The sequence below is a fragment of the Antechinus flavipes genome, chromosome 1, assembly GCF_016432865.1.
Source record: "Antechinus flavipes isolate AdamAnt ecotype Samford, QLD, Australia chromosome 1, AdamAnt_v2, whole genome shotgun sequence".
Taxonomy (NCBI): Eukaryota; Metazoa; Chordata; class Mammalia; order Dasyuromorphia; family Dasyuridae; genus Antechinus; species Antechinus flavipes.
The window spans coordinates 63,646,507-64,096,506 of record NC_067398.1 but is presented as its reverse complement, the minus strand read 5'-3'; the positions used below and the strand labels follow the sequence as shown (position 1 = coordinate 64,096,506).

The following is a 450,000-nucleotide window of genomic DNA, read 5'->3' as shown; positions in this document are numbered from 1 at the left end:
TCACAGCCAGCTACTGTTAAAGTACAGTTTGTGGAAACTTTTTTTTTGAGGGGACTCATCTGGAAGGTCCTTAAGCTCAGCCTCATCGGGTGTCAGTTCAATAAGGAGATTTATAAACTGCCAATTGAGTTCAGCCAAGAGAAATTTTGTTCAAAACTATTCTTAGAATCAAGTTCCTTGCCACTATTCATAGCAAAAGCCTGTTGGAATAGATTATAGAAGTAAAAAAATAAATGTTCTCAGTTTTTGGAGAGGGAGATATAATAAAGAACAGTCTGATATAGATAAATTAGATTCAATAGTTTTTCTACGTGTTCATTGTCATATATTTGTAAAAAACTTGAATAGAATAACCTGTACTGTTGACCCTTATATGAAACTATTTGGAATGCAAACGAGACATTTAGAGTAGCATCTGAAGTCAGAAAGACTGAAGTTTAAATCTAGCCTCAGACACTTGCTAGCTATGTGAGCCTGGGTGAGTCATTTTACTCTGTTTGCCTTAGTTTCTTCATTTGTAAAATGAGTTGAAGAAGGAAATGGCAAACCACTCTAACATCTTTGCCAAGAAAACCTCAAACAGGATCATGAAGAGTTGAACACATGACTGAACAACAAGGAAATAAATAAAATACATAGAAGTAATATTTGACACAGATGGGATTTGATTTGGAATTTAAACCTACAGAAAGAATAGGAAACTTGACAAATTACAATCTTCCAGAAAACCCTTGAGGAGCAGCTAGGTAGCACAGTGAATAGAGCATCAGGCGTGGAGTCAGAAGGACCTGAGTTCATATTCTGCCTCAAATATTTACTAGTTGTGTGATCCTAGACAAGACACTTATTCCCCAATTGCCTCAATGAGAAAGACAGACAGAAAGGCAGAGAAACAGAGATAGAGAGAGGTAGAGACAGAGACAGAGATAGAGGTAGAGACAGAGACAGAGATAGAGGTAGAGACAGAGACAGAAATAGAAACAGACAGAGACAGAGAAGGATGGAGAGACAGAACCTTGTGAGATAAAGATTGGGAATATGGTGTTTTATCAGACATGGGATGCCTTTGACGTAGGGAGTTCACAGTTAGGAACTTGGCAGCAACTTCTGTGCAATTTAAACATCTTAACTTGCTGCCTGGACAATCAGAGTTGATGTGATTTGCCTTGGGTAAGAATATGATAGGGACCAGACTCATACCCTGATTTGCTGCATTGCAAGGCCAGCTATGCCTCTAGCATAGGTATTATCATTCCATTTTAGAGATAAGGAAACTGAGATTTCAGCAATTAAATTGACCTGCCTGAAATTAACCAATTGGCAAATACCAGAGCTAAGATTCAGCCCAGGTCATCTGAAATTGGGCCCAATATTCTTCAAACTTTACCCTCCAAATTGCAAGCATAACAGATAATAGACTACTAAGAGAAGGTATGAGGCACTGGATCCAACGAACTCCTCAAACTAGGCAATGGACCTAATGCGATATTTTTTAAAGTATCTGTTGACCTTCCAATCTAAAACTGCTTAGATGGCACCTTTTCAGAAGGTTAACTGATTCCTTGATGAGGCAAATAGTGTGAGCTAAGATACAGAATCAGAAACCAGTGCGGTTTTATATGGATAAAAAAGAAAAGAGCTGTCATAATGTATTAAAAGGTATGATTTGGGAAAGGTGAGGAATAAAGTAGCATAGGTAGAATGGAACTAGGTAAAAGAGGTTCTTGAAAGTCATTAGCGAGGTGCCAGATGCAGGTCCTTGAGCAGGAGAAATAAAATAATCAAAATCATGTTAGAAGGTGAATTTGACATCATGGAAGTAAGAGTTCCAGGAATTTATAAACTAATTAGAAAGTTTTTGCATTCAGCCAAATGTGAAATGAAGAAAAGCCACTTGAAGGTAATAGCAAAAAAAAAAAAAAAAAAAAAAAAAAATTAAATGAGTGAAATATATACCAGCAAGTCCAACTCTAAAAGAAATTTCCACATTCTGTCTCTCCTTTTGTTGGATCTGTTTTCCCCTTTCTCTTGGGCAGTGCAGTGTTTTCATACTGCTGAGTTTCACATAGCTTGGCTAGAAATTAAGAGATCTGGGGATGAATCCTGTTTCTGACACCCAATAATAACCCAATCTGGTTAGAGCATTAGTATCTTTCTTGTTTTCCCTTCAAAGGGAATTAGTATTTTAAAAGAGAGTGAGAGATGTTTTCTAGGTCTAGGTCCAGCCATCCAAGACTCCTCAAGGCTCACAGTGATTATCTTTAGTTTTCTCAAAAGCCAAGCTTCACCTACAGGAAGCATTTTGACCTTTAGATCCCTAACCAAGGGCAGGTGATTAACTTCTCTCCTCTTAAGTGTCTTCATTAGAATGCAGATAATAAAACTTATACTATATGACCTCACAGAATCAATGGCAAGAAAGTGCTCTGTAAACTTTAAAGCAACTAGTAGACTCAGTGGCTAGAGGGACCTGAGTTCAAATGTGACCTCAGAAATTTATCAGTTGTGTCACCCTGGGCTCCAATTAGCCTCTGTGACTCATTCACAACCTGTTTGCCTCAGTTTTTCAACTGTTAAAATGGGGAATAATAGCACCAATATTCCAATGTTATTGAAAGGATTAAATGAGATAATATTTATAAAGTACTTGCATAATGTCTGGCATATAGTAGGCTTTATAGAAATGCTTCTTCCCTCCTTTGCTATATATGTATGTGTTGTTACTCTTATTAAATTCACTCTTCATCTGCAATTAATATTGTAAGCTCAAAATGCTAGACCAGAATTTCACTACTAGAATCCATCAAGATTAAGCTTTGCCCACTCTCTTTTAAAATATGAATTGCCTTGGGAGGGAAAACAAGAAAGAGACTAATATTGTAATTGTAATTTCCTTTATCAGATCTTCTTTCCTCTGTGACAAAAGACAGTACAGCACGGAATACTGGGTGGTTGGGCCAGTGAGTTGATCTGTTTTTTCTATGTAGGACCCCTTTCCTCTGTAAATGTAGCCCATCCTTCAATTCTTACCTGCTCCATGAAACTTTTCTAACTTATTCTAGCTCGTGTTGACTTCTACATTCCAGGGATTTCTGTAACTACATCATGTCTTAATTAAATTCTATCTTTTACTATTTTCTATTTCATTCATGTGAAAACCACCTACCCTGGCTTACACCTTTATTAGCTCCTTTCCTAAACTTTGGTGTTAGCCTCTTAACTCATATCCCTGGTTTCCATTTTTTCCCCATGTGCTTCAACCCATTCTGAGGATTACCACCACATTCCAGTAGCTTCTCAAAATATAATTTTGATCACACCATTTTTCAAAAATCTTCAGACTCCTTTTTGCCCTAGGGATAAAGTTGTTGTTCAATCATTTCAATCATGTCCAACTCTTTGTGACCCCATTTGGGGTCGTCTTGGCAAAGATTCTGAAGTGGTTTGCCTTTTCCTTTTCCAGTTCATTTTATTGATGAAGAAATTGAGCAAACAGAGTTAAGCCCAGTGTCACACAGCTAATGTACAAACTATTTTACCTTGCTTTCAAGGTCCTTGGTGACCTAACCCCAAATTTTATAGTCATGTTCCCTACTACCCTTCTATGGGAATTCTCTTTTAGCCAAAGTTGCCTGACAACTAAATCTGGACCGCATCTTTGTACAACCCATTCTTCTGGCCTGAATTGCTCTCTCTAATTTTGCCTTTCTTAACCCTATGCACCTCTTTTGAGAATGTTTCTCTGGTTACCCAATTCACAATAATTATGATCTCTACTCCCTCAATTCCCAAACAAATCACTTAGGACCATAACATATTTTTAAAAGATAACTACAATGCAAAGAAGTATTTAAATTAAAAAAAAGAAAAGAAAAGAAAAATCTAGACATTTTCCCTGCTACTGATTGATTACCTGTTCTCACTTGGAGAAGATGTTTTCCTTCCCCATCCTATCCCCCAGGGAATTAATCCACTAATTCAAATTTTAAGATTGACTTTGAGGTAAAGCTTTCCTAACTCAAAAATAAATGAATCAACGCACCCAACAGTCTGCTATAAACTAAATTTCATCCCATCAAGCCATCAAGAATCTTGTTATCTTCCCTGTCTGCTTTCCCACCACCACCACCACCACTCCCACCTTCTCCACCCACTTTTTGCCTCTACTTCAGGAAACAATAATTAATTCAACACCATCCTTGCTATCAGATAAGTCATTATTACCCTGATATCTCCACTCAAAATCACTGCAATTTCCTAGAGTAAAACTTTTCCCTTTGCTACAGCTCTGAGTGAGATATGGTTGTATTTCCATAGATAATAAGTAATGAATAATCATAGGATTGTCTATCAATTGAACTTGAAGAAAATAGTAGATACAACTGTTCAGCCCTCTTGCAGGAAAAAGATCTAATCAATGACATAAATCTTTAACTTATATGATGCCAGACATCAGACTAGCTGGAATTATCTTTATGATATAAGCCAAATTTGTTATTTATGATAAAAGTATTTGAGGATGCTCATTGTGCCTTGTTCTCATCTATACAGATAAAAATCATATAAAATAGGCAAGCTGATATATCGATGCTAATAAAAAGCTCTCTTGAGTCTCCTTGAAGAGAATGTTTTAAAGTATTTTCCCTAAAACTAAATAACTGTTCATATGAATCATACCCACAAAATGAAAAATAAACTCATGGTTAGAACTAGAAACTCCAATTCATTTCATTATTTAAAGGTTACATGAACTTAGACAAAATAATATCCGTAGTGTCTTATTTGTGTCTCTGTCACCTTCCTTTTTTTTTTTTTAATTGTATGTAGTTCAAATTTTTGCTAATCAGAGTCAGGGTGCATGTGGATGTTCAGTTTCCTTGAAGTGGTTTTCAGGGAAGACTACTATTTGAGGAGCACTGCTTAACAATCCAATGGCATACACAATTCAATTTCATATGTAATTATTGATTGCTATAATTGCAAATGTATTGCCATGTAGCATCAAATAGGATCACATTTAGAAAGCACTTAGCCCAATGCCTGGATTAAAGTTGGTGCTTAATAAATTATTTTCTCCTTTCCTTCCTTCCCATTATGCTTTGGGGATTTCAAGATGAAAAATAACATAATTCTTGATGTCAAAGATCTAATCTACTCAAGGAAATATTACATATGCCTAAATTCATAAGTGATAATAATAAAAGAAACATCTAAAATGGTTTAGAAGAATTTAAAATGCATCTAGAAAGACCAAGACATATAGTTCTCTTGTTTATGGGTCTATTTTCTTAGAAATTAAAAATTCCCTTTTCCCTCAAAAATCACAAGAATTAGGAAACCAGAAACAGGAAAAACTTAAGATTTTTTCAAATCCTACCCCCTATACTTAACTAGTCTAATAACCATAAACAAATCATCAAACTTTGTTGTTGTTGTTGTTGAAGCAATTAGGGTTAAGTAACTTGTGCAGGATCACACAACTAAAAAGCAGTAAATGTCTGAGATCACATTCGAATTCAAGTCCTCCTAACTTCAGGGCTGGTGCTCTATCTACTGTGCTATTTAAAAAAAAAATTCTTTTTTTTTCTTTCTTTCTTTTTTTAATTAAACCTTTTTAATTTCAAAACATATGCATAATTGACCCTCACCTAATACTATATACCAAGATAAGGTTGAAATGGGTTCATGATTTAGATATAGTGATATTATAAGCAAATTAGAAGAACATAGAATAGTTTACCTCTCAAAACTGTGGAGAAGGAAGGAATTTGTGACCAAAGAAGAACTGGAACTCATTATTGAACACCAAATAGATAATTTTGATTATATTAAGTTAAAAGGTTTTGTACAAACAGAACTAATGCAGACAAGATTAGAAAGGAAGCAATAAAATGGGAAAACTTTTTTTTTTTACATTTAAGGGTTCTGATAAAGACCTAATTTCTGAAATATATAGACAATTGACTCAAATTTATAAGAATTCAAGCCATTCTCCAATTGATAAATGGTCAAAGGATACGAACAGACAATTTTCAGATGAACAAACTGAAACCATTTCTAGTCATATGAAAAGGTGCTCTAAATCACTATTGATCAGAGAAATTCAAAATAAGACAACTCCGAGATATCACTACACAACTGTCAGATTGGCTGAGATGACAGGAATAGATAATGACAAATGTTGGAGGGGATGTGGGAAAACTGGGATATTAATACATAGTTGGCAGAATTGTGAATGGATCCAACTATTATGGATAGCAATTTGGAACTATGCTCAGAAAGTTATCAAATTGTCCATAACCTTTGATCTAGCAGTGATCTTATTGAATTTATATCCCAAACAGATCGTAAAGAAGGCAAGGGAACTTACATGTGCAAAAATGTTTCTAGCAGCTCTTTTTGTAGTGGCAAGAAACTGAGAAACTGAGTGGATGCCCATCAAATGGAGGATGGCTGAATAAGTTATGGTATATGAATATTATGGAATAGTATTGTTCTATAAGAAATGATTAGCAGGATGATTTTAGAGAGGCCTGGAGAGACTTACATGAAGTGAAATGGGCAGAACCAAGAAATCATTATACATGGCAACAGCAAGATTATATGTTGATCAATTCTGATGAATGTGGCTCTCTTCAACAATAAGCTAACTTAAGCTAATTCCAATGGTCTTGGGATGAAGAGAGCCATCTGAATCCAGAGAGAGGACTGTGGGAACTGAGTGTGAACCACAACATAGCATTTTCACTCCTTTTGCTGTTGTTTGCTTGCACTTTGTTTTCTTTCTAATTTTTTTTCCCTTTTGGATCTGATTTTTCTTGTGCTATGAGATACGTTTATAAATTTGTATACATATATTGGATTTAACATATATTTGAACATGTTTAACATATATTGGATTACTTGCTATCTAGGGGACGGGTTGCAGGGAAGAAGGAGAAAATTTGGAACACATGGTTTTGCAAGGGTCCATGATGAAAATTTATCTGTCTACATGTGTGAAGTCCAAGTTAGCACCTTGGATACCTTAGAATCAGCCGGAGTCAGGATAAGCAAAAGTCCTTGGTCTTTAGGGGGAGAAGTGCAGCAAAATCCTTAGTCTTTAGGGAGAGAAGTAAAGGAAATGGACGAAACTCCATGAGGCTGGCCACCAACCTTCCTTTGCCTTGTCCTCCTGCAAAGTGACTATGCCTTGTCTTACTCCACCCCCTAATCCCTCCTATGATTATCTGTATACACCAAAAGAGTGAGCCAGCACAGAATAGTGGGAAGGGCCATTTTACAAGCATATACTAATAGAGTATTTTCCAATAAGTAATTAGCCTTAAGTGCTTGGTTGTCTGATTCCAGTGCACCTACTCAGAGTTTCAGACCTTTACAGCTCCTCCTTTCTTTTGTTTTAAAACACAGGTGATCATGCCCTCCCTGACTTCTCAGGAAGAGAGATGAAAAACACCAAAGGGAAGTGGGGAGTCACGTCAGATATTGTTACTGTGTTTCTGGGCTGAAGGATCTTATTAGAAACAGGTATGCATAAACCCATCAACCTGGGAAGTATTACACAAGCACATAGCAATAACGCACAGGCTATTAGTGATGACTCTCCTCACAGTTAATGCAGGCTCAATGTGGTGTAACAAACATGAAGTATATATGCAAGTAGTGATATAACAAACAATATGAATCAACATGGTGTTGTAAAAGATTTCCAGAAGTCTTAGAAGGAGGGTATGTAAACAACAATCACACACACACCTTCTTCAGCAGCCAAGAGATAGTCCAAAACCAATCTATTGTCCATTGCTTCACATGTCAGGGAATCCAATGATAACCGCAAGTTTTTGAAGTCCTGCAACAGACTTATCATTTCTCAGAAAATCCAGTGATTTCTGAGGGTTTTCAAGTCCTACAACAGTCTTATCATGTCTCAAAGAATCCAGTGATTCCTGAGGGTTTTCAAGTCCTGGATCAGTCTTATCATGTCTCAGAGAATCCAGTGATTCCTGAGGGTTTTGAAGTCCAACAATTTTTGATGTCCATGAGTCAAATGTGCCATGAGCCAAACTGCCAGTAGACAGCAACAAAACCAACTGATGTTTCTTGGATCTTCTCCTTCGTTTCAAGGGTCTGCTCTATTTCTCTGATGGACAAGATGAATATGGCTCATTAGCACCCATTTGGTTCCTTTTTCATCTGTAGAGTTACAAGAAAACCCTCTCCCCCAAGCAGTTAACCTATCTGGTCCCTTCCATTCACCACTTTCTGGGTCTCTCCACATCACCTGGTGATTTTCCAAAGATAGTGGAGCTACTCACACTGAACACTGCTCTTCTGATGGGTCTGCTGGAGTCAGTGCATCTTTATCAAAAATCAAGAAGTTAATAGTATAAAGAGCTAGATTTAGAAGTTCTCTAGGATTACCTGTGGCTCACCCTTTCTTTTGGTTTTGGAGGAGCATCTTAATGTCCCTGTTTGTCTTCTCTACTATTGCCTGTCCTTGAGGATTAAGGGTATGCCAGTAGGGTGTAAAATCTTATACTGTGCACAAAAGTGTGCAAAATGTTTAGAAGTATATGCAGGTTCATTATCTGTTTTTGTTGCTTGTGGCAAATCCATCATTGCAAATGCTTGTATAAGCAACTTGTGTCCACTGTGTGGACCACTCGGACTGTCTCTTTTGCTGCTGTATATTTGGGCTGTGGCAATTCTTTGTACCACACCTACTGAATAGTCTGAATCAGATATTATATTTATATCTCGGGGATAATAAGTAAGAGCTAGAATGATTGCATATAATTCATTCTGCTGAGTAGACTGAAAAGGAGTTCTGACTGCTCTCTTTATAGTTAAGTCATGAGATATACAGCACAAATATGTTTGGATGCATCTGAAAAAGATAGTTGGTCCTTTAAGAGGAAGTTTAGAGACTTTTTCTTCAAGAATCCATGGCCAATTATGTAATAGTCTGGTTATCTTTAATGGAGACCCGTGTGTAAGATTTAGAGCTGTGGCCAATAAAATTTGCCACTCTGGGATGGTTTCACAGCATACATTAATTTGTGCATTAATATAAAAGGTATATATCTTGTCAGGTCTCGTCCCAGATAATTGTACTGCCCGCTTCATGGCCTTTAATAAAATTCTAGCCACAAGCACTAAGTAAAGAGTGAGGCTTTGTTCTGGTTGTGCTGGAAGGTTCACCCACTCTATCACACTGTCTCCTTGATGAAGGACTGCTGTAGGTGCCTCTTGTGTAGCAAAAACGGATATTTCCAAGGGTTTTTAAGGACTCTTTCAACCACATTGGATAAAGCCAATTCAACTTCTCTCAAAGCCTCTTGAGCTTTTTTTGTAAGCTGGTGTGGTGAGTTTAAAGCACTGTCTCCCCCTAAAATGTCATATAATGGTTGCAATTGATAGGTAGTCAAGCCTAACACTGAACACATTCATTGGATATTTCCTATCAATTTCTGAAAGTCATTTAAGGTGTTTAGCTTCTCTGTTCTTAAGGAAAGTTTTTGTACTGTAAGCACCTTAGTGTGTACTTCATATCCAAAATATTGAAAAGGAGCATGTCTTTGAATTGAAAAGAAGCTATGTGTAATTTATAGTTCCTTAGTGTTTCTATGGTCTTTTGTAGACATGTTTCTAACATTTGTTGCTCAGGTGCACATCCCAATATATCATTCAGGTAATGTAATAACATTATTTTTGGAAATGCTTTTTCTTACTGGAGTAAGAGCAGCAGCAATATACATTTGACACAGAGTAGGGTTGTTTTTCATTCCCTGTGGCAAAACTGTCTATTCATATCTTTTATAAGGCTCAGCTAAGTTAATGCTGGGCACTGAAAAAGCAAATCTTTTCATATCCTCCTTATCTAGAGGGATAGAATAGAAACAATCCTTAATGTCTATAACCCAAAGAGGCCATTCTCTAGGCAATCAGTAGAAGATGGAAGTCCAGCTGAAGCTTTCCCATAGTTTCCATCTGTTCATTTACCTTTCTTAAATCAGCCAACATCCTCTATTTTCCATATTTATTTTTTACAACAAGTACTGGGGAATTCCAAGGACTCAGAGAAGGGTGTAAGTATCTTTGGTCAAGTTGCTCCTGTACTAAATCTAATAAGGCCTAGATTTTATGTTTGGCTAAGGGCCACTGTTCTATCCACACTGGTGTATCAGTTTTCCATTGGATAGGAACAGGTGAAAGTGTTGACAGGCCTTCAACAGCAGCCCTGCCTAAAAAACCAAACTACTCATTTGTAATCCTAATTGTTGTAAAATGTCTCTTCCCCTCAGATTGATGGGGATTTTTCAATTATTAAAAAAATTCAAATATAAAATATAAAAAAAAAAAAAAAAACTCCTGTTCACCTTCAAAAGTCCATCTCAAAGGGGTAGCACTAATTTCAGCTGCTATTGATCTTCCTATGCCAGACATGTAGGTGTCTACCTTAATCTTTGGCCAGTGACTGGGCCAGTTGGCACCTCTAATGCCTGTAATATCTGTACCTTATCTACCAATCCTTCTAATAGTATGCCATTTATTTAGATAGTGAGCATAGGTCAGTCAGCTGTCACAGCTGCTGTCCAGAATATTCCGGGATTTTGTTACTTGGAGTCAGAATCTGGACGACTATAACCAGATTGCTTATTAGGAATCTGTATCAGTAAACCTGATGCTACTACTTCTCCTGGGTGATGTCATACATTGTCTACCTGTATTAGTGCCTGGGATATTATCTACACATTCCCCAGTTTCCCTCATCAGTGTATGAATGAACACTGTTTTGTAACTACTCTCAGGAGGTGAAATAGTCAAGCCTACTGTGTCTGAAGACAAGGGATCCACAGGCTGGAAAGGAACAGATTTCACTTCTCCAGGGGGTATCTCAGTTGTCCCAGCTCCATATAACTTTATTCTCCCCAATTGTAATCCCTTTCTCTCATCAAATTGCTTCCTGGCTGATTGGTTATGTCTGGGTATTGAACTTCTAAAGGCTCTCTGCATGTAGTATTGGCTACCATTATGCTCCAAGTATTTTTTGCCTTGGACCCCTCATCCCATTTCCCTGAATCAGCTTACATTCTCATGCCCAATGGAAACTTCTGTTGCATTTTGGACATGGGATTTTGGGTCTTGTTCTCCCACCCTGTTTTCTCACTCTGTCTCTATGCCAACATTGAGCTTTCAGATGCCCTACTTTATCACATTGAAAGCATTGATGAGTCTCTCTGGAAGTCCCTTGCCAAAAGGGATCCCGTCTTCCCATGTTCAGATCTTGAGAAGTCTGCATCATAGCCTGGCTATAAAAGGTATTTGTGCCTACTGTGGCACAGCAGTCTTATGATCTCCTCTAAAGAAGCATTATTGCATAGTCCTAATGTAATTCTTCTACAAACCTCATTAGCATTTTCTTTATCAAGTTGCCTTATCATAATATTTGTTACTGCATTTTCATCATTAGTATATACAACAGCTGTCTGCAAACGTCTCTGTGGCTTTAAGTACTGCCTTTTGCAAACTAGTCATTGGAAGGGGTAATTGCTGGGGGCAGGGGGGTGGGTGGGAGAAGGTATTGTCCCTCCCACTACAGTTAATGAGGGCATGTCAATGACCTGCTCAGTAGGCAGAGTTGAAGCTGCCTTGTGAATCACCACACCCTTCAACATCACTTAATTCCTCATGCCCTCTGGTGATATTGCCATTAATCTGTCCCTTGTCTTCCTCTTTTTCCTCACACTTCCTCATCTGGATGTTCTTAAAACTTTTCTTTTTTCTATAACTTTCAGGATTCTTTAAGGCCATTGTATTATGTTTATGTATAGAATGTTTCTTTGGAAATTGAATAAGGACCTTTATCATTGTAGTATTCACATAGTTGATCTCCTACTAGTATCCAGTTATCTGCCCCTATATCTTCTTCCTTTAAGAACCAAGGGGACGTGTGTTCTAATATACCCAAGAGTCCAGCGATCTTCTCCCAAGTTACAATTAAGCCTTGTCCCTTGAGCAACTTAAGTATGTTTTCTACCCCCTCAGGGCAGGGGTAGGGGGTGGAGCTGAGGATGGGGAAGAATCTTTTCCTAATATCTGCCCCATTTCAGCTAAAAAAGGTACTAAAGTTCCCTGTTTGTCTATTAAAATACTTACCCTATTTCCTGGTCACCAGGGACTTCTTTGGTGAAATTAGGGTCCTTGGTCCACATGTTGGGCACCAAATGTGAAGTCCGGGTTAGCATCCTGGATGCCTTAGAATTAGCCAGAGTCAGAATAAGCAAAAGTTTTTGGTCTTTATTCTCAGTCTTTAGGGGGAGAAATGCAGCAAATGTCCTTCGTCTTTAGGGGGAGAAGTAAAGGAAATGGTTGAAAGTCCATGAGGCTCGCCACCAACTTTCCTTCATCTTGTCTTCCTGCAAAGTCAGTAGACTTGTCTTATTCCACTTCCTAATCCCACCTACAATTGTCTGTATACATTAAAAGATCGAGCCCGCACAGAATAGTAGGAAGGGCTATTTTCCAAGTATATGCTAATAGAGTATTGTCCAATAGGTAATTAGCCTTAAGTGCTTGGTTATTTGATTCCAGTGTACTTATTCAGAGTTTCAGCCCTTTACACATATGTTTTGAAAATAAAAAGCTTTAATTTAAAAAAAAAAAATTTAATATGCATAGATAATCTTCAACATTTACCCTTGCAAAATCTTGTGCTCCAGTGTTTTTTTTCCCTCCCTTCTTCTTACTCTCTTCCTCTAGAGGGCAAATGATCCAATATATGTCAAACATGCTGTGCCATCTTTTTTAGCTTCAATTTCTGCATCTGTAAAATGAGAATAACATTATTTGTAGAACTTACTTCAGGGGATATTACTAGAGTGGCTGTGGTTGTTGTTGTTGTTCTTGCCATTGTTGTTTGTCCTTCATCTCAAAAAGGACCAATTGTCAGGGTAATAAGTGGGATTTTTACAGTGTTCCAAAAGTCTTGGTGCACTTGTAAGCTTTAATAGCTTAATAAACTTCAATTATGTTATTCCTCACACTGATATGATATGATAGGATATAATTGAGCCAGCCTTGGAGTCAGAAAAATCTGATTTCAAACCCTGACACTAGTGTCTACTGGATGCAGAAACATGGTAAGGTCATTTAATATCTCAGTGCTTCAAAATATTTAAGTTGGAAAGTTATAGAGTAGTTACCCATATGCATTGTTAGAAGGAGTTTCCACACCAAGAATTTTAAAAGATAGAGACAACCCCTTCCCACCCACCCCACCAAAAAAATCATTAAATTATTCATTTAGACCTCTTTCCTTATCCCCTCAATTGCTAATATCATCCCTCTAGAGCAAACTAATTTTTCTTAAATTTCTTTGTATGAATTCTCTTTGTATTTGTTTTGTACAGACATAAATGTGTTCATATCTCTCCCATTAGGATATAAGAGGTTTGAGTGTAGGAATGGTTCCATTTGTCTTCTTTGTACCCCCCAAAGCCTAGTACTGCAGGCACTTAATAAATCCTTTTGGATTGATTGCAACCACACTTACACAGAAATGATTGAACCAGAGAGTACTCTATCCAGTTATTCACATCCTCTCCACAAGCTAAATGAATCACTTTGGAACCAAACTTGTTGATTGCTGCTTAGTCATTTGGGCAACTAGTCAAAGATCTTCAGTGTCCTCTCAGATGGTCACTTAATGTCACATTATGTAGATCTGTTCTCTGGCATTGGTCTTACCTTAATGTACCTTCATGTTCCATTGAACCCAAAGCTTTTCACACCTGCTTTTCAAAATTCTCACTTCTTGGCCATTAAAAACACAAATCTGACAAATGGAAAAAGCAGACTGGCCCAGCCATGTCTGTTTCAAATCTGTCACATTTTCCATTATAAAACCAATTTTGGATAAGCTTACTACTTACTGTAGTTGTTTCGTTAAAGGTAGAAATTTATAGATGCGATTTCACGGATTCTTAAGCAGAGCACAAGTTTGTTTCTTATACAATTTTCTTTTAGTCAGTAGGGCCCTTCCTTAATTAGAGACCTGAAATTATCCTTTTTTTTCTTCAATCACCACAAGGACTTTCCTTTCAAATCTGTCACCCCAACAGTCAGGAAAGCTGAATTCAGCTGTGTGTTTGCTTCATTTACACCCAAAATGAAAGAGAGCTTTCAGGTTTTAATCATTTCAAAATGAGTTGAGTCAACTTTGGAAGGTTGCCAACTAATTAAAAACAAGGTGGTAATTTCTCCCATTCCCCCATTCACCAAACATGCCTCTCACACATTTCACTCCGTACTTGGTGCCACACCAAAGACACCCACACCAACACTTACACATAAATGAACCTTTCATTTAGTCTGTGTCCTTGTTTGTACAGTCAGTCAAATATGTGTCTCCATTCACTTGCAAGGTGCAACTGTAAAAAAAAAAAAAATGATGAATTTCCATAATATGACAGATTGAAGGAAATTTAGAGATCACATTGTTCAATCTCCTATTCAATGGAAGAATCCTCTTTAGACAATCATGTGACAGAACATTGTCTAGCTTCTTTTTGAATATTTTAAGTGACAGGAAGTTCATTGAGTCTTTATATTTCTTCAGGACTCAGCTCAACTCCCATCTTCTACAGGAAGCCTTTCGTTGTCCCCCCAGATTGCAAGGACCTTCACCACTCTCACTACTTACCAAATATCCTGAATATATTTTATATATTTTAATTATTTTCTTGCTATCTCTTCCATGAAAATGAAACCTCCTTGAGAGAAATTACTATTTTTGCCTTTCTATGCATATAATAAGCACTTTAATAATGCTTGTTGACTTGATTCCACTGTGAGACAATTTTAGTGATTTTGAGCCCAGTGTCTTGAAGCTATTGGTTACTTCATGGCTTAATCAAATCAAGTCAATATACATTTATTAATTTAATTCAATTTATTTAATTAGAAAGTTCTTCCTCTTTACTGACAATAGCTTCTCATCCTATGTCATTTGAGACAACCAGGAAATCCATTCAAAGTAGTAACTCCAAATAGCTTGTCTTTAATGTATGTATTGAAGTGAAATTTACCAGGATGACTCATGGAATCCACTTGTAGTCAAATCTCAAATGTCATATATACATGATAAGAGGAGAGAATTTTACATGAAATGAGTTGAAGTGGAAGGAGACAAATAACGGTTTGATATAGCAGAAAATTTCCTAACAATAGAAGAGTGGAGTTGCCTTGGAAGGTAATCAGTTTCCCATTTCTTTAGGTGTCTAAGTGTACAGTGGAAACCAATTTCACAGAAAGTTGAAGAGTACATTGCAATTCAGGTCTCATTTGTACTAAATGACTCCTGAGATCCCTTCCAAACCTGAGATTCTGTTATTCTCTGATCAGTGTTGTTCATTGGCTTAGTCTACATAAGTCCCAACAACTTCTAACTGATGATTTCACTGGCCTGATTAGTTCATTAAGCACAGAGTAAACCCAGGTTTTGGACATGCTCTAGTAGCTGGCATGGCAGAGAACACAATGTCTCTAGGGTCCTTTTGCAACCATAAATATGTCTGGATGGCATTTGGGATTGTTTAGTGATTGTCTGGGGAAGTTATTAATGTCAAAATATGCTATCTATATTCACAAAATTATCCACATCCCATATGAAAATAGTATCATTCCTAAGGACCAGATGTGATGTTATTTGTGATATACTTGATACACAATGCATGAGACAAATGTGGCCAAGTTGCTCACTTATGCAGATCCCATTTTGCATTTTCTGAGTAGGGTTCTTAATTCTGTCACTTTGTAATCTAGAAATTCTGCAAATTTTATTTCATAGAAATTTTAATGAAAGACAACACTATGATAAAGTGAAAATATCAACAAAGAACATAGCATTGGCTATAGCAGGGATTGAAAGACACTTTTAATATTTTTTTACAAATAAAAATTATTCTTTATAGTTCAATAAAAGATATTTAAGTTTCACAGTAGTGTCTCCTACAGCCCTGCTACTTTTTTCTTCTTTTTAAAAATTGAATTTTTAAAATTTCCAAATTATCTCCTTTTCCCTACCTTTCCCCTACCTATTAAAAAGGTAAGAAAAACAAATATGTGTAGCCATGCAAAAGAGATTCCGCTGTAAACCATATTCAAGAGGAAAATATAAAGAAAAGAGAAGGAAATTCTATTTGCAATCTGAGTCCAAAAAATTTTTATCTGGAAAAGAATAACATGTTTCATAATGAATCTTTTGACATTGTAGATGGTCATTCTTGAATTGTACTTCATTGAAATGAAACTGTTCATTTCAGTTTGTATCAATTCAATCAAACTTTCCCAGTTTTTTTTTTTCTGACACTATCCCACTACATTCACAAGAATCTTGTGATTCTAGTGATAGAGGATTGACATAGCAGCCTGTAGATTGCTACATGATTTGATTAAATATTTACCTGGTCTTTTTTTTGAAAGACTCAAATGAGATATAATGAAAAGGGTACCAGATATGGAATTAGAAAACATGGATTTGAATTACAGGATCATGGAATCATAGATGTACAGCTAGAAGGGACCTTAAAATCATCTTGTTCCGAATCCAACCATTCTGGAGAGCAATCTGGAATTATGCCCAAAAAGTTATCAAACTGTGCATACCCTTTGATTCAGCTGTGTTACTTCTGGGCTTATATCCCAAAGAAATACTAAAGAAGGGAAAGGGACCTGTATCTGCCAAAATATTTGTGGCAGCCTTGTTTGTAGTGGCTAGAAACTGGAAATTGAATGGATGCCCATCAATTGGAGAATGACTGGGTAAATTGTGGTATATGAATGTTATGGAATATTATTGTTCTGTAAGAAATGACCAGCAGGATGAATACAGAGAGGCTTGGAGAGACTTACATGAACTGATGCTAAGTGAAATGAGCAGAACCAGGAGATCATTATACACTTCAACAACGATATTGTATGAGGATGTATTCTGATGGAAGTGGATTTCTTTGACAAAGAGACCTAACTCTGTTTCAATTGATAAATGATGGACAGAAGCAGCTACATCCAAAGAAAGAACACTGGGAAATGAATGTGAACTATTTGCATTTTTGTTTTTCTTCCCACGTTATTTTTACCTTCTGAATCCAATTCTCCCTGTGCAACAAGAGAACTGTTCAGTTCTGCACACACATATTGTATCTAGGATATACTGCAACCTATTTAACATATATAGGACTGCTTACCATCTAGGGAAGGGGATGGAGGGAGGGAGGGGAAAAATCGGAACAGAAGCAAGTGCAAGGGATAATGTTGTAAAAAAAAATTACCCTGGCATGGATTCTGTCAATAGAAAGTTATTATAAAATAAATTTTTTTTAAAAAATCATCTTGTTCCAAGCACCTTATTTTACACATAAGGGAAGAGAAACTGAGAGGTCACAAAAGCAGCAGAGCTGAGATTTAAATCCAGATCTCTAACTCCAAGATTAACTTTCCCATACAGGTATATTTTAAGACTTGTGTGATCTTGAACAAATTATCTAATCACCTTGATTTCAGTCTTCTCATATGTGAAATGGAATAGTAGATAAGATTACCATTAAGGTCCTATCCAGCTCTAGGATCTATGACCTGATATGCTCTCAAGCTTCTTTCAACTTCTACATTTAACAATTCACTGTTTTCACCTGTGAAATGATTATTAGACACCTAATAATATATTTGTGAAGATTTTTTAAGTTCTTTAATTATCTTGTTAAGTTCTTATGATTTCTCTTGAATAATGAAGAATAGCCCACGCAAATCATTAGTATTTCCATATATTACCAACAAACCTTTCCAGGAAGAGATGGAAAGAGAAATTCCATTTAAAATAATTGCAGACATCATAAAATACTTGGGAGTCTACCTGCCAAGACAAACCTAGGGACTATATGAATACAATTACAGAACATTTTTCATTAAAAGAAAGACAAATCTAAATGATTGGAGAAATGCTCATTGCTTGTGAGTAGACTGAGCCAATATAATAAAATGACAATTCTATCTAAATTAACATTATTCAGTATCACACCCATCAAAATATCAAAGAATTATTTTATAGAGCTGGGGGGGGGGTGGTAAATGACAAAATTCATCTGGAAGAACAAAAAGTCAAGAATACCAACAGATTCAATGAAAAAAGTAAAGGAACATGGCTTATCAATGCTAATTTCAAACTGTACAAGGTGATAAGCATCAAAACAGTTTGGTATTAGATTAAAAATACAGTGGTAGTAATTGACCTTAGTAATTTGGTGTTTGATAAAGCCAAAGATACAAACTTTTGCTGCAAGATCTCATCATTTGATTTCTGGGGAAATTGGAAAATAGTTTGGCAGAAACAACATAAAGCAAGTACAACAATGTGGTACAGTATATAGAGCACCAGGTCTGAAGTCAGAAAGAGCTGAATTCAAATTCATTCTCAGACACTAGCTGGATAAATCATTTAATCTTTTTTTTTTTTTTTTTTTGCCCCAATTACCTTACCTGTGATATGAGCTAGAGAAGAAAATGGAAAATCACCCCAATCTCTTTGCCAAGAAAACCCCAAATGGAGACACAAAGAATTAGACATGACTGAAAATAACTAAAAAATAGGCATCAACCAAAATCTCACATTATATACCAAAATAAGGTGAAAATGGATAAATGACTTAGTCATAAAAGGTGATATTATAAGTATATTAGGAGAGCATAGAAAAAATTTACTTGTTAGATATATAGATAAGAAAAAGGTTTATATTCAAACAACAAGCAGAGTGGATCACAAAAAGTAAAAGTGATTATTTTGATTACATGAATTAAAAAGTTTTTGCACAAATAAAACCAACATAGCTAAAACTAGAAGGAAAGCAGGAAACTGAAGAGTGTGAGTGAAATTTAAAGTAAGTTTTTCTGATAAAATATTCATCTCTCAATATATAAGGAAGTAAATCAAATTTGTAAAAAAAGAAAAAAAAACTGTTCTTTAATTAATAAATGGTCAATGGATATGAGCAGACAATTTTTAGAAGAACTCAAAGTTATCAAAAATCACATAAAAAATTCTCTGTCACTATTAGAGAAATGCAAATTAAAACAGTTGCCATCTCATACCAATCAAATTGGTTAACATGACAAAAAAGGAAAATGCTAAATGCTAGAGCAAATGTGGAAAATAGGGACACTAATGCAATGGAGTTGCAAACTAGTCCAATCATTCTGGAGAAAATTTTCAAACTTTTCCCAAAGGGTTATAAAGCCTGTTGACCCAATAATACTACTACTAAGTCTGTAATCCAAAGAGATCAAATAAAAAGGGAAAGGACCTATATGTATAAAAATATTTATAGCAGTTCTATTTATAGAAGCAAAGAATTGGAAATGGAAGAAATGCCCGTTAATTGGGCAATGGCTGAACAAATTGTGATACATGATGTGATGGAATATTACTGTGCTATAAGAAATGAGCAGCATGGTTTCAGAAAATCCTGAATGATATATATTGATGCAAAGTGAAGTGAACAGAACCAAGAGAATATTGTACACAGTAACAACAACATTTTAAGGGTAGTCAACTGTGAAAGACTTAGCTATTTTATTAAATACAATGATCCAAGACAATTCCAAAAGGATTTATGATGAAAGATGTTATCCATCTCTAGGAAAAGAACTGATGAACTCTGAATGTAAATTGAAGCATACTTTTTTTTTTTTTACTTTCTTTATGTTTCTTATTTTATTGTAGTTTCCAAAATGGATAATAGGGAATTAAGTTTTTGTATGACTTTACAGGTATGATTAATATCATATTGCTTACTTTCTCAATTGAAAGAGGGTGGGGGGTAGTAGGAGTGAGGGAGATAATTTGCAACTCAGTTGTTTCACTTAATATCTTACTTTTTCCAATTACATGTAAAAATAATTTTCAACATTCATTTCTTAAGATTTTGAGGGTTTTTTTCTCACTTCCTCTCTTATCTCTCCCCTCCCCAAGAGAACAAGCAATCTGATAAATCATTTAAAACATATTCTAAATTAGTCATGTTGGTGAAAGAAAAATCAAAACAAAAGGAAAAATCATGAGGAAAAAAGTGAAAATAGTATGCTTCAATTCACATTCAGTCACTATAATCCTTTCTTTGGTTTCAGATGCCATTTTTCATCCTAAGTACATTAGAAGTGTCTGGAACTCAAATTTAAAAAAAAAATAAGTTAAATTTTTTTTTTTTTAATTTTAAAAGAAGCATTGAGCTAAGAGTTAAAGAAATTTGGCTTCTCCTTTCTGTCACTAGTTATGTGAATTTAAATAATTCGTATTCCTTTTATGGACTTCCATTTGCTGATCTATAAAACAGGATAATCAGAATTGAATAAGATAATATCAAATTTTCTTCCAGCACTAAAATTTTTTGACACCAACCTAAATTTTTCAGAACTATGAGAGTATTCTTCTCAGAAACATAATGCTTAGAAAGAATTATCTTTACCGTTGAGCTACTTTGGAATTATCATCTAAAAATAAAAATGTTGACTTAAATAATCACAAAAGAACCTGCTGTTTTCATGTACTTTGAAACATGAGTCCATTTTACTTTATTTTGAACTTCTGAACATGGAGTAAAAAGGCAAAATTACAGTTTCCCAAAAATAATTCCATAGAGAAAGTAACAAGAGAAGGCTAAGTGAAAATTTTCTTTAAATATTATAATGTGAAATAGAATTGATTTGAAGTTTAGATTCAGAAAATAGTGAAAAGGGAACAATATAAATAATGAGCAATGAGATGCTTTGTAGCAAGATGACATTTTAATGAACCTTTTATTACCAAGATGAATTATGCTTCTTTCAGATTTTGCATCTTAAGAAAACTCATTGTACCTACAGTGAATTTACTGAACATTGGTATATGGAATGACTGATAAGGAAATTCCAGCAGGTCATTTCAGCCACTGAGTATTCTGAGTGTTTTCTAATTCCTATCCTGATAGAAGACTAAGCTTTCTCCAAATTGTGTTGACTAGAAAATGGTACCAGTAACTCCTTCTCTGTTACCCCTATAGTCTGTGAAATCACAACAAAGTATTTAAATGATCTGAACTATAAGACCAGACATTAATTGTGACATTCAGTCTGAGATTTATAATTAAAAGCAAGTTGTTACCTGTCTCTTATACAGGTATTTAACAAGTAAGGCAAGTGTGCCTCTTCTGGAGATTAAATTAGCAAGAATCCTGGTGTTGAAAAAGAAAAGAGGGATTGAGACAGAAATCTTAGACTTTTGTGAGTATTCTTTGAGGACTGAATATGATTTATTTTTTATATAAACCTTTGTTTATTTACTTCCTTATCATCTGCTTTTTTTTTAAGAAAAAAAAATCAGTAATTTCTAGGTATCATATTTTCTCCTGCTACCATCACCTAATGAATTTTGCTTCTAACAAAGAAAAGCAGGTAAGCAAAATAGGCCAATAACGGTTTGCATGTGCAACATTTAATATTATATATACTCCCAGCATCACCCCTACCATGCAAACAAAAAAGAGGGAAATGTATCTTCTTATCCTTTTCAACCTGACACAAGTTGTTGTTATTGTTTTATTTTACAAGATCCCAAATAATTTGGCTGTTTTTTTTTTTTTTTAATTGAATTGGCCTGAATGGACTATGTTTTCTGTCAAACGGATTCAACGTGGCATCTGATCTGGTCCCATCATTTCCTAACAGATAGAAGAAGAAGAAATGGAAGGTATCAGATTTTATGTTCTTGGATTCAAAGTTCACTGCAGACAATGACTACAACCATAAAATTAAAAGACACTTGCTCTTTGGAAGAAAAGTTATGGCAAATTTGGACAGTGTACTAAAAAGCAGAAACACCACCTTGCAAGCAAAGGTCCATATAGTCAGAACTATAATTTTCTAAGATAGGGCTGTTAGAAATGGATTATAAGGAAAGCTAAGCACAGGACAATGGACACTTTCCAATTGTGATGCTGGAGAATACTTTTAAGAATCATTTGAAGGGTAAGGAGATCAAATCAGTCAATCCTTAAAGAAATTAACTCCTACTTTTCATGGGAGGACAAATGAAGATGAAGCTTAAAGATGGGACTTGTTGAAGAAAACAAAATTTGGAGGGGGACAGTAGAGGATAAGATGGATAGAGAGAGTCATGGGAATAATTAATAATAGTTTGGATGAGTCTAGAATTAAACCACAACAAAATTCAACATGTTTCCAGACTGTACTCCAGGCTTCCCCAGTTGTACCCACCTCTTCATCCAGAAGTCTCACTCCATCCCCAGAATATACACAGGAAGTATCCCCTTGGTCCCTGGGGGCCGTGCCTCCTATTGAATGGCACTACCAGAAATTCCAGTTCAGGAAAGCACTCAGTACGCCACCTTCCCCTCCTTTAAGCTTCCTCTCAAAAATCATTTTTTTCTCCATTAGTTCTCAAAGCATAGTGTGAGAAGGAAATGGTCTTTCTGCTTGTATTTTTATTTTCAATATTTAGAGCTATGGCTGCATGTCAAGGTTCTGCAATTTTTTCAGTTTTTCTTCCTGTCAACATATGTTCCAATCCCTCTGCAAATTAGTAGATGCTCTTTAAAAGTTACTATGCTTGGAGGCAGCTAGATGATGCAGTGAATAGAATACCGGTCCTGAAGTCAGGAGAACCTGAGTTCAAATCCGGTCTCAGACACATAATATTTCCTAGCAGTGTGACCCTGGCCACTTAACCCCAATTGCCTCAGCAAAAAATAAAAAAATAAATCAGTATAAAAGTTGCTGTGACCTAAAAATTCATTATCCTGGGGCCACCCAAAGTAAATAAATCTTTCAAACTGTCTTGGAGAGTCTCACAAGAAAAAGATGGAGGCTAAATTCATAAATTTTCAGTAACTGAATTTCCTAGGGATGAGTGAGCAGCATTATCTTTAACTAATTTAGCCATGGATGTATATAGGGACATGAACTATATATCACTATTGAGTGTGATGTTTGAAGAGGACTTTGGCAACCTATTGAATGTATACCCAATTCTGCTGAAAAAGAGTTATCATAACATGGAAGCAAGTTCCTTGAAGCCACGCACTATTAGGTTTCTCAATGTTTCTGTTCCCCGTGCCTTGTATATTTTGTCAAGGAGAGAAGGGAACCAAATCTTTGATTTTATTGGCATAGAGAACTCTGTTAAAAAAAAAAATCCTTTCTACTGAGTCTATCATTGCAAGCTGGCAACTGTTCTGCTATTTACAGTCAGAGAATTGTATGATATACTAGACAAATGACTTGTCTAAAGTCATTTATGTCAAAGGCAGAATCTGGGTCTTCCTGACTCATATGTCAACTTTATTCACTGTACCATAGCATCATGGTGCTATGCTCCCAAACTTGCACATCATTAGGCTAGGAGTCAATGATCATACCACCTGTATTAAGCAGCAACTAATTGTCTGAGGTATGCAGCAGATGAGGGTTCAAGAAAGAGCAGGTATTACATATCAGGTCCAAGACAAAATTGACATGTCACAAATTTTAAAAACACTCAGATGAAAAGCATAAGGTATTTATCCCCAAGGGCAAAAGAAATGGATTTTAAGAATAGGAATAACTGAAGAAAGCCAAATAAATAAATTACTGGGGAATCTGCTGAGCAAAGATTCATGTGGCTGAAAGGGGGTGGATTAGGAACTGATTAAACAATTCAGAATTGAGTGAATCTATAGGAGAATGAAGAAGTTACAATTCAAAGAATGCTCAAGAGTCTACAGTTTATCCAACTCTAACAAGTAACTAGTGAGGAGAAGAAAAAGATGAAGTTAAGAAAAAGAACAACACTGGATTTGGGAACTGATGACCAAGGTTCAAATTCCAGCTCTTTCACTTATCACTTATGTGACCTTGGGTAAACTACTTAACCTTTGTTCCCTCATCTATAAAATTCAAAGATTAGATGAGATGATATAAAAGGTTTTTTCCAACTCTGACTCACCAATCCTACAAATTTGATTTTCCAAAGTTTCAATCTTTTTGTTGTGTCACATTGCATGTCCTGCTTTCAGATGGCATTGAAGGACCTATATGATCAAGGACAGGACCCAATAATACTTCTGACTCAATTACTGATGCCATATTACACCAGATGAAATAATTTAGAAAAATAGTTCACAACAAGCAGAATGGCCATAAGTACATAAGCAGGAAAGGAGGGATTGAATATAATCCAGGAATACTAAAAAGCACACCATGATATAATAATGGACATTTATGTGATATGAATTTATATATATATATACTCTTTCAGTTAATCTCCATATTAACCTTATGGCCCTTTCCAGCTCTAAATCTTTGAGATAAATTTGATAATTGACATTTAAAGAGGCAATATGGTAAAGTGAAAGGAAAATTTGCCTTAGAGCCAATAGAATCTTATGTTCCATTATCACCTCTAGTTCTTATACCTTAAACTAATCCTCAGTTTAATCATCTGTAAATTAGGATAATAATATCTATAGTGATTACTTGAAAGGGAATTAATATGTGAAAAACATGTCTTAAAGTACTATATGAAAATAGAAAAAGACAAGGGATCAATCAAAATGTGACCGATCAAGTATCCCAGCATCCTTAGAATAGCAATTTTGTTGGTGTACTAAGATATTGGCTATAAAATTAGCCTCTCTCCAGTAAAGGACACTTTGTAGCCAGTATCACCTTTACCATTAGGTAAAAAAAAAAATATTAGCACAAGCAACAGAGAATCAATCCATACTTTGTTGCACATTAGCTTCAAAGGCTCATGAGTACACAATCATCTGCAAACAAAAAATCATGCTCCAAGACATTCTCCATATTAGTTTTGGCTTGTAGCTTTTTTAAGTGGAAGAATTTACCAAGAGCTGACTTTGATTCCATATTTGTACTCATTAAAGACATTTGACAACATGACTGAAAACATTATGCTAAAAAGCATGGGAGCAAGCACATGGCCTTATTTCACTCCATTGGTGACTGGGAAAGCATTGTCTATTGTCCAGAATCCAGTTAAGCAAGACATCAAGAAATTGATGAACTCCAGATTATACCATCCACATGTGGAACTATCAGGTCCAGCAAATGGTGCCATTTTTAATAAAAACTATGTGAATAAATTCTCTTATTCTGTAAGTATACTTTCCAGGGATGTCCACATTGATAATGAGATTGATACATGCATTGCCAGAGCTAGCTCAGTGTTTGGGAGGCTTCAAAGTAAAGTTTGGGAGAGGAGAAGTATTAGACTTACTACCAAACTGAAGGTCTACAGAGCTGTTGTTCTGATCTCACTGTTGTAATGCCTGTGAAACCTGGACAGTATACCATGCCAAGAAACTGAATCACTTTCATAAGATTCTGAAGATCACCTGGCAGGATAAGATACCAGACACTGAGGTGCTTTTTCAGACTAAACTGCCAAGCATTCCAAATTCTTCTGCAGAGTGCACTACTCTGTTGGGCTGACTACACTATTCAAATGCCAAATGTACACTTCTCAGAGAAAAGATTATTTTATGGAGAACTCACACATAGCAAGTGCTCACAAGGGGATCAGAAAAAGTAATGCAAGGACACTCTTAAGATTTCTCTTAAGAACTTTAGAATTTATTTTATGACATGGGAGACATTGGCACAGGACTATTCAGCAATGACTTGTCCTTATCAGAGAAGATGCTGTATTATGAGCAAGCAGAATTGAATTAGCTCAGAAGATTCACAAGATGTGCAAAGTTAGGGTCCACCCCCAATGTTCATAGGGACTATTTGTGTCTGACCTGTTGCAGAGTATTCCAAGCTCATATGTCTGATCAGCCACTGTTACTAGATTCTGATACGGTGATGTCATTTTAATACTTTTTGAGAATGAAAAACAACAATTAACCAAGCAACCAACCTTTACCATTACTCATTCTCTGCCTATCAGAATACTCTTTCCTCCATAGCAGATAGCTGATTTAAGCAACAAGATACTTGAATTTAAGAGTAGTGCCTGAATTCCTTTCAAAGCTCCATTCTGCCATTCCAAAGAAGCCTTCTCAAGCTGGAAGTTCACTCTACCTCAGGATTCTTACATGGGAAGAACACCCCATTCTGAGACTTTTTTTTTTGATTGGCTGGTTCCTAAAGAACCTCCATTTTAAGGAAAGCACCTATGTCAGACATGTTTTCATTCCTTTTTAATGTCCCCAGGCAGTTCCTTCTTCCCACCTCTACCTCACCTTTTCAACTTCCTTTTAATAATCTTAACTTACAATATAATTCTTTGAGGGCAGGGACTATCTTTTTACTTGTATTTGTATGACTCTAGAGGGGAAAATGAGGCAAGTGAGCTTGCACAGCCCTCCCTCACTTAAGTCCAATTTACTTGCATGTCATGGCATTGCTTCCTAATGTCATGGTCCTCTTTCAGAATGAAGGACAAATAACAATCATCAATCTCTGTGAGAAGAACTGGCCACAAACTGGAAATGGTCAATTGGAAAATTTTTTTTCTTCTTTCCTTCTTTCCTCCCTCCCTTCCTTCTTTCTTTCCTTCCTTCCTTCTTTCTTCCTTTCTTTCTTCCTTCTTTCTTTCCTTTCTTCTCTTCTTCTTTCCTTTTTTCCTTCCTCCGTCCCTTTTTTCCTTCCTCCTTCCTTTCCTTTCCTTTCCTTTCCTTTCCTTCCTTCCTTCCTTCCTTCTTTCTTTCCTTCCTTCCTCCCTCATTTCCTTCCTTCCATTCTCCCTTGCTTCCTTCCTTTCTTCCCCTCTTCCTCTTTCTCTCTCTCTCTCTCTCTCTCTCTCTCTCTCTCTCTCTCTCCATGACTCCAGACCTAGCACTCTAGACACTGAAACACATAGCTGCTTCCATCCTGGTACATAGTAAGCATTTAATAAATGCTTCTTGATTTGGCAAGAAATAATTCAAACTCAACTGTGGTTAAGTGAAAGCAACCCCATCTTTTTTTTTTTGTTTTATGAATAAGAGAAGATTAATGTTTGGGTGATACCAAGGCAATGTTAAAAAAAAAAAAAGTCCTCTAGGACCCCTGAAAGACCCTTTCCTACCCCTGGATCCATAAGAAGCAGATTACTCCTCCTTTATTTAAAGATATAATAAGAAGTTCTGCCTACACCATCAGAAGGAATTGAGAATTAAAACTAACAGAGAAAAAAAAAACTACTAGTGAATATGATGCTTACAAGTTGCTACTACTAGAGTGACCAAATATTGAAGGATTGTACATAGTTGTGGATGACCATAACTCAACTTGGACCCGGGATTCTCCTAGAACTAAGACAAACACCAGAATAGAAGGAAAGGATTGATGGATTGGGCAATTCTCCACTTTGTAGGAAAGTTCATGGGTCATTGATTAGCGTGTTCTATGAAAGAATATCCTGGGAGAATATCAGAATATTGTCCAAGTGATGACAACAATTTGTCAGAACATTATTCATGAAATACCAGAGGTGATGCAGGGGGTGTGGACAAGTCAAAGATCATAGTTTATTAAGTTTAATGCCCATCCTAGACACAAAAAAGAATATCCTTCTTATTGCCCTTTCAAATACACACCTGGTTATATGGCCTCCATTAGTCAAGCCTGATATAAACCTTATACTTTTCTTGAGATGTTTTTTCATGAGGGAAAGTTCAAATTGTCTCCAAATCCAGGCCAATATAGTCTTTGATGAGGTTTCAGTCCCCTTCCTTTTCTAACAATGTCCAATTTTGGTTTAGCTGAAGAAATAATTCCTCTCCAGTTCTTTCTTAGCTACTCTAGCTTTTAGAATTCTTTCCTTCCCTCTACCAATAACTTTACATTTACTTCTATGTACTTTATATTTATTTTCCTGTGTATATTGAATCCTCCAATAGAATATAGGCTTCCTGAAATCAAGAATATTATATCTATCTATAATCAAGGAAATCAAAGAGTATTATATTTATCTACATCTATATCTATATTTCTATATCTATCTATCAGCTAGATTGTTCAGTGGTAGAGCACGGGCCTGAAATTTAAATAGAGCCTGAGGTATTTACTGTGCGAATCATTTACCTCACTTTACCTAAGAGGCAATTAGGTGGCTCAATGAATATAGAGTACACTGAGCTTAGTGACAGGCTTGAGTTCAAATATGACCTCTAATACTTACTAGCTTTGTGACCTGGGTAGTAACTCACTTAACTAGTTTTCCTTAATCCATTGGAGAAGGAAATGGGTAGGATGAACCATATGGTTCATGGAATCATAAAGAATTGGACACCACTGAACAAAATATATTTCTATGCCCTGCAGTTACGTACTCACTTAGGTTGTTCTAGGTCACTGTTATATATGACTATGCTTCCTCCTGAGATAGACAAATTTAAAAGAAGTTCAGGAAATTGTATGTGTGTGTGTGTGTGTGTGTGTGTGTGTGCGCGCATGTGTTGTATATACATATATACATGTTTGTATATCATACTATAAAGGTATATGTAAATATCCACATATTTCCTATGTTTGTATGCCTATATAATACATGTTATCTATCTGTAAAGCTATAGATAGATATGCCATATATACTTTGCACAATTCATTAGACCCCAGTTTAAGACCCCTGTTCTTAGGTAAGCTCTCAGGTATCTTCTTCAAAAGGATCGCCTAGATTGAAAATGATGTAATCAGAGAACAGAAAATGCACTGCTGATTGAATATCCCCAGATTTGGGCAGTTGCTTTCTACTGAAAGTTTAAAAGATCAAATTCTGCCCAAAAATAGTCAAAAGGAGGCAAAATGAGGGAGGCTTCAATTTAGCAAAGACAGCAATTTTTGATATTCCTGAATCTGCCTTTTTAAATTTATCTCCTTGAAAGGGAAGTTTTGACAGATAACACTGACCTAGAATATCCTGAGTATGTATATAACTTCAGGGCATAGAAATAGATGATTAATAGCTCAAAGTGATGTATATATGTAAATAGGTTTATTACACTATGAGTCAACATGCTGGGAAGGAAATAGTACATAGTTAAGTTCCTAATACATTTCTCTTTGGGTCAAGTAGATTTAATTCAGAAAGGGTTTGAGTGAAATAAAGGCTTACTACAGGAGTTCTAGGGAGCTCTCTGTTACATCCTCTTTATAATTGAAACTGGAGTGGATTAGTAAATTAAGAACTTAAAAATAGGAGCCCAATTTATCTCATTTTAAAATGTTTCCATCATGAGTTTGCCTCTCTGAGTAGAAAAATATCTTGATCTGAGAATATTCGTGGTGGCAAAATACATGTTATTGCAACTTAGAATTATTTGGATTGAATTTAGAGTTTGTGAAATATGACTTCTACAATAGGCCTCGTGCTCTGCACAAAGTTGGTCAAGATTTCTACTTTGTCTGTTTAACTCATTCAAAAATTTGAGAAGACAGTTTCCAGAAAATGAACCCAATGACCAGCAAACAGAAGATGGCAGTAAAGAGGGAGTAAGAAGTGACAGGGTGGGCAAAAGCTGCCTGAAATTTCAATGATCTGCCTGAGGACCAAATAAATTAATGATTTTTGTGAAAATGGCTGACAGTTTTGGGGTATGCTGTTATGAGATCTATATGAAACAGACAAGGTTTAAAATGTTAAGAGCACAATGAAAGTAACATTTTACTGGCCTCTTTGACCATTCATTTATTTAGTAAGTTGTATCTCCAGAGATTAACATAATGCTTGGCACATTATAAATGTGAAAAAGACCTTAATAAATGCTATATCCATCTAAGTATCCCCTTTGGGGAGATTTCTGTTCTAGGTGTCCCTTGAGTAAAAGATGGGTCAAGCTCAGAATTTCAACTTTTCTTTTAAAAAATATGTAAATGAAGGAAAAGTCTAGTAATAGACTGTACTTGCAAAGGATTATCATTTTTTAAAGCACTTTCACATCTTTTTTCTCAACTGAATGTCAAACTTTACCTCATTTCCTGGTCCCAGTAGAGGCAGCCTAGAGTACTAGATATAATGAGATCAAAACATTTGGAGCTGGAAAGAACCATTTATCTAGTCTCACACTCTTGTGTTAAAAAATGGAGGGGGGCAGGGGGGAATGAAGTCAGAAAGAAATAAGCTGAATCCTAATTTGGTCCTTATGAGGCATGTGACCATTTACCCTCACTTAGCTTCAGCATCCCCACTTTTAGTGATGATGATAAAGATGGTCTTACCTACCTTATAGAGATATTCTGAGACTCACAGAAAATAATGTATATAAGGTACCTTGAATTTTTTTTAAAAATAGATACTTTTTGTTCCTGGCCCAGATCTGTGATTTTCCTTTGTGTAAGAAACTTCTGCTATAGAAACTCCCTTCACTGATGTAGATTTTCACATCACCTGAAATGTGGAGTGTTTATGGGTTGCCAAGGTCACTGAAAGATTATGAAACTTACTCATTACGAGATAGCTAGTGTGTGTAAAAAACAATAAGAGAAAATACTACTATTACATGTATTTCCAAAGATGATGAAGGAAAAAAGAAAAGAACCTACATGTTCTAAAGTATTTATAGCAGATATCTTTCTGATGGCAAAGAACCAGAAAGTTTGGTGATGTCCATTGAGTAGAGATTGGCTGAACAAATTATGATATATGATTGTGATAGAATACTACTGGGCTCAATGCTGAGTTCATTGATTTTAGAAAAACATGGATAGATTCACATGACATAATGAAGAGTAAAATGAGCAGAGCCAAAAAAAAAAAAAAAGTTGCATACAGTAGCAGCAATATTGTTTTAAGAATAAGTCATTTTGATTTATAAAGTTACTGAAATTAACCACAAAGGACATTTGAAGAAAAATACTATCTATGTCTAGAGAAGAATTAATAAACAGGGGTGTGTACAGAATGGTTTTACACATATAATTATTTGTCCTTCATTGTTGAAAAGGACTATAACATCAGGAAGATGATGTCATGACTTGCAATTGAACTGGATTTGAATGAGGAAGGGCTGTGCAAAGTTATCAGCCACACTTTTTTTCTGAACTATTCTGAATCTAGTGGCAAGATAAAGATTAAAATCTCTAGAGATTAGCACCCTCCCCCCTTTTCTCCTCCTGCCTCTGTGTGTGTGTGTGTGTGTGTGTGTGTGTGTGAACACATATTAGATTGTCTAATGGTAGCATTCTCTGGAGTGAGAGAGGTAGGATAGGGAAGAAAAACAAGGAAAAAGAAGAAATTCATATTATTATGTTTTTAAAAGGTATTGCAAGTTGTACATAATAGATTTGTAGTTCCAGGTACAATCATTTTTTATACTATATGATGGAAATGTTTATTTTATTGCATAAACTCAAAATATACAATGCTATAAATATAATAAAATTTTTAAAGATAATTTGTCTTTCTGGCTCTCTCCTCTTTCTGACTGTCCACTATAACATATTGCTTCTCAAAATACTACATATATATCAATCGCTATTAGTATTCCTATCAAAACATCATACCTAAATGGTCTGGTACCATCAGCTCTCATGAAATGCCTGCATTAGATCATAAGGCTATCTATAGTCTGTAATTCAGAATTTGTCTACATGCCTGAAAACTGAAAACAATCAGTCAACTCAATGGATTCTTTGTTTTGTAGTTGTTCCCTTGGTGGTTTGATTGATTTTCTCCAAAGGGATTGAATGAGCCAAACGAACTTAGTGTTTTGGTGTCATTCCATAGATACTTCAGTGTTGGAGAGAGAATTATAAATTAGGGATTCTATTTCAGTCCCCAACTCACTGATTGGGCTTGGCTTTCCTTCTATGGGTCTCTATTCCCTCATCTTTAAATGAGGTAGTTGAACTAAATGACTCCTCAAGAACAAATTCTAGAATCCCAGGGCTTTTGATCTACAATCACCTAACAGTACTTGTATTCTAAACACTAGACTACTATCTTTCTTTTTCTTTATCAGTTTTTTCTTCCCAGGAAGGACAAACATAAATCTTAAATTGTGGGGGATTGTAGAGGTCATATAGTTCAATCCTCAGTGAACTCAGACATTTGATAGCTATGTAATCTTGGTAAGTCATTTCATCCTGTTTGCCTCAGTTTCCTCATCTGTAAAATCATCTGGACAAAGACAAACCACTCCAGTATCTCGGCCAAGAAAACCTTACAGGGAGTCATTTTTTAAGCTAAGAAAACTGAGACCTACAGACTTTAACTGACTTGCCCATTGTCACATAGGTAGTTAGAGATAGGATTGTAATAAGTTTCCAACTTCATGATGAGCTCTGAAATAAGATCTCTTCCAGCACTACATCTGTGATTCTGGGGGTGAGAGAGGTAGGTGATTCAATACTGGTATTGAAGAGACACTGTTTTCTGCAAGAAAAGTATTCAAAACCCTCTCCTTTGCCTCCCCCAAATCCCCCACTCCAATTGCCTACAGTCTGTTGAAGAGCTGGCTCTGCATTTGGTGAATAACCTCTCAAGTCTCTGTGGTACTTACATGCTAGTTTGTTAAACATACATAGCATAATCTCTATTAACATGTCCATCTGCTTGCCCTGGGTGACTATTGATTCCTGATGCCAGCTGTTATTTTGACATTCATTGCTCCATGTCATTCTCTTTGTGCAGCTGCTACATCCAGCAAATAGCAGTTCTTTTGAAGACAGAGAACAATGTGATACTCAAAGTTCCAAATTGGAATTTTCAACAACAATTTCAAGTGAAGTTGGTGTTGGTGAAAAGTACTGAATAGAAGGCTTCAATGTGTCAATCAGTCTCCAGGAAAGGTACTGTGCCAATAGAAGCCATTTACTCTTTTCTTTTTTTCTTTTAATTTTTAATGACTTAATGCTAAGACTTTTATATGGTCATTCACTCTAATTGAAAGATAACCTTAATGGACTACATTCAATCCTCTGCCTCTCTTCAAATTTGATTCTACATAGGTTATTGTATTATTTTTATCTACCTGAGCTCCTAGACTATGTCTCAGGAAGTGAAAAAATGGCAGAAATAGCCCACAGGGTTCACAAATGCTGAGAATTTGAAAATTACTTTAAAAAGAAGAATGCATATTCTTTCTTTGCTTTTATAATAATAGAGCCTTTTGGTAACTCCACTTCCTTGACTACCAAAGCAAGGGGGAAAAAACCAACTAAGTGGTCTCCACTGGTAAATGAGACCACCAACTCAGTAACAGTAACAGGATAATCAGAGACTGTTAGCAAGTGGCAAAATTGAATTTTACATCTATTAGATAATTAATCTATTGCACAGAGCAATTTACCTGAAGAACAGGATCTGGGAACTATAATGCTGGCTCTGTCACTAGTTAGCTATGTACCCACAGGCAAATTATTTAGCTTTTCTATTTCTGTCCTTTTATAATGGGGTGACAGCATAGGCTTGCCTTATAGCCTTGCTGTTAAGAATAACCAATTAAAATGACTATAAAGCAAGCCCATGGAGGTGTTCATAAATGCCATTTTAAAAGAACAAAAGCATGCAAATATTTAATGACAGAAAGCATTTTCCAAGCTAACATATAAGCACAGCTTATTCCCCTGTATCTATCAATTATCTAAGTGTGACATTAGGAAAGTCACTTTGCCTCTCTAGAGTGTCGTTTCCTAATATGAAAAATGAGGGAGGAGAATTATATGGTCTACAGAGTGGGTTTTCATTCTCTCATAATTCTATCTATGTCCCAAAGTAGCAAGTATAAGCATTTCTGTACACTTTTACATTTAAAACAGTCTCTGTATTTTTTTATTCTTTTGCAATAAATATCAAAAATTTGGGGCTTGTCCACTTCTAATGACCATTTGAACTGAAGAAGTCCTCACTCTACTAATCTCATTTGATATGCAAGTCAAAAAGCAAATGGTGATTTCTGAATCACCAGCTCTGAAGTACTTATCTCTTTCCTAGGCCTGTTATCTTTTACTTCTGGCCAACCTTTAAATCTCAACATGGATATTATATACTCATAGAAGTCTTCCACAGATGGAACTGTTAAGCATTTCCTTTATCAATAATTCTTTGTTGACAATACAAATTTTTACTACTTCAGAACTAAAGACAACCTTTGATACCTGAGCTGAAGACATAAGTAGAGCAATAAAACAATGTTACAACATAAAAGGAGTACAATTCTTCCAAACCTACATTTAAAATTGGGCACAGCATAGGGAAGTGTTTGTAGAATCACTTGCTGACATCCATAAGCAATGGCATCAGAGCCAGCTTGGTCATGAAAACAGGCAATGGCACCCAGATTTTGGCAGCAGTTCTAGACATCCAGGTTTCTGTTTGGTCCTGGCTATCACAGGTATGATTTTGTCTAAATGACTTATGAGGTGCTTCCAGATTTTGTGATTTTAACTGCTTGGGGAAAAGATACAAAGATGTGTGTAATGAAGCCCATGTCGTATCAGAGAAATTATTCATAACTCACCCCAGACTCAAATGAGACTTCAGGACATTAAGGAATTCTCTCAAGAAAATTATTTGGCATGATTTTTGCTAGTTCAGTTTGCTAATTAAATTGTGTTTTGCGACTCTTCTTTCTCTTCCCTTACTTAACTGAATGTTCTCTCACTAGAATACAATTGTTAGAATACAAACTCTCAGAGGTCAGGAATTCAAGCCTGATCAGTTTTCTTTGTATATTTCATAATGACTACCTAGGTAGGTTTAAAAAATACAAATTTTTTAATAAATTCTGCTTTCCCTGCCTGCTGCCCTCTTCCTCTCCCCAATAAAATGTGAGCTCTTTAGGGGCAAAGACAAAGATAATTTAATTTTTTTCTTTTAATCTCCAGCACTTTGAACAACATCTGCATAATGTAGGGGCGTAATAAAAATTCTTGTTGGATTGAATTGAAGTGAATTGAGAATTGAGAACAAGACATTCTGAAAACTCAGGTACTCTGTTACACAGCAGCAGAACTGCTCTGGACCTGTTCTAATAATAGTTTGGATTAAGTGATCAGCTGGATCTTGTCACATAAAAATCATGGATTCTCTGTCCACTACATATACACAGATTATAGCTGTTTGGTTGAAATCAGTCACTGTTGGGAATGATTGAATCTTCTCTGTATCCATGCCTGTTCATTTACTTCTTTAGAAATCTAAATTCTTTTTCCTGTCCTCTAAATGCATACAGTCCAAACTCTTGATGCTCAGTGTACTGCTGTAATATTTAACAGAGATCTCAGAGATCTCATCTGTTCTGGCAGCTTCAATTATTTGTGTCCTCTCCAGGGATGAGAGGACATTCAGTTCTCCATTCTTGACTTTCCTCCTGAGCTACAGTGCTACAACTTTTACTTTATTCATTCAGCAAACCTTTATTGAGAACCTCCTATGTGTAAGACATTTTGCTAAGTACTAGAGACACACAAAAAAGTTCAAAATAAAAATATCTCTTGTTAAGGAATTTTTCATTCTACTGGGTTTCTCATATTGGATGTGTATCAGTCAAAATAAATGATATATTCATTCAAAACAAAACTCATCCTCTTTAATCCATACATTAGCTTCCCTCTCAGAAGTTCCTGTTTTTGGTCATGCTAATTCTTCCAGTCACTTAAATTCAAAATTTCCAATCCAATCCTCATCAAAAGAATTGTATAAGGTTATTTTTCTACATATGTTTGTATGAATTATCAGCCCAGAGACTCAGAGTTGAGATTTGAGATACCAATCAATAGGCCAACAAGTATTTATGAAGTACCTATGTGCTAGATACTATGCTAAGCATTGTAAATACAAAGAAGGTTGAAACAGTCCCTACCATCAAGAAGGATGCATTCTACTTTGGAAGATAAAGAGTATGTAATTACATATGACGTACAAATATATAGTAAAGTTCTAAAAGAAAAGGTCAATAGAATCCAGATCGGTCAGGAAAGGACTCAGAATTTTTAAGGAAATAAAGAATTCTAAGAGGTAAAGGTGTGTGCATATATAGATACTTTGACAAATATCTTGATAAAATCTAGATATGCTCTCTCTTTGTATTACTCTGACTTGCCCACCTAATAACCCTTTCAAAAAAGGAAATGAAGCTAACTTGGTATGACCTGTTCTTTTGACACAATTCTGATGTCTACTAATTACTATTTCTTCTCTCAGTGCCCTTAAACAAACTCTCTTGAAAACTAGACTCTTTACCCCTTCCCTACCAAGAAATACCAGATAGATCTTACAAATTTCAGCTAAATCAGCAAATCAAATGAACTTCAGTGATAAGTGTCACAAATTGTGAGATATCGTGTCCAGGCTTCACTTTAGTCTCACAACCAAGTGAGAATCCATCAGTCGAAATCTGGGGGATGAAACTTAAAGTAAAGGGAAACTATATCACTTACCAGAGTCCAGAATGAGCATGAGAAATTACATTCTCAACTCAGGACATTTTCATACTAATAGCCTTGATAGACAATGAGAAATCAGTTATTTTAAGGATATTAGTCCTGAAAAATTAAATACTTTAAGAAGTAAAGGAGGGGGAAAAAAATAACTCCTCAATTGCAAGTCAAGTCTATAAGATGTGAGGCATGAACATAATATGGGACCATGAAGAAAACAACGAACCAGACAGATTCATCCATGACTCTTCTCAGCAATGAGATAATTCAGGCTAGATCCAATGATCTTATGATGAAGAGAGCCACTTGACCCAGAGAGAGGATGGTGGCAACTGAGTATGGACTACAATATAGTATTTTCACTTTTTTGCTTGCATTTTTTTTCTTTCTCATTTTTTTCCTTTTTGATGTGATTTTTCTTGTGCAGCACAATAATTGTGGAAATTTGTATAGAAGAACTGCACTTTAACATACATTGAATTACTTGCCATCTAGGGGAGGACATGGGGGGTAGAGAAAAATTTGGAACACAGTTTGGAATGTTGAAAATTATCCATACATATGTTTTGAAAATGAAGCCTTAATTTTTTTTTTTTAAAGACAAATCCATCACTAGTTGTTGACTTTCTCCCTGAGCCTTAGTTTGCTCACATGAATTGTGAGCAGATTAAAATGGAACCAAACCTCTATCTCATTAGATATCTCTGACTCAGAACCAGATAGCTTCCCCATTGTTTGGAATTTCTACGCCTTTTAAAATTCATCCTTGATCTCAGTCCTTATCACTCACCTATTTAGATAGGCACATCCCTATCTCAGATACTTTTCCAAAGTAAAAGTCAGTCTTAGGGAAAGGGATTTCAAAACCACAATGCATAAGGGAAAGAGAGTTTCCTCTTTTTGCTTTAGTAGAACAAGAGCCATTTGCCTTAAAGTTTTAAAAGTAAGTAGATAGCATATTGCTAGACACCAGATTAAATTGACAGGAAATTCAGATATGGAGAATGGGCAAGATCATTCTGGTACATTTTTCAAGGCAATATTTAGTCTATCTCAGCAACTCCTTCTGTGCCTTTTCTAATTCTTTAAAATTCTCATTTCTAAAAGGGTAAAAGCTATAATTTTTCTATATTCTTGGTATATATATATACATATATATATACACACAATGATCCCTCACTTTTATAAAAGTGAACTTTTATTTTTCTATAAGTTAAAAGCAGCATAACATAATGGATATAAACTAGCATAGAAATCTCAAAGGCCTAGTTTCAAATACAATCTCTGACATATATTGGTTGTCTTTTAATCTCTCTGTCATTGCCAACTATCTAAGACTACAAATTACAGAGCAGCTGCCATAGATAAGGGAATGTCCTCCATAACAGTTCCCTACACCAATGAAATCATAGATATGGGTAAAAATGCTTATAAATAGGTGTGTATTTAGCATATCACATTCAACAAAATGCCTCTTTGCAAATAGGCATGTCTATAAACCCATATACTTAATGCTAGCTAGAAAAAAGGATTAGGCTTGTCCTACTTGATCCCAGAGGGCAAAATTAGGAGGAATGAGTAGAATTAACCAGAAGAGGCAAACAGGCAAACAAACTTGATTCCAAAAACAATTTCCTGGCAATCAGTGCTATCTATCCCAGTGTAGAACAAGCTGCCTCAGGAGATTGTGAGTTCAGCCTTATTGCTCTACTCAACTAAAGGTTATATAACTACTTATTAGATATCTTGTAAAAGGGCTTCTTTATCAGGTATGTATTGAATTAAATGCTCTGTTAAGTCTGAAATACAGTGTTTCTAATAACTAACATTAATTTAGCATTTTAAAATGTTTAAGGCAGTTTTTAGATACCATCCCATTTGAATCTCACAATGATTCTATGAAATAAAGTATCACATATGTCATCTTTATATATTATAGATGAACAAAATTGATCTTAAAAAGGTTAATTGGGGCAACTAGGTGGCACAGTGGATAAAGCACCAGCCCTTAAGTCAGGAGGACCTAGGTTCAAATCTGATCTCAAACACTTAACACTTCCTAGCTGTGTGACCCTGGGCAAGTCACTTAACCCCAATTGCCTCAGCAAAAAAAAGAAAAAAAAGAGTTAATTGACTTTCCCATGGTTATGCAGTATCTTCTTGACTTGAAGGTCAATGCACTAGCCACAATGCTACATCCCAACCCTTGCTAGCCCTCCTCCCTCCTCCAAATTGTATGTTATTATTTGGTCTCTGAAATGGTCATCATTTGTTTTTCATTCTCAGGAGTTCTTTATTCAAAAGCAAACATAAGCTACAGGTAAGGGGAAGATATGGTTTCTTACAAAAAGAGGAGTCACTGGAGTTGAATTATTGAGAAAAAAAGGAAGAAGGATAAGAAATCTTGGTCCTGAAATATATACATCTAAAAACCATTAGAACTCCTACCTTCCATCAAGTTTCAGCTCATGGATCTTTTCTTACTACAAGCCTTTCCTGATCCTCTCAGCTTTCATCCCTTCCTTATACAACTATCATGTATGTACATAGTGTTCCAAAAGTCTTAGTACAATCTTAAACTCGAAGACTCTGAACACAATTCATTGTTATTCAGTTCCTTCAGTCATTTCTGACTCTTCATGACCACATTTGGCATTTTCATGGCAAAGATGCTGGAATGAATTACCATTTCCTCCCTCAGCTCATTTTTTCACATGAGGAAACTAAGGCAAACAAAATTTTGATTTTGATTTGCCCCACTTCATTCAGCTACTAAGTGTCTGAGGCCAGATTTAAATTCAGAAAAAGATCTCTTTTTAACTCCAGGCCAGAAGCTCTATGCACTAAAACAATCAGGCTTCAGCGATTTACTTATTGTGTCCTCTATAATGTTCAACTGAAGGTCAGCAGCTGACCTTTTATGGGGAATTCAGTGATTAGTCCAGAACTTGCATGTGGTAGGCACTCAATAAATACTGGTTAGTTTAGATTCTTTTAACTTCAGCAAAAATTGCACTTTTTTTTTTCCTAGGCAAGATTCAACATACTTTTATTTACCCAATATTCTGGGGAAGTGTTTTAGACCATTCAGTAAGCTTTGAAGAATTATAAATACATTGCACTTCATCACCAATCTTAAACTAATGCAGATGGCAATGGTAAGACCTGATTGTTTTTATGAGGAATATTTCATGCATGGAAGTGCGTCAGAACAATCATAAATTACATGTTCCTTTGTGATACTATCTTAACACACTACTGTGTCTTTTATGCCAGGAGAGTGCAGTTCTCTACAAAGAAACAACACGAGGCTATAGTGTACATAATTACAAATTCCCCAGACAAGCATTTAAGGCCTTCTACAATCTACGTACCTTTCCTGTCTTATCTCACCTTATTAGCATTCACACACTCTGGGATATCAGCAGTTTCCTGATCTAGACCATTCTGCACTCTGACCTCAATGCATTTACTCAGGCATTTACTCACAGCAAGAGCACACCCCTTCCTTGTTACTCCTTCCTTTTCTTTTGGTTTCATTTTAAGTACCACCTTCTCTACAGAATCTCTGATTCCCCTCCAGTTGATGGAGATTCTCCAACTTTGTCTAGAAAAACTAGTACAAAGAACTGGATTTAAAGCCAGAAAATTGTGCCACTCACTACTAGTGTGATATTGGACAAGTCAAATCCTTTCTTTGGTTTTTACTTCCGATTTCTAGAAAGTAAGGGGATTAAATAAAATCTTCTCTAAAATTCCTTCCAGATTAAAGCAAATAACCCCAAGCCAAGAATTAGTAAACTAAGAGTGGAGAGGCTTAGTGAAGACTGAATGTCAGGAGGATAGACTGGTAGAATTGGTCATGAATATAGAATCTGATAGTCATTACCCATGTAACCTCAGATAAACCATATTGTCTTTCCCAGCCTTAGTTTTCTTATCTGTAAAATGATTGATTTGAACTAGGTAGCCTCAGATATCTTTTCTAGATCTATGTACTGTATGATCCAATGAGGCTATGAAGAAGAGAAAATTCTAGTTTGTGTTTTTAAACATATTTCTATACCAGTCATATTGGGAGAGAAAAACTAGAACAAAAGGGAAAAGCTATGAGAAAGGGGAGAAAGGGTAAGTGAAAACAGTATGTTTTGATCTGCCTTCAGTCTCCATAGTTCTCTTTCTGGGTATATATGGTACATGATTTGTGTGATTGTATGGGAAGGAAAGAGAGAATAATGAGTTAGGCATTCCATTCAGGCTAGAACAGAGTAGGTGAAAGGAAATACTGTGAAATAAGATTGAAAAGGTAGGTAGAAATTAGATTGCCAAACACCCTAAATGTCATTTTTTAAAGAGGCAATAGGGAGCCAGAGAAGGTATTTTGAACAAGGGAATATCATGGTCAGACCTCTACCTTAGGAAAAGGGAATATGGTGTAAAGGAAGATGTATGAGCTTTGGAATCAAGGAACATAGTTCAAATTGTCACAAACTTGCCTAACATTGAATAAATCACTTAATCTAAGTTTCCAAATTTGTAAAATAAAGGGATTTGATTAGATTATGTCCAAGGTCATTTGCAGCATTAATTCTTTTTATTCCCTCATCAATTATTTGACTATATTCATATTTATACTATGGAGGATGGCTTCGAGAGGGAAGAGATGGCAGGGATACCAATTAGGCTATTACTATAGATTCAGTGAGAAATGTTGGTGGCCTAGAATAGAGTGGTGGTCTTTTAAGTGAAAAAAAGGTTATGAATGATAGTGAAGGTCTGATTTTTTTTAATACCAACTCAAAAATCCATTGTAATTGGGCAGCTAAGGATTATTTATTCTTTTTCTAATTAGTTTCATATTAACTTTATAGAAGCAATCTTACTATTAAATAATTTTATTGCTAAATAAATGGTCAATTAGCTTTTAATCAAATTTTTCTTTTTTTTTCTTCCTAGGACTCTCTCTGTCATTCACTAAGGTCTCCTTCTAAAGGTAATTTTTAAAAAGGGAAATAATCACAATCCATAGCTATTGTACCACTATGATCTCCATTTCCTGATCCTAGGTTCTATACCCTTTGCTATGATAGATGAAAAATAGATGATTCAGGTTGTTGAAAACCAAATGTATGTGTTTGTGTGTGTGTGTGTGTGTGTGTGTGTGTGTGAGAGAGAGAGAGAGAGAGAGAGAGAGAGAGAGAGAGAGAGAGAGAGAGAGATAGTAGATGAGAAGAGAGGACAGGACAGAAGACACGGGAAGGGGGGGGGGTTACGTTTTTTTTTTTTTTAAAGACTTGAAGAACACAGAAACAAAAAGTACTGCTTTGTGTAGGTATGACTTTTTTTGTTTTGTTTTATTCCTTCTTTGCCTCCTAATTTAGAACTTGGAAAATTGGTTTCTTCCTGCTATGATAACAGTTAATAGTTAATTATTTGTGAACTTTGAGGGATAGGAAGGAGGAAGGACGCTTGGTAAAATCTTCATGGCAAACTGTGGCAAAAGGGCTACATAACACTCATTCTTTAGCAAACAATAAATCAATGCATTAAAAAGAAAGAGATGGGAATCACTTTATTTCACAAAATAATAGGTGGTTTTCCATTTTTGTACAAGTTATGAAATTATATACATATATACACATATGAAACTATGAAGGAAGATGTGTGTATATAAATAATTGACTAATGGCCATCCTTAAAAAAAAAAAAAAAAGTTTCCTTCAACCCTTGCTGTGCTTTCCCAAAAATTACATCTGTAACTTAGCTCTGTAACTTTCAAACATCCTGTAACATTCAGTTACTAGTAGTTTGCTTGTTTGTTTTATTCAAGATCTTCTTACTTCTGAGCTGGGCTTTAAACTAGGTTACCCTTCCACTAATTTTCACCATTCGATTTCTACTTAAACATAAGGCTCTGGGGTCCTCAAATAAAAAGTTCCCTGACTGAAAATCCTAAAAAGGCAGAGAGGGAAACGTGATTGAAAAGTATTAGGAACTGAGGAAGTTTTGTTTTGTTTTGTTTTTTGGAAAATTAATAGGTTGGGGGGAACGTTTGCTCCTGTAAGCCACAATACACCGCACTGAAGTGAACTTCTTCCTCACCCCTCCACCTCACCCCGAGAGAGAAGGGAGGCTTCAGAGCAGCTCTGCCCTTCTCTTTTGTGGCAGACGAAACCAGGGAGCATCTTCTCCTGGCCGAACTCTCCTAGAACCCTGAACTATGCACTTAATATAACTAAGATCTAAGAGCTTTCCCTGGGAGAGAAAAGGATCACGAATTCTCTTTTTGCTCTGCCCTTCTGGCCCCGCCCACTGTCACCCTGAAATCTTCCCGCTGTTCCCTCCTTGGCTTTACCGGGCTTTACCCAGTGCTGGTGGCCCAACCAAGAAGGGTAGCCCGATCCTTTTGACATTACCAAGGTCTTTGACCCGTGATTCTCTAGGGGGAAGCCTGCGAGTAGGACTTGAAGTTGGGGGAAAGTTTTTGAGTTTTTTTCTGAGAGGCTGGAGGTGAAGGAAGGAGAAGGAAAGGAGCCGGGAGAGCGCAGAAATCAGCTGTAAGTCAGGGTCAAGGCCAGCCTAAATCACGGGTGAGGAAACACCTTCAGCGCTTCTTTCCCTGCCTCAAAAAGAAAAAAAAAAAAAAAAAAAAACCACATTCACACGTGTATACCGAAGGACTGGAGTTGACAGTAGCTCCCAGCCTCCACCACCCCCAAACTCCCATCCCTTAAAATTGTCCCGACCCCCCATTCCCACCCCTGGTGCTCAGCGCGCGCTAGGAGCTTCGGCGCACACGCACACGCACACACATATACACACACATTCACACAGCACAGAGGCAGGGGCAGTAGCCGTACCGCCTCCTTCTCTTCACTCCTCCTCCTCCTCCTCCTCCTTCTCCACCTCCCCTCCCTCCTGGCGTTCGGGCGGCAGCAGTAGCTGGAGCAGCCTCAGCGGCAGCCGCTTCCCGGCATGGTCTGCTAAGCCAGCCGGTCTGGCAACAGGAGTCCGAGGCAGAGAGGGCACAAGGAGGGGCTTTCAGACGTCAAAGGAAGGAAAGCAAAAGACAGACGCTCCGGACTTCTTGGGATTGATTGATTCTCCACCTGGCCGAAGACCATCTACCCTAAGCGGCGTTCTGCCGCCTGCTTTGGGTGCAGGGGCCGGGAAAAGGTGTTAGTGGGTGCGTGAGATCACTTTGGGACACCGGGACTCGGACCTTCTTCGATCCGGTGTGGCGATGGGGCTCTACCGGGCTGCTGGAGCCGCTGTCCTGGTGCTGCTTGCCGGACATTTCTCCCTGAGCTCGGCGCTGGAGGAAAAAAAAGGTAAAGGTGTCGCCTTCGTCTCCCGCCTCCCCCTGTATCTCCTGCCCTATCTCCGCCCGCACCTGGTCTGCCAGCTCGCCTGCCCCCTTTCCACACCCCGCTCCAGCCCCAGCCCCTGTCTCAACCTCAGCCTAGTCGGCTCCCTATCTCCTTAGGGCTCGCTTGGTCCGGGTCGGCCGGCGCTCTCCTTTCCCTCCCCCGTTTCCTGCAAGATCATCTGCGAGCTCTGACCAGGACCCTGCTCTGGACTGAGTCTGGCGGGGCTGTCCTGACAATCTTGTGTGGCCCAGGAAGAGGGGGCACTGGGGATCTCTGGCCGGGGAATTGAGGTCTAGAATGGAAACCTGGTGTCCAGAATCACCAGTTCCAGGACGCGCCCTGCTTGGCTCCGCGAGCTCAGTCTACGTTTGTACAGGAAACTTTCAGCCGGCTTTCGTCTCCTTGGCCCGCTGAGGAGACTGGCGGGAGGCGGGGGTGGGAAGGAAACTGAGATAGAGTTCTGGGGGTCGAGAAACCTAGACATTGCCCACAATCTATTCTGGGAGGGGATGTCACACTGTGCGGCAGGAATAATGGGACAGGATTCCATGTGACAACCCTTCCCCCACCCCACCCCGACTTTTCCTCAGGAGCATAACAAGATGGTCCTCGTACTTCCCGGGACAGCAAAACATGAGGGCGTGAGATGTCAGGCTGCAGATGTGTCCCACTGGTTGAATACTACTAAGGCTGTCACCTGCCCAGTTCTCTGGCCGGCTAATAACTCTCAAGCTCCAAATTTAAGGAATAGACCATTTTGGCTTACTCGCTCACGTTCTTTGCTCTCTTTCTGTAGTCTCTCACTAGTCGGGGTTGGGGTTTGTGAGATTAGGAGTAGCGTGAACCCTCCCCCTTGCACACTAAAACTAGGTAAAAGTCTCGAGAACCGAGCCCCTCAGCCCCTATTCCCACTCTTTACACTCAAGTCTCCCTCACAAAACTGCAGGATTTAGCCTTGCTTCTCCTTTCTGGTTTGTTTGTTTGTTTGTTTGTCTGCCTCTCTCCCTTCCTCCCTCCCTCCTTTCCCTCTTTCCCTCTCCCTTTCCCACTCCGCTGCGGGACATTCAGCTTGTGTTTGATCCCAATCTGCCCTACAAGGTGCGCGGATCTGTGTAAGATTAATCTGTACAGCCGGGACGCTCCCTGCTCACCTCTGATTTTCTCACTACCACCCTTCCTCCTTATTTCCCCCTCTGGGTCATTTCAGGTTCTTCCCAGGCTTCTTGAAATACTTTGTTAAACTTCTAGGGGGCAGTTCCGGAATCCTGAATGGGTTCGCCAGGCTTTCTTTGAAGAATTAGATGCTAGAAAAATAGATTCTAAAATCCTCAGAACCAAATGATGACAGGAATCCCTTTTGAGGATTCCAGTACAAATCATTTTGGGGAATAACTTGAAGACTACATACTCATTCTCTTCTCGGGGATGGGATGAGAAGTAAACAGTCAACGCTAGGATCCACCATTCTTTCCGCACCAAGCCTGAGAGAATCTGATTTCGTGACTACTGACAATAAGCTCCCTTGGAACAAGCAACACGTCTCCCTCAGAAAAGATTCTAATTGCACAATCTTAAAATCAAGGAACTCGTGTTCCAAGAGTCAGGTTCCGACCTGTTGTTGATGTCATAGGCATAGGGTGTTGGTTTTGTGTGTGTCTAGTGTGTGAGAGAGACAGAACCAGAGAGAGGGGAAAGGGAGAGATCTTGTGGATGGGAAGTGGGGGGAGGAGTTATAAACTTCTGGCTATATTTGCCCTTCTACCGATAAAGATATTTTGAAACAGATTATTATATCAAACCTGCAAAATGTAGGTGAGAGGGTGAATATTCTCCAATACTGGAGGGAGAGTGGTCAGTGTTGAAAGATCAGAACTGCTTTTTTTTTTTTTTTTTTCCATTTAATGAGTTAGCCTGAGGTTTCTCATCAAAGATTTGGTTATTTTTACAAGTGTAAAATAACTTTTTTTCATATTTTAAAAATTAATTCTACATCAATTCATTTTATCTCACACTTAAGAATCATAGAGGTAAACAAAATTCTTTTTCTCTTCATACAAGATTACCTTTCTGATATCAATTTATCACTTAAAGATCGACATTTTCACAAATCCTTGAATATTTGTTATACTTGAAAACTTTCTAGTATCTATACTTTTAAATGTTTCAGCTATTTCTGAGAAAATGTCATTTAACGTGCTCTTTTTGCATTCGTTTAAAATAGAATCTTCTTTAATATGGGGATTAAAAGGACCAAACTGTAAGAAAATAAGAATATTTAAAAGATATTTCTTTAAATCTTGAGAGTAGAAACATTTGTGTATTTAAAAGAACAATGACAGGTGTGTGTGACTTCAACCTTTTGTCCCTGGGCAGATAATAGAAGACTAGAAAGGGAAATGAAGATCATCCTCTTTTGAAAGTCAAAGCAAACATCTCCTTGTTCCAAGTCCAGATTTCTCTTCCAAGTTCTTTTCATTCTTTCTCTTCCCACCCTTTCTGTCCAAAATGGTCTATTTTCAAGGAAGGAGCTCAGAGGTAATATTAGAGGATGAACAGCAATTTGTGGTATGATCCAGAACAAACCCCTTCCCCTCTTACTGTCTCCATTGCAAAGTTGAGGAAGAAACTACTAACTTGGGGTCCCGGGAAAGGGTGGATGCTGGGAGCAACTAATAAAATATTTGTAAACTGTTTTGCAAATCCAAGAAATCCTGAATTGTGCTATGATAGCAAAAGAGATCTTTGTGTACTTTTTGTGCTAAGTGTAACAAACCGGTCTCGTCATTGGTGGGCTGTTGCAATGTTTTCAACCTTAATTTTTTCACTCACTACCAAGAAATGAAGTGAAAGTTGTACAAGTGAACCCTGTCCCATATTCTGTTGGGAAAATGATCCTAATTAGGATGTTAACATGAGGCAGCTCCCAAATATTCTGCAAATAAAAAAATGAGAGATAGTGTTGAAGAGCTGATGGCCATTAATGATTTTTTTTCCTCACCAAAAATGTACAATCAGCCATGTTTTTTAAAAAGAATAAAACAGTTTGACTTCTTTTCCTCTTTATATCTGGTCTAGTCTTTAAGGTATTCTGACCAAAAGCAACCCTTAACAGAGCATTTCTCTTCATACTTGTCCTTCTGGCTAGTCTGATTCTTAAAAAGTGATCAGAGTCCAGAATGTGAGAATATAAAATCACCTGTCTTCAGTTTCAATAATCTACCCACAAAATATTTCCTTTGCTCTTCAAAAAAGTTTTTTTTGTTTGTTTGTTACACAAAAGCAGATGGATGTTTACAACCAACAACAAAAATCCTACTACTTTGGACCAAAGCATAAAGTGCATGAATCCTTGGTGCAACATGAAGGGTGGAGTTCTTAATTTTCTCTCTGCTTCTAAATAAGTCATGTACTAGTTACTTTGTCTCAGACTTAGAGAGAATAAATCTCACTGCAGTAAATCTCACATGGGGATCTGAAAAAGCTTACAAGGAAGCATTTTAATGACCTGCATTGGTCCTTGCTTGGATCATCAACAAATGCAAAATACTGTGAACCATCTTATTTCCTACTCACAATGTTTTCTTGTATAATATATACACATTTGCCTTCCAGGTGAGACCACCTTATAATGCCATTGTGTTCTTTTGTCCCATAAGTAGTTAGGCCTTTTTAGATGTGGTCCAAGGTAGCAGAATAAGTAAAGTTTTGTCTTTTACATATGACAGTAGTGTTGGTTTGTACTGCAAGATGTGATCAGTAAAGTGAATTTTGAGCTATTTTTCCAATATTATTGATAGATTTTGTATTAATCCATTCATACTTTAAGGCTCAGACTGCCCTCCATTCCCATGACCAATGCCATTCTTTTGCAAGATTTCAGGATGAAGTGAAAGATGCTTAAATAAAACCTATGACCTTGGCCTCTTGCATTATGCTGTTACCAATCTGAGCTAACTAGATATAGTAAGAATAACATTTATGGTGCTCAGCCAGATTATCAATTTGATTTCTGGCTTGCCTAGGCAGCTGCTCAGTGGACAAAACTGGTTACTGTTTTGTGTTTCTCCAGGCATATATGCAAATTGAGCATCATAACACATGTTTATAATGAGCTTTGAGACCTCCAATGAGAACTTATCTAATTCATGCTAGTCAAGAACAAACTGCTCTGTTTTATAAATGAATGAATGACTAAGGCATAATGTTTCACAAACATAGCATACTAAATGGGCTAAAAAATATAGAGGGATCTCATCTCTTGCAAAACATTTTGCAACTTAAAGTGCAGCAAAAATAAAAGTTGTTGTTTTTTTTTTAATTCTTTATCTTTTTGTTATCAATTTCAGGAGCTGTTCTCCAGTTCTAGTAATTATTTTTTTAATTTAGGAGAAAAAAAACTTATGTAATATTTTGAGACTTACAAAGCACTTTACCTGTTATCTCCAACTTACAAAAACTTTGTGGGAAGGTATTATTCTTATTTTACAAATTAGGAAATTGAGGCAGAAAGAGGCTAAATGATTGGCCCAAGATCATAGTTAGTATGTGTCAAATCTTCTAGAATCCCAAATTCCATACTTTATTCACTATGGCACCAAAGCACTTCCCTTTATTGTAACCTTTCACAATTCTCCCTTTATTTTCTAGTGTCAAATCTAATATGTAATTTTCCAGATTCTTTCGTATAAAGATCTTCTATGCCACAGGTTCAAAAGGTCATAAATTGAGAGCTGCAAGGGATCTTTTTAAGGAACCTTAGAAGTTGTATTGTCCAACTCATGTGAGTATCTTAAGGGTTTTTTTTTTCCCCCTTTATGAAGGACTGCTGGACAATCACCCAGGTTGATCTTCATGAAACTGACCGAGTCAAAAGTACAACTGATTTTAGATTACAGATGACTAAGAGCAGGTAAACTAGGTAAATGAGACTGACAAATCACTCAGTCAATAATCTTATTGAATGTCCATTGGGTATAGAGAATTAAGCTAGACTTTGGGATACAAAGCCAATATCCTTAATATATTAATCCAGTTGGTTTTCTTAATAGTTATTAAGAAGTGATTAAATGGCTAGTTTTAAAACCTTTTTTCCTGCCTTGCCCATTGGTGGTCCCAATGAATGTTGAAATAACAATGAAAATAGAGGAAATAACTTGCATCATTATTCTAGGGACAGAATAAGTGTAAAAATAACTAATTAACTTAATTAAAAAATTATCCATGCACATGTTTTGAAAATAAAAAGCTTTAATTTTTAAAAAATGATAAATTTACTCTCCCTCCCTTCTTTCCTTCCCTTCCCATCCCTTCTTTCCTTCTCTTCCCATCCCTTCTTTCCTTCCCTTCCCATCCCTTCTCCCTCCCTCCCCCACTCTTGAAACAGTAAGCAACTACATATTAGGAAAATGCTAATATTTAGGATAAGTGTTTGTCCTTGTGTCTGTACTTAAAATATAATAGAATATGGGGCAGCTAAGTGGCTCAGTATATAGAGCACCAGCCCTGAAGGCAGGAGGATCGGTTCAAAATATGACCTCAGACACTTAACACTTTCTAGCTGTGTGACCTTAGGCAAGTCACAACCCCAATTGCCTTGGGTGGGGGAGGGGGTATATATGTAGGATATAAGGGAAATGTGAGCTAATTAGCAGGATATAGAAAAGTACATTTGAATATCTTTGTTTTTCAGAAGTATTATTTCTTTGAATCTAAATTGACAAAGAGATTCTATTATTTCATTAGAAAAATACAAGTTATTATGACTACAGAATTTAATTTCTCTTACTCCTATTTGAATCTTGTTTTTTTTTTTCCTTTTTTGCACATCAACTCTTTGACATGTTGAGCTAACACTTCCTGTGGAAAAGTCTAGGAATTCTTTACTTTTTTGAGTTTATCAGGCGTACTTATCTCATTATTGGAAAGGGGGCTGCTTGGCTATTTTTGGGTATGGCATCAGAACTATCAAGGAGGGAAACAACTGTTAAATCCATTGAAGACATTCTTTTGTGCAGTGCGGCAAATTTAGTTTATTATAACTGAGTGTTTTAGTATATTCAAGGAGTTGCCTAAACATCATACACTTAGTATTGTGCTTATTAATGATTTTGAATGGTATTTTTGATTTCTTCCTAATGTTAGTATCAGCATAGATTGAATAATAGAAAAATATAGAGCTTGTTCCAGTAATGTCATTATTTTATAATGCATTATGTTATCTTCTGATATTCTACAGAACATCATAAAGTATAGAAATATTATTTGTCAAAATAAACAAAACATATATATTTTGTTTATTCATTCTACTTTAAGGTTATTGTCACTATTACTTCCCCATTCATCTTCTTAGCATTACAGTATATGCCTCAGATCTTACACATTTACACAAGTTTCATTTCATTTTATTATTATGACTCCTCCACCTTAGGAGTCCAAGAATGTCTAAAAATAAATGGTCATTATTGACTCTTGGGATATTTATTTTCAAGAGATCTCTTTCAGAATTGTTTTCTATATTAATGTGCCACAAGAACAGGATGGCAAATGACCTCCTCTTTTCACAATTGATTTCTTCATCTCTGTCACCATTCTCTTAGAATCTCAGTAGGTATGGTGCATAGATCATATTTATAAAAACATCACTGGGGATTATGTATTGCTCAAAAGCCCATAATATCATGTTTTGTAATCTAGCTCTTGCAAGGAAAGAGAACAGTTTGGAAATAACAAACCTCTGATAGATTAAAAATGATATACGATGGGAGTTGATATTAACTACCTTCACTTTAAAAATCATTGCACTAACTAAAGAGAATATTCATTTATTTGTACATTTACTCATTTCTTTGCCCATTTTAAAAGTTATTTCTATGATATTCTTCTTCAGCAAAGGCCTTTCTCTATTTGGCTGAGAAACTACTGTCCATGATTCTACTTTGAAAAAAAAAAAAAAAAAGATTAGAATTTTTTGAATTGTCTTTCCTTCTATAAAATGAAGAAAGGAGTTACACTGTTTGATTTGATCTTTTTAAAAATCTCTTCAGCCTTAAATTCTAAGAGTTTGAAAGCATATCAAAAAGTAGCATTCAGGAAGCCTATTTGTGGAAAAATAACTGAGACCCTTATAGCCATAATCATACGTTTCTTATAAGTTTTCTACCTTATCCACTTCTAGCCTTGGATAGATTTCTTCTGTCACTTCTACTTATGTTTGTGAACTAAAGGAGTTCCAATGAATCAAAAGTATTCTTTACACCTCCTATACATCACTGTATACTGCTACTATTACGATTACCACTGCTACTACCACCACTACTATTACTATCACTTTCTATATATTAATAGTACTAGGGATGATAATGATTACAATCACTAAGACTTTTATAGAACTTTAAGGTTTATAAAGCATTATAAAGTAATTCATTTGATCCTCCCAAAATCCCCCAAAATATAGGCACTGTTGCTATTCCTATTTTACATATGAAGAAATAGATTGAGAGAGATTAAATAACTCACCCAAGTAAGATAGTTACATAGTTACAGTGTCTTCAACAGGATTGGAAGTTTTCCTTACTCAAAATGTGGTACTCTATAACCACTAGGCACTGTTACATTTCAAACTAGAGGTATGTTTCTTTCCTCTCTCAATATTTCCCTTTTTCTTCTTTCCTCTCTATCCCAGTGTCTCAGTCTCCCTATTTGCCTTGTTAACTCTTCTCCCCATGGATTTCTGTGGAAATTTCTTTAAAAAGTGTGTTATATACTCTGATGACATAAGGTATTGGATATTGGATCTGGATGCTGCAAATCCATGTATTTTAAATGGTGAGTCTAGAGGTTCTTTTTTAAAATAGCCATTTTAATTAAAAATTTCAGTGAGGTCTATCTATGAATATCTAAAGGAAAAGGAAATAAGTGGAGAAAGTAGCTTGATTTTTGTTTTTGTTTTTTAAAGCTGTTTGGTCAGTCAGCTATGCCTCTGGCAAATTCTGATTGTCTTTGTATACAGATCAGTAACCAGTAGTTCCTTTGATTTAAATGAAAGCACATATTTTAAACTCATTAGAATGAGTAAACAGCCATTACTTAAAGGGACAATTTTAATATAGGGTTGTGGTGCTAAGGTATCTCTCACTGTTATTAATATAAGCTATTAAACAACTTGGGCTTCTTTTGGAAACTTTCCATGGCTATACATTATTAAAATAACTGTGGAAGAAATACTTTTTTCCCCTCTCTTCCTCCCTTCCCTATTTTGTACAGTAAGACTGAGGCTACCCTAAAATTATGTTTATGTCCAGAAGGAAAACATTAAAAAGGAGATAGCCATCAAGGACTATCTTCCCTATCATAACTTTTCTCATTTCCATATCCCTTGCAAATATGATTCAATATGTAATTAATCCTCGATAAAATGAGCAATTGATCTTTAATAACTAAAAACCTCTGTCATCCTTCTATGTAAATGTATTTTGTATTTTTAGACAGACATATAGTTCCCCACACCTGAATAAATTAACTGGCTCTGCAACTAGTCAGCTGTAATGATGTCTAGGTAGTTTTCTGGACATCAGTCCCCCATCTTGCACAAGCTACTTGGACAGTAGTTGCTAGGGCATTTCACTTTTAATCAATAGCCAAGGCAAAACAGAAAATTGAGCAATTTGATGAAGTGGGTCGATATTAACTAGCTAATTAGGTAATTTTTCAGCTCTTTGCTTCATTTAATTGGGTAAATTTTGTCCTCAGAATCCCCATTGTATGCATTGCAAACTTGGTGGTATTTCTGGCTTTGGAAAGAACTGATTGAGAAAAACACCAGTTGGATGTGGATTTGGGGAGATTATCTGAATCTATTCCTTATTATGTTGTATTATATTGGAAATCTTCAGCTTGATAAACTGGACCTTTAGAAAAGTTGAGCAACAGTTACTTAATATTCACAAAGTTGCCCAGTTACAAATACTAAACATTTAAAACAATAGAATGGATGCATATTTTTTGTAAATAAAAAAAGCTTGTGTGTGTGTGTGTGTGTGTGTGTGTGTGTGTGTGTGTGTGTGTGTGTGTGTTGGAGGTAGAGGGGGTTCTTCCTGAAGGGAATCAGTACCTAATCCAAAATAAAGTACTTCTAAATGAAATTGAATACAAAAATTGGTCACCTGTTCAGAATTCAGCCTTCTGATCATTTCAGCTCTTCAAAATAAAACTTTAAAAAGGGGGACATCTAGAATGAGATAGCTGGTAATAGCTAACATCTATATGGCACTTTAAAGTTTAGGTGTAAATAAGAATTCTATAGTAAGATAATATAGAAGACTACTACACAATTTAAAGAATGTCACAAGATTGCTGGGTGTTACTCATAAGCTCTGAGTAAGGGCCTGAAAGTATCTTCTATTTATTCTCATTTTACACCCACTAGTAATATATATCTGACTTCAGAGCTCCTGCAGCATATTAGAAGCAGCAGTTTACAAGTGGGAGACAAAGGAAACTATCCTTTAGTGAGAAGACCTGAAATATTCTTAAGCTTTATGACCCTGCCTTATGAGAGCTCTGCCTCAATTTCCTCATCTGAAAAATGGGGATAAAAATAGCATCTGTCTCCCAGGACTGTTGTATGGATAAAATGAAGGAACTTCCTAATTCTTAAGGCTGTCTATCTTACTTTGGACAGCCCTAATTATTCGGATGCTTTTCCTGACATTGGGCCTAAATATGTCTTTGGGCAACTTCCACCCATTGCCCCTAGTTCTGCCCCTTGGGGTCAAAATAACCAAATCTAATTGCTTTTCCATGACATTCAGATACTTGAAGACAGCTGTAGTGACTCTCCTGTGTCCTGAAGACTTCAATGGATCTTCTATGACCTGGACAGTTTAAAGGAAGCCAAACAAACCACTTTATAACTAATGATGTTCTTGTGAACCTCACGTGTCCCATTTTTAAAAAATGTAATAACTAGTACTGGAATTATCACAAGCCACAGAGGGATACAATTTAGGTGAAGGAGCAGTATCTATGTGGTAGATAACACTTAATTGATACCAGGTGATCTTCAAGTGAGACGCCACAGATGCCAGTTTCATATAGTCATCTTAAGAGATGGAGCAAGAACGATTAGCTCATTAAGTATATCTTTTTTATCCAGGTAAACCAGTTCAAGTCCCTGACCACAGGTTACTAAGGGACCTCCAGAAAAAAAAAAAATTAGGCAACATCTGAACATGAATTCCTCTTTCACAAGAAAGTGGGATAATCACGACACTTTCTCTTGACTATGTTTCACCTGTTCACATTTTTTGCACTAAGTCTTTCAAAATTCTGTGACCAGATGAATCCTGCAAAGATTCTGATTGGTTCAAGCATTTTGGTGGGAATATAAAAATCCATGACAAAAATAAATGAGATCTGATTACAGCTGGGCAAACTTGAGTGTGTACCTTTGACTCCTAAGATATGTGAATGTAGTGTTTTCGTAGCTGTGGAAGCTGGCTATTACATCTTATTATGGTTCGAAGAGAGAACTGCACAGTTGTTATTTTTGCAGCAGAGGTCCCCAGTTATTTATACCCATACTATTACTCACCTCTGTAGCCTAGGGTATTATATCTTTTGCTACCACAAAGACCACCCAATACTTTCCTGGCTAGAATTCTGGTAGGATATCAGACTGCATTGATTGCCAAGAATGGAGAGAAAGAAGGGTAACTAGGTGGTGCGATGGCTAGAGCACTGACACTGAACTCAGGAGGGCCTGACTTCAAATTTGGCCTCAGACATTTACTAGCCGTATGACCCTGGACAAGTCACTTAATCCTGATTGCCGCCACACACAAAAATGGAGAGAGGATTCAGATGCATGGTAGAATCTAGATTATGAAAGGTTTCAATTAGTTATACCCTTCTCTGCCCCTCCAACTGCCCCATAAACTGTTGCAGTCAGACAACAGTGGAATGAAAGTTCAGACAGTGAAAATGCACACTCTAGAATACTAGTATTGCAAACAGAGCTACTCACTTTTTTGTGACCCATCACTGCATATCAATTATTTGTTTTTCCCCACTCCCCAATCTAGATTCACATCCTGCCTTAGATTGTACCAGTACCTGCCTTATTAAACTGTAGCAATCATTTGACTTCACTCAAAAATCTCAATTTTCTCAACTATAAAATGGGGATAATACATTATGGAAGGCACTTTGTAAACCTTTACATAAATAAAAGCCATCATTGTTATTGTTAATAATTATTATACCTAATGAACTTTTCCAACAAATAGTCCAATTTTCTAATCCCCTAATCCCTTTGTTTTAGAATGGCACACCTCTAGGAACAAGCCTTGACTTGTTACTATCTCTCCTTATTTTATCCCTATTCCGATGAAGGTTCAAAGATTCAGCCCAATGTTCTCTCCAATCTTTATCCTACCCTATTCTCCATGATAACCTTAGAAACCCTTGTTTTATTATAGGTGATGCTGTTATTTTTCAGACCTGCAATTTCATTGTTAAAAAACAAACAAACAAACAAAAAACCTCCATCCCTTCCTCCTAGATTAATTTAAAGCCACTCTCCCCCAATAACTGTATTTCTCAGGGAACTCTGTCTAATACTATACCTTCCACTCCTCAGTCTCACTAAGCCTAGGATGGAATCGACACATTCATTATCACCCTTACACCTTTGCCCTGTCATTATCATTCAACTCCTCTGCCTTTAAAACTCAGACTAACTGCCATTCTCTCTCCATGTTTTTACTATCTAGAAATCTCTTAGACACTTTCTCCACTCTATCTGATTAGTTTTCTATTGCTTTCCCTGTCATCATCTTCTGAAACTTCAGCCTTCACACAGATAACCCTTCCAACACCTTGTCTTCCCAATTATATTCCTATAGATCCATTCACTGTCATTTCTGTGGAACCTTAGCCAAAACGCCAGGAGGGTCAAACATTAAACTTTATTATCTCTCAAAACTGTTCATTTCAGAAATTGTCCTCTTTGATTACACTCATTTTTCCCCCAGACCTTCAGTCCTGCCATATCTATTCTTAGACCTCATCATGACTTTTGGATCCCTTGATTCCTCTCCATTATTTCTCCTTTGTAATCTTTTTTTCTTTCTGACTTCACTTATTACCTATTAAAGTCTGATTTTTTGTATGTAGTCTGGCATTTTAATGGCAAAATCTCATTAATTCTCACAGTCCTCTTGACTTTCTACCGATTTCAATTTGATAATCTTAGTTAAATCCTATCCTCCCCACTCGTCTATTCTATATATTTTTTAAAGATACTGTACTACTATACTAAGAGAAGTTTCCCATAATTCCAGAGTTACTGTGATGGATCATAGAACAAAAATAACACATAAAGGAAAGCAAAATACATATAATTTCTTTCGCCATCAACACCTGTATAAACCTGCCTTGGGGCATTTTAAAATTTGGGTAAAATGTTAGAAATTATATTTTCTGTGATTCAAGATATTTCTGTCCCAGTTATTACCTTCTCCACTTGTCCTAGCAAACCAACCTAGATATGGAAAGGATGATTGCATTGGAGAAAGTAGGGGGAGCAATCAGATATTTGTTGCCTCACCTCACTTCCCTTACAGGTTCGATTCCTTTTGTCTTCTCCGGATGGCTTAAAGTTGCATAATAAATGGAATTCTGGGACTATTTTGGAATTTTTTCTTCTTTGAGAATTAGTTTTAAAACATAACTGAACATTTTCATTACGTTCCTTAAAACAACGATGGAAGATAAAGAGTTTAAAAAATCACTCATTTTTACGAAGGGACAAATGAAGGGAAAGATAAAAAATATTTGTCCAAGGTCATACAGTTAATACTGAGTTGGGTCTCTCTCAAGTCTGCGATCAATACTGTTTCTTTTGCAACAGAGAGACCAACTTCTCAGTCACTAGTCCCCCACCCCAATTGCCCTACTCTGCCATGTGGCCTGAGTTTGGAGGTATAAATTCATCAAAGAATGCTCACTGAAATGATATAGAATCATAGATTTAGAACTAGGAGAACTTTCAGAGGATATCTAGTCAGGTACGTTCATTTTATTTCATTATATTTTTCTTTTGCATTGATACTTCATGGTGATACCACTTTATTCTCAATGTTTTCCTCCCTCCCCACTTCATAATAGAAATGTTTAGTCTTGTGCTTTTCAGAAGATCTCAGGCCATCTAATTCCCTTATTGTACAGATAAGGAACTTGAGGTCTAAGGAGATTAAATGTTTTGTCCAAGGTCACACAGGTGTTAGAAATGAGATCTGAATACAGATCTTTTTGATTACAGAGTTGATAGTTTTTTCCACTGCCTTTTAAAGAACAAAAACAAGTTGTTTGTGTGAATGGCAGATAAAAACACAGGTTTCTAAATGAAAGGGGAGAGGATGATTCATAGTATAATAATAACTTACATTTATATACCTCTTTGCAGTTTATAAGGTGTATTCCTCAAAACAACACTAGTAGATAATTCTGCCCTCTGTGTTCTAGAATGCCGCTCAAGGAGATTAAATTGTCCAAGGTCCCAAAATGAGTAAGACAATTATGATTTGATGCTACCAGTTCTTCAATTAGAAGAGTCCAGAGCTCAAGTTTATATGACTTTGCTGCCTCCCTATAATTAAACAAAAATCCTGCTTTTATTTGTGAATTATTCCTTGTTCTAGTTATTTTTTTTTAAGACTAGAAAACTTTCATCCATTTAGACAAGTTTTTACAATTTCTACTCCATTCATTTATTAGATATAGCCCCACTCATTGAACATAGTGGTAGAATATATTTACAATCTCAAGTAGGCTAGAAGGCTAGCTTCTGTGTGAAGACTTATTCCATTCTGAATTGGAAAATGAAGGTACCACATCACCAGAGGCTTAAAGGTAACTCAACCTTATTAAACTGCCAGCCATTGTTTACCATTCCAATACTTCTGGCTGCCTGCTCATTTTCCCCGTTTATATCCCTGCTGTTTGTCAGTCAACAACTTTTATTAAGCACCTACTATGGGGCAAGGCATTGGTGAAGTAAAGCCACTTCCCTTTCCCACCCCCCACCCCCCCCAAATAATAAAAACAATCTCTGCTTTCAAAGGGCTCAAAGTATAATGGTGTAAAAGACCAGAGTCTTTTTTTTTTTTTTAAACAACCTATAAAAGGCCAGAGTACCAACAAGAATAGACTGGAAAAATTGGTGGTAGTTTCAAAGGAAAGGCAATACAATTAAGAACGGGGAAAGATTTTTTGCAGAAGGTGGAAGTTTTGCTGAAACTTGAAAGGATCCAGGGAATCTGGGAGGTGAGGATGAGGAAAGGGAAAGTGTTTCAGGCATGGGAGAAACAACTGATGAAAATGTTCCAGAGTTATGAGATGGAGCATCTTATGAGGAGTTGGACCCCAGAAAATGTGGAGGAAAATAAAGTGTGAGAACACTGGAGAAATAGAAAGAAGCCAACTTATGATGAATTTTCAAAGCCAAATAGAGAATATTATATTTAATCCCTAGGTCAGATGAATACTTTAAAGAGAAAGGATATATGAATCCAAAAGTTAACTCTTTAAAATGAAAAAAACTAAACATAAGGATACATGCTAGCATATGACAGTCCATTAAGTTAGACTTTTTAAGAAGCAGCATAACATAGAAAGAACTAGCTGTGTAAATGTAGGAAAACTAATTTCATTCAGCCTCAGTTTTCTTATATGTTAAATAAGAGGGTGGTACCCAGTGACTTCTATTGTCACTTTTAGCTCTGAATAATAAGCCTCTGACTTTTCTAGAGATAAGAGATAAAAAATATTAAAATATTGTCAGACTACATCTGGCCCCCAGGTTGTAGATAACCTATGAAATCATTTGCTAAGCAGAAGTGAGCTGAAAATTAGGTACAAATCTCCCAGAGCTTAAATTATAGAAGTTGATAATTTTGTATAACCCACAAATGATGTTATAAATATCCAAAATGGCAAAGAAAAGAAAAAAAGTTTCCCACCCCATAATGACCAACTTTTTTTTTTTAAGGTCACCATAAAGTAATAAGGGGTGATTTTTCTCTTAAGTCTAACTACATGGATTGATGCTTCCCAGAACAAATGTCATTCTTCATTTGACTGTTTTTAGGTACTTGAGTTCCTGGTAAAGATCCATCCGTGGAAGACCTTCGGTATTGATGAAGCAGTATGGTAAAGGGTCTGAAGTCTCAGTGAGCTAAAGTTTTTACTTTATTTTTTAATGAGCTTCAAAAGAAAGTTTTTCTAAGATTCTCACAGGACCCTAGAGGCTTATGGATATTAAAAGTGTCTGAGTTTACCACTCTTCCCCCTAGGCTTTAGGCTAACTCTGGCAGCTAGTTGAGTGCTGACTCAGCTCGTGAGAGAATTACTGGCGCCCTGAAGGGATGGAGTAAAAATGAGGAAGGGGCCCTGGGAGGCAAATTCAGTGCACTAAAGGAGTTTATTTTTAAAAGGTCACCTTCTAGTTGTTTTTTTAAACTGAGTCAAACAAGAGTCATAGAATCGTACATCTAGATCCCCTTATTTTAGAGATAAGGAAACTGAGGTTCATAGAGATTAATTTACTCAAAATTCTAAAGGAATACGTAGCAGATTTGTACCTAACTCCCACTGATCATAGGACCAATGCTCACTTCCACCTTCCCATGTTGCTTCCTAAGAATGTATTCCATAAAAATGTATTTGAGCTTAAGAATACCAAGAATAAAAAAAAAATCTTTAAAGCTTTTCCCCAAGAATTTCCAAGGACTTTAAATCTATTTTCTCTACCATACTTCTGAATTGATCTTCCTACATGTAGTCATTCTACTCTCCAATTTATCCTCCACTAACCAAATTAATATAATAATATAAGAACAAAATAATAATGTAAAAAAAATTATATTTGTAAAGAGTACTATGAGATTTGCAAAATACTTCATGTTATCTCAAGCCTGGGAGGTAGGTGCTGTTATTATCTTCATTTTACAGACAATTGCCCAAGATAACACATCTAGTGAGTATCTGAGTCAGGATTCTGACTCAAAACCAATACTACATCCTCTTCACTACCTGGCTTGCCCTTAATATTCCTAAAACACTTTGGCCCGTGTTAGTCTTCTGTTCAGAAATCAATAGTATCCTTCCCATTCCCTCTAAGATAAAATGCAAATTTCTCAGGGTGGTATTTATTATGGGTTTACCCAATCTGTCTTCTGCAAAGCCTTCTGGTATTATTTCATATCTTTCCCATCACACTTCAATTTGCTATTTAACTGACTTATTAACTATTCCTATTTCCATGCCTCTGCATAGACTGGTTCCTATACACTCCCTACCAGACTCGCCACAGTCCCATCTCATTCCATCCCATCTCAATCCCTGGCATTTGTGTCCTCTTATCTCCACATTCAAGAATACATGGATTCCTTCGAAGTTTAGCTTAGTTGCTTTCTCCTACAAGAAGTCTTTCCTGAATCCTCTAATTATCAATAGCTTCCTTTTTCTACAATCTGCACACAAATAAATGCATAACTTCCATCTTGTGCCCAATAGTAGACTGTAAATTAATTTAAGGGACATTTTCAGGGTTTAGCACAGTGACTTAGGTGTGATAATATTTAACAACTTTTTGGAATTGAATTGAAAGCAGATCATAGATAATGAGATGCCTTTACAGTAGGTTATCTAGGCCAAATCTCTCATATTACCAATGAAAAAAATTCTGGCACACAGATATTAAGTGCCTAAGGTTATTCAAACTCAGTTTCTCCAGCTCTAAATCCAGCTGCACAATGGTAGATAGGGAGAAGTGGGTAGTATAGAGATAGAGATAGAGAGCTTGCCCTGACATCAGGAAGACCAGTTCAAATCCAATCTCAAGCACTTTTATAAATTGTGTAATTCTTTTTTTTTTTTTTAAGGCATGAATTTATTTAATGAAAAGTTTTTTTTTTTTTTCATATAGCTTTTGATTTACAAGTTATATGCATGGGTAATTTTACAGCATTGACAATTGCCAAACCTTTTGTTTCAATTTTTCCCCTCCTTCCCCCCATCCCCTCCCCAAGATGGTAGGTTGACCAATACATGTTAAATATGTTAAAGTATAAATTAAATACAATATGAGTATGCATGTCCAAACAGTTATTTCGCTGTACAAAAAGAATCGGACTTTGAAATAGTGTACTATTAGCCTGTGAAGTAAATCCAAAATACAGGCAGACAAAAATATAGGGATTGGGAATTCTATGTAATGGTTTATAGTCATCTCCCAGAGTTCTTTCGCTGGATGTAGCTGGTTCAATTCATTACTGCTCTATTGGAATTGATCTGTTCATCTCATTGCTGGAGATGCCCATGTCTATCAGAATTGATCATCATTTAGTATTGTTGTTAATGTATGCAATGATCTCCTGGTCCTGCTCATTTCACTCAGCATCATAAACTGTGTAATTCTTAAGTCAGTCATTTGCTTCAGTTTCTCCATCTGTAAAATTGGTAATATTAACATCTACCTCGAGGGATTGTTGTAAGGATCAAATAACATAATATCTGTAAAACACTTTATAAAACTTAAAACACTATATAAATGCCAGCTATTCTTATTGATTAGATAAAATCTTTCCTGACTCTGCCAGATCCTTCATCAGGAGAGATCCAAATTTTAATTTCCCTATCCACATTTACTAGCTGTAAGACCTCAGACAAGTTCCATAAACTATCTATCTGAAGTCGTGATAGAACCTTAATATCTACTACATAGGGTTATTGTGAGAATTGAATGATATGAAGTATTTTGGAAACATAGCACTATGGAACTATCAGGTATTGTTATAGAGATGACACAACTAAGGCTTCTGAGAATTTGTAGAAAGGCCAAAAAGCAAATTTGTCCCGTCCAGCAGGACCTCGTTATTCGTGGGGTGTCGAGGAGGACAAGACCTGCAAGAGAAACGGGCGAGAAAGGGGAGGGAGACTACATTGCGGTGGAAAAAGGTCTCGTTTATTGAAAGAAGGAGCCTAGTTATATATGGTTTGACTACGTGCGTTTTCTGGGGGGGGGGGGGGGTAGGGGAGGTGACAATATAAAAAGAAGAATGTCAGAACACGGGTGTGGCTGACCTCCTGGGGCATACTCGTTATCTAGTTCCAGGATGGATATGGCCGACCTCCTGGGGCACACTCGTTATCTTGTCTCAGGAATTTAGGACATATTATTTGTTCACAATGTTTTAGCTAACCGTATCAGAGTTTACGCACAGGTCGTCACATTCTTCTTGGCTCTTCTTTGTTTCCTGTCTCCAACATCTCCCCCTTCCTTATTATATGCACAATGAATTATGGGTCGGTGGAGGGCCTGTCTTAGGCTATGCGACACACATCTGGACCTGCGGCTTACCTAATTCATTTGGCAGGACTCCTGTCTTAGGCTATGCGAGCTGACACCACCCCTACTAGGGGCAGGCTCACAATAATCCCGTCATAGGATAATCCTGCAGCATAAGGCCAGCATATAGCAGATCACAGAGTCGCAATAATCCCGTCATGGGCCCTTCCACAGCTTTAGGCCCACCTAACTATCTCGACAGCATCTATGATACCAGGGGGTGTTGAGTTCGGCCTCTAAATTGGCAAACTGCAGAGGCTCAAAAAGTGGATTTTGCATTTGTTCCAATGACTCAGAAGTATGGAGCCTTTGATAGAACACATGAGTACTCTTCTGAATGGCAGCATCCACCTGGGACTTAACAAAACCAGTTAACTTAGCAAACAGCCAAGGTCCGAAAGAAATAAGAAGGAGAATAGCCACGAATGGTCCCAGAAGAGTAGGAAGAAGGGTTGTCAGCCAGGGGGAGGTTGAGAACCAGTTTTGATACCAGGATTAATAATCCCAAAACTGAGTCTGCCAGGGAAATTTTAACAAAATAAGGGATTCTAAAACTAAAGCATCCAAATTCAATCTGAACTAGTGAGATAGGGGGTGGGGCAGAAATGCCTGAGGCAAAGTGAATAGGAGCTAGGGGTTCCCATTCTTTCAGGTATTTTGAAAAAAATATACCAGGTTCCCCAATGTTCTATCTCTACCTCCCCCCCCCCCCTTTTTTTTTCTCTCATGGAAAGGAATTATCAAATGGCCATTCCCCATATAAATTCCGAGAGTGAATCAAAATCCCTATACATAACAGACTAATACAGTAGCATTTCCTAAAAAGCCCTTAAACATAACAGCAATAATTATACAATTTTAACAAATCCCATATCAAATCTTAAACACACAGTAATAGATGATCCAGGCAAGGTTTAACAGTCAGTCATCAACCATTCCCAAAGTCCCTCATATCAGTCCAAAGTACAGTCGATGCAGGGTCCAGTCCATGGTCTCATGTACAAACTGCTGCTTCAGGCTGTGAAATGATAGGAGGCTCTCATTCCTTGAAGAAAGTGGATGTGGTCATGCTGACAATCAAAGCTGATCAAAGCTGATCCCGGTTCCAGAAGCAAGCCAATATCTGTAATTTGACCAAAATCTAGAACAAAAACACAAATCTAACACATAAAGATTAGATCAGTCTCAGATAGAAAGACCCAGTTCATCAGGTTGCTGCAAAACATGAGGAGGCCAAAATAAATTGGCCAGCAGTCAGAAGAAAGTTTGCTTTACAAGACAGGCAAATGGGTGCAGTCCCAAGTTGGAACATCAGCGAGTCTCACAGACCCCTGTTAATTGTCCTCTTATCATGTAGAAACCTTAAAGAAACAAAACACCAATATCCAGTAACAGACAGATGACCAAGCGAAATCCTCAGTTGCCCAAGCATTTAGGATACAATGATTACATATAGCCAGACTGAAAATAGCAAGGCATGACATAATTGAATTGCATTAACAGTTCTATTGACCATTGCTCTGATCAGAGAGATCAGTTACAGAAGGAAAAATGCAAGAACATAACTATAACATAACATAAGCAGTTGAGTTTTAACAGCTTATCAATCAATTGTCCCAGTAACTGTCAGAGGGTGGAGCTTTAAAACTCCCAAATAGCATTAACTAATTAATTCTAAGCCCAAAAACTTTTACCTCCAATAACAGATTCCATCAATCAAATCTCTGATAAATCTTAAACAATTATTTATCATAACCTTATAGTCATAACAGAAAGAAATTTTGTCTCAGTTCACAACTTAGAACAATTAATCTAAGTAGATGTTACATGAATGAACATTATACATACAAATCATTTTGCTTTTAAAATACCCAATACATAGAAAAATATCCCAAACTGCATATTGTCCATAACAGAAACATTTTCAAAAGGACAAAGAAAAAAACTATTATGTTCAGAGGCCCTTTAAATAACCTCAGGATGACCCAATACAGTCAATTTAAACTTATACAAAAGACCCAATTCCACATAAAAGAATTCAAGAAGGTTTCTAACATAGCAATTAAACTTTTAGAAATACTCGGACCAAAGTATGGATCACATTTATGACCATGTTCCCCAACCAAGAAAACTATTATCTATGAAAAAAACAAATATTCAATCATTGAACCTAAAAGTAAGCATGCCCTTAAAAATCACAGTTCGTTGAACTGGCCGTAATCAGTTAAAAAAACGGCAGGAACATACTCAGCGGGGTGAGGGGAGGAGAGGATTCCATATGGCCATCCTTCCTCCGCCACCTCTTTACCTACTCCCAAAAGTCTTTCACCTTCCTAAAACCAAGCAAACCTCTAATTGCCCCTACAAATCAGTCCTTCCTAAATCACCTGCATTCCTCTTTCCTTTTCCCTTCAAAAACCTGTAAGATTCACATTATAGTAAATAACCCAAACCTCCACAAAAACCACACATGTCCAGCAGAGCTGGATTTAAAGTATAACTTAAGTTAACAAATAACTCAATATATTTCAGACGGTAACAAACTGAATCAAACTAATACAGCTGTCTTTAAAAGTTTTTTTTTTCTTTTTTTCTTTTCCACCACATTTCTTCTAACAGCTATTAGCATCTTATCTCCAGAGCTTTTTATTGCCCAGGCCAGGCTAAGTTTGAATTTTATTGCTCTTTACTCTAGTAGGCTTTTCCTTAAAAAAAAATTTTAAATCACAAGCAAATTTTCTTTAATCATTGTTCTTAAAACTTAACAAAGCTCTTAAATCAGCAAACAAACTAGGGGTATTTCCAAGACCTCAACCCCCAGAGAGAGGTTTGTTTCACCTTGAATTCCCTTTTCCCATTCCAGAATCCAAAGGGGCTTCTGTGAACTTCCAAGCCCATTTAGTGCTTTTCTCTGCCTTCACAGAGAATGCCTAGATATTCCATTCAAACGTCTTTCCTTTAAATGTTAGCACACTGCTCTTCTATATATATTTTAACTTTCTGAACTTCCAAATCCCTTTCAATCTGGTTTTTTTTTTTTTTCTCTCTCCCTTTTCTCCCTTTTTCTCACGGGCTGCTGCAGTCAGCCAGAGACAGAGAAAGAGAAAGATTTTTCAAACTTCTTGATATTTTCTAAGCCTGCAACACAGAGGCTGAATTCTTAACCCTTACTCCCCTTTCCCTGAGTGAATCCTTAAGATCTTTAACAAAGATCTGTTCCTTAGAAAGCTTATGGCCCATAACTGAAATGAGGTGGATGAAACTACTCACCAGAATTAGGGGTCCGGACGGCTGCAGGGGTCCACGAGGACGACTTCAGGGGTCCACCTGGTCGAGAGTCCGTTCCTCGAGCCCCACGTTGGGCACCAATTGTCCCGTCCAGCAGGACCTCGTTATTCGTGGGGTGTCGAGGAGGACAAGACCTGCAAGATAAACGGGTGAGAAAGGGGAGGGAAACTACATTGCGGTGGAAAAAGGTCTCGTTTATTGAAAGAAGGAGCCTAGTTATATATGGTTTGACTACGTGCGTTTTTTGGGGGGGGGGGGTGACAATGTAAAAAGAAGAATGTCAGAACACGGGTGTGGCTGACCTCCTGGGGCATACTCGTTATCTAGTTCCAGGATGGATATGGCCGACTTCCTGGGGCACACTCGTTATCTTGTCTCAGGAATTTAGGAAGTATTGTTTGTTCACAATGTTTTAGCTAACCGTATCAGAGTTTATGCACAGGTCTTCCCGCTCTTCTTGGCTCTTCTTTGTTTCCTGTCTCCAACACAAATTCATGTCTCTATTTACTGGTACCAGCATGAGTGATTTAAGATTCACTTACAGATCCCAGGGGTGTCTAGCACAACCTTCTGTTGTCACCCTTCAGTGCCATATCCCTTAAGCCAAATCACCCGCCACTAACACCTGTCACCTCTTCTGGTTTCTTTAATTACTGGGGCTCAAGACAGGTGGAGATGAAGAGGCATTAACTGGTAGGAATATCAACATATTAGACCACCCCCAAATCAGGGAAGATGAGGAAAGTGAGAAGTTATAGCATATAGTAAACAGATTTATGGAGTAGACTATGATGTCCCTGTATGCTTAGAGATGAGAAAATGGAGTACCAGGGACTGGACTAGAAATCCCTTTCCAGCTCCCAGTTTAAACCAGTGTTCACTGTGTAATGATGTCTACCTATACAGCTTCATAGCATATGGCACGTGAGTTTGAATACAGATAGGTGGCAGTGAAATTGGTTTCAGGACTCCCAGGAGTTAGTTTCAACATCACTGGAATGATTTGCTTCTTGCAGAAGAAAAGAAACTCTGCTCCTCATATGGTAGTGTCTTTCTTAGCCCAGCAGTACAGGGAGGCTCACAATTGATATGAAATTGTAGGAGGTCTATTAACAAAACTGCACTTTATTTTCAAGTGCCTTACATATGTTTATATAAACTGTACAATTTATTCTTGGATGGATTTCAAGTGAAGATGCTCTTATGGCTACTGTGAACTTTTATATACTCTCCTGATTTTTCTCTCGTCCATTTCTGAAGGTCATTGACAATATGCACTGGGAGAAAAACAGGGTTTGAAGGTTAAATGGCAGTAGAGATAAAAGACACTCAGAATTCTTTGTTGGCAGAAATTTAATGTCATACGCACACACATCTTCCTTTAATAAGAAAGGAAACAGGAGAGAGAGAAAACTTAAGTATTTTAACTTGAGTTAGGGAAGAAAAGATGGAAGAGAAGTATGGAGAAATCAAGGGATTTCATCAAACACTTATTTATCAAGCAACTACCACGTGCAGGCACAATGCTAGAGAAATATAAAGATTAAAATGAAACATTCCATGACCTAAAAAAAGCTTTTATTCTATCAGGGAGAAATTATATGTACATGAATAAGCATATGAAATGCATGAAACATAAATTCTCCAGTAACTTGAAGGTACTAGCATCTTGCAAGATCAAGAAAGGTTTTATATCAAATCACTTGAAAGAAGGAACAGAAGGTTGAAGGAAGAACTTTACCTGCTTATTACTATTTGGGAAGGCAAGGCAATCAGTTAAATAACTTGTTCAAGGTCATATAGCTAGTAAATATCAGAGGATGTATTTGAACTTAAGTCCTTCTGACTTAGTGTTCTGTCCACTGTGCCACCTGAATCCCCCCTTATTACTATTTTTAGATAGGTAATCAATTGAACTTTGGGAGGAAGGGCTGTAGATAATACTTGTATAATGTGTTTTAGGTTTGCAAAAAAAAAAAAAAAGAATGTATGTATAATTGAATGAACAAATGAAAATGCATTTTTTTAAGTGCTTACTGGGTGCATAGCATTGGGAATAAAAATTCAAAAGCAAATCAGACCTTGTTCTCAAGGCAGAGACAACAGAGAAAGAAAATTTTAGCTGCAGATCAGTAATAAAAGCCCAGGAGTCCTTAGAACTTGTGGCATAGGGATGATAATGAATTTAAACCACAAAACCACATCAGATTCCACGATTATATCATATAAAAAGAGATAGAACTTTCCTTTAAGGTTCCCAAGTTTTAGGGTATAGTGAAACTTCTATTTGGGAATTCAGCATCAAGAAAAAAACATAATTCAGTGTTAGTAGACAAATCCTTTTCAATTTATGTCAGGAAATTGCACATACTGTTAAATATATATATATATATATAGTAGCTCTTTTCCAATTAAATTTCCAGAACTTGGACTGGTAGATGAATCAGAGCTGTGCAGGAGATTGGCTAATTCCCACCTGGCAACATATTAAAGTTATTTTTAAAGTAGTTTTAAATTTCAAGGAAAAAAATGCTTCTGTTGCACAAAACCAAAATGGAAGAGCTCTGAGACTTAAGATGATAATTTTGTGTAAGACATTATAAGTGGCATTAAGAGAAGAGGTGATTTCAATTTACAACCAGATTGAGGTGTCCCAGAATCTTCCAGTTCTGCTTTAACTGACTATGGATTTCCTGAGGTTATTCAACCTTCAGTTATATTTTGATCGTAAGTTCAATAGTGACAATTTTACTTTTATAGGAGTACAAGAAAATGGAAGTACTTCTTCCCCCAACAGGTATGGCTTGAATGGAATGAGAGATTTTGGGAACTGAGGTGAAAAGGGAGAAATTATTTACTTTCAGAAAATAAATGAACACTGCTATTTTAGTTTAATAGATGGGAACTCTTATTTTAGGAGCAGTTTGCTCATAGAGCTGCTCTCAGACTCCCGATTTTTAAAATTTTACACCGGGTTCCTAATTTTTACTGAGCCACTTCTGTGATACTGTGAAATCTTTTTTCCCCCCTTTTTAATAGTATCTTATTTTTCCAAATATATGCAAAATTATTTTTAACATTCACCTTTGCAAAAGCTTTATATTCTAAGTTTTTTCCCTCTCTCTCCCCCCACTCCAGAGAGATGCTATGAAATCTTAACTTTTGCAGCCAATAAACTCTTATGAGTTAATTTTTAAACTAAATTTCAAAATTTATTGACAAGGCCTGAACAATAAAAGCCAGTAAAGAAAGAACTGTAATAATACCACAAACATAATTTTTGATATTTGCCTGAGTTAAGTTGTAGGTGCTGCATTTTTATTCTGTTCAACAGTTTATGTTAAAAATTGATAAATTATGCATGTAAATATATACATAAATTCGTGCCAATTTCTTCCATATTGTATGTTTTCACCTGTGTTGCTCCTTTTACCCATAGCATCTTAGATCCAGATAAGATAGGAAGACCTTTGGAGGGAAAGGTTATAATTCCTTATTTTGAGCTCCAGGATCTCTCTCTCTCTCTCTCTCTCTCTCTCTCTCTCTCTCTCTCTCTCTCTCTCTTTCTCTCTCTCTCTCTCTCTCTCTCTCTCTCTTCTCTCTCTCTCTCTCTCTCTCTCTCTTTCTCTCTCTCTCTCTCTCTCTCTTCTCTCTCTCTCTCTCTCTTTCTTTCTCTATTATACACATACATACACTCACATATATACATAATAAGAGACAGTGAGGAATCACACTAGAGTTCAGAGCAAGTAACTTCAATATACCAAAATCAAGGGGAAGCAGTTTTCAAGACCTTAAAAGCATTGTACAAGTGTAGGCCTCCCACGGAAAGCTCTGTATAAATGCTAGGTATATGTTACAGCCTTTCCCCTCAGAGGACTAATCCAATCCCTTTATTTTACAGGTTAAGGCCCAGGAAGGTTAAAAATTCTAAAAATAGTAAGAGTCAGCATCAATCTATATTTCAAAATTTCATATTGTTTAATTACCAATGTAGGTAATCACTGCCATGCAAATATACAACAAGTGAGACCTTCTCTGGCATTTAGCAGTTTTGCAAATTCAATAATAAACAGAAACTTCCTTCACAGCCTCTCATTTTCTCCCCAGGGCTCTTGCTGCAGAGATAGTCTCAATATTCCGAGCAAAAGGGAGAAGTTCAGGAGAAAAATGTCTTGCCCTTTCTGGAAAACTCTAGTTCCAACTCCACCTAAGTCTCCATTAATGGTAGTTCTCAACTCCCTACCCTCCAAGTACTTTGAGCTCTGGAATGTATGCTCATGGTGATCCTACAGTCAACTCTGGGAGCAATTTAACCAGAAGGGATTTTCAGTACACTTTTGGGGAAGTCTACATGCCTAGTTTCCCTTAAATATTTTTAAAAACCAGAGCCCTTTCTTTTGGTTAAGTTGTGTTTATTTACATTTATAACCATGTGCACACAGGTGATTAATAATGAGTAACTCCTGTACTGTTCTGGATTCTCTCCATATGTCCTTGTGAGGTCAGCACTGTCAAAAAGGAAACAAACCCTGCATTCTGATCCTAGCAGGCCTGGGAAAGTGGTTTAGATTCTTAGCTCTACTGGAAAATGACTTGGAAAGAGGAGCAGGAGCATGATCAGATTCACCTTTCTCTGGTACTGTTCTGTTTATCCATCATTCCTTCTTGTTGTTTATTTGCTTTTTTTTGGGGGGGGGGGGGAGGAGGAAGGAACAGAAGAGGAGATATTATTTTGGGGAGGGGACTAAGGGGGCACTATTTTGGTTTTTGGACCAACCAGACTTGTGATTTCATCCAAGTAGGGAACTCACTTAAGACATGTACCTTTTCCCAAACTCATAAAATCTTGTTTACAGCTCTACTAGAGTCACACAGTTTATTAGATGGTTCCTATTGTGAATAAAGATTACCCTTAGAATAAGAAAGACTGAGGGCTAACCCACCTCCAACTTCCTCTTTAATTTCTACCAAATGACTGCTTATTTGGTAGCTAGCAATTCTGTAAGAAATTAAGTATCAGAGGATCTTTTACACAGCCATTGGCATGCAATGCAAAGTTCTAGCTTTTGCCAAATGCAATTAAAAATAAGTAAATATCATTAAAATGTCATTGCCATGTAGATAGAGCCTAGTATTTACTGTGTTTAGATAAAATTCTGCAAGAAAAATTCTTGGTGAAGATGGCGGAGCAGGCACACACGACTCTCTAAGCTCCTCTCATTACCCTCATAACCAACTACTTAATCCAGCCTCAAAAATAACTCTTCACTGCTTAAATTCATGAAGATAAGAAGCACTACAACTTATCAGCGGATCCGGAAGCTCACCAGGAAAGGTTTGTCCTGAGGGGCCAGGAACAGACTAGCACAGGCAGCGAGAGGCTAGCGTCCTGCGCAGACCAGGGGCGGGGGTGATCTCTGTGGCTAGAGAAGTTATAGAGAGGACTCTTATATAGGCTAACTACTCTGCCTTGATTACAAAACAGTAAACTGGCAGAGAAGTTAAAGCCTAAAACAGAGGGTCCTCTAAAAAACGCCAGAACCTAATGAGATCTGGCTGTAACCCCTCAAACCCGGAAGTGACTCAGGCAGACTTTACCGCAGCCCTTCGGCCACATCCTGCAGTTCGGGGCTTTTGCGGGGGCAGTTACTAATCTGCACAATAGCGGGGCACAGCCTGGGCAGCCTCTAATCGGCAGAGTGGGGGACTCGGCCTGGGGCAATAGAACCTCCCCAGCTGACTGTGCTTCCTCTGCAGACACTTCCGGTCCCTGCAGATCCATTCACTGCTCAACTGCTAATACCCATAGCCCCAGGGCAGGGTTTGGCTTGGGGCAGTGAAACTCTCACTGCTAAGTGTCTAGCCCCAGGACAGTCATTATCTCACACAGCTGAGGTTCTTTGAAAGGCACTTTCCCAGCCCGGGCCCTGCAGGCCTGAGTTACTTTCGGTGGGGAACTCTTTCCCAGAGCATTCCAGTACCTCTATGCTTTTTGTAGCCGGCTGGCAGGACAGCTACCCATCCATACACCTTTCACTGCTCTGCAGAGGAAGCTAGTAACCTCCTGGCTCTGAAGGCAAACTTTACAGGCTTTAACAAAATGAGTAAAAAAATCAAAAGAACGATTGATAGTTTCTACACAGAAAGAGAGCAGCTTTTCAACCCTGAAGAGACTAATAGCAGACAGTCTCCAGACGATTGTTGGTCTCTAATACAAAAGGCTGTCCTAGAAGAGACTATTCAAAACCTTAAAAGAGAGCTAGAAGAGAAATGGGGAAAGACACATAACTCACTAAAAGAAAAATTTGATAAAGTGGAAAAAGAAAACAACTTCTTGAAATGTGAATTGGAAAAGGTAAAAAACTCCCAAGAAGTGCAGGGAAACAGAGTTTGCGAATTGGGAAACAAGAGTTTGCAAATTGGAAAAAGAAAATGACTCACTAAAAAAAAAAAAAAATAGTGAAATGGAAAAAAATTTCATAGAGCAAAACAACTCAATTGGACATATACAAAAAGAAGTAAAAAAAGCTAACGAAGAAAATAACTCACTAAAAATTAGAACTGAACAAATAGAAATGACTGATGCATTGAGACATCAAGAATCAGTCAAGCAAAACCAAAAAAATGAAAGATTGGGAAAAAATGTCAAATATTTACTTGGAAAAACAACAGACCTGGAAAATAGATCTAGGAGAGATAACCTGAGGATCATCGGACTACCAGAAAATTATGATGAAAAAAAGAGCCTAGATACTATTTTACAGGAAATCATCAAAGAGAACTGCCCAGAAGTAATAGAACCGGAAGGGAAAATAGGCGTTGAAAGAATTCATCGAACACCTTCTGAAAAAGACCCTAAAATAAAGACTCCAAGGAATATTGTGGCCAAACTTCAGAATTTTCAGACTAAAGAAAAAATTTTACAAGCAGCCAGGAAAAAATAGTTCAAATACCAAGATGCCACAATAAGGATCATGCAAGATCTGGCTGCCTCAACGTTAAAGGATTGAAGGGCCTGGAACCAGATATTCCGAAAGGCAAAAGAACTTGGAATGCAGCCAAGAATAAACTACCCAGCTAAGCTGAGTATTTTTTTCCATGGAAGAAGATGGACATTTAATGAAATAGAGGAATTCCATCTGTTTCTAAGGAAAAAAACAGACTTAAACAAAAAATTTGATCTTCAACAACAGGAATCAACAGAAGTAGAAAAAGGTAAAAGGAACTCTTGAGAACTGTATTTCTGTTGTGAATATACATAAAAACCATATGTATAATTTGATCTTACCGATATAACATAAAAAAGGGAAGTAGAAATGGAAAGGGGATAGCGTCAGAAAAAGGGAAGAAGGGAGATAAAAAGAGGGAAACTACATGCAACAATGAGGCAAAGGAAACCTATCATATATGAGGGAACTTAGAGAGGGGGAGGAACATTGTGTGAATCCTATTCTCATCAGAGTTGGCTCAAAGAGGAACAATTGACATATTTGTTTTACTCAGATTCTTCTCTCACTTCATTAAAAAGTGGGAGAGGAAAAGGGAGAAGGAAAAAGAGTAATAAGGGAAGGGTACAAGAAAGGGGAAGGGATTCAAAAGGAGGAGGGAGGGATACTAAAGAGGGAGAGCTGCGCGACGTTAGTGGGACCAATAGGGAAGAAGGGAAGGAGGGCAAGAAAAAGAAAAGTATAATCTGGGGATATTAGGATGGCAGGAAATGCAGAATTGGTTATTTTAACCGCAAATGTGAATGGGATGAACTCTCCCATAAAGAGGAGGCGGATAGCAGACTGGATCAGAAGTCAGAACCCTACAATCTGTTGTTTACAGGAAACACATTTAAAACAGGGAGATACATACAGACTAAAGGTAAAAGGCTGGAGCAGAATCTATTATGCTTCAGGTGAAGTCAAAAAAGCAGGGGTAGCCATCCTTATCTCAGATCAAGCAAAAGCAAAGATTGATCTAATTAAAAGAGATAAGGAAGGAAACTATATCTTGCTTAAGGGTACTATAGACAATGAAGCAATATCAGTATTAAACATATATGCACCAAGTGGTATAGCATCTAACTTCCTTAAAGAGAAGTTAAGAGAGTTGCGAGAAGAAATAGACAGCAAAATTATAATAGTGGGAGATCTCAACCTTGCACTCTCAGATTTGGATAAATCAAATCACAAAACAAATAAGAAAGAAATTAAAGAGGTAAATAGAATATTAGAAAAATTAGGTATGATAGATCTCTGGAGAAAACTGAATGGTGACAGAAAGGAGTACACGTTCTTCTCAGCAGTTCATGGAACCTACACAAAAATTGACCATATATTAGGGCATAAAGACCTCAAAATTAAATGCAGGAAGGCAGAAATAGTAAATGCTTTCTTTTCAGATCACAATGCAATAAAAACTACATTCAACAAAAAGTTAAGTGTAAATAGACCAAAAAGTAATTGGAAATTAAATAATCCCATCTTAAAGAATGATTGGGTGAAACAGCAAATTATAGACACAAATAATAATTTCACTCAAGATAATGACAACGGTGAGATGTCATATCAAAATTTATGGGATGCAGCCAAAGCAGTAATAAGGGGAAATTTTATATCCTTAGAGGCTTACTTGAATAAAATAGAAAAAGAGAAGATCAATGAATTGGGCCTGCAACTTAAAAAGTTAGAAAAAGACCAAATTAAAAACCCCCAATCAATTACTAAATTTGAAATTCTAAAATTAAAAGGAGAAATTAATAATATAGAAAGTAAAAAAAACTATTGAACTAATAAATAAAACTAAGAGTTGGTTTTATGAAAAAACCAATAAAATTGATAAACCTTTGGTAAATCTGACTAGAAAAAGGAGAAAGGGAAATCAAATTGGCAGTCTTAAAAATGAAAAAGGAGAACTTACCACTGATGAAGAGGAAATTAAAGAAATAATAAGTAGTTACTTTGCCCAACTTCATGCCAATAAATTTGATAACCTAAGCGAAATGGATGACTACCTCCAAAAATATAGGCTTCCCAGATTATCAGAGGAGGAAGTAAATTGCTTAAATAGTCCCATTTCAGAAAAAGAAATAGAACAAGCTATTAATCAACTCCCTAAAAAAAAAATCCCCAGGACCAGATGGATTTACATGTGAATTCTACCAAACATTCAAAAAACAATTAGCCCCAATGCTTTATAAACTTTTTGAAAAAATAGGGAATGAAGGAGTCCTACCAAACACCTTTTATGACACAGACATGGTACTGATACCTAAACCAGGTAGGTTAAAAACAGAGAAAGAAAATTATAGACCAATCTCCCTAATGAATATTGATGCTAAAATCTTAAATAAGATATTAGCAAAAAGACTACAGAAAATCATCCCCAGGATAATACATCATGATCAAGTAGGATTTATACCAGGAATGCAGGACTGGTTCAATATTAGGAAAACTATCAATATAATTGGCCATATTAATAATCAAATTAACAAAAACCATATGATCATCTCAATAGATGCAGAAAAAGCATTTGATAAAATCCAACATCCATTCCTATTAAAAACTCTTGAGAGTATAGGAATAAATGGACTTTTCCTTAAAATAATCAGTAGCATCTATTTAAAACCAGCAGTAAGCATCATATGTAACGGGGACAAATTACAACTATTCCCAATAAGATCAGGAGTAAAACAAGGTTGCCCACTATCACCGTTACTATTTAATATTGTATTAGAAATGCAAGCTTTGGCAATAAGAGTTGAGAAAGAGATTAAAGGAATAAGAATAGGCAATGAAGAAACCAAATTATCACTCTTTGCTGATGATATGATGGTATACTTAGAGAACCCCAGAGATTCTACCAAAAAGTTATTAGAAACAATCTACACCTTCAGCAAAGTTGCAGGATATAAAATAAACCCACATAAGTCATCAGCATTCTTATATATCACTAACAAAACCCAACAGTTAGAGTTACAAAAAGAAATTCCATTTAAAGTAACTACTGATTGTATAAAATATTTAGGAATCTATCTGCCAAGGGAAAATCAGAAACTTTATGAGCAAAATTACAAAACACTTTCCACACAAATTAAGTCTGATCTAACCAACTGGAAAAATATTAAATGCTCTTGGATTGGCGAGCAAATATAATAAAGATGACAATACTACCTAAATTAATCTACTTATTTAGTGCTATACCAATCAGACTCCCAAAAAACTACTTTGATGAATTAGAAAAAATAACAACAAAATTCATATGGAAAAACAAAAGGTCAAGAATTTCAAGGGAATTAATGAAAAAAAAAATCAAATGAAGGTGGCCTAGCTGTACCAGATCTATAATTATATTATAAAGCAGCAGTTACTAAAACCATCTGGTATTGGCTAAGAAATAGACTAGTTGATCAATGGAATAGGTTAGGTTCAAAGGACAAAACAGCCAATAACTTTAATAATATAGTGTTTGACAAACCCAAAGACACCAGTTTCTGGGATAAGAATGCATTATTTGACAAAAATTGCTGGGAAAATTGGAAATCAGTATGGCAGAAACTAGGCATTGACCCACACTTAACACCGTACACCAAGATAAGGTCAAAATGGGTTCATGACCTAGGCATAAAGAATGAGATTATAAATAAATTGGAAGAGCATAGGATAGTTTACCTCGCAGACCTGTGGAAGAGGGAGGAATTTATGACCAAAGAAGAACTAGAGATCACTATTGACCACAACATAGAAAATTTTGATTATGTCAAATTGAAAAGTTTTTGTACAAACAAAACAAATGCAAACAAGATTAGAAGGGCAACAATAAACTGGGAAAACATTTTTACAATCAAAGGTTCTGATAAAGGCCTCATTTCCAAAATATAGAGAATTGACTCTAATTTATAAGAAATCAAACCATTCTCCAATTGATAAATGGTCAAAGGATATGAACAGACAATTCTCAGATGAAGAAATTGAAACTATAGACATATGAAAATATGCTCCAAATCATTATTAATCAGAGAAATGCAAATTAAGACAACTCTGAGATACCACTACACACCTGTCAGATTGGCTAGAATGACAGGGAAAGATAATGCGGAATGTTGGAGGGGATGTGGAAAAACAGGGACACTGATACATTGTTGGTGGAATTGTGAACACATCCAGCCATTCTGGAGAGCAATTTGGAATTATGCTCAAAAACTTATCAAACTGTGCATATCCTTTGATCCAGCAGTGTTTCTACTGGGCTTATACCCCAAAGAGATACTAAAGAAAGGAAAGGGACTTGTATGTGCCAAAATGTTTGTGGCAGCCCTGTTTGTAGTGGCTAGAAGCTGGAAAATGAAAGGATGCCCATCAATTGGAGAATGGTTGAGTAAATTGTGGTATATGAATGTTATGGAATATTATTCTGTAAGGAATGACCAGCAGGATGAATACAGAGAGGACTGGCGAGACTTACATGAACTGATGCTGAGTGAAATGAGCAGGACCAAGAGATCATTATATACCTCAACAACAATACTGTTTGAAGATGTATTCTATGGAAGTGGATCTCTTCGATAAAACGAGCCTTAATTGATCAAAGATGGACAGAAGCAGCTACACCCAGAGAAAGAACACTGGGAAATGAATATAAACTGCTTGCATTTTTGTTTTTCTTCCCGGGTTATTTATACCTTCTGAATCCAATTCTCCCTGTGCAACAAGAAAACTGTTCAGTTCTGCACACATATATTGTATCCAGGATATACTGTAACCTATTCAACATGTAAAGGACTGCTTGCCATCTGGGGGAAGGGGTCGAGGGAGGGAGGGGAAAAATCAGAACAGAAGTGAATGCAAGGGATAATGCTGTAAAAAATTACCCTGGCATGTGTTATATCAATAAAAAGATATTAAAAAAAAAAAAAGAAAAAAAAAAAAGAAAAATTCTTGGTTTGCCATTTATGTCATTTTATAAATGAGGTAACTGAGGCAAACTTGCCCAGCACATCACAGAAGCTAGTTAGTATCTGAGGCCGGATTTGAACTCAGGAAGGTGAAACATTTTGATTCCAAGAACAGCATTACCTAGTTGTCTTATTTCACTTCTTTAGAGAGTGCTAAGTGGAAGACTAAGATAATCATCAGGTAAAAATCTGAATAATAGTTTCAGTTCTCTTGGTCTGAACATGGTTTAGACAGTTTTGGCTTAAATGAAAATGGAATCAAGTGTTGGTCAGCACAAAATGGTTGCATTCTTAGGATGATTTTTTTCAAACCTCCATATCAGAATTTATGAAATGTAAAGATTTAAGGTTCCAATTTTTTTCCAAAGTTCATAATTGAGTTCATAGATAACTGGATATGTTTTAATTTGGCAGAGAGAATGAAGCTTTGCATAATGCTTTATTCTGCTAATTAGGTAAGAAGTGCTTGGAAGTTGCAAGTTTGCATTTGTATGTTGCTTTTGAAGCACATTGAATAAGAGTCTGAGATGTAGTAGAGTTAGGTATCTAGAATTATATGACTTCAGTCCAGATTCTGTCAATACCTAGGAGATATTGAGCAAATCATTTCCTCAGTTTCCTCATCTGTAAAAAGAAGAGGTTAATTAGAGCTTAAACTTTTTCCTCCAAGTGTGGTCAGCCTATCTGTATTTTGGGCATGTCTGTCCCTAAATCCCCTGGATATGATATACCCAACATGCTGGTAACATCCTCTGAAATGACTTCCAAGTTATTATGTTGTACATTCTCAGTGCAACACCTGTTCTCTCTTTATTTACTTCATGACTGGCTCTTCCTTTGAAACATGTCTTTGGTGATGACTTTATTCCACTTCTTCCTTGCAAGTCACTGCTGGTGATATACTTCAGTCTGCTTTCCTCTCCTCTCCGCCCCCATTTCTTTCTACTCTCCTTGAGTCATCTATAATTTTAGTTCGTCTGAGTTTGTGGCATCATGATCTATAGCCATATAACATAATCTGATTAATATGGAAATAAAAAGTGTATGTTGGATGTTATCCATAAAATATAAACTTCAATACAAAATATATATAATAGGTGTTTTCATGACTAATAATGTTTCCATCAATAGATTTGGGGAATCAATTGTCATACAGAGTGAAATAAGAACTTGGGTATTTTTTTAAAGTCTTTTTATTTTTCCTTTTTGAATCAGAAACAAACAAATTGGTAGAGTTTGCAAAAATTTTTGTTTTCAGTATTTGAGTAACTACCTTGTTACTTGTTTTGGTGACCAAAAATGGGCCCTGATGTTTTTTAAAAGGCATCTTCACAAAATTGATACTGACATCAATTTGGTAAAATTAAAATTGGATCCTTTTATATTGATATGTCTCAGAGCTGCCTTTAGAATCCTTTGGGGAAACTTAATCCAAAGCTTTTTGACTGTGGATTAAAGGAAACTATACTTACAGGTTACAGCTGACTCTTTCTAGACAGCAGGTGCTGCGCTTCAAGTTGGTAGATTGCTTTTTTTTTTTTTTTTTTTTTTTTTGCCTTTCAACAAGCCAGGATATTAATTTCATAGCAGTTCTTCTGCCAATGAAAGTAAGATCACAGAGAGTCCACATATAGAGACTGCCTAAAAATAAGAAGTATGCTTTCTTATTATCTGCATAATAAATTGTTATGAAATTTTTATCAACACAAAGCTGAGAAAATAATTGGAAGAAGGGGAATTCCATTCAGAGTTAATACTCAGACAAACCAGACAAACTTATCTTTGGGTATGAGCTACAGCTTCTTGATCTAGCCCCTTGGATATGCCTTAATCATGCTACATACCAATTATTACCTTTGTTTTTAAGACAGGACTATAATTGAGGGAAGTAGCTATATCTGGAACCTCATTTCTGGACTTGCAAGATTACATAACTTCCATGAAGTGAATTAGGACTCCTTCTCAGGAGCAGGCCCAAGGACAAGTTATTGCATTAGAAACATTTTCCTAAAGAAACTTTATTAGGAATGTTCCATAATTTAGTAGAAAGTTAAGAATGGGTCTGGTTGGGGCAGCTAGATGGCGCAGTGGATAGAGCATCAGCCCTGAAGTCAGGAAGATCTGAGTTAAAATTTGATTTCAGATACTTACCATTTCCTAGCTGTGTATGTGACCCTGGGCAAGTCACTTAACCCCAATTGCCTCAGCCAAAAACAACAACAACAACAACAACAACAACAAAAAAAAAGAATGAGTCTGGTCTTGGTCCATTCACTAACCAGTTGTGATTTGAGCAAGACAACTACTGAACCCCTCATTTGATAAGTAAGGAAACTAAGTCTCACAGACATTGTCACTTATCAATTTCACATAGGATGTAAGCATGAGAGTTGGGACTTGAGCTATGTTTCTATGACTTCCAACACTTTTTCTCAATATAAACACTTGAGCTTCAGTTTCTATGAATGTAACATTAGAACGTTGGAGAAGACAATGTTCAATGTTACTTTCAGATATCAAATTCTAAGCAGACTCTCTCAGACTTTATAGACAGATAATAAATTTCTCCAGGGTGTTACACTAAACCAAATTTATTCAGTTGCCATTTTGGGCATGTATGCTGAGGATATGTTACCATAAAGGTTTAATGGTACCTAATCCACATGGTCCAAACTAGTGATGTAAAACTCAAATAGAACCATATATAATCAGAAGACCACAAATTAATATTATCTATGTTGTCTTGCATTTTTATATGTTTTCCTAAACATTTCTCATTTATATTTTAAACTGGTCTTGGTGAATTGCTCAGTTTTTAATACCTGATCCAAACTATAAGTAATATTTTCGAATTTTCCTTTGTTCCTTCCTGTGACATTCCTTAAAAGAATACCCTTTAGAAGATAATTCCTATGTGGCAAATTGAAGAACAAAGGAGTCAGTCACAATTTGATATTCTTCTCACAAAGTATTGACAGTATTCCATTATATTTTGTCTCCAGAAATTAGTGGGTTCTTCATTCTTTCTAATTCATTTCTGAGTTCGTTTTGCATATCCCCAAATTTTATAAAGTACAAAAATTATAGCTGGGCTGAAGACCAGACAGTAATCCTGAATAGCTTTCAACAAGTCCTTTGAGGTCACTTTTCATCTCAGTTTTGCCATTTGTAAAAATGAGGGAACAAGCTCACAGGGTTATTGTGAGAAAGTACTTTATAAACCTTAAAGCACTATAAAAATTGGAATTATTATAATTCTGCAGGAATTGAGATCTTAGCACTCATAGAGCTGCAACCTCATGGACAGTGTGAAGGCATGAGAATCATCCTGGCTGGAGCCTCAGGATATTTTTGTAGGAGTCAAGTTGTTATGGCACTCTTTGATTATAATGTTTTAATAAGATTCTGAATCAGTGAGGGGGGAGTATTACATGTTTATGTGTATGAGGTTACCATCTTCCAGTGAAAGTTAGTGCACCAGGATCAGTGATTGATTGTAATTATGAGCATAATCTGAATACTGTCTGGACTTCTTATATTTTTCAATTATTTTTATTTTTACTTAACTGTGTTTCTATGTTTCAAACAATTCAATCTGTTTGAGCTAGAGATATGGAATATATAGATATAACTGATGATAAAAAAATAAGTATTAATTGAACATTTTTACCCTAAAGGAAAACATTGATTTATAGTAGATATTATAGAAATAGAATGTAGTAGAAAATTGTAGGAAGCATTTCTTAATTAATGACAAACAGCAGTAATCATGCATGTATGCATACTCTACTGTTTCTCCATCATAATTTAGCACATGATAGGCACTGAGCAAAGACAGCCTCATTAAACTTTTTTTTTTGCCAATAGGAAAAGCAGGACCTGGAGGTAGTGATCTCCAAAGGCACTTCCATTTCCAATAATAGCTAATTCTAGAATATTGATTTTTTTTCCCTGAGAACCCTGAGAGGGGTTAAGTGACTTGCCTGGGGTCAAACAGCAGGAAAGTGTTCAGTGACTGAGGTCAAATTTAAACTCAAGTCCTCCTGACTTCAGGGCTGGTGCTCTATCCACTGCACCAACTAGCTGCCCCTAGAATATTGAAATTTTTAACCCAAGATGACTATATCGTTTGAATGTGTAGTTGAGCTGGAAACTGAGTGGGATGCCCATCATTTGGAGAATGGCTGAATAAGTTATGGTATATGAATGTATGGAGTATTATTGTTTGTGTAAGAAATGATCAGGAGGATGATATCAGAAAGGCCTGGAGAGACAAAATGAAATGAATAGAATCAGGAGATCATTGTACACAGCAACAGCAAGCTTATATGATGATCGATTCTGATGGACGTGGCTCTTTTCAACAATGAGTGATTCAGGCCAATTGCAATAGACTTGGGATGGAGAGAGCCATCTGAATCCAGAAAGAGAACTGTGGGAAACATAGTATTTTCGCCTTTTTTTGTTCTTTTCTACTTACTTTTAGTTGTTCTTTCTCATTTTTTCCCCTTTTTGATTTGATTTTTCTTTTTGCATGATAATTGTGGAAACATGTATAGAAGAATTGCACATGTTTAACATATTGGATTATTAGCTGTCTAATGGAGGGAGTAGGGAGAAGGGAGGGAGAATAAAATTTGAAACAAAAGATTTTGCAAGAAGGAATGTTGAAAACTTGTATCTATAGACAGTTAAGTGTGGTTAGGACATTTAACCTAGTCAGATAAAATAAAATAGATACAAATAGATAAAATAAAATGGCATTCTGGCTTATCATCACAAGCCAATGGCTAGAAATGAAAAAGAAGGCTTTGTCCTCCTTAGTTTAGGAGCAACAACATTCTGGAGGGAAAAAATTCCAACCAATAGAAATGAAAATTAACAATGTACTTAACCATATAAGAATTTTGTGAGGACCAGCCAGTAATAAAAGCATTAAAAAAAATAATAAAACACTTTAATGATGTCAAATATTATAATGATGAAACAGCACATCTAAAAGTTTAAAACCATATCCTGCCATTAGCATATCTTCCAATATGATTCATCTCAAATGATGCTCAAACTCTATAGTCTAAAACCTTCACTGCATGTGTTATAAATCAAATATTAATGTTAAATCTCATTTCAAATCCACTACAGAATTCATTATTGAAAGGATACCTATAATAATTTCTAATTTATCTATTCAAAGTCTTGATTTTCATATCTGGGGTTTTCTTAAAGAAAGGCAGTTTTCATTCCAGGGACACCACTAGCCAGTCCTAATGTAAAATTGTACTTGTGATTTTTTTTCAAGACAGGGGAAAGCAATTATTCTGGTGATAATTTTTAGCACATATTTACCCCCTGCTGTACATTGACCAGTTTCCAAATGGAAACATTGTGTTAATTTGAATACCTCTTTTAAAGGAAAATCATTCTGAAATGACTAAATCCAAAGAATTATAAAAGGAGTTTCTTTTTGGTTTTCAGAATCTACACACAATTTATAAATTGCTATGGAAAATCTACCTGGCACAACTGCTGATTTTCTCCTCTGAATAGCCAATCTGTCCTCTTTAATAGAGATGAAATACACTTTCCGAGTGTGAAAACTGTGTTCATATCCTAACTCTGCTACTTGTAATTATGAGTAAGATACTTCTTTGCCCAGTTCCTCAGTTTGCCCCATCTGTTAGAAGAGGAATTTGATTAGAAGAGCATTTTTACTATTTCTAGTTTTAAATTTGTTGGAATTCTCACAGTATCTAGATTTGTTAAGGACTTTATACATCATGAAGCCCAGCTTCTCTAATTGGAGAAACCAATGCTTAAAGAGAAGGGAGTAGGTCACATACAATATTACCAAATTAGATATGAATTTAGGTTATCCTACCTCATGGTGGGAACTCTTTTTAGGGAATTGAAACATTTTCTCTGGATGGATGGCCCAAATCACTACTGAGGGCAAGGACCATTTTGGTCTTTGTAACCCCAGTACCTACCATGCAAGAATTATTTAATCGATGCTTGTTGAGTTAACTTGAAGTGAAGTTCATAAGTAATTGATTTCAGAATCATCAAATGTCAATATTAGCTACCTATATATGCATAGTGCATAATGTAAAATGAACTGGCCTAAGCACTAGGATTTAAAATGTTATGCTAGGATCATAGTAGCTTCAAGAATAAATGAAAAAAGAAATCGCTATTGATTGGTCTAGCCCCAGATATCTTGCTGTGGTTTACATTGATTCCCACCCCCCAATACCAGTGGCTATTCAAACCACTCCTTTTTCCCCCCCATCATCCATTTTATGAAATGTTATATCAAAACATAGCAGAACATGTCAAGGATCTGTAATTTCCTAAGAGTAGAAATCCTTTTTATTCATCCACACCAAAACCCCTCAGGCATCAGTTCTGAACCTGGGGTCCATGAACTTGGTTTTAAAAGGTATTTTGATAGCTACATCTACCCCTATATGTTCATTTGAAAACATTCTGAGGAGGGGACCTTAGGCTTCATGTGCTAGCTTATTAAAGATGGTCCATGACTCCCCCAAAAGGATTAAAAACCCTTTCCCCAGAATTTATTAGGTAAAGTTAGAGTTGTATGAGCTTCTGAGATTAAGATTAAGCTTCTGAGATAACAAGATGAAATGCTTTCTCGCTAATAAGTTATTAGGGTCTAAGGCAAATTTGACCGAGGTCTTCCTGGCCCTATCCAACTATCCAAACATCCTGCTGCCCCCCATGGACTCATGCACAGGTATGTGTATGCACAAACACATCCACATGCACACCCTTCTTCTTCTTCTTCTTCTTCTTCTTCTTTTTTTTTTTTTTTTTTTTTTTGAGGTGAGGGGGCAGGACATGCATTTGCCCCAGAGTAGCCTGGGAAGGGCTGGGCTGGGTTGGGCTGGGCCTGGCCTGGCTCCTAACAAAGTTTCTTTCCAGCCGCCAGCATTCCAGCCAGCTGTACCTGCAGGAGCTTGTTGGACCTGAAAGCTCACCAAGGGAAGGCAAGGACCATTTGAAGAATCCCTAATTATACCCACCCATCAAAGCCTTATGTAAAAAGGAATTTGTGAGGCATTGGAGTTAGAAAGCTGGCTCCTTCACAGTTGTAGAAACATCATAAATTTAACATAAAACATTTTTCTACCCCCACTCCCACCCCTTCTTTTTGGCAAAGCAAGAACTCCATTAAGTGCCCAGAGCTTTAAGCCACTACCACTCCCTTGGTGTCTGCCTATGGAACAAATTGCATCTTCTGGCCAGCCCCAAGACTGAGAAGACCCTTTCCACACCCCTCACCTGACCACAAGCCCCTCAAAACTCATGAGAAAAGTAAAGCACCAGACAGCTTACTTAACAGTTTTGATTAAGTGAAAGAAAAGGGTGTGTAATGTGTGCATCTGCTTTATGGAACTTTGAAATGAATTTTTACCAAAATAATGTGCTCACTTTCCAATGGTTACAGAAGAAAGTCTCAGAATAGGAATAGATGTAGCCTCCAATGAGGGCTGCTGAGTTTTGGAGCCTTTGTCTGTTCAAGCCTGTATACATGGGCTTTGTGGTGGAGTACATCAGGCACTCACTGATTCCTTCTGGCTTTTGCAGGGACCCATAGATGAGTTGGATGTGTGTGTGTGTGTGTTTCTTTGAACTATTCTAGCAGTGATCTAAACTTTTAGATCTGGTTTCTGTTAACAATGCGGCTTATAGGAGGAGAAGTTAATTCAGAATTCTATTTTTCCTTCAGTTCTTGACTTTGCTATGCACTTGAGTCAAATCAACCAATCCCTTTCTAGTGCCCTCCCTTTTTATACACAATACTTATTGATCCAGCTCAAGAAAAACACTGTGGCTATTGAAGAATAGCTTTCCCATAAGCAATGGATGAGAAATTGTTAGCTAAATGCAACAGGCCGGTAGGTGAGCATAATGGGAAGAAAGAGTTCTGGGCTAGTAAAAGGATTAAAGCATATTGGATTTATTACCATAACTATTAATGGCAACTAATAATATTGCTTTAAATTTATGAAGTGCTTAATGTTTACAAAGTGCTTTTACTTTTAATTTAATCCTTATAACAACCCTTTAAGGTGGGTGGCTTGGATCTCATTATCTCCATTATACAGAAAGAAGAGAGTCCAGAGAAATTCAGTGATATGGTCCAAATCATAAAGCCAATGACTGGCATATCCTTTTTTTTTTTTCTAGTAAATTCATTAATTTTTAATAAACATTGCTTTATGAATCATGTTGGAAGAGAAAAATCAGAACGAAAGGGAAAATCAATGGGAGAGATTAAAAAAAAAAACAGAAAAAAGAAGCAAACATAGCATATATTAATTTACATTCATTGTCCTTAGTTCTTTTTCTGGATGCAGATGGCATTTTCTGTCCAAAGTCTATTGAGATTGCTTTGGATTATTAAACCACTAAGAAGAACTAAGTCTTTCCTAGTTGATCACTCCAGATTCTTGCTGTTATTGTGTACAATGTATTCTTGGTTCTGCTTCTTTTGCTCAGCATCAACTCATGTAAATCTTTCCAGGCCTTTCTAAAATCATAGAACAATATTTTTTTATTGTTCCATTTCCTTCATATACCACAACTTGTTCAGCTGTCCCCTTAATTGATGGGTATCTACTCATTTTCCAATTCTTTGCTACTACAAAGAGCTGCTATAAAACTTTTTGCACATGTGAGTCCTTTTCCCTCCTTTTTGATTTCTTTGGGGATACACATCCAGTAATGGCACTGCTGGGTCAAAAGGTATGAACAGTTTTATAGCACTTTGGGCATAATACTGAGATCTCCTGGGTCTTTCCCATCTTCCCTGGAAATTCTACTTCACCACATCTGCTCTACTCAAGGAATATATATATAAACAGGAACCTATGACCCAGGCAACTTACTTCACCATGTTTGCTTCAGTTTCCTCATAAATAAGATGAATTGGAGAAGAAAATAGCATGCTACTCCAGTATCTTTGCCAACAAAACACCCAAAGGAATCATGAAGAGTCACTATATCCAATAATAGATGTTTAAATTAATATATATATATTTATTCATTAATCAGAATAATTTCGTGAATAAACCAATTCTTCTGTACCTCAGGATAATTTTGTGAATAAACCAATTCTTCTGTACCCTCAGGCACTAAAGATAGTCCATCAAATAGTCCATCAAAATTTCATATTACAGATCAGTTGGGCCTAAGAAATTGCCTGCCTTTCTAGCTCACAAGAACAAGAAAAACAACTTAAAATATCCTACAACCTTCCAACTCACTAATTAATAGTTGACCTGCAATTGGAAATAATTTTTAAAAAATAAAGGAACAATTGTAGTATTCTTTAGCTTTTCCTCTCTACCCACAGATGCTTTGTCCTCCCAGTATTAAAGTATTTGAATTAATATTATTGCTTATTTATTCTTCACCTTGGTAACTGGCTTTATGCTTATGCACTACAGAGCATACTTTCTTTTCTATACCTTCGAGTCTACTTTTCTTTAGCAGAAAAAAATTTAATTTGAATAAATAATTCATAAAGTACAAACAAAAATTCATACAGTACTTATGTGGAATTTTGTCTAGAAATTAGTTTGACCTGCAGTTGGACAAATGAATTTCATATAAAAGTAAGCATGACATGGGGGAATAGATATTTGATTTGGGAGTCAGAGAATCTCAGTCTTCCCCATTAGACTGTGACTTCCTTGAGCATGAACTGTCTTGACTTTTCTTTGTTTTTTACATGGTGCCTGGCACATAATGGGTGGATTGTACACTGGATTGTAAAGAACATGCAGGGAAGTAAGATAAGAGAGTACTGGAAAGATAGAAAGGGTTAGAGGTTTAAATGTCAAACTGAGGGGTTTATATTTGATTCCTGGATCAAAGGATCCACTGATAGGAAGCTAACAAAGTTTCTGGAAGGGGTATGACATGATCAGACCTGAGTTTTGTAGCCAACAAGAAGGCTACTGCAATAATGCAGATAAGAGGGGTAGTGGCAATGGAAGGGAACAGAACATGATATTGCACACATCCCTGATTTTTACACAATGATTTTACTTGAATTTCTGAACAAGGACGTTTGTTTGTAGACATAAATGTAAGTGTGAATGTGTGTGTGTGTGTATGTATGTATGTATTTATGTTTTATAAACACTTCTCTACCAAGGGAATCACTGGCTAATGGGAACAGAAAAACAATTAACAAATTCATTGATGAATTTTCTCCTATTTGTACTTCAAAGCAACGATTTTCTTTTACATTTGCAATTAAATATTACTAAATAAGAGTGCATTTGTAGTTCATGAATAAATTTGAATATCATGAGCTTTACAGTTGCTACTTAGGAGTTTTTCATATGGAAACTCCTTTAATCAAAGTCTAACAAATTAACATTTAGCTTTTATGTAAACAAAAGGGTAATTGATACATCCATCTAATTATTAGAAAGACAAATTGACTAGAGTTTAATATGTATGTTTTAACATGACCACATTACCAATAAAGTGTGTGTATGCATGCATGTATATGAGAGAGAGATAGCAATATGAACAGCTATGTAGCTTGTTAGTCAAAGTGTATTCTCCCTGAAGAAAAAATTATCTTATACCTCTGTATTCTCACCCCTCGCACATGCAATAAGCATTCAACAAATGGTTTCTAGTTAATGATACCATGTTTAACTTGGGTGAGGATATTCTGATGATTAATATGGAAATTACAAATGAATATTATTAAGAATATCTGATGCAATTTTCCTTTTGGGGAACATGGATTGACTATTTAAAGGAAGGAGCAGAAGAATGACATTTCATTTTTTTTAAAGCAAAATCAACTTGGTGCTGATATAGTTAATATTTTAAAATAGAAATTGGAAACCTTCACCTATAGCAATATTACAAATGGGCAGAACTATTTTTTCAGCATGAATTGGGGAGGGAAGGGAGGAATAATTCAACCTCACTGAACGCTGCCAGTGGTTTGAAGAGTGTAAGGGTTGGAGAACAAAAGGACTGAGTCTTCCCAGATTGTTTTTCGGGCAGCCTTAAGAAACCCTGTCCATGCCTTTGGAGATTTTGGAGACTAACTCTTTGGAGAGTACTTTTGTAATGCCATAGGACCTTAGGTGAATCTTTTAAATTCTGTCTTTTAAATACATGTCACACCATCTTTAAGGCATTCATGGGCTGTATTTGGAATAGAATAAAAAAGCTAAATGCAGTAAATTGAACCAACTGACCTAGAAAGAGGTTTTTTTTTTTTTTTTTTTCTTTTCAGCAGCAAAAAGCATGTTGTGTTGTTTTATTTTTCTTCTTTTTGGATGGTTCTGCTAAAAAGGCAACATGCTGTGGACTTGAAATGAGGTAATCTCTGCTTTAACTTTTACTAGGTCCCAGACTAGTCCCTTACCTTCTCTTGACCTTAGTCTGCTCATCTGTAAAATGGTAGTATAAATACTTCCCTACTTTCCTAGCAGGGATCAAATGATTTAATGAAAGTTCTTTGTAAATTATAAAGTTCCATATAAATAGGAGCTATTATTATCACCTTGGCTAAGAGTGTAAATAGCATGGGGAAGTTTGTTCTACCTAAAAATACTCGAGAAATAGGAGCTGCAAAGCCAGAGATGACTCTTAATTAAGAAGTCCACCTATTACCATGAATGCTGAGAGCATTTAACTTGTACATACCAAACCAAGTCTCTGCAAGACCTTTTTTCCCTCCTAGTTAATAAACATTTCCAAGATTTTTTATTTTGTTCTTTGCCTCAGGTATTAAACAACCTTGTTAATCTGTCCTGATTTATGGAACACTTCCCTAGGGATCTGAACTTGGAGAGCATTGGAGAAATAGTAGAATTCTTGGGTTCTGACATCTAAGTTCTTTGAAATCTGGTGAAATCTTGAGTTTAAATGACTTCTTATTATACAAACATAGGATAATTTCAGTTTGAATCATGTGTTTTTCCCTGCCCCATGATTTGCCTTCCCCTCCCCTAGGGAGGTGGACACTTAGTTGGCACAGTGGATAGAATGTCAAGCCTGGAGTCAGAAAGATTCATCTTACCCAGTTCAAATCCAGTTTCACATGAATTATTTGTTTCACCCTAGTCAAGTCATTTAACCCTGTTTGCCTCAGCTTCTTCATCTGTGGAATGGACTGGAAAAGAAAATGGCAAACCACTCTAGTATATTTGCCAAAAAAAAAAGGGGGGGGGTAACAAAAAAACAACTGAATGACTGACTCAGCTAACCTGTACCTTTGAAATCATCAGAATTTATGATAAATCACATCCAATTCTGTTATTCTCTTTTCAGGTTCTTTGGGTCAATGTAATGTTTGAAACTCTTTCCCAAGATTTAATTGGGCAGAAGCCATCTTATTTTTAGTCATTCTTATTTATCTTGTCAACTTTATGCTTGCATTTTTATATTTGCTGGGAAATGTAATAGATATTTCTGATTTTTTTTTTCAAAATTAGTAAAAATGTCATGAAATTCTGTTGGTGTCCAAGATTTCATCTCCTTCCTTCCTTGCTTGCTTTCTTCCTCCCTCCCTCCCTTTCTTTCTTTCCTTCTTTTTCTTCTTTTTCTGATTCTTCCTTTTTTTTTTTTTTTTTTTGAAGGGGAGGGCTAATTTGATTGGGTTTGAGTGTTCTTGAGGTCAAATAACTGTAATACTTGGTATTCGTAAGGCACATGTTTCTCAAGGGAAGCCATTAAAGAATAATAAAAATTGAGCTGCACTTGGAGATTAGAGGTCAGGAATAGAAGATGGGTAAAATAGCAAGTAGGATGGATGATATGGTTGTTATTCCAATAAGAGAAGAAATATAACAAAAAACATCATAGAGCTAATTAGCAAAACAATATCATAGATTCAACTGGGGTGGGAGTGGGGGGCAGGGGATTCATTGAAAAGCAGATTAATGCTCCTGTAGACACCTGAAGGATGCAATCAATAGTGTAGGTGCCAAGAATAGCTACTGCTTGCTATTTACTTGGCATTCTATCTTTGTTGCATTGTTATAATATTGAGTGGCAGCCAGATGTTATTGTGGACAGAATACTGTGGTTAGAGTTCAAATCTTACCTCCAACACAATAGCTGTGTGACCTTGGGTAGGACAAAAGTCTCTCACAGTATCAGTTTCCTTATCTGAAAAATGGGAGGTTGAATTTGATAGTCATTTTTCTAAGTTTCCTTAATGCTAATTATGAGAAGAAAGCATGGTTAAGTAGCTTTGAAAAAAATCTGGGCAAAGTTTTAGGGTCACTGAGTGACTGATAAGTGGATATCATTCTGAATTGCAAAAGTAGCCCATTTCAATGAAATCATTGAAAGGGCAAAACTAATCATTTGATATGAATGCTTTGATTGATTGAGGCAATAGCTTCCCTAATTTGAATTTGTAATAACCAAATGACAAGCTCACTGGGATTCACTGAGTCACCTATTGAGACTTTGAATCCTCTTTTGTCTAATGATGGTTGTAGTTTCATCTGGAGATGTTATAAAATTTTAGGATTTCAAATTAAGAGATCTTAAAGATCATCCAGTTCAAAGCTTAATCTGATTATTAATCTGTCAAATACAGATTTCCATTCCTATAAGGTCAGGGAATCACTGCTAAGATATTAACTGATAACTATTTCATAGGATTCAAATCAATTTGGGTATAATAACAAAAATAAGAAAAACTTTTTTTTTAAATAAGCATATATAGAAGAAAAGGTGATTTTGAAGGAGAAATTAACTGGTTTTTACAATGCCAGTGCCTCCTGTGTCAAAGCCTCCTCTCTTGATACAATCTGCCTCTGAGAATCCATCCCATCATCCTAAAAGTTTATTCCACTTGTCATTTCTTTGGGGGATTATTGTAAACTTGGATGTCAAAGAATCCTTACCAAGATATTGCCTGATAATTAGGGTTTAAGCTGATGATGACTTCAGGAGTAGAAGACTGAAAAGAATGCCTTGAAAAGGAACCAAAGAATTGGAACAAAGATGGTAGAAAGATAGGATAGGCAGTGGATTTGATGTTGAGAAACTGGGGCCCAAGTCTTTATCCTTCAAACTATACTTTCCTCCCTTCTCCCCCCCCCCATCCCCCACCCCGGCAAAGAATAGAAACTCTTCTAAAGAATCCAAAAGGCTATTGTTTAGAATTTTCTTCCCTGGGGGTCTTGAGGAAGCAGAGAATGAGGAAGGTAGGAAACTAAGCAAGGTAAAGTCATTCTAAAAGACTTTTGGCATCACTCCATAGTCTCCAATTATTTCACAAATCTCTAAGCTATCAAGTACCTAATAGAGTACTAGGTGATAGAGAGTGTTTTGCCTTCGAAAGGCAGACAGAGGAAGAAGAATAAGATACAAGTACATTTCAAATTGGCAATAGCAGCAAAGGAAAAAACTATTTACTAGTACCCACACACATGAAAAAAAGAAGAAGTTGGAGAAGAGAGATCATTTCCAGCTAGATAGGGATCATGGAAATCTTTCTGGTTTGTTTTTTGGTGAAAGACAAGGACTTGACAAGGCAAAAATGGGCAATGGAGGGAAAGTCTATCCAGGACACAGACACAGGCAATGATATGTGCAGAGGTATGAAAGAGCAAAGTATAAGATAAAAATGGGAAATAGTGAACGGAACACTTTGATTGCAACTGAGTGTGCAAGAGCAATATTGGAAAATAAGGCTTGAAAGGAGACTGGAATCAGATGATTTAAAGTGTCTTGAATGTAAGCTAAGTAAAGAGCTTTTACTATGTTTTTAGGCAATAGGGAGTCACTGAAGCATTTTGAACTGGAGAGTTAAATTATATTAAAACTCCATTAGGGCATGAATGCTGCCAGTGGTGTGAAGGATAGATTAGACAGACAAAGCTTGAATGGAAATGGAGATGAGTTCGATAGATGCTACAATAGTTCAATGTGAACTAAGTTGATGGTTAATGGAAGCAGAAGAGAGAGTAAGAGAGAGGTATTATAAAAGGAGAATGAATACAAAGGAGGTATTGATTTATTGGAGGTGGGGGCTGGGAATGAGGGAAAGGATACAATAAAAGATGGCTCTGGAGCTTCAAGTTGGAGTGATCCAGGAGATGGTCATACCATTTGCAGAATTATTAAAAAGTTTCAATCCCTGTAAATGTGAGCCAAATTGTTTGATAAGCGAAATTCTGGCTACCGAGTGTGGCAGATGAGAGAAGGAAGCCATATGCACACTCCTGACACTGATTTTTCATCAGATCTCTACTGAGAATGGACCTAATTGTGCACATTATGATTCTGGGGAAGACAAAAGTAATTACTTTTAAACAACATTGACCTCCTGTTCCTCTGAATCTTTCCTTTTACATAGGTTTTGTTGCTCTAAGAGGATCCATTTCAAAGCCAGTGCAAAAAGTGTCCTACACTGTGTGATAGTGAAACTTAGGGAGTGACCACACAGAGAGAGCAGACGAAATTCTTTCTACCACAGAAGCCTCAGAAAGATCGTGCAGATGAGATACAGATCATGGGCACAACAAGGAAGTAAAATGCAGGCGGTGTTAGAGAAATATTCCTGGCATCTGTTTGTATTCAGCAGCTTAGGTTGTCTGGCTCTGTGTCATGTACTGGGGGGAAAAGAAAACTTCCAGACAGCCAGTGAGTAAAATCCAGAGGGAAAGAGTCCTGGGGCCCAAAGAGACAAGTGAAAGTAAAATGCTGATGCTTGTGTGAAAGGGAAGTAATGGAATGAAAGTAGCATGACATCATCAGGTATTTGAGAAAAGAGATACAAAGAAGGATTCTCACCTGCCTCATATTCATCCAAACCAGAGAGCTATTGGAGGGGAAATTCTACCCTTTGTAATGTAACAGTGTTTTGAACTAGTTTATTTTTTTCTTTTAAAACTACTTTTAAAAAACTGCATAAAATAAACATTGAGACCAGCTTGTCACTGGAGGTTCCTAACCCAAGGCTACATAACCATTTGGTAGGGAATATAATGGAGAAGGAAAAGTTTTGTTCAAGTTTGATGGCCAATGATCCCAGATCTGAGTTTTTACAATCCTAAAAAAAAAAAAAAATCACTGCTGATCTTTCACATAAATTACTTATGTACTCTGGACTGAAAAAGTGAATGCCCCTTCCCCAGGGGGCAAAATGATTTTTCCAACATCCAATAGTTTCCTCCAGGACCTTGTGTATGGGGACTAAAAATAAACCCACCCCCTAAGGGCAGCAGGCTTGCAAAAAGACATTGTTTTGGCTTTCCAAGCTGTTAGAAGATACTTTGATTCTTAGACCAGGAAGGAGAAGAAAAACAGCCCATATTCCATTCAACATTCCTCAGGTTTCTGGGCAGTCTTTTTAATTATTACCAGCCTAATATGTGTTTTGCTTTTTCAAGGAAAATCCCTGTGGTTCTTTTAACATACCACAGTGTCATAGCATCATATTTCAGAAAATATGACTTAATAAACCCGATGCTTGAGGGAGCACACACTGTTCAACTCAAGAGGGGTGAAAATGGCTTTTATGAAAGAGTTAACCCAACAGAAAGGGATCTGTTAGCACCACTACCCCTTTTATTGCTGGTAGAAACAGGTGAATTATCTTCACACCTGTACTCCAAAATTTAGCACATTGCTCTTTCACATTAAGCCTTTGGCTGAATCAAGTACAAGGTACTCAATTTTAACCTGCCAGAAATATTTTGTTAAGAAGAGTGAGATTTCTTTTCTCTTTCTGAGATTATTATGGGATCCATGGTATTCAAGGCATCCTTTAAGTTAAAAGTTAAATCATCTAGATTCAATTGTCATTGGATCCTACTTTCTGCCTGTGTTTTCTGTTCCCGGGGAGCTTAACAAAGTGATTACAGTACAATTCCCATTTCATTAGAGAGGCTCAATTTACACTGCTTTCAATTTAGGACTTAACACAATAAAGCTCAAGCTGGCAAAGAGAAGGGGGGGGAGAGAACAGTGGTTTAAAAACAGGCCTCTGCTGAGTTTGGAAAAGACTCTTCCTAGCCTTTGGCAGACTCTTCTCTGACATTTCAGAGAGGCATTTCACCACCCTTGATCTACTTTCTCCATTGGGTAGGCAGGAGAAACCTCCATGATTCTTACTCTTGTTAGCTTACCCTGAGCAAAAATGAGGGGGTTGATGCTAGAATGATTCTGAGACTTATGGGAACTAGTTTCCATCCAGTTGCTTTCTCTCAATCCCCTATCCCATTGCTCCAAATAATGGAGGGCTTTGTTTAAATCCATACTGTAAGGGGATGGAATATCCGTGTGTTTGTTGTTGTTGTTGTTGTTGTTTTCTTCTGTTGAGAAGGCCCCCAGGTTCTCCTGAACAATGGAAAATTTTCATTTGAAAATTCTCTATTACCATAGAGAATCAGAGCTGCATCAAGTGTGTATCAAAAAAGTATAAATTCTCCTGCCATTGGAGGGGAGGAGAAGGAAAATGGTTTTCTCTCCTTACACTAGAATATCAAAGTGAATTCATCTCTGTCTAGTAAGAAATGCTAAAACTTTCTGTCAACAGTCTAAGATGAGACTGCCTTCCTTCCTCCCTCATCCCCCAAAAAAAGAACACCTGGGATTGTTCTTCCTTTGTTTTCCCCGGGCTTTCCTCCCTATCCCTCAGCCTCATCCCTTCATGTATTCAGTTTAAACACAGCTTTTTCCTGGTTCAACAGTCTACACCTGGTTCATGCTTTACTTCCTCAGACCACCCTAATCAATTCCTCACATGTCCCCAGGGCTAAATTCTCTTTCTCTGACTGTGTGCCCTTGCTGCCTGAGTGCCAGATGAGATGGCTCATTGAGTCCGGTGTGGTGCTACTTCTCAATGATGTCTGACCTTGAGGGAGGAACTTTCCCTTGGTAGCCCCAAGCCCTCATTTAAGCGTGTGGAATGGCCCTGGGACTTAATGATGCTCACCAATGGGCACTTGGAGATCAAAAATTACTTACTTTTAAGACAGCAGGAAAAAGTTATGTTTGTACAGACAGGAGTGGCATGTAACTGGGTAGAGTGTGGCTCCTATTTAGAACTGTGTAGGTATTTTTTTTTTTTTTAAAGCCTAGCTTTTTCCTGGCTTCTGCAAAGGGAATGAGGCTCTTTCAGGGGCAGAGGGAGAGGGGAGGGAAGTTCTGTGGGACAAGAGCAGCTCCTGCTGTGTGAAAACATTTCTGCTGCCCAGGGTGGGATAGAAAGAAGTGCCCCTGGTCATAGGTATGATAAGGACCTCCTGTTTCAACCCAGTCCAACCATGAGTTAAATGTTAGCTCTGTGCCAGATATTTTGCTACTGGCTATTCACAAAAAATTGAAAGCAATCTTTGCCCTCAATGAGACAGGGACATAGCACATCCATGGATAACAAGTAAATGTGAAGGGAGACCAAGCACCATCAGGAAAGGCTATATGAAGATGCACCTGCACAGATTCTCAGGTTTTCCTGACTCTAACCCAAGCACTATCCATTGTGCCACTGAATCCTATATAACTGTTATATATAGTGTTAATATATAACTGATATGTAATGATCAATAACACTATGATTGCTCATCAAGACAAAATAATACATTGGTCAATATGAGAATGGTGAAAATAATTCTTCCCTTTTTTTTCTCAACAATTTTAGTTTTTCTTTTCTCTCTTCCCATATCTCCAAATCTCTGATTTTGGGTTTATTCTCATTCTCTTTCCCTCTCCCTCTCCCTCTCCCTCTCCCTCCCTCTCTCCCTTCCTCCCTCTCTCTCTTCTCTCTCTCTCTCTCTCTTCTCTCTCTCTCTCTCTCTCTCTCTCTCTCTCTCTCTCTCTCTCTCTCTCTCTCTCTCTCTCTCTCTTCTCTCTCTCTTCCTTCCCTTCTCTCTCTCTTTCCCTCCCCCTTCTCTCCTCTTTCTCTTCTCTCTCTCTCTCTCTCTCTCTCTCTCTCTCAATTTAAATTTTACTAGAGAAATGTTTACATAGTTATCACAATTCTTAGAAAGTCCTCTGAGTGAATTCATTTCACAGGGAATATATGCTAAGCCATTATCTGTAATATATCCTTTGACAACCCTATTAACATAAAAGGTCTAAATTAAAACTCTTGCACACTTGTTTGATAGTGATCATGAATCCCTGCGGTAGCTAATTTTAGCACAAATCCTTAAACAATAGCTTTTTCAAACTCTTGCAACTGGACAACCATTTTATGCTTTTTGTATTTTAGGGTTTATTCTCTTCCAGTTCTTTTATGGAAAGGACTCTCTGAACTCATTCTGCCATTAACCCATCTTTGAATATATAACTGAGTCTACAGTTCTGCCAAGTCGGGGGAGTCCTATTCAGTTGCTTTCATTTTATGCCTTACAAAGTTATCCTCACCTCAGGCCAGATGCCCATTGAGTCGTGGTTTTATGAACAAAATATAAAGCATTCAATTTTGATTTATCTTCTAGTTCGTATCTCTCTGGCAGTCTTAAGGATACATATTGAAGTTAGAAAGTTTGTCCCTCAGAACTTTACAGGTAAAATGTCATAGCTGGATTTAGTCTTTTGCCTTTCTGCTCACATAATATATGAGATCATCTACAGATCTGGAGATTTTTGGTTAGAGAACGAACATGTACAAATGAACAAGCTGCATCAGAGAGAGGAAGGACTACATTTCATCTTCATTAATGGTTTCTTTAACTTGTAACAATGCTCCGTGTTTGTTTTTCAAGTTAGAATCTTCTATTTCAGAACAATTCCAATATACATTTTTATTTCCCTTAAAGCAACATTTACCGGGTGAAATTACTTGAGAATTCTATTTAAAATAAACCTCATTTAAACAAAAGTCACAAATTTTCACTCTATTGTAGAAATCTGCACACTTCTACTATGACAGTCTGAAGTCAATCCCATGTTTAGTAATTGAAATGTGATCCACTTAAAATTGAACTCTCCATATATTACTCTGTTTCACCAAGTTTTCCTCAAAGCAGAGTGCTAAGAGTTCTTAACCCTTCTTTGTGATCCCTTAGTCAATTGGGCAAAACCTATGGGCTCCTCAGAATAATGTTTTGAAGGAAATATTAGATTTCAGTTAAAGTTTAGGGAATATAAAGATATATTTTTTTTCCTCTTCATGCAAGTGGACCTCCTGAAACTTATCTCCAGATGGGCATTCATGACCCTTGGTTTAAGGAACCCTGCTAAAACAAAAAGCTCCTAGAATAGAAAGAATATTGGCCCTACAAAGAAGAATTTAACAATGAAGAACATCTGCATTCAGATGCTAATATAGCATAATTGAGGTAGGTGGTATGAAGGAGACAGGAAGATCTGAATTCAAATCCTAATTCAGACACTTACTAGCCCTTTAATCCTAGTCAAATAGTTATTTTTTTTCTCTTAGGTTCACTTTTCTAATCTGTAAAATGAGGAATTAGTTTAAATGACTTAAACAACAACAATAAAGATTGTTATGTAATGTAATAATAAATAAATGTAATAATACATTTTGCAAAACACCTTTATCTCTTTTATCATAATTCTTTCAGATAGATGCTATTTTATCCCCATTTTACAGATAAGGAAACTGAGGCAGACAGAGTCTGAGAGATTTTCTTGGGGGTCACTCAATTATTTGTATCTAAGGTTAGATTTGCAGTCAGGTGTTTCTGCCTCCAGATCTAACACTTATCTATATTGTACAAGCTAGTTGCCATTAGTAGGAATAGAGACTAGATCTGTAGCTTTACTGGCACAGGGAATTCCTGCTATCAATGCAGTTTATTATCTTTGCAGTTTAAAGGTTAGAGAATTGGTAGGGTCATTGGGAAGTTCCATGACTTTGAGACTCGAACCCAGATCCTCTTAGTTTTGACTTCAGTTCTCTATTATGCTATGTTATGCTAGTATTCCACAATCTTTATGAGATATTAATGTAGCCTTTGTGGTTTTTGCAAAGTAATTTATATTATTACTTTATTTGAATCTCATTAACCCTTTGGAGTGGTCCAGATAGTTTTATCCCCATTTTACAGATGCAGAAACTAAGAGATATGAAGAGATAAGTGAGCTGCTTGCCTATCATGACACATTGGTAGTCATCAGAAACAGATTAAGTGCAAGTCTTCATTATTTGCTATATATTAAGCTAATACTCATGTTACTCCATACTATCCACTTTTTTCAATTCAATAAACATTTATAAAGTACCTGCTATGTGCCAGGCACAAGGCCAAGCATTAAGGATACAAAGATAATCCCTGCCCTCAGAGAGTTTACCATCTCTGGTAAATGGGGGCAAAGGAGAAATACCAAGGACATAACAAATTAAGTAGGTCTAGATGACTCTAGAGTTCTTGATACTAAAGTGGGTCAGACTCCAGGAGATTTTGGTATCTATTCCTTAGTGATGCTGTAAAGCATCCATATTTTCTTATTAATGCTAAACATAACCTGTGATATGATTTGAAACATATAGGAGGAAGGCTTTTTCTTTTTCTTTCTCTTTGTTTGTTTTTGCTGGGGCTATTAGGGTTAAGTGACTCGCCCAGGGTCACATAGCTAGGAAGTGTTAAGTGTCTGAGAGCAGATTTGATCTCAAGTCCTCCTTACTTCAGGGCTGGTGCTTTATACACTACACCAACTGGCTGCCCCTGGAAGGCTTCTTCAAATTCCCAAATTCAATCAGATCCAACAGATTCTACTATTCAAGCTTTATTCTTTCATTTTTGTATTACACATATTTGCAGTGTTTAAAAGTCTTTGTAACTCTCCCAGTGCCTTATGTGTGGTCAGCCCTTAAATGTCTTTGGAATGTAAAGATTTAAGGATTAATCCTAATCTATTAAATGGAAATAGAAATACCGTTGGGCAAGGTGACACTTGCCTACTACAAGTCATTTGAACTTTAATGGGTGCCAAGTTAATCAGATTCTTTTTTAGTAATAGTAATAGTAATAGTAATAGTAATAGTAATAGTAATAGTAATAGTAATAGTAATAGTAATAGTAATAGTAATAAATAGTGGAAAGAGAAAATGGCTTGGGACACCTGATGGTGAGAGTGGGAAAAATCCCAAGTGTGGAAGCTCAAAGGTGTCCACCCGCACTCTTTTTGCCTAGGGCCAGCCTTATAGACAGAATCTTCCCCTATCTTCCTCTGGAGGTTTTTCAAAGGTTGTTTACTTTTAGAGCTCTTGTGGTAGGTCCCTCCTCCTTGATTTCTGGGCAAATTGGTTGAGATGTTCACTCTGAGAAGCCTGTTCTATCTGTGTTTTTAGGGCAGATTAGTGACTTGATTAAATGATTACATTGACCTTGCCCATTATGATAGCTTGGAGATGAAATGAAACTGACACCATGTCTGCTCTACAGAAACATTTCCAGGTATAATGTAATTTAATCCCAAATTCCCTGTCCTGCAAAAAAGAGACACACCCTACCAGAGAAAGAATAGCCTTCAAAATATCTATTGTCTCATTCTTCCAATAAGGGTTCAACCTGCACATTTAATTCTTCCCTGGCCAATTAACTAGTGACTTCATACATGGTGTGGTGGTTACAGATGAATCAGGTATACCAAGAGGCTCATATAAATCCCATTCTGTAGACTAACCTTACTTTAGGGAACATAAAAACACACACAGGGGGAAACCAACCTTGGGGACAAGCAATCACAATGTTTCCACACCATGAAGGCTCCACTCTATTTTTTTTTTTCATGTACCTTTTACTCTCTGTTGCTTTGAGTAAATAGTATCAGAGCTAGAAATTAATTTCAGCACTAGTAACTGTTTCTGCAGTTCCTACCAATAATATGTACAGCCTCAGTATGAGCTGACATACCATTGTATTTTCTTGGCAAAATAGCCACACTATTTCCTTCCCATTATCATTACTCAGTTATCATGTCTTCCCTGTAGCACTAACAGTTAGTAGCCAAAACTCATTCTATCCCCATCCAGATAACAAATTGTTTTAGTAGTAAGTAGACTTACTTACTAACCCTCAAACACTTGGTTGTAATCATATTTCAAAGCCTGAGTTTTCCTACAGTCATGCCATCTGGCTACCCTAAACAAGGTGGCAAGAGATAATGATGACTACAGACAATTAGTTTGAAGATGAAACTCATGTAAGAAAAGGGAAGAAAGCCCAGATTACTCATAACTAGCTCTCATAAAGCAGTTTGACTACATACAACCTCATACAATTTTTTCCCCATCAAAACCCACCACTGAGAACCATATGTACTATTTTATTTCTTGCCAAACTAGTAGCTGTCATTATGTAAACAACCAAGAATGACAAAGGCACATTCAATGTGCTTTAGTCTTAAATCATTTTCAGCAGTTTTAGAGGTTGCCTGGCATTTAGTTTGCCATTCCCTAAAAACAGCTTTGCAGTATACTCAGCATTAATTCATTCAGACAACCAGTCAGTGAATGTTTCTGAAGACCCTGTTGTATACAGAGCACCATAATAGATCATGGGGGAGATATGTTTTGACATTCAAATTAGACATGGTCTTTGCTTCAGAACTTGCTTATATTCAGGGAGGAAAGGAGAATTGGGGGCATAAAGGAGGAGGAATGAAACAAACATAGCTACAACATAGACATGAATGTCATGATTACATGACACATGCATCAGTGAGTTGCAAATTAAAGTGAGACCTAAGACCAAAGACCATTAACAGAGGAAAATCAGAGAAGGTTTCCTGGGGCAGGTGGCACTTAAAGTGAGCTTGGGAGGAATTTAGTAGGCCCAGAGAAAGTAGAAAGAGAAAAAAAAATTAATCTTATTCTTGCTAGGTAGCTTTATGGGTGGTCTACATTTTGCGTGTTATAGTGTCTTGTGATCAGAAAAAAAAAAAATCACCACTTGACAGAACCAGTGTACATATCAAACTAAACATTAATATAAATTGCATAATCATTAAACTACTCACTCTAAATTGTTCTAGTTCTTTAAAATATTTATCAATTTCATAGAGTTTCAGGGAGGAAGGGGGGAAGAGATGCTATTGTGAATATTTCCATTAGGTTCCTCTCCTTTCCAGTAAGCCCTTAAACCCTTTCATCCTCTGAGATGTATTCTACAGAAACAATTGTGATAGAGATAAAAGACAGCTGGAATCAAAAAATCAAAAGTCTAGACTTGCAAGGGATATCATCTAGCCCTCTCATTTATATAGAAGAGGAACCTGAAGCCAAGAGAAGTTAAATGAATTGCTTAAAGGGAGGAATCACTCTATGGTTATCATCAATATGAATTTTTGATTATTTATACAGAATAACCTTGAATAAAATTTGTAGATTACTCAAAATGCAATGGAAAGATACGTGATGAGAGTATATCTAGAACACTTGCTTTGCCTTGAATATAGGAAATGTCATAAAAAATACTATAGAGAACATACATAACTAGGAAAGGACATGAGCTGGTCATGTAGAGAGGACAAGAAATTACAGGTGGACAGCCTTACTATTGCTCTGTTATTCATAAAATATTGAAAGACCTAGAATCTAGCAATAGCCCTCCTGAGCATTGAGAATATCTTTCTGGAAATTTTATGGAAAATTACAAAAGGATAAAGAGGCATAGATAGATTGAAATCTGTTCTTGTGGAGGGAGTGTTCATATTGATCAGAGTGGTCCATTAAAGTATGAGTATGTTAAGGACCCCCCCCTTTACCTCCCTTAAATGGACCTATCTAGTTTTTATGTTTTATCCATATTATCCAGTACATTGCCCAATGGCCTAGAAATTATTGCTCACTTATGGCCACTCAGTAATTTTGAGATGAATCAATTCAATTTGATGTGACAGCCTAATGTAATAGTCTCTTGTACTCCCAGACTCCCCTCATATCTGTGTAAGTGGGCTTGAATAGTTCAGTCAAATAGTCATTTTCCTGTTGTGAAGTTGCAAATATCACAAATAGTTTCCTTTGAACAGACAGATAATGGTAAAATACAGCAAACATTCAGCTGTTTATACATTTTCCCTTTTTCTTTTTGATAAAATCTTCCAGAAATCATTAATGCTAAAAGGAAACTATATATTTGTTTTGTTCATGCATTTTTTTTCTGAAGAAAGTTCTCATGTGAGTCATAATTCTTGAATTTTAACAAAATTATCAGATCTGGAAATTAATTTTGAAACATGTCTTTGCTAATTCACACACCTAAAGTCAATTTTATTTCTTGGCTGTTTACAAGTTTTGGAGGGACAACTAGATAGTACAGTGAATAGAATGATAGAGAAATCAGAAAGACTTGAATTCAAATGCTGATTCAGACACTTACCACCTCTGTCACCTTAGGAAAGTGACCTACCTGTCTCTCATTTCCTCATATATAAAGAGGAGTGGATGCAATATACTCCATGATCTGTCTTGATAGGTCATTCTCTACAATGACGAAAAGAAAAATCCAAACCATTAAGTCCTATTACTAAACATTTTAAGGTTTGCAAAATACAATATCCATGCTATCCCTATATATATAAGGTAAAGCATACAATTTTTGTAATCTCCATTTACAGATGAGAAAAATGAGATTTACAGAGAGCAAAATTTAAAAATAGTTGTAGAAAATACAAAACATTTCATCTGCTTGTAGGTGCCTTTCTAATATTCCAATAAGCCTATTTTATTAATTCTAGCAGAATTTAAATAGTTTTATTTATTCTCCTCTGCAGAGAGACGGAAAAACTATTACTTTCTCTTTGTGGAAGATCCTTCTACATTACCCTTCAGATATCTTAGCTGAGAATAAATATTGCCTGCATCTCAGAACCATAGAATTTCACAGTTAGAAGGGATCATGGCCACCCCTCCTTCCCCCCCAAAATTAATTTTTCATCCAATTCAATAAGAGGTCATCTAGTCATTGAAGACCTGCATTAAGAAAAACCTTCACTTTTCCCTGGAGCACCCCATTCCTCTTGATTAGGGCTCTAAATGTTAAGAAGTTTTTCCCCCCTCACTCCAAACTCCATTAAGACAAAATTTGTTTTGCTTTGGTTTTTTGTACCTAGGCACTGATCCTACTTAGCTCTATTTTCTGGTACTAAACTGTATGCTCGGTTTGAGAAGAGATTTAGGAGTTCCTAACCACATTGTTCAATTACAGTAAAATGCCTAACAATTCAGTGAGTCAATGATAAGCATTAACAAATCCTTTCACTTGAGTTTGTTTCTGCTGTCACATACATGAGTATTTCCAGGTTTCTGGAGGAGAAATAGATAACAAACCCATTGCATTGGTGAAGTTTTTATTGCAGCAAATGGATTGATGTCTTTACTCATTCCTTATGCAAGATAAGATGTAATTTTAAAAAATCATTCCACACTCCCCTCTTCCCTAAACCCCCAAAGTCATAACCAAATCATGAAGTAACAGTCAACAAAACGACAGATTACTGAAGGAAATATTTATGACTCAAAAGCTTCACACAAAGGTTTCAGAAAATATCCTTTGAACTTTTTTGAAAAATGGCCAAATCAATGTAATTTAAGTATTTCTCTTTTAAAGTCTTATAGAGAGACCAGGAACTCAGGAGGAAGAATTCATGGGTGATTTCACAGATTGTAAACATACATTCAGAGACTGCTGTGACATCTAGTGTTTCCTTCCTGGAAATATTAGATTTGTGGGTCTGAGTTTCACATGGGATCAAGTCACCAGCAGCATCCTTACCAGAGGGAAGATAAGAGTTGTGAATGACTGATTTGGATTTTCAAATAACAATTAACAAAGTTGAAGAGGTTAATCATACCTTGATCTGGGCCACAGTAGTGTAAAAAAAGAAAAAAATATTGGTTGAGTTCAGGAAGTAATACAAGGGAAGAATGAATCAAAATGAGCAGGACTGGACTTAATTATCATAGGATTCTAGATTGAGAAATGCAAGGAGCTTCCAGAGTCTTCTGGTTCAATACTTACATTATGCAGTTGATGAAACTGAGGCACAGAAAAGTTACACTTATAAAAGTGAGAGAACCAGGGGTTAAATACATAAGTGGATATGACAGGTGTAGCGTCAGCTCCTAACTGATAGCTGATGCCGAAATTCATGCCTTCATTTATAAAATAATAGAACTAAAGATTTAGGAGTAAAGAGAGCTTAAGAGTTATCTAGTCTCACCTTATCATTTCATAGTTAAGAAAACTGAAATGCAGAGAAACAAAGGTAGTGTTATAGGTAAAATTTGACTTCTATTTAAATGTTATGACTAGAATCAAGGATTTGGGGTTATATGCTTATTAATACCTGTGTGATAATGAACAGGCAATTTATATAATTCCAAATTTATTTTTAGCAGTCAGAATAGTTCACAGATCCAGCAGTGGTATATTAGTATTCCCACCTTCCCACATCATATCCAAAGCTGCCTTTTTCCTTTTTCTTTTTTTTTTTCCTTTTTCTTTTCCTTTTACTTTATTTTTGTTTGTCATCTATGTCACCTTTTTAAAATAATTTCATAGGACACTACTGATTTTCACAGATCTCTTTGACTCCTCTAAAGAGGACATGTTTGATGCAAAAAGTTTTAATCTGGCTTCCCTCCAATAAAAACATAAGTGATTCTAAAAGTTCAGGAAATTGCAACCTAATAAATACCTTATCACTTACAGACATTTCATTCTTATAGCCACTATTTCATAAAAAATTTCACCTTTCCTCTTAGCCTTCACAGACCACACACAGGATGACAGGCAGAAGATTGATTCTATGAGAGAAATAATAACTCCAGGGAAGTATTCTTTGCTATGGAAACCATATCTTATATTGAAACATTTCCAATTTGATTTTAAATCAGTTCTCCTTACATTTATAGAGCTTAGTTTGCATCTGTAATTAATTAATGTCTCAGCATCTCATCAAAAGGGGCTAAGTGTAACATGCCATGCACTATTTTCTGATATATCTTGCTCTCTGAATATGACTCTAAAATATTGAGAACATTTGCCATTTTGTTGTAAAGTCATTTCAGTCATGTCCAACTCTATGAACCCATTTGAGATTTTCTTGGCAGAAACACGAGTGATTTGTCATTTCCTTCTCCAACTCTTCTTAGAGATGAGACAACTTAGGCAAATGTGGTTAATTGTCTCATTCAGGATCAAACTGCTAGTTAAGAGGTTGGATTTGAACTCACATCTTTATCTACATTTGCCATAAATAGGCTTTTAATGCTGTTTTTAAAAGATACTAATCATAATACTATAGCTCTGATGAGTTCTAGCCTTGCTGACAAGATACATCAAAGCAATTTTGTTTTGAGCAAAGATAGAACCTCACTGCAAATTACTTAAGGGAGAATCAGTAAAGCTTGCCCACTTTAAATAAGCCATTCAGTGACATTTCCTTAAATCCATATACTGCTTTTCATTTGAGAGATATGGAAAGATCACTGGTTCATGATGAACCTGACCACCCACATTAATATAAGAAATTATTCAAATACGGACAGTTTTTCCCTATGGGTCACAGCTGCTTGTAATTAACCTTAACATATGTAACCCCAGTTTATGTCTCCTTCAGTTCAATTCTCCCATGTATATAGAAGTTTTACCCATAGTGGGGAAGGAGACAATGATCTGTATGCTTTAAAAACAAACTCTTCTTTTCATTTCATCTAAATAATATGACACTGTGTAATGTAACCCATGTGCCAGATCTTTCACATAGGAGGGAAAATCTTAGTGTAATCAAAAGAGAACTCCATAAGTAAACTTGGCTGTGAATCTGAAGTCTAACCCACAGTGGATAAAATCTAAAAACTCATATAAACATTCACTGTCAAGAGACATGTGAATTCACATAGGAAATTGGACTTTTCCACATATGTATTAATTAGATTGGAATTTAGCCATGAGAGAGCATAAAGAGAGACATTCCAACACTTATTAAACTCCTACTAGGTACCAGACACAATGCTAAGTATTGGAGATATTGGAGAAGGGGAAAAAATCATCCCTATTCTCAGAGTTCACTTTGTAGACAAGGAAACTATATAGGAAAAAGATATATACAGGACAAATTGGAAATATTCAACAGAGAAAAGACATATAAAATTAGGAGGGAATGGGAAAAGTTTCTTATAAAAGGTGAGATTATATCTAGGATTTGAAGTTAACTAGGGAAACCAGGAGGCAAAGTTGAGAGGAAGCAATTGAGGAATGGGGGACAGCCAAAGCAAATGCCCCGGAGCTGATAAATGGATAAGCCAACCATCATCCATTTTGGCCAGAACTCTGTGACTTATTGAATCATCTCATGCTAAGTCCCATGCAGTGTCAAGAGCAAATGGATTTGGCATCAGGGAACTTGTGATGGAATTCTAGCTGTTTCTCACTGTCCTAATGACATTGGGTAATCACTTTGTCTCCCTGAACTTTAGCTTCTATAAAATAAGAGTTCCAGCTCTATGATCCTAAGTCATATGGCAATTCTCATACCCCTCCCACCTCCTAAAATATCATCTCTCAGACATCTCCAAGAAAAAAATGGCGGGACTGCTCTGATTATTTGAAATGACTGAACTATATTAACATCATCAGATAACTGTTTAGAACTTAATTCATTTGAAAAAGCAATAACTAGGTCAGAAGGTAGGTAATTCAGTGGTGTCATCTGGATATATAGTCATGGATGATGTGAAAAGATCAATTTACCATTTATGATGAAACGTATTAGGATATAGGATATCCACTTAGAATATAAAATGTATTGTCACTATTTGAACTTAATAAACATTGGTTGAATTCAAGTGCTAAATCTTCATTTCCTGTTCCAGGAATCTGCAAGGAAGTACTTGATCAATAGCTAAAAGTAATTTCAGCCACAGTCCCTCAGATCAGTGGTCATCTGGTTCCTAATGGGTTGCTATCTGCATTTAAGAAGGAAGACTAAGTGATATAGTGGATAAAACTGGACTTAAGTAAAAAAAAAGATTCATCTTCCTAAGTTCAAATGTAGCTTCAGATCCTAAGCTGGGCAAGTCACTTAACTACATTTGTTTCAGTTCCCTTATCTATAAAATGAAATGGAGAAGGAAATGCCAAACTATTCCAGTATCTTTGTGAAAAAAATTCCAAATGGGATCACATTACTACTATTGTCTTAGATTAACCATTTTAATTCTTCTGGGAACTCATGATTTCATAGGTACAGATGTAGATACAGGGAATGGAAAAAGTCAACTTTGAAGACTGATGGACCTGACTTCTTGTCTTGTCTCTTTTATTCTTGGCAAATCATTTAAGCTGTCAATGATCCTGAGCAACACACTTAGTTGCCAATCTATGTCAATATGTTCTTTCACCAGAAGTTCCCTACAGGATCATCCAAGAAACAGCTTTCTGCAACATGATAATCTCAAAAAGTATCCACTAAAAAAAATTAAAAATTCACTCTGCTGACAACTGGTACCAAGCTCTACTAAACTGAACTAAACTGATTCTTAGATATTGGGTATACAATATATCACCCAGGACCCCATTCAAAGCCTTCCTTAATTGATCAGATTCTCTTCTATAGACTTCAAGAGCCCAGGATCACTTGAAGGCAAGACTGAGACATTGGAGTAGTGCACTTTTTAAATGCTAACAAAATGATATGTGTAACTTAGAGGTTATCACTTTGCTCTTCTTCCTATTGACAATAATTACCCACTGCAGAATAAGATGGAACAAGGTCTTTCTATTTAGAAGGCTCTGTTTTATAACAATCTCTCATCTCCCAAGTAGAGATACAGGGCTAGTAAATCTCTTTAATGAAACAGAGTCTACAATAAACTGAACATTGCATTTTCTAAATCTTAAAAATTAAACCAGGAAGAAACAACAGAGGCCAATGTAGTACATATGAGAATTTCATAGTTGAGGATTTGTTCAAGGCCCAAAGGGTAGCCTCAGAAATGAGATTTGAACCTGGGTCCTGCTTAGCATATATCTTGTACCTCGAAAATGCTTTAAAGGGCTTATTGGATTAGTTTGGATTTTTTAGTTTTATACTTAATGACATACAAGATGATGAATGCCTCTCTGAAGATGTTTCTTTGATTGATTGACATTGAAATTCAAAGAGATTATAGACATTATGGATGTTGAAGCAAGCAATTAAGTTTAATAAGAATCTGAGCAACCCACCTCTTAACTTTACACTCAGCATTTGTTGTATATTTTAAAAGAAAAGAGAGGGCAAATAACTCTTGTATAAATCCTTGCAGTAGCTTACTTGTTACATATGTATTGGTCTCCCTTGTACTGATGGATTTTTTTTTTTTTTTTTTAAGAGAGCGGCAAGCAGACAGAGAAAATGCAATTGACTTTCTTTTGGGGAGATGGCTGGGCTGGTGGTGAAGAATGGTGTTTATCCAGGATATAAGTAGTAATGTCTAGAGCATCCTGTGAAGCTAATTAAGCAGGGTGTTTCTAGCTTCCCAAAAAGCTCATTCCAAAAAAGGAGCCTACCCCTAAATGAAAAAAAAAAAAAAAAGTGGTCAGAACAGAGTGCATATAATAGCTAGAATTATCTGAAATATTGTGATCAGCATTATCTGAAATATTGTGATCTGAAAGAAACAGAGAGAGAGGGAGACAAAGAATTGATACATATGACAATTATTGGACTCAAAATCAAATAAAAAGAAATTTAAACTCATCAGTTATCTCTGTAATCTGAAATCATAAGATGTGGTATTGTTGGTATGGAATTCTAGAGTTCAACTAAAAAAGCTATATCTCAGTACACCCTCCATTATCTGGCTTCCATCTACTTCCTTCCTTAAATTCTCTTTTATCAAACTAGTCTGCCACATGTCCCTGGGAGATGATTCTCCATCTCCAACTCCTGATCCTTAACTTTCCTTAACACTTTCACCATCTGAAAACTGGTATGCATTACTTTTTACTTATTTTGTATTTATTTACTTGTGGTCACGCTGTATTCTACCAGTAGAACATAAGCTCCCTGAGGCCAAGGAAGCTCACTGCCTTACATAATAACAGATGCTTAACGTTTCATTATTTAATTTGAATTTGCCAGCGGCTTGTGGAAATTATCCACCTTCCTTTATTCAAATGTCAGTCTGGAAGCATTGTGCCATTTGTGTTTTTTGGTCATTTATCCCATATTATAAGAATATATTTTCTGTTTAGCATTTGTTCATTTGTAGAATATCATGGACACGAATTCCTTTGATTTGGGTATTTTACAAACCTTGACCTCTTTTCTTAAGGAAAAGGTAATATATGTAGACTTGGTTATTGTTTATTTGCTTTCTCTAGTTGGGTTTTTATTTGACCATCACTTGTCTCCTTTTCTTTTCCAATTTCTGGAAACAGCTGAAACTTGTCTTGTGACATCTTGGAAAGAGGTTTAAAATTAAGTACAATGATTTCTTCCTTTCCAACTCACAAAAGTGCTTTTCCTTCCTTTATATCCAAAATCTGTGGGAATGCTACTAACTTAGGGCATAATATATTTATTCAGAGGTCAAATTGAAAGAACAGATGGGGTCAAGTTACACACACACACATAGACACATCCACATACACACACTCACAATTAAAAAATATATCTACAGGAAGCAACCACTCACTGTTGGCTTCCTTTGGTTACTCTCAGTTCCATCTTTCCATCCCTCTTAGCTCCTCCTTGACTTTGATATGTCTTCTGTTTAAGTCATCAAGATCTGCATTTTTCTATTCTTCTTTCCTTCATCATTCTAGATAGAACCACATGTGCTAATGCGACTGAAATAAGATGGCATTCCCTGGACAACTGTGGGAGTGATTTCTTTTAAACTTAAAGATAAAATTGCCAGATGTGGGGGAGGAAATGTGATGGATGAAGAATATTACAACAAGTGAATTTTAAGCCTACACTTATGGAGAACATTTTCTTCCCAGGGGATCTTCTTAAAGCACTTTACCATGAGCACACCTAGCTCTTACTCCCCCACACCTGAAATGAAGCCATTTTGGAATCAATCTGATTTCATACAGGACTAATCATCTCATAGAACCCTGTCACTGGAGCAAAAGCAATGGTTTGTTATTGCTCAATCAAGCCTTTGAAAGGGGCAGGTTAGTGGTAGGGCTGAAAGGTGAAAACCATTCAACATCAAAACAATAGATCAAGGAAATCCAATAAATCTGAGTGAAAGTATTTCTAGAGATGATTTTCACCTTCGTTTTGGATTTGTGAATTATAGTTTTCTTACTCAGCTGGAAAATAAGGATAGAGTTGATTAATTTTTGAGATTCTTTGCTCATTCTGACAAGTTTTTCTTGCTTTCTTAGTCTTTTTTTTTTTTTTTTTTTGCCTGTGTCTGAAGGGCCCTTCCTTAGCAAAAAGTAAGAAGAGTGATAATAATAATAATAGGTTTGAATACATTGTCATTACTTGAATGCCACCATTCTTCTCCAGAGAGAAAAAGCCAATTGCTCAGCTAGTTCCCACCAAATTTACTATAATGAATAGTTTTTACTGTTAATGCCAAAACACTGAAACTTTTCACACCCTTTCTCAATATGTGAGATATTCATAGAGGGAAAGGGAGTTATGTCAAATCTGATGCCAGTATTATAGTTTACCATATCTGAACTTATTTAGAGACAATTGTTTCACAGACAGGGAGGAATTCAAATACAAGTTGTAGTATTGAACAATTCACATAATAAAGTCAAATTTTTTTTTTTCCTATTCTTTATAAGTATTTTTTTGTTGTTGTTGAGGCAATTGGAGTTAAGTGACTTGCTCAGGGTCACACAGCTAGGGAGGGTTAAGTAACTGAGATCAAATTTGAACTTAGGTCCTCCTGACTACAGGACTGGTGCTCTACCCATTGCACCACCTAGCGCCCTTTTCACTATATCATCTTTTTATTGATAAGCTTTCTTGGTTTCCCTTAAAATGAGAACTGATTAAATTCAGGGCTCTTCCCCTCTCTGGACTTTAGTTTCCTTTTCAGCTAACTGGTTGGATTGGATGACCTCGAAGAAGTTCTCTTCCAGTTCTAAATCTATAATACTATGATCCTATAAATGACTTCACCTCTCTAGGACTCATCTGTAAAATGAGGGGGTAGGACCATATTCCATTCCAGGGCTAAATCTATGATGTTATGAATTCTGTCACTCTTAGTCTTCAATTATGAGCAAATTTCAGGATGAGGACTTCCCTTCAACCAAAACAAACCAATTTAATGTTCCCACTAAAATTATACTCATTACAAATTGCGTGTTTTCTGTCTTCTAGACAGCATTTCTTTAGTAGTTGGTACATGTTGGTAGCAACACATTTTCAATTTTAGTAACAGTCTGCTTATCTGGAATTCACTTAGCTGCTATGTACTAACAGAGGGCTTTTAAAAAATAGTCAAAAAAACCTTCAAAAGAGTCCAAATAGAGGTCACAAAGTTCTTGTACTCTAGCAAAGCATATGATAAATTTTAGACACATCTGCATTGAAAATGATAAAAATTGTAGAGATTTTATAATTTCGATGGTAGGTTTTAGTTGACTAAAACATACACTTGTCTGAAATATCTCCTTTCCTAATATGGCCAAGTTATTTTCTTGGCTTGATGTAAATTCTTGCTGGATTTTTTCTTTTTAATCTGTCATCAGTCAGATACCGTCTAAGGGTAATACTAACTTTATAATAACCTGTGAATTATATAAAGAATGTATTGTGAATAGGGAGTCTATTTGTAGCTGGTCAGAATTAATATTCCTTCAAAAAAATCATTTAAGTCGCTTCATAGTGTGATATTCTAAGCTTTGAGGACATTCTTCCAGGCCAGTTTACTTACTGAAGGTATCTGGGTGGATACTATTTGCATCATTAAATAGATGTTTTTGAGTTTTGGATGGACAGATAACTACAGAGGTGGAGGGCCATGAAAGAGGAGAGTGAATGTGATGTTTATTTTATATTCATTAAAATGTTCTGTTGCAAGAGCAACCAAAAAGTAGCTTGAGTTCTTGGTATGGTGAATCATGTTAAAAACATTTGGGCTGTTGTTGGTAGGCCTATTAATAAAATGAAGAGAAAGAAATCATTACCTCATCTAGATCAGAATGTTGTTCAATGGAGTTCAGGGCCGTCAGTCAATTAAGTTAAATCTAACACCCTTCTTCCTCCACTTCCCCCTCCCCCCAATAAAAAAGATTACAGGTATGCAGGTTTTTACTTTTTCTACCTCTCCTCCCACAAAAAAACACCTTTGAAATAAATGGTAGCAGTGATACTACCATAGCAGTGATCATGGCCGGTGCCACTACATACATTACATAAACATCCATTGAGAAAGTCAGGCTGGGTGGAGTCACAGCTGTTATTCTTAGGCTCCAGAAAAGGGTTTTGCCTTCTGACTTCCTTCATAGCCCTAAGTAGGAAGGAAGCTGTAAAAACTTCAGTCATGAGAAGGAAGGATGAACCACTCAAAATAATATGGCCTCTCTTTTCCCTAACCTCACCTCTTCTTACTAATTATTTCAACTATATTCGCTGACATTTTTTAACTTGCTAAAACAAGTAATTACAACACTGTCATTAAATACTAAGATCCACTTCTATAGCTATTATATTTTTGTAATAGAATGGTGGACGTCAAGTCAGGAAAACTGAAGTTTGAATCCTGTCTTAGACACTTAGTAGAAAGTAGAAAATCACTTAACCTCTCTCAGACTTACTGTTCTTGACTGAAAAATAAAGAGGTTGAAGTCAGTGACCCCCAAGATCCATCCTATGATACTTGTCCTTCATGTGGACATTTATTTCCTTTTATTCTTAGGGTGATATTCTGAATTTCAGAAAGTATTGTGACCTAATTTAAGACTCCCAACTTTTTTGGAGAGGAGAGAAAGCAATCTATTGGACATTAACACTCAGGAGTTCCAATAACAACAGCATTAATAATAGCCAACATTCATATAATGTTCTATATGTATTATATCACTTATGTCTCAAAACAATCATTTGATTTTATGCTACATCTTTTCTCCCCTCCCTCACTTAATAGAATTTTATTTTCTTCAACTACATGTAAAGATAGTCTTCAACATTCATTTTTATAAGATTTTGAACTGCAAATTTTTTTTCCCTTTTTGAAAAAAAAAAAGTCATTATAACATGGAGAACTTAAGGAAAGACATTTCCCCAAAGAGTTTTTCCCCAAAATTTTGAAGAATGTATCAAGGATATATGACAATATCTGTCTTCTGAAAAATAAGTATCTGTCATGCTTCCAGTTCCAAAATTCTTTAGAAGATAAAAGAACAGGAATCAATACTGTTAACTCTGTTAATTCTGAGGAAAATCCTGAAAATAGGAAGATATAACATGATCTTCTCTTATTTTTTTTGAACTATAAAAGGGGTAAATTCATTTGTAGCTAATAGTATTTATTATTTAGGAGACAAAAGAGTCAGAATTTGAGTTGCAAGAGATTTCTAGGCTATCTTAGCCAGTCCACTCCTGAAAAAGAGTCCCTCCTCCAACTCACCCAACAATAGTGACCTAGCCTTTGCTTATTTGAAGACCTCCAGTTGTAAACAATCTATTAATTCCCAAGGAAGCCAATTCCATTTTTGAAAGCATCTCCTTATAGCAAATGTAAATATGTTACTAGTGAACTTTTAGGCATTGTTTTAAGTTCTCATTCAAAATCCAAAAAAATGAGACCAACATAGAAGAAAAATCCTTCCATAGGACAGTATTTTATTTTAGGATAATTGACAGATCCTTCCTGAATCTTCTATTTTCCAGCTAAACATTCCTAGTTCCTTTACCAGTTCTATGACTTGTTTTCCCCAATCTTCTCATCAAGCTTTCTAGACACTTCTTTTTTTTCCAATTTTTTTTTAATAAAATGTGATACCCATAACTGAACATAATAGACTCACAGGGACAGAACATTTTCTACTCTGAAAAAGGGTCAATAAAGGTCAATGTCATTTCAGACCCAGAGGCTCCCTCACCAGTGTATCTCAAATTGATTTAATCTGAAAAAAAAAAAAGCCATTATAGCCAAGCATCCTTGTGAGGTGAACCAGAAAAACATCACCTCCAAGAGAGAATATTTCCCTTGAGGGGTTTTATTTTAAGTAAATCTATGAGGAGAGGAATTTCATTTATGGAGAAAGACAACATCTAAGCAAAGTATATGCTCAAACAAACAAGCAAGAAGATTTAAAAATCTTAAGAAAGAAAAATTCTATCATGTTATGTATCTAAAGTGAAATCCCTTATTGAATTTTTAAGAAGAAAATGCAAGTATGTTTTCCAAAGATATTTGGAGCCTTAGTAAGGTTCCATCTGTTAATGTCACAATTAAGGTAAATAAAAGTGTTTTACTAAAGAGCTTTTCCACTAAAATTGAGATATCTAGAGGAAAAACTCTGAACTTGACCATGATCATCAATGAACTGCTTATTGGTCACAGGAGTACTTGAAGGTCTTTCATAGAGTAAAATCCAATGACAATTGGATTTCCCTCATCTGACTACTAGGTAGCTCAGTGGGATCTGAAGAAATTCTGTGAACAACTCACTTAACCTCTTTCCTCAAGTATAAAATGGATGGTAATAACACTTATTTTCCCCTGGTTATTGTGAAGATAAAATGAACTATTGTAAAATGTTTTATAAACTTTAAAGTGCTATATAAATGCTAGTTATTATTACTAATGTTGATTGATCAGCTTGGGAATCATTGGGAAACACTGAAAACTTTTCTAAGGTGGGTTTTTAGGATCAAAAGAGATATTTGTAAAGTGCTTAGCACAGTGTTTGGCACTATATAAATGATAGTAATCATTATCACCACCACCACTACCATCATCATCATCAAATTCCAATAATATATCATTCACAAATTGAATCTCCAGCTATGTGAATTGTCAGATGTGACCAGGATAGATTTTTGGTGTTAGAAAATCCAATCAGAAAAGCATGTCTACTTATCTGAGAGCTCACTCTAATTGTAAAAAATAAAATAAAATAATAAAAAAAGGTATTTCTTCTATTCTGATAAAAATGGAGGGAAAAAAGAATTTCATCTTAGATTCAGGACTGAAAGTGGCCATAATCTTAGTCTCTTACTATAGTTGCAGATAAATACTTGAAGCATAGGGAGGTTATATAGGAAATCTATGAAAAGAGAAGATCTGAACTGAGATCCCAGGGCTCCAAAATCAGTGCTTTTCGTTGTCCAATTTACCTTATTCAAGTTAGCTTGCATCAGTTTTGAGTGGAAAAGATGAAGGTTGGATGAAAACAATGCGTTAAATATTCTCACATTTTATGGTGTGTTTTATATAGTACAAGACTCCTAGCTTAGTGATTAGTTTTCCAAGGGATCTTGGGCAAGTTCATCAACTTTATCATAGTTTATATAGGGGAAACCCAGAAAGCATAAGAATTCTGATTTAAAAAAAAAAAAAAAGTTGATGATCCTGAGTTAAAGACTGTGAACAAACTGAAGTCAAACATTGTTCCAAGGTTCCAGAGTCCATTTAGGAACTCAAGTGGAAAAGGACTGTGATTCCATGCTTTGGCTTTATTCAAATGCTCTGATTACCTACTAAAAGATAAAAAGGCAAGAGAATTCTTGTAACTGAAGTTGCTATATATGTGGGTGTGTTTAGCTGGGGGCGGAAATACTTACAGCTTTTTCAGATTAAATCACATTGTCTGGCAAGACAGAAACATTTACCCTACATGTAGTAGCATATACTATTTTTCAAACCAAGTAAATGTAAAAAAAAATATATATATATATATATATATTCAGGAATTCCCTTTCCTCTATCTCTATATACTCATTCTCCATTTTAAGAAGTTTTCAATTTATTTATTAATAAGAATTATATGTAGCATGCAGTCATTTTTTTCCATGCAATTCTTCTCACAACTAAGTCTGTAATGTGCACTAAAAACAGTTGTGTCAAGGACATGTTTTTCAAGCCATGAAAGCTGCTGATTTTTTTTCTTATTCTATGCATATAATTCCCTTATTTATTGAGATTAGTTTTGTGTTAAAAGTTGGAGTTCTAGTCAGACAGGTTCAAATTTTGATAACTAAAAAGATTCCTATTCTGATTTGGTTGTTACAGTGACTTAAATAGACTTAGTTATCAAAATCCATTCTCATTCTCAGAATGAATGTCTTTTATTTATTTCTAAATATAGTGTGCTAAATTGGTGAAAAGACCTAAACTATGGAAATTCTTAGCAATTCTCCAAAATGAGCTTTCTCATTAAAGTATAAAACCTGCAGCATAATAAATTAGAACAAATATTGTCTCTGCAATCAAAGAATTTGGGTTTAAATCCCGCCTTTGTCACTTGCTACCTCTATTTATGACTTTGAATAATTTTTGTGAACTTAAATTTCCTCATCCTCAAAAAAAAGAGGATGAACGACATGATCTCTAAATAGTCCAGTCCTAAGCATCCTGAGCCACTCCAAAGCTCATCTAGTTCAGCTTTCTCACTTTATAGGAATCTGAGACCTAAAGAGATGAAACATTATAAATGGCATTCTTCTTAATCCTCAAATTGACCTCCATGAAAATTTACATGTACAATAAAATTATAGAGCTCAATAATAATCTTAGTAACAAAGATAAAGGATACATAACACCACTGGATTTTTTTTTCTCATACCCTACAAAATGGAGATACCAACCAATCTGCCCTTACAGATTAGATGCTAATAAGGGAGAAAGTCATGGATTACTAGAAACAGAAACTAGGAGTCAGAAAGTAAAGTTCCATTCTTTGCTATCTATGTGATGTTGAACCACTTTAGTTCAATTAAATTTTATACAGAAGACCATCTGTTAAATGCTAGAGTTACAAGGGGGAAAATGAAGTCTCTACCTTTTGGTGCAATTGAAAATATTTTGGATTCAGAGTTCAAATCCAACTTCAATTATTAACTATTTGTGTGACTTCTTCATCCATAAAATGAAAGATTTGGATTAGATTGTCTTTAAGGACCCTTCCAGTTCTAAATCTTCTATGGTCATCCTCCTAAATATCACGTGTTAAGTTTTATGTTTGTGTTTTCCATGAAGAAATTTGGGAGTATAAGCTTCTCTTATGATTGATAATTAATTATTATTTTTTAACATTCACATCTCTAAGCTTCAGTTACTTCATTTGGAAAGCAAAGTGCTTATGCTATATAACCTTTCATTTCATTTTCAATACCACAAATTCACTACATTTGTAAATGTTTGTATTTTTAAATAATCATTATTAGTCTTCTGCCCTTTTTTTTCTCCATTGGTCACCTCCCTTTTGGCTAAGTTAGGATTTGCTTGCAAACTGAATTTGATAAGGTAAAATACGTAACTGACTTTTGAAAGGTAAGAATGTACCAGCTGCTCCATTTTTATTTTCATTTCTTATTATAGTCCTGAAGAAGGAAAATACCAAGAGAAAGGGAGTAAAGGGGGTGGGGAAGAAACATTGAACTGACACATTCCAAAAGATTCTTATTTAATCACAGAAACATACAAAGTTTTGGCTTATACCATGGCAACCTAGTTGTACACATTAAGCCAGCAGCTTAAGAAGTGTCAGGAAGGTAGGACTAGAGCCAAATAATGAGGACAAATGAGGAAGTATCAATGTGAGCATTGGAATTCATTGCTGCAACAATCCTCAGGATCAGTATTTTAGGATAAACTGATAGTTGTTCTTGCCTTAGGAAGAGAGTCTCTTGGTGCTCTTGGATGCTCTCCAAGATGGACCTGATTTAGACCAAATTCCCATCTGTGGAAGTGTTTAAATAGAATCTAGCATAGTTAAGAAGGAAGAAAGCAGAGGATTTGTGGATCTGTTTGTTGAATCATAGGGAGCCTAACTATTGAGGGACAGGCATGAACTTGTGTTTAGCCTGACAAAATTTTCAGTTCCATTAATCGTAGAAAACATTGAACAACCCTGAAAATTATGAACTTCCTTTATTTTCAAAATTAGAATTGCATTTTAAAAGATCTACTGGTAAGCTAAAAAAATTTTTTCAAAACCTATGGCCTTTCAACAGTTAGTTTCCTCTAGTAGAAACTGTTCAGATAATAGGGCCTATACATGTTAATTCTGAATTTTCTAGCTGATCTTTTTTAGACTACCATGGAATTTCATGGATTGGTACCATTTTTTCAAAATCAGCATTTAGACTTGAGTGTCCTCCCAAGGACTTTAAATATTACACTAAAAGGACCTCCATCTTGTGGCCATACTATCTATTTTAATACACCACAGATATGGCACTCTATTGTCATTCTCCATAATCCTCCTGCTAGTACAATTTAACAAGATCTATAATCCACACTCCACCCAAAAGCCTTCTCCAACCTGGGAGATTAATGATAACTAGTGTGCTTCATTCATTCTTTCTAGTCTTTTTTTTTCTCAGAACAGGAGTTAGAACACATACTATTTCCTCCTTTCTTAAAAAAAATTTAATAAATATGTATTTTATCATTTTATTATGTTATATCCCATTTAAACATGTATTTAATAGAAATCTGTCTTAATTATTAATGTCTAACTTTATTTAAAAATTTTTAGTCAGTATAATGTGATCATATCAATATGCAAATTGTAACTAACACTTCAAAATTACCTTTTAATGTTAATTACAAAATTAACCTTTGCTGTCTTCAGAGCAGATATATAAGGAAAATGACAGTTCAGTGTGTTGTTGTTTGTAATCTCCTAATGGATACTTAACCATTACAGTTTCCTTAGCTAGAAAACCACATTTAGTAACTTAGCAATATCAAATAAAGTAGAGTCAATATGTTGGCATTTTTTACCCTAAGACAAAATTTGGCTGTCCTTCAGAAATATGAAGAGTAGGAAGAGAATCTTAGCTGACTCCTCCAAAATCATCCTGGTAATTCACTTTCCAACTGACAGATCTTTCTTTGATACGTATTCATTGCTAGAGATTGTTTCTTATCCTATGCAATCATTTAGTCAGGTACTCCCATAAATATTACATGTAGCATCTACTCAGTTCATCAGAAATCTTCCTGTTTTGTTTTGTTTTTTTATTAAAACTATATTTCATGAAGCAGCTAGATAGTGCAGTAGATAGAGCACTAACCGAAGTCAGGACAAACTGAATTCAAATCTGACCTCAGACACTTCCTAGCTGTGTGAGCCTGGGCAAGTCACTTAACCCCAGTTGCCTCAGAAAAAAAAAGGGGGGGGGGAGAATATGTATATATATATAAAATGTTGTGCATACTAATGTAGTCTGAGGTGGTCCACTTGTTAGCCCTCAACCTCAGTTATCCCGAACTATTGAATAAAGCTATTGAAATAGATCGTCTCCTTCCAAGGCTAAATACTATAAAAATAATGAGCTTTCCTGTTCAAAAATTATATGATTCTAATTTGATTTATATATTCAACTTTTCCCATAGGGTTCAAGGAATCTGATTTGTTTAGTTTGGCTCAAAAAAAGAGGAGAGAGGATTTCTATTTTTGTATTTTTGTTTTAGAAGGATTCTCTCTCTCTCTCTCTCTCTCTCTCTGTGTGTGTGTGTGTGTGTGTGTGTGTCTTTGTGTGTTGTCTGTCTGTCTCTGTCTCTCTCTCTCTTAACCTCATTACCTCATTCTAGGTAACAAAAATTCAGTTTTGTTTAAAAAAATTTCTATACTGGGAATTTTGAGTATCCATATGACATGAATGTGGATAAAGAGTTAGGGGAAGGTATGGGATGAATAAGTCTGACTCAACTACATTGGAGAATTATAATTTCCTGGTTTCTGGAGAACATATTCCACAAAAATATTGTTATTCGTGATGGGTAGGTCATGCAGGATTATAGGATTTCAAGGAACTGTGGCCTAGAGAGGTATTAATATCACAGTGAAAAGAACTAGAGTAGTGATTTCATTGGTATAGTGAATTCCTGGATAAAGAAACTCCCTTTATCAATACTGATGAACACCTAATATTTTCCTACTACACTGAGAATTTAAGTGACTTGCTATTCAAAAAGGCTATATGTGCCAGTTAGGATTTGAATTTAAATCCTTATACTAACCACTATACATGCTCTTTTTTGTTAATATCATCATAGATGTTGAGGAACTGAATGTAAGACATTGCCTCCTTAAGAAAAAACCTCTCAAGCCAGCTTAAGAATAAATTTCTTAAACATAGATTATTTAAGAGGGAAGGAGGGATGATTGTGCCATAAAAATCCTTGGATTGAGTTTTCTTGTTACTGGTAGTGTTAGAGTAATGGAAAAGTAAGAAGGGGAAATATTATGCAAAGAACAATGGAACCAGAACTCTGGAGGGCTGTATTTGTCTTCTGGTTCTGGTATGTGTTAACTATGAGACCATAGGCAAGTCATTTGAGCTCAGCCGCATTATTTGTAAAGTGAGGATAACAATACTTATACTCTGAACTAATTCATTTTTGGTTTTAAATTTCTAGAGCTTAGCATGGTACTTAGCACATAGAAAGAACTTAATAAATGCTTGTTGATTGATGGATTGACTGAAATGTAATAGGGAGAAAAATGCTTTGTAAAACTTAAACTCTGTCACATTGTTATTACAGGTTTAAGAAATTACGACTTTACACAGGGGGAAGCATTTTTATGATCATGTTAACCATTGTCACCACTAGCCCCCTACTATGTCCCAATATAGCATAAGTTGAAATGCTTTCATTTCAAGAAAGATTTAATAGTTATGGATAAATAAGGAATTACTATTAAGAAAGGAGGATGGGATTTAGAACTAAAAAGTAAGTTAATCTAGCTCCTTCCTGATTTTCTATGTATAGATGAGATAACAGAAGCCCAGAGAGCCAAGTATAGAGATAGTCAGTGGCCAGATAAATATGAGAGAAAGTTTCTTGATTTAATTTCTTTCTTTCTTTTTTTTTTTTTGATTTAATTTCTTGATTCCTATTTTAGTGTCTTTTCCATTTCTGCTACTTTATTCTTGACCTCATGAAGAAAAGCATACTCTCTGCCTTCTGTCAAGGGCAGATGCCTGAATTAAAAGAACCAGGGCTCTAACCCAATATGACATTTTAAAAATTTCATATTAGCCATATTACAAAGAAAATACACACACACACACGAAAAATAAAAAAAAATAAAAGCATGTTTCACCTGCTATCCACATCCAGAGAAAGAACTATGGAGAATCAATGCAGAGTGAAGCATATTATTTTCACTTTTTTTGGTAGCTTTTCCCTTTTGTTCTTTTTTTTCTTTTACAATATGACTGTGTAGAAATGTTTCTACCATTGTATAACCTGTATCGGATTGCTTGCTATCTTAAGATGGGGAAGTAAAGGAGAGAGAGAAAAAAATGTGAAACTCAAAATCTTATGAAAATGTTGAAAACTATCTTTACATGTAATTTGGGGGAAAATAAGATACTATTTATAAAAGAAGAAAAAAAATCATACTTTAATCAGCATTTAGTTCATAAGTTGTCTCAAGGTAAAAAGCATTTTTTATCATGGGTCCTTTGAAATTGGCTTGAATTATCATTTTGATCTGAGTAGCTAAGTCTATTATATAGTTGATCATTTTTAATAATATTTTTCTTCCTACGTAAATTGTTTTGTTGATTCTGTTCATTTCACTTTGTATCACTTTTATATTAGGTTTCCTAGGTTTTTCTGAATCCAAGGGATGTTTATTTTCAATGTAGTATTGCTTATTTCTGAGGAAAGGATTTAATGGATACTGTCGGAAGTAAAATTCAGTTAGGTATGCAAAAGTGCAGTTTTGTTAAAAAAAATTTCTATACTGAGAACTTTTGAGTATCCAGAATATATAGATGTGGATAAAGAGTTAGCATTGGAAGTTGGAAGATGATGACAAAGTCATAGTATTACAAAAACAGAAAATGAACTCTAAATACATGGAATTACTTGCTCAAGCTCTCATGGGTAACAAAGATGGTATTTGAATCAATGACCACTGACACCAGAACCAGAGCTATTGTCACTATCCCACCTGACTTTCAATCTTCTGCAATTTAAGACTTTTACTTATTTTTTAATGTAATTGATTGAACTAGTATTAAAATGTTAGTGCAATTCTTATTTTAATAATCAGCCTTGTTCCTCAATGATTAGGGAATTATGAGGAAACATAAAAGGTTAGCTAAGGTCCTATTTTAACCCATTTTCTTCAATGATCAATTTCTCTTGCATTTAATAACTTTAGCTTCATAGACTCAGAGCATATTAGATTGGAAAGATCCTTAGAGATTAACATCATCTTGTAAGATTTGAATTTGAGCTACCTCAAGTTTTTGCACTGATTAGTGGGAAGTCACCAGGGAAAGGCATAACTTCCAGATGTTTGCTTTGTATATGTAAATCAGAAACAGAAAGGGCAAGCAATTGGTATCATATTCACCTAGCAGGGAAGACCAATAAACGCTATGTAAACATTTTTGCTGGGCTTAAATTTTGTTTGTCTTATTGAACAATAGCTTCTTCATTCTTAATAGATTGCTTTGAATCCCTCTTCATTTTAACTTAGAAATAGTCTATTTGGGGCACATATACACACATACACTCACATTATCTGCTAGAGCAAAACTTCTACATAGAAACCAAAGGTAATATTTAGTAGATTAGGTGGAATATAGAAGAATAGTCTTCCTTAATGTTGGATAGCAAAAATTGAATTATTTAATAATTTCAAATCCCAGATATATAAGAATTTTGTCAGGAATTTTCAGGGAAGCTGTGTTCCCTGACTTTAAACCTTGCAATAGTATGTCTGGAAATCTTGAAGTAGCTAGATAAAGCTCTTTATTAAAACAGTCAAAACTAATCCAGTTTAGAATGGAAATGTCTCAAGGGAACATTTTATAGGACCATAATTCTATAGCTGGAAAAATCTCAGAGACCATCCAGTTCAACTTCATTACTTTATAAATAAAAAAATTGAGACCATTACAGGTTGTCCTAGTGACTTGTCCCAAATTATTAAGCATCAGAGGAAGAATTTTAATACAGGTCCTCTGAATCTAGAATGAATGTGTTCTTCCTCATAGCATGCTGCATCCCCAAATCCCTCACCTTAGCAAAATCCCAACATATATTTCATCTATCACCAAGAATTTGTTAAGAATCCACTATGGTCTAGTCATTGAGTCAGATATTGGGAATACAGTTTTTTTTGCCTCCAAGGAGCACACATTCTTTCAGGGAAGAATGCACATACAAGTATAATTGGCAAATTTAATTATTTCACTACTTAGTAGTGAAATATGATCCTCCCGTTGCTAAGATTTAACAGGAATAACTGTCATGAATACAGGGTTTTCAGAATACTTCACAAATATTTTCTAGTTAGTCTTGTCAAAACCCCAGAGGGTAACTACTGGTATTATACTCTTCATTTTACAGATAGAGAAACTAAGATTCAGAAAGTGACTTGCTAATGAAAAGGGTTTTGTTTTTTTTGTTTTTTTTGTTTTTATTACCATGCTGTTTGGAGGTGGGGTAACAGAGAGTAGTCAATGTAGATAAAATTCCTGTCAATTTTATTTAGTTGTTCTCAACAACTATTTGCTATATTATGTTACAGGGACTTTTAGACAAGGATTTCCATTTTCATGTATAATTTGAAGTATACAAAAAATCATATGAGAAAAAAAAGTGAGCATATGCAAATATGCAAAAATACACCCTGAAAGAAAAGCCTTGCATCACAAGAATGTTAAAGGATTACAATAAAATATTGACCTTAAAATAGCAAAAGTAAAAATATTTTCCTTCTTAGGTTTACAGGAATGTGACACTTACTTCATATCTTTTTAATGATTTTAATAGGTCATAGTTCTGCAGTGTTGAGTTTGTTATCCTGTTATGACGCCTTTAAGAGAAGAGTAATCTAAATATTAAAACAATGAAGCTTTCTTTGATGAGCAGAAACCTCCTCTGCTCTCTGATACCTGGGAAACGAATGTTTCATAGAACAAATATTTGAATGAAATGTTTCATAAGGAGGAACTGGCCCCCTTGTTGAGAAAGAAATGGCCAGGCGTATGGAATGCTTTGTTCATTCCCCCAAATGAAAGTTTTTCATTACATAGGCAATGGATTTGTGTTTTGGCATAAAGGACTGGGATAGAATTGACTCTTGGAATTTCTCCCCTGAAATTGCTCTGAAAATATACTAAAAGCACATCATAAAAAAGGAGAGGAAGAAAAATAGGAAGGGAAGAGTAAAAGACTGAAGGAGGAAAGAGCAAGAGTAAGAAAAATAAGGAAACAAGGAATGAGGGAAGAAAAGGAGGGAGGGAAGGAAGGAAAGAAGGAAACAAGGAGGTAAGGAAAAGGAGGGAAGGAAGATAACAGGAAGAGAGGGAGGAAGGGAGGAAGAAAAAATAAAAAATAAAGGGGAGAAGATTGATGAAATTTAAATTAGAAGTTGAAGCAGAAAAGGAAGCCTGTTAATAATTATGCTACTAGAAAGATATCATTTGGAGCCATACTTTATTTTCCCTTCTTTTTTTCATGGTATAAATTTGGGTCTCATTTTCTTGACTAACTAAAATGTAAGCTTCCTAAGAGCAGGGAATCAGTCATACAGCCTTTATTAAATATCTCCTATGGGCCAGGCACAATACTAGGTCTTTGTAAAAGGTATACATAAAACAGCTAAAAGATAACATGTAGGTGTGGGAAGCACCATTAGTTAGGAATCAACAAAGGAGATTCCTTTGAAGGAATTTAAGTATTCTAAAAGACAGTGAAGGTGAGAGGGCATTCCTGGCATGAATTCCTGACCAGGATGACCACACAGCAATGATGGATGGAAGGTCATGTCAATGCTGTGTGTGCGACAGTTACATTAAAATTTGTACCTTCTCTTGATCATCACACAGGTCAGATGCCCTCATAGAACAAAATGAACTGCATCTGTCCTTTTAGTGCTTTCCCAGAATGGGTGAAGAGGAGGAAGTAAATGAGGGAAATGGAATGGTGATAAGTGAAGTGAGAACCCAACCTTCTTAGGACTTCTGACTCAAAGACTAATATCAGTCATTTCAATACAAATTGGTCTGAAAAGAGGGGAAAAAAAAGTATGCAGCAGTGTGGCAAAACTTTGATCTAAGCACACTAATTCTAGATGTAGAGAGTTAAGGCCACTTTCCCTTTACTCTCTTATAGAATGAGTGTGTGTGTGTGTGTGTGTGTGTGTGTGTGTGTTTTCACAAATGCACACTTGTTTATATATAATTTACATTTAAACACATTTAATATATATTTTTATATATTATATGCATGTAATTAAATAAATATATATGTGTGTGTGTATACACACAAATACACACACACACACACACACACACATACACACACACACACACACACAAAACAAATAAAGCCATCCAAGAAGATATGTGATTCAGTGGGTCACCAATTCCTCAAAAGGAGTTAGGTTTTTATATATCTTTTTTGAGATTAAACTTGATCATTCTAATTTGCCACCATTCAACATTTAATTCTTTTGTTGTTCTTTCCACTTACTTTTTTGTTTGTTTGTTTGTCGTCTTATATAACGTTCTCTGTTTCGGTTTTCTTGGAGTCTCTGGGCAGCCTTTGTTTCAGTTCAGTAATCACCACAACAAATCCTTTATTATTTCCTTCAAAGTCTTGTCTCCTTTCCTGGGGCCCTGTTAGCTTTCTTAAAGGCCTTCTGGAGTCTTGGTTTCAGTGAAGAAGTGCAGGAGGAGAGCCTGCCACCAAGGCTATGTGAGATGAAATAAATGAATTTCTAAGTCTAAAGGTTTGTGCTTCAGCCTCCAGCCACCACAAAGGTGGACAATGGAATGAATCTGTCTCTGCTTCTGAGAGCTTCTAGTGCGCTTGTCTTCTGTGGCTCTCAGTCCCTGCTTATATGCTCCACACTGAGTATAAACCAATCATTATATCATTAAGAAACCATTATTTGTTGTAAGATTAAATTAATCATACTGAACCATGCTGAACTACATAACCATTGTCTTATCAATTCCACTTAGTACCTTATAAGCATCCTTGTTTCAAGTTCAGAGTTCTGGCCCATAACAATCTTATATATTGCTTTCTTGGTTTTGGTCATCCAAGTTTATATAAGTATTTCTTTGTTTCCAGATGACTCTGGAGGGGAAAGTGAGGCAGGTGACTTTGCACAGCCTTTCCTCATTTAAATCCAATTTACTTACATGTTCAGACATCCCCTCCCTGACATCATGGTCCTCAAGAACAAAAGAAAAAACAACAACCATGTCTTTAGCTTAAGGATACTTTATCTTTAGGATACTTTATCTTAGGGATATCTTTTAAACAATCCCATTAACCATGAGGCAAATCTGAGGGGCTGCACGGTTTAGTTAAACAATTAGGAATGGGTTCACATTCTGTCTGAGTTATTCCTTTCCTGTCAGACCTTCACCTCCCACAAGTCATTTATTTAACTGTCCCATCCCTCAGTTTCTTCATCTGTAAAATATAAAATGAAGGTTGACTTAGATCAGGAATCTTTTTATTTTATTATTATAGCTTTCTATTTACAAGATATATACACGGGTAATTTTTCAGCATTGACTCTTGCAAAACCCTCTTTTTCAACTTTTCCCCTCCTTCCCCTCACCCCCTCTCCTAGATGGCAGTCAGACCCATACATGTTATATATGTTAAATACAATATATATATATACACATATACATATCCATACTGTTATTTTGCTGTACAAGAAAAATTGGACTTAGACATAAGGTAAAAATAACCTGAAAAGGAAATCAAAAAATGCAAGTGGACAAAAACAGAGACATTGGAAATGCTATATAGGGGTTCACACTCATTTCCCAGAGTATTTTTGCTGGGTGTAGCTAGTTCTCTTCATTGTTGAACAAATGGAACTGATTTGGTTCATCTCATTGTTGAAGAGGACCACGTCCATCAGAATTGTAGATCAGGAATCTTTAAGCCTCCCAAAAGTACCAAAAGATTTCAGAGGGCCTGTGAACTTGGATGGACAGGGAACATTTTTACTAACCTCACTGAGATTTAGCATTTCCTTAAATTTAAAAAAACAAAAAAACTTTATTCTGAGGAAAGGTTGTAGGCTTTTTAGATTGCCAGAGAAGGTGCCAGAGATTTGGCACCAAAAAAAAAAAAAGGTTTAGAAAACCCTGGAGATAGATGATTTATAAATCATTATCTGATTTAATCTCAATAATTCTGTTGTCCATTAGTCAAAAGATATCTCACAATGTTGAATGGTGCGAAATTAGAATGACCAAATTTGGTCCCAAAAAAGATAGCTAAAGTACAAAAAGAAACAATGATATTTTGGAAAGAACTCTGGACTAAGTCAGAAAACTTGACTTTATGTAGTGACTTTAGTTACTAATTAGTTGTATGAAATTGAAAAAAATAAAAGCCTCTCTATAGCCCTTCTATGTCATCTGAGGAGCCAAAGGGGAAAGAATAGGTGGGTTCATTTCCCATCTCTGTTACTTTCTATGTGGACTTCCTTGAATCTCGCTTCTGAGGTCCCATCTTATTCCAAATCCATGATTTTAAGTCATTTTTGTATTTTGTTTCTAGAGCTTTTGTGCTTATCCTACATGTTTCTTAACACTTAAGAGGCTTTACATCAGCCATAGCCATTTTGTACTGTGGTCTTGCATTTAATTGATGGCCTTCAGCCACCCAAATGTAAACGTTGTGAAATGATTTTGTGGTTTCCATCAGTGCTGATGGTCATGCACACTGTTTATATCTGGTGTCACATTACACATGTGGGTCAATGGTCTTTCTACAAGATCCAGCTCAAGTTTTAACTTTTCTTATGAAGCCTTTTTATATCCCCCTTTTACTAGTGTCATTGTTCCCAACTCTCATGTGGGTATGTATGTGTATGTATAACATAGCTGGTCTCCTTCTTCTTCTTCTTCTTCTTTTTTTTTTTTTTTTTTTTTTTAATAATTTTTTATTGACAGAACCCATTCCAGGGTAACTTTTTACAACATTATCCCTTGCATTCACTTCTGTTCCGATTTTTCCCCTCCCTCCCTCCACCCTCTCCCCCAGATGGCAAGCAGTCCTATACATGTTAAATAGGTTGCAGTATATCCTAGATGCAATATATGTGTGCCGAACCGAGCAGAACAATAATATTCCATAATGTTCATATACCACAATTTACCCAGCCATTCTCCAATTGATGGGCATCCATTCATTTTCCAGTTTCTAGCCACTACAAACAGGGCTGCCACAAACATTTTGGCACATACAGGTCCCTTTCCTTTCTTTAGTATCTCTTTGGGGTATAAGCCCAGTAGAAACACTGCTGGATCAAAGGATATGCACAGTTTGATAACTTTTTGAGCATAGTTCCAAATTGCTCTCCAGAATGACTGGATGCTGGTCCCCTTCCTCTTAAAAAACAAAAATAAAATAACTTTTAAAAGGTAATTTGTTTTCATGTCATCTTCATTTCTGAATAAATCCCTCTTCCCTCAAACCATCACTGTAACAAAGAATAAAAAAGAGGGGGAAAATATGTATCTGGGACATGTCTTGGTTCTTTCCTCTAAAAATGAAGAGGTGCTACTAAGACTGCCCCTTAAATTCCCCTCCAACTCCAAATCTATGATTCTTTAATCCTAATCTACCCTGGGCATACTTTTCCTTAGCTATAACATGAAAGGGCTGGATTAGAATACTAGAAAATGATTTTATATTTTGAATTAGAGTAAGTAAAAGGGCATGGAAAAAATGTTGGGTTCAGAGAAGCTGGCTTCAGATCTAGGCTATTTAGTACCTATGTTGCTTTAGGCAAGTTTCATTTTTACTGATTTTCTCATTTATTCAATTTCCTCATTTGTAAGATGAGTTAGTTGAATAAGATGACTATTAAGATCCATCCCTTCAAGCTCTAACTTTATAATCTTTATTGTCTCTTCTGGTTCTAAAACCTAAATTGAGTGAATTCACTGAATCAAATCTTCCACTGCATTTGGCTATACTGATCTCACAGTCAGAGAATGACTTAACAGTAAGCTAGGTCTTCAACCTGAGAATAAATCACTTCAATGAGAGTCAATCAGGAGCTAGCTTCTGATGTGTCTCAGGAAGTCTGTTAGCTCCAGAAAATGTACTTGGGTCCCAGAAGGCAAGTCTCAGGTCTGCAAATAATGCCGCATGCCTGTTACAGCTGGCTTCTCTGGCGAGCTCACAGCTACACAATGTACTTTGGGACTGGGAACCTTCGTTTTCAGATGGCTTATAAATGGGATTTCATACTCACTCACACACACACACACACACACACACACACACACACACACACACACATCCATGCAAATCAACTAAATCAGGCTTTGCTGAGCTAAAAAGACTATCAAATTAGGCATTCTCACTTTTAAAAGAGATGGCATAATAACATAGCTATGCATAATAGTCCCTACAAAAAATGACTACTAAGCACATTACATGCTAATCTCCATTAAACTGAGAATTTTCATGCATGTTTAACTCTATTAACTATCCTTCTGTGAATCCCCACCCTTTCTGATCATTCTGAATAATCATTAATCAGCAATGGATTGAGCAATACTGTGTTTAAACTATGTCTCATTTGACAATTGGGAGATTTTTTTTTTCTGTTTATAATGGTATTTTACCAATTTAACAGTCTCATATTAATTTTCTGTTTTACACATAGTAAGAAGAGTAGTTAAAATTTACAAAGTACTTTGCTTGGATTTTCTTATTTCATCTTTTTAATAACCCCATGAAATAGTTATTTTTTTATAGCTGAGGAAATTGAGATAGAGAAAGATAATTGTTAGCCAAAATGACACAGATGTAATACTTGTCAGAAGTGTCTCAATTGAGCTAGAATTCAGATGTTTTCTTGACCCAAATTTCAGGGTTGCTTCCATTATACTACACAGATATTTTATGTATTCTATGTGAGTGATGTTATTGGAATAGAATGTGCCACTCAGTAATCATATAACTTAAGCATTCATTAAATAATTACTATTTGTGAGGCACTGGGTTGAGGGCTAGGGACAGTATGAAAGTGACATGATCCCTGCCCTCAAAAAGCCTACATTCTAATGAGAGAAGAAGCCACATATACACATTAATATATACAGAATGCATACAAAATGATTGCAACACAAATAAAAATTAGAGCTCCTCACTGGGAACTCCTTCCACTAATGAAGTTACTGGTTTTGCTTTTATAGAAGAAAAGAGAAAAAGACTTGAGGCTGAATTTGGGACTTTATCAGTATAATAAGAGCCCAGTGAAGAACTCCCCTCTCTGGAACTTAGAAAATTGCCAGGGTCTCAGACAATATGTGTCAGAATGCAGACCTGAAGATGATAGGACTTTTGGCTTCTAGGCTTGCTTCTTATTAATGCTACTGAATGAGGTCACTGATTACTTACTCTAAGGACCCTATTTTCTCCTTAAATATTATATACCACTTTTTGAGGGGGGAAAGCAAATTATAGATTTTATTTTCCAAAAAATATGAAAATCCAAAGGGAACATTTGATTCTTTTTCTCTGTAAGATACAGTTGGAAGCTGTCAGTTTTTAAATAAATGAACTATTAGTCAGTGATAAATGCTGTTTCAATTTTAAAATAAAAGCCTCACATCAATTAAAAACAATAATACCCCAGAGAATGCTGAATCATTTTCATCTGTTGATTAACTGGCTAAATAAGCAAGAGTTTAAAGCCATGTAATGAATCAGAAATTGATCTAAGTTTCCTGTTAATGGGCAATGCACATTTTCCCTTTTAAATTTTTTTTCTACAACGGTTATGCTCTCCCCAATTAAACAATAAAAGGAAATGTTGATTTCCAACTTCTACTGACCATGAGTACGGACTGACCAGTTGTCCATGTTAGAAGACAGGTCTTTACAGGAGCTTTTTCTAAGAGCCAGAGAAGGAAAGAAAGGAAATTCAGGTGGACTAACCAATGATGACTAAGAAAATGAAAGGAGATCTTTATTTGGAATAGAAATGAAGAGAATTTCATTGAACAAAAATACCCTACATGTTTTGCAAAAGATATCCTAACCCTCAGTTTGTCTTTAAGTGGGAACTCATAGTCCTCCAATTTCATGGTTTTACAATATATTTTTTTGGCTGGGAACAGGACATGACACTGAAACAGATGGGGGGAGAGTGGAATAGAATATTGGTGGCTTTTGCTTTGTTTTGCTGGTGAAATCCTCCACTGCCCTAATATTTATTTAGTCAGTGAGCTTATCTTCCCTGAGCCAATGAGAATCTGGGTATGGGAGAGAAGAAAGGAAGAGCAGGTAAAAATCAGCTAGAATTCTCAATAAGCAAGGCTAGTCTCATTTAAAAAATAAACAACCAACCAAATTCAGAAACATGAACAGAACAGCGGTAATTTTATCCTGGGGAAACTGACTACCAAATCTATAAAGAGAGACTAGTTTTTTCTTTAGTGAGGAGTTCCAGTCTTTGAATTCAATTTGATTCAATCCCAAAAATCTACCTTCACTCCCTAATATGGGAAGATGAACTACCCATTTCCCAATTTTGCTTGAAGTTAAGCAATGACATTTTTCTGGGAATTTACTAACGTAGAATTTCAAGAAGGCGTCTTCCTTTGGGCTGCAGTACCTTGCGAACTATACTATTATCTGCGAATTATAGTATTACCTTGCCTTCTGCTTCAGATGAGAAAATGGTAGGTTATTGCTTGATGTTCTCATAAGTAACTATCATATCATATATTTTTAGCTGTCCCTTCATATTGTAGTTGGTTGCAGTTATATTTAAGACACAAGGTATCACAAGTTCGAGAGACACTGTCCTCCATACTATGAAGTCAAGGTAATTACCTCCTCAGCAAAGAGGAATGGACTGCAGGAAAAGAATGAGATCTGGCCTTGCAGGGACAAGCAGTGACTCTTGGTCACTCAAGGGAACCATTCCCTTTCAGCTGAATCAGTCCAAGAGTGAGAATTATTGAAAGAAGATTCTAATCAACAGGAAAATGTCTCCTGTTACATTTGTAAAAAAACTTTTATTGCTAAAACTTTCATGTGAGTAAAAATGCTTCTCAAATTTAGACTATTTTGGCCAAAGAAGACCTCAGAGACCAGCTGGTATCATTTGAAATAGAACTATTAGAACTTCTATAATGAGAGGGTTAGAATAGATTTCTTTTCCCTCTAAATCATATAATTTGAATAAATCTCGCTATACATCACAATATCTTACATTCAGACATTCTGAAAAATCTAAGCAAAATGTCTTATTTTTGACCAAAATTGAAACTTGGCTATGAAATTTTCCCAAAGTATATAAGACCACATTTTTTGGCTATGGTACATGTTCATAGCATGACCCTTAGAATTAATAGCAGGCAGAAGTACTTAGTAAGGTAAATAGTTATTAATTATAGATTTTGAGGGGAAGAAGTCATTTTTCTTCTGTGATTCATCTCTCCTCTACACCAAATACCTCCATTTTTCCTGTATGAATTTTCCTCTTTTCTTCCCTACAGAAAGGAAGATGTAAATGAATTAATACATGGAGAATAATGAACATATTTTTATTTTGCTTGATCTTATTAATACTCCTGGTATGAAGAAATCTTGTTTAAACTAGATGGTATTCTTTGGAACTTGTATGTTCCAGATACCCAGGAAGCACAGTTTCCTTAGCAAAGCTGCACAGTACATTGTGTGGTATTGAGGGAAAGTGCCAGAGATACTGAAGTTCAAATTGAAACTTAGGTCTTGAACACAATGGATAACTTTCAACTAGTTCCTAAACTTCCTGGATGCCTTGATTTTTCTCCTTTGTACATTAAAAAAAAATTCTAGTATATAACATTTTTAAACACTTGTTATTTTATTGAAAGCAGTAATCAACAAACTAGAAGAGTATTAGAAATTACTAACCATATATTTCTCAGATTAATTTCTCTAGAAAATTTAGAATTTTTAGAGAAATATCCACTTCCATCCTCTTCCCTCTCCCCCTCAAAAAAAAAAAAAAAACAACTACCAAGCCCTAAAACAATAGTTTATTTTTTTCTTATTCTTTTGTGTACTTTATGTAGAATTACTTAAGACCCTAGGTTAGGTACTTTGTAGTCACCTTCCTTTGCAAAAAAACAATCTCTGAGGCATCTAGAGACAGAACTTTTTAAGGCATCGATCAAAGAATTCCTAAAAATTAGGTAGTAGATGGGGTGAGGAACAGGTATCCCATAGACCAATTTTTCTTCCCAGGGATTTGGACTGTAGGTCTAAATAGGATTATGGTTTGTTTTAGACTACAATTACTATTCTTTCTCTGTTCTACCAACCTTTGGGAGACTCATCTAAGAATGAGCTCAAAGAGAGTTGTCACAGAATAAAGACCTAGATTTTATTAGGTCAAGCCAGGCCACTGATTATCCATGTGACTTGGAGGGAAAAGAGGGAAGGTTACTTCAACTTTAATTTTTCATCTATAAATTATGGATAAAAATATCTGCCCAACCTATGGCTCTGATTTGTCCTGAGATTCAAATGTGACAATATAAAAGAATTTGTAACTCTCAATGAACATCACTTATGCTTTTAGTGCTCTTGGGGACTCTCTAAGATGTTGAGTTGCATAGAAGGTATTAATCTGCATGGATGGAGGGAGTTTCTTACCCTGAAAACTCCCTATACCAGTGAGGAGTTTGATTGTACATTCTCTGTTTCTCCCAAATTCTACAGGAGTCCATCAGAATAATTCTAGTATCAACCAACTGATAAGTGTTCACTTTGAAGATTTCCCCACATTTTCTAGAAACACCATGTAACACGTATTACAGTAAGTCAATCTTCAGCATCAAGTAATGAACAGTAAACCAAAGAACTTTATAAAAGGATTGGGTGTACTTGTATGGATATGTTGAAACTCTCTGAAGAATTGAACTTTTGTGTTACCCCTATGTCTTCATCTATAAAATAAGGGTATTGGATTATAAACAATCCTTAACTTTTTTTGTGTGTCATGGAGTCTAGGAAAACTATGGACCTCTTCTCAGAATGTTTTTTAAAGAATTTTATAAAATATATAATATTATAAAGAAAGACAATAGTCAAAATATAATTATGAAATTTTTTTTAAAAAATAAATTCACACACCACAGCTTAAGAAACTCTCAGGCCTAGTGATGTCATAGCATCTTCCAGCTCCAACATTCTTGGTTGTTTGGGAATTAGGGAGGAAAAAAAAAAAAAAACATTTGAAATATTGAATTCAATGCATATATATCCTTCTGCCTCTGTCTGCCTATACATCTGTTCTGCATTATACTATATACACTTTTGGCCTTTCAGATCTTTACAAGCATTCATCATTTGTCTTGACTGGATACTGGGGAGTAAAGTTATTCCCTCGCTGCTGCTAGCTCCTATTTTATGATATACATAATGCAATATACAGATCACTAAAACATAAGTGTTGAATAATGAAAGCTCTCTTCCTTGTAACTTCATGCCAAGAAAGCCAGGCATGTGTGAAAATGCACTTAAAGACTTCTGAGGGCATCCATTCAGGCTCCAGCTTCACTATCCAGGTACCTAGATTCATCAGAGGTCATTTAAATATTTAAAGGAGAAAAAAATAAGCAGGCAGCACTATTTATTGCTTCCCCATATGAGTTCTGAAGTGTTTTTCTCTAGAAAACCAAAACAAGAGTGGGTTGGTTCTCTCAGGATTTAGGGATTTAAAAGGCATCTTCTCCTTTCTGTGCCAATTATTTCCTTATATTTTCCATCTTTGCCATATGTTAGATTGGAGAAAATTTTATTTCAAGGTTTGATGTTTTCCTTTCAGTTAAATCACATAATCATCCAGTAGATTTTTTTTTCATCCACTTTACCAATCTGGTGATTGACTAAATGACTTTCCAAGAGAAAGAGTGAACTTGTCTTAAAAATCCAGTGAATGGATTAGTATTCAAACCAAAAAGAATCTATTTAAACTCCCACTATACTCAAGGCAAGGTACTGAGAGGATATAGAGACAAAAAGAAATACTCATTGCTTTCTAAGAGGTTCGGGTGAGGAAAGAAGTACATTTACAGAAATACAAAACAGCCTAGGCAGAGGCGTAGGGATTAGAGATGAAATGGTGAGTTCAGGAAAGAACAATTATACTTGTCTGGAATGGAGAGAGTTCATAAAGGAGACTAATGTGAAATAAAAATGGATAAGGAATTTGTATTTGATCCTGAAGTCATAAGAACTCATGTAAATGTATTTTGTGTGACTTCACATGTATTATGGTTTTCTTGTTGCTTGTCTTCTCAATGGGTAGAGAAGGTGCTGGAGAGAGGAAGAAAATTAGAAAGTAAAAAATAAATGGGTGAAAATTATAGGGAAATGCAGAAGCTTTTCAAGTTGGGGAGTCATGTAGTTTCTACCATGTATTTTTTTTTGAGGGGGGTTTACAAAACAAATAGGGGTTAAGTGACTTGCCCAGGATCATATAGTTAGTAAGTGTTAGGAGTCTGAGGCCAGTTTTGTCTTAATGCCAGGGCTAATGCTCTTTCTACTGTGCCTTCTAGTTGCCCCTACAACGTGTTTTAGGAAAATTGCTATCTAGAGGATGGATGAATTAGAGAAGAGAAATATTAGGAACAAGTCTATCATTTAGGGAAATAATTTAGGTAAAAGGTTGTTAGAAGCCTGAAGTAGACTACTCATTGATTGGCTAAGTAAAATGAAAGGGACATAAGTGAAATATGCTGAGACACTGAAATAGCAAGCAGAAGGCCTTGACTCGGATTCTAATTCTGACAATTACTAATTAGCTAATCTCAGGGGGTGAATAATGTATATTTTTTTCAAACCTACCTCACAATTTTGTTAGGAAAGTATTTTTTAAGTCTATAACAGTATTTTATCATTCAAATTAGCAATTCTTATCATTTTATTGAATAATCCAAATATCATTAGTTCAATAATTCAAGGATCCATGCTTTTTTCAGGGAAGAATTTCATTTCATTGATCACAAATTTTCAAGATGTTCTTATGTGGCTTTGGTAGATGATTGGATTCTATTCCCTACCACATTTTCACGCTCCTTTTCAGGGCATATATTATAATTAAAAATACAGAAATCAAAAACCTTAGAGATCAAGTCCCATCTCCTCATTTATGGAAAATAAAATTAAGTGACCTGACTCAAGGTCATTTAGTTATTCATTCATTCAACACAAATTAAAGGTCTACTATATCCAAGACTCTGTATTAATCCTTGATGATACAAAGACAGAAACAAGCAGCCACTATCCTCCAGGTGCTTACTTTGGGGGTGGTAGGTAGGTCATAGGGAAAGGGTGAGAAAAAGTTGGGCAACATAATCCCTTGAAAAGCAAGTACAGAACCCACATCCTCTGCCTCCAAATTCCATATTCTTTCCAGTACACCTCATGCACACCTACTTACTTACATTAACATTTATAGTCAGTTGTACATATGTTCTAAGATGCTAGATTTTTTTAATCTCTCTAATCCATACCAATGGAGTGGAGAGGAGGGGGATGAAAGAAGGGGGCACAATTTATATTGGAAAAGTAGCAGCTAATTTGTACAAGAGAGATCCTTGGAATATAATCTGAAGAAGGCATCAAGAGATTCAGAGACTTCAATATTCTCATTTATATGCTGTCCTCAGAAAAAACCAGTAGCTGTGGTTGGTGTTACCTTCCAGGGCATGTTCCATGTCATTTAAAGAGCCATTAATTGGCTTGGATTGGCAAGGAAATTTTAATATGCTCCAAAATATTTTGTACGTGAACCACAACTTTTCTATAGGTACTATTTACAGATTTAGTTACAAATCTAAAATCATGGGTGTACAACTATGGGTTTTGTGTCTGTGTGATTGCAGTAGGGAAACAGATGAACTGAAGCTTTTAAAGACATGTTTTCCAAGAGCAAAAAGAAAAAGGCAATGAAGGTAAATATTAATATTTTAAGCACTGTGTGAGGGCCACAGTAGAACGAAACCACATGCCTTCAAAATGGGACAAACAATAATAACAAAACCAAGTTGTTGTTGCCCTTTCTGAATGAATGGCACTGGCATTTCCAAAAGGAGTTTGCTTTTGAAGGACTTCTCTTTTCACTGAGTGGCTAAGGGGGGTGAAGAAGGTCAAGGATAAGTGGAATGTGGGAAGTTTGGTGTTGCTAAATCAAACCTTTGGGTTTGCTCTGGATGATTTCCCAGTCTCTGGAAGTAGTCAGGGAACTGGACACTGGACCTGAGAACTTTAAGACATCTACTTTTTATCTTATTGCTATTCCTTGTAAATGACCCGTATACATATTTTGCCCATTTATGTGACCTCATGCACAAGCATGATCCAAAAGATTCTTGATGGTTCGCTCTGTTCAGAATAGGCTGGCAAAGAAATAACTTGTAAGTAGGCATTCATCATGGTGCCTGAGGCTCTAAACCTGCCACATTCTTTTCTGACTTGACCAGTTCAGTGACATGATTCAAGGGGTGGAATTAAAGTAAGGAAGAACAAAGTGACCCAACCCATAAGTTTAGATGCTCTCTAGCAGGCCAGAAGAATCATAGAATGAAAAAATGAAATAGACCTTCCCTAACCACTAGCACAGCCCCAACTTTTAACAGAGGAGGTATATTGTGAATACTCAGTGATAATTAATTATAAATAAAGAAGAGGAATAACATTATAGAAGGTTCCAAATCCCTGATTTCTCTGTTCTAAAACTTTCCTCTCCAATTTTAATAGAAAATACCTCCAAGATTGAATAAGCCTTTTGAAGATTTCAAGTGCCTAACTGTTTACTCTTTATCTTGAGAGAATTATAGCTTTTTTTTTTTTTGGGGGGGGGGAGGGATGGAGGCGGGTGGGTGTATGTAACTAGATCTTTGAATTCATTTGTACAGGGAATTCCTAATGAAGAAAACAATTCAGACTGCACTTATAGATAAACAGCCCTGCAACTCAGCTCCTATACTAGGTATTGGTGATACGAAGATAAAATTAAAAATAATCCTGTAGCTAGAGCTATGGAAAAGCAATTTATAATAACATGTTGTTCAGAGCACTGATTAAATCTGCTTTTCTGGGGTTGCTGTGAGACTCTAGGCAAATTACTTAATCTCTTTCTTCATCTGTAAGGTAAGGGGTTTGGATTAGATGATCCCCAAAGTTCCTTTTGGTTTTAATGCCCATGATCTATTGTAAGAAAAAAGAAAAAGCTAATGAAATAATTGGAACTGAAAAGGATATAATCAGAGAACTCATATGCTATATGGTAAAAATGATTATTTGGATAACTTAATTTTCTACAAGATATTATATCAGGGTCATTCATTTAAACAAAGCCTTCTCAGTGAAATAGGACTTTAAATGGGTGGCCTTTTTTATAGGTATTCTAACATCCCAACATGTAACACTTTCAAGAAGCACATAGCTTCAGAAAAGAACAATCTCAGTAAATTTAGTCTGGGCCTTGTGTTTCACAGATTACATTTTTCAAAAGCAAACACAGCTGCTGTGCTCCTACGTGATGTGATTTTTTTTAGGGGTAGGGAGTTCAGTTTCAATACCATAAATAATTTAATATTTTGTTTTCATTTCATAAGGTGATAAGTCATTAGAACCATTGGAATAACAAAATAGGTAATTTCTTTGGGCAGAGGGAAGGGTATTTTTTTTTTAATTAGTGATAATTAAAATATCAGTCATTTGCTTGGTGACCCATACCTTGATAACCAGAAGGTGTATCAGTGGATCAGACCATGCATGAATGGGTAACTTCTTGGTACATCTCTGTGGTAGCTCTCATAGCTTTTTCCTAATTTAGACACAAACACCCTTGGATATATGTTCCTATATGTCTTTTCCAATGTATAGATTTTTGGTTTGATTATTCAGAGTTCCCAAAAGCTCAAACTCTTAGGGATTCTGAATTCTATCTCTGTTCTCTCAGAAGTTTTAATTTGATAGGATGTGTGAAATCACCAAAGGAAAGCACAAAACAAAGACCTACTTTTCTCTTCCATCCTTCCAATTCTGCTTTTTTCTTGCTGAAGCTACTATGATAATAGTATGCAATATTGAATGATGCTCTATAAAATTGGAGCTGCGTTAAATTTCATTGTGCAGTTTGAGGGGAATAACATTTTTCAGCACCATTTAATTGGGGTTTTGCATCATTAAGTTCTCCCTTCAGAAGCAGTTATTTATCTGTGTATCTATAGATAGATATTTATTTGTTTATTTTTGCCAAGTCCTGTGTGGGGATCTTGAAGATTATAAAAGTGACTCCAGTCACACTGGATGGAAGTGGATATGGTATGGGCTTTCAGTGGAGCTGGGCAGTGGTATTCTGGGATGGAGAATTGAGCCCAGCTTGGGAGTCCGTGTGCTTGAATCCTCAAAAACCACATTCTGCAGGATCTTTTTATTTGTTTATTTATCTCCTCATTTATTTATATTTCTAAAAAAATTCATTCATTCATTCATTTTATTCCCGGTTTGTTCAAAATTCACATTTTGCCTGAAAAGTAATTGTAAATATGGAACGTAGAGGAAAAATTGCAGAATAATGGGAGGGAGAAACTAGGTGCTTCTACCTTCTCCTCGTAAGCTTCTTCTCTCCTGAAATGAAACCTAGATTTTGATATAAATTCATTTCCTCCGCCCCAAAGTCTGGGAGAAATTTCTGATTCGTTTAATACCCATTCAGGTAGGCTGAAAGGTGTCTGAGGCTGCAACAAGGCCACGCCCCCTTCTCCCGCCCTCCTCCTCGCAGACCCAGTTTCTCCTCTCTCTGCACAGAAGCGGATAAGATGCCTCGGAGCGGGGCTCAGTTTTTTTTTTTTTTTTCCTCTGCTTTTAAAACACTTCCCAGGACTGAGCTGGCTGCGAAGCGGGTGGAATGTGTGGCAGAACGGCCAGGGAATGTGGAGGCAGCAGCTGGTTGCTGAGGCGGAAAGATGTGGGAAATGTGTGTATGGCTTAGGGAACTGCGTGAGAAACTAAATCGAGGACTTATAGTCTACGGAACGGGATGTGCATGCTCTTTTGAACGCAAGGCAGATCATTATTTGCCTATTTTTAAGCAGACCTTCCTCTATCAATACAGATGGGCACTTCTGCAAATTAAAGGCTTGGATAGTTGCTTGGGATCTCTGAGAGCTGAATCACGCGGCAGTACGTATCAGAGGCAGCAATTCTGCTTACTTCAAGATTTAACTCTTGGATAACCACTACAGACAGCCTCGTTGATTTTTTGAGACGGGATGAGTGGGGATAGGGGGAAGGTGGAGTAAAAAGAGAGCGAACTATATTTAGTATTGCTTAATATTCACTATAGTGAATTGATACCTCTAAATGAAAGGATATTGTTTTGCTTTCTGGAAAATTCAGGGATGGCCAAGGTGAAGTGGCTAAAGAAGATGGGGAAAATACAGAGCTTTTGAGAAGCATTTATTGCTGTTATGATTTCCTTCCTCGACTTTCTTAGTGGATGGATCAAGGGATAGTTAGGAGAAAGTTGAGCTATTATGTGCTAAATATTGAGAATACAAAAAGAAACAAAAATAGTCATTGCCCTCAAGGAAATTACAATTTAATGGGGAAGGCAAGATGCAAACTCTCTACCCAATAAATAGGACATGATTAACAAAAGGAAGGTATTAGAATCAATAGGAATTGAGAAATGACATTTTCTTCTGGGCTTGAAGCCAGAGAAGTCAGTAGGTGAAGCTGAGGACGGAGGGCATTTCAGGCTGGGAGGACAGCCAAAAAAAAGTGACAAGCACTGGGAAATGGAGTGTCTTGTTCGTGGAAAGTACAGGGAGCCAGTGTCACTGCTGGATAGAAAGATTTAAAATGACTGGACAGGTAGGAGACTGGCTAGATAGATTGTGGAAGATTTTGTGTGCCAAACAGCATTTTGCATTTGATCCTGGAGGTAAGAGAGAGAAATAAATCCGCCTTTTGTAGGTGAGACTGAGAAAAGTTGTTAGCAAATGATAAAAAGCCATCTTCAAAGGCTTTTGATGTCAGCTTTCCCTGAAGCCCCAAAGCGATGGAAGTGTGCTTATTCCCTAAGAAACTTTTTGCCTCTAAGGAAAAAAAGCATTTTTACTGAAGTTTGGTCGGTAAACCAACAACTGTAATTGGTAATAGTGGAACATTCATGAGAAAAGCAGCAAATTACATACTGAAACATTTAATTTATTTGCTTCTTAGGGTCATTTACTTTAATTTTTAATAATTATGTTTAGAGTAGAATTCTACTTTTGTCTAGAGAGACTTACATGAATTGATTCTAAGTGAAGTGAGTACAAGAGAACATTGTACACAGCAACAACAAGATTATGTGATGATAAATTCTGATGGACATGGCTCTTTTCAACAATGAAGTGATTCAGTTCCAATAGACTTGTGATAGAGAGAGCCATCTGCATTCAGAAAGAGACCTGTGGGGACTGAAAGTGGACCCTACATAGTATTTTCACTTTTGTTGTTGTTGTTATTGTTTGCTTGCTTTTCGTTTTTCTTTCTCTTTTTCCTTTTTTGATCTGATTTTTTATTGTGCAATATGATAATTGTGGAAATATATTTAGAAGAATTGCACATGTTTACCAATATGGATTGCTTGCTGTATCTTTGCATTTTTTTTTGCATTATTTTGAAATTTTAAAAAGAATTCTACTTTTGAAGACATAATGAAGTGGAATAATACAAAAATACAACTCTCAGTTTCAGTTAACCATGACTATAGAGAGCCTGTTAATTAAATGGTAGGATGATCCCTCTGAACAAAGAGACTCTTAAGGTCTAATTTATATAAATCAAACTTATAATGTGATAATAAATGTCATTTGTCTTGTGCATGGGTTGAAGAATAGGCCACGTTAGTATGACTTCATACAGTGGTTGATGATCTATTTATATCCATCCCCACCCCCCACCCCAAACCACAGAACACCTACCTGGAACAAAGTTGGAAAGATCCAATACCTGAGAAGTAACATTTAAAAAGCAGTGTGCAATTTTTCTAAAACATCTATTTTTTTTCCCCACCATAAGTGTGCCATACATGTTGAAGTATTTGATCTTTAAATTATTAATTTTTATTAATATTAGTATTTGTAAATGCTGAATAATCATCTACCATGATCATTAACATTTAAGAATATAATATTGTTGTTTTTCCTTCATTCTTGAAGAGGACTGTGACATCAGGGAGGTGAAAACATGCAAAAGAATTGAATTTAAGTGAGGGAAAACTATCCAAAGTCATCAGCCTCACTTTTTTCTCCAGAGCCATCTGAGTCCAGTGGCAAGATACAAATCAGCACACGTAGAGATGACCCTGTGTACAGTGGTAAATCCAGGCTTATTTAAGCTAAGGTACCTCAGGCTTTTGGCCACCCAAACATTGGAAATGTTAGAAAGTACTTGGTATTTGTGAGTATATACATATGTGTGCAGGCAGTAAGTTTCAGAGCTGAAATCGAATCTAAATACTCTCATTCTAAAGCTTAGAAGGACCTGAATTCAAATTTTGTCTTCTGTTATTATACCTACATGTGTCTCACTTGTAAATGGGAATTAGCTAGCAAATTGGCTCAGGAAAACCTGAGTGGAAATCCAAACCTTGATACTCATTAACCTCATTTCACTTGTCTGCCCCAGTTTCCTCAGCTATAAAATGGGAGCAATAATAGCACCTATCTCCCAGGGTTGTTTTGAGGATCAAATGAAAGAAAATTGTAAAGTTCTAAGCACAATACCTGGCACGTTTAGCTAGAGTGATACTCTTTAACTGTATTATGTCATACTTGAGGCCTTCTCAACTTGTGAAGACAATTCACCAGAGGTAGTTTTGCCCTGACAAAGTGCCAAGGTCATATCCTCAAGTCACCTCCAAGGCAGGATGAGGTACTGTAGTTAGATTTAAGAGGTAATATTCTCACCTGCTAATTTTCTCCTGATACTTAATGTGGGTGTGTGGCTCCTTGACACAGAGGAATCTTGAGCATCTAATTGTCAGTTCCCCTTCTTATACTCCTTATCTAGTTGAAGTCCTACAGAGACATTTGTGAGGGCTCAGAAAGCACATAGCTAATTTCAGGGTAATTTTGAAGTCAACTGCCAGGCATGCACCCGTGCAAATTAAATGCCTTGTATATTATTTGGATAAAGTAATAGTTCATTATAATACAAATTATAGAGGAACACCTATGGGCAGGTGACACTTACAGTAAAGGCAAATGATTCTATTGTGCTCTGGGCTTTCCCTGTGATTACTGAATGAATTGACACTAAAAAACAAATCATCTACCAGTAAAGAAAAGTCTCCCCCAGCCTCTCAAATTTTAACTATCAGCTCCCTTTCTTAAATGTTGACATATTCTTTTTGCTTCAAAAGGCTTTCTTGGCAATTTAAACTTCATTCTTCTCATTCTAACTCTTCCCCACTTTCCACCTTTGTGTATCTAAAAACACTAGAGTCCTGACATTTTCCCTTTTCATTTTTTCCCTCCCATTCGGTGTCTTTTTTCTTCTTTTCTGTTTATTGTTAAAGGATTTGGGACTAGGGAATTGTTTGGGAATATGTAGGTTAGAAGATAATTTAGCACTTACTCAGTAATTGGTTAGGAAAATCTGCATTTTTAAAGCAGAATATAACAATGGTAACTATATGTTGGAAATTTAGAATAGCAAAGCTTTACATAGAATAGTATGTTCCAGCTAGAAGAGACCTTGGAGATATTGGTTTTTATCTCTAGTAGAGTAGAAAAGTCATCCAGCCCCATTTCATCATTCTTCTTACAAAGAAAATGAAGAAATTAGTCTGTTATTCCATTACTTCAATTCTTCTATCTCTCTATGCCCACTGAAACAATGAGTAGATTCAAATGGAGAAACATTTGGTCGATAACACACTAGTACAATACCACAACCAGTTACCAGTTGCAGTTATCACAGCTGCCTTCTTCCTTTGCCTCTGACCTACCACTACCACCCGATTTTCTATCCCTAGAAACCCAGACACTACTATAGTAGCAAAATAGTAAGAGCATTCAAGTAGAACACCCTGAAGGGTATCCCTAATTTTGTAAGAAGAAGAAAGAAACTTGAAATGAAATTCAATGAAATGTAGTTTCAATGAAAGTACAAAAATACTAAGCACTCAGAAGAAGAATTAATATTTGTTTGGGCTCAGGATTAAAAGAAATATTAGAGTGACTCCATCCACTGGTTTGGGGAGATTCTTAATTCAGAAATCATATTTTAAGGTCAGATCACTAGTCAATGGGACCAATTAAGTTGGCTCCATAAGAACAAATCAACCTTGCAAATCTTCACTGTGGAAATAGGATAGTTTTCTAGATCTATAATCTTGGAATCACTGATTTCTATAGCCATATGGGATTTTGAGTCCTAATATGTACAGAAGGGAAAACTTTAGAGTCGAGAACACCTGGGCTCAAGTCATTTTCTTGACATACAGTAGGTATGTGACATAGACAAATTACTTAAACCCCTTAATGCCCTGGTCAGCTCTCTAATACTTTCAGTAAAGTTTCTGTTCTGTATTAGTGGAGAGAATTTCCACACCAAAAGTTTTCGATACCAATAAAATTATCTGACCTGATTCCTTTCCTCACCCTCATACAATCAGTCAACTTGGTCAAAAGTATTGAAATATAATTTTAACTATTTTTGTAAAACTCCTTTTATAGATTCCCAAACTATTGTTAGTGTTCATTTTACTGTATATAATTGGGACAATAATATTTTATCTTACTCAATCTTTTTCTTGGAACAATGAGATAACTTATTGAGGTTAAGTGAAATAATTTGCACTGACTTAGTCAGCCTTTATTTAGTATATTGTGTTCAGTTTGGGGTACCATAGATTACAAAGAGTATAAGTGGGAAATGTCAGAGGAGGCTACCAGTAGGGCAAAATATGCTGAGCATATAAAAATCAACTGAAGGAAATGGTGATGTTTGGTCTACAGAAAATATCACCAGAGCTGTTTTCAAGTAGCTGAGAGGCTGTTCATATATGTGAATATGTGTGTATATATATTCATATATGCATACATGAATGTATGTGTAAGTACACACAACAGTTTATGGCTGCTTTGAGGCTGTGAGTTGTCACTGAAACTCTTTAAACAAAGGTTAGAAAATCTTGTTAGATATATTATTATGGAAATTTGGGAAGGAAGGAATAATTGTTGAAGTGTTCCTTCCAACTACAATATTCTATGTAATAGGGATATTCTTTGAAATTCATTTGAATTAATTAATGCATAGGGTATTTCTGCTAAAATGGGCTTTAATCATATTGACTAGATTTATAATTTTACTCATATGCAAAATAATGTTTTGATGTCTTTGTTCATCTCTATTGTCTTTATATCATTTAAGCCAACCTTATAATTGTGAGCATTTGATAGAAATGGAATATAATAATGTATATTATATTTGCACCAATAATAATTATAGTTATTCTGTGCAAAGAACTTCCCTTTAACTGAAATTTGGTTTCTTAAATTCTATTGTAGATGGAGTATTCCATAAAGTGTGGCAAATAATGTAATAATTTAAGTAAGAAAATTTTAATAATTGGATAAATTTATTTTATGAATGTGAATAATTTTATGAATAAATTTATTATTTTATTTAATACTTTAAGTAAGAAATATGGACATTGCATTTCAATGATTCTGGATGGTTCACTTTCTTTTAACATGTCATTGGGAATAGAAAAGAAAATGGTAGAAGTAGAAAGAATATCCAGTTTAGACTCCAGCCAAGTCAAATCAGTGGATTTTTAATCATAATCAAATATATTACTTTTGTATAGAGAAAAGGCAGACAATGTTTCAACTTTCACATTCTTACAGGGAAGTATTTTTTGTTTTGTTTTTGCTTTTTTTTTTGTTTTGTTTTTTTGTTTTGTTTTTTTTTTACAACAAAGGGGCTATCAGAAGTGAAGGAAAGGTATGGTGCTTGTTAAGGAAGAGATATAAGGTCAGACTATGATAAATGGGCTTTTCACCCAGTGTTAAATATGACATGAACTGAGAGAACTGTGAGACATATTATCCTATGAGCTTGGAATAATGTCTACTTATGGAACCTTACTTATGCAAAGGGAAGTTGTGTGGGCTGTTTAAGGAACTCCTGCCAGGGAAAAATCATGGTGATGTAATGCTTTGGAATAGGAGTAGAACCATAGATTGTCTCTAGATATCTTGCTCTACTGTCTCCCCCAGCATATATGTATAACCTTTAAGCCCCTAAGGGTGTTCTCCACATAAGTAATCATCTGTTAGATAACATGGCAACAGAGATCTGGATTCTTAAATTTTGTAAGTAACAGATGTATTTTTAAAACAAAGTTGAATCCTGTCCTCTGTCCAAAAGGAAAAAAAAAATACATATATAGAATAAGAAAACTATTTATTGCTGCTCACATTAATAAGAAACTGTGTGGGTGTAGTGTGAGTGTATGTGTGTGTGTGTGTGTGTGTGTGTGTGTGTGGTGTGTTTAAATAGCAGTTTTCATGTGACTTAAATGGGTTTCTACTTAGCTGTGGCTACTGTAGATTGTTGGATTTAGAATTCTAAAATTATATAACTAAAAGACATTAGACAAATAATTTTCTCTCTCTGGACTTCTGTTTCCCCTTCTGCTAAATGAGATTGGAGAACAGAGATAGGTTTGTTTCTTGGGCTTGGATTTGTTGTTGTTGTTGTTGTTTTGCATGTTTAGTAAATTTTATTTACAAATCAGTATTTTCCTTTTTTTTTTAGAAAAATCACTTTTGAGATATTTGAAATAATAATCAGACCTGTTTGTTCCCTTTAAAAAAAAGTATTTTAAATACTTTAAAATTTTAAATATTGCAAAAGTAGCTTTTAAAAATATTCATTTAATATTCACTTAATTCATTTTATTAAAATTCTCTTTCCCTCTACCCTTCATTCCCCCCCCCCACACTCATTGAAGAAGCAAACAATATGGTATGAATTATACAGGTGAAGTCATGTAAAAAAATTCTTCCACATATAGAAACTTCTCCCCTCTTCTGCCCCACCCCCCAAAAAGCAAGAAAAGTAAAGTGGTAAACTCTGCTTCAATCTGCACTCATCAATTCTCTTGAGAGGTGGATAACATTTTTTGTCTCGAGTCCTTTGTAATTAGTTATAGATTATTGTATTAATCTTTCATAGTTGATCCTTGTTACTATGTACAATGTTCTTTTGGTTATGCTACATTTTCAATCAGTTCATATAAATTTTTGCAGGTTTTTTTTTTAATACCATCCTGTTTACTATATTTTATTATTGTGGTATATGTGGCAATAGTATTCTATCACAATCACATACTACAATGCTTTGTTTAGTCATTCCCCAATTGATGGGTATCCCCTGTATTTCTAATTCCTAACCACTACCAAAAAGAGCTGCCATAAAGACTTTTGTACATATAAGTCTTTTACTGCTCCCTTTTTTGGATCTCTTTGGGATACAGATTTTGTGGTATTGCTGGGTCAAAGGATATGTACAATTTTATAGCCCTTTGAACATAATTCCAAATTGGTCTCCAAAGTGATTGGACCAGTTCACAACCCCACCAAAAGTGCATTTGAGTCCCAATTTTTACTTTACAATTAGTCAGTTTGATAGGTGTGAGATGTTAGTTGATTCTCTAAGGCTAAGCATCTGCAAAGAGTGATAGTTTTGTTTCTTCATTGCATATTAGATGTCAAAATTTCCAAGATCCCATTCAGCCTTTTTCTCACAAAGTTTTAGTTCAAATGACTATTTTACAGCTAAAGAAACTGAGAGTCAGAGAAGTAGAATAATTTGCTAAAGGTTAAACAAATTTAGAGGAAATTCTGGTCTATTAAGTATTTATTAAGTACCTACTATGTGCCAGAAACTCTGCTATAGAGACAAAGAAAAAAATGGAAAATAGAAAAAAATAGATTTTTCTCTGGAAGTATTTACATTCTAGTTGTAAAGTTACAATTTACATTGTAGTTGGAATACATACTATTCTATAGTACATTCTACTAGTCCCTGTAGTGAGGGACAGATCAAACTAGGGAAATTAATAGCATACACACAATAAGTTGAGGGGAAAGTGGAGGGAGATTCAAGAAAGGCTCAGAGCAGAAGATGACATATGAATTGAAACTTGGAGGAAACTAGAGATTCTCAAGAAGTTGAGGAGGAAGGTATTCCAAAAAGGATTCACTTCCTATGCAATAATGTGGGAGGTAAGAATGCTATTCTTGGTCAGTTTTGATGGAATTTAGAACAAATGAAATGAAGGGGCAATAATATGCAATAAGCTCTAAATAATAGATTGACGCTAGATTAAAGGCCACGTTAAAGAATTTATCTTTTTAAATTTTCTGCTTATAGAAAATAGGTATACACTGAAGATTCTAGATAAGGAGAGTTATATGGTCAAATTTATGACTTGTCATCAAAGGTCAACGATGTTAATCTCCTAAGGATTTGAGAGAGAAATTAAGTTATATTTTCACATTCTGAATGACTAATCCTAAGAACTTGCTATTACTTAGTTTTGAAAGGATACCATTAAATAATTTAAAAATTGTAAAATTGAGAGCTACAGTCCCAGCTGCCCTTGTGCAAACCATGTCCCTCCAAGGGGAAAGTGGGATGACAACATTAGGGTGGGGAGAGTAAATCCAATGTCAAAGTCTTGTGGGGCACAGTGCAAGGGAAGAGAAATGGATCATTAAAAAAAAGTTTTATGATTCATTGCCAACTTCAAACAGTCAGAACTTTTTCTTCAGTGGTGGCAATTGCCCCAAAGAAATTATAACATTATAACATGCTCCTCTACTAATAAACCCTCCCAAGAAGTTACAAATTACTTAGAGCAGGCCAGGAAGTGCCTTGCATAGCTCCTCTGCCAAGCTAGGGAGTCTTCCTTAATGGGTAGTCTGCATGAATGGCATCGTGGTATGGCAAGAATACAATGAGCATCTTGGGGCTGCACTAACTTATAGATTGCACCCTCTTCCCCTTCCTTGACCAAGAAGAGTCATTCTTTGTATTTGGAATTGCATTAATTGTAATTCCAACCCTCGTTGGAAGGAATATCAAAGTAAAGACTCAAAATGTGATACATGAAGTTTCCAAACACTTCCTAATTTCATAGTAGAAGCCCCTTTCCAATTTAAGCTAGCCCTTGTATTCCAAAAATGATGCTTTGTCCCTGTAACATGTAATCATAGAAAGAATCCAATTTCTCATTCCCCATATTGAAGCTTCCTTTGGTTTACTATAGATAAATGTTTGTTTCCAACTTTATTTCCAAGATATTAATACATTTGTATCACATCAAATATAGAACAGTAGAATCACAAAAATTAGTAACTATTTTTATAACTCAATATTCTTGTAATCTGAAATGACATCATGAAATTATAGAACAGATGATTTTAGTGATCAGCTACAACTCTTTACAGGTGGGGAAAATGAGGCCCAAGGGAAAAATGCTAATAGTGCACATTCATCTAGTATTTTCACAATAGCCTGAGGTTGGTATTATAGAGAATATTGTTCTACTTGACAGATAAGAAAATTAAGATATGGGAAGTCACTCTAGGAGTCAGCCAGCATTGAAACTCAAGTCTTCTGTTTCCAAATTGATTTTTCATGCATGTTTCTTTCTCCAGCTCATTTTACAGATGAAGAAACTGAGTCATTTAACTTGTTTGCCTCAGTTTTTTTAAATTATCTTTTCCAGGGTCACACAGCTTGTGTCTGAGGCCAAAGCTGAACTTGGAAATATGAGTCTTCTTGACTCTTGGGCTGATACTCTTATTTACTGGGGCACATAGATGCCTGCATATTTACACAAGGGATTTATTCTTTCTTTCTTGATAATTGATTAATGAAAAGAATATATGCAAATGTGTTTTGTGAATCATAACATACAATTGTCACATTATCATTAGCTCTACTCTTGCTGAACATAAAATTCCTTGATTTTGTAATTCCTTGATCTGAGATATTCCTAAAGGGGAAAAGGTTCATTTTATTTTAGGATTAAGTGAGAATTTCTATTGCTGTTTTTGAAATGTGTGGCTCTGAGAAATGCTATTTATGTCATTGAGCTCAATGTTGTCAATGTTTCAAAATCTGGTAGATTCTTCCAGTTTTATTGCAAGTGTTCTTTATACAAAATCATATACCATTGGGATATACAATCTCCAATAGGTGCAGATTGACATTAAGCAGTTGCCTTTCATAAAACATAAGTTACATTGCAGATTATGGCTAAACCATCTGTGGGAGGGAAGAGCATCCACAACAATCGTCCAACACAGCAAGTGTGGGTGCGCGTAATGAAATGAAACATTGCACAAAATGTTGTGTTGGCTCAAGCAGAGTGAAATTTTCCATAACAAAACAGGAAAATTTGTCCTCAAGGGGGACTGACTGACAGGATGACATCTGGTGATAACATTTATTCCCTCAGAATTCATTTTGTAGAAGTGAGTTTCCATTGACGGATGAAGAGAAAAATGTACTAGGTATATCATGGAATCCAGCTGGCTGTCCTCTAGAGACTTCACGCTTGGTCTATCATGGGAGGCAACTGTTTTGGAGATATGTCCTGTGCAAGGGCCAAATCTATCAGGCTCTGATTGGGTTGGGTGCCTTCCATAGATTGCACAATAATATGATGAATCAGATTTATGTGTCACTCTACATGCATAAAGTATCTTTGGGGAAAACCTTGTTGAGTCACTGAAGATGGTCTATCTACTGTAGGACCGGCTAAGGGCTTGGTCCTTTAGTGCAGATTTTAGGGTTTCATTAATGAAGGAAAACCATGTGTACCATATCTGGTATTAAAGACCTCATTAGGGTTCTAAAGGTATCCAAAAGATCATATTTTTCTTTTACATCACTCTCAACTAACAATAACTCCATCCCTCACCTTTCACATGTCCCAAGTTTCTAAATACTTAGTACTTCTAGGCTCTACAACTAGAAGTGTCATATGTTTGTGAATCTCTTTTATTTACATTATGAGGTAAGTGTAGAAATGTGATCTTTGATCCATGAGTTCTTTTGTCATTGAATGGTCAAACTGATGGGCCGAATAATAATTAGCAGAATTACTTAGTGTCATTCAAAACTAAATTTTTAGTTAAATTGTTTAGTTATTTCGAATGCTTTGAATGGGGATGTATAATTATGTAACTATCACTGAATTAAGCACAATAAACAAAAGAATTTAACTACACTGTGATATTTAAGAAACAGGTTTTAAGAACAATGCTTGAATGATTTTTGAAGAGCAAAAACCCAAATAAACAAAACACTTATAAATAAATAATACATTTTAAAAGTAATAAAGTTAATTTGAGCTTGGTAGAGCTATGTTGAACATTTTGCTTAGATCAATTTAAAACTCGTGTTCATTTTTTAAAAAGATCCACATAACAATAGTGCTTTAATATTGTCTTGATATTCTTGTGGTATGGAAAATATTTTCATAAGACCTAGATTCAAATTCTGACATCATTATTTATTAGATATGATCTTAAAAAGGCAGTGGAAAAAGCATTATCTGAAATGAGAGGAACTGCTTTGATCTTGTGGAAACCACATAGACTTTAGTCCTCATTTTTCTCAAAACCAAAGACCTAGATGGTCTTTAGGGTCTCCTTCAGTTATAAAGTTGTATGACACATTCCATGGAAACTTCTTACAGCCACTGATAAGCTACTTTTATGACTCTTTTGACACATATTTTGGTTTCTTTTCTTTTCTCCTACCTAAACATTAATAGAACATGTGATGTTCTTTTGGCAAAGGAACACTCTAGCACATGTATATAACCTAAGGGAATTCACTGGTGGCCTGTACAGGGCCCCACTACCCCTCTTTCTGAGTAGAGCATCTGTGTGATATTCGGGTAGCTTAGAGAACCAGCAATGTGAGGGTGTTTTAAGTCCGGAATGTAGATAACAGACAAATAAGGCAATAGTAAAGCAGTTTTTCCTCAGGCAGTATTTCCAGTGCTGCTCCTTCAAATCCCAGAGGAGACAGGAAGTGCAGCAGCTTCAATAAAAATTATTTCACCACATGCTAACCCCTTGCATGTTACTTAGCTACAGCCTCATCTTCTCTTCTCATTTGTGACCCATTTCTGATAACTGTAAATTTCCTTCTTTCTAATAAAACAACCCGACAATTCTTCCTTAAAAGCCTATCTTTTCACTTCCTTTTATCTAAATGTCTAATGGAACCATGGAAGGTCATTCACTGTTTATAAAGAAGGGATAATATATGTTTACAGTGCTTCTCTGTCCTACCTAGTAAGAAAGAGAAAAGGGTTAGCCTGAGTACTAATTGGATTTTGGGATCTTTAAGGATTTGTAATTCCTAACTCCTCCTTCATAGTTTCCCCCCATCAAAAGAATTTCACATTTGTTCAAGTAGATTCAGAATCATTTAAGTTATTGCATGGAGAGGACTGAGCAAGTAGTCCAACATCATCATTTTATATGACTGTTGTTCACCTTAGATAAGCATTATTGGTGATGGAGTCTGGATCAAACCCTGATTGCAGATAGTAGGATCTTAGAGTTAAAAAGCAGCTTAAAGATCTAACCTTTACCTATGGCAGAAATCCCCTTTCTAGCACACTTGACAAATGTGGTCATTTAACTTTTGTCTCATAACTTTTAATACCTGGGGCATTCAAAAAATTATCAAAATGTGCATATCCTTTGATCCAGCAGTGTTTCTATTGGGCTTATATCCCAAAGAAATACTAAAGAAGGGAAAGGGACCTATATGTGCCAAAATGTTTGTAGCAGCCCTGTTTGTAGTGGCTAGAAACTGGAAAATGAATGGATGCCCATCAATTGGAGAATGGCTGGGTAAATTGTGGTATATGAATGTTATGGAATATTATTATTCTGTAAGAAATGACCAGCAGGATGAATACAGAGAGGCTTGGAGAGACCTACATGAACTGATGCTAAGTGAAATGAGCAGAACCAGGAGATCATTATACACTTCGACAACGATATTGTATGAGGACATATTTTGATGGAAGTGGATTTCTTTGACAAAGAGACCTGAATTTCAATTGATAAATGACGGACAAAAGCAGCTACACCCAAAGAAAGAACACTGGGAAACGAATGTGAACTATCTGCATTTTTGTTTTTCTTCCCGGATTATTTATACCTTCTGAATCCAATTCTCCCTAAGCAACAAGAGAACTGTTCGGTTCTGCAAACATATATTGTATCTAGGATATACTGCAACATATCCAACATATAAAGGACTGCTTGCCATCTAGGGGAGGGGCTGGAGGGAGGGAGGGGAAAAAAAAAATCGGAACAGAAATGAGTGTCAATATAATGTAATTATTAAATAAAAAATTAAAAAAAAAATACCTGGGGCATTACCTCGGGTTAGACCATTTCACCTTTGAGGAGTTTTCTGTTAGGAAGTTTGTACTTCCTAATAAGGAAGTTTTTCCTTGCGCTGAATCTTACTCCTTATAAGTTCTAGCACATATGAAAACTCAGAGAGTGGTATAATATGAGAACATTATACTGTTATCTTTGTGGGGAAGCTCTTAATAAGTAGACGTCCAAGTGACCATTGAAGCAAGATACAGTAGTTAGACCACAGAAGATCTGTGGATTTGGATCCTGCCTCAGGCACACTTAATAGTTGTATATAAATAATTTAACTTCTTTCAAATTGAGTAAAATGGAGATAACAGATCTAATTTGCTAAGTTGTTATTAGGATCAAATAAGACAAATGATAAATGTGCTTTACATAGAGAACACTTTCATATTAAATAAACTGCCCTAAGAGAAATTGCAAAGGGAAGGAAAAAATGGGTAGGTGGGTAAATCTTTTAAGAGAAACTCTAGTCCTGATTGCAACAGTGGCTTGCTATTTGGCAAATCCTGCAACTCTTCTGTGCCTCAGTTTCCCTCTTTGTCTAGATTCCAATCTCAGCTTTTTAGGTGACCTTGCCAAGTCACTCTCTGAGGTAGCTTCTTCATGAGTAAAATGAGAGGAGTCAGCTTAGATGGTTTTCTAGGTCCTTTTTAGGCCTAATGCTGTGATTCATTGATTCCTACCACACCTGGTCCTGAAGATGCTGACATCACCTGCAATTCCCTACAATTTTAAGCTATTGTTAGACATGGCTAAATAATGCCAGGGAGAAATTCACAATATACGTGCTCCTGCACCTCCTTGGCCCCAATGAGCAGCACAGCCACCATTACATGCACATAATCGAGCTGATAATAATAGCTATCATTTACATAGAACTTTACTATTTGCCAAGGACTTTACACATAGCATTCTTTTTGAGCTTCCCAATAACCCTAGCAAATGACTATTATTATTCCCATTATGGAGATGAGGAAACTGATTCTGAGAGAGATTAAATTACTTGCCACAAATAATGCAGCTATTAAATATGTCTAAGATAGAATTCAAACTCAGACCCCAAGTTCAGGGTTCTAACCATTATACTACCTCAGACTAAGCAGCAACAGAGGATGACAGAGCTGATAAATGTCTGGAAATAGATCTTTCCTTCTCCAAGTTTAGTGACTAGTCTATGTACTGCACCATTTTAGCTATAAAAGCCATCAAAATTTCTTTGCCAATACCAGATAATTTTGATGATTATGGCATTATAATATAGTCTGAGAACTGATAGATGAAAGGAATTTTAAAAGAAAAATTCACTTGAGGAAAAATTGAATTTTTAATAATAAACTTCATCATAAAGGGACTTATGATTATACATATATCTGGTGATGAGAACATGGGCTCAAAGGTTGCCTCTGTTTCTCACTAGCTGTCCTCAGCCATCTCATCAGAAACAACAAAAAATAATATGTCACATGTTTATAGATTTACAATGTCTTTTATTTGTTCTTATTTGATCCTCACAACAGCCCCATGAGGCAAAGTGCTATTTTTATTTCCATTTTAAAGATGAGGATTCTGAGAAGCTCAGAGTATTTAGGTGACTTGTCCAGGATGTGACAGCTAATGTCTGGAATAGAACTGGCAATAAATCAATAAAACAAGACAGTTGAATTAAGATTCCTTCTGCCTCCAGATTTCTGATCCTTGAACCCATATTGATGTAGGTGGCTTGAGGTAACACACCCAAAAGACAGAAATCTTGACTCTAGTCTAGTCTTCATCTGTAAAACATGACCAATTGAATAAAGGATCTCTAAGGTATCTTCTAGTTCTATCTTAATGACCTTTTATTCTATTCTCCAGCAATCAAAAGTAATAAAAAATAAATCATCTCCCTTTCCTTCATGCTCAGCCATCTTCCAATTCCTCTGCCTTTCACTGTTTGTATTTGTAAAGATGACAGATTATGAAAAGTTAATGCTTATTCTCTTATAACTGATAACTGAGTGACTCAGGGAATGTTATTCAGAATTTTCCCTGTCAGGGACATTGCTGACGTTAGACAGTTGCCTTCCACTTCCATTATTCCTCCAAAGCTCTTCCCAAATAAAAGCACCAAGATCATTTTGGATCTACAGATTTATTCTAACCAAATGACTATTTTCTGAATTTTTTCCCCTTATCTATAAGTAATATATAACATGGGAGAAATAACTTCTTCCATTTGAATCTATGGCTACCTCCAAGAGACCTGCTACCTTTTCTATTATCAGTAGTAGCATCCTGCATCATCAGCCAATAGGGAGGATCCAACATTGTGATGAATCATACATAATATTGCTACTATGTATGCATAGTATCTGTATGCAAGCAAAGTATCTGTGCTCATGCTTTGGAAGAAAGAAGAGATGAAAAAAGAAAATCATAGTGTTGACTAGATTGCCTGATGAGCATTCCCAGAGGAATATCATAGATACATATGCATAGATGTATGTGTGTATACATGTGCACACACACATATAGTTTGATACTGCACTTACATTGTGCTTTTATAGGGCTTTTCAACGTCTGAGCAATGTACTTCTCATAGTCCCAGGAATTTTTAAAAGAACACAAGAATTTTTTTTTGAATGAATTAAAAGATATTCATAAAGTGCTTACTATATACTATATTTACTATACTTACTATATATTAGCTGGAGTTACAAATGCAGAAGCAAAATGGTTCCTGCTATCAAGGAGCTTAATTCTTTTTTTTTTTCTTTCTTTCTTTCTTTCTTTTTTTTTTTTTGGTGAGGCAATTGGGATTAAGTGACTTGCCCAGGTCACACAATTAGGAAGTGTTAAATGTCTCAGGCCAGATTTGGGCCTTTTATTTTCAAAACATATGAGCAGATAGTTTTCATCATCCACCCTTGCAAAATCTTGAAGAACACAAAAATTTAAAGATGATTCAAATAATACAATTAAGATTCCGGTACAAGTATTTTAAAGAGAGGATTTATAAGCACCAGAAGAAAAAGAATGCCCAAGCTACCTTCAAGTTTATGCTATGGACACGGCATAAACAGGGATATGTTTAGCTGGGAAAAGATAGTTTATTCTTTGAAGGATATGAAAAGCTTCCCCTGGAAGAGAGACTGAATTTTGTTCTATTTGGCCCTACCTGCTAACTCTGAGAAGAGCTATATAAAAATAGAACACATTATTTTTATATAGAGGGTTCTTCCCTCGATAAGAGACCTTTTAGAAAGTCAAATCAACAAGCATTTATTAAATAGCTACAATGCACTAGACATGTTCTAAGTGATGAGTGTCATAATCAGAACTTCTCTTTAGGAAAATGGCAGCTGAGTGGGGGATGGATCCAAGCAGAGGCCACTGAGAGGGAATCCTTTTTCAACAAGAGTTGAGCTTCCTTTTAGCTCTGAAATTCTGTAGGATCATTTGAAAGAAGTTTCAAGCAAGTTTGCAGATTTGGACATGATTCTAAAAGCAATTATATTCCCTAGGATATTCTAGGAGGGGCAAAAAACTATTTCTAAGACTCAGTTTCATCATCTATAAAGTGAGTGTGCTTTAAACTTTCCCCCCATAGCTCTAACATTTTGATTTTGAGATATTGGATTAGGGAGGGAGATGGCATGTATAACTTGTTGTTGTTCGGTCATTTTTCACTTCTGTCCAATTCTTTGTGACATCTATTGGGAGTTTTCTTGCCAAAGGTACTGGAGTGGTTTTCCATTTCCTTCTCCAGGTCATTTTTATATGGGAGGAAACTGACACAAGCAGGATTAAATGACTTGCCCAGCATCATCGAACTACTAAATTCTGAAGCCAGATTTAAATGTCACTATCTCAAACTCAGACCCAATGCTCTATCTATGAGGCAATCTAACTACTTTCATGTATAAATACCGTATTGCAAAGTCAAATTAAGTGGGTTAAAAGAGGTGTTCAACGTGTGGAGTAGTCCCTTTGCCTTCCCCGCAGGAAATGCTAAAGCAATGAAAGTCTGTTTTGGTTTGAAGCTTCATTCATTGGCTGAACATATTCTCATTCCTACTGCTAGAAGACTTCTGGGGTATCCTACAATTTCCTCCACCACAGGAGGTTCCCTTTAGCTATTAAATTCTGTTGGTCATCTCTCTCCCAACTCCCTCCACCTGCCCTGCCCCCATCATCCCTCCAGGCTGTTAATTACTATTTTTCCACATACAATTAGAATCCCTAACTCTCTTTTGCTCCAGCCTAGACAATATGTAGATTTTAAATTTGCATTGAGATGATTTTCATTTGGTTTCTTCCTCTAAAGGATTTAATAAGAATTAACTAGGCCTCTTAGGAGTGGAACATTTCAGGTTATAAGTTTAAATTTCCTTTGGTGTTGAATAGCAAGTATTCTATTGCTTAAACCACTCTATATCTAATAACAACAATAAAAACAGTTCACATTTAAATGGTACTCTTGAGAGGCTTCTGAACATAATACCCCATATCTTCTTCTGAAAGACAAGATCCAAGTTCAAATCCTGCGTCGGACTCTAGCTGTGGGACTTTTTGCAAGTCACTTTTTAGTGTTAACAAAAATACCTTCCTTATTAGCTGTAGTGAGGATCAAGTGATTTATGTACACAAAGCATTTTGCAAACATTATTTTGGAGGCAGATCTCTATAGTTAGTCCCTCTACCAATTTGATTTTGATTCTGTTTCTGAGGACAGTGAGATGTTTAGTGAAATTGCCTAAAGTCACTTAAGTGTGTCTGAGGATAGACTTCTTTAAGTCTAGTTCTTCTGGCAGAGAGGTCAGCTTGTTATTCAATACATACTAGATGTCCTTTTATGAATAATTTATCATTATATTATTACCATGGTGTTATTAATAATTAATAATTCAAATTATAGGTCTTATAGATTTTATATATTTATATATTCCTTATAAAAGAAAGGTACCCCAGAAGGCATTTTACACTTTACAACTGAGGAAACTGCATCCTTAAGAAGCCACATTGGATTCAGGGCTCACAGGTTGAAATCCCTCTTGAGTAGCCATTGGCAAATCATCCTTCCCAAAAATCAGTTTCTTCCTTTGTAAAATTGATAATAAAATTTGAGTGGGGAAGGGGGACAGCTAGGTGGTGCAGTGGATAGAGCACCAGTCCTGAAGTCAGGAGGACCTGAGTTTGAATTTGACCTCAGACACTTAACACTTCCTAGCTGTGTGGCCCTGGGCAAGTCATTTTAACCCTAATTGCTTCAGCCAAAACCAAAACCAAACCTGATGGCTTGTTCTGTGGACTTGAAATGTCTATGTAAATGTTCATTATTATCATTAAATTCTTATGTGATATTAAGTTCTGTTCTTACGTGACAGGTTCACATAACCCAGCATTTGAACTCAAATGATTTGTTCCCATACTCGATGCTTCTTCCACTTTGAATTTATACCTCAATGACTATTTTCCCCCTTTAAATTTGTACTCATTTTAGGTTTTTGAAGGGAGAAGGGATGTGAAAGAGAGAGTAAGGAAGATTCTTTGTTTAGAATTATCCTTTGGAGATCCTTTTAACCATCTTTTCAGTCTTAATCCTCATCTTTCATGTATGGAATTGACTAAAATAGTGTTCTCATTAGAAGAGGTCATGAGGTTAAAACTTTTCATAAAAATACTATGATGTCTTAATTTCTAATACAGTAAATATCAATAGATATCTCCTGCACAAGCAAAAGGAAGGATTGGGGATGGGCATCCTAAAATCAGAGAGTTTGGTTTTCTTGCCAGGTCAAGGTTACACCTTAGAATTGATTTGCAATTGTTTTATTCAACTACATCTATTTCTCCTTGAAGGTGAGGAGCAGAAGACATTGGAGATGGGAAGGCCACTCCATATGGGCCACCCCTGTATCTAGACTACTTTCCTTCTCTCTCTTCAATTATTTTCTTTTTTCAAAGTTCAACATAGATACCTTCAACTTCTCCCATTGTCCTTTTCTTTTCTTTCTTAATTAAAGCCTTTTATTTTCAAAACACATGCAAAAATAGTTTTCAACATTCACTCCTTCAAAACTTTGTGTTCCAAATTTTTTTCTCCTTTCTTTCTCTGCTACCCTCTCCCCAGATGACAAGTAATCCAGTTTATGTTAAACATGTGCAATTCTTCTAAACTTATTTCCACAATTATAGGGCTGCACAAGGAAAATCAGATCAAAATGAAGAAAAAAGAGAGAAAGAAAACAAAAGCAAGCAAACAACCACACACAAAAAAATGAAAATACCATGTTGTGATCCATACTCAATCCCCACAATCGTGGGTGAAGATGGCTCTTTTCATCACAAGACAATTGGAACTGGTCTGAATCACCTGTTGATTAGAATTGATCAGCACATAATGTTCTTGTTGTGCACTATTTTCTCTTGGTCCTACTAACTTCACTTAGCATCAGTTCCTTAAGTCTCTCCAAGCTTCTCTGTATTCATCCTGCTGATCATTTCTTAGAGAATGATAATATTCTATAACATTCATATACTATAACTTATTCAGCCATTCTCCAAATGAAGGGCACAGGAAACCTTTCTTGATTTCTCTAAGCTGAAGATATTCTCTTTTTCTGTAGGTTTTCCTGGAATGTATTTGAATTATTAAATTAATTTAATTTAATAAATTACATCATGATATATTAATTATGTTAATATGTAATATAAATATTAACAATATATTATATATACATATATTATTTAATATATGTATAATATATTATACATAATAATATAAATGAAATGAAATGAAAAATTAAATTAAATCTAGCTTACTTTTCTTTCTATTACATTGTAATTTCTTAAGGACAAGTATAGGGTTATATTATACCGGGTTTTAGATTTCTTCTACAGTCCCTGGTATATAGTAGAAGTTTTTACATGATTATAAAATAATAGGTGTGAGGGAACACCTTTTATATATAAAGAAACTAAATCTCAAGGATTTTAAGATCTTGGAATTATGCACTTACATGTTATCTTATTCAAGCCTTACAACAACCCTGTAATGAGAGTGCTATTAAGGACCATTTTAAGGATGGGCAGAGTGAGGCTAATATTGCTTTTTACTCCTGGAAGAGGAATAGGAATAGACAGATATAAGCTCTTAGATCCAGTGACCTTAAATGTTGGACCGTAATTTGAACCCAGGTCTCCTAACTTAAAGTGCAGTTCTTTGCCTGTTCTACCAGTCACATGCGGTCAATGACCTAAAAACCATGGGGAGGGAGGTGCATTTGAGCTGGTGCCCTTCTTAATCACTGCTGAAGGCCAAGCAGACTATGTCCTGACTATGGCACACACTTCAAGTATCAGATTCATGAGAAAACCTGGTTTGAATTTCACAATTACCATGCCCCTCCCCCTTTCCACTCCATACACCCAACTCTCTGACTTTCATAAAAACAAACATGGATTTTTTTTTTTTTTATGGCAATGTGTCTGCATTCTCAGCCTTAAAAACAATATCCTGCTGACATTCCTAGTATAGCCTGCTCAGTCAGGCAGTACTTCAGTCCTACCTTCATTTTTAAAGGGGTTGGAAAATGTCCAGTTAGTAAGGGATTGGAATTTAGAAATCTATGGTAGGTGGGACTAATGAATTTCATAGAGTAGAAATTTCTTTTATGAGTAGATTCTAAAGTCAACTTAGTATGTCAGCTATCTCTGACCTCCCTGCCCCCAAAGAACACAAGGCTGGAAATGATTCATCCCATTCACTACAGATTACCATCTTTTCAGGGCACCCTGGTGAGTTGGAGAGAGGACTGGTACTTATTGTATGTAACTTTAGACAAGGTCTTTTCCCTTTTCTGAGTTTCAGTTTCTTCCTGAATTAAAAAAAATAAAAGGTGTTTCCACCAACCACTCCAGGTACTCATTAGGATGAAGGTACTTTGTAAACCTTAGAGAATTTCAGAAATGTTTTATTTTTAACTGGACCTGTGATTTTGTCAATAATGAGAGTTCTCAGATAAGCAAACCATTTTTAGCCAATGCAGATCAAAGTTTTATGTCTCTGCAGGACCAAAATCTTGCCCAGCATCTCTCAGCCAAAGGGCAGACTTTATCTGGTTATGCTCCATATTCCATATCTCTGTGGTACCATCATTGTGGGGGATTCTGTGTGTAAACACTATATATAAAACATTGAGTTGTTTAATGTGTTAATTTTGTTGAATTGTTTTTGTATTTTTAATTCTTGATTATAATGTTCTTTTTGAGGTAGAAAGCAGAGGGGTTTATTGGTCATCTGAAAACAGAAAATCAGTAAGGGAGAAGTTCAAGGAATTGTTTGGCTAGGCAAGATGACCTAATAGCAAGCTTTCTCATTCCTCCTTCATACTTGAACCCTCCCTCATTACTTTACCTAGAGAAAGGCTCACTTCTGATGATAGACATGGGGTATTCAGCATGGGTCACTGCCTGGTTTAATCTGATGGCACTCCCAGTGAAAGAAAACACCCGGTAGATAGAGTCCCCATCACTGACCATTGGACTTGTCTGACCTAGTTTCCTTAAAATACCAATCTTATTCCAATCATTTCAAGCACATTGCACATCTTTGTGTAGCAAGGGACTTCCTTGTGTAAATCATGAGATCACAGTCACCAAGCCTTTCCAATCACAGCTGTTTCAGGCACACAATAACCGTACATGACCCAGCAGATGTTCTGTGCAAACAGATGTATTAATTATATCTTTGAGCACAGTTCTAGCAGGAATCTCCTAATTCGGGCCCAGACTTTGAGGTGGGTGGGGAATAGATTGGGGTGGGTGGGTGGGTATGCATAACAGAAAATTGTCTGGGGCAAATGCTCTTCCTCTCACAGTTGTTTTGCGCAGAACTGTCCTAGAGCTGCCACAGCTGCTTACTGGACAGTGAGCTTAATCACAACTGTGATTCAGGGAAACTTTGGGAGGGAAGAACAGAACTGTTTCAGTCTCTATAGGCTTTTGGAAAGTCCATCTTTTATATATATAATGATCAAGTACAGGAATGAAAAGTAGAATTCTTTCTGAGGTATTCAAAAGATCTGTGATCTCATCAGGTTCAACCTTTCAACAAAACCACCCATTTAATAAATAAATCTAAGGGAGTTGCCCAAAGTATACAGAGGTTAGAGGTTAAATGACTTAGGATCACATTGCTAGTAATTGCCAAATGAAGTATTTGAACCCAGATATTCCTCACACCAATCAGAAGGAAAGAAAAAAAGGGGGAAAAGATGGGGAAATAAAGAAAGTTGCATGATAACATTACTATATATTTAAAAGAAATAGCAAGTTGTACATCATTTCTGTTTTCTTTTCCTATTCTACTATGCTATGGAAATATTTAGATAATTCAATAAATATGTTTAATTGGTCCTGTTATCCTTTGAATACTTGGTAAACTTGTACTTTCCCTCACCACACTCTTCCATTGCACTTTTTTCCTAGACCCTAAGGCAAGATGAAGAGAGAAAAGGCAACCAACCATCAGTAATTATTATGCTGTTGACTTTGTAAAAGGCAGCTATGGGACCTTTCCAAGGATGTATTATGGTTACATGCCCAAATATTCAACAATGCCCCAATATCAACAAAAGTGGTTGCTATATGCCCTGAACATATTCATGTCATGCATGTTTTCTCACTCTGCCCCTAAATTATGGTCTGTTGTGTGACATTGGGCAAATAGCGTAACATCCCAAGTCTTGGTTTGCTCATAAGAGCATTATTATTAGATAGATAATGAGTTTTATTAGATCATAAAATTATAAAAAAAAAACTTCAAAAGTTTTCTGGTCCAAAGCCAGAATTTTACAGTTGAGGAAAGAGAGATAATGACAACGTCAGAGACAGGATTTCATGATCTTTAAGATCCCTTTCATCTATGAACTGAAATGTTTGTGATAGGGTTGTGTGTCTGAGATAATAATTATATATATATATATATATATATAAAATGTGAAGTCAAAACCTTATATAGAGAGGTATACTAGAGTCAGCACTATTTGACTTTGATAATTACATTTTCATTGTATGATTTTCTACCTTACAAGGGTGGCAGTCGTTACAAATCACAACTTGAGATATTATCTTAGTGTTTGTCTAGCTAAAATTAAGAAAATGGTAGAGGAATGTGTTTATAAGGCAGACTAAACTTTAAGTTAAATACATGTTATATTGCACAAATATTATTTTAATACATATGTATGTATGTGTATATATATTCCCCAGAGAGCCTAGATGTCAAACATTTATCAGAACATCCTTATATTGCTTTATAAACAATCCTTAGCATGAGTGCAATAGAAAGCTTAGGGAACGAAGTCATCCCAATATGGGGAAGTCCATTGACTATAAGCTAATAATAATAATAACTGGCATTTATAAAATGTTAAGGTCTGCAAACTGCATTATATCCATTATCTAATTTGAGCTTCACAACATTCTAGCTTTTGTATATCAGTGCCATACAGATAATTGGGGGGAGGGAGGGAAGGTATATGTCTATCTTTAAAAATCTTTCTATCCATATGTGTCCAAATTGTGCCACTAGCTCAGTAACTTTTTTTTTCTTTTTTAACCTTATCTCAGAGCCAAGACACAATCAGAGTCAACAATACCTTGATCCTTTATTATGTAGTTAGAACAATACATCGGGTTAACAGAAGATACAAGTGTTCAAATGTTGGAGTAAGATTTTTATTTCATGTTCTTAAAAGAAAGATGCATATCTATTTTACTCTATGGTAGAAATCCATGAGGTTGTCCTCTATGTGAATTTCTTCTCTGTGTTAACATCTAGCAAAATTATTCTTTGAACAGAGTTACATTGTTAGCTAACATTTCTATATCTGTAGTTTACAAAACTCTTTATATACTTAGTCTTTCTTGATCCTCAAAACAAATTTGGGAGGGAGATATTATCTTCTTTTTTCAGTGGAATAAAACATATCATATTACATAGCTGGGAGTTATGCCATAATTTGAGCCCATGTGTCTTTTAACTTTAAATCCAGTACTCTTCTCTCTATAATTAATCAATCAATCATTTATCATTTGCTGTATGTTATATTGGAATAAATACTGATAAACAAAAAACAAAACAAAACAAAACCAAAAAAGCACAAAAATCCACCATAATGTTTCCCATATAACCATCATTCCCTAGGTATGGATGTCTAAGTATTTGCTAAAGTCATACAGGTGTACCTTTATTATAATTTAATTTAGTTTCCAGATTTTGTGATATGTTACATCCAAAACGAGTAATGAGCACTAGAAATAACTGAGCTTTTTTCTCTAAATACTTCAGTCATTTTCCCAGATGCTCATTAGGCAGTAACTGATTTACCTTTCACTCAATTAAATTCATTTAAAACTGCAGCCTTCATTTTTCTCCCCAAAGATTTTGCTGGGTTTTTTTCTTCTGTTCTGTTTTTGAACCTTTTTTCCTTCCTAGCCCTCTCTTGAACTTGAAAACACAGAGATGAAGAAACAGATACTCAATAAGTGATTAGTCTAAAGTCACAAAAATGTTAAGTGGTAGAGTGGAGATGAAAATCCAGATTTTCTAAATCAAGATCCAGCCCTCTTTCTACTGTATCATTCTATACTAATCATTTGGAAGATTATTCTCACCATCATCCCCATTTATGAGGTTAGAATCGCCAATAACTCCTAAAATAATCCAAATATGGCTTTCATAAATAAGGAGTTTTAGGTCAATTTTCCTGAGGTAGTAGAGGTAGTCCTAGAAAGAAATGCTTGCCCAAGGTTCTTCAAGGGAAGTCACAAATACTTGAATTTGAGTTAAACTGTAAAACTGTTTGTTATTTCAGGTGCTGCTTTAGATTTGTCTTAGGTTGAATAAAGTGCAGGCTGGTGAGCCCTTTCAAATCACTGTAGGTCTCCGTGATGCAAGAATGGTTACGTATTAGGTTATTCAGCTTGTGATTGAAAAGTGTCTGTCACAGCAATTCTCTCTACATTCTAATTGTACAGATGTTTTCAATTTATTGGAGACAGAGATAGAGATAGAGACACAGACCAGAGGTAGACATAATAGATCCTGATTTTTAAATGTGGTACCTATTGATTTGTCTTCTTTTTTCATCATTTTGAATCTAGCACTGACTTTGACAGAAATTCCAAAATCCCATAGACTGATACTGTATCCATAAATTTAGCAAACTGATGTCTATCTTCCATTCCTTATTTTTATTAGTCATTTTTTATTCATTGTATTATTATGAAATTAATGCTCTTGAAATTGAAGAATTGAGAATCGTATGTTTACTGCCAGATTGGGCACAGGATGATGAATTATTTCACCATGCCAACTGCAAAACAATATACAATGTGTCTAGGAGTTGTCCAACTAATAAATCCAAATTCCTTTCTTAGCTCAATTTTTTAGCAAGATTTCTCTGCTGATGCAAACTCCAGCATGAAGTAGCTATCAATAATACAAATGACAATGTTTAGTGATATATGTGTCATCTAGCTATTTCTTACCCACAAGTCCAAACTAGACATCACTTCTTGAAACAAAGATCTAAAGAACAAGGAGTAGATTTAGAGAAGTAGAATTTTTACTCTATACTATTCCTCTAAATCTACTTCTAAAAAGCAGACCTCTTGTTTTACTTGCAAATAAAAGGTAGTTTCCTTATTCTCAGGCTTGGGATTCAAGCAGTCTTCTTCTAAGGCCCGGGATGTCTTTCTAGGGTCATATTTCTGTCACGCTTTCAATTGCCCTCCTCCATGAATTCAGGCTCATGTTGCCATTAAGCTTGATGTTCCTGAAAGGAAAAAGTGAATTGTATCTTAGATATAAAGGCTGAAAAGGAAACCATGTAAATTCATTCTTTACATATAAATTGGGATTTCATGCACCACAAGCAATATAGACAGGAGATGGATATATAGAAGTGGCAGATTTTAAAATCTTGATTAACTCAACTGTGAAGGTGAAGAGATCAATCCATCAGCAATGAGATTATCTTGAACCTTAATGGACCAGATGTTGCTAAATTATGTCTCTTAACATTTTCATCTTAATAATTTAGGTTTTTCCTTTCTCAAGTACACTTAGGATACCTGTTTTGGCAGTGATTAGTGCTGGAGGAAAAAATATTAGAAAGCATATTTCAGTAACATCTGGTTCATTAAAACACAAAATAATCTCTTTTTGTTTGATACAGGACACTTCATGTAAGCACAGATGCCTTTTCCTCTTTTTTTGGTGACAGGGCATTTATTTCCATGCAAATTTTAAGGAGAAAAATATAATTCCTATCAAAAAGTAAAAATAATGGATTATTCAATTTGATTTTTGTAGTAGCAAGGGATTGGAAACTGAATAGATGGCCATCAGTTGGAGAATGTCTGAATAAATTATGGTTATGGAATATTATTGTTCTATAAGAAATGATCAGAAGGATGATTTCAGAAAGGCCTAGAGAGATTTAAATGAACTGATGCTACGTGAAGTAAGCAGAATCAGGAAATCATTGTACACAGTAAGAGCAAGATTAAATGATGATCAATTCTGATGGATGTGGTTCTTTTCAACAATTAGATGATTCAGGACAATTCCAATAGACTTGTAATGGAGAAAGCCATCTATACCCAGAGAGAGGACTATGGGGACTCGGTGTGGATCATAACTAGTATTTTCACCTTTTTTGCTGTTGTTTTCTTTCTTTTTGTTTCCTTTCTCATTTTTTCCCTTTTTGATATGATTTTTCTTGTGGAAATATGTGTAGAAGAATTGCACATGTTTAACATAGATTAAATTGCTTGCTGTCTAGGGGAGGGGGGGGAGAGGGAGAAAAAACATTTGAAACACAAGGTTTTGCAAGGGTGAATGTAGAAAACTAACTATGCATATATTTTTGAAAATGAAAAGGTTTTTTTGTTTTGTTTTGTTTTGTTTTAAGAAAACAAAAAAAAAGAAATTGGGATACAGAAATCTTGGATCTAATTATTCTGGTCTGGGATGAAGCTCCCTGGCTGTTAGCATTTCATTTGTCACATGATGGAGGGGCTGGGGGGTGGGGGGGGATTGTGGCAAGTTCCACTGCAAAACCTGAGCATTCTAAGCATCTGTTGAAGAAATCTATTAGTAGTGGAAGGGAGCACACGATAATAAGAGTATTATTTGTATCATACCCAATCCTTCCATGACTTTGAATGTACATATCTAAAAGTTACCTGGTTGGGTAACATTGTTATAGAATATGATGGTGAATCTGACACATTTACGTGTCTTCCACAATGTCTACGTTGCATACAATGAAGGAGTCACCTAAAGCTTTTGCAGCAGGAATCCTTTCATTGTGCCATAGCTTCCACAACGAGCCCCTTTTCCCTCTTCAGTGACTTTTCCACATTGTTTGAAACAAACCATTCTTGAAACAGTCCACTTTCAGGAGGAACTGTTTGCAAACTAAGAAAAATATTTAAAATTCATGTAAATAAATACAGTGTACGTGCATGCAAATCACAGTAAACACACAGTAACTCATTCTGTAGCAGTCCAAATGAAGCATCCTTTTTTTGTGAACCTTCAAGGTACAGGATCTGAAAATAGTCACTGTTTTCTATGCCATACCTCAAGCTAGCAAATGGAACAAAAGAGCCATTCTCTCTAAGCTTGGCAAAACTTAAGAAAGGTGTTTCTGGCATGGGGTGACTCATTAAAAAGACAAAAACCATCCCTACTCTCTCTTCTCCTACACTCCTATCTTTTAGAAAAGTACTCTTATAAAGTGGTGATTTCATTATGGCCATACAGCATTTCTCTTATGAAGTAATGGTCTTGACTTTACATTCTGATCCTCCCTTAAGATTGACAGAGTACTTTTCTCACAATGGTGTAAAGTAAATAAAGCTAGTGAAGAAAGTGGAAATACATTGGACCAAGTGAGGGTTAGATCTTTGTAGTCCAGTTTGAAAACATTAAAGGATGCCAACATTTAAAAAAAAAATTCAAAAGGGGTGTGACCTCCTGATGTAGCTATGCTGACATCTAGCTCATTCTGCTAAGAGCTGCCCCCATGAGGCAGATTTTTTTCACCTAAATCTTCTTCAAGAAAGTCCTGTCCTTCCTGTAAAATGCAAAATTAGTCACATGCTTCTTGCTCCCTGGCTCACAGTGATCCTAGGAATTTGCTAGGAAACAAGGGGAAAGCAAGACAAGACAGGTAATGAAATAACCATCCAAAGTCTTCTTTTTCCCATATGAGTCAGACTTAGTCAGAATGTTACCTTTGCTATTTATGCCAAGAGACTGAAAATTGTTTCAGATCTTAAAGGGATATACTCTAACAACCTTTATTGTGAATGTGTCTTTTGAAAAGATAGATGGTATCATTCATTCGGTCATTGGATATATTGTGTGCTGTAGTTTACTTCCAAGGGAGATGGATTCTTTCTTTTTTGTTTAATGGGGCTATTTAAAAAGTTTAAAAAGCAGGAATTAAAAATGGAAGAAGTGTTCCTAAATGATAGAATCATGAGAATGGTTCTCTTTGCCACCTGAACTTTGGAAAAAACAATGATCCTCAAAGAGTTCTGGATCTAGTTATTTTTTTTTTTCAGCCACCAATGGCGACCCCAAGAGAATCACAAAGCATCATAACATCAGAGACTCAGAGGATTTAGGTCTGGGAAAGACTCAAATGATCATTTGTAATAGATGAGAAAACTGAGGCACTAAAATGGCAGTTGTCTCACTTGTAAAATTGGACTAGTAATATTTTCACTTAGAAGTTCTCAGGATTATTGTGAAAATCAAAGAGAGTGTAATACATGAAAATGTTACAAAAAGCATATAGTGATGGCAGAGTGTCCACTATTGTGATAAGATTGAGAAGACAGGAAACATTCACATTTATAGAAAGTTTATCTTCTTGATTGAACAAATCCATTTTAATTCACATGCCAAAAAAAGCAAATCCTACATCTGTCACTGGAAAAAAAATGCTATCCAGAAAGGTTTACATCAATTATTTCTAGTCTTTCTAAGTAACTCTTGTCTTAGGAGGTTTTGTCACCAGAAAAGTTAAGCACTGAGGATAGTTCTCCATTCTGTTGAGGAAGGAGAAGCTTGCAACCCCAATAGACATGATGTTTCTAAGCTTTGGTCACAGCAGACATGCAACATAAATGAAACAAAACCTTGATTTGTATTGCAATGATAGCCATAGGGTTTGGGGGACAGCTCTTTCATGTGTGACATAGGCCTCCCTCATGGTACACTACTAGGAACAGCCTGCTAAACCATTGGAAGTTTGGCACATGGCAAAGTTGTTTTTGGCACCAGTCTCAACAATTTACAGTGCTTCATTGTGATCCCTAAATGATATGTGATTATTAGAGAGGGCTTATAGTTTAGAATTCATAACAGATAAAATATACCATCACCTCTTCACCAATTCAAAGGCCAGAGTGTGCCTGATGTTTCAAACTGTCAATTATTGTTTGAACAGTAGTTCCAGCTAATATTGAGAAGTGGAATTTCTGTGAAGCTTGGCACAAAGCAGCCTCCCAAATGTTTATCATTTCTCTGCAATTATAAACACTCTATGGGGGTTTTTCAATGTGCACTAAGATATTGTTTCTCTTGCTCTTTTTGGAATTGGTTTCTCTTCCTCTCTCTCCTAACTCTGTGTTGGCCCCCAGCCAGCAAACTCCATTGTACAATGACCAGCTGGCCCCTGGAAGATCTTATGCCCAGTTGTAAAATACTTGGAACATCCCTTTAAAGCGGAGATGGCAGTGATTTCACTTTGCGCTAGCATTATGGTAAAATCAAGAGTCATACAGAGGATTCAAGTGCTTTCAGAAGAGCTTCCTTCCGATGAGTATGTTTTGGGAGGGTTTCCAGGACCACGCTGCCTTTATTCTTTGAGGCAACATCATTTGCTTATTTTCCCATTTGTATCCCAGGAACTGCTTTCAGGAGCCATAGAAATCCAGTTCGGAATTGTTGAATGTGAGTGGACAGCTGATTGCACTCTTCCCAAGAAAGAGTGCCAACTTTGCGTCAAATGACACTTGCTATCTTAGTCTTGCATGATATAATGCTCTGACTTCTCCTGACAAAGACCACTTGGAACACACAGTTGTACTGGAGCCTCACTGTTTTGCTTGAGTCTTCTGGCATTCTATGGTTTAGGGTTTAGGAGGATAGGAGAGGATTTACCAGCCATGGTCACTGGTTTTACAGCAGTTGTCCAAAGTGGGCAGGTTTCATCTTGCTTGACTGGATTTCACCTCACACCTTTGTGATTAGAGTTGAACACAGACAACATCCAATTCAGGCTAAACAAAAGCTAGAGCTACCATGTTTCACACAGAGCTAGATGGAAGCAATGAGCTTTGTCCAAATAGGGTGGGAAGCTTTGAAACTACCCCAAATTAGACTCAAAATCTATGAAGAAAAGACAGTGTCCAGATTGACTGAAATCCAAAAGAAATAAACCTTTCAAATTCAAGGATAACTTAGCCAGATTCAGCTCAGTGGTAATTAAATTTAATTGAATAAATACAATTAAGAAGAAATCAAAGGTAATTACCAAAGAGTAGTTAATTTAAGATGTCAACGGCCTGACCTAGTGGATAGAATAATTGGCTTGAATCAAATAGATCTGGGTCCCAATACTGCCTCTGAGGCTTACAAACCACGTAATCTTGAGGCGACTTTCTAGAACTTATTTATCAGTAATGTAAAATTGCAGATTTTACTGATTTTCAAGGGGAAAGGGTGGTAGCAACAAAAGAAGAATTTTCCAGAGTATGAAACAGAAAAGTGGAAAGTATATCATCAGTTTAAGAATCCTTACAAGGCCATGAAGTAGCGACAGCTGCTTCAAGCTGGTGTTTGGAAGGTGCACTTTGCACATGGGCCAATTTTTTTCCCATGTCACTAGGAAAGCTCCTGACCTGTAACATTTGCTCCTGCAGCTGACCCCTTATGTTGCATGAAAGGATTTTAGGAAAGAAAGCAAAATTTGAAAATATTTAATTTTTAAAATTGGATTTAGTGTGTCACCTTAAAAAAAAATGTATTATTATAAGGAGTCAAAACTTAGACTTTGGAACTGGGACATGATTCACAATTCTCTCTCCCACTCTCCCTATCTTAGTCCCAGATGAAAGTGATTTCTGTTTATCCACAAATGTTTCATAGCCCCATGATTGGACCCATCTTTTACTCTTATCTTACAATGCCCTTTATCAGTTATCTGTGTGCATTTCTTTTGCCCCTATTAGATTAAAAGCTGGCCTTATTCTATGTTTATCTTTGCATCCCCAGAATACAGCATGGACACTGTGTACTCTGCTAATACTCAATAAATGTTTGCTGAAATTAATTAATTCACCATGCAATTTAAAGTCTGTTTTCCTGTCTTTAGGGGAGACAAAACGGTTATTATGCTGCTATATGCAATATATTTCCTATTGATCATAAATAGTCTGCTATCTAGTCATCCTGGGGCCACCCTTGTTAAAGAGATCAGAATGTTTCAGAGTTATAACCCGCAGCAAACAGAGACCTCTGAGTAAGCCATGTTCCTTATGGTCTTGCATCCAAAGACATGCATGATTATAGCTTTTAGTCACTTTATTCCATCAAGGAGCTTAGTGAGAACTGAAATCTATATAATCCAATCATAATGGAGGTATCTGGGAGGTCAGTCTTTTATAAGTGGTTTCCAATGTTTCAAAGAATATTGTCTACTTTAACACCAAGTAGGCATAATATGTGCAGAAGGTCAAAGTTACTTAATAGTTTTACAGATTAACAGTATCAATCATCTTTACACAAAACAGTCTTGGTTTGGGCTTGCCATTTTATTTTTAATTTATGTTCATGTACCTCCAAAAACCAAAGAACCTATTTTGATTGGGTGATTTGATGTGGGAGTGAAAAAAAAAAAAAAACATGGAAATAATAAAACACCAGCTCCAGATCAGATCACTTTCCTCTTCTGAACAGTCCAAATGTCCCACCCCTTTTAGATTTCTCTTTCCATCTTAAATCACTTAATTCCTTTATTTTGTAATTTTTTAAGACTCATTAGATCCTTATGGATCAAGCAAGATTTACAAATTTTAAATTTGGTTATGAAAAAGGCAGCATTTTGAAGAGTCTTCACAGAGGCCAGGAAGTCCTGGGTTCGAATCTAGTCTAAAGCTGGAAAGTCACTTAACCTCTCAGTACAAATTTGAAGTTTCCTTTCTAAAGAGTTCCCTATACCAAGGAAATCTTAATTATCTTTCTTAAGTCCATTACATTTATCAACTACACTTTGGTGATGGCATATGTAAGAGAGATAAAAGCACCCATTTGATTGTACATTTTATGTCAGTTCAACGCCCCCTGAAAACCTCCTTCTCGTTCTCTTTCCTCTTGTTCCTCTTCTCCTCTTCCTTTTCCTCCTTCTTGTTCTTCTCAACCAAATCTATGATCTGACATATGATTATCATTGCTGGGACCTGGGTTCTGCCCATATAATATGAATCTTGGCTCATTTTATCAAGCTGCAAAGGCTTTGCATGTGGAGATAGACAATGAACTGAATGGTTATCCAAGGATCAGCCTAATTGAGTTTGAAGAGTCCTAGAATGTGGGTCAATAGGTCAGTCAACAAGCATTTATGAAGCACCTACTAAACATACCATGCTTCCTCTTAAATTCTCATGTTAAATTTTATTTCTTAAAACATGTCACAGAATGAGTTGTTTGAGGCTTGTTTTTACAGCTATCACAAGTGAACATCTTAATTAGATTTAGCCAAGCCAGGTCCAAGTCAGTGTTTTCTCTTGCCCCATAATTAACTTTTTTATTTGACTAGTGGCTATAAAATGATACATTAATAAGAGCACTGAATTGTTGCTATATGGAATAAGCTGTAAGTGAACAAACTCTGCACATATAACTAGTTGGGAGTATGTTTCACAGAATAAATTATTTAGATATTAAAAGAGCATGAAACATAGTTTAAAGGAATATTTGATGTGGAGAAGAAAAGATGGGGCAAGAAGAGGGCAATGTACCTATATTGAATGAAACTTAGAAATCTGGAAGATAACAACGATAAATTGCCCAAATTACATAGCATTTTTCTATAAAATATTAATGAGGGCCAGTGGAACACAGGTGACCTTAAGGTTATATACTCCAACCTAGTCATTTTACAGATAAGGAAACTGAGCCCCAGCAGGATGAAGTTACTTGCCTCAGGTCACACAGTTAATAGGTAGCAGAGCTGGGGTACAAAGCAAGGTGCGCTGACTCCAGAGACTATTATACCAAACAACCTCAAGATTATGATCTAGCCCTACCCTTAGATCAAGAAAAATAAAATGACTTTCTCAGGGCCACACGTGTAGTAGGTAGCCAAGTTGGAATTCCAGTCCATGTTCTTTACAAGCTGAAAGAAAGCTTTTTGAAAGACTTAGAAATAGTGGGAATTCTGGACTTCCATTCCTCATTTATAATTCATAACTCTAAGTAATGAATTAATTATTACATGTCTAAGCAGCAGCCATCAACGTGTTTTCTTCCTCTTCTCTGCCAAATATTTGCATTTGGCATACCATGTAAGATTTATTTTTTTGATAAATATTTGATTTATTTTTTTTTTTTAAAAAGCCCATCAGGTTAATTGCAATTAATATTGAACCAAATAGCCAACAGGGAAGTAGGGAAGCAGAATGTTACAAATGAATGTAACAAATGAATGTTATGAAATGAATGTTACAAATAAGGTGTAGAAAGAGAAACTTGGAAGGATTTTTGCAAAGATGCTCCATCTGAGCCATTTCCCTGAAATGATCCTTGATGCTGACAAAGTTTGGGTGAAGAGATAGAAAGAAAAGGAAAAGGAAAGAAAAGATGCATATATAAAGTTCATAACTTAGCTTAGTATGGGCTGTAAAAAGATGCCAATGAATGTACCATATAACTCAAGTATCCTAAGGATCATCTAGGTCAACATTTGGAATTTGCTTGCACAAGGTCAAATGCAGTTCCTTTCAAATCCCTCCCAAAGAAAGGACCAATAGGAGGTGATCAGTCTCATTCCAGGTCACTGGACTTTTGGGGCCTTTCCAGTACTGCAAGTTAGATCATGGTGCTCTCAATCTATCTTTGCTAACAAAGATACTAGGTGTTTCTTGAAATTTTTCTCCTCTTCCCTCTCCCTGGTTCTTTCCTCTATATTCACCAGAATCTGCTGCATCTTTTTTACAAAGGCCATGTGGCAGAACTGGATCTGGGTTCAAATGACTTTCACTTTTCACATCAATAAAATGAGATCTTGAACTAAGCAATCATTGCACTGCCTTCCCACTTGAGCATCTCGGCATTTTGGGACTTTCTATGCTGTTTGGGGGTCAGTTGGAAAAGGAAGCTTTTATACCATGTTTGTAACAGCAAGGGAAAAAGACACAAAACATAAAGTAAAGAAACTCAAGAAACTGGGAAAAGATTTAGTGGAAAATAGGAAAATAAAGATTTTAAATATCAAAGAAGCAGAAACAACATTTCTTTTTTATCATTATTAAAAGCTTTTTATTTATAAAACACATGCATGAGTAATTTTTCAACATTGATACTTGCAAAACTTTGTGTTTCAAATTTTCCCCTCCTTCTACCCACTCCCTCCCCTAGATGGCAGGTAATCCAATACATGTTAAATATGTTAAAATATGTTAAATCCAATATATGTATACATATTTATACAATTACCTTACTGCATACACAAAAAAAAATCAGATTAAGAAGAAAAAAAAAAACTGAGAAAGAAAACAAAATGCAAGCAAACAATAGAAGAGTGAAAATGTTATATGAAGGAAGAAAAGGTTAGAAGTGTGAGGGAGGAGAAAGATACTTTCATTAGATAAGGAAAAAAATCTAGTAATGGGTGGTATCAAAAAGATATTAATGAGTATTGTTTTTTTTTTCCTTTAACTTTGTCAAACATTTACTGAGTACCTCCTTTGTTCAAGATGTTGTGCTAGATTTTGGAGGAGACACAAAAATATAGAAAACATTGATCCCACTACAGGGTGTGTAAAATCTAAAAAATAGAAGTAAGACTTTAAGAAGTAGGCTAAGAGGAGCATGAATAAATAAAAATGGGAGATTATAGGAGGGCATAATGACTTTCAATCTGGACAATTTGGCAAGCCTAATTGCTTTCCAGAACAATTGCTGCCTGAGTATAAAGAATACTTTTTACTTGGGCAAAAGATATAACTGTATATTTGATATGTCCCCCTAAACTCATAAAGAGAAAAACTAGAGAAATCCGGAGCTGAAGCAGCTTCCTGATTCTTGTCAAATCTGATATCAGAAGTCCTAAATAAAAACACTATTGTTTGGGCACAGAATAAGAAGTCTCTAAGCCATTTAGAAGACTGAGAGAAAGAAGATATCTAAGATTTCATTTTACTTTATCAGTGATTAACTTTGAACCAAGGGTAAACTAAGTAAAATTTAGAATCTCAAAGAAGAAAGCTTCATAGAGTGACCCAGAGATGGACTATCAGGGAAAAGGGGAAGGAAATCATGTGATAGATAAGGCAATCAGATATAATGTTTTTGATTAAGAATATTTTGAAAATTGGGCACATGAAGGGAATTCCCTCCTAAGACTCAGTGGAAATGTTACGTGTAATGCTAAGGAGGAAAGGAAGGATCTATCATGAATACTTACTAGCCTGCACGTGCAACATTTATGAATGCAGATAAGTACATGTAAAGTTTTTGTCTTGCAATTGTATTCAGCCAGATGTTAGAGAGTGCCAAAAAATCATAGACACTGATTTAAGAATGAAATGAAGAGCATGGATGAGTCTGAATTTTTTTTTCCCATGGCAGAATGAATGATTCATTGCCACAATAAGCTTGGCAGTTATCATGAAGAACAATGTATTTGATACCAATTCAAATCCAAGCTCTTCTACTTATTATGCATGTTATTGGCGAAGCTCTAGATTCTTCATACTGAAATCTAATTCTCTGTTTTGTCCACCTACTATGTAGTTGAGGACAAATAATTTATCTTTCCCAACCTCCGTTTTTTCATCTGCAAAAAGTAAGTTCCCTTCTAACACTAATGTTCTACAACCCTATGGTAAAAGTGAAGAGGCTGTTAATAATAAGTCCTCTCTCTCCTCTATGTTGACTGTTCAGATTCAACTTTATGAGAGCTCATGTTTATATCCCAATAAGCATTTTTCAAAGTTCTTCACAAGAAGTATAAATATTATCTCTAATTTACAGATGAGAAAACTGTGAGGCCCTGAGAAGTACTTTGTGCCTATCAGAACACAATTATACTATAACACAGAGTAAACAGTTGCATTTACTTGTTCTGTGGGATTTTTAAATTAGAAACAATAGCTAAGCTATCTATCTCAATTCAAACATTTTTTTCTCTCCTCCCATGTTGATCTCAAATCTTTTTTATCATTATAGCTTATTTTAGAGGCCATACCTGTAATTTTTATATATATATTCCATCAGTCTATTAACATATATGTCCTAGCTAAAGCAAGGAGAATCTTAATGAAATCAAGGAATTGAATGAAATTTTTTCTAGTGTTATAGGTGATAATTGTTGTCAGCAGATAGATGCCACAACTAAGAATTGCTTTGGCATTGAGTAGAATCTTCACTGGATAGAAATCAGGAGCATTGAATTTTAATCCTATCTCTATAATTCAGAATCATATGACTCTGAATTTCCAACTCCCATGGAATTTTATTTCTTCAACTATAATAAGAATATGTCAAAAATAAGTGGTTTCTAAGATCCCTTCCTACTCCATTCTTTTCATACTATGAATGATTTAGATACCTATCTCCATCAAGGTAGGCAAGGTTTGTTGTTGGTTTTTAATCACTTTCTTATGAAGGCATGATGGATATCCTGTTTCCCTAGACTTTATTATGGTTTATTCTTATTACTTAGTCCTTTTTGTCAAAATTGTCCACATGCTTTTTCAGTCCCTTGAAAAAGTTTCATACCTTATCAAAATGGTTTGCCTTCAAGAAACATAATGGTTTTTTCTCTAGTCTGGCTATAATGAATGATCTGGCCATAAATTCCCAATGCTTGGTAAAATCTAAATTTTAGGGATCTTTTCTCATAGAGACCTTCTTCCAGATCAGAATCATGATGACAATCTGTCAAAATCACATCATGGTAGCCATCTGGGACAACAGGTTCCACATTCTGGCCACCTGTTTCATAATTCAGACCACAAATTCTTCAAAACTCTTAAGTGACTGTCATCTGATTCTAGCAATTAATTTACTTTGTTTGTCAATTAGATCTAAAACATCCTTTGTGTTTACCACTATTTGATAGTCATACATCAAAATGCCATCAACTCTTTTTACTTGCCAGTTCAACTAGTTAGTCCATGTATTACACAAGAGCTCAGTATGACGTCAATAACTCTTGTAATCCTTGGGATAATAATTTATCATTATAATTTCCAGCTTTAAATACCAGTGAGCACAGAATATGTAGGAAGATGCAAACACACACTGACCAATTAGCTTTGAAAAGTGTCCCTTTCTTGGACCACAGAAAGCACATTCCTGACCAAGACTTCCCCTTATGGGGCCCGAACTAACTATTTTCATGCTTTGGTTACTAGTAAGAAGAATTTGTTAGTAGGAGTTCATGGGATTTTTGTTTGGCTTGTACTCTACTATCTGATTTTGAAAATAGATTTCATCATTCTCAGAGAAGAATGAACATAATGTATTTTGCTTGGGAGGACTTGGCAGCATAAATTCATAACAAAGAGTTCAACTATTTTTGAGATGTGATTCTCTACCTTTTACTGGCCTGAAGAGGGTGGGGTGAAGAATGGCTAGAGGTAGAGCAGGGTGGTAGAAGGTAACATGAATCTTATATTTTCCAAAAGTTTTTTTTTTTCATGTTAGAGAATAGCAGAATGAATGACAGGAGATGCCTGCTCTAGCTTTTAATGACTTTGTCTTCTTAAAAAAATACAGGATGGCAAGAAATGCATACTGTGTTCAGGTGTGCACAAAACCTGGTGCTAACAGAATCTGTGACTGGTTTAGTTCAGTTATATGAAGCTTTGTGCAAAGGTAGACAGAGGCAATCATTCAAAAATTGACATAGGATCATATAGAGAGAGCTAGAAGGTCATTAGGTCCAGGTTCCTCACTTTACAGATGAAGAAATTGAGACACAGACTTATCCATAATTATTAAATGTATAAGGAACAAGTCTTCCTGAATTTTAAGAGCAGTGTTCTCCCTACTCTGACTTTTAAATTTAGATTCTCTGAACCCAAACCCATTGTTCTTTCTATTACATTAAAATAAATAATTTCTGAAAATTCCAGTGTCTTATCTTATTTTTCATGTTGCTTCAACTCTCAAAGCCTCACACTGCCAATGAGTCAGTCATCTTCAGTTGAATGAAATTGGTCACAAGGGATAATGGGAGTATGTGTAACCAGATCAGTATCAATCTGGAATACTTGTTTATGGAAAACAATTTTTAGTCTATAGCTTAGTCAACATCTTCATCTTTCTGCACAGAGATGGTAGCTACATTTTAGTGTTATATGTGGTTCAGGTGTTGTTTGTAATAGTGGTGACACTCTCCTGAATAACCTTCACTTCATTTGAATAAAGCATCATAACAAGGCTAGTTTGATTGGATTTAAATCATAAAGGTCACCTCATCTAATCTTACATGGGAGAAAACTTCTTTTAGATCACACATAAGTAGGAAGCATCTAAGCTGGAATTCCAACTCCAAGTTCATTGCTTCTTCCTGTCTGTACTCTAAACTTGACTGGAATCAATGTGTGACACATTCAGAAATCCTCCAATTACATTGCTGTGATATTTACCCAACCAAACCTTAATTAGTCAATTTTTTATTTATAACTAAATGCACTTCCTGAATTGCCAAGTGTGATCTCAGTTTGGAAAGTTTCACTATCCAGCTGATCTAACTTTTTATCCTTTCCCTTCTGCATGGAATTCCAATAATCCCAGAGTATTAGAACTAGAATTTAATCAAATCTAACCTCCTCATGTGACAAATAAGAAAACTTGAGACCCCAAAAAGTGAAGCCTCAGCTCACTGAGCTTAGACTAAGTATTATGTCTCTAATTTTTCTTTCCAATACTCTATGTGCCCCCTCTGCTAATTAACATGTTATACAGTGTTTAAGCAATCACTAACACTCAAACATATATGTATTATTTCAGACATTTGGAATCTCTGCAATAGCAATATATTTTAAATTGTACAAAATGAGCTTCCCTCTTCCTAATACCCAAACAATTTAGATTACAAATAGAATTCAAATATTGGGAGTTGTACTTATTTTGAACAATTTCTATTTTTATTCAAAAGACAAAAAAAAGTTTTTAAATGACATGCTTAAAGATGGTGCAACTAGGTGGTGCAGTGGATAGAGCACCCAGACCTCAGTTCAAATCTAGCTTCAGACACTTATAAGTGACCCTGGATAAGTCACTTAACCCTGTTTGCCTCAGTTCTTCATCTGTAAAATGAGCTGGAGAAGGAAATGGGCAAATCTCTCCAATATCTTTGCCAAGGAAATCCCAAATGGGGTACAGAGATGCAGAAATGACTGAAACAACTGAACAACAATGATTAAAAATTGTTCTGCCCCTTGTTTGGCATTTTTCACACTTGACTGCCCATACATGTTACATGTTTACATGTTACAAATTTATGCACACACCCTCTCTTTGCTGAGACTGGTATATCGGTTTGTTTATATTAGTTTCCTTTGGGTGATTGTGGCCCTCATCATCGGAGTTTCTATGGTCAAAAATTTCCTTAACTTGAGCCTAACTAATAAGCTGTTGATATAAATGGTGAAACAGCTTCTTTTAATATATCTTTCACCCACTAGGTCTGGCAGAATGTTTCAGAACTGGGATTTCATAGGTATGGGGAACTGCCAAAGAGGAAACTCTCTATCCCTGGGTATAGACCAACACCTACTCTGCAATCAATAGTCTTTAAGATTAGGTGCCTGGGGCCACTCATAGGTGATGTCACTTACAGTCACAGTACTAGAATATGTCAAAAGTAGGGCTTCAAGCCAACTCTTCCTTGCAAGGAGGCTGGTCATTCAATAGCTATTTCAATAAATCCAAAGGCTCCCTATCTCCTCCAGGATCAAACATAAAATCCTCCTTTTGGATATTAAAGCTCTTCATAACTTAGCCTGTGTGTGTCTGTATGCATATGTATTCTTCTAAGCTTGTTCTTTCATTACTACAATTTGGTACTTTGCTTGGCCTGATAATGAGCAGGAAAACAAATCATTACATTGCATTAGGTGGGTTTCTTAACTCTATAGAAAAGTGCAATGGTAGATGCAAATGTTCTTTCCTTTTTGATTTCTGCTATTATGAGATATATGTTTTATTCATTATTATCTTTTTAAATAAGCAGGATTTATTTCAAATATATTTATATATATATATATATACAAAAATATATAGACAAATATGTCTATAAAAGTATGTTTGTGGATGTAAATATATAAATAGGTATATATGCACATAGGTGTATGTGTGAATATATAAATAGAGATACAGATATGTGCATATGCATGTGTGTATACATACATACAAATTGCTAGAGGGAAAGTAAGGTAAATTCATCAACCTTCACTTTGTTTAGTAAATGTGTTCTGTTGTGAGGCAAAGAGCTGCATTATGTGACTGTTCTCCATGGCAAATAAATTATACTTTTTCCACATGAGTGGAGCCTGAGTTTTAGAATGACAAGCACAATACCTTTAACTTTATTGCAAAGAAGAAAATTAATAGCTCTTTACTATTGTAACATAATGGAAATCTTTCTTAAAATGTAGAAATTAAAATGTCAAAGCTCAGCTAGGTATGTGGTGGAAGCTCAGGAAAGGTTAGTTTTCTACTTGGCATGTTCAACCAATCATGGATAGGATCAAATATTTTATTGCATTTGAAATAGTGGATTTGCTAGATCTGTTCATATGTTAAGTATGCATTTTTGTGTCCACATATGTGCATTGTCCAAAGTTTCATGTTAGAGATAAATAGGCATTTCACCAACACATAACAGTGGAGAAATATGTAGAAGGGGAGTCATAAACCATATTATCAGAGAAAAATATCATCATGAAAATAAAGAAAAGATAGCTTGGTCCCATACCAAGAGCAAAGAATAACCAATGGCTAATCCATTTACTCCTTTGGTAGACCTTCATCCCCACCCCACATAATGTCAGAAGAATGAAAGGAAGATGCCCCACCCCATCTATTGATGTATTCCCTGTAGACAGGACGCAGGCAAGAGTCTCAGAGATCATTTGTGATTTGTATCATCGATCAGTCTTCACACTACTAGCCCCCCTACACTGAACCAAAAATCAAAACAGAATAAAACCTGCTTCTCACTATGACATTTTGATTTCTCATTTTGAAGGTTTTAATTATGTAATATGTATTTAGATAATAAATATTTAAATAATACTTAGCATCTACTCATTGCTGATAAGAATAATGGTCTATAAAACCATCCCTTGATTAGTTACAAATTTAGTTTTTCAAAACCGCTGTGATAATATACTGGGCAGAATTTTATATATCACATTATATGATCCTATTACCTCCTTTTTTAGGGAATCTGCTGGAATAATGCCAGAGTCTGAGCCACATGTGCAGGGCAAATTATGTAGTTCTCACCTTTCTTGAATAGGAGTGTCATGCGAACTGAAGGGCCAGTGCTAGAACAGCTCCTAGACTGGATGATCTCATTCTGTGGAAAAAGACTGACATATCTTTGGAGTAGACACATTCTCACATGCTTTTTAAGGAGTCTTAACAGCCAGGATATAAAATAATTTTTAATAGAAATGGTCTTATTCTAGAAAGCCGCATAACAAGAGAGAAGTGTCATCACCATTTTTAACCTATGGATTGAATTGTTCATTGAATTGTCTCCTGGATCTCCTTGATTTTGAAGGATAAGACCTGTGAGCCTTTTCTATTTCTATTAGAATATAACATTTTTGCCAGAGGCTCTTTGTTGATTTTGTGCCATATTTTCATCAATATAATGATTTCTTTGTCTTTGCCATTCTCTCTACTTTCTCATTTAGGCTAACTTTTAACATAATTAAATCTGAATAATGTCTTTTGATGTGGGTACTATTCTGTATGTGAATAACATTGTACTAGATTGTAAGTCTCTTGAGGACAGAGAGCACAGATTTCATTTCTTTATACAGAGTGGATACTAAGAAAGAGAGGGAAGAAACCTAGGGAAGGAAAAGAGAAGGAAGATGAGTGGAAGGGAAGGGGAAAAAATTGGTTCAGATCCCGACTTCTTAGATAAACATTCATAGGTAACTAAACTTTATCTATTAGATATTAGATATGTTCACCTTGCATAAATATTTCCCTCTCTCCTTCAACTCACACATACAGAAAACACGCTCTAAGATTCTCCAATGAACATGGACATAACCTTTTTAAAATTGATATTTTTTATTCTATTTTTAATTTTCAGAAAAAAACAAGATTTGTATTTTTAACATTAGGCTAGGAGTACCATAGCATTCCATCTTCTTTCCCAGCATATTGGTACCAAAAATGAGTGCTCTCGCGAGAAAAGATTTATAAAGATTTCTTAACTAGTCATAGAGAATATTGTCAGGGGTCATCTGGAGCCTGTTTTTCAGGTTTTGGTGTGACTATAGCTTGGGTATTTGTCAATATTATCATTTTATTGATTGATTTAAAAAAATGATGAGGCAAATGTCAGTGCTGCAGATTAAAATGAAAAAAGTGTTACATGCATTTTATTCTTCCCCTTCCTTCCCCTCTTCCCACCAAAGCCAGTCATTAAACATTTACTAGAACCCCACTGATTATCATTCTTGAGAATTTTCTAATACAGCACATCTCAGAGTGTGGTCTAGGGAGTCCTAGACCTGGAAGTCATCCTTTCTGGAGAGTCTGTGATGTTAGGAACTATTTTCATAATAAAATAAGCAAAAGCATTTTGGGAGAGGGTCCTTAATAATTTTTAATTACACAAAAGAGCTCTAAGACCAAAACTTCTGAAAACTAGTGCTTTAATACAGGATCAGGCCAAATGTCAGTACTTTATTCAATTCAATTCTTAAGCTTAAGTTGCTATAAATGGTCATCCTGATCTATACTAAACTACAAACTAACTTTTCAATTACAAAAATCATTAATTTTTCCAAGTGACTTCACTAGTACTGTATATAGTATGTACTTATTGGTACTGGATTGGCATTTTAAATATATAAATAATAAATTGATATTTATTTCCAAGTGCTTTTGATCTATACAGACAAACTGTCTAGGATAGTCTTGGACTTGGAAGAAGAGTCTTAGAACGGATGACCTGTAGTCTGTATAAAGAATCTTCCACTCAATTTTTCAGTGCCAAAATAACATCAATCTCTACCGACACTGAGCCATTAAAAAGAAATCATGACTAGCCCCTCTCACTCTTAATGCTCTTTTACATTTGTCCAAGTAACTTTAATGACTACTAGATGGATATTGAACTACTTTAGCTATGACAAAGGAGAACTTTCTCAGCTTAATGAACAACCATTTCCATCATACCATTTGAATCCTGTTTTCTGTGATACAGAAAAAGTTGTTTGGATTACAAGGCAAGGCTCATAGGGACAATCAAAAAAAAATCTCATAATTGATAGTTATCTGCCCTAGATCACTGTTTCAAGACAGCTTCACTCACCATGTTTCATTTCATTCTCTCTTCATTAACCCCCTCAAACCACAGCTTAACATCTGCCCGCTCAGGGAACTCTTTGTATTTTATCCCTGTCCAGTTCTGGAACCATGGACCATTTATTTTATTTTATTTATTTATTTAGTCCTCCTGACTTCAAGACTGGTGCTCTATCCACTGCACCACTTAGCTGCCCCTCATGGACCATTTTAAAATAAAATTTTCTTGGATGGAGCATGTCAGTATACTCCACTATCTCCTCAATTACCATTCATATAACTTTTAAGAAAATAGCCAATACATTCCTTTCTGTGTATTATCTCCTTCTTTGGTGGCACAAGTTATTTTTTTTAAATTTCATGCTCTCCACCTACCATGCTCCTTGGCACATAGTAAAATTTTTTGTGCATTAATTTTAAATTCATTTGTTTGTAATTACATGAAAATGATTAAAATGATTAATTTTAATGAAAATTAATGAAAAATCATTACCTTGCCTGAAATACTGACTCAAAGAATAAAAGTGAGTCTTATTATCCAACTGCATTTATCATTAGTATTTTTTTTCCACTTTATGTTATGGTTTTACAAACCCTGAAAAATGTATGAATAATGCTTTGAAAAGGAGATGTGGATGGAAACAACTGCAAATAGGTCAAAGGCATCCAAATGGAATTATGGTTACAAACTTGTTAGGTGTCATTTTTCTGAGATAAGATAACTCTATTTTGGAGCAAAGTGAATACAGCTTGTTGCAAGTTAAGACTCTGCTGAACTGGTTGGTGGTGGGATGGGAGGGGCGAAGAGGGGGGCACGTCATGCAGGAGATGTTGATCTAGTAAGAGGTCATCTGTTTTGCAAGTCTGGAAGATTCCATAAACTCCTTCCAACTGTTACAACACAGAAGGGTGCCTCAGATAGTACTGTGTGATTATGTCGCCCATTTGAATACCCCCTCAACAAGAATCACCTAGAATCACCTGGTGGGCTCTTTCTGGAGCCTCTATAAAATTTCAATTTCTATATGCCTGGTTGTTTGAAGCTGAAAGTAGAATTTGGATCTGGAGTCTGACATCAGCCTTTTAAAATGTTAAAAAGGGCTAAATGCTGATGTTATCTGTATATTAATTAATCATTGCTGTGGTAATCCTGGCAATGGGCAGAAGCAGCTGCCCTAAGGAGGGCTTGTGTTCCAAAATAATTTGATTCTTTTATAGCAGATCTAACAGTTTCCATAGGATTTTTTTTTCTCTGTGTCTCTCTCTTTCTCTCTCTCTCTCTTTCTCTCTCTCTCTCTCTCTCTCTCTCTCTCTCTCTCTCTTTCTCTTTCTCTCTCTCTCTCTCTCTCTCTCTCTCCCTCTCTCTCTGTCTCTCTCTCTGTCTCTCTGTCTCTCTCTCTCTGTCTCTCTCTCTCTGTCTCTCTCTGTCTCTGTCTCTGTCTCTCTTTTTGTTTCTCTATGTCATCTCATATTAGCTATTATCTTTTCTATGAAAATAATATCAAAAATATTTTCTTAATTTCCTGACTTCAGAGCATGCAATGGGTATACAAATAATATCACCTATTTTTCAGAATGTCAGAAAATGATCCATAAGGTATTTTGTGATACAATGGATAGAACACTGAACTTGAAGCTGAGAAGACCTTGCCTCAATCCCTTACTATCTCTGTGTCCTTGAACAAATGACGTAATCTGTTGGTGCCTCAAGTGTAATAGTTCCAACCTCCCAAAAACCTAAGTCTCAAACTTGAATCCTGCATAGGGTCTTAACCAGTACTGTAGCTCTCAAAGACTCTCTTCACCTCTCAGAGGCCTGGCAAAGTGTAAAAAATTGGAATTAATAGCTTCTGAATCAGAGTATTTTTGTGAAGCTCAAATGAAATCAAGTATGTAAAGTGTTGTATAGAGTAGACCATAGGATTAGAGGAACAATGGCAATAATAATAACTCAATTCTTTATTTGTGGTCAAACTTGACTTTCTAAGATTCGGAACTTAGAGACAACTCAAAGTCTACCAAGTGTGACCACTTCATCGTAGAGAAGTGGAAACCATAGGAGAAATCCCAGCAGTAGAATATGAATCTAATCCTCTGATCTCAGAACCAGCACTCTTCACATTATACTACCTCTCCTCTAAGTGGCTTTTCCCCAAATTTCTATTAAAAGCAAGCTTTCTAAACAGTCTAATCTGTCTCCTTTCTCTCCTATATCTCCTTACCTTTTCTTGGCACTTCTGGTTTGGAGTAGCTTTCATTAAAACCAGTGCAGTAATATATCTTCCAAAGATTTGGCCTGAATGGGAGTACAGAAAGTCTAGACTTTTCACAAGAGGACCTTTAAAAGATTTCTCCAAATTCCATTTCATAGAATGATTTCATCTCTTTCTGCTCTAATCTCTGCACTATCTATGATGGCAAACTGCAGTCCTACAGCAGAGACTATTCTACAGCTCCAGTTGGATTTTAAAATTTCCTATAGCATTGAATGGAATTTGCCATTACCATGTCAGTCAGCTTACATGGCACATCTTTCTGTCTCTTAGATGACATCTCAAGTTTTATGTCGATAACAAATTCAAATTTTATGACTCAAGCTGCATCACTTCTCTCTTCCTGATGTATGTAAAATAATAATCATTGCCCCCAAATTCCTATTCCCATCCCTACTTCCTCTCTTGAGTGGGGTAGTTTTCTTATCTCAAATTTCCAAATTTTCTTTGGTTTTAAATGAAACAAATCATTGTATGAGAAAAAACAACAGCTAAGAGACAAAGACAGAGGTAAAGACTAAACAACTATTACTCTAGTCTATTTAGCAAACACTTTTAAACATCTCATATGTGCTAGAACACCAAAGACAAAATGAAATAATTTTTTTACTATTTATGAGACATGCTAGATGGTTTCTTCATTCACTTAAAGCACTGAGCTATAATTCTGTGAATTCTCTGATCTCTCTAAAAACGATAAACTTGTTAAAGGCATTATTATCCTCATTATTCCTTTGCAACAAATTCTCTAGTCATTTTGTATTTATTTCCTTGCTTTGTGTTCTCATTACATATCTATGAAAGCACCTATCTTGTGTCTGACACTATGCTATGAATTGAGGATTCATAGTCAAAAAGAAAGCAGTTCATCCTATCACAATAGGTTTGAAAATACAAAGATAATAAAATTAGAGGATCACTTGAAGAAGAATGAACACTACTATCTGCCTTCTGATCAGATGATATGGAAGTTGTTCTCTTCCAATGATTATTATTAAAGTTCTCCTGGTAACCTGTGCAAGCATTTGGGCAACCTTGCTCTAAGTGACATATATCACTTTTATTCACGAATGGATCCATCTTAAGATTGGTCCCATATCCTTGGAGTAAGAAAGGAGAAAATAAATACTAACAATTCACTGAAAGACAAAGGGTTCTTGTTGAAAAATCTGTGATCTAAGAAATGATGATCCTTATGGATAAAAGCTAGAAAATGCATGAATGGTAATAATTAGGGGATTCATTATTTTTATAGAATTTTAGCTTGTGGCAAACAGCTCACTGAACTATGCATCTACTCACCTGTGTGTTATATACTGTGGAATATAAACACACCCTTAGCACCTAGTTGGATCCTTAATGTTTGCCTAGGGCTTAAACTTTACAGAAGAACCTGAGGTCCAGAAAAACTAAATGATTGCCTAAGTATAGAAAAACATAAATGACCTATAGATAATCTCTGAGTCACCTTTCAACCTTAGGATCAAGTTGTAGGTTGTCCACATTAGCCATACAAAATAAATAAACAAAGAACCAAAATCTATTACTTGATATAAATGTGTAAGAGAGAACAAAGGGGTAAGTAAGAAGAGAGTCCAAGAGAGAGAAAAAGGAAGTAATTAAAATGCCTTAAGAGAAAATTTAAACATGATAAGCAAAAATTTCCTTTTTTTTTGAAAGCAAGTGACAACTAGGTATAGACAGACCCAAGTATAACCTTGAGAGTTTTTTTTTTTTGTTTTTGATTTGTGAGGCAATTAGGGTTAAGTGACTTGCCCAGGGTCACACAGCTAGGAAGTGTTAAGTGGCTGAGGTCAGATTTGAAGTCAGATCCTCCTGACTTCAGGGCTGGTGCTCTATCCACTATGCTACCTATCTGACCCTAACCTTGTGAATTTCGTGATTCAGTCGTGAAGTTAGGTGACAATTTAACCAATGCAAAAGATAAAAAAAAGCAGCTTAGGAGATCTAGAATCAGGGAATTTGGGTTTGTAGTCCCATTCTGACACATGTAATTAGTTTCATGTCCTTTATAAAGTCATCTATGTTATTCAGAGCCTCAGTTTTCTCATGTATAAAATTAAGTATTACAACACTATCTACTACACAACTTATGGGGAAAACACTTATTTAAAAATATAAAAATGGCATTCTTTTTGGGTTTTTTTCCCATTTTTAAATGCATGTGTGTGTGTGTGTATAAATTTTTTGCATTTTTTTAAATATCCATTCAAATCTAGTCTCAGATCCTGTGTGACTCTGGGTGACTCCATTTGCCTCTGCTCTTCATCTATAAAAATTAGTTAGAGAAAGAAATGGTAAACTTTATAACATGAAGACATAATGGAAATTTCCTTATGGATAGCTCCTTATGCTGACTTGTCCCAACAAGTAAATATATAGTAAATAAGTAATTAAAATACTTCTTCTCTCCTCCAAATTTTACATTAAAATGAACATAAATTCTTACACTTAACCTCTTTTCAAATGTATCTTTTAGGCAATAATTCTATGAATTAATCTTTTAGGCAATAATGTCACCATTGCTGAATTTTATTTGAACTTTGAATTAATGGATTACTAATGGCCTATGTTGTAGAATGATATTACAAAAGTTTTATATCAGTTTCTAATTTGGTTCTCACAATCACCCAAAAAAGTAGGGTTCATGGGTAGCACATATTACAGCATATATTCATGGAACATAGAATTGACATAGAAATAATCTAATCCGATCTCCTCATCGAAGAGATAAGAAAACTGAAGACCGAGAGAGGAAAATGATAATCTTCTCATGACTACATAAACGTTATTATTTCCATCCTTCACATGACTTTCCTTTTTCAACATTACTATGAGATAGTGCTAACAATCAGATTAGGTTCTATAATTCTAATTTTTAAAAGCAATTTAAGACAACTCCTTTAGGACTTATCCTAAAGGATAAAAAGGGATATTATTGTGGAAAGTGTTACATGTTAACATTAACCACTCAGTTAAAAATTTGGGAGGAAGGGGCAGGAATTGTTAGTGTTAATATTTTTACTGACTCTTATCATCTCTGTGAGAGAACCTGGAATCTGAGAAGAACTATCACAGTAGCCAATCTATAGTCTTAACAAATTGTAAAATAAAAGCAACTTGAGATGTAGTCTCAGAAGAGCTAAACATCTCTAATATATCATAAGGAGTTCATGTCTTGACTTGTATATTGCCACATTAAGATTTTGTCTTTTTTCCAAATTTTTCTGAGTTCATTGGTAGATAACACATGACATTCTACCTTGTAACTTATTTCTCACTTTAATGCTCCCTCATCCTTCTACACTAGCCCTTTCTTCATATAGCCCCAGTTTTTAGGGTACTCCTATCACCCACTGAAAAAGTTGTATATTACAGATATCTCTATCTTTGTGCAATAGAATAGAATAGAAGAAACTCTTTGAAGCAAATAAGTTTCTCTTTTGTCTTTTTTATTCCTAAGGCTTAGCTCTATTGTAGGATAAAGACAATAAAAAGTGTCACTCTTATATTCTCCATGTTGTTCTTCATAGTTTATATCTATCAAAGATAGGAAGAACTCTTATATGGACCAACTTGCTATGTAGCTGTTTTTCATTCAAATCAGGACTCTTTGCAACCCCATTTAGAGTTTTCTTGGTAAAGATACATTTTCTTCTCCTGTTCATTTTAGAGGAAATGAAACAAACAGGGTAAAGTGAATTGCCTAAATCACACAGTTAATTAGTGTCTCCCATAGAATTTAAATTCAGGAAGATGATTCTTTCTGACCCCAGGTTTAGCCATCTACACTGTGCTACATAGACGCCTAGCTTGATGTAGTGGATCATAAGTCAGGAATCCCTGGATTCAAGGCCTGCCTCTGATACACATCACCTGTGTCTCTTTATCTCTCAGAGCCCACAGAAAATTCCTCAAGACTTCAAGTTTCTGAAGCACCATTAATAGAGGGAGATTCTTTGTTAATAATCTTTCTGAACAACTCACTCAAGGCCTATCCACACTATAGACTTTCTATGTGGAGTTTTAAAATAGAAAACATTATATATTTATAAAAGATCCATCCATTTTAAGAAATAAGCTACAGTGTAATACAGAAATAATATACAGTGTAAACGGAGACCATCCCATAATCATGACTCTGACTATATTTTATCTTAGGATAATCACTGATGTTTCTTTCAGTTTTTTCTTTTGTAAAAGTGAGAGTATTAGACTCGATAACATTTAAGGCCTTTTTAAATAAAATTATATCTCTATATTTTAAACTGTTAAATCCTATACATATATACTTTATTGCATATAATAGCAATATGTAAAATCCTACATAAATATTTTACTTTATATAATATCAATATATGTAAGAAGTATTCTTTGTTTTTCTTTTTCTGGGCCTTCCCATCTGTATAGATCTAGTTTATAAAATGAGACATTTGAAAGTTTTGCCCATTTGCTGTGGTTTGGTCTTAGTTTGGTGATGTTCAGACTTGTTATACATCTCCCAAGAAATCAAGTATTGGCAACAGTATCCCCTTTTGAAATGCCATACTTTTGCCTGGCTAGGTGCTCAGAAAGCCCCAGCTCTGTTTCAGCATGCCTCATTAGTATCAATATATGTCAAGTCTCTGACATTGGTTGGTCCAGGTGTTGGATAGAAATAAAATAGTTAGTACATATTCCAATTGACCCTACTCTCTTCAAGAATAGTTATCCAGCGTGGACCACCCCCCTCCCAACTCCTGCTTTCATGCTTTAACTCTTTCCCTGAACTAAAGCAACTTCAAGCTCCAAGATATCCCTCTTTCTCATTCACTTCTGCTCTCGTCCTCTTTTCCCAAAAACATTTTTTGATTCAAAGTTCATCAGCTTTTAAAAACCCAAAGTTTCATGCATTCATGCATCCCTTTTCTCAGATTTCTGTTTCCACTCACTGGCTTATCAACATGTGTAGACAAATTGAGTTCTAATAAGCTTCCATTTCTATTTGTATGGTTGATTCCCCTTAACATACATTAGTTATATACCATTTTATCAAATGATAACCTTTTATTTGTTATAGTCTCTTAATCAGATACAAAGCCCAACAGATTGGCAATAAATGTTTATTATCAGACTGATTAAAATGGGATGCATATTCATTACATTGTTTAGTTGGGGGGGATAGAGAATGGTCAAAGGTTTGTCCCTTTTCCAGTCAAGGTAATAGTTTGAATCCAACAAAAAATGGGAATCATTAAAAAACTTTGCTAGATATTGGTTATTTATCTGACTTCAAGTTACACTCTAAGAAGAGAGGTCAATCTCTGACTAAGGTCAGTAATTTCCCCTGCCCTCTAGAACGAAATTTACTAGAGACACTACATCACACTCACAAAAAAGAAATTTGTTGTAATGTATCTTTTCTGTTATATAATTTATTCTACATACATAACAAGCACTTAAGTTCTTTTTAATTTATTCAACTTAACAAGCATTTATTAAGCACCTTTGATATACGCATAGCACTATACTAGGTGTTTAGGACACAAAATCAATAATAAAACATCTCTTTTCCTTAGGGAGCATACATTCTACTAGGGATTTACTAATTATATATAAAGTAACTTTCCAGAGAGAGGGGAGACTGCCAACAATTGGGGTAAATTAGGGAAGTCTTTACTCAAAAGGTTGAATTGAACCCTGAAGAAATTGCAAGAATCCAAATTGAGGTATATTCCACACTTGTATAAAAGCATGATGGCAAAAGATAGAGCACTGTGTAAAGGGTATTGCAAGTGGGCTATATTAGATGAAATGAAGTGTATGAAAACATGCAATTCATTTGGAAAGATGTCTAGAGCTAGAGTCTAAAACACTTTAAAATGCCAAACCAAGAGGCCATAGGGTGAGACCTTCTTGAACAAGGGTGTGACATAGAGTTATTCTTCCAAAATATCAGATTGAAATCTTTGTAGAGGGGGATTACATGAGGGAGAGCCTGGAAACATTGCTCCTGGAAAAAATCAAAGATACAAAGATACAGATTGGATCTTAATTTCTAGTGTTAGTCCCCAAAGCTTTCACACAATCACTTCTTTGTTTTAAATCACTCCAAGAAGTAAAAGGCATATGCTGGCAAATTAGTGTATTATCTTCTTCTCTTGGGATGGAGTTGGGGATGGGGCTTCACTTTTGTGAACAGCTTGAGGGAGGTTTGTGAGTAAAAGGTTAATTAGGGATTGCACTGTGGCAAAATCTCCCCCAAGCATTTGCACATACACAAAAGCTCCATTTAACCACAAACATTTCAACATTGACTACTGTGTGAATGGACTTGTAAATATGCTCGTACTCTTTCTTTTCCTAAAGGAAGAAATCATTCCCTTTTTACTATCACCAAATATGCCATTATTATTGCCATCTCTATGTTGTGCCATTTAGTATTGTATATTATTAGCAGTTGTAAGTAATATATTATTTGTTTATATATATAGACTATTTTCCAACACTTGACAACAATTTCCCAATTTGGAGATCATAGAATTACAGGATATAGAATCAGAAGAGGTCTTAGAGTAATTTAATTCAATCCTTTTATAAAGACAAATGGCTTGTCTAACTTTGGTCCTCTAAGTTCAAACTCAAAGATGAACTTATTCAAAGTCACACTGCAAATCAAACACTTAGCCTGCTTCTTCTGGTGCTTACTTTTTACTACAACTCTGCTGTTAGTTGCCCCATCCTTCTTTAGAGTTAGGGATGAGACCAAAGGGGCTAATAAGGTCAAGATTCCTCTCCCTTTCCACAATTATGAGTCTAGGAGTTTTCTCAATTGCATCACCAATGCTTTTGGATTTTATAATTATCCTAAGAATTGGTTTTATTTTTCCACTGAAGGATGTGTTGTCAATTTTTTTTCCCCACAAAGAAAGTCCTTTCTTCCAATCCTTTCCTCTGTCTCTCCTTCTTCTCACCCACCTCATCCTTGTCACCTCCTACACAACATCTGTGGTTCTTAGGCAAAAGCACAAGTTATTACAAAAGTTAATCAGATCTACCGAAAGATGTTTGTATGGAAAATGTTCTATTTTTTTCCCCTTTCCACATCAAAACAAGTCTCCTTTGCATGGGCCTTGAATAGCACACAAATGAGTGGACCAGAAGATCTCCTTGGGGCCCCACTCCTTACCCCCCCTTTCTTGTTAAGTGGTAAAAGCTGCCCGCTTTTGACAAGGAGCCAGAACAAACACCCTAAGGATGAATGTGGTGAAAGACCAATGCAGAGGCTTATACTTGTCAGTTATCCAGCTTCAGGCCCAAGTGAAAAAGAATACAGCTTAAAAAAAAAAAAAGCCCTCCATCACTCCCATGATTACAGGTTCTCTGAAATATGGCCACTGCATTAGATCTTTCACACTTGAAAGACCATTAGAAACCACCTTTCCAGAGTAGGGTTGATGCAGTAGCATGTAAGGCTCTGGTGCTACCAGTAATGACTTTATTTCTGCCTCAGCATGTTCTGTCAGGTTGCAGGTGGGGAAACCAAAGCAGGCAAGAACAAATGAGTCCAGTTTTGAGCTCCCCGGTGAATTGTTTTGTTTTCCCTGGTTGGCTGATCAGGAAAATCAAGGAAGAATTTCTAGTGGGCTTATTCAGGGATCACACTCCCCAGCTCCTCTCTTCATTTCCACTGAGATGCCAAAAGATTGGCTTTAAGGGAAATCACAAGTTGTATGTGAGGATCTTTCAGTAAACACAATTCAGAGGGATAGGTTTTGTTGTTCACCTTTAAATGATTTCCAGCAGAATTTATAAAGTACTTTACAAGTCATCTCCTTTGATCCTTACAACAATCCTGTGTGTTAGATGCTGTTATTGTGCTCCTTTAATAAATGTGTTCTCGGGGTTAAGTTACTTGCTCCCCAATAGTGTCCTGGAGCCAATAAAGTAAGAAGGTAAAATCTGAGCTCTTACTCAATGCACTACCTAACTGCTTCTCATGAAAACAGGTAATTTATGCTTGACTTAGCATAAACAAAATACAAATGGTGGTATCTTCCCAAGGAAGAGGTAGATATCATAGGATTTGGATCTGGATGGATCTATGGTCCAAAAAGGCAAAATTTAATCCAATTATTTTCAACAAGCTACTGTTATTAAGCTCCTACTATGGTATACCAAGGACTGGGAGTACCAAGTCAAAAACAAAATTGTCATTCACTTTAAAGATCTTAAATTCTTGGGGAAAGTACATGTACACATATAATCCAATACAAAAAAAAATATTTTTTTTTTCATCAGGAAGGTAGGGAAACAATAACAATAGGGCAGATCAGAAAAGATATTGTCAGGTGAACTTGGAAGAGAATCAAGAATTCTATTTGTCCATGATCAGGAACTAGAATGACATATCTTATTCTTTCCCTTAGATCACATTCCCTCAGTTCTTTCTTTTAGAACTATGGTTTTGATGTACTCAGTTCTAACTGTGTATATCAATTGTAATTTATGTGTATGTCACACCTTACCATTATATTCCTCTTTATCCATGAATTTTCATGAAAAACTTTCAAATTATGGATATGTAGGCTATTTAATATAATAAAGGAATGATTTATAAAAAGGCGCATCCAAATATCAAGGAAACAAGAGCACCTAAAAACAAACAAAACAAAAACGACCTAAACAAAGAAAGGACTATGAAAGGGAAGAAAAAGAAAAAATAAAGAGGAAGCTTGAGGAAGACAAGACATCCATAGAGCATTAATATTAGCCGAGTCCAAGGTTATTTTAGTCATGGTTGCATTTATATTATTATTATTATTGCTGTTTATAAGTACAGCCATATTCTTAACTAAAGATTTGTTTATTACCTTGGTGATTAGTGACAGACTGTCAGCTGCACAGAAATCTTATTTTTGCTGGGGTACATTTCAGGAAGATGAATGGAAAAATAAACCCCAAAACATGGCCTTATTGAATTCTTACCTTGTGGTTCTGTCCTTTACATGTGGAGAGGGAAATGTAAAAATGGAATGGGAACAATGGAAAGGAGAGGAAGAGGAGGAAAGGAATAGTTTTCCTTCAGAGTTTCAATAGAAAGTGAATTCATAGTTGCCTGTATCTGAGATTCCCATCAGTTTAAGAAATTGGCTTATTTGTATTCAACCTTGAATATCAAATGAATCCAGAATTATTTGCATTAATAAATAAGATAGAGAAATTTACATGAAGCAATAATATTGCAAGAGTGTCCAAATGATGCCATGGTCTGTAGGTGTAGCTTTTGTAGGTGAAGAACCCGGTTTCATGATTCCCAACTGTTCAGTCCCAGATGTCCTGGCTGGTTTCAAACTGAGGTTGTTAACTACATATCACTGTTATGTGTATATCACATCTTGTCACTCCATATACATGGACTTTCATAGTCTTTAAACAAAGAGATCCTCTAGTCTATTTAATATAACAGATTTAAATATTAATCATTTCAATTTTGTTATCTATCTCCTTCTAATATAAAATAAATATGTAATATTTGGTCATGCAAATATTTATATTGTGAATTGTGGTATTTTTTCCCTAATGGTCCAGAGCTGGGTAATCTGGAGCTGTGATTGTTTAAAACTCTTGTTTTAAATTCCCAAATAGAATGTCAGCTCCTATACAAACTGAAACCTCTCTGAGTTGATGTTGGTTAAAAAATTTACAACTAGGTTTCTTGCAAAACATCTGCAGTTGTATGGTCTCCCCTGGTCCTCTTGGGAACATTCCCTGTCTTTTTCTTAATTGTTTTTTTCCTTTCTGAAATTCCCCAGAAGTGATTATTTCTGGATTTTTTTTTGTTAAGTCCTATAGTTTTATTTTTATAGACATGATTCTACCAATAAGAAGAAAGCAAATAATTTGGTTATTACTTTAAAACATTATTTTCCATGAGGGAATGTTTTAGTATAGAAATAAACATGGCTTTTAAAAAGACACACAAATGAACACATCTTGAATAGAGAGTTATATATTTGGAGCTAAAAGGACTTTAAGGGACAATTCCTTCATTGCTCAAATAAGGAAACAAGATAAAAATGACCTTGGGTGACAGGTAAGATGGTGGCATGAGACATAGAATTTTATATTTCCTGGTTATTGAAGGTCTTCAAAAACATGACCCAGGGAATCATTTGTCAGGGATTCTATAAAAGTTACTTTGGTTCAAGATTAAGTTAGACTTTTTATTCTGGAATAGATTGGCTGGGATGACTACTGTGATCTTTTCCAATTCTGAGAATCTATGTTTGTATAACAGGGTGAGATGCCAAAACACCTGGTTATTTCTGTAAAATTCTCTGAATTAGATGTCTTCATGTAACTAAGACTCTGGGTTGTTTGACTGTGCCATGACTAAACAGACATTAAGGATTTAATTGCCTTACATAGATCCCTTTATAGATCTGAAAAAATTAAATGCAATTCCAAGGAAGAGATGAAAAATAAAGTAGTCTTCTGATTGGTGGAATCAGGTCAGCAGTTTGTCTAGGGTGAGGGGAAAAATATTTTTGTTCTTTTCCACCCCCATTTCTTTGTTCTCCATGTCATGGCTCAGACTGTGGCTACTGTGTAGAATTGATTCCAACATGAAATAGCAGATCCTAGTCATAAGTTTGCCACACAGTTTGAAAATGTCTGCAGAGTGAATTCTGTATTTTATATCTCAGCTCTTTTTCATTTTTTCTCTCAAGATCATTTAAAAGTATAACTGAATATCCCTTTACTTATTATCATCCAATTCTTTATTTCCTTTGGGTTCATGGATTTCCTTGTTTAACTTGACATAATAGATTCAAAATCTTGCCCTTTTATAGTAATCATCAGAGTACTTTCTACCACACAAAATTAGGGAAGATATTCCCAAAAGTTTCTTTTGGTTATGTGATTGTTCAACCAGAGTTTCTCTTCATAGCCTCAACTTTTTTGTGGTTTTGTTTGCTCTTCTATAAGAAGAGCATTCAGAAATTTTTTCATCCAGCAAAGTCTGGGCAGGAGAGGAAGCTGGGAATAGGGACAATTGAGTATGGTGGCACAAATGCAACAGAGCAAAATCTCTCAGGCTGTAATAACACAACTCCTCCTCCCCTCCCCCCATGGTTGTCTTTTTCTTAGATTCCCTGAGCATATGGGTTAACACCATTTGGCACTTCTGTGAAAATATCTGGTTGTTTTTCTTGGAGCACTAAAAGCAAATGAAAACGAAAATTTTCATTTTCCCATGGCCCACTGGCTCATGGGATGTTGGTTGTTGGCAGAAAGGACCTTTGAGAGAGAGCCAGATTTTGATACAAAGGACCCCCAAATTGGAGGACATCTGCTCCCCTCTATACAAATAATTGATGGGTCCTATGTCCTTGAATTGTGGGGCAACTCTGCTCAAAATCACATGCATTCTTATGTGTCTCTATCTGCTCCTTCCTTCTTTCCCTCGTTCTTGGATTTAGAGCTCCTTCACTTAAAGAAGAACTTCGGTCACAGAGCTCTTCAGTGACAGGGATTGCTTTTTTAAAAAACTTTAAACATAGCATGTACTTACCACAGTGCCTAGCACATAGTAATTTCCTAATAAATGTTTGCTGATTTATTTTTCAAGGTCACTTAGTAAATGTCTGATTTAGGATTTGAATCTGCATCTTTCTGACTTTCAAGTCCAGTGTCCCATCCACTATATCACAATGCTTCTCTCTTCTTTTCTACATTTTATATGATAAAAGAAGACATTTTTTTATTATCTTCGCTTCTTTTTACAAATCAGTGAAAACATGTTCAGACATCTTACTTTTATATTCTGGACTAAAAGAAATATTCTTTATATACTAGATTTGGAATAGAGGGTTTTTTAGAGAGGAAAAAAGGGGAGGGCAAGAAGGAAAATGTCTGGAAATGGAAGCAGGTTGCTATAGTGAATGCAGAACTTGAAGCTAGAGAGCTTACATTCAAATTCTGACTCAGGTACCGATCACCAGAATTACCTTGGGAAAGTATTTCAATGAACACCCTGAGCTTCAGAGTTACCTTAGTCTAATGATGTCATTAGACTAAGTGGCTTCTACCATCCTTTCCAGTCCTTAATCTGTGATTCTGTGCAAAGGTTTAGTGATACATCAGAGAATGTCATTTCCATGTTAGGATGTGGCTAAAGAAATCTTTGCTTCTCTATGAAGCTATCTCCAATAATTCCAAAGATCACCGATTCTTCCCCTTTCTGGCAACTCATTGGACTTATCATCTATACCCTACATGATTTTTCTACAAACTGTGATTTAATTAGTGAAGGGAATTTTCACTGTGAGATGCAGATTTGCCTTGAAGTTGTTCATTCTATCCTGTCTGATGTCACAACAAGGCAATGATCCAGGAGGCGTTCCTTGGAATACTGAGATATAAAGATAAAATGAGAGCACTTTGCAGACCTTTTTGCAATACTTTGCAGAGTACTATATAAAGTCTGGCTATTAAGTGACTCATCTGTAATCATACAACTAGTATGTGTCAGAGGCAGGCTTTAAACCCAGGTTTTCCCAAGTCTATGACTATTATAATGGATAATTAGTCCAGGTTTCCTCTCTATCTTACTTGATTATGTTTATTACATACTGTCTGTCATTTCTATTTGCACTATTATGTCTAAATCTGATCCCCTCAACAAGATTATAAACTGGTAGGGACTAGGACTGGGTTATAGCTTCTTGTATATCTTCTTAGTATAATCCTGAGCTCAAAAGGCTGTCCTTACTGAATTGAATTCTCTAATAATGGAAAATCTCAGCAACTGAACATTCTAAAGACATCCTAAGTTCTTCTAGAAAGCAGGATACAATAGACCCTGGAGTAGACCTGTGTTAGTTAGTAGAGTGAGTTAGCCTAGTCTTCTAGAGATTTATGTGTGCCAGAGGGGGAATCTGTGCCATCTAATAATGTAATAGTGTCCTGGCCAAAGCTATGTGAGCATTGTTGAGGAATATCAGGGTACTTGAAGCACGCCACCTGCTTTGTGACTGAACTTATGGAAAAAACAAACTTGTTCCGTGAGCATTCTAAGATACTGGGAACATTCTTTCCATTGGCCATACCTCATTGGCAATGAATCTTTCCATCATATATGTAAAGATATAACTCATATTCCCGAATTTCAAGTTGTCATAAATCAGTCTTTGATTCATATTCTATCAAGGGTTTCCCGGAGAACCTCAGAATTTGACGTATATTGCCACACGTAATGTCTCTGCTAGGAATATAGCTCATGATTGTTTCTCTTATATTCCAAACAAGCATAGAATAGTCTTTATATCATCATATGCTAAATGAAAAGAATAAAGGAATTACAAGTCCATCTTTTCTTCAGAAACATAGCACTCAAGGTTTCTGTCACAAACCTGTGGCTGAGATTCCTCTTCATTGCCCCAAACCCATCCTCTGACCAAGAGCCTCAATTCAGGCTCATTTTTACTTACATGGTCTCTATTTAAAGACTGAATTAGAGTTGGAGTTCAAATTCTGGCTCAGGTGTCTATTACCAGAATCGTCGTGGGAAGATGTTTCAATGAACACCCTGAGCTTGGGTTGGAGTTGGAGGATCATGAGGCCATGCCTTAGATGAATTACTTGGAAGTATCTGGTGCTGAAATAGTCAAAGAGAGGTATTTTTGTGTGGCAGGTCTATGCAACCTACTGAAGTTCATAGAACCTTCTTCAGAATACTATTTTTACATAATTGAATGAAAATGCCCAGTTTTGTTTGCAAGTTAATGAAACTATATGTTTATTTCCCCATTCAGAAACATGGACCCCTTGAAATCTACCCATGGATTGCCCTGAAAGTCTTTGGATTTTAGGTTAAGAATCACTGACTTAGGAGGGAAACAAATCACTGCCTTCAAATATTTGAGCATATGTCAGACTTCTAATTGGCATCAGAAGGCAGAGTTGAGAACAGAGGTGAAAATTAAAGGGAGGTGGATTTGGGATCAAAATAATGAAACATTTCCTAATAATTAGAGTTGTCCAGAAATGAATGGGTTGTTGCTATGGATAAAATGTTATCACTGGAAGTCTTCAAAAGGAAATAAAGGGAAACTTCTCAAAAACCCAGATGAGATTCATGCTTTGAGCAAAAGTATAACTAGATGATTTCTGAGATCCCTTCTGAATATGATTGTATGATTCTGAGTTGGAAAAGAAAAACTATATTTTTGGGTACCTTGAATATCTAATCTAATAACACTTATCATAAATATCTTCCCCTACACTTCAGAATTTTTCCTTTTCGTTTCCTATTTCCATATTTCAGTGTCCTACCTGGATAGTGATCTACAATTAGCACTGATTTTCATTATCTGACTCATTCCTTCAGGTCTCTATTTGCTATAGTGATCATTGCCAATTTGATAATCTCCATTATACTTTTTTAGTGGAAACAATGGAGACACTTATTTTCTACCTAGATAACATGCACTTTTTAATAGATTTTTTGAGAAACTTACTCAAAGTAAAAGTTAATAAGTGAGGGGGTTGGATCAAATGAAGTCTAAGATACTTTTCAATTCTACATCTATGAGCCTATGAATATGAACTGGAACTTCAGGTAATTAAACTGTCAATTAGTATTTTTTTAAGTATTTATGTATTGTGCCAAATATTGTGTTAGATGCTAGAATTTAGCAGATACTATTGTTAGACTGGTGGAAAAAATACTAGAGTATTGATGGACATTGAGATCAGCCAAAGGTCACAGGACATAGGTGGTTACTTAGATTAAGTATTCTTTCTTACTAAGCATCTGACATATACTGAATATAACAGGCACATTTATTCCAAGAGAAAATTGCTTGTCAAACAGATGAATCATTTTTCTTAAAATTTCTATCTGATGGTAACAGCCAGATGCACTTTTCAATTGAGAAAAAGCACACTCATGACCAGACTGTACCTGGTCTGTCAACAAAGTATATTCTTAGTAACATTTCTTTTCTGATAGTATGTATCATGGTATATCACATACAAAGCCTTAAATCTAAGGTGTTCTCAAACCAACTATATATGGCAATAAGTTTTGATGTATCACTTGGTGTCCCTATTAACCATAATCATCCAGCTAGTATATGTCAGAAGTGGGATTTAAACCCATTTCATCCCAGTTCTAGGTTCAGCCCTCTATCTGCTACCCATTATTACCTATATGCATTATTTTAGGACAGCTCCTAAGTAGTAATCCAAGAAGATCTCTTCCATTCAATCCATACTAATGAAACAATTTTATTTTTCTGTGATTGAAAAAAAAAAAAACATTAAGAATCATGGAGACTTTGGTTAGAAAACTTTTAATTTGTGAAGATCCAAATAAACATTCTTTCAGTCTCCTCACTCACCCATGAGAAAATAAAAACTTATCTCAACAATAAAAGACAATAGACCCATTGGTACTCAAATGTATTCCTTGGACTGGTTCTTGTTCTCATTCTTAGGTCTCAGATAGTAGCCTCAAAAGACAGGCTTCTGAAGATTGATTCAGAAATCAGAAACCAGATTTGGTAATGAGGAGAATGGTGGAGGAGGGGGTAAGAGTTAAGCAGTGTTTCTGGCTTATAGACCTCTGGAAGAGGAAGTGGCATTATTCATTTGAAAAATATTACTCAATGTGAATAAACAGCCATTAAGTCCCCACTGAATGGTTAAAAAAAAAAAAATAGAACTCTGACCAGTGATGAGGAGTTGCTTACTCATGATATCTTCAAGAGGAAAATACCAGGCAGACCACATATGTTACTGTTTATGCTTTTTATGAAAATGAATTGAATGCTTGTAAAAGGATTTTGAGAAATCTGAGATTTGAGAAATAGAAACACATGCATGTGTCATTTTGTCCCTTCAGTATTCTTCAAACACAAAATATTCTTTCAATAAAGACTGCACATCTCATCAAAATCCCTGATTGTTGGTTTGCAAGATACTAAAGACTTAAATTTTGTCAATTCTCAATCAAAAGCATTGATGTAGATGGAGCTTGATGGGCACTGGATGCCACTAAGATTTCTTGAAAACTTATTAGTGCTTTGGACTTGTAACAGTTGGTTTGAAGTAAGTTTTCTCTTCCCAGGGTCCACACATTCCCTTAACATGAACATTTCCTTCAATTATTTCAGGCCATTATTCCAAGAAAACATCCACAGGCTCTAAAGAATTTCATGATAAAAACAAAATAAAAAAACAAAAACAACCCAGATTCAGAATGCCTGGTTTGGAGACAGAATTCCTGTTTCAATAACTGAGACAATATCAGAGATGATGACCTAGAAAAAAAAGAAGCCAGGAAATTATGAGTTGTAGTTCACAGGATATAGCAGTTTAGGAGTGGGAATGCCTTGTTATCAATGGAAAAGTGGCAGTAGTACTGGGTTTGGAGTTAGAGAACCTTGTTTCAGATGCTTGATTTGTGACTTACTTGTGTGACTTTCTTTGTGTTCATGCCTGAAAGCTCTTTAAGTCTAGTTTCTTCATCTATAAAAGAAAGGGGTTGACCTCCCTGCTAGCAAATTTTAGTAACCCTGGGATTCTTTTTCACTTTGACTATTTCAGTACTTGAGTGCCTTTGCTCCCTCCTCTGTGACAGTTCACAATTCCTTTGACTCCTTAGCCTGGGCTGATGAATGGCCATGGCCAACAATTCTCATTATCTGTTGTCTATCCTTGTGGTCATAGACCTCTCTGAAATCAGCTAAAGCGGGTTCTAGGCAGTGGTCTCTAAGGTTTTTCCAGCTTGGTAGTACCTAATAACACTAGAAAACCCTTTGAGAATCTTGTGTGACTCTCCACTGGAAAGGAGGAGTAAAGTGGAAGTTTTACAGTATAATTGCTGTCCTCCAAATGAGGAAAGATCCCCAGCTAGTGGCAAAGTGGATAGAATTAGATGATGACTCTTCTTGAATTCAAATTTAGCCTCATATATTTAAGTAGCTGTGTGACACTGGGCAAGTCACTGTTTACCTCAGTTTTCTCATTTGTAAAATGAGTTGGAGAAGGAACTGGCAAATCACTCCAGAATCTTTGCCAAGAAAATACCAAATTAGGTCATGAAGAATCAAATATGTCTCAAAAATAAAATAACAAAAGACCCTCTTCTCAACTGTAATAAATTTCTTGTTAAACAAGGTCTCTACAGCATTTAAATATCATTAGGAAGACAGTGAAAGTCCCTTTGCTTCATATTTGAACTGGACTTAGTACATAAAGTAGTGTTATTGGTCTGATGTTGTGTTGTATTCTACCTGTAAATATATTGTGTCAAGATTTCCCAAAAGCTTTGCTGTTGGTTGAGTAAGAGTTTATCAGATTTGATTCTTCATCTTGTTATTTTCCTATATGAGACTACAGGAACATTGTGTGTTTGTGTGTCTGTGTGTGTTTGTGTACCTATGTGCTTTTTAGAGACTAACTTTGGATAAGGAAACTTTCAGTACATGGTCCTTTTCCTGCCTTTGCATAATAAGCCACTTCTCCTATCCTCCAGTCCTGACATACATACCTTCTTACCTCCACCCCTTAGATTCCTTAACTTCCTTCCAGACTCATCTCAGCTGCTACCTCCTACAGGGAATGCCTCTCTGATCTCAATAATTACTAGCATTCTCTCTTTCCTATTATGTTTTTGTTCATGATAGTGCTTAATAATTGGGCAAATTGAATTGCCTACTCAGCACAATGCTAGGTTTTATATGGAATCCAGAAATTGTGTAGATTTAGGTTTTGTTTTGTTTTTTTAAATAAACTGATAGGGTATTTGGAGACATATTATACAATTTTATGCACACTTAGACATGTACGCATAAGCACATTTTAGGTAAAAATTTCAAGGTTACATACACAATTAGGTTCACTGGATTATGTACTTCAAGCTCAAGAAAACCTTTCCCATACTGCCATGAAGGCATCTCTACCCGTGCCTGACACAGTGCCCTCCTTAATAAATATTTGTTGAGTTGAATTTTTAAAGTTTACATTTCAGAATATGATTATTTATAATAAATAAAATGTAGTACCAGAAACATTTATGATTACAACAATTACAAATACCCAATATGGAGTCATTCTTTATAGATAAGTGCAATCTTCTTCCAGGATTTTTTTGGCTGATGTGAAGAAAATCTCTTTACTATCACTTCAATTTTCCATCCTTCGATGGATTGTATTGGATTCTCCTATATTTCTCATTTTGACTTCTCCATTTTCTCTTCTATCTATATCAGATATTCTATATCAGAGACCTTTTCTTATACACTTCAGGTTCTCTTCTTCTCATGTCTTTCTCTTCCAGTTCTATTACCTCAAAAAAAAAAAAAAGTCCCTCTCTTGTTATATGTTGTATCCTATGAAGTTGAATATCTGTTTTAAGAAGTGTTGATTGATCATTAATAGATGAATGAAGAGTTAGAGAGAGATGATATATATGTGTTATATTTTTTGTAACTAAAATACTATGAAGCTAATGCCTCATCATGGCTTAAAAATAATTCTTAATTCTTGAAATCTATGCTAGCAAAGGGCAAGCTTTAACAGTTCTTATCAAACTGGGAGGGATTTGAATATGGACCTAAATAGAGGTGTTGTCTGAGGACCAGGCTAGATGAATTTAGAGAAATGATGCTGGGGTGATGAATATTTCTTCCTCAACTTTCAATGGCCACCTACAAAGTGAGACTCAGGGAAAAAAATTGTAGATCTTCAAATCATTGGCATGTATCTAATGTGTTCCTGTATGTGCACATATGTATATATCTATTTCTAGAGGTATATCAAAAGTTCATTTAAAATTTGAAGTGTTGCAGAAAAAGTTTAGTCCTGATAGGATCTTTAAAAAGATATGTATGAAGCAAGAGAATTGTATAAATATGTTTACACATATTGGATTAACATATATTTTAACATGTTTAACATATTGAATTGCTTGCCATCTAGAGGAGGGGGTGGGAGGGAGAAGGGGAAAATCTGAAACACAAGGCTATGCAAGGATCAATGTTGACAAATTATCTGTGCATGTATTTTAAAAATAAAAAGCTTTAATTTTTTTTTTTTAAAAAAAGAAGATATGCATGAGAAATAGTCAAGAAGTCTCTGTCCCTATGGGAATAGCTGCCTTCAAAGCTAGCCTCTTCTCTGGGTGCCAGCTATTTGGGCCCTAGCATGGAAAGATAGCAATTGATTAGTTCAATCAAAAGTTATTATGAGAAGGCTTCTGGAATTGTTTGATCATCAAGTATGTAAACATACAAAGCCTCTTTGTCTTACTACTACTGATAATTATCATATAAATGTTTTTTGAATCTACTTCTAAGTAGATTCATGAGTGTGGAGGGGGAGGGAAGGTTAGATGGAAGGAGGTGGGGGAATCCCCATAAGATTATACAAGATGAGTAGATTGGTCCATGCGTGATGTTTTTTGGAGATGATTCAGTTTGTTTCAGAGGTGTCTGAGCACATGGCTCATTTTTGTGGTCAAATCATGTAGGATGCAAGAATTACATGGTGTTATTTAGAAAATTCAACATGGAGGGAGGGGGTCAACATGGGGGGAAAGAATTAAGGAAATAGACTATACAAACATATTTAGAAATGTTTCCTCAATGTCCCAGTTTTCCAGAAGAAGAGAATGTGTCAGCTGCTCACTGGGAATAAAGTTACAAGGCTGCCTTATTGACTTTCAGCCTAATTTTCATGGCTTTGCATGACTGGGCCATGTGTAATCTCAGCAGCAGCTCTTTGGCTGGATGTGGGGGGGAGGGGTGGAAGGGAAAGAGGAGGAATCTGGCCAATTTTGAATCTAATTTCCAGAGCCACAGGACATATTTCCTTACTCTCAAGGTAATGTGTGTTCAAAGCATAGCCTTCAGTATGACCACTCTCCTTCAAGTTTGTTGGCATATGTCTTTCATTGTAAATAGAACTTTTCTGAATTGTTCTTTTTTCTCTTAAAGTTATAGTAGCCAATCATGGGCCTTGATCATTTCCCTGCCTCTGGTGAATCCTTGGCTGGTTTCCCAGGGGATAAAGTGAAACTTGTCCACTATAAACAGTTTATATATAAAGAAATACACTCAAAGTCTTAATCCCTGGGGGTGAGAGGCAGCTCAGCATAGTGGGCAGAGTGCAAGATTTGAGATTAGAAAGTACTGTTTTCATATTTCAGGCTTGACACTCACTAGCTCTGTGACCTTCTGCAGGCTACTTATAATCAGCTTCCTCATCAATGGGAATAATACCTATACTATCCATCTTGTAGAATTGTTGATCAAATGGGATTTTGGTGTACATATATACATGCATGCATACATGCATATATATAATGTATTTATGTGTATATATGTGTGTTTGTGTATCTCTATATTTTGGCATATATTTGTGTTATAATTGAGGAAGTACTTAGGTAGCTCAATGGATAGCGCTTTCCCCTTCCCTTCCTCCCACCCCTGCTCTTAGTAAATGGAACTGATGGCTGTAGGACACTGGTACTTCCAATGATCTTCAGTGCATAGGTCATAATAAAAAAGGAACAATTCTCTTCTCCAGGCAGATTGTGCAGAAAGGCTCTCTTAAAATATGACTTTGCATTGTTTCAGGCTCAAATCACCCCCACCCCCCCATCTCATGTGCTGAGAAGTTTTGGGGGGAAGAGAAGTCACTTTAATTTTAGCTGTATAAAAAATAAATTGGAGAGTATTCAAAGACTGATTTTGTTCCTTTTTTTTTTTTTTTTTAAATAACACCTCCTCCTTACTTACTTGTTTTGCTACAGCAGAGCAAGTTGAAAAAATCATGGGTAAATATTTTTAAATACTTTGTTATCAGGATTTTTTCTGTGCTTACAGCAGTTTCTGCTCTCTCTTTTCTATTAACATCATATACTGTAAGAATCCAATGTTTTCTCAAGTTGTATATACATGATGCCAGACTTCTGGATAAGAAAAAAAAAATCAGTCTATCAGCTGTTGAAACATCTGGGGAAGATGCAGATCAAGCATATGATCACTGACTAAATGTTTCAATCTTTTTCCAGATGTTTGGCATTATATATGCAAACTATTGTGTCACTGTTAATGATGGAGTTCACTTTACACCTGAACCTCTGTTAGAGCCTGTTCATTGATATATAAAATAGGTCAGAAACTGTCTGACAAAAGGGTCCTTTGATCATTGAATGTGTTTTGTTGGTATCAATTCTGTCCTTAACAATAAAATACTGAGGGTACCTGTACATATGGAGAATTTTTAGCCTTCTCCATGTAGAATTGGGTTTTTTATTTTAATTTTAAATTTTAAGAATATGCGCATATGTGTCTGGGGATAAAAAAGGGATGTAATTTAGAAGTTAATATTTTCCCTGTTGATTTAAATTGAAATGCAAGTCTAGAATTCAAAGAAACACAAGAAGGTTCTTTTTTGAACTGATGCAGAGCAATGAAAGAAAAGGAATTACATTATTATAATAATGTAATTGGAAACAACACCAAAAGGAAATTGGGCTTAATAATTAGCATTTATATAACACTTACCATGTGCCTTATAAATTAATATTGTGGCATATCTAGGTAGTTCACTGGATAGAGCACCAAATCTGGCTTCAGAAACTGCCTTAGTTTCTTCATCTATAAAATGAGCTGAAGAAGACAATGGCAAAGCACTTCAGTATCTTTGCCAAGAAAACCTCAAATGGGGTCACAAAGAGTTGTATATGACCAAATGACTGCTCAGCAGCAATACTATGTTACAGGCACCATAGTAAGCAATTTACAATTATTATCTCACCAGAATCCTGGGAAGTAGGTACTATTATGATCCCCATTTTATAGAAAGGGAAACTGAGGCAAATAGCTTTAAGTGACTTGCTCAAGTTCACACAGTTAGGAAGTGTGTGAGACAGGATTTGAACTCCAGTCTAGGTGCTCCCCACATTAGATTAAGATTCTCTAGGCATTTAAAATGAATGCATCAGACTAGGTGTCCTCTAAGATGCTTGTCGACTTGATCCCAGAACAATCATATACCTCTCTACTTGATAGAGAGATGGAATATTGCTTAAGCTCTCAGAAACAATTGCTATGTGTCTGTTTTTAACTATTTTTGTTCCTATAAAAGAAGGTTATGTAAGGCAAGATTGTTTTATCAGTAACCAGTGAATTGTAAAATATAAAATTAAAAGGCACGCAATTAAAAATTGATCAATTTGTATCAAAGCATAGAAATGCATGAAGATTTTTAGAAACTCTGGTTAACCAACTTTCAGAGTAATATGAACATCTCTACAGAATTCAAATTTACCACATAATAAGTCAATAGTCATATAGTTTGGTGCTTAAGATCTCACAATGAGTGGTCTAATTTTAGTTATTAGATAATGAGCACTTACCTTTGCAGAGTTTTGTATAATTTATGTGTTGCTCACACAATCGATATTTGTTGTTTCTAATTCACTCAGTATTTCATGTGACTTTATTTTCTTTTTTCTCTCCTTTTCCACTTCTCTCTATAGTTTGCCAAGGAACAAGTAATAAGCTGACCCAGTTGGGTACTTTTGAAGACCACTTCCTGAGTCTCCAAAGGATGTTTAATAATTGTGAGGTAGTACTTGGAAATTTGGAAATTACCTATGTCCAAAAAGGTTATGACCTTTCCTTCCTAAAAGTAAGTATGAGTTGATTATCCTCTTTATCCTACCCCCAAAGTAGGGTAAATGAAAGATCACTATTGTCATGGAGTGAAAAGATCCAATATATGTTAGATCCAGGAATTAAAATTTCGAGACAGATGCATATTCAATATGAAATTTTTGTCATATTATGTTGTTTACACATTATGTTTTCAAAATAAACTGAAATAGTGTTCATTTTCCCTATATGGAGAGGTTTGTATCCTGGGAATATTCTGAAGTATATCATAATTTTAGAATTCATAGTGACTTCTTGGAGGTGAGGATAGGGGATTGATGGGCAGCATTTTTATTTAAGTACAAGGAAAAGTTCAGAACAGTGAAGCTTGGGTTTACCAGTTTTCATCTAATTTTAGGCAATAGGAAGACAGGTTTCTTTGTGTTAAATTGCCTGGTCAAATGACTATTGGGGCTCCGAAGTAACCAAGAGAGATCTTTAAAGCTGATTGATTATTGTAAAGGAAAATCTGAGTCCTAAATTACTTTGTCAGCTCCTGATTAGTTTTAACACAGTTATATTTTTATATATTGTTTTTATATTTACATAATATTTTCATGCATGTTCATTTCCTCCATGACCTTGCCAAGCTGATCATTATGCTTTCAATACATAGCTTTCATACTTCCACTCAGCTTCCTTCAAGGCTGAACCTAATTGGTGCTTTCTGCATGGGGAATTATCCTGCTCTATGCTCTTTCCCAAAATAACTTTGTATTTACTCCAAATAAAATTTGTATTTACTGAATTCATGTAGTCTTCCCCATCTCATCCCCCTAAAGGAAATACAATCTCCTTATGAGCCAGAAGTGATGTTTTTATATTTACTATGTTCATATTGTTGCCCCCCCCCCATTAAAAACTCCTTGGAATTAAGGAATATTGTTGTTGTTTTTAGTAGCTATGAACTCTGAAACTGATATAGAGGGCATTTAATAAATGTTTGATGAATGATTGAATGATTGTATGGATGAATGAATGAATGAACACTTCTGCTCCTGATGACAAATAATAATGTAGATAAATGTAAAAACATATTCTCTTTATTTCTCTAGACCATTCAGGAGGTTTCTGGCTATGTGCTTATTGCTCTCAATACAGTAGAGAAGATTCCTTTGGAAAATTTGCAGATCATCAGAGGAAATGTGCTATATGAAAACTTTTATGCGCTTTCTGTGCTCTCCAATTATGATGTGAATAAAACAGGAGTGAGGGAATTGCCCATGAGAAGTCTACTCGGTAAGATATTTATAATACAGACATAAACTGTGAGGAAAAATAAATTGGAATTCTACATGTCTCTTACATGTAGGATTAGCAGACTTTGGATAGGGGTAGAAAGATGGAGTTTAGAGATGGGGAAAGCTATCCTAGGGAGGAGAAACAGCATGAACCAAAAAAAAAAAAAAAAAAAAAAAAATCTGAGCTGGATGTGACCTGTTCATAGGAATCCTCTCTTTGTATCACCAGAGAGAACTTAATTGAGACTCTCAATTAAGGCTAGGATAATTGCTTTCACAGATTCACTTTTATTCTCCTGTTAACTCCCACTATATTGCCATTCCTTGGAGCAACATTTGCTCAAAATGCAATAAAAATCAACATATTTTTATCCGAGGTCAAAAATCCATTCTAAAAGTACAGATAGCTAACAGTTGGGAAACTGAGGATAAGCAGTAATAAAATTTTAAGGAAGGAATGAGACAGGGGAAGGAGAAGTCCATAAATTTACCAGATCCCAGGAACAGCAAAGTAAGAATAGTCAAACTATGCAGATCAATCCTGAAGCATTTCAATGAACCAGACAAGCCTCTAGTTATATTCTGCATGTACAGAAACTGGAAATCTTTGTGCTTTCTCTGAATCATCCATATCTCCCATCCTTTATCTGAGGAATTTCCAAACAATTTGGTTCTTTTTTGAAAATGTCTCTTTTGTGTTAGTGACTTTCATTCTAGTTCAAGTCCCCATCATCTCAAACTTTGTATTATTAGATGCATCCTTAGTTAGTGTAGATCATTGGTTGTCAAAGTGTGGTCCAGAGAATTCTGGGGATCTCTGAAACCCTTTCAGAGAGTTGATGAATTCAAAATTAGTTTTTAATCTAATATGGTAAATATCTACAAATTTAACCCTCATTAAAAAAAAAAAACTCTTTGGACAAATCATTGAGGATTTTTAATAGGATAAATATACTGAGGACAAAAGTTTGAGAACCACTAGTCTAGATCTATCCTGATTTCTAATTCACTTTACACAATGCTACCATTTTAGTCTTCCTCTAATAGGACCTTTACCATTATCATCCCTATTGTTCAAAAATCTTTACTGACTTCCAACTACCTCTATGATTCTTTAGAGACATATCTTGTGATTTCCTTGGTCTAGGGTAGTGGTTCTCAAACTTTTGTTTTCAGTATCTTTATCTTATTAAAAATTATTGAGGATCTCTCCAAAACGTTTTTGTTTATCTGGATTATATTTATAGACATTTACCAAATTGGAAATAAAAACGATTTTTGAATTTGTAGACCCTCTAAAAGGGTTTCAGAGATCCCCAGGATTCTCTAGACCATACTTTGAGAACCACTGAACTCTAGGGAATTCTTAGTGAGAAAATTATCTCTCTTCTTATGTGGCTCAGTATCCCTGCAATACACACACACACACACACACACACACACACACACACACACACACACCCCTACCTTGTGGTTCCCTGCTACTATAGGGAAAAGAAATCTCTTCCCCTTCCTTTCCATCATCTAAATCCTGTCCATATTTTAGAGCTCAAATCCCAATTCCTCCATGTCTTTCTTAGTAATGAAGATGTGCAACAACAACAACAAAAACCTTCACAAACATTGTAATTAGAATACAATTAAAGGTTGTTTTCTTTTATATATATATATAGAAATCCTTGTTGGTGGTGTTCGGTTCAACAATAATCCAGCTCTGTGTAATGTAGATACAATCCAGTGGAAGGATATTGTGGACTCCAGCTTTTTCAACAATATCTCAATAGACAATAGCAATCCTCCTAAGAGTTGTAAGTATTCTGTAAACTTCTTTTTCAGTTGCTAATTCTAGCAATTTTCTTGTTCTGGAAAGGAGAGGAAAATATTCAGTATCCTTTCTATAAGCCCATCTATCTCCTTGCCTTTTTTTATTTTTTGAAAGGTAAATGAGTTCTCAAGATTGGTAAAACAGAATCCATATAAAGGGGAGAGGGAGTGAATATACTATTATGTGAGAGAAAGTAGTCACCCTTGTAGTTTAGTGTATATTGCTGCCTGTATGACCCTAGACACGTATTTAAGCTCTATCTCAAATTTTCTCATCTGAACAAAAGAAGGTACTGAATAGTGGTTAAAATCCCTTCAGCCTCTAAATAGATTGCTCTAAACAAACAAATTGAACTCCTTTTCTCAGATCTGTATAGTGGCATAAGAGCTAAATTGGCTTTCAGGAACTATTTAAATGTGTAGGAAGAAGGTTGAATTGTCCAGGCTAGTAACCTGAACTATCACTCAAGAAACGTCTCTATAAATATCTTCTTTAATTGTTAAGCCATAAGTTAATCAGATCAGACAACCAAGAAAGCCTTTGTCTCCCCAAGTGAATAATTTCAATTAATCACTCTCTCTTTAATGATTCTTGCTATGCTTTTTACTGTCTGGACTGGGATAGGAGCTATTAGAGGTTAGTCCCTGTAAAGACTAATCATTGTCAGAATTGTTCTCTTGTGTATTTTCTAATAGGGAAGCAAACACTCTGTGCAATCTCTATGCTATTATTTCAATATAATGTGGATAGTTTTTGTCCAAAGGATGAGACTAGTTATTGCTATCAATGTCTGGTTGTTCTCAATATTCTCCATAGTCTGAGTTTGGGTCACAATGTATATGTCACAATCAAATACGTGTTGAAGAGTTAAATTGAAGTGTTTGTTTGAACTGTTATTTTACCTTCATAGTTTCTTATATAATGCTATAAAGCTAAAAAATCTAAAATAGATTGCTCATAGCAATCTATTTGGGGCTGAAGAGACCTTAAGGACTACTAAAGCAGATTCATATATTATTGGCTCTTACTAAGAATAATGTATAAATTTCACATTCATTTCAGTCTGAGTTCAACATTTTTCTATATCAATACCTGTAATCATAACATGGAATCTTAATTAGGTGGTGCAGTGGATAGAGCAACAGATCTGGAGTCAGGAGGACCTGAGTTCAAATCCAGCCTTAGTTATTTACCAGCTATATGATCCTCAGCAAGTCACTTCAATCCAATTGCCTAAAAATAAAAATAAATTATTATCCCAAATTATAACATAATCACTGATTTAATTTTCTTTTTAACCAGTTGGGTGTTTTGGTATTATCCTATGTTGTGCATCCCTGAAGGGCAAATACATATAGAATTTTTCACATGAAGAAATGACTTACAGAATTTTACATGAAACAATAAACAAAAAATTGCATGTTGCAACAATATTTACACAAAGACATGCAACAATGTACTTTCAGGTACTTAAGAAAGTTCTACAAATCAATAGTAGACTGTACACTAATGAGTTTCTTAGACTTTTGAAAAACAGATTTTTTTTTCACCTTCATAGTTAAAGATTCAATTCAAAGTCTAGCCTATACAAGACTATGTGCAATTTTTTGTATAGTTACATTCAGAAGGATTAATGTCATAACTCAAATTGGGGAGAATTTCCTATCTTCAGTGACTGACAAAGCATGAAAAAAATAAGCAACACTACAACATTATTTATTAAGCATCTATAATATGCAAGGCACTGTAGCACCCAGAATGTAAAGGTAACAGAAAATGAACAGTGTCTTCAAACTTATTTAATGATCTTTGAGAAATGCCTTAAGTACGATGTTATTCAGTTACTTCTTATATGTCAACAAGCTTATAGTGGGGCCTAGCACATAGTAGATAATTAGTAAATGTTTATTGGCTCTTGCAATAGTGCATTCAACTCTTGTAATAGGACTTCTTAAACTTTTAACGTTTTTTTAAGTTTTTAAACTTCTTTAACTTTTTTCACTCAACCCCTTTTTATCCAAGAAACTTTTACATAACCCCAAATATGTTGATATATAAAATAGGTATATAAATCAAAATTTACTGATAATAAATCATAATCTCATCATGCCCACATTCAGTTATGAGAACCCATATGGGCTTTAAGTTTAAGAAAGCTGGGCAATATCTGATAAAGCAAAGCAACATAGGGTAGTAGAAGGAAGCCTCACCTAAACATCAGGAGACATAGGATCTAGTGCCAGCCTCAGTGGATGATCTTAAATCATCTTCTCTGGGCCTTTACAAGGAAGAGATCAAACTAAATTCACTCATTTTCACTGCTAATCTTCTTAAAGTTGTTAATACCTTAATCTATTGGGGAGCTTTCATTCTTTTATCTGCAGCTAATGTTATTGCTTATTTTTTCAGTTTTTCCAGTTTGGTAATTTGGGAATAATAGACAAACTTATTTCAATTAATCATATACTGGAATTTTATTCATTTATCTTTTTCATAATTAATTTTAGGTGAAAAGTGTAATTCTACTTGTCCCAATGGAAGCTGTTGGGGTCCTGGACCACACAATTGCCAGACTTGTAAGTATATGGATTTTGTATTTATTTTTGCACTCAGTTTCTTCAAATGAATGAGCAATAATCCAAATATATTCCAGGTGGGGATAACTGCCCTCATTTCTCCTGCTGATGTGAGGCCCAAGATATTTCATGTAAAACACATTTGTAATTATTTTTTTCCACTGGATACTAATCATATAAGCTATTTTTCTGATAATGGCTTGGAGTCTATCTAGGAAGCTTACCTTATTTGACTACAGAAAACACCAGGCTTGGTGATGAACTTATGATAGCTAAAACTCAATTAAGGGAAGGTAGGGCTGTCCAGTTCATTTGAGCTGGTAGTGACTGAAGTCTTGAATATCACTTTTGGGATGAATCTATTTAGGTATGTTGGTTGTTGTGCTGACTCAGCCTACCCGGATTGTTCTTCTTTCTGGATGTTGAAGGCTGGATCCAATATTGTCGACTGATTTCAAGAACATAAATAGACCTCTCTGCCTCTTGGGTATTTAGTTCCAGTTGAAAATTAAATTTCATATGACCCTGAACTGGCTTCTGATTTCTTTTCTGAATCTATCTTGCTGTATTATCCTCCTTAACTTATGAAAAATCTCTAGTGTCAGCCCTGAACAAGGTCAATGAAAAAGGTTTAATAATCACAAAGATTACTCTTCTCAGTGTTTGTAGTGGAAAATGCTGGAGAAAAAAGTTATGAGGGGACAGTTAGGTGGTGCAGTAGATAGAGTACCAGCCCTGAATTCAGGAGGACCTGAGTTCAAATTTGGTCTTACACACTTAATACTTCCTAGCTGTGTGACCCTGTGCAATTCACTTAACCTCAATTGCCTCAGCAAAAAAAAAGGAGTTATGAAACTATGCATACCCTTTGATCCAGCAGTGTTTCTACTGGGCTTGTTCCCAAAGAGATCTTAAAGGAAGAAAAGGGACCCACATGTGCAAAAATGTTTGTGGCAGCTCTTTTTGTGGTGGAAAGAAATTGGAAACTGAGTGGATGCCCATCAGTTGGAGAATGGTTGAATAAATTATGGCATATGACTGTTATGGAGTATTATTGTTCTATAAGAAGTGATAAGCAGGATAATTTCAGAGAGGCCTGGAGAGATTTACATGAACTGATGCTAAGTGAAATGAGCAGAACCAGGAGATCATTGTACACAGCAACAGCAATATTATACGATGATCAACTCTGATGAAGGTGGCTCTCCTCTACAATGAGATGATTCAGACCAGTTCTAATAGTCTTGTGATCAAAAGAGTCATCTACACCCAGAGAGAAGACTGTGGGAACTGAGTGTGGTTCACAACATAGCATTCTAAATCTTTTTGTTGCTTGCATTTTATTTTCATCACTTTCTTTTCTAATTTGCAAGATAATTGTATAAATATGTATGAATATGATTGATTTAACATATTTCTAGCATGTTTAACATATATTGGACTATTTGCCGTCTAGAGGAGGGAGTTGAGAAAAGGGGTGGGGGAGGACTAGGACACAAGGTTTTGCAAGGGCTAATGTTGCAGAATTATCTATGCATATGTTTTGAAAAATAAAAAGCTTTAATTAAAAAAAAAATTGGGGAATGGTTAAAAAAAAAAAAAGAAAATGCTGGTGAAGTTTGTGTGTACTGTAAATACAAAGGAGGTCATGTTTGATAGACCCAACATAGAATCCAACAGGGTGTTCTAAGGAGGAAAGCATTTGTATCTGTATAAAATTGTACAGGCAAGACCAGTGTAGAGTAGAAACTCATGTGGAATCGATGAGGTTGTCAGAAGATAGTATTGCTTTACCAAAAAATCCAAAAAAAAGTAGTTCTGAGATTTCTGAAGTTCTTAAAGTCTCAGGGCAATGACCAACAAATCCTCTTTTACCTGTAAGGAGCATGGCAACACCTCCATTTATCTCCTTTCAGCTTCACAGCATTCTAACCACAATTAAACTCTCCAATATATGTATAGACTACCTACTCTTACTAGTTTTAAAACATGGCACTGGAAACTAAATCACCTGGGAAAAATACTAGCCAAAGCTTGAAAAATTTTAATTTTAATAAACATCCATTTCGTCTTTGAACCTATCCCACCTGGAAAAACATAGCCAAAAGTCTTTTAAAAAACAAAATAACAATCATGGCAAAACATTTTAATGAACATTAACCTTTCAACTTTGCTCTTTTTCAGTGACAAAAACTATCTGTGCACAGCAGTGCTCAGGACGCTGTCGGGGTAGTTCCCCCAGTGACTGTTGCCATAACCAGTGTGCAGCGGGATGTACTGGACCCCGAGAGAGTGACTGTTTGGTAAGAAGGAACTATTGGGCAACTTCAGGGCATCCCAATCCTGCAGTGTCTGATAATACTGAGCACTTTCAATTATACCAATTCTCATTTCATCCTTATATAAAATCCTGGGGAGATAGTCTCTATTAGTAACTTCATCTTAGAGTTGAGAAAACAGGAAGTTTGAGATGAAGCTCATGTCATGAAGATATGAAATGTCTGAAGCCAGATTTGAACCACCAGACTCCAAGGTTAAATACCATACCCACTTGCTGTCTCTACTCAATTTACTTTGAGATTGAACTCTCAGGGACAGTTCTTTGAGAAGAGCTGAGCGATTTGAAGACTGTTTGGTAGTAACATCATAGTTTGCTACAGAGCGTTCTAAAACCACTTTCTATTTTTCAATGTGGTGGGATCTGTAAGAAAGCCCAGTCTGCTTCAAAACTCCTAGAATGCATTTCACTTGACTAAAGGGATTCTGGATTGGCCACACACCCTGATTTAGAGCCCCTTTGGAACTGCTAGAACCATAGATTATAGATATGGACTGTATAGGAAAGGGTTCACAGCCTTCTCTGGAAGGCTTGGGAGTTTTCATGCTTTTTATCAGTGATATCTATGAACAAGACCCTCTGTCTCTCCAGTTATGCTCTGTTCCCCATGCTTGAAAGTTTTCCCTCCATCTTCTACAGGAAATCTTCCTCAACTCCTCTTAAATCCAATGTCTTCCCTTAGTTTATTTTCTATTTATCCTGTATAGAGTTTGCTTTATAAATATTTGTTTGCTTTTGGTCTCCCCCATCAGACTGGAGCACCTGAGGACAAGAGCTGTCTTTTGCCCAGTGCTTATATCCTAGTGTCTTCTATCCCAGTGCTTGACATAGTTTATTTATTGATGGATGACTTTCTACATGTCATCACAGAATAATTTTAATTCATATTAGAAATATTTCAGGAAATATTTTGCTGCCTGAGGAATAGGATCTACTTGTAGAATATATTGTAACTAGCATTCTTTTCAGGTATGGGTTGGACTAGATGGCCTTCATATCTGTGATTCATTCTTTTTTTTTTCCCCCGAGGCAATTGGAGTTAAGTGACTTGCCCAGGGTCACACAGCTAGGAAGTATTAAGTGTCAGGGCTGGTGCTCTATCCACTGTACCACCTAGCTGCATACCCTCTCTTCTCCCCACCCCCCACCATTCATTCTATTCACTCAAACTTCATTACATTTTTCTAAGCTAGGTTGTTTCCTATAGAGGAAGGTCTCTCATTTCAAGAATGTGTCCTTAAACAAGTTTTGGGGAGAATCAAATGTGTTCATTTCTCAAAAGAAATGAACTCTACTTACTAGGGCAGATCATGAGCTTCATAATCTTTCTACATCTTGGGTGAAAAGTTATCACACACTCTTCCTCTAAGCCTTCTAATATATACATTCTTCCAAATAAGTCAGGTATAATAAAGATACAAATAGAAAGGAATATTGTGAATCATTTTTAAGTGATTCATCTAAGAATCTTTCACTGAAATAAAGCATCTTCATATGGTGTAACACACAGTCCCAATTAAAGTGATTTGACCTGCTTGAAAGTATGTGCCTGGTCTCTCATTACTGATGTTTCATCTTGCAACAGGTCTGCCGAAAATTTCGAGATGAAGCCACATGCAAAGATACCTGTCCCCCTCTGATGCTGTACAACCCCACCACATATCAGATGGATGTAAATCCAGACGGCAAATACAGCTTTGGAGCCACCTGTGTACGCAAGTGCCCACGTGAGTTCACCAAATTTCCTCTTGCCAGGGTTGTCATTTAGCTTCTCGGATTTCCCTTTGAGATCTTATGATTTAGGAACCCTTGAATGGCCCTTGTAATTTATTCCATGTACTTTTGCGGGTCTCTGACGGTCACAAAGGATGTAGTTGTCATCATGAAGCTGCAAGCAGAGAGATAATGTCCTTGAAGGGAAGGAGATTTAGATTGGAAGCTCCAGCTGACAGAATTGCTTATAGGTGAGCAGCATTTTATGATAAGGACGATTATCTTAATCATTTAACATGCCAAGGGTGCCTGACCTCTATTTCTTAGGAAAATCTCCTTTTCCCAGGCTATCTTAATCTGATGTCCAGCTGGTACTTGCCAAGGGCAAGGGTTCTCAGTAGTCTCATTTTTAGGGGTCTATAGTCATTTGAATCCCTCAGTATTTATAGATAAAAACTTAGGTTCTACATTGATATCTTTTAATATTAAAGTTTTCCCCTTCCTTTCTATCTTTCTGGAGGTTCCAATCTCCTGAAAAGGAAGGAAAGGAGAAATGTTGAGGAAAAAGTGGTTTTTCATTAAAGGCCTTTCAATTCCACTTCCAATAAAAATAGAATCTGAGTGTTAGATAAATATATATGGAATAGGAAGCAAATAGCACCATGAACTAATTGACAGAATCAATCTCCATCATCTCTCTACATTAGTTGGTAATACTGAATTTAACATAAAATTGCAAGTTGACTCAGATAGGATTTTAGAAGAATCTATTCCACCTTTATACAATCTATAGATCAGCTATCTAAGGCTGCCTTGGGAATAATGATGAGTCTCTCAGCAACTATCACAATGTTTTAAAACTTATTAGGCTCTTCTGGTATGATTGTTGAATAAAGAGTGGAGATGTTTTGTGTGTGTGTGTGTGTGTGTGTGTGTGTGTGCGTGTGTGTGCGCACAGCTGAGGTCAAAACAGGTAAATTGAGTTGTCCAGTGTCACATAGTAATTTAGTAGCATACAATGACTGTTACTTTTCTTAGGTTAGTGATATGCATGCATTTTTCATGTTTTCCAATTCTGTGTAGAAAATACTATCTTCAGTGGATTAAGGGATTAAGGAAAAGATATTTCCTTTACTTGTCTACTGAAAGATTGCTGACTAAATGCTTTTAATATAAAGGGGGTTATAAGATAAGAAAGTTCAATTATATAAGAATTCTTTAAAACAATTTTTAAAAAATAATACAATCATTTATCAGTAAATAGGGTACAAAAAATCTCCATGTTAAAGCTGAATAATAGAATTTTTTTTTCAAAACCACAGAATTGACCTGACGAGTCTTTCTAAGACACCTTAAAATGCCAAATAAGAAGGATAGAACTAATGAATATAATGACAACTAATATTTAGAGGATATGTTAAAGTTTGCAAAGCACCTTGTATTTCTTAGTTCAAGTCCTGCAATAATCCTGTGCGATATGTTTTACCAATTTAATTATCTTCACCCTATAAATGAAGAAACTAAGAAGCAAAAAGGCCGAAGTGAATTCTCCAACCCACACTAGAATTTGAACCCCAAGCTCCATGACTCTAAGCCCAGCACTCTATTTTTTATTCTATCAATGTCAATAGCGATATCAAGGGAAAAGACACCCAAAGACAAGGATGAAATGCTAGAAGAAGTAATCAAAATTTATATGATTAAAAATAAATTTAAAATGTATATAATAGTTCAGATATTAGAAGATTTAAAAAAACAGGTAATTTCAAAAAATTTAGATTTAGGAATTTTAATGACTATAAGTGTTCGTTATCTATCTATTCTGAAGATTAAATGCTATTTAATAACAAATCTTTTAAATACTCAAAATGATTGAGACTCATTAGAATATACATTCCCTAGGAACTATTTACCTAAAATTTCCTATTCAATTAATTTGTTTTAATTTCATACAATGAAAGCACTGAATATATGTTTAATTTTTAATACAGTTTTATTTACAAAGTAAATAACAGGGAGAAAGCATTGTGTCCATTCCACAACTTGGATGCAATGGAACTTGGGACCAAAAATAACTACTTCTTGTTCCATGACTCTTTTTTCTTTCCCTCTTCCTTAGATAACTATGTGGTGACGGACCATGGTTCTTGTGTTCGTTCCTGTAATGCCGAGACTTATGAAGTGGAAGAAGATGGTGTCCGAAAATGTAAAAAGTGTGAAGGTCCATGTAGTAAAGGTAAGAAAGCTAGAAGAGGATATAAAGGGCCATTTTTGTTGTTCCTAACCTTTTTTTTTTAATTGGAACTTATTAAGTGCCTCCTCTTTACTTTGGGATTACAAAGGCAAATGCAATATATATATGCCCTGCAAAGAAAAAGCCTAAAAATTTGGAAATAGGATCTGATCTAAGGAAATGAGGTGAGCACAGAAAAATTCTCAATCATTTTTACTTGAAAGGAAAAATAAAATGAGAGCTGACCTTTCCCCTTAATTTTTAATAAGCTCAAGGTGAAGTCAAGATGGTAAAGAAAAGTCAAGAAGTTGCCTGAGGCTTCCCCAATTTCTCAGGAAAAAAAAAGTTAAATCAAGCCTCTCAATAGATTCTGGAGCAATAAAACTAACAAAAAGGCAGAGTGAAACAACTGCCCAGCTTCTAAATTAAAGGATGTGAGGGGTAGAAATATGATATGCTGGAAGATAAAGCAACTTGAATTACAACCAAGAATACACTACTCAGAAAAATTCAGGGGGAAAAAATGGTCATTCAATGAAACAGGGGACTTTCAAACTTATCTGATGAAAAGACCAGAGTTGAAAAGAAAATCCAATCTTCAACTACAAGACCCAAAAGAAGCATTGAAAAGGTAAACAGGAAATAAAGGGTAAAAAATATGTCACTCAATAATATTAAACTGTTTACATCCCTACATGGGAAGATGATACTTCTAACTCTTGGTAACTGTAGCCCTATTAGGGCAGTTAGGAATATATATAGACATAGAATATGGATATAAGATGAATTTAATGTGAAAATTAATGAGTGAATAAAACGATTGTACTAAAAAAGGGGGGAGACGTAAATTTCAAACATAAAATAAATATTTAAAAATAAATTTTAAAAGGAAAGGGGGAGACATTAATTACATCACATGAAGAAATGCAAAATATCTATCACAGTAGAGGGGGGAAAAGGAAAGGAGGAGAGCCTTATTCTCATCAGCTTTGGTTCAGAGGGAATAACATATACATTTAGTTAGATATAGCTTTTTATCTTATCTTTTAGGGAAGTAGGAGGGGGAAGGGGGAAAAATGAGAGGGAGCTAACAGAGAGGGATGCAAAATACTGGTAAGGAGAAAGAAAAGTAAAAGGGAAAAATAGAATGGAGAGAACTACAAAGTTCATAATCAACTTTCAGGTATCTTTGGACAACCACATGGAACGTAATTCAGGTGAACTGAGAGCTTTGCTGTAAAGGTTAAACAAGATGTCACTGGGAGGAAGGAACCCCTACCCCTGTGGACAACAAGATGGCGTTGAGCAGAAGGAGCCTCGCCCCTGTTGACTACATGGCATATCTGAGATGGGCATGACAGTCCCTGTTAGTTTAGTATGATTGGCTTAGAGATCTCTTAATATGCTGACGTAACTAAGGCTTTAAGACTGCTGGTAGAAGCTGCAATAAGTGGAATTTGCATCACCTTTACTCCCTGTCTCATTATTATTTTTGGTCTCTGCATTATTAGGCCTTGAGTTTCTGCTGCTCAGAATAGGCTTCACTTATGTGTAAGCAAGGGGCCCTAACACATAACTATGAATGTGAATGGAAAGAAATTTCCCAATAAAAGAAGCAGATAGCAGATTCCTACAATATATTATTTACAAGAAACACATTTGAAACAGAGAGATACACATAGAGTAAAAGGTAAAAAGCTGGAGCCTGGGTATCAATCCTGATCTCAAAAAAAAAAAAAAAAAAAAAAAAAAAAAGCAAAAGCAAAAAGAGATCTAATTAAAAGAGATAAGGAAGGAAACTACATCTTTCTAAAAGGTACCATAGATAAGGAAGTGTTATCAATACTACACATTTATGCACTAAGTACTGTATCCAAATTCTTAGAAAAATTGAGTTCAGGAAGAAATGGATAGCAAAACAATAATAATTAAGTACATAACCTCCCCCTATCAGAACTAGATAAATCTAACCACAAAATAAACGAGAAAGAAGTTAAGAGACTAAATAGAATTTTAGAAAAGTTAGATATGATAGGCCCAGAGAAAATAAGAATTGAAAGAATATACCTTTTCTTCTTTGGTTCATAGCACCTACACAAAAAAATGACCATGTATTAGGACATAAAAATTTTACAATCAAATGCAGAAAAGCAGAAATACCAAATAGCATCTTCTTGAGATCATGATGTTATAAAAATGACATTATAAGAGCCATGGAAAAATAGATTAAAAATTTATTGGCACCTACATAGTTTAATCCTAACAAACAAATAGGTCAGGCAATAAATCATGGAAACAATCAAAATTTCATTAAAAAGAATGAAAATGAGTCAATATATCAAAACTTATAAGATGTAGTCAAAGCATTCCTTAGGAAAAATTAATATCTCTGAATGCTCACATGAATAAAATAGGGAAAGAAGAGATCAATTAATTGGGCACACAACTAAAAAAGTTAGGGGGAAAAAACACATTTAAAATCCTCAAATAACAAATTAGAAATTCTGAGAAATCAAAGGAAAGCTTAATAAAATTGAAAGTAAGGAAACTATTAGAGTAATAAATAAAACTAAGAGCTGGTTTTATTTAAAAACAAACAAACAATAAATTAGAAGCAGCTAGGTGGTGCAGTGGATAGAGCACCACCCCTGAAGTCAGGAGGACTCAAGTTCAAATCTGGTCTCAGACACTTAACACTTCCTAGCTGTGTGACCCTGGGCAAGTCACTTAACCCCAATCATTTCTGCCTCAGCAAATAAATAAATAAATAAATATAGATTGAACTTTTATTGAATTTGTTTTTTTTTTTAAAAGAAAGAAAACCAAATAACCTAGTATCAAAAATGAAAAGAGTGAATTCATCATCAACAAAGAAGAAATTTTAGCAATAATTAGGAGCTATTTTGACTAACTATATGCCAATCTAAGTGAAAGGGATGAATATTTTCAAAAATATGTTTCTCAGAATACCAAGAAAAAAAATCTTAAATAATCCCATTAAAAAAATAAATTGAACAAACCATCAATGAACTCCCTTAAAAAGTCTTTACAAGGCCTTTGCAAGACCTAATGGATTTTCAAGTGAATTTTGCCAAACATTTAAAGAACAATTAATCCCAATACTATATAAATTAGTTGGAAAAATAAGACGGAGTTCTACCAAATTATTTTTATGACACAAATATGGTGCTGATACCTAAATTGGAAAGAGAAGAAACTGAGAAAGAATTAGAAACCAATTTCCCTAATGAATATCAAATCAAATATTTTAAATAAAACATCAGCAAAGAGATTGCAGCAATTTATCACAATGATAATACACTATGACCAGGTGGGATTTATAACTGGATTGCAAGACTGATTAAATATTAGGAAAATTAATTGAGCATAATAATTGCAAAACTAACAGAAACCATATGGTTATTTTAATAGATGTAGAAAAAAAGGTTTTGATAAAATACAGTACCCTTTGTGCTTTATGAATGTAATAGCATATTATTGCACTATAAGAAATGATGAGCAGGCAGATTTCGGAAAAGCCTGGACTTACATGAATTGATGCCAAGTGAAGTGAATTGAAACAAGAACATTGTATAAAGTAACAGCAATATTATATAATGATCAGCTCTGATAGACTTAGCTCTTCTTAGTAGTACAATGATCCAAGACAATTCCAAAAGACTTAATGACAAATGCTATTCACATCTAGAGAAAGAACTATAGATTTTGAATTCAGAACAAAGCACATTGTTTACAATTTTGTTATTTTTTGCTTCTTCTTGTTTTTCCCTTTTGTTCTGATTCTTCTTTCACAACCTGACTAATGTGGAAATATGCTTAATATGATGGTGCATGTTCTTTTTGTCTTGGAGAGGAGAGAAGGGAGGACTGGAAAAAAGGAAGAAAAAGTTTATGATGAAAACTATCTCTATATGTAATTGGAAAAATAAAATGCTATTAATTGGGGTAAGATTTTAAAAAGAGGAAAATTTTTATTTTTCATTATATCACTATGCTCTGTTTCCACTTAGTGTCCCTTTTGCATCCTAGGATGCTATCTCTCTCTCTTTTTTTTTTTTTTTTTTTTAAGCATGGTTCAATATGATTGATCTGATTTTTTTTTAAATAACTTTTTATTGACAGAACCCATACCAGGGTAATTTTTTACAACATTATCCCTTGCACTCACTTCTGTTCTGATTTTTCCCTTCCCTCCCTCCACCTCCTCCCCTAGATGGCAAGTAGTCCTTTACATGTTAAATAGGTTACAGTATATTCTAGATACAATATATGTGTGCAGAACCAAACAGTTCTCTTGTTGCACAGGGAGAATTGGATTCAGAAGGTAAAAATAACCTGGGAAGAAAAACAAAAATACAAATAGTTTATATTCATTTCCCAGTGCTCTTTCTTTGGGTGTAGCTGCTTCTGTCCATCCTTGATCAATTGAAACTGAATTAGCTCTCTTTATCGAAGAGATCAACTTCCATCAGAATACATCCTCAAACAGTATCATTGTTGAGGTATATAATAATCTGGTTCTGCTCATTTCACTTAGCATCAGTTCATGTAAGTCTCGCCAAGCCTCTCTGTATTCATCCTGCTGGTCATGCCTTACAGAACAATAATATTCCATAACATTCATACACCACAATTTACCCAGCCATTCTCCAATTGATGGGCATCCATTCATTTTCCAGCTTCTAGCCACTACAAACAGGGCTGCCATAAACATTTTGGCACATACAGGTCCCTTTCCCTCCCTCCCTTTCCCAAAGTATCTCTTTGGGGTATAAGCCCAGTAGAAACACTGCTGGATCAAAGGGTATGCACAGTTTGATAACTTTTTGAGCATAATTCCAAATTGCTCTCCAGAATGGCTGGATGTATTCACAATTCCACCAACAATGTATCAGTGTCCCTGTTTTCCCACATCCCCTCCAGCATTCCACATTATCTTTCCCTGTCATTCTAGCCAACCTAAGATACTATCTCAAGACCATGAGAAGGGGTGCAGGGCCTCCTCATTTGTGACAGGCTATGGGAGAAAATGTTTGATTAGAGATGTAGAGAATGTGGAAAATAGATATATCCCAATGGACAACTTCAAGTTTTTCTCTCCCCAAACTATCTAATGGGGTGTGTGTGTTAACCAAGAATCTGTGATCCTGTCAACACTGGTCTATTCTCAAAGTGAATATTCCTTCCACTAAAACATCACAACCTACCTTCTGTGAGTCAATGGGGTATTGTGGTAATTATGATATTAAACTGGACATCTTAAAGACCTGCTTAAAATACTACTTGTATTATATAATTTTTAAGAAATATTTTGGCAATTATATTTCAATACATCCTCTTTTTTTTGGTAATCTAGTATATTGATTTTATGAATTTATAAGTACCCTCCTAAAACAAAGTCTATAGGTTTCACCAAACTATCAAAGGAATTGAGGACACAAACTCTTACTATACTAATGCAGATCTGGACAGACTTTATGCTCACTGCTCTCCCTTCTTTCTTTAATTCCTCTCTCCTTTCCTTTCTTGCTTCATTCCTTCCATCCCTCTCTTCTTCCTTTTCTTTTTTTTCCCTTTCAACCTCTCTTCCTTCCCCCTTTTTTTCTTTCATCCCTCGTGCCTGATAATTGTATTTATGATGTTATTAATAATTGCTTATTGATAAATACATGAAAGCACCACTGCTGTAAAATTTTATAATATTACTGAACAAAGAGGGAGACCTTAAAGAAGTCTATTACACTTCCTTGGACTGGAAGTTATCCCAAAATAAATGTCATTTTACAAAGGAGCAAACTGAGACCCATCCAGGGAGATGAAATAAATAGTCCCAGATCACACTGGTGTCAGAAATGTTAATCTAATATTCTTTTCTTATGGCAACGATGGAAAAGGGAGAGGGAAAGGGTGATGACAAATAATTGTGTTTAGTGACATGTTCAGCTGCTGAACTCATCCTATTTTACATGCCTGGAAGTGCCAGGGTTAGTGGTCACCAAATGAATGTTGCAATATTGAAACAAATAAGATTGTTGAACTGAATCTCTCTTGTTTATTTCAATGATGGATTCTTCCTCCTATCTAAATGGGATTTAAATGGTAGTAATCCACTGATAGCAAAACTAAATGAAGGTTATTTTTGCTTTGAGAACTTTGTGGAAAGCCAAAGGCTGTAAGGCAGACATTTTAAAGTTCATCTGGAAAGTTACTCATTCTAGAAATCTGGATCAAATAATCATGACTGCTTTCCTCATAGTTTGCAACGGAATAGGAATTGGTGAATTTAAAGATGTCCTCTCCATCAATGCGACAAACATCAAACAATTTGAGAATTGTACCACAATCAGCGGCGATCTCCTTATCTTGCCTGTTGCATTTAAAGGGTAAGAAGTTTATGTTGGAGGGAATGAACAGAAAAAGTATGCTTCTATTGGGTCTGTTCAGTGAATGATAAATTTCTATGTTTTTTTCAGTGATTCCTTCACACATACTCCACCGCTAGATCCCAAAGAACTGAATATTCTCAGGACTGTGAAGGAAATATCAGGTTTGTACAAAACCTCCCCAAAAAAGCATTCAGTGTGAGAACTAGACTCAAGCTTAGAGGACGTCTAATAAAAAAATCCCTCATTTTATAGATAAAAAACAGATCCAGAGAAGTAAAGTGACATTTCCCAAGGTTAAATGGCTACTAAATGAAGGGATTTTGACTAGAAATTAAATCTTCCACTACTCTCATGGAATCTAGTTCAATAATTAAATATATATTCATATGTCTGTACGTAACCAGTCTTATAATCTGAGGTTAAAAAAGGAACCCAGTCCTCAGACAATATTCACTTGAAATTTCATCATTTAAAATCAATTTTAAAAACAATGATGCCCTTGCTCCTAGTTTAGATTGTTTCCCATAAGCTTCTGTATCATCCCAGTAGCCTTACATCTATTTTGCTTAAGGGAAACAGGATTACATTCAGAGCAGTCAGAGAATTCCCTGTTCTTTCCCTGTTTTACAGAGTCAGTAATTGAGTCCTCCTTAAAGGAATGGAAGTTACAATAAAGCATCAGGCAAAGATGAAGGATAATTTTCATTATTGTGGGAGGGTACACCTTGGTGACAGACAAAACAAAAAAGACCATCCCTGAGGTTGGACGGGGGCTACAGAAGAGACATTGAACAGATTTTGTTGTAATTTTGCATAGGCCCATTCCTCTACATATACAGGGAAGAAGGAAGGACCTAACTTAGTATTTTGGCATGTATTCCTGTTGAAATTTCATGAAAAATCAGATAAATGTGTAACTGCTTTTAACTAGTTTTTTTCTAAGGACATTACATGACCTGTAAAGTACTTTTTATTTTGTTAATTTAAATTTTGTCACTCTTCATTTTTTATAAAATTGACATAGATTTTTATTAGTCTTTTCAAATAACAACCTTTTATTTTACATTTAATTTCTATAATTTGTTCAAGTTTTTCTATTTCTTCTCTATTTTCAAATAATATATCCTCTTTTATGTTTATTTGGCTTTCTAATTTTTATTCAGTTCATCCCTTTTTCTATTTTATTGATGCATATTTATAGGAATGTGATTTCTCCCCTCCTCCCCCTTTGGGAACTACTACTGCTAACTCTAAATCTATGATCCTGTGAAACATATTGACTTACAGGATTTTTGCTGATTCAGGCTTGGCCTGAAAACATGACTGACCTTCATGCTTTTGAACATCTGGAAATTATACGGGGCCGAACAAAGCAACAGTAAGTAGCCAGCAATCCTAACCATGGGTATGTAGTAATATCTAAGATCATGAGAACCAAACCTTATCCATTTTGAATACCTATTTACCCAGGGTCACATAAAAATTTCTCTGGCAAAAACGGGTTCTGTGTAGGAAAAATTTCTTTATCAATGTGTAAATTACCAAGTAAACTCAAGTCTGGTAAAAGCTTATTTCTTTCAGATTACAAAACAGTTATACCTCTTGATCCTCAAGTATAGTTACTCTGGATCTCTTCCCCTTTGGCCAGAAATTTATTCAATTTAATTAATGTAGTAAGCATTTATTAAGCACCCACTATGTTCAAAAAGCTATGATATGCATTAGAGATATGGAAATAACAAGAAATGGTTTGTCCCTAAGGTAAGGAGCAGATTCAGAGCTTATAATATGAATCAGAGAGGCAAGTAGAAAATACAAATAATTTCTGGGGAGTGAAAAGAACACTAATAACTGGAGGAATTGGGAAAGATCATCAGTGGCAGGTAGAACCTGAGCAAAGCCTGGAAGGTACAGAATAATTTAGGAAAGAGCATATTTCTTATGTTTCTTATATTCACATCACTTCAGAATATCATCATATGCAATATACATTGGAATATTCTGTAGGAACCTTACCAACAGTCTGTCTTTGTGGGTCCTTGCGAGGACCGTTTTCTTGAGCCCTGATGCTAGATTGTGCTTAAAGTCTTTGCATGGTGACTGGAAATGAGGCAAACTCAGGACATCCAATTTATAGGATGCACATTGCGATGAGTCACTATCTACCTTTGGGAAGCCAGCTTCTGTTCTCCAGTTCCAGATAACTCTGGAGCATCTCATCTGCTTCTCTTGAGCTATGGGCATCTAACCTACACTTTGCTGTTTGCCAGTAACTATTCCACATTTCACATTCAGTGATTTCAAAAGGCCCATCCAACAATTTTGTATTTTGTAAATTGTTTATATCCTCAGTCCTTAGCACAGTGATTGGCACATTGTAGTTATTTAATAAATGCTTGTCAAATGAGTTGAATGAATGAATGGGGAAAGGGAAGAGGAGATAAGTTTACTTTTTTAAAAAAACTGTAAAATTGTGGTTCACCTATGGGTTTGCTGAATAGCCTTCACTGCTATGCTGATATTAGAATCCACAGAGGGAAGGCATGATGCCAGGAGACAATTTGTAGCCAAAATGTTGTGTCTGGGGGCATTGTACTGATATGGAGAAAATTTGCTCGTGAGAAAATCAGAACATTCATCCTTTCCCAGAGTAGGAGATGGGTAAGAGCTGCTGACTTTAGCAGTCAGGGTGGCCAAGCAGTGATTCTTCAGTCTCGGGATGTTCTAATTTCACTGCTCCTTGTTCGTTAGACCTCCAGGAGTGTGGCAATTGAAAGAGCTCTTCAAACCATCCACGGTGGACTTGGAAGATGAGAGTATTCTCAGGAAGGACCCTTTAAGCTTATCTTCTCAAACCTGTATGGTTTGGCTTAACCCATTGGTACAATTCCCTTTCCCTATTCGTGAGAATAACTCTTGTAATGACATACCCAACAATGCTTATCTGGACTTTTTTTGAAAACCTCCAAAGTGGGAGACTCTCCAGAGACTGTAAGAGAGTCGAGTTGTTGATGGTAATTTGGTTGATGCCTTCCCCACAAATTTCCTATGCTTTGGGTGGGGAGGCTAGATCACTTACCACTATGGGTTTGGCATTGTGTTTTGCTTTCTCTTCTGTTTTCTTAAGAATGTTTTTGTTTATTTATTTTTTTTTTTAGTTGGAGAAAATCAAAGTTCATTTTTATATCAGAATTTTTCAGAGTTTGGGAGTTTTTTTTTTTTTTTTGAGACTTTGGATTTGAGTTGTTTGGGACTTACTTTAGATCAGGGATTCTTAATCTTGTTTGAGACAAGGGACCCTTTGATATTTTAATAAATATTATATATATGTGTGTGTGTGTATGTGTGTGTGTGTGTGTGTGTGTGTGTGTGTGTGTGTGTGTGTAAAATCAGAATCATAGAATAATATTACAGAATTATCATAGAATACTTTGGAGAAAAGAGACCCCTTTTCTGGATGTATACAGGTATAATTTTTTAGAATGCTAATTACAGTTAGAGTTTAGTGAAAAAAGAAAAAAAATCCCATTCAAATTCAGGACCCCCTGAAATTTATCCATAGTCCCCATGTTAAGAGCTCTATCTTAGAATATCTCAAAAGCATATTTGCTGCTTATGTTTCTGATATTCCACATCAATGAGAGTGGTTTATATGTTAGAATGTGTCTTCTCACTACAGTGAAATATAATTATCTACTTCTGTTTCTAATCATTGACCCATCGTTCAAAATCAAATAAGAATAAATTGTGATAGTGAATAGTGTAAAAAAGGCAATTTTATTCAAAGAGACAATGAGTTTCTATAGAGAATTATTTACTCTACCAGAAATTTTCTGTAATCAATTTCTATTTTCTGTAACTCTAAGACATAGCAGAGTAAGTAGTCACCTAATTAATGCACCTTGAGAGGATAATGGGCAGCAAGCCCTATACAATATTCTCAATTGTCCCATATGCCATTCCAGTATCTATCCAGTCCTTTAGGATTTTCTAGGAATATTCTAACTCTCCTGAGAAGAGTCACCGATTAAGCCCTTATCAACTGAGACCTTAGTAATGAATGAACTATTTTTCAAGTATGGACAAGAATTATACTCAAGATAGGTAACCAGGATTTAGGAGAGGATATCACAGAAAGGGAAAAGATGTGAGAGCTCAATTCACTATCAGTCAGAATTCACTGACATGCAGCCATTCCAATCTCTAACTTCCAAGTAGAACTAAGCTGGGGGTCCTATTTAGATTTATAAAAGATTGGAAAATTCTGACTTTCCTGGACAAAAAATAATAAAGCCTTTCAAAGCTGTTTATTTAATGCTAATTTCCTATAGTCTCTAGAAGCCACAGTGCATGCCTCCCAAGAGTCTAGTTCTCTCTGCAGTGTATATAAACTTGGGGCTGAAAAGAAGAATAGGATCTCCTTAAAAACCAAGATGCTTCTCAGCAATGCTGCTTCTTTTGTTGAAATTCTCTCTCTCTCTTTTTTAAACTTTTTATTTTCAAAACATATGTATGGATAATTTTTTTCAACACTGACCCTTGCGTAGCCTTATGTTTCAGATTTTCCCCTCTTTCTTCCCCCTACCCCCTCCCCTAAGTGGCAAGCAATCCAATATATGTTATACATGTTAAAATATGTTAAATCCAATATGTGTAAACATTTATACAATTCTCTTGCTGCACAAGAAAAATCAGATCAAAAAGGAAAGTAAGTGAGAAAGAAAACAAAATGCAAACAAACAACAACCAAAAAAGTGAGAATGTTTTGTTGTGATCCACATTCAGTTCCCCCTTCCCCACTCCTATCCCCAGAATTTCCTTTTCTTAAAACTGATTTATAATTTTATATTACAATGCTATCTTTTCTCTTTTCATTTCAGTGGTCAGTTTTCTCTTGCTGTTGTTGGTTTGGACATAACTTCCTTGGGCTTACGTTCCCTTAAGGAAATCAGTGATGGTGATGTTGTCATTTCAAGAAACAAACAACTCTGCTATGCAAACACAATAAACTGGACTAAACTGTTTGGAACAAAAAGTCAGAAAACCAAAATCACAAACAACAAAGATGAAAAAGAGTGTCGTAAGTGATTGTCCCCTGCTCTGTGTGCTTTTAGGGCAAATTCTGTCACAATTAAAGTTGGCCCAAATGGAACGGGATTTCTTGGTAGGCTTCCCTTCAGTGGAATAACCGCTAGTCAAGGATATTGTAGAAGCAATTTTTGTTGGCAACTTGATGGCCTTTGGGGCTGTTCTTTTAAACTCCAAAATTTATAATTGTCAAGTTGATTAACTGGCTATGACTCAAAGAAAGATATTGCTCTCACTTAGATGTCTAAATCATCCTTCAGATGATGATTTAAGTAAACCAAGGGATCCCTAGTCACTAACTTATCCATCCATTTATGTGATACAGACTAAATTTGTTTTTATCAATTCTTATTTCAACTAAGTTTATCTAATGATGAGTTTTCAGTGATGAAAATAATCAACATTCAAACTAAAGATATGAATAAAGTCTTTTCTGTATATCAATCAAATTTCCAATTTAAATACTTCCATTATTGTGGTTCTTCTGACTTTATATATAATAAGTCTTTTAAGCTTCAGTACCTAAAACAGAATAATCTCTCTTTGCTGCCATAACTCCAATAACCCCTGCCCCTTCTCTGCTTTCCCAAACACTATTTTGGTATAATAAATAGATTAAAATTTTCAAGTTAAAAATCAGTAGTATTTTGCATAACTACTTTTTAAGAATTCTCACTTCCTAAATCTTCATCATAGAGATGGTAACACATGAGCATTCCTATGATATAGGATAAAAAAAAATCTATATTATAAATGCAGAAGGTAGAAATTGCAGCCAAAGTGCACAATTTTGATGAAAAAGGAAGTCTTTTAGTAGTCTACAGGGTGAGACAAGTCCACAGTACAACAGTCAAAAAACAAGTAATCATCAAGTCACTGCACTAAGCTTTTCAGTGATGGGGGATTGACTGCCCTCTGATTAAAACTCTCAGTGTTTTTAGAGTCTGCTTGAAGACAGGTATTACAATGCCTGAATTGGTGGAGATAATAATACTAATACTATTGAAAAAGATGATGATTGATTGATGAAAAACTGAGGCTGAGGATGATTAAATGACCTGTCCCACAACTAGTCAGTGTCTTAAATAAAAATTCGAACCTTTCTAACCCCACATTCAACATTCCATTAGCCACACCACCTAGCTACCCTATACAGTTCCACCAAATTGCATAGCTATAATAATATCATCTTATTCTGCTGGGGTCAGATCATGTTTGAAATATTTTGCTCAGTTCTGGACAGCATAGTTTAGGAAAGTAGAGACAGACTATGATGAGAGAGATGGTGAGGAAAAAAGAAAAGAAAACCATGTCATGAGCATCATCCTGGGGAAAAAACTTAAACATCTTAAAAATTTGGAGGACTAAAATTTGGAAATGGGATTAGATCAATTCTGCATGATCTCAGTAAGAAGAATGGGTACCAGGGGGAATATTTGTGTTTGGCATAAGAAAAAACTAGCTAAAGACAACAAGATGACCTGGTAGACAGAGCACTGGGCTTGGAGTCAGGAAAACCTAGATCCAAATCTACCCTCAGACATTTATTAGGTATGTGACTCTAGATAAGTCTCTTAGCCCATTTCCCTCAGTTTCCTCAATTGTAAAATACTAATAATTTTAGAACCCATCTCTCAGGATTGTTGTGGGGATCAAATGAAAGAATATTTGTGAAGCCCTAAGTGCATTTCCTGGCATATGGTAGATTACTGATCATTAGAATATGCTGCCTTTGTGGGGAGTACTTTCTGATTGAATAAGTACATGTCCACTTATTGGAGATTCTTAGTCACGTGCTTCAGAACATAAACCAAAGGCTGGAAGAGATCTCGGAGGCCATCACTTTAAAGATTAGGAACCTGAGGTGTAAGAAGTGAATTTGCTTAAGATCACATGGGTTATAAACTCAGATTGGAATTCGGTCCTCCTAACTCCATCTAGCTGTCTCTCAGTTTTTGAGATTCTGTGAAATATTGCACAACACAAAAGCCAGAGGTTTCATGTCCTAAAACAACTGGTGTACTTAAGGCTCTTCACTGAAACTTGTTTTCTTCAGAGGCTCTGGAGCATGTTTGTCATGCATTGTGCTCATCTGATGGTTGCTGGGGTCCAAAACCAAGTCACTGCTTGTCTTGTCGCCATGTAAGCCGTAACAAGAAATGTGTCGCAAAATGCAACATTTTTGAGGGGTAAGAAATTTTTTTCTTTGGAGTTCTCTGTTGAAGTCAAAAAGGAAAATATTCACTTGACTGCAAAGATTAAATTTGAAAGGTTCATAGTTGTTTTCATGTCTTCCCCATAAAATAATAGCTCATTATGTCATACCTTAAGGTTTCCAAAGTAATTTCCCCCATCCAATTCAATGTAGTAGAATTCAATGTAGTAGAAACAAAAGCTATGCTCCTTTTATTTGTACCTGAGATTTCATCCTTGTGTAGAATACCTCCACTAATGAGGGGATTTATGAGGCTAAGTGGCTTGCCACTGGTCACTCAAGGAGACCAAGTTTAGTTTTTCCTTATTTTGAAGCTCTAAGCACTGTTTCGCTGCCTCTTTACCCACATTCACAGAGGTAGCAAATAAATGTCAGAGTCACAGTTTTAACTCATCTTTTGAGAGAATTTTCTTTCTGCCTTGTTTATAACTTAATAATTTATAATCACCACAATAACAATAAGCTAACATTTATGTAATTTAGGGTTTGCAAAGTGCTTTGCATGTTTTCTCATTTGATACCCTGCTCAGAATCACTGAACTGAATTGGAAGGAAACTCATTGGCTATCCAAATCCTAAACCATCCCAAACAAAAGAATCTAACAAATATCATATTAATAAATATTCAACCATCATATGCTCAAAGACTCCCTGTGATTAGAAATCCACTTTCCCCTGGTGCATCCTATACTATGTGGTAGAACTATAAATATTACAAATTTAGGAACCCAAGTAAGTGTGTCCACTTGTACTCCTAATTTCTAAATTATTTATAAAAATTTCTGAAGAATTTCTAAGAATTGATCAAAATAGCCTCTGGGTATCACCTTCAACAGTGAGGTGAATTTAATGCCAATAATTGAAGGATTAAGTATCTTTCTAAGAAGATCCACTTTGGGCTTTGTTTTGTTTTTTAATCACACCATGAAGATGATTCTGGGTAATCCTTGTCTCCACATATTAGCACAATTTATGCATGTTTGTGTTTATGAATTCCCAGACAATGTATTGAATTATCTGTTCCTTATTACCATTCAGTTTGAAACCCAAGTCTCAGGTGTGTCCTATGAAGACTTATTTTACCCTCAAGATTAACCTTAAGGCTTTCGATGATAATGGTGTTTGTAATTCCTAACCTACCATAGAAATTGAATTACTATTCTCTGGAGGGGTGGCAGGTTTACACTCATTATAATCCAACCTAAAACAAATCCAAGTAGCTGAGTGGGATCATATTTCCTCTTTATTTATCCTCTTTCAGCGACTTTATATGTTTGTTGAGAAGATCAAATGAGAAGAGGTACATATGGGAAAGTACTCTGTAAAGTGCTATAACAAATGCTGAGAATTTACCTTTGATCTCAGCACATTCTGCAATACCTTCTTAGTTTAAGAAATCAAAATTAGCTAAACTCCAGGCTTTCTCTGTATCTTAAGAAATTAACATCCTATAAAGTCTCAGTCACATATATTATCATCTTTATTCATTTCTTCATCCTAAGATTTGAAAAGTTATGCATCCTGATTCAGAACTCTTTGTTAAATAATTTTTCTTGAAATGCAAAACAAAATGTTCTGCAAATACCACAGGATCATGTTTCCTCACTTAGCCCATCAACTGAAGAAGATGTATTCTTCAGGCCTTGGCTTCATCTTTCAGGATGTTCCATTTTCCCCCTCAAGTAGTAACTCTGCTTTTCATTCATTACTTCTAAGGCCTGCTTCCTTCAAACTTCTGGTTTTTGTTTCATTATAATCTTCTCAAATGCAATTGCCCACCTCCAAATTCGGATCAATTTACAAGTCTTGGGGCAGAGGGATTTATTATCAGTGGGCATCAACTTTCTGGATATATGTTTGTCTAACACCAAAACAGCTGCTTAATTTATTTATCACAATGTGGGTATTATGCATAAAATTGGATTTTCTGCAAAATAAATCACTTCATGTGGATTCAAGGAACTTGCTGGGAAATTGTGGTGAAATTATAGATACATGTATTGGTTATTTATTCTTGTGGAGGTGTTGATACCCTAGTCTCACAAAGGAAAGAATAATGCTTCCTTTCTCATTATCTATAAACTTTTATGTCTCCATTACAAACACAAAAAGGCTCACTTTTAGGCAAGACCCTATGTAAACAATCTCAGAGTGGAAAAAACCTAACAAAACTTTATGCTATTTTAACTTCCATTTCAAACCCATTGCAATGTTTAGTGTCCCTCATTATTTCCCTTCTCTCTGCTTCAGATCCTTCAAAAAAAGGAGGGCTTTAGACAAGATCTTCTGTCTTGGGGTTTGTTTGGGTTTTTTTTTTTTTAATGTTGGGTCTGAATCTCTTATTGCACCTTAAAACCATTTATTTCTACTCTAATTTCAATAGAAAAAATTATAATCATAAGCTCTAGAGTAGGAAGCAATCTGAGAGAGATCTTTTCTTAAAGATGAGGAAGGTAGTTTACAGGGAATTGAAGTGACGTTTCAAATGTCTCACAGCTACTAAATATCATAACAGGAATAAAGAATCAGTTATCATCTTTTGAATAGCTATGTTTCATCTGTTTGAGATGAGACATCATGATAGAGTGAACAGTAGCCCAGTTTCAAAGTCAGGGAGATATGGCATCAGTCCTGACTTTGACACATAAAAGTCATATAAACATGATGGAATAGCCTTATTTTTCAGGACTTCAAGTATTCTTGAGCTGAATTTGTTTCAGTGGAAGGAGTTTTCATACTTCACTCAAGGAAAAAAAAATTAGAACATTATTTTTGCCCCCCAAAGATTTTAAATACATATAGAATAAAGCTATAGGGCATCTATTTCTGTGTCTATCTTTGTACCTTATAGTCTTCAATCTGCACCATCTGAATTTTCTTGATGATTCAGAGTGATGTTGATTACAAAAACATTTAACAGCTAGAAGCAATAAGCATTTTTTTAATTAAAGCTTTTTATTTACAAAATATATGCATGAGTAGTTTTTTTAACATTGACCTTTGCAAAGCCTTCTCTTCCAAATTATCCCCTCCTCTCCCTCCACCCCCCCCCCCCAATGGCAGGTAGTCCAATACATGTTAAATATGTTAAAACATATGTTAAATCCAAGATATGCATACATATTTGTACAGTTATCCAACAAGCATTTTGGACCCAATCAGAACCAAAACCATGTGTGCTTTTCTAATTTAATATACTTTCCCAAAGATGCCCTTCATCCCCAAATGGTATCTATACAAATTCTTTCTCGCTGCTTCTGCTCTGTGTGGAAAATCCTGAGAAAAGCAAAAATGTAACCCTCAATTAAAAAGTCATTTGATTACTAAGCAAAATACCTACAAAACATGTTGGAATTGACTAAACATAATGTTTAACATTTTTTAGATCAACCCAAATGGAAGTCCAAGAGGAAATTTTGAAGTTGACATGGGGAAAAGAGCAGTTAGACATATAAATAACTAGTTAGGAATAAAGTGTTGAATTCAAGAAGATGAAATTAAATTATGGAGAAGATTTGGTATTTGTAGATAGGTAAATAAGAAGATTTAAGTTCAACCTTACTCTACTAGGTTTCTTCAGGTCTGAATATAAGCCAATGTCTCATGGTGGTTAGGAAAAAAGGTGAGCTCTTCAAGATTCATGGAGCTGGGATTATTATCCTTGCAGAGACAACTATGCTCAATTAATATAATGTTAAGTGTTAAAATCAAGGAAGGAATGTACAACCACACTGGCATGTACAAATACTTCCAGGACAATTCTTATTGAGGAAATATAATAACCAAGGCTAATTAAATAACATTTGTGGTATCCTAACTAGAAGCTTTCTTATTAGTTTATAACAACTTACCATTCAGTAGCTGGGATTTTTGCAAGAAAATTCCCTTCATCAAGTGCCTACAATGAAAGAAGAAATGAATTTGGGTGTCAAATTATGAGGGGGGATTTGATTTAATGAGTACCAGTTGCCTCAAATGAAAATGCTTCCTTGCAATCTGAACCATCTGTGTCAAATTTACATGTTTAAGCATTTATTGTGTGCTGCCTAGAGCAAAGACATGGACTTAATCAGCATTCACATTTCACTTTTTTTAACATCTGTCATTACTATCACATCTTTTGAATCGGACATCAACTTTTTCCTCAATTGTCATTACTACTTATTTGAAAAAAAATCTCTAAATGAAATCTTAGGGGTAATGGGAGGTTGGTGGTAATGTGAATTCTGATTCACATTTGTAGCTTATTAATAATCCTTCACTAACCACAGTTCAATACACCTCACTTTGCTTCCTACATATTCTTCAGATGGTATTTCCCTACCTATAACTTTCAAAGTTTGTGATCTCATTAAGACTTTTCTCATCATTTTTTTAAAAGCAAATCTCTGAGAAATATAGGAAAGATGTTTTCTTATAATTCATTGTTATGCTTTTTTCTAGCACACAGGTGACTATGGGCCCAGGTGATATGGGTGTAGTCAATAAATCTAAACCAATAATGAGTCATCTTTTTCTTTTTTCCTGGCATTGCACCTGTTTGACCTTGAATCAATGCCATTAAGTTGGACTGTATTTCTATGTTGGATCACATAAGAGATATTTATCTTTCAAATAATTATAAACCTGCCATCTGAGCTAATCTAAACCTGTATTCTATAAAAAATGACTCTTTCAGAATTCCAGTTAGAAGCACTGATCAATTTTTTCATTTCTTCTTCTCCCAGAGAACCAAGAGAATACATGGAGGATCTGAAATGTATGCAGTGCCATCCTGAGTGTCTGCCTCAGGTGCAGAATCAAACCTGCACAGGACCGGTAAGAAACATATCTAACAGCCTCACCTCACAAGCAACAAACATCACCAGAATAAGGATCTTTTCTGTATTTTACTCAGAGAACAGTGTTCATAATCCATAACCTTCAGAGAAGTTGCTGCAGAATAGCTCAGAAGCATCCCCTGGAAGCTTCATAGTAAAGTATCTTCCTACAGTGTCCTGGGAAGTAAAATGTCACTTATAGTCATCCTTTAATATACCTAAGTCTGAGCCCATGCTTATACAATAAGCAGAAACACAGCAGTATTACGTGATACAGATTCCTCTACTCACTTCCTCCTAAGGAAGTCACAGGGCTTGGCATATTAATTATATTAATGATTCATATTCTTCTCATGTTCATAAATATTCTGGGTGACTCAACTTAGAACTGACATTGGTAAACTTCCAGGGAAAGGTAACCAAGTTTGTTTCCATGGCATTAGGTCCATACCTCGTTAGGACTGATGGAAAAAACTGGGCATATTAAGCCTTACATTAAAAAGTTTCAATGGATAGAGGGAAGTAGAGGGAGAGTACAGAATAGCTATCCCTGACATTTTGGAGAATGGATTCTATTATTCTATTATTTGATTCAGTCTCCAGTGGAAAAAACTAAGGTGAAAGGAGTAAGTTTACCCTTAAGGCAAGGGGCTATCCCCAATTGGAATGACCTGGTTTGAAGTGGTAGGTTTTCCCTCATTGAATGCCTAAGCAAAGACAAAATGAAAAATTTAGAATTAAGATTTAAAAATTGAAAGGAGTTTAGTAATCATCTGGTCCAACTTGTTCATCTTATTAAATGTAAGGGAGAGGTCAAGTAGCTTCTTTTACATAGTAGACCAAAATTCTTTGCCTCCAAATCTAGTGTGATCTATGCATAATATCACATTGACTCAGTATCAGGGTTGAAATATCTAACTTATTTTCTCCCTTCTTAGGATAAAATACAGAACTGAAGAAAACATTGCTACCTAAAGTATAAAGCTTACAAATTTACTTTGTTTTTTTTTCTAGGGTCCTGACAAATGTATAGCGTGTGCTCACTTTATAGATGGTCCACACTGTGTTAAGACTTGTCCAGCTGGAATCATGGGAGAAAATGATACCTTGGTCTGGAAATATGCTGATGCAAATAAGGTTTGCCAACGATGCCATCCCAATTGTACTTATGGGTAAGTAAAAGATTTAGTTGACTAGAATAAAATGTAAAATTACAAATGAATTTCTCTGAAAGCAATTGATAAGAAGCTAAGGTTATATCAACATGTGCCATTTTTCTGCCACTATAACACATCCAGGCAGTTGAACTAGTTTCTGTGTGTTGGTCTGGGTTCAGGGGTTAATACTTCACTGTCTTAGTGGCTGCATTGATTGTTTTAATATAATACAAATGCAAAAATCGTACTGAAAAAGCATCTCTTCATCAGGATTGATGTCATAGTAAAGAAAGCCTAATGCCTGGTACAGACTACAATGATCATAAAAACAAGTGTCTTCAGGCCCTAGAAGTAATTTATTTTGAATTTTGGTATTTTCTCATAGTAAGTTTGTTCCATCCAATAGTCCTATCTCTATTTTTTAAAATAATAGCTTTTTATTTTCAAAATACATGTAGAGATAATTTTCAGCATTCACCCTTGCAAAATCGTGTATTCCAAATTTTACTCCCTCTCTTCCCCAACTCTCTCTCCTACACAGCAAGTCTATATGGCAATATATGATATAATATATATGGTAAACATGTACAATTCTTCTATACATGTTTCCACATTTATCATGCTGCACAAGAAAAATCAGATCAAAAAGGGAAAATATGAGGAAAAAAAAAAAAACAAAAGACAAACAAACAAAAACCAAAAAAAAGTTGGGAAAACTATTTTGTAATTCACATTCAGACCCAACAGTTCTCTTTCTAGACACAGCTGTCTCTATCACAAGTCTATTGAAATTGGCTTGAATCACTTCATTGTTTAAAAGAGCCACATCCATCAGAATTGATCATCACATAATCTTGTTGTTGCAAGCAGTTCTGTCTCTAATTTGATTAAAGAAAACAAAGTTCAGTGATTCCCAAAGTTAAGTTCAAAAAGTGTAAATCATGAGTCATCCAACATTTTTGAGACTTTTCCAAACTTTCCTAAGTCAGAGTGAATATGTCATGATGAAAGTAAATGCCACTAATAAGGGAACTAAGGCTCTTGTAATCTTTCCAATGCCTATTAAAATTTTTCATTATCATTATCACATCATTAACAGTCCTATCTGACTTCTCCTGCCTGTTCCCTTTGAAGTTCAGAGTTCATTATTTTCAGAGTCTCATCAGCCTTTATTAGGCAACATACCTTCTTGACAGTTGATCAGAAACTCTGTTTCCTTATACTGAAGACAACATGTCTTCACTAAATATAGTTTGAAATTTCAACACATTTGTGATTTCATGGGTTTGAGCATGAGATCACAGGCCATCCATGCTGTTCTTCTCTGTGTGTTTCTTATTCATAGGCTCCAGTAAATCCTCCATACAAACTTCACCTAGCATACTGGAAATTCTAATCTGGGTTTTAATATCCTAGGCCATAAGTATAGCATAAAATGGTAGAATAAACATTGAATTTGGAGATAAAAGTTTGGGTTCAAATTTTGGCTGGGTCAAGTCTTGGGGCTGCTAGATGGCATAATGGAGTTCAAACTTAAATTAAACTTAAACTTACTAGCTGTATGACCTTGGGCAACTCACTTAACCCTGTTTGCCTCAATTATTTCTTCTGTAAAATGAGCTGGAGAAGTAAATGCAAACCACTCTAGTATTTTTGCCAAGAAACCCTAAATGGGCTCTTGAAGAATCAGAAACAATCGAAAAATTGATGAACAACAAATTCTTAACTCTCCTTCTTACTATGCAACCAACTTTTCCAGCACTCATGTGTTCAGTGGAATATTTGGCAACAAACACTTCCTGTGTAAGAATCATCATTGGCAATAATACTCCACAGCCCACTTATATCCCACTTACATTACACTTACATGCATCTAGACATTACCCCTTGGACTCCCTGTAGTTTTGCTTCTTTGATAGTAATATTCCACAAGTAGTCAAAATTATCAAGAAAATATTAGTAAATTTTTTTTAAGATGTGTTTTTTTATCATTAAGTTGCTTGGAAAATGCTGAAAGCATTAGTCAGTTTCCCAAATGCAATACAACCTCATCTCCCTAATTCTGAGCCTGGATATTTATCCATCTTTAGCCCTTTTCTGGCTCTACATAATCTTTTACTCAAGAGGGGTATGAAGCAGATCTTTACTAAATATGGGTTTGGGGGCTCCTCCCAATCTATCTGTGACATTTGCTTACACAATTAACATTTAGAGATGTCATCTCCAGGGAAAAGAATTTTTAATAGACAGGACTCTAACTAGGTTATAATCCCAGTGGCTGAGGGGACATGTTAATGTGATTAAGCCTTTAAACTTTTATAATAGTTTTCTATTTTCTGCACTTCTCTTCTCCTGGGACCACAAATCACTTTAACCTCGGGTGGCAAAGAAGCTGAGTAAGGAGCCTGGAAAGAAATACAACTCTGCAATTAATAATGCTTGGCCTTATCGCCGATGGCTTGGTCCCACAAATTTTGTGGCCACAGGTTTATAAATTCTGCCATTAATTCAACTAAGCACTCAGGAGGAATTTTTCCTTTGGCATTGGGACAATGAATGAAAAGGAGAGGTCATGGGAAGGTCTTAGAAAGCTTAGGAAATTATAAAAAGATAGTTTCTCATTTTGATTAGGGCTTGAAGTAACCTATGCTATTACAATTTATTTCACCTCCAAAAGGTCATCAATTCGACAGAAACTGACCAGTTAAATTTGATTCAAATTAATAGATATGGGGGAAATTAATTTCAAAAATCTTGATAGTAATGAAAAAATCAATCTATTTGGAATGGGAAGGATGGGAGGAGGTAGTAGAGAAGGAAAGGGGTCTAAATTAATTATTTCAGCAAAGCAGAAAACTCTTGTCATGGGAACTTTCTCTACTAATTCAGATTTGTATTCCACCTATAATTTAGTCTCAGTGAGCACAATTTAGTTTGGGAGCGTTGAAAAGTTAAGCCATGAAACTATTTTGTGTTAGCAGCAGAGCCTAAGTCCATTTTCCCCAAACTTCAAGGTCAGCCAAGCCCTCATCCACTTATCTGAGTCTATATTGATTAATTATGATCAAGTAACATGTTGATAGACAAATTTGCCACTATATGACTAAATCTGGGGACACTATTAACTCCAAAGTGCAAATTAAGTCAACAAGCATTTAATAAGAACCTACTATGTGTCAGACATTGTAATAAGGACTGAACCTAAAGGGCACTATGATGGGAATAAGGAGGAAGTCAAATATTTCTAATGATATCTTTCATATAAAAGACATTTCATCAAAGAAATTTTTATTGGGAAAAAGGTGAGTATGAGTAATAACAGTGAACAAGTAGGTTATTTGCTCACAAACCTTAAAAATGTAAAGATCTAGAGGAGGGAATAGAGTTGGTTCTCATATTTATATTACTTGAATTTTCTTAACTTCACTCATCTTATTTAAAATGAAAATGGGGGGGTGAGGGGCAGGTATCCAGATGCTTTTTATGTATGAAGTGCTACACATCTAGAAATCTGTAAGATTGACTGGATTTTTTCATGTGGACAATGGTCATACCCATTCATACATTGCCTTACCTACCATCCAGACCATTGTGAGACATTTTTGTCTATTACAGACACATTTAAAGGAAACATTTATAACATTCCTCCAACATGGATCATGCCATTAACATAATTATCATAGAAAATACATGTAAATCACTTTACAGATTTTGAAGAAAAATGTAAATATCAGTTTGGAGGTTTATTTTGTCACCTAGTGGATCAGATTAAAAGAAAGTAATAATAATTCATTTGTGACCAATAGGATTCAGTGGAATATGACTTTGATTAATTTTTAAAGATGTAATAACTGATGTTGCTTTTTTTTTCTTCCTTCTTTTGCAGCTGTGACGGTCCAGGTCTTGAAGGCTGTCCCACACCTGGGTAAGTACTACAAGTATACATACATTAATTCATTAGTCAGTCAACAAGCATTTGCTAAGTATTTCCTATGAGTTAGATATTGTGATAAATACTAGTAATAAAAAAAAAAGGGAGATTTTTTAAAAAGGAAAGATTTAAAGGCGGGAAAGGGACCTGTATGTGCATGAATGTTTGTGGCAGATCTCTTTGTAGTGGCCAGAAATTGGAAACTTAGTGGATGCCCATCAATTGGAGAATGGCTGAATAAATTGTGGTATATGAATATTATGTAATATTATTGTTCAGTAAGAAATGACCCGCAGGAAGATTTCAGAAAGGCCTGGAGAGACTTACACGAACTGATGCTGAGTGAAATGAGCAGGACCAGGAGATCATTATATACTTCAACAATACTATATGATGATCAATTCTGATGGACCTGGCCCTCTTCAAAAATGAGATGAACCAAAACAGCTCTAATAGAGCAGTAATGAATTGAACCAACTACACCCAGCGAAAGAACTCTGGGAGATGACTATGAACCATTATATAGAATTCCCAATCCCTATATTTTTGTCTGCCTGCATTTTTGATTTCCTTCACAGGCTAATAGACACTATTTCAAAGTCCAATTCTTTTTGTACAGCAAGATAATTGTTAGGACATGTATGCTTATATTGTATTTAATTTATACTTTAACATACTTAACATGTATTGATCAACCTGCTATCTGGGGGAGGAGATGGGGGAAGGAGGGGAAAAATTGGAACAAAAGGTTTGGCAGTTGTCAATGCTGTAAAATTACCCATGCATATAACTTGTAAATAAAAAGCTATAATAAAAGAAAAAGAAAGAAATATTTCCTTGACATCAAATAGCTAATTCTTCAAGAGAGAAGACAACATTTAAATAACTAGGTAATTACAAAGTATACATAGAATTATATGGAAGGTAATCTAATTACCAGTAGAGGGACCAGAAAAAAGCTCCTACAGAAGGTGGAATCTGAGGTATGCCTTGGAGGAAGCCAGGCAATGACAGGTGGAGGTAATCCTAGAGAGTACTCTAGTTTGAGGGTCAACCTTTTCAAGGAATAGCAACTAGGCAAATGTCTAAACATAGGAAAGCCAGCTTTCTTTTTTCTTCTTTCTTTCTTTCTTTCTTTCTTTCTTTCTTTCTTTCTTTCTTTCTTTCTTTCCTTCTTTCTTTTCTTTTTTTTTTGTACTTTGAATGTTATAAAGTCTCCTGTTTTTTCTGTTCTCAGTCTTAACTGCATCTTTTCCCGTTCCCTACAGAGGGAATTATGACTACCACTTCCTATACTTTTCATTTTCATATGGTGATATGTGACATTTATGTGTTGTTGTTTTTTTGTCTTTGATATGGATTTTTATTTGTGAGATAAAGGGGAAGAGGTACTTGTTTTTAATGGCTAGTATGCCAAAACACAAAAAATATACTCAATATTATTTTTAATTAAATTTTAATTTATAAAAATCATTTTTAAGTCCGTAAAACATGTTTTTATCTTTTTCATTCTCCATTCCAGCCCCAGAATTTCTTCCATTGCTATTGGAATTGTCGGTGGCTTTCTTTTACTAATAGTTTTGAGCCTTGGTATTGGTCTCTTCATTCGAAGGCGCCATATTGTCCGTAAACGCACACTACGCAGGCTGCTACAAGAAAGAGAGGTAAGAGGCTAAGCTTCCATTTTGCCCATTTCGGAGCTTATTATGTAACTAGCTAGATTTCTATAATAAAGAGCTTTGATTATGCAATGAGGGATCCTGATTCAAATACTCTCTCTGATTAACCTTCAAGTGATAAATGGAACCAAATTTTATTAATCTCATAGTTCATGACTGGATCTCTTCTTGAAAGCTTTCATTATATTAGAGAACCCAGAGTTGTCTCATACCATGATGAGGCATCAATACATGACTTCATTTACAATATCATGAATGGAAAATACATATGTCACAACAGGCTTCTATTAGGTAGCTCCATATGTATGGTGATGTACTTGGAATTATAAGTCAGTTCATAACAGCAACTACTTATTAACCACCTACTGTGTACTCGGTGCTATGCTAGACTGTATGGTGTAGTGATTTCAAGACCTCTATTATAGTTCCTCTTGTTAGAGAAAAAAGGGGGGGAACTACAACTTCCAACAATTATTACTAGACAACAATGCCTGTGGTGCAGTGGAGAGAACTGAGCTTGATTTTAGGTCCTTCCTCTGAACTTACTTATATGGATTTGGCCAAGGCAATTATTTCTCAGGTTTTCTTATCTCGAAAATGAGAGTGTAGAACTAGCTAGCCTCAATGGTCCCTTCCACTCATAATCCCAATATAGCATTAAGAAGGCTACCACCTAGATACCTTCTTCACCAGTTGCTTTCAGTTCTTGTCTCAGTGGAATTTTCCTTTCCATGGAAATACATTTCCAATATTATAACTTTGTTGGATCATTATATATTCCACAGAGCAAACAATGTTTCCAAGTGAATTGCTGCTATCTTCAATCATCCTTCATGCTCTTTTGGAGACAATATCTCTTGGCTATTCAAATTTTTTCCAGTAATTAATTGGAATTAAATAAGAACCACACACAACTGTTCCTTAGTATTTGATCTCTATGAATGGTTATGCTCTGAACTTTTTACTGTCCCTATGTATCATTTGCAACTTTTCAACAGGTCCTTTCATTTTTTTCTTTATAGCTAGTTGAGCCTCTTACCCCCAGTGGAGAAGCTCCCAATCAGGCTCTTTTACGGATCCTCAAGGAGACAGAATTTAAAAAGATCAAAGTCCTTGGCTCTGGAGCTTTTGGCACAGTGTATAAGGTAAGATGATCCAGACACGTGGTCATAAAGTGGATAAAAGGCCTTTGATCGGACTGATACATGGACTGTGGATAGGGATACATACACATGTGAAGTGCCAGTACCACAAACAATGGCAACAGAAAGGTGTATTATAGGTATATATTTTTCTTATTTTTACCACATGATGTTTGTAGCTTCAAAGACCTGGGAGTTTCCAAAGTCTTTCTCAGACTGATTATGCTTTCATAGCTTTTGTGGGACATCAATGGTCCTGGGGACAGCTTATGCAATGGACCTCAAATATTTTGTCATGAAGAGTAGCTTGTCTTTGAATGAAGTGAATATAAATAAAGCAGGAAAAGGGAACAAATTGGAGGTCTAAAATGGGTTGTTTTCTATTTTCATTAAAATTCTTCCTTGTTCATGGTTTAATGCCTTTAAGTCCCATATATGTTTCTTCAAAGTCCTAAACCCACTGTTGTACATTAGCTTCAACATTCGGTAATCCTTTTTCTCATAAATGTATTCATGCAAGGCAGGTTACCTTTTAAATAGTTCATTAGAAATCACAGTCTTCTTTTTCAGTCCTCCTTGGCAAGTAATGACTTAGATTAGAAACATTTTATCCAATTGGAGCTTTTAAAAAAATATTTATTTTTATTATGAACTTAAAATTAACAAGCATAAACATATCCTTACTCAAAGAACAGAATGATTGGAACATGCCTCCCTGGTTCTCTAGTGTATATAGCTTGGATTTTTTTTTTAAGTTTATATTAAATTTAACATAGAAGTTCCATTATATTACCTGATATATATTCCCTTCTGAACTTGGATATGTTCTCTTCTATGGATCTGTATGAGGTATATTTTCAATAAAAATAATCTCATTTGTAATTCGAAGTACCAGGAATGGCATTTCCTATAATAGGAGAACTTCTCACCTCAATGTTCTTATTACAGGGACTGTGGATTCCAGAAGGAGAGAAAGTGAAAATTCCTGTCGCCATTAAAGAGTTAAGAGAGGCTACTTCTCCGAAAGCCAATAAGGAAATTCTTGATGTGAGTTTTCCTCTTCTGTCTATAGACAGAAATCTTCATGTACCTTTTATTTCAAATAATTTCACGTTTTGTTTGCAGGCCATCCGTCTCCTTGAAACAAGCACGCTGAAATGGGCCAATCCTTATTTTATTTAAGATTTTTTCTCCAGGACTCTTTTCTGAGTATTGCTTTTACCTAGCTTTTCTCTCAGTTGTAGTTGGGATGAAGCTGTAGAGTGAATGAAGGAAGCTCCTCAGCTCCAAACTATCTCCTACAGTGTTGTCTCCCCTGGCTTGTCTGAGGAAGTTAAAAAAAAAAAAAAGGGTTTCAGAATTCCAGAAGATTAAACATTGAGACCTACAAATCAAAATATTTTCAAGTCAAAGACTTTTTAGAGTTAAATGATTTTTGCCTAAGCTAAATGCAGATACACTAAATGCTTGGGATTGATTGACTAAATGCATCATACTTTACCCACTATATAGAAGCACTGCTTTCTACCAGTTCCTCATCTCCTCCAAAAGAAAAAAAAAATTTGGATTCAGCTTTCAGTTATGTATATGTAGCTTATTTATTTTGTGGCATTTCCACAGTGTGTATTTTTCCAACTGTGACAGTTCCTTCCTAGAGTTTGCTATGTTCCCAGCTTTCATTTTATGGTTGTCACTGTATATGCTCAGAAATTCAAGTTCATTTTTATATTAGCCTAAACAATACCTAATTAGGAAGATAAGCTTGCTGGAGTTCTGGAGAACAAAAAAAAAAGATTATAGAATAAAAATACCTGGAACCTATTCCTAAATTAAACGTGAATGTTTGGATTATTAACCCAATTACCTATCAAGGGTTATTTGTAGTGGAAGGACTTACATGAAATGAGGCAAATTATGAGAAGCACATGGTGACCTTTAAGAAGATTTATAAATTTGAACCTCATAGCACCCTGTTTGAAATAAATAGAGAAGGTATTATTATTATTATTATCATCTTTTAAAGGTGGCCATAGAAGCCCTTAAAGTTAAGGTCATCTAGATTACACAATTAGTAAATATAATAGCTGGTATTTCTCTTTAAGGCTGACAAAACATTTTATAAATATTATGTCATTTTATTCTGTGAACAATCTTGCTAGGTAGATCCATTTCATGGATAAAGAAACTGAGGCATATAGAGACAGTGTGACTTAGTGAATAGTTGGCATTTAAGGCTGAATCTGAAATCAGTCAGATCTTTCTGAATCTACATCTAGTGTTGCATCTACTGAGTCACTCCATACATACACTGAATGTATGAAATGCAATTTCTAGTCCAGCATTCTTTCCAATACACATATTAAATAAATAAGAAAAACTCAGATTTTCCTATTTCCAAATTTCAAAGGACTCAGTTTGTTTTGAAGCTTGATCACAGAAGTCAGATAATTTTTTTTTCCTCATTTGGATCCAACACATGACATGAAAACATAAGAAGCCAATGGAACACAGGCCTGATTGTAATGTACATTGACATGATGCATTCCCTTGTGGCCAAGCAAAACACCTTCTCTGCATTTCACACCCGAATTAATTAACTCCGTGAACCCCTCCCTGTTTTTATAAGGTGCTTTGGTAGAATCCTTTTGCATACCAGATACTACACTAATCAGTTTGGCATCATTGAAATTAATTATAGATTTATCAAATAAATACATGTTCCATTTTAATGATTTACAAGCAAATCACACCACCTACCTCTTAACAAGTGATGGGGAAGAGCATTTTCTAGTGAGTGACAGCTGAGAAGGTGTAATGAGAATAGGGGGGGCAAACACATGGTATTTCTCACATACTGATCCAGCCTTTCTCCCCTAACTATTCTGCTTTAAAACCTCCAGAGAGATGGTTTAATGGAAGAAACATGAACTCTGACTCTAATCATCCTTAGCAACTAGTAGAGAAGGAAGTAAAGACAAAGAGTCCTGAGCTATCCTGAGATTAACCCATGCTTTAACAAAGAGAGATCACTATATAAGAGTGTTCCTGGAGATTCCATAAAGAAATTCCCTTTCTACTTCCTAGCTACATGATCCTGGGCAAGTCATTTAACTCCAATTGCCTCAGCAAAAAGCAAAAAAATAATCATAATAATAAAGAAACTCCGTTTCTTTTTTTTTCTTTCTTTTCTCTCTCTCTCTCTCTCTCTCTCTCTCTCTCTCTCTCTCTCTCTCTCTCTCTCTCTCTCTCTCTCTCTCTTTCTCTTTCTCTTTTTTTTTCTGCTGAGGCAATTGAAGTTAAATGATTTGCCTTGGGTCCCACAGCTAGGAAGTATTAAGTATCTGAGACCAGATTTGAACTCAGTCCTTCTGACTTCAGGACTGGTGCTCTATCCACTGTACCACCTAGCTGCCCCTAGAAATTCCCTTTCACATAGAGAACTAAAAAGCATCCTCGACCCAAAACTGAAATCAAGGATTAACTATAACTTTGTTTTATTTGATGGTAGGTCTCCTTTCACTATGAAGTTAGACAAATCATTTCAATATTATGTGTCTCAGTTTTCACCTCTTAAAAATGATTGAAGTGACCTAGATCATCTCCAAGCACCCAAGTCTTAGCTTTGTAGAAATAAATGAAAAAAAGTGCTTAGTAAGGGTATACCTTTAATCAATAAATATGCATTCATTAAGGGCTTCATTCCTATGTATCAGATAGTGGCAAATTGGACTGGTGGATAAGAATACTGGGCTTGGAGTCAGGAAAATCTGAGATCAAATTTAACATCAGATACTTACTAGCTGTGTGAGCCAGGGCAAGCCACTTAAGCTTGCCTCAGTTCCTCATCTGTAAAATGGGGACACACTCTCCAGTATCTTTGCCAAGAAAACTCTACTGGAAAAAAGTCCATGGGATCACATAAAGCTGGACAAAAGTAAACAATGTGTATCCAAGAATGTGGCAAATACAAAGAGGTAAATACAAAGAGGCAAAAAAAAAAAAATCATTCTTCTTTTCCTCAAGAAATTCACATTCTAATGAGAGAGACAGCATGCAAATAATTGTTTATATAAGATATAGAGAGAGTAACTGGAAAGAGGGAAGACACTGGCAGTGTCTGTGTATAGAAAGGGGGAAGTGAAAGGGGAAAGAGCTCCTGCAGAAGGTGGGATTTGAGTTTAATCATAAAGAAAGCCAACATGGGAAAACATTCCAGGCATGGAGTAGCCCATGACAGAGGCAGAGCTGATAGTGGAGCGTCCTGTGCAAGGACTGGATTTAATGGGATTAAAATGACTAGAAAAATAAGAAAGGGCCAGGCTATAAGGGCTTTAAATGCCAAAGAACATTTTCTTTTTGGTCCTCAAGGAAAAATGAGCCATTGGAGTTTATTGACTAGGGAGGTGGCAAGAATCACACTTTAGGAAAATCACTTTGACTGAGGTGTGCAGTCTGGACTGCAGTGGAGAGAGACTTGAGGCAGTATTGTTAACTAGAATGTTATTGTAAGAGGTGAGAAAGGAGAAAATGGGCCTTACACCAGGTTGTAGAAGTAGAGGAAAGTAAATGCATACAAGACATGTTTTGTAGAAATAAGAACAATTCTCCAAATTCAAACCTTTAGAAGCTTTCTATAGGACTGAGAGGTAGAAGAAATTCTCTATGGCATGGAGGCAGTGTGTATCTATTGCCTTTTGTCCATTTTCAAAGAGCAACATGACATGCAAGTGAATTGGACTTAAGTGACAGAGGGTCAGTACATTCTCTTCTCCACTGGGTCCAGTGACTAGATAAAGACCAAGATGGCCCCCCCTGTATATAGAGGAGCAGCACAGGTCTCCTGGACCCTCAGACTCACTCTATCTCCTTTACTCAACACCATCTTTCAGATCCTAGCTGAAGATAAGTGATTATAGTTACCTAAAATCTCCATCACTCTTTTATTTTGCCTTTTCTTCAACAGGTAAATTCCCTTTTTCTTCTCTTATGCATGCTTCTCGTCTGTATTCCACTTCTCCTTCCGTAATTGTTTTGTGAAGGAGTTGTCAGACCTTCTGTTTTCGCTCTTCTGAGGCTATTGTGCTAATGGAAGGTGGGCCACAAGAATGAGAGATGGAGGTCTGGCCAAAGGTTGTAGAGTATGTTCTGTATAATCTCATGAAGAGCAGATTTTTAAGGGTTGAGCTTTCTTTGCCCAGTCCTCCCAATGCATTTTAAAGGAGGTTTTAATTTTTTTTTTTAATTTTAGTAACTTTAGAAAAGATGTGAACCATCTACTATTTTTTTAGAATTAAATATTTTATTAGAAACAAGTAAACTGCTTAGTAATAAAACAAATTGCTTAGTAATTATTTAAAACTCATTTTAATGCATAGACTATTATAACACTTTTCAGTCCCCATTCCCTTTGAGTCTCCATCAGTATTTTAGTGCCTTTTTTATTATTCATCTTTCCTAATATAATTGTTATTAGCATCTATTCCCTTCTTCCAATTCTGGTTTTTCCCCATTTTATATAATTTTATTAAAGTCTTTCCCACTTTAGATTTATGAGCCTATGATCCCTTGTAGATTTCTCTGAATTCCTATCCTTTTTCTCTTAATGACCATATCGGTCTGAATTTTATCAAACTGATGAAGGCCAGTGAATAAAGAGAAAACATGATGAATGGTGTCTGCTAAAATCCTCATGTCCACAGGCCAGCTTTGGCCCTGAGTGTAGGAGAAAATTATTCCCATGGTATAATTGTAGATGAAGTGAAATGGTGTTTTTTTGAATTATCAAAGGCGTGTAATTTAAGTGGTTCAGATAAGTGAACATGCTCTTTTGCCCCATTGGAAGGCATTTGGCAACTAACACACACGGATTCCAGACCATGTTTACTTTTGATGATTTGGTTAACTAGAGAAATCCTTTCCAACTCTTGATGCATTAAAAATGTTTCAAAGAATACAGGGACAAAGAAGAGTCAAGACTGAAAAATCACTGCAGGGAAGGGACAAAATAATAGGCATTTCAAGGTCACCAAAACATCACCAAAAGCCTGAATTTGCTGCTCAAAAAAAAATCCATTCTCATATTTTAATTTGCTTTTTGACAACAAGTCCCACGGGGACTAGGCTAATTTAGGAGATTGTTGAGGAATACCAAGCATACTTGGGGTGGGTCACCGTGTACCTTAATGATTTCCAAGATAAACAGCTAAAAACAAAGCTCACTTTTTGAAAGGGATACCCACCTAAACAATGACCCTATTATGCTTTTCAGAGGGAGCCACGACCTAGTTTCATTTGGGATATCAGATTTAATAGGTGCTCAAAAGAATTGGGAAAAGGGCTATATTCTGTGTGGCCCATCCACCCACTCCCTATATTATGTCCCCCAAATCCCTCATCTCCAGGTCAGTTGCTTGCAGACATAACAGATGGATAGCTTGAACTGCTCAGGTTTGCAGATTTTTTTTTTCCTTTCCACTAAAATAAAGACAACATGGATAGGAATTTCGACCAGTTCTAGAGGAAATCAGAATGGAAAGAGAATTTCTTTGGTGTTGTGATTGTACAGTTTCCCAGATGTAGGGGAGAGACCTGATTAGTACTTGTTTGTAATTCAGCTGTGTGCTGATTTTTGCCTCGAATTTTTCAGCATCAATTCAGCAAAGATGATGGAAAGAGAATCCAAAATAGTATTGTTAGTACCTCGGGAAAAATAAAAGAAGCTTCTTTTTGCAATTACAACACTGAAAAGACTATCTTGGGCCAAATGACACCATTATATCATTTCACAGGCTTGATAGGAGGAAAACTAGGTCATAATTGATAAGATAAAACCTCTTTGGGAATAAATCTTTGATTTTTTAATTTGAACCCCTAACATATAATAGGTACTTAAATAATTGTTGACTGACTGGATGAACTGCATGGTGCATGGAAAGTTAATGATATACTGGTTAGTTAAAGAAGCTATATAACATCAAAAGGGTAGAATCTTCAGTTCCACTAAAAAGAAATTCCTGGGTGCCATTTAGCTGTTAGTAGGACATTTCTATTTACAACATCCCAAAGAGAAAGGGTATTCACAGCAGAAACACAAACAACAAATCTCCAAGGGACAGAATTTAAGTTGATCCCAGATCTCTTGAGGAGCCAAGAACTAACCTTGATTACAGGTTCTTCTCAAAACATTCTCTTGCTGACCAGTTAGCCTCTGCTGGACAGTGAATATGGTGCCACAGAATTAGTTCTCTTTCTATTTTGTACTTTGAAACAAAAGTCCTAAAATTTAAGAATGAAAATTTAGGATTTTCTTAGTCTTATTAGAGCAAATTTTTCTCTCTAAGAGTGGAGTCATTTGGACTTTTCTCTGTACAAAAATGGCAGGAGAGTTAAATAAATTTCACATTCATTGATCGGTATCATATTCAGAACCCTGACTTGGCAGTCCTTGCTGGATGATATGGATATAACATTAGGTATAAACTTGTCTGGTTTTCTCATTAGAAGGATGTGGAAAGTTCACAGACCTTTCTCCATCCCTTTTTCATCCTCCTCCACAGCCCCAGGAAAACAGATTGATTTTTAGTCTCTAATGAAATCTAAACCCTCTTAATAAGAATGAATTTGGATTCTTTTAAATAACTTTTTGCCTGTTTCAAATAGAGGATCAAAAGCATATCAAAATGTATTAATTCAAGTTGCCGAAAATGTTCTTTCCAGAATCAATCAATAAGCTGTTAGCAAGAACTTACTTTGTGTCAGGCATTTTGCTAAGTTTCGGAAGTAAAGGCAGGATAAGATAAAGACAGAAATCTAGTCCCTGCCCTCTAGAAGCTCCCACTCCAATAGGGGATGCAGCATGTAAATAAGTTGGTGCATACTGTGTGTGTGTGTGTGTGTGTGTGTGTATACATATAGTCAAAATTTCTCTACAGAAATTTTTTTGATTTGTTGGTTCTGTGATTTGGATATCCTAGAAAGAATGAATACCGTGATATGTCATTGGTATTTCCTTCCTTATTGCCTTATTGCCTTATGGAAGCAATCCTGTATTCTTGAAGGTTTTGCCAATATAACACAATTCTGGCATGTCCTACATGAAACTGGAAAGGCTTTGAGTCCAGACTCCACAACAGACTGTGTTTTAATGGTCAAGGGCCAACCAAACAAGTTCTGAGAGACTCTTCACCAGAAGGCTGGCCACCAGGTGATTTTTTTGGCTATAGCACCCAATAAAACTGACTGCTGAGACATAGAAGGCTGCTGGCATCATTACAGGGTTCAGGGACACCAATACTGAAATTGCTGACATTGAATAATTTCATAAATCACAACCAACCACCAAAAATTATTCATTTTATGCATTCATTCATTTATTCATTCAACATGCATTTTTAGATGCACATATGAAGTCTCAACAGAGAGCACAGAGGAAAAATAAAATAGCCAACTCAAAGAGCTAACATTTTGTAGAAAAAGAAACAAATAAATATAAATTATATACGAATTCAACTCTACTTGTTTGATATACTTAAGACCCCTAGAAGTGCCTTCTTCATCACTTCAGTTTGGTTGACTGCAATAGAGTTAATGCCTTCAAACCAGCCCAATGGAATGGATTCACTGTCATCTTCAGGGTCCTAAGGCATCAAAAATTGCCCTGGGTGCCCTATCACCTTTTTAATCTCAAAATATGATTTTGAGACTGCTGATAAAATGTGAAAAATTCATCTTGTTGTAGTTATATAATCCTGATCAGTCTTGAATTTGGAGGTATCCAAAAGGTGAATTGAGGCAATGAAATGGTAAAATAGATAACTTCCTGCAGTTAGGAAGACCTGAGTTTGAATTCTTGAAATCCTTCTTTCCCGCCCTCCTTCCTTTCTTTCTTCTTTCCTTCCTTCCTTCCAAGATACCCTATTTTTGATCTTTTTTGGTCCTTTTGCAAACAGGGTAGTACTAATGTTATTTTCTTTCTTTCTTTCTTTGAGCAGGAAGCCTATGTAATGGCCAGTGTGGACAATCCCCATGTGTGTCGTCTCCTGGGAATCTGTCTGACTTCTACAGTCCAACTCATAACACAGCTCATGCCATTCGGCTGCCTCCTGGACTACATACGGGAACACAAGGACAACATTGGCTCCCAGTACCTTCTCAACTGGTGTGTGCAGATAGCCAAGGTAAATAAAAGGATTGTAGAGCTTGGCAGAAAATATTCATAGAAGCAAGCACCATATTGAAAAGGGCTAATGGGAATAGTCAATGCCCCTGAAGGCAGACATCATGAGAATTAATTAAAGGAACTATCAATGTTTAGTCTGGAAAGGAGAAGTCTTAGGGATATACTCACTGTCTTGAAGTGTTTGAATAGCTATCAACTGAAAGAAGGAATCCAGCCTCAAAATGGTCAAACTAGGAACAATGGGTGGGAATTGTACATAGGTTTAACTTTGTTCAGAAGTAGAATGCCATGCCATAGGACAACAGATACATAGAAGCTAGAGGGAAGTTCTAGGGTGATCTATTACAACTTCTCAATTTGCAGATGAGGAAACTGAGACCCAAACAGTATAAAAAAAAACCTGGCCCAAAGCCACATAGAAAGTAAGGATAGAGCCAGAATCTGGTCCTGTTTAGCTCTTCCCACACAATGGCTATAGTGGGAAATACTGGATGACAATTTTGAAGGGTGTTGGAAAGGGATTCTTGATCAATTTTTGGTGAGATTAGATGGTCTCTGGGGGATCAGTGGATAGAGTATGTGGGCTAGAGTCAAGAAGACTTGAGTTTATATGAGGCCTTGAATACTTACCAATGCTATGACTCTGGGCACATCACTTAACCCTGTTTGCCTCAGTTTTCTTATTTGTAAAATGGGCTAGAGAAGGAAATGGCAAACCACTGCAGTATCTTTGCCAAGAAAACCCTAAGTGTGGTCACAGAATCAGATATGACTGAAAAACAACTAAGCCAAAATAATCATCTCTGAAGTTCTTCCTCACTCCTAGTTCTGTGAATACCTCTGTAATCCCTTCTTAAGTTGGTAAAAATGATTCACACTGAAAGAAAAACAAAGTTCAACAAGTTCCCAGTCTTTCATAGGACAGCACAGAAAGTACAAAATCTACCCCACGTTTTAGAAACCTATCTCATTTTATCAATTAATTTTTATTTCATTACCATAAAACTTCTCTGAAGCTATTAACAAAGAGCATATTTGACTGGTATGGTTTTCTTTTCTCCCATTCATTCCCAATCTCAAGGGAGATTCTCTTGAACTAAAATGTTGTCAAAAGTAGCATTAAGTAGAAGGGAAAGAGAAACCTGAAGATTGTGATTTTGTTTTTTATATGTTTTCTATTAGTGTGTGTGTGTGTGTGTGTGTGTGTGTGTGTGTGTGTGAGTAAGTGTGTGAGTATGAGGGTCTCTGCTAGCATGTATTTACATATATATCTTCTTTGGCATTTTGTATTTGAACAATGAACAACTTTTTGAAAGCACTTTTCACTTTTACTGTCCTTCAGACTAGCTTATTTCTCAGTGAACCTTATTCTAATAGGAAATGAAGTTTGCTCAGTATACTCTCAGTTGACCTACATGTCAATAAGCAATTGCCAAAAACTGAGCAGGCTCTTGGTTTAAGAGCCCAGGGAATTGTGAGGTACATGAAACTAACCTAACCTCCTGTCAGTGCCTGGGTGACTTTTCTGGGTCAGTTATGTATAGAGATTTAAGAACCTGGATTTCAAGTCAGAGAATATAGGTTTAAATCCAAATTCTGCTACTTCTTGTTACCCAGAACAATAATCATAATTGCTCACATTTATATAATGCTTTCAGGTTTGTGAAATATTTTGCATACTTTATCTCATTTGATCTTCAATATTACCCTTTTCGGTAGGCATAGTCTACAATTTACAGATGAGAGAACTCAGCCCAAGTTAGCGTAAATAACTAACTCATTGCCCAAAGCTAAGTAGTATCTAAGGTCAAATTCAAACAGGGATTTCTGACTATCAGCATGCTCAGAAGGATGATATTTCTATCCTCCCTTCCTCACTCAACAATGAGGGCTGACCTAGATCAGGAGTTCTTAATTTCTTTGTATCTTGGACCCTTTTGGCACTCTTGGGAAGGCTATGGAATTCTTCTTAAAATAATATTTTTAAATTCATAAAGTAAAATGCAAAGATTTACAAAGAAAACTTGGTATATTAAAATATAACTATTAAGTTTTATAACCCCCTAGTTAAAAAGCTGGAATTTAGATGATCTTTTTTCTGGGTTTTTTGTTTATTTGTTTTTGTTTTGCTAAGGCAATTGGAATTGAGTGAGTTGCCTAAGATTACACAGCTAGGAAGTGTCTAAGATCAGATTTGAACTAGGGGCTGGTGCTCTATCCACTTCGACACCTAGCTGTCCGCTTTTTTTCAGTTTTCTTCTAGATTCAGATTTTACAGTTCTCTAATTATATTTAGGATATAATAGGGGGAAAAGTTGATGAAATTTCAAAAGACACTGTTAAAAATTCTTTTCCATGATCAATCCAAAAATATAAATTTTCCAAGTTATAGCTATAATTTTTCAATTTTTTTTTAATAACCTGAGAAGCAGCAAGTTCTTAAGAGTTCCACATCCTAAATTAAAGGGCCGCTTCTCTCCTTCTGGTCAGGCTGAGTGCGGTATCGTAGGACACCCTTGAGAGGTTCATTTTGTCTCAAATTCCACATCTTCAAAATGGAAATCACACTTCTTTAACGTATCACAATAAATTAGGGTAGTTGTGAAAAATACTTAGTGAATGGGCATCATATTATATTAGGGTAGTAGAAAGGATAGATTACTAGTATTATTCTGTTAACAAAGCAAGGTAAGTTTAGCCTTAATATTCTCTTCCTATTTGTGAAAACATCACAAATATTTTTTCATTAATTTTATGGTTTGAGATATTAATGAGTATTCTACTTGGCAATATAACGTGAAGAAATGATTTAGTTTTAAGGAAGAATTCCCAACTTATTACCCCAATGAGTTATCAAAATACCATTAACATGTGCAAAATTACATGTATAAAGTATTCTTAGTTTTGTGCCCCATATTAACTAAGGAATCAGCATATGTATAATTGCTAATTCACTAAACCAAGTTTTTCATGATCAATGCAATCTATTTCACCAGATTTTGTTTCTGAGGCCCCAAAGAGATAACCAGAATAATTGGACCCCTTATTCCCCAATAAATACATTAAAATTTAGTCAACAGAGACTGTCAGCTACTAGAATGAGTCTATAAACAAGAAGAACCAAGTATTGAGATGTTCTTCACTCATCAATTACCCAGGAGTTTCTCCTGGCAAGCAGCAAATTTTCTGTGGTTCTCATAAATAACTTTTTCTTCTAGCTCCACCACAGGAGTATTGTTCTATTTTCAGGACTCCTAGCCTAGGAGTATAGTATGTTAGGATATGTCCAATTCTGCTCTTGATTCAAGTCCCTATTCACTGGGGACTTTTCTTTTCTCTTCATTTATATAAATCCTGATTATATGAACACAGTAAAATAAAATTGATCATGGTTTAAGTGTAGATATTCTTGATTTGAAGTCAGAAAAATATTAGAACTACCACCACATGGGAAACATATTAATGGCTCCTTTCAGACTTAGGCTAACTTTAACTAATCTCTCTACTCATACCCCAAAACCAAGAGTTCTAAGACATAGATAAAATGAGTAGACTCTGGCACACTAAACTTTTCTTGCTCTTAATCCTTCTGGATAAAGTTTACTCTGGGAAGTAGCATTATACTTTTAACTTCAAAATCAGAAGGCATTTGATACTTATGGGCCAGACATTCCAGGGCCTCTAGAAATTAAAAAAAGAAGAAGAAGAAGACCCCAGTCCCTGCACATTGAGTACTTATAATCTAATGCTGAGAAAACATACTCTCTCTCTCTCTCTCTCTCTCTCTCTCTCTCTCTCTCTCTCTCTCTCTCTCTCTCTCTTATATATATATATATATATATATATATATATATATATATATATGTATATATATATAGTAAATTGGAGGTGAAATAAAATCACTCTATTCATTATACAGTCAAATTCAGTGATCTCTTTTGAACTCCAGGAAAGGAGGAACTATTAATGAAAGATCAAAAGAATAGTTTAATTAGTTTGATTTCCTAAAATGGATACATGTAAAAGAGATACATCTAAAAGTCTATGACTTGACTTCAATCATCTCCAAATGAAGTAAAAAGCATCCCCCTCCATATATATATATATATATATATTACTGTGCTAAGCCCTGGGAATACACATAAAATTAAAACTAAAAATAGTCTCTCTTCTAAAGGAGTTTGCATTCTAATAAGAGAAGACAACACATTAAAAAGAACTGGAAATGGGGGGTGTGACACTGGCAGCCTAGAAGTCTATACAAAGTAAAAGTTCCCAAAGGAACTCACCAGAGGGAAGAAGGGAGTATGGCAAAAAAGATTATGTTGCAAAGTGAGAAAATCCCAAGTATTAAGGGAAGTTCCAAAGTGAGAAAGCAGAGGAGTTAGAAAATCTCTCAGAAGCCATAAAATCCAAATTCTATCTGTACAGAATTTCCATAAACTCACCAACAAGTGCTTAACCAGAAGCAGAACCAGCTATCTTCTTAGGCACTAGTAATGATAGAAAGACATGGAACCTGGAGGTGAGGTGGGGGTGGGGTAGGGGGGAGTGTCTAACAGAAGAAAGTTTATGTCTCTTTTCAGTAACAATCTTTGAAATACTTTAAGTAAACTACTATGTCCTTCTGAAGTCTCCTCTTCAGCAATTTAAATATCTCATTTACTTTCACTGATATTCATATAGCTTATTCTCTATATTTTTGATTGCCCTTTCTCCAGTATCATCTTCCTATATCTTGGAGCCCAAAAAAGAATAGAATACTTTAGATGTGATTTATCTGTGGTTGAGGTTCAGTGGACTAGATATTCTCTGCTTCATATTGATCCCTGTCCTAGATTTTATGCACCCTAAGATTTCATTAGTTTTTTGGAATGTACCTTTAATTCATAGTGAACTTGTAGTCCAACACACCCAGATATTTTTCAAAGGAGCTTTTATTTACCCATCTTGCATTTTAAATGTTTTTTAGCTCACGTATTGAAGTTTACTTTTATCCCCATTAAGTTTGATCTTACTCAATTTGGCTCCTGATTCTACTTGGGTCTTGCCTTTGTTATCTAACATATCTCTCCCAGCTTTGTACTATTTGCAAATTTGATGGGCATATCATCTATATTATCTTCCAAATCATTGATAAAGATACTATTTCAGTTAAAGAGTGCTGAGGCAGGCTCCTGAGTACAGGCTTTAATCATACAATGCTCTCCTTTCTTTCCTTAGCTATAATTCTCTCTCAGGTAATTCTACCTTGTGTCCTATTAACTGTGACCAAAATGTGTTTGCCTTCAGCACATGAAGAATAATATTTAATAGCTTGTAACAAGTATAGTAATGTGCAACTAAGCAAGGGAGGGAAAAGAAAATAACAATTCTCCCCCCAACTGCTACAGAGACATTTGCCCTGGGGTTAGTAGTTATTTATTTGAGCACCAATTTCATTTTTAAAAACCTAAAGTGGGATTACCCAGAAGCACTTAGTGGCAGGCCAAAAACTAAACTACTAGCAATTTTCAAAGTGAGATTTATTGGTTCATAAATTGCATATCTTAAACTGTGAAACCATCAGCTATCCTGGGTTGTTTTCTAAATATAGCTTTTGTGAGTGAATGTCTTCTATACTACCAAGTTTATTGACCTGAACAAAATGTCAAGGAAATAAGCAGAACAAGAGTGATAGGGTGGTAAAAGGACTGGATTTAAAGTGAGAAGACTTTCGTTTAATTCCTGACACACCTCACCCTGTGTCACCTTGGAAAGTCTTAACTTATTCCTTTGTAAAAAATGAAGGATTGTATCTAATGACCTCAGGGGCCCTTTCCAAATATAAATGCTATGATCCTACTGTTACTTACTTAAAGGAAATGGGAAAGCAATTAGTAGTGGGTTAAAGGATGGTCATGGCTGGGAAGGAAATGTCACTCAGCCTTGCCTTATTGTGTGTGACTAGAAAGTCATGAGTCTCATTTCCCATATTCACATATAAAAATTAGGCTGATTCATTATAGTTATAGCTTTTATTTTTATAGATATCCAATGTGATATTGTATAAAGCCTTGTATCAATTTCTGTTGTTGTAATAATCATTTCTCATCTGTAAATTAGACATCTAAGGAGGGATGTGTACTTGTTCAATCTTTTGGATTGTTAAGGATAGTACTATTACAGTAACATAATGACTAAGAAATTTTCACCAAATAAATCCATGTCTTCATTACTGAAATGATCAGACTATATTCCCAGGGCAGCTAGATTGAGCAACAGTTAGAGCTCTGGGTTTTTCAATCCAATGTGCCTCAGTTTCCTTATCGTAAGATGAGCTAGAGAAGGAAATAGTAAGCAACTCCAGTATTTTGTTGAGGAAACCTCAAATGAAGGTATGAAGAATCAGACTGGAAGGTATTTTACAAACAAAACAAAATCTTTACACAGAATGAAGTAAACTGAAAGAAAGCAAACTTGGCCAAGTCTGATGGACTCTGCCTCATTCTTCATTTATGTTTTACTACCTTCCTGCCAAGAGGAGGGAGAAACTTCACCATCAGTGACAAAATGAACAAGAAGAAGTAATGTGAATAGATAGCACGATGGATTTGGAATCAGAAGGCCTGGATTCAAATCCTTCCTATTCTGTTTAATAGCTGGATGTTATAGGGCAAGCCAACAGACAGTTTGTCTAGACTTCTGTTTCCTCATCTATAAAATAAAAGGGTTTTGAAGATCCCTCCCTCCTATAACTAACATTCTGAGATTGGTCACAGGCTTGCTTCACCTCTGTTTCAAAACCATGGAAAACACCTCTGTGAGAATCCACAGGATCTTTCTCTCATTATAGCTGAATCCTCTGAAATATTTAAAACCATGCAAATCTTTTCAAATCTTTCACTGGCCATCTTGCAGTCATTAACAACAACAACAAAAATCTGAAATTTTTCTAGGAGAACACAGGAAGCACACTTCCCAAGAGACTCTTGGAAAACCTATTCTTACTCTACTTCCTGTAACTTGTTTGTTTGAATACTGTGACTTCATAGGACAAATTATGGCTCTTATCTTTGGGGGGCTAGCTAAATTCTAATCCTTTGGGACCCCCAAGTAGAATTTCAGACTGTCTCTTGGACAGTGTACAGACACAGGCTGAATAGATAAGGTGTTTTTTTTTTTTTATTGTTTTTCTCTAAGCCTTGTATTTCTGAAATTCTGATTTCATGGCCTCATCCTTCATCATTTGGCTTCTTTGGTTGCTTATCCCAAAAGACATATTTTGTTCCTCGCCTCCCCTTTCACCCCTCTTTCTTGAGGATGAGTAACTTAGGTTTATCAGCGGGTCTTGAGTTCCAGTTAAGGAAGTTTCACAGTTAAGACAACTCTTGGACTTTGAAAACCTTGGGCTGAGGCCGGAAGCGGAGGCTGGGGGAGGGGTCGGGTAAGATTTGTACAATGAAACAAATTTACCAAGTGGCCCAAAGCCAAGTTACTGGGATGTTTCTTTTGGCAACACAAACTGGCCTCTGCACAGCGGGGGAAGTTCCGCTCTGAGGGCCCTGGCAGGGGAATTGGGAGGAAAGGATCAGATGGTGGTCCTTGAGGCTCAGAGGCTGCAAAATGCTGAGCCAAAGGATTCCCAACTCCATGTGTTCTCATTATCTTCTCCGAAGTAGGCTGAGTTTGGACCTCCAACAATCAGAATAGAAATTGGGGGGAGGCCTTTATTATCAACCCTGTGGTCTTCAGGAAGACTGAGTAGGAGACTGAATCTGGATCTTTGTGGAGCTGACAAGACTCTCAGAAATCCCCATGATTTCTTTTGTTTCTAGAAGAAGGAAGGAAGGAAGGAAGGAAGGAAGGAACACAGAAAGAGGGAAAGAAAGAAGGAACAAGGGAACAGAAGTATGGGGGGAAGGAAGAAGAAAAGGAGGGAGGAAAGGAAGGAAGGAATGAAGGAGCAAACACGGGATAGTTTTAAGTAAAAGGTAGTGGTTTCTTTTGCCTGCCACCAGAAATGAATGGCTCTCAAATGAGGATATATGTGTGAAGGAAAAATGAAGAACTAGAAGAAGGAAAAAGAAAAGAGAAGAGGAAAAAAATGAATAGACTGAAAAGTGATTTAACCTTGAAAAAAGTGTCATTACTTAACAGCATTAAGAAGCCAGGCATATTTAGCATTTTTTACCTTAGTGAGCTTTTCCATTAAAGATAATTAATACATTTTATAATTGAAAAAAAAAAAAAACAATATGTTCAATGTTAGAGAAATGGGGGCCCAAAAAATAGAGTAGCCTTGCAAAGGAGATTGAGTTCTAGGGAAGAGATTTATTTTGTTGTTGAAAACATTAATTTGTCTTCAATTTTCTCTCTCTGGTCAGGACCTTGATTGACACTTAAGTATGGGGAAAGGAGATAATAGGTGCATTTGACAGTCATAAAGAAAGAATGCCAACATTCATCCATGCTTATCCTTTTTTTTGGGGGGGGGGGAGTTACAAGCTAGATTTCTTTTTTATTAATTATATTTTTTATTGACAGATCATATGTATGGGTAATTTTTCAACATTGTCCCTTGCACTCACTTCTGTTCCAACTTTTCCCTTCTCTTCCTCCACCCCCTCCCCTAGATGGCAGGCAGTCTTATACATGTTAAACATGTTAAAGTATATCTTAGATACAATATATGTGTTATGCTTATTTTTTAAAAAGAAAAATTGTAATTAAATGTCTTTTAAAAAAAACATATTGCAACAGTAGCTCACGAAACTGAGAAACAAAACTAACAACATTCCCCCTTGTACAGATGAGGAAATTGAGACTCAGAGATGTAAAGAGATATAATGTAAATCATGAATCTAGAAAATGGCAGAGCTTTATCTCAAACTCAGGTCTTTTGATGTCAAGTCCTGTGATCTCTCCACTATCCCCACCCCCAGCATAGTTGCTTATTGGCAATGGCTGCAAATTCCTTCTTATGTCTGATAACCTAGAAAGATCTGCACAGGCCATTGGAGAGAGTGTATGCTACTTGGAGAGTGGTTTTTATGAGGGGCAATGTCTTATTCAATTCCCATTTCATCTCTCTGCTTTTCAGGGGATGAGTTACCTAGAAGAGCGCCGCTTAGTACACCGTGACTTAGCAGCCAGAAATGTCCTTGTGAAGACACCTCAACATGTCAAAATTACAGATTTTGGGCTGGCAAAATTGCTTGGTGCTGAGGAAAAAGAATACCATGCAGAAGGAGGCAAGGTGAGATATTACCAGGTTTTACCCAGTATTCAAGGAAATACCCACTTAATGGACAGAAATATATATATATATTTAGATTCCTTATCTATGGGATAGCATGATTGCTTCTTGTTATTTTTCCAGAAACCTCTATTATATCACTCCTGAATTTAAAAAAGAAAATCACAAATCATTCTTAGCTGGGCCACAATAGGTATTACTAATTGACATGATTCTGTGAATGCTAAGGTGGAGTCTAGCAGACAGAAGAAGCCATGGTCCAAAGTATTTCAGTGCTTCAGTAATTTAAAAGGCTCATAATTTTATCCATATTGATGTTCCTTTTCCCATCCCCCATCCCAACCTAGCAGAGGACTGCCACTTCTCTATGCTTTAGTAAATGACATAAGTTACTATTATCATTTTTCTGGCAGTAGGGAATGTCCATTTCAGTTAAGTTTGACAACTCCTAAGATTTTCTCTCATCTGTCCCCATGTTCCCAGTCTTTCTACCCTCCCTTTCTTTCCCCTCTCCAGCAATGGAGAGACATCACAGACAATTTGTCACTTCCCCAGAACCATCCTTCTCTCAAATGAACCCAGGACTGTGGTTTGGTTAAGGCAATGATGACCAGGGCCAAAGACAATATATTTTAACCTCAATCACTTGATAGTAGAATTCAATTTAGTTTCACAGATAATCCATAAATCCCTTTAGTTTCACAGATAATCCATAAAAACCTTAGGTTTTGTTTATCTGAAACAATAAGCAATCTTCAAAAAAAAATTTATGCAATGATGGCTTTAATTCATTTTGTTTATTGGTGACTATCATACATTGCTCCTACCTAACCTTTTCTGAGGAAAAAAAATGAGTTGATATTGATGATTACCCAGATTTGTCATTTATAATCATTGTAACAACATCAAGAAACTTCCTGACCCACCCCCAAGGAAAAGGAACAAACCTGGGCCAATGACTCATCATTGTATGATACCAATGTGGGGAAGTCCTTGAATACCTGAATGAGGTTTCAAAAAGAGATCTTATGGCTATTGATTCTAGGGTATATCTTTCAGTACCAATGAGCAAAATTTTGATTAAGAAGTTGAATGTGTATTATATATGTCTTTTACATACACACACACACACACACCACACCACTCCACCATGGGTTGAGATCCATGCCCCAAACCTATGTGACTTATGTACAAGAGGCCATTTTTATGTCAAGAATTGGACGGTCCAGGAAAATGTGAATAGTGAAATTTATTTTTCTGAAACAATAGCCAAATGAGAGGGATGGGTCAAGGTGAAAAAGAGGCTTTTCCAAAGTGTCAGAGCATAAGAACCAGGACCCTTTTCTCAAAGGAAAGATGAGGGGATACAAGACTGAAACATAGAAGGGGGAAGATAGAGAAGAGTTGTTCTGGCTAGCATTCAGGAAGCAGAAAGTGCTTTTTTTTCCAAGTCATAGATAAGTGATCCAGGTGAGGTATCCTGAAAATGACCTTACTGGAAGATTGTAGGAGAAAAGTACTTATCTAGACTTATCCTGCCCTACCCACCAGAGTGCTAATTTTCCTATTATCTTCATGATTCAACAAAGTCATGCATCACCATCTGGAGTAATAATAATAACAGCTAACATTTATATAGTCCTACAAAGTGCTTTACCTATCTCATTTAATCATCACAATAATTTTATGATTATTGCTAGATGTTCATTCTACAGATCAGAGTACTGAGTCTGAGCAAAATTAATGGTAACTCAGCTGGCAAGTATCTGAAGCAATATTTGAATTCTAGTCTAACTGATTTCAAGTCCAGAACTTTAGCCATGTAACACCATGTAACTGCCCCCACGTTGGAAAGGACTTCCCTTATGCTTCATTCTCCACCAACAAAGCCTTCCCCTTCTTCAAGACTAATTCAGATGTTCCTCTTTCCATGGACACTTCCTGTCCATCCCCTATCCTCCATTAGAATTCACCTTGCTTTTCTCCTATCACTTAAATTTAGGCTTTCACTTTTCTCATTCTACTTTCTAGCATAATTCCTTGTGTTCATGTCAGCCTCCCCATTAATTTGTAAACTCCCTCAGGGCAGAGATTGCTTAGTATTTCTATCCACAGCATGTAGTACAATACCCTACACAAAGTTAAGTGTCTATTAAATGTTTATGCAATTGATTTGAATGAGGGAAAAAATGATCTATCAGGAAAAACATTCAGCATGTGCCAAGATCTACCATTTCTAAATTTGGGTCTGCAACCTAGATAGAATCAGCATGTCATTGGGGACCGAGTTTTAAGATTTGGGTTCAAAGACCTGAGTTCAATTTCTACGTCTGCTCTTCTTATCTATGTTATTTCAAGCAAGATAACTTAGTTTCCAGTCCTCAGTTTCCTTATTTATACAGTAAAGGAGTAGTCTAGGTGATCTCTCAGTTCCTTCCAGTTGCAAATCCTTGATCATCAGATACTACAATATTAGCCTTTTCCTCAGTTATACAAGTCCCACAAAGTTTCTCTATGACCAAGCAAGATGTATTTTTGCTTTTTTCCAAGGGGTATCCAGCCCTTTTTTTTCTTCTTTTCTTGAAAAGGAGATCCTAATGGTCTTACAATTTTCTCTTTAATTATCCCAAGGTACCTATTAAGTGGATGGCTTTGGAATCGATTTTACACCGAATTTATACCCACCAAAGTGATGTCTGGAGCTATGGTGAGTCAAACTTAGGTACTAATGAATTTGGACTGAAACTAACCTAGACTTTTATGTTTGTTAATTTGTGTTACATGCTTTGTCATCCAATTATTATTGTTCAAGACAATGACTAATAATAATGTAATGACTACTGTCTATCTGATATACTAAGTAAACACAGAAAAAAAATCAAAAATGAACCCAAAATGCCTTTGGGTACAGAATTAAAAAATGTCTTAAGGGAGACATTGTGTGTATGTGTGTGTGTGCATGCGCATGCCCGATAATGAATTTAGGAAGTATTTTAAAAATAGATTCTTGAAAACACTGCATTCCATTGTTTAGGTTTAGTCTATTTGGAAAATAAAAGATAAAAATGTGCAGCATGGGCTTTGCCAGGAACCAGAGGGAGACTTTAATTTCACTTTACCTAGTCACAGATGAATTTCCCAGCAGAGGAATAAGTTTCTGTGCAAGAATAATCAGATAGCCATTGTTGTTTAGTGAACCACGATTTTTTTTTTTTTCAGTTAGGATCAATGAAAACTAATTTACATTTAATGAGAGATGGAATTTTTGGCCACATCTTTTGTCCAGACAAAATATTCTAGTTATCTCTGGGGATAGAATCAAGAAAGTGATGTACTAGAAAAAGAACTTTATTTGTAGTCAGTAGAAGATTGAAATAGATTCAAACTACAATTCTGCAAAGAGCACCAGATTCGGAGCCACAAAGACCTGAGTTCAAATTCCTGCCTCAGACACTTACTAGCTGTGTGACTTTTAGCAAGTTATTTAATCTGTCTTTGCCATCTAAAACAATGATGGGTGGGGATGGGAGCTGACTTGAAGATAGATGTAGACCTATGATGCTATCTCTTTACTTTGTATCTCAGTTTCCTCTTTTGTATAAATAAAAGTGACACAAAGTCTCATCCAGTTCTAAATCTGTGTTCCTATGATTTCAGAGATGCTACTTCACAAGGCATCAAGTGGTAAAATATATTTAAGTAGGAATACTACACCACTCTTGCCAAGAGTTCATTTACTGGCAATGGATAGAGTGGTGGGGACATGAATATTTATGACTATGTTACCAATATTAGTTAAGATTTACTTAGTGCTTTAAAGTTTGTAATACATTTCATACACAAGATTTGTTTTATTTATATTACATATACATATATATAATATATAAATTTTTGTTTAATTCTCATGACAAACCAGTGAGAAAGATGCTATTATTATCCCTATTTTAGAGATGAGAATATAGAGACTAGAAGAGATTAAGTTATTTGCTAGGTGATACAATTTGTAAATACCACTGACAGATTTGAATTTAGGTTATGGATAGAAGTTCTGAGATATACATAGATATAATCTTTGCCCTCTGCTAATGGCTTTGGTCAAAAGGTGGCTGTGGAGAGATATGGAATGGTATTCGATAAAGAGCAAGTTGAACATATTTGTTTAAGATTACACTTATGACTAATCTCAATCACTTTTTATAATTTAAAAACTGGTTGTTATCTTTTAGAGATAGAAGGTGGAACTCTTCAATGCCTAGAGGCAATTTAAGCTTTTTCAATGAATTAGGCCTTAGGCACAGACTGATTATCTCCAGCCCTTTTCCTGTCCAAACATTCCCTCTTCCTCTGTCCCTTTCCTGAATTATGTTATCCTCCCAGATTTATATCTAGGATTAAAGAAAGCCTATTTGTTCCCTCCGAGCCATTACCCTCTTTATCACTGATATTATCAAATGTTACTTCCCAAGACACTGTTGCTGGTGGAACTTTGGTTTTTTTGAGGACTCTATGCAGCTACACAGACAAGAGTAGCCCCACCCATTAGTCCCTCATCACACCCCTTTCTCCCCACCTACACACCCAACACCAGTCTATTCCCATGCCAACCACACACGTTTCAACAAGTCCAGTTTTCTCCACTTTATCATGAAACTCAAAGAGGAGATGTTCAGACAGGTCATATTACAACATCTTCAAAGGAAGAGAGATCCAGACATAAAAGATTAAAGGAAAAATGTACAATTCAGCCATTCAGCTTTCCAAAAAAGGAATCCCTTATTATGCAGTAACTTTTGTGGAGTTTTTCCCTCTAAGATTGATGGATTATGAAAAAGGCCACTGAGTATCAAACCATTTGAGGTAAAACCAATTATCATTGTGCATTCGGAAGCCTGATTTTTTTTTTTAATAGCATAAATTAAAGGCATAGATCAAGATCTATAGGCTAAATATATTTCCTTACCCTTACAGGATCACTTCCTTCAATAGATTTTCTTTTCCCCTATAATTTGATATACTAACCAAATTTACTTTCTGTTCTGGTCTTTGGAAATGCAGGCAATTCTATGGCAAGGCTTGTCCAGTGATCAAGTCTGTAATGTATGATTGACTTGAAGTCAGGACAGTTGCTGTGTTCCTCTTTTGAGCACTTACTGTTTAGTTTAATTTAGTGTGATTTTTAGTTTTAGTGTGAGTTTGGTGTGGTGTGAGGAGGGTATATGTGTGTGTTAATTCACTTTACTCTGGCTGCAATAAGGGATAAGCCCTCATCTCCATGGCAAGGTATAAAATAGAAGACAGAGCCATCAGAATCTGTGTGTGTGTGTGTGTGTGTGTGTGTGTGTGTGTGTATAAATTTTTTTATTAAAGCTTTTTATTTTCAAAGCATATTCATGGATAATTTTTCAAAATTAACCCTTTAAAACTTTGTTTTCCCTCCCCTTCCACCACTCCCTCTCCTAGATGGCAAGTGATCCAATATATGCTTAACATAGTAGAAATATATGCTAACTCCAAAATATGCATACATATTTATGCAATTATCTTGCTGCACAAGAAAAACTCATATCAAACAGAAAACAATGAGAAAGAAAATAAAATGCAAGCAAATAATAACAAAAAGAGTGAAAATGCTATGTTGTGATCCACACTCAGTTCTCATAGTCTTCTAGTCGGTTCTCTTCATCACAAGATCATAGGAACTGGTCCATCAGGATTTTTTAGAATGGGTATGATTACTAACTCAATAAATGACCATTTTCTTCTACTTGGTTCTTTCTACAGGTGTCACAGTTTGGGAGCTAATGACATTTGGGTCCAAACCTTATGATGGAATTCCTGCAAGTGAAATTTCATCTATATTAGAAAAAGGGGAACGCCTTCCCCAGCCACCCATCTGCACTATTGATGTGTACATGATCATGGTCAAATGTAAGTTGAATTGGTGTGACTACAGATTTCTCATTTGATCCCATTTTAATTTATTTAATTGCAACAAGCTTTTATTAAAGCACCTGTTATCTCCAAAAGTACTATGCTAAGTTCTGGGGATAAAAACATAACAGTACCTGCCTTTAAGGAGATTAGGAGCAAAAACATCCACACACATCAGTAAATACAAAAATACAAGGTGTCCCAAAAGTTTGAGTGCAGTTTAAAGCTTTAATAACTTAAAAGCTGTTGTTGGGACAACCAAAGTCATGAAATATAATGCCTAAGTTATTCTACAAAGTCATGAGGGGCCAAAGGGAGCATTCACAGATTAGTAGGAGAGATGTCATTTAGGAGCTGATACTCTTAGATGTACACTTAGCTGCCTGTTGTCTCCTCCATTAGAACATATGTTTCTTGAAAGCAGGACCAGTGATTTGGCTTTGTAAGATCCACTCATCCCAGTTCCTGGGACATAAGAAATGATTTAAGTAAATGCCTATTGACTGACAAAGGAGAGTTAAGGATTCCAGGAGGTAGAGATGAAGAGGGAGAAAATCCAGAGGTGAAATTCAAACAGTACCAAGTCATGGAAATGGGAAATGGAATGCTGTAGATAGGGAATAGTAAATTAGTTGGTTTGACTGGATTGGAGAGCACATGAGGGTTTACAGCAATGAAACTAGCCAGAAAATAGAGTTAGAAGGCCTTTGTGTGACAGAAAAAATCTGGCTGTTATGTTACCCTTGTGTGTGACAAAAATTCGGAGGGGATAGGGTTGGGGGTTGCTGTGGAGTTTATGTAGAAATCCTGGAATAATTTCCAATTAAGAGACAAAGTCCCAGAAACCCATATAAATTTGCCCTTTAACCATTATTCAGAGGGCTGAAGTCTGACTCACTGAACAATGTGACCTGACACTTGTCTGGGTTTGAAAGTATATAAATAAACTGAAGCCCAGCTTGTACCATAGACGGAACAGTTCCTGTTGGCTCAGCCACTTGATGGAATCCCAAACCACTGGGAATTAGTTTGGAGGCCTGTTTCCACAGAGACTGGGTGGCTGAAAAAAAAATTTTTTTTTTTTAAAGCCTAAGACTGGATAACTACATACAGCTGTTAGAAGCACCCTTTCTATTTGGGATCAGGTCCAGTACACAATGAGTTTATGGGAAGATAACTCCTACTTTGTTCAATTTAAATATTTCCCAAAGTCAGGCTTAGATGAATGCCTAGATGAAAGAAATTATCCCAGTAACATCATCCTTGGAGGAAGCTATAAAGAGCCAACTCTATACGTCATGGAAGCAAGTACTAGATAGTGTAATGAACATCACCTGACTATGCTAATGTCAATATGGATGGTTTTGCTTAGTGATGACATGTCATAGAATGTGTGGGTGTTTACTAAAATACAGTAAACATCCCCAGGAAAGAAGCTTGCTGTTTTTCTGCCCTATAGTTTGATTTCAATGTTTACTCCTTAGACTTTCCAAGAGAGTAGTATTATAAGTGGTCTTCTGATTTCTAGTCTTTAGTCCTCTTGTTTTTTGTTTTTCTTTTGTTGTTGTTTAAAAGAGATCTTCACGGGAACTATGATATATACTAGGTAAACTTTAGCTCCACAAGGAAGTAGTTTCCTATTTAGATGAAATTGTTCAATACAAACACTGCTAAGTAAAGATAAGGAAAGAAGTTAGAGTGACCACATCTGAAAAAGGATTAAAATTGCCACAAGAAGCTAGCTATCTGCTATTCCAGTTCTTGATGTATTTGTAATTAGTGTTCTCCAGAGTTTTTAAAATCAGGGGTCTGTGAACTGTTTTTTTTTTTTTTATAATTATATTTCAGTATAATTGGTTTTCTTCATAATCATAAGTATTCTATGTTTAAAATTTTTTTTTTAAGAGATTCACAGACTTCACTAGACTGTCAAAGGGGTCCATGATCGCCCCACCAAAAAGAGTTAAGAACCCCTTTCTATTTCAATAATAGATCAAATAAAGAACTTCAAATCTACCTAAGTACATAAAATCACAGATCCAGAACTGAAAGGAAATGTACATGTTATTCAAGCCAATGCCTTAATTTGAACTAATAGGGACCTAGAGAGAATAATTAACTTACGCAACCTACAGTCTGGAAGTGATGGAACCAGGGTTCAAACCAAGGGACTCCAAATTCAGGGCAAATAGCTTGAAATTCCTATTACATAAACAGAAATGCAATTTCACTTGGGGTGCTAATATTTCAGTCTTAAGATTTTAGTTTGCTTGATATAGTTTCTATTATCACATAGTTTTATTGCATAGGTGTATATTTTGGGGAAGGGAGAGTGCCTCCTAGTCTTGTAACAGCAATATCAAAAGAACAAAATTCTCTCATTTCCCTGAAACAATCTGCATTATTGCATAATAGCCTACAGACAATGAAAGATTCAAGTCAGGGAGTTTCCCACAATGCTTGACCTAGAAAGTAAGGAAGCCAATGTTCAAAACCAACTCTCCATTTTTGGCTTCTCTGACAAAGTTTTATTGCCCCAAGGAATTAGTAGCAGGCTCCCCAAAGAATCCTAGAACCCTAGAAAGCTTAGAACTGTAAGCTTATGGAGTCCAATCCTCTCATTTTACAGATGAGGAAGGGAGTCTCAGAGAGATTAAACTACTTGCCCAAGATTGGACAGGTAGTGACAAAGCCATGATTTGAACTGAGGTCCAGTGATTCCAAGTTCAATACAAATACCGTGACATCCATCCTGTTGACTAAACCGAAAAACACTAATTGAGGCACTAAAACTTCATTTTGGAACTCTTGGATTGCTTAATGTTAAATCATTGCATAGCCTATTTTAGCATAGATAGCCAGTGGTAGAGTTGGTGTTAAAAATCTCACCTTTTAACAAAGAAGTCAAAAAAATAAAATCTTCCAGTTTTTCTGAGATGCATCAGTATATAATATCCATGATTATCATGGAAAGTGGTGGGCAGGGGGTTCCCCAAATCCAAGTTCCTTGTAATCTTCATATTTCACTAACTTGAAACTATGAGAGGAACATACCTGATTTTCTCCAAAGACCCCAGTGCATGTGTGTAACGGTTTTTACTAGAATGGAAAAAAGGTTGAGATCTTTGCAGCATATTGAGTCTGGGAAACTCTTCTGTAATTGCTCAAGAGTACAAACTGTTCATGTTAATCCCAAGTAGAAGCTTTTATTCAATTATTTATTCAATTTATTCAATTAATGAACCAACAAGTATTTATTAAGCAGTTGCCATGTACCAGGTACTATGCTAAACATTGGCAATAAAAAGAAGTAACAAATGTCATCATAAAAGAATTATACTTTCTTCAGTACTTCAAAGCCCCATGGTCCCCATCAGTAGAGGTATCTGTTCTATCAGCTCAAGTGATGAACACTTCATGCTTTAACACATGGTCTTCTTCTTGAGTTACTACAGACATAAAGAGACTCCCCAGTGACTCATATTTTGATAGTAAGTCTCTTTGAATTTAGTTAGGCTGACCTAACATTTTTTTTCAACTGTTGACAAGCTCATTTAACTTCTCTGATTTTTGTATTCCTCATCTGTATAATAATAAAACTGATGATCTTCAAGATTCCTGGGATAACATCTTTCTCAGAAAGTTGATTCACAATCCATTGTCACACCCATACTAGAAACCTTCCTAATTTGGTAGGACTTGAATTCCTCTAGGATAGCTTTTGAAAACCCAATGTTACCTTTACTTGATAAGGTGCTACAGAAGGGCTTTAGTGGAGGTAGAAAAATTCATCTCATAAAGGTCTTTTGACTAAGTAGGAATCTTTGCTCATCCATCAGACCAGAAGTATTCACCCTGAAAAACAATGAATATAAACTGTCTGGAATCTCTGGGGTTAGTTGGACAAAATATACTTCCCTTATGCTGTTTAAAAATAATCATATTTAGTTTTTCCTCCCCAATGTTTGATTACATTGTTTGATTTTCTGAGTTGTTTGGTATTTTGTTTATTTATTTCATTTTGCTTCCCTAGGCTGGATGATAGATGCTGATAGTCGCCCCAAATTTCGTGAGTTAATTGTAGAATTCTCTAAAATGGCCCGTGATCCTCAGCGCTACCTTGTTATACAGGTAATGATTTTTTTGTGTTCAAGTTTTGTTCTGCAGGGAAAGGGAGAGAAAATCATTATCTTCAACAAAAAATATAATCCTGTTATTGTCTAACTGCTTATGGATTTGGGGTATGCAGAAAGCATATGTCATGCAGAACATGCAATTTTAACCTGGAATTGGAACAGGAGAAGGAAAAGGGACTGGATTGCTTCTGACAATTTACAGAGTTCTTTTAATAATTCCAAATTTCTCTCAGAAACAAAAAGCTCTTTTTTTTAATGACTATATTTGTCCAGTGTTGCTGTATGTCCAGAAATTATGGAACTTTACAGTAACAAAAAAATTGAATATTAGTACCATACTGAGGGTAGTGGGGAGTCCTAGGATAAATGGGAAGAGAATGTAATACAAACAAGGACAAGAGGAATAAGGGTTATCAGCAAAGAATATGAATGAAAAAGAAGAGCTGAGCAAGGAACACCCAAAGAGCAGCTTGAGTTTTCCATTGATATCCTCCCAGTATCAGAGAAAGTAAGGAAGAGACTCCCTCTATGATGACATGGACATGAGTCCAACAGGATGGGAAAGTATGAGAAGGCTTTAATCTGTATCACTGGAGGAAACATTCACATCAATCCATTAATAACACCACTGTTGGCCAACTTTATTAAAAAATAATGGGATCATTTCCTTAGCTGAAATACCAGAATTTATGCTTGTACTATGTGTTTACAAAAAATTATGCTGGACACAACTAAAAGGGGGAAAGGAAGACAGTGTTCTTGTTCTAAGCCTTTTATACTATCTCCCAAGATCTAAGGGATTGTCTGGAATCATCATCATCACATCTAGTATTGTTTTACATTGGCTGAATTCCACATTTATGATGTATTTATAAAAGAGCACAAATTGTAAAGAACACTAGATAGAAGATCACAGGGCTGTTAGTATACACCCATCTCTACCACCTGAAAAAAGTTGCTTCATCTCTGGATTTGATTTTCCTTTTCTGTAAAAGTCAAGGACTTGAATAAATGACTAGTTAAAGTATCTCCCATTTTAAAATCCTATAATTTCTTAAGCTTTATACTTTTTGCATTATTGATGGCTTATTTAACTTGTTTGGGCTTTACTTTTCTCATCTGTAAAATAATAAAATTGGACTGCTGGTCTAAAAGGCCTTTAATAGCTCTAAAACCTGGGATAACCTTCTTTCTTATTATAAGCAGAGGGTGACTCATCTGCCACTTTGGCTATGATAGGAATTGGGATTTGACTCCTGGATACCATTTACTAATTTTCTCACTTTGCTTTTCAGGACCTCAGTTTTCCAATATGTAAAATGAAAAGTTTTAACAAACTTCATAAGGGATCTTAAATTCTCAATCAGTTAATGGCAATTAAATAAGTATAAGCATGGCTAAAAATGCCATTTTTAAAAACTTTAACTTTATTTAGATCTTTTTTGTCATTAGAGATGGTGTTATGAGTACATGAAGATAAGCCTACTAACGGCAAAATAATCTTGCAAATCTACCAATTTAGAAAAGTTCCAGTCTGGAAATGAAAGAAATCAAATCTTGTTTATAACATGTAGACATAGAACTTAAATTATAATATATATATTTAAAGATGAAAGGGTGAATGAGTTCTAAGAGATATTTGAGAATAGTATCAAAATGGGGGCAGTTAGGTGGTGCAGTGGATAGAGCACCAGCCCTGAAGTTGAGAGAAGAACCTGAGTTCAAATCTGATCTCAGACGCTTAACACTTCGTAGCTGTATGACACTGGGCAAGTCCCTTAACCTCAATTGCCTCAGGAAAAAAAAAATAGTACCAGGTTACAATTCAGAAAACTTTACATTTTTTATCTCTCTTCCCAATGCTACCTTAAAGGAATTCAGTCACTTTCCCCAATATCTAACCTAAATCCCATTCTTATTATCCATTTTCTCAGCTAGTCTCCACTAAAATGTCATTGTATAGACTTTTTTTTTATTAAAGCTTTTTATTTTCAAAATATATGGATAGACCCTTACATAACCTTGTGTACCAAATTTTCTCCTCCTTCCCCCCACCCCATTAAAAAATTTAAAAATTTATGACTTAAAACCACAGGATAAAAAGATTTAGAACTGAAAGGAAATTTAGAAACATTAATTTAGTCCAACCACCCCTTTTACAGATAAGAAAATTGACGGTTAAAATATTGTTCTCAGAATAATTGTCTTTTTAACAGTGAATGCTTAAAGATTCAAATGACTTTCAGACTTAAAGAAAGGAATTTCTTTTTTTTTCCCCTGAGGAAATTGGGATTAAGTGACTTGACCAGGGTCATACAGCTAGGAAGTGTTAAATGTCTGAGACCAGATTTGAACTCAGGTCCTCCTGACTTAAGGCTGGTATGCTATCCATTGCACCAATCTGCCCCAAGAAAGAAGTTTCTAATGGTAGAATTCTGGATGGCATATCAAGTAAAATTGAAAATATTTTACTATTTCATATTTAAAATTAAAAATAAAATAGGAAGATGGAATCTTGCTCAGTGTCTACTCCATGTAACTTCTACCTACTTGTAAAGTCAGACTTTACACTTACATGAACTAAAACCAATAAGTAATCTTTGTTCCACATGTACCCCAAAGAAGCATTATATTTATTTTTTTTTTCTAGCTAAAATGTAGACTCATAGGAAATCAATTTGTCCCAGATAGCAATAGCATGTAAAGAGCTCTTCTTTACAGGATCCCCTTTTCTTTGACAGGGAGATGAAAGAATGCACTTGCCAAGCCCCACAGACTCCAAATTTTATCGCACCCTGATGGAAGAGGAAGACATGGAAGATATCGTAGATGCAGATGAGTACCTCATTCCGCAGCAAGGTTTCTTCAACAGCCCTTCCACATCTCGCACACCTCTTCTAAGCTCTCTGGTAAAAATGTTGTTCTGATTGAAGTTGCATCCATAGTGTCACCACAGTACAAGCCCACTTGAATGAATTACATTGACAAAAAGAAAAACATTCATTTCAGGTAGAATTCAGTCATGCAAAAAGAGGCAACATTTGTTTGCATTATTCAATTGATAATTTTGATGTTTTATAGCTACAGCTTTACATATAGGAATGTGGACTAGATCATTGATCTCATGGGGATAAGAAAGCCTCAGGTGAAGAAGCCTCAGGTGAAGCAGCACCAAACCTTTGCAATTTTGAGTCTTAGTTGCCTGTTGAAATAGTTAAGTAATTTGTCCAAGATTATACAACTAGGCAAGACCCAAGTATTTTTGGCTTTGAGATGTCCCCTTTCTCTTCCTCTACTATGCTATTGCATCTCCAAATAAAGCCTTACCTAAAAAGTAAGGATTTTGATATTTTCATGCTCATTATATCTGGAATTTACAAAATACTTTAACATATAGTATATATACATGTGTATATAGTATATATGTGTGTGTTTATATGTGTTCAAAGTCAATCAGCAAGCATTTCTGAAATATGTTTATTAAACATATACCAGATACCTTTCTAGGCCCTGGCAAAAGTCTATTCCTCAAAGAGCATCTTCCAGGTTTTATTCTGTGTGGGAGAAAGGAAGTTATTACCCCAAATAAGAGTGAATCCCATAGATTTGCTGAACCCCTAAATTCAGATATTAATCAGGTGGTTAGGAGCTTTGAGCTAAGCCTTGGCAGGCAGCTAAGGATTCCCAGTGATAGAGATGGGACTGTGATGTGTGTCCCCTAAAAGAAATTTCTGAATTTCTCTTTCAGAGTGCTACCAGCAATAATTCTGCCACAGTTTGCATCGATAGAAATGGGGTAAGTCTAAATACATACTAACCTGCAGCTATCATTTTCTTGTGAAATTAGATAATCTTGTTTTCATAGTTTCTTCTAAACCTTTCTTCCCAAATTTCCCCTACCCATATCAATGAAATCAAAGATCCATAAAATGTTGTTTTCCCCAATGTCATAAGCAATGATGGCTTGGAATTGGGCAGTATTGTGTTCTTTCTTACTGTAATGATGGGCTTTTTTTTATTCCTCTGTTAGCAGACTTGTCCTGTGAAGGAAGAAAGCTTCATTCAGCGATACAGTTCTGATCCCACCACTGTCTTATTTGAAGACAATGTGGATGATAGCTTCCAGCCTGTACCAGGTGAGTGCATTTACAATCAATAGCTTCATTGCAATCTTGCATGCCCTTAAAAACCAGCAACCAGCAATCAATTTCACTTGATTCTTATAGATATCTGGCACATTGTGCTGGCGATATCTTTCACAGAGTGCAAAGCTATAACTAGAATGTAGTGACTTTGATTTGGAGACTAATGTCAAGGGGGTGGGGGGAGTAATGGACATTCCTCCCTATAATGACTTCTATCCCCCTACTTTGTAGTTCTCCTATGAGACCACAAGAGTACACGAGTACAACTGCCCATGCCCACCATCCCCAGGGTCCTGTCACCATGATGACCCTTTCTCTGCACCCACCTCCCTCCTCCAATCCTACAGATTATCAACTAGATTGTTTGGGGACATATCTCATTACCTACCTATCACCCACTTAATTTACCCTAAAGACACAATTTGCCAGTTGTGACTTTAATAGAGTATTTTCCCACCTTTTGTCTCCAGAGTGCTGATCCAGAGTCCAAAATATTTTGTCTTTGTGAAAATTTTTGAAGAGATATTAAAACACATTTGAGTTTGAAATTGCACATAAACATTATGTTGTAGAATTGGATTAGGAGATAAAAGACCTAAATTTAATCCTCATTTCTAGCTACATAAATATGATCAAGTATCTTAAATTCTCTTTGAATTAGTTGTTCCAGATGCAAAATGATGATTATGTCTTCTCTGCCTAATGGCAGAGAGCAAGGCTTAATATCTCTTCAGGCCTCTCCCCCTACCTTAGCTTGAAGACAATCTGTTTATTGTAAATATGTGACAAATGAATTCTAATGGAGCTTTTATATTGAATTTAACTGAGTGACTAACTGGTTGTCTATATTGTTTCGCCTGAGCATGTGAAGACCGGCTATCGTGAGACCCAAATAACTTGATCAGTCAATCAAGGCAATGAACAATCCTGAGCCATTTTTCTGTCCTAGCTCTATTCTAGAACTCAGAGATATTTCCAGAACTGCCTAGGAGATCCTCTTAGTCCTATCTCTACTTTGCCACACTCTTCTCCTAGGAATTATAATCCTTTAAATATAATTTCCATAACCTCATCTTAATTGCTAATTCTAGCACTCTTACTATTCCACCAGCACTGAAAAGCAAAGAGTAAAGGAAAGAGAAAAGATGGAATGTAGAGTTGAGTTAAAGAAGATGAGTGTATTCTCCAAGATTTCCCTAGATTCCTCCTACTTCAGTGTCACTAGTCACCTGGAGAAAGAATTGTCCAGAGTAAGACATGTATACCTAACTTGACTCATGAAATTCATTCTCCCCCTTTTTTTTTTTTTTAATTCTAGAATATATAAACCAGTCGGCTCCCAAAAACCGCATGGGTTCTGCCATCCAGAATCCTGTCTATCACAACCAGCCTTTAAACCCAGATGCCTCTAAAGACTCTCTGTACCAAAACTCACACAACAGCAGTGCAGTGGACAACCCTGAGTATCTCAACACAACCCAGCCTAACTTGGTCAAAAAGACCTTCGACAGCAATTCTTGCTGGAACCCAACAGCCAACCACCCAATCAGTTTGGACAACCCTGACTACCAGCAGGACTTCTTCCCCCAGGAAGCCAAGCCAAATGGGGTTTTTAAAGTTCCTGCTGCAGAAAATCCTGAGTACCTCAGAGTAGCAGCACAACAAAGTGAATTCATTCAAGCTTCAGCATGACCCTTTGCCAAAAGCCTTCCTACCCTCTCTCCACTAGCCAGGGAATCCAGCTGCCCTAGGACTGAGTTATGGACAACAAAGGCAGCACGCATGCGGTGTAGCCACTTACTCACAACTTTCCTTTCAAGCCCATGGGCCAGACTTTGCCACATTTGGCTTTCATTTCCTTTGGTACGTTCTGGGACCTGTCTTCCATTGGAACTGTCCCCCTACCTGGGCATATAATGGAGTCGATCCCAGGCAGATTTCTGCAAGTGACAAATTGCAGGTGCATTCCTTCCTCTTTAATCTGTGAGGCTTCCCAAATCAACAGCAAGATGCCCAGGAAGCAAATTTTTCCGTTTGTACAGAAGTTAGTTGGTTTTTTTTTTCTACGCCGTACATTTGAAAAAGTAATAATGTTTGTAAGTATTTGTTTTCCTTCCAAGATTCCATTGGTACATTCATGAGAGAGATCTTATTGACTATAACATACACTTCCCTGAAGGCATCCAGACTAGACTGAGACAAAGAAGCATATGATGAAAGAAAATGAGCTTTGAGCTCTTTACCTTAGCCAACTTAATTCATTCCCATTGGCTTTATCCTCAATATCATTCTTTACAAGTCAAAGGGCAAGAAAGAATATTTCTTGGTTTATACAGGTTCATGATGGAAAAATGAATCAAACCAGCCTATGTCATGCTAATATACCAGTTACAAAAACCAAGGGGAGGAAGTCTCTCTCCCTATACTTCGTTGTAAATGTGCCCACGGTACTTCAAGCTGTTTTTTTTTTTTTTTAAGTGTTATGAATATTCATTTGAGTCTTTCCTTTTTCATTCCATATCTTCGCAACTACTTGTTAAAATGTTTTCTCTCAAGGTTTCTATTATATAGTGAGGGTGGGGAGTAAAGACCCTAAAACAAAAACAGCCAAAGCTGTTGCTCCCTTTTTACTCACCCTTATTTGGACTAAGGACCTTTCTTTAAGATGGGAGGGAAATGCAAAAATTTGCAAGCCCAAGTAAGAACTTGAGTCTCAGGTGAATCTACAGCAAACCTATAGGTGTATACCTAAATACAAAAATGAATATAAATCTAAAAATGAAGATATCCAAAAGGGGGGAGGCAGGAAATTACATTAAAATTGTTCTCATTTTCTAAATATTACCTTTGTTAATCCATTGAAATTAGGCCTTAACAGTTTTTAGATTTTTTTAATGAAAGAAAATTTAATGAATAAGCCACTTTATTCATTACCAAAACATTTACTATTTTCTCCCAAATCCTTTCCTTACAAAAAATGGGCTAGATCCTGTGGAAAAAAAAAAAAAAACTATTATAGAGTGTCTTACAACTTGCTATGTGTAATGTGTGTGTGGCTCTACTTTTCATAGAAGAAATGCAGAGGCAATAATGAGAGATTGCAATAAAAATCCTAAATATTAAATGGTGAATTTGAAGTTAATGGTTGTGTCTCCATGATAGTCCACAAGTATTTTTGGAAAGGGGAGGGGGGAGCTGGAGATGAAGTTATAAAGTTTGTGAAGACACCCAAAATTGTTTTCATTAAAAAGGGGAGGATTGAGACAGATAAACAGGTTGGACTGGTTTTTCCCATCCTACTTTATCAACTAATGACATTCAGTGAATGGCAGATAAACCCCACCAGGACAGCAAGTTTGAAAAAAGAATCCATTATGACTTAGTACCAAACCAATACCCACAGAACAAATTCCCAGGTACTGAGTTAATCCAGAGGCCCCAGATTTGAAAACATGTAAATGGTGCACCCTTGAAAATATGGGCTTACCTTAGAAATTGTTACTTTCAAGATAATGGGTACTCCAAAGGCAGTACTTGATAAGAAAAAAAAAAAAAAAACAAACAAAAAAAAAAACACATTTGATTCTGTCTCTGTGGAAATGGAATCAGTGTTTCTTTTGTTTTTTTAACTATTAGGTGGCCATGTTTCTGAGTCAGACTTCAACAATGCAGGCAGAAATTCTATTTTTATATTAATTTTAGGCAAGTCTTTTTAGCTTCCCAGAGTTCTCTGGATAGCTTTCATCATCTTTTACTTTTTTTTTTAATGGAAAAACGAAGCAGTATTTACAAGATAATTTTAGGCATCATTGGTAGATTTTTTTTCTTCATTTCATCATTCTTGTCAAGAAAAGCATTTTACCCAATAGTCCTTTATCAGAAAAGCAATTGAGTAATTCATGTATTCCTATCTCCAACTTGTGACAAAATCAGTAAGTGCTGAAATTCAAATGAAATGTAGCCATGAAAAGGCAAGATGAATTTTTTTTTTACATTTCTTCTTACATATTTACTGTAGTAACCTCAGCTAAAAAATTAGAAATTCCTAAGAACTTGGAATTCTTGGAATTCTTGATATTAGATATCAAATCTAGTAGAAGTACGCTGGTGAATTTTAAGTTGTAGGTCTTTAAATAATTTCATAGAGAGTATATTTAATTTGATAGAATGAGCCAGAATTCCAATCCTCTAGCCATTCTGTATAAGATCTGTTGTCATATATGTCAATCACAGGAACTGAAGTCAGGGACTAAATTTAAGGAAATGGAAGGTGAGGCATGAAATTCTGGTTTGGTTGGGGGAGAGAGGTGTTGACATTTAAAAATATAAATGTAAAATTTTGATAGCTCTCACTGAAACAAAACCAATAATCCTGTCGTTATTTTAATAAAAAATTTAACAATATTTAACAACAACAATAACAACAAAACAAACCAGTATCAGATCTGATTAAAAGCACAAGGATGTATATGTAATTCAAAAGTGATTAACATAGGTGGCACATTATTTAAATTGTATACTATCAGACAGAGAGTCATTTTTAAGACGGAAAAACCAGTTTTATCCTAAGAATGTAATTTAAAAGATGCTCATGAGCTTGGCAATCCTTCAACAACCTAGAAAAACAAAGTTTATCATCTAATTAATGACAATTTTTGTTTAAATAGGAAGACACAGGGCAGTTAAATGGCACAGTAGATAGAGCACCTGTACTGCAGTCAAGGGTATGGAAGTTCAAATCCAGCCTTAGACACTTTACACTTCTTGGGTAATCACTTAACCCAAATTTTCTCACCCCACCCTCCCAAAAAAAGGAATAATAAAATAAGAAGATACCTGTAAATGGGTTAAAGGAAGGTTCTCCATCCCACTCTTTTCTTTAACAATGTCCCCATGCTTTAATTTCCCAAGCAGGGTCTACGAGCTATTCTCTTAGGGTCTTTATATCTCCTTCAATAAGATAGATTCCTCCTGAATGAGGGGACATATCTTCCTATTAACCTAGATTGAAGTTTATGATATTTTACTGAGGCACAAAAAAGACTTCTGGTCATAACTCTGATTAGCATTATTAAATTTGTCATGCTCCTTCACATCAATACAATGAAAATCCATTTCCTCCCCATAAAATGAGGAGGTTGGACCACATGACCCCTAAGGTCTCTTCTGGAAAAACTTACACGCCAAGGTCTCTTACAACTTTGACAGTCTATGGACTATGAACATGGTGCCAAAAGCCTCGAGTAGACAGATTAGAAGGGGAAATGACATTGTTAGTAATTAGAGAAGGCATTTTCAAATGATTTTCCAAATACATTTGAAGGTCTGTTTAAAAATGACCCAAGAAAGGCTGAATTTCACATTGCTCTCCCAAGTTACTGCCAATCACATAATTGGACAATTCTCCCACCAAGACCACTACTTTGTCATTGTAGGGAGGTTGTTAAAATTGATTCCCATGGTTGTTGTACTGGAGTTACTAACAGGCAAAGCTAAGATATTTGGGACCCTATTTAGGAGGGGAGCGGTCACTGTGGTTTCCTAGCACTTTTAGAAGAATCTAGAAAGTGTGTTAATCCAAACAGTCATGGCTTTAAGCATCTATTAGAAAATGCAGGTGCAGAAAGCAGTTAGTAGAAATGCCAAATGCCTCGTGACCAGCTCAGTTGCCAGCCTCATTTCCCAAAGACAAAGAGACTCACTTAGAGGATTTTTCTTTGTAAACTAAACCATGTAGTGGGAAGCTGACAGCTGGCACTGAGGTGATTTCATTTCTACAGGGTGAGATTCAGTTCAGTTACCTAATTCTTAAGTATTTTCTGCCCCCATCAAGAATGAGTAGGACAATGTCATTTGGGTCCAATGGGAGACATGATCCAAAATTCTAAGAAAGCCATCACACTGAGATTCTGCTGGATTGGGGTTGAGATTGGATAACTCAGCCTCAAAACTTCAAACTCAATGTGCTGGTCCTTAAATCACACTGCCAAATGTTCCTTATGCTTCAGCCTCTACTTGTCTGAAAACTAATTCATTCAGATTGATAGAGAGTCTTAAGAGTTTTTAAAGTTTTCAGGTGGGGGGGGTGGAGGTCAAGCTTGCATATTCCAGTGGCTTTGCTTACTTACTCTTAACTTTGGGTTCCATTAAACTACTCCCAATAATCAACATTTTATTGTTTTAGTATCATACTCCAGCTTGATCAGATCTGAAAGGTTACTACCATTTCACCATTATATCCCTTTTCTATTATATCCATTGATGTACTGAAAAAGTCAGTCTATACCCTAGAAAAAGTGTAGATTCCTTTAGCAATCTCTTCATTTGTCATTTCATCTAAAACTTTTCCCATGACTACAGTTTCAGATTCTCCCTTTGGAAGGGTTTGTATAATTCTATGAGAAAAGATAAGTACTATTCTCCTTAGCCTGCATGGTTGTGAGTTCCTACCAGGTCTGCAATGAAAATTATGCCAAATTCTGAGTTAGAGAGGTAAAGATATTTTTTCATAGTGATAACAGCTATCAGCGTGTAAATATTTGATTTTTTTATTTTTGCTGAGGCAATTTTAGTTAAGTGACTTGCCCAGGTCACATAGATAGGAAGTGTTAAGTGTCTGAGGTCAGATTTGAACTTAAGTCCTCCCGATTTCAGGACTGCTGCTCTATCCACTGCACACCCTGGCTGCCCCAGTCAGTAAATATTTGAAGTAGGATTTGAATCCAGATCTTTGGATGGCAAGTTTATCACACTGTCTACAATATCTGCCTTATGGATATCTACTATACTATGCTATTTATAATGACTAATAATCTTTAAATATTCACATAACACCAGTATAAATCTGATGGGATATTAGAATGATTTACTTGGCAGGACAATAGGGGATTGATTCAATATAGTAATTGATATCGTATTCCCTATCCCAATAGGGGATTGATACAATAAGGTAAGACTTCATTGGGGAAATAACAATAAGCACTTTGACATTTTTAAATTTCCTGATGGACAAATTAAAAAAAGAAATGTATAAGCTCAATCTCTCTGAAGGCTGTTGAGATTGACCTGGTTTTCTTTTTTATTTTCTCCTTTATTTAGTGTGTAAATGTCATATTGCAATAGGACATTATCCTCTTGCCAAATATACAAAAGAAAAATGGACCAGTTGGGAAAAATTAAGAAAATAAAATGCTCTTGTTTAAGGGACCTGTCTTTTTTACACTATTAAAAGATAACTCATAGGTAGGTTTCTTCTACCAAAATCTTACTTTTCTAACTTTGACAATACAAAGAAAGAAAGACTGCCACTGAGAAGAGACTTGAAGTTTTAGGAATTTTTGTTTGTTTTTAGAAATTTTTTTGTGAAAAAAACAACTCATTAATAGATCCCAAAAGGGCTATAATAGTCACTAAAAGATTAATAACTCATCTTTACTTAGCACTTTAAAGCTTTCTAACTGCTTTCCTTGCAATAGTCCTATGAAATAAGTCTTGTAAGGATGGTTATCTCCTTTTTTAGTTATAAGAAAATGAAGCTCTGAAAATTTAAATGACTTGTCAATGAGCACATAGTTAGAAAGTGTTTCAGGTGGGATTAAAACTCAAGTATCCTTTTGCCAGTAGTCTATTCAGTATCCCACTTTCTTTAAGTGAATCAATCTCAGTTATAGTATCTCTGTCTTAGTAGAGGTACAGTTTTGGTGGGGGCTCAGGCCCAATTACCCCTAGTACAAAGGGGAAGGTTGCTGCTACTTTTCAAAGTACAATTATCATCTCTAAGGTCTAGGGAGGTAGTCCCATTGGGCTTCAGCACTTCTCTCTGGACTGGATTCAGTCCTATTGGGTCAACAGCATTTGAAATCTTTATTTTTGTTCTAGAAGATGAAGTCCCCAGGACCCATGCTGTCTTTTAATTTCTGCATTTTAATTTTAAAAATTGCCTCTATTCACCCCCCCCGCCCCCAAAAAAGTAATGTTACTATTATAATGATTTCCTAGTGCTAAAGATCTATTATGCCAACAAGAAAGTTTGTGGTGAACATGTGTGTAGGGATATATACACAGATATATATCTGTGTATATATACACATATTGTACATATAAATCAACAAAAATATATGGACAATTTGTGAGTATTTCTCAGTTAATAAAAATGGATTTTGAGCGAGCTCTATTTTGACATTTGGCCACACAAAGGTCCCTTTTTATTGGAACTGAAAACAGATTCTATAGCTAAAGGTACCCAGGGCCATATTGTCATTTTTTTCTTCATATGTAAAATGAAAACTGAATTTTTTTTAGGAACTTTTCAACTCTAAATTCTATGATTTCATGGACCTCAGTCCCAAGTTATTCAAGGCCATATTTTAATTCCATTCATCATTGTCCTGAGATGAGCAGAGTCTTTGCTTAGGTCTTGGGCTACAAAACAAGAAAGAAAAGAGTCCCTGCTTCCATTTTCACTGCATCTGAGACTCTGTTCCACAAGATCAGAAATCAGGATTGAATCATGCTATTTGGTTACATCTGGGAAGTAGAGATAGGGAGTGAGGGTGGAGGAAGCAGTTAGTAAACCTGTACCAGCATCTCCTTTCTAGTATAGAAACAAAAAGATTAAAGTGGAAAAGGAGGGAAGAATGGATAATGCTAACAATTAGAAAACCTATTGGGTTTTTTTTTTCCCCAGCCTTACCCTTTATTCTAGAAATAGCTGCTTGTAAAAAAAAAAAAAAGAAGAAGAAGAAGAATATTCTCTCTTTTTGCCCCAAATAAAGTGTTGCCCCCCTGTTGTAGGAAGAAAGAAACTACTCCTAAAGGGGTCATAAAATATTTAATTAATGTGGGGTAGGTAGCAATAGGACAGGTTTTGAAAGTATATTACATTGGTAGTTAAATGGTGCTCATGGTGTTGAGTCCAAGAAAGGTATTCATACCCATGTAATGTGCTTTCACTGAATTATTTCTGGGACAAAAGGTGAAGAAGGATGTATCATGTGCCTGTAACTACAAGGATAAAGCTAGTAATGTTTGTCCACTGCTTACTAGATCATTGCCTCTTAAACAAAAAAAAAAAAAAGCAGCAAAAGATGAGTTTCGTCCCTATCACATAACACTACAAACAATTCACGTAAATCCATATTGTATGTTAACAACAAAAAAAAATTGTTCATCTAATTTGTATCTAAGATAGCAGTCTTGAGAAATACTGATTAATCTCTGGAAAATTAATCAAAATCCCATGGATCTACTGACCAGTTTTAGACTAACGACAATATAGCTATTTACTAACGAAGTAACAAAGTCTTCATTTTAGGGACTGTTCAGGCAATATTTTTGTCAATTTCTCCATATATGGTACTTTTTAGCAATTTAATTATGCCACAGTGAAATACTTTGTACACATGAGAAGAAGCAAGACTTTTATATGGTTTCTACTATCAATCAGAAATACTGGTTGTTTGTATATTACATATTGAAAATAAGGTGTATATTATTCATCAGGCTTTTTTTTAACTTTTGAGAATTTATATTGTAATAATGATGTTTCCTCTACCCTGCAAACAATGCTATGTAATTAATGAAGTAGATGTTAGTCATAAAAGACTTAATGTTGATGCTTTTACACACTGCCTACGAACTTGTTTTTAACCAAGAAAAAACCAACCGAGCAACCTTAGAATGGAGACATCTCCAGGATTCTGTGTATTTTCCCTCATGAGTATTTTGATTTCCTCTCCTCATATCCAGCATTGATGAATAAATTCACCAGGTGCATTCTAAACAAAAGTCTTGAGTTATAATAAGAACTTTCAATCCCACCCTCCTATTCCTGCTGAATGTGTTTGGGAAGTATTCTCTCCCTCCATGGTTTCCTCCAGCCTTTTGTCCTCCTGGCAGTTTCAGTAGAACTCAGGGAGAACTCTTGGTGGAAGGGATTTCTTGTTGCAGGCCAAGTTGTGTTTTTTTTTTTTCCCTTCTTCCAGTGTTCAAAGGGAACAGAAGTCTCTTTGTAATCCCACCACAAGTTCTGAAACCCAAAAGGGATTCCCATTCTGAGCTCCTGATGAACAACATCAGATAGGGCCCACACAATCAGCCATTCACAAGATGAATGCTTTTTTTTTTTTTTTAATGGGTTTGTGCTTAGATTGTCCTTGTAAGAAAATCCCCTTCAGTGGCACACAAGACACTAGGGAGGGTGAGCATTAATAAGGAAAGGCAAAAACAGCCAAAAAGCTTATACATCAAAGAAATTGATCAGAAGTCTCTGGCTCAAGAAGGGGAAAATGGTCCCTTATAATGTGAAATGGAGAAAAGTAATTGAAACTTTTCTTCAGGTTTACGAAGAGAAGTCAAATCAGTTCTCCTTTGAACAGGCATTAATTTTTAACCTGGTAAATGGAGAAGAGTGACTTCCTACATGGTGTGAACTAAGGAAGAAATTCAGCTCCCTTTACTCACATTAATGACAAAATGGCAATGGGGCAAAGATAGAAATGTAAATTCATCCTCCTATGAAATGGGAGCAAATCAACTTTCAGAAGGTCTGTTTCATCAAGGTGTTAATGGCACAGAATTGAGCACTGGGGAATGTGGTTCATAAAATGAACTATGGAGAGAGGAAATTACCTGAAAATTTTTCTAGTATATTAGCAATGCTTAACATTTTTATTTTAATAAAAACTTGGGAAAATAAAAGTGTATTATCTCTGTGTTCGTCCCCTTAATGACTGACAGAAAGACCATGGAATTGGGAATTAAGGGGCATGGGTTCTGATCTGGGCTTTGGCATCAATTCACATCTCTCCACATTAACGTGCTTTATATATAAAATGAAAAGATTGAAATAGATGATCTTTAAGGATCCCAACATCTAGTTGTCTAGTATCTAAGACTGTCAACCTAGTACCTACCAACTCAGAGTTAAGAACAAAATATTTCTTTCTAATGGAAGACTTAGAAGAAACAGTCAAATGTGTCACAACCAATTACCAAACCTCAGAATTGGAAAGAACCTCAATGTCCACTTAATCCACCCCAGACCTGAACAAGAATTCCCTCTAATAATAATAAACATATTGAGTTTTAAGATTTGAAAAAATGCTTTGAAAATATTATTTCATTTGATCATCACAACAATCTTGGGAGTAGATGCTGTTATCTTCCTCACTTTACAGATGAAGACATTGAAGCAGACAGAAGTGTCTAACTGGGAGTCATATATCTATTAAGTTTCTGAGTCCAAATTTGAACTTAGGTCCAGCACTCTATCCATTGTTCCACTTAGCTGTCATTACATAATCTTCAAATGATGGTTCAACCTTCACCTGAAGACTCTAAATGAGAGGGAATTCTTTACCTGATGTGAGAGCCCATTCCACATTGTGGGAAGCTCTAAAGGTTAGTAAACTTTTTTCCTTACTTCAAGGGTAAATCTGTCTCTCTTTATTTTCTACCCACTCCTTGCTCCTATTTCTACCCTCTGAAGCCAAGCAGAAAAAAAAAATTTCTTATTCATGTGCACTCTTCAAATATTTAAAGACAGCTATCATGTTCCCTTTAAGATTTTCTTCAAGTTAAACATTCTCAGTTCCTTGAAAATGATGTTCCAATGGTAATATCTTAGAGTTCTTAACCAGCTTAGGCTGCCCTCCTCTTTATCCCCTCCAGTTTATCAGCATCCTTTCAAAAATATGTCTTCCAAAACTGAATATAATATTCCATATAGTCAAATAAGTCTCTTGTTCTGGAGCCTGTTGTGCTCTAAATACATCCCAAGATGGCACTAAGTTTTTGACTGCCTTATCACACTATTTACTCAATGAACTTATGGTTCACTGCTGCTGAATCCTAAACACTGAAGCATCCTAACTGCCCTGTGTCATCTCCCCAATTAGAAGGGGAGCTCCTTACGAATAGGTAGGGACCCTCTGACTTTTTTCAGTTTGCACTCCCAGAACTTGGCATGGTGCTTGGCCCATAGTAAATGCTTAAATAAAGCATTTTTTCTTTGTCATTGTATGAAAAATAGAAGATCTTTATAGGAAGAATTGCTGTTATTTCAGGTATCCTCCATCTTCCACTCATTAAGTTGATTTTTTATGTCAAAGTTTAATAGTTAAAATGAAACCTATTGGATTTCAGGCTCCCTGTCCCCTCTTTTGTGTTCTGCCTTATCATTGGAATTTGGAATTTTTTTTTTAATTTTGGAATTTGACTATGAACCGATGTATTAGCTATATATGCTACATTTGTTTCATCTGCAAATTTGATGAGTATTTCAAAATTAAGACACTGATAAAAATGGTGATTAACACAGAGCCAATCAATCTTGATCCTTGAGCAATCCGCCAGCAGTCCCAAATCAAGTCTCTTCCCAAGCAGCCTCCTTCCAAGCTGACAACAAATTAAAGACAACTTTAAGTCCAATAATTCAACAACTGCTGAAATGGCTAAAAGTAATATCTAAACAAGCTCACACCTCTACATCTTTTCCATAAAAAAAAAAAAAAAAATGAAGCATTTTTCTAAAATCAACAACATTGTCCTAATCTACCTAAAACAACCCTGTAAAAAAAAAGAAATTAGGGGAGCCTGAATGTTTTTAATGAAGCTATACTAGCTTTTTGTGATGACTGTTTGCTTTTCTAAATATTCAGGAGCCTACTTGTTCTACATTCTAGAACGTTGTTAGGAAACAAAGTCAAGTTTTGGCAAGTCAAAGGCAGTGATTTATGAACTCCATTTCTCCCCAATTTTTTAAAATGCTGAATATTTGTATTCATATTCTATAACCCACCATTTCATTATCTATAAATCTCTTTTTAAAATTTAAATTGGTTGATGAATTCTCAGTTCATTTATATTGATGGTTTCTCTCTTCCATCATGAAATCTAAGATAGAAAGGTAATTTCCCATTAGTGTCCCATCAACTCTTGTTAAATAACCAGTTTCCCCTCATTGGTTAGAAATAGAATCAGAATCTGTCATCTTGTTGCTTCCTCTGACTTTTGAAAGAAGAAATTGTCATTAAGATAAATCAAAAACTTGTTAGATATTCTTCCTTTGGCAAAAACTATCAAATATATAATAAAAAAATCTTTCATCAATATAAGATTATGCTGCTGTACCAAACTTTTAACTTGTCTGAGGAATTCTTCAATTTCTTTCCTCCTTGTTTCTATGTGATACTTTTACAATATCCCTTTTGTTTCTTTCTCCAAATATCTTTATCTAAATACTCTCCATCATCTCTGTCCCCTCCAAATCTTAGATTGCCTCATATGAAGACATCGAAACTTTAATAGATCTATGACATCGTTAATATGGATATCCCCTCCAACACTGATAAATTGCAAACCATCCATACCTTCAACTGTGTTCCCATAACTTGCAATACACAATATGTTAATAAAGATGGACCTTTTGTTTTCTTCTTCAGGGAGAGGGTCTGCATTATGAAAAGCACTTGACAATTTTCAAAATGTAATCCATCCCATATTCCTCTTCCTGTTAAATCCTAAGCTTGGTTTGTTGTGTTTTTGGAGTGTCTGTCTAACATATGTATATGACTAGACTAGCTGCATCGGCTGACTACCCAACTGCATATCCTGGTCTTCACATCATTCTTTATCACTTATTTTTTTTTTTTCCTGACCCAGGTGATTATAGATACCATTTCAGATTCTTCAGTGTTCCAGATTGCAATGCAATAAACTTAGTGTCACCTGTAAATAGAATCACCTGGAGTACTTCATCATGTATAGAGAACTCCTCTTTTATTAGGACTCACACAGAACATTCTCTATGAGTGTAAGTATCTTTGATGAAATTGATATTATCAGATGGATATCAAAAAAATCTCTTGTTCTTTCATCTTTACTAGACTTTTATATGATGTTTAGCCTTTCTTTTAGAAACATCTTTTTTAAATGAGTTTTTAAGGTGACTTTTGTTCTATAACATAATTTTTATAGTTCTCTTCATCTTCCAGTCAACTGCATCACTAAAAATATGGTTGGCTTTTACTGGACAAAGTATGACTGTTCTTTTCCTATACTTTCATCAAGGATTCTTTTGATAGAATATGTTTGATAGAAATGGCATTTGATATCTTTTTTGTTTACCTCAGATGAATATATCTTCTTTATATACTTTGGCATATAATATATGCTATAATATGTATGTATGTGTGTGTGTGTGTGTATATATATATATGTGTGTGTGTATATATATATATATATATATATATATATATATATATAATAGTATACATTATATATACCATGATACCTTGTATCTATTGTATCCTTTTTTTAAACAGTGTTCGTATTTCCAGAGTACAAATTTCAGACACAGATTCTATTAGTATCATGTTTTAATGATACTATTTAGGTAAAATTTGTCTCCTTGAAATAGGACTTCATATTTGCCAAACATTATGCCACATGTGCCATTCAACACTCATAAGTATGACTAGAATCAGATTAAAACATAATTGGGAAATATTTAACAAAATAAATAAGAATACAAAAAGATGGGATGGGGGTACTGGTTGGTGGTGTACAATTAAGAAATACAGTGAATAAGAGAGGACACAAAAAAAGGGGAGAGGGAGCCTGAAGATAACTTCACCACATAATTTTGCTCAGGGCCAGCCTTAACTAGTCAAGGAATTTATTTGGGAGACCAAATGGTGTTTTCTGCTGCCAATAGAAAATAAGAAGTATGGAAGAAAATTAGGCTTTGGAGGTGAATAGCTAGTTAAAAAGACAATATATAGAAATAATGGGTTCTTGGCCAGGGATACAGCAAACCTTAGAAACCTTAGAAATGCTGGTGAATATATACTTGCCTGGAATTTCATAAATCAGAAAGACCAGAATAGCTGAAGAATAGCAACAGACATTTATTCTCCAGGGCATCATAGGAAAACACATTCAAGAAACCAGTCAAAAATAAATACTATTGATTTGCAATAGTGTATATATGTATATAGAAATTTTAATAAAATTATAGAATTTATACTAAATAAAATTAAAATGAAAAATTATTTGTAAAATTATATATGAAATATATAATTATGACATAAGACAACTTAAATTATAAATTTTAATTTATAAAATATATACATTTATGAAACTTACAATTAAACCAAAACAATATTTAAATTTATTTTAATTTATATAATTATATGTGAATATATAAAATATCTAAACTAGAGCAAAACTTAAATTATAGATATATATATTATAGACATATATATTTATGTACAGAAATTATATATAAAATAAATAACAAAATGTATATGAATTTAACAAAATATAAAACTTAACATTATTGACTGAAAGTTAGTTACTAAAAATTTCATAGAACAAAAAAACTATACATAGACCTGGAAAGCACTTTAAAGAACATCTTATAGGAGAAGTTCTTTTTTAAATTAAAATTGAAAAAATAAACAGAAATCTATTTTTTCCCCATCTACCTTGGAATATTTTATCATCAGTGATCTGGAATCGTGGATGCTCATTACATTGATAAGAGTTGTTATAAATTTCAAAGCTGTCTTTATAGTGGTATTCTTTTCATATACATTGTTTTTTTGGTTCTGATCATTTCATTCTTTACCAGATTTTCAAAAGAGATGATTTCAAAAAGACATGGAAAGATGTATATTAATTGATATAGAGGTGAGCAGGAACAAAAAGATTAATACTATACTATCATTTTAAAAACTAAGTGAATATTCAGTCTCAGGAATCCTTACGTGTGGTGCAGTGACCTCAGTTTTTGTTTGAGTTTTGTTTTAGTTTAAATATTTTATAAAATTTTATAAATTAAAATTTATAATTTAAGTTGTGTTTTAATGTATTATAATTTTGTTTCATATATAATCTTACAAATATTCATTTTTAATTTTAGCCTTTTATAATTTTATTGTTTTCTTTTGGGTTTAATGTAATATATTAAATATCCAAAGGATACATGAATGTAAATAGGGATCAAAGCTCTCAGATAAAATTTTTCATTCTGGTGAATTTTGAGCATTAGATGAAGGGGTCAAGGAAGGACCAGATTGAAGCTGAGAAGCAGCAGGTCTTTCATCTTGATACTACACTCAGGAAGCATTTCCCTTTTCTACTATTGCAGTGAAATGAGAAATTGAGAATTTGATTCTGCTGTCCTCTGGTTGAACTTGTCAACATCTTGCCATTTTTCCCCACCAATATTTCAACAAGAATAAAAAAAAAAAGTGTGGAACATTGTGGCTAGGACAAAAGAAAGCATTCAATGTGTACAATCTCCTCTGATCTCTATGCAATGTTGAGTTAGTGGCAGTTAGGGGAAAAAAAGACAGGATTTATTAAACATCTGGTTGTTTGTTGCAGATGTTGTAAGATTTTCTTTTGTTCAGCTGTTTCAATTGTGTCATACTCTTCATGACCCCATTTGGGTTTTGTTTTTGTTTTTTTTTTTGGCAGAGACTTTGAAGGGGTTTGCCATTTCCTTCTTCAGCTCATTTTATGGATAGGGAAACTGAGGTAAACAGGGTGAAGTGACTGGCTCAGCCTCACACAGCTAGTAAGCAGCTGAGCAGATATGAATTCAGGAATATAAGTCTTCCTGACTCCAGGTCTGGAACCCTAACCATTATACCACTTACCTGCCTATTTTGCATTTTCTCTCCAATTAGAATATAAGCTTCCTGAGGGCAAGGACCTAATTTCTACCTTTCTTCTCACTCCTAGTTCTTAGCAGTGTCTGGCATGTAGTAAGCCTTGATAAATGCTATTTGGCTAACTGAATTATACTTCTAGAATGGTATTATTTGACATTGGAGGCTTAATTTGTCATTTCTAAAAACAGGCATTTGAATTCAGAGCCAGAAGTCTGTTACCTAACTGTCCCCTTATTTTTCTATGATCATATTTTATATTTCCAACTATTCCTTTTTGTTGAAGTGGCATTAGTATTTTACAATAGGTGCATTTCCTCTAATTCTCATTTTATTGGAATAGTATAATCGGAGCAGCATTGGATTGGAAGTTAGCACACCTAAATTCTAGTTCTAACTCTCCTTCCTCTTTGTTGGGTGACATTGGGTATGTCACTAAGCCTTTCTGAATTTCAGTTTTCTCGTCTATAAAGTAGGGGATGTGGTCTCTAAGGTTCTTTCCATTTCCAGCATTCTGATATTCTCCCAAATACCCATCTCTACCCATTCATGTCTGTCCTTCAGGGGACATTGGAATGAGGTTTAACAAATGAGAATATAGCGTTTCTTCCCTAAGTCATGAAGATATATTTTCTCTTATCTTTCTGAGATGGTTCTCAATAAGTCAAAGGATTTCTTTTAGGTTTAAGGATTATATGATTCCAAAATATATTTCAATCCAAATTGAAAACTGCTGTGGTAGGGAAGTAATGTCCAAGATGAAGAAATGACTAATTAATTTAATTAAGGCCATACTTCTTTGAGTCTTGACTTTTAATGAATTAGAACTTTTCCCAATACATGAATTACAGAATGAATTGGCTCTGAGCTTTTGGTTCTCTTTGCTTTTACATACTGCCTATAACTAATTTTAGAATGAGAGGAAGTAGGCACCTTCATTGGAGCTGTGTTGATAGTAACTTCTATTTCCCTAAATCCAGAGATGAAATGTTTTGCTTCTTTTTGAAAACAATTTAAGGAACAGCTAGGTGGCACACTGGATAGAGCATTCATCTGGAGACCTGAGTTTAAATCTAGTCTCAAACACTTGACACTTATTAGCTGTGTGACTCTGGCCAACTCACTTAACCCCAATTGTCTCAGAAAAAAAATTAATTAAAAAAAAAAAAAAACAATTTGAGATCATTTGGAAAACAATTAAATGCCTACTGAGTAGAGATCACTTTGCTAGGTACTGTACCTAACTGTATGTAGTTTATAGTCTTTTAGGGATACATAATACTTATAAAAAAAGAACTATATAAATGAATTAGAAACATCTTGCCATTTTTCCCCACCAATATTTCAACAAGAATAATAAAAAAAAAAAAAAAGTGTGGAACATTGTGGCTAGGACAAAAGAAATCATTCAATGTGTACAATCTCCTCTGATCTCTATGCAATGTTGAATTAGTGGCAGTTAGGGGGAAAAAAAGACAGGATTTATATAATGATATGATATGATATGATAATAATAAATGAATTAGAAAAGTAAAAATATGATGATGGATAGCAGAAGGAGGAAGTTCACTATTTGAGGAGATTATAGAAGGCTTCTTGGAAGAGGTGGCATTTGACTTGGACTAATGAGGAGTGAAAGTTAATTCAAACTAAAGAGATAGGACATTCCAGGCATAAAAGCATGGAATAAGTCAAGTAGATGTCTCTTTATAATTTGGCTCCTAATTATCTTTTTAGTTATGGCAGGAGTTTACTGGAAAGTAAAAGTCTATCCCAGTACATGATTGACCCAGTTAAAGGCTAATGGGATTAGGCCTATCCAAGCCTTTGTTTAAAAGCTTTCTGTGTTGGGGCAAAGGAAGCCTCCTAGTGTTGACTATTAAAGAACCTGAGTGCCATAATTTAGCAATGTGAACAAATGGGATACCAGTCTCAGGCTTTTCCCTCACACCTGAGTACATCCACCTTCTTGTTCCTACTTGACAATGATATCCAATTCAGTGATTTTTCCCTGGTGCCCCTCTCTTTCCCTGTTCCCTTCTCCCCAAAGACCTAGAATGAGTTTCCTCCACACCTTTGCCTTCTGGCTTCCTGAGCTTCCTTTAAGACTCAGAACAAATCTCACCCTCCGCAGGAAATCTTTTCTTGTTTTTACCTGATGCTCATAATGATAGCTTTCCTTGAGATTACCCTCCATCTCTTCTGTATGTATTTTATGTATAACTAATTATTTACATGTTTTCTCTTCCAGTAGAATGTGAATTCCTTGAGAATTAGAACTGACTTTGCCTTTCTTTACATCTTTAGCACTAAGCATAATACTTGGTATATAATAAACACTTTAAACTTCTGTTTGCCTTAACCCACTCCACTATCTGCCAAGAAAGCCCAATGGATAGTATGGTCTAGGGAGTCACACATGATTGAATGGTTGATTAACAACAACAAGCACTTAATAAATGCTTGCTCCTCACCTGCCAGTGAAAGATCTCCAAGGGTGGAGCTCTCTATTCATTTATGCTGACCTATCTTGCTGGTGTTTGCCACAGGAGGTCCAATAAATGAGAGTTTTTTCACTTTCTCCTGAATGAAGTTGTCAAGAGAATGGAAAAGGAATAAGAACATAATCTTGATGAACAAGATGTCTGGAAGGACAGAAGAGGCTGGTGAAAGAAATAGTACACACAGATAGGAGGTAGCCCAAAGAGCAGAGATTCTCTGAAACCAATGGAGTGGAGACTAATCAGCAGGAAAGAGGAGTTAACTGTATTCTAAACTGGTAAGAGGAGTATGAATATAGGAAGAAGTCAATGAGTTGGGTGATTAGGAAGTCATTAGTGAGCCTGGAGGAAGTAGTTATATTAACAGTGGGAGCAGAAGCCAGAAAAGAAGAGATAATGGCTAAAGAGGAAGTGGACACCTCAGGTCTGAACATTTTCAAGTGAAGAGGAGATGAGATGGCATGATAGCTAAATATGGCAGAAGAATAGACGGAAATTTGTTGTTGCTGTTTTTCTTCTCAATTATTAGAGAAACATAATCATATATAAAAATGTATATATGAAAAAGAGGATACAGGGAGAAACTGAATACTGTAATAGGAGAAAGTGGACAAGTTCTTGATTAAAAATTGAGTTTTATTATCATAAAATTATAGATTTAGAATTATAAGGGAACTTATAGGTCATCTAGTTGAGCCCTTTCATTTTATAAATGAAGAAATTAGTTATAATAAATAGCAAATAAAAGATAGAATTCAAATTCAGATCTTATAACTTCTAAATATAAAGTTCTTTCCAAGTTACTCCACTGTCTCTGGTTCTGTCATTGACTCATTGTGTGACCAGCTTAACCTCTCTGTGCTTTTCTCATTCACAAAATGAGGGGACTGCTTATATGATTCTATGATTTATTTTTGAAGAAGCAATGAAATAGAGTAAGAAAGAAAGTGGCAAATGTCCAAAACTGGGAGGGAAAGGGAGAGGGGTAAATCTCCCAGTCTACACTACATGCATATTCATGGTGTTCTCAGCAGAAAGAGGCTCCCCATTGTCTTCTTAGACTGCCTCACTGAATGTGGTTTGGGTTGGAGTTTACCCAAGTCTTTACTGGCAGTTGATACCGAGCTTCATTTCTCCTTTCTTTCCAAAGGACAAAATCCTCAGTTAGAATGCAGCTCCTCCATATGTAGAGTTCTAGGCTTGCCAGTTAGAAAGATACCCATACTATAAGCAGCTTCCTAAGTTCTGACCAGTACTCATGCCATACTAGATAAGGCAAGTAGAGGAAAGAACACCTGCCCTCTTTCCAATAGACGTCCTGGTATTCTTTTTTCACTGATAGATGTTTCCTGGTATTTAGATACTGCCCCAGCTCTCAGAGCTAGAATTAGGATTGAGCAAATGTGTGTCTGTGTATATGTGTGTGTGAGAGTGAGAGAGAGAGACAGAGGCGGGGGGAGGGGGGGGGGGGGAGATAACTTCCTTCTCCCTATATTTTTGACTTTGATGTCCTTTGGCATTACAGAAAATAATCATCCCTATTCCACTACTCCCAGGAACCTGTTATTTCATCCCTTTCTAAAAATACAACTTCCCTCCTAATATTAACAGGTGCCCATGCCATTCCTCCTAGAGGGACTACACCCATGGTGATCATTATAGTTGTCATACCATATAATGCTATGCTCTCCAAATCTGCTTTGGTTATAGTCTTGGCTCTCTGCTTTCTTCAATATCAAATGTGGTATTATTGGAAAGAACATGGGATTTGGAATCAAGATACCTGCTTACCCGTTACAGTTTTGCCATAGATTGTATAATTTAAGACAGATCTCATAATTTTTGGTCTCAATTTTCTTATCCATGAACTTTCACAAATATTGTGATTGGTGCTCACATCGTACAGTAAGATGAAGAAACAGAAGAGTGGAGAATTTAAGTGGCTTAGCTAGGGTGACATCATTTGTAAATGGTGATTCTGGGACTAGAATTCTTGTCTTCTGCTGGCCACTGTGGGGGCTGACCCTACTAACATAGTCCATCTTTTGAAAAGATTGGATCTAATGAGAATTAGAACAAATACCAGCAAGGTTCTGTGCCAGCAGGAATCAGAGGACATGTTCAAATCCAATCTCAGCTACTTAATTACCCAAGTTTCTTTGTATAACTGCCTCTCCCTTGGGTCTCTGGTTATCCATTTGTAAAATAAGAGAGTTGTACTTTAAATAATCACTGATGTCACTCCCATCTTCTATGAGCCTATGAAGTTAGTAGTTGAGGAAGGTTTACAGGTCATGTCAAGCAATGACAATTATTGCATCTCCAAAGTTCACCTGCTTTCCTGATCTTAGATTCAGCACCATACTGATGAATATCCCAAGCTTTGAGGCACATGACATGATACAAAGACAAGGGGAAAAACATTTTCCCCTCTGTGATGATGCTCTATTACCTTAGGAAAACATTTCTCTGTGCACAGCTCCCATTTCTATAGCACTGCAAAACTTACTTTTCTTATATCTCTTCTGTGAGGCAGATCATGTTAAGGAGACTCTGTCTTCCCATTAGACAGTCAGACAGACAGAGACAGAAAAAAATAGACAAAGGCAGAGAAAAAGGAAGGGGAAGATGGCAAACAAAAAGACAAAAATAGAGACAGATAGGCAAAGATAAAGGCAGAAATAATCAAATGAAGATAGAAAAATAAAGAAAGAGCATATATTGAGTGCTTACTATTTACCTGGCATTGTGCCAAGTCTAGAAAATATAAATGAAAGCAAACAAAAGAGACCTTGCCCTCAAGGAGCTTACATTCTAACAGGGAAAGACAACATATAAAGGGGTGATGGTAAAGAGTGGGGATCTGGAGAGGATACTGCAGGACGAGACTGTCATAGAGACCTGGTTCCCGAAAAGAAGCAAGATTAACAGGTAAAATTATCAGAGTCTGATCACAAGAAAACTGACTCAGAGAGGTTATGTCTGATCAGGTTCGCATAGCTAATTTTTGAGCAAGATTTGAACTCAGACCTCCTAAATCCCTCTTTTCCTCTGCATGTCTGCATGTTTGTTATGTCTTTCCCCCTTTGTTTCCCATTTCAAAAACCCTTTGGAAGAAAAGGGGCTAAGTAAGAGAGACAGTCTTCAGGTAGGTGAAGGAAACCCTCTCCAGAGCATGGGACCATTTATTCTCCCCCAAATTCAGAAAAAGAATAACTAGAAGCAAATTTAATTTGGAAAAAGAACTTCCAGGCTGGGAAGGTTTTGAAATACAAAAGTTGTATAGTTTTGCTTTGTTATAACAGTTTTCAGACGTCCAAAAATAAGTCTGAGGAGTCTGGTTATGCTCAACTCTTGTTTGACAGCAAGGACCATAGCTGAGATGGCCTCTTTTAGTTCCATGAGATTAGGAAAGACTGAAATTATTTTTATTTCACACCTTTCTCTGAAGATCTAATCTTTGAATCATGTGCCCAATTGATGTGGACAGATGTTCCAAAAAGCTGGTCTCATTTACATGAGCTGTTCCCTATCAAGGAGGGAGAAAAACTAGAAGGAAACTCACAATATTTGAGGTTCATCTTTAGGAAGCTGAGGTACCAGCCTGATAGGCTAAGCCAAATTATGGGGTAAAATGAGGAAGCAGAGATAGTGGCAGTGTGATAAGCACTGACAAGAAAAGGAGAAGAAGAAAAAGGAGAAGAAAAGGATCCCCCAATCTTTCCCCGTGGTTTTTTTTTCCTTCCTTCCTCTTCCTCATTTTTGTTTTCTGCCACAGACAAGCCAACTGGCCCAATTGTGGGAAGGAGGGAGGTGTCTGGGTCAGTCAGCATGGTGGTTCAAGCTATTAGTATTCCAGTGTGGTGCTAGACCTGCTTTTAGCAAGCTCCAGCTGAGATTCTCAATTGGGGCAGCAGTTTCATTAGCAGGTTTGCTGCTGTCAGAAATATGTTGCCGTGAGGATGCAGCAGAGCCAGGTGGCTCAGCCCTCTGAGGTGAGATGAGGTGGAAGGCCTTGGCTACAAGAAGATTCTGCCTCCCTGAACTCCCACTGAGGTAGCACTTGCTGGGCTGTTAAGGACTGGGCAATCTTGCAGACACGTCAATCTGTTCAGCATTCCAGCTGAGACCCCAATAAAGCCAAAGAATAATGAAATGTAGCAAAGAGAGAGTAGGAAGCATCAAAGCATGGGACTCTAAACAGCATTTGTCAACAAAAGAGACTTGACCCATTTTACCAGTGGAAAGGAACCATCCCATACAAATACTTCATCATCTCTATTGTCACTGCTATTCTTTCTTTCCTTCTTTTTTTTCCCTGAGAGAACTGAGGTTAAGTGACTTGTCCAGGGTCACACAGCTAGGAAGTGGTAAGTGTCTGAGATCAGATTTGAACTCAGGTACTCCTGATTTCAGGGCTGGTGCTTTATCCACTGCACACCTAGCTGCCCCTATTATTTACTTCTTTAGCAACTTCTTTTACCTTGTCCCTAAACCACCTTACCCTCTTTTTCTCTCTCTTCTCTCTTTTCTCTCTCTCTCTCTCTCTCTCTCTCTCTCTCTCTCTCTCTCTCTCTCGCTCTCGCTCTCGCTCTATTTTTTTTTTTTTACTATTTTTTACTATTTTCTATTCTTTTGTTCTTCCTCCTTCCCTTCCCTAGTCCCTGACCAACAAGTATCATCAGATCACAAATCTAAGACTGGAAGAAAACCCAGAAGCCATCTTGTCTAATCTCCTCATTTTATTGATAAGAAGACTATATCTATGGGAGATGAATTGACTTGCTGAGATTACATGGATCATATTATCAGAATGAGGATTGGAGAATGTAGAGAAAAGAAAATTAGTAAAATAAGATTGAGACATTTGTCCAAGCATTTTGTATAGTCTTTGTTTAAATGTTTATGTGCATCTTAGAGGAAGGATGGTATAATAAAAACAACAATAACAACAAAAAATAAGTTAGGTCCCAGATACATATTAGCTGTGTGACTATGGATAAACTGCTTAAGCTCTTCTGAGTCTGTGATCCTATCTGTTAAAAGGGAATGAGACTATCTCCCAGGTTGTAGCAAGGATAAAATGAAATACTGCATGCAAAACACTTTGCAAACCTTAATACTTCTATATACAAGTGAGTTATTATCATCATTTACATATCTAATTCACAAATATATATGTATATTCCATATATATATATATTTTGACATGTTTGCTATGCCACTCAGCACTCAGAAAATTATAGGCTCCATGGCTAGGAATATGGAGTTACCCAATATGAATTCTCTTTAACAAGCCTCTACTCTAACACCCCACCACAACACGGACATAATTCTAGGCTCTCAAAAACTATGCCGTGAAATACAAGCTCTAGCTGGTCGAACCAAAATGGAAAAGCTACTGAGTCCCATTTCAATGACAATCTACATCTCCTGAAAGGAAGTCTATCTAAATCCAAAGATGTTCTTTACTAGAGCAGAGGTAACTCAAAAATGAATATTTTAGCCACAGTAATTTACACATAATACTCATCTGCAGTCTTCCTGCCTTTGCACAAACTGTCTGCCCCCCATGCCTGGAATATATACTCCCTACTGTCTCCTTTTTAGATTTTTCCAATTCTCTTGCAAGCTCCAATTGAATTCCACAGACAACATGAAGGTTTTCCTGATCTCCCACCTACAGTTGCTTTACCTCCATCCACTTTGAACATCTTTAGGCATCTTTCCATCTGCCCTAATATCCTCACTTGGATCATCACCAATATGGCTCAGAGACCTTGACTCCCTCCCTCAATAAGTAAAACCATTCATCTTGGAGCTTCACTTGTGGTCAAACACCTTTTCACTCCTTTCTATGTCTTGCCTTTGGAACAATAATCTAATCAACCCTACGATATAATCTAGAAAGGGAATGATAGCAGCTGTTCTATAGGTCCACCACTGCCCCCTCCCTTTATTTTCTTTGCCTGTCAAGACAAAAACACCCTTTCTGGCCATCAATCTCCCTAATGCACAGTCTCCTCCCATAAAAGTCTAAGTTCTTCCATGAATTGGGACAACCGTTCTGGAAAGCAATTTGAAATGATACTAACAATGTGCTAAGCTTGTTCCTACCTTGGATAGAGAGTTTAAACCCAAGCATATACCCCAAAGAGGTTGTTGTCAAAAAGAAATCATTAGAACATTTTTTTAATGGTAGCAAAGAACTGGAAACAATTTCATCAGTTGGAGAATAGCTAAATAAACTGGGAATAAAATAGAATATTTCTATGCTGTCAAACATAGAAGATATGATGAATACAGAGAAGCATGGAAAAATCATATGAACTGATGCAAAATAAAGTAAGCAAAACCAGGAAAACAATATACACAATGTAATACACAATATACTACAATGCAAAATGGTGGGAGACATAAAACAAAGAATATTGCAAAAACAAACAAGCAAAAACAAAACTAGCTTGACCCCAAGAAGAGATGAGAAAATATCTCTTCTTCTCCTTTACAGAGGTTGAAGGGTAGGGTGTGGGGTGGGGAGCAGGCCAGGACCTTGGAACACAACATATAATTTCAGGATCTTTTTTTTTTTTTTAACATATTGGTTTTGCTGAATTTTTTCTCTTTTTTCTCATTTCTTTTCTTTAAAAAAATAATTTGCTACAAAAGATGCCTGGGAGAAAAAAGAGGAACAGGGAAAATACTGATTATGTAAAAACAAAAAATAGCAATAAATATTTGTGTTTTTTTTTTTTTAATAAAAGAAAATAAATTCCTCAAGGGCAAAAACTCTCACTTTTTTCTTTGTAATCCCATCATCTGACAGTACCTGGCACATAACAGACACTTAAAAATGCTTTTTATTACACTCATTTGTAACTATGACTGGGGATGGGTGATTATCTTGACAGAAAACTATTCCTGCTTAATGAGCCCACCATGTTCAAGGGGGCAGAGCCACAGTTTCCAGGTTTTTTCTTTTCTCATTAGGAACAACTTTCTTTTAGTCGATGCCCTTCACTCTGACTCTTTCTTATTCAGGACCATTTGGAGCAAGTGATTCTTCCAGAATAGAAAAATGAGATTAAAGTTGCCATCAGCTAACTGGGGAAAATCCTTCTGCTTCCCAGGTCTTCCTTTCCTTCCCCCAAAATCATTGTTTTAGTTCAGTTATGCCCAGAAGAACAGGGAGGTCTGGATTAAGTGGTTTCTTATTAAGTTCAGGATGTTTTCTAAAATATAACACTCAAGAGACTCTCTCATACAACTCAGAAGGCCCCAGCTGAGAACTCTTCCAACAACAGCAACAATAATACCTAATGTCTACAGAGTAAAGGTTTGCAAAGCACTTTGCAAATATTATCTCACACCATCCTGGGAGATAAGTGCTGTTGTTATGCTCATTTTGCAAATGAGAACACCAACACAGGCAGAGTTTAAGTGACCTGCCCAAAATCATACACCCAATAAAAGTCTAAGACTGAATTTAAATCCCAGATTTCCTGATTTTAGAACTGGTATTCTTATCTCCTGAACCACCTGGCGGCATCCAGTCTTTCTCAATGTGTCTCTTTTTGTGACTCCCTATTAAGAGCTAACAGTTATATGTTTCTTTGAGTTTGTCATGAGATGATATAATGAGAAAATATTTATAAAACACCTTGTAAACCTTAAAGCATCAAGTAAATACTACCTATTGTTAAGATTTGCAAATCATTACTGTTATCTAATTTAATTGCAATAAAGCTTATTAATATTCCCATTAAACAGATGAGGAAACTGAGGTTGAGATACCTTGCACAGGGTGTACAACTCATAGATATCTGAAACTGGATTTGAACTCAGATCTTTCTATCTCTAATTCCAGTTCTCTTTCTACAGTGACACTTAGCTGCACCCTCATTCACAAATGTGCAAACATAATAACCAAAAGTGATTATAGATGGATCAAAATGCAATGCTGGTAGTCAAACCAATTAAACAGAAAATAAAAGCAAAAGTTAGAATAGGAAAACTTTGGAATTAACATCCACATTCACCATCCCAAAACCAAAAAACCTTGTCAGGGAAGGGACAAGGAGAGACAGGTACATTATCATCCTTTAACAGCTCTCTTTTTGAGAGAAACTTGTGCAACAATAGTCTTCAGCTGTTAAATTAGGCTGCAGCCTGACTCCATGGTATGTGGTTCAAATACCAGCCATGAAAGCCACCTCTCTCAAATCAACCACCCAAACTCCAAATGCTAATCATCCATCCAGCATCCTCACTCACTCATGTTCGCTTTTTCCAATGTTTTTTTCCTCCAGGGTGAAGGAAATAAGCATAGCAAAAACCAATCAATGCCATCTCTTTAAAATTCACTCAATCAATCCCTCTTCAGTTCACTGGTCCTGACAAGTCAAAGAATCCTATTTTTGCCAAGAGAACTTTATTTCTCAGTACACATTACTCTTTGTCAGAGAAAGATACCAAGTTATACATTCATTCATTCATTGAGAGAAATTCTAACATTGATGACATCATGGATCCATTGAAATACTCAAGCGTCTGAAAAAACAGCATGGCAGAGCTGGATTTGCAGTCAACAGACCCAGGTTCAACTCTCAGCTGTGCCACTTTTTAACCCATATGGCTTTGGGCAAACCATTAACTTCTAATGCAGAGCTTTAACTAGATCTCAAAAAAAAATCACTTTCAGTTTGAAATTTACACTCAAATAAGTAAGCACCTAGAGACATAATGAAATTACTTTGAAGAATTCACTATAATTGATCAAAATGTTGTAGAGAAAACAGAAAATTTAGCACCATGTCCAAGTTAAACCCAATTTGGATTAAAGTTCAAGATCCACAACTCACCATTTAGTTGATCTTGAGGAATTCACTTAATCTCCCCAGGCTTTTCTTTCAGGAAGGTGGTGGCAAGTATTTAACAACCAGTTCTCTGGAAAAGAAATGCAACCATAAAATACTTTTAAATTTAATCTATATTATTCATATTTTCTCCCTCACTTTCTCAAGTCTAGATAATCAGATTATTTTAATCAACTTTGATTTTAGCAATACTGATTTCCAATGGTAACACTGACAATAAAAATTTAATATTCTCATTAATCATTTCAAGCTGGTTCTAGCACACCCTTGTGTAATGCCAGAGAAACTGAGCAAGACAGATTAAGAGCAATTTAGTAGTTTATTAAATGGAGAGATTTACTGGTACCAAATGATCCATGTTTGGTCCCAGAGCTGAAGGAGACTGTAGTCTCAAAGAATCCAGCCCTGAATATGAGATAACAAGGTTCTTTTATAGGATAACAAGAACAATGACATAATGGGGGAGACCTGGATGGGGATGACCTAATGGGGGAAGGCACGTAGGAGGACATAATGGGAGGTACTGGAGAGGCTTCTGATATTCTAGTGATGTCTAAAATGGATAAAGACTTTTATACCATTAAACATTAAGAGGGAATAAGCATAGCCTAAGGTCTAAGATATAAGACCTTTATCCTATCAAACATTAAGAGGGAAAGGTTATATAATCTGAGGCAGAGTAACTACATAGGACAATTAGGGAAACTGGGTCAAGACATTAAAAGGGAACTGTGGCACAACACTTGTTCCATTTCCTCATTTTCAAAATGAGAAAATAATGCCTCATGGACTTCATAAGGTAGCTATGAGCTTCAAGGGAGATATGGTATCTACAAATGTGTGACAGTTCATTCAAAATATGTCTTTTTTTTAATCTCAAGTTCATGCAGTTGTCTGCATTATAGACCTGCAAAATATTAACTCTTTCCATTTTTTCTTGGTGATATTTTAAAGCCAAAACAGGACAAAATACAATACTTTCAGACATCATGCACAATTGCATGTGAAAAATCTTTTCTCAAATTCTCTGAAATAATATTGTAAGTGGAATCTTACTTGGATTTTGGGAACGACTTTCACTTTAATTCAGAGCAAATATGTACTGTCACCCCAGGATGAGCTGTGCTAGATACCTAATAATCACCTTGTTAATTGCTTACTCAAAGTGCAGAAAATCTTGTTTTATATTTGAAAAACGTTTCCAACTTTATACGGTAACATTAATATTAATGGATCAATGGTAATTCTAACAGTGCAAGGGATGTATAATTGCACCACTTGTATTCTCAGCATGTCTTTATAAGCATATAATAATGTTCTAACAATCATCATCATCAATAAACATTTACCAGGAGTAAGCTCTAACTCTGTGTAGAGCACTGTTCTAGGGCATCACAATACTTATTAATTACTAGATGAAATAAGCCATGTGGTCTTGTGGTTAGAACTGTGGCCTGGAGGTCAGCAGGATTTGGCTCTCTCCCCAGATTTCCACTGACTCACAAAAGTGACCACAGAAAGGCTCTGAGGTTGCCAACATCTGTTTTGCCTACATTAAGTTGATCTTGATTCTCCCTTACTTTAAAGAGTACATTAATTCAGCTCTGGGATATTACTTAGGTCCAAAAACAGAGTCATAACTAGGAATTCTTGTGCCTGTGACAAGTCCCACAAATGTGACCCAAAGACAAAAGGCACCCAAGATGAGAACATGGAAGGAGGAGCTGGATAATCTGGCATAATAAGAGGAGATTGACACAGTAGGGAAGGAGCTCACCCCATCTGACATATGGTGGCTTCCTATTTTAACTACCATTTGCTAATTAGCCATTTTCCCCTATTCAGCTAACAGATTATAAAGATTATTAAAGACCTCTAAATTTAACACCTTACAGTTTTTTGATTCTACATTCCTTTTAATAAAAATTTTAAAATAAAAAAATAAAAAATTATGAGTTCACGTAAATTTAGAAATTAATTTATTTATGAGTTATATATACATACCATTGTCTCAATAATTATTTACATTATTCTATCTACTCTTGATAGAGGCAAAGGACTCAATGCAGAATGAGACAACTTTGTTAGACAATGGCCATTGATAAAATTTCCTTTTTCTATGATACATGTTTATAACAGGGGTTTTGTTTTTCTTTCTCATTTCAAAATGAAGGCGTGGACTTTTGAGGAGAAAGAAAGAAGGAAGATTATGTTGATTGAAAAAATTAGATATCTAGCTATCTCTATATATCACATGTATTTATACAAATTCTAAAAACACATTATAATTCTCCTGAAGTGCTGTTGCTTGGCTTGAAACAACTGGAAGCTTGCACAGGGAAGGGCAGGTATGTAAGTGTGATTGTATTGGAGATAAGGTGGGAGATGAGATGTGACTCATCTTCCCACACTCCCTTTAGGTCTGTGCCTTTGACTATCCTTCTTGCCGGGAATGCACTTCTTGACCTCTACCTTTTAGAATCTCTGGGTGATCCTGAGTGAGTAATTTAACTTCTCAGTGACCCAGATAATTCCCTCAAACTGTGAGTCTCACAGCAGTTGCTGACTTGCCTTGGAAAAGGTAATTTCCTCACCGGAATTTCCCCACATCAGTGAAATTCTAGATCTGAACAAAAATCAGTCAATTGACAAGCACTTAGTAATTACGCATCAGGAGAGCTACTATGATGGAACAGAGAGAGTTGGCCTTGAAGTCTTCAAAACTTCAGGTCAAGTCCTATCTCTGGCACATAATGTCCCTCTGAGTAAAGTCACTCAATTCCTCAGTGCCCTAGGCAACATTAAACTAAAAACTGCTGAAAAAGTGCTGACCTGTACTGGTGGAGAATTCTTTCCTCATCCTGGGCCTCCCATACCAGTGAAATCAGAGGCCAGATACTATCCCCATTTCTTTGTACAATGTTAGAGTACTAGGGGATACAAAGGCAAAAGTGAAGCAATCACTCCCACAAAGAACTCACAGTCTAATAGGTAAAACAATATGAAAAAATATATATACATATACACATGTATACATCACACACATGTATATGAGTATATATATATACATATTTGTGTGTGTCGTGGCCCACAATAGGGAAGGTAACACAAACATATGTGTATATAATGTACATGGCATGTATATATCTATGTATACACAGATATGTACCTGTGTGCATGTGCATTCATATACATATGCATTTACTCATATATAAACACACATATACACACACAATTCACACAATTCCTGCCTACAAAGATATAATACTATAATAGGGAATATATTTATATGTGTATATGTATACATGTGGGTATACCATATATAGTTGCTGCCCACAAAGTGATAATCTAACAGAAAACATAAAACCACATGTACACATGGAAATGTACACACACACACACACACATATATATAAATTATATAGTTGTATATAGCTATGTACAGCTAATACTTAGATTATAGATGGTGTTTGCCTTCTTATCAACTTTTTGCTCCTCACTTATCTCCTCAGATAATTCAAAAGGCAGATTGAACTCTCACATGAAGCAGCAAGTATGACAGTCCAAATCCAGCCTCAGACACTTGCACTTAACTGCTGTCTGCCTCAGTTTCCTCACCTGTAACATGAGGAGAATGATAGCATCTACCTCAGGAGTGTGGTGAGGATCAAATGAGACCATAATGTAATGGGTAGCATAGTCTTTGGCACAGAGAAGGTATCAGATAAATTTTAATTATCTTCATTCTCTGCAATAGTTTCTTTTGCCCCTCAAAGGCTACAGTTTCCTTTATCTCTTCACTCTTTCTTTTCTCTTTCCCTTCTGACTGCTATAAACTTCCATAAGAGGTGATAAACTTAACTCTCTAAATACTCTTCAATCATAAATCTCAAACAGTCCATTACCCACAGACAATGAGCTGGTCTTTTGTTTTAAACAAAGACTGGCCTGCATTGTATTTAGGAAATGATGCTGTGCGTTCTATAATCCCAATCTGTTCTCTATCACCAAAGTTGATATTTTTAAAAACCAGTATTTTCTTATTGGTGCTGCATGGAATGCAACAGATTTCAGAGAAATCAAAATCTGAAGGATCCAAAGGACAGTAGAAGTATGCATGGTGGGTATAAATTGGTCATAGCATATTGTCAATGATGACTGATAACGGAGAAGAAACATAAAAGTATACTGTTACCAACATGTAAAGTGGGTGGTTAGTTATGTGGTGAGAGTGTGGGATAGCAGATAGACTTACTATTTATAATAGTATTCATGAAATATGAGAAGCACAGGAAGGCCCTACAAGTACTTTAGTTTATCAATGAAGGATTTCTGGAGAGAGATTCGCAAAACTCACATAACACAAGAAAATAGGAATGGATATCCAGATATGCTGGAATCAATGTCAACCGACTTGAGAGAATTCCATATTCCTTCACCTGGGAAACAATCAGAATTCTTACCAAAACAAACAGACTTGAGAAATATAACGGATATTATGGTACATATTATACCTTATGTGGAAAAATTTTTTGACTTTGATTTTACATACCTTATATTCATTAAAACACAGCAAGCAACAGGAAGACAGAACTTCTCTGTCTCCTGAATCTACACCAACTGTATATGGTGGAAGATCATACCTGTGTCAAGATTTGACTTACAACCGACCATCTGTGCAATCCTGCACAAGGTATTATTTCCCTTCTTTGTCCCTTCATCTGTCAAATAAGTGAGTTGGATTAGATTTCATTGATCCCTTTCACTTTTCTGATACCTTGATGATACTTAAGTGACCTCTTGCCTTTAAGCTACTCTATTTTATTTATACCATTCTTTTATCTAGTTATATTATAATTACTTGTGTACGGGTCTTCCCACTACTATCACATTGAAAATCTTGTGTCTTTTTAATCCTTGGGTTTGTTTCACAATATCATGTTCATACTAGTCACTCAATATTTATTGGATGAAAAAATGAAAACCAGAAGTGATTTCTAATATTTTCTTTAAAAGGTAGATTGGTACAATGGAAAGGTCAATATTTTGGAATCAGGAGATGGATTCAAATCCTGTCCCTAATACCTACTAATTGCATGACTTTGGACAAGTCAGATCACTTCTCTGGGTGACAGTTTGACCAACCGTAAAATGAGAGGTTTGTATTATATGGTCTAAGGATCCTATTATCTCTAAATCTTGGGACCCAATTGGAACTGACCAGTTGAGCAACATAGCTCTTTTCTTTCTTCCTTCCTTCCTTCCTTACTTCCTCTCTCTCCTTCCCTTCCCATCTTCTTCCCTTCTTTCCTTCCTTCTCTTCCTCCTTTTTTCCTTCTTCCCTTCTTCCTTATCTCTCTCCTTTTCTTCTTCCTTGCCTCCTTCCCTCCCTCCTTTTCTTCCTCCTTGCCTCCTTCCCTCTCTCCTTTTCTCCCTCTCTTCCTTCCTTCCTTCTCTTCCTCCTTTGCCTCTCTTCCTTCCTTCTCTTCCTCCTTCCCTCTTTTTCTTCATCCCTTCCCCCCTCCTCTTCCTTCCTTCCTTCTCTCTTTCCTTTTTGCTTCTTTTCTTTCTGATTCCTTCTTTTCTCTCCCTCCCTTTGTCTATGTAGGGAATAATACCCTTACTTGCAAGTGTTCTGTCTAAAGGACATTTCTGAAACCTCACAAAATATCTTGGAGTTTATGTCTAGATTTCTTTCTCAAGGACCATGTCTTAAACCCAAATCACTCTGGGTCTCATAGATTGGCCAACAATAAGTATCAGGTCAAGCCCCATTGGTCATTGTTTAGGTTCTGATTAGCTCAGAGTGAATTTTAATAGCATTTTTTTTTCCTGTTTTGGTCAGAAATCCTGAGGATCTCCTGAATTGATTTTTTTTTTTTGTTTAGGTAAAAAAGGTCATTCTCTGCCTTATTTCTTATCCAACCTTAATCACTGAATGGGCACAGTCTCAGATACACTAAGACCTCTTAAAGACCTTAGCTTAAAAAGACCCAGATGGCTCCAGAGGAGAAAGTGAGGCTGGTGATTTTGTAAAGTTCTTCCTCTCTTAAATCCAATTTACTTGCATATCATGGAACCATTTCCCTAATATTATGGTCCTTTTAAAAATGAAGGACACACAAGAACAACAACAAATTTTAAGTTCCTATGACTCAAATTCTTATTCATTTAAGTATTTCACATTAAATAATAATTGCATTGCAGTCACTTTCAGTTGGAATGAATTCATTGTGCTAATCTTGCTTTTGTTGACTATTATTTGAATTTTCACTCAGTGGGGAGACATGTACAGATAAAAATATATGGAGAATAAATATATGCAGAATAAATGCTAAATAAATACAAGGTAGGGAGGGAAGAAAGCAATGGATTCCTGTTGAAGATGGTTATTAAACTGCATCTTTAAAGAAGTGATGGTTTCTGGGAAGTAGATATTGGGAAGGAGTCCATTCCTCTATTTAAAAATGGGGGAGTGATGTTTATATTGAAATTATAAATGAAAATAACTGGAAATTATTATGGCAGAAATTAGGCATGGACCCACACTTAACACCATATACCAAGATAAGATCAAAATGGGTCCACGACCTAAGCATAAAGAATGAGATTATAAATAAATTAGAGGAACACAGGATAGTTTATCTCTCAGACTTGTGGAGGAGAAAGAAATTTGTGACCAAAGATGAACTAGAGACCATTACTGATCACAAAATTGAAAATTTTGATTATATCAAATTAAAAAGCCTTTGTACAAACAAAACTAATGCAAACAGGATTAGAAGGGAAGCAACAAACTGGGAAAACATCATCACATTTAAACGTTCTGATAAAGGCCTTATTTCCAAAATATTTCGAGAACTGACTCTAATTTATAAGAAATCAAGCCATTCTCCAATTGATAAATGGTCAAAGGATATGAACAGACAATTTTCAGATGATGAAATTGAAATCATTACCACTCATATGAAAGTGTTCCAAATCATTATTGTTCAGAGAAATGCAAATTAAGACAACTCTGAAATACTACTACACACCTGTCAGGTTGGCTAAGATGACAGGAAAAAATAATGATGAATGTTGGAGGGGATGCAGGAAAACTGGGACACTGATGCATTGTTGGTGGAGTTGTGAACAAATCCAACCATTCTAGAGAGAAATCTGGAATTATGCCCAAAAAGTTATCAAATTGTGCATACCCTTTGATCCAGCAGTGTTTCTATTGGGCTTATATCCCAGAGAAATACTAAAGAAGGGAAAGGAACCTGTATGTGCCAAAATGTTTGTGGCAGCCCTGTTTGTAGTAGCTAGAAGCTGAAAAATGAATGGATGCCCATCAATTGGAGAATGGCTGGGTAAATTGTGGTATATGAATGTTATGAAATATTATTGTTCTGTAAGAAATGACCAGCAGGATGAATACAGAGAGGACTGGCGAGACTTACATGAACTGATGCTAAGTGAAATGAGCAGAACCAGGAGATCATTATATACTTCAACAACGATATTATATGAGGATGTATTCTGATGGAAGTGGATTTCTTTGACAAAGAGACCTAACTGAGTTTCAATTGATAAATGATGGACAGAAGCAGCTACACCCAAAGAAAGAACACTGGAAAACGAATATGAACTATTTGCATTTTTTTATTTTCTTCCTGGGTTATTTTTACCTTCTGAATCCAATTCTCCCTGTGCAACAAGAGAACTGTTCAGTTCTGCAAACATATATTGTATCTAGGATATACTGCAACATATCTAACATATATAGGACTGCTTGCCATCTAGGGGAGGGGGTGGAGGGAGGGAGGGGAAAAATTGGAACAGAAACGAGTGCAAAGGATAATGTTGTAAAAAAAATTATCCTGGCATGGATTCTGTCAATATAAAGTTAGTATTAAATAAAAAAGTAAGTAAATAAATAAATAAAAGAAATTATAAATGAAAATATCCAAATAAGAATAATTTTGCCCTTGCTTTGTACCCTATCCTAATGGAATCTGTAAAAAAGATTATTGTTTCTAATCTGGCTCCAAAGAATTATCTCCTGGGCAAACATATGATAGTAATAAAAATAATAAGAGTACCTTAACAGGTTAGTACAAAGTAGAAAAATAAGGTACTTTATGAAGATTCTACTCCCTTCAGATACTACAGTGTAGTTAAAGAATATATGAAATTTCTTTTTTGTCATTTGAGAGAGCTATGTTAATACATCTTCCCTAAAAAGGAGGTAGCTCTCTTTTGTCTTAACAACAAAATATTTGGCTTCTAAAACCCTTCACATCCTGGCCCATCCATCTTATCTTCATATTATTTCCTCTAAAGTCTAGCCCAACTGTTCTTTCTCTCTATTTCTCACACATGGCCCTCCTCATCACTCTTCAATGCTTACATTAACCATGCTGGAAACAGACTTCTTCCCAATATTTATTTCCCAGTACCCCTCACTCCTTTAAAAATACAGTTTAATCAACATCTTTTACAGGAATCCATTGTTAGTATCTTCCTTGCCTACCATGTATTTATTTAGCATTTATTCTGCATATATTTATTTTCCAAATACTTTCATTTATACATGTCTCCCCATTGAATGAATGTAAGCTTTTTGAGAACACACAGTTTTAGGAGGCAACTAGGTAGTGCAGTGGATAGAGCCTCAGTCCTGAATTCAGGAAGATCTGAGTTCAAATTTGGTCTCAGACACTTAACACTTCCTGGCTGTGAGACCCTGGGCAAGTCACTTAACCCCAATTGCCCCAACCAAAAAAAAAAAAAAAAAAATAGAAAGAAAAAAAGAGAATGCACAGTTTTATTCTTTCACATTTATATCCCAGTACTGATATATACCACAGTTCTGATACATAGTAGGCCATTTATAAATGCTGGCTGATTAATTGAGTGATTGAACTTAGACCTAATAACTTTTCTTGTCACCCATATAACAATAATAAATACTTTCTAACTAATTGATTGAAGCTAATCCTGAAACCCTTCCTCTCTTCAATATAATACTTTCCAATTATAATAGAAAACACAAAAATAATACAAAAATGAAGATGATTCCAGGAAGAAAATTCATAAGAGCATTTTCACAGACCTCTTAACTGCTAACTAAATGAAATTTAATAGAGACGATTATTAAGTCTTATACCTGAGTTTAGAAAATTAACAAATATAAATTGGTAGAAGTATTTCAGATGGAACTTCTGAAAAAGATCTGGGGACTTTTGCCACTATAAGCACTATATGAATCTCCAGGGTGGTGACATGAGAGTCAAGACTTACCATGTTATATGCTATATTAATGAAAGCATAACATTCAGAAACAAGGAAATAACACTTCAATTGTGTTCTGTGCTGTTTAGATCACATCTGGGATATTCTGGACACTATATTTTAAGAAGAATCTTAATAAGAAAGAAACAGGCATTTATTAAACACCTACTATGTGCTGGGTACTGTGTTATAAACACTTTACATTTATATTATTTGATCCTAATAACAATCCTAGTAAGTAGGTGCCATTGTTATCCACATTTCATAGTTGGTAAAACGGAGACAGACAGCACATAGCAAGGAAATGCCTGAGTCTACATTTGTCCTCAAGGACTCTAGGGGCATGTTGTATGTATTGTCCTTTCTAGCTTCCTTAATAAGCTGGAAAATATCTAAAGAAGGGCAATTAGCTTAGGGAAAAGTCTCAAGTGAATACCATTTGCATTTGGCAGTTGAAGAAACTAGGTGTGTTTCGCCTGAATAAAGGAATATTTATAGGGGACACTTAGCTCTACTCAAGTATTTGAAGGGCTGCCATGTGTAAGAGGGATTAGATTTTGTTCTGGTTGGCACCAGAGGGCAAAACCAGGAGCTATGGGTGGATACTGGAAAAGGCAGGTTTAGGCTTGATATAAGAGAAAAACTTCCAGAATGTCACAGCTATCCCTCACAGATTGTTGGAGGATCAACTGAGAACATGGATTGTGAAAGCAGTTTGTGAATTGTAAAGGACTGTCCACATAAATATCCATGAGAGGAAGGAATTGTTATGATCACAGTGTGAACCCAGCCCACATTCTTGTGGCAATCAAGAGTATGAGAGATTCTCCCCTTGAGGGCCAGAATATGAATGATTCTCCCTTCCATAAATCCCATGAACCAATGAAGCACCCTGGGTCTCACAGCATCTACATATGTATGAGCAAAATATATGCTGGAGGAAGGAATTAAACTTTGTGATTTCTTTTTTAAACTGAGATATTAAAGTTCTGAGGGAGAAAATAGATACACTACAGAGAAGTGACAGAGTTTGAATTTCTTCTATATGGTAAAATGACGTGGTTACTGTTTTGTTGTTCATTCTTTGTTTTCAAAGAAACCCGATGGCATTACCATGTTGGGGTGAGGGTTTAGCTTGACATTACCATGGGTCAGTTCCAAGTGGTCCAATAGAACATTTAGAGTGGATGCAGCTCTGGATTTGCATAGTTCATTTTTCTTTGGTGCTTCTTCAATTCTGTTTTACTCGTGGAGTATAGAGCACTTTCTTGGATGCAGACATGCCAGGTTGGGCTGTCTTGGACTAGCATTTCCCATGTCTTACAGGCAATGCTAAAGTTCTTCAGAGATATCTTGAGAGTATCTTTATATGCTTTTTATGACCATCATGTGAACTTTTTGTGGTTTTTTTGTGAATTAATAAAATAGTCTTTTGGGTAAATGTGAGTGAATTTGGTTTGGGGGCCACTAGTTAGTCCATTGGAGGTGCACTATCTTCAATAGAAATTAAATGTTTAGCAGTTCAATTCTAAAGAGCACTTCAGTGTCCTGGTACCTTATCTTGCCAGGTAATTTTCAGGATCTTCCTGAGATAATTCAAGTGGAAGCAACTGATAATCAAGACCAAACCAAACAAAACCAGAAGTCTTCCACCAGCCAGCACCATACCATCAATATGTGGAGTCAATGGTCACAATAAATGGAGAAATCTTCAAGGCTGTGAATAAGTTCAATTATGTTTGCAGTATATGCTCCAGGACATCATCACATAGATAATGAGGTTAATATACATATGGCCAGAACTAGCTCAGTGTTTGGGAGGCTTTGAAAAAAAGTGTGAAAAAAAGTCAAATTTATAAAAATACAAATTATTCTCCAATTGATAAATGTTCAAAGGAATGAACAGGTGGGTTTTCAAATGAAGAAATCAAAAAAAAAAAAAAAAAAAACTATAGTCATAAAAAAGGTGCTCTAAAATCACTATTAGAGAGATGTTCATTAAAACATTTCTAAGGTTTTACCTTACACCAATCAGATTGATGAACATGACAGAAAAGGAAAATGCTGTTTGTTGTAGAAATTGTGGGAAAATTGAAACATGAATGCATTATTGGTGGAGTTGTGAACCGATCTAAGCATTTTGGAGAGCAATTTGGAATTATGTCCAAAGGGCATTCAAACTGTGCATACTCTTTGATTCAGCAATACTATTGCTAGGTCTGTATTCCAAATAAATCATCATAAGGGGAAAAGACCTACATGCAAAAATATAGCTGTAGCAGTTCTTTTTATAGAGACAAAGAATTAGAAATTGAGGGATTGTTCATCAGTTGAGGAGAGGCTGAACAAATTGCATTACATGAATGCAATGAAATACTATTGTACTATAAGAAATGTCTGAGCAGGTAGATTTCTGGGAAAAAACTGGAAAGACTTATATGAATTGATGTAAAGTGAAATGGGCAGAACCAGGAAACCATTGTAATAGCAACATCATGTGATGATATACTATGAATGACTTAGCTCCTCGCAGCAACACAATAATCCAAGGAAATTCTAAAGGATCCATGATGGAAACCACTATCTATATCCAGAGAAAGAACTGATGGAGTCTGAATATAGATCAAAACATACTATTTTTACCTTTTTTGAGCTTTTTTCCTTTTGATCTGTTTCTCTTTTTTTCATAACATAACTAACATGTAAATATATTTTATATGATTGCATATATATAACCTATGTCAAACTATTTTAGGGAAGAGGGAAAGGAGGAAAAAGGAGAGAATATCAAATTCAAAAATATTTTTAAATGACTGTTTAAAATTGTCTACATGTTATTTGAAAAAAAAAGTACTATTTAAGAAAGGAAGGAATGAAGGAAGAAATGAAGGAGGGAGGGAAAGAGTAAAAGAGAAAAGGCATCAAACAGTCTATCAAACTGATGGTCTACAGAGCCACTATGCTAATCTTAACATTGTATGCCTGTGAAACCTGAACAGTCTACCAATGCCATGCCAGAAAAATAATCCACTTCCACTTGAATTGTTTCAGGAAGTTCCCGAAGATTACCTAGCAAGATAAGGTATTGGACACCGAGGTCCTCTTTAGAGCTAAATTGTCAAGCATGCTATAAGGATCCATAAAGTTTGGAAGATAAAAATAAATAATATTCCCCATTTCTATGCAATCTGATCTTTTCTTCATATTATATCCAGAATAATCTTTCTGTAATCAGATAATACAATTCTTGACTTAAATTATCTTTGAAATAATATCATGAAGTTGGACACTGCCTTAGAGAGCAGGGGCATATGAAGGCTATGAATAGTTTTTTTTTTTTTAAGAAAATGCAAAAAGTAAAACATTTTAAAATTTTTTTAGAACTCAAAGTAGGTGAAATGGAAAATGAGGTGAACACTTACTAAGGAAAAGATAAACTCTTTAAAAAAAAAAAACATCATCAGAGTGAAGAAGATTAAAAGGGAATGGACTGCTCTTTTGGATAAGGATATCTCATAGGATCTGCTCTAGAGTTCATGAACATTAATTTATTTATCTGTTGATCACTGCATCTGAATCAGAAGGCACAAATCGTCAGACATCTCATCCCTACCCTAGATTCATTAGATGGTTTTGAGAACTAAGATCTCCCTATTTCTACATTTGCAAATAAAAGACCTTAACTGAGAAAAGAGAAAAATCCTGTTGGCATTAGGCTCTTGGATTCAAAGTTCAAAGGTAGAAATATAAGTGATGATAGCTTAATTACTGCATTTATGACAAAATAAATAATGCCTTAAGAACATGATATTGAGAACTACTTCCAGGTACTACAGTGGTATATAGTTTTTTGCCATGCTGTGACAGGGATACAAGACCTTAATACCACACAGCTTCTGGTGTGGTGGTCTTTCTCATTTCTCAACTGTTGAAGACCAAGCCATCTTCTGCAGGATTTAAAGGAAACATCTCTATCGGGGAATATACCAACCAGGAAATAACATAATAGGCAGAAGGGAAAAGAAACTCATGTCGATCGAGGTAAAAACTTTCAGAAGTTTCTGAAGATGATAAAAATTAGTAACTTCTTATAGTAAAAACTCAGAAAATTATATTGATAAATCAATCAACAAGCATTTTAATGTATTGATAGCTGTCTCAGAGAATGTTAAAGAGAGTCAAAGGGATAAACTTTGAAATTTAAAAATTTCCAGTTAATGTGAATTAGACTAAAAGTTTTACTGATTTTAAAAAATGAAGTTGTACTGTGGGAGCAATGTTGTTATGGTTACCATGAAACCTGAAATGGATTGGTTCCAATCCATTATGACCCACTCCTACAACCTACATTGATTTGTTTTGCTTTGCCATATGACTTCAAAATGACTAAGCATGTATGTTTTCTACATCACTAATGTTTGAGGTGGTCATTTTGCATTTATTTATTCTGCAAAGAATCAGTATACAGCCTCTTTTTCTCAGGTCAGTAAAGAACATTGTAGAAGAAAAGTAGCATCACAGTCTCACAGTTACACTCATCAATGTTGAGTATTTTAGTCAATAGCCTGGTAAGAATTTGTTTTTAACCATCTTTTAACCAAGCTTCCTGCTGAATGGCGCCCTTCTCAAAACTCCACTGCCTTCTCAGACCTTTTCCTAAATCGATATTTTTGCTTTTTGGTCTCTTTTAAAGACCAGCTGAGTTCATCTTCCTGATGTTCATCTTTCTGAGTTCCCATCTGATCTCAGACACTTATTAGCTATGTGAATCTGGGCAAGTTAACCCCATCTTCCTGTTTCCTCATTTGTAAAATGAGAAAGAAATAGCAAAGCACTATAGTGTCTTCAAAAAAAAAAATCCAAATGGGGTCACAAAGAGTTGAACTTGATAAAAATGAGTGCATAACAACACTTCCTACTATATCATAAATTTTATGGAAAGCTTCACCCTATCTCATCTTCTCAATTCATGTCAATCATTTCTTCATTTTTATCCTTCCATTATCCTTTAGTCATTTTTTCTCTTTCCTTAGGAAACTCCTGCTGCCAAATCATGTCCTTTACTGCCTTTGGTCATCCTGTACCAAAATTACCACAATCATAAAACGTGCTATAAATATTTCTATATATGTAAGTCTTCCCCCCCCCCCCAAAGATTTTTTTTTTTTTAATAATTTACTCTTTGGGATATAGAACTAGCAGTAGTACTGCTGGATCAAAGAGTATCCACAATTTTAGAGCCCTTTGGACATAGTCCCAAATTGCTCTCCAGAATTGGATCAATTCATAATACTACCAATATGGTGTTATGTCCCAGTTTTCTTATATCCCCTCTAGCATTTTTCATTTTTCTTTTCTGTTATTTTAGCTAATCTGATAGGTATAGATTTGTTTTATAAAAGTTTTAATTTGCATTTCTCTAGTAGTGGTTTAGAACGTTTTTTTTCAAAATATAGATTTCTTCATTTGAAAATTGCCTGTTTATAACCTTTAGCCATTTATCAGTTGAAGAATGAATCAGGCTATGGGTCCTGATTCAATTCCTGAGGAAACATTTCTTATATAGTCTATATAGACTATAAATTTGACTTGGTTCTCTATATGAGAAAAGAAGCACATTACTAACATGCAAGTTATAGTAGACTAAAACTCAAAAAGCAAGCATGAATACAAGCTAGAAAAGGATTAGGTAAGCACAAAGGTAAAAAAAAATTTTTTTTTCAGAAGAGGTCAGTCAAACACCTGTAAATCTCAGGGGAAGAAATTCTACCAAAAAAAATCACCATACACTTTATGATCTTTGAAATTTGCCTGGAGGAATTAAAGAGAGGAGGAAGAAGGGTACAAGCATTTATTAAGTACTTATTACATTCCAGGAACTATGCTAAGTGCTTTATAAATACTATTTCATTCGATCCTCATAATAATCCAGTTGAAAGATTGAGAGATTAAATGATAGCAGCTAGCTTTTCTTTTTGGTCCTTTGAAGTTTTAAAAAGTATCAAACAAATGTCATCTCATTTTATCTTTACAATGATCCAGGGAAGTAGGTTCTGTTCCTTATATTTTACAGATAAGGAAACTGAGATAGACAGAGGCTAAGTGACTTGAACAGGATCACATAGTTATTAAGAGTTTGGAGCTGAATTTGAACTTAAGATTTTTCTGATTCCAGGTCTAGCACTCCTACTACTGCACCATCTAGTCACAGAGCAAGAATGTTTCAAAGAAAGAGAATGAATTCAGATCTTTGGTAAAACTTGTACTCTTTTTAAAAAAATAGAACTATAGACAATTATACTTTATAAGCATGATACAAGCATGACATACCAAATTATAAAACTAATTCCTCTGTTATATTCTATAGCAGAGTAAATTCTTACAGACTATATCCAGTTTGGATCTGCATATTTTAAAGAAATTTAGCTACTTGAGGATAGTGTCCTATATCTTTTTACCTAGTACCTAGAATAGCACCTTATATAAAGTACATGCTTTATAAATTTTGGTTGTTGTAAAAATTTAAACCATCTAGAGAGAAGGCAAAATAAATAAAAAATTAATAGATTATGGGAAATCTAAGCCCTATGAGAAAAACCAAAGGGATAAACCTATTGAAACATATGGAGACCCACCATTGCCTGTGAAAACAGAGGAAAAATATTAAATTACCCACAGTGATCCATTATGTATTGGGATGATGGGGAAATGGGGAAAGCATATGGGTACTTAGAATTCATCCAGCATGCAATGAAAAAAAGAACAATGAATTTATCTTAAAAAGAGTCTAGTCATTGAAAAAAAGAATAATGGACAATAGATGGATCACCCAACAAACAGAAGGAATCCCACAAGATTACAAATAGCTGAAGAAGAAGCCAAGAGTGGGGTGGAGAAAACCAGTTGGGTCTAGTTATTCAGATAGAAGCATATTTATGTACAAGATCATTAACTCTGCTATTTAGCAAATCTGCTCTCTTATTGTGTCAAGCAGCAATCACACACATGAATGAGTATGAATGAAGAACATTGACTACTTGTTCTTCATCTCCATGGAGGATTACATGAAAGGATATAGGCTCAAATCCCATCAAAACAGAGTTTCATTAGATACAAAGAACAACTTCTTAAGCATACACGTGAACAAACACTAGATCAGGCTACCAAGAGAGATTCTGATATTTCAGGCACTGTTGCTATTTTAGTCACATATGTCATCCATATTCACCTGGCCAGAGGCAAGGAGGAAAACAGATGACTTCTTGAAAAGGTTCCTTGATGCTTCTGTTTCTGTAATTCCTTGAAGCAAAGTTTAAGGATGCCTTGACACATCTGTCATTTTGCTTAAACAAAACACAACAAAGCATGTCATGAAAGATCTTCTCATTTGTTAGAGCATATAGTGAAATTTTCTCATTTTAACTTGATAAGAAAACAAAATTCTTTTATAGCTGTACCTAAAATGGAAATGTTTTCCATGCAGCACATCTATAAACCATGTCAAACTACCTGCCATCTTTGGAAAAGAGAAAGAGAGAGGGGGAGGGAAGGAAAAAAAATTTGGAACTTAAAATTGTAAAAATGAATGCTAAAAAATTTTCTTGACATGCAACTGGGGGGAAAATAATGTTCAAAATACTGTTCAAAACAAAACAAAGAGCTCATGATAAAGAACTATAACCTTATTTTACCTTTATTTCAAAATAAAGACAACTTTATATCTTATTTTTTTATGAAAAAAATGTGTTTTGCAGTATGACACATGTGACTTCTTATTTATGACTTGGCTTTGTGTCTGCATGACAGGGCTCAAAGAAAGGAGATCCGAGGTCTCTGCTCCTTGGGGCACTTATTTCAAAAAGCTATGCCTTTTTGTTATTGCTATTTGTTTTTTTTAAGTTGTGTGTTTTTTTGTTTTTTGCTGAATCAGGCTGCAGACCACATTTGATCAATTTTGCAAGTAAAGCAGCTACAAAAACCAGGAAGCAAAATTAGGACCATAGTGAGTCAATTAGCCAAGTCAGGAACACCAAAAACCAGAATCCTTAGAACATGCAAAAGTAATCACTTAGGTTTAAGCATAGAGATCAAAGTAGGGATCAAGATCTTGATCATTAAGAAGGTGGAAAATACCTGAGGACTTGAAAAATCCAGTTGCAACTTGTAGTATTCTCTTGCATTTTAACGCAAATTTAGGTTAATCCCTTATGACCAATCCAAGGATGCCTACAAGAAAATTGAAATGCATGTGTATCTTCCAGTATAAATAATTTGAAAAACAAGAGTATATGCTTATGAAATAAGATAACAGAGACTACCATTGACCCCCCACACTTCCAATAAATTAGAATAATAACATAAATCTTTTCTAATCTTTAATCTATGTTTCAGGAACTGGAGAGTTCCTCCTTCAAATCCTTTACTTCCTTCCATAAGTAGTATCAGAAGGAATGAGCAAACCAAGTACTTCACAGGTAAGCAAAAAGATAACTTTCTATTAAGGAAGTTTTTATCCCAAAAGACAAAACACACATTTTAGTCTATGCTGGCAGAGGGAAGGGAGAAAAAGATTAATGATTAAGATGAAAATGAACAAATGTGTTGGGGCAATGGGTAATTCATTCTATTTCAGAATGACAGAGGTGATTGTTTTATTTTTTCCTGATCAAACTTCACGGGAAGATTGTGTTCAGTTCTGGGCAACATATTTTGAAAAGAATATTGTTAACCTGGGCAGTGTTCAGAAGAGTGGCTGTTAAAAGATATTACAGGGCCTACAATTCATGCTATTTAAGATAAATACAAAAGAACCTGGCATGTTTTGGCCAGCGTAGAGAAGACTTAAGTAATTTTATTCCAGAATTTAAAGACTTGTCATGGGAGATTAAAGACTAGTTTTGTTTGGCCCAGGGGAGTAGAATGATGACCAATGGATATAAATTATGAAAGGGAAATACTTAAACTCATATTAAGGGAGAAAAAAACTTTCCTAATAATTCAGTCTTTCCAGAAGTGAAATAAATTGCCTCCTAAGATAATGAAATTTCCAGCTATATTCAAATGAAGGCTGGGTAATCGCTGGTTGGTAGGCTCATAGAGGAATTTTTGTGTTCTAGTTAGGGTTGGAATAGGTAACATCACTTGTCTCTTTCAACTCTGAGATTCTATGATTCCATAAATTATTTCACTACTTATCCCAAGAACTATAAGGAAAATGCTTTTTTAAATTATAGAATTATTATTATTACCATTTATTGTGAATAGGAGAGTGTGTTTAGTACTGTGGATACAAATACCACTGGAAGGCAGCATAGTGTAGAACCAACAAAGCCCTAGATTTGGAGTCAGGAGAGACTGAGTTTGAATCCTATCTCCAATATTTACTGGTGAAAAAAAATTTTTTTTAATGTTTTCAAGTAGCAAATATTTTAAACATACAGTATAATAAATCAAATCCCCAGAGTAGCTATGAGTGAAAACTACTATTTACCCCGTATTTAAATTCATAACCTCTTTGTCAGAGTGAGAAGGATCTTTATCCTCATTTTTTTGAAACATAGTTTAGTTCTAAAATCTTTCAAAGTTTTTTCCCCCACTATGTTATCATTATATAAATGGTTCTTCTAACTCTGTTCGTTATGTTCTGCATCAGTTTATAAAGGCCTCCAAGTTTCTTCTGAAAGAGTACATTTCATCATTTCTTGTTACATAATGGTATGCCATTACATTTAGCTATTACAATTTGTTTTAACATTCTTCTATAGAAGAATTCCCTCTTAATTTTCAATTCTTAGATGCCACAAAAAAAATTGCAGGAAATATTTCTGTACATATAGATCCTTTTCTTCTTTCTTTGATTTCTTTGGTGTTATGAGCTTAGTACCATTATAGCTGGGTCACATGTTATGAAAACTTTTGTAACTTTCTGGGCACAGTTCTGAACTATTTTCCAAAATGACCCAACCAATTCATAGCTCCATCAACAGTTTACTAATGTATCTGATTTCACACAGCCCTTCTATTATTTGTCATTCTCTTGTGTTGTTTTTTATTTTTTTGATATATATTTGACAGATAGATATGAGGTAGAACCTCATTTCATTTTTATTTCTATTAGTGATTTAGAGCATGTTTTTCATATGGTTCTTAATATTTGTTAGCATGTTTGTTATTGTGATATTGGATTTCTTCCTTTGAAATGGCCTGTTCATATTTTTGATCACTTAGCTACTGAGAAATGAATAGCTTTTTGGTCTTATAAATTTGAATGGTTTCTTTATATACCTTAGAAATCAAAATTTTATGAGACAAATTTGGAGAAGAGTTATGTTTCCTTTCTAATTTTTACTAGATTTGTTTGAACAAAAATGTTTAAATTTTATGTAATCAAAATTATTGTCCATTTTATCTTGTGTGATTTTCTCTCACTAGTTTACTCATGAACTCTTCCCTGTCCATAGATCTGAAAGGTAATTTCTTCCATGCTCTTCTCCTTTATTTATAATGTAACTTTTAAAAAACCTAAGTCATGTATTCATTTGGAGCTTAGTATTGTAGTATGAGATGTTAATCTAAACCTGATTTTTACCAGATTGTTGTTTTTTCCCAGAAGTTTTTGTCAAGTAGTCCCCTTCCTCAGTAATTAATAAATCCAAAGACATCAGTCATTGTGCTGGTATTTTGTTTTGCTTTATAGAACAGTTTGAGATCTGTTACTGTGACATCCCCTTTCTTCCATTTTTCTCTCTTTATTACCCTTAAGATTCCTCACCTATTGATTTCTCCATAAGAATTTTGTTATTATTTTTCTCTATAAAATATTCTTCTGGTGAAGACCCTCAGAGCCTTAGTTTTCTCTAAAATTGGGATAATAATCATTTTTGTTCTGAAAAATATTTCACTGAATAAATTTGTGCTATTACTACTAGTAGTAGAATAGGTTTGAAATGAAAAAGGACTAGACAAGACTAGATTAAACTAGTCTAGATAATGGCAGAAGGAATGAAAAAGCAACTAAAATAAAGGAATTTACCATGTGCAGAGGACTGGAGTGAGAATCATATCACACATCTCTGACAAAATGCTGATCCAAAATCAGTAGAGGAAGTAGTATTCAAAAGATATGTTGAACCTATGTTATTTAACATTTTTATCAATGATTTGGATCAAGTTATAGATAACATGCTTATCAAATCTCTCTCTCTTTTCTTGCTGAGGCATTTAGGGTTAAATGACTTGCTTAGGATCACACAACTAGAAAGTGTTGTGTTTGAAGTCAAATTTGAACTCAGATCCTCCTGATTTCAGGGCTGTGCTCTACCTAGTGCACCACCTAGCTGCCCCTCAAATCTCTTTAAATGCAATCTTCCAAATCAATCTTTCCAAAGATTGATAATGAAGCGTGTTTTTTCTTGATTTGGTAGCTATGTAGTAATTCATGGATATAAAATGTTGCATTGCTGCCAGATATGGTCACTGTATTGGTTGGTTTTTCTAAAATGTTTTTATTGGTTATAAGAGAGAGTTCTACTGTGGACCAGGATTTATTGGTATGGTATTTTATTTTTTTAATCAATGGAATGATTTTTAAAAGAAAATAGGATATATTTCAAAAGAGAATCATCAGGACATAGAACATGCCTCGATAGGAGAAGTAAAGGAAAAGAAAGGATCAAAGATGATTTTAATGTTGCTGAAAAATATAATGCCAATAATAGAAGTAAAGAACTTCCTTCTGTGCCTTATCATTTCTCCTAGTTATATAAGTTACTTGGGGATAATCACTGTCATTTTTTTCATCTTCATATACTCAACTCCTGCCTAAACAGTCTATTTTCTCTCTTATATTTGATAGAAATTAATGTTTATATAATTGAATTGAATGTGTGGGAGATAGTATGCTGCAGTGAGATGTTAATTGAACTTAGATTCATAGGATCTGAATTCAAATGACAGATCTGAGACTATTTGTGTGACTTTAGACAAATCACATAATCTCTTTAAAGCTCATTTGCAAAGGAGTTGGGTCTTTTAGATTCATAGAATCTGGATTCAAATGACAGATCTGAGACTATTTGTGTGACTTTAGACAAATCACATAATCCCTTTAAAGTTCAGTTGCAAAGGGATTGGGTCTTTTGATCTCTTAAGGTCTTTCCAGCTTCGAATCTATGATCTTGTGATTTGAATTTAGTTGAATTGTTAGCTATTATTATTGAACTAGAGAAATCTAGGCAGAAGCTAATTTGAAGAATATTGTTTTCAAATACTGAACTTTGAGATGTTCAAATATAAATTTCTATCAGGACACTAAAGGTAAAGTATTAGAACTAGGGGGAAAAGTCAGGGAGGGAGAGAGAGAGAGAGAGAGAGAGAGAGACGGAGGGAGGAAGGGAGAGGAGAGAGCAGAGAGGAGAGAGAGAGGGGGGGAGAGAGAGAGAGAGAGAGAGAGAGAGAGAGAGAGAGAGAGAGAGAGAGAGAGAGAGAGAGAGAGAGAGAGAATCAGACTATGATGACTATGATCCTGAGAGGAACCTAGTGCAACATGGAGGACTGGGAACAAAGTTATGCTCCTTTACTCCCGCCTGGTGGTCGCCTGTTCAAAATGCATCAGGCGTGGAAGGAAGGCTGAATTTTGATTACATTTAAACAACTACATAGTAAACAATAGCAACAAAAATGCAAGATGATATAATGATTAAAAAAAATATAGGGATGCTATTAAATATACAGTGAAGGAAATTATCAGATGTCTTTTCGAGACATTGTGAGAGAGCTGCTGAGAGAATGGTGAGAAACAAAGAACAAAAACAGAGTGATCCGTAACATAGAGTGATCTGTAAATATAGTCCATCATTATTTGTCTGTAATGAAAGTATCTTGTATCTTGTCTTAGGAAGAGCTTCAGATTTTGAGTTGGAAAAACCAGGGTTTTGCTTCTTACTGACACTGTAACCTTGGACAAGTCACCCTCAAGTCTATTTCCTCTCCAAATGATTCCCAAATTTGTCAGCATATGAAAATTAGCCAGAAATGAACATCATGATATTCACAATATAGTATTTTATTTTTTCTAATTACACGTGAAGACAATTTTAACATGTTTTAAAAACATTTTGAATTCCAAATTTTCTCTTTCACTTACCTCCCTGCCCCAAGACAATAAGCAATTTCATAACTTTCTGATTGAAGATTTTATGAACCTGCAATAATTAAATATTTATTAAGCACCTACGTTATGCAGAGTACTGTAATAAGTTCTGGATGACAGAGAAATTTTCAAAGAGATAAAAGAGTCTCTGATTTAACAGAACCTATAGCCTATTACTCAATGAATTCTAGTAGTTTCCTATTGCCTCTAGGAGTGGACAAGTTGCTCAATAAAGGGGTATTTAAACCCTTTTATTTCCTAGCCTTTCCTACCTTACTCCCCAACAGGTAACCTTGATGGGAGACCCCTGTTTTCTCATTTGTAAGGCAAGCAAGCTGGTCTAGCTATTCTGTAAATTGTAATTCATCTTTTGCCTCACCTCAGTCATACCAGAGTTGAGAGTTTATGTCAACATAAGACACAAAGGTGGGCTGTGTGCCTTCTAGGGAACTCAACCCTCACTGACACTCTTTCTGTATAAATCCAGTCCTTCTTGACTGTCTCCCATTCCAATGATGCTTTTCTTCTTCACCTCCAGCTCTTGGCTTCAAGTGGTCTCCTTCAAGATGCAACTGAAATCTGTTTGTAAAAGATCTCTCCCAGAGATTCTAGCTTTCCCCCAAGATTACCTGTCATTTATATTTCACCTCTATGTCAATAAGTAAAATGTTTTGTATTTTCTATGTTTTATATTTGGTTATTTCAGTGATGTCCAATTCTTCATGAATCCATTTGGAGTTTTCTTAGCAAAGACATTGGAAGGACCTGCCATTTCTTTCTCCAACTCATTTTACAGATCAGGAAACTAAGTCAAGCAAGGTGAAATGACTTGTCCAGAGTCATACAGCTAGTAAGCAGCTCAGGTCAGATTTGAATTCAGGAAGATGAGTCCTCCTCACTACAGGTCTGGCACTCTAACCATTATACCATTTAGCTCCCCGTTTTGCAATTTCTCTCCTATTAGAATGTGAGCTTCTTGAAGACCAGGACCTCATTTCTATCTTTCTTCATTCCTCTAGTTCTTAGCAGTGTCTGGCGTAAAGTAAGCCTTAATAAATGCTATTTGGCTAACTGAATTGTACTTCTACAATGATTGTATGACACCAGAGTCTTAATTTATCATTTTCAAGTTGGTTTGTTTTTCCCAAGATACAGCACCTACACATATATAGTTACTATTTCTTTTGGGGGGTGGGGTGGGGTGGAAAGCAGGGTATTTAGAGCTGTGATGTCACTAGCATTGGGTACTTTTCCAGTGAGGAAATTCCTTTTTCTAATACAGATCAGCAACTGTTCTATAGTCTGTAATCCTAAAGGACTGCTGGTACACAGAGAGATTAAGTGATTTGTTCATAGTCATACCATCAGTATGAATCAGAGATTCACCATGAATCCACTTTTTACAAGACTCCCAAGTCCTTTCAGTAACTATCCTTAAGAGATATGATTACAATCTAATCTTTATACCCAGTAGGGGCTTAATAAATATTTGTGAATTTATACGGAAGAGATTTGCATCAGCTATTTATTTAGTATTAGATATGAGAACAAGGGGATGAGCAGCCTCTTCTGATAGAGGGGATAACCCTCATTACTCAAAATACATGAATTCTTTACTTCAGATGATAGCCATCCTATCACTCAAAGTCAGCACCAGAAGAAATACCACAATGCTTCTATCACTCTGCATGGTTTGAGGAATGAAACTCCAGAACATGGTGGGAGAGAAGGACTTGCTTTGGAATCAGGAATACCTGGACTAGAAGCTTTGCCTCTGACACAAATTAGCCAATATGACAAGTCACTTTAACTTTTCAGACAAACTCAAGACACCACCTATCTTCATAGAGGGGTAAAATTTCCTACACTAAAGTCCAAATTGGGGGAGGGGAGGAAATTTGGTAAATGACAAAGTGATGAAAATTTAGAACCGATTAAAACAAATTTTAAAGCTCCAAAACATGTATTGAAAAAGATCTCTTATTGGGACCGAAGAGCTCTCAGCTCTAAATATGACTCTTTCACATATGAGTTGTGTGAATCTGGATAAATCACTTTCACTGATTCTCATTTTCCCCATCTGTAAATCAAAAAAAAAAAAAAAAAAAAAAAGAAAGAAAAAGAAATCAGCTGATCTCAAAGGATTTCTTCCAGTTCTAAATTAATTGAGATTATTAGGTAAACTAAAAGTGACAATATATTTGCATCAAGCGCTCTGAAGAAACTATCAGTCTTTGCCCACTGATAGAATCAGTTTTTTTCCCCTTTATTTCAGGAGATCCAGCTGATCAGGATCTCTTCCAGTTCTAAATTAATTGGGGTTATTAGTAGAGGCAATAAAGTGACAATGTATTTACATGAAGAAACTATCAGTCTTTACCTACTGATGGAATAATTTTTTCCCCCTCTTTTTCAGGGGGTGGAATAGAAGGATAGGATATGGAAGAACTGGTCCAAATTTCATTTTATTTCCTCATTTTAGGGAACTTCTGGTGTGAAAACACCCTCTATACAAGCAGATAAGAAATTGGTAAGTATAGTCTTATTGGCACCAAGAGGTAAAGACCAACATTCTGGTGGGGCAGGGAGTTGTGGAGTAAGGGAGCTGTTACTCCGGTACCCATTTCTTTGTACTCATCTTATCCACTGCCAGGGGTGGTGGGCCAGATCATTTTTTTGTCTTATTCATTGTGGGACTACCCTCTATAATGCAATGCTCTCTCCCCTTCTCAGTTGTTTTTGCCTAGGGAGCAACATGTAGTTATGGTTCAGTTGAAAAGTTTAACCCAGGGTCTTCCCAGTTCCAAGATAGCTACCGATCTATCACATTCTTAACCTTTCCATCTACATCAATATATACCATTATTATTACTTATTTTTTGTGTAAAATAATTGATTTTAAATATTTTACCTTCCAGGGCCTCAAAAAAAGTCATTCTTTAAATAACAATAAGAATAGTCTACAATTCAAGAGAACTGATCCACAAACATCTTTGGAAAACTTGTTCACACTCTCTTTTCCAAAATCTGAACCGTGGGAGGAAGATGAAGACAAGACTCATCAGAAACTGGACAGATTCTCTGTCTCCTGTATAATTCTATTGCTCTTAATTTTAACATTTTTCATTTTTGTCATTATTGTTATGACATATTTATATTAAACATATGATTTATACTCATACCTGACCATTATCCCACCTTCCACAGTCATTAATGTTGGGTGGCAATGGGCAAATCAGTGAATCTGCACCTCAGTTTTATTATCTGTAAAATGAGAACAATGCTACTCATAGATTTAGAGTTTTTGAGAAGCTCAAAAAAGATAGTATACTTTACATTCCTTCAAACCTATACAGAGTGGCCCAAAAGTCTCTCATGCAATTTTAGGTTATTAAAGCTTTAATAGCTTATATATTTTAATAGTTCAAAACTGCATTGAGACTTTAGAACTACCCTATATAAATTCAATTATTTTTACTATCATTAACAAGTTATACAGAAGGTTGCCATTTTGACACAAACTAGGATGACCCAGAAGGCAGCTAGATGGAACAATGATAGATCACCAAACTTGGAGTCTGAAGGCTTATCTTGTTGAGTTCAAATCTGGCCTCAGACACTCACTAGCTGTGTGATCCTTTGACTGAATAGCTCCAACCTTCACATTAGGAAGAGAAGCCAAAAGAACAACATAAACTAAAAGGCATCGGCTAATTGGGATGATCCTGCTGTTCTAAAAAGCTTGATACATGGAGCTGAAAATCTCCCGCTGGGGAAATGAGACTTGAGTTCATATTTCAGCAGCATTCAAGAGTGCACTAGCCTACATTTCAGTGTTATCTAGGAAGATTATGGGGGAGTAGACTCATCCAGCAGAGATTTGGAGAATTCTCAAAGTGGCATCAGAAAAATGACATCCCTGTAACATCAAAGACATGGCACCTTCTGGATCATCCATGCATGTGCCTAGCCACATGTGATACCTATATATTCATTTCCCTGTGTGCAGATACTAACCACATTTGTTTACTCTGTATTATATATTTTGACTACATGTATATATCTACATTTGTGCTCTCTACACGTGGCCACTGATGCTATATGTATTTTCCAGTGAGAGCCACCACAATTTTGTTGATTTTTTTTTCTTACTTTGCTCATTTCATTAACATTTGAACGCATGTCTTCTGACTGACTACTAAAGATGTATGAATTAATTAGTAGGGGCTCATGAGTTAATAGTTTTAGGGGTTTTAACACACAGCATATCTCAAACTTTGGGTAGATATTTCCTGGGTGATGTGCTTTGAGATTTAGGGGGCTTAGATTTAGATACTACCTTCCTAATTTATGGCCCTATCTGAATTCTCCTGCAAATCTAGATTCTCATTCAACCTATTCATTTTTTGGCCATGTCACTTCCCATTCAAAACATTCAATACAACCTCGTAAAAGACCAATCTTCTCAACTTGACATTGTTTATCTTCAACAACCTAAATCACATTCTTTCCTCTTTTGTTCACTGTGGTTCCTTCCACCTACAGTATCCTCCTCCTCATTTCCTCTTATGCAAATCTTTTCAGATACATCTCAAATACTAATTCTTCCATCAGGTCTTCTCCACTCTTAAGCTAATAAAATCTTACCTCCCACTTAAACCACCTTTTGTTTATAAGGCAGCAATATTCTTCCCAAAAATATATTATTTGTGTACTTGACTATCTCCTATTATAAAATACTCGAAGGCAAGTATTGTGTTTTATTTTAACATCTTCTGAAACACCTAGTCAGTGATATAGTGGAACCAATTCAAATTGGCAATTTGAGTGTGAGCATTTATAACTCAAATTGGCAAACTACAAATCAGGGTTTGATTCATTATTTGATTGTTTAGAATGAAAAAAGTGATGGAGAAAATATTAATAATGCAAATTAATATAATAGAGTATCATGAGTACTTTTTCTCCTCAGAGAGTCTATTGTTAAATATTAATGATATTAATGAGGGGCAGTAGGTGCAGTGGATAGAGCACCAGCCCCCAAGTTAGGAGGATCTAAGTTCAAATCTGGTCTCAGACACAATACTTCCTAGCTATGTGATCCCGGACAAATCACTTAACCTCAATTGCCTCATCACAAAAACAAAAAACAAACATTAATGAACACATTCCTGCACCTAGCAGCATCTATCACATAATGAACATCCAAATATTTGCTGAATTGAGTAAATACAAATATGAGTCCAAATTTATTCAAAAGATAAATCAGAGGGCAGTTATATGCTTTGTTTTATGAGGAAATTCACCCTATGGATCTTTTTTTGTTGTTGCTTTTGTTACTATGGCCTTTCATTAAGTGTTTAAAAAAATAGTAACCTCCCTTGTCTTTGGGCAGTAGATAGAATGCTGGCTTTGGAATCAGGAGAATCAGAGTTCAAATCAGTCCTTAGATACTTACCAGCTGTATGACCCTGTTTGTGTCAGTGTCTTCATCTGCAAAATGAGCTGGAGAAGGAAATGGCACACCACTCTAGTATTTTTACCATGAAAATCCCACAAGGAATTATGGAAAGTAAGATGTGACTGAGAAAAATGACTCAACAACAACTCAACAAAACTCTTTCCCTTAAACATTGAAAATGAATTTCATTCCTCATTTGAAAACTGGAAAGGAAGAGCTCTTGAAACTTCTAATTTATCTTTCCCTTAGATAATAGATAAAATCTGCCCCAGCTTCAATTTCCTCAGATGTCAAAATAAGCAGATTAGACAAGATCTTTATAGTCTTTTAAAATTTTTTTATGGTTTTTTTATTATAATTTTTTATTTACAAGATATATGCATGGGTAATTTTTCAGCATTGACCCTTGCAAAACCTTCTGTTCTAACTTTTCCCCTCTTCTCCCACCCCCTCCCCTAGATGAGCCTTATAGTCTTAAAAATTCTGTGACTATGATTCTTATTCAATTAAACCAAAAAAAACTAAAAGGGCTGGGAGAAGAGGAGAGGATTAATGCTAGGAAAAGGAAAGGCCAAAAGGGAAACTTTGATCAAGTGATCGTCCCATAGCATGAATGTCTGGGTTAGGGTGAGAAATATCTGAATCTGGCTTCTAGAGCTTAATTGGGCTTGAGAGATCAGCAGTGGAGCCAGCCCTTTATTCTTCCTGTTGTTACTAATCGAGCTAATGTTAAAAATCAAAGAAAAATGAAGTCCTTTAAATGAGTAAAATGAATAAGGCGCTATACAATTCCAGTAGGATCCTTGAGGCCAGGAGACTGTTTTATGTTTTTGTCTGTGGCCACAGTGCCAAGACATTAACAGATACTTAACATATGCTAGTTGTTTTGAATCCAGTTTGAATTGCCTCTTTCCACCACTTTATCTAATCTTCCCTGCAAATTTGGAGCCAACTCAATCAGGATCAATAATTTATTGATTCATTCACTCATTCTACAAGCATTTATTATGTGTCAAGCATACTACTCGGTGTTAGAAATGCAAAAATACAAAATAAAAACTGTCTCTGATATTAAACATATTCTTCTAGAGAAAATGATATGTACATCGATAAATATAAAAGATATCAAAATAAAGCACAAAGGATGACACTTTTCTTGTTGCTTCCATGATTTCATGGAATCCACTGTACTTTCCATGACCTCATGTAGGATTGATTTTCTTGGTAAAAATACTAGAGTGGTTTGCCATTTCCTTCTCTGTTTTACAGATGAGGACACTGACACAAACAGGGTTATACAACTAATAAGTATCTGAGGATTAATTTGAATTCTGATCCTCCTAACTCCAAAGCCAGCATTCTATCCACTGCCCAAAGGGAAGGGAGGTTACTAATTTTTTTTAAAGCATTTAATGAAAGGCCATAGTAGCAAAAGCAACAAGAAAAGGAGAGGTGGATGAGGAGGGGGGGAATCCAGATTGTCCTAGTTTCAGAGTCATCTTGGTATTGAAGATCATCACACTAGACCGAGATCAGATCAGGGGAATGAATATGTTTTAGCCAAGGTTGTTTGTACTTAGTAAAATCCCATATAGAATCAATCAAAGGAACCTAGAGAATCAAAGAACCATGGTGACATCATGAATACTTGTGGAATCTTAAGGTAAAAAAAAAAAATGAGTTTGTTAAGCAGAGCAGGTTGGACCAGATCACCTTTCATCTCTCATTCAAATGTTATTTCCTGAAAGGGGGTGGGGATGAGGGTGGGGACTGAAAAGGAATAGAGAAACCACATGACTACACACACACACACACACACACACACACACACACACACACACATATCCCACACACAATTGTTAAAATTCAGTACACTGAAGTATACTACTTTGGCTTGAGTAATTCTGACCTGTCCATAAATTGTTGGTCTGTAGACATGAGCACAGGAGATTAGCAGAAGAAAGGACTAGCATTTCCACATAAAAATTATCCACAAGCAAATCTGACTCATCTGGACATGCAAATCTTACTTATCAACAATGATGAGTCCCATGTTCAGATTCTTTTAAGCTCTAATTTCTCCATTTCTCAACATGCTCAGATTCTTTTAAGACCTAATTTCTCCATTCCTCAACATGAAGATTTGGAGCCACAGGACCTGGATTCAAATTTTACCTTTATGATTTAGTTAACCTTGTATTCAACCTTGGTAGGATTCACTTTATTCTTCTGTAAAATGAGAAGGCTAGATTAGATAACTGGCAGCAAAGTGGTCCATTGGTTAGAATACTGGGCCTGACGTCAAGAAGACCTGAGTTCAAATCCAGAATCGAATACTTACTACCAATGTGACATTAGATATGTCACCTAAATCTGTTTAACTTCAGTTTCTTCATCTGTAAAATGGGCATAATAATAGTATTTTCCTCTTCCCTCACAGGGTTGTTATGAGGATCATATAAGATCCTGCCACACAGTGGGTACAATTTAAATGTTGTTGGTATTTATAGAGCTAGAGCTCTGATTCTGTGACCACAGTATTCCAATTCCTATTGTCATAGATCTCATAAGATCTGGTTCCCCTAATCCTCTCTGATCTCCTTCTCCCTCTGGACAGATCTCCAGATATGATAGGGCTTATAAAACCCTATCCTTGATTTCCAATGCTTTTCAAATCACCATATCTTAGCCACAATTTTTTCTCCACCAGACTGGAAAACTCTTATGAGTCTCCCAAGATTACAATTCACTAAATTTCCCAAACATTCAAGCCCCAAAGCAGTACTTCATTCCATTGTGTAACATCTCCTAATGGGAAGTTCCAGCCTTTGATCTTAGGTAGAAATAGAATGCTTGTGGTGGAAGCTGTTTGGACATGCTTCCAACTGTGGGCTAGCTGTTTTCAGTGGCCAGAAGGCTTTGTGAGCCAATCAGGAGAGTTGGACGGGTTCCTGGCCTAAATCAACTCTGCTCCCATAAATTCCTCAATGACCAAGTCATGGTTGCTCACATAAACTCCCACCCTTCAGGATAGGCTCCCGATTGGGTGACATGGTAAGAGAGCCCCCTGGTGGACACACCTTTTTGAATTTTAGAATTTAGAACTTGGAAATATTTGGAACTTGATACTGAGGGAAATGTGGGAACTTACACAGTCAAGATTCAGTCATAGACTCATTATTCACTGCTTTCCAGACAGTGAATCAACATTTAGCATAGAACAAAGGCACTCTGATGCCCAAGTTTGTCCAGGGATTACAGACTTAAGTATATATATTTATGAGAGGGGGAACCAGCCATATCCTTGAGTCTTCTGATTAAGCAGATTGTCAGAATTAACACCAGGCTCATAGGGATTCATAGTGGGAGTCTGTGAATTTGGGTTTTTTTTTTTTCCCTCTTTAATTGCTAATTACCTTTTGATATAGTTGGTTTGTTTGTAATTCCATATACTTTTTTTTTAAATTTAAAAAATCATTCTGAAAAGGCATTCAAAGCTTCTACCAGGGTGCCAAAAAGGGGTCCTGAAACATTAAAAAGATTAAGAGCAATCCTGCCACATCTAGATTAGTATTTGCTAGCTCTCTGATCCTGATCAGACCTCCATGGCATAGCCAGAGAAGTTACTTGAAATTAAGTAGATCCTGGTATTACTTGGATGGGTGAAATGGGATTGTAGAAGGGCAATAACTGTAGGTTACTGTAGGTGGGGGTATCTTTCCAGGTTACTTTTCTAATTCACAAGTAGAAGACCCCATAAGCATCAAAGGAAGGAGGTCAAAGAGAGCCTAGTACTGAAATCATTTCCTTCTGCCCCTCCGCCTGGACCTGGGACTAGCTGGCAATTTATTCCTTATATTTTGTTCTGATGCCTGGGAATGCTCCAACCACTAAACTGGATCTCCAGAGACCAAGCCTAAAAAGAGCTAAGCCACTCGGCTCAGCACTCCATTGGACCACAGCCTCCACACAGCCCATTTTCTGCTCTGGCCCTGAATGAGCACTGATCCCCTTCCTATCTCTAGCACTGGCAAACCCATTTACATTCACATGGATCCCATTCTATTGTCCAACAGTTTGCCCTTTTTAATCATCCCCACCATCTCAGAAATTTTCAATCTTAATCTATTTACTGGATGTCTCTCTGCTTCCTATAAAATGTCCATGTGTCTTCTTCATCCTCAAAAAAATGATCTCCGGTTCATCCTTCCATCAATGCCATCTATTATTCTACATCTTTCCTCTATTTTGTGGCTAAACTTCTTGAGAAAGTCATCTACAATCATTGTTTCCACTTCCTTTCCTCTCACTCTCTTTTTAACTCTCAGAAATCTGACTTCCAATCTTATTCTACTGAAATTGCTCTCTCCAAAGTTACCAATGATCTTTTAGCTGACAAATCTAATGACATTGTCTGTAGCCTTTGACACTATTGACTCCTTTTTCTTTTCTTTTCTTTTTAAATTATAGCTTTTAATTTTCAAAATATATACACAGATAATTTTCAACATTCCCCCCACAAAACCCTGTGTTCTAATTTTCTTTCCCTTCCCCCAATCTCCTTCCTCAGTTGGCAAGTGATTCAATATATGTTAAACACATGCAATTCCTCTGTACATATTTCCACAAGTATGTTGCACAAGAAAAATCTGATCAAAAAGGGGGAAAATGAGAAAGAAAACAAAATTCAAGCAAACAACAACAAAAAGAATGAAAATACTATGTCGTGGTCCACATTCAGTTCCTACTGTCCTCTTTCTGGGTGCAGACGGCTTTCTTCATCACACGACCATTGGAACTAGTTTGAATTACCTCATTGTTGACAAGAGCCATATCCATCACAATTGATCATCATATAATCTTGCTGGTGCCATATATAATTGATCTCCCTTTTTTAAAAGCAGTTCTTTGTAGGTTTTTGTGAAACTGCTCTCTGGTTTGCTCATTTGTCTGACTCCAGCTTCCTTTATTGAATCTTCATCACTGCTAGGTTGCACAAGTATCCCTCAAGATTCTCTCTCCTTTTCTCTCTCTTTTTTAATACAACTTCCCATGGCAAGATCTGAGAAAGACCTTAGCTTAAGAAGGCCAAGGTCTCCCACTGCATCCAGGGGCACTTCCAGTCATCCTGTCCTGTTTTGCCACTGGACTCAGATGACTCTGGAGGAGAGACTGAGGCTGATGACTTTGAGGATAGAGAAGACATATGGACACGTTTATAAGAAGCAGAGAGACAGCCAATAAATAGATTAAGATTGAAAATCCTCCTGATTGACATCTTCATGATGTCACTGATTCTCTTTGAGAATGGATGACAAACAATCTATATGATTTCTCTTGGTGATTTCATCAACTCTCATAGGTTAAATTGTCATCTTTATATAAATGGTTCTTATCCATTTATCCCATTCTATCTATTCTCTATTCCATTCTATCTACCCTCTTTTATGACCTTCTGTCCTACATCCTCAACTAGATGCCCCAAAGAAATCTTAAAGTCAACATATCCAACAGTGAATTCATAATCTCTCCTCAAAAATTATTCTCTTCCTAACTTCCATAAAATTAATGTTGAGGGCCCCACCCAGACTTACATGCTGTCATCATTCATCCCTCATATTCTCTTACTTCCCTTATTTAATCTGCTGCCAAGTCCTGTTTGATTCTACCTTCACAAAATATCTCCAGCATATGCCCTTTTCTATTCTCTGATACCACTATTTTGGTATAGGCTTTCATCACCCTGTACTTAGCCTTTTGGTTGGTCCCCCTGCCTTAAGTCTCTCCATTCCAAACTATCTTCCCAGCATCTATCAAAGCACAAATAAAAGCAGAGAATTAGCCATGTCATTCCCCTACACATTTAAGTCCAATGGCCCCATATTCCTTCCAGGATCAAATTAAAATAACCCTGTTCAATTTTTAAAACCCTTTGCAGAATCCTCTTCTACCCTTCCTGTCTTCTAATACTTTCCTTTCCTTTGGGTACTCTATAATCCAGTGACATTGAGTTCTTTGTTGTTCCTCAAACAAGACACCTATCTCCTGACTCTACATTTTTACTGTTTCTTTCCTATACTTGGAATTCTCTCTCTCCTTATCTCAGCCTTCAGGCATTTCTGCCTTCCTTCAACTTAATCAATTAAATTTATAAATAATTTATAAATCAATTAAATCAATTACCTTCCACAAGAAGCCTTGACATTAGTATGTCTTTACTCTGAGATTATCACATTTATGTATGATATATGCATGTGTGTATATTTGTTTGTCCATGTTTACATATTGTTTCTCCTATTGTTACTCCTTGAGGGCATGGGTTATTTTTGAGCCTTTTATGTGTATTCTCAAAACTTTGGAGTATCCAGCATAGTAGGAACTTAATAAATGTTAGTCAATGTAACTGTTGCTTCTGAAAAAGGCATTTTAATCAAATGCTATATTGACTATCTTTGTGACTTCCCTGACAACAATTTTTTTTTTTTGGCCTTTTAATAGTTTTTAGTTTAGCCTTTTTAATAGCCTTTTATTTACAGGTTATATGTATGGGTGATTTTACAGCATTGACAATTGCCAAACCTTTTGTTCCAATTTTTCCCTTCCTTCCCCCCACCCCCTCCCCTAGATGGCAGGATGACCAGTAGATGTTAAATATATTAAAGTATAAATTAGATACACAATAAATATACATGATCAAACCGTTATTTTGCTGTACAAAAAGAATCGGACTTTGAAATATTGTACAATTAGCCTGTGAAGGAAATCCAAAATGCTAGCAGGCAAAAATATAGGGATTGGGAATTCAATGTAATGGTTCTTAGTCATCTCCCAGAGTTTTTTCACCCAGTGTAGCTGGTTCAGTTTATTATTGCTCCATTGGAACTGATTTGGTTCATCTCATTGCTGAGGATGGCCAGGTCCATCAGAATTGATCATCATATAGTATTGTTGTTGAAATATATAATGATCTCCTGGCCCTGCTTGTTTCACTCAGCATCAGGTCATGTAGGTCTCTCCAGGCCTTTTTGAAATCATCCTGGACAATTCTTTTACTTGGCTACCATTTCTCTAGAAATGTAGTCTCCCACATTAGAATGCAAGCTTCTTACAGAAAGGGATTGTTTCATTTTTGTCTTAATGTTCCTTGTACCTAGTCCAGTACCTGGTACAGAGTGTTTAATGTTGTTTGTTCTTTGTTTTCAAAGAGGACCAATGTCATCATGAGGTGATGCCTTAACTTGTGTGAATTGGATTTATGTGACACAGAGTTGCACAAAGTCATCAGCCTCACTCTCTCTTCCAGGCATCGGAAGTCCACTGGCAAGACAAAAGTCAAGATGACTGATGATGGCCCAGATATAGTGGATGACCTTTGCATCTTTAATGTCTGACCAAGCTCTAAGCCCTCCCTGGCACCTACTTCTTTCACCTCAATGGTTGTTAAAATAATGTTCTCTTCTGCCCATTCGGCATGGGAAGACATCCCCCTAACTCATCGATGGGTTTGAGCATGTTGGTAACTTGCAATCTGATTTAGTCCATCTGCTAATGGTTTTACCAGGGCCACTATACAAGTTATAGATTCTTAGAGCCACAGATAAGAGATGAGTGTCAGGTGGACACCACAGGTAGATGAAGAACCCTGGAAAACTCTCAGCAAACCCTCATACCAGAAGTGCTAGGGGCATTGTCCTCTCTGACACAAAAATTGTTCTGAGAGTGAGGCACATTGGAAAAGGGGAATCCAGGGGTAAAGGCTTACAAGGCAGAAAGCACCTGGAGGGAAGAACCTAGAATGGACACCTTGTAAGCTTTGACTGCATGAAAAAATGCAAAGAAAAGAGAAAGACTTGAAGGTGTTGAAAATCAGAAAACAAGAGTCTAGAGTAAAGTGAAAGAAAAGATGCATAATTAAGAGAAATCCATTTTTAGAAAGGGGCACAAAAAATAACAAAAAACAAACCTAGTGAATAGGACTAGCTAAAGGGGAGGGAAAGAGATCTACTTGAGTAGCATGGAGGGCGGGGAGCTGAGGGAAGGGGGAAAAATAAGTCACCAGATAAAAGCAGGCGGAAAAAGAGAAACCAATATACAAAATCTTAAGGGGAAAAGGATAACAAGAAGGGAATATGGGTGAGGGGAAGCGAGACAGTGGTCATCTTCAAAAAATATTTACTTTAAACAGAACATAAAGTGTATATAGTAGAAAAGGAAGAAAAAAAATCTCAACTTGAAAAAAAAAATAGACACAAAGTTTGCAAATCTAACTCTTCTAACTTTAAATGTGAATGGAGTAAAAAGCCCAGTAAAGTGTGGGGAGGGTGGGGTGAGTTAGGAAGTAACAGATTGGATTAAAAAAAAAAAAAAACCAATTCTCACAATCTGTTGCTTACCAAAAACCACATATTTAAAAAGACAGACATATGCAAAATAAAAATAGGGATTTTTTTGTTTGGGGGGGGGGGGATTGCTATGTATCAATTAAATCCAAAAAAGGAGTTTTTGCTATTGGACAAAGAAGTACTTAATGAATGCTTGTTGATTATTTGCCTAAGCAGAAAATCATAAACTAGATCCAAGAGCTAAGAAATCCAGTGTTCACTAGTATAAAAACCAAATAAAATCAGAGAAATACTAGGGAGGAAAATTGTGACCATTGGCAATTGATGATTTGTCTTCTGGGAGAAAACAGATACATATGTCACTGTATTATCTTCTCATTAAGCTCTGGATACTCATCTCTATGTCCAGGCACTTACAAAAACTTCTTTTGTTCCTTTTTGCATCTCCCTACGAGTTTTCCCCATTTATTTTTTTCTTAGGGGGAGGGAGTCATATTTGAAGGAATACCATGATCCTGTGAAGGTGATTTCCTGGTATCTGACATGATAAACTAAGAGAATCTCTCTCACTAAAAAATATCTACTCACAGTTATTTTCTCTAAAGGCAAAGCCGCCCCTGAGAACAGAACTCACATGTTCTGGTTCCTGAGGCAAGATCCTATAAATCATCAGTCTCTCAATGCCTGAAGACGGCTTGCTCTTCCAGAGATAGGCGATCTTGCGTTGATGACAACTCATTGAAACAATGATTATGAATGAATTGTCCCAAAAGGGAGTGTATTCAGGCAAGATCTGAAATACCAGTTCTTTCTAATTTCTAAGCCACAAAATCATCTACTGCAAAGAGGAATGAGGAATAAAAGCAAAGAAGTATAAAGAGAGGTGAGAGGGTGAGACAAGATGTAGGGATGCGGAAATAGAAGAAGGAAGAGGGAAAAAAACAAGCAAATAAACATGGAGGAAAAAAATAAAAATTGGGAAAGAGAAAAGAGAAAGAAGGATGGTATGACAAGCTTTGCTAAAATAAGGTTAAAAGTGTGGCAAAATCTGGGGCAGCTAGACGGCACAGTAGCATCAGTCTTAAAGTCAGTACCAGACCTGAATTCAAATCTGATCTCAGATATTTAAAGCTTCCTAGCTGTGTGACCCTGGGCAAATCACTTAACCCCAATTGCCTGAGGGACAGGGGGGGGAGGGGGGGAGCATGGCAAAATCTGTTTTTACCAGGGTTGTTGGGATCTCTAGCAAAAATTCCCCAGCATTCCTATTGACAATTTTAGCTGCTTATTTTGATAGTCTCACATTGTAAAGTATTTTTCCATGCTTAATTTGAGTTGTTAAAAGAGAGAACATTTCTAAAGAACATCAAATCTTTCTCAGTATGTGTGTTGTTGATATGGTATCTTCAGATGTTTAGTATACGGTCTGGCACATAATTTATAAATACTTGTTGATTGATTACAGATGAGGAAACTGGGAAATTAAATGACTTATCCACCATTCATCTTTGGATAAAGGATTAGAGTTGGAAGGTATGTTCATGATAAATAATGGAAATATTCACTTATTTCTAAACTGCAAGTATTTCCTCCACAATTTAAAAAGTGTCAATTTATTTCTAAACTGCAAATAGTTCTTGCACAATTTAAAAGGCACAAGGGAATTGACCCCCTGCAGGTAGACCTTAGATGTCTAGGCAGGGGTGTCCTAGAGCTCACTCAAACCAGCTATGGTTAAATTTTATCTTTTTTTTTCTCAATAGTATTTTATTTTTCTAAATACACAAAAAGCTAATTTTCAACATTCATTTTTGTAAGATTTTGTTTTCCACATTTTTCTCTCTCCCTTTCTTATCTCCTCCCTCTTCCCCAACATAGCAAGCAATCTGATATAGGTTAAACATGTATAATTCTTTAAAATATATTTCCATATTTGCTATGTTGTGCAAGAAAAATCAGCCAAAAGGGGAAAAACCACAAGAAAGAAAAAGCAAGCAAACAAACAAACAAAGTTGAAAAAACTATGCTTCAATCCACAGTCTAATTGTCAATATAAGTATTTAAAACCAGAAATTGGTGAATGCTACAAACTGGAAAACGAATTGTTTTGCTGATTGACTAGTCTTAAGAAAGCAATGGAGAAAATGTTAATAATAAGGCAGATTAAATTTAAAAGTTTGTCTAGTTTCAACTTTTTTTTTTTAACTGTTAAACATTTACCCACATACTAGCAGCTCTTGGAAACTGTCCTTGTTTATTCAATTGATAATTTGACTTTTGGGCCTCTCTAAAGAGCTTGCATGTCCCCTTCATGGTGACCTTGTCAACACCATGCTGACAGGATGGGAGATGGCAAGCTTGATCTTTAGAGAAAGTTGTATGAGGAATCTTGAATCTCAAGTTTAAGCCTGAGGATAATAGCAGCTCTCAGTTGATTTCTGTTGTTCGGTGACAGTGTGGGAACATGAAGGAGGTTAAGCTCAGACTAGAGCTGAGTGATTGATTTCAGATGTGCATTTTTGGCTACAGGCAGGAATGGCACTTTTCCAGAATCCTTGGGGTCTCTTTAACCCCACAGCTGCTTTGGATTCTAGCTATAGAATTAAATTCTCATGTCCCAGTGTTCAATAATGACAGCATCTCAGAGTTAGGAGCAACCTTGGGGACCATCTAGTTTAGGGGATCTTGGTTGTTTTCTGTATTCTGGGCCTCTTTGGCAATCTGGTGAAGCCTTTGGACCCCTTCTCAAGATGATGTTTTATTGCATACATTTAAAATTAAAGGAAATACCAAATTTCAGCTAAAAATGAGGGAAAACAAAAATGTAACTTTTCCCACCGAAGTTCACAGACCCCCTGAAATGTATCCGTGGATTCGTGTGAGGTTCATGATCCCCTTTTTAATCCAACCCACATTGGAGCAGGAGCTTCCTTTATAATACAAATGGCAAGTGGCCCATCTTAAAACACTTGATTGGTGAGCTCCCCTGAGAGAGAGCTTCCACAAATACCAATTCCATTTTAGAATGTCAGTCTTAGGAAACTATCCCTTAGGTCAAAATGAAATACTTATCTCTGCAATTTCTACTCAATAGTTATAGTTCTAACCCCTGCGACCAAGACATCTAATCTATTTCATATAGATTAATCTACACAAGGTATTTAATCTGTCTTGTCTTGTTCCTGTTTAGTCGTTTCAGTCATGTCCAACTCTGTGGCTACATTTAGGGTTTTCTTGGCAAAGATACGGGAGTGGTGTGCAATTTCTTTTTCCAAATTTATCTTATACAAAGAACTAACTTCAAAAGAGAGATCTGGGTTCAAGACTCAATTCTGTAACTTTCTGGCTTTGTGATTCTGGGCTAATTACTTAACTTCCCTGTCAATTCTCTGAAGACTATAATTTACAAGAAAAAAACAAAAACAAGTACCTGAATTGGTTGTGGGAGCTTCCTAACCAGCAAGTTCCCTTTTTACCAATGAAATCACAGATCCAGTTCCTAAACCTATCATATTTTTCTTCTCAAGAATTTTCTTGGCAAAGGCACTGAAGTAGTTTGCCATTTCCTTCTCCAGCTCATTTTACAGCTAAGGAAACTGAGGCAAACATAGTGAAATTACATCACATAGCTAGTAACTGTCTGAGATCAGATTTGAACTCAGGGAATTAAGTATCCCTGACTCCAGACCTTGCACTCTATATACTGCACCACCTAGTTGCCCCAAGGACATAGTAGGTGCTTTATAAATGTTTGTTCCTTTTCCCTTACCAACATCTTTTTTTTTTTTAATATTCAATTACCACAAATCAAGGTTTGATTTATTGTTTTGTTAATTGTCTAGACTTCACTGTTATCAGTGAAGATTAAACTTAAAAAGTGTGTATCCATACCGAAGAGTCTGGTTGTTAAACATTTACTATCATACCCTTATATTGTCCTATATATATTCCTGGAGCTCAGTTAAGATTGCAATGCAGTTCAGAAAACGAAGTCATTACCAGACTGAAAACCTCATGATTGTAAACTGCTGCAGCAGCAGCTAACAGCCTTTAGAAATTATTTTAAGATTTACAAAGGACTTTGCATCCATTATCTCATTTGAATGTCACAACACCCCTGGCAATACTCCAGGTGTATTCTGATCCAGACAGAATAAAGCCAGATTATGGGCACCTTGTGTCTTTTGATTAAGTCATTGACCTCTGAACAGCTGCCATTCAGACACTATTACTTTCACTGATTTTTTTCTGTCCTTCCCATTTCCACCCTCCATAAAAACAAAACCCAAAAAACTAATTTCAGAGAAACCTGGAAAAAAAATTTATTTCCCTTTTCAAATATCTAAATCTTGTTTTGTAATCTAGATTGTGAACTCCTTAAGGGTAACCACTAGATTATAAATACTTGTTAAGGGTAACAACAACAACAACTACTACTACTACCACTACTACTACTGCTACTACTACTATTATACTACTTCTATCACCATCATGCATTAGAAGTTTCAGGTTTGCACTTTTTACCACATCCTCTGAGGATGGTATAATTGCCATTATTTTTCAGTCATTTCCAATCATGTCCAACTCTTGGTGACCCTATTTGGCATTTTCTTGGCAAAGATACTGAAGTGGGTGGCTATTTTCTTTTCTAGCTCATTTTTATAGATGAGGAAACTGAGAGGAACAGGGCTAAGTGACTTGCCCAGGGTCACCCAGATAATGTCAGAGACTGGATTTGAACTTAAGTTTTTCTAAATTCAGGCCAGGCACTCTATCCACTAAGCCACTTAGCTATCTCTTAGGTGTTATTATAATCCTCATGAGGATAATAAAATTAAGCAACTTCTTCTGGGTCACAGTAGTAAATGTTTGAAGAATATTGTATTATGACATTTAAAAAATATTTATTTTAAACATTTAAAAAATTCTGAATTCCATATTCTCTCACTTTAATTGCCCCTGTGGGATGCACTTCTATAAATCATGAGAATATAGGATTATACTTTGTATATAGCTGGTTCCTAACGCATATTTATTGATTTTTGTAGGTGATTTAATCGTCACCCATTCCCAAGTTCTTCTCCATACAGCAATTTCTTCTAAACTAGTACAGCACTGATTTGATGATCCTGCCTTGGCTACATGGCACAGAGGAGAATAAATCTAGATTTGGATTCCTGATTTACTATTTCCTATCAGTGTGCTCTAGGAGAAATTATTTAAAATCCTTAAATCCCCGATGCCTTATCTATATCATGAAAAGACCCTGATCCCATAGACTGAATGACAAGATACAGAGGGCAAGGAAGAGTCAAAGATGACTCAATGATTTCAAACTTGGGTGACAAGGAAGACAACAGTAGTACCATCAATAGGAACAGAGCAATTGAAAGGGGAACTGGTTTGGGTAAGGATAGAGATGTAGAATTGGGAATCTTTTGAAGAGGGGAACAGCTGAATCTGAGACAGGAGAAAAGATTTGTATAGAGAAGGAAGAGCAGAAGGCCATTGGACCTTGGGAAATACCATAGGCAAAGGTGTGCGAATGGGAACTGAAAGAGAGAAAAAAAATTAACATTTGTATATACATGTGGTACACACAAGTTTCCATATTTATAGTGGATATTGGGGTATAATGGGAAGACCACTAGATTTGGAGTCCAAGTATGTATTTGTTATTATCTATAGTCCACTTGTTAATGTCAATGGCCTTGGTTTTCTCATCTATAAAATAAAAGTGTTTATTTTTTAAAAATAAAAGCAAAAAAAAAAAAAAAAGCTCATATCTTTAGACTCAATATGTCTCAAAACACTACACCAAAGGATCCATTCGATATCAAAACTGGTGGCTATATGCTGATATTCCCATTTCTATCCAATAACCACCAATCAACAAACATTTGTCAAGGGCCTACAAGTGCCAGGGATTGTACTGGGAGCTATGAATACAAATCCAAACTCTCAAAGATCTTATATTCTAAAAAGGGTGCTGAACAGATGGGGATCATAGACCATACTCTAAGATGTCCCTCAACTATAGAACTAAATAAGGTGAAGGTGTTGAGGTTTGAATAATTATCTCAATAACAACCTCAGACTTACTTTCCATTTTGTTCTGCGTTGAGTAGAGTGTTGTTGAAAAGGTGGATCATATCTAGGTTAAAAGCTGGGAAGAACAGACCTTATTTCTTCTTAGGTAAGTGTTAATCACTTCCAGTTCTGAAGTGACAGCGTGGGAATCAAGGGAGATAGGACTATGGCTAGAATGAATGTGATTAGTTTCAGATGTCTGTGTTTAGTTCAAACAAGAAATGGAATCCTTCCAGAGTCCTTGGGGCCTTTAACACTATAGCTGCTGGGGTTTTTCTAAGCAATCATTTATTTAGCTATTCCCCTTCATTCTTTAGAATGACTATGCCCCAAAGCACTAGTTAGTGGTATCCCATAATGCAGTAGACCCCAAGGATATTATAGAAGCTATTACCACAATCAAATATATACGGCAATTGAGCTGACAGAGTAGGAAAAGGGCAGTTTTATCAATAGTCTTAATGATAGCATTGGCTCTCCCATTTTGAAGCTGCCACTGCCTTAAAGCAGAAAATAAAGTTGAAGATCTAGGCCTCCAGGCTGATATTTAGGCATGCTTTTTATGCTCCAAAATAGCTGAGCTATGGAGGGAGTGAAAGGAAGGAAACCAGGGGGCTCAGATGAGATCCTTTCATTATGATTCTGAAAGTGAAGCTGTCCTGAAAGTCCTGGGGAGTTTTCCCTATGTCTTCATTCCCTCATGTTGTTCTATGTGTGTCTGGAAAAATATTAGACATTGGACTGTGTTGCAAGCCATGTAAGAGGTTGTTGATATGGAAAAAGAAAAATCCCAAAGATTTTGACTATCACAGGATCTCACCTTCAAAACCCTTTCCTATAAAGCTGGGGAGGATCTTCTACAAAATCAATAGTCCCTTCTATTCCTTTAAAATTCATTTCTTCATAATTTTGCTAAAGCTGTGACTCCAATGTGCATATTCTTTGACCTAGAGATCCTTTTTCTGTAAATATATCCAAAGAAGTCAAAGACAGAAAAATGGGACCTAGATGCGTCAAAATATTCATGGTGGCAAAGACGTAGCTGTTCTTCATCTTTTTTGAGTGCTTATACCCTAAGATTCCAGGGGTCCTCAAACTTTTTAGATAGGGGGCCAGTTCACTGTCCCTCAGACTGTTGGAGGGCCGGACTATAGTAAAAACAAAAACTTTGTTTTGTGGGCTTTTAAATAAAGAAACTTCATAGCTCTGGGTGAGAGAGATAATCATCCCCAGCTGCTGCATCTGGCCCATGGACCATAGTTTGAGGACCCCTGCAAGCACCGCTTAGCTGTATCCTATAATGTACTTTTTGTGGTAATAAAGAATTGGAGATTTCCCCGTTGACTGGGGAAATAGCTGAACAAATCATGATATGTGAAGTAATAGAATAATATTTCTATGTAAGCAATGGTAAATATAAAGAAATCAAAGTACAAATTAAATCTTAGAAGATTTTTATGAGCTGATGCAGAGTGAAAGAAAACACAACCAGGAAAATTATATATGCAGTGACTATAACCACATAAATGGAATAAATAATAACAATAAAAAGAAACTAAATACTGTATGATTATAATTAAATTTTGCCCCTGAGAAAAGTTTAGAATACGTACCTTCTTCCCTTCTTTGAAAAGATGGAAGAAGCATGAGTATAGAATATCAGATATAATTACTCATTTTAGTCATGGCCAACTTTTTATGGCTCTATTTGACATTTTCTTGGCAAAGACTCTGGCATGGTTTGTAATTTCCTTCTCATTTTACAGGTAAAGATACTGAGACAAACAGGATTAAGTGGCTTGCCAGGATCACACAGCTAGTAAGTATCTAAGGTCAGATTTGAATTTAGATCTTAGAAATTCCAGGCCAGGTACTCTATTCACTCCACTACCTAAGTGCCCACTATGGAAGACAGAATACTATCCTTCATATCTAACTGTTGGCTGGTTTGGCTGAACTTTAATTTCTTTCTTTGTCTTCTTTGGCAAGAATATATATCAATATTGATACAGATATAGATAGGGAGGAAGCTTTTATGTATACATATGTGTATATATACATGTATGTATGTATATATATATATATATATATATAGAGAGAGAGAGAGAGAGAGAGAGAGAGAGACAGAGACAGAGACAGAGACAGAGACAGAGACAGAGACAGAGAGACAGAGAAGAGATTTGGAAATAAAAGTAATTTTTTTTAAAAGACATCCTTGAAAATAAGATTATAAAAAAATGAAGATGACTTATTCCCATCCAGAATTCACAGAGAATGTTAGAGAATGGTAAGGGCTAACTCCCCTCTGCTCCTGTGCTCAGATTAATAGGGTTCTAACTCTTTAACCCCTTCTACAACTTAGGTTTTAAGGTACTTTTGCTAAGTTGACTGTCTTAAATAAATATTAAAGATGATGAAAGTGTCAGATTATTTACAAAAATGCAATGCCCCTAAAGAAGAGTGAGAATTAGTCATGTTTTGGGTGGGAAGATTCAGATGATTATTACTAAATTATTGAGAAGCCTCCAAAAGCGAAACCTCGACTTGTGTCTGCCAGATACTTCAGTAATGACCAACATATGGAAAAATATAAGGCAGAGTGGTAATTTCTCCATTGCCTGCACTTTGATGACTGATAGCTGAGATATTTGAGTAGCAGTGGTTGAGTTAATGAAAATTTTGCTTCAGCTCTGGAAATTTCCCTGGTTTGATTTATGGAAGTCTTGTTGGTAATGTATTGCTTATATGCCTTGCACTGCAGCCTAAGAGAGATGACCACTGCTGGCTAAGGTCAAGAAATGGATCTGAAGACATGTCTAACATATCACATTGCTTTCTATCTTGGGGAGGGAAAGAGAGAATAATCTAAAACACAAGGGTTTGCAAAGGTGAATGCTGAAAACTATCTTTGCATGTATTTGGAGAAATAAAATACTATTAAAATTTAATGGATAACATATGTATAGAATGATTTTTAAACACACACACACACACACACACACACACACACACACACACACACACTGGTAGCCATGAGTCGGGGGAGAAAGAAAAAAGGGAAAAAAAAAACAAGATAGTGTGGAATGTAGAGCACAGGATAGGGTGTGGAAATTCTTGAAGGACATTAGTAACCAGAAGGAACAGTCACTCTCCCTTGCCCCCAGTACTATTGAACTAGAATTAATGAACATTTATTAAAAAACAACAACAACAAATAGGGTTATCTAGGGTTGATAGTTGTTGCAGTGAGGCACAACTTCAGAAGAGCTTTTTGGATATATTCCTGTTTTTCCTATTTTTATTTGCCTTTCTCAAATCTTCCTGTCTTGCCAGAAATGGGCCTATGACTCTTCAGAAGGGTTTTAGAGTTATACCTTCAGGCGATAAAATACTTTGGCCTACATTTTGGAACTAAGTCACAATGTCTGTCTGCCCAGTTTCCTCAACAGTAAAATAGCTTCTACTTCCGAGGGATGTTATGTGGATTAAATGTTATAATATTTATAAAGTACTTGGCACATGGTAAGCACTTAATGTTTGTTCTCTCTTTCTTGCTACAAATTAGCACTATAATTTTGGACAAATATTTATATGCCTCTGAGCCTCAGTTTCCATATATATATGAAATAAGGTCAGTATTGACCAGGGCTCTCATAAAGATCAGAAAAGATAATACATGTGAAAGTGCTCTATAAAGGGGGAATAGAGGAAGGGGCAACAATGCAGGAGACTAATTTCTAACCCAGTTTTTTTCACTAACACATTATGTGACTCTGGGGCCAGACAAGTCACTTTCCTCATCAGGGAAATAGTCTCTGAATTGTTAATCATCCCCAACATCTCTGGTCCTATGTAAAATATTGCAAATGTGAAGAGATACCCTAAGGTATTTTCTAGGCACTGGAACCCACCTGTGGATGAGAACTGTGTCTATCCCCCGATGGGCGTAATGATGGCAGATATCCAGATCTGGCATTAAAAGGCCAAAGGGAAGAATGCCAGCATAGTTAATAGATTAGCGTGCCAGTTCCACTATTTACTGTATGGTCTTCAGAGCCTCTGGATCTCTTGTGTCTTCATCTATAAAGAGGAAATAATGTTATTTGTTCTAACTCACAGGGTTGTTTTAAGGAAAGTATTGTCATAAATTGGAAAGCATTGTATAAATGTGAGTTACTTTCCCTGAGAATTATGGGAAGTTTGCTAAAATGAAACCCCCAAAGCTTCAGAAGAAAATCTAAAATTGCTCAAGTCTTTGGACATACAGGTATCTGGACATCCAAGAAACAGAGCCTATTATAAGGCTGTGCAGTTCTGCTCCCAACTTCCCATAGTACCTCTCTGAAAGCCTTTACTATTCCTTTTTCTGAATCTTAGTTTCTTCTTATTTTGAATTCCCTATATAGAGCAATAAGGGATAGGGGGAAAGATGGGAGTGAAAGGGCCCAGTACACTGTCTCCTCTAGGACTCAAGAATTAGCATCTCCCCAGTCATGGTGGTAAGTGGTGGATTTCTAGATATGAAGAACTTCCAGGAGTTCTTTTTTTTTTCTTTCTCCTGAAATATAGGCCTTAGCTGACCAACCCAGCAGGATAAAGAGCAAAGCCAACCAAATTTAGCACAACAAGAAAGGGAAGATCAACACTGGTCAATCAAAAAACATTTCTTAAGAACCTGTTACATGCCAGATATTGTGTTATGCGCTGGGGATACAAATTTTTTTAAAGTAAGCAAGAAAATCCCTCTTCTCAAGAACTATGTGAGGGAAAACAACATACAAAAGGAAGTAGAAGAGGAAGTGGGGACATGGTGCAGAAGTCAGAGATATTCCAGAGTAGTGTAGCCAGGAGAGAAATGAATTGTTCTGATCTGAGTTCCCTTCTTAAATGGAGGTTTTAGAACTCATGGTTCCACCCTTCAGTCAGATAGAAGGTAATGATAGGATGAAATAACAACGAAGGTTGATGAGTTTTTTCAGAATGATGAGATTTTTTTCCAATAATGACCTTCTTGGGGAATGATGGAGAAATTAATGACACCCAGAGGAGGGACCACTGAGACAAAGGCAAGAGACTAGACCTGAAAGCAGAGCAATGTCAGCTTTCCTCCCTGCACCCCTGTGTACCTTACATGTTAGGAGGTAAATGATGAATAATGGAACCTAGAATAAATTGAATGTTCAACAGTGCTGTGGTGGCTAAAAACTAACAGCAGATGGCAGCGAATACTCCCTTATGCTGCTTCACTTATTGATGTCTGTTTTTTCTCTCATAAACTGGCCTCTGGGCCAAGTGTTTTATCAGGGAGACAAATTCCAAATGATTTCTGATCCAGTTCCCATACTGGATGCAGATATAATTGGTAATCCAACACATCAGGGAATTGGATGAGCAAATAGTCTTGAGGTACAGGCCATATCCAGCCAAACTGGCTGGATTTACTGTTCCTCAAACTCTACATCTCATCCCTTTCTCCATGATTTTGCAGAGTCTATCACTTAGGCCAGACTGTAGTTCTTCCTGATCTCTATTGGAGAATTCTTAGCTACTTTTAGCTCTCATCTCAGGGGACACTTTTTGAAGGAAGCTCTTCTTGATCTCCTAATCATTTGAGCTTTCTCTCTCCTTAAAAGATCTTGTACTTCACCTTTTCACTGACAAAACTGGGACCATTTAACATGAGTTCTCTTTTTCCCCTCCTTTCATCTTTAATCCCTTTGATAACTTCCATTCTTTTTCTCTCCTCTAGTGTCTCCTTGACATTTCTACCTTGATTATGTCTGTCTTTTAAAAAAAAAAAAAAAGGATTTTTTTTTCAATTGCAAGTAGAGATAATTTTAAATTTTCCCCTTAAATATTTTTGAATTCCAAATTTTCTCCCTCCCTCTTTCTCTACCTTCCTTAAAATGGTAAGCAATGCAATCAAGTAAAATACATTTCCACATCAATCATGTTGTAAAGGAAAAAACAACATTTACAACAGATAAAGTGAAAAATATTGTGCGTTGATTTGCATTCAGACTCCATCAGTTCTTTCCCTGGATGTAGATACAATTTTCCTCACGAGTGTACAGGAATAGTCTTGATTCATTGTATTGTTGAGAAGAACGAAATCCAGAACTAAGCAAACAATGTTGCTGATACTGTGTACAATGGACTCCTGGGTTCTGCTCATTTTAATGCTACAATATCTGTCAAATTCTAGCTCTTCTCTCCATTCACACAGTCACTACTTTGCTCTTTCTTGGTATTATTTTGTATGCCCTATATAGTTATTTATCTGTATGCCTTTTATATTGATTTTACACATAATTATATTCGCTAGTAGACTGTTAAATTCCTTGAGGGCAAGAATTATGTTTTTCTTTACCTTGGTATCCCCAGTATCTAGCACATCAGGATAGGCCACAGGGAGAGAATCTGGAATTCATTTGCCAATGGGAATTCCCTCTGCTAATAAAATTAATCAATCAATCAATAAGAAGTTACTATGTACCAGGTACTATGTTCAGCACCGGAGATACAAAGAAAGGTAAAAGACATTTCTTGCTCTTGAGTTCACTATCTAATAAAGGTTGATATCTTCTAAACTTAGTAAGTTGCCTAAAGCAACTTAAGAGGTTAAATGGCTTGCCCAGGGTTGCACAGCCAATATGTATCAGAAACAAGACTTGAAGACAAGTTATCTGAGACTCTAGATTAGCTCTTTATTCACTGTGCCATATTAAGAAGATCCACTATCCTTGACAGTTTTTTAATTTACTTCTTGTAGTGATGAGTGTATTATATTACTTCTCAAATCTATTTATCCAACTCTAACCTCTCTTAACCTCCAGATTTGCATCTTCAACTGCCTTTTGGATGTCTTGAACTTTATTTTCATTGACTTCTGAAAACTGAATGTATACAAAACTAAAATCATCATCTTTCCTTTTTTAAAATTTATTTTTATTTTTTTATATAACTTTTTATTGACAATTTTTTACAACATTATCCCTTGCACTCACTTCTGTTCCGATTTTTCCCCTCCCTCCCTCCACCCCCTCCCCCAGATGGCAAGCAGTCCTTTACATGTTGAATAGGTTGCAGTATATCCTAGATACAATATATGTGTGCAGAACCAAACAGTTCTCTTGTTGCACAGGGAGAATTGGATTCAGAAGGTATAAATAACCCGGGAAGAAAAACAAAAATGCAAGCAGTTTATATTCATTTCCCAGTGTTCTTTCTTTAGGTGTAGTTGCTTCTGTCCATCCTTGATCAATTGAAACTGAATTAGCTCTCTTTAACAAAGAGATCTACTTCCATCAGAATACATCCTCATATAGTATCGTTGTTGAGGTATATAATGATCTCCTGGTTCTGCTCATTTCACTTAGCATCAATTCATGTAAGTCTCGCCAGTCCTCTCTGTATTCATCCCGCTGGTCATTTCTTACAGAACAATAATATTCCATAACATTCATATACCACAATTTACTTAACCATTCTCCAATTGATGGGCATCCATTCATTTTCCAGCTTCTAGAGGGCTGCCACAAACATTTTGGCACATACAGGTCCCTTTCCCTTCTTTAAGATCTCTTTGGGATATAAGCCCAGTAGAAACACTGCTGAGTCAAAGGGTATGCACAGTTTGATAACTTTTTGAGCATAGTTCCAAATTGCTCTCCAGAATGGCTGGATGTGTTCACAATTCCACCAACAATATATCAGTGTCCCTATTTTCCCACATCCCCTCCATTCCTCATTATCTTTCCCTGTCATTCTAGCCAATCTGACAGGTGTGTAGTGGTATCTCAGAGTTGTCTTAATTTGCATTTCTCTAATTGATAATGAAAATCATCATCTTTCCCCACAAATCTCCTTCTTTTCCCAACTTCCCTATTATTGTCAAGGACATCACTATCCTTGAATTCACCCAGGCTTGAAAATCTAGTTATCATCCTCAATTTCTCACTCATTCTCCATATGCAATCTATTGCCAAGTCCTTCATATTTTCTTTCCAATTCTCTTCCTCTTCTCTCCAGTGCTTTCCAAGTTTAGCTGGTGATTAGCAATGCCAACATTGTTATACAAAGTCAGCATAACAGCAGAATCAGCACGGGGCAGCAAAAATACAAGGGAATATGAGTCAAGTTTTATGTTTTTGTTTTTGTTTTTGTTTTTGTTTTCCATTTAACCTAAAGCTTCTGCAGCGCCCACAACTTTCTTACATGTGCCACTAGGAGACTCAATCAATCAACATTTATTAAGTTTATTAAAGCACTGGGGATCAAAAAATTGGGGAAGGCAAAAGACATCCCCTTCCCTCAAGGAGCTTATAATCTAATAGAGGAAGCGAGCAAAAGAACATGCACAAATAATCTATATATGGGATATATAGAAAAGAATTAACAGAGGGAAGACACTTGAATCAAGAAGGATTAGAGAAGGTTTCCAGGTAAAAATTGTAGTTGGGACTTAAATGAAACATGCCTTCTTTTTGGTAGACTAATTAAGCATCAATTAATCTCAGAATAATGTATGTAAATAATTGAAAATACTAAATTGCAGTTAAAGGTTAATGCAAATAAAGATATAATTTCTTTTTCCATCCAAGTTCACAGACCCTTTGAAACTTATCTCCAGAATTCCCAGATTAAGAACTCCTCCATTAGAGACACCTTCTTCATTTTGCTCTCTATCCTTCCCAAATGCTCCCTGAGTGTTTTAAGATGAAGCAAATATTGCTTATAGGTCATTTGCATTTTTTTTCCCAAAGGATGGTCCTGTGGGTTGTGGATTTAGGAGGAGCTAAAACTTATAAAACTTAGTCTTTTGTCTTACAAAGTAAGGACATGGCTCTTCAACTTGGGCCAGACAGAAACAATTTCAGAAAAGGTTTTTTTTTTTACTTTTTAATTGCAAAGCAAATAGATTTCTAGGTCACTCCCATCAACAAAGCAGTGACTAGTTGAATGGCACCTCTACTAATAGAAGGGAAGGAAAAAAGGATATTCTGTCAACTTCACTAAAACTACCACATTCCAAGATCTCTGATCTCTCTTATTTGTCTTTAGAATTTCTTCCCTGCAGACCACAGTCATCTACTCAGAAAATTTAAAATTAGAAAGAATTGTAGAGATCATCATATGGATGAGGAGAGTAAGCAACATTAAATTTCTTAGCAGGTAGCATAACAAAACATTTAGTGGCCTGCAGCAAGAACCCAGGAGGGTTCCTCACTACAAGTCCAGTGCTCTATCCACTAGGTCTTTTGAATCTTTATTCTCTGGCTCCAAATTTAGTACCCATTTGAATACATAAAAATAGCATTTTAAAATTATGTAACTTCTGAAAGTTTAAGCTGAATTACAGATAATGATTTATAAACAGTCCTCATATAATCAGCAGAATCCTCCCAATGATCTTTTAAAATTCCAGCAGCCTCTGAACCTGTAAATTTTATAAGCGAAAGGTTTGGATGGAAACTATCTCTGTGACTCAGCATCCATCTGGGAAAGTGTCACCTGGCCTACACAAAAATGCTTTTATTAAGACAGAGAATATGTTCTACTTTATTGTCAGAAAAATTGTTACCAGTGATGGAAACAAAATAGGAGGCAAAGAGATATGGTGGAGAATCTCAGAAATAAAAAAATCTTAGAGTAGATTCAATGGGACTTTAACACCATCTAGACCTAATCCCTCATTTTATAAGTAAGGAACCTGAGGCCCAAGGAGATCATGTAACTTGCTCTCCAAGTCCAATAGGTTATAAGACAGCTAAGTGACATGATGGATAGAGTGCTGGAATAAGGAAGACCTGAGTTCATATCAGCTACTTACCAGCTATGTGAGCCTAGCCAAGGTAGGCCCTGTTTATTTTGGTAAAATGAGAATAATATTCACACCGAAATATCTCCTAGGGTTGTTGTGAGAATCACATAGGATCACATTTGTAAAGTGCTTTGGGGACCTTACAAGCTACTATGAGTAAATGACTAGTAAGTGGCAAAGATAGACCTCTGACTCTTTCCTCTGTACCAGGGAATAATAGTAAAAATATAATTAAATACTAAAATGCTATAAGATTTAGTACTAGGATAGACTTTAAGTTCTATTTCAATATTCTAATTTTCCAAAGAGCTGAGGGGAAAGCAAACACACACACACACACACACACACACACACACACACACACGGAACATTACTCAGTGGGAATGGCATGATAATAATGGAAAATCATGGCTGAGAGATGGAAAAACTACCCAGCTCTATTTTATCTTTCTTCTGTTTTATCTTCCAAGCAGTGCTATCCTTAGACTTGAAAAGACATGTCAAAAACAACTGACTGTAGTCAAACTCTAAGATAAGTAAAGGGGTTACTAAGAGAACACCTAATTGCCCTTGATGAATTCAAGTCATCAGAACTGAATAATCTTTGTTGTTTAATCCTGTTGTTGTTTCGGTCCTGTCTGACTCTTTGGGATCTTATTTGAGTTTTCTTGGCAAAAAAAACGGTACAGTTAGATGTATTGAAAATAGGTTGAATGCTTGGGACCAAAAAGTAGTCTCTGAGAAGTTGATGTAAACTTAGATGATGGTCTTTAGTAACGTATACCAAAGTAACTTGTCCTGTAATGTTCAATATTTTTATCAATGATATAGAAGCATAGACAGAATGCTTTCCAGCTTCACAGATCTAAATGACAATTAATATAAATAACAGAAACTGATAGAATCCATAAAAAGACTTAAAGAGGTAGAACACTGGAATGAACTTTTAAAAAATAAATGTAATAGGAATAAATATAAATCCTTTTACATGTATTTAAAAAATCAGCTTCAGAAGTATAAAATGATAAATGTTTGGTTGGGTTCTTATGAGAAAATTATAATGATTTTCACAGAATCTGAGGCCAAGGCCAACAATGCAGTATGGAAGATTATACATCTATGCCATAAGTTTATTCTTGACATAGAAGATTTAGGTGCCTTTGAGTATCTTTTGTTTTTTCTCAGCTATTTGCCCAATCCATATAGCAAGTCCTATAGCTTCCTCCAAGAGTAGTCATCATTAGCTTTTTCTTATAAGCACTCAGGCTCAAAAGGTATAAAACATAAAACAGATTTTCTATACACAATTAAATGTGCATGTATCAAATCAAGAAGGTTCCACCTGTCATTTCCAGGGAGAAAACATCCTTAATCAAAACTGTAGATTCCTATTGACTTAGAATACTACCATAGGTGGGGCACCTAGCAAAGAAAAGGCCTCAGTATTTGTTGGAGGGTTAAAAGGCCTACCATCATCACCATTTCCTTCCTCAAAGACATTGGAATAGTTCTCTTGATTCCCCCCCACCAAAGTAACTCCATTTTGTAACTGATCTTCACTTTAATCTCATCAATACCCCTGTTCTAAACTATAGCTTGTCCAACTTTGGTGAGCTGGACTCATACAGCATATCTAGAGGCTGTCGTACCATGTTTCAGTTATCTTAGGTTTCCACTCCCTGCTTAACATTTTTGTTCTATCCTTTCCAATCCAAAGAACATTCTCCTTGGAAGAGAAAACCAAAGTAAAATAATTGTTTAGTTCTGCATTGTCATCGTTGCCTATTATGAAACCGATTTTTCCCCAGTACTGTGCTATTCATCGTATTCATTCCTGATTACTTCTATGTTCTTATTTTCCAATGAGTCAGATAGGCTGGGTAACTTTCCTAAGGTTACATAGACAGCCTCAGAAGTGAGATTTAAACCTAGATCATGGAACTCCAGGATACAGCTAAGTGGAGCCATAGTGGATAGAGCACCAGACCTGGAGTCAGGAAGATTAATCTTCCTGAGTTCAAAACTGGCCTCAAACAATAGCTGTGTGATTATGAGCAAATCCCCTAACTCTGTTTGCCTCAGCTTCCTTGTCTGTAAAGTGAGCTGGAGAAGGAAATGGCAGACCTTTGCCACAAAACCCCCAATGGTATCACAAAGATGAAAATGATTGAACAACTGAATCTGACTCTGGAATTAGTGTTCTTTCCACTGCACAACACTTCCCCATTTCTCTTTTGAATCCTATGAACCCCTTGAAATGTGCTCTTCCTAATCTAGACTTTATATCAAACTCAGAAATTTTCTTCTTTTTCACATTCCAATTATTTATTTTTAACATTCTTTTCTTTTTAAATTTTGTCCAAATTTCTACCTCCCTCCCACATTTTCCCATACCCACATCATATTGTATGAAATCAATTATACATGTCTGAGACAATTTTCTTACTATTCTCCTTCTCAGATTCTATAATGGAGCCATCACCTTTCTCCTCCCCTGTAATTTCCCCCATCTCTACCAGTTCCTATCTTTTTTTCCTTCAGCATCCAGGTTCTCTTTGCTGGTCCAGAATAGCAGTTGTCTTTGCTGCTCCCTCTATTAACAAATAAGATTATTAAGGCAATTCACACATCTATCAGTTGCTTTGCTCTTAGCAAAGAGAGACCACTAACAAATGTCTGGATAGTTGAAGTTTCTCATCATCATTATATAACATTTTTGCATCAGGTTTACACTCTAATTTCCTAAACTCATCTCATTCCTCTCTGTCTAGTTGGCCATCATGAAAAATTTTGCTTCTACTTTCACCTCCATTTAACTTCACCCAGATTTTTATGTTTCTTCTCTCAGGTTCCTGGTTTTCTTCATTAATGTATATTCTCCATATATAATTCTATACCACCCTCTTTTAAAGTGTTCCTTTCGAATAAAGCATAGTATTCCAGAACCAAATTTCTGACATGCGTCCTGTCCCACCAAGTCTTTTGAGGTCAAATTGGCTTCCTTGTCTTAGCACCTTTAGCTTCAATTCATGCTGTTTCTTACCCATATTTTGTAGATTTATATATTACTAGGTCTCTTTTTGGTCAATGTTCTCTATTAATTAGTTAATGGTCCTGCCCTTTGCCCTTCTATTTGTCTGATTTAAGTGGGTAATTTTTTTTATCCTCAATTTGGAGCTTAAAAACCTATCTCTTGGTAACATTTAAAAGATGTGGAAAGACTGTAGCCAAATATATATTTATAGGCCCCTATTACACCCACTTTCCCCCTTCTGAACAATGTAATAAATATTTCTTTATTTTAAACAGAAGTCCAAAAATTCAAATCTCATTCTCAGACATCATCTCCTTGGCCAACTGTTCACTTTCCAAATTTGCTTTTCTTTTCCTGAATTCCCTCCTTTAATTGTCAGTAGTGATTAAAAAAAAAACTCCTGCTTAGCATCTTCAAGATCATCAGTGCCTTGCCTGGGGCCTTTATAATCTCAGCATGCTATGAAGGCAACTAGCTGGGTAGAGTTATGGGCTTTGAATCAGGAAGACCTGAGTTTTGATGCTTCCTAGCTGTGTGACTCCTTGGCATATCCTTAACCTTTGGTCTCAGTTTCCCCAATTGTAAAATGAGGATAATAACAGTATCTACCTCCCAAGATAAAAGAAATAAGAATGAGAAATTCTCATTTAAATGAAAATGAAAAATTCTCAATCCATAAGAAAACATACTTATAAGTATTCTGTAAATCTTAAAGCACCTTGTAAACATTGGGTATTATTACTTCTTTCCTACTTCAGTTCCTACTCCTGGTGTTATCAATATACTTGTTTGGTTCTCCAGTAAGGAGAAAGGCTACAAAATTCAAGAGAGTTCAGAGTCTTCTCTCCCTTTTCCAAGGGGGTATTCCCCGGGCTTGTACATAAATCACAACTTAGCCTATTGTCCCCGGAAGACCTCACAAGAGGAAAGGATTCAGAGCTTACTCCTTTTGGTCAGAGCTCTGGTCTTCAATGCCCCCTCCTCAGCTGATACTCCACTCTTCCCTGCAATCATGGTTTTTCTTGCCATTATTACCCTCCTTTTCTCTCAGTCAATATCGTCATCCTCCTCAGTGCCGATTAACCCTCCCTTCAGTTGCTCATTGCTCCAATGCCTTCCTTCTGGTGATGTTCCCTGGCAGTTTCTAATTCTTCCCAGAAGATGGTGCCAATTCTCAAGCAGCTAGATGGATGAGGGGAACATCTAATACTATTAGTTCTTCCACACCCTGGGGAGTAGTGACTTAAGGCTGTTTAAAATGCTTTGCTGTCTCAAACAGTTCCCACAGCCCTGCCCATCACACAAAGGGTCTCTTGGGGTGGCTGTGGATCTTTTTTGGATGACTCCAGGATAGCTACTTTTTCTAGTCTTGGTTTACTCATCGTGAATCAGTCCTATTTACCTCCTCCCTCCTCCAGCTCTTGGGCCAGTGTCCAACTTACTGAGGAAACTTCTCCTATTTAATCTAAGAGTTCAAATGGATTCCTGAATTCATGCTCCCACTTCTAGTCAACTGATCAATCATACAGGTGCACTCCTTGATACTTCTTACATGTTATCCTTGCCTTATCTCTATCCTGGACCAATTTAAAAGACTAAAGCAGCTGAAATATCCCATTTTTCTGAAATCTAGCCCATAATCTGGTCCCTAGGTAGGCTGGGAAGACTTTATCATAATGCTAATTCAAAACAATAATTGCTAGTGGACCCAGCAATTGATTCAGCATGTGTCTAAGAAATATGTAGCAATGTCACTGTGGAAGACAGTTGCTTTAATTTCATTCCTACTATTGGCCTGCTCTCCTTCCCTCCGTATCTTTGAAAAATACTCTTTTTTAATTTTAATAACCACTATTGGTTACTATTGGAGTACTGGACACTGAGTGGTAAATAAGCTCCCTTTACCTCTTAGTCTTTTACATGGTCCAAGAAAAAAGCAGGACAAATCACATATTGTCTCAATAGTAAAAGAAAAAAATTCACTTAATGGTATCAGAGAGGCTTTAATAATTTTTTTTCCCTGAGGCAATTGGGGTTAAGTGACTTGCCCACGGTCACATGGCTAAGAAGTATTAAGTGTCTGAGACCAGATTTGAATTCAGGTCCTCCTGACTTCAGGGCTGGTGAAGGCTTTAATAATTAAGTCAACATTATAGATGAGGATTGGCCAGTAAATGAACAAAAGTATCTAAGCACTCATTAGATTAACTGATCAGATCTGATGGACATCAGAGATGGGATTATATCTACAAGCATGCAAAATGTTTCTTACATTAATTGGCATGTTTTCAGCTAACTGCTGTCCAGATAGACAAGGCAATCTTTTTTATGAATCCATAATTTCATTTATGTGGATACCCCTTTTATTATTGTATACATTAAAACCTGATGTCCAAATGCTCCAGAATTGGAGGATGAAAGAGTTGAAAGAAATCTCTTTAAAAATCTAGTCCAACCCCAATCTAAAAGGAGTCCCCACTATAACATCTCCAATAAATTGCTGGTTGGCCAACTTCTGTTTGAAATTGGCAAGAAAGGAGAATCCATCATTTATCACAGCAGCCCATTCCATATAAATACAAGACATAAGAGTAAATTCCATAGGTAAATATGTGGTTATTATCTGGAGAAACTATGCTTTTAAATTTAATGTACTACACATGATTTTGCAATAAAACTTAGCTTCCCATAATAGTTACATTTTCTTTACAGTCACAAAGTGATTATAGACATGCAAAGAGTGCTTCTCTCAGAAGTACTCACACTTCAGACAAGTGAACTATTAAAGATCACTCTTACAATTAGATGATTTCTGAGCTTCATAGCTCTAAGATCTTCATATGAGTCTTTCTTTTTAAGGACTGCCCTATCACATTCAATATCTTTTAGTTACTATCATGGAAAGTATTTTCAATATATTGTAATCTAAGAGAATTTCCCCCAATCCTTTCTTACTATTAACCATAGTCTTCAAACCCTCTTTCATGTAAGATAAATCTTCACACTCCTAAGTCTTTATGCTTCAGGCCAGAAATGCCCCTTTTGAAATTCCTAGCTGTATTCAAAGCTTCCTCCTACATGAAGGTTTCCTGATCCATTACACTTGTTAAAGCAACCTTCCTCTTTCAGTTCAAATTATATTTACTTTCTATTTTTTTGTGTGTTCATATTTTATGCCCTCCCCAATGGAATATAAGTTCAAGGACAGGTATTCTTTCATTTGTTGTCCTTATATTCTTAACACCTTGTATAAAGTAGGTACTTTATGAAATTGAATCAAATTAAATTTAACTGTGGCATTCTGTATGGATTCTAGTCTGTATTTTTCCATACATCCTCCACAAAGGATTTATCTACCATTCTGGAGGTTTTCTTGGTTCAAGCCCTCCTCACTTCATGTTTGACCTATTACAGTAGGCTGCTGGCTATTCTCTCTATTTGGTCTCTCAATTCTCTAATCTATCCTCCACTCAGATATCAAATCGATCTTTCTAAAGCACAGGTCTCACCATGACACCCTCCTTATTCAATCAATTCCAGTGACTCCCTATGAACTCTAGTATTAAATATAAAATGTTCCATTTGGTCTTTAAAGCCCTTTATTACCAGGGACTTTTCTACTTTTCCAATCTTTTGATACTTTGTACTTCTGCACATGCTCTGCAATCTAGTGATATTGTCCTCCTTGCTGTTCCTCAACCAATGACCCTCCATCTCTCCATTCTAGTGTTTTCAGTGGTTGTTCCCCAAGTCTGGAATGCTCTCCCTTCTTATTTTTATTTCTTGGGTTTTCTGGTCTCCTTTAATCTCAGCCAAAATCCTATCTTCTAAAAGAAAGTTTTCCCAGTTTTCCTTAATTTTGATGCCTTCGCTCTGAGACCTCCAAGTTATCTTGTCTAGATTTTGTTTGAAATACAGTTGTTTGAAAGTTGTCCCCCCAATATTCTGCAAGTTTCTTGAGAACACGGATTGAGTCCCCCCCCCCTTTTTTTTCTCTCTTTTTATCCTTAGTGCTTAGCATAGTGCCTGGCATACAGTAGGAGTTTAATAAGTGTTTGTCAACTTGTCTTCTCTCTTTTTTTTTAAATCTCTCATCAACAACAGTGTGCCATCTATTAGCCTCACAATGGGAGTGGCCCATCTCCTCAGATAATTACTACATTTGGACAAGTCACCCAAATACTTTGAATCTCAGCTGAGATTCAAATTCATATTGCCTGACTCCAAACAAAATGAATTTTCTACTACTATCAGTGTTGCCTCATGAAGAAATAAATAAGAAGTAAACTAAAAGTGAGTCCAAAGTTGCCCTCTTTTAAAATAGGACTTTATTTGTAGAAATTATATGTATAACATGTTTACCCCTAAAAATTTCTCCATGTTATTTATTATCATTATGATTTGTCAATGAATAAACATTTATCAACTGCTTACTATGTGCCAGGATCAGTGCTAAGTTCTAAGGATACAAAGAAAGTCAAAAATTAGTTCCTGCTCTCAAGGAGCTCACAGAATAATGGGGAAGACAATATGTAAACAATGATGTGTAAGCAAGATACACACAGGATAAACTGGAGGTAATCAAAAGAAGGGAGGCACTAGGATTTAGGAGGAACAGGAAAGGCTTCCTGTAACAGATAGAATTTTAGTGAGGACGTGAAGAAAACTAGAGAAGCCAGGATACAAAGATGAGGATAAAGAATCCTAAGCATGGGAGATAGCCATTGAAAATGCTGAGAGTTGAAATGAGCAGAACTAGGAGATCATTATATACCTCAACAACGATACTATATGAGGATGTATTCTGATGGAAGTGGATTTCTTCAAAAAAGAGATCTAACTCAGTTTCAATTGATCAAGGATGGACAAAAGCAGCTACACCCAAAGAAAGAACACTAGGAAATGAATGTAAACTGTTTGCATTTTTGTTTTTCTTTCCGGGTTATTTCTTTTCTTTTCTTTTTTTTTTTTTTTAACTTTTATTAATAGAACCCATGCCAGGGTAATTTTTTACAGCATTATCCCTTGCATTCACTTCTGTTCCAATTTTTCCCCTCCTTCCCTCCACCCCCTCCCCCAGATGGCAAGCAGTCCTTTAAATGTTGAATAGGTTACAGTATATCCTAGATACAATACATGTGTGCAGAACCCAACAGTTTTCTTGTTGCACAGGGAGAATTGAATTCAGAAGGTATAAATAACCCGGGAAGAAAAACAAAAATACAAGCAGTTTATATTCATTTCCCAGTGTTCTTTCCTTGGGTGTAGCTGTTTCTGTCCATCTTTGATCAATTAAGGCTCTCTTTATTGAAGAGATCCACTTCCATCAGAATACATCCTCAAACAGTATTGTTGTTGAGGTATATAATGATCTCCTGGTTCTGCTCGTTTCACTTAGCATCAGTTCATGTAAGTCTCGCCAGTTCTCTCTGTATTCATCCCGCTGGTCATTCCTTACAGAACAATAATATTCCATAACATTCATATACCACAATTTACTCAACCATTCTCCAATTGATGGGCATCCTTTCATTTTCCAGCTTCTAGCCACTACAAACAGGGCTGCCACAAACATTTTGGCACATACAGGTCCCTTTCCTTTCTTTAGTATCTCTTTGGGGTAGAAACACTGCTGGATCAAAGGGTATGCACAGTTTGATAACTTTTTGAGCATAGTTTCAAATTGCTCTCCAGAATGGCTGGATGTATTCACAATTCCACCAACAATATATCAGTGTCCCTGTTTTCCCACATCCCCTCCAACATTCCCCATTATTTTTCCCTGTCATTCTAGCCAATCTGACAGGTGTGTAATGGTATCTCAGAGTTGTCTTAATTTGCATTTCTCTGATTAATAATGATTTGGAGCATCTTTTCATATGTCTACAAATAGTTCCAATTTCTTCGTCTGAGAATTGTCTGTTCATATCCTTTGACCATTTATCAATTGGAGAATGGTTTGATTTCCTGTAGATTAGAGTTAATTCTTTATATATTTTGGAAATGAGGCCTTTATCAGAACCTTTGATTGTAAAAATGTTTTCCCAGTTTATTGTTTCCCTTCTAATCTTGTCTGCATTTGTTTTGTTTGTACAAAAACTTTTCAATTTGATATAATCAAAATTTTCTATTTTGTGGTCAATAGTGATCTCTAGTTCTTCTTTGGTCATAAATTCCTCCCTCTTCCACAGGTCTGCGAGGTAAACTATCCTATGCTCTTCCAATTTATTTATAATCTCATTCTTCATGCCTAGGTCATGAACCCATTTTGACCTTATCTTGGTGTACGGTATTAAGTGTGGGTCAATGCCTAGTTTCTGCCATACTGATTTCCAATTTTCCCAGCAATTTTTGTCAAATAATGCATTCTTATCCCAGAAACTGGTGCCTTTGGGTTTGTCAGACACTATATTATTAAAGTTATTGGCTGTTTTGTCCTTTGAACCTAACCTATTCCATTGATCAACTAGTCTATTTCTTAGCCAATACCAGATGGTTTTAGTAACTGCTGCTTTATTTCTGGATTATTTCTACCTTCTGAATCCAATTCTCCCTATGCAACAAGAGAACTGTTCGGTTCTGCACACATACATTGTATCTAGGATATACTGTAACCTATTTAACATGTATAGGACTGCTTGCCATCTGGGGGAGGGGGTGAAAGGAGGGAGAGGAAAAATCGGAACTCACTTAAGTGAGTGCAAGGGATATTGTTGTAAAAAATTACCCTGACATGGGTTCTGTCAATAAAAAGTTATTTAAAAATAAATAAATAAATAGATTTCAAAAAAAAAAATGAAAGAGAGAGAGAGAGAGAGAGAGAGAGAGAGAGAGAGAGAGAGAGAGAGAGAGAAAGAAAGAAAGAAAGAAAGAAAGAAAGAAAGAAAGAAAGAAAGAAAGAAAGAAAGAAAGAAAGAAAGAAAGAAAGAAAATGCTGAGAGTTCAAATCCAGCTTCCAATACTTAACACATACCAGCTGTGTGACTCTAAGCAAGCCACTTAACCCCAATTGCCTGGCCAAAAAATAAATAAATAAAAAAAAGCTTTGAGATAGAAAGCAGAGTGGAAGCCATTGTCACTGGTCTAAAAAGTACATGGTATTATTGACTAGAAAGATAGGGAGAGTCTGGGTTATAAAGGGCTTTGAACATCAAACAAAGAAAATCCTGTGTTTTATCCTGGGCGTGACTGGAGTTTTTTGACTGGAAGAGGGAGGATGACAGAGCTAGATGAGCTTTAAAAAGATCCTTTGTCAGTTGAATGGAGGATGGGACAGACTTGCGGCAGGCAGACCCATCATCAGGCTGATTGCTGCACATTATATATCAAACTATTTAAATTTATATGTATATATGTATATATACACACAATACATATACTTATATACATGTATACATATAGTACACGTATATACATATACATATATACATACAGTTAGTGGCCTGCTATGCATTATATAACAAACTATTTAAATTTATGTTAGATTCCTAAATGTAAAGTCACGGAATAAAATGACTAATGATGAAGGAAACTGCCTACCTCTGGATGGAGGAGTGACATGCTCTTTATGTAAAATGAGACATACATTTCTGGACATGGTCAAGGTAGGAATATGTTTTATATATTTGTATACAAGGACATTGTTTATCTTTCTTGGTGGAAAGTAGAAAGAAGAGAAAATATGATCATATTAAATCTTTATCGGGGAAATAATATTTACTTGACAGATATTTTTTATTCTGTAATGCTATTTTTCATATATGAGTACCCAATGAAACAATGTATATGAAGACCTTTGTAATTTGTTTCAAGAAACATGTTGCATTCTTTCTCTGATTCATAATTCTTATCATGACATTTCCAGCATTTAGTGAATGTCACCAGTATTCAGTTCCTAAATAGAATCTGGCTTTGCCTTCTGTGGAAACTGATTCAAGTAACAAAAAGTTTCTAAAACACAGCATAATCTTACAATTATCTAAAAAAGCATTCAATCATTATCTAATTCAATTTGATTCAATAATCATTTAAATACCTGCTAAATTTACTAATGCTGGTGAAGTGATACAAAGCTGTTCCGAAGCTCGAGTTATTACCAGTCCATTGGAAACAGAGAGATAAGGCATACACGCAAATAAAAATGATGCAGGAGTGGGGAACCATTTTGAGAGATATTAGTGGGGCGGGGCTAAGGAGTTTGAATTTTAACCTATAGGCAATAGGGAGTAACTGAAAAGGAAGTGGTATAGTCAGACATGCAATAGGAGATACTGGAAGCAGGATTATGAGTTAGTTAAAAAAAACTAATACAATGATTCATATGAGAAATCATGAGGATTAGACACTCTTATTATGAAGCATTGACCAATTATTTCCCTGATACAGGGAAGTATGAGGAAATCCCCTCTAGCAATGCAGGTGAGCACCTGCTTTTCAATTTCTAGTTGCCCAGAGCACTTAAAATAGGTTAAATGGCTTGCACAAGTCCCAGAAGTCAGTATGTGTCAGAGACAGGACTAGACCATAGGATTAGAGAATCATACCTATAGAACTAGAAGAGATTGTTGAGATAATTTCATTTTACACATTAAGAAGGGGAAGCTAGGTGGCGGCATAGTGCACAGAGTGTTGGATTTGGAGTCAGGAAGATTCATCTTCCTGATGTTAAATTGCCCTCAGACATTTACTATCTGTGTGACCTTGGGCAAGACACTCAACCCTGTTTGTCTCAGTTTCTTCCTCTGTAAAAAGAGTTAGAGGAGGAAATGAAACCCTACTTTTATAAGCTGTATGGGCGAGTACAGAAGAGAAAGGGATTAAAAAATAAAACTATTTGGGCAATTTCATGCTTGTGGATTAGTAGAAGTTACATAACCATTTTGATTATCTATCTATCTATCTATCTATCTATCTATCTATCTATCTATCTATCATGCTTTCAACCTTGTTATTATTGGATTATTGGATTATTTTAAAAGAAATGTAAAAATGTAAAAATAATGTTTTAACAATCTTCAAAAATCACTATATTTTATATATGTTTATATATCTTTTTATTCAGAAGGAAATCATATGCTTTCTTTTCAAATAGCAAAGAAATTTTTAAAATAGTTGTGAATTTTCATCTCTAGAAGAAGTATACTATGTGTAGTGAGAGGCATTGTGGTATCATGGAAAGATGATGAACTCTGGAATGAGAGAACATGAATCCAAATCCCAACTCTGCTTTTTATTGCCTATGGTACTCTGATTATATTTTAATAGACAGTAAAGTCATTCCTGGGTTTGAATTTCTTTTTTTTTTTTTTAAGTATTTTGTTTTTTCAAATACATGCAAAGAAAGTTTTTTTTTTTTTTTTTTTTTTTTTTTACATTTTACATTTTACAAAACCTTGTGCTCCGAATTTTCCCTCCCCTTCCCAAGATAGCAAGTAATCTGATATAGATAAAACATGTGGAGTTCTTCTAAACATATATCCATATCCACCACGCTGCACAAGAAAAATCAGCTCAAAAGGGAAAAAACACTAAAAAAGGAGGGGAAAAGCAAAAACATCAACAACAAAAAAAAAAAAAAGTGAAAATACTATATTTTGATCTATATTTAGTCTCTCTCTGTATGGGGATGGCACTTTCCATCATGAATCTATTAGAATTGTCTTGAATCACCTCATTGTTGAGAAGAGTCAAGTTCATCACATTTGATCATCACATAATTTTCTTGTTGCTGTGTACAATGTTCTTTTGGTTCTACTTGCTTCACTCAGAATCAGTTCATGCGTCTCTCCAGGCTTCTCTGAGATCATCCTGCTGATCATTTCTTATAGAACAATAATAATCCATAACATTCAGATATCATAACTTATTTAGTCATTCTCCAACTCATGAGCATCCAATCAGTTTCCAGTTTCTTGTCACTACAAAAAGTACTGCTTTCTGGGAAACAGGTTTTTATAAGGCATTTTCCACAGTAGATCCCATTTTTACCATCATACAATTGACTGAAGTAGAGAAAATAAAAATCTCAGTCTTCTGGTTTATTGATCATCAAAAAAAAAAAAAAAAGACATTTGGTACAGTAGAACAGATCACTTTGAAACATCTTTTCTCATAAGGGATTTCATACTGAAATTATGCAAGATTCCTAAAAGCTACAATAATAGGGATAATATTGCTTGATGATCTTCTGATGATATCAGGAAAAGTATATTTGTAAAGGACTTAGCCTGGGCTTGACACATGGTAGAGCTTAATAAATATTTGTTCTTCTTATCCTCCCCTTACCTGCCTATTTTCATATGACACTATATTGATTGTAATAAGTCCCTCCAAATTGCAAAGCCTCCTGGGTATGATCCATAAGCACTTACAAGAGTTTGGCCTAGCTGTTTGCAGAAAACAAGTGGATGAAGAATGCATATTGCCTAAATGATGTCATATAGTTAGATCAGAGGTTCTTGATTTAGGATCCTTGGAATTTAAAAAAAATTGATAACATTATTTTAATTGATTTTCTTTGTAATATTGTGTGTTTTACTTTATGCATTTAAAACATTATTCTGAGATAGGATTTATCAGCTTTACCAGACTGCCAGAGGGATTCATGATACAAAAAAAAGTTTAAAACCCCTGAGTTAGATGGACAATATAAAGAATTTGCCCACCAGCATGTAATCATACATATATACATACATATAAAATACATTTGTGTGAATATATATGTATGTATTTGTATTGTGTTCAGTTGTTTTCGGTAATGTGTGACTCTTCCCGACCCCATTTGGGATTTTCTTGGCAAAGATACTAGAGGAGTTTGCCATTTTCTTCCCAGGTCTATCTACAGATAAAGAAACTGAAGTAAACAGGATGAAGTGATTTGCCCAGAATTACAAAGATAGTAAATGTCTAAGTCCAGATTTGAATTTAGGAAGATGAGTCTTCTCTGCTCAAAGTCCAGTGCTCTATCAACTGTGCCATATGTGTGTGTGTGTGTATGTGTGTGTGTGTGTGTGTATGTGTGGTAAGCCCTATTAAACTAATGAGTTGGGCTCAGAATTAACAGACTGAGACAAGCATGCTAAATTGCTTTTAAGTAATTCCAGAGTCCCATTAATGATCCCAAACTTCTTTTTTAAACAAAGGTCCATCTTTTTAATACTAATACTCTTCTAGTGTTTTATAATTGTGAATCATGGCATACCACAGTCTCTGAAGAATTAAAATGAATAATGTCCAAAGGATCAAGGAGGATCATGTGGCAGATGTGAGTAGACCACAATATGTTATAATTATAAAAGAGAACCGAAGGAAATACATCATTAGAGAAACAAATGACCCAAAAAGAAGATATTCTGTTCAGATGGAGAGATCAAGGGATGATGTGTTTGTTGGACATCCTTGTGTACCACTGATGTCATCATGTCAAAAGAAACTAAGAAAGGTATGTGGAGGGAACCACCTATAGTGAATTTATTATGGGAAGACATGGCTAGTTTGCAATCACATCACAGAGCCATATGTGTAATGAACTGCTTTTTAAATACATTGACATTCACTTGTAAGCCTAACTGGACCTATGGTACATTAACTGAGGTACATTCATCCTTTAGTTTAATTAGCCAAATTACAGCATAGTACCTAAGAAAACCTAGGAGTTACTAAGGGACATGCTTTATAGATTTAGAAATAGTTGGTGAAATTGCTAGGGTGCTGCTATTAGAATTAGGGACATGTGTTTTCAAAGAATGCTTTAGACACTTAGCAGTGTGATCCAGGGCAAGCCACTTAACTATACATTATTAACCTTAGTTTCCTCATTTGAAAAATGGGAGCAAAAATAGCACCTATCTCATCAGATTGTTGGGAGGATCAAAGCAGATCATCCATGTAAAAGGCTTTGTAAACCTTAAGCTATATAGAAAAGTTTGTCATTAATACTCTCAATATTTGCTTGCAAAGGAAGTTTTTTGTAATTTTCAGTCATGTCTGACTTTATGATTCCATCTGAGGTTTTTTTTATTTTTGTTTTTTTTTAACAGAGATACTGGAGTGGTTTGCCATTTCCTTCTCCAGCTCATTTTAGAGATGAGAAAACTCAGTTAATAAAGTGAAGTGACTTCCCCAGAGTCACACGGCTAAGGCCAAATTTGAACTGAGGAAGATGTATCTTCCTGACTCCAGGTCTAGCACTCATCCCCTGCACTACATAGCTACCCGGTAATTACATTTAAAACCTAAGGTAGGAGCCAAAACACAACCTTGCATCTGAATTAACAAAAATTCAAATAGGCTTTAATCTAAATAAAGTTCAGAAGTATATACACCTCATCTGAATAAGAAAGATTGAAGTAGTCTTTATGCTGCTTCTGGCCTGATAGTCTAAGTTCAAAACATCACGCTATTCTGGGAGATATTTCTTTATTGTTTCCCCCCTGTAGTCAGTACATTTATAATGACAAATAAAGGTGTTAATCATACTTATTCACTACCTGGATGCTGTTGGCATTTTCTCCATGGCTCTGATTACAGACTGTAAATTTAGATCCTTCTCTGACTCATAAGAAATAATTACAGTTATCAGCCACACTTAACTTTCCAGTATTCCTCATACTTAATTCCATTGCTTTGTGATATGCTTAAGCATTCTTGGGGGGTTTGCCTACAGAAAGATTTATGTGACAAGATTCCCCATTATGATTCTCTTAAAAAGTCTTGATGTCCCCAAGGAACCCCAGGCAAGAAATTGCAGGGGGAAGTTGGGAACAGGCAAAATGTCATGATCCAGCAGTCCATATTTGACATTCTCTAGTGCAGGATGTTATTTTCTGCCTGTTCAAGAAAATGGCTAGAGGCAGACACAACAGAGATAAAAAAATTAATCAAAAGTGTGCAGATAGTTCCTCTGGGGCTAGCTTGGGGGTCCCACTGGAGGAGTAGGAAAGAGGAATTATAAGAGGATGTGTTTTACCTTAGCCAAAAAAATTAGGACAGTCTCATGAAATAGCCAAGTTGGCAATGGGTCTAGCAGCAAATCCAGTGTGATTTGTACTTCCCAAGTAATGATTTTCTTTGATTGACTTCTAGGTAGAAGAAAGGCATTGGGTTTAGAGTTAAAAGACCTCATTTTGATGTTGGCTCTACCATTAACTGACTAGATGACTCTGGGCAAGTTATAACTTCTCTATGCCTCTGTTTCTCATCTGTAAAATAATCAGTTGCTTCTAAGTCATCTCAAAAGTTCCTTCTAGTTCCTATTCTAAGTTACATACTATTAACTGTCTATCTAAATTCAATTCCACAAAAGATTATCAACTACTTTTGTACAAAGCCCAGTGGTAAAGACAAGAACGAAAGGAGTTTGTGATCTAATGGAAGGCTTTTTAGATGATAAATTTGCCTTTACCCTCTACACTCCCATTTCTTTCATGGATCATTCTCACATCTTTGGAAGAGATTTTTGAATGCTTTTTCTTTATTCTCTTTACTGTTATTAGTGACTATTTTTTGTGTGTGAGGTGTTTGTGTGTGTGTGTGTGTGTGTGTGTGTGTGTGTGTGAAAGGTGAGATGAATGTGTGATAGAGTGAGGGATTTTTTATAGAAATGGAAAAAGGAAATAGTGTGATGAGTTCTCTGAGGGACTGATAAAGAATCTGAAACGAATCTTGCTAAGAGGTATCTCCAAGGACCTCTTCCACCTTCACAGACTTTTTCTTGGCCCTCATCCTCTCTGGCCTTTCAATAGCATTTAACACCCTTCCTTGACTATCCCGTCTTTCTAAATACTCTTTCCTTGACTTCTTTGCCTTTACTTAACTTCTGGTTCTTGCTGTTATCTGGGCTAAGTAGAACAAATCTATAATCCCTCTGTCACATGACAGTCCTTCAAATAAAATACTTGAATATAGCTATTCTACATATTCTACCTATACTTCTTCTTCCAATATTCTTTTCTCTAAATATGTATTGTATTTATCCTTGTATGTCATAAATTTAAGGCCCTTTACTCTCCTGATTAACCTCTTCTGGATACATTCTAGCTCATCAATGTCTGTCATTACCTCTGAGATTCAAAATTGAATTCAATTTTCTGGTTATGGTCTGACAAAGACAAGATACAATGAAATCATTACTTCCTTATTTCTAAAAACTATGACCCTCTTCTCATATAACCATAGCCCAAGATTGGATTATGTTTTTTGTCTGATAACTCATAGTGGACATAAATTCACTAAAATGAATCTTATAAAAATAAATGTCAAGGGGCATCTAGATGGCACAGTGCATAGAGCACCAGCCCTGAAGTCAGGAGGACCTGAATTCAAATTTGGCCTCAGACACTTAACATGTACTTGCTGTGTAAGCCTGGGCAAGTCACTTAATCCCAATTGCCTCTCCAAAATAAACAAACAAACAAATAATTGAAAAATTAAATAAATAAATGTCAAAAACTAATAAATATATATTTCTAAAAAACTATGAAGCTAAAAACAATCCGGATATTATTGAGGGCATTTGTTTACTTATGAGAGGAGAGTGTATTCTTACAAAAGCAATTGAAAAATTCTCTATTTTATAACATTAAAAAAAGTAATGTTAAATGTAGCCTATTTTTTTATATTGAGGATTTCTAAGAAATTTAAAATCTAATAATAAATGTAGATTAGGTAAATAATCATAGTTAAATAGAAGGAATTCAGCAGCTATTTATAACTAAGTGAAATGCTTGGATTTTCTGACCTGGATTTACAAGCTATAATGAAAATTCCTTTGAGTTGTTAAAATAAATAAATAAATAGAACGCGCAGGGCCTTTTCAAAAGAACTGCTCTCTGTCCATCTGTCCCTTCATCCTCCCTCCATCTAATATTTGTGGAGTTAAATTTTTTGTACCCAAGTTCAGTTTCAGCTGCAAAGAAGAAAGGACAATTAAGTATTACAAACTGAGTTGATTGCATTATTAAATTTATCAAATGTTGCTTTCCAGCTAGAACTTTATATATATACATAAATTTATAATTAGCCATTCAACAGGTCTTTTCACATACTTTTAGCTGCTATCTGATCTAACAAGTCCACCTTGGGGTAAGGGGCCATAAGAGAAAAACAAATGAGTCATGGTAATCTGTCTTTACTTCCAATTATGGTAATTTCTATTTTATAGGAACCAGACTTCCTGGAATTTATCCAAGAATAATTCATGCATCTATAAGTTATTTTATAAGATTGGGGTTGAGAAGTGTGGAGATTAGTTAGAGAAGATAGACATACTCTCCTAATTGCAAACAAAAAGGTAGCAGTACCCTCTTGATGATATTTTTTTCCCTCTCTTTTCAAATCTCATAGACTCTTTTGATGCTAACAAACTCAGATAGTATTCCAGTAAAGGAATATGTATGAGATATTAGAAAGGCAGAAATGCCTTAGCAAATGGAAGGAAGAATCGGGTTTGAATGTTGATCAGATGTTTACTAGCTACAAAATTCAGGGCAAGCCATTTCATCTCTAAGATTCAATTTCTTCACCTATAAAGTAGCTGTGCCCTATCTCACAAGGAGGCCATTTCCAATCCATGCCATCTGCACTTGGATTATCATTCTTATCCCCCTACACCCAATTCTGTGTTTTGCCTCTGAGATTCCAGGCTCCAATAGGTAGCTTTCCTATTTTCCCTAGAGCCAGACTTCCATGAAGTTCCCCGGTACATAAAACTTTAAGGCAGGGACTCTGTTTTTTGTATATATTTATATTCCCAGCAAATAATACAATGTCTGGCACATAGTAAGTAATTAATAAATGTTTTTTCATTCATTTATTCACAATGTATTTAAATAGCTTTGCAAACTTGATAATTCTTTATGGCAACTTTTTTTTTTTTTTTTTTTTTTTTTTGCTATCTCTTAAAACAGATACAGCAATTATTTACTATCAGATAGTAGGGATGCAAAAGTTAGCCTTAGTACAGGTTACTTGACTCTGGGCAAATCATTTAATTTCCTAGTGTTCTAGATGATTCATTAACCCTATAAATTGCAGCGAGTTACAAATATGCATTGGAAACTGAAGTTTCTCAATACAAATTCCCTCTACATTTGAAGTCCTGTCCCACTTAATAGAGTTGAATTTGCAAATTACACAACCTCTATTGATTACTATTAGGGGAAAAATATAAATAGAAAGGCCAAATGATAGTGGTATCTTGGGTTATGGAACACGGGACAAACAATTAGATTCTCTACCAGGCATGGATAGTACATTGAGATTAATAAACGAATAATCCACTTGGAATTAAAAAGGGATTCATCTATTTGATTACTTTTTTCTGTAAAAATAAACTCTTTGCTTAGATAACATTTGTATTATTTAATTATCCTCCATGAGGTAGAGAGAAATAAGACTTAAAAATAAAACACTCTGTGAATTAATGCTTTTAAATTCACTTAAATCGCTACTTATCTTTGTTTAGCCTTTACCTGGTTTTCTCCTTAGCCTCCTGAGAAGAGTCTTTACCTTTCTGAAAATCTCAAGGCTATGCTACCACGATCCATCTTCACAAGTGTTTGTCCTATCAGAGTGAGACATCACTTTTGCTTCCTAACTCTGCTAATTAGTACCAGAGCACAGCTTTCTCTGGCAGACCTTTACCTGCTTTTCTCCATGATGCAAACAGCCAAAGCCCTGCAGACACTTTTATCTAGCTGTTTTAATTGAACTGTTACTCCCTAATTACTTCTCCAGGAGTCTGGCCTGCAGGGCTCAGCAGGGCTGCGTGTTCCAGACAGGCTTTGCTGCAGCTCTCCCCTTATTGTTCTCCATGCAGTCTCTCCCAGGGAAATTGAGCCTTTTGGTTTTCCACTCTTCTCTCAGAAAAGGAAGGGAAAAAAATCCCTAAGGGATCATAGGTACAGAATAGTACAGTCTCTTCTGAAGGTCATCTTATCAGGGTTACGGTTACCTTGGTAACTAAGTTGCTAATAAAAGGAGTTTCCCAGCAACCCACTCTTGTCAGTTAACCCTTTTTTCTAAGGATACAGATGATGATTTTTTGGGACATAGGCCCATAGTACTTAGCACTTCACTCTGCTTCTAAGAGAATCTGTTCTTTAAAAAAAATCTATTTTTTGAGCATTTCAGACATATCTTGAACAGAACAGCCCTGTTTCTAAGCTGGTATTTGCCTTGTAGTGCCTGATTTTATAAAGACTGTTATTTAATAAATAGGAAGTTTCTTAAATCTAATCACAACATAGGCTTATGCATAGGGTTTAAAGCTGGACAGGATCTGAGTGATCAATTCCCTTATTTCATAAAGGAAGAAATTGGGACCCAGAGCAAAAAGATATTTTGCCCCAAACCTCACAGGCACTAAGCAGGAGATTCAAATCCTCTAAATAATATTCTTTTAATTATATAATTTATACAAATTTGTTAAATGCTTTCTACATGGCAGACCGTATGCTAGCTAGGGATACATAGTTCTTACCCTAAAGGAGATTACATTCTTTCTGGATTTAAGAATTGATCTTTCACCTTGTCTTGCCTCTCCCCTCACCCCATCTAGGCCTATCTACCTCCTGACCATCTCCACATCAAGCTGTCTTCACTCTGACCATCATCCCCACAGACCCCAAAGATAACTTTGGTATTTGGGATGTTAAACTCTGAGAGGAAGTCTGGTGTCTTTTTTTTTCCCTAGAATTAGGCTTTCACCACACTTCTGGGACATCTCTACATTTTGCCTTTCTTGTGGTCTCCTTTTTTAACTTACCTTTTTGTGTTATCTCCCTCCCCTTTTTAAAAACATAAGAGCAGGAATCATCTTATTTGTTTCCATTTGTATTTTTGGAGGTAACTTTCAATGCCCAGTAAATAGTACATGCTTAAAACAGGCCATATCCATCTATCTATGTAATAAAAAAAACAACAAACGTAAGAAGGTAAGATATTACATTCATAACCTTTGCAAAAGTCCTACTCTGCCATATCGTACTTAGTTCTCTGAAGGCTAAGCTATTGGATTCTATATTCTAGCTGGATCTACCAATTTGGAAATAGTCTTCGATTGTGAATGAGTTTAACTGAAACTCATGAGTAGTATGAGGTAAATAACTGATGAAATGTTTTAGCAATAGCAACTCATGAAAACTATTGACTCGGTTGGTCTTAGCATTAGAGTCCATGGAGGAAATAAAAGAAATTTAATTCAATTAAACAAGCTTTTATAAAACCCAGGACTGCCTCTTAAGATAATCAGTCTTGACCATTAGTACAAGTGGCACTCATGGTGAGATGCTGACAATATCCCCAAACAGGATACTCCACAAGGTTTCTGGTACCCTTTTACTTCTCCACGTACTAATTACTTCTCCAGGAGTCTGGCCTGCAGGGCTCAGCAGGGCTTCGTGTTCCAGACAGGATTTGCTGCAGCTTTCCCCTTATTGTTCTCAGTTTAAGGGTTCCTTTCCTCTTATCCTATACCCCTAGAATGACAGAAAATGTTGGAGGTAAATCCTTTCTCTTCCCTACTTCCTGTCTATTTTTTAATTTAAAATTCTCATCTCTCAGAATTAGATCCCAATTAGGAAGAAGATCTTCCAATGGGAGAAATAGAAGGTAAGCTCCTTAAGGGAAGGGGCTTGCTTTTGTATTCCAAGCATCCCCAGTGCCTGGCACATATGGTGCTCATTTAATGCCTGATGAATGTTTTAAAAATATTTTAAGTGTTATATAGTAGAAAATCCAGACTTGTCCCACCAATGACAAAGACAGGAACATTCAGGAAAGTAGTCAGAGCACTACAAGGAAAAATTTCCCAAAATTATAAGACTACAAAAATGAAATGGATTTCCTTAGGAAGTAGTGGGATACCACTCACTAAATATTTTCAACTATATAGTGAATGATCATTTATCAGGAAAACTCTGGAGGAGATTCCTATTCAGGTGCAGGTTGATCTGAGAGCTCCTCTAAATGTAAGATTCCATCATTTAGAATCCCAGAGCTTCTACTTAACATCTGTATGACTTTGGATAAGTAATTTCACATTTCTATGCCCTACTTTTCTCATATATAAAATGAGGATATTAGACTAATAAAACTCAAAAGTCCATTTTAGGCTCACTCTTGTGATTTTTATGGCTTCTAGGGAGGAAAAGGAAGAGAATTAGATAGTTTGGATAGGTTGGAAAGTGTCAGAAGAAATGAAATAAGAGTACCAAGGCAGGAAACCATCTAAGAAACTATTTTCTACTATGTGTAAGATGAAACACATTATTTCAGGTAATGCTAGTCCCAATTTACTTCTGTTTGTTCTGAGGTTTTTTTTATTTTATGTTATTTTTTAAGTAATCATTTTTCATGATCTTAGGCTAAGAGGCAATCTGGTATAAGGGAAAGAATGCTGGAACAAGAAATGAGAAATCTAGTTTCTAGTTCTGTATCTTTTCCCTAACACAAACCTGATCATAATATCCCTCTAATGAAAAATCTTTCATGGCTTTTTATTACCTTTAGGATAAATTACAAATCCCTCAAATATTACATGTGAAGTCCACCACCATCTGGCTCCCACCTACCTTTTAGTTGTTTTTTATTTTCTTTATTACTCCCATGATATATTCCATCTAGGTGAGCTAGAGTTTATGCAAACTTGGAATAATGAAAACTCATGTTCAGATTCCACCTTAGACACTTACTGGTTGGGTATCTATATTAATAGTACCTACTTCACCAGGCTTTTTTTGTGAGAAACACATAAGATCCTACACACTCATATACACATACATGTATACACATATATAGACACACATATACATATATGTAAGTTTCTTTGTCACTTTAAAGCTCTATATAAATGTGAGTTATTATTCTATAAAGTTCCATTTCAATCAAACTGGACTGATAGCTTTTGTTGCCTTTACATATCACGTTCCCCTTCTCTATGATTTTGAAAAAGTGGTCCCTCATATTGGCAATAAGCTCCTTTACTCCCACCTCACAGAATTCTTAGCTTCCCTCAAAGTCCAGACCAGATGTCACTGCCTACATGAAACCTTTCCTGATTTCTAAGGAGCATCCTTTTCTTCTTGAAATGACTATGTATTCCTCCACATTCACTTACTAGTTTACATGTTGTAAGAGTGCCTGATCTGAAGTCAGGAAGATCTGAGTTCAAATTTATCTTACTAGCTGTGTGACTCAGAGCAAGTCACTTCACACTATTTGCCTCAGTTTCCTCAACTATAACATGAGCCAGAGAAGGAAATGGAAAACCATTACAGTATCTTTGTCAAGAAAACTCAAAGTGGGATCAACCATCCTATGCCCTCACCTCGGTTCAATGTCAAATCCTTCAGGGCATTTCTGTGTTCCCACTATCTAGCATAGTATATTTGTTGCACGTGGTATTTTTTTTTTTTTTTTTTTTTTTTTTACTTAAACCAGCTCTGTGACCTTGGAAAAATCCCTTTCCTTTTCTATACTGATACCCAGCACAGTGCCAGACACATCAAAACATTTAATCAATACTTTTTTATTAATCTATAAAATTAACCAGATTGGACTAAATGACCTTTAATGTTCCAAAAATCTGTGGTTTTGCCAGGGTTCCCTGAAAATATGTTCTCTTTCCAAAAAGGAGATAAGCTTCAAAGACAGATGACTATAGTGAAAAAGGAATGAGAAATCAACATATAGACAACATCAGAGGCTAAAGATACCATTAATGAAACTAGATTCAAAATCCAAATACCCCCATGGGTCTGGAAATCACAATCAGTACAGGGAACAAATAATGAGGTCTTTGGCCAGAACCAGACAAGATGGATGTTTGGTGTTAAATTCATTAGCTCTCCAGGTCCTCTGCTTCAGCAAGTACTGAAAAATTGAAAGAGCATCTAGAGGGAGTCAATAAAAGGCAGGTAAGTTCCATTATTGCAAGGGCTTACACCTGGCCTGTGCCACAAGGTCAGGAGATGAGACAGACTGAGCAGGTTTAAGTCCCATCAGTAGACAGCTACTGTGAGATAAAGCCTTTGGTTATTCAATAGAAAAGTCTTCTTTAAGATGAATAATAAGAGTTGGTATTAATAGAGCAGCTTTATTCCAGACAGCTCAAAGCACTTTCCAAACACTGTCTCATTAATCTTTACAGCTCTCCACAGGGAGATATGGTAAGTGGGTGGTAAGTGTTATTAGTATTGTTATCTCTTTCCCCCCAACACAGTTGGGGAACCAGGGAAAAAAGTCAAATAACCCAGAGGCAGAAAAAAGAGGCTTGACTGCAGGATTAAATTGAATGAAGATCATTCATTGCCATCTGGGTCCATGACCTCAATGTACAAGGGACACGCAACCTCTGAACAGAGGTCTTTCCCATTCTCCCCAGCCATTCACGACTTTCCCCATGGGCATCCCTCTCGTGTAACCTGAACAGGTACATCTCAGAAAACAAAACAGGGAAGGGCTCAGCATGTATTGTCTGTCAAGCGTCCGTTCCTAAGTCAATTCCCTTCTCTGGGACTCAGTTTCTTCAGTCATTCAATTTCTTCAGTTATCAAATTGATGCAATTAAATGAGATGGTCTCTAAGGATTCTTCCAATTTTAAAACTTATAATCATATAACATTGTGACATTAAAAAAAATCACAAACGAGGTAGTTAAGTGATGCTATAGTGCACAGAGCACTTAGCCTGCAATCAGAATAGACCTGATCCGAGGTCGTCTTTTTTTTTTTTAATTAAAGTTTTTTTTTTTATTTTCTAAATACCTGCAAAGATAGTTTTCAACATTCACCCTTGCAAAACTTGGTGTTCCAAATTTTTTCCTTCCTTTCCCCTACCCCCTCCTATAGATGCTAAGTAATACATGTTAAACATGTGCAATTCTTCTATACAAATTTCCACAACTATGATGCACAAGGAAAATCAGATCAAAAAGGGAAAAATGAAAAAGAAAACAAAATGCAAGCAAACAACAACAAAAAAGTGATAATACTATGTTGTAATCCACACTCAGTTCCCACAGTTTTCTCTCGTGTGTGCAGATGGCTCTCTCCATCACAAGTCTATTGGAATTGGCCTGAATCATCTGAGGTCAAATCTGCCTTCAGACACTTATTTTTTGTGTGATCCTGGGCAAGTTACTTCATCTTCTATGCCTCAGTTTCCTCATCTGTAAAATGAGCTGGAGAAAAAAAATGGCAAACTACTTTAGTGTCAATGCCAAGAAAACCCCAAATAGTGTTAAAAAGTCAGACATGACTGAAAATGGCTGAAAAACAACAAAAACTCCAACACATACAATTCAAATCTCTATCTCTCTAACTTTTCTCTCCTTGATCTGCAAAAACTTATGCTTTTTTTCTCCTTGGACTCTGTGACTTCATCTGTTTGTTTTTCATTTTTAAATGTTTTCCTCGGTTTCTATTCATGAAAACCAATTTTACGTGCTTCATTGTAATCACAGACCAGCCTAAAACACTAGCCTAGAGATCTGCTTTTCCTTTCAAATGTCTTCACAGTGGGATAAAGTCTGAAGTAATCCTTGGAGTTTTTGTCTATACCTTTAATTTGTTGTTCTATAAATCTATCCCTGATTTTGTTAATACTGTAATGAGACTGTTGGATTTTCATCCTCTCAAAGCCACAGTTTCATTATTTATAAATGAAGGGACTAAATTTGATCCCAGAATCATACAATCTGAGTCGAAAGAACTCTTAGAACTCAACAAGTCCAGAAATCCCATCTGTAGAGAAAAAGATTCTTCTTGTCCTTCAGAATGTTCCCCAATGTTATTTCCAAACTCTGCTTGAATTGGAAGCTGTCCACCTCCAATAAGAAGGAGCCCTCCAACGGCAGTCCAGTCTTTTTTGAAATAGTTCTAATTGTTGTGAAGTTTTCTCTTGAATTAAACTTAAATCTACCTCATTGAAAATTCTACCCATTACAGACTTAGAGTAGGAAAAGAGGTCATAGTAGGTGATCTACGCTATAATAATCATAATAGATGTACCCTTTGGGCCCAGAGAGAAATGAAAATTTGAACATGGCTGGCTTGGGCATTTTCCTTTAAATGGAGGTTCCAGGGGGAATTGTCCATTTAGAGGAAGGGACCACAGAGATGGAGTGATCTTCCAGAGTAGGAAGAAAAAGTCATCAAAGCATTTTAAAAACAGCAAACAATAAAATAGTAAACAGAAGAAAGTTAAGAAACATAGATAAGCAAAACAACTTTGAAAATTACATGTTGAATTTATTATACACTTAAAAGGGAAAGTAAGCTATTTGTAACAGATTTGCTGTTTCATATATAATCTTCATTATCCACTTTATGTATGAAAATGTTATTTAGTTTGTTAAGTTCCAAATTTTAAAAATTTATGAATAAAAAAATGTCAGGTCCAAATAATTCTTTTTATATTACTCTTCATCCTACAGATAAATCATCCTCTCTCGGCCTAAATTGCTATAAATCCTCCATCTCAGAAGAAAAATAAGCTATTTCTCTTGCATGCTAATAGCATAAAACTTATCCCCTGCCTTCCTCCTTTCCAGTGCCCAACACCCTTATCCCTCCCACATCTAGCATGTGTTTCTTTTTTAAATGAACATTAAAATTTTTTTTATAATAGCTTCTTATTTTCAAAATACATGCAAAGATAGTTTTCAACATTCAACCTTGCAAAACCTTGTATCTCCAAGTTTTTTTCTCTTCCTTCCCCCCATCCCTACCCTAGATGGTAATTCAATATAAGATAAACATGTGCAAACCTTCTAAACATATTTCCACATTTATCATAGCATGTGCTTCTGCACTAATAGGAAATTGGAGGCAAAGGACCCTTACCTTTGGGATAGGGAGCCTGGAGCAAAAACTGTATGCTTAGTCTCCTAAAACAGCCCTGGAATAGGGAATATTTCAGAGGGGATTTTTTAAAGTGGGGCCCATCAGGGTCATGGTAACTGAAAGGAGAGAGAAATTCTATGGAGCTTAAACATTGTAGGAAGGAACTAAGCAAAGAGACACTGAGAAATGAAAAAAGTAAAGATTAATGTCACAGTTTATATCAGTTGAATAATCAGTACTGCTAATGATGACTTTAAAAACTGCCAAGCACATTGTGTCATTGGAATTGATTGCCTTAAAAATAGGGCAGCTAGGTAGTGCAGTGGACAGAGCCCCAACCCCGAAGTTAGGAGGATGGGAGTTCAAATCTGATCTCAGACATTTAACACTTACTAACTGTGTGACCCTGAGCAAGTCACTCAACCCCAATTGCCTCAGGAAAAAAAAAAAAAAAAAGGACTGCAAACTACAATCTTTAAAATTCTGGTTAATAATAATAAAAAAAATTTTCCAATAAAACTCAGCTTTAATGCCCCTTTGTGGAGGTGTATAGAGGGGAGGAAGAATGTGAACTCAGGTAAAATGCTTTTGATAGGCTTTTCTCCTCTTCCTCCTCCTCCTCCTCTTCTTTCTCTCCTTCCCCCTTCTCCTTCTCTTTCCTCTTCCTCTCCCTTTTCTTCTCCCTCTCCCTTTTGCTCTCCTCTTCCTTCTCATTTTTTCTCTTTCTCTTTCTCTTCCTCCTCCTCTTGCTCCTCTTCTTCCTTCTCTTTCTCCTTCCTCCTTCCCTCTCCCTTTCCCTCTTTCTCTTCCTCCTTCTTTCTCCTCCCCTTCCTTTTTCTCTTCTTCCTCTTCCTCCTTCTCTACTTTCTCCTCCTCCTCTTCCATCTCTTTCTCTTTAATATATATTCAAGACCATTTGGCAGAAATTAAAAAGTTATCCTCCTGCCTTCCCTTTGGTTAGTCTATATTAGTGTTCCTCTCTTTCTCCCTTTCCCTCTCCTCTTCCTTCTTTATCCTCCTCCTTTTTTCTCTTCCTCCTCCTTTTTCTCCTCCTCTTCATTCTTCTCCTCTTTCTTTCTCCCCTTCCTTTTCCCCCTTTCCCTTTCCTTCTCTTCCTCCCCATCCTCCTCCTCTTCCTCCTCCTCTTCTTCCATTTTCTCCTCTTCTTCTTCTTCCTGCCACTCCTTTTTTCTCTCCTCCCTTTTCTTCCCCTCCCTCTTCCTCTTCCTCTCCCTTTCTCTCTCCTCTTCCTCCTCCTCCTTCTTTCTTCTCTTCTCCTTTTTTTTTCTTTCTCCCCTTCTTGTTCCTCTTTTCTCCTTCTTGTTCTCCTTCTTCTTCTTCCCAGTGTTGCTCAGACATGTATGACACATAACATGTGCTTCATAAATGTTTGTTGATTGATCAATTAAGTACCAACTTTGTATCAAAAACTGTGCTAGATGTTGGGGAAACAAAGATTAAAACTGAATAGTCCCTGCCCTCTGGCAATTTATATTCAACTGGACCCTACTTTCTCAAAACTTGTGCCTGCAGAAGTCCTGGCTGGCCCTACTGGGCTAGAAGGAATTCATGGAGTCTATTGGATTATTGTACAAATACCAGCCACATTAAGCTCAAAGATGCTCATGGCCAGGTTGGCTTGTTTATATCTTTTCAATTGTGCCTGACTCTCTATGCCCCCATTTGGGGCTTTTCTTGGCAAAGGTATTGGAGTCCTTTCCTTCTACAGCTCAATTTACAGAGGAGAAAACAGAGGAAAACAAGGTTACACAGTAAATAACTAGCAAGTATCTGAGGCTGGATTTGAAATCTGGTCCTCTTAATTGCCAGATTGTCTACCAAATGATGAATTTTTTTGGCCATTGCAAATAGCGAAAACTAGAGGAGGTTGGTGGCTATGTGCCTGTGCTGTTGGGAATCAGTAACACTAAAAATAAATAAATAAATAATAAATAATAAACCCATAGGCCCTTCAAGTATTGATGTCAATGAAATTAGATAAAGCATTTGCATGAGTCTTGAGAAAAGATCATCAGTCTCAGGCTCCAAATGGCTTTTTCAGGCATATAGCAGCCATATGGCTCCCGGGACTAAAGGAGACAGCACTGTGGTTCCTAACCACAGAGCCATGAAAACCACCTGTCTCATATAAGTATTACAATTGGCTTCCAAATTTATTGAACTGACTCTATTAGGAGTGAATGTGTCATAAATAACTCTTTGCATATATCAATATTGCAAAGACCAGTGATTTCATTATTGTGGGAACTTCTACCACTTCCACCACCACCAGTGCCTCTGTGTGGGATACAGTTTGTCTATAACTGGTGTTAAGTCCATGATTTAAGACAATACCCCTCTGGCAATCTTGTGAAACCTATGGACTCCTTAGAATTATTTTTTTAATGCACAAAAGGAAACCAATTATTTTAGAATAAAGATTCCTTTGTTTCTATCCAAGTTAACCTTGGAAGGTCCTTGGATCCTAGATTAAGAACCCATTTCCCAATCACCTAAGTTTTAAAGTGATCAAGAGATTTCCCTGTGGTCAGAGTCAGTAGCTATCACAGGTAGGATGTGAACCCAATTATTCCTGACTGCAAATTCAGCACTTTATCTGCTATACCACTCTGTAATTTCATATTCTCCTGCAAAGTAAAGTTCAATAACTTCATTTTCCTCTATACCAAGGAATATAACAAATTCTAGGCTACAAATAAAGAGTTCATATATGCTGAGGATCAATGAATGATTTTCTTTTTACATATATATATATATCTTCAAGACCACTTGGCAGAAATTAAAAGGTTATCCTCCTACCTTCCCTTTGGTTAGTCTGTATTACCTACATTTTACTGCCAGAAACCTTAAAAGAAATAGCAAAATTCAAGAGGCATAGGAAACTTAAAATTAAAATAGCTATAATGATCTCTCTGGAAAAAAAGGTGGGTGGGTAGAAAACATCTAAAGAAGACAATGTGAGACCTCTCTAGGAAATACAGATTGGGGAAAGGACATGTGTAAAAGGCACAACAAATTAAACAAAATTGAACATTTTTGACACACTTTAAGGTTTTCAAGGATATTTCTACCAACATCCCTTTAAAGTAAGAAAGGCAATGCCTAACCCACATTTTATAGTTGAAAAAGCTAGGGTTCAGAGAAGTTCAAAAAGCTAATAAATGGTAGAGATTTGAAATCAAGTTTTCTGACTCCATGTTGATTGCAAGGAAAAACTGCTTAGGAGTAAATGATGGAATATTAAAGATTGATTTAAAAAAGCAGAATTACTCAGCTCTTCAAACTGGAGAAGATAGGCCAAACATAATTAAAAAGGAATTAAATGAGCGTGAAATTAACAAAAGTAGCTGCTTGTGTCTCCAGAGCCAGAAGAATAACAAATCAAGACTATTTCCTATTTTTACAGTGTCAGATGGACTGAGTATCAGATCAAAAAAATCCCACATCATTTATATTTTTACTAAAGTGACACCATAATGTCATTTACATTTTCACCAAAGTAACTTGACTATAACTGGTCTTAGGTCCATGATTCAAGACAATACCCCTCTGGCAGTCTCGTGAAAAAATGAAAAATATGAGCTTTTAGTACATTAAGGTAAGTGTCAGGCTGGTTGAACAACTCTATCCAAAGAGTATTAATTAGAGGTTAATATAAACTTAGAAAAGAGAGGTCTTTAATGGAACATCCTTTGAACACTGTCCTTGCCCTCATTTTATTTAATATTATTTTAAACAACAACTTTGTAAATAAGTGACAAATTTATCAAATGTTGATAGCACAACCTAAGAAAGATCACTAATATGATAGATGATTTTAAATTTTTAAAATTTAAAATTTAATTTTAATTTAATTTAATTTAAATTTTAAATAGAGGATTTTTAAAAATCCCAGCAAGATGGAATAATGAGCTTTACCAATAAGATGAAATTAAATAGGAATAAATGTAAAGATCCTCTGGTCAGGACAAACCAATAAACTGCACCAAGAACCTAATAAGGACTTTAAAAACTTTATTTCAAGATAGTTAAAAAAACAAACACAATAGGTTTTTGTATCCTGTACATCTTTTAGTCAATTGTATGATTTGAAAGAAATTAATTGTTGAAAGCCTGCTTTTTCATCTATTTGTCAAAGATACCCTTAATAAATATATGAATTATATTCATATCTGTTTTGTAGAAATGAGAATATAAGTCCTTAGGTTGGTAGTTATTGAAGTTTTCTCAATCATCCTTTTCAGTAGTAATGACATTTGCATTTTTTTCATGTTCTTCATAGCCTTCTCACTCAGATATTTTGAAAATCAATATGTTGTTATTGTTGCTGTTTGGTCATTTACTCACATCCAACCCTTCATGAGCCCATGGATTATATCATTCTAGATCCTCCTGTATTCAATTATCTCTTAAAGTTTGTCCAAGCTCATATTCATTGGCAAAAGGAGAAGTGTCATGATTATTATCTATCTATCTCATTCCCTCTCATTCCCTTCTGCTTTTGCCTCCAATCTTTCCCAACTTCAGGCTCTTTTTCAATAAGCTCTGGCTTCTCATTATGTAGCCAAAGTATTCAGCTTCATTATTTGACCTTCCAATGAATAACCTTTTCTTTAATTATTGACTGAGTTGATCTCCTGACTGCCCAAGGGACTCTCAAAAGTCTCCTCTAAAACCGTAATTTGAAGTCACAGACTCCATAGCATTCAGTTTTCCTTATTGGAACCTCAGCACATTCAAAACTGTGTCTCCTCAAGCACAGACCTCCAACGTACGTTTGATCCCCTGAGCTCCTCTTTTCCTGTTTCTTTTCTTTATTGCCTTTTCTACTTCTTCAAGTGGCTCATAAGCAACTGTGGTGTTAGAATTCAATATGGTGGTTCCACAGACAATTGAAGGAATAGTTTGTTATGTCAACCATAATCTATTTTCCCCATTTATCTTCCATCTGTTGTTCTTCCAATTTCATACCAAACATTTTCAAGATGATGTGGCTTTACTGGTCTCTTGCCAAGTTTCCTGTAACATTTTTATTCCTTCAGTTGCTTCTTGATACTTTTTGAGACAACAATGCTCATGATCTTTTGCCATTTTCCTTCATAAAAGTTTACAAGTGAATCTGTCTTAATCACTGTTATTCTCGGCTACTCTGTTTCTCTATTTGGCAAGATCATGTTGCTTATCTCATTAATGAAACTACAATGTCTGGAACAAAGGAGAGAAGAGACCTGCTGTATTCTCTCCTAGTCAGACTTCCTCTGGAGTGTTGTTTTTAGCCTTGAGAGGCACATTCTAATTAGAATCCTAATAAATTTGGGTCATTCCAGAGGAGTTGGCCATGCTATATGAATATCAGAAGTAACTGGGGATTTTTAATCTTGAAAATAAAAAGTCTTACAAGAAGATATAATAACCTTCAGATATTTAAGGTGTTATATGGATGAGGGAAGCAGGGTATGCAAGGTGTTTCAGAAGAAAGGACATTGGATTTGTGGCCATTGAACCTGCTGATTGGGTCCATTGCAAATCTACATTATTTAATCCCAAATGGGCTCTCACTGCAGCAGGCAATCCTCCTATTCCTTCCCTAAAAACCAACTCCATCACATTTACCACAGCATCTGTTTAAACCCTCTCTTCTTTTTTCAAGTTCCCCATAGCATCCTTCCTCTCCTTAATTTTCATAAAAATAAGAGTCCTTTTGTCAAGATTTGCTTCTCCTTTTCTCCTTTCATTTCGCTCTGACATTATTTTCTTTTTTTTTTTTTATAATTAAGTATAATTTATTTAAGGCTGGCTTTTTAAATAACTTTTTTTATTGACAGAACCAATGCAAGGGTAATTTTTTTCAGCATTATCCCTTTCACTCACTTCTGTTCCGATTTTTTCCCCTCCCCCAGATGGCAAGCAGTCCTTTACATGTTGAATAGGTTACAGTATATCCTAGATACAATATATGTGTGCAGAACCGAACAGTTTTCTTATTGCACAGGGAGAATTGAATTCAGAAGGTATAAATAACCCGGGAAGGAAAACAAAAATGCAAGCAGTTTATATTCATTTCCCAGTGTTCTTTCTTTGGGTGTAGCTGCTTCTGTCTGACATTATTCTCCACCAACCTTTCCTTTATTCCAGAAGTGGCCTTTCACCTTAGCAAAAAGCCAATTTCTTTACATGCACCTTGAATCCTATCTCTTTCTCTTTCTCCAGCAATTTGTTTTCACTATCATTCCTACTTCTTTCTATTTTCTCTCCTCCTCTCTTTTTTTTCCTTCTTTCTCTCATTCTCCCCTTACCTCTTATCTTCAATCTCTCCTTCTCTGTTGATTTATTCCTTATTATCTTTCAAGTCCACAAATCTTTAAAAACCCTCACTCAATCCTATAATTCTATATATCTCCTTCCTATCTTGGCTCTATTTCACCAATTTTCAGATTCTTAATTGTAAGGATGCCCAAAGCTCTGTTCTAGGGCTCCTTCTCTTTTCACTCTCTATTTTCTCATGGGACAAGTTCATTTGTTTAATTGTCACCTCTATATAAATCACTTCCTCATCTATAGGTGCAGCCTTAATCCTTCTCATTAGTTGAATATTTAAGTTGTATGAGTTTTAAAATCTATAAATCACAAGATCTAAAACAGAACTCATTTCTCCCCAAAACTAATTTTTTTCTGTACTTCTTTTGCTAGATGGGGCAATACATAGAATAATAGATCAGAAGTAAGGAAGGTATGAGTTCAAATCTAGCCTTAAACATTTATTAGTTGTGTGGGCCAGTCACTTAGAGCCTTTGTGCTTCATTTTATCATCTGTAAAGTGGAACTAATAATAGTACCTACCCCCAAGGGTTGTAGTATAAATAAAATGAAATACTATTTGAAAAGCAATTTGCAAACCTTAAATATAAATTACATATTTAGAATTATCATCTAGAATTTATATATGTATATGTTCAACTTCAAGTCTCTCCCCACTCCAACCTGTTCTCCCTCCATTTATCCACTAAAGTGATTTTCCTAAATCACAGATCAATTATAACACTCACACTCTCCCTCTACCACTCAATAAACTCTAATGGCTCCCTATGGTCTTCAAAAACGAATACAAAATGCTGTATTTGGCATTCAAAATCCTTCATGATCTAGCCCTCTCCTACTTTTTCAGTCTTCTTACACCTTGCTCCCTGACACATATTCTTCAATCCAGTGACACTAAATTGTTCCACAAACAAGATGCTCCTTCTCTTGATTCTAGGTATTAGTACTAGCTCTTCTCCATGCATGGAAGTATCTTTCTTCTTCACTCCAATTACTGACTTTCCTGGCTCTTACATTCTATGATTCTTCTATGAGTTAAAGCTTTCTATAATTGATGGGCACTTATGTATAATGTATATACAGAAATAACTGTTGGGCCAAGAAGAAATTGCATAACTTTTCTTTCTGGACAATGTACTGACTTTTCTTCATTGTAGCAATTTGATTTTAAAAGCCCTGAGGAGACAGAGTAATAGCACATTTTTCAGCCCTATCTTAAGGAGTATAGAGCTTGCCAATTTTGGATGACAGCTAAAACTGTTAGAGTTTGCACTTTGGCTTTAAGCAAAGACGGCTGTTTCCCCAAATTGAATCAGTGTGTCTTGCTTAAAATATGTTAAATTGGGCATTTCATGTTCATTTCAGCAGTAGTGCTGAGCTTCCCTATTCACTAAGGATCTCTGATGCCTTTTAACTAGGAATCCAACCTACCCAAGTCCTCCATTATCTTCAGAAATATTTTCTAGAAATGTCACATCCCATTTAAAGGGGAAAAGGAGAAGGGAAAAGAGTCTAGAACTGAAGAAAAAATTTGAAGAAAATTTAGAGAAGAAATAAAGAAGTGACCAAAAAGGAAACTTTGGGATAGTACAGAGGGGATGGGAGTCAGAAATCCAGGATTCTACTCTTGCTTCTGGGCAAGGTAGTCTCTCCCTATCTCAGTTTCTTCCTCTGTGTTGAATCAATCACAACATATTGAACCAATACTTATTATGTGCCAGATACCATGCTGAGCCCTGAGTAGATAAAGAAAAAGTAAAAATACAACAATCCCTGTCCCCAACGAATTTACATACAATCAATCAATCAGTAAACATTTATCAAATAATTACTATATGCCAGGCACTATGTTAAGGAAAGGCCTTAATAGGGAGACAACATATAAATAAACAGGTACATAGAACATACATACAAAATAGAAAGAAAGTCACCTTCGAGGATAAGATTTAAGGGAGTAGAAGACCAAGATAGCATTTGAGCTGTCTCAAGGGCAGTCAGAGATGTCAATAAATAGGAAAAAGTGCATCCTTGGCATTAATGCAAATTCAAGGTGGCTGGAGATGAAGTGTGATATACAGAAAAAACAAGTTGCCTGTTAAAAATAAAATGGGTTAGTGGCAACTAGGTGGCGCAGTGGTTAGAGCACCAGCCCTGAAGTCAGGAGGACCTGAGTTCAAATGTCTCAGACACTTAACACTTCCCGGGTGTAAGACCCTAGGCAAGTCACTTAACCCAAATTGCCTTAGCAAAAAAAAAATAAATAAAATGGGTTGGACTATTTGACCTCTTTGGCCCAATTCTGGGGTCCTATCATCCTATAATTCAAGTCAAATCAATTCAATTCATCTCAACAAATGTAGATTAAGTACCTACTATGTGTAAGGTACTCTGCTAGGTACTATGGACAGAGAAAATCAAACATCAGCCCATACTCTCTGGAGGTTTAAGTTCTAATGGAAGAAATGAAATAATGTATGCAGAGCACGCTGTTAAAGGCCAAAAGTGCCATATAACTTGTCAGTTCTGATGATGATCATAAGGCTTCCCTGGAGACAACAGGACAGCCACCTACATTTCAAGTGTACATAAAGGAGTAAGTGTCATCCTGTTCCTTCTCCTTCGGGTGAGCAGCCTTTTAAGTCAAGTGTGTGGCTTCATTTATTATGACAATGGTGTCAGTGGCGGGGAAAAAACGTGTGTCAGTGGATCTCATTAGCACCAGATCACTGGGAGTCTGTGAGTTTACAAGCTCATTAACATTTTCCAACAGGTCCTTGTCCTCATTTATTTTTTCTCTTGAATGTTCTCAGTAAGATGCACACACCCAGCAACACATATTTCGATCTCAGAAACCTTGGCATCCCGTGGGCTTTTCCCAATAGAAAGAAACCACTTTTCCCTCTATAGAGACTTACTGAGAGACATTTATTTTTTTGGTACCCAAGTGAGTCTAGATTCAGACTCTGAGGTAGGTGGGAAAATAGGAACAGGAGTGAAAGAGGAGGGAAGGAGGTAAGAAGAACATATTTCTTAGCCCTCCTCCACTATAGATTCCGAAGCCACAGGAAGCATTTCTGCCAAATTCCTCAGGAGACTCAGTAGGGAGGATGATTCATGGCCAGTAAGTATTCTTTTTTCAAAAAGAGAAAAAGCTTATGAGTGAGATTGAACTGAGACCCTTCAGAACTCCCTAGTTATACCCTTGGAGAACAGAGAGGAGAAAGAAATAAACAGGGAGAGGAAGGTGACCCTGATCACCTAGGTCAGAAGCCCCAATGGACCTGGAGGAGTCAGAAGCTCCCTTTTGAGACCAAATTCTCATTGGTAGTTCGTTTAAGGAAGATGAAGACCCTGGATCAGAGTTCTGGACAAAGATGAATAGGGACAAGTGGACTCCACTTTTCCAGAAGTCTCTCTACTTCTACTTCCTCCCTATCCCTACGTTTCTCATTGGGCTTTCTTGGCTGACACATTCTCCATTTTCTCTTCAGAAATCAGGTGAGAACATACGCCAGCTCACCGACCATGGAATGATAGAACTCCTGAATCTGAAGACTTGTCAATGTTACCAACTACCTGAGAGATGTGGGCAATTTACGGACCCTCTCTGGGACTCAGTTTCTTCATTTGAAAAATGAGGACTGAATTATTTAGATTACATACATCTTTCCAGATTCCTTAGTCCTATGAGTCACTGTAACAGAAAGAGCAAAAGAGACTTTTCTACCCTTCAGTCTCCAATCCATACCTGGAAACTGAGTCCTATGTCAGCTGTGGAACTCGGCTCAACTGTGGGATTATTTTGGTAGCTAGGAGTATTATCATCTACAGAACATTAAGGTTCACAAAACACTCTTGCCAATATGATCTCATTTGATAATTCTGGGAGGAAGGAACTCTTATAATTCCTGTTTTACTGATGAAGAAACAGAGACCAAAAGATATTATACAGTTAGGATGTGTCTGAGTCCAGATGTAAACTCAGCTCTAATTGATTTCACGTCCATCTAGCTGCTTCCATCAAAAAGCAGCAACCAATGTACAAATGTGACATGAACCAAGCCCCGTAAAGGTGTTTGTCCAGTCTCCTTTCACTATATATCAATTCTTTTTGGTGAGGATTTAAGTTTTTTTATTTTCAAAATATATGCATAGATCATTTTCACCATTCACCCTTGCAAAACTTTGTGTTCCAATTTTCTTTCTCCTTCCTTTTCCCCTTTCCTAGATGGCAAGTAATCCAATGTTACATATACCAATTCTGCATCACTTTCTGAAGATTGTCCCATCCAAAGCTCCATCATATAGACTCATTAACTTTGGACTTGTGTCCCAATAATAGGTTTTCCTTTACTCCTTTGATACTAACCTGATTTGTATTTCATTAGACCAGATTTCCCCCTTATCCCCAAAGGTAATGTTTGGAGTCTTAGACTTTGAGTCAGGATCCCCACATTCCAATCCTGCTTCTGACAGTATCTACATGGCCTGTGACTGTCGTGAAGTTACCCAATTAAAGACTCAGTTTCTTAATTTGGAAAATGGATTAACATCTCTTCTAGCATATTAGATCTAGAGTTGAAAGAGACCTTAGCTTGTTTAATTCCCTATTTCTGAGACCCAGAGAAACAATGTGTTTTGCCCAAAGCCATTTTATAGAATGATTATGACAAAAAGTGATAAATAAATGAGCTCCAGACAGTCTCAGGTCTCAATTGTGATTTTTGATTTTATTTTAGCCACCAAAGTCTTACAGTATATATAATGTTCCACATCCCTCATTCCCCACTTCTGCAAAGAAGAGAGGGGAGGAGATCAAGCTTAATCACAGAATCCTGAGTTTTACAACTCACCTCTCTGTGGTGAGTATGTACTGTTTTTGGTTTTTGCACTGGCAAAAATGGTTTACATTGAGTTTCAGAAAGGTTAATCCACCCGGACAGTAAGTCTCATGCTTTTCAACCTTGTTTATTCTGTGATCAATGGGAAACATCTTTTACTACATTAAAACTGAATGGTAATACCAAACCTCTTTGTAAACAGAGTAATGTCACTTGTGGCAATCATTATTGTTTTTATTGTTGTTGTTAAGGTGAAAATAAGGACACAAGAGGAATTGAAATCAGATGGTTCTAATAGTCTCCGTATTTTCCAAGTATGAGAACAAGCTTTAAATGGAATAACTGAAGAATAAAAGAGAAGGCTCAGAATAACAAAGATGAGGAATGTGTCAGAGAGATGAAGATAAGAGAACAAATAGATTGCTAAGCAGGAAAGAGCATTGATTCGATTCAAGTTAATTCAGCAAACATTTATTAAATTCCTGCTACAGGCAAGATATTGTCCTAGGCATTTGAAGAGAAAGATGGCATAGACTTTGTTCTTAAAGATTTTACAATCCAAGTAGGAGAAAGCACAAATGATTGTTCTACAAAGAGAGGGAAAGAAGCAAAATGTGAATAAAATAAATAATAAATGTTATTTATTTACTTTCATTAAAATAGATAAAATGCTATGGAGAGTTTCAGGAATAAAAGATTATTTTCAACATGAAAGGGGAGAAAAAAGCAGGGCAGAAGAGAGGAACAGAAAAATAGAGGAGAGACAGAAAAACAAAGGAGACAGAAGAGAGAGACAGGGAGGAGAAAAGAGAGATAGGCTCATGGAGGAGATGAATCTGAATAAGGTTTTAAATTCAACATTCTTTCCACAACGCCTCATTGCTCAGGTCTTTCAATATCCAAGATAATACAACATGTCACTGGAAAAGATGGCTTACTCTACTATGCATGATTAGTCTTATATCATAATAAGATGGTCCCGTTTAACAGAATGATCAAGGTGTATGTGTCAATTAAGAAAACAAACAGCTTAATTAAACCTATTTTTTCCTACTTGCTGCTTGCTATCACTTTGAATCAGACATGTGTGATCATCTGAATCACACATAATGGCATTAAATTTGCTCAAGACTGTCTCCACACACAAATATTGGCTTATTGCCCTCAGTGAATAGGCAGAGAAGCCATCTAAAAATTGCTTTACATTCCAGCCATCTGGTTTCCTTTTATACCATGAATTCCTTCCTTGAAGTGAAACTTTGTGAATTCCATTTAACTCCCAATCCAAATGAGTTAAGAAACTAGATTAGTTTGTTTGGCACAGCTGATGCAATTCTGATATTTTTGCACCCTTATACCCCTGGCAACAATTCTAATGAAGTAGGCTAGATTTCAGATTTTCAGTTCTAATATTTGCTTAGTTCAAAGAGGAAGACAAATGTCTTCTTCCAAACAGTGACAAAAACAAAAATAAAAGCAAAGGCAGAGTTAATTATTAGTGAATCTAATTTAAGGAAGGCCCTATAACCTAAAAACACATGGAGAAAAGTTTCTGTGTAGTGGAAGTATGTAGTTATATTCTATCTTTGCTCAGTATCTCTTGTTTAGTTCAATCAAAATCAATATATTTTTCTTCATTATACACTATTTGTGGTGAGATTCTTTTTTTATTTGCTCATCTTTCTAGCCTTTTGCCCTGACTTTGTACTTTGTTAGAAGTAGACTTTTTGCAGTTCTGGGAATAATATCTGTGCTGAACTTGAGTCCTCTTGAGACTACTTTCTTGGAGGAATTGAATGTTTTATTATTCCAATATCCTAAGGACAATTCAGGTTTGAGACCTGCAACACTTCCAGTGTTCCTAAAGTATTCTAAACCAAAATAAAGTCTCTTGATCTGAGCTTTTCAAATTCTTGATCTGGATTTAAATCTGAGCAACACACTTGTGGGTTTATACCTGATTTTAGTTCCTGCAGATTACTGCTGGATTGAGTCACTATCTACCATCTGGCAAATTCTATAGATTCAGAAGGACAGAACTCCAGGTTAACCTTTTGTTTGGGTATTCTATCCTGTTTATTCCTGAGCAGGTTTCAGTCTGGTTGGAGGCTGGAACTTAGATCCAGTTCTGCTCCATTCCTAAGGACAGAACTACACAGCTGCTTCTTGCTTTTGAACTTGTTCATTGCTTAATACCCAACCTATGTCCTGCTAACTAATTTTACATAAACTCACAGAATGTCAGAGTTAGAAAGGGGTTTGGCAATTTTCTCATCCTAACCATATCCAAAGTAGAACATCTTTTTTTATTATTATTATAGCTTTTTATTTACAAGTTATATCCATGGTAATTTTTCAGCATTGACAATTGCAAAACCTTTTGTTCCAATTTTTCCCCTCCTTCTCTCCCCCACCCTCCTGCAGATGGCATGTTGACCAATATATGTTAAATATGTTAAAGTTTAAGTTAAATACAATATAAGCATACTTGTCTAAACAGTTATTTTGCTGTACAAAACGAGTCGGACTTTGAAATAGTGTACAATTAGCCTGTGAAAGAAATCAAAAATGCAGGCGGACAAGAATAGAGGGATCGGGCGTTCAATGTAATGGTTCTTAGTCATCTCCCAGAGTTCTTTCCCTGGGTTAGTTGGTTCAGTTCATTCCTACTCCATTGGAACTGGTTGAGTTCATCTCATTGCTGAGGAGCAGCATTAGAATTGATCATCATACAGTATTGTTGTTGAAGTATATAATGATCTCCTGGTCCTGCTCACTTCTCTCAGCATCAGTTCATGTAAGTCTCTCCAGGCCTTTCTGAAATCATCCTGCTGGTCATCAGAACATCCTCTACAGCATTCCCAAGAAATAGTAATCTGGTCTTGGATTAGAGATTCCCAGGGAGAGGAAACCCACTATTTCCAAAGTCAGCTCATTCTAATTTTGTACAGCACTGATGTTCAGGACTAATATCATAATATGATCTTTCTGCAACTTTTACACATTATTCCTGGTACTGCCTTCAGGTGCTACAGAGAAACAAGTCCCATTCCTCTTCCATGTGTAGCCTTTCAAATAGTTGGCAAGAGCTCCTTATGCCCACCTCCTGCATCCATTCCCACCCACGTTCCCGAGAGCTTGCAGGCTCTACTGTTATCTATGGAAAGTCATGATAATTAAAGCTGAGGATGCTGAGCACAAAGTTCGTACAAAGATATGGGCAAGAGGTACATAAAGCAAAAGCATGGATGGTTTGTAATATGCCCAGATGCCAGAAGGTTTCACATTGACAAGATCACAATTCCATCAGAGTAGTAAAGTTCTCTAGTCCCCTGGTCATTCCATTTGCATTCCTCTGGACATACTACTATTAGTCAATATATTTTCTAAAATGTAGGACACAGAATGAAACATAATGCTCTAAATGTGGCAATAAGACTATCATCTAGACAAAATGCCTCTCTGAAGACAACTCCAAGGTCAAATTAACTTTAAGGCCTATTCTGGGTTACTGTTGATTCATAATGAGTCTACTAAAACCCTCAGATCTTTTTTTCATAAAAACTAATGTCTTTCCATGATTCCTCCTTTGGGAAGGTAGTATGTTAGAAAGTGTGTATATAGTGTGTAGAAAGAATACCGTCTTGGGAGTCCAGTTTCCAAATTTCATCTCAGATACATATTAACCTAGGACCTCAGACAAACCTTTTAACTTCTCTGTGCTCAGTTTCCTCATTTGTAAAATAAGGAGGTTAGACTATGTGGTCTTTGAGGTACTTTCCAACTCTAGGTCTATAATCTTGTTCTTGTATCATTGGTTTTCTGAATCCCAGTATAGAATACAACATTTACACCTAGTAGATCTCATCATATTAGATTTGACCCACCATTCTAGGCTGTCAAGATCTTTTTGGATCTTGACTCTACTACCCAACATATCAGTTATCCTCTGAGCTTCATGTCACCTATAAATTTTATCAGCACGGCCCCTTTGCCTTTGCCCAAGACACTGATAAAAATGTTGAAGGGTCATGTTACATACATTAATTGTAGTGTGGGCAAGACTGATGTTTATATAGTGCCTTCCAAAGTTCCCAACACACTTTACTCATTTAAACCTCATGGTAACTCTGTGATGTTTGTGCTATTATTCTTAATTTATAGATGATGAAGCTGAAATTCATAAAGATTAAGTGACTTGGCTGTGATGTCAAAGCTAGAAAATGTCAGGCAAGTTTTGAAACCAAATCTTCTGTTTCCAGATTTGGAAACTGCCTAGTACACTGTACTGCCTCTCTCCTAATATAACAAGATAATTTACCTAAATTTTAGAGTAAATAAGGTGCCAGAAATAGACACAAAACTTCTCTTCTATAGTTTGTGGGATCAGTGATTGCAGAGGTGAGAGCCCTGTATCCATGAATTACATTAAAAACCCTCCATGCCTTCTTTTTTTCTTGAATTTCCATATATCCCATTTAAAGGGATGAAGCAGCCTTCTGCAGGACTGACTTCCTCTAAATATTTCAGTAACTAGGATACTACAGAGAGTTCAGATAGGCTTTCCACCTGCAACTGCTCATTCTTGATATTCTGGCAGCTTGCTTCATTATACCATCAACCATGTCCCTGACAATGTTTTTTTGTCCCACTTACTGCATGCAAGTCACCAAAGGTCACCTGCTACGGCTATTTATGCCCATGATGCATCTTATATTGCTTTTCAGGAGATTCACAATTTCAGTTCTTAAGAGAGCATGGCATCCTATCATTCACAACCACAGAATATCACCAGGAGAATATTCTTGTTAAAGAAATGGGCTTTGGCAATAGCAAACAGTTTGGGAAAATCCCAAACAATTTTTCAAATACATTCTAGATTTTATTTTAAAATTTTAAAAATTATTTTATTTTTTAATTAAGCATTCTTTTTCTCTCTCCTCCATTTCCCCCTTTCACCATTAGAAACCCTTATTCCCGCCACCCCCCAAAAAAAAACCAAGATTGTTACAAATATGCATAGTGGCTACATCTAAAAATGTGAGTTTCAATCTGCATATTTAGCCCATCACATCTCTGTCAGGAGATAAGTTGATCTTCAACACTGGTCCTCTGGAACCATGATTCCACTATATTGATTAGAGTTCTTAGGTCATTCAAAATTGTTTATTTTTAGTGTGTAGTACAAATTATTTTCATGGTCCTGCTCATTTCACACTGTATCAGTTCATATAAGTCTTCTCAAGTTTCTCTGAAAAACAATAGTGCTGCATTACATTCATATGCCACAATTTGTTCAGCCAATCAATAACAATATCAACAACAATCCCCAATAACAATAACAATCCCTAATCAATAACACTCCCTTAGCCCTGGTTCTTTGCCAGCACAAAAATAATTGTTATAAATAATCTTGTACATATAAAGACTTTTCCTCTTTCTTTGAGATATAGACCAAATAGTAGTATTGGAGCAGACAAGTTTATTCTTGCTACTTAATCCAGGCCTCAAATAAATGTATATATTGCCAAATCTCTCCAAGAAACATATGATGATGAATTATAATTTAATGAAATGACTCTCCAGCTATGTGTTTGTAGCATAATATGGATGCCCCAGAAAATTACTCTTAGATGATAATACTTTGTGAATCAGCATCTACTCAAAACCATACTTCTCAAGCCCCATCAGAGTTTTGGATTTTTTTTTTTTTTTACTGAGGCAATTAGGGTTAAGTGACTTGCCCAGGCTCACATAGCGAGGAAGTGTTAAGTGTCTGAGACCAGATTTGAACTCAGGTCCTCCTGACTTCAGGGCCGTGCTTTTACTTTTAAAAGACCAGAGAAAGTCTAAAGTAAAAGACAAATATCAAAATAAATCATATGGGAATAGAAATGATAAGAAAAGTTCTACCTTGTACACATATGGGCACAGTCTCCCACAGGTTACCCCATCAGCAGTGGTAGAAGACAGAAAAAAACGTGTAATCAGGAAACATAGAAGGAAAAGATGTAGACAACATGTGACCAGGGAATATCTCTAGAAAGCACACCTGTAAGGACTACCTGCTGCCAGATAATACTACAGGAAGGGTACCTGTTGTATGAATGGGTCATGATTATGGCAACTACACAGAGGATGCTCATTTGGGACCTAAGTAGCTTTGGCTGGGAAAACCCATTCTTCTGACATACCCGCCAGCAGCAGTAGCATCCTGCCTTCTGCTCTCTGGACACCAAGTTTCCAATCTCAACTGCTTGTCAGGTTGTATCTGCAAGGTGTCATGTCTGCTGCTTTTGGAGTCACTGAGCTATTCTTGATTCATTTTTAGCTATTTAAACTTTTGAAAGCCATCTGCTGCCCTCTGCTACTTATTATGAGAGATCGGTAACGTGCTTTTTCTGTATTCCTTCCTTTATTATGCATTATCTACCAGCAATATCTCTGGTTCGTTTGGCATTTTATCCAGCAAAGAAAAAAAAGGAGGAAGGATTTGGTCTCACTTCATCTCCCTGTCTAGACAAAATGGATTGTTTATTTCAGTATGGATGATTAGAATCATCTCTTCCTGGCTGAGGAGGGCTAAGGCTCTTTTGGTGCATAATTGATACAAGTTATTGCAACTCTCCAGACAACCCTTAAAGTCAGAAGAAGCCATAAATAAGCTAAGATTCAGTAAGAATAATAATAGCAGCAGAGATGGACAGCAGCAAACCTCAAGAGCAGCAGAGACCCTCAGCAGAGTGAACATAGCACTTAGCAGATACAACCTGACAACTCTCTAAGAACAGGTACTTAGTATCCAGTTCAGAACCGGATGAAAATGTCACCAGAGGGTAACTAGAAATCTGTAGTGTCAGAGGCATGGATTTCCCCAGCTACACCTGCAACATGTCCCTCTATAATTACCTATAATCTTTCTATAATCTGTAATCAATCTATAATCTATAATAAATTTGCTATTTGTGATTGTTCAGTCATTGGAGTTGCACCGACTCTTCATGAATTCATTTGAAGTTTTTTTTTTGGCAGAGACACTGGAGTGGTTTGCCATTTCCTTCTCCAGCTCTTTTTACAGATGAGGAAACTGAGGTAAACCGGGTTAAGTGATTTGCTCAAGATCACATAGTTAATAAATGCCTGAGACTAGATTTGAACTCAAAAAGTTGATTCTCCCAATGTCAGACCTGGTATTTCATGGATTGAACCAACTATCTGCCTGGTTTTGTTTTTGTTTTGTTTTGTTTTTGCCATAATTAGCATTAATATAGTATTTTAAGGCTTGGAAAACCTCTTACAAATATTATCTCACTTAAGCTTCATAAAAATTCTGGGAGACAGATTCCATAATTATCCCCATTTTTCATAAGGAAATAGAATCAGAGAGAAGCTAAGTGACTAGCTAGGAAGCATCAGAGACCAAACCTTCCTGACTCCAGGTCCAGAAGTCTGTTCATGTCGATTCTTTGACTTGCTATTATTCTGATGCTGGCCCCAGCCTCTTTTCTGATTTGGGATTTAAAAATTGCTTCTAAATTCTACCATAGCCCTCACTGTCGACTAATGTCAATTTGAAGGACAAATACAAAGGAGCTATATGGAGATGGTATTACATGGTTTTTGTCTCCTTCCCCAAATCTTTCACTCTTTTAGGGCTCAAATAAACAAATCTAGGGGCATAGACAAAGGGTTAGGGAGGACTGGAAGGGCTGGCAATCTCTACCTTTGCTCCATAGTCCTACTTTTGTTAAACATACTTGCCTATTCAGTATTCCAACCAGCTATTAGTTCAGATACCTATACAGATCACAGTTTAGACAATGTTTTTAAAATCCACTTTGTTTTTCCAGTGTGGGTGATTAAACTGATCATTACTGCAAGATTTCATGGGAGAAACTTGGTAGTGTTCCAAGGCCCAAGGCAGTGTCTGTACTTTTGTCTTGCCTATATCGTATAACCAACCCACCCCCTTTTAAAATCAAATTTGCTGGCTCTTCTTTAATCATCCTTGGATATACATGGCAGCCCACTCAGGTTTACATCTTTCCATAGTCCTTTGCATCCCATTTACAAATCAGAAAAGAAAGCAAAAACTCCTTTTATCAGATCATCTATCCGAGATAACATGGTCACCATAAGGCAGATAAAAATGTAATAGATTGATTACAAAGTATGAGGGAAGAAGAACTGCCTTCCACATTCCAATTATTCCCAAATGTCCCTGCATGAAATCAAGGCTGCTCTTTTTCTTAAATAAGTCAATCATTTTATGGATGATGTGCACTTGTTAATCTTGAGTTTACACCATACTAAAAAGCCTCTATGAAGAAAAAGACGTAACATGATTTAAATGATGTAGCAAGGGCTTCATAAAACCCATACAGTCCCTCCAGGTTCTTTCTGCCAGAGATGCAAACCAAATGAAATACTAGCTTATTTCAGGCACAGTCCAGGGAATATTTTAATGTTCCATTTTTGTTCCACCTCAGTCGTTTTTAAAATAAAAATGATTTGAACTAGCTCATAGAATCACAAAATTTCAAAGTTGGAAAAGATCTCAGAAGTCCTTCCCTTCCCTCTTTTCTAAAATAGAAATTCCCATAACTATATCACTAAAAAGTAGCCATCCAGTCCTTGCTTGAAGACTTTTAGAGATGGAAATCTCCCTACCTCCTAAGCAATCTAATTCATATTTGAACAGCTCAGATTATTAGGAAGATTTCCTAACATTAAGTTGACAACTGAGATTTCTACCCACTGTTTTTAATTATGCTGCTTGGAGTCAAGAACAAGACTAATCATCTTCTACATGACAATCCTTTAAATAACATTCTAGGATCATAGATTCAAAATTGCAAGAGACATTAGGGATTATATAGTCTAACTTTCTCATTGTACAGATAGTCCCATAGTTAATAAGTATCAAGCACAGAATTTTAATCTAGTTAGGGTTCTAAGCCATCTGACTCCTGGTATAGTATCTTAACCACTCTATCATGATGCTTGTCTACTACACGCATGGAACAGGAAAGCGAATTGTAGTGTGTTGTGTGTGAGGAGTAACAAGAAAGCTAATGCCAAAATATTTCTTTTTTTTTTTTTTTATTAAAGCCTTTTATTTTCAAAACATAAGCATGGATAATTTTTAACATTAACCCTTGCAAAACCTTGTGTTCCAATTTCCCCCCTTCCCCCATACTCTCCCCTAGATGATAAGTAGTCCAAAATATGTTAAACATGGTAGACATATATGTTAAATCCAATATATACATATATATTTATACAATTATCTTGCTGCACAAGAAAAATCAAATCAAACAGGGAAAAATGAGAAAGAAAATAAAATGCAAGCAAACAACAACAGAAAGAGTGAAAATGCTGTGTTGTGATGCACACTCAGTTCCCACAGTCCTCTCTCTGGGTATATATAGATGGTTCTCTTCATCACAAGATCATTCATTGGAACTGATTTGATTCATCTCATTGTTGAAGAGAGCCTCATCCATCAGAATTGATCATCATATACTCTTCTTGTTGCCGTGTATAATGATCTCTTGGTTCTGCTCATTTCACTTAGCATCAGTTCATGTAAGTCTCTCCAGGGCCAAAATATTTCAGTTACCTTTTTTTCCCAGAGCTAAGACCCAGTTAGGTGTAGCCTAAGTTTGATGTGACAATAATCCTTTGCACTCAGGTTGATATCACTCTCTGGAAAAGTGTATTGCTTGGGCCATTACCAGGTGTTTCCCTGAGGGATTTAGCTCCCCCTGTTTCCCATGGTGTGCCTGATAGGTTGTTATGACCCCCAATACTATTTCCCCCAACGGAACACTCAAGACTTAAAAATGATTGGGTCCTCCTTCTTTCATTTGCAAACATCATTTTCCTCATTCTGAAATTAATTCGACTTCTGCTTGTATTCTGACTCACCTGTTGCTAGTCTGTTCTTGGGTTAGATTGGAGGCCAGTTTCAGTCCGGATGCTACTAGAATATACAAATGTGGAATATAAGGTTACCGGAAATATAGGAAAGGACCAGGATGTGAAAGACTTTAAAAGCCAAACAGGATTTTATGTCCAATTCTAGAAGTAATAGGGAACCTAGAAGTCATAGGAGTTTGTTGAGTAGGATGGTGATGTGGTCAGATTTGCACTTTAGGAAGATCGTTTTTGCAACTGGGTGGAGAATGGATGGAAGTGGGGAGAGACCCAGGATACTCACTGGTATTGTCTATCATGACTGGAATATTCTCCTTCCTCATCTCTGCCTCCTGGTTTTCCCGGCTTCCTTCAAGACTCAGCTCAAATTCCACCTTCAAGAGACCTTTCTAGGTCACTCTCAGAGCTGGTGCTTTCCCGCTGAGATAATTTTCATTTTGGAGGGGGACATACATACATATGTGCATCTGTACATGTCTATATACATATATGTGCACCCACACATAGTTTGCACATAACTGTTTGCATGCCGTCTCTCCCATGGGACTCCTTGAGAAGAGGAACTACTTTTGACTTTTTTAGCTCGTGTTTAGCACAGTGTCTAGCCCACTGTGGGCACTCAATAAAGCTTGTTTGTTGACTTATGACTGACCGACCATGATATCTCTTCTTGAAGACAGTTATTACTGCAGGGCCCATGCTTATTTGTGCAGACATAGCTCAGGCAACAAAGACTCTCATCTGTTGAATATTCTTTCCCAATTAAATTTGATTTCTCTCTATTTTGCAGTAACCACAGAGTTTTAAGTCTTTTGTATCACACAAGGCTGTTATCTACAACTGCAGCCGGGTGATTATCCTCAGGGAAATGCATCTAATTTTGACAAATTCTCATTACCTCCAAAGCTTTTTCAAGCAGAAAGAGGATCCTTAAAATAGTCAGGTCATCAGGAAAACTATAATTTCATGACTTTTGAGTAGATGCTTCTCAGCTTTTAACCCTCACTGTTTTCTGCAAGGGAATTTTTCTGAATATTAAAACTGGCTCCAATATAACACAGAATATAAAGCAATCAATGTGAGAAAAAGGGTACTCCCACTCCCCTTTCATAATGTAAATATGTTGTTGAACAGTCTATAGACAGGTTATCAATTGCTTTCTATTGAAAGATATTAAAATCATCAAGCAAATCTGTGCTAATTGACTAGAATTAAGAGATCAAAACAATTCAATAAACATTTAAGTTCCAACTACATGCAAAACATTGTGCCAGAGACTGGGAATACAAAAATAAAATGAGAAGCAGAGCCTATTTTCAAGGAGTGCAAAGTACACTAGAGGAACCATGAATGCTCACAAATAAGTAAATAGAAAATACAGACACAAAGTAATTTTAGAGAATGTAGAAAAGCACTAAGCTCCTGGATGATGAAGGCAAGATCAGAAAAGGCTTTGTGTAAGGGGTGGCATGGCAAAAATGAAGAAAATATCCTCCCTCCCTCCTTACCTTCCTCCTTTCCTCCCTCCCTTCCTTCCTCCCTCCCTCCTTCCTTCCTCCCTCCCTCTCTCCCTCCCTCCCTCCCTCCCTTCTTTCCTTCCTTCCTTCCTTCTTTCCTTCCTTCCTTCCTTCCTTCCTTCCTTCCTTCCTTCCTTCCCTCTTTCCCTTCTTCACTCCTTCCTTCCTTCCCTCTGTTTCTGTTTCTATCTTGAGGAAACTCCCATAACAAATGTGGGTCATCAACTACTTTGCAGGTTACCAACGTTGACTTTGTGAGGGTCTTGTGGTCAGTGTGTGTCTGAGGCAGAACTTGAACTGGGAGCTTCACTATTTAAGAGTAGTACAGATCATCATGGTGACTCTTTGAGATAAATGTCCTTATCCTCACCTTACAAGGAGACGTCCCACAGTTTATGAAGTGGGATTGAAGCCTGACTCAAGGCCAGCACTCATGGAATTTCCTGCCCTGCCCTCACATGTCTGATAGGATTCATCCCAAATGGCATTAGAGCAAGCAGGAATTTGCCCAGGAGCTTAGAGGGCAACCTTCAGTCCAGAGGAGGATGGAGCAGTGATTTGGCCCTCTCCAAGTTCTCTCTAGTGACCATCAGAAAAGGAAGGCCTCTCCCCAGCCCCACTCTGCAAAAGATGTCTAGCCCTGACTTCGAAGTCTTCTCAGTATTATCCTTATCACATAAGAACCATATAATTTGACCAATTATAATATGCTTTTAGAATTCTCAGTGAAATTGGGTAAACCACTTGAAAAGAGTCACATTTAGTTGGACTATGGCCTTGACTCATCAAAGGTAGAAAAGTCTTTCATCAAGGGAGCTGACAAATATTCTGGGGGAAAAGCATTCTGAGTCTGACCTTTAAAAGCTTCTTTGTTATGGTTTCCCTTCAAGAACACTAATTTGCAGCACCATGTTCACCGTTCCATGGTGAATGGGGTGCTGGCCTGAAATCCCCTTCTTCCCTTCTTCCCTCCCTCCCATTTTCCTGAATTCAAATTTGGCCTCAGACACTTACTAGCTGACCTTGGGCAAATCACTTAAGCCTATTTGTCTCAGTTTCCTCATCTGTAAAATGAGCTGGAGAAGGAAATGGCGGACCACTTCTGTATCTTCATCAAGAAAAACTCCAAATGGAGTCATGGAGAATCAAACATGACCACAAAACCCCCATCACAAAAGTTCACCACTTCATTTCACATGAACTCATGTCTTTTTGAAAAGAAGTTATATATATTGTATTGTACTTCCCTACCAAGTGGAAATGACTGTTTCCCCAGACCCCTAGGGCCTGTCTCTGGTGGCCCCCACTGGCACACTTGTAATAGTCATGCATCATGGTGAGAGTTTTATTTTGCTTTAGCTGAGGCCAATTTGCAGAGCCCATATTTCTTTCATTTCTCTTCCCAAACACTGTTAGAATTCATGTAGATGGGGTTCTATGGTAATTACTTGCCAAAATTTATTTAAAAGCTGTAGGAGCTATGTGACTAAAAAAGATGGTAAAAAATGTCCACATCTTTAAATTTTTAGAACTACAAAACCAATTCAATCTTTACTAATGGAGGCACTCACATTTTTCTATTTTCTTGGGGGTTCCATCCATAGATAATAGTTTTTACTGTTGCCTGATTTGCCCTGAGGTTTTATTTAGAAAACAGTGATTCTGTATTACCATTAGTATTTTATTTCTGTAACAAAAGCATTTTAGAATCCTGGCGAGGACTCAGATATCCTGACCAACCTTTTCTACCCAAGTTTGCCTTCTAAAAAAGTCTTTCGAATGGAATAGATGAAGACAAAGGAAAAGGAGGGACTATAAGATATGACTGAGATTGGAGAAACTGAGAGATGCAGTAACATGGTGACTGTGGGGACAGAAGTTCTGTGTGTCTTGGCTTATAATTCTGAGTAGGAAAGTTTCCTGATTCATGGACCACAGAACCCAGCAGGTATGTGCAGTGAATCTTACTGTGAGATAAACAAGTACCTGTCCTGTTCAGCCAATGAGTGACAATCACTGAGGGTCAAGGGTAGTGACCAAAGTCTTATATCCATTTAAACCTATGGAGAAATTGCAGCTTTTTAGTGGTATTTATTAGGAGTAACCAACATCTACCCCTCCCTGAGCATGGAAGAAATTCAGAGCTTCACTTTAGGAACTGTTGTTTCATTCAGTTTGCCTAGAGAGGAACTGATATGATTGCCACTTTTGAACTGCATACGTCCCAAGATCACGGATTGAAGTATGGGAGGAAGTTCAAAGACCATATCAGTTGGTTGCATTTTATTTTCTTTTAATCTATTTCAATTAAACTGCTGACTAATGTAATGATCCTTTGTGTAGATGTTTTTGGTTAACACATGAAGAAGGAAAGAAAAGATAAATAGGTAATTATTAAGCAAGAGACTGAAGAAGCCTGACTCCTAGAAGAGATAAGATCCCAAGAAGATGTGCAGAATGTTGACATGATTGCCAGTCACTCATATCTACGGTCCTCTTTCATAGAGGAAGATACTCGGATGCACCTATCATACTCCTTATTCCATTTACATAAAAATAAAAAATTCATCATTATATGGCTCTTGATTACTGAATAGATTTTCATTTACATTTATTATATCTTTCAACTATATTGTGAACAAAGATATAATGCAGAAGTAGCTCCACATATGATGCATATTGACTTAGAAAACCACACATTATCATTATCTTTGTTCTAGTATATATTTCTCATTTTGTTTATTTTGTAAAATATTTTCTAATTATATTTTAATCTGTTTTGGAAGTACTGGATGTGTTTTGGGTTTAATGCAGTCCATACTCCTTGTTTAACACCTTTGATATACTATAAAAGTTCCCTTTCCATGGGGAAAAATTATCATATGAACATTGGCAAAATGACAATGAAAAAACTGAATCATTAGACTTTGGTTTCTACACAGGGTTACTGTATCTCTATCACACCATAGTAAGCTTATAGTTTCCCTAATTTGCTCTCCATCCTTGGCCCCTAGACCAAAAGGTTCTAGAAGAAGAAAAGTCATGAAAAGCTAGCACAGAGATACCTACACAGTTTTGATCTCATGGCATCCTTTCCAGAGATGGATGCTGAGCATATAAAGCTTCTGAGAAGCAGGGAAATGTCCCGACAAGGTGAGAGATCACCATTTTAGACCAATTATTGTTGTGCTTTTACTTTTAAGCATTTTTAAAAGACCAAGAACTTAAGGGAACAAGGGCCATGGCCACAGCTTTTTAAATCCTTTAAAAATACATTATGAAAAGCACATTTGAATGGAGAATTCAAATAATTCTTTGAATTATTAAGTTTAATCAGTTTTAAAAATGAAATTATAAAATGTGTAAACTATAAATTACTAGTATAAAATGTTGAATGAAGACTGCTTAGAAGTATAAAATTAAAATTTGAGGCAAATTCTCCATCATTTCATTATAAAAGGTATAGTATTTTGCACAGGATTGGCAGTATTCTAAATTTCAGTAGCCAGGATTTCAGCCCCTTTTTTTCTGCAAGTGGTTACTGTTGCAACCAGCAGGTAGGAGGATATAGAACAAGAGCCCATGCTAGCAGCTGACTCAAGTGAAGGGGGACTTTACTACACTGATTATAAAATCTTTTATGCCAGCATTGGAGAGGGGGCCATGGAAGTGGCAATTGCGGACTATCTTTGGCAGGCAAGCCAGCTCCTGACTTAGGCTTGGCTGATGGTCTAAATTTTTTCCCTATTCTGAATCCAGGTTTGAGAGAGAAAAAATTATATATGTCAGCCTGAATAACAATCTGTTTTCAGCCTGTCCAGATGGCCTCTTTACACTGTCTAACAATAGAATAGGGATTCGTGCTTCTGATTGTGGCTGAATTAAGGAACCTCTGAGATCTCTTTCAATTCTAGGATAATCTGAATTTATGATTCTTTACTATATGTAAGACACTGGGGGAGGGAAGTATCTTACTCAGAAGGTTAAGACAGGATATCTTCCCTCAAAGAATTTACCATCTAATGGGGAGACATAGAATGTAAACAAATGACTCTAATCCAAGATGAATGAGAGAGTATTCTGTCAGTTCAGAAAAGATAAAGATCATAACTAGGTCAGGATGGGCATTGAGACTTGGAGTTGGGGATGGTAAATGGGGGCTAAAATGCAGAGAGACTTGAATGTCTACTAAGAAGTTTGAAATTTGCTTGGTTGTTAATAGGTAGCTGTTGAGGGATAATAGACTATTTCTCAATTTATGAAATGTAAGAGTTGCAAGATAGTTTGTTCTGTATCTTTCCATCAACCAAATTTTTCAAAATTGGCTATGGAGCTAACAAACCAGACACAGCAGGCTTCATTTCATGACTTATTTCACTGAAATATAGGCCTTCACTTCCCAGACTAATAGAATTGATTCTTCCAGAATGAAATTAACTAAGTATGTGGCAAATTACAGGTAAAGTGGAACAGACCAGTTTAATAAGTATTTCCTTGGAAATTAAATTTATTAAGCTCACCTGTGGAACATAGCCTCTTGAGAGCTCTCAGTGCAATTAGCAATAATCAATTGAGATATGTGGTCAGGCCTTGGCTTTACTATTGCCTTCTAGCTTTAATCTATTTTCACAAAACAGGCTTGTCCCTTTCTGAAGAGACAGAGTTATTACAGAGGCAATGGACTGATCTGTGTGAGTGCAATCAAGTCCTACAAGAATCAATAACTAACCTGTGTCTGCCTGATTAAATATCTGATTCACCATGTGAACGATCTTATGTCTGTCATGTCAGACTGCATTTTTCAGCTAGTGTGTTGGTCACTGTAAAGATAGACAAAATAGTCTTTCTTCCCTCTCACTGAAATTTTGTGAGCAAAATTTTTGATTGATTAGCTGAAGATATGGCTAACAGGGCATTTAAAGCCAACAACCATTTCCCCAGTGGGTTGTTGCTGTCCAAAAAAAAAACCATCTGGTTTTGTTTGGGCTAATTTTTTTTTTTCTAATGAGTAGGATGTCTACTGCCCAACCATGCTCCCTTTCCAATTTGGTATCCCCTTCCTGGAGTCCCTCATATTCTGGTTCTGTTCCAGAACTTCCAAAGTTCTGATTCATTTTTCCCTCCTGAGACTTTAATAATAATTATTGCTAGTATTTTTTGTAGCATTTTAAGGTTTTCAGAGCACTTTACATAAGTTAAATCCTACAACAATCCTGTGAGATAGGTCTTATTATTATTCCCAATTTAAAGATGAGGATAAAAAGTCTAGGAAAAAATGAAGTGTCAGGTTATTTCAAGAAGTATCTGAGGCAAGATTTGAACTCACAATACCATGTAGCTGGAAAAACAATCAGAATGACCTGAGCAAGATAGTTACCTTTTCTATAAAATAAATGAGCCCTTTGGATCCAAAAGCTGCCCTGACCGATGGGCTACTGCAGTGGTTCTCAAAGTATGGTCTAGAGAATCCTGGGGATCTCTGAAACCCTTTTAGAGGGTCTACAAATTCAAAAATAGTTTTTATTTCCAATATGGTAAATGTCTATAAATATAATCCAGATAAACAAAAACTCTTTGGAGAGATCCTCAATAATTTTTAATAGGATAAAGATACTGAAAACAAAAGTTTGAGAACCACTGGAAGAGTTCTAGATCATCTTCAGACCTGGCCTGAAGATCAATGGGCCCAAAGTTTCCTGCGATTGTTCCCATTACCCCTTTGAAGGTGTTTTGCAGAGTCCTACTATGAGGGAGATGTCCCTCTAGGGGCTATTCCAGCATACCCCCTTTGTTGTCACTATCTCCTTTCTGTCATTCAAGCCATGAAATCATTTCTACATGTTATATCAAAGGACCTCTGGGATTTAGCATCTTGTTACAGTCATAAGAGCCTAGATTTCTTATCTAGAAGGAATCTTCAAGACCATATAGAGCAACCCCACTCATCACCCCCATTTTACAGGTAATGAAACTCACATACTATGATTTCTCTCCTTTTCCATGTGGCTTCATCACCATAATGGTGATGGATATTGTACATGACCCAAATTATCTCTTTCCTTACGTCCATGGCCCTTATGATGTCTGCTCCTGGGCAACTAGTTCTATAACAAGGGATCATAGTCAACAGTGGGACTGGGGGGGGGGAGGGTCAGAGAAGAGAGCTTGCCCTCCCATCCCCTAGAGAAAAGGTATTATTGCTCCTCAAGAACTGAGTTCTCCCATAGCTAGCTCTTCTTTGCTGTCAGAGCTAACACGCCTCAAATTTTTTCCTTCCTTGAACACCCTGTCTTGTTTTTTAAAAGATGAGTTAGGTCCTGGATGGTGATTCTAGCAATCAATGGCTAGCTGCCCTCTTAATTTTATCAAGCTTGATATACTTTGTAAAAGGATACAATTTTAAACTCCCCATAAAGGAGTCCGGCTCTCCAGGACCTAAGCTTCTATGAAGGCACATAGAATGTAGGCAAATATAAGTTTTTTTGAGGAAAAAAGAGAGGAATTACTAGGGTGGGGTAAAAGGAAGAATTAGGGAAGGTTCTGTAGAAGGTGGCAGCTGAGATGTGCCTTCAATGGAGATAGATTCTGATAGACTGTGTGGGTAATGAGTATAGTCTATGAATGGTAGACAGCTTGTGTTATATAACCTGGAAATTTGGAGGTGGGGAATGATATGTTAAATTCTGGAAGCAGCTATTCCAATTAGGCTAGAGCATAAAGCAGATAAGGAAGAGAGGTAGGAATGAAAAGTCCGGAGAGGTGGATTGAAGCTAGATCATGTATGACTTCGTAAGCATCCTTATCCCACAACCATTTGGGGAGCAAGCATAATTCTAGATGTGTGCAGAGGTCAAAAACTGGGGTCGAAGATCTGAAAGTCAATGCCTGAGTGAAACGTTTTCAGAATAGCTCTCAGGGGCCTTTGAAGGCAAAGAGGAGAAACTCCAATAAGAAATAGAATAGAAGCAGCCCACCATTCCCTCCAACTCCTTAAGCTTTGCTAAGATTTTGAGCATCTTTTAAAAGGGCATGAGTCAGATTTAGATGTAGACAGAAATTGTAATGAGATGGTCAAGGAGCAAGTAGTGTTTGGGATCTAAGAGAGCAGAGCATGGCTCCAAGTAGAAACATCACAAACAGTTCTTGTGAAAAGGCGAATAAATTCCTAGACTGGGCATGGATTATGAATTTCATTAATCCCTACAATTCATGCTTTGGGAGAATGAGTGCAAAAAGATGGCTTGAGTTGGAAGACTAAAGCTTGTATCTGAGTGAATGGGAGAAAGAAATAGTAAGAGAACAATATCGACATTGGTGAATCAAATGATCTGGTTCACATGAACTTTATCCTTGACTAAGTTAAATCAAGAATAAAGTTAAATCAAGTCAACAAGCATTTTTAAAAGTACTTTCTATGTACCAACTCTTAGCATAGTGCCCAAATATTTATCACAGTAATTGAAACACAATATAAATGCTTACTAATTGATTTTTAGGTACTGTGCAAAACACTAAAGAAAAAAAAGGCAAAAACCAAAGTAAAAACAAAACCAAAATAGTCTCTACTATCATGGAGCTCATGATATAATGAAGGAAACAACATGTAAACAACTGTACCATTAAGCTGTATAAAGGATGATTTAGAGAAAATCTCAAGTTAAAAACATTATTAAAGGGGCATAGGAAAGAGTTCTTAAAGAAGGTGGGATTGATAATGAAAGGAAATCAAGGAAGAAGGGAAGGAATTCTTCACATAAGGACAGCCAGTAAAAATGCAGTTGTGAGATGGAGTGTTGGGGATGAAAGATAAAAAGAAACCAATGTCACTGAATTACAAAGTAGAGGGGAGCGAGATGTAAGACTAGAAAGAGACTAGGTTATGAAGGGATTTAAAAGCCAAGCATAGAATTTCATATTTGATCTTGGATGTAACAGAGAGACACTGAGATCTATTGAATGGGGGTGGAGGGTAGAGGAGGCATACATAGTCAGATTCTGCTTAACACAGATTATTCTGACAGCTAAGTGGAGGATGCACTGTATGTAGCTGGAAGAGAATGCTAAAGGAACCACTCTATAAAATTTCTTAGCCATTGTCCATAACATCTGAAAAGTCATGGAAAACAGAGAAGCGACCACAGCCTTGGAAACAGGCAAATATTGTCCAATTTTTAAAGAAAGATAGAAAAGAATAATCTGAAAACTATAGGCAGTGAACTTAAATTTATAGCAAAATTCTAGGATGGAGCTAAAGAGATGGTTAGGGAATGTGTACTCCAAAACAACAACAAAAAAACCATCTTTATCAAAGAAGCCAGCATGATTTTATCAAGAACAGGACATAACAGCTTAACCCATTTCCTTTTTTAACAGCATCATCAAAAAAGTAGATCAGGGAATACAATATTTTATTAACAAAGTGTTTGATAAGTTATTTCATGGAATCTTGTGGAAAAGTTGGAAATGTGTGGGTTAATCCCATTGGGAACAGTAGCTGATACTCTAAAACATGTCTATTTGGCATTTCAAATGGTATGTTCTTTAGGCATCTCAAACTCAACATATCCAAAATAGAACTCATTATCTTTTTCCCCTAACAAATCTTTCTTCTGAATCTCCTTATTTCTGTAATGGATACTACTATACTTTCAGCCATTTAAGTTCATAACCTTAGAGTCATCCATCATTCTCCATTCTCCCTCACCCAATGAAATCAGTTACCAAATCCACTCTCTTGCCTCTATGCTTTTTTTCCCCCTATTCACTTGACTATCACCCTCATTTAAACCTTCACCTTTTGCCCGAATGATTGTTTTTGCCTGAACAATTGCAATTGCCTTCTAAATTATTTAACTACCTCAAATAAATTTTTCTCTAGCTTCCACACAGCCACTGAAATGATTAAAAAAAGAGAACAAAATAGTGTGGATATGTCCCCTGGCTAATAAATTCTAGTCATTCCCATGTATTACTCCTCCCCCTCCCCTTACACAATTTAGTCAAATTGGCCTTCTTTGTTCTTGCTGTCTCACATCCTAGAACGCATTTCTTCCTGAGGATCCTCACCTTAGCCTTTTAGAATACCTTCAAATCTTTTGTCAAACACCGTCTTTCACATAAGACTTTTCCTGATGCTCCTGCCTTTCTCCTAAAAATTGCCTTATATTGTGTATGTATGTTACAATTATACCTAGCACAAAATAGTAATTCAAGAAGTACTTGTTGATTTGGCTCAATTAAAAAAATGATCAAGATGGTGGAAGTACAGTTAGACAACAGTTTGCCTGGAAAAAATCTAGGGGTTAAATCAAGAGACTGATATGGCAGCCAAAAAAGCTAAAGGGATCTTAAACTCCATTTAAAGAGACATGGTTCCCATGAGTACAGACATTATACTTTACTCTGACCCCATCAGCTCACATCTGGAGTATTTTGTTCAGTTCTGAGTATCACAATATAAGAAAGGACATTAATAAACTATAGAATGTTTGGAGAAAGGCAACCAGAATGATGCAAAGTTTCCAGAAGATGTCCTAAGAGGATCTGTTGGACAGAGGAATATTTAATTTGGTCAGGAGAGGAGACAAGACAGCCATCTCCAAAGTGTTTGCTTGAAGAAGAATTGGACTTGTTCTGTTTGGCCCTATGGATGTTAGATGGAAGTTTCCACTTTAGGCCTGATTGAAGGAATAACTTGTTAACTATTATAACTATCCACATGGGCTGTCTCACAAAACAACAGGTTTATACCCATAAGAAATCTTCAGGCTTAGCTGGTTGATCATTCACTTTGCTGGCTGTAGGAGGAATTTTTCAATTTTGAGTTGTGTTAGATGGCTACTAAAGTCTCTTCCAAGCCTTGATGAAATCTATGTTATAAAACTGTGTGGTACTGAAGTTTGAATTTTTCCCTTTCCAAGCAGAGTGAATTTTTTTTGTCCTACTTAAAAATGAAGACTAATATGTAAATGCTGTCAAGCTCATTAATTAGTAATTTTATAATGCCCACTGGGATCCAATCAATGCTCAAATTGCAAATTATTTTAATCTAGTAACCAAAAAAGAAAATTAATTCAACATTGAATGGATTGCTTTTCACTTGAAATAAACTCCATTTTAGTTAAAATATTTGAACTTTTCACTTATCCACTGAAGTTTTTTTTTTTTTTAATTTTTAGTGAGACCTTTCTTGTTGACTTGTTAACAAACACTATCTTAAATGATAAATGGAGAAAGGATCTATCTGCATGGAAGGAAATTGAAGCCAATCTAGATGATTCAAGCAAAATAGGATTTTAGCTTACTTAATTATCAGGCAATTGACAAAATCCTTTTTGGTTCACTTAGAAAACTGCATAAAGTAAAAATCTTAAGTATAAAGCATTTTCTGGACCACACATGGAAATAGGAAAATAAATTCATATACATAAATGTGTGATATATGAGATCTTGTGTTTCCACAGAAATAGGCAAGAGAAACATCCTATAAAAACAGTATCCAATTGTAGATATTGAATCTTGAATTTATAGTTAAAACTAGCTGAGGGCTTGAAGACAGAAAAGTAGGGTAGAGTTTGTAGTTTAGCTGTAGTATGCATGCTTAATTATTTTATGAATATTAACTTCTCTCCTGAAGGAGCTCAGGCTCATTTAATGATCATTTAATCTATGTGGTGGGAGGGGAAATGTATCTAGGGGTAAGTATGTAGGAGGCAGTTAAGGATGGTGAATCTCTTGGAATATCCAGCAAATGGGGAAACAGAGGAAGGCCTTTGCAACCAAGAATAGGGATAGAACATTTGAGTCTCCTCTCTCTTGGTGTGTGCCTATTCTATAATAGGACACACCCGATTCTGCAGATATATAATAAAACAGAGTTTTAACTAAATCCCTTTTTAAATCCAAGAGTTTTATTTCTCACAAACCCATTTGTTTTTGTTTTTTTGACATACATTGCTGACTCAACCACAGGAGAAGTCTCCTTCCTGAGCTTCAGTTTTCTCAAATGAGGAGGTCAGATCTAAATCTCATAATCCCCAGTCAAAGTGTATAAGGATGAAAGAGATTCTAGTTGGATTCAAATGCTATTTTTGTATTTGCTTGGACTCTTGTAAGCCATCACTAAAATTCTGTCTCAGCTTATTAAACTAGTAAAGGAATAGCAGAATTCTCAGAGCGATGAGTAAAATACCTTTTATCAAGTCTAGTATTATTATAATACACTGTACATAATGGTACATATCTTTCAATCACTTAGTGATTTTTGTGGTGAATGAAATGGAAAATCCGAATAGTTTAAAAGAAAAATAATTAAAATTTTAATTGTGTGAATCCATGGTGGGAAATAGAAACATAATCCAAGAAGAAAGGAAGGGATAGATGGCCTTAATGTGAAATCAGGTCCTTGCCCATAAAGCAAAAGATAAGAGGAAAAAAGATACTAAAACATTTGTATTTCTGCTAGTGGACTTCAGTTCAGCCTTACCTTGCCTCATGTTTAAATGTCTCCGTTTAAAGGAATAATACAGGAAAAAAGGAACAAAAGAGGAGGCAGGAGGGCTATTAAACTAGTTATTCTGATCAGGTGAATGCAAATAAGTCTCTTTTGTTTGCTTGTGTCCAGTATGTGTTGCGCTTTGCGGGTGATTTTTTTTTTTTTTTTGGGGGGGGACGAGCTAGCTAATTTGGCTGCTGACTTCAATGGGTATGTGTGTGCGCGCGTGTGTTTTCAGGCTGGGTGGGTGCAGTCCAAATGTTTGTATGTATGCGTGAGTGTGGCTGCAGCTCGGGATTTATGCCTTCCTTTGGGGCAGAGGGGGCAAGAAATAAGAGGTGGACAGTAGCATGGGCTCTGAGGCAAACACCGAATCTTAGGTGTGCGAAGACTCGGAAACAAAGACCTGCCTTCTTTCTTCATCCGAGAGGACACACTAGCATCATGCACAGGCTCTGTTTGGGTATTTTTTTGCCCCCTTTGGAAGCGATCGTTTCTTTCTAAGCTAGGCACGGGACGGAGCCGCTGCTACAGTCGTGAGGGTGGCTGGAGTCTGAATGAAAGCTGAATGTCAATGAAGCTGGGGCTTCGCGGGGAGGGGACCGGGGCCAGCCCATGAAGGCAGACTGATGATGGGAGAGTCCGAGGACAGCACGTTCTTTTCTTTCTCCCCCACTTCGCGGCTCTGCTAAGGAAGCCTTGAAAGACCACCGACTATTCTCTCGGGGCACCCACGGAAGGCACGTCTCCTTCCTCGAGGGGAGTGGGGCATCGTTCTTCCTCCTCCTATTGCAGAGAGCGGCGGCCCCCGGCCCCCCGAGGCGCCGGTGGGATCCGGAATTGGCATCTGCTTGGATTTGGTGCAACTCGGGCTGGCGGAGTCCCGTCGGGGGATCGCCCGCATTTGTCCCAGGAGGAGACTCGGCAACCGGGATGCACCCCGAAGCCCGCCGCCGCCGCCGCTGCCCCGGACCCGAGGCTGCCCCTGCTGCGGGGAGGGTGTGCCCGCGGTGTTAGGGCTTGGCAGGAACTACCGTCGGGGGCGGGCAGACCCTAAGAAGCAACGGGCACATGTGCCGAGAAGCAGCGGCTACAGCCCGGAATCACCGTTCAGGACTCGGTTCTCCTCCCTGACCCCGGCGCCTTTCCTCTTTTTGGAAAACCCAGATCCCCTCCTGCAAGCCCCGCCCTCCTCCCCCCTCTCTTGCAGCTTTAGTTGCAGCGCCCGCCTTTGTGCCCGTGGCTGCAGCCCTTTGCAGGCAGCGACGCCCGGGGACAGGAGCCCGTTATTCCTCGGGCTCAAAAGCGTTGCTCTTTTCTCTGCCTCCTCTGGAAGCTTTTTGTCCTCCCCAGCGCGCCGTGCCGCGCGGCAGGAGGGGGTGTGTGTGAGTGTGTGTGTCTGGAGCGTGGCACGAGGGGGAGGGGCGGCGGTTGAGATGGGCGAGACCATGTCCAAGAGGCTGAAACTCCATTTGGGAGGGGAAGCAGAGATGGAGGAGCGGGCCTTCCCCAACCCCTTCCAGGACTACGAATCCGCCTCCGCTGTGGCGATTGCCGCCGGAATCGCTGCCGAAGAATCCTCCCCACCCGCCGGGAACAATCTGGGCCTCCCATTTAACGGCGATGGGAAGGTGAGTCGTCTGGATTGCAAGGAGCGGGCCCGGGAAGGGAGAGGCGGAAGGGGAGTGCAGCGGATTGGTACAGTCCGATGGCTCCGCCCCTCTCGTGAGTCAGTCAGCCCGCGCGCGGGTCCGCCCGTCAAGCTTCTCGTTGGCTTCGGCGGACACGCCGCTGGCGTCACTGTCTCCTAGCAACTGGGCCTCTCCGCTCCGCTGGGCTGGAGCTTGAGCGCGTGCGCAACGCAGCTGCCTGGGCGTCTGGGCTCCAGCTGGCGGCGTTGCGGCTCGTGGGTCTGGGGGTCGGAACCTCGCGCCCAGGACCTAGTGCCTCGAACCTCGTGGGGCCCCCTGGGGCGCTTCACTTTACTGTCCCCGAGGCGGCGAAGCAAGTTAAATTGACACAAGGCCTGTGCCCTAGCTTCCCAAAACATGGCCCCGTGGGACTCCCTCACCCTCCTCCTTCTGGGTCCCAGCTCCTAACATTCGGAAACTCGAGTTCAGTACTGCGGGCGGCCATTGCCTAAGCAGCCCGGCATTTTTAGATTTGGGAAAAGGGGGATCGTGGAAGTGGGATGAGCTAGCAGATGCCACAGGTGTGAGAGCCTGCAGAATCCTAATTCCTTGGGGGTCATAAATGACCACGCCCCATTTCATCTAAGAGCCCAAGATGCGGCCAGGATTTCCAGTCATAAATTGTTAGGGCCCCTTCCTTTGACTAATTACTACTAGGAAGTCCTTACGTTTCTTCTCACCTCCCACATACACATACTTTTCACCCTCGGGCTATCACGTGATTTATTCTCTTCTCCCCCTCCCCCCCCACTACTGTGTACTGAAATCTAGATTTAAAAATCTGATCATTTGAAAGAAATGACCTTTTATCCTCAGAGTCTGGCTACCCAGTACAAATTCAATAAATGTTGTATTGTACAATTGTGTCTCTTTAACTTTCCTAATCCTTTCAGGCCCCTAATTTGTTGTTCATATGTATTACTTGCTATTCTGATCTTTTACCTTAAAAAAAAATCTTTATCCTTATTTATTAGGAAGAAAAAATTTTACTAGACGTTCTTTCCCACCCCACCTTTTATCCTCAGATCTACTGAATGAGGCTATTTACACTTACAACATTTTAATGAGTTTTTTCTTAATGTTTTTTTATTACATTATTTGTACATAACAGTGTACCCCATCTCTCCTAGAGAGCCGACTCTTATAACAGGGAGGAATAAAAAAAAGTAAAGGAGAGGGAGGAAAAAGTTTGGCAAAACTAGCCAATTCATCCAAAAAGACTGGATATTGATAATCATTTTTTAAATCCTTAGTCATTATTTTCTAAAGTTAGATTTCGGCTAAAAGTGTATTAACTGTAACAGGAATTAGGAGACCTGAATTGTACTATTTTTATTATTCAATTTCAATAACTTGACTTCCTCATCTTAAAAGTGATAACAGCACTGGAAAGCCAAGTTTTCCAAGAATCTTCTCTTTAGGGTTCAAATCAGGTACAGCCTTTACAAAGCCTTTCCTGATGCCTTCAAACATGAACCTTAAAATAAATTATCTCTATTTCTGGATGGGAAAGGTCCTTAAGGGTAGGGAGGGTTTCATCTTTGTAGCCTATTTATTAAGTTGAATTGAATCAAATTAGTTCAAGACCGGTGAGAGTGGTTTTATAGTATCTTTTATTATAAATCTTTTAATAAATATTTTTGTTTCTTGAGATACTATTTTTACATTAAAAAAAATTTAAAAGACCATTTAAAGATTGCAATTATGTTTAAATTTTGAGTAGGCTTCTCATTTGGAAGTTGTTTGGTGTATTTTATAATCCTTTTCAGATTTAGTATTAACTGTTTTAGAGGAGAAGCTAGCATCAAAATGGCTGATTCATTTTGACGGGAGTTGGAATAAAAAATAGCCCTGTGACTTGGCTGGAAAAAAAAAATTAAGCCTTAAGTTTGAAGGAGAAAAAAAAAGCTTTTAAAAATATATTCATGTTTTTGATCACAAAATTTAATGTACTTTAAGAAATGCTTATTATGGCCTATTAACAAATTAGAAAATTGCATCATTTTGTAGATTTATTAGGTTTGTGGGCATTTGTGTGTGATCAGTGTACAGATGGCTCTTGAACTCAACCATGGGATTAGATGAGAGAAACTAAAATTCATATATAGTTTGTAGGAATACAGGACCAAGGACAGAGTCCTGGGAGGCTCCCACAGTTTGGGGGGAGTGAAGAAGTTAGAAAAGGAAGAGAAGGATGTAGAGAGAAAAAAGAGATATAAGACAGTAGATAGATTTGGGTCACTTCCATAGCAGTTTCTCAGTGATTGGTATATTCTATTTAGATTAGATTTTCAAAGTGATGCTATATTCTGAACATCATGTTAGTCATATTTATATGCTGAGAAATAGGAACCAGTGGAAATTGAGTGGTTGAAGATGAAGGTGAAAGTTCATGTCAGGAAAAAGGATAAGTGGAAAGGAGGGATATTCTGGTTAAAGACAATTAGTTTCTAATACATTTTATGTGGACAGTATTTGGCTTAACAGATTTCTCTTTTTAATTCATGAAATGTCATTGAAAATAAAATTGTAGTATAATAATATTTACAGACATAAAATATAAAAATGGAACATTTGTTCATTAGTTAATAGAACAGAATAGACTTACCATTCTGTGAAAATCAGTTTTAATTGTTTGTGTTGATTTGCTAACATTCATTGGACAATAAAGAATATCAAACTTTCTTGTAATTGACTTCTGATTATATAGGTACTTTTCTTTTTTCTTCTATGGTGTTAATAGGTAATAGTTATTCAAAAGCAACAACATACTAAAATGTTAGTACCTAGTGTTCTCTAGGATACATGTTTGATCTCCATTTTGGTTAGCCTTGCATATGTTGAAAAATAAAATTATCCATTTCCATAATAGCTTCCAGTCCCTTACTGTGACTCATCATGATATGGGAAAGTGGAACTCAGCTACCCAACATCCTTCAACTACATTATGGCATAGTTCTGGTAGTCCTCTGAAGCTAATGTAGGAGGAAGAAATGTGGAACACCTCTTCACTTTATGTTTTTCAGTTAACATTTTTTACAGCAAAAAGTTTATATCATTGGAAGAAATGATATGCAAAGTAGCTTTAGGAAAATTTGTGGCCACAGGCTTTTAATTTAGAAGGTATCTGTCTTACTAGGAAACAGATTTTGCAAGCCTTAGATCAGTGAAATTGACTTTAATTCCTGTAAAAATCCTAGAATAGATCATAAAGAGATGATTTCTGAATATATAAAAAGGGAAAAGGTGATTACCAGGAACCAGCATGGCTTCATCCAGAATGGGTCATATCAAATTAACATCCTACTGAAGAGAATGCTGTAGATATAGTTAGATGCAGATGTATGGTCTAGATAATAGTGTATTTAGATGAATTCAGAATTTGTTAGATGGCCAAATTCAAAGAGAAATTCCTAAAGATTCAGTGCCACTGTCCAGGGTTCTGTGCTTCATCCCAGACTATGTAACATTTTTATCAGTAGCCTGAATAAATATAAAATTGGATAAAGTTGAGAGGGATAGCTAGGACAATGTAGAAATTGTTAGGATCCAGAACAATCTGGACAGATTAGAGCATTGGCCTAAATAATATGAAATCCTGTAAAAGTATTACACGCTGATTACAAAAACATCAACTTCACCAGTGCAACATAGGGGAAGTATGGTTAGATATAAGTTCTTCTGAAAAAAAGATCTGGAGGTTTTAAAGTATTGCAAGCTCAATATAAGTTAGCTGTTATGATGTGGCAGCCACCAAAGCTGAGGCCAACCTGGGCAGCATTAAGAAAAGCTTGGCTTCCAGGCATTGGGAGATGTTAGTCCCTCTGTATTTGCTTATGTAACGCTTCATCTGGAACATTCTATCTAGTTTTGGGCTTCACAGTTGAAGGGCATTGATAAGGGAGGGATTGTTCACAGGAGTGCATCCATGATAGCAAAGGGCTTCAGTCCAGAACCAGACACCTTTAGCTTAGAGAAGAGAAAATTTGGGAAAGATCTGAGCTCCTGGGGAGCAGGAACTAGTTTTTTTGTTTTGTTTTGGTTTGGTTTTTTAGCCTTTTTTGTATCCCCAGCCCTTAGAACAATGCTTGGCATATAGTAGGCACTTAATGCGTATTTTTGATCGACAAGATAGCTTCAAATATTTGCGGATTAACCACATGGAGCAAATGAATTTTTTCTTTTTAACTCCAGAAACAAAATCAGGAGCACCAATTGGAAGTTAGGCCCATCAGGGAAAAAGCTTCTTAACAATTAGAAATGTCTAGCAGTGGAAGAGGTTTCCTGGAGAGCCAGTCGTTTCTCCTTTCTTGGAGGTCTTCAAGCAAAGACTGAGTGACCCCTTATAACTCATAAGCTATAGCACAAATTCTTTTTGAGTATGGATTGAACTAAATGGCTCTTAAGGTCTCGTCCTACACTCAGATTCTTGAATTCTGCTATTAGCCAAAATTAGGCATTATTTGGAAGAATTCAGTCAATTCAACAAGTATTATTTAATATGCAAGAACTATTCAAAGTATATTTAGGCAAACATAGGGTTCAGTGGAAAGAGCTCTAGCTGATTTGTTATTATTATGTTAAATTTATATAGACTTTTAAAAATCGTACAAAATTGAATTCATAGTTTCATGAATAATCTTTATACTTTCTATATTGAAATGCTTATGTTTATTGATTCTTAGAAAACAAAACAAAACAAAAAAACCCTGAACATTGTATTTAGAAAACCTGAATGATTCTTCCTTTTGTTACCAGTGTAATTGTGTTCAAGTGATCTTGGCCAAGTCTTTATGATTTGTGAATTAAGGGGTTAAACAGTGTGTGAACCTCTGAGGTTCTTTTTGAAATCTATGGTCCCTTAGCTGTGACTACTCTTACACAAACCTGATTCTTGAATCTTTCTCACCTGAAAAATTCATTATGCCTTATCTTACAAATTATGTGATGATACAGATTTGCATATTTTAATTTTTGTCCCTTTAGTACCTGTCTTTCAGGGTTGTTAAGAGGCTCAAATGAAATAATATTTTTAAAGTATGTAGCATAGTAAACAAATTTGCTAAATTTGATATCTGTTCCTAGCTTTGTCTTTTAAAATTCATTCATTTCTGTATTATAATGTGGTATTTTGAAGAGTATGAATTTGCAGCAAGATTTGGACTCAAATCCCACATTTGCTACTTTTTTTGTGTGACCTTTAATATTTCATAGAGGCTTGAGCTTGAACTTTCTGGGTCCCAGTTTTTTTCTCTGTAAAATGAGATTGTGGGGAGTAGAACAAGATCTCTTTGGTGTCTTCTAATATTGTATTAACGGATGGGAAAAATACAGCTGAACTAAAACAATCCCTGCCATGTATTGTTTCGTAAGAAGGAGTGTGTGGAGAGATCAACAAAGTTTTGGAACTGACTGTCTTGGTACAGTTCTAAGACACAAATACAGATAACTTCACTACTCTTATTGGATGATAGATTGATAACTGGAAGGCACTGTAGAAATCGCATGTCCTGTCCCCTCATTTTATAGGTGAGAACAGAAGATCTGAAATTCGAACAATGTTAGGATTGAGTAGATGTCTTCTGTTTATACATCTAGTTGGCATTCTACTAGTCCACATTGTCTCTCTGGTAAACACGGCTTTATTTTTTTATTTACTAAAATCTGACTTAGAATGCTGAATTTCTGCCTAATTTTGTGCATGCTACTGAAGGATTTTCTATATGACCAAAAGCCCAAATTAACATGTTGAGAAAATAATAGAGGCAGATTTAGGCTAGATGTCAGGAATATAGCAGAAATTGCTTTCAGATGCACAAATGCAAAAACAAAACAAAACTCTCCAATGTATTAAAATTTAAATTTCAGATTTAAAAAAAAAAACTAAGTAGAAGATAATTTCCCACTAATTCTTTTACAAAGTATTTTATTCCTGTGTTTATAAAGCTTCAGAAAGTACAATTTTTAAAAAACTGCATTAGAGAATTCTCACCATCCAAAATTTGGTGTGAAATCTGGAATCTCATTTTGAGTTGCTAATTCTGAGTATTTCTATTTTTGTAACTAAGAGTTGTGATACACATTGTTGATCACAAACTTAGAAATTCCCAGAAAGGAGAGAAAGCTCAAAACTTAAACATGTTAAATTGTCTACCCCCTCAAATAGGTAAGTAGAAAAAGAAATTATTTGTTGAATACAGTTAATGAAGTCATGCTTCTGCAATGTTCTTTTAAGGAGGCTCTCTTAAAGGCCAATAATACTAGTTGGCTATTGACAAAGATTACAACAGAATTAGCAAAGTTGTCTATGTGCCAAAGATAGCCAACATAGCATCAAATTTCTCATCAAGATGTTTGTAGCAGTTGCTCTAGAAAGATATGATTGACAGGCTTTTCTAGGTCTTAGAGTAAGCCAGATCCCAGCATTGTGTTGATGGAGTAATCTACAGCGGGGGAGTATATAGAATCCTTTGATGAAGATGATATTAGGAAACAGCTTTTTCCCTTTAGCTTCAGTTAGAAGCACTGTGTGACAATGTCTTTGGCTTCCCAGTCCATAGGAGTAAGCAGCTTTCTCCTTTGCTATCAGTAGAAGGAAATCAGCTATTTTCTGAGAATCTCATCAAAGTTTCTGTCACTCTTATCAAGCCTAAAAATAAATATACCATCTGAACCATTACAGACAAAATACATAGTAGTTGCCAAGTATGTTTCCAGTTTTATTAGACTTTATTCTTCTAATAGGAAAAATATTCGTATTGGTGATTCCCAAACTTATTTAGGTATAGAAACACCTTGGGGCTTGAAATATCAAATACTTGTCATATGTATGAAGAGTGTTTGTAATTTTGTTAATATGGGCCAAACCCATCAATGCATGTTGCGTTTCATTTGGGGTGTAGAACATAACTCCTTGAGAATTGTTTAAACCTTTCAAGGATACGCATTTAGTTAATTGTCAGAGGTTGGATATGAAGTCATGTCTTTATGGCCTTAAGCATAGGACTCTATCTATTGTCTCAATACACTGCATTTGGTGTTTTTTTATAGAGGACCCTAGAATATTATTGAGGGGAGAGGGAAATTTTAGGACAAAATAGAAGTAAGCCTATTTTCATATAATTGATATATTCATTATATTTCACATAATTTTCTTTAAATTGCCACACATAAATGTTCCCAAAGATATTATTTAAATATTTAATATTTTAGAAAGAAAATTGTGCTAATGTGAGAGGGCTGGAATAGACGATCTCTTATGTCCCTTTCAGATTTATGGTACTACTCAGTTTTCTCATAGGTCTCCCTAATAATATCAGGTAATATAGAAAGATTTTATAGAAAATAATTTGAGAAACTCTTATTTATGTTATTGGGAGATAGTCTTTATATTTTATTTACAGCATAAGAAAAAGGATCTTGGATTTACCTTGATAAATATTATAGAATGATAAATTTAAGTGATTTGAAAGTTGCTACATTTTAAGATGTATAAAAATATATATACATATGCACAATGGAATGGGAAATGTGATAATCTGGAAACTTCATTTGTTTTATTTAATTATTAAAATATTCTAACTCTTTTGAAGCCTACAAAGTTCTTAAACCAGAACGTTCTTTGTCATTATATTACTGACTAAGCAACTCTATAAAATATTTCATTTATAGCATCATTTATCAAGGAAGTATGTGATAAGAAGATAAAATGTCTGTAGCCAGGCTGAAAGATAACAGATGGAGTAGAAAAGCCTTTATGATATATGTTTACTGTACTAATCTCTGGAAATGCAAGTACAAGCAAACAGTCCCTGCTGTCAAAGAGCTCCTATTCTATTGGAGAGAGAGAGCACATAAAAGTTCAGCTACAGGATCAATGGAAAGGGCTGTTGGTCTTTCGAGGGCATTTGCAGGATGGATTCAAGGCTTGAGGGAGACAGTAGCAGGGCAGATTCTAAGGCCTGGTGATTTTCTTAATCTTAACCAGAAGGAATGTAGTTGCTATAGAATAATTTAGCTTGTAAAATGGGATAATGATGGCATCTAATAGTGTTGTTGTGAGAATCAAATGCGATAATATGTAAATCCTTTGCAAGTCTTAAAGCAATGGAGAAATATTAGCTGTTGTCTTTATCATCACATTATTAATACTATTATTACCTGAGGATTTAAGGTTAAGATTAGAAATGTCCCATGTCCATCTTATAGCCAGGTCCAATAGTTTTGGGAGGCTGAGATCTTGGCAAAATCTTCATGGGTAAGTTAGTCTAGGACTCTTGGGTCTCCTGCCTATCCTGGTTTGCTGGCTGGAGTCTTGTGGTACATTTGAGGTGGGTCACAGAAGATGGGAAAGCATAGAAAGGTTTATTTGCATCACAGGAGAAGCTTCCAAAGAGATAAGATCATGGACTCATAGGTTAAGAGTAAATATTAGTAATAGGAGTGCAGAAAGTCATAGAATTTTAGAATTATAAAGGGCTATTTGATGTTGAATTGATCATTTAGTTTAATTACCTAATTGTATAGAGGGGAAAACAGAGGCCAAGAGTTTTTAGCCAGGGCATGAAATTGCCTTTAAATAAACACTTTAAGAATTTCTACATTCTGAAATGTATTTATGAGTTCTAATAACCCTACTCTCTACTAATCAGTCCTGTTCCTTTTGGAAAAAATACTAATTGGTAAGAGGTGAGATGAGGTGAAGAGACTTGAAAATGGAAGACTCTATTTTGGTTCAGGTGCTTATTTTCAGCAAGTTTTGCTTTTTTGAGAAGTTGCTAATAGTGGCATGAGCTTTGCCATCTGCACCATACATTTTTGTGTGCCATAGGCTAAAAGTTGCCAAAGCCATCTGTTTCTGAGTAGTACCTGGAGCCTTTTGAATCAATCAAGATTTTAAATCTCTACTCTATTTTAGTTTAGAAAATGAATAGTAAAGATTGGATTGAAGGAAGAAGGCCTAATGAATTTCCAGGGATTTAATCCTTCATTTCTGAATTCTATAAGACAGGATGCCTCCTTCCCTCAAAGAGGGCAAACTAACTTTAATATGTAATCTTAATTTTTAACATGAATTTAATCTTATGGGTTTTATGCTTACTAAATTCTTATTCTTTGTTATCTATGACTTTTTTCTTCACTAGCCTCTTTCTCTTTCTAGAATCAGACATTAAATGTATAGTATTTATCCATCCCGCTCCCATTTTGAAATATAGAAAACATTTCTTGATTTCAATTACCTCTGTAGAATAAAGAATTTTGGATTAGATGATCTCTCAAATCCATTCCAGATCTCAATCTTATACAATCAGATTTGCAATCAAATGATATTTAGCCTACTGCTTTTTAAAGTATGATCTGAGGTTGACATCAAAGAGGAGAGGGACAAATGTACTTTTTTCTCTTCTTTGCAATGGTGACTCTGGGGACTATGATTGGGGACTATGGAGCATTTGCATATAGCATTAGACTCAGGAGATGCATTAGTGTTATTGTTTGAGCAGCTTTTCTCTGTCTCTGTCTCTCTCTTTCTTTTAACTTTTTGTTATGAGGGATGGCTGGATTTCTGGGAAAGGGAGTATAAATTGAGATTTGGAAGTGAAGGTGTCAGAAGAACAAAAGATATATCAGTAAAAAAAAAGTGTAATCTGGGAACCTTTAACTTCTTATGAACTCAGTTTGGAAAAATATTAAGAGTGGAGGAAACATTTTGAAGGAAAAGGGTCAACATTTGGTCTGTGCATAAGAGTGTCAAATATAAAGAATGGGATTGTCACAGTAATTACAAATACAAATTAACATTGTCAATATAGTAGAAGAGGAGAAGAAAACTAAATGTAAAAATTGAAAGGGACCAAAGTATATTTAATGAGACAGCCACAAAATAGTATTATTATAATTTAATGGGGTATCTTAAGTTCTTACAATAAAAGATGTTGTAGTCATTAAGATATTGTATAGCCATTTCCCTTTATAATTATATTCTCTCTCTTTATAGTTTCCTTGTAATAGTGAGAAAAAGAATGAGTTAGAAAATTATACATAAAAAAGGCATGGGTGGATAGGAAGATTAAAGTATTTTAGTATTTTAAAATGAAAAACCTTTTAATGCTTTATTCACACATTACTAATGTGGGGATTTAAATTATTCTACCTATAATAAAAGATACTGAGTCAGAGCTTTGGGCAAATGATGCTTTATTAAAGGGTCCATCATTTCCTCTACTGAAATGAATCTCAGATCTTCCACATGATCTGAGATGCCTCCTCCTTCCAGGATCCTCTTTTTATAGGTTTAATATCCAGACATTCATGAACAGCCATACCAAATGCAGAATAATTCTGTTAATTGACAGATGATGCATAAGCTAAAAAAGCAAATTAACATGTTAGCAGTGTCACAGGTTAGGTGAATAAAGGCATATCTCTTCACAAGATGGACAGTCTTCTCCTCAGATTGAGCAAGAGGAAATAGTACAAGCTATCACAGTCAGTGACCTAGATGATCATAAGATGGACATCTGCTTCTATTGGACAAGAGACTGGTCTGGAGGAACAAAAATATACTAGGGGACTTTCCATGTAATTATGATCTCTACTTCGCTGGACTTGGTGGAAGGCCGTTAATTAACTTCCAATAGTTAAGCAAGTGAACTTGGAATCTGAAGCTCTCTTCGTGTCTCTTTCATCTATTCCATCTTTCTCTCTCTCTCTCTCTCTCTCTCTCTCTCTCTCTCTCTCCCCCTCCCCTTGCTGTCTCTCTCTTGCTGTCTCTTACAGTCTGTCGCTCTCCTTCCCTCCCTCCCTTTGTCTCTCTGTCTTTCTTTTTCTCTCACACACACATTCTCTCTCTCTGGACCATCCATTTAGCTTCTCTGGATCCATTATTTCCATGCAATCTATCTAGATATCTAGCTATATAGCCTTCCTTTCTCTCCTGAGCTCCAGCCTGCATAAGCAAGCTTCTGCTGGTGATCTCTATGTGAATATCTCACAGGCATCTCAAAGTGAAAATTCTTCCCCATCTTTCTATTGACAAGGCACCTCCATCCTTCCAGTCACTCAGCCTCACAACTTTTTCTTGATGATTTGCTCTTCTCCTTGTCCTCTACATATCCAATCGGGGACCAAGTCTTGTTGAGCCTTCCTTTTCAATTTATCATAGAAGTTACTCTTCTGGCCATTCACTTGGCCACCTCCCTGTGGTGGACTTTGTCCCAAACTGTTTTAATAACCTCTTTAATTGGGTTCCTTACGTCCAGTCTTTCCTCATTTTTTACTTAGCCACCAGGTTCTACTGGGTGCTCAGCACCTCTGCGGTGAGGGCTTGTCAGCCCTTTTCAGGCCTGCTCATCCCGCTTTGGTGTCCTCCTCTCTCACCTCACCTGTGGCTCTAAGAAGCTTGCGCAGTGGCCACCCCCAGACTATCTTGGCAGCAGACTAAACCAGGTTGAGCAGAGCCCATAGGCCTGAAGCCCGTCAGCGAGTTAGAGGAAAGACTCCCCTGCCAGAATGGGCAAATGAGAACAGTTTGTTCCAATGGCCACGAAGCAGGCAGGCACTGAAGAGATCAAGGGCGTCTGGGCCATGGCCAGCCATCCTGACTTTTGTCCCTCCACTAGATTTTGATGAGTCTGGAAGAGTGAGGTCAGCGTCACTTGATCCAATTCACTCTCAAATCAAGACCTCACCCCATAGGATTATCGGTCGTCTTTGAAATGAAGGGTGAACCACATTTGGCTATTATTGTTCCTAAAACACAGATCTGACTATGGTACTCCTTCCTTTGAGAGCTTCAATGGCTCCCTCCTGACTAGAATCAAATGCAGACTCCTCTGTTTCTTATTAAAAGCCCATCACAATCTGACTTCTACCTATCTTTTCATATTAATTTTACATTACTGCTCCTCATGTACTCAGCCTTGTAGCTTGACCATCATATTTGCTCTTCTACCTCCATAATATTCCATCCCAATCCTCCATGCCTCCAGGCAACTAGGTGGTGCCATAAGATACAGTGCCCTGGTTCACAAAGACCAGTTCAAATCTAGCATCAGACACCTAAAAAGCTAAAAAGCTGTGAAAACATACACAAATCACTTAACCTCTGTCTCCCTTAGTTTCCTCAATTGTAAAATGGGAATACTGGCAATTCCTGCCCTCAGATTTGTTGAGAGGATGAAATGAGACAATATTTGTAAAGCACTTAGGCTCCTGGTTCATAATAGAAATATAGAAATACTTATTCCCTTCTGTCAGCATTTCCCTTTGTCCCCTTTGTTTTTGCACACAACCTATCTCTTGTGGTAGAAATATTACTTCTTACTCTTACCTCTTAGAATCTCTAGCTCCCTACTAAACTTGTGTTCCCTTCCCACCAGCATTTCCTCTTCCCTGAAGTCACTTTGTCTATATTTTATTATGTCCATTATTTATCTGCCATGGATTATAATTTTTTAAAGGGAAAGTTGTAGAGGGCAGGAACTCTGAAAAGATATATTTAAGGCTCAGTCAAATTAACACTGGGTATTGAAAAGGCAAATCTTTTCATATCCTCCTTATCTAGAGGGATAGAATAGAAACAATCCTTAATGTCTGTAACCCAAAAAGGCCATTCTCTAGGCAATTGAGTAGGAGATGGAAGTCCAGGCTGAAGAGTTCCCACTCTCACCTGTTCCCATTCAGTGGAAAACTGATACACCAGTGGCCCTTAGCAAGTGATAACATTCAGGCCTTATTAGATATAGGACAGGAGCAACTTGACCAGAGACACTTATAACCTTCTCTAAGTCCTTGGAATTCCCCTGTATTTGTTGTAAAAAAGAAATCTGGAAAATGGAGACTGTCGACTGATTTAAGAAAAGTATATGAACAGATGGAAACTATGGAACTCTTCAGCTTAGACTTCCATCTCCAACTCAGTTTCCTAGCCCACTGTTTTCACTTTGTTGTGTTTTGGGGTTTTGTGGCTTTTTTCTTTTCCCCGTTTCTTATTTCACAACATAAGTAATGTGGAAATATGTTTAACGTGATTGTACATGGATCATCTACATCAGATGATGTGAGTGGGGAGGGATGGGAGGGATAAAATTTGGAATTATAAATCTTATAAAAATAAATGTTGAAAGTTATCTTTACATGTAATTGGGAATAATACAATACTATTTACAAGGAAGAAAGGGAGGAAGAAAGGAAGGAAGGAAAAAGGGGAGGAAGAATAATTTTGGTTGATGAATGATGAGATCTAAAGTCAAACTCTAGAGATTTAAGAGGAAAATGAGAGGAAAGAAGGGGAGCCACTTTTTGTAGTAAGTCTTCTCAAGATTAGCTATAAGAGAGAAGAGCTATAGGATGATAGCTAACAGGGATGGATCGATCAAGTAAGAGTTTGTTTCTTTTTGAGGTTAACATAGACTTAAGTATGTTTGTAGGTTGTAAAGAAGCAGCCAATAGAAGGGAGAAGTCGAAGCTAAGTGACAGAAAGGCCCATCTGCTGGAGAAAAGGGGATGAAATGGGATCCTTTTTTTTTTTTTTTTTTTTTTTTTTTTTTGCCTTAGTAGGTTTAAGAGCAACCTCATTATGTGAAAACAAAGATATAGAAAAAGATGTTACAGAAGCATCTGGGCCAGTAGTATCAGATATGTGACTTATAACATTCCCTAATGATGCTGGAAACAAATTGAAATGTAATTGTGAAATATTTAACAAAATAAATAAAAAATTAATAAAACGGATAAATTTCATTTTAAAACTAAATCAACATGTGGCCGACAGGACTCCTTTTGCATGATTTTATAGCCTCTGTTTCTATTTGAATTGGATACCAATGATCTGAGTGATATGAAGTGGGGGGGGGGTTGGATCAGAAATGTTAATGAATGGTCTTAAATTTTTCAGCAAAATATAAGGCAAAGTTCTGAGTTGATGACGAGGTGAGAGAAGGGGGTGCCAGGGAAATTTTGAAAAGGGATGAAAAGATTTGAAAAAGCCATTGTGTAATTAGGGAGATATAAAAGGATTGCTTTGTAGTAGTGAGGATCCAGTTGAGGTTATGTAACATGAATTTGTCCTAGCCTGGTTTAGTGATTTTCTCTGGTTTTATTCATCTGGTTGTGTGTAGGAGTTAAGGCAGAAGATGATGGGAATTATACAAGACTGATGGGCACTCCCTCACTTTCCACTTATCCAGTATCACAAAAGGAACTGCCATAAATGTTTTTTTGTACAAATAAGTCCCTTTCCCATTGTAATACAGACATGTATTGCTGAGTCAAAGGGCATGTACAGTTTTATATCCCTTTGGGCATAGTTCCAAATCATCCTCCAGAATGGTTAGACTAGTTCACAACTCCACCAATAGTGCATCAGTGTCCCATTTTTTTTTTAATACCCTCTCTACCATTTGTCATTTTCCTTTCTGCTCCTAGTTTTACTTATTCAATGGTGAGGTTTTTTTTTTAATTTTTAAGTTCTATTCATCTCTCCTTTAATTTTCAGGATTGTTATTATGCTGTTTAATTGGGGATTTTTAATTTGTTATTTTTCTAATTTTTTAGTTGCATGTCCAATTTATTCATCTGTGCTTTCTTTTATTAATGTATACTTTTAGAAATATAAATTTTCCCCTAAGTACATTCTCATTAATGAAATTATTGATTTTTCTATTATTTGTTCTTTGACTTACCCATTCTATAGAATTAGATTATTTAGTTTTCAATTAGCTTTTAATGCACAAAAACTGACGATCCTTTTTTAGTCATATTACTCAGAAATCCCTAATTAGAATAACTTGAAAAATATCATGACAATAAATGATGTTCTTCAGTAGGCTTCAGTGATGGATCCCCTAGTGTCTATTGACTTCCTAGCCACCCCTACACCTTCTTCAGTTTAGACTTATCTATTTGAGAAGGAAGGGAAGAGAAATTAATGGAGAAGAATCACCAAATCTTTAATGTATCTTAAATCCCAGATATATTCAGCTTGATCCTTGGGACCCTTGTTGACCCTAATTTGTGTCTTGATACAAGGATTAGAAACCAAAACTCTAAAACAGCATTTTGCCCTTATTTTTTTTCTTTCTAAAAATCTGGAAAATCTGGTTGGCTGCTAACTATTTGGGCTGATTCTTCAATGCATAAATATGGGAAACTTTATGTTCAGAACAAATTACCCCAAATCTCATATCCACTTCTTATAAATGGAAGGGTTTTCATTTTTCAATTAAAGGGGGCAAAATGTTCAGTACTGAATTGAGATTGGATGGAATCTAATCTATTTTGATGACTCGGAAATTACTTTGAGTTTGCTTAATTATTTTGAGGATTGTTTATTAAAGCATAAGACTGACTATGTTATTCTACTTCTCAGTAAACTCCAGTAAACTTAGCTCCTTTCTGAATGTAACATTCTACTTTTGTATTTAGACAACAAAGTTATTCTTCTACAATGTTCATTTGACATTTTTATTTAAAATTCCTCTGGTTAGTGCTGGAAGATCTTCTACATCTGTATATAACTTACCTTCCAGCCCTCTTCTACACAGGATCTCTGTCATCTTGGTTCAGCCTTAAATTTTAGTACTAAAACTGCACTGAGATTTTGGGGATCCCAGGTTCATCACTCCCCCGTGTGTGGATACATTATACTCTGGCCAAAATGGGCCTCTTCTTGTTCTTCCAATATGGCCCATGTCTTGGCTCTCTCCTTTTCTAGAATGCATCACCTCTTAAAATTCTTTCTTTCTTTCTAGATTCAGCTAAAAGTGCCACTTTGTGCATGAAGCCTTCCCTGATACCATATCTGGTAGTGGTTTTCCTCTTTACCTAAATTTTTTTTCTGTCTTTTTAGTACATACCTATTTTAATGCAGATTTGTCTTCCTAGGTAGAATGTGGGATAGCAGAAACCATTTTGTTATACTTTTGTTATATCTTTTGTCCCCCATGTCTAATAGCATCACTCTCCCATTAAAAAGTGCTTAGTAAGTCTTATTAGTTGACCACTTGATTGGTTGTAGTGCCTTGGGATTCTATTATTACCATCAGCTATGATTATCTTAGAGGTATATAGAAATCCCAATTAATATTTTGCTTGTTGACAAGAAACCCACATTTATATAGTTTGAAGTTTTAAAAGTGCCTAAGCAGGGGGCTTATCCTCACCATTTGACAGATGGGAAAGCTGAGACCCAAAGAAGTTAAAAGCCTTGGCTTGAACTATGTAGCTCATAAAAGTCTGACTGGGTCTCTGAAACCAAAGCTGTCACTCACGCCAGTTTTAGGGCCAAATAAGAGAGCTCACTCCATCTATGGTTTTGTTGACAAAACCTTAGAATCTTCCCTTTTATTTTGCAGATGAAAGCAGAATTATTTCTAAGTAAGATAGACCTTATTTAAATGGGTTTCACAGAGTGATAAGTCTAGAACCAGAATTAGTGATTATCTACCCAAAGTCCAGCGATTTAGATAATTTGCTCCTAATGACACAGTTGGAGTCTGAGCTCAGCTCTCCTTCCATCACACCCTCTGCTTTTGTCAAGGACTCTTTCTGAAGCCCCTTATCTTTTAAATGTAGTAAGAGAAACAGAATAATCAGAGAAAATTTTTCTAGTATCGCTGAATATTTGTTTTACTGCAGTTTAGCCAGCCTTAGCAGTAAATTTTTAAAACATTTATTAATTTGAAAGACAAGCCAATTGCACGAGCATGAGGCGTGTATAGGTGCCCACTGGGTGGGAAGTGCCCTGGGTGTTAGAATCTTATTTTCAAAATAACTCTCAGTTTGATTAATTTCTCACCATCTAGATTGTTTATTGCAATTGCTTGCCAATAGGAACACTTTGACTTGCTACCCATAATCTTGGCAGGATCAGTGTAATGAGTTGTTATTGGAAGCATTTGATCTTAAGATGCTGCCTTCTATTGTCTGCTCTTTGCTTATTAAAAGGTTATATTTTCAATCTCATGAATTTGCTTTTAGGACACTTTAGAGCATATAAGCACAGCTGACTTTCTTGTTCATGCTTAGAAATTTAATTCTAACATCTTCATTTAAGAGAAAATATAGAGAGAATATTTGTATAATTAATCAATATACTATTGCTATGGTGAATGTTTTACTATTAACTAAGCCTTCAGCCACCTATTTTATTTTGTTTACCATTATAGAAAGAAAATATGGTGAAGAGGCCAAAGGAAAGTAGATGAGGGGACCTTGAAAAATAGTGTCGTTTCCCACTTTATATTAGAGAAGAAAGGAAACTGATGGCAGTAATAGTTATATAAATTTTATAGAAGCTAAAAGCTACTTAGCTTCTGTGTTGACTTGCTTTAAGAGAAGTGTTAACACCCTTTCAGTTCTCTAGAGCACTGGGTTTCTTTTTTAAATCTATTTTGGAGCGAGGGGGTGAACATATGTTCAGAAAAGCTCAGTGCCAATAGAGTGTTGGTTTTTTGGTTTTCTTTTTTTTTTCATAAGTTGAAGTGAAAGCCACTTGAATTCTGAAAATCATTCAAGCAAGATACTCTTAGCAGCCTTTCCAAATACATATCGGGCAGGTGTAGCCATGGCTTTCTGAGTGTTAAATGAAAGCACTGGAAAGTATTTCTTTTAAGTTAAATGCTCTTTATGGAGCCTAGAAAAAACGAGTTTTATGCATTCCTCTTTATCCCTCTTAGAGACAATAACTATGTCAACTAGGTTATAATATAGAATAAATAATTTGAGTATGTATAAATATTTATACAAAGGATGCTTATATTTTTATGTTATTTAAGGCAAGTTTTTCATGTTCTTCAAGAGCTGAATATATCCAAAACCTAGCCAGTCACCAACATATCTTACATGGAATCTGCTTTCATATGCTTTGTCTTTTCTAAAGATAAAATTGACTATTCTTGAGAATAGAAATTTTAGCCTTTAGAATTTCTTTTGTTTTCTTTATAACATCAAATTGAGTGCTAAGACATAGTAGGTGTGTATTTAATGCTTTTTGCACTGACGTGTATGACAAATTCAACTTTTTTTCCTTCTTAGTAGTATTAAACACCTTTCCTAGACTTCCATTCATGAAATGTAGCAAATTTGTTTATTCCCCTGAGACTTTGCTTGATTTGTTGATCTAGTACTAGATTTGCATATGTCTGTCTCCTATTTCTCTTATGTGCATATTCTCATAATCCAGTGTCATATGTTTAGATACCTGCATGTACAAAGTACCGCTTATCTTGTGAATATTCTACACGTGTGCTGGCTATTTGCTCTCACCATTTGGTTTATTCCTCCCTTTAAATGGCAAGCTTCTTCTCAGAACCATCCCGTGGCTACAGCACTTAGAGTAGTATATATACATCAAGGATGTCAGCTGACTATCTGTGGTGACAGTAATGATAAAGAAAATGCTATGATTCTGGGAGCATCAAATGAGAGCACAGTCACAGAGCGTTTAACACTTGGCGCACAGTCTCGTTGTTGTGCTTTTCCTCTAGGGCCTCCCCTTTGGTCCTCACAGGAGGGCTGGGACCAGCCCGTGCTGCAGGAGTGCCTGTCTGGAGCTGTGAGGGCCAGGGAGAGCCTGCAGCTGGTCCCTGCAGCTGGTCACTGCAGCTAGCCGGGCTAGAGGGAGGGCAACATCCCCCAGCTGACAGGGGCTTTGTTCCGAGGGGGAGCCCAGAGAGGCTGAGAGATTGTGGGAACTGAAGCTCAGCATTCCTTGCCTCGCCCCCCAACTGTTTGCCTTTTTCTTTAGCCCTTTGACTTTCAGGGTGACCATGGGATGGTCAGAGAAGAACGTTCTCATAGCATTGGATGTTTCTTTGATCCTGATGTCATCCAGCCATATAAGTGAGCACGGTGTTCCCTTATTGTTTTAAAATCGCATCAAGTGATTGACCAATCATTGGGCATTTGCAGAGCACCGACGGGTATGACCCCCAGAGCTGGGGTGCTCTGAACGCCGGGCTCAGTGCCCAGCACGGAGAGGACTTGTGGATCCGGGTTGCACCGAGCCCTCCAGCAGGGCAGACTGGTTAATGGCTTACACTTGGGATCGGGAGGATACCTCGGACACGTGCTGCTGTCACACTCACCCCCCCAGGGCTGTGTGGGGCCTTGCTTTAGTTCTGAAAGAATGGCTGTGCCTTTTGCCATGGCCAGCAAAGTTTGGTGGTGATTGTGCATCCCTCAGAGCCAAACCCCACTTCTAAGGCCGCAGCACCCTGCTGGGTGTTGTCCAGCCAGTGACCATTTGTATGTTTCCTGTGGCCCTGGGTGGTAACATTTGATTACACTGGGTTGGGAAAACCAGAAAGGCAGCCGGTGCTAAGAGACCTGTGAAACCCTGAGCAGATTGCCTCAGCCTTAAAAATAGGGATGGGCACTAGGCCTGGTCAGTCTGGGAAGGAGCCAGCACATGGCCGGGCCCAAGTCCTTACTGTGCAGAAGCCATCATAAAACCCTATTGTCTAGTTGAGGTGATTTAGCCTAAGAGCAGAGCTTATTAATTAATTAATGAATTAAGAGGATACTTTGTCCTAGTTTAGAAAGAAAGCTTCATTAAATGCTTTGATGAGAAGGATGAATTAGCATATCTATATTTACTGTATCTGGTTCAACACATCCCACACAAAGCACAAACTGCTTTCACACATCGCAGAGCTTATCTGCCGATAGGTCAATTGATGATGTACAATTTAGCTTTTAAGAAATTAAAATATTACTAACCTGAGTTGAATAGATATAAAATTACATTTGGATCCAAACCTGTGAGACATGAGAGTATGAATGTATCACAAATACAGAAGAACCATCTCGTTTTCATTTAAAAGTTTATCACTTTTTGGAATCAATTTTGAAACATTTGGTAACTTTACAGTAAATCTTAAGGTTTCTAACCACCGACAGTACTGCCACATTCCTGGAAACTGGATAGCTCCTCATACCTGCCATCTGGGCTGTTTATGTGATATAGACACTGGCCAAACAGGCTCTACCCACAAGAAAAGACCCATAGCAGTGACAGTGCTAAGCTTCCTAGCAGCGTTAGTCTTTATCCATTGGCTCCTGGGGGCAGAAAGATGTTTATTTAGCTGTTCTACGAGAACACATTCCTGACAGGTACACACACACACACACACACACACACACACACATACACACACACATCCATTTTTAAAAATGTCCTTTTGAGCTTTAAATATTTGGATAACTGCTTCTTGTATTAAGTATCGTTTTTTAACTTCATTGACAAGTCTAATTTTGTCAAAATTCTATCGTATTTCTTAAACTTATCTCTAAATCATAGGCCCAAAATATTAAAAACCAGTTCATATAAATATGTAATTTATAAAAACTCTTTAAGTATTTTTATGACCATTTGAAATGACTAGTTTTCTAATATTCAGTCCTAAATTACAAGGTTTCTTTCCATAAAGTAAGATTCCATTGCAGAAGTTGCTTGAGACTGAAGAGATGAAGTAATTTGGGCTCCTCCACCTTTCCTAGCAAGTATCAGGGAATGACCTTGAACTCAGATCTACCTTGCTCCAAGCCCAGAACCCATCTGAGTAGGACGCTCCATGTGTGGAACTACCCTTTGCTGGGATCTGTCATTTATAGTTTTAGAGAACTGTCTTGAGCATGGAGAGACTAGATGACTGGTCCCTGGCCACCCAGCTAGAGCAGGTAAGAGACATGATAGGTGCCCTGGTCTAATGGCAGCCTTTAATGCACTATGCCATGCTTAGGCTCTGGTTAATAGATATACATGTTAAATAGTAACTTTAAAAGATGCCTTTTCCCATTAATTTTGAAGGTACTATGTAATCATTATATGTTTTTTAAAATAGTTATTCATCTTTTTAAGAACAGCATATATAATGTGTGTGTGTTTGTATTCTCTCTGAACCAAACTAAATGTTTGCATCTATCAAATTTATAATTAACTAGAAAAGGTCTGATTTTTTAGAATTGATAAGTTGCTGAAGTTGAAATTTATATTTGCAAGTATAAGTAATATTTTATTAATAATTTGATTTAAATATTTAGATTAGTTTTTTAGATCTTATTAATAATACTGCTTCATGGATGAAGTAATAAATTCCAGATATTACTAGGCAGGGGGACTAATTAGAAAGCTATTGCAGTACTCCAGGTGAGGAGTGATGAGTGACTATATGAGTAGAAAGAAGGGGGCATTACTTGAGATATTGTAAAGGTAGAAATAAGAGTATTTTACAATATATGGTGAGTGAGGAGTTTTATTTTAATATGTAGGTTGTGGGAGGAGTTGAGGATGACACTGAGATTGCAGCTTGGTAGGTTCCCTTGATAATAACAATGAAATTGGGAAGAAGAAGGGAAGTGGTTTGGAGGGGAATAATGAGTTCTGTTTTAGACCCATTAAACATGAGATACTTATGTAACATCCCATTTGAGATATCCAAAAGGACTGCATGATACTGTGTTAATCCTTTAAGGTATGGATAAAAATGAAAACGGTCCTCAAACTCAAGTAACTTACAGTTTATTGGTAGGTAAATGTTCTGTACAGCTAAGTGAATACAAAAGGGGTATGTGTCTATGTATGTGTACTTGTAGATATACACATGGAAACCAAGTCAGCGCAAGGAAAAGTTCTCACAGAATGCTCAGGAAAGGCCTCAGAAAGGGGCATTTTTGCTGATTCATGCTTACAAAAAATGAGAAACACACAGGAGTGGGAAATAGTGCTTTGTTTGAAACCAGCCAAGAATTTGCTAGCAATGAGTAATCATGGAGCGTTGGCAGTTTTATAGACACCTCGAGTTTATTCCATAGTTTTATCAATACTGAATCTCAGGGAGGAAGACCCTGCACTAACTAGTTCTGCATTGAGTAATAGTTGCTAGACACCTCACTTTACAATAAATGATACAGGTCTTGCTAATTATTTGGATGTGACTGAATGAGGCAGCTGGGTGGCCCAATGGATAGAGCTGTAGGCCTGGAGTTAGGGAGAATTGAATTCAAATCTGGCTTCAGACACTCACCAGCTGTATAATGATGAGCACATCTCTTATCTATCCTTTTTGCCTTAATCCACTGGAGAAGATGACAAACTACTCCAGTATCTTTGCCAGGAAAATCCCACGGATGGTGTAGTCCACGGGGTCACAGAGAGTTAACATGTAAAAGGCTCAAAAATAACAACAAAGGTTGTTATTGCCCCCAAAGATGTGAGAATACACAAAATCTACTGTTTTTTTCTTCTGCAGGATAAGACTACAATTCTTTGGATTCTTATTCACGCTGAGTACGAGTCCATACCTCATTGTTAGAGATTGAAAAGTATGGGGAAAGAGAAATGCTGTGAGGGTCTGTTTTTCCATTTGAGTTAATGAAAAATAAGATTTTTCTTTGCCTTAGATTTCTCCTCAAGCACTGTGTAGAAAGAATATGGTGTCACATTCTGAAAACATGGGAGAGGTGTGACATTACTTTTTTTTTTTTTTGAGATAGTTGGGTTTAAGTGACTTGCTCAGGCTCACTCAGCCAGTAAGTGTTAAGTTTGTGAGATCAGATTTAAACTCAGCTCCTCCTGACTCTAGGGTTAGTGCTCTATCCACTGAGCTGTCTAGTTGCCCCTGGCTTATTACTTAAAATTTCATAGCGATAAGAGAGGAAAAAAACCCCAACTCTGTCACAATGCTAATAATATCAGCTATCATGAAAAATAATGTGAGTGCAAAAATGAAATCTTCCTATAAACATCTATTACATGCTATTTGGAATAATAGATGCAATTATAACAGACTGGAGCACTGTGAGGAGTTTATCCACAAGCCATTAGTGTTCATCCTAATATATGCTTGCTTTATAACACATGTGGGCCTCCTTGTTTGTGCAAATTGCCTCGCTTGGAGAAGAAAAGCATTTTCCTTCCAACTGCAATGTAATCACTATAAATAAGTCTCAAAACGAGGGACACTAAGGCATCTTGTAAATATGGCTGTTCTCCCTGTGCCTTGTGGTTTCTGGGCTTTTCCCCCTTGTTGGGGGTTGAATAAAGTTGTAAATCCTTTTGCAGATTTATATGGTAAGATATAAAACAAATAAATCAAAGAAAATAGTGGCTTGATAGGAAAGAAGGAGGAGGAGATTTTTTAAAATGTTTTTTTAAAAGAATAGCTTGCCCCCAAAGTGAGGTACTTAGCAATTATTACTCTATAAAGAACTAGTTAGTGCAAGGTCTTCTTCCTATCGATGAAACCATGGAATAAACTTGAGGTGTCTGTAAAACTACCAATGATCAGTATGTTTCTGGGCAATTTTAAACCTTTGAATGACTTTTTTGCTGTGTAGCATCATTACAGTAAAGTTTACACGTTTGTGTATTTGGTATTGGGAGGATGCTACTTTTTGTTTGAGCCACTTGAGAAAAGGAATTTAGATGCTGACGGCCAGCTTACTGTCCTTTGGGCAAGTGATAAGCACAAAAAAGAGAAGAAATTGTTTAGAACCCTGACTCAGTTAAGAAGCCACATGGTTTCAGCAGGAGGCTCTGGGATGCTTACTGGGGCATAGTTTAAACTCAAATCAAGATCAGCCTTAAAAACATCTGCATCTGAGTCTTTAAAGATGTAGGAAGGGTGTGGTAGTGCTAGTGGAATGGAAAGTGCAAAGAATTGCGCAGCTGTAAAGTTATTGCAGTGTTTGAATTAAACATTAAATTTAAATTTTTAATTACATTTAAAAATATTAATTAAACTCTTATTATGTGTCAAGCACTGTGCTAAGTGTTGGGGACACAAATTTAAACACAAAGAACTCACATTCTGACAGGAATACAACTCATAAAAGAGGGTTTGGCCTTGGGGCAGTCGGGATACAGAGGCAAAGCCAACGGTAATAGATAGAGTGCCAGGCCCCAAATCAAGGAGACCTTGAGTTCATATTTAACCTCTGATACTTGGGAGCAGTTTAACCCTGGTCACGTCACTTAACCTGTTTCCCTTAATTTCCTCATTTGTAAAATGGAACTACTAATGGCATCTAATGGCCCAGGGTTATAGTGAGGATAAAATGAGATAATATGTTTAAAATAATCCCTGATACATATTAGTTACTATTACTATTAGTGTTGTGTCCATTGATGAAACCATATCCTTTGAAGTAGTTGATGTTCCCAAGGAAGCCGCCCTTTTCAGTGTCTCTCATTTCATTATCACAAGATGGGCTCCCCACATGTTTCTAAGAGGCTGTGCTGGAAGCAGGCTCTTCTTGTGGAGGGCTGGGGGCAGGCTCTGCCGTTCCTGGAGCTCTGATTTGCCCTGGATGGAGATGGGTTAGTAGTTGGTGCTGGTGATAACAGATGGGATAGGCCCTTTCTCCACCGGGATGGACTCCTGGGCTCAGGGCCACCATCCTGCCATCAGATTGCCTGGTCGGTTCTGCCAGGCCCCTGTTGGGGCAGTGATGGACATGGCAAGCTTCCTACCCCTAGAGAAGAGCAGGTCTCAGGGCCAATGGCCTGGGGGACACTTGATTCATTTATGGGACTGCACAGAGAGATCCTGACATTTGCCCAACAAAATTATCTATCTCCTAGGATTGTTAAGAAACCCAAATAAGATTTGACACTTCCCACCTTCCCCACTGTCTTCCTCTGGGACACAGGACTTGAATAGGTGAATCTCAGACCGCTTTTAGCCTTCTCTATATCACCCACTCCCCCTACCCCCCACTGAGCATTTGTCTAAGGGGCCCTCATGAGAACGGAACCTTGCTGGGGGCCAGGTCAGTCTTGTCTGTCTGCCTTGGTTTCAGCCAAGTGCGTAGCACAGAGGAAGCTCCTAAGTTATCTAACTGGTTAGCCATCAGCTGTGTGAGCAGGCTTTGCAAGGCTCTATTTTCTGTTTCATAGATGAGCAAACTCTAATAGGGAGAAGCATCAAACAAGAGGTCAAAATTTCCACCAAGTCTCAGCTCTGCTCCTAAGTTACCAACTTTGGGACAGGAAAACTAATCTGGTATCACTGGGTCTCACCTTTAAATCAAGAGGTTGTACTAGATGACTTTAAGGTTCCTGGCAGTGCCAAGGATCAGGGATCTATAAAGATCATTCAGAAACTAGAAAGGACTGGCTCACTGTCCCATGGTTGGTGAGACCAATTTAGGTCTTAGAATTTAGGTTTTCTGACTCATTTAAAAGTTAATGGAGGGGGAAAGGGCAGTTGTTTTTATTGGTGATCTAGAATAAATAGCTTCTATGTTCTTTTTAGCCAAAAAAAAATAGTTCTAAAATTTTCTCACTACATAACCCTTCCCTCGGCTTTTTGCTTGGGTATTCAGATCATTTCCAGTTTTTCAAAGAGGATTCAAGCTAAAATCAAGGACCTGCTGCAGCAGATGGAGGAAGGCCTGAAGACAGCTGATCCTCATGATTGTTCTGCATACACTGGCTGGACAGGTAGGCCTGGAGCTCCTTTGGGGATCTCTTGGATTGTATTCCTCTTGCAGGACCTCCAGTCTTTCTCCTTTTAAAATAACTAAGTATTTATTTGTAAATAAGAGTTTGGGATAATAAGCCCTTGTTATATCTCAAGATGCCAAAGAAATGGAAGTTGTTATTACTTTGAACTGATTCTTTACTGCTCTTTTTTTTTGAGTAGGTAATCAACATTTGAACTTTTTCATTAAAAAAAAATCTTGTTTGATTGAACTTTTAGCTCTGCCAATGCTAATTGCCCTTGGAGATGTTGTATAAGTATATTGTAGTAGCCATGGTATAATCTCTGATCTGAGGCAAAGTGAGACCTGAGTTAGAGTTCTGGCTGTCATTTATTACCACCTCAGTCTACTATACCTTTTACATACATTTTTACTGCCTTGTGCCTCAATTTTTTCATCTATCAAGTGGGGATAACAATACTTGTAATACTGTTTCCCTCTCATCAAGTTTTAATGAGTATCAAATGAGATAATATCTGTGAGGTCACTTTGTGTCCATGAATGTGAGTTGTTAGAAACAGTAATAACTATCTTAACTTGGTTTTTGCCCTACCCCAGTCTTTGTGGCTCATTATGATCAAGTGGGTTTTTTGATGATTAAGCAATCAGCTACTCTTAATATGCCCATCCAGACTAGTTTAGAAGTGAATGAAATACTGGGCCCATCTTTTGAAAACAAGAAATTTTAA

At 36.1% G+C, this 450,000-nt stretch overlaps 2 protein-coding genes and 1 long non-coding RNA gene across 3 annotated transcripts in view; all 3 read left to right on the top strand.

Moving 5' to 3' along the window:
- The first annotated feature begins 42,773 nt into the window (after positions 1–42,773).
- EGFR (epidermal growth factor receptor) lies at positions 42,774–291,622 on the top strand. Its single transcript, XM_051983949.1, has 28 exons — positions 42,774–43,745; positions 209,757–209,908; positions 210,987–211,170; positions 212,846–212,980; positions 215,505–215,573; positions 217,758–217,876; positions 219,497–219,638; positions 221,744–221,860; positions 228,135–228,261; positions 228,352–228,425; positions 229,552–229,642; positions 233,145–233,344; positions 235,409–235,541; positions 240,295–240,385; positions 241,402–241,559; positions 245,431–245,469; positions 246,998–247,139; positions 248,177–248,299; positions 249,245–249,343; positions 257,287–257,472; positions 266,557–266,712; positions 269,344–269,419; positions 272,494–272,640; positions 276,677–276,774; positions 279,521–279,688; positions 280,528–280,575; positions 280,810–280,915; positions 282,243–291,622. Exons 1-28 carry the CDS (start codon positions 43,658–43,660, stop codon positions 282,614–282,616), a joined length of 3,642 nt encoding a protein of 1,213 aa, XP_051839909.1. The 5' UTR covers positions 42,774–43,657; the 3' UTR covers positions 282,617–291,622.
- A 21,819-nt stretch (positions 291,623–313,441) lies between these two features.
- LOC127553392 (uncharacterized) lies at positions 313,442–334,590 on the top strand. Its single transcript, XR_007951735.1, has 4 exons — positions 313,442–313,673; positions 326,651–326,733; positions 333,892–333,939; positions 334,328–334,590. It is a non-coding gene; the product is annotated as an uncharacterized LOC127553392 (long non-coding RNA).
- An 87,334-nt stretch (positions 334,591–421,924) lies between these two features.
- The window catches only part of LANCL2 (LanC like glutathione S-transferase 2), a 52,129-nt gene continuing 24,053 nt past the window's right edge, over positions 421,925–450,000 (top strand). The window contains exons 1-2 of the mRNA XM_051983993.1: positions 421,925–423,763; positions 449,153–449,270. Of these exons, the coding sequence (XP_051839953.1) occupies positions 423,569–423,763; positions 449,153–449,270 (313 nt within the window). The 5' untranslated portion in view covers positions 421,925–423,568. The remainder of the gene's footprint in view (positions 423,764–449,152; positions 449,271–450,000) is intronic.

Excerpts from the sequence above, each read along its gene's own strand:
- EGFR (XM_051983949.1), top strand. The coding sequence starts at position 43,658 with ATGGGGCTCTACCGGGCTGCTGGAGCCGCTGTCCTGGTGCTGCTTGCC. Across the intron at positions 228,426-229,551 it reads GACTGTGAAGGAAATATCAG|GATTTTTGCTGATTCAGGCT; the intron begins GTTTGTACAAAA and ends ATTGACTTACAG. Across the intron at positions 279,689-280,527 it reads CACCTCTTCTAAGCTCTCTG|AGTGCTACCAGCAATAATTC; the intron begins GTAAAAATGTTG and ends TTTCTCTTTCAG.